The 576,716-nt window shown below is 38.5% G+C and overlaps 4 long non-coding RNA genes and 1 pseudogene across 6 annotated transcripts; 1 reads left to right on the top strand and 4 right to left on the bottom strand.

Annotated features, from left to right (window-relative positions):
- The first annotated feature begins 41,281 nt into the window (after positions 1 to 41,281).
- Positions 41,282 to 187,850, top strand: LOC125965693 (uncharacterized). Its single transcript, XR_007479925.1, has 3 exons — positions 41,282 to 41,462; positions 176,216 to 176,280; positions 181,432 to 187,850. It is a non-coding gene; the product is annotated as an uncharacterized LOC125965693 (long non-coding RNA).
- Positions 144,609 to 170,319, bottom strand: LOC125965683 (uncharacterized). Of its 2 annotated transcripts, none has more exons than XR_007479911.1 (3): positions 170,201 to 170,319; positions 157,298 to 157,406; positions 144,609 to 144,754 (listed from the first exon to the last, which is right to left on the bottom strand). It is a non-coding gene; the product is annotated as an uncharacterized LOC125965683 (long non-coding RNA). The 2 variants fall into 2 exon arrangements; XR_007479910.1 differs by lacking the exon at positions 144,609 to 144,754 and adding an exon at positions 152,732 to 155,100 and having other exon boundaries at positions 157,308 to 157,406.
- Positions 187,851 to 247,720: 59,870 nt separating the features above from the next.
- Positions 247,721 to 255,429, bottom strand: LOC117202705 (uncharacterized). Its single transcript, XR_004485194.2, has 5 exons — positions 255,235 to 255,429; positions 254,568 to 254,699; positions 252,983 to 253,176; positions 250,001 to 250,125; positions 247,721 to 247,870 (listed from the first exon to the last, which is right to left on the bottom strand). It is a non-coding gene; the product is annotated as an uncharacterized LOC117202705 (long non-coding RNA).
- A 16,679-nt stretch (positions 255,430 to 272,108) lies between these two features.
- LOC125965684 (uncharacterized) lies at positions 272,109 to 566,716 on the bottom strand. 2 transcript variants are annotated; one of them, XR_007479912.1, is made up of 4 exons: positions 566,508 to 566,716; positions 527,829 to 527,894; positions 526,263 to 526,371; positions 272,109 to 272,232 (listed from the first exon to the last, which is right to left on the bottom strand). It is a non-coding gene; the product is annotated as an uncharacterized LOC125965684 (long non-coding RNA). The 2 variants fall into 2 exon arrangements; XR_007479913.1 differs by lacking the exon at positions 272,109 to 272,232 and adding an exon at positions 401,258 to 401,327.
- LOC101283751 (translationally-controlled tumor protein-like) lies at positions 434,370 to 435,057 on the bottom strand (annotated as a pseudogene).
- Positions 566,717 to 576,716: the final 10,000 nt, after the last annotated feature.

Below are 576,716 nucleotides of genomic sequence, written 5' to 3'. Positions count from 1 at the left end.
TGGTGGACGTATTTTGGGGCAGGACTCATGTCTTTTAAGGGTCAGCCAGCTATGAATAAAATCTGGCTGTGGAAACAATAAGTTGCGGAAGTGTGTCCTTCAGGCTGTAGGAATTAAGGACTTTTTCAAGACACTTAACAGAATGAATTCTCCAGATCTTGACACCTGGTGCTAAAAACATGCATCTCTGCAGCTGAATTCCTGGTTTCCCATGGGTAAGGCTGACAAACTAACCTCACCAGCATTGGCCCTTCTTTCTTTCATACCCTGAACTACCTGTAAGTTGCCCCGAGCTTAAAGACAGAAGTAAGGCCACTGCTGGTAGTAGATTGAATCGACTTCTTATAGAAATGGTATGCTAGCTGGACAACACCTTGTGCACTGGCAGACCCTGAAGAGTCCAGTGATGACTCAGTGACTTGCTTAGTTTTTTGGAATTGACCACTTATTCACTTCCTGAACCTAGATTTAGTCAGCCATAAATTAACTGATCCTGACTCAGGCTTTGCCCCCAGGTATAATTCAAAGGCCAGCAATCAAAAATTCAATCAACAATTATTCATTGAATATTTGCTATATTCTAGACACTGAGGTGTATAAAACAGATAAAAATCCCTACATTCATAGAGTTTAGGACTTTGTGTGTGTGTGTGTGCGCGCGCGTGCACGCACACACGCTCGTGCCAACATGCACATACAGAGAAGAGAAACTTAATTAAAGGATGTAAGAGGGGTTAAAGACTGTGGTAGTTTTGTACTGTGTCCAATTGGCTAAGCGGGAACCATATTTCTCCTCATTCCTTTCCTTATATGGCTCCCAGTTAGAGTTAGCCGAAAATGGAATTTGCACTAGGTTGGGAAGCTGGAAGTGAAGAAGTAGCCATACTATCTGAAGATCATCATGATTAGATGCCAGGAGAGACAGACACAGAGGAGCCAGCGGATTCCTGCTTGCTCTCCTCTCCCCGTGCTCTTCTTGCTGACTGTCTGCTCTGCTGACCTACTTCAACCCCAGGCTGACCAGCAGAGCCTTCCATTGGCTCCTCCTCCGGTTCTCCTGCGCTGCCCTGCTCCAGCTGGACGTGCTTCACGTCCCACATTCTCTTGCAGGCGCCTACTTGTCCATCTGAAACACGGCTTCAGAAGGGCTGGGTCAGGACTTGGATCTCCCCATTCCCTTTGCAGACCCCTGCTTCCCCAGCTTCTCTCCTAATTGGGTCAGGCCTGATTTCTATAACACACCCGTGTTCCATACTACTGTGAGTGCTTCTGCTTCCTTAACTGAATCTCTGTAGAAAAAAATAAAGCAGGCAGAGGGAGTGCTGGTGGGGAGTGAGCTGCAATTTTAAGTAATATAATCGGGGAAATCCTCACCAAGAAAGAGACATTGGAGCATAGACCTGAGGAAGTAAAGAAAATAATTGCAAATTTTCCTAAAGCACATGAAGACCATTCAAAGGATAATCAGAATAATAAAAGATTTGGCCCAGAAACACCTACAACTAAGTATCTTATAATGCTGCATAAATACAGCAAACACAGAAATACTCTCTGATTTTCTTTAGAGCCTCCTTTTGAAGTTGTATTTTCTTAAACCTTATGGGGTTTTGCAGAGCCAAAAATCAAGGCTGGAATTGTTCTTTGAGCTTTTAGAAGGAAAAGAGCTCTGTAGATGTGAAGCCATAAGAATAAAGTACCCTTGTTAAGTCGCATTGCTCCGCCAGCTACTGGAGCTCAGCCATTATTTTTCCAAAACACTCCTCAAGCTTTGTCTTGTGTTTACAAGAGCAACAATGACAAGTATAAAGAGTGTAAGGAAATCAGGGGAGGTGGCCCCAGAGAAAGAGAAAGTGATATAGGAAAGTTTCTCCATTGGGATTCACTGAGATGAGCTTGGCTTCAGAGTGTTCAAGCAGGATCTGCACTCAGCTGGTGTGCTAGAGAGAGGTGAAACTGCCTAACCAAGCACTGTGCAGAAAGAAGACCTGCTTCTGTGTTTTCCTGTCAGGAGCACCAAGGGGGTGGTTTCCTGGCAACCTGCCACCTGCTTGCCCTCTGCGGAAGCTCGTCGGCCCCTAGGGGGAGCCCATCGTCTGTCAGCCTCCAAGGAGCACCAGTGTTTGAACTACATCCTCTTGGGATGGCAGGCTGGCTGTCTCGCAGAGCACAATTAGAGCATCTGCCAGGAAAAGATTGTTTTGAGGCAGGTATGCATTTAATAAATTGGTGTTGTGGCCCTCCTGTGCTGAGGCCTAGCTGATTGCCCATGGACAATTGTGGACTTTCTTTTGACTCTAAAATTTAACTAGAAGGTGGATGTCTGTAAACAATTCTCTTTAGATCATGGGAAATCAAACTCTTACCTATCTAATAATCATAACAGATCTGCAAAAATTCTGTTTTGCAATGAAAATGTTTGTTTCATTCTTAGTTGGAATTTTAAAAAAGCAGTTCTTAGTAGAAATGGATGTGTAATAATTTTGTACATTTTGACACCATAAGATATGTGACATTTTGCATACATATTTCCCTGCCTGTCCTCTTGTGGAAGCAACAGCACAAACCAGCGTAGTCAGATGGGAACCAAGAGTTTCCATTTGGAGAGGTAGAAGCTGACTATGACCTTCTGCGCACATGGAAGGCAAATTGATGAAGGAAAACGTGTCCCCTTGTGAGTGGTACGTCCTAGCCCTACATTTCCCTGGTTATACTACTACACTTTTTGACCCATTATCATCAGTTTAGAAGCAAGCTCTCTCCACACGCCTGCTGATGCAGCTTAAATCAAGTCAGAAGGGAAGGCCTGAGGGTTGGAATCAGAAAGCACCTAACCTTCCCACACGTGAACTCCTTCAGTGATTCGCCATCTATCTACAATGGTCCCCATTGACTAAAACGTTTGGAAAGGAAGAAACCAACCAGTGTACCTGGTACCAAGCCAGATTCATGGCAAAGTTCAGTGATGGGAAGAATCTTTTTACTTTGGTCTCCTCCTCCCTTTTTCGTTTAATTTTTCACACATTCATTTATTCTTCTTAAGTTCCAGAGAAGCTTCTGGTATAGGCCAAGAGAGTGTCAACCGTTTCCTAGATATCACTTATTAAATTAAGGTAAACAAACTTGGGAACAAAAGCCAAGAATCTAGTATTTGTCTTTTCAAATATTCAGTTTCACAAAGGCCAGTGGGAAGAACTAGGTGTGAACATCACATAAATGTTTCTTATCTGACAACACTGCTCAGATATGTTGATTTTCCCCAATATCTAGTGCCAGTTTGTTCTAGGAAAATATCCGATGTTATCCTTTGGTTTCAGAAGTCTCACTGTGCATACCAATGTTCTAGTTCACCTCTTAACAAAGTGAAGGTCTAACCTTCCCACCTATGATGAATACACATAACCTAATCTGTAATTAGATACATTTCAAATAACTGTGAGTCATTCCCTCTTAAAAAAAAAATCTTAAGTGCTAGCTTTCCATTCCTTTGGTAATTACTTACATATGGGAAATGAAACAGTTCATTTGCCTCCATCGTGTTACCATCAGGATCCCATAGGACCAGCTCTTTACCAAACAACCAAGGACTATGTAAGCAAAGTGAGGGCAAATTTTGTAGGACAGCAGGAGAGAAGGACATGAAGGTGATGTTTTTCCTATACTTTATTAAAAAAAATAATAAAGATCTTATCTGAAGTGGAAAGCTGACATAAATTTGGAGTTTGCAAGTCTTGGCTTATGACTGAATAGTTTGAACTCCATCTGACATATTAGGAAGTCTTTCCTTACTTATTCATCTCATTGAGAATCAGCTTTAAGGAAGCAAAAAATATCACATCTTCCTGATAAAGTAACTGCTCTAGCTAGTCAGATTTTATTTTTGAGTTAGTTTATGTCAAAAGTATACTTAGAGTAAAAATGCCTTGCCAGCATTTACTTTTAAAAATAAAATTGTTCTCATCATTTAGAAATGTGACAGCATTGTAAAATATAAATTCTGAATGGAAAGCAAATTAGCTTTACACTTTCCCTGCATTTCCTTAGCTCTTATTTTAATGCCTGCAATGTTTACAAGCCTTGAATATGAGCCTTGTAAAAACTTTTTTTCATTCTCATAATTATTCATGAAATTCAATTAACTTGTCATCAGATGAACAATTATGTTATCCTGGTCTGTTTGCCCCCAACAGCTAGACTTCCTTTGAGTTATCTGAGTCAGTTTTACCTGATTTTCTTCTAAATTCTAGTTTTTTCATGAAAAAATTATGAAGATATCTAAGCATATTAAACAAATTATAAAATCAGCAAAACTATTTGTAGCAATACTTAAAGAATACAAACATGCAGATATACTTAGCTCCCTAACCTAACCCTTGCTTCCCATGAAAATTTTGCAGAAATCATGCTTAATCTTTCTATCTCTGATTAAAAAAAAAAAAAAATTTCCTGGGCTTGTGTATAGCTCCAAAAGCAATTTCAGGCATTTTTAAGATAATGTGTCTCTTCAGTCTTTTAGCCCTTTAGCAGGAAAGACATGCGTATCTTCTGCTCACCTGTTAAAGGAGTAAAAGACCTTCTTGCCCTCTGTATTACCCAGATCTTCCCCTTGGTCTCCTGTACAAAAAACATTAGAAGGAATAAATAAAACTGTAGAAAACAATAAAGGGTGAGGGTAGGAGAAAGCCTCCAAACAAAAGGGGAAAAAAAAGAAATTATGCAGTAGTATAATGCTACTAGTGTACGTGAAAAAACCCTGTGATGGCCTTTTCCCAATCACCAGGGAGTAATTTTCCCATTTCAAGTGAGAGACCTTCTTTGCCCTTTGAAACCAGAGTTGATGTTCACTAATTATAAAATGGTCCCTTAGCAACCATTTCAAACAGGATCTGTTACCTCTGCTCTCTAGGTTTAAAGGTACATATCCTTTTTCAAGACGACAGTGTAGAGGCAAGCAGAGTGCAGCAGCAACTAAAGATGGGATCAAATGATACTTCCGCAACAACCAGTGATTGAAAGGATGTCTTGGAAATTGGGACATTGCTATTTGATGTTGAAATAAGCTTTTTTATATCATTTAATTTGTCGTCATTATTATACCAGATGGGAATACCTTTGAATCACCAAAGAATTACCATCTACCACACTGTATATATTTACTTACTTCTTAATTGTCATCTCTCACTCACCCTAATTATAGAGCATGTAAGTGATATAAGGAAATTCTGTCTTTTGTTCATTGCATCCTCAGAGTCTGGTCTCTGGCATAGAGTAAGCACTCAATAAACATTTGTGGACTGAAGAAATTCATACATGGATAAGGATTCTTTTCCAATTTTGATAAGGGGACAATGGACACAGATGAATAATATTTACCAATTTCTTAAGTTACTGTTTAAGGGGACTTTTAATGAATGACTTATAAGTGCGTTCCAGGGCTTTATAAGTTATAATGGAAATTTGTATCTTATTTTCATTGCAGTGTATTAAAATGGGATTTTCTTGTAGTGGTCTTGTCACTTTACCCATATCTCCTTGCCCTTACCTGTAAATAGTTTTTTTAAAATGTTACCTTAACTTACTTTTGAGGTCCTGGTTAGAAGCTGGTCAATTCCTCTTCTTCACCAGCTAATTAAGTCCACAATCCCACCCATCATCTCTCTTATTGGGCTCTCATACTCTGGTCCACTATCCACCTGCCTTAATCACCTCAGAGCCAGGTACCAGATAACTAGAGACAGCCCCCATGACCCCAGAGCCCCCTGAAATTATTCAGATGAGCCAATCTTAAACTTAATTACCCTGTGTCTCTCAGTCCTTCCCTTGGAAACCACAGTAATGGTGCTTGTTCCCAACAGTCACTTTCTCCTGCCCTGTGACCGACCGGGTGCATGGCTTGCTGTGTTCTCTCCAGGGGAATGTGAGCATAACTAAAGTGTTAAGACACTTTCTGCTTTTCCTCTCTCAATATGTGTCTCACCTCACCGTACTCCACTCAGTAATATAGTTAAGACGTTGCAAGAGTGGCCAGACCTCAGCAGATAGTACCTGCAGTTCTTTGTGTGGGCTCTTCTACTGCTGGAGCCAACTTTGCTATTCAGATGGGAGCTGGAAGTGCTGGGGAACCAATACCCCTGAGAGCAGCCCTCAGCCGGTGGCTGACTGGGCTGAGTGTATAAACACCCCAGCTCCCTTCTCCCCAGGTCCATAAACTCTGAGGCATATATCTTATGCTGGCTCTCAGGCTTTCCCCAGGAATAGTAAGCTCCAGTTGCTCTCACGGATAGCTAGATATCCTGTTTTTTTTAGCTGACTTCTCCCTCTCACTTTTCCTTTCTCCTATCAATATTTTCTTTTGCCTCCCAAATAAACTACTTGCATCTTGTTTTAGTTTTCTGCAGCTGCCACACAAATTACCCCAGCAGAAATTTATTCACCCACGGTTCTGGAGGCCAAAAATCTGAAATCAAGGTGTCGATAGGGCCACACTGCCCCTGAAGCCTTTAGGGGAACCTTCAGTTCAAGGGAGCCTTGCTTACCTCTTCGGTTTCTGCTGTCTTCAGGCATTGCTCAGCTTGTGGCAGGATAATTCCAGTCTCCTATATGCCTTTTCCTCCTCTGCAGTTAAATGTCCTACCTCCCGCTTTTAAGGACACTTGTCGTTGGATTTTGGGCTCACCCTATTCCAGGGTAATCTCATTTCATGATCCTTAATTTCATTACATTTTTAAAGGCCCTTTTTCCAACTAACGTCACATTCACAAATTCTGGGTGGACGTATCTTTTGAGGGGCCACCATTAAACTCACGATAGACCTCAATTCTTGTCTTAGGGTCTGCTTCTGGGGCAACCCAAATTAAGACTTGTCTGTCATGTAAAATGGATTGATATTGTTTCAGAGTAGCTAGGAGTCCAAAATTTAGATGCTGGGGTCCAGACCCATCCTTCCCCCTCCCCCGCTGATGTTCTCAGACGGCTGCTCTCCATACATGGAAATATTTTCTACTTCTCAGTCCAGACTTGGCTTCTATCCAACTGAAATGAGTAATGAAGCAAAATTTTATTCTTATCTAAATTTTTACAGCCCTTGGAACATTCCTACAGTGATGGGAGAAGTGAACCTCAAAAGTCTCCAAAGAACTTCTTTCCTTCAGTTCTCTTTTGTTTTTCCTTCCCTTCTTCCATGTACTGCCTGTTTCTTCTGCTATAACTGACCACCATTATCTTTATCAAAACAACTCATACCTCCACATTGAGCTCACTGATCTAATTTCACAAAACATGTATTAAAGCTTTATTTATATTTGTAGGGTATTGGGGGGGGCGGAATGGGGAGAAGCTGGTCTAGAGATTTCTAGGGTTTTGAGATACAGATACCCTTAAATGTCATTTCTTTCAATTCCCTCTTTTTTTAGATTAAATTTTTTATAAGACAACAGCACAAAGGAGAACCAGGACCCATTAATTGGAAATTCTGCACAGTGCTATGGATGCCTTAGGCAATTTTAAGCTTTGATTTGCTACATACATTTAAGTGAATATAAATTTAGAAAATACATGTGATTTCCCCAATGAGGCCTAATTATGGTACTGAAAATAAGCCCCTCTTTCTTCACCAAAACTGAAAGCTTTGATTTCAGGGGATGACCTTCCCTAACCTACATGGTCGAATTAGGAGTTTGGTCTGTCTTTTATGCATGGGGTCTTTTGTGTTGTTTTCTGAATAGTGGATACTTTTCTCTCTGCTGATAACCAAGGTGGTCCTACATGATAATCTACCTGAGGCAGTCAATGACTTTCTGTCCACTTCTCTCCAGAAGCTCTGAAGATTAAAGGGCTGGCTAACGAGACATTCCCTAGACCTGAGAGAGAAAAGCTCTTACCAATCAAAGCCTTTTTAAATAGGATTTTCTTCATAAATGCTCTATTCACCCATAAGTTTGTTTTTTCTTTTTCCTCCGGTGTTCCCGTATCCACAGGCAGTTTCCTGTCAGATCTCTCAGTCTGGTAACCTTAATGCTCTCCCTCAGAAGCCCTGCCTCCCCTGTTGCAGAAGAAGTCTAACCTCTAGGTTTCCTGTGGCTCTTGCAGAGTCTAGCAACCCTCAAGCTTGGACTGGATGTATATCAATGTTTCCTTCTATTTGGTCATTTCAGGCCCCCAAAGGCCTCGTGAGTGCAGGTCAAGGTAAAGCCCATCAATTTCAGTCCAGTCTTTAGTCTCTTTCCAAGTGGGAGACTCTGATTTTATAACTTAATCATTTATAAAATATAAACAGCTCACAAAGATAATCATATTTTTTTTTCAGGGACAGAATAATCTAATCACATGTTGATGGATGATGTTTTTACAGTTGGTAGCTTCCCTACCCTGAATTATGGTGCTGAAAATCATTTGGCTTTTTCTTGTCCTTCTTGAGGTATGGCTGCCGTCTGTGGTGGTACCTTTTTTTTTTTTAATTGACGTATAGTTGATTTACAGTGTTGTGTTAACTACTGCTATACAGCAAAGTGATTCAGTTATACATATATATATATATATATATATACACACATTCTTTTTTAAAATATTCTTTTCCATTATGGTTTATCACAGGATACTGGACATAGTTCTCTGTGCTATACAGTAGGACCTTGTTTTTTATCCATTCTCTATATAAAAGCTTCCGTCTGCTCACCATGGCCTCCCACTCCATTCCTCCCCAACCCCCTCCCCCTTGGCAACCACCAGTCTGTTCTCTATGTCCGTGATTCTGTTTCTGTTTCACAGAAAAGTTCATTTGTGTCATATTTTAGATTCCACATATAGGTGATATCTTATGGTACTTCTCCTTCTCTTTCTGACTTCACTTAGTATGATAGTCTCTGGTTGCATCCATGTTGCTGCAAATGGCATTATTTTGTTCTTTTTTTATGGCTGAGTAGGATTCCACTGTATAAATATACCACATCTTTTTCCATTCACCTGTCGATGGACATTTAGGTTGTTTCCATGTCCTGGTTGTTGTGAATAGTGCTGCTATGAACATAGGGGTGCATGTATCTTTTTGAATTATAGTTTTGTCTGATTATATGTCCAGGAGTGGGATTGCTGGATCATAAGGTAATTCTATTTTTAGTTTTCTGAGGAACCTCCAAACTTTTCCACAGTGGCTGCACCAACTTACATTCCCCATGGTATACCAGTTTTGATTGTTACCTTGATTTGAGGTTTTATTTTAATCATAGTTTAGATCCTCCTTTGAGGCAGACAGCTAGCCTTATAGATATGCCTGTTTCACTATGCAGAAAAGTTACCATCATTCTCGCATTTTTTTTTTTTTTTTTTTTTTTTTTTGCCGTATGCGGGCCTCTCACTGTTGTGGCCTCTCCCTTTGCGGAGCACAGGCTCCGGACGCGCAGGCTCAGCGGCCATGGCTCATGGGCCCAGCCGCTCCGCGGCATGTGGGATCTTCCCGGACCGGGGCACGAACCCGTGTCCCCTGCATTGGCAGGCGGAGTCTCAACCACTTCGCCACCAGGGAAGCCCTCTCGCATTTTTATGATGAATTATCATTGCATCTTTCATCAGTGAAGCACATACACACCTTCTACCCCCAAATATCATTCCTAACCTGAGACCTCTGGGAGGTGTTCTGTAGGCCTGAACCACATTGTCTTACAATTAGAGTTGAGGGAAGATGGCGATTAACTCACGGGTGCTAGTCAGACGCCTATTTCATGCCCATCTCTCTTCTCCCAAAGGTCTTGGTAAGGTGTCCTGGATTATGTTTGCACTGTTGTTGTCTGCCTTGCCTTAGCTTCTCCTGGTTGGGCTCAGATATGGGCTGCAGTTTCCCTCCAGCTCCACTCTGGATAGTTAATTCTATCTGCCCACTATGTCGTGGGCTGGGGCTGATCTTGCATGCACATTATATACAATTCAGCTTTGGCTTGGGGCATCTTTCTACCTACTTGCTATTTTGGGCTTCCCAGCAATTTCCCAAGTTCCTCAACCAAATGGGAACACCTGCAGGGAAAAAGAAGTGAAAGCATCACACTCTAATATAAACCAGAAGATTCAGTTCCGCTGAGGTGCAGGGTGCCCCGGAGAGAGGGTGTGGAGACGGGGCTGGAGAAGTAACAGGTGCCAGATCAAGTACTTAGGGTGCCAGGAAAGGAATTTGGACTTAATCCTCAGGGCACTGTTGGGTCAATAAAGTGCTTTAAGTAGGATGGAGCATGACATTCTTACCCAATATACTGAAGCATGTCTGAATCAGAATCTCCGACCTGCTCCTTTTAGGTAGGTAGTTAGGTTACTTCTCCTTATGAACAAAGTAAATGAAGGTCTTACACAAATATCTCTAATCAGTGTTAGACAAATACCAATCAGATTCTTTGTGCTCCAGCTCAGAAAGATGATATTAAGATGATTGAAAGTCCAACCTGTGCACCATGCTAACACTAGTCCTGACCTGCCCAATCATGTCATGGCAATCTTCTCTGCTTTTCCCAGCTGTCAGCTCAGTATTGCCAAGCATCTGAAGAAGGAATATTGGAACTCAGATTATGCTGTGGCATAGATTTATTTTTGAAACCTTAGATTGGAACTACATCGTGTGTTTTATCTATAGCAAAAACTGCAGATAGTAATTAATATTAACTGAATTTTAAAGTTGTGTTTGAAGAAAAGACATGGACAGAAATTTTACCTGTAATGTATGTGAAAACATATCTCATAATTTAAAAGCTATTTTGGCATGCTGCACTAGACAGAGTAGGATGATACACCTGAGAGATTACCATAGTAATAATTTCTATTCAAGAACAGAAGGAAAGTGTCCCTCAAGTATATATATATATATATATATATATATATATATATAAATCATATCACAATAAATATCTATGCATATATACTATGTATGTATACTATGTATGTAATAATATATGTAAAACATATACATATTACATATATTATTACTATACATATATAATGCATACCTATTGTATATTAAACACATTTTTATAAGCACATAGGTGTATATATATATATACACACACACGCACACACACACACATGCATACACATGTATACATACATCTTTTTTGACCCTCAGTCTCCTCATCTATAAAATAAGGCTTATAATGCTCAATTCAAAGATTGGTTCTGAAGATTAAATAAGTTGTATAAACAGTGTGCTTAACATCAGGCCTAGCATATAGGAGGGATACAAATGCAGTGAATCTCTTTCAGAACACTTAAGCGTCAAAGCCAAATACATAGAGATTTACACGTGTAAAAAATTATGAATGTGAATTCCTTTAAGTTGTTAGTAGAGAAAAATCAAGAATCATATTTATTTTTCTAAGTGAAAGAGTCCAAATTTATTATCCCTAAACAAAGGCATCAAAAATAATTGAGTTAATTTCTAGTTTTCCTCTACTTTTACCATATCATGTATTTTATACCATCTATAAGTATATACATAATATATACATACATACCATCTATTTCACTTTTAGTCTCAAATTTTAATTCCAGATATTTCTAGGTCCAGATCTAAATACCTTTCAAAGAGATTATTGCACTTCATGAAATTAGACTATTTTCGTGTTTGCTTTCATTATATTTTTGCAACCTAAGTTGGTATACAAACATTTAAAATTCAGGGTCATAAATGATTTGTAATTATTACATGGATTAAAGAAAACCTCAGATATTTTGACACACCTTCACTCAAGAGTTAGAGGCCTATCTATATTCTCTCTCCTTGAACCTGAATAGTTTTCCTGACTGCCTGGCAAAATGATAGCAGAAGTAACATACCCATTTCCAGGCTAGGCCTTAAGAAACCAGCAGTGTCCACTTCCTCTAGAACAACATCTCCAGGAACCATGAACCACCCCAGTGGTCTAACTACTCTGACACCATCATGTTGGAAAGGTCACTTGTAGGTGCTCCAGGTGACAGTCAGCAGTTGAGCCCAGCCTTGCAGGAATCCCTGCCAACACACCAAACATCTGAGTGCAGTGAACGTCAGTACTCTACCCAGCCCATCCACCAGCTGAATACCATCAGTGGATGTTGATTAATGCCATATGTAGCAGAAGAGTTGCCCAGCTGAGCCCTGCCAGCATTCCTGACCCCCCAAACTGTGAGATCTAATAAAATGGGCATCATTTTAAGCCACTAAATTTTGGGGTAATTTGTTACATAACAATAGATAACCAGAACAATGGATTTACAGACAGGGAAGTAGAGTCTGTCTTTCCTTAGCAAGTATTGTTAGTATGAATTCAGGGAATATGGCGTAAGCTTTAGTAAATTGTAATGGATGAATAATAGGCTTTAGAATAAAACTGTAACATTTTTAGCAGCAAGATAAATTTATAAGTCTATGTTGATCATCTGATACAAACCTGGGAATATTTTATGTTCCACATTGATTTAAAATATGATTCTTCTGAAAAGTATTCATTTTCCAGGAGATTATTATGGATATCTGATTCACACCTCTGAAATCCACTTATGAGGCTACAGACGTGTTAAGTTAACATCAATTTTATTTAAGTTGTAAGATATTTTTGAAATAACTATCATTATAATAGGATCTATCTAATACTGTTTTCTGGTAATACTGTGATTCAGATGCAAGTGATTTATTAAGTTTTGTGGAACACCAGACACTATTTGTGATGCTTCTAAAATAATTCTTATACTTAAAAGATAGATATTAAAGGACAACAAGAGAATATGAGAATTACTTAGGTCCACTGTGTGTTTAGATATTCAGATATGTGAGGGTCATTTAAAAAAAGCAGTTAAGATAAATAGCAAATGAGCTCCTTGCTTGAAACCTCCTCCTAATGCTCCCAGCTTCTGTTAATTACCCTTCTCTCTCTTCACCCAACACATTTCCTCAGGGTGGAGAGGGATACATTTATTTTCAGGGCTTTAGCCACAAAAGATAAATTTGAAACATAAAACACACATTTGAAGAGACCCAAATTTACATTTGTAGTCTTGACCTTTTTACTAAGTTTCACCCCTATATTTTCAATTGCATAAATATATGTCCATCTAGATAACGCTCTAATACTACCAACCAAATGTGTCCAAAATAAAAAAAAAAGATTCATGTTGTTCAACTGCATAATCATTAAATCTATCAAGCTAGAAACTTTAGAGTGACTTTTATCTTCCTTCTTCCTCATCCTATAGATAATTGAACTTCAAGTCCTGTGATTTCTATCTCTGAAACATTGACTCTATTCTGACTCACGTTTCTATTTCCACACAATTCAGACTCTCATCTATTTCCTGCATTTGCACAACAATCTATCTTTTTTAAGGCAAATCACCTTGATGTTTGTTGTTGAAAACATTGTCCTAGAGGAAACAAACATCAGCAAAGAGAAAAAAACTTTCAACATAATGCTAGAAGTTATGTCCCATCTGAGAAAATAGCATGCTTCCTCCATTCTGATTAAATTCCTTTGAAAATATTTGAAGTAAAATTTGTATTAAATTATATCATAAATACAGAAGTGTACACAAGTTATATGTGTACAGTTAAGTAAATTTTCAAGAAGTAAACATACTTGTGTAACCACCACATATGAAAAAAGAATATTCTAGAACTCCTGAAGACTCTTTCATGTTCCCTCCCCAAAGGTAACCATTTGCAGGACTTCTGTACTATCAGTTTTGCCTGTTTTGAACTTTATATGAACTTTATATAAAGGGAATAATGGTATGGTTCTTTTGTGTCTGTCTTCTTTCGCTCAGCTATAAAGTTGATGTTTATTCACATCGTTATGTGTAATAGTAATTTGCTTATTCTCATTGTAGTATGACATTCCATTGTATGGATATACCACAGTTTATCAAATCTGCTATTGATTGACATTTGAATTTTTCAGTTTTGGGCTATTTTAAGAATGCTCTTAACATTTTTAATACATAGTTTGGTACAGATATGGATGCAGTTGTGTTGAGTATATTCCTAAGGAGTTGTTGGGTGGTAGGAACATGTGTCTTTATAAATATTACCACTTTTCCCAAATGGTTAATACCAATTTTTTTTTTTTTTTTTTTTTTGCGGTACACGGGCCTCTCACTGTTGTGGCCTCTCCTGTTGCGGAGCACAGGCTCCGGACGCGCAGGCTCAGCGGCCATGGCTCACGGGCCCAGCCACTCCGCGGCATGTGGGATCTTCCCGGACCGGGGCACAAACCCGTGTCCCCTGCATCGGCAGGCGGACTCTCAACCACTCCGCCACCAGGGAAGCCCGGTTATACCAGTTTTTATTTCCAGCAGCCATATATGAGACTGTCCCTTAATCCAAATCATGGTAGCACTTGGTATTGTTAGTACCTTCAGTCTCAGCTAATTAATGAGCATATAGTTGTGTTCGTTATGTTTTTAACTTTCAGTTCATGATGAGTAATGAGATTGGCCACATTTTCCCATGCTTAATGTTAATTTGGATATCTTTTCTGTGAAGTACCTGTTGAAACATTCTCAACATTTAAAAAAAACTTGGTGGCTGGCTCAGTTTTTTGTAGGAGTTCTCTCTGTATTTGGTACTTCATTCCTTTGTCAGTTATATGTGGGGCAAATATTTTCTACTCTGTGGTCTTCTCAGAATGGGGTCTTTTGATAAACTTAGGCTTTTAATTCTAATGTCCCGTTTATCAAGGTTTTTCATTTTGGTTAGTGTTTTTAAAAACTGTCTGTGTAGAAGATGTTATTTTTGAGAATGTTTATTATTTTAACTTTAACTTTTTGATCTATGGACCATCTGGAATTAACTTCTGTACAAGGAGTGGGGTGTAGGTAAAAATTGTTTTTTCCATGTAGATAGCTAATGGGCCCAGTACTATTTATTCAAAGTACCATTTTTTCCTCACTGTGGTATAGTGATATCTCTTTATAAATCAAGTGGCGTTGTGTGTGTGCATCAGTTTCTAGAATCTCTGTGCTTTTCTGTTGGTCTATTTAGCTATTCTTCTGACAGCACCACTCTGCCTGGATTTTAGAATAGGCCTATCAAGTTTCACAAAACTTCAGAGATTTTGATTCCTTTGAATTATAGTTCAATTTAGGAAGAATGGTTATTTTTGAAATACTGTCTTTGAGAGTCTTCCAATCTGTGAATATGGTGCACTTCATTTGTTTTGGTATTCTTTAGTTTCTCTCAATAATGTTTTGTTGCATACATGATCAAAATCAAAGTTCTTGTTTTGTCGTATAAAACTCTTTGTAATAGGATCTCAAGGCTCTCTCCTGCCCACCTTATTTTCTGCCACTTCTCACCATCCACGTGTTTTTCCAACTTCCTCGAACTTCCTAAAATGTCTAGACTATAAAAGGCTAATTCTTAGCTCCTTGCTTTTGCATATGATTTTTTCCGTATTTCTCAAAAACTTCCTTCTCTTCTATGCCTGGCAGTTTTCTTGCAATAGTTTAAAACAAAGCTCAGCTTCCATCATCTCTGTTAAATTTCCCCTTCCAAAGTAAATTGCATTGCCCTAAATCCATTAGTAACACTTTTTTCTTATCACTCTGTGCCACCAGTACCTAGTACAATTCTCAGCTGAGCAAGAGTTCAGCTATTATTTGCTGACTGGATGTGTCCCCATTTAATCCTAGTCAATTCATGTACCTAGACACACTAAAACAGAGAGAACTCCATATGCCTTCAGGTTTCATAGAGTCTCAAGGCTACCTGGTACCCAAAATAAGCTAAGAGAATAGATAACAAGTATACCTTAAAACCCACCTTTCAAGAAAAATATAAAAAAACTCTTCTTGCTATGTTTCTAAGCCTCTTATAGTTTAGATTAGCAACATTCAGTGTGTACGCCACAGACCAACTACATCAGAATCGTGTGCAGTGATATATCAGGCCCCACCCCCACCCCAGGCCTGAACCCAGACCTTCTGAGTTGGAATAAAAAAGGGGGCTGAGAGTCTGCATTTCTGACAAGTGTCTGAAATGATACTCATGGGCATTAACTTTTGAGACTCATGGACCTAAAAAATGGCCTTTTGGTCATTCTTTCAAATGGCAGCCCTAGATCTTCAAGCAGAGTTATTCTCTGGGAATTATGGCCTTAGGATCTCTCTCTGACTTCCATTCCCTCTGAGAGGATGTACAGTAATCTGAAACTAAGCTTCTAGAATTAGAGCAGTCTGAAGGATTTAGCAGCAGGCGGTTTCAGTTGGAAACAGAGCATACATACGGATCTGTCACAGATCAGGATAAGGGGAGGCATGAAGGAAACTATGTCTCTACTATTATTGTGGAAATCCTCCCCACTGGATGCCAGCCCAGGTGAAAGGTGGTTGATTCTTCAGTTCTTACTCATCCTGCTTTAATGACTATGTTTCCACCTGTGTTGCCAATGGACATGGTCCAGAAATTGGCATTGACAGTTGACCCTGCAAGAGAAATCAAAGAGCAATCTCTGAGGGTCATGGCTGGCCATTTGTGGTGGTTCATATAAAAGGCAGAGGAAGCAGTGTGTGAATTTCTTCCATCTAGGGCATGGTGGCCATCTGCATTGTGTGGACATTCTATACTGAGGTATGGACACTTTTGTTGTGTATTTTTTCTCAAACCTAGAATGAGAAAACTCATTTTTTGTCCTCTTTCCACCTCAACAATGTGAGCCACTCTGTTGTGCCCCAGAGCTCTGTAATTAGAAAGGCCTCTTGTTGTTTGGCATGTCCGATGACTTAATGGCAGAGAAGGTCAGTCTGTGACACTAAAATGCTGATCTGCAGGGAAATGGTGAGAACTCGGCTGACTTACATGTAAACAAAGTCAGAACAAAGTAAAGCCCCTCCGTAACCCTGAGTAGAATAGAAACCAGAAGAATATTTCAGCCTCACTTTATTTTGATGCGGGGGCTATTTTATTTCTTCATTATAAATATCTCTCCACACTCTTTTTAGCTTCCTGAAGTTTGGATGCTCATAGATGGATGTATGACAGCAAGGGGGCGGGGGAAACTGCTGAATTTGGAACCACAGCGTTGTTGGAATTATTGGGAGAATGTAGTCCCTGGGACATATGCTGAGACAGTAAGGGCTGATCCATTTCCAGATGGAGCTCTCACATCAAAACCACAGAAGGACTGTGATTTTGATTTCACAACTAACAAAGCCTCATTTCACATCCAGCTGCCCAAGGAACCTGTTCCAAAACAGATTTACAAGAGGGCCAACAAAGACCGCGAAATAAAATGTTTCTAGGCAAAGACCATGTAAGAAAATACATAAAAATTCCTCATACTAAAGACTACTCTCATTGTTAATAAGTCAAATGACTCAATAACACTAGAGTGATGCTTCCGTTGCTTGTTGAAGATATATACTGAGAAACACAAAGATGGTTCTACTTTAGAGACAGGTAATATTGAGGTGCCAAGAAAAGATGTAGCTTCCCTGAAAGTTCTCTGAAATTCTGGGCATGATGGAGCTTCAGAAAAATAGTGATAACATAAGTAATATTGACCCCATACTTCCCTATAATATTAAAAGTATTCCCCTGGGGTTGGAAGACACTAAAAAGTGGTGAGTATGAAGGTTATAAAGTTTACCCAAAGCCAACTGCATGGTTCAAAAATCCCTAAACTGTAAGGTATCAGTAAGGTCGAGAGACCCCGATGCTCATGAAATCATGAATTGTCCAAGGCCAATTCCGGGACAAAATTCGGTCACATGGAATGATATTAATATTTGCTCACAGTAGACTCTTGGTTCTCAAAATATTGTGAAAGCAAATATGTCAGTGGCACTAGAGGCAATTCTCTGATCACTGACAATATTCATCTTAGTAAAGGTATGATGGAACTTGAAATTAATTTGTTAATTCCAGATCTGAAACAAAGGTGAGTTGAATGTGAGTCCCAGCTGCTGTGAGCTGGGATATAAAGCTGCATGATGGGTCATTTGATGCCTAATGTACATCATAATCATGACTCACTAGCACAGTGAAGGCACTGGTTCTCAACCCTGCTGGCACATGCTGGGGAACTTTAAAAAGTACCGAATCCTCCCTCATCCCCGGTTCTTATTTAATAGGTCTGGAGTGTGCCTTGGACATCAGCATTAAAGCTCCCCCAGGTGATTCCAATGAACTGCTGAGGCTATAAACCACTAACCCATTGGTGTAGGTCATTATTTCTCATCTTTGGCTACTCATTAAAATTACTTGAGAAACTTTTTAAAAAAGCACAGTGTACCCTGGGCCCCATCCCAGACCAATTAAATTAGAAGAGGGGCACTTCTGAATATAGATATTTCTTAAAGGTTGCCTAAGTCATCCTATTGTGCAACCAGGATTGAGAATTACGGGTAGAGGGTTAAAGCAGGTTAAATGCACCTTAGTAGTTTTCTAATTTAAAAACCATATAGTTAATTCTGACCTGTAAAAACAGTCTTTCTTCCTTTTCAGAAATCTAATATATATCATATATATGTATATATAAAGATAAACATATCTTAACTATGGATTAGAACATAGAGGATATAAAAGAAAAATGCACGGTCTTGCCTTCAGAAGTGATAAAGAGGTTGCATTAAACTTGAATGTTTCCATCAGAATTCCAACACCAGAAAAATACTGGCAGAAAAGACAATGGAGGTTTTTTTTTCTAATTTGTAAAACTGGGAAAGATGATTTTCATCTCAGGTTCTGTGAGTAGAAAATCCCTTCTCCAGGAGACACTGTCATTCAGCTCTTCAAATCCTATTGTACTAGAGAAATGCTGATGTGCTAGATAGTTTTTTCCTTTCCAAAGGAGTTGGTTATGAAACATCTAAAATGAAGCATGAAACAAAAGAGAGAGTTAATTTATAATTGCTCTGTTGAAGCATTTTGTGCAAATCTTGGCAGATTGGTGACTCCATTTGCAAATCTCAAAATTTGAAAGTCAGCAATTCTTATGTGCATGGAGTCATTATGCTCAAGGATTGTGTCACTGTATTTGCAAATTCCAAGTAGGTTTTGAATAAATGAAAGAATGAATAAAAGATCTTTTATTTATAGTGTATGGACCAAACACATCATTAGGTGCTTTTGCAATCTTTTCTCCATATGATATAATACTGATAACATTTCTGTGATTCAGAAATTTATTACACATGCTTTAAAAATGAGAAAACAGAAGCTCATAGAAGTTGCGGAACTTCCTCAAAATTATACAACTGTAAGGTATCACAGATTGGTTTGATCTCAAGTCATTCACTCCTTGAAGGGCCAGTTTTCATCAATATCTCTAAAAAAAAAAAGCTTTCCGTCAGCCAGAAATAAAGTCCTTATTGACACTCTCTCTCTACATATGCAACAGTTGGGAATGGTTTTCTATACCTTTATTCAGTTGGTTGTTACTGCACAATATGTTGTTCATTAACACGAGCTCATGGGCCTGTGGCCTTCTGCTGGTGCTGATCCTTTCACTATTCCAGGTTCTGTTGGATCTTCCTAAAATGTGTCACTTAAAATCTTCGCCTTAGTAGGCACAGGATGGGAAATAAGACAGATTTCAACTTTGGTGATTTAGTGCCTTCCAGGACCCATTATCATTGGGAAAATCAGGTGCCATTGTTAAACACTATATTACAGAAAAAGGTCAACTTTTAAAAATCATTTACTAGTTCCTCCCAAGAGCAGTGCTCAGAAATAAGCTAACAAGGCATCAAATAAGTGAATAGTATTGCATTGAGGGTCAAAGCCAAGTGTTTAGTTCTATATCCTCAGTACATAGCAACATGCCTTCCATGCAGCAGGCAGTTGGCAAATGTTTGTGGCAATGATAGTGATGGAGATTTGAAGGCTTATAATATTACCTGCCTATACAACCTCTGTTTCTTTTATTCTGTTTTTTATTTTAATCTCTAGATATATGCATGTGCACAGAGATGTGACATTATGGAGGAGAAGAAAAAATTCTGTTGATAACTGTTAGCTTGGAAAGAAAACCTCACTGTTCATGAGGGGGCTTATATTCAATGACTTTAAAAGGGATCTTTGAGTAAAGGATAAATGTGATCACCTGAGAATAGCCGTGCATTTCTGGAAAATGTCTCTTCTGATCTCTGTGCATTCCCACCATATTAGTTTCCTGTTGCTTCTATACCAAATTACCACAAGCAGTGGTGTCAACAAGACACATTTATTATCCTACAGTCTGTGGGTCAGAAGTCCAACATAGGTCTTACTGGACTAAATTCAAGGTGTTGGCAAAACTGTATTTTTTTCTGGAGGCTCCAGAGCAAAATCTGTTTCCTTGCATTTTCCAGCTTCTATAGAATATCTGCATTCTTTGGCTAGTGGCCCCTTCCTGTATCCTCACAGACAGCAACATCACATCTCCCTGACCCTTCTTCCACCATTGTCACATTTCTCTCTGACCACAGCCAAGAGAGGTGGAGGTGGATATTAGGTTGGACATACCTAGATAATTCACGATAATTTCTCCCTCTCAGGGTCCTTAATTAATCACAACCTCAAAGTCCCTTTTGCCATGTGGGTAACATATCCACAGTTCCAAAATGTGGTCATGTATGTGTGTGGGGGGGGAGGGGAGCATTATTCTGCCTACCACACCCACTCCTTCTTCTGTGCTCTCTAGTCTTCTCTCTCTTTAAAAATCTTTTAAAATTTGCTGTGATGCTATGAGGAAAACTAGACATTTGCAGCAGCCAACAGTGTCATTATTGGTAAAATGAATTCTGAGACTCCTAAGTATCTCTTAGTTATCTAGATTTGGGGACTATGGGAAGTTTGAAGAGTGAGTCCCAAAGATAGATAAATAAATAAATAATAAATAAATAGCGAAAATGAAAGGAAAAATATGATAAATGTTATAAGGGTGATGGTGCAAAGTGCAATGAAAGTATTTCACCAAGGCACTGAGGATAGCTTTCATTTAGTACATTATTATTCATTTAGTATTTCTTTTAGTATTCATTTCAGTAGTATTTGCTTGATCATAGGTTATGGCATATTTTCAAGATTTGGCAAAAATAACAATAAAGGAGATGGAAATAGTCATAGGCAGAGGCTAGAGGAGACAGATATAGATGGCTGATTAATGAGATTTCCTAGTGTTCTCATTGCCCATATGCTAGAGTGACTCATCATGATTAGTGAAGCTCAGGAGAGAAAACTTCAGATCACAGTAATCTTTCTGAGCTTAGTGGATTTCCTAAAATAAGATCATTTTGCATAGGTAAAGTATATGTAGTAGGTGGATTGTAAAAATGGCTCTAAATTTCCACTGCTTTTTGTATCCAGACCCTTTGCAATATGACTTGCATTTCCTCCCATCAAGAGGTAGGGTCTGTTTCTCTAACCCTTGAATATGGGCTGACCCTATCTATGACTTGTGTTGGCCAAAAGAGTGCAGCAGAAGTTTGTGCCAGTCCAAGAAGCCTTAAATAATTCCATTTGCTCTCTTGGAAAACTGCCACCACCATGAGACCAAATGTAGACCACATGGAATAAAGCTGAACCAATTTAGTTGTCCCAACTGAGGCCCAAGATAGGTGAAAGAATTCAACTAAGAGCGGCAAAGAAGACTGTCAGACCTGCAGCTGAACACAGTTCAGTAAGTGAGCCCCAGCAAGCCCACGCAGATCAACAGAACTGACTGATCAGTCCGTAGACTCATGAGAAAAAAAAAAAGGTTGTTACTTAAAGGCACAAAACTTTTGGGGTGGTTTGTTACATAGTAGTAAGTAACTAATGCAACATATATAATAGTCAGTGTTTTTCCCTGAACAAAGGGTATGAATTTTAGAGAATAACCTCTGCTTCCCTAAGTGCAAATAGGTGTGAGACTGAAAAACCATACAGTCGACTGACTTATTTTCCATTCAACAAAGATGGAGTAAACTTTGGGGTAAGAAGTGTTTTCTGCCATGCAAAGGTAAACTTTTCCCTCTTAAAACCAAAGAAATTTTAGAGAGATCACTACCCACTAAGTCTCTTTGGAAAGAGATGTCAGACTTTCTGCCTCCAGCCATTATGGATTAACAGATTTATCCTCACATCATAAAAGTCTAGAAAAGGGGAACAAAACTAGAAAAATGAACAAGATATATGAAGCAACTGTTTCAGACATTAGACAAAAAATGAAGCAGGATGGTGATCCTGAGAGAAGAAAACAAGCAAGGTGAGCACTATGATCATCCCAGAAAACATAGCAGAAAGCTTGAAGTCACTTTCCAGACCATAATACAGGAAGGTCTACTCTAGATCTAGAGTAAAGATAACTCTAAACCTATCATAACGGCATTTAAAAACAAGTTTTGAAAGTATCAAGCTGAACTGCAGGTTACTTCTTGCCATAACTAAGTCCAAATTCTTTAAGAAAAAACAGCAAAATTAGCATTAAACAATGGGAAATTCACCATGTTCAGCATCTAATAAACACTATTACAAATGTGAGGAAGTAGGAAAATGAGACTAGTGACAGAGAAAAACCAATAAATAGAAATACATATCACAGAGATTATGGAATTAGTAGATGAAGGATTTTAAATAGCCTTTAATGATATGCTTATGCTCTTTCAATTTAAAGAAAAAACATGAGCAAAACTAGTGATAGAAAAGCACAAACTCTGGTCATGAAAAAATACAATATATACATTTAAAAATATCATTCAATTGTATTAAAAGTAGATTAGACACTGAAGAAGAAAAAATTAGTGAACTTGAAAATCTAGCATCAGACACTATCCAAACTGACATGAAGGAAAAAAACCACTAAAATAATAAAAAACGAAAGAACTTCAAGTGATCTATAATTGGGCCTAATTGGAAACCACAAAGGAGAGAAGAAGGAAAAATGAGTATACTGTTCTAAGTTTCTTGCATTATTCCTGAGGTGGTACATTATTTGAAAGTTAGCCATCTTTGAGAAAGAGAAATATTGTATGATATCGCTTATATGCAGAATCTAAAAAGAAATGATACAAATTAACATAATTACAAAACAGAAACAGACTCACAGACTTAGAGAATGAACTTCTGGTTACCGGGGTGGAAGGGTGGAGGGAAGGGATAGTTAAGGAGTTTGGGGTTGACATGTACACACTGCTGTATTTAAAAAGGATAACCAACAAGGACCTACTGTATAGCACAGGGAACTCTGCTTAATGTTATGTGGCAGCCTGGATGGGAGGGGAGTATGGGAGAGAATGAATACGTGTATATGTATGGCTGAGTTGCTTTGCTGTGCATCTGAAACTATCACAACGTTGTTAATCGGCTATACTCCAATATAAAATAAAAAGTTAAAAAAAAAGAAAGAAAGTAGGCTGTCATAAGTTAAAGATGCAAATGACAAAAAAAATTGAAAAAATAAAATGCTATTAGTGTAGATTAAGTGGAATGGAAAAAACATTCAAGTAATCCAAAGGAAATCAGGAAAAGGAGTAAAAAGAAACAAAGAACAAATGAAACAAAAAGGAAAAAATAGGATGGTTGATATAATCCCAATATTGTAGATAATTGCACTGAATGTAAACAGTCTAAACATTCTAATTAAAAAGCATGGACTGTCAGGCTGGATTAAAAAGCAAGATATGGTTATATGCTGTCTATAAGAAAAAACACTTCAAATATAAAGATATAGATAGATTAAAAGTAAAAGATAGAAAACAATATAATATGCAAATACTAATCAAGAGAAAACTGGAATGGCTATACCAACAGTGACCAAAGTACACATCAGGAAAAGAAATATTAGCAGGAATAAAAGGGAGCATTTCATCTAGGAATCAGTTCATCAAAATAATATAAAAACTTTAAATGTTCATGCATTTAAGAGCTTAAAAAAATACCTGAAGAAAAATCTGACCAAACTGAAATTAGCAATAGACAAACTATTATAGCTGGATATTTCAACACTCCTTTCTCAGTAGTTAATTTTTTAAAAGTAGTCATAAAATCAATAGAATATGGAAGACTTGTAAAACAATCATTAAGTTAACTGAATCAGCATTGCTGATGGGAATGTAAAACTTTCCAACCATTTTGTTAAACAATTTGGAAGTTTCTTACCAAGTTAAACCTATACTGAATATTTAACCCTCAGTTCCACTGGTAGGTATTTACCCAAGAGAAATGGAGAGAAACATGTCCTTCCGAAGATGAGTACCTGAATGTTCTTAGAAGCTTTTTCACTATAACCCCAAACTGGAAGCAAGTCAATCACTAGGTGAATGGATGAACAATTTGGGGTGAATTTCTACAATAGAAAACTACTCAGAGATAAAAAGCAAGATCCATGCAACAGGATGGTTTAATTTCAAAAACTTCATGCTACACAAAAGAAGCTGGATCCGAAGGAGCGCACCTGGTATGCTTCCAGTTATGTGAAATTCCAGAAAATGCAAATGACAGAATGCAGATACGTTTTTTCCTTGATATTAAAGAAAGATGAGGCGCCTTAGTGCAAAGGGATATAAGGAAACCTTTTGGTTTTATGGAAATGTTCTATACCTTGATTGTGGAGGTCTTTACACAGATGTATACAATTGTCAAATCTCATTGAACTATATACTTTAAATAGGTGTGGCTTACTGCATGGGGATCATACTTTAATATAACTGATATTAAAAAATGATGTCAGTTTCTCATCCCATTCCCATTTAGATGAATATAACAGATACTCAGTGTATTAATTAGGAAATAATCTTTAAGGAAGAGCATTCTGTGGAATTCATGTCTGGCTAGGTGAATTGATGTCCTGAAATTTTTAATTAAAATTGGCACTGCCCTCCTCTTTTCTGAAGTGGGGATGTGAACACAAATGAGTTTCAAATAGAAAGGAAATCCACAGTCATTATAGATCCCTTTCTTGATTAAGAAGATAATGCAACAAGGGACACAAATGAAGCACCCAAATGCAAACTGACTTCTGTTATTCCTGAATGTTTGATGAATGAAGCATTATGGTTAGCTGGCTATCCTTAGCTAAACGGATAGCTAAGCTCTAACCCAGTGCTTTGCAACTCTTCTTGTCCATATTGAACAGGAAGAACAAAGAGAGAAAACTATGGGTAATTAATCTAAATGATGCTTTTAACTGGGTTCCAAAGTAGCAGAGAAGAATATTTTAGCAAAGGGGAGATAATAAATCTAGTTTCAGACATAATGAGTTTGAGATGCCTGTAAAATCTTTAGTTGGAGATACCCAATTAGCAGATGGTAATACAAGCTCGGAGCTTTAATGAAAGTCGTAGGTACTGCTGGGGATATAGATGTGTACAGAGAGATTGGGAGAAGAGCAGGAGAGAGAAGGGCAGGTAAGAGCGGGGAGAGGAGAGAAGAAGAGATGAAGAAAGGAATGGCTAATGTCTATTGTGGACTTGTCTTTCAAGAAGTTACATAGTTAAAGGGAAGAGAAAGAAAGACTTGAGAGCTAGCTAGGAATGAAATATACCAGAATATATTTCTCTGTTTCTCTACATCAATTGGATGGCCAACAATTAAATCCTCTTCTGACACTACCTGGAGTTAACATCAGCCTCCACAAGTTTAAAGGATCAGTCCCACAAGACTGCCCTAGCTAAATGCACTTCTGTTCAACTTGGCTACAAATTCAAGTGTTCCCCATGGTACCCCCTACCCCTTCAGATTTGATAATTCACTAGAATACCTCATAGAATGCAGGAAAACATTTAAGTTTACCAGGTTATTACAAAGGATTCAACTCAGGAACAGCCAAATGGAAGAGATGCCTAGGGCACGGTATGGTGCGGTTGGGGGTAGAGCTTCCATGCCCCCTCTGGGCACACCACCCTCCCACTTCTACATGTTCACCAATCCAGAAGCTCTTTGAGTTCCATTGTTCAGGAGATTTTATAACCCAATCTCTAGCCCCACTCCCCTTCACTCCCCTCCCCAGAGTTTAAGGTGGGGTGGGGCTGAGAGTTCCCACCCTCTAATCACATGTTTGGTTTTTCTGGTGATCACCCCATCCTGAGACTATCTAGGAAACCCACCCTGAACCACCACACTAGCAAAGACTCAGGTGTGTTCTAGAGGACCTCATTATGAATAACAAAAGACACTCCTATTACTCAGGGAATTCCAAGTGTTTGGGGTGCTCTATGCTAGGAACATGGGTCAAAGTCCAAATATATACTTTTATTGTACCACAGTATCTATTAGCTGAAGAATAGGAACCAGCAAAGAGAAAGAGGTATATGATAGAATAGGAGAAATTAGAATTGTGTGGTCTCCATGGAGATAGAAATGTGATAAAGAGCATGACCCAAGTGGCAATGTTGATTTTGAAAAGAGGAAAGAGAGATACAGATTTGAAGAACACAGAAGACATCTGGTTGGATTCAGATTATCCACCTATCTATCTATCTATCTATCTATCTATCTATACATGCACACATACACACACATCACTTACACTTGAAGTTTGATGACAAAGATATTGAAGGAGGGGCTTGAGAGAACAGGAAGACTGAAGTCAGGTCAGAGGCTTGCTGTGCAGCTTTAGCTGTCCTATGACACTGAAAGCCGTAAATTTGTAGGGTCCTCATTTTATAACATTATAGAAGTTCCCCCAGCAACATTGATGACCCAGAAGCAAGAAGAGGGACGTTGAATGTTCGACTACTGGTTTATTGGGAATTTTATTTTGGATTCACTGTCATACCAATGTAAGAAGAAATTTTCATATGACGTTTTATGTTTGAAACTTGTCAGGTATTTATTGATTAGGATTCTGAAGATTGCAAAGCAAGGTTATAAATTCAGAAGACTTGGTAAGCACCTTTAGATTTAAAAGGAGGAGTATTAACTGATGGGGGCCTCTTTGGAGCTAGAGGAGGACAAAAGGCTATTGAGTTGGAAGAATACTTTTCAAGATAGATGCTCTGGCCAGAGGAAATTTAGCTGGAGAAGGGCTTTAAATATGTTTAAGGATGCAGGGCTTTGAAGAGCAGGTTCAGAATGAAGTTTATGTGAAAGAAGGGAATTGTGGGTGATAATGGACTGTCAAAATCTTATAAAAGTTTCCTTTTTAGATTTCTATCCCCATTTCACATTTTCAAGGCTACCTCCTCTTTTCCTTCTCACTCAGCACACTGGGACAGTGAAAGAGGCAGAGATGGGAGTGTGGGGAGGGGTTGTCATAATTTCTTTTTTGACCCTAGAGCTCAAAATAAACAACTGGGACAGGATGGAAGAGAGGAAATGGGCTGGAGTGGGAGTGTAAAGGACCCGGTGAAGTGAGATGCTGGGGGTGAGTTCTCAGTCCTAAAAGAGATGAGTCAAAATGGTGATGGTGGCGATTTGTGGTCCAGGCATTCCGAAGTCAGAAATTGCCTTAGGCTGGTTGTGTATGTGTGTATCCCAGACTGACTATTCATTCTTTTTATTTACTCCCGTCGTAAAAATTTATTTAGAGCATTAAAATTTTAGTGTCACTGTTTTCAGGACTTAGGTCGGTTAAGTGGTGTAGGGGTTCTGGTCACCACTAAGCTACATTTTTTCACTGATGTACTCTATGGTCACTTCCAGTTTTCCATATTTTGACCTGTCATTTGATAGGAAAAAAATGCTTGTGTGTGTGTGTGTGTGTGTGTGTGTGTGTGACTGCTGAATGAAGCTAATCTTGCAAGGCTGTGATCTGAATTCAGTTTGGTTGTCATTTGAATCGTGTTTTGTATGAGATGTACTTCTGAAGCGAACAGGGCCCTCGGGGTCATATTTTCTTAAAACATTCACTCCCATTACATGCTTTTGTGTCTGAAAATAAAAATACAAGTTATGTGTATGGGAATGAAAATAGTTATAGTGAAATGCATCTTATTCCTGAAGGACTTTTCACAGATATGAACTACTTATTTTGTACAATTCAAGTTGACTTTTTTTGACTCCATGAAACAGTAATAGAGTTTTATGCCTTTCTATAGCCATAATATAATGATGGCCTGAAATAGAACAAAAATTCCCATAAGGTGTTAAATGAATCAAAGCCACTTTCTGAATTGAGGTTCTTATTGTAATCTTTAAAATGTAAATATGAATGTGTAAATAAACAAGAGGCAGGCTCTTTGGAGTATCCTCATTTATCCTGCTGCTATCACAGTTATAATCCCTAGCAGCTGATTAATGTGGAGGAAGACATATGTAAATTGAAAAAGTTGTCTTTTACCATACTGTATTAATGTCTCTCTACCTAGTAATTTGGTGAAATAATTTAGTGAAGTGCATCCACAGTAAATAGGTTTCTGTTCCAACCTAATGCTCTTTTCCATCTTAACTGAGCATAAAATTATATCTTCAAAGATCTGCGAGAAAGGAAGGCTTGATGCCTCTTGAACAGTTCAGTGTGACATATGGTTTTAAATGCAACAATTTTATCTGTAGCACACAGTATCTGTAAATTTGAGCTAATGTTCCTGTGAAAACAAGAAGGGATTTATGCCCAAAAACTAAAGGCAAAGAAGAAAAAATCTTTTTAGCTACCATATGTGGAACACTGAAAACTGTATATAAATAGAAAACAATATTGACATTTATGTATCTATAATTTTTTAGAAACATGTTTTTACATCTAGCTGTTTTATTCAAGCATTAATGGTAACAGGGATCTTAAATACAAATTCTTACAGGAGTCAGGCAGGTCATATATACTAGTAAAGCAGGCCTAGTGAGGATTAAGTGAATCTGAGAGGGCTGCCCTGTCTAAAGCACAAAATCCAGTAGGCAGTTGCCTTGGACTACTGCTGGCTAAGGCTAGCTAGATCTCCCAAATTTTCTAGAAATGTCCCATAATTAAATTTTCTGTGAAATCTCACAATCATGTTGACAACAGGGTTTTTGTAAAAAAAAGACAAAACACGATTTGTTTTAAAATAGTTCTATAGGTCAGATTTGGTATGTGGAGCTGCTGATTTGTTACCCTGATATCTGATGCATGTAGTTAAAAGAATAAAAGTGTAGATGGTGGGAGAGCATAAAGTAAAGGAGGAAGGGGAAAGAAACGGGGGGAAAGTGGAGAGAGGAAAATAAAATTTCCAAAATATACTTAAAGATTTAATCTTACTCTCAATAAACAAGATTACCTAAATTACTAATTCAATACAAATGAAAATAAGGCTTATTAAAAGACATATACATCTGATTAGACTTTAGATCCTTTTCTTTCTGATGAAATGTATACCTGGTAAAGACTGACAGCCTTGGGAAGACTGGAATTGATTTTGTGTATTGTGTGTGATAGGGATCAAGATTTATTTCTTTCAATATGGATGTAATATTGACTTAGAACCGTGTGTTGAAAAGATCATCCTTTCCACAATGCTCAATCAACCATGTCACCTTTATTGTAAATCAAATAGATATATAGATTTTTCTGTCTATCATCTATCTATTTCTAGACTCCATATTATATTTCATTGTTTGTTGGAGTATTGTGACAGTACCACAGTGTCATAATTACTGTAGTTTTATAATAAATCAAACTTGGTACTGTAAGTCTTTTTACTTTGGTAGGGTTTTTTTCCTAAAATGTCTTGGCTATAATTGGCCTTGTATATTAACATATAAATTTTAAATTGTCTTGTTAATTTCCAAGGTTCGGCTTCCTTAAGCCTGTTTCACTGTGGCCCTCTGCAGGCATTAGACTCCCCTGGAGTGCTCTAAAATGCAGACTCCCAGGCCATGATGCAGGGCTGCTGAATCAGAATCACCTCAGCTAGGGTCCTAGAATCTTCATTTTATATAAATACCATTAGATGATTATGCACAGTGAAGTTTAAAAACCAGGACTGCACATTTGGATTTGATTCTAGCTGTTTCCTGTTGGCTTACTCATCCTGATTCAGGGATACCTCTTTTATACAAGGCTGATACCATTTCTTATCTGGCAGAGCAGTTACTAATATCAGGTACTGTGAAGCAGGGAAGTGGTAGAAGAATTATTTTGTAAATAAAGATACAAGACACACTTGTATTCTCCACAGTAGTCTTCTCTATCTGCACCCCCCACCCTTTTATTCTATACAGCTTCAACTTCAGTCCTTCTGGGTTTTGTTGAAATACTCGACATTTATTCTTGGACACTTAAAGTTTCTTCTCTTTACACCATTAAGCATTTTATTGATTAATTTTCGCCTTTGTACTTTCTCCAAATCTATTTTTTCTGTAACTTTCTCATCTTCAGGGTATTTCAGGTCTAAATGTTGACCAAATAATTCACTACACTATAATTTATAAAATATTCCCTCTTGGGTCAGGGAAGTAAGAGGTTTTATTGCAGCTCAGTTCCAAAAGTGGTAGACAGAGCCTGGATATTTAAACAGGGCCTGAAGCAAGGTTTTGCCAACCTTTCGGAGGCTGCATAACAAATATTCTTTATTTGCTTCTTCAGGTGTTGGAGTTAGCTATAGCTTCCCGAAGGTCATCTCTTAGCCTTCACTCCCTGCTACCCACACCAACATTTATGAGTCCCTTGTGAAAATGAAAATCAGCCTAGGAGGCATCATACTAAGCTATAATCAGCTAATACCTTACTTTTCAATTAACACTCTAGCAGGGATTATTTGAAAGTCAGCTGAGAACAGGAACAAGGGGGCAGGTTGGCACTTGTAAAACCTGGTTAGAATAAAATGAGAGAAGCATAAAGAAGAAAGGAAGAAAATCTTTATAATTTTGCTTAAAGCTAGTGAGTGGCCGTGGCACTTCAGATTATTTGGGCTATACCTTAATTTGCCAACCGAGGGTTTAAGGTACCCTGTGTTGAAAATTTGATTTTTAAAAGGAATCGGGGTTTTCCCTAAGACACCCTTGTCCTAGGGGACAAGGAAAGCTACAGATCATTTACTTTCTCACCTCTTGTTACATAATGTTATTATGCCCCTACCAGTGTATGATCACATTAATACAGAAAGAGGAAAAATATAATTTTCATGTTATCTTTTATTTGCCCTGTGCTTATTGCCAATAAATCTCAGAGTAAGGGGTGCTTGGGCCAACAATATTTGTGTGGGGATTGGTATTATAGTGGACTGTCAGGAAGGAAAACATTGGGCAAATTACACTCCATTTTAAGCCTGACTCTTAATACAAAAATATTGAATTTTTTTGTATTTGCATCTCCTCTCCAAAAAAAACAGTGAGTTTGTTGCCCTAATTTATTTTTTTAAAAAATTAATTAATTTATTTTTGGCTGTGTTGGGTCTTCGTTGCTGCCCGCGGGCTTTCTCTAGTTGTGGCGAACAGGGGCTACTCTGTTGCGGTACGTGGGCTTCTCATTGCAGTGACTTCTCTTGTCGTGGAGCACAGGCTCTAGGCACACGAGCTTCAGTAGCTGTGGTGTGCAGGCTCAGTAGTTGTGGTGCACGGGCTTAGTTGCTCTGCAGCATGTGAGATCTTCCCAGACCAGGGCTCAAACCTGTGTTCCCTGCATTGGCAGGTGGATTCTTAACCACTTATTGCCCTAATTTCAAAATTACTCATGTGGTCATATTGTATAACCCATCCTTACAACTTCTGCCCTGAATAATTTTTTCAGTTTATTTACATTTTAATATAATATTTGGTGCAAAATGATATATGACATATATGTATGTATATAAATATCTATATGCAAGTTATAAAGTATGATAATGTAATAAACAACTGTGAACCCATTATACAATCCAAGTGTTCAACAGTGTTCCTCTGTTTATCTTCGCCCACCCTCCACAGTTTTCCTTTTGTCTTACACAAGAGGTAACTAGTACCTTGAATTTTTTTTTTTTTTACATCTTTATTGGAGTATAATTGCTTTACAATTGTGTGTTAGTTTCTGCTTCATAACAAAGTGAATCAGTTATACATATACATATGTTCCCATATCTCTTCCCTCTTGCGTCTCCCTCCCTCCCACCCTCCCTATCCCACCCCTCCAGGGGGTCACAAAGCACCGAGCTGATCTCCCTGTGCTATGCGGCTGCTTCCCACTGGCTATCTATTTTACGTTTGGTAGTGTATATATGTCCATGACCCTCTCTCGCTTTGTCACAGCTCACCCTTCCCCCCCCCATATCCTCAAGTCCATTCTCTAGTAGGTCTGTGTCTTTATTCCTGTCTTACCCCTAGTACCTTGAATTTTATATTATCATTGCCTAGCCTATATTTGTAGTTTAAGCATATGTTTATAGGTATCCCTAAATAACAGATTTTTTACTTTTTCTTGTTTTTGAATATTACATTAAATATATCACATCGGATATCTTCTTAAGAGATTTACTCTTTTTCCCTTTGCATCACATCACTAAAATCCACTCACGTCATTGTCTATAGCTGTAGTTCAGTCGTATATATTTCACTGAATAACTATTTCATAGTTGATTTATTTATTCTCTTGTCAAAAGGGAAGTATTACTTCTAGTTTGTGGTAGTTGTTTTGAATATATTCTGTATTTCCTGGTGCACATATGTGCAGGAGTTTCTCTTGTCTATATACCTAGGACAGGGTTCCTTGATGGTGGACCTGTTGTCATTTGGGGCCAGATAATTCTTTATTGTACAGAGCTGTCCTTTGCATTGTAGGATGTTTAGCAGCATCCCTGGCTTCTACCCACTAGATGCCAGTAGTGCCTTTCAGTTGAGACAACTGAAAATGTCTCCATACATTGCCAAATATTCTCCAAGGATCAAAATCACTGACCTAGAAATACAACTGTTGGGTGGAGATCAGGTGTGTGAATATTCATCATTACAAATTGCCAAATTGTTTTCCAAAGTAATTGTAACAATCTAGTGTCCCCTAACTTTCTTGTTGATTCACTTCCTCTCCAACACTTGGTGTTGTCAGATCTTCTGATTTGAGACAACTAAATAGGTGTAAAATTGTGCCTCATTATGGTTGTAATTTCTATTTCCTTGATTGTTAACTAGATTGAGAACCATTTTACTTATATATTGTCCACACTTGTTTCTTTTTCTTAGTGGTCTTTGCCTAGCTTTCTGTTGGGTTTTCTATCTTATTGATTTGTAGATATTATTTATGTGTTCTGAATACTAATACTTTGTTTTTTAAGTGAGTTGTAAATATCTCTCCTAGTTTGCTATTTATTTTTTTCCATTCTCTTTATGATGCCTTTTGATGAACAGAATTTCTTAATTTTAATATAATTGAACTTATTTTTTCATTCATGGTTAGCCTTTTTTGCTCCAAGATTACAAGTAAATTTGTCCTTGTTTTCATCAAAGATTGGCACGTAAATAGAATAGCTTCTGCCTGAATACCTTTCTCTTGGATCATGCATTCTGGGGGAAACCAGTTACCATGTCTTGAGGACACTTAGCTGGCCCAAGGGGAGGCTCACATGGAGGAGAACTGAGGCCTCCAACAAGCAACACCAACACCAACATGCCGGCCAAGTCAGTGAGTCCCTTTGGAAGTGGATCCTCGGCCCCAGTCAAGCCTTCAGATGACCACAACATTTTTTTTTAATTAATTAATTAATTAATTAATTATTTTTTTTTTTTTTTGCGATACGCGGGCCTCTCACTGTTGTGGCCTCTCCCGTTGTGGAGCACAGGCTCCAGACGCGCAGGCTCAGCGGCCATGGCTCACGGGCCCAGCCGCTCCACAGCATGTAGGATCTTCCCGGACCGGGGCACGAACCTGTGTCCCCTGCATCGGCAGGCGGACTCTCAACCACTGCGCCACCAGGGAAGCCCTGACCACAACTTTCTGAGAGACCCTGAGCCAGGACCCAAATTCCAGATCCTCAAGTTCCTGAACCTCAGAAACTGAGCGATATAATAAATATTTATTGTCATTTAAAGCTAAGTTTTAAGATAATTTGTTACACAGTAACAGGTAACTAATACAGCTTGCCTTTTTGTTTGCTAATGATCTCTGATTATGAACACATTACTTGATTTCTTTGGTGAGATTTTATAGGTTCAAAATTGAGAAGACTTTCTTTCAGAGTGGGTGTGCTTTCTGCCTGTGGCTTTGGTTGCTCATAGCTGGAAACTTCTGTTTACCTTGAAAGCCTTCAGCCAGTTCACAAATCTTAGACTTAACTTTCCTACTCTGCTTTTGCCCAAGACTCAGTCCCCAGCAGCAGTGCTATGATCCTGATCCATCCTCAGGTCATGCCTGTTCCTTGTGACCCCTGATTACTGTCCCCAGTTATCCACTCTAATTTACATGGCAGGGGTTAAGGAAGGAATCTGAAAATCTCCACCAACTCAGATGCAAACAGCAGTGTTTTGAAGACTGTGTCCTGGGTAAACTATAGTAGAAGGAGGCCTTCAGAGCACCTGGTCAGCCATAGTGCTAGAAGCAAATAGCCAAAAAGATTTTGCAAAGGCTTTCTCACCTAGAATAAATATATAAATATAAATATATATATTTAAAAAATAAATATTTATTTAAAAATAAATAAATAAATATATAAATATAAATAGGATTGGAGCAGACTGCTTCTTTCCACTACAGAGGTGTTCAGTATCATTTCATCAAGGGCTATGTGGCTCCATAGGATTAAGTTGAAAGACTCCTTTTAAGCAACCGTTGACCTGTTGATAGGAATAAACTGGTTGAGTTTGGATATGCCATCAAACATGGGGGTCCTTAAGTTAGACATAGTTCTTCAGCCTTCCCAAATGACATATGATAAATTATTTAACTTTCTAAGTGCCAGAAATTCAGGGCCCTTAAGCAATGTTAGTTTTACCAAGACAAGATTTCTAGAAACTACTCTCCTGGGAATCTGATGATGGGTGGGGATTACCTCTGGCAATAACTCTCTCGCCTCTCTGGGCCTCAGTTTCTAAGTCTATAAAATGTGGAGATGCTTTAAGATGACTGTTAAGATCTTTTCCAGCTCCCATATTTTTGAAAATATCTATGGATAATGTATTTTGGCAGAAGAAAATGGTATATAAAATAGACTCCTCTTGGCCACCAAACTGCTGAGAAGACCAAGAAATAATGAGATTTATTTTCTAATTCCCAGTTACCGAGTTCACATTTCACATTGAATTACTCTCAGCCCTTGAAGACTCTTTCGCTACCAGTAAAAAGGCCTCAGATATGGTAGTAGTTTTGAAATATGTACTTAGTTATTAGTAAGCACATTAGCAGGAAGAAGTTTAAACCTGTCAGAGACAACAGGAATGAGACATTTTGAGATGAGACAGGGAGAAGAAAGGTGGCATTAAGAGAAGTGAGAGGACAGCAAGTTACACTTTGCTAAATCACAGTCTCGTTCAGGGGCCAACTCTGGCTTCAGAAAGGGCTTTTTGCCAATTAAAATATTGGCTCTGTATGTATGTGTGTGTATATATACGTGTGTGTGTGTGTGTTTCGTGTATGTACGTATGTATTTATAAGTAGTAAGGATTAATAGACAGTTTTGAGGTGGCATTGTCAGAGGCATTCTTCACTAAAATGATGATTTTCTTTCATCCTTTCTAGGCAGAGTGTTTGCTGCAAAATGAAGATGATGAAGCAACTGGAATTGGTATCTCCAAGAGAGGCTTTGTCTTTACTTGCTTGGGTACGTCATTCTGTAGCTGGCAGCCCCCGACCATCCTCCCAGCTGTTGCCCCTGCACTGTGAGCCTTTTGCTTTGAGTGCATTCCTCCAGGTACCTCGCAGGCCTGCTGAAGGGGTCGGTGGCAAACTGGAAGATAACCACGCAGCACTCATGCGCGTGGTCCCCTTTGGCATGTCAGTCATATGCTGAATGCAGTCACGATGACTGGTTCAATTAAATACGCCTTCATTTACCTAATACAACCCACAAAGGCCCTTAATTTTGCCACTTCCCACATCAAAACCAGGAAGCTGAAGAAGGAAGATTGTAAGGAAGGTTTCACATTAAGGATTCTGGTGACAACAACCTGGTGATTTTTCAGTTAATCAGGATTTTTTTTTCCTTGGGAGGAAATAGAAAATAGGTGGGTAATTATTTAGTTGAGCTTAAAATGTTTCTTCTGCATGAGTTCCAGAGAAAATGAAGATGCTCTTGTTATTAGCAAGGTAATGAAAGGAGGGCCTGAGGTTTCAGGTAGGTGGGGGAACTTGAGAGGGGGTGGAGGCCAGGGGGAGTTTTTCAATTGCGGTGTTAAGGGAAGGGGAAAATGAAGGAAAGAGAAGGTGAATAAGTGGTTTTTTAAAACAAGATTTACAGCGCTGTGTGGCAAGCAGGCTAAAATTTACTGAAGAAAATCAAGTTTAAAGTTGCCATTAGAAGTAGTGAATTGTAAATGTATCATAATTATGGCAAATTTGATTTGTTCTTCATGTGAAATATCACATAGCCTAACACCATAAAAATAGTCTTTGATCCAATGAAAGATATTCAAGGAACAGAGGAAAAGAAATCCAGTATACCATTAGACTTACATACATCTCATTAGGTATTTCCTTGATGACCAAAAACTGGATTCAGGTTTCTCCTTCTAGGCAAACCCTGGATTCACTGGGGAAGATGCTAGGATTCAGGTATTTGAGGATAGAGAATTTAAAGTTACATATTTGTTGAGATAAATTATCTATCTCTAACATAAAAAGGAGACATTTGTCATATTATGATGACATATATTTCCCCTGAGTCTCTTTTTTAATATTAATGTTAGTGCACAGAATTATGAAATGTTAACACTGAAACAAAGCAGCCCATCTGGTCTCACAGGTTGTTTGACTTGCTCTATTTCTGTGTACCTGTCTGTACTTAAACTCTTCTGAGTTCTCAGTTCATTTGTAAATTGATGAAGATTAGATTGGATGAAGTCTTAGGTTCTTCCTCAATCTACAATTCTGACTCTTATCTAACATATTTAATTGAGTTTAAGATACACATTTTTTTCACATTTTAATATCTCTAATATTGAAGTGTATCTTACAGTAGAAATTTCCTAAACACTGTATCATAATCAGCAGGTTTTTCTTTTCTTTTTTGAAGGTATGTAAAATAATGGTGCTTATAACAATTAACGTCATGTTAGATTTGATGGAACGTGATGTATAATTGAGGTATAAACCCCGAACATTCCAAAGTCAGCTAATGTCATCATCCATCAGCCAGCCATTCCAAAATCCACTTAGTTCACATTATTGGGCATCTTTGAGAGGTGTATGGAATTTTGATTCCAGAAGAGAATTTAGCTGATGGGTGTTTCACAAAGAAAATCTTCTTTTCTTTTCTTTGGATATTTATTCTAGAATAATCCATTTCTCTTTATATGAAACTATCCTGTTCCTTGGTTTTGTTCGAAAGTCAAGCCCATTTAATTCTTGGCTATGCTGGTATAGGAATGTAAAATAGGTAATGAGACAGTTCTTTTCTATGGCTAAATTTACTTATTTTAACAGTTAATTAATTCAAAAATGATTTGTTGAATTTCCATGTATCATGCTATCTACTAATGATAAAAATAGTAAACAGGATTCAACCTCCAACCCTTCTGCCCTCCCCGGGGGTCATTCGGGGGTGGGACTGAAAGTTCCAACTCTTCTCATTAGCATAACAAAAGACACATTCCCAACCCCCATCACTTAGGAAAGTCCAAGGTTTTTAGGAGCTATGTGCCAGGGATAATGGACAAAGACCAAATATTTATTTCTTATTATAAATCACAATATCACAATAATAAAAGTGCATTAGTAATCAAAATAGTTGAAAACATGTATAACTAGTTATTGAGCAGGGGTACACAGAGAAAATAACTTTTCTCTAATTTCTGTCTTTTAACATGGCTAGTCATATCTCTAATTTATTCCTATTATTTTTTGAGGTGATTCTTAGTTTCCTAGTCATTTTAGATTTTAAGAATATTTAGGTACATATTGCTCACTTTCAGAAAGTAAAAAATTCTCAGCAAGTTTAAATAAAAATTCCAGTCCCTTATCTGATTTGATTTGAGAGTCTTTCTTTTCATGGTTTAGGCTAGACACATGGCTCTGGCCTGCAGTAGGGAACAAGCCATGAACTCAACTTTGGATTTCTTCCTTCCTCTTTCAAGCCTTTATTTAGCTACTGTTTTTTGTAGTTCTATCTTGGCTAATAGGAAATGGCCAGTGTGTTCTCCATTATAGCAAGCTTCTAAATACTGCTTTCTCATGTATAACATTTTTTTGAGTTCTTCAGCCAATATCTCCAAACACTGTTCACTGAGATTGTTCCAGATCATTGCTTCATGACATGGGTGATGTACTTTCCAGCTGACCAAGAGTGACATCCTTTTAGCCTTTGTCCTGAGGGATCCATCCTGTTCGGATCCCCACTTCCCCAGAAGCATTTTTTAAAGTTTGAGTCCATCAAGACAGCTCAAGATCACTTAGTCTAAAAAGAAATTCATTCCTTGTTTTCGTGCCAGACTATGGGTACTCTACTCCCCAAGCCACTCTCTCTTCCTTGTCTTGCCATAAAAGGCAACTGCAGCCAGCCATTTATCTTCTGATTTTTCCAGATGGGCAGCAGGTTCCAATACTTATTTTTATGGACACTGTCAAACTTCAGGAACACACATAAATTCCTCCTAAATGGCAAGTGCTCCCAAGGCCTCATTCATCAAAATTTGATGCACTGAGTAAGGCTAAAAATCTGCATCTTGAAAGTATCCGATTTGAGGGTGTGATCTGGTTTCTTTTGCAGACATTCAAAGCCTCAGGGAGCCCCTCTTACTTGGTTAGTGGGGAAGACCTTCCTTCCCTTCTTCATATGCATTTTTCCTGGTAACAGCACTTGTTATTAGGTGGATAATTCTCCTTCCACAACTTATCTCCCTCTCCAGGCACTCCTATCTTTTGCTTATATAGAGTGGATGGGGAAGGTGTGAAGGAAAAAAGTTCCCATCTGATCACTTCTTAGGAAACCTTTGAGGTTAACTTTTTGGCTGCTTTTTAAAACATAGAGAGACTTACTGACAGAGATATTCAGTGTGTTTAATGGCCATCATGGCAGACCATTGGAATGGATTCAGACCATGATGTTAAAACATCATCCTGGAAAGGCCTTGATGATCCAGGATCCACTATCTATTTGCTGGATCATTAGAAAATCAGGGAGGTTCCAGGGAAGAGGCCAAGGTAGTGGAGTGGTAGAGCTAAGGGAAGTGTCTGTTTACCAACTGCCCAGAAGTATGTCTATATTTTAGCTACTAGGTGAATATCAGCCCTTCCTATGACATATTATCCTTGGGATTGAAGCTTGAGCTATAGTCTCCAAATAATAAGAAAAGTCTTATTTCACATCTCATTACATTTGAGTTATGATGGAGCCAACATCCAAAAAAATTTTTTGATAAATGTAACTGAGTTAAGGAATGAGCCTTGGAAAGCAGAACCCATAGAGAAGCAGAAGGCGTAAAAGGAGAGGAAATCAAAACATCGTGATAACCAGAAAATAAGAGTTTTATCTTAAAAGCAGACCATTTGTAGTGGAGAAGATGAGACTGAACATGAAGGGAACAACCTTGTGTTGATCGATGACCTTCATAAGAAAATTCCTAGGAGGGTGGTGAAGATGAAAGCGAGAGAAAGGGCATGAGAGAGCAGAGGAGGGGGAACGAGGGGATAAAAGTGGCAGATAGAGACAATTCAAGTGTGGGGTTATAAGGATGGAAAGAAGCTGGATGGTAGTTAGAAGAACATACAGAGCAGGAATGTTTGCTTGGAAATATGCTGTTGTTGTTGTTAATAACTTCAACATGTTTGAAGGCAGGAGAGTAGGAGCTGATAGACAGTAAATAGGTGTGATTGTGAAGAAAATGTGGAGCACAGCTCCTCTGCATCTGGAAGGACTTTATCAAGAGCTCACACAGATGGAGGGATTGGCTTTCTGAAAGAGGAAGTTTTTCTGCCCTATAAGACTGGATGATGGGTGTGAATAAAGAATGAGTGTGAGCAAAAGGAGTATTGTAAGCCAGTAGACTGCTATCTTCTGAGTCAAGTAGAAGGCAAGAAGGTCACTGAGAGTGACAGAGTGAAAAGAAAGCGAGAGAAGGTCTAGAATATTCAGCAAAGGGTAGAGGAGAATTTGTAGAACTGAATCATCAGGCTGTGAAGTAGGTTCCAGCTTCAGTTGGACACTGGATTGTTGGTGGGGCTCGTGGCTCTGAACAGACCTATATGTTCTGAGGTTCAGGAAAAGGAATGTAGAGAGATGGTGCATTTGATCCAGGGAAAGGAACTGCCATGTCTGGGTGCTTAGGCATGGCTAGAGTGAGCAAGGAGAGCACAACAGAACGGAGTGTCTATAGCTCAGGCATGGGCGTGAATCCACAGAATGGACAGGCAGAAGCATGAGGTTCCGAGTAAACGGTAGGCTCTGCTTAAGTAGGAAGCAGATCATCTAACTGTTAAATGAGAAGAGGGCTTGACATACTGGTTCTTCTTTTGAAAGGGAAATGGGTTCCACAGGTGTTGAGGACCTGGAACGCCTCTCTGAAATGTAACTGGTATGGGAAGTTGGGAGGGAATAAAGTCTTCACTGGTTTGGCTTTTGATCTGAAATAATTTCAGCAGTGCTATATGCTAGGGAAATAAGGAGGAGCAGCCCTGGAATGGACAAGAACAAAGCCACATGGACAGATGCAAATATGTGTGTGTTCACTTGCTTTTGAAAGCAAACATTTTGTTTTCAGCAAACAGCTTGCATCTTGTGCTTCCTTGATTTTTTTTTTTTTTTAAAGGAAATTACACACACAAAACAGCCTGTCACTGGTGGCTTCCCAGAGAAGGAAGAGAGGCCCTTGAGTGTTTTCCAGTAACCAGCTCCCTAAGCTGGTTCTCACACAAGAAAGAAACTCAGAGTAACAAAAAGTGCCTGTGAAAGGTTCTTTTAGACTAAAATTTGGTGGAGATTAAAAGAGGGCAAAAGTTCAAATGAGAAGGAGCCACTGCCAAGTAAGCAGGAATCTCAGCCAAGGGGAAGGAAAAGGAGACGCTGGTTTAAAATGCAAGTAACCATGGCAAGCCAAGAGTTCAATGCTAGAATCTAGTTAAGAAGTAATATCACACAGAGCCGTGATTGTTTATTCAAAGCAGGCCATGAGAGAACAGTTGTCTCCAATGGGTACTCTCACAGCTTGGATTCAAAATTATAAGTGCATTTTTAAAAGTGTCCAGCGCTTCTCTCTGACCCATTTGGTATTAAGCAAAAAGAAAAGAAAGCACAAAGTTTATTCTCAGTGTCTCTTGTGGGTTTAAGACAGCTTTACATATGGAAAAGCATTTTGGTGTCAGCTGTTGAACTGGTTTCCTGCTATTCTGCTTTCAGTTGCCATTGGAAACTCTGCCTGACCATGTGGTAACATCACCCATTTCCCAAGGTTCAGAAACCAATGCGCCTCTGAAGGGAAGCAGAACGTTTCTTTACACGTACGTGTTGTGCTTTGCTCCTGTTTAAGAGTGAGAAGGGCTTGCAAACAGCTAAAGGACTGTGAGAATAAAGATGAGGTGTTGAAATACAAGATAAAGGTAAGCCTGATGTAATGAAACCTGATAAAGGTAAGCCTGATGTAATGAAAGAGGCTCTGCAATGACCAGAGACTCACCTTCACATTCATGCCCATCCTTCCCATCTAGATGGTCCATTTGCTGTCATTAACACTGTGTTGAGTCAAGCAGAGGCTTCCATCCTTCCTGTGTCAATGAGATGGCTATCAATACAGCAAGGGTTTTCAGAAGCGGGAAGGTACCTGAGCTTCTGAAATTTATGCAAAACTTCGATGTCATTCTGCATGTGTGATTTTCTGGGGGAATCTGTCAATCATTTTCCTGAGATTATCAAAATGGTCCGTGAACCAAAAAGTATTAAGAATCAATGAACTCAAGTATCACTAAATAAAGTATGTTGGCTGCACTCAAACATATGGAAAGAAAGTAATTAATAGTTTCAATTGTTACAATATAGTAATATGGGCAGTGCACTGGGAAAGCTTTCTCCCTGGTTAATGGATACAAAATGACCAAGGAGAGGAAATTTTCAAGAGGAGATTGACTCACTGCAGGAAGCTGAGAGAACTGGTGTTCCAGTCCTATCCAGGCAGGAGGATCATCTCCCAGCTCTCAGAGAATGTGTCATATCTATATTCTGCTCTTTTGTTAAGTCTTGAGCCATTAGGGAATCTGAGAGCTGCAGGAGAACCTATATTGTCAGGAAAGGAAGACGTGTATTTCAGAGCTCAAATGGAAGGGCAGCCTAATCATGTGGTCTCATCAAGGGAAGTAGTCCAGCAACATGTTCTAGCACTTAAATCATATAATCTGGACTCAGACTGCTTAGGTTTGAAGTCTGGTCCATTAAATATAGTAGATATTATCATTATGTCCTAGTTACATATGATCTCTGTGCCTGAATTTCCTCATCCTTAAAGTGGAGTTATAATAGTATAGTTGATCCTCATTGTCTTAGTCTACTCAGCTGTTATTATAAAATACCATAGACTGATTATCTTAAACAAAAGAGATTTACTTTTTTTTTTTTTTTTACAATTCTGGAACCTGTAAGTCCAAGATCAAGGTTCAGGCTGTTTTAGTTTCTGGTGAGAGCTTTCCTCCTGGCTTGCAGACAGCTGCCCTCTCACCATGTCCTCATGTGGCTTCTTCTCAATAGTTATAAGCTGGAGTGGGGAGCTCTGCCATGTTTCTTCTAAGGGCACTAATCTTATCAGATCAGGGCCCCACCCTTATGACCTCATTTAACCTTAATTTACTTTCTTGGATGCCCCACCTCCAAGTCCAGCCACACTGGGGGGTAGAGGTTCAGTATACAAATTCGGGGGGAACACAGGCATTCATCCTGTGCACTCATTATTCACCGATTCCATGTTTGTGAATTTACCTACTCTCGCTACAATTTATTTATGACCCCAAGATCAATACTCATGGCATTTTTGTGGTCATTTGCAAGCATGCAAAGAAAGGTGAAAATTTTGAGTTGCCCAGCATGCACACTCCCAGCTGAGGTTGGACAAGGTGATGCTCTGACTTGTTTCAGCTCTCATACCATAAACAATTGTCCTTTTTATGGTCTATTTAGTGCCACATGTTTAACATATTTGTGCTTTTATTGGTGATTTCACTGTTTAAAATGACCCTAAACATAGTATTAAATGCTATCTGGTGCTTCTAAGTGCAAGAGGGTTGTGATGTGCCTTATGGAGAAAATATATGCATTAGAGAAGCTTTGTTCAGGCATGAGTTGGTCTGAGTGCTATTGGCCATGAGTTCAATGTAAATTAATCAATATCATATATTAAATAAAGTGTCTTTCAACAGAAACACACATAAAACAAGATTATGTATTGACCAGTCAGAGAAAATATTTCAACCAGATGCTTTCAGGAACCTAACCCTTTATTTCTCCTAGAAACATCAGATCAGTATTGTAGAACATAATGACCATGAATAATGAGAATTGGCTGTATATGACTATGAGGATTAAATAAGTTATATATAAAGTCCTTATGAGACTGCTTAGTTCAGGCTGCTGTAACAAATAGACTGAGTGGCTTAAACAACAAACATTTCTCTCATTTCTGGAGTCTGGGAAGTCCAAAATCTCAGTGCTGGCTGTCTCTGTTCCTGCTCAGGACCCTCTTCTTACTTTGCAGATGAATGCCTTCTTGCTGTATACTCACATGTTGGTGAGAGAGAGATCATCTCTCTCATGTTTCTTCTTATAAAGGCACTGATCCCTGTCACAAGGACTATACCCTCATGACTTAATCATCTCACAAATTTCCCACCTTGAAATACCATCACTTTGGGAACTGGGGCTCAACATATGAATTCGGGGGATACAAACATTTAGTCCACAACAACTGTCTAACTCATACTGAGTAATCAGTATATGCCCTTTATTATTATTTTCTCAGAACTAGAATAGAAATATTACTCCACAGTTGGAACAACAATTAAGTGTTAATACTTGTTCAGAGTGTTATATCATCAGGATTGATAATACGGCAGAAAGAGAATTTATTAACTGCTGGATTGTCTACCCCACCGTTTCAGCAGAAATATCCAAAGATGCTAAAATTTTAGCTGTAGATATGGCTCAGGTTATATTACTCATTCTTTCATTTACATCATCTGTCAGACATTTACTCTGCATATTTGTGTAGTGAGGTAAGTGCTGTAAGCGTACCAAAATGAATAAAACTTGTGTATAACTAAGTAAGTAAATAAAGATGTGGTATGAGCAGTGGCTTAATAGGAATGCAAAGAAAACATTAAGGGAATGCAGAGATGGGATCAATTCCCTGTTAGTTCTCTCAGCATTTTTCTGAGAATTTCCTGGTCTTAACCTAACTCCCAGGGTGATATTTGTGATGCATTAGAAGGGGGGAATTTTCAGCTTCAATAAGGCCCATGGGGTGAGGCTGGGGGGACGAGGACCAAGTTGGCCATCACGGTCTGTTAGGACTCCATCTTCTGCACTGATTAGACTATCACACTGTCATCAACATACGTGGTGGATTAGAGCCCAGATTCTGGAGGAAGACAGCCTGGGTTCAAGTCCTATTTTTCCCACTAGCAGCTCTGTGACCTTGGGCAAGTTACTTAATTTCTCTGGGTTCCAGTTTCCTTAATATATAAAATGAGGATAATGATAGTGCATTCTAGCATTGCTGTGAGGATTAAATAAGTAAATATTTGACAAGTACCAGAACAGTGTCTGGCATATAATATACTTTATTTCTATATTTAATAAATAACCAGATCATCATCTCTGAATGTCCTGTACCAGAAATATCCTAGTGGATAAATAAGATGATTAACAATCAGTTGTTGAATGAATGAGTGAAAAGTAAATGACCTTCGGGAAATGCCAGTAGGAAAGAAAATACAAGGAAATGATTTTAAAAAGAGCTAATTTGGTAGTTAAGATATTTTCCATTGCTGCTTCCCTATACGAAAGCTTCTAATGTGCCAATTCCATTAAAATAAAGTCCAAATCTTATGGCACGGTATATAAATTTTTAAAAGATAGGGTTTGCAGTAGTAGTATGTAAACCCCTATATCTCAGTGGTTTAGGAAAACAAAAGTGTCTTTCACTAGCAAAGTCTGATGAAAGAGTTCTCATCCAATTATTGAGAAATGCAGGCTTTGTTTATCTTGTGATGCTACTGTCTCATAGCACCATGATGATGAAGGAGAAGAATGGAAAAGGAACATTAACTCTTAAGTGCCATGGTCCAGATGCATGTCATTTCTGCTCACAGCCCAGCCCTCAGAACTAGTTGTATGTCCCAAATGCTGCCAATGTGGAGAGGCTGGGAAATGTAGGGGCACATGGATATCCAGTGAGCAGTGTCTATGCCACAAATGGCATACAAGGCCCTCAGTAGTCTGATCCCAACTATTCCCACCATGTCTTTCGAACGAAATGAGGTCTTGAGGTCTCATAACAGTATCGAATAATCACAGGATGTATACAATAGACTTTCATCACAAGGAAGTTTGGCTGTGGCCTGAAGAGAGTGTTCTCTAGACTCCTATTTGGTTTTGCGGGGAAGACAAATATAGAATGGGGCTCCTGCTCTCAAGTTGCTTACAATGTAGTTAAGGAAATATGAAAAGAGAGTTAAGAGGATAAGGCAGTGTAGGATCAATTGCAACTGAGTGCAAGAGATGCGGTAGCTTGGTTTTGTGGAAGGACCTTGAGGTTTGGAATCAGACAGTCCTAGGCTCCAGAGTTTACTAATTGTATTATCTTAAGAAAGTCACTTAACTTCTAAAGATATATATCCACATACATACTGTAAGTGTACACACACACACGCACACACGCACACACGTCCTTAGTAACTCAATAAATAGTAGCTATTATTGTTTGTTTTTCTTTTTGTGTAACAAAACATCTTTGATGAGAAATAGATTTTTTTCCCAGGGTATGCGATAACATAGGTTATTATTATACTTATTCTTTTTTAAACACCTGTTGAAAAGCAGCCCCAAAACAAAGGTAATCGAGTCTGAAAGAATTCTTCCACATCTGGTCAGGTTCTAAGCCTAAGCTTAGAAGACCTATCCTGCTACATTTCTGGGGAATGTAAGCCTACAAAAGCTACACTCAGCAAGATTATAGCAGCAGTCGGCTGGGGTGCCCTGCAGTGGTAAGCAGCCCTAGAGTTCGTGCCTCACCCCTGCTGTCCACTGGTACCCACACCGCCTGCAGGACCCTCGTGGAGCCATGCAGTGGACTGGGGACATGGGAGGGCATGTAAAATAGGAAAGTAGCCCGTGCACTTTCCATTGCAGCCAGTGCCTCCTCACTTCCCAGCCTACTAATCCTGGGTTATGGGGGACTTCTTTTTCCCAAATCAATTGGCTGAAGCTTTCTGAGTCACAGATTACTGAATTATTTCAAAACTTATGAAATGCAGGGGGGCGGTTATTATCTGCTTGGCTCTCCGGGTCATTCTGATTTCCAAAGTCAATTCTGAGTAGCGGATGTCCCATCTCTCTTCCAGAGCCCTGTCCATCATAGACCCTGGGAACTTACAGAGGGTGTTGACAGATATCCCCTATATATCCTGACCCATGAGGAAGGGGCTCTGGCTGAATGGAGCTCACGCTCTCTGGCATCACACTACTGATTGCCACAGACATCAGTGGATCCCTTTTTATTTTGCAAATATCACTACTGTTATGAATAAGAATATCATCTTACCATCTCCCTCAAAGCACAGAAGCAAATAGAAAGGAAAAATCCCATAATTTTAACTGCATAAAGCCGTCTGGGGCTCTGTTCATCAGAGAATTCAATTCTGCTGAATAATTCTCCATAGGCACGAATAATAAAAGAGGGGATTATTACCCATCTGTTTGCCCTCTCGGCTTTTGTCCAGCCCTTATTGTCTCCTCAGGCTGGATCCATCTGATTGCTTTAGTGACGCAGGAAGGCATCACCAAATATGAGCACATTCCCAGGCTCTGGGAGCCTCTCACCGCACTGAGGTGGAGTGACACAGAGTATTTTGCCTTCGAGCATTTCAGCAAACTGGGGCTGCAATAAGATATTTAAGGTCAAGGCCATGACATCTGTGGCTGGGAAAGGGCCAGCAGAGATCATTTTTATCTTCTGTTGCACACATGCAGTCTATTCATCACCAGGCATCAAGATCTTGACAGAGCAGCCAGGGAAAGCACGGGGAGAAGGGCTCTCATCTCAGCTGTCAGGGTTGCTGTTTATATTATTTTGCCTTGTTTTTCCCTACAACCTAACATAAAGCTTTCTCAGGCTTGGGCAAGACTTTGCAGGGCCTTTTTTTTTTCTTTCAGGAAGACAGATTTGAACAGGAGTTGGGCAAAGAAGGAGAAGGACTTTGAAGCATTAATTATTCTTGACCTCCAAGTTGTATAATCCAAAGGCAGTACTTTTAGGGAAATAGGCATGGTTGCCAAATTTTATAAACCTAATAAGAAAATAAAATAATTTTTTATATCAAACCACTTCCACTTGAACCCCATGTGAAAAACCTATCCAGCACTCTCAGTCTTTTCAATTTGTGCAGAATTATAGATGATGAAATAGTTTCAATTAGAATAAAAACATCTTCGTTGGTGAAAATCACCGTTTACTGTTTTGTGACTTTTAATGAATCCTGTTATAGAGTGGAAATAGTAGCTATACTTGAATGCTTTCAACTCACACTCTTAGACCCAACCATACAAATGATGGTAAGAGAACCACTATGGCGTCAGAGGGCCTTAGTTCAATTCTAGGCTTTGAAACTAACCACCATGTCTTCTTTACATCTTAGGGCTTCATTTTCCTCACCTGTAAAATGATACAGCTGGGTAAGATTGTTTCCAAAGTCCCTTTTTGCTCTCAAAGTCTCTTTTTCTTGAGGGTATTTGCTTCAAGTGGCATTTGCACTAAGTATTAACAGTTTCTCTGTATTGGTTTTATGGCTACTCTATGGAATAGAAACATGCTTATCTTTGTCTTCAGGAGTGTAATAGAGGCTAAAATGGAGAAGGTGACATGACCTTCACCTTTTAAAGCCGTATTATCCTGACCAACTTCTGGGTTGTGCTCCTAATCTACTTCTGATTATGTCTCTTCTTTCACTAAAGACATGGAAATAAGAAATTCAGAAAGAAGATGCCTATTATGATTTCACACACCCTCACTTTTATTTAAAAATGTATTGCTATCATGCACTTACTTTGTAATTTACCGTTAATCTCTGTGACACTACCGTGATCAGGATTTCAGAACATTTTTGAAAGATGCATTGTCTCCTACTGCTTTTGTACAGTGTGCTGCACTTTGCTGCTATCCACTTTCAAGGTTGCTGAAGCACACTCATAATGGGTTATCATGATCCCAGATAAAAGCAACCCAGCAACACCAGCTTACACATCCAGGCTTTCCTTACAGGGATCTTATTTTACTTTTCATACTCAAAGAACTGGCTGCACCCTGCACTTTTTCAGGGTCCAAGGGAAAAATATAATGAACTATTAAGATCTAGTGTCAGAATTCAGCTCCTCTGAAGTCCTGGGTAGTAATACTACTTTTGCATTTACATTTCTAAGGACAAAGGGGAAGGAGTTGGTAATTGACATTTATTAAGTCCTATCTCTCATATATTCCAGATGCCATGTTAGGTGTGTTGAAAACCTTTTCTCATCTAATCCCTCCCAGCTACCTGTGAGGTAGGAAGTATTCTGGCTGTACTACAGTTGAGACCCTAAGGCTTGGAGATACTTTGGAAATTACTGAATATTAAGTAAGGATATATAGAAGCAAGACTGGAACCCAGATCTGTTTATCAAATCTATATGGTGGGTTTGTGATTTTTCCATCCTTTTAAAAACATTTTTAAACTGTTTGCTTTGTATACATAATACATTTCATAATCAATTCTTTCAGGATCTAATAGATTGTTTTCATTTTCTACCATGCAATCATCAGCAAATAAACAAAAAAACACATCTTTTGGAGTTTGATGTTCCCCTGTCTGCCACTTGACAAGGAGGGCCAAGATTCTGCAAATATTTTTATAGATCTGACATGGGGTCTTTGCAAGCCAACCATAATGGGGCCTAAAATTCATGAGTCTGAAAGTCCTTCCCTGCTACAAAAGCATCTATTTGCCCTGCCTTTTCATCAAGCAAGGGGATGTAGTTCTTATATACAAGAGGTACTGGTGGCAAATAACCAGGAGAGTCTTGTGAACATGTCTAGTCAGTTGAAGAACTCAATTTTTAAAATCTTCATAAAGAAGGTGAGATTTCAGGATTTTATTCTGTCATGGATAGAGTTACATGCGTGTGTGTATATATGTATATAAATGGAAAATACAGATTGTGAAAAACACCAATTTACTTAGAAACTATGGAAATTTCTTGCAAACTCTAGAGAGAGGAAAGTCAACACCAAAGGCAGTCTGCAAGCTTCACGCAGGTTGAAAATACTGAAGGTCACATGTGGTCACATGTATGTCATTTTACCAGATGTGCACATTAGTGCAAATGTACATCCTAAGCAATCCCTATGGCAGGGTGCCCTGGGGGAGAGAAACTTAGTCTGTATCTAAGGAAACATCCTTAGCTCGTGACAGCAAATGCTGATATTTAATGTTCCTTTTACTTTTATTCAATTACAAGAGACTTTAGTCCTAAAATAGAGAGTCCTGAAAAACACCCCCCTTCTAAAAATTAATAGTTTTAAAATTCTTAACAAGATCTCATATTTCTAGGAAACAAGCAATTCTTTGCAGGTTTTTCATCATGTTATGTTCTAGTGCTGGAGCACTTGTCAGGATCCTGTAGCTTCTTATTGTTGCTAGTCACACTTCAGATATAAGTGACCCTCTAAAACCTGAAGTTATTTAAAGGTTCAGTATCTGGAAACCATTCTTGTGAATTTAATATATTTAATTTTTCTTCCTAGCACACTCTAGTTGTGTACCTGGGGTTTTTTTAGAATGGAATTATTGGCATTCACATTCAAGTGATTATACAAAGGAAATGTTCACTTCTTGCTCTTTTTCTTGGAAAAGATGATAATGAATTGACCAAAAAAAAAAAAGATATAAAGGAAAAATGCCAGATCTGTTTAAATCCAAATTCCTTTTGATACTGGCATATGCTATTCTTTGTGCTGAAAACAAGAAATCTCAATCTTTAAAATTTTGAAGGTAGTTTTATTAACAGACAGATTATCTCACAGCAGAGGTCCTAGCTCACATATAAGAATATAAAGCCTGCTCAAGAATTCAATACATAACATCTCATCCTTAGTTTCTTTGAACATGCAGTTCAGAGAGAAAGGTGCTCTATCAGTAGTTCTAAGCCCTTGCTTCACATGAGAATCCCCTAGGGAGGGTTTGAAACCTACCATTGCCCAGGCCCTCCCTGCCCCCAAGGTTTTGGTTCAGTTTTACTGGGGTGAGGCCCAGGCTTTTTATTTCTAAAAGCTGCCCAGGTGAGTCTCGTATGCAGCTAGGCTTGAGAACCACTGCAGCTTCACACAGCTCTCATCAGTGGAGCAGAAGACACACACAGGAGCCAGAAATGTCTAATCATCTGGAGGAAGGGGGTAAAAAGGAAAGAAAATGTTAGTTGGGTTTGAGCTAACTGACAATTATTAGAAATAATTATGATTTATTCTTCCTACTCCATGGCAGGGATGTGGCATATTGGGAAGATCCTGACATTGACATTGAGCAAGTGACCGGGATTCCAATGTCAGGGTCATCCCCATATTTCAGATTCAAAGCCTCAAAGACAAACTTAGTAGATTGTTGCTTTAATGATGCTATTTCCCATATCAGTACATGGAACGGTGAGAGTGAGGTCAATTTCAAGCTGGTTAGAGCCGGGATTCAGAAGTAAAATATAAAAATAAAAATTTAAAAAATTCTTAACCCCCTCCTTCCCCTTTATGGCTTACCATCACCACCACTCCCCACTCCCCACCACTGGCCCACAATTGCTGGGTGCCTCCACTTGTGGTTCATCTTCATCTTTTCTTTTTCCTTTTTTTTTTTCATCTGTAGCCATCCTTTCCTTGTCCTCCTTTAACCTTCTCATCCTGGTTAGGAAAATGGCTGCATTTCTTATCCCATCGTGGATCAGTGTGCTGCTCTCCTTCCTGAGGGTTCTTTTAACCCCAGTTTTAGCTGCCTTAGACTAGTTCCTACTTTTTCTGCTATCCTTTCCTACTTCTAGCTCACAGGGCTAGGTCTCCAGTGTTTCCTCCTATTCAAGGCCTCTGGCCCAGTTGTTAAATTTTCTCATATAATTCTGAGTGAATAACCTGAGGAAACCCAGTATTCTTATCTAGGAGTTTGGGTACCTGGAGAATTAGGGACTCCAAAACAAAACATGTTTGTAAGACCAAATCCTGACCCTGTTTCATGCAAAATATTAGTAAAGTGGGAATAATATCTGTGTAAAAGCTGTTATAGAGATTACGATGAAATAATACATTCCAAGTAGCCGGCATACATTAACACATTTCAACTGTTGACATCTGTCTCCTCTGTATTCTTTAAGGTCAGGGGACTGTGATATGGATCTCATCCAGATTATTATATTTAGTGTGTCAGGTTTGAAACATATGGGATATATTCCTATAATCTCAAAGAAAGAAGAATGTGAATTTTTTCTTGTTTAAATTATTCAGGATTTTTTTACAAAAATTTTACCTGTATTAGTATAATTATTATTGAAAAAATACTGGGGTTCATGAATTTGGGAATAGACATTTTTATAGGTGGACTGTAGGGCTTCATTTATTTTAATGGAATATAGATTACATTGAGGATGTTAATATTTGTTTCATGAAAGTTCCAGGTTACTTCCTGCTTTTAAATAGATTTATTTTTTAGAGCAATTTTAGGTTCACAGCCAAATCAAGCAGAGAGTACAGAGAGTTGGCATTTACACGCTGTCCCTACACTGCATCACCTCCCCACTGTCACTATCCCACATCACAGTGGTATGTCACTGTGATGAACCTCCACTGACACATTATCATCACCCAGAGTTCATCCTTTACATTAGGGGTCACTTGTCACATTCTGTGGGTTTTGACAAATGTATAATGACATATCCACCGTTATAGTATCATTCAGAGTAGGTTCACTGCCCTAAAAATCCTCTGTGCTCCACATATTCACTCCTCCCTCCCCAAACTCCTAGCAACCATTGAGCTTGTGACTGTCTCTGTAGCTTTGCCTTTTCCAGAATGTCATATATTTGGAATCATACAGTTTGTAGCTTTCTCAGATTGGCTTCTTTCGTTACTAAGATGCATTTAAGTTTCCTTCTTGTCTTTTCATGGCTTGATAGCTCATTTCTTTCTAATGCTGAATAATATTCTATTGTCTGGATGTACCACAGTTTATTAATTCACCTACTGAAGAACATCTGGGTTGCTTGCAAGTTCTGGCAATTGTGAAAAGAACTGACATAAATACCGCTGTGCATATTTTTGGACATAAGTTTTCAACTCATTTGGGTAAACAGCAATGAGCACGATTGCTGGATCATAAAACCTTTATTTTTGTTGTTTGAGAATTTATTGTCACTGTCATTTACAACACGGGAGATTAAATTCACTTTACAATCACAACAGAAGTTTCAATCAGATACATTCAACCCTCAAGTGGGATGCTGCAGTCGACAGTTGGCTAATTAGATCAATACAAATGTCACAATTTCAGAGACTTTTGCTGTATTGAATGGTATGTTTCATGCTATGGAGGGATCCCAGTGAAGAAATTCATTGTTCCAGTTCTCATGTATCATGGTTTTCAAAATGTTATGCCCCAACCCATATCCAATACTATGCCCACTCAATCCCCACTTTAAATGTGAATGATTTGAGCATATCTGCTAAACTAATAGGGCAAGTCCAAAGAAAGGTATTTAGAGTGAGAGACGAGGATAAGAGATCTTGTTTTGGGGAAGAAGGATCCTACGTTAATGAGCTTATTATAATATTTCATTATAAGAGAGGAGAAGTGATTCTGAATACAGCTTGATTGCTGCCTCCCAGATGTGTTTTGCAACCTAGCTCTCTGGATGCATATCAAGGGCAGTGGAGAGCAGAGACTGTATATTAAAGCTGAAATGATTTTGTTTTATTTTTCCTAAGATAATTGCAGAACAATGAAGCATAAACAGTCTTATTTCAGGAACTCTAGACCAGAGTGTAACCAAAGAGGAAAGAACATGCTTCCCTGCTGAGCCACAGATAACCCCATAGACTTATCAAAACAAGCCACCAGTGGGCGGTAGAGCCTGAGAGTGTGTGGGATCTGTGAGTGCCAGTGTTAACCACCTATTGGATGGAAGGATGTAGTGGTTACCAGGTAGAGTGGCAGTGGAGTAGGGCACAGCAAAATTGTTTGAGAGCACATGTGTACTAACATTCGAGAATCCTCAGCTAGTGAGGCTTAGAGGGAAGACAACATTCTAGGCGGCATGTGGAGCAACAAGAGGGAAGGAGCCTGGGTCCCTGGGTCCCTCATGAAGCCACCCCACAATACTGGCCCCAGCCATCTCTATGCCATTCAGTGAGAAAGAAATAAAGTTCTCTCTCTCTGGCCAGTGTTATTTTGTATCTCTGCTAATTGCAATAGATCTTGCATCCTAGTAATACCCCTCTTTCTTAGGCCACCTCCCCAGAGTACTCTCATGCAACCTCCTGACCTCCCCTGCACATCCTCCTCTGCAAAGCCTATACCCCAGTTATTTCCTAAACCCCCCTTTCCTGTGAAAACGTACATGTAATTTGACAAACTCACTCAGATCTCTGTTTAGGACATTCCTTAAGAAATGTTATAAGTGGTTAATATTATTTACATTTTAACAAAGGGTTTTATTGTATTAGAAAAAGGGTGATGAATGGTAGAGAGGCCAGGCATGGTAACTGAAGTATGGAGGCGATCCTTTCGTGCATTAAGACCTATAGCCATCCTTTAAATAACATTTTGACTCCCTCCTCTCCGCCCTCCAACACACATACCATTTCACTGACATATATGGCTGCCCTTGGGGGAACAAATCCACAGCAGTCTCCCACAAGTACCCTTTATAGCAATCTCAGTATATTTCCTAGAGTATGACTAACCTGAATTGTGTCCACTCTGAAAACTAAATATTTCCCAAGATGTAAGGCTAAAAAACTAAAAATAACAAAGGAAAAGGCATTCACAAGGTCAATACTCAGGCATGTTCAGGTAAATACAGTTACAAATAAGAAGCCATTTAATTTAAACCCAAGTCAAGGTAGAAAGTACACGCCTGCTGGCTGCATCTTCTTGCTGTTCCGACATGTACTTTGTGAGCCACTGCTCTGTATGACATACGATTCCTTGAACAGTGTCTATCACACACATCATGGATAACAAATATTATTGAATGAGTGATGGATAACTCTGCTATGTGAGCACTATAGTTACTAGGTAAATCTCCTCTTGTTAAGCTTCTTATGCATTTCTAGTCCCGAAGAAACCCTGTGTATAAGACTGGCATGGAAAACATGCCACATGGAAAAAAAAATTAAAAAGGAAAGTTAAGGGAAAAAGGTGGGGGAGAGACCCAGAAAATTATAAGGAAGACGAAATTGATAACTCGCTTTTCTCATTTAGCACTATATTCCTAGAATAACAACTTCTTTACTCAGCAGCAGCGTTTATTTGAAAGCACTAAACCCAGTATGAGGATTCAGAAGGTGGGACAGGGCAACAGTGGGGCCTTGAAAGTATTTATTTCCTCCACAAACCGGAAAACACAGACACAATTGCTGGAAATTTCTAGCAGCAACTTAGGATATAGTAGAAAGGATTTCTGAAGGATCACAGGTAACCGTGACAGGCTTCAGGTAGGTGGGATGTAATTTTACATGCTTGCAGTGGGTGCAAACAGGAAGAAGGCGCCAGCTTCAACTTGTAAGGCTCACCAAGCATGCTTGGTTCAAAGGAATGGGTTAATTTTCTCTTGACTGAATTCTGCTTGCCTGATGCATTGTTTATGATTTACTTTCATTTGCTCAACTTCTTCCGGTCGTATCCTCTGGAATTCTCTCAGATGGATCAGTAGACGGTTCTGACCAGTGAGCAGCCATTCATTATAGTATCTCAAGGAAAACCATACCTGTACCTACTCTGTACACACTCACCCTGGCAAAGAGGGTGTCCCTCCTCTCGTGAGAATGTTCTCACGGGGTTCCATCCTCACTGCTTCATGCAACAGCCTGTTCTCAACTTGAGTCGTGGCAGCAGATCAGTGAATGTTTAACAACTGGCTCTAAGGTGGAGGGGGACCCTGATTTGTAGCGTTTGTCAATTTTTGTGGTGTAAATACACGTACCATGACCTCTTTCATGTACCAGTAAGAGGCACAGAGCCCAGAGTAGGAAAGAAAAGTGTACAGTCGATTCTCAGGAGTCAGAGCCAGCGGCCCCCGCACACCACTGCAGGTGATGGTTCATCACCTCCCAGGTCCCTCTTGACACCCACTTTCAAACACCAAGATTTCTTTTAAGACTATAGACCTAGTAGGGTCTCCTGGCTGGTCTTCCTCACTATAGAATTCTCACAGTGGTTAATACATATTTGCTAAGCCTTCCAACAACGTTCTCTCTGATCCTGCTATGGAAAGTCACCATTGTAGGCACACAGCCCCTTCCTCTGCTTTCCCTTCTTACTCTTTCCTTCCTCTTTAGCTCTTTTCCACCTCTCCCCACTCTACTGCTGCCTTCCCTCCTACTAGTCCCACAGACATTTCCCAGGAACTCCTGTCTTAGTGTGAACTGTCCTTTATTTTTTCTTCACCATTTCTCCACAATCACCTAGATCTGAAAGTAATCTGTCCCTCCTGATCCCAGCCCTTGTCCAGGGAAATAAGTGGCATTCTTGGTACTCAGCTTACAAGGTGAAAAGAAGGATTCAATAAGGGAACTCCTTTGTCCCTACTGCCTTTTCTTGGCTACAGTTATTTAATATTTCTAAAATCTAACTTATTTTTTGCAATATCTCTTATTTTTTGATGTCATTTTTTTTTATCCCTGATGCTTTCATATACTGATTTTCAGGAAAGGCACCGAACTTTCCTGATGAATTAAGCACCAAGTTCACAAGAATTTTTTCCTCTTCCCTTGTCATTATCCTAATGAGTTTCACCAACCACTTACTTTTTTTAAAAAAAAAACATCTTTATTGGATTATAATTGCTTTACAATGTTCTATTAGTTTCTGCTTTATAACAAAGTGAATCATTTATACATATAAATATGCCCCCATATCTCTTCCCTCTTGCGTCTCCCACCCTCCCACCTTCCCTATCCCACCCCTCTACGTGGTCACAAAGCACCGAGCTGATCTCCCTGTGCTATGTGGCTGCTTCACACTAGCTATCTATTTTACGCTTGGTAGTGTATATATGTCCATGCCACTCTCTCACTTTGTCACAGCTTACCCTTCCCCCTCCCCATATCCTCAAGTCCATTCTCTAGTAGGTCTGTGTCTTTATTCCCATCTTGCCCCTAGGTTCTTCATGACATTTCTTTTTTTTTTTTTTTTAGATTCCATATATATGTGTTAGCGTACAGTATTTGTTTTTGTATTTCTGACTTACTTCACTCTGTATGACAGACTCTAGGTCCATCCACCTCACTACAAATAACTCAATTTCGTTTCTTTTTATAGCTGAGTAATATGCCATTGTATATATGTGCCATATCTTCTTTATCCATTCATCTGTTGATGGACACTTAGGTTGCTTCCATGTCCTGGCTATTGTAAATAGAGCTGCAATGAACATTTTGGTACATGACACTTTTTCAATTATGGTTTTCTCAGGGTATATGCCCAGTAGTGGGATTGCTAGATCGTATGGTAGCTCTATTTTTAGTTTTTTAAATACTGTTCTCCAGTGGCTATATCAATTTACATTCCCACCAACAGTGCAAGAGTGTTCCCTTTCCTCCACACCCTCTCTAGCATTTGTTGTTTGTAGATTTTTTGATGATGGCCATTCTGACCAGTGTGAGATGATATCTCATTGTAGTTTTGATTTGCATTTCTCTAATGATTAATGATGTTGAGCATTCTTTCATGGGTTTATTGGCAATCTGTATATCTTCTTTGGAGAAAGGTATATTTAGGTCTTGTGCTCATTCTTGGATTGGGTTGTTTGTTTTTTTGATATTGAGCTGCATGAACTGCTTGTCAGTTGCTTCATTTGCAAATATTTTCTCCCATTCTGAGGGTTGTCTTTTCATCTTGTTTATGGTTTCCTTTGCTGTGCAAGAGCTTTTAAGTTTCATTAGGTACCATTTATTTATTTTTGTTTTTATTTCCATTTCTCTAGGAGGTGGGTCAAAAAGGATCTTGCTGTGATTTATGTCATAGAGTGTTCTCCCTGTGTTTTCCTCTAAGAGTTTGATAGTATCTGGCCTTACATTTAGATCTTTAATCTATTTTGAGTTTATTTTTGTGTATGGTGTTAGGGAGTGTTCTAATTTCATTTTTCACATGTAGCTGTCCAGTTTTCCCAGCACCCCTTATTGAAGAGGCTGTCTTTTCTCCATTGTGTATTCCTGCTTCCCTTTGTCAAAGATAACGTGACCGTATGTGCGTGGCTTTATCTCTGGGCTTTCTATCCTGTTCCATTGATCTATCTTTCTGTTTTTGTGCCAGTACCATACTGTCTTGATTACTGCAGCTTTGTAGTATAGTCTGAAGTCAGGGAGCCTGATTCCTCCAGCTCAGTTTTTCTTTCTCAAGATTGCTTTGGCTATTCGGGGTCTTTTGTGTTTCCTTGCAAATTGTGAGATTTTTTGTTCTAGTTCTGTGAAAAATGCCAGTGGTAGTTTGATAAGGATGGCATTGAATTTGTAGATTGCTTTGGATAGTATACTCATTTTCACAATGTTGATTCTTCCAATCGAAGAACATGGTATATCTCTCCATCTATTTATATCATCTATAATTTCTTTCATCAGTGTCTTACAATTTTCTGCATACAGATCTTTTGTGTCTGTAGGTAGGTTTATTCCTAGATATTTTATTCTTTCTGTTGCAACGGTAAATGGGACTGTTTTCTTAATTTCACTGTCAGATTTTTCATCATTAGTGTGTACGAATGCAAGAGATTTCTGGGCATTAATTTTGTATCCTGCTACTTTACCAAATTCATTGATGAGCTCTAGTACTTTTCTGGTAGCATCTTTAGGATTCTCTACGTATAGTATCATGTCATCTGCAAACACTGACACCTTTACTTCTTTTCCAATTTGGATTCCTTTTCTTTCTTTTCTTTTTTCTTTTTTTTTTTTGCAGTACATGGGCCTCTCACTGTTGTGGCCCCTCCCATTGCGGAGCACAGGCTCCGGACGTGCAGGCTCGGTGGCCATGGCTCACGGGCCCAGCCACTCCGCGGCATGTGGGATCTTTTGGACCGGGGCACGAACCTGTGTCCCCTGCATCGGCAGGTGGACTCTCAACCACTGCACCACCAGAGAAGCCCCCTTTTATTTCTTTTTCTTGTCTGTTTGCTGTGGCTAAAACTTCCAAAAGTATGTTGAATAATAGTGTTGAGAGTGGGCAACCTTGTCTTCTTCCTGATCTTAGTGGAGAAGGTTTCAGTTTTTCACCATTGAGGATGATGTTGGCTGTGGGTTTGTCATATATGGCTTTTCTTATGTTGAGGAATGTTCCCTCTATGCGTACTTTCTGGAGAGTTTTTATCATAAATAGGTGTTGAATTTTGTCGAAAGCTTTCTCTGCATCTATTTAGAAGATCATATGGTTTTTCTCCTTCAGTTTGTTAATATGGTGTATCATATTGACTGATTTGCATATACTGAAGAATCCTTGCATTCCTGGGATAAACCCCACTTGATCATGGTGTATGATCCTTTTAATGTACTGTTGGATTCTGTTTGCTAGTATTTTGTTGAGGATTTTTGCATCTGTGTTCATCATGATATTGGCCTGTAGTTTTCCTTCTTTGTGACATCTTTGTCTGGTTTTGGTATCAGGGTGATGGTGGCCTCATAGAATGAGTTTGGGAGTGTTCCTCCCTCTGCTATATTTTGGAAGAGTTTGAGAAGGATAGGTGTTAGCTTTTCTCTAAATGTTTGATAGAATTCGCCTGTGAAACCTTCTAGTTCTGGACTTTTGTTTGTTGGAAGATTTTTAATCACAGTTTCAATTTCAGTACTTGTGATTGGTCTGTTTATATTTTCTCTTTCTTCCTGGTTCAGTCTCGGAAGGTTGTGCATGTCTAAGAATTTGTCCATTTCTTCCAGGTTGTCCATTTTATTGGCATAGAGTTGGTTGTAGTAATCTCTCATGATCCTTTGTATTTCTGCAGTGTCAGTTGTTACTTCTCCTTTTTCATTTCTAATTCTATTGATTTGAGTCTTCTCCCTTTTTTTCTTGATGAGTCTGGCTAATGGTTTATCAATTTTGCTTATCTTCTCAAAGAACCAGCTTTTACTTTTATTGATCTTTGCTACTGTTTCCTTCATTTCTTTTTTATTTATTTCTGATCTCATATTTATTATTTCTTTCCTTCTGCTAACTTTGGGGGTTTATTGTTCTTTTTTCTCTAATTGCTTTAGGTGTAAGATTAGGTTTTTTATCTGAGATGTTTCTTGTTTCTTAAGGTAGGATTGTATTGCTATATACTTCCCTCTTAGAACTGCTTTTGCTGCATCCCATAGGTTTTGGATCATCGTATTTTCATTGTCATTTGTCTCTAGGTAATTTTTGATTACCTCAGTGATCTCTTGGTTATTAAGTAGTGTATTGTTTAGCCTCCATGTATTTGTATTTTTTACAGATTTTTTCCTGTAATTGATATCTAGTCTCATAGCGTTGTGGTCGGAAACGATACTTGATATGATTTCAATTTTCTTAAATTTACTAAGGCTTGATTTGTGACCCAAGATATGATCTCTCCTGGAGAATGTTCCCTGAGCACTTGAGAAGAAAATGTATTCTGTTGGTTTTGGATGGAATGTCCTATAAATATCAATTAAGTCCATCCTTTTTAATGTGTCATTTAAAGCTTGTGTTTCCTTATTTATTTTCATTTTGGATGATCTGTTCATTGGTGAAAGTGGGGTGTTAAAGTCCCCTACTATGAATGTGTTACTGTCGATTTCCCCTTTTATGGCTGTTAGTATTTGCCTTATGTATTGAGGTGCTCCTATGTTGGGTGCATAAATATTTACAATTGTTTTATCTTCTTCTTGCATTGATCCCTTGATCATTATGTAGTGTCCTTCTTTGTCTGTTGTGATAGTCTGTGTTTTAAAGTCTATTTTTTCCGATATGTGAATTGCTACTCCAGTTTTGTTTTGATTTCCATTTGCATGGAATATCTTTATCCCTCCCCTCACTTTCAGTCTGTGTGTGTCCCTACATCTGATGTGGGTCTCTTTTTTTTTTTTTTTTTTTTTTTTGCGTTACGCGGGCCTCTCACTGTTGTGGCCTCTCCCGTTGCGGAGCACAGGCTCCGGACGCGCAGGCTCAGCGGCCATGGCTCACGGGCCCAGCCGCTCCGCGGCATGTGGGATCTTCCCGGACCGGGGCACGAACCTGTGTCCCCTGCATCGGCAGGCGGACTCTCAACCACTGCGCCACCAGGGAAGCCCTGATGTGGGTCTCTTATACACAGCATATTGTTTTTGTATCAATTCAGCCAGTCTGTGTCTTTTGGTTGGAGCATTTAATCCATTTACATTTAAGGTAATTATCAATATGTATGTTCCTATTACCAATTTCTTAATTGTTTTGGGTTTGTTATTGTAGGTCTTTTCTTTCTCTTGTGTTTCCTGCCTAGAGAAGTTCCTTTAGCATTTGTTGTAAAGCTGGTTTGGTGGTGCTGAATTCTCTTAGCTTTCGCTTGTCTGTAAAGCTTTTAATGTCTCCATCAAATCTGAATGAGATCCTTGCTGGGTAGAGTAATCTTGGTTGTAGTTTTTTCTCCTTCATCACTTTAAATATGTTTGCCACTCCCTTCTGGCTTGCAGAGTTTCTGCTGAAAGATCAGCTGTTAACCTTATGGGGATTCCCTTGTGTGTTATTTGTTGTTTTTCCTTTGCTACTTTTAATATTTTTTCTTTGTTTTTAATTTTTGATAGTTCAATTAATATGTGTCTTGGCGTATTTCTCCTTGTATTTATCCTGTATGGGACTCTCTGTGCTTCCTGGACTTGATTAACTATTTCCTTTCCCATATTAGGGAAGTTTTCAACTATAATCTCTTCAAATATTTTCTCAGTCCCTTTTTCTCTTCTTCTGGTCCCCTATAATTCGAATGTTGGCACGTTTAATGTTGCCCCACAGGTCTCTGAGACTGTCCTCAAGTCTTTTTATTCTTTTTTCTTTATTCTGCTCTGCAGTAGTTATTTCCACTACTTTATCTTCTGTGTCACTTATCTGTTCTTCTTCCTCAGTTATTCTGCTATTGATCCCTTCTAGAGTATTTTTAATTTCATTTATTGTGTTGTTCATCACTGTTTGTTTGCTCTTTAGTTCTTTTAGGTCCTTGTTAAATGTTTCTTGTATTTTCTCCATTCTACTTCCAATATTTTGAGTCATCTTTACTATCATTATTCTGAATTCTTTTTCAGGTAGACTGTCTGTTTCCTCTTCATTTGTTAGATCTGGTGGGTTTTTGCCTTGCTCCTTCATCTGCTGTGTGTTTTTCTGTCTTCTCATTTTGTGTAACTTACTGTGTTTGGGGTCTCCTTTTCGCAGGCTGCAGGTTCGTAGTTCCCGTTGTTTTTGGTGTCTGTCCCCAGTGGCTAAGGTTGGTTCCGTGGGTTGTGTAGGCTTCCTGGTGGAGGGGACTAGTGCCTGTGTTGTGGTGGATGAGACTCTATCTTGGCTTTCTGGTGGGCAGGTCCATGTCTCGTCTTGTTTTTCGGGGGTGTCTGTGGACTTATTATGATTTTAGGCAGCCTCTCTGCTAATGGATGGGGTTGTGTTCCTGTCTTGCTAGTTGTTTGGCATAGGGTGTCCAGCACTGTAGCTTGCTGGTTGTTGAGTGCAGCTGGGTGCTGGTGTTGAGATGGAGATCTCTGGGAGATTTTTGCCATTTGATATTACATGGAGATGGGAGGTGTCTTGTGGACCAGTGTCCTGAGCTTGACTCTCCTACCTTAGAGGCACAGCACTGATGCCTGGCTGTAGCACCAGGAGCCTGTCATCCACATGGCTCAGAATAAAAGGGGGGGAAAAATTAAGAAAGAAAGGAGAAGATAAAATAAAAAGTAAAGTAAAATAAAATTATTTAAATAAAAAATAATTATTAAAAAATATTTTAACGTAATAAAAAAATTTAAAAAAAGAAAGAAGAGAGCAACGAAACCAAAAAACAAATCCACCAATGATAACAAGTGCTAAAAACTATATTAGAAAAAAAAATACAGAGACAGAACACTAGAACAAATGGTAAAAGCAAAGCTGTACAGACAAAATCTCACACAGAAGCATACACATACACACTCACAGAAAGAGAAAAAGGGGAAATATATATATATATATCATTGCTCCCAAAGTCCACCTCCTCAATTTGGCATGATTTGTTGTCTCTTCAGGTATTCCACAGATGCAGGGTACATCACGTTTATTGTGGAGATTTAATCCACTGCTTCTGAGGCTGCTGGGAGAGATTTCCCTTTCTCTTCTTTGTTCTCACAGCTCCCAGGGTTCCAGCTTTGGATTTGGCCCCGCCTCTGCGTGTAGGTCGCCTGAGGGTGTCTGTTCCTGCCCAGACAGGATGGGGTTAAAGGAGCCGCTGATTCGGGGGCTCTGGCTCACTCAGGCCGGGGGGAGGGAGGGGTAGGGATGTGGGGCGAGCCTGCGGCAGCGGAGGCCAATGTGATGTTGCACCAGCCTGAGGCGCGTCGTGTGTTCTCCCAGGGAAGTTGTCCCTGGATCACAGGACCCTGGCAGTGGCGGGCTGCACAGGCTCCCCGGAAGGGAGGTGTGGAGAGTGACCTGTGCTTGCACACAGGCTTCTTGGTGGCAGCAGCAGCAGCCTTAGCGTCTCATGCCTGTCTCTGGGGTTCCCGCTGATAGCCACGGATCACGTCTGTCTCTGGAGCTCCTTTAAGCAGCACTCTTAATCGCCTCTCCTCCCGCACCCCGAAACAAAGAGGCAAGAAAAGAGGGAAGAAAAAGTCTCTTGCCTCTTCGGCAGCCCCAGACTTTTCCCGGAGTCCCTCCCGGCTAGCTGTGGCGCACTAGCCCCTTCAGTCTGTGTTCACACCACCAACCCCAGTCCTCTCCCTGGGATCTGGCCTCTGTAGCCCGAGCCTCAGTTCCCAGCCCTGGCCTGTCCTGACCGGTGAGCATACGAGCCTCTCGGGCCGGTGAGTGCCGGTTGGCACCAGTCCTCCGTGTGAGAACCTCTCCGCTTTGCCCTCCGCAACCCTGTGGCTGTGCTCTCTTCCGCAGCTCCGAAGCTTCCCCCCTCCGCCACCCACCCGCCTGCGAAGGGGCTTCCTAGTGTGTGGAAACCTTTCCTCCTTCACAGCTCCCTCCCACTGGTGCAGGTCCCGTCCCTATTCTTTTGTCTCTGTTTTTTCTTTTTTCTTTTGCCCTACCCAGGTACGTGGGGGGTTTCTTGCCTTTCGGGAGGTCTGAGGTCTTCTGCCAGTGTTCAGTAGGTGTTCTGTAGGAGTTGTTCCACGTGTAGATGTATTTCTGATGTATTTGTGGGAGGAAGGTGATCTCTGCATCTTACTCTTCCTCCATCTTGAAGCTCCCCTCACCACTTACTGTTATAAGCACACTTCGGGCTTCTCACCCTCATATATTATTTATTCTAGTCAAAATGAATTATTTGTTTTTATCATATACATGCTTTATTCTCTGCCAACTAAGTAGTTATGGTGGTTGTTCTTCATTTGGCCCCTACCCCAATCCACCATCCACCTCAGAGCTGTGATCCAGGGAGCTGTCCCTCCTCACTGTGTAACCTAGCTCCCTTGCTCCCTTGCTTCTTGTTGGAATCTACAGATGGGAGTCACAGCAGGGGACTGAGGAGTGGGAGGAAAGAGATGGAGGTGAGGGGGAGGGGCAGCTTAGGGTATGAGATTAAGAGATACAGACTACCATGTATAGAATAGATCAGCAACAAAGATATATTGCCTAGCACAGAGAATTAGAGCCATTATCTTGTAATAACTTTTAATGGAGTATGATCTGTGCAAATACTGAATCACAATGCTGTTTGCCTGAAACTAATATAATACTATAAAGCAACTATACTTCAATTTAAAAAAAGGGACTGGGGTGTTTTCCCCACCTGCTCCCGTCCTGCTTCAGCATCATGGCTCTTGTAGTGGCTGTATCCCTCCAAGACTACAGCTCTGCCAGGGGGTCCTCTCTCCATGGCTCCAATCTTCAATGATTCTTAGAACACTCTTTCCTAGGTGTGACCTCTCACTGTTGTGTGTCCTTGGGCCCCTCAGCATCCCTCGTTCATCCCTTAATCCTGCTAGCACCTCTATAAACAGTCCCTATAAATAGTGACTCAAGTATTCCCAGATCTCCATCAGATTGTGCTTTAGGCTTCCTACAAGCATCCCCACTACTATAGGACCACAACTAGTATCAATTTCCATCTGGGGTTTTCCCTACCGAATTCTCTCCATATGAATATTTTATCTATCTTTAAGTATTGGAAGAAATGCCAATTACTATGTAAAGTAATATTCCCATGTATCTCCCAGTAAAAAGTATTCAATAATATATCTGCTCTCAGAATTCTCAAGGCATTTAGCCACAGCTCTTAATAGATGTACATAATTAACCAAAATAAAAAACAACACATGTCATATTTCTGTCAAATTTGAGGGTGGAATTTAATTTTCCTTCCTAAAGTATCAGTTCAGTGTCTTTCAATAAGTACCCCTCGAACATTGGTTGATCAATGAACAAATTATTCATGTTACTATCTTTCCTTTCTCTACCCCTTATATTTTGCCTAGAGCATCTTAACTACTATTAAGCATTCCTTTAAAGGTTGACTTTATACTGCATTTTCTATTTATTTCCTCTGTATCTCACAAACTACATTCCACTTTTATAGTTCAGTGATCACTTTTATAAGGTTGATTATTAAATTTCTTACATTTTTCTTTCGTGGCATTAGACTTGTATTTCTAACTGCCAAATTACCGTCACTGTATGTAGGCATCACTACCTTAACATCCCAACATTCCATGCTGAGGTAATGATCCTGTTCTTAAAAGCAGCTCCTTAGCCTGGTTTCTCCACTTCTGAAGGTCATCTGTATCCTCCTGTTACACAAAATCAGAAACTTGGAATCATCTTAGAGTACAATTTCTCCGACTTGATTCTTCCTCTGAAAGTTCCCTTGAATTACAAAAATATTTTCTATAAGTACTCCAATCACCGTCATTCACTCCCTCCATTTATTTTTGCAAAAATTATTACTATATTCTAAAGAGTCTTCATACTTCCCATGTTTTCCTTATCACAATATCCGGACCTCTGCTATGTGAGAGCTAGAATAAATATCAGAACCCAAGTTCACCGCCTTTATTTTACAAAGAGAGCAGTGGGGTCAGGAGGGGTCAAATGACTATCTCACGCATCTGGGTACTGTGGAAAAGCTGCGAGGGGAGACTGTCTCATGATAGCTACTGTGGCATTTTTTGCAATATCTCAGGATTCAACTTCTGTCCTCCCACCAGGTTAATGTTCATCCTTGCTGACCTATTTGTATCATGCTCTTGTTATTACTACTTGCTTATTGTAACTATTCATGGCTTTCAGTAGTAAGACTTATCTAATTTTATCCATTAGATAAGTCACTCTGGCATTCAGTTGCCTACACTGCAGCTCCACACTCCACTTTTTGTCTTTTTTTCCCACTGCCCCCAATGCACCTGTGTGTGTAAAATTAATGCTTATCGTATAGTTCTTTTCCTACTAAAGTCTCTGCTTTTCTACCTCCATATCTAAAATTTATGACTTTATCCTCTTCCCTAATTATCTCTGAAATACATTATCAGTGCTGTGTTCTCCATTATGCCTTTTGATATTCCCTTAACTGGGAATACTAACTCACCTAAACATTGAGTCTACGATTTGTTATTGAAAGTACTTAATGCTCCTTTGTAGAATAATCATAAGCATATTTGTGTCTCTTTCCATTTCCCTGTCTCTATTTACTTGCCTTTATGTCTTTCACACCACTAGATCCAAAACTTCATACAAAAGGAACACTCAGTGTTGATAAATTTTAATATTTTTGATAGCCCAAGCCATTGAATTTAAGTGTTTCACATACCTTCTTATTTATTTCAACACATTAGTATTTAATCTACATTTTTAAGATGCATATCTCACAAAAACAGTTGAATATAACTTTGAGTCTGAGGGGTGGTGGCACCATGAAATTGTGGTACAGAATCTCCCACCTTCAATAAACAAAAGCAAAAACAAACAGCCCTACAACAAAATTTCCATCAGTAGAAAGAAATATGGAAAATTATAAACTTCAAAAAGTGATGACCAGTGAAAGGAAAGAAGATTCTGGTATAATGACCAAGTTGACAGGATTCCCAACCCTGCTCCTACCTCAGGAAATAGGACTAAGGATATAGGAAGTTACAAAAATCCTGAGGATATTTCTGAATACTCTGACTTGAAAAGAAGTGGGCTAAAGGGATGAGTAGATGTGCCTGAGAAAATCAAGATAAACACTGAGTAAATGCTCTACAAACTACATCTGGACCTTGACAGAAACAGGAAGGCCCCAATTCTCTTGCTCCAGCATATAGTGCTAAGTTGGGGGAGTGAGCCAAAGCCCCAAAGAGTTGAATTCATGCCAAGCTGGGTGGAATGAGTCTAATAAAGGACATCTGGTGGGATCTCAGCAATAAGAGTGAACTTGGGAGCTCAGCAAAGATTGCAGTCAGCCTCAGCTGTGCTTTCCCCTTCTCTACATCCTGCTCTGTATGCCCTCTAGTTCATAAGGGAAGACGAGATCCCAGGTAAAGTGGGAATGATGTCCAGGTAAAACCACAAACACTATTTCAGAGAAAAATTAAGATCTGAACAAAGGTAGAAAAGGAAAGAAAATGGTTTGAGAGCTATGAAATTATTTTAAAACCCACAAAAATCAAAATTTGTAAGTGTAGAAAGGCATTTATTTTGAAAGGTAACATAGATATGACTTCAATATGAAAAAATATGCAATCCAAGGAACCAAGGCAGAGTCTCTGCTGGTGCTTTGTATCCATTGAGTAATCCAATAAGGATATGGATTCAGTAACACAAGGAAAACACAATAATACAGAAAAAGATGAGAATAAGAAGAAAGGGGATGTTGTAAAGAAAAAAAAGTAAGATAAAAAAGAAATAATAAACTAGAAGCAGCAAGAAACAGAAAATTATCATGGAGATAAGCCTTTATTTATTCATAGTAGAAGTAAAGAGATAATAAGTTTAAAATAATTAGAAAGGCAGTAGATATGGAAACTATATCCACCATAGAGGTGATTGATATTGCTGAAGTGAAGACTCCAACCAATAGCACAGATAATAACCAGAGATATAATACAGGAAAATTTACCTGAAGTAAAATCATGACTGAATCTTCCAGTTGGTAGGATGCCTCATTACCAAGAAGAGTTGATATAAAGCTAGTAATATAAAAAACATTTAGTTAAGTTATTGAATAACAGAGGACACTTTAAGTTTCCAGAAAGAAAAAGCAAGTAACATATATGTGGGAAAATCTGACTGGTCTCACAATAAATACTCAGTTTCTAACAAAATCGCCATTATATCAAATCAGTTTTCTCTTCAGATGAAAACAACATAAAACAACATAAAAGTATTTCCACACATGAAATAACATGTTCATTGAAACTCAGCAGCAATGAAATTTTTTTTGAGAAACCTACTTCAAGATTAAATGCAACCAATTAAGAGGTGAATCAAAATAATACAGAAATTAAGAAAACCATGATAATAGGACAGGAGGTCAAATAATTCATTTACTATAACTCTAAGATAAAACCACTGGGTAATTATTATTACCACAGTTATATAATAAACTCTAAATATTATAAAAGCAATAAACTCAGAGGAAAGGAGGCATAGAGGTTACTAATTTTAAAATATGTAAATTAAATCCATATTGACTGTAATTTATTGATGGATTTAATAATGTTTTTCTTAGAGGAATCTTTTAGTATCTATTATCTCATATGATGAAAAAATTCTGAATTTCTACAATTATTTAATTTACCCCAGTTGCTTTTTCTGTCACTAAGGAGAATATATTCATCTGTTATATAAAACTAAACAAAATGAATGAAGTGAGAAGGTATGAAAGATAAACACTACCGTGCTCCATCTTCAATGCTCAGTCCAATCCTCCAGTATATGAAGTCTTCCTAGACCAATACGTCTTTTACTGGTTTGTTGTATCTACTCTCTTACAATCCACACATTACATGCTACATAATTTAGTGCCTATTCATATGTTTAAATGAACCAATTGCATGCAAAAACACTCGCTAAACTGTAAAATACAATACAAATATCACGGCAACATTTTGAGCAGTCTTTTGGCACTGCCAGAGTGAAATTAAGGACAGCAATTCCAAAAACTGGAGGTAAGAGTCAGAAGCTGAAGAAAGCAGGGACTGGAGGCCAAATCTAAACCCTTACAGTAATAGTGATGGCAGAGGTCAAATGGAGATGATATATTCTGGGTTAACATAAAGACCTCACATCTAGTAATTTCTGGGCAAATCAGTTTCAAGCAAGCAGTGTTTGATAAGCAAGTGAGCAATTGTAGTAGGTCCAGAATTCACACAGGAAACCTCCTGCTACTCTTTGAAGAAAAAAAAGCAAAGCAAAAAATAAGACCTAAGACCAAAAACAAGACCGAAAAGACCTAGGTGGATAGGTACAACTCATAATAGTTTTGAAAGCAAAGTTCGTATATAAAATATTGTTTTTATCTCTGCATTCATGTTGTTTCGTATGTGTTAGCCTGAATTCCCCAATTATTTTCAAGATTGCAGTCTACTGAGACTGCTGGATTTAGGAAGAATACTCAGTTTATCCTAAACAGCCAGAGTCTGACTGAACTTTTTAAAAAACCCCTTTTCCTACTAACCTTTACCAATATGATTATGATTAGTATTAATGCTTTACTAATAGCAGATAGCATGTATTAAGGGTGTATGCACTAAGCACTTGATTAAACATTTTAATGTATATTATCTCATTTAATAATCACAATAATCCTATGCAGTACATACTGTAGTCACATTTACTGCACAAATAAGAAAGCTGAGGTTGAGGGGATTTAAACAACTTGGCCATGACCATACAGACCATTAGTGGTGATGATGTGATTCTATTTCAAGCCTCCCTAACTCCCAAATTCATGTTCTTTACCAATATACCATTCTGGCTACACAATATTTAGTATTTGAATGTTATTAAGGATCCTGGATTCCCAGGTTATCCTGCCATGGTAATCTGCTTCTTTAGGTGTGCAGGGAAACATGTCCAGAGGACAAAGCCAGTTAAGGCTTTAGTCTCCAACCTCAGTAAAATACCTAGTGAACTCATAATGGTTCTGCAGATGACTCTTCTTGTAGAGGCTAAGGGTCAAAATAGCCTCCTTCTTCCCTTCTTCCTGAGTCCATCCACTTACTGTACCAAAGCTGAAGACGTGAGAGTCTAGAGGAAATGACCAATTAAGAGCAAGACTGTCAGAAACTCATGTTTTCTCTTCTTGTTCTCCCTCATTTCCCCCTTTTTGCTCTGCTTGTTTGGTGACTGTATTTAATCTGTCTCATTATTAAAGATATCTTCTAGCACATTAAAAAAAGAGCAAAACAGTTTGACTTTAAGATGTCAGTTGTTGATTTTGGCAGAATAACCAGGAAACTTGTTAAGCACAAAAATGCCAACATCAACCTATCGAAGGGTATTCTGCCAACTGTCTATTTCAGGAATCATTAGAAGCCATTTGGTTAGATGATAAGGAAGGAAAACTTCCAGGACTAAGAGAAATGGGAGCAATTTTATCCAACAGGTGAAGGTTCCCGACAGTTACTTATGAACTCATGAACCTCAATGGTCCTGGAAGGCAGGAATAGATTATTTTAATTTTTCTGGAGTTGATGACATTAGGAACATATTGAACATGTGACTAATAATATTTTATAATAGGAAAATGAAAGGGTTCTGTTCATGTATAGCTTGAGAGGGAGATCCAGAATGGCATGACATTCATCTGTGTAGAAAATTCATGTGAGAGATAAAAACTGACTTCTTTGCCTTTATGATTAATAAGAAAAAGATTTTCAAAACACTACTTTTTTTTCCCCAAAAGTGACATAACAAAGAAAGAAATAAGAGAGATGAACAAGGCAAAAGAGAAAAGTTAGGCAACTCCTGAGAAATCAGTTTATTGGACTAAAAATCAGAAATGATGCTAAATAAAGAAAAAAGAAATGAAGTCTCATAAATCAGAAAGGAAATATCACTGTTAGCGAGAAGCATACGAATGAAACCTCTAGTGCACAGAACAATGAATCCCTCACTGTCCATATTTCAAGCAAAACACAAGAGAGTGAGGGGGGGAAATGATAGCAACACTTGCAGCTGAAATAACTCATGAAGGGATAAATTCTTCTCTTTCTCCATGTTGCATTTTCTCATGATATTCCTCTTGGAAGTCAGCAGCTCTTTTAAAAGAAGATACTTGCAAACACTGACCTAGCCTTGCACTGAGATGTGTTTGTCTATCTCCACAGTTCTTCTTGGATATTATTGAACATGCCCATAGATTTCCGTCTTCACTTTTTTATCCACAACTGAAGTGCACCCACCTCTAAGCTTCCAGAAGCCCATTCTTGCATCCATTAGGACAGATCTTCAAAAACATTTCTCAGTGAGTGGGTGACTGACTTATGGGAAGATGATGTAATGTATTTATCTCCTATGCCACTTCTCTGATGATTTTCAAAGATATATTGACATATTAGTAGTAGTCTGTTTAGCATCAGTAGAAGCAAGAGCAGCAAACACTCTGTGTACTCCCCCACGACACCTCATTCTTATGACATGTTTCTGCTATTTGAGTTATGATCCCATTCGTAAGTTAGCCTCAAATAGGAGATTATGGGTTTCTTTTTTTTCTCCTTTTTTCCAGTGGGCTTAAAGCCAGCAGGGAATCTTGATTAAAATTCACCATAAGGCCCATTTGTTTGCCATTTCCCTTCCCCCCAACTTCCACATCCCTCCTACTCTGCTGTGAACTCTTTGCAGTTGCAAAGGAATGACCCCTCACTGCCACGTTGAGGTGCTCAGTCCAGGGAAACATTCCAAGCAGCTGCTGTCTGTCCAATAAAGATGACAGATATTTACCATCTCTGGATACCCCTCCAGGTAGTTTTATACTCATGATTTGTTTTATTCTGTGTTTTAGGAAACAAGGTTTCTTTCCTCACGAACAGGTGCAAATACTGCTGACATTTATAACACTTCTCAAAGACAAGGATAAAGAGAAGGTCTAGGCTTACACAATGTTAGTTCTTACGAGACCAATATCAGAGGATATTTTTTGAGGTGGTTGCTCTTGGTGGTTGCCGCATTTTTCTCTCTGTCCCAGTGAGACATAACTATGCCAGAGTCATACTTCATGTTCATCTATAGGAACATCTGGCCCATGTCTAACATTTAATTTCCGCACCATTAGAGTCAAACAATACATGTACATCAGTAGATAATGTAATGCATTATCACGCAAGGCAGAGAGTAGCAATTTATTAGCCTAATTTAAAATAGCCTTCAGCAAAAAATTGTGCATCTTAATTCAGAGTTCTGAATGAAATGACATGTTTTCCAGTAAAATTCAAAGGTATATACCCAGACATGCTTGGAAAAACTTTCCTGCATATATTATCTTCAGCATTATTCAAGGATCAAACATCAATTCTGTTTTTCATGTTCTAAACCAATTTCATCCATAATAACAAGAGATAACGGCCTTAGGAGAAGAGGAAAAAAGGAATTCTCTGGAACATAAGTAGACCCCAGATCTTTATTTCTTAGAAGACACACCTTGAATGTGTAGGTTACTCAGAATTTCTTTGCATATACTTAAAATCACAGAAAATTGCTTGCTTTGAATGTTGCTTGCATGAATTTTGCTTCTGTTTAAGACATTTTCATTATTATTTTAGGTTTATAGACAATGGATGTGTAGAGTCTTAGTTTGTCTTTGTGGAAAAATATTGTAACTTTTATAAGGATTTAGATGATGTAATCTTAGAAAGTAGCTTAAACTACGCAGCCTGAAGAAATTGTTATTATTAAAACAGACATATTCAAATATCTTCTCAGGTCTTATTAATGAAAATCATTGTTTAGTTTCTTAACACGAATATCTGATCTAGAAAGATGTGTAGTACCTGTTAACACCAATGGAAAACATTTCCATTCCTCTAAAGGTTATAAGTGGAAATAATAGTATATACTTATAGCTTGTATATGGCAATGTAAACACTGAATTCTGTGACGCATCCAAAGCATGGTCATAAGGCACATTGCAGGTGACAATTCAGTCTCCAAAGAGATGGGCAAAATCTGTCATCTTGGGGTCCTCAGGCAGTACTTACTCTGGTACTGAATCTTTCACAAACGATGTGCAAGGCCCATGGCCAGTCCCTGTGACAAATGCATATACCCCAAATTTCCATGAGTTCAGAGATTAATGAGGGAAGTAACAAATGCACATACGTAATCAGAGTACATAACATAGCATGCTAAATGCCATAAAATTGGAAAAAGTGCTTTGGGAGATGAAGAAGAGAAGAATTGTTTCCGGCTCTGGGCAACAGAAAGCCTTCAAAAAGAGTTAGTTTTGTGAATAGAGAACAGGTTGGCATTTACTAAATATGTTAAATGCCAAGACCCTGGCCCTTCAAGAAAGTTACTTAGACAATAAGTCAGTCATGCTTTACCAGAATTAATATGCACCACCCCGCACCCAAGTTCCCATACCTTACGATCAAGTTTTCTCCTGATAATGCAGCCCCTTAGCTTGGATTCAGCAGTTAGATTAAAAGTATTTGCTCTTCCTCAGCTGTTGAGATCTTCTATTTGAAACCTATAATATGACAAATATTTTATTCCCTTTATTCCACTCTGGCATTGTGATATGTGACCAATTTGGCTTGGTACTGCTACCACCTAGCCTATGACTAGTTTGGGGAAAATGCAGGAACCATCCAGGACAGCGATGTTTTGCCCTAATCCCTGACTGCCTGAACTAATTCCAGGGAACCTGGACATATTACTGTGTGAACTTCGAAAACCTGGTGTTACCCTTTATAGTCTTTGAATCAGTTTGTGGCTTCATTACTTTACCCCGGAAGGCTTGAATTTATCACAGATCTAGAACATTTGTCAACAACCTCGAATACCTAATCCCATGTGCCTTACCCTAAACCTGACCCCTGACACAGGGGCAGATACGCAAATTGGGTTCCCCAATCTTCTGTCGGGAAGGGGGGAACTTCCTGCCCCCCCTTCCCTTCTTTGGTTCTTTGTGGCTCGTGAAATAAAATGACATGAGACATATTAGCAGAAGAAAATCAAATTTAACTTCGTATGTACAGGCATCCTATATACATGAGAAGATCAGAGGCAGAAAGGTAAAAGGAGGTGTATATGCCATCCTGAGCTAAGGAATGGGCTAAGGGCCTGGGAAATCCAAGGACAGGAGGGTCATTCACAGGATGATAAGAAGAGCAGATGTTTAATAGTTAGATGTTTGTCCTGCCAGATAGATGGGTCCGCTTAGATAAAATTTATCTCTGATCATAATTCTTTTCTGGGAAGTTTCCAATATAAACTTCTCTAAGTAGCTAAGGGAGGGTCAGTAGTTTCTCTTGAGCTTAAAGGGACTCCACTACCTTTAGCTCAAAATAATCCACATGTCAAAGTAGACATCTTGGGGGGGCCTGTTCTGAACCCCTACACTTACAAAGATTTCTAAAGTTGGAAATGTATAATAACCTTGGGTTTCAGCTTTCTGTTATGCACTAGAATAAAGGTAATAGAGTAAAACAAATTTAAAATAAGTGTAAAATTTTAAAAGTTAAAATCCATCTCCCCAATCTCAATTCCCCAACCCCAGACATGTTCCGTAGAGATAATTACATTTATTTTTATTTATTTATTTATTTACATTTCATTTGTGAGTTTAATCTATTTTAACTTGAAAATTTGAAGTAATATTGAAAAGACATAATAACACAGACTTGTACTGCTTTAGCTATTCACTAGCTATTCAGAAGTGCTTATTGTTCTAGCTAATGACAGATCCTAGGAAGGGTTTTTTTTTTAACATCTTTATTGGAGTATAATTGTTTGACATTGTTGTGTTAGTTTCTGCTGTATAACAAAGTGAATCAGCTATACATACACATATATCCCCATGTCCCCTCCCTCTTGCATCTCCCTCCCACCCTCCCTCTCCCACCCTTCTATGTGGTCACAAAGCACCGAGCTGATATCCCTGTGCTATGTGGCTGCTTCCCATCTAGGTATCTATTTTACAGTTGGTAGTGTACATATGTCAATGCTACTCTCTCACTTTGCCCCAGCTTACCCTTCCCCCGACCCCCTGCCGTGTCCTCAAGTCCATTTTCTACGTCTGTGTCTTTATTCCTGTCCTGCCCCTAGGTTCTTCAGAATCTTTTTTGTTTTTTTTAGATTCTATATGTATGTGTTAGCATACGGTATTTGTTTTTCCCTTTCTGACTTACTTCACTCTGTATGACAGACTCTAGGTCCATCCACCTCACTACAAATAACTCAATATCATTGCTTTTTATGGCTGAGTAATATTCCATTGTATATATGTGCCACATCTTCTTTATCCATTCATCTGTCGATGGACAATTAGGTTGCTTCCATGCCCTGGCTATTGTAAATAGGGCTGCAGTGAACATTGTGGTACATGACTCTTTTGGGATTATGGTTTTCTCATGGTATATGCCCAGTATTGGGATTGCTGGGTAATACAGTAGTTCTATTTTTACTTTTTTTAAGGACCCTCCGTACTCTTCTTGATAGTGCCTGTATCAGTTTACATTCCCACCAACAGAGGGTGTGGTTCCCTTTTCTCCACACCCTCTCCAGCATGTATTCTTTGTAGATTTTTTGATGATGGCCATTCTGACTGGTGTGAGGTGATACCTCATTGTAGTTTTGATTTGTATTTCTCTAATGATTAGTGTTGTTGAGCATCCCTTCATGTGCTTGTGGGCAGTCTGTATATATCTTCTTTGGAGAAATGTCTATTTAGGTCTCTGCCAATTCTTGGATTGGTTTGTTTATTTTTTGGATATTGAGCTCATGAGCTGCTTGTAAATTTTGGAGATTAATCCTTTGTCAGTTGCTTCGTTTACAAATACTTTCTCCCATTCTGAGGGTTGTTTTTTCATCTTGTTTATGGTTTCCTTTGCTGTGCAAAAGCCTTTAAGTTTCATTAGGTCCCATTTGTTTATTTTTGTTTTTATTTCCATTTCTCTCAGAGGTGTGTCAAAAAAGATCTTGCTGTGATTTATGTCATAGAGTGTTCTGCCTAAGATTTCCTCTAAGAGTTTTATGGTGTCTGGTCTTACATTTAGGTCATTAATCCATTTGAGTTTATTTTCGTTGATGGTATTAGGGAGTGTTCTAATTTCATTCTTTTACATGTAGCTGTCCAGTTTTCCCAGCACAACTTATTGAAGAGGCTGTCTTTTCTCCATTGTATATTCTTGCCTCCTTTATCGAAAATAAGGTGACCATATGGGCATGGGTTTATCTCTGGGCTTTCATCCTGTTCCATTGATCTATATTTCTGTTTTTGTGCCAGTACCATACTCTCTTCATTACTGTAGCTTTGTAGTATAGTCTGAAGTCAGGGATCCTGATATTTCCATCTCCGTTTCTCTTTCTCAGGATTGTTTTGGATATTCAGGGTCTTTTCTGTTTCCATAAAAATTGTGAAATTTTTTGTTCTAGTTATGTGAAAAATGCCATTGGTAGTTTGATAGGGATTGCATTGCATCTGTGGATTGCTTTGGGTAGTATAGTCATCTTCACAATGTTGATTCTTCTAATCCAAGAGCATGGTATATCCCTCCATCTGTTTGTATCATCTTTAATTACTTTCATCAGTGTCATAGTTTTCTGCATACAGGTGTTTTGTCTCCTTAGGTAGGTTTATTCCTAGGTATTTTATTCTTTTTGTTGCAATGGTAAATGGGACTATTTCCTTAATTTCTCTTTCGGATTTTTCATCATTAGTGTATGGGAAGGCAAGAGATTTCTGTGCATTAATTTTGTAGCCTGCTACTCTGCCAGATTCATTGATTAGCTATAATAGTTTGCTGGTAACATATTTAGGATTCTCTACGTATAGTATCATGTCATCTGCAAACAATGACAGTTTTACTTCTTCTCTTCTGCTTTCGATTTCTTTTATTTCTTTTACTTGTCTCATTGCTGTGGCTAAAACTTCCAAAACTATGTTGAATAAGAGTGGTGAGAGTGGGCAACCTTGTCTAGTTTCTGATCTTAGTGGAAATGGTGTCAGTTTTTCACCATTGAGAATGATGTTGGCTGTGGGTTTGTCATATATGGCCTTTAATATGTTGGGATAAGTTCCCTCTATGCCTACTTTCTGGAGAGTTTTTATCATAAATGTGTGTTGAATTTTGTTGAAAGCTATTTCTGTATCTATTGAGATGATCATATGGCTTTTATCCTTCAGTTTGTTAATATGGTGTATCATATTGATTGATTTGCATATATTGAAGAATCCTTGCATTCCTGGGATAAACCCCACTTGATCATGGTGTATGATCCTTTTAATGTGCTGCTGGATTCTGTTTGGTACTATTTTGTGGAGGATTTTTGCATCTATGTTCATCAGTGATATTGGCCTGTAGTTTTCTTTTACTGTGAAATCTTTGTCTGGTTTTGGTATCTGGGTGATGGTGGCCTCGTAGAATGAGTTTGGGAGTATTCCTCCCTCTGCTATATTTGGGAAGAGTTTGAGAAGGATAGCTGTTAGCTCTTCTCTAAATGTTTGATAGAATTTGCCTGTGAAGCCCTCTGGTCCTGGGCTTTTGTTTGTTGGAAGATTTTAAATCACAGTTTCAATTTCAGTGCTTGTGATTGGTCTGTTTATATTTTCTATTTCTTCCTGATTCAGTCTCGGAAGGTTGTGCTTTTGTAAGAATTTGTTCATTTCTTCCAGGTAATCCATTTTACTGGCATATGGTTGCTTGTAGTAATCTCTCATGATCCTTGGTATTTCTTCAGTGTCAGTTGTTACTTCTTTTTCATTTCTAATTCTGTTGATTTGAGTCTTTTCTCTTTTTCTCGTGATTAGTCTGGCTAATGGTTTATCAATTTTGTTTATCTTCTCAAAGAACCAGCTTTTAGTTTTATTGATCTTTGCTATCGTTTCCTTCATTTCTTTTTCATTTATTTCTGATCTGATCTTTATGGTTTCTGTCCGTTTGCTAACTTTGGGGTTTTTTTGTTCTTCTTTCTCTAATTGCTTTAGGTGTAAGGTTAGGTTGTTTATTTGAGGGTCTTCTTGTTTCTTGAGGTAGGATTTTATTGCTATAAACTTCCCTCTTAGAACTGCTTTTGCTGCATCCCATAGGTTTTGGATCATCGTATTTTCATTGGCATTTTTCTCTAGGCAATTTTTGATTTCCTCTTTGATTTCTTCAGTGACCTCTTGGTTATTTAGTAATGTATTGTTTAGCCTCCATGTGTTTGTGTTTTTTTTTTTTCCCTGTAGTTAATTTCTAATCTCATAGCATCTTGGTTGGAAAAGTTGCTTGATATGATTTCAATTTTCTTAACTTTATCAAGGCTTGATTTGTTACCCAAGATACAATCTATCCTGAAGAATGTTCCATGAGCACTTGAGAAGAAAGTGTATTCTGTTGTTTTTGGTGTTTTGTTTTTGTTTTAATTTTTCTTGCAGTTTTTTATTGAAGTATAGACGATTTCCAATGTTGTGTCAGTTTCAAGTGTGCAGTACACTAAGTTATATATACACATATATATATATAATTTTTCAGATAGTTTTCCCTTGTAGGTTATTACAAAATATGGAGTATAGTTCCCTGTGCTATACAGTAAGTCCTTGTCGGTTACCTATTTTATATATATAGTAGTGTGTATATGTTAATCCCAAACTCCTAACTTATCCCTCCCCCCACTCTCACATTTCCCCTTTGGTAACCATAAGTTTGTTTTCTAAGTCTGTGGGTCTATTTCTCTTTTGTAAACAAATTCATTTGTATCATTTTTCAGATTCCTCATATAAGCTATATCATATGATATTTCTCTTTTTCTTTCTGACTTACTTCACTTAGTATGATAATATCTAGGTCCATCTATGTTGCTGCGAATGGCATTATTTTGTTCTCTTTTATGGGTGAGTAGTATTCCATTGTGTCTATATACCACATATTCTTTATCCATTCATCTATCAATGGACATTAAGGTTGTTTCCATGTTTTGCTATTGTAAATAGTGCTGCTATGAGCATAGGGGTGCATGTCTCTTTTTTTTTTTTTTTTTTTTTTGCATGTATCTTTTTGAATTAGGGTTTTCTCCAGATATATGCCCAGGAATGGGATTGCGTCTCCCTCCCTCTCACCTTCCCTATTCCACCCCTCTAGGTGGTCACAGAGCCCAGAGGTGATCACCCTGTGCTATGCAGCTGCTTCCCACTAGCTATCGGTTTTATATTTGGTAGTGTATGTCTGTCCATGCCACTCTCTCACTTTGTCCCAGTTTACCCTTCTGCTGCCCCGTGTCCTCAAGTCCATTCTCTAGTAAGTCCATGTCTTTATTCCTGTGCTGCCCCTAGTTTCTTCAAGACAACTTTTTAACTTATTTATTTATTTTTAGATTCCATATGTATGTGTTAGCATATGGTACTTGTTTTTCTCTTTCTGACTTACTTCACTCTGTATGACAGACTCTAGGTCCATCTACCTCACTACAACTAACTCAATTTCGTTGCTTTTTATGGCTGAGTAATATTCCATTATATATATGTGCCACATCTTCTTTATCCATTCATCTGTCAGTGGACACTTAGGTTGCTTCCACGTCCTGCCTATTGTAAATAGAGCTGCAATGAACATTGTGGTACATGACTCTTTTTGAATTATGGTTTTATCAGGCTATATGCCCAGTAGTGGGATTGCTGGGTCGTGTGGTAGTTCTATTTGTAGTTTTTTAAGGAACCTCCATACTGTTCTCCATACTGGCTGTATCCATTTACATTCCCACTAACAGTAACACAATCATAGTAGGGGACTTTAACGCCCTACTTTCACCAATGGGCAAATCATCCAAAATGAAAATAAATAAGGAAACACAAGCTTTAAATGACACATTACACAAGATGGACTTAATTGATATTTATAGGACATTACAATCCAAAACGAACAAAGTACATTTTCTTCTCAAGTGCTCAGGGAACATTCTCCAAGATAGATAATATCTTGTGTCACAAATCAAGCCTTGGTAAATTTAAGAAAATTGAAATCGTATCAAGTATCTTTTCCAACCACAATGCTATGAGACCAGATATCACTTACAGGAAAAAATCTGTAAAAAATACAAAAACATGGAGGCTAAACAATACACTACTTAATAACCAGGAGATCACTGAAGAAATCAAAGAGAAAATCGAAAAATACCTAGAGACAGATGACAATGAAAATATGATGATCCAAAACCTATGGGATGCAGCAAAAGCAGTTCAAAGAGGGAAGTTTATAGCAATGCAATCCTACCTTAAGAAACAAGAAACATCTCAGATAAAAAACCTAATCTTACATCTAAAGCAATTAGAGAAAAAAGAAAACCCCCCAAATTTAGAAGGAAAGAAATAATAAATATGAGATCAGAAATAAATAAAAAAGAAATAAAGGAAACAATAGCAAAGATCAATAAAAGTAAAAGCTGGTTCTTTGAGAAGGCAAACAAAATTGATAAACCATTAGCCAGACTCATCAAGAAAAAACGGGAGAAGACTAAAATCAATAGAATTAGAAATAAAAAAGGAGAAGTAACAGTTGACACGTCAGAAATACAAAGGATCATGAGAGAATACTGCAAGCTACTGTATTCCAATAAAATGGACAACCTAGAATAAATGGACTAATTCTTAGAAAAGCACAACCTTTTGAGACTGAATCAGGAAGAAATAGAAAATATAAACAGACCAATCACAAGCACTGAAATTGAAACTGTGATTAAAAATCTTCCAGCAAACAGCACCCCAGGACCATATACGACAAACCCACAGCCAACATTGTCCTCAATGGTGAAAAACTGAAACCATTTCCACGAAGATCGGGAACAAGACAAGGTTGCCCACTCTCACCACTATTATTCAACATAGCTTTGGAAGTTTTAGCCACAGCAACCGGGCAAGAAAAAGAAATAAAAGAAATCCAAATCAGAAAAGAAGTAAATCTGTCACTGTTTGCAGATGACATAATACTCTACATAGAGAATCCTAAAGATGCTACCAGAAAACTACTAGAGCTCATCAATTAATTTGGTAAAGTATCAGGATACAAAATTAATGGACAGAAATCTTGCATTCCTATACAGTAATGATGAAAAATCTGAAAGAGAAATTACGGTAAAACTCCGATTTACCACTGCAACAAAAAGAATAAAATACCTAGGTATAAACCTACCTAAGAAGACAAAAGACCTGTATGCAGAAAACTATAAGACACTGATGAAGGAAATTAAATATGATACAAACAGATGGAGGGGATATACCATGTTCTTGGATTAGATCAATCAACATTTTGAAGATGACCGTACTACCCAAAGCAATCTACAGATGCAATGCAGTCCCTATCAAACTACCAATGGCAGGCTTCCCTGGTGGCGCAGTGGTTGAGAGTCCACCTGCCGATGCAGGGGACACGGGTTCGTGCCCCAGTCCGGGAAGATCCCACATGCCGCGGAGCGGCTGGGCCTGTGAGCCATGGCCGCTGAGCCTGCGCGTCTGGAGCCTGTGCTCCACAACGGGAGAAGCCACAACGGTGAGAGGCCCACATACCACAAAAAACAAAAAAATAAAAAAACAAAAAAAAAAACTACCAATGGCATTTTTCACAGAACTAGAACAAAAAATTTCACAATTTGTATGGAAACACAAAAGACCCCGAATAGCTAAAGCAATCTTGAGAAAGAAAAACAGAGCTGGAGGAATCAGACTCCCTGACTTCAGACTATACTACAAAGCTACAGTAATCAAGACAGTATGGTACAGGCACAAAAACAGAAATATAGATCAATGGAACAGGATAGATAGCCCAGAGATAAACCCACGTACATATGGTCACCTTACTTTTGATAAAGGAGGCAAGAATATACAATGGAGAAAGGACAGCCTCTTCGATAAGTTGTGCTGGGAAAACTGGACAGCTACATGTAAAAGAATGAAATTAGAACACTCCCTAACACCATACACAAAAATATTCTGTTTTTTTTGAATGGAATGTTGTATAAATATCAATCAAGTCCATCTTGTTTAATGTGTCATTTAAAGCTTATGTTTCCTTATTTATTTTCATTTTGATTGATCTGTCCATTGGTGAAAGTGGGGTGTTAAAGTCCCCTACTATTATTGTGTTACTGTTGATTTCCCCTTTTATGGATCTTAGCATTTGCCTTATGTATTGAGGTGCTCTGATGCTGGGTCCATAAATGTTTACAATTGTTTTATCTTCTTCTTTGATTGATCCCTTGATCATTATGTAGTGTCCTTCTTTGTCTCTTGTAATAGTCTTTACTTTAAAGTCTATTTTTTCTGATATGAGAATTGCTACTCCATCTTTCTTTTGATTTCCATTTGCATGAAATATCTTTTTCCATCCTCTCACTTTTTGTCTGTATATGTCCCTAGGTCTGAAGTGGTTCTCTTTTTTTTTTTTGCGGTACGTGAGCCTCTCACTGTTGTGGCCTCTCCCGTTGCGGAGCACAGGCTCCAGATACGCAGGCTCAGCGGCCATGGCGCAGGGGCCCAGCTGCTCCGTGGCATGTGGGATCCTCCCGGACCGGGCCACGAACCCGCGTTCCCACACTCTCAACCACTGTGCCACCAGGGAAGCCCTGAAGTGGTTCTCTTATAGACAGTATATATACAGGTCTTGTTTTTGTGTCCATTCACCCAGTCTATGTCTTTTGTTTGGAGCAGTTAATCCATTTACATTTAAGGTAATTATCGATATGTATGTTCTTATTAACAATTTCTTAATTGTTTTGGGTTTGGTATTGTAGGTCTTTTCCTTCTCTTGTGTTTCCTGCCTAGAGAAATTCCTGTAGCATTTGTTGTAAAGCTGGTTTGGTGGTGCTGAATTACCTTAGGTTTTGCTTGTGTTTAAAGAGTTTAATTTCTCCGTCGAATCTGAATGAGATCCTTGCTGGGTAGAGTAATGTTGTTTGTAGGTTTTCCCCTTTCATCATTTTAAATATGTCCTGCCACTCCCTTCTGGCTTGCAGAGTTTCTGCTGAAAGATCAGCTGTTAACCTTATGGGGATTCCCTAGTATGTTATTTGTTGCTTTTCTCTTGCTGATTTTTGTATTTTTTCTTTATATTTAATTTTTGATAATTTGATTAATTTGTTTCTTGGTGTGTTTCTCCTTGGATTTATCCCGTGTGGGATTCTCTGTGCTTTCTGGACTTGATTGACTATTTCCTTTCCCATATTAGGGAAGTTTTCAACTAGAATCTCTTCAAATATTTTCTCAGACCCTTTCTTTTTCTCTTTTTCTTCTGGGACCACTATAATTTGAATGTTGGTACATTTAATGTTATCCCAGAGGTCTCTGAGATTGTCCTCAATTCTTTTCATTCTTTTTTCTCTTTTCTGCTCTGTGGTAGTTATTTCCACTATTTTATCTTCCACGTCATTTATCCGTTCTTCTGCCTCAGTTATTCTGCTATTAATTCCTTCTAGAGAATATTTAATTTCATTTATTGTGTTGTTCATCATTGTTTGCTATTTTGTTCTTCTAGGTCCTTGTTAAATGTTTTTTTATTTTCTCCATTCTATTTCCAAGATTTTGGATCATCTTTACTATCATTGCTCTGAATTCTTTTTCAGGTAGACTGCCTGTTTCCTCTTCATTCAATCTGGTGGGTTTTTACAACTTGCTCCTTCATCTGCTGTGTAGTTCTCTGTCTTCTCATTTTGCTTAACTTACTGTGTTTAGCGTCTCCTTTTCACAGGCTGCAGGTTCGTAGTTCCCATTGTTTTTGGTGTCTGCCCCCTGTGGCTAAGGTTGGTTCGGTGGGTTGTGTAGGCTTCCTGGTTTGGGGGGGAGTGGTGCCTGTGTTCTGATGGATGAGGCTGGATCTTGTCTTTCTGGTGGGCAGGAGCGCATCTGGTGGTGTGTTTTGGGGTGTCTGTGAACTTAATATGATTTAGGCAGCCTCTCTGATAATGGGTGGGTTTGTGTTCCTGTCTTGCTAGTTGTTTGGCATGGGGTGTCCAGCACTGGAGCTTGCTGGTCGTTGAGTAGAGCTGGGTCTTGGCGTTGAGATGGAGATCTCTGGGAGAGCTCTCGCCGATTGATATATGTGGGGCCGGGACGTCTCTAGTGGACCAATGTCCTGAACTCAGCTCTCCCACCTCCGAGGCTCAGGCCTGACACCTGGCTGGAGCACCACGACCCTGTCAGCCACACGGTAGAGAAAGGATAAAGTTCTGAAAAAACTCAGCCTTTTCTTCTTTTCAGGAGACCTTGTTCTTCTGTAACTGTGCTTGGGACAGATGACTGGATGTTCTCGACTGCAGGTCCTTTATCCTTTGGGGTTTCAAGTGGGGCTGGAGGTGTAGGCAGGTCTAGCAGAAGGCCCGGGGTCATGCTATCCCACCTCTGCTGGGCCTGGAAAGTTTCATACCAACTCTTCCAAGCTGCAAAGCCCCATGAGAGGGAAGAAAGTACTTCTAGTGTCACCAACCGTGTCTGTTTGTCTGAGGCACAGCACTTCTGGTCGCTGAGATGAAGTTTGCAGCAAAGAGAGTTTGCATTGGGAGTGTGGGGAAGGGTGATTGGGAAAAGCAGATAATTACATTTAAGTGTTTCTAATTTTAGTTCTTATAGTGATTATAATTATAAGTACTAGGCTTTCAATAGCTTATAAAGACTCCTTTCTAGAAATAAGAGGAAGTTAGTTCACTTACTAGAGTCTTCTCCTATCTGCATTCCAATTTATATTATATTATTATTTTAAGTTCTTCAAGTTATTACCTTCATGATTTTAAATGATACTGGTTCTTCAATTTCAAAATTATCTCCACCATGTAAGATTGCTTCTTTTGCTTGATAAATATTTATTGAGTGCCCACATTGACCAAATACTGTGTTAGATTCTGGCAACAAAATGTCTAAAACAGACATAAACCCTGTCATTATGGAAATTACCACCTAACGAAAGGGCAGAAATCAATCATTGATATTGTCAACAAATAAATTGCAGTGATAAGTAGTACCCAGAAGTTAATGAAGTTACGAGAATTTACATTAAGGAGGTTTCAGATGGCTTCTCAGAAAAGATTACCCTTGATAAGAGATCCGAAGGATGAGTAGGATTTAACTATGTGCAAAAGGGTAATAGGAGCATTCCAGGCAGAGGAGCAGCTCATGTAAATGCCCTGTGGCAGAAAGGTCATGGAGAGTTTGATATGCAAGAAGTCAGTGGGACTCAGTGGAGAAAGTCAGGAAGAGCAGAGAGTTAAGACAAAAAAGATAAATATAGACTGGCCATGCAGAGCCTGAAGGCTTTATTAAGGAGTTTTGCCCTTTTCCTAAGAGCAAGGGAAAGGCACTTAATGGTTTTTAAGTAGAGGCAAATCGTTATCAGAATAGAGTTTCAAAAAGTTTACCCTGATTATAGTTTCATGGATATAAATAAATGAGCTGGGGTATTTTTTTTCCATCTAGCTTTTACTTCCGTCAGTCTTAACCTTGCTTTGAAGTTGCCAAGATTTTTGTTATTTGATTTACTTTATTACTGTGAGCCTTCCATGTTTTCCCTATAGGTTCAATATAAATGTTAAAAACAATAAAACTATCTAGTACCCTTTTACCCAACAATCCCACTCCTAGGTATTTGCCTGAACACAAATGAGTACATACAACCACCAAAAACTGTGGAAGGATGTTCCCAGCAGCTTTATTCATAATAGCCAAAAACCAAAACAAACTCAAACGTCCGAAAGGAGAATGGCTAAATTGTGGTATATAAATGAAGTAATATATTAAATATTACACAGCAATGAAAACAGAATGAACTACTGGCAAACATGATTATAAGAATGACTCGGGCTTCCCTGGTGGCGCAGTGGTTGAGAGTCCGCCTGCCAATGCAGGGGACGCGGGTTCGTGCCCCGGTCCGGGAGGATCCCGCATGCTGCAGAGTGACTGCGCCCGTGGGCCATGGCCTCTGGACCTGTGCGTCTGGAGCCTGTGCTCTGCAGTGGGAGAGGCCACAAGAGTGAGAGGCCCGCATACCGCAAAAAAAAAAAAAAAAAAAAAAAGAATGACCCTCCCAGCAAAAGAAGCCAAGCACAAAATAATACACACCATAGGACTGTATATAGATGAAGTTCAAGAACTGACAGAACTAATCAATGGTGATAGAAGTGGAAATGGTATTTACCATTTTTGGGGTGGGAGGGGTATGACTGGAAAGGGGCTTAATGTTAACCTTCTGGGGGCACTGGAAATGTTCTATATTTTAATCTTGGTAGTCATTACTTAGATGTATACACCTTTAAAAATTCATTAAATCTTATAAAGATTAGCCAACTTGATGCTCATTAGTCTATATATATTCTACCTCAACAAAAACGTAAAAAGAAAAACAATAATTGGCATTTATGATGCTGATATTGCAAATACTCCAGATTCAAGCGACCCATTTGGCACATATTCATGTGTATGCCTCTAAGGAGACTTTTCCAAGGGTGAAGGTCAGATTGATTCTTTCTTACCTTATATTCTATGATTTTCTCCAAATCATGCCATACAGACAGTGTACTTTCAGAGTCCTTGCATGTCAGAAAATGTCTCTATTTCACTCTCTCGTTTTCTTAATTGTTTTTAAATCATTTCCCCTTAGAACACTGAAGGAATTCTTCCATTGTTTTCTAGAATATGGTATTTTTAATAAATATTCAAGTTATTCTGATTTTTATAGCTTTTAAAATTTCTTTTGAAAGCTTTATGGTGCTTTCTTTTACACTTGAAGTTCAGAAATTTTGAAATAATGTGTGTAGATACTGTGTTAGATTTTTATTACTGCTTAACAGATTACCACAAATATAGCAGTTTAAAATAACACCTGTTTATTATAGCATAATTTCTGTACGTGAGAACTCCAGGAAAGGCTTAGTTAAGTCCTCTGCTCAGCGTCTCACAGGCTAAAATCAAGGTGTTTATTTGGCTGCATTCTCATCTGGAGGCTCGACTAGGGAAGAATTTATTTCCATGGTCCCTCAGGTTGTTGGCAAAATTTATTTCCCTGATGCTGTAGAATTCATGGAAAGTTCCTTCTTCAAACATAGCAACAGAAAGAGTTTCTTCTTCTGGTCTCTAAGCGCAGGGAAGTCCTAAATCCACTTTTAAAGAGCTCACTTGATTAGGTCAGGCCTACCTAGGAGACTATTCTAGATATGGATAACTCAACTCAAAGTCAGACTGTTTAGGGACCTTAATTATTATCTGCAAAGTCCCTTCACCTTTATCATACAATGTAACGTAGCATGGGAGTAAGAGCCATCATAGTTTTAGGTTTTAGGTTCCTCCCCATACTCAAGGGAAGATTATAGGGGGCATGTACAGAAAGGGGTGGGAATCTTGGAGGCCATTTTAAAATACTGCCTACCACAGATTTTTTTTTAATTATTTTTTATTATTTTTGATACTTATTTTTATATCCCCCAAATTTGGAATAACCTGAGCTCAATAACTATTTGCTGAATAAGTAAACAAACAATGAATTAATACACAATTACTTTGTATCCCTTTTCAGATCTAAAGATGTAGTTCTTTCTTCTGCTCAGAGAAATTTTCCTGTTACATCTTCAACAATTTGTTTTACTTTGTTTTTGAACACTTTATAAAACATATTTTAAATAAATATTACCCATGTTTCAGTATTTTCTCTCATGTTTTTCATCTCTTTGTGGTTTTGCTTTATGTTTTTTAGATATAAGTGCAGAGAGGGATAAACATTTCAGAATATTTCAGATCAGCAACTTAAATAACTTGTGTCCAAATTATTATTGTTATCCTCTTCAGTGTTTTATTTTAGCAGCCATATGTTTCATTTCCAAGAACAGTTTCTAGTGCTTTGATTCTGTTCAATTCTGGATAAGATAGTTTCTCAAATCTCTCTGAGAGTACTGAAATAGTATTTTTTAAGTTCTGTTTCCCTCCTGAATTACCTTTTTCTTTCCAGAATCAATTATTCTTTTCTATAGGCCCTATTCTGTTGATTTTATAAGCCTCATTGTTGTTTGACTCAAATGTCTGGTGACCCATGGTTACCCATTCATATTTATTAGTGAACCACAAAGTAGTTTTGATATAGTGGATGGTCCATGACTTTCATTCTATGTAAGACATTCATAGTCCCAGCATTCACAAACAGCTCCCATCTCTTATTATTCACTGAAAGTCAAAAGCACACAATTTAGAACTTAGCATCAATTGAACATATATTAGCAGGTTACCTGAATGGTTTTCCTCTCTCGCTATGCTGTCTGCTTTCCCATTAGTCTTTCTTGAAAGGGTGGGCTGACTGCAGGCTTTGTGTGCATGGGTGAGGTATGCATTGCAGCATGACTGACTTTAGTTGTACATCAAAAAAATACACACATTGGAGGAGCCAGCCAATATGAATTACTCTGAGGACACATTATCACTTTCCCCTCTTGGTCAGATTTGTCTTTTAAAAGACCTCGTTTGTTGGAAGGTTTAATCTTGGCTTTAATTCTTTTTCATGTACCAGCACCTACACCATGGTCCCTAATTCTCCCCTGACAGACTGTTCAATTTCCTAAGTAGCAGCTCTCTGGATGTATCACAGGATGGACATGATTGTGAGTCATGCTGTATGGGTTTAAGTGGAGCTATGAGTACCAAGACATTACTTGCCCAGTTGTTTAGTAGAGAATATGTTAACTAATTCCTTGGTAACTAGCCCACAGCCCACTTCTGCTCTCACTGCTTGATGACTTTGAGCATACAGCATCTCCTTTCTCTGCCAGAACGAAGGCCTTCCATTGCCATTGCAGACTTCTGTGCCTCATCTGGCTCTGTTCTTTGCATTAGTAGTAAGCAAAATTACATTTGCAAAATCCTTTTTGCCACGTAACTTAATCAGAGATGTCCTATCATATTCAAGGGCACCTCTCACAATTCAGGGAAGGGAGATATACATAGACATGGGTAGAGAACTTTACCTTTAGGCAAAAAAGATGTAATTGAGGTCTGTTTTTCCTAGGTTAAATGAATGTAATATAGACACTTAGGGAAATAAATTCTTTATTTTTTCTATTATTAACCTAAGGGTCAATCTGAAGACCCTGATTCTCCCACTAGGAAAAGGGAAATGAGTCAAATTGTATTTATAAAGTGTCTACTATAAGCTAGGCTTCATGCTGTACATATTATATACAAGTTCAATTGTATCATCCTGATATAATTATTATTACATAACTTATAATTTTATAATAGAATTATATCTCTAGTATTTTAGTTTCACGGGATGCAGGGAGTCCATTGGGGGGAATGTCTAAAAAGGTTCCATAAGAGAGCAATTTAAAAAAATTAAAAGTTGGGAAATAATGGTTTAGGGAAATAGATTGACTGCTCGTTCTTCAGATTATCTTCTTAGATATTATTGCTGGTATTAGTGGATTTGATAGCTGTAGAGCATTAGATTGTCTACTCTGACCAAGAGTACAATTGGCCTGTTACCAATGGAAAACAAATACTTACTATGCCCAAACAGGTATCTGTGGAGGGAAACATTTGACATTTCATGTGAAAACTGAGTTGTGACCCAAATGCCACTTCTGCTAGAAGGTGACAAAGTTTGTAGACCATGCTAAGATTCTGCTTATGATCGACTCAAAATTACTTTATATCATATAAATACATAGGTGGTCAAGGGTCCAAAATTCTGTTTCAAACAGCATGGCAGAATAATGTTAGTCTAAAAGTTATCTGCCTCATAAGGAGCAGTGGGGGGATCCTCATCCGTTTATAGAACTAATACATACATTTGGGCAGTACTATCCTTTCCCTCTTTTGTATATGCTTTAAAAGAGTTTTACTTGTTTTTAGAACATCTACTGAGGTAATAGCTTCAGATTTAGAATAATTAAATTATAGTCCACTTTTCTAGCAAGAATCAGGTTACAGTTTGGGTGGTCTATTAATGTCACTCCTAAGAGGATGCAGGGATGAATTAATGCAACTTCTTCCTATCTGGTCTGAAATTTTACTCTACTTGCAAACTGATAAATAAGCCTGTTACTCTTTCATAAATGCTGCGAGAAGACACAAGACTCCTGAGTCAGAGAGAAAGGGCTTCATTACTTACAAGAAAGCAAGAAGCATAAGCACCAGCAAGTTTGCATCCTTTTCCCCTTGGGCCTCATGGCCCACAGGGGTGATGCAGAGAGCCCAGATTGGGAACCTGCTCTTTTATAGCAAGCAGTAAGCAAGACTGCTCTTTGCCTCATTTCCTCCACCAAGGTTGTTCACTGCAAACACAACACTAAAAAATGGTGAGATAAAGAGTGATTAGGGCCTTGAATTCTTTGCATGCTCGGAAAGACAGTAGAAGCAAAAGAGACCTATAGGGGAGTATCCCCGATATCTCTCATTTGGACTTCCGCATACCTTCAGCTCAATGAGATGTGTTTCTTCCATAGCTACTATGGATACATTTCATTATTATACCTAATTCCGTGTTCTATTCCCTTTATTTCCTCTGGGCTTTCTCTAAGTTGGGCAGAGGAACACCCTGCAAAGAATCATTGCCTAAATAGAGATTACATTATTCACTTAGTGAAAAGATGTTAGCAATGTTAAGAAAGAAACCAACTATATTTGTGTTGTATCAAAATTTTGGAGCACTGAGAGATTAGATAGAACATGTTTTCAGATTAACATCAGGTAATACTGTAAAGAAGATCTCTAATTGCATGGGAAGTTGGACAAGGTAAATTTTAAATTCTCAACTTTGTGTTTCTTTGATATTGTGCAGGGTCAATCCCCAGTATAATCTTGCAGACAGTTATCTCTCGTCCTTTTCCACTCAGTCTTTTGGAAAATCATAATGTTACTTGGAAGAGAGTATTTGTTGACACCAGATTAAATTATTGGAATTATCGTTTAATCTCATCATGCTACACTTTCTCCCACAAATGGAACAAGTTATGAGCCCTGTTTTTCTATAGAGCACTAGACACTTTTATGTTCAATTTTGTCTTTAAAGAGATTTACTAACAGCATAAGCATAAATAACTAGCAAAATAACCAGAAAGAATGTCTCTCTAAGAAGCAAAGGAGCGTGGGGAAAGAATTACAATAGGTTTTATGTAACCCCATGCAACATCTGTGGACTAAGGCATAGATATTTTGTGAGGTGTGTGTTTGAGTGAGAAAGGAAAATAGGGCTCTTTGGATCCACTGGAGAATTTGTGTTTAAAGTAAAATACGTGAGCTTGTTGCTCAAGACTTACATTGACCCAATACTCTTTATGGCTTTTGCATTTCTGGGATGATTTTTTTGCACTGTGCCACGTGTGTATAAGTTCTGGTGAAGTCAGGTGATCAAATGCTGTGGTTTTATTCAGGTTGATTTTTGTAGACATGGCCTCATATAGAAGTGTGCATTTGTTCTTGCAATTCAAATTTTGTCTTTTTTCCATGATTTTATAACTACACTGAGCTCCTGTTTAGAAATTCTCTGTGGTCAACAACCCAAGGGTTAAGTTCCAAGGCACATCAGACTCATAAAACAGATATAGCCAAACACTTGAATCTTGTAGATTGAAAAAATAAAGACAAAGAGAAGGTGGTTAAGTTAAACCCACCTTGAGGCACCAGAAAGTAATGGGTTGGTGGATTTTATAAGACTACTTACAATGCTCTTCAATTAGAAAAAGAGAGAAAGCAGTTACCGTAGCGACACCACGTCTAATGGTGCTTATGCTACCTCTGAGATACAAAGTGTCTTCTTCCAGGGACACACTGACCAATACAGCCTGTTATAAGAAGTTTTATGCCTAAGATTAGGCTTGCAGGAGTAAAAAAGTTTTTCAGTGATATGAGGAACATACACACACATGCATACACACATCCACATCCACAAACATATGTAATCTTAATTTTCAGTATTCATTTATTATAGCACAGATTTAACTCATTTTCTTTCTTCTCCAATATTTTTAAAGACCAAATTGTTCTGCTGAAATTCAGGGAAAATAAAATCCATTTACGAATAGCAAATAGGGCAGACAGCAGAAGCGGGAAGAACTACAGTCTTGCAGCCTGTGTAACAAAAACCACATTCACAGAAAGATAGACAACATGAAAAGGCAGAGGGCTATCTACCAGATGAACGAACAAGATAAAATCCCAGAAAAGCAACTAAATGAAGTGGAGATAGGCAACCTTCCAGAAAAAGAATTCAGAATAATGATAGTGAAGATGATCCAGGACCTCGGAAAAAGAATGGAGGCAAAGATTGAGAAGATGTAAGAAATGTTTCACAAAGACCTAGAAAAACTAAAGAAGAAACAAACAGAGATGAACAATACAATAACTGAAATGAAAACTACACTAGAAGGAATCAATAGCAGAATAACTGAGGCAGAAGATCGGATAAGTGACCTGGTAGACAGAATGGTGGAATTCACTGCTGTGGAACAGAATAAAGAAAAAAGAATGAAAAGAAATGAAGACAGCCCAAGAGACCTCTGGGACAACATTAAATGCAACAACATTTGCATTATAAGGGTCCCAGAAGCAGAAGAGAGAGAGAAAGGACCTGAGAAAATATTTGAAGAGATTATAGTTGAAATATTCCCTAACATGGGAAAGGAAATACCCACCCAAGTCCAGGAAGCACAGTGAGTCCCATACAGGATAAACCCAAGGAGAAACACGCTGAGACACATAGTAATAAAATTGGTAAAAATTAAAGACAAAGAAAAAGTATTGAAAGCAGCAAGGGAAAAATGACAAATAACATATAAGGGAACTCCTATAAGGTTAACAGCTGATTTCTCAGCAGAAACTCTACAAGCCAGAAGGGAGTGGCATGATATACTTAAAGTGATGAAAGGGAAGAACCTACAACCAAGATTATTTTACCCAGCAAGGATCCCATTCAGATTCGTTGGAGAAATGAAAAGCTTTACAGGCAAGCAAAAGCTAAGAGAATTCAGCACCACCAAACCAGCTCTACAACAAATGCTAAAGGAACTTCTCTAAGTGGGAAACAGAAGAGAAGAAAAGGGCCTACAAAAACAAACCCAAAACAATTAAGAACATGGTCATAGGAACATACATATCGATAAGTGCCTTAAATGTGAATGGATTAAATGCTCCAACCAAAAGACACAGGCTTGCTGAATGGATACAAAAACAAGACCCATCTATATGCTGTCTACAAGAGACCCACTTCAGACCTAGGGACACATACAGACTGAAAGTGAGGGGTTGGAAAAAGATATTCCATGCAAATGGAAATCAAAAGAAAGCTGGAGAAGCAATACTCATATCAGATAAAATAGGCTTTAAAATAAAGAATGTTACAAGAGACAAGGAAGGACATTATGTAATGATCAAGGGATAAATCCAAGAAGAAGATATAACAATTATATATGCACCCAACATAGGAGCACCTCAATACATAAGGCAACTGCTAACAGCTATAAATGTGGAAATCGACAGTAACACAATAGTAGTGGAGGACTTTAACAACTCAATTACACCAATGGACAGATCATCCAAAATGAAAATAAATAAGGGAACAGAAGCTTTAAATGACACAATAGTCCAGATAGATTTAATTGATATGTATTGGACATTCCATTCAAAACAGCAGATTACACTTTCTTCTCAAGTGCTCATGGAACATTTTCCAGGATAGATCATATCTTGGGTCACAAATCAAGCCTCAGTAAATTTAAGAAAATTGACGTCATATCAAGCATCTTTTCTGACCACAACACTATGCAAATAGAAATGAATTACAGGGAAAAAAATGTAAAAAACACAAACACATGGAGGCTAAAGAATACATTACTAAATAACCAAGAGATCACTGAAGAAATCAAAGAGGAAATCAAAAAATACCTAGAGACAAATTACAATGAAAACACGATCCAAAACCTATGGGGTGCAGCAAAAGCAGTTCTAAGAGGGAACTTTATAGCTATACAAGCCTACCTCAAGAAACAAGAAAAATCTCAAATAAACAATCTAACCTTACACCTAAAGGAACTAGAGAAAGAAGAAGAAACAAAACCCAAAGGTAGCAGAAAGAAAGAAATCATAATGATCAGAGCAGAAATAAATGAAATAGAAACAAAGAAAACAATAGCAAAGATCAATAAAACTATAATCTCGTTCTTTGCGAAGGTAAACAAAATTGATAAAACATTAGCCAGATTCATCAAGAAAAAGAGGGAGAGGACTCAAATCAATAAAACTGAAATGAAAAAGGAGAAGTAACAACAGACACCACAGAAATACAAAGCATCCTAAGAGAATATTACAAGCAACTCTATGCCGATAAAATTGACAACCTAGAAGAAATGGACAAATTCTTAGAAAGGTATAACCTTCGAAGACTGAATCAGGAAGAAATAGAAAATATGAACAGACCAATCACAAGTAATGAAACTGAAACTGATTAAAAATCTTCCAACAAACAAAAGTCCAGAACCAGATGGCATCACAGGTGAATTCTGTCAAACATTTAGAGAAGAGCTAACACCCATCCTTCTGAAACTCTTCCAAAAAATTGCAAAGGAAGGAACACTCCCAGACTCATTCTATGAGGCCATCATCACCCTGATACCAAAACCAGACAAAGATACTACAAAATAAGAAAATTACAGAGCAATATCACTGATGAATATAGATGCAAAAATCCTCAACAAAATACTAGCAAAGAGAATCCAACAAGACATTAAAAGGATCATACACCATGATCAAGTGGGATTTATCCCAGGGATGCAAGGATTCTTCAATATATGCAAATCAAACAATGTGATACACCATATTAACAAACTGAAGAATAAAAATCATATGATCATCTCAACAGATGCAGAAAAAGCTTTTGACAAAATTCAACACCCGTGTATGATAAAAACTCTCCAGAAAGTGGGCTCAGAAGGAACCTACCTCAACATAATAAAGGCCATATACGACAAACCCACAGCAAACATTATTCTCAATGGTGAAAAACTGAAAGCATTTCCTCTAAGATTAGGAACAAGACAAGGATGTCCACTCTCGCTACTACTATTCAACATAGTTTTGGAAGGCCTAGCCACAGCAATTGGAGAAGAAAAAGAAATAAAAGGAATACAAATTGGTAAAGAAGAAGTAAAACTGTCACTGTTTGCAGATGACATGATACTATACATAGAGAATCCTAAAGATGCCACCAGAAAACTACTAGAGCTAATCAATGAATTTGGTAAAGGTGCAGGATACAAAATTATGCACAGAAATCTCTTGCATTCCTATACACTAATGATGAAAAATCTGAAAGAGAAATTAAGGAAACACTCCCATTTACCACTGCAACAAAAAGAATAAAATACCTAGGAATGTACCTACCTAGGGAGACAAAAGACCTGTATGCAGAAAACTATAAGACACTGATGAAAGAAATTAAAGATGATACCAACAGATGGAGAGATAAACCATGTTCTTGGATTGGAAGAATCAATATTTTGAAAATGACTATACTATCCCAAGCAATCTACAGATTCAGTGGAATCCCTATCAAATTACCAATGGCATGTTTTACGGAACTAGAATAAAAAATCTTAAAATTTGTATGGAGACACAAAAGACCCCCAGTAGCCAAAGCAGCCTTGAGGGAAAAAAATGGAGCTGGAGGAATCAGACTCCCTGACTTCAGACTATACTACAAAGCTACAGTAATCAAGACAATATGGTACTGGCACAAAAACAGAAACATAGATCAATGGAACAAGATAGAAAGCCCAGAGATAAACCCACGCACCTGTGGTCAACTAATATGACAAAGGAGGCAAGGATATACAATGGAGAAAAGACAGTCTCTTCAGTAAGTGGTGCTGGGAAAACTGGACAGCTACATGTAAAAGAATGAAATTAGAACACTCCCTAACACCGTACACAAAAATAAACTCAATGGATTAGAAACCTAAATGTAATACTGGACACTATAAAACTCTTAGAGGAAAACATAGGAAGAACACTCTTTTACATAAATCACAGCAAGATCTTTTTTGATCCACCTCCTAGAGTAATGGAAATAAAAACAAACAAATGGGACCTAATGAAACGTCAAAGCTTTAGCACAGCAAAGGAAACCATAAACAAGATCAAAAGACAACCCTCAGATTGGGAGAAAATATTTGCAAACAAATCAATGGACAAAGGATTAATCTCCAAAATATATAAACAGCTCATGCAGTTCAATATCACAAAAACAAACAACCCAATCCAAAAATGGGCAGAAGACCTAAATAGACATTTCTCCAAAGAAGACATGCACATGGCCAAGAAGCACATGAAAAACTGCTCAACATCAGTAATTATTAGAGAAATGCAGATCAAAACTACAATGAGGTATCACCTCACACCAGTTAGAATGGGCATCATCAGAAAATCTACAAACAAGCAACGCTGGAGAGGGTGTGGAGAAAAGGGAGCCTTCTTGCACTGTTGGTGGGAATGTAAATTGATACAGCCACTGTGGAGAACAGTATGGAGGTTCCTTAAAAAACTAAAAATAGGGGCTTCCCTGGTGGCACAGTGGTTGAGAGTCCGCCTGCTGATGCAGGGGACACGGGTTCGTGCCCCGGTCCGGGAAGATCCCACATGCCGCGGAGCGGCTGGGCCTGTGAGCCATGGCCGCTGAGCCGGCACGTCCGGAGCCTGTGCTCCACAATGGGAGAGGCCACAACAGTGAGAGGCCCACATACCACAAAAAAAACAAAAAAAAAAACCCTAAAAATAGAATTACCATATGACCCAGCAATCCCACTACTGGGCATATACCCAGAGAAAAACATAATTCAAAAAGACACATGCACCCCAATGTTTATTGCAGCACTATTTACAATAGCAGATCATGGAAGCAACCTAAATGCCCATTGACAGATGAATGGATAAAGAAGATGTGGTACATATATACAATGGAATATTACAAATGAAAAGGCAACCTACTGAATAGGGGAAAATAATTGCAAATCATATATCTGATAAGGAGTTAATATCCAAAGATATATAAAGAACTCATTCAATTTAATACCAAAAAAAAAAAAACCCCAAAAACCTCCAAACAATCTAAGTAAAAAAATGGACAGAGAAACTGAATGGACATTTTTCTAAACAAGCCATACAGATGACCAACAGATACATGTAAAGATGCTCAACGTCACTAATATTCAGGGAAATGCCAATCAAAACCACAAATATATAGGTGTGAGATATAACCTCACACCTATTAGAATAGCTGTTATCAAAAAGATAGGAGATAACAAGTGTTGGCAAAGATGTGGAGTAAAGGTTGGTGGGAATATAAGTTGGTGCAGACACTATGGAACACAGTATGGAGATTCCTCAAAAAATTAAAAATAGAACTACCATATAATCCAGCAATTCCACTTCTGGTTATTTATCCAAAGAAAACAAAAACACTGACTCGAAGAGATATATACGTCCCCATGTTCATTGCAGCATTATTTATAATAGTCAAGATATGGAAACAACCTAAGTGTCCACTGAAAGGTGAATGGATAAAGAAAATATGATACACATACACAAACAATTGACTATTACTCAGCTATAAAAAAGAATGAAATCTTGCCGTTTGCAATTACGTGAGTGGATCTTGAGGGCATTGTGCTAAGTGAAATAAGTCAGACAGAGAGAGACAAATGCCATATGACCTCCTTATATGTGGAATAAAAAAAATTGCCTGTAGGTACAGAAACCAGATTGGTGGTTGCCAGAAGCAGGGAGTGAAGGGGATGAAAACATACAGACTTCCTGTTATAAAATACGTAAGTCATGGGGCTATAATGTACAGCATGGCAACGATAGCTAATAGTGTATTGCATATTGGAAGTTCCTGAAAGAGTAAATCTCAAAAGTTCTCATCACAAGAGAAACAAATTCTGTACCTATGTATGGTGATTTATGTTAACTAGACTTATTGTGGTGATCATTTCATAATATATACCAATATCAAATCATTAGACATGTTGTACATCTGAAACTAATACAATGTTGTATGTCAATTATACCTCAATTAAAAAAAAGAATAACAAGTATAAATTGAGTTCTGCTGATATATGGACATGGAGGTATTTTTAATTCTTCCCTGAGAGTCATCAAATTTATATAATTTTTATTGAAAGAACACTTTGTGTGTGAGTATTAATACAGAAATTAGGATATTATCTGTTTTGAGTGAATTAGATTTTAATTCCTGTCCAGGAAAAGACATTAAATTCTTGTTCATGTAAAAAAAATATAAATAAAACTCTTATTTATATAAAATAATTATTTAAGGAAGTAAAAAATAGTTGGGCTAAATAGTACAGAATACAGCCCTCTATTAATCTCATAAACTAGTTAAATATATATCAAAGACAAACATGAATAAAAAACAAACATGATTATAGAAGAGAATGCCTTCTCTACATCTTCTTTCAGATGAATTTTAAGAAACTGAACAGGATTTAACCCTAAAGATTTTTGGAATGACCACCAAACCTGTACCAATAAATATCTTCTTTTTTAATGATATATTTACATTGTCTATAGCACAGAGATCCATTTAAGGACTATCTTTCTGATCAGATTATTTCATTCAAATCCAATGTCAGAAGCAGAATGTACTTAACACAAGGCTGGAGTTGTATATCGTATACCTTCCTTGTTTCTTAAAAGAATTCTATTTACCTGTTTGCTCTTTACATCATCCCTGATGTAAAACAGCTTCTGAAAACAGGGCTTAATGTGGTTGCTGCATGGATATTCAGATGTTCATAGTGAAACTTGTTTTCTGACCCAAAGATATAATGAATACTCAGAACTCAGTATGTACTGTCATAAATGTAAAAATTACTTTTGAACTCAAAGTTTGTTGGAAGTAAAATTTTTGTTACTTGGACCACGGACCACATTTTCATACAAAAACAATGTAATAAATATAGTTTAGGCTCCCTTGAAGGCTCATAAAACCTATTGGATCTAGGATATAACAGAGCTGCTTTAGACTTGCAGTAAAATATAATTGGCTATACTATATATAAAATCAGAACAGAAAGCTGAAGAATAAGTCATTTTATTACAAATGCTAATACCTGAGAAATTACATTTTATTTCAGCAAAATATAGATTAATTAGAACTTCTTGGAACTTTGGAGGAAACTTTAGAGCCCTTCCACAAATTTATTTACTCAGTAATTATTCAGGGATCCCCTACTCTGAGCCAGCTATTATTCTAAGGACAGAAGGAGCAAACATGATAGATAAGGTTCCTAAAACTTTATTACAGTGGCAAAAATAAACAATATACAATAAATAACAACAGAAACAAAAAAAAAGAATTTTACATTGTTACATAAATAGCAAAGTCAGTAAGCTATGTGGCATGATGGAGTATAACTAGGGTCACGTAAGACAGAGCAGAAAAATGATTGCTGAACTGATGCTTGAAAGATGAAATGGAAGAGATAAGCAATAAGAATTATAAAGAGAAGGGATAATAAGGTAAAGGACCAGAAGTGAAAGGCCAGTGTGGCTGTGGCTGAGTGAGAGGGGAATGGTTTGGGATAACAGGCAGATCAAGCAGGTGTGCATAGGCCGTGGTGAGTATTTTGTGTTGAGAGCAATGAGAAGCTACTAAAGCTAAGGTATAAAGCCCTTAATCAAGGCAGTAATGCCATCAGACTACAAGACCACTTCTTACAGCAGACCACTTACTGGTCAGGCCCCTTACTCATGAAAAAATGTGGTGCTTGGATTACTTTTTTATGTATTTTTCTCAAGCTATAGTCCCTATTCTCAGCTCTCATTTATAATCTTTACATTTAAAAAATGTTAATGTTGGAGCCATATAGAGAAGAAAACAAAAAACCCAAAAAACTGAGGTTAAGAGGCTCTTAACCTCAATCTAAGAAAGATAATGGTGTATTGGGGTGCAGGGTGGCAGTGGGAATGGAAGGAAATAAATAAGAGGATTCAACATACATTTCCTGGGTAGCTGGAAGGGTAGAACCTAACAGTGACTCCCAGATTTATTTCTCTAGCAACTAAGTGGATGCTAGTGCCATTTATAGTGGCTGAGGATTCAGGAGGAGGACTAGTTTAAGGAGATGGGGTAGGGAGGACAAAAATCCTGTTTGGGGGATATTATTAATAATTATGAGATGGCTATTAGACTTTATAGAGCAAATGTCAGGTAGGCAGTTGGATAAATTAGTCTGCAGCTCAGTATAAAATTTTCATATTTTGGTTCAGCTAGGATTGAGATCTTGCTGAGTGTGAATGGCTACTGATAGCAATATATAGTAATTTTAGGGTAAAAGGGTGCTACTAGTGTACTAAGGGACAGATGACAAAAACTAGGACTATATGTTCAACTGTTGATGGAGAGAGAAAAATTGTTGAACATATTTGAAGTGAAATGCTTCTAGTGATGAATAGGAAACCTAAAGAGAAGTGAAGCAAAGGATCATGACAGAAAGTTTAAAAGTGGTAAAAATATTGGATTTGATATCTGGGTCGGTTGCTTAGGGACTGAGGGCATATGGAAAAGAATAATCGTAGAGTAGGAATGATGGCTTTCTTTTTTAAGTTTATCCAACATTTATGGCTATTCCTTTTTAAAATTTTTTTGGTATATATATCATCAATATCAATCCTATGCTGACTTCCATAATTAGATCCTGTTTTATTTACTAAAAGAATGAAGAACATAAGGAAAATGAGGGAAGTGGTGGAAAGATATAGAGAAGAGAAAATAAAAATAGATAAAATACAGATATTTTAAAAATGGGTTTCTGCCCCAAAACAAAAAAGTTCGTGTCAGGGAATAAAACTCCTAGAGAACAACAGATAAAAATAGGATAAGAGAATATATATTTAACAAGACAGCTATTTGAAAACAGTAGAGATCAACTAATGCTAACAGATTTTATGGGCTAAGATCTTAGAGAAAAGAAGATGTCACTCAGTTGAATCCTATACTCAACAAAGATTTTCCAGTTCACGTATGTGGAGAAACCTAGCCTAAATAGAAATCCTCGTGTCTACGGTAGGCTCACTAGACTGGAGAGACAAAAATAGGTCCCCATGTTCAGGAAATCAAAGATTCCTGGGGGAAGAAGAAGCACAGAGGAATTAGCTCTATGTTCTGGGTTCAGTTTTCTCTCAAGAAATTTGCCAGTTCCTAAGCTCTCTAGACCTGGGGCAAGAGGTCAAGGAATTGAGCAAAACCAGCTGATAAGAAGCATATTGAAGATTTACCTGACTTACAGTTCTGAAGAACAAAACTTGGAATTGAGATCTGTTCATGACCGTTTCAGTGAAACCTCAGGCTTTCTGCTGAGACCTCTGGAGGGCTGCACTATAGGAGTAGGAGTAAATTAGGAAGAGCAAAACATCAGAAAGCTGAAACATGGCCTTGAATAATCTCAATGCCTGATTGTATTCAAATGGTTTTCTCATACCTACTTGCTGCCAGAAGGTGACTAACTTCTCTCTGGAGGAAGATAACTTCAACAAGACACCTATAATTTTTCATATACAATGTCTGGCAGACAATCTGAAATTACCAGGCTTGCCAGTAAATGAGACCAAATGACAGAAAGCCAACAGAAAATTTGCACAATAAAACAGATCTATGATGATGCAGATACTGCAGTTTTTATTCAAACCAGACTTTCAAATAACTATGATTAATATATTCAATGATAGCAGTTTTGGAAGTACAGTAACTATCACAAGAGAATTGGAATATATAATAAAGATTCAAATGGAAAGTCCAGAACTAAAAACATACAATAACCTAAAATTGATAATTCAAAATATGTGTTTAACAGAAGAGAGAAAGAGAGAGCATTAGTGAATTGGAAGATAGAACAATAGGAAATATCCAGATTGCAGTATTGAGAGAAAAAAACTTAAAACACAGAAAATGTCATGAGACATATGGAAGTTGGTAAATAGGACTAACATAATGTGTATTTGGAATCCCATATGGAAGTGAGAGAGAGAGAGAGAAATGTGGAAAATATTATTAGAAAAGTTATTTCAAAGAATATTTCTAAGCCTATGAAATACATCATCACAGGTCAAAGAAACATGGGACCCAAAGAGGATATATGCAAAGAAAACCACATGTAGGCACGTTAGAGTCAAACTGTTGAAAACCAAAGGCAAAAGGAAAATCTTAAAAGAGAGAAAAATGATACAACACCCTCAAAGTACTAACATTAACACCCTTTTCAACAGAAATAAGAGAGGTCAGAAAAAAAGATTGTATTCATTTACCTGGGTTACGGTTACAAAGTACCACAAACTGGCTGACTTAAACAGAAATTTGTCGTCTCACAGTTCTGAGGGCTAGAAGTCTGGAATTAAGGTGTTACCAGGATCATGTTCCCTCTGAAAGTTGCCAATGTGTCCTTTCTTGACTCTTCCTAGCTTATGGTGGCTGGCTGGCAATCTTTGGCATTCCAGGGATTAAACAGATGGATCACTACAGTCTTCCATCTTCATATAGCATTCTCCCTGTGTTTCTTCACATCATCTTCCCCACATGTGGGTCTGTCTCTATGTCCAAATTTCCCTTTTTTATAAGAACACCAGTCATGTTGCAGTAGAGCTCATCCTAACGATCTTATTTTAATTTGACTAGCTCTATAAAAACCCTATTTCCAAAATAAGGTCACATTCTGAGGTACTGTGAGTTAGGTCTTTACATATATTTTGGGGGGACACAACCCATAACAGCAATAAAATGCCCTATTTGATCATCCTAATCCTTGCGTAAATGTGGGGTATGTTTGAGTCACCTGAGGGAGAAGTAGTGCTATAGAGTAATTTTAGATCAGACACTTTTCTAGGATGCATTCCAGAGTAAATTGTTGAAAGCAAACTTGATGGGATCAAGGACTGGAACAAAAACAAGAAACACATAAACAACAGAACAGAAAAAAGAACAACACATAAACAATAACAACAAACTCGTATGTGAACTCTCTTCCTCTATAAGGGATAATTATACATGTGATGAATCATGACTCAGAAAGTACTGGGAGGTGAAAATTTCCAAATAATACTAATCGGCTATTTAAAAAGTAGAAAATGCATCTTATGCCGATGTTTAAAAATAGTCCCAGGTGACTTGTAGATGCTGGTTCCTGCTCTTCAAGAATCCTTCTATCTGATCTTCTTCATTCTTTGTACTTAGATACTTTAAAGAGTCTTTCTCTATGTAAATACCTCATGTCCAAAACCAAGAAATACATTATTTACAAGATCATTTGTGGGGACCTTGTAAATATCCCTGTGCCTTTCCAGTTATTCTAGAAAATAAAGCACAACATTTCTTACTTTTCCTATTTCAGTAACTTTTCATAGCCAGAAATGCACTATTCATTTTAAATAAAATATGAGTAACTTTCTTAATTCTATATTTTACTTAAACAAAACAATTTGGATGCTTTTCCATGGGTGAAACTATGCATATGTCTGAAGTGTCAAATTTTATCTGAGAATATTAACAAAAATGAAAATTTCTTATGTTGCATATTTAAAAATTTGATGACAATCTAAAATTATTATTTGCATTAATGTATTCCAAAATATGAATTATTAAATGAATCACATTTATATAACAAAAGGCAATCTGAAGTACATGCTTTAGCCTTAAGCATTTTGAGTCATTTTCTTCATCCTATTTTGAACACTACTAAATATGTGAAAGATTGTTTTTCTGCTTAGAACAATATATACATTATACTTATATTTTAAAAAACATTTTCATTCTTTCCTATGTGATCAACATTAGAAAATATAATTCAGAAAATCCAGGATTTTCAGTATGTGTGAAATCTTCTTACTGTAGTATCTCCTTATTTTTGAACGCTATTTGAAAAAAGTACTTTTCACGAGTCAGTGTCCCATTCCTGGTGGTCACAGGAGAGGGTCTGGCCCAAGAACAGACTAAATCCCTCTGGGCAGTGTTGGCTTGTTTGCCAGGTATCTTCCAGGAAAAGTGTCTGGAATCTTTCCAGAAGCATCCAGTAGCCGTCCCCCCAACCCCTACCGAGTCATCCAACTAGATAGAAAGACCACTTCTTCCTCTCTCACAAAACAGATAATTAATTAAAAATGCCTCTGATATCAGATTTCCTTAAGGTAAGGAAAAAAGAGAAAACAGAATGCCATTTTGTCTCCTATTCCCTAGGTGAGCACTGTGGGAAAAGTCAAAGCTAGGAGAGAGAAAAGAAACTAGAATTGAGTACTAGAATTGAGTACCTTTGTACTACATTCAGAAGGAACTATTCTATAAATGAGCCTATATTGAAGGAGAAGAACAAAGTTGCAGGACTGACACTACTCAACTTCAAGATTTACTAGAAAGTCTTGGTATTGGTGAAAGAATAGACAAATAGATCAATGGAGCAGACTAGAGAGACCAAATAGCCCCACATAAATATAGTCAACCGATCTTTTACAAAGGAGCAAAGGCAACACAATGGAAAAAAGATGTTCTTTTCAAAGATGGTGCTAAAACAACTGGACATACGAGTGTAAAATAAGGAATCTAGACACAGATCTTAACACTGTTTGCAAAATTTAACATAAAGTGAGTCATAGACCTAAATGTAAAATAGGTAAATGCAAAATCAAAAATCTCCTAGAAGGTAACATAGGAGAAAATCTAGATGACCTTGAGTTTGGTAATGACATTTTAGATACAACCTCAAAGGCGTGATCCATGAAAGAAATAATTGATAAGTCGGATTTTAAAAATAAAAAATTCTGATCTGGGAAAGACTGTCAAGAGAATGAGAAGACAAGCTAGACACTGGGAGAAAATATTTGCAAAAGACATATCTGATAAAGGACTGTTATCCAAAATATAAACAGATCTCTTAAAGCTCTACTAGGAAAAAACAAACAACCAAATTAAAAAATGGGCAAAAGATCTGAACAGACACCCCACCAAAAAAGATGTACAGATGGCAAATAAGCATAGGAAAAGATGCTCCATATCATATGTCATTAGTGAACTGCACAGTAAAACACATTATGACTACAGACCTATTCCAACAGTGAAAATCCAAAACACTGGTAACAGCAGATGCTGCCAAGGAAACTCTCATTCATTGTTGGTGGGAATACAAAACGGTACAGCCAGTTTTGAAGACAATTTGGCAGTTTTTTCTAATAAAACTAAACATACTCTTACCATATGATCCAGCAAGTGTGCTCCTTGGTATTTACCCAAATGAGTTGAAAAATTATGTCCACACAAAACCCTGCACACAGATGTTTATAGCAGCTTTATTCATTGTTGCCCAAACCTGAAAGCAACCAAGATGTCCTTCAGCAGATGAATGGATAAATAACTGTGGTACATCCAAAAAAATGGAATATTATTCAGTGCTAAGAAGACATGAGCTCTCAAGCCTTGAAAAAACATGCAGACAATTTAAGTGTATATTTTGAAGTGAAAGAAGCCAATCTGAAAAGGCTACAGACTGTATGATTCCAACTATATGACATTGTGGAAAAGGCAAAACTATGGAGACAGTAGAAACATCCGTGGTTGCCAAGTATTAGAGGAGAAGTAGAGATGAAGAGGCGGAGCACAGAGAGTGTTCGGAGCAGTGACGCTACTCCGTGTGGTATTATAATGGTAGATACATGTCCTTATGTATCTGTCAGAACCCATAGAATGTACAGCAGGATGAGTGAACGCTGATGTAAACTAGGGGCTTCGAGTGATAACGACGTGTCAGTGTAGGTTCATGGATTTTAACAAATCCATTACTGCGGTGCCCTATCGTGGTAGTGAGGGAGGCGGTGGGGAGGCGGGGCAGGAAGCACATGGGGACACTGTGTACTTTGTACACAGTTTTGCTGTGAACCTAAAACTGTTCTGAAAAATCAAGTCTGTTAGACAAAACCAGCCTTTAGTTTTGTCATCTACATTTAACTTCACCCAGCAATCAAAAGGGTCAAGCTGGTTTCTGAAGCCCAGGTACCCGAGAAGGGAAGCAACAGGTGCTGTTGCTGGTCACGAGCTTTCAGATAGTGTGTCCTCCAAAGTCAGCTTTGCCCTCTGTCCATCAGCAAGCAATGCCGCTGTCTGTACTGGGCTTGGCAAAACTGTGTCTGAAACTGCACTGACTCCTCTCACAGCCCTGCCATGTCAATTCTCTGTTTGTATTTGTGGGTTTCATTTTTGCTTGTTCTTAAGCCTTTTCTAGGTAACTTGTGGTTTATTCTGGTCTGTAGCTTTTATTCCTTTTATAAGGTGGACCAAAGGCAGAAATCAATAGGAAGAAATAAACAAAAGCATGGAGGGATCTCTTTGGAATTATTTTTTTCATACATGAATTTCAAAACCATGGCATTGTGCCGTACTCCAGATGATGACGTTGTTTCCCATGTGGTGTGGGTTAGCAATGCTGATGCCGTTATACGTGTGCACTGGAATTGACAATGAAATAAATGGTTGGCAGATGGTAGAAGCCAGGTTTCTCACTGTAGGAGTGGGAGTTAATAGGTAAACAAGGGAAAGAGGCTAGAATGATCCATGAAGAAATGGGTTAGAGTTGGCGACATCATTACGGACTCATGTAAAGCTTAATATTGATATAGATGGCTACATGAAGAAATGTTTATAGATATGTCTATATCCAAGGGCTAGTGTACAAACATATTCCTGGCATGAGGGGGCCTAAAAGCAACCAGTAGCAACAAGCACACTTAGCACCCAGATCTTGGTTTTTAATACTGTTCTCCAGTAAAAGGAACCACGGCTCCTTGAAGAAATGGTTATTTCTAGGCCTGGGGACACAGGATGAGATGATGAGCCTGGAGCATCTTATAGTGCCAGAAAGTAAAGTAGTGCTAAAAGCAAAACAAAGAAACAAAAAGTACCTCACAACAATGAGGGTGTGTCGAAGGGACAGAGGAGGCAACGGAAAGAGCTCTCAGTGACCAAAGCTGGAACACTTGGAGCGACACAATAAATAAGTAGCATTGGCTCATAACCCAAAGACAATATTCATGAAGCCAGGCTGATATCAATAAATGGTTCAATAAATAAATAGATGGAGAAGAGATAAATTACCCATGCAGAAGAATTCCACTTATGTAAATACTCTACCCTAAATGAAGGAGTGCATAACTCACCAGTCCTTACGTTTAGCGGGGAAAGTGTAGTGACTTTCTTCCAAAGAGCAGAGAATAGAAAGAAGGAAGAAGGAGTGACTTTACCCAAGCCAGGCGGTCAAGATCAACGTCAGCAGTGATAAGTCATGTTGATGGTACATGCATTTGGTCTGATGTGTTGCAAATGGCTCTTTACCTCTGTGGTCTTCCATCCAAAACCCCATAACCCCAGTCTAAGTGTAGTGAAAGCGCCAGCAAGTCCCAGTTGAGGGACAGCTTTCAACAGACCTGAGCAGTCTCCTCAAAAATTGTCAAGGGCGTCAAAAACAAAGTAAGTGTGAGAAACTGCCACAGTCGAGAGGAACCTAAGGAGACAACTAAATTTAACGTGGTGTCCTGGTTGGGATCTTAGAACAGAAAAAGGGGTCTTAGAACAGAATACCGTATGGACTTTAGTTAATAAAAATGTACCTCTGTTGGTTCATTAATATAACAAAGGTACCATACTAGTGTTAGATGTCAATAAAAGAAGAAACTGAAGGTGGGTATACAGGAACTCTCTGTACTATCTTCACAGTTTTTCTGTACACATAAAACTGTTCTAAAATAAAAGTTTATTTTTAAAAAAATGGGATCTTGTTGTGCTAGGAAAAAATGGTATATGAAGGAAGTGTGTATTAATGTATCTCTGTAATATACTTACATAAAGGTCAGCATGCTTTGGGACTTGAAAGTGGCTCTTGCAATAGAGTGGTTTTAAATAAAACCACAAAGCATGCCCACAAGAAAATGGTCAAGAATGGCTATTTGGCAAATAAACGTTTGTATTTGAGACTGTCTGTGACATATCACCACAGAAATTCTTAGAAATGGTTCAAATTCTCAGGAAGCCTGAGCATAAACAAATGATAAATCATTCACATGCTAACCTTGGCTTCCCCATGGTGAAGAAATTGCCTTGAAAAAAGAACTACATTTAAAATCCATCTACGTAGGATGAATGAAAATCTGTTTGCCCATATTACTGAGCAGTTTTTCACCAAACACTGCTGATGAGAGTGATATTTCAGAGGATGGGACAGGCAAGAGAATAGTTGAGATTCCCGGGAAATATTCAGCAGTAGATGGTGAAACTAATCCAGACTTAGGTGATCAGGCAGATGAGGAACAGAGTTTTACAGCAAGGAGCATGTCTGAAGTGTGTTAGCATAGAACGTCTGAGATGAGAAAGATTAATATCTGGGGGTCCACCAGGGGAGGGCAAGTCGTTGGAGTTCCAGAAATAATCGAATTTAAGAACACAGGGTCATGACTTATAGACCTGGACCCATTTTCTGTTTCTGTCCCTCTCCAGCTATGTGACTTCAGATGAGTTACAGCAGCTTTCCTAAGCCTTAATCTCATTGCCTGACAAATGGGAATAATAAGGGTACTTACCTCATAAGGTTGTTGTGAGTATTGAATAACATATGGTTTTAAATGTTTCGCATGGTTCTTGGCTCATATTTAATAAAGGACAGCTGCAATTATTATACATATGTTATTACTCATGTCATTTTAGGGGTGCCTGCAGAGGCCCATAGTATGTGAGCGAAGCACCTAAGACAATGTCTGGCACAGACTAGGGACAAGGTGTATGTTCTTGGGTGCCTCTTCCTCAAATGTGATGGCTTGCCCATGTGATACGGCCCATTGGGCTTTTAGTCAGTTTATTTTCTTTGATGTCTGCTCCTGGTTATCTGCGTGGTATTTGCATATCCATTAGAGAATTTTTCATTTACTTTCAGTTCATTTCTTTTCTTTTTTTCTCTCCATTAATATGTAAGTTCAGCACTAATAATCACAGTTAACCACAGACTTTTAAACCCACAACCATAGCAGTCCAAGTCTGCACTTAAGGCCACAATCTATTCTTTTTCTATAGAATCAGCTCTGCTAAAAAAACATTTAAAAAGCAATATACACATAGATACCACATGTGCTTGTAAGTTTTCTGGACAATGGGTATTTAATTTTTTATTAGGAAAAGAAGTCATAGTAACCAGCAAAAATTCTTTGTTTTTAATTCTACTTCTAGGTGTGATGTGTCTTAGATAATAAAATGAGAATCTGATGATTCACTGCAGTGCTGTCACTCACTGGGATGGAGGATTACAGAGATGCATTTTAAACTTCTAGAGCTAAAGTCCAGAGATTTGGGTCTGGTCCTAAATTAATAGCTATGAACTGAGACCATGTCTTATGAGAGGTAGCTGAGGTAGTTTCCTGAGGGATGTAATGGTAAAGAGCAAGTGTACAGGGCAGAGGGAGTGAAATAGGAAAGAAGAAAAAGTCAATATAAGGAAGTGTTATCAAGTTGGCTACCAGAAAGGGTGACTAGAATTTCATCCCATTAGCATCACAAGAGCATTATGAAATGGGTCTTAAACTGCCCATCCAAGTACAGAAGAGTGAAGCCTTCAACCACTGGCACCTGATACCCATACTTGTTAACTCCTCTGCCCTTCTGGCTTGCACTGTATAAGTGTGAAGTGGGTTCCCATGAGGTATTTCCTTCTCTGATATCAGAGAAGTCCCAGGACAGGAAGAGATACAGTCCAGGCCTAAGGCAGGGCTTTGCCTGTTGTACCTGCATAAGTGTGGACAAAGCCAGCATGGAAGTGGTCACTGAAGCAATGGATGCCCTGGAGTGATGGATAAGAGGTGCCAAGTCCACTCTATAAAGGTCACTCCATCATTCAACTTTTCCAGGCCTCAGTGTTCTGACCAATTAAACGCAACTTTACTTAACCCAGCAGCTACACATGGAAATCCATTGTTCAGCAAGCACTGTTTTAGATGGTTGAACAAGATCTAGGTTTTCAAGCACAGATTCCACTTTTGCGCTCTTAGGCAGCCCTCTTTTTTAAAAGATAGGTGAAAGTGAAGCTGCATAGATTGAAGAAAGACATGAAGCCCCAGCTCAGTCTCCCTTATCAGCCCCAAACCTAACATGTGAGGGACGCTGGAACTCAGAGGATCCCAATTTATATATACCGAACCAAGTGCCCACTCTGTTTACTCCATGGTCTACGTGTTATGTGACTCTGTGTGACCAGGATAATTAGCTCCCAAAGGGCGTGGAGGGCAAGTAGTTCTGGGACAGTCGCCAGTTACCATGGAGGCTGACACATCCTTCTCATCATCTAACACAGGAAGCACTGAGAGGCAGCCATGATTCAAGGTACGATCTACCAAATTCAGGTATGTTTCCTGAATGGTATGGTCCTTCAACCAGAATATCAAAGAGGAAAAACAGAAGTTCACCTCTTTAAGAGCGTGCTAAGCGAGCCACAGAGAGGGAGAATATATTTGCAATACATGTATTTGACTAAGGACTTAATATCAAAATATGTAAAGAATTCCAACAAATCAAACTGAAAAAGTAAACAATCTCATGGGGAAAAGTCTTGAATGCCACAAAAAAGATATGCAAATGACCAGTTATGAAAGATGTTCAACATCATTGCTCATCAGAGGAAAGCAAATTCAAACCCCAATGTGATTCTACTTCATACCACCAGAATGATACAAACAAAAAAGATTGACAATACCAACTTTTTTTTTTTTTTCCCCCCCGGTATGCGGGCCTCTCACTGTTGTGGCCTCTCCCGTTGCAGAGCACAGGCTCCGACGCACAGGCTCAGTGGCCATGGCTCACGGGCCCAGCCGCACCGCGGCCTGTGGGATCTTCCCGGACCAGGGCACGAACCCGTGTCCCCTGCATCGGCAGGCGGACTCTCAACCACTGTGCCACCAGGGAAGCCCAACAATACCAACTTTTGTTTATTTATTATTTATTTATTTATTTTACATCTTTATTGGAGTATAATTGCTTTACAATGGTGTGTTAGTTTCTGCTTTATAACAAAGTGAATCAGTTATACATATACATATGTTCCCATATCTCTTCCCTCTTGCATCTCCCTCCCTCCCACCCTCCCTCTCCCACCCCTCCAGGGGGTCACAAAGCACCGAGCTGATCTCCCTGTGCTATGCGGCTGCTTCCCACTAGCTATCTACCTTACTACGTTTGTTAGTGTGTATATGTCCATGACTCTCTCTCGCCCTGTCACAGCTCACCCTTCCCCCTCCCCGTAACCTCAAGTCCGTTCTCTAGTAGGTCTGTGTCTTTATTCCTGTCTTACCCCTAGGTTCTTCATGACATTTTTTTTTCTTAAATTCCATATATATGTGTTAGCATACGGTATTTATCTTTCTCTTTCTGACTTACTTCACTTTGTATGACAGACTCTAGGTCTATCCACCTCATTATAAATAGCTCAATTTCGTTTCTTTTTATGGCTGAGTAATATTCCATTGTATATATGTGCCACATCTTTATCCATTCATCCGATGATGGACACTTAGGTTGTTTCCATCTCCGAGCTATTGTAAATAGAGCTGCAATGAACATTTTGGTACATGACTCTTTTTGAATTATGGTTTTCTCAGGGTATATGCCTGGTAGTGGGATTGCTGGGTCATATGGTAGTTCTATTTGTAGTTTTTTAAGGAACCTCCATACTGTTCTCCATAGAGGCTGTACCAATTCACATTCCCACCAACAGTGCAAGAGGGTTCCCTTTTCTCCACACCCTCTCCAGCATTTATTGTTTGTAGATTTTTTGATGATGGCCATTCTGACTGGTGTGAGATGATATCTCATTGTAGTTTTGATTTGCATTTCTCTAATGATTAATGATGTTGAGCATTCTTTCATGTGTTCCAACAATACCAACTTTTGATGAGGCTGAGGAATAACTGGCATTCCCATACACTGCAGTTGAGAGTATAAATTGATACCACCATTTTGTAAGAATACTTACAAGCATCCTCTAAAGCTTAATGTGCACGTGTCTTGTGACCCAAACAATTCTATTCCTAGATATTATACCATATTAAATGTGTTTGCCAAAAGAACATGAATGTTCATAGCAACACTACGCACTATAGTACCAACATGGAAACAGCCAAAATGTCCATCCATTGTAAAATGAATACACCAACTACGGAATATTAATGCAGTAGATTCTAATCATCAGTGAGAGTGAAAAAGAACTATAGCTACACACAACGACGTGGGTGATTCTCACAAATAAAATGTCGGACAGACATGAAAGAGTATATATTTTATTATTCCACCTACATAAAATTTTAAAACAGGAAAAAGTAATCTATAATCTATATTAGAAGTCAAGATAATGGTTACACTTGGGGAGGTAGTGCCTGGAAGGGGCCATGAGGGGACTTCTGCAGAAGTGCCAATTTTCTGTTTCTTCATTTGGGAAGTGGTTGCATGTATGCCCTCACTTTATGAAAATTCATCAAATGGTCCACCTGTGATTTTTGAACTTTTATTTGTCTTTTACACCTTAATAGAATTTATGCACAAACACATATGCACACACAGAAACCAGTTCCTCAAGTAGAAGATCTTTATTGAGGAGTTAAGTGCAAATCTTAAAGTTGCTGACGGAGGGGGGGGACCTCACTATTTCTCAAATTAAAAATCTGCCTCTGGACAAAAATTTACAAAAGAGTTCTGAGAAATACAGATTTGATGGTTTGAGATACTATAGTGTCATAATTTGTTGATACAGTTAATTCATTCAGTCATAGCAAGCAATAAATACTGATCTATTCAGCTTTTCCTTTCTGTAAGGCATGATACTAGATACTTAGTTAAAAATGAAACAAGGAAAAGCCCTGTCTTCCCAGAGCTTGCAGAGCTGTTGGGGAGGTAAGAAATGCATGCTATGAAGTAGATTTCAGGTGCTCTCAAAACAGAAAGTAACTGTGTGAGATGACGTTACTTAGCTTGACTGTAGTAATCATTTCACCATGTATATGTGCATCCTATCATGATGTTGTATGCCTTAAATGTATACAATTTTATTTTAAAAATAAAATTAAAGAAGAATATCAGGGCTTCCCTGGTGGCGCAGTGGTTGAGAGTCCGCCTGCCGGTGCAGGGGACACGGGTTCGTGCCCGGGTCTGGGAAGATCCCACATGTTGCAGAGTGGCTGGGCCCCTGAGCCATGGCCGCTGAGCCTGCGCGTCCGGAGCCTGTGCTCCGCAGTGGGAGAGGCCACAACAGTGAGAGGCCCGCGTACCGCGAAAAAAAAAAAAAAAGAATATCATATTTAGTATCATAAAAGAGGTACAAAGAAAATATTTCAGGAGTTTAGAAGTAGAAGAGGTCATTCATATCTAAGAGACTCAAGGAAGGTTTCAGGGTGGAGGGAGCATTTTGAGTTACACTTCTGCCAAAGTAGGTTAAATTTAACTTTGTGGAGACTGGTGAGTAGGACCAGCTAAGGACCACATCAAGACAGGAAAATGGCTGAACTGGGGACAGTGAGTCACTTGGTCCAGAGTCACGGAGTTTTGGAGTGAGTAGATCTGTTTATTTGTTTAATGTGAGTAGTTTCATTTATTTGTTAGTTAATTCAACAAATGTATATTAAACTCCTCCCATGGTCCAGGATTGGGAATATAACTGTAAATAGGTTTTCTATTCTTTCTGCCCTTGTGGACTTCATAAAGCCTAAGGGAAGATAAACAGGTAAATGAATCTTTAAAATACAGTATGATGCAGGGCACATTCGGGGGAACAGGTGCTGTGAAAGCTCAGAGCAGAGCTACACAACCCGCTTGTGGGCTTAGGGAAGAACTCTCAGAAGAAATGTCATGCCAAGTAAGATCCGAATAATGATGTAGGGTCACAGCAATATTGGAATCTTGGGTGCCAGGCTGAGAAATATGAACAGTGTAGAATAAGTTAGGTTGTTTGCATTGAAATTTGAACAAAGAAATGATATGATCCAAACAGTTCTTTATGACGTCTGATCTTGCTGCTACATAGGATGAATATGAGTAAGGGAGAAACTGAGTTGGGGAGATCAGTTAGCACACTTTTGGTAAGAAGTAGTAAGTGTTTGAACAATTTTGTCCAGCAAAATTTAGAGAAATGGATAGATCTTAGATGTACTGCAGTTATAGACCCGGGAGAATTTGTCAACCAATTTTATTTTAGATGGGAAAAAGAAAAGAATGAAAAGATTGTGAGCCTAAGTAACGTGCAATTTGCAAAGAGGAAATTTAAGGCAGGAGGATGCTTGGAATAGAGGGAGGTTGAGATGTGTGTCTGTGCTCTGGAGAGAGAGCTGGGGAGACCAGCTTGGATGCATTGCATTTGAGATGCCAGAAGGATATCTTGACAGGAAGTTTCAGATAGACAGAGTTTTAAAGTTTGGGACAGAGAGAATGCCAGAGCTGGAAGTAAAGATCTGGAAGTCTTATACCACGTGGAAATATTGATCACACACATGAAACCAGATGAGATTGACAAATGACACAACATATAGAGAAAAACAAGAAAAAGCAAGCCAGTAGTGAGACCTGGGGGCAGGGACAACATTTAGAGGGGTAGGAGAGCAGGTGGAAAAGACAGGAGCAGAGAGGAGCAGGTAAAGAGAGGGAAGAAGAAGGTGCCAGAAAGTCATTAGAGCAAAGTTTCAGGAAAAATGGGCAATGGGTCCACTGTGTCAGATGTGATCAGAGGTTCCAGTATTGGAGCTGTGCTTGAGAGTTGTGCTACTGTTATGTGTGTACCACCTTGGGACAGGCAATGTGTGGGGAGAGAATAGCTAGAATTGATACTGCTTTCTTTGATATTTCCCCCCAACGTCAGCTTCCTGTGTACTGGGATAACTAACATTTTAAGTCAGGTGCCGTAAGCACATTTTTGTTAGAGCCAAGACTTTGAAAACCAAACCAAACCATTTGAAAATGGTCATTTGGGTGCAAAGATTCTGTGGTTCTGCCTTAGTGTCTCTATATAAAACAACTTATTTTAATGGCAACCTGAGCTAGAAAATGTATATTAAAGTATTAGATAAATACTTTAAAAGCAAAATGTTCTTGATTTAAAAAAAAAAATGCTTGGGACAGCACAAAATGAAACTAAGAAAAAGGTGTTGAAAACTAGGCAGAGGCATACAGATGCCCACTTTTTAAGCAGGTGTTCATCTCAAGCAGATGAGAGGAAGCTGCCTGTCTGGGGGTAGTGGCCTCTCTTTTGAAAATTTTCCTACTAAAATCTGCGTTGAGTTGATAGGTAGTCATATCCAACCGGATCCAGATTTGTCATTTCATCTCTCAGGCAAGTGTCCATCTCATATCAACTTCCTTCTTCAGTAGTATGGTCATATACCCCTTTTGCCCTGTTGTCCTGGTGTAATTACCAATAGCACCTCCTTTCACTTTCAGATATGTCCCAGAGAGGATGTTAAATTATATGTTCATTCTGCTCCTAGGTCCCTCATACACTCAGTGGAAAAATAATAGTGAAGTTTGAGGGTTCTGACATTCAAATGGACTGGAATTTGAATCCACATTCTGTCATTTTCAAGCTTGGTTTTGGCAAGATTTGCTCTTTAACCTCTCTGGACTTCAGTTACCTCAAATGATAAATGAGAATAATTATAGAACTTACTGTATAGGGTTATTGTAATGAGTTAATGTCCATAAAGGGTTGAAACACTTTGCCTGGAACATATAGAAACACTTGATAAATGTTACCAGTTATTATTATCATGATTATTATTGTCATCCCCCATCCAGAGCACTTCCACAGACTGGGGTTTATTTGAAGCTATGTTTTTTTTCAGCTTACAAGGGAAGTGCCCCTCTCTCTATGCCAAAAACTCCGCTGCAGATGACATTTCCCCTGGTGTTAGGTGCAGTTAGGAAACCCCTTAATCATTTTTCACCTGTATGGGTTTATCCCAACATTATGCTTGCTATTGGCTCCATGGTAATCAGTCATAGCTCCTGGACCCACTCTGAAGTGAGGATAGAAATAGAAGCAACAATTGTAAACATGCTCAATAAGCTACATAACCTGCATTCTGAGTTCACATCATATACATTTATCAGGCATTTCCTTATCTTCACATGTATTGTTACATGTATAACGATATGAATCTTGGAAGAATAAAGTCTTTTTCTTACAGTTCTGTGAAATATCTTCTCGGACCTGAAATCCAAGTCCTCTAATTCTTTGTTTGCTGCCACTGTAAGGGATCAAGTTAGCTGCAAATATCTAAAAACTGAACCAAATTACTCTGTGGATTTTTTCTCTATCTCAGAAGTCTGAAAACATGCAAGCTATTCATTGCCATATACAGATTCCACTATCAGTTTAGGCCACAGGTCTGTGTCTCAAAAATTGTATGACACACATAATGTAATAGGACTAGCATCACTCTTGCCTTTTTAAGCCTTTTTCTGCAGAAGGTCTTATTAGCAGATCCTCTTTAGTGCATGAGAGAATTAGATCATTAGAGTCACACTTACTGAAAGTGTATGTTGCTTCAGCATCACCAGTTGCCAGTGTCATGTCTGATTTTAAGAACTGTAGGATTGCTGATACCGTTATACGTCATGGAGTGCAAGGTATTTTTAAGATTTCTACATGTATGCTTCGAATTTCTCTTACATCTCGTCTGCATGGATGTTGTTAATGTTTGTGGACATTTGTGATCACCTATGCGAAAGGGAGTGAGTAAACCCAGGGGTGTTTCCTTTCTGTTAGGATTACCCCGTTTCTGTTTGGTTTCAGTTAGGGGCAGATGGGGGGCAATGTGTGAGTCCCTGGGGTGCTGGCCATACTCTTCAGAGGCCGGCAGTCCTCCGGCAAATACCAATTTCCATTGTGCTTCCAGATAGTCTCTGCTGCTGCACTCTGTTCCCCCCACCCCCTTCCACGCTTAAAGCGTCATCTGGACAAGAAGTGGATCACAGCAAGAAGCAAAAATCCCTCTTAAATTTCAGGTTCTATATGTATTTGCCCAACAATATATTATTCTCTGTTCAGGAGACTATAGCAACTCACTGTTCTGACTGATAATCTCATCTCTGGTTGCCTGAGTCTTGCCCACCACAGACAAAGAGTGCATCATTTTCCCAAAATACTCATAAGCAGGGGAGTGATTAAGAATCCATTCTTTCACCAGGAGGGACCTAAGGGTGAATGTTATGTTTGCCACTGATGAATTGGAAAACTTCAGGTATGTCCCTGAATTTCCTCATCTTCAAACCTGTGGTCATAATAGTAGCCACTACCAACAGCTGCAACAAAGGTTACACGAGATAAGACAAGCACTTCATCCAGGGTCTGGCACGCAAGTGTTCAGTTACTGCTGGCTGGTACAATATATTAACCTATCATTTAAGTGGAAAGTTTTCGTTCTCATAACAATAGGTTGTAGCCTAGACTGAGACCTGCCATTAGGGTGAACCGTTCTTCCCCATCACAGCAGGCCAGACTTGGTCGAGAATATAATTCAGACCCTCTTCAGCTCTCTGTCTTCAGAAATACCATCGCTCTGAAGATAGCGAGTAGAGAAGAGCTGATGACAAGTTACTGAGCTGGAAATAAAGGGGTAAAAAGAATGCATTTATGAACACATGAGTTTTCAAAAACCTCTCAGCATGTCTATGGGACTTTATTTGGTATCAGTGCCATCTGTTTGCCGGATGTCTCTGACAGAAATGTGTCCATGAATTTGGACTCTTCTTTTTTTCCCCCCTCAGCTGTGCACTGTAGCCAGATGTTCTTGTGTTTCAGAAGCAGCCACGTCCGTCAAGCTCTTTGCGAGACCGGATCGTTCATGCTTGTGTAACTTCATTTCTCCAGCAGTGACACTAGTGGGCTTGTTTATCTACTTTTTCCCCCTGATTTTTTTCTCACGTTGCTTCAAATTAAATTAAAAGCCAACACAGTCACTGATTAACCAAGGGTGGCACATTTGTAAACTTGGATTTGCCAGGTTGCCAGTTGAGAAAAATCCCTCTACACTCTTTGCCAACACTGTGTCTACCAGGCACCATTGGTGTCTTGGCAGTGCTGCTTGGGTTTTGTCAGAACATAATGTAGCTGTGTAAAAGATGTCCTTCAGAGATGTTAGCTGACTTGCGTTGTTCCCAGACTTAAATATGCTGTGAACTAATTAACACCAGTGTGAGAGTAAATACTCAAATATCGTTACCTTGCAAATAACAGCACACAAATTTCTGTGCATGGGTTTCTGTCTCCTGAAAAGAGAATGATGATGGTTGTTATCACAGGAAGAGAAAATATTGGGACAGTAAAGCATTGGCGTCTGCTAACAGGCAATCTCTCATTCCAGTTCCTAACAAGCTTGCAAAGTTCAGGGTAGAGACATATTATCAGAAATGCATGTTAAAAATACTGCAGGGCTTCCCTGGTGGCGCGGTGGTTGAGAGTCCGCCTGCAGATGCAGGGGACATGGGTTCGTGCCCCAGTCTGGGAAGATCCCACATGCCCCGGAGTGGCTGGGTCCGTGAGCCATGGCCGCTGAGCCTGTGCATCCGAAGCCTGTGCTCCGCAATGGGAGAGGCCACAACAGTGAGAGGCCCGCGTACCGCAAAAAACAAAAAAAACCTGCTACAGCTAATCAATGAATTTGGTAAAGTTGAAGGATACAAAATTAATGCACAGAAATCTCTTACATTCCTATACACTAATGATGAAAAATCTGAAAGAGAAATTAAGGAAACACTCCAATTTACCATTGCAACAAAAAGAATAAAATACTTAGGAATAAACCTACCTAGAGAGACAAAAGACCTGTATGCAGAAAATTATAAGACACTGATGAAAGAAATTAAAGATGATACCAACAAATGGAGAGATATACCATGTTCTTGGATTGGAAGAATCAATATTGTGAAAATGACTATACTACCCAAAGCAATCTACAGATTCAGTGGCATCCCTATCAAATTACCAATGGCATTTTTTACACAACTAGAACAAAGAATCTTAAAATTTGTATGGAGACATGAAAGACTCCGAATAGTCAAAGCAGTCTTGAGGGAGAAAAAAACGGAGCTGGAGGAATCAGACTCCCTGACTTCAGACTACACTACAAAGCTACAGTAATGAAGACAGTATGGTAGTGGGACAAAAGCAGAAATATAGATCAATGGAACAGGATAGAAAGCCCAGAAATCAACCCACGTATCTGTGGTCAACTAATCTATGACAAAGGAGGCAAAGATATACAATGGAGAAAAGACAGTCTCTTCAATAAGTGGTGCTGGAAAACTGGACAGCTACATGTAAAAGAATGAAATTAGAACACTCCTTAACACCATACACAAAAATAAACTCAAAATGGTTTAAAGACCTAAATGTAAGACCAGACACTGTAAAACTCTTAGAGGAAAACAGGAAGAACACTCTTTGACATAAGTCACAGCAAGATCCTTTTTTGACCCACCTCCTAGAGTAATGGAAATAAAAACAAAAATAAACTAATGGGACCTAATGAAACTTCAAAGCTTTTGCACAGCAAAAGAAACCACAAACAGGATGAAAAGACAACCCTCAGAAAGGGAGAAAATATTTGCAAATGAAGCAACTGACAAAGGATTAATCTCCAAAATATGTAAACAGCTCATGCAGCTCAATATCACAAAAACAAACAACCCAATCCAAAAATGGGCAGAAGACCTAAATAGACATTTCTCCAAAGAAAACATACAGATGGCCAAGAGGCACATGAAAAGCTGCTCAACATCACTAATTATTAGAGAAATGCAAATCAAAACTACAATGAGGTATCACCTCACACCAGTTAGAATGGGCATCATCAGAAAATCTACAAACAATAAATGCTGGAGAGGGTGTGGAGAAAAGGGGACCCTCTTGCACTGTTGGTGGGAATGTAAATTGATACAGCCACTGTGGAGAACAGGATGGAGGTTCCTTAAAAAACTAAAAATAGAATTTCCATATGATCCAGCAATCCCACTACTGAGCATATACCCAGAGAAAACCATAATTCAGAAAGACACATGCACTCCAATGTTCACTGCAGCACTATTTACAGTAGCCAGATCATGGAAGCAACCTTAATGCCCATTGACAGATGAATGGATAAAAAAGATGTGGTACATATATTCAATGGAATGTTACTCAGCCATGAAAAAGAATGAAATTGGGTCATTTGTAGAGATGTGGATGGACCTAGAGACTGTCCTACAGAGTGAAGTAAGTCAGAAAGAGAAAAACAAATATCGTATATTAATGCATATATGTGGAATCTAGAAAAATGGTACAGATGAACCGGATAGCAAGGCAGAAATAGAGACAGATGTAGAGAACAAACGTATGGACGCCAAGGGGGGAAAGTGGGGATGGTGGTGGTGGTAGTGGTGGTGGGATGAATTGGGAGATTGGGATTGACATGCGTACCCTAATATATGTAAAATAGATAACTAATAGATCCTGCTGTATAAAAAAATTAAATTAAACTAAAACGAAGCCTTTTTAAAAACAAGCTGTAAATGAGAGTATTATGTGTATATGATTTAGCTTCCATGTGTTAAGCCAGGTACAGCATTAGGAACCTGGGACCAGAGGCTCTTCATTTCCCACTCAATGGAATAACTTATCTTGTCTAACCACTCCGTGAAATCTAGAGTCAGCAACGCTTGATTTACAAAAACATGAAAATGAAAGCTATATCTAAGTTTTCTGGTTTATCAATAGAACTGATTATTTGCAAATATAGATTCATAAAGTCATACACTTGATTAAAATTTTACATGCCAGATACAAGATGTAACAGTGCATTACTTTCTAAATTCTTTATTCATCGAATGGAACACAATGAATGCCCATTCATCTTGGTGAAAGTACTCACGCAAAGGTACTCATGCACACATGCATATCACAAAGTATCAGCACTGGAAAAAGCTGCCATCTAAAAACTTTCCAGTATTGCCAAGTTGGTTACAGGGGGCATGAATCAATAGCAGCATATCTCAGTGTTTCATTGAGAAAGTTGCAGAATATGGTTTAAGCCTTGTTATAACCATTCCCTTTGCAGCAAGGGTGTGTTTCATATTAATGCTTAACACACTTGTGCCTCTTTCCATACCATAATTATCACTGTGCCATGTGATCGAACACTGTCATGGTGAGGGTAAGGGGAGGGGCATTTATTAGTGTTAGAACATACAGTGATATACATTAGAGCAAGTCAGCATGCTGCATTTGTTTGAAAAGACTGTGGATAGAAAAAAATGCTATGATTCCAAACAGAAAACTAATTCAGGGAAAGTGGACATCTCTCCAGAAAGCATATAGATCAGAAGAATCAGCTGTTGTCTCTTAAGAGATGGTGAAAATTGCTTTGTCAGTAAGTAAGGCTAAGTTAGTGGTATGAGTTTTCTAGTGAGGCTATTCATTGTATTAAAAAGTGCAATTTTAGCCACAAAAATTTTTAGAATATAAAGTTATATTTTTTATGAACAGCCCTTCTGTGGAATGTCCTTTTACTAAATAGATTTATTTTCTTACTTTCAGACAACTCCAGTTTATTGCTTGCTAAATTAGAGAAGTATAATTCCAGAGTCACCTACAATGAGGAATTTGATCACAGTAAATTTAACATGGCCTCATTAGTATCTACCCACATCTCTAGGAAACTGAAGTTCTCTAAAGGCACACATTGAACTATAGTAGAGCAAACATCCTTAAGTTAAATGACCAGTGAATCCATTTATTCGCTTCTTATCACCTATTCAGAGAATCCTGGTTACAACAAGACGTCATCATTCTGTTTCCTTAGGATTAGCTTAAGTATGGTTTTTCGCCCTCTCATCTGTCACTCCCACCAGTTTTATATTTCCTTACCTAGAAATTTCAAGTTAACACTAAAAATGCCCCCAAATGATTTTATTTCTGTTCTTCCTTTGGGGATATTGCTTCAAGGTGGCCCTGTCTTTATATTTTGATGACTAAGTATAAAGTGAGGGCAACAAAACAAGAGAAACCGGAGAGGAATACAGTCGCAATCAGATTAACTATTGTAGGTGATGCATCTGAATGAACCAAACTTCACGTAGTGTTTAAACTGACTGAGGAGAGTGTCATTTGGAAATTAAGAATGAGAACTTTTAATCAGCAATGATCATACATTAAAACTTTTACATAAAAACATTCACTTTTGCTGGCCTGCAGGATGATACCAGAGTCTTTTCTCTCTCCCTCATCAATCCTCCCATGAGACTCTGTTTTGTTTAATTTACGTGGCTGGCTTGCAAATCTGAACTAACTGAGAAAAGGGCTGTTTCTAAGGTAGTAAATCAAAATAACATCACAGTCACTTCAAACAATGTTTTTGAACTTCAACTTCAGAACAAGTAGTTCAGACTACAAATACTTTTAGCTTCACACCGGCTTTCCTTCTGAACTACGTGTTCGGTGACCTTCTGCCAAGCAACTACAAGGGCAATTTCATTTCCATAGGTTACATCGACCTTGCAGAAGTGAAGAATCAAAAAAAAAAAAAGAATGAAAAGAAAGAATAAAACAAGCCTTTTTGGTTTGGGCCTCGAAACTAAATAAGCACCAGATAAAAATCACAGTACAAGTGAGTGTCATTGAAATAAAGTGACTTGTTTTTATCACAAGTCTAGTTTCAGTGAAGTCCACTCTCATTCTTATGTTTATTCATTCTACAGGTTGTAGATAATGCATGACCGTATTAAAATTCTCTTCTTGATCTGAATCTCTGTATCTCTGGTAGACAAGCTGGGTCCTAACAGCTTGATTGTATGTGTGTTGATTTTTAAAAGACAACAACATGAAACCTTTAAAGCTGGAATTTCCTGATTATTTCAGGCCAAGTTCTATATACTACACAAATCTTGCACAGCAGTTTTAGAGAGCAACAGTAATTGAATTAAATGATTTAGAGTGAATAGTAGAAGTAAGGGAATTAGGGGATCTGGGCTGTTTTTCGGTAAACTATTACTGAAGTGTAATACACATACAGAAAAGTACAAAAATGTTAACTACTCAGTGTGATGAATTTATACAAAGTCAACACACTCTCCTAACTTCACTATCAACCAGATGAAGAAATAGAACATTAACCATCACCCAAGAAGCCTCCCCGCATTCCCTGCCCATACATGCAACTTCCCCGAAGTAATCACTTCTCATGACTTCTATCACCATAGTTTTGTTTAGCCAGTGTTTGAAATTGATAGAAACAGAATTATTCAATGTGTAATTTTTTGTGTCTGGCTTCTTTCACTATATAGTATGTTCACAGAGATTCACTCTGGTTGTTGCCTGTGATAGTAGGTTGCTATTCTCTTTGCTGTACAGTATCCTGTTGTAAATATCTACAATATGTCAAATGTCCATTAATATGTGGACTCTTACAAGTAGTGCTATGATCATCTTTGTATTGGCACAGATACAAGGGCATTTCTGTTGAGCATATACTCTGGGGTCATAAAGTGTGCATATTGTACACATTAGTAGATGCTGCCAAAGTATTTCTCAGAGCAGCTTTACTAGTTCACACACCCATCAGAAGTGCATGAGGCTTCCAGTTGCCCCATGTACTCACAATCTCTTGGTATTGCTGGTCTTTGCTATTTTAAGCCAGTTGATGGGTGTGTAGGAGGTTCACATTTTCGTTTTAATTAGAATTTCCCTGACAACTAATGAAGGTGGACAATTTTCACATGCCTATAGGTCATTTGGAACTGCTTGTTAAAATCTTAAATCTCAGTTTTCTACTGTCATGTCTTTTTGTTATTGATATGTAGCTCTTTATGTGTTTCCAGTATGTTTTTGTTATATATATGCATTGCCAATGTCTCTGTAGCCTGCCTTGTCACTTAATGGTGTCTTTTAATAAGCATACATTTTAATTTAAATTTTGTCCATTTTACCAAAATTTATCTTATGGTTAGTAATTTTGGGGGTCCTATTTAAGAAATCATTTTCTACCCAAATGTTTCATGAAAATGTTCTGTTACATTCTAGGGGCCCTAAGGTTTTTGCTTTTTTCATTTAGATCTATAAGCCACCTTGAAATATGAATTATATTGATTTTTCCTCTATAAATATATGTCTCACTCAACATCATTCATTAACAATCTGTTCCGTCACTGCATTGCAGTGACATCTTTGCTATACTTCAGTATACCAGTCTATTTTTGGATTCTCGATGCTATTCTGTTGGCCTGTTTGTCTGTCATTAGGCCAGTACCACACTATCTTAATTATAAAGTTTTACAATAAGTTTTGGTATCTGGTATTGTAAGTTCTCCAACTTTTTTTTTCTCAAGATAGCCTTTCATTTACATATACGTTTTTGAATAAGCTTGTCTCCCCCCTCCCCCCACAGCAACAATGCAACAAAGCAACAAAATCCTGAGATTTTGATAGGAATTGTGGTAACTATATGAATTAGTTTGGGGAAAATTGAAAACTTGAAAATATTGAGTCTTCAATCTGTAAACATGGAATATGCTTGTATTTATTTAGATGTTCTTTAATTTCTCTCATTAGTGTTTCTAATTTTCACTGCAGAAGTCTTGCACATCTTTCCTAGGCATTTGACAGTTTTTAATTTTTGAGCTATTGTAAACAGTATATATTATTTTTAAATTTAAATTTTGTAATCATTTGTTTCATTTGATCCATTTTTCCCATAGCTCATCACTGAAAAGTTTAGTCTACTATAAAACATCTTAACTGAAAGTGAGACTTAGATTAGAAGTGGCTATATTAACAGGATTAGTTTTGTACATATGAAAAGAGAAAGTTGCTCTGCAGAAACACATTATATTGCCCTATAGTGATCCTAAAGATAATTATGGGAGAGAAAGTGAGGGATTTTTGCTCAGGTCTGGGAATCTCTTTTACCATTAGACTGTGTGGGCATTCACAGCAAAACTCAAAGTAAAGGGTTAAGTGGACTAAATCAGTGGCTACAAATGAGGGTGCAGTAAATGGGTATGTAACTACCCCACCATGCAGAACTCCTTCAGTGTAAATAAGCCAACTGCTAGTTATTTATCTGCTGCTCTGTCATTATCCTGTGTGCATCCACCTCTAATAGGGACTGTCAGAATCATATATGGTTTGTGTTGTGAGGTGCTGGATCTCTCCTAAGTAGCTCCTGTCAGTTGTGAAACTAACTGCTTAGGGGACAAGAACAAGGAAAAAATAGTACCTTGATTGAAGGGATTAGAATGGGGTGACGGAATGTGGGGAGTGGAGAGAAATGGAGGGGAGACAACATAGAAGCATAAGGAATTGAAAAGTGTGCACTATGTGGTTGATTCCATCTGTTTTGTAGCTTGAGTGGTAAGTCACACATTTAAATAATAGAAAGCTTATTATTATTTTCTTCCCAGCTAATACACATGGAATTTGTGTAACAAAGCCTGCAAAATAAACTCCAGCCCAGGGCACAATCTTCTTGAAGCCCACAAAAAGTAAATTTGATATGTAAATAAAATTTCCACACACTTTATGTATACTTCCAACAATAAAAGCAAATATATGAGTTGTGCAGAACAAGTGTAACTCTCATCTGATGGGGAAACTGACACTCAAGGAAATTAATGACCAATGCCTTGATAAAAAGCTGGATTCCAGGACTTTGGGATTCTGCTTTAAAATTCTTTTATTAAAACCATACTGATATTTTTATTTTATTCCTTCTAGGAATGCCTCTTGGCATTTCAAAACATAAAAGTAGTGATCTTAGAATATTTCTGAAGTGCATCAAATACCTACTCTTCTTCTTACATTGTAAGCATTTGTCTACTTTTGAATATTTCATCAACATTTTCACAGGAACTCCCTCTGGGTAGTATCTTTTCTAAGCCTAGTATTTTGACTTTTGCTGTCTCTCGGAGGGCAGAAAAATGAACAGCAACCCAACTACATGGAAGACAGAATGGGGCCCTTCTTTGATGATGGAGCATAATTAGTGACATAAGCAAATGGCTAATTAGATCCAAAGCAACTTCTAAAATGTTAGAAAGAAACGATTGAAACATAATCAGAGTGCAAACAATCATAATTGACAAACATGCACTAGACTCTTGAAGCACTGAAAATATAGCTGAAAAACTGAGGGCTATTTCAGGCAAACCCTAAATCAGATTAATAATATTTATTGTTCCAGCAGCCATGAGAAAGCTAAGACAAGAAGCAATATAAACAAATAGGGGTGAAACTACTGAGCTGTGAGTCTAGCGATGTGATTTCTCAGTCCCCACTCTACTAATGACTGTGTGACCTCAAATCAAGACCAGCCACATACTCATCTCTAAAATGAGAGTGTTTGGTTTGATGTCAGCTAGTATCCTGGCCAGCTCAAAGGTTCCTATGATCTCGTGACCCAGTGGGGAGAAGAGAGACAGAGGCATAACGATATTTGATGATGACTCTAAAAGAGCTTCTGACTGTTTGCCTCATTTGGATGTATTTTCCCATTTGCAAAGCCTGGCAATGAGGTTTAAAGGCCACATGCTGAAAGGATTTGGGGGAAAATACTTGGAATATTTATATAAACTCTTTGAGATATTATGTGGAATATAAAAATGTCTGTGACACAGTCCATGTCACAGAGGAGTGTTCACTCTCCATGGGAAAGACGTTCTGTACAAATACACAATAATGTTGTAAAAATCCAAATAAGCCTGAATGAAGTGCTAACATTACAGAAGTATAAATATCGGCTGCTATAGGGATTCAGAGATACATGATCTACAACTGGAGGAGCCCTGAAGTTGATCTTGAAGGAGAGGCTTGGCGAACAGACATCAGGATGGACAGATGTATAGAATATAGTACAGACTTTTGATGGGAACAATATTATCATCAAGGGAGTGAATCCATAGAAATGAAGGTGACATCTCCCAGGACTAGTGAGAAGAAAGGCCTCTTGGATTAGAGAGACTGTTAACAGCACTAGTGGGAGGTAGGTTGGAAGAATCAGGGAGCATCCATACATTATACACGTTCAGGCTGAAGAAGATGGACTTTTCTTGATAGTTAGTGGGGAACGAGCAATGGGAAAGGATTATAGAAGACAACTTAATATTTAGAAAGATCAAACAAGGGCCAATTGGAAGAACTGATTAAATGAGACAAAGACAGGTGGCAAGAGTCAAGGTAGACATGTATTGCAATTGTCGTGTATAGGTGAAGACCTCAAGCATTAGAAATGGAAAAAATCCAATATTGAAGGAGCTTCCTCACTAACTCTCTCTTCTTCTTTCCTCTTTCCCTTCCTGGTCTGAATAAGCCTCTGGGTAATGAGGTAATATAGATAAAAATATGTTTTCACTCACCAAGCCAAATAAATTACCCCAGCACCTAGTGGTGGTCTTCGGTTGGATGAGATAGAAATGTAGAATTGATTTTGTAGCTTGTCTCATGGGGGCCTCTGGGAAAATAATTCGTTGGGGTGACCTTTTGTTTTCACATGATTATGGAGATATGACCCAAATCCCCACCCTGAGTTCAAAAAGAAAACAAATTCTCTTCATTACTTTGTTGGCTCTTCTCACTTCTTGATCTCAGCCAACTTTTTCCAGGGTCTCCTTCTATCTGCTCTCCTCCCACGATAATAGTCTTGTATGTTTTGTTCCCTTGGAGCCAAAGACACACTCTTTATGTGGTGAAAAAGAGTAGATTCACCAAAGTCACTCTGGACTAGCTGTCCATAGCCCAGTGATAATAGTTCCACTATCTAAAAGAAAAATGTGAATTTTAACACAAACACTCCCATGATGATTCAGCCTTAACTCTTGCCAGAGGGAGGGCTGCGCCATTTTTTTCCCTCTCCCCAGCACGCAGGCTGCTGTGAAGAAGCATCTGCTGTCTAATTCTTTTCTATATTAGGATAAAATGTTTTTCGGCTTGCTGATTTCAAGCCCTGAGGAAAAGGGGGGAAAAAAGAGTTTCTCATAAAGTGTTCATTGCACAACCAATCGGTCTGTGTCCTGGGAACCCCAGGCATGTATTCAGGGACTAAGCCCCAAGAGCAACACCTCAGAGATGATGGGGTCAGGAGCTGGACAGGACGTGCTCACTCCGGGGGTACAGATGGTATCTGTTCAGCTAGAATTCTTCCGCTGTGATTGCTTTAACACCCAGATCATTTTAACCAGCTTCTTATCACAGTTGGGAGGGCCAGCATACTTTTCTTAAAGATTAACCAGACACAGTTTTTAATTTTCACAGTTCAAATAAGGGATTGGGAGAGCCAGCTGAAAAGAGTGGGGTCTAGGAATAAAAATACTCATTCAAAGATGGACATGTCCTTGAGAATACATCTAAAAAGCAAGCTGAGGGAGAAAGTATTGGGGCAGTATTTCCCTATCGGTTCCTTCTGTACCCCGCCCTCATCCCCAAACCCAGGGCTGCTTTTGATGAGAATAAGGGCACGACACCCACAATAAGATTCCTGGCCCAGAGCAGAGGCTGGAGACCGAAGGAGGTGAGAATGCTCAGGACGCATCGACATGCTGAAGGCTATTGGCCTTTCTGTCTCATGAGAAGACTCCATAGGAAAACTTGGGGAAAAACGGATTGTATTTTGCTCTTTCCCTCTCATCCTTCAGCTTTCTGTGTGCCAGTGACCTGGCTCACAGCAAGTGCTGGCGAGCGGCAGTGCACCCCTGGGTGTCATTGAGAAGTGAACCGGGAGCTATCCCACTGCCCAAAATATCTCCTGGGAAACAATCCCATCTGCAGGGCTGTGAGCCAAGTTCTTGGTTTTGAGTTTGTAATATAGTAATAGTAATAATAACAATTCTCATTGTTGTGGTTGCTATGATTTTGTCAAACGGGTCCATTTGATATATTTCCTATCACACTGTGAATGCCCTCATGGACATGGGAATATAGCTGCTGAACGTGCTTTAAACTAGCAAATCTCATACATCTCACTGCTTGCAATTATTACTTAAGGACCAGAGAGAATGCAGCCTACTTTTTTGTTCAATAAGATAGATTTTTTTAAAAAAAATTTAAAAAATAAGATAGACTTTAAAGCCAAAGTGAGGCATATCACAATCAAGAGGACTTTTTTTTTTTTTTTTTTAAGTCAAGGTAATGGAGGAAGAAGATGTTTATTAAGTGATAAAGTCTGGACTTCTTTACAAAGCCCAGACTCTATGCTTCCAGTCAGAACATACCAGTTCTCAGAGGTTTTACAATGCAGCTCTCAAAAGACTTCCCTTTTGGTTGTGGGCAATGCACAGATTTCAGCTTCTTGCTCCCTGGTTAGGGTTGATGGGCCAGGGAACAATTTTTATTAGGTTTCAACGCATCTGTGGTACTTAAATACGAGACTGAAATAGGCACTTGTTCCGTGCTGTAGGGTGATAAGTTGCATTAATTTTTATTTTAGTCTGTCTCCAAACATGGCTTTTATAGACTAATAAAAAAGCAATTTTTATAAGTTCACAAAAAACAATGAACACAGTCGAGCATAAATATCTTACGACCATGGCCAGAGGAAAATTATGAACTAAAAAATCTGCTGAAAGTGACACAAAAGGACAATACCTAGATGCTTCCTTCTCAAGGTAAATTAAACTCTCACCTAAATGGAAGATTCTGTAATGTGAATTTCCACTAGTGATTCCTCCCTGCTCTCATCCCACGACAGCTGGAACTCTGTCGCCCTACCCTTCACTAATTTATGCCATCATACTCTTTAAGATCAGCCTCAAAAATTCAGCTCTTTAGGAGTAATATCACCCATTAATACAAGTCCTCACGTTTCCGTATAAGCATAAGTATATTCAGAATATACAGGAAAACACTAAAACCTTAATAGGAAATCTTTCAGGACTCCATTGTCATATCTCTGGAGAGATATTTTATAAATGTGTGGGCAGAATCTCTCAGACAATAAAACATGTAAAGTAGACTCGAATAACCCTCTTATCAAAGCTATCCCTGATGGCTTTTATATAGTGGTAGCTACTACATTGTTATATAATTATAATGCTATGTGAAAGATATGGTCTCAATTAACATTTAACATTATGTACTGAATTTCCCCAAAAGTTAAAAAAAAATCAGTGACTCATCCAAATCTTTTGTTTACTTAGTGCCAAACATGTGAACATTTGGAAACTTCCAGATGACTGACAATGATGTTGACTTTTGATTCTGCCAATCTGGGCTCATGAGGTTACCCTTTAAGTTTGAAGCATAAATCCTTGCTTTCACTACTTCCGTAAATTTTATGTTTCAGCCACACGATTAGGCTGATTTTCCATTGCTTCAATACTCCATGCAAAAGGAAAAGAAGCGTGTCAGCAAACAGAGTATTCAAGAATATCAATTTTAATATACAACTTTCACCTTAGACAAAGCATGTTGACTTTCTTAGGCCTTAAGTTGGTTCAAGTTTCCTAACCTCATTGTCAAGGTGTTTTGTTTGTTTTTTAGAAAAATAGAAGTAGTACCTAGAATTCAGTTAGAGATCTTACCTTTGGTAGGATCACAATATACCGTTGTATTTGACATTTTCTCAACTCTGTACCCCTTAGTGGAAGCATGAGGGGGTGGGGGTATTGGAAGCTATTCCACAATTTCTATACAGGAGAGACTTGAGTTCAAGAGTACTTGCCTGAAAGCTGGCTTTTCTAGCAAGTACATCATTTCACGTCAGTTGCATGTTTATTTTGAGAAGCTTTGGAAGACTTTCTGGAGATTATGAGGAGAATTGTCTCTATTACTTAAGGTGATACTAGCAGCTAAAATTCCCAAATCTCAATGGCTTAATACAATAAAAGTTTACTTTTTACTCATATAACAGCCGAATGCGTATTTCTGACGAGTGGCTGTTCCTCAAGTACTAATTCCTGGCTCAGGCTCCTTCTGTCCTAGAGCTTCAGCATCTTTAACAAACGTCTTCTAAGGACACCAAGCTTTCAGCATCAGGCTGTGAAAGGGGAAGAGGAAGGAGGGGTTTCCTTTTGAATAGATCAGGCCTAAAAGTGGTGTGTCCCCTTGTCTAGGACTCATTAACATGGCTGGGAAGTGTAGTCTAGCTGTGTGTCCAAGAATAATTTTTTTTTTTGCGGTACACGGGCCTCTCACTGTCGTGGCCTCTCCCGTTGCGGAACACAGGCTCTGGACGCGCAGGCTCAACGGCCATGGCTCACGGGCCCAGCCGCTCCACAGCATGTGGGATCTTCCCGGACCAGGGCACGAACCCGCATCCCCTGCATTGGCAGGTGGACTCCCAACCACTGCGCCACCAGGGAAGCCCCAAGAATAATTTCAGATGGGTTTGGTGATCAGCCAGCAATCTCAGCTACAAACTTCAGCTCCAGCCTCCAGGTCTTGATCATTCCACTGAAAGGAATGTGAGGCATAAACATTAGCATCAAGCTTCTGTCTCCCAAGTACCCACCTTAGACGTATCTGTGAAGGCCATGAAATTCCCCAAAAGCCCAGCAGCCTTGAAGAGGCCTTTCCCCTGAGTGTCTCCTGTCCACCATGCTCTACTGCACTTCCTGATTCATAAGTCCATGCCTCTGTAGGGATCACCGGCCACCAGGGATGACATTTAAAAGATTGGACTCATTGTACACAGGGAGTTATATTTCAGATCCCCAAAATTGAGTCTTCTCATTTCCTTTTTCTCCTGACTTGGCATTGATTTTCTTCATGCTTGAATGAGCTTTATAATTCTGCCAAGGTGGAAGTTCATATTTGCAACTTTTTTCTTTTTCATTTCAACACAAAACGAAAGCTAAAACAGTCTGATTAATTTTCAAGAGCTCGAAAAGGTTAGTTTTTTCCACCCCCATATAATACAAAAATGGATGTGCTAATTTAGCTGAAATGTTATGAAATATGTACTACTGGGTTGAAACCAAGTATGGAAATTCCATGAACGTTTCCCACTGTGCTGTCTCTTCAGAGACACCTGTTCGCATCCTACCAAACAGATTTCTACTCCAATAATTAAAATGTAAATACATCCAACATCAGTAAAAGAAATTCAGCTACCGATGTTGGGATATCTTAGCTCTCTGAGCAAGTTTGATTCTTTCCAACAACATCATGCATGACTCTAGTAATGGAGCAATATACTGTACATTTATACATGAAAATTAGCAATAACTGTCAGGTTCTATTATTGTTATCGTCAACTAAAAATTTTAACCTACAGTTACAATTTCACCAGAGTTCAAATGTTCTCCCATGAAAACTTTTCAGCAGCCCACTAGCCTTATGAACATTTTGACTCTTAATGAAATGATTAGTGAAAGGACAGTTGCATGTCAGATGTTGTATAACTCCTTGGAAGCCAGTTTCCCACAGCATTTCAAGTTCTTAGAATTCCATTGATGATGTTCTCACACTATGTATGCTCAAAAATTCACTGGCAACACACATCTGTGTTTACCCTTTTAATAATGACAATGTCCACAATAATTTTCATATTCCTAAAGGATTGAGTAATACCTTCAGAACCTTAGAAGGCAAACATGACTTATGTTGGACCTGGAATCATCCTACCATCCATAATAAGAGTCTAAAATTGGAAATCACTTACAAACCGGAAGCAGAAGATTGTCTAAACTGCATATTTCTGGCAAATTAATATAATGGAAGAATCTGCAAAGTTGTGAAAGGAAAGACGTAGCCCTGGGTATATGGGGCTTTGGCATTCTTTTTCTGTGTTTATCCAATTTCAATTCAATCAATTCTATTTGAATTAGGGGTTTTTTTCAATATACAGTATATACTGTGTGCATCTTGACACTTTTTTTTTTTAACAACAATAAATACAGATGGGAGGAATCACAGGATGGGAGAGGACCGTCAGTCTTTGCATGTTGTATAGAGACGAAAAAAATGTTTGACTCTTGATTATCCTTTCTAAAAGGGTCTTAGGAAAGAAATATAGGTACCATAAAGTAAATTTCCTACAACTCTGCAGTATAATCAGAATCGAAGAACCAAAAAGCATTTGAAACCACACATGTTCAATACAACTACCACCACTCTGCTTCCCACTCTCTTGGCCAATATTGTTAATTGATCTCATTAGCCCACTGGGCCCAGATATGAGTACAGAATTGCTCTCAACATAAAGCTTTAGGTATCTATTCCCAACTGACAGTTGACCTAATTTGTAACTCAATATAAAAATCTATTTGTCATTCCTGACATAGGAGATCCCTGGATAAGAATCTGAGGGAAAGAAAAGTTACAGTCATGATCTTGGAAACTTCTCTGTAGATTCAAGTGGTCATCTCTACAATAGAAGCTGCCCTTTACATTCTGAGGTTATTTTCTTCTGATTTGACTTTGCCTCAAGAAGCTTTGATGCCTTCCTGGCAGGCACATCTGTGATAATCACATGAAAAATAAAGAGCATGACAGAGAAATAAGTTTAACTCTCATTGTCTGTAGCATACACTTTTCCCTATGTTGAAGTCTCACCAGTTATCAAACTGGGATATACAGGCTGTCAAATGCAGTAACCTCATCAAAACAGACTGGGCCACCAACCGTTACAGTGGCGCCCAAGATAGGGTTTCCAGGAGCAAGCGTTCAGGGCTGCTTTCTCTCTTCTGGGTCTTTGAAAAGTGAAAATCTCTGCTGGCCCATAGCTTTTTGGTCAACTGCTTACTGACTGTAAATTAATTCTGAGTCAGACAAAACCAGCACATATACAAAACCATGCGGGCAGCAGCCTTTGTGCTGACATCAAATCTGTCTTATCTTTCTTACTCTTATTTGCCCTGATACCCTCACTAAGTCATTTTTAATTTTTAAAAATCATATAAATATTGTTCTTAGACATCTTAAATCCTTTTTGGCACAAGGAAAGATGTAAATACATAAAAATGAATTAACATATAAATAAATCAAAATTACCACCACTAGCCTTCTTACATTTCACAGTCCACAGATCTACCACAGAAGGTTACTATCTTCTGAAAATCGTTTAATTATTTTGCTATTGTGTCTGTTAGCCAAAGAGGTCTGTTTTCCAATGTATTCAAGAGAAATGTGTTAAAGGCATGCTAATATACCTAAGAATAACACCACTGATATTATCAGTCTTACAGTTACATTTATAGAGGTGCAATGTCCTTCTTTGTACCTTTAAGATATTGTTGGGTCTTTTTTTCCACATGGAGAAGTTAAAGTTATTAAAGGTATTCTATGATGTAACCAATGTCTCAGAAAACACTAGAGGGGCAAGAAGCTATAAGGAATTGGCTCATGTCTTCAGGGGTTAATATTCCCTTGAGAGAAGACATTATTCCCTCCCTTTCTTTATATTTGTGAAATCTTGCTTTTGACTTGACCAGGCCGAAGAAAATAATGTCTCTCAGGTAACTGATAGACTGTGAAATTAAGTTCAAGAAATCAGATCTCTTGAAGGAGCAATCCTTATCCCTGAAACCACCCTGCCATCACAGACTCAAAGAAATCTGATTTTGAACTCATCCATCAGTTTTGTTTCCTCTCTATTTGTTTTTGCAGTTGGTGCAAGAAACTGGTGGTTTTGAGATCAGCAGGAAAACGTTCAAGTGAAAACAAAGCTTTCTTGCAGGCATTTTTGCTGGCAATAGTGTCCTTTTCTCCTTTGGGTCCTCAATGCATTTCTCAGTTTTACAGGTATTTTCCTTTTGAAGTCTTCTCACCAAAGCTGTCAGTAGGATTCGTGACATGTGCAACTTGTTGCAGACAAAAGCACTTTCTTTATTCCACACCTGCCAAATATATTGCTTTTTTTACCTGGGTATTTGTAACCACTGGTGGTTCCAACTTTAATGTTGAAATGAACAGGGTTCCATGTTGAAGGAAGCTGCCTATTGTCTGGTTGACAGAGGTGGCCTCTTATCATCTTACATAATAAAATTAAACTTGCTATTTATTGTGCACACTGTGTGTCAGGTGCTTGGTCACTGTGTGTCACATTTTTAGTTTGGAGTCAGACAAAAATAAGATGGAGTTATTATTATCATCATTATTAAATAGCTTCAAAAACAATGTCAGAGTAATTAAAAAGTAATTAAATAGGTGATCAAAAACCATACAGAAAATTAGAATTTAAACTCAAGAAAATCTGAATTCAAAATCAGTATTCTATACCATTCCCCTCTTACCATAATGTTCTCTGAATATGTTTCACTCAGGCTTCAACTTTTCAAAATACGAAGTGTACACTAATTACATGTTGCAGATCTCTTGATCAGAATCACCTTATAGTCTTTACATTCCTCCCCCTTTCAAGGAGAATTGAAAACGTGAAAACACATGGAACTTTACACAGTGTTATACTTGATTTTATCAGTTTTGCAGGGAGCCGCATTTGGGATCTTTAATCATTTGAAGTGTTCAAATTCAGTGCTACCATTCAGGAACCAGTGAAAATAAATCAGCAAGTCTTATAGCAGGACTTGCATACGTTATTTTCAAAGCACTGCCTAATATGATTGGCATATTAATCAGATTAGGAACTTCATTTGGACTTAAGTGATTCTAAGTATTTTCTTTTTAATATTTTGTGGAATTTTTAGAGATATTTGAGGGAGTTTTGCCTTCCATGCTTGATTTTAATTTAAATAATTTTGTCATGTCTACCTCCATTTTCTTTTATATTCCATTTTCTTCTTCCTTGTTCTTTTTTTTTTCTTTTTTGCATCTGTGAACTATAGTTTGATCCAATAAGAGTGATATGGAGCTTATTAAATAAGAAAGTGTCTGTCAACTGGAATCAACACTTGCCCAATGTAGTTTTCTTTTTACTTGTCTTTGAACATCCTGGACCTTGGGTACTCTCACAGGACTATAAAGAGATCTGTATTCTATTTTAGGAATATTTTATTTCTGCTGACTTCTCTTACTCTTTTCCATGCATATACAGCAAACAAGTCAAATTTTCTGATTTCTGAGCATTGTCACCTTTCAGTCCATGTTGCAATTGTTCATTCATTTAACTGAGAGCTATTTTTGAGTGCCTTTTGTGTGTGTGCCAAGTACGTACAATAATAGGCAACGGGACTGTGGCAGTGAAATAGATAAAGTCATTCGGGTCCTCTAGAAATCACAGGGCAGGGAGGAAGACAGAGAGAACCTGAAATTACCAATATGGCAAGGGTTACAGAAGGGGAAAGATGCCATTTGTTGAACCAGTGACAAAGGTCTTAATTTAGTTTGGAGGATTGGAAGATCAGCAACATCTTCCCTGAGGAAGTGACATTTGTGCTGAGAAATAAAGGGATTGGCCAGATGGGAAATGGAGAAGGAGGGATAGTCAGGCTTTCTAGGCACCATGAGCCACTTTTTGGAGGGAATGTAAAGTGATGTACGAGGCAGCTTCTTTTCTTGCCTAGAGTTCATTGCCAGTATTCTGGACGTACTTTAAAGTCCTTTTTGCCAATTGTCTAAATTCAGACTTTAAGGAAAAGCACTTTTGCTGCTGTATTTCCCACTTCCTATATTTTGGTTATTTTTTAACTCTTGAATAAGATAAGAATGGGGATGAAAAACCAGAAAAGGTTTCTGCAGTATTAGCAAGAAGGTATTTCAAGGGAACTTTATGGGACGAGGAATCATTTATTATTCTTTACTACAAGCATTGTGATAAGTTCTCCTTTTAATTTAATACTTAATTTAACTCTCTGAAATCAATATTGTTCCTGTCTTTACAGTGGTGGAAACTCATGCTTGGGGAGGGTAAGTTATTCATACTGTATGAAGTAGGGCCAGAATCTGAAACTAGGTATTGCTGACTCAAAAGCCCATGTTTAATGTCTCTACAAAGTAGCAAAGACACAGAAGTGGCTTAGGAAGAGGATGTTTGCTAACAGTGGTAGTCCAGTTTCACTGAAGATAAGGAAAGCACACAGAAGGTAAAGTTGGAAGGTGAAACATGACAACAGAAGTGTGCAAACAGATGTAATGGAAATTGTTGGCCACCCACTCAAAACCCAGTTCCTTTCCAAATAGGTGTCTTCCTAACATCATCACCCCATGTAGGGAAATCTGACCATTTTCAGCAAAAGGGGTTTTGTATTTCTAAGGATAATTTCAGTTCCCTTGTCAATAATTGGTTCAGGAACATAGACCACAGCCAATCAGCACTCATCATTCCCCAGCCCACTGGGATGTTTTTAGCAACGGCATATGACCCACCTCAATAGGCATATGATCCAATGAGATGGCAGGAGGGAATTTAAAAGGTCATTTGAGAAAAAGATTATTGATTAAAAAAAAAAAACTACTGCAATATATGTGAGGTGCAGAACTCCCATAATGATTTTACCACCAGCTTGGAGAACACCGCTGAGGTGAAGAGTTATAACTTTCAGAGGGAAACATAAAGTCAATGTCACAAGGTGGTTCAGACCTCCATTTATTGAATCATCTCATACCTTCTAATCCTGGCTCTGCCTTATACTAGCTGGTAACCATGAACAAGTTATTTAACTTTAAGCTGCTGTGGTCTGATCTGTTAAATGGGGATATTAATAATACCACCTCACAGGGTTTTGGGGAGGAATAAATGGATATACATCTCCTAGCATATGACACACAATAAATGGTAGTTTTATTATTACAACTTAAACCACAGTGAAACCTTTATATTTCTGATAAAGGAGGAAAATTAGTGGCTATATTTGAGTTTAAGGATTTTAACAAACATTATCAAATATTTTTCTTATTTAATAAGACCCAGAGTCAGTAAATTTACCATTTCTCCAGATTTTGGGTAAGGAAGAGAATCAGCTGTGAAACTGATCATGGTATGTAAAATTGCTAACCTGCATCAACTGGAAATTGATATACAGCTCAAGTTTTATACTTCACAGCACCTCTGAACCAAAAGGAAAAGAGGGCTTTCCATGAAATCAGATTAAATAAGAACTTGGGCCTTAGCCCCTTTCTGATTCTGAAGGTCTGCTATCAGTATCATAAATCACCCAGGTCTGAAGCAATCAGAGTAACTAAGGCTAATATATGGAACAGTGTGCTTCTCGACTGTCAACTGGATCCAAGAACAAGGTACTCAATTCCACGTGCAGAAATTGAAAAAGCAGGAGGAATGCATTTCACGGACTTCTACCAGCAAAGGAAGTTTGCATATTTATTCTCTGATTTAGCAGTTGAGGTTTTTCTGTCACAGAAAGACAGTCATTAGAGAAGGGGCAAACTACAAATGTGTAATACTTCGGTTTTTTTGTTGTTGTTCTTGTTTGTTTGTTTTTCATCTTTATTGGACTATAATTGCTTTATAATACTTTTGAATCTGGTATGAATTTACTGATGGTTCTTCATCTTGGCCCTGAAGAATGGTTTTATAACAATGAATCTATGTATTTTCAAGTTTTTAATGAGGATAATATAATAATAAGAACATTTAAAATTTTGTTTTTAATTTTCTTACCATAACTTTTCATTTACTTTTTATATTTCTAGTAGTGGCAGGAGTAAGAATAAAGGAAGCAATCATGATTATTACTATTAATTTTTATTAGTGTTAATAATAGTTACTATAAAACCAGCGATTAAACCTGTTTTTCATTTAGGCTGGGATGCATAGGAGAGGTCAGTGCCCATTGTAGCCACAGGCCAACTCAAGTCATTGATAGATAAGAAGTGAGGGTGGCAGATGTGGGGAGTACAAAATGTAGAAGAGAGAAGTCAGAAATAGAAAAAGCAAGGAAAGAAAGGTCAAGGTCAAGTGGCCAGCCAGAAGCATAATTAACTATTTTTAGGCATGAGTCAGGGATATAACAGCCTGCGAAGGCTCCATCTCTGCGCAGAATGAGGGCTGCCCATTCCATGGTAATCAGAGCTACCTGTACTGATAAGTTCAGTATACTTTGCAGAGAGTGATTTTTTTATCTTGCCAAATGCAATTCTAAATATGTAATTATAGGTCCCCTACCGCCACCCCCAACCAGGGCCTAGCATTCAAGGGATTTCCTGAACTCCCTGCTGTTAGCATCAAGCCATAGGGACCTCTGGGTTACCCTCAGCCTATTCTTGTTTTCCTAGCGATGAAATAGGGCAGAACCAAGAAGCTTGTCAAACTTGGACCCAGTTTTATTGTAAAAAGGAGCTGTAGTCTGTGTGAGATAACCACTAAGCCCCTCAACAGCTCCTGCCTAACTCCTCAGATTGTCTTTAAAGCAGTGACCTTCAAGGTGGGATCCTGCGCCACAGGAATCAGATTCAACTGGCTTGATATGAAAAGTGAGGATTCCTGGATTCTAATACGCCAGGGGTGGCATGCACTTGCCTGCACTGTCGACAAACACTTCAATTAATATGTGAAATAAAGCTTTCTTTAAGTCCTAGTTCTTCCACCCAACTACCCTTCCCAAATTTGCTCTTAGGTGGCTGTCAATCAGTCTTTGCAGAGGTGTTAAAAATAATCACATTGTTCACAGATACGGCTTAAAAGAGTAACTCCCCCCAAAAGTATTTGCATTTTTGAAGTGGTTTCCAAGAAGGTACAATTTCTTGATAAGAAGGAAAATATAGTATTAGAAGAAGTTAGTTTGTCAATGTGTGATATGCAAATGTTCAAATAATAAGATAATAATTATAACCAAGAATTATGGAACATTGATTTATTATGTGTCACATCCATTATAAGCATTATTGCTAATTCTTATTACAAATCATAGGAGAAGAAATATCCCGTTTTCACTGAAGAAAAACCTGGGGTCCAAGTGGTAAAATGCTTTGTTCCAAGACCATACATTTGGCATATGCCTAATCAGAATTTTAATTTTATGTTGTTTTGGCCTTATAGTTCAGTCTCTTTCCATTTAGACCATACTACTTTCTGAAAAAATATCCTTTCAATGACAAAGTACACATTAGACATCATCCTTAGAGAATTCCTGTGACATCCATTTGGCTAAAGTTGCTGAGAACCATAATTATTTTTATGAACGATTAAAGCATTTTACATGTTTCTAGACATTTCTTTAATAAGGTTTAGCACTGCCGGGTTGAAAATGTGTCATTTTCATTACTGCACTGAGACTCTTTTTGCACCCAACTCTTTATTTCTGCTACCTTGGTTTCATTTCTATCACCTTTCAAAGAGCTGCCTGTCTGAAATTATTTATTTTTTTAGGTTATTTGCATTATTATGAATTAACTCCAAAGAAAGGTTATAGCTTTTCAGAGATCTGTAGGAAGTGTGGGGATTTATTTGTGTAATTTTAACTTAAAATTTATTAGAGAATGAGTTCCCAGGGTTTATCAACTTGTTCTGTCGGTTTGACATTTAGTTGAAAGTATTTGCCACTCTGATTCTCAAGGAACACAATCTCTTTCCTGTGTTCATCTCTAAGACATTTTTGGAGAAGACCTTCTACGTGCTAAATCTAAATGCACTTACCCAACTACTTTAGTGATAGTTTGTTTTATTTTGTTTTTCTTCAGAAAGGACAGAAATCTAAACATTGAGTGGATTAGATGTGATTTGAAACCTTAGGTAGCAATTTGGTTAAACTGAACATTACTTTTACTCAGACATGACTGGAAGGATTTGGAATCCTTTTGAACTGGCAAGTGTTCTTTAAACAGCTCTATGGAGAGAGGACATCACTTTGCATTGAGTAAGTTAAATCAGTGCAGTATATAAATCATGATGCTCTCTTCCTTGGTACATTCATCACTTTTGCTGCTTTCCTCAGATGCATTCCTCTTCACTCTCCTGTCCTCTGTAGCATCAGGGGAAGAGCAGGTGTTAAGCATTTTCCAGTCAGTCTGGCGTCCACCCTTTGGCTGTGTTTGATCAATGGCAGGCAGAGAAAGGGCCTTGTGGGAGGTGAAGAGGGAAAATAAGCCAATTATTTTTATCCCTTCTTTGCTTTGGGCAGGTTCTTGGGTGTTGGCTTCATACATTCCACATCATTAGCTCCTACCAGACATATCTGCTATGATTCCAGTTTCCATCAAGTGATGCTGGTCCATGGGCTCAGGGAACACCATCTCCTCACTTTGTCTCTCCAGCCTAGGAGTGGGAGTGACTTCCTGCTGTGAGAATCTCTTGGGTTACCTGACTATCTCTTCTTCAGTATACTTGTATAACCATCACTTGTATAACCAAGTCCCTGAGTGTAGATATCTGAACTTGGTTTTGTTTTTCTGGTTAAACCTTGACCTCTACACCTCTGTGCACATAACATTTATCATTAGCACTAATAACACGTTTAGGGTTATTTTAGTGCCTTCTAATAACAACCTAGAGGAGTATTGGGAAAATTGCAACAAACCTAACTATTGTCATGATGTTGAGCTATAATTAATTATGGAGTATTTGCTATCATGTATTTTTTTTCTTAAAGGAACACTTATTTAGTTATTTATTTATTTTGGCTGTGTTGGGTCTTTGTTGTTGCACGTGGGCTTTCTCTAGTTTCGGCGAGCAGGGGCTACTCTTCGTTGCAGTGTACGGGCTTCTCATTGCGGTGGCTTCTCTTGTTGCGGAGCACAGGCTCTAGGTGCTTGGGCTTTAGTAGTTGTGGCTTGCAGGCTCTAGAGTGCAGGCTCAGTAGTTGTGGCGCACGGGCTTAGTTGCTCCGCAGCATGTGGGATCTTCCCGGACCAGGGATCAAACCCGTGTCCCCTGCCTTGGCAGGCTGATTCTTAACCACTGTACCACCAGGGAAGTCCTATCATGCATTTTTGAGTGAGTAGAAGAAAATATATCTTGCTGAAATGAGTTTTTGGAAGAAAATAACACACCGGTTTGGGGTTTTTTTTTTTTTTTTTTTGCCTGTTTGTTTTTTATAGTGTTCAAGGTTAGTAAATCATCCAGTAAAAAAAATCCATCCCAGGTACATTCCAAATTGTAATTTCCCATGAAAATCTCTTAAATTTCTAAGCCAGCACAAATATAGACACCTATCAAATGTTTTCATAGCATCAGCTATATAGATTTGAACTAGTACATAAAAACCTCTTCATCTACACTGAAAAAAATTAATAGTACATTTTGTGTATTTGTACTAAGTGCAAAAGGGAGTCAAAATTACTTTTACCACATAACAATTTGAACGTAAGAAAACTAACCAGAGACTTCCATAGTTTGGCTGGATACTCCCCTCTCATTCAGCCAGGGGTACTACTGGGGGGGAATAATTCCTAGCTCTGGTCCCTAACTGTTACACAGACAAAACTGGTTTTCTTTAAACCCTGTTCTTTTTATTCCTGTTTGCACAAGTAAGCCATATTTATAGCTCTCATTGCAGATAGATGAGATCATGTGTCTGAGTTCTGGCCAATGGAATGTGGGAGAAAGTGATGGATATCCCTTTCAGTCCTGATTCTTAGAAACTTCCTAATATATTCTCCACTTGTGCTTGATTTTATTTCACTTTGCCAAAAGCAATTGATGTAATTTAAGACTATGAAATTCTTAAAGGTGGCAAGCTATAAGCTGGGTTCCTGAATGACCATGTGGAGCAGAGTGGCCCATGTTTCCCAAGGGCTGATATGCATTGGGCTGTGGTGTGTGGGAAGATTTGCTTTTACTGTGTTAAGTCGCTGAAATTTCAAGGTTAGAGTAGCAAATGTTTACCTTGATTAGTACACAGATTAATTAAGCACTGACAGAACAAAATTTCAGAAATACACTATTAATCTGACACCTAAATTCTTCCATTTGGATTCTTTTTACTACTGCATTCATCCTTTCCTCTCCTTTTCCTCCTTCTAATTTCCATATGTTCATTTTAATATGGAAAAGTGGGCTCTGTTGAAATATAAATGAACGAAGGCATGCTGCCAAAGGCTTGTCTTGTGGTGTGCCTTGAGGATTTAACTTGTATTTTATTTTTCATAGCTATAGCAAGCAACCTTTTTGTTGGTCTTTTGAGGGGTGAAGCATTGGGAGCAAATAACAGGGACTTGCTCCACCTCCTTGCCAAGCTGGACGTAAGACTTGGTTTGTGTTTATAGAAATTGGGCCTTTCTAAATGTGCTATCAATCTCTTCTAGGAGAGTTAATCTGCTCTTTTGCAAGAGGAAAGTCATGAAGGAGCTCTTTTTGTGAGGATCTTAAAATAATCAAGGGTTGACGGGACACTGAGGACAGAATAGGAAAAAGAAATAGGTTCAGGATGTTTAATGATATTCTAAGGCCAGGGGCATGCTGAAGCCAATGGACCAAATGAAGTATGCAGGAACGTCCCCTTATAAGTGCTTAGGACCAATGGCTGGGCTAGAGGACCTCTCTCATACTTATACCTATGATTCCTTAATAGTTAATGAACCACCATGTAGGGGCTTATCTCTGATGTCCAAAGTCCACTACATACCAAATGGAGCAGTGGAGGAGCAAAAACCCCAGGATTTTGAGAGTTGGAGTGATCTATGCTAGTTATTCATGAAACTGGATCCTCTACTGCTTGACAGTTTTGTGGAACTGTATCCTAGGCATGGATGTGTGATATCTTTACTGATGTCCACTCTTCAATAGTCTTAGCTTATATGTCTTTGCATAGCTTATCCCAAATAAAGTAGGGAGCTCAGGGCTCTAATGATGCAGTTTCCCATTTGTATCAAATATTCTGTACAATGAGCATAAGTTCACCTTCTCTTGTGTGAGGTTCCTTCTACTACTAGCTTATGCTGACTTTAGAATCTCATCCTGGCACAGCAGAAAAGACATCATCTTTGAAGTAAAAAAAAAAAAAAAAAAATCTCTGTTTGGCTATTGGGAAATCAACTTAGCCTCTTCTGACTTATTTCCTGTCTGGGCTACCTGTATTATGGAAGTGTGAGCAGGATGAAATGAGATAACACATACAGATGTGCCTAGCATGTTGCCTGGCACATGGCAGGCGCTCTGTAAATCTGTAGGTTCTGTGCAATGATATCTTCTAAAAATAAATGGACCTTGGTGTTTCTGTATCCAGGGAGACTCAGGGAGAACATCTGTTGTTCCAGATACAGGTGTAGCCCTGATATTTTTCTCATATCTATTCAAGCATTTAACTTTCTCCTCCTCACAGCTCCTGAAAGCTCCAGTGGTCAGCGTGGAACGTAGACTATAGGAATAAAGGCTGTCACGTCCTCTGGTATTATGAGTGTTCCGCACTTCACACCTTGTCCTGAAACTAGCCCCCAAATAACAAGGATTTAATTTTCCGAACTCTGATCCAAGAATAGCCACTATCTCTTGAATCTTTACAATAGCCTCAAGGAAAAGATGTATGATCTTGTTTTGTGTTGGTGTCAGACTATCAGTAGTGATGCTATGACTAGAAATGCCTGGGAACACTCACCTGGGCCCATACTACTTGTGGTGAGTCCCCACAGGGAGTTCCCTGCTTGGACTGGAGCCAGTGTTGTGGCTGGACTGGGCCTTGTGGTTCTTATTATGATTGCAAGATGCACCTCAGAAACCACCACCTGGGAACTCTGAAAAACAAGATTGGTTCCTCGCAGTTCTTGGATGGTACATAGCACACCTGGGGCCACACAGAGAGGTCCTGGGTAGAGAGAGAGAGTGTGAACCTGGGTTCTCCCTTTATTGGGATCTAGGGTGGGGTGCCTAAGGTTTCATAGGTTTACTCTTTACTGGAGAATTTAAAGCATAAGAGTGGGAATTAGGGCATGGGAAGGGAAAAGCAGGGTCACTCAAGAGGTCAGTTATCTAGGTTGCCAGGCGCTTTCTAAAAGGGGAACTTCATGGGTAGAGTGACCTGGCTATTTATCTAGTTGTGTAGCTGGCAATATGTTTATTCTATATGGATGTCTTTGAAATGGGTGCACTGGTAATCAGAAGCTTAATGTTAGGCACTCACATTGCAATCAGAAAAGCTTACTGTCAAGCACTTACACCTGTGGATCTTCATTTGATGGATGAAGAATCTGAGAGAAAGTAACTTGACCAACACCTTGTAGCAAGTCAGAGCTTTATCTGGAGTTTACAATCAGGACTTCTTTCATCATATGATGTATATTTGATGGGAATATACATCATTTTCCAAAATACTCTTCCTCTGTTCCAGAAAAGGCTAGAAGAAAGGGGTAAACTTTCTTCCTTTCTCTTTCCTTCCCCCCTCCTTCCTCCCTCCCTCCTTCCTCCCTCCCTCCCTCCCTTCCTTCCTTCTTCTTTTCAGTCTTTATATCACTGGCAACAAACAAACTAAAAAACCCAGAACATTATCTTTGTGTCTCTGGACTATTTGCAACTCTCTGATACACCCTGACGACAATGCTCATTTTCCTTATCCTGGTCCAAAAACTCATCCTCAGAGCTGTTCACTACCACTGGGCATCTGCCTCTACAGAGAATGACCTCTCATCACAGTTACCCTTATCCCAAAGCACTACAGTAATTTCCACTTAGAACAGTGAATTATGACTTTGGTATTGTGACTCAAAGGCCAATACAGTTTTTGAACACAAGGCTGTTGCATGTAAGCTATTGGGTGAAAAGATACAAAGATGTAGAAATCAAAATTTTAGTTCATGAGGACAGCATGTATATAATAATACAAGGTAGTGTATAAGTAGTTGTCAGAGGAGAGGAATGAACAGGAAGGGAGAGATCAAGGTGTGATGAGGTGATGGAGAAGTCTTCCTGGAGGAAGGGAACTTTGAAAGGTGATTAGGATTTGAAAGCATAAGAAGGGTTAAGGAAGACTGATCTACATCTGGGAGAAGAGCATATCCAAAAGCACAGAGGAAAAATCCCTGCAAGGAATGCTATAGAAATTAAGAAAATAAACCTCACCAGAGTGAGAATCAATTTGGGCAGAAAGGAGAAATAAGTTCTTAAGTTAGGTCAGAAATTTGTACAATATGGAATGTTAAAAAACGGTGTAGGACAATTGGACTTCATCCAGATGGCAGTGAAGAAACTCTGGGGATTTGAAATAAGGGGCCATGATGAAACGGTTGTTTAAGAAAGACTAAAAGGTCAAAGGAGATGGATATTTGAGGCAGAAAAATTTATCAGGAATTATTTCAGTTTTCCAGGAGGAGATATTGAGTATCTGAAAAAGCAAAAGGAATGGAAGAGGTTAAAGAAACACCACAACAAAAAAACCCCAGCACAGTTGGACCTAAAACAGTAGGAAGAAACATCACTTGGAGTTAATGGCTGAAGAATTATGGCTGTGGATCTCAAATCCGAGCATGAATCAGAATCTTCTGCTGGGCTTGTTAAAACCCAGATTTCTGGTCCCAATGCAGAGTTCAGGGGCCAAGAAGTCCTCTCAGTTCCATAGAAGGCAGGATTATGTGTCTAACAATGTCAAGCACCACACTGCATTTCCTGTGATTAGAGTAGATGTATAGTAAAGTCAGGGGATATTGTATTCACACTTATTAAATCTCACATGTCATTTGAACATATAATACTGTAAACATATTTCTTTTCCCAAACACCAACTGCTGCACCCACAGTCTCTTTCTGAGGTCAGAGCAGCGATTTAACCATCCCATTGCCCAGCAGTGATGTACTATGTACTTTCCAAAATTAACCAAAATGAGAACTCCTGGGGTACATAACTCAGCTGTCTCCTTCCAACATGTGCATGGTTTCCTTAATCTCCTATAATGCTCTTTGGACCCGTAGTCATGCAAATAGCACCAGCGAACAGCTGCATTCTGCAAGCCAGATGGTCACATGTGGGAACAGAGATGGGATGGAGACAACAGAAGTGATAGCCTATAAAGTAGGTTAGCACTACTGAAATTCTACTTTTGTCTATTAATACCAAGTAAAAGGTTAATTATTTCCATCCGTGTTCACTTAATGGAGAGAATTAATCTTGAAGGCATAGTAAGAAATTTTCAGCAAAATTTCACCACTGCTTATTCCAAAATAGTACAGAAGGGTGACTGAGTGTGTGCTAGAAAGCTTAATGGAAACAATGAAGAGGCTTACGTAAAACTCTGTTTGCTCAACATGAAAGACTAAGTTTGTAGGTGTTTGGGAGGAGAGTAAAGAAAGAATATGCTCCGTCTTCTTTCTCAGTATTGAACCCTGATGTAACCAAAGAGAGTCGTTTGGTTCATTGTTCTCTGAAATCCAAAATATTTGAAATTAAGATATAAACTCCTTTCCTCTGTGCACAGCATGAATCATGTTTAACATGGGTTATTTAAAGATCTTGTGTACACTCATATTATGTATGTATACTCAAGATATCCGATATTTAAAATAATCCATGCTCCTTTAATAAAATGTAACATTATATATTATTCTTTTTCCCATAATATTCAAAGTTCTTTTTAAGCACTATTATTAGTCTTGGAATGTCATATGTTTAATTATTTCTCTATGGAAAGTCATATATATTGATACTAAATTTTGGTGCCACTAATAATGACGTGATAAACTTATTTCCTATTTTTGGATTCTTACTAAGTTCTTGTGCTCTGATGAGGACATAAATTTAGCTAGCAACTAATCAGAGCTAGGAATTTGATTGATTTTATAGAGGACAGACAAGCCAAGGATTCATTCATTCAAGTATTTTTTTAATAACTGCTCTTTTTAGGCATGGTTCTAATGGGGATACATCAGTGGACAAAACTTCTGACTATCCCTGGCTTCATGTAACTTGGGTCCCAGCATCCTCATTTATTAAGATAGAGAAAAGAAGAATAGAAACAATGTTTTGTAAGGTTTTTTTTTTTTGAGGGGAAAGTGGGAAGAAGTTGAGTATAATTCTGCTATGAACATGTTGGGTTTGAGGTACCAGTGAGGTATCTGAGTAGAGATTTATTGAAGGAGCACAAGAAAAAGTCTGGGCTGGAGACATTGATTTGGGCCTCATCAGCATACAGGTGGGAGTTAACACCATGGAGTGGATATAATTACCCAGAGCAAAAGGCTGACTGAGAATTACTGATAGTGTAAGACTTACACCTAAGGAACTCCAGCATTTTAGAAAGAGGATATGGAAAGAGAAAAGTAGGAAAGAAACCTCTTAAAATTGTAGAGCCATGGAGCCAAGGGGAGTATATTGCCAGAAAAAGGAAATAGACAATGATAATCCTTCTGAGAAATCAAAGACTGAAAAATGCACATTGCTTTTGAAAACATGAAGTTCATTACTAACACATATTAGAAATACAACCCCACTCTGAGGCTCCACACTTCTTTGATCTTATTTCCATTGTCCCCACTTCATCTTAGCTACTCCCTTCTGTGGCCACACCTCATAATTTGTTATGACTTGTTACTGTGTTACTCCTGAAATGATAAACTCAGTCAATACACTGTGACTGTAAACATCATTTCTCCCATCTCATGCAATCAAATGTTTCCACTGCACTAAACTATTTGATATTAAGCCCTTCTATAAATTGACTCCTTTTCTTTCTATCCATTACTCCTTTCCATTCCACAGTTGAACACTCTCCCAAGAACCTTGAACTACTTAGACCTAGGAAAAGAGGAACATTTTGGAGACACTGGTCATGTGACAATGTACCTCTACGTGAACCAATGGAAATGTTAGACTCAAAATGAAAGCACGGTGCCACCTCTTCTTACAAGCTTTTTTTTAACAAGTGAGGGATGAGTTCTAGCAATCTCCTTAACTGCAAAACACATCAGGAGGCACATTTGTGGTTCCATAGTAGAAGGTATAACACTTCCAAATTAATTTAACTAAATTTTTAAATTAATTTAAAAACCTTCAAGCCCTTTGTGATATCCATGAAAAAAAAACCCACCCACTTGCCTAAAATTGCCTCTTATCCAATAAATCCATTTAGACAGCTCCTAGAGAGAGGTGAGATCTGAACCCATGGAAGCCAGAGTGGTTGGGATAGATGGCTGTTGTTTTAGTTTGAGTTCCACCCAAATCTTGAGATAGGGATTCAAGTCTAATTGGCTTTTTTTTTTTTTAAAAGAAGATGTTGGGGGTAGAGTTTAATTAATTAATTAATTAATTTTTGCTGTGTTGGGTCTTCGTTTCTGTGCAAGGGCTTTCTCTAGTTGTAGCAAGCGGGGGCCACTCTTCATCGCAGTGCACAGGCCTCCCACTATCGCAGCCTCTCTTGTTGCGGAGCACAGGCTCCAGACGCGCAGGCTCAGTAGTTGTGGCTCACGGGCCCAGCTGCTCTGCGGCATGTGGGATCTCCCAGACCAGGGCTCGAACCCATGTCCCCTGCATTAGCAGGCAGATTCTCATCAACTGTGCCACCAGGGAAGCCCCTAAGTGGCTTTTTGGGTGTGATACCAGGAAATAACAATTGGGGGGAAAAGGGGTGAGACAGAGAAAGGAAAGCAGCCAGTAAAGGATATGTTATTTTATCAGTGAACCCATTGAATAACTGGAACTTAATCCTACTGGGAAACTCAGGGATTCAGCATAGACCCTAGACATCAGCGTAGACTCTGATGACTCAGAGTTATCCCCACTTTCCCCTTGCCCCCAGAAGAAGCTGGAGTATTTACATTGATACGTGCTAATAATAATCCTCAGCTAGCATTGCCCCCAGGTGGTAATGAGCAGGAATGGGAAGGGAGAGGGGAGCCAGACAAAGCCTCAGGAAGGACATTAGACATCATGCGTTACAGTGAGAAGTCAGCCTCTGCTCCAGCCCATCCAGAGGTCTAACATTTTAATCTCCAAGGTATAGGATTCTGTACAATTGTATAGGCTTCTATTTTGGGAAAGTATTCTGTTTAAAAATTATTTGGATTTGAAGAGTTCAGGATTAATGACGTTGAAATTGTTCCCATTTATGTTAATCAGTAGACCCCTTTTCTGCTGAATTTCATTCAAATAAACCAGTACAGGGACTGCTGGTTTTATCTGCCAGTATGACGCAGTAGAAAGAGATGGCTGCACACAAGCAGATGGTTGAATAAGATCTAATATTAGAGTTTGATCTTGTTCCCATAATTTTGTTGTCCTTGCCTGCTACCTTAATCAACATAGGCTAGCTTTATTCCAGCATAAAAATTAACTCCCAAATCCCAATGACTTAACACACCAAAGGGTTATTTTTCAATCACAACATGTCCATCATGGCACCACAAGTTTCTCTGCTCAGCATATTCAAGGACTCAGACTGACAAGGGGTCCATAACCTTATAGCTGCACCCTGTGCAAGAGGCAGCTTCTTTTGTCACAGTAGCAAGGGAAGAAACTATGAAGAATCACACATGAGTTTCCTTTGTCTCAACTCAGAGGTGATGAATCATTTCTGCCCATGTTAGCCAGATCATTCACATTGCAATACTTAACTCAAGGGGCTGAGGTATGTAAGGGAGCAAAGAATACGTGATGATCATTATTGTTTTTTCCATGCCTACTAAAGACACCTTACAGATCATCTGGGCCAGGGGTTTTCCAACTGTGCATTTCAGGACCTCTACTGCTCCCAGCATCCATAAGGAACTCTTGAAGGTGAAACAGTTATTCTCCCCACGCTCCCATGTTAGCCAGAAAAGCTTTTCTTCAATATTTTCTCCATCTTGATGCTTCTTGTAAGATTTTATTTGAAGAAAGGATTCTGCAACTTTAAAAATAGTTGGAATATGACAAATGTGATCCAACTTTTTCATTTTAAAGGTAAGAAAAATCAAGCCCCAATGATAGTTTCCAAAGAGATGCAGCTGGTTAGTGGAAGGTCTTGAACCCTTCTAAGACACCATACAGTTTGACATCATGCCCTGATAGACTCCTCATTGTTGGGAAAACCTTTTCCCTAAGATGTTTGTCAGGAATATCTGGAAAAACTTAAGCCAGAAGTAATTTGAGAAAAGGATAAATGAAAGAATAAAAAAAAATCAGTAGAGGCAGATAGAAAAAAGTAAAGTGAGAGAGCTAGAGAGAGAGGTGCAGGAGGTGTGAAGAGTCTGTGAGCCCAAATGAGAGAGCCACTCAGTCTAGACTCCAGATGGAGTGCATGGCTTCAGTGAGTTCAGTACTGGTCTCTGCAAATACTTGAGCCAGATGTCATGGCTGAGCTACAAACCCTTGGAGGCGTGACGGAATTGGCTGTTGTTCTGTCCAGTGTTTTCTTCTTAGTGTGTGACTGATCACTCTGCTGGCTGCTCTACGGTTATGACACCAGATAAGGGGACACCTTCTTTTAATACTGAAGTCAGATTTTTGGCAAACCGCAAAGAAGTAAAATCCTTTTGAGGATCCAAAGGTAGGTTGGTAGACCTCAGACTAGTAGGTGGGACCACCTTCCCAAATGGAGATCAATCTGACCCCAAGAGAGGGAAAACTGTGGAGAGACACAGAATAAATAAAACAAAAAGAGGCTACTGCTTGTTAGCAGCAGGATCTTGGTTAAATTGCCTTATCTTTCTGGGACTACGTTTTCTCTGGAGGATTTTATTAGATGGTCTCTAAGTTCCATTTGAACATTGACACCCCATAATCCTATGAAATGGCATAATGAAGGAAGGATAAATAAGAAAGCCGTGTCCCTACCAAGCTGATAGGATAAAACAGCAAAATGCAAACGTTCTGCTTTGTTAAATAAACAAGGTAAATGCTTGTATTTGCTCCCTGCAGTTGAGCAACTTGCAGAATCTGGCAGTGAGCTTTACACATGGGAACTAAGGTGGAACAGCTCTGAGGACAAGGAATCATTCTAGAAAAAGGAAAATTTGAAAGGGCCAGCCCAAGGCAATAATTCAGAAGTCAACAGACTTTGTGTTTCTTATTCTCCTAACACTCTTCCATTCTTTAAACCAATACTTAGTATCTGCTACATGCTATGGCCTAGGAATTTGATGGCAAGGAAAGTAGTCTTTACCTTCATATACAAATAATGGTGGATGCAGACAATTTAACAAAGTTTAATGCAATAAGGATAATCATAGCGGAAGAGATATTGGTGATGGGGATGGGAGAGACATTCAGACCAGACTTGAAAAACCAGAAATCATGGAGGAAGTGCATTTTAAGCTGAGTCCTGACAGAAAGATAAGAAAGGGATAGTCAGACAAAGAAATGGAGAAGGAAATTTCTAGAAACCACTTGAGGCATGTTCAGGAAACTGAAAATAATGCATTATGACTCTGTCACTTATTGCCTAGTTGAGCATGAGCATGTTACTTAAGCTCTCTGAGCTTCAATGTTCTCATCTGAAAAATGGAACAGTAACAGGATGCAAAGATGGTTGTTCTTAACATTAAATGAGATAGTTTAATATATCTGTCACCTACTATATAGCCTGACATATAGGAGGTGATAAGGAGGTACTCAATAAATGATAGCAAATTATAATATTACAGTGCAGGACTTGGAAAGGACAACACAGGAGTCAGACTTGCCCAAGTTTCTGGCTTTGGAAATTCAATCTGGACATACTGTTGGAGGCATATATACAATCAGCAGGTGGAGTGTCTGGTTGGTAGTTTAATATACATATATCTGGAGTAAAGGAGTGAGATCTGGGGAAGATATACTTTCAGATTCACACAAATATGATACTAAAATAATGCCCTGTCTTCTCTTTTCATCGTCCCATGTTGTCCTTCTGAAAAACTCCTTTTCTTCAGTCCATATTTCTATCACCCATAGCTGTCAAATCCTAGATTATTAGCTGATAAGGAATTGTATTTTAATAGTGAGGGACTGGAAATGTTAAGAAAACTGAAATTCTTTCAAGACTCTAAGAAACAAAGCACCAGTGGACAAGTTTGTGAAATCTGACCATCAGCTAAGGTTGAACTATTGGGCCAAGTTGAACAGGCTACACAGATAGCCATAGGCTTTTTTTTCCCCTATGCATATAGTATTTTCTGAAAAGAAAATAGCGGTGGGTTAAATAAGAGGCATCAGACATATCTGCTGAACTGAATACTTAAGATTTTCTTGACATTCCCTTCTATCCCATAAATCAAATTAGCTACAAAACATCATCAATGTAGCAAATCTGCCTGCCCCTTCTTTCTGTTTTGCATTTCAAATTAATATCAGATGAAACAATGCCTTTCAGAGCATTTTCCAGATCAAAAGCAGACACATAATCACATGACAAAATTGGCATTTAAAGAGGAAAAAAACCCAACATTATTTAACATAAAACTTATTGAAAAATTCAAAGGCTGCCAACTGGACAGGAAATTAAGGTAGGGTCTCTGAAAAGACTCTGCTCCTCAATAGTAGGGAACAGCAGGAGGCTTGGCTGTGGTTCTCTACATGTTTTCAATGTGAAGTCCTTGTTTAGTGAGGCTATAAACTGTCCTAGATATTATCTCCTTCCCTCCCACTGAATATAAAACTCTATCAAGCCTCTGCTCTAGAATTAAATTCTCATCCTAGTAGGGCTTTTTCTGTTGCCTTCTATCACTTCAGAACTTTTGGAACACCAATTTCTGGTTTGCAATCTACCTTCATTTAGCCCCTGAGTTCTCTGTCCTCGGTGCTCTGAAAGCAGTGGCTGGAGAAAGCTCAGGCTTAGAGAAAAAATTTTTTTCTCAAATGGGGCTCGGGGTGAGAGATGCAAGGCTCTCTGAGGAGTATTTAATTAATAAGTGTTTATTCATCATAAATCTGATATGTAACCAGCACTCTAAGTGAACTCCCCCACTGCTCACAAAGTAACACTTACATTGAAGCTGCAGCTGCTATTTATGCTTTAAAAAGCACAAGATTTTCTGTTAGAAAAGTGGAACATGTATCCTGGTTCTATCTTTAATACCTGTTTGAAACTGGGCAAGTCATTATCAATAGCTTGAAATTCAGTTCTACCCTCGAAAAAAATGGAGCGCCAGATTTTCTCTCTGTATCATTTTATTCATACCTTTATTTCATAAATTTTCACCTTTAATTGTAATCATTATTTGCATGTAACTTAGATCATGGACTACATCTTAGTCACTTCTGTATTCCCAGGATTTAGAACACTGCACATTGTAGATGTTCCGTGAGGTTTTGTAAAAGGAATTAAAAATATCCCTGCCTCACAGAGTTGTCAAATACATTAAAAGCAAGCTCAGTTGCTGGAATGTGCACCTGCTTTCTCCTTCAAACACTTAGAAATACAGGATATAACAAAATGATGCTTTTAGTATAACAAAGCTCAAAATAGAGGAACGGAAAATCCTCAAGCTGTTAAATAGGGAAATCAAAGCCAGAGTTTGAACTTGGCTAATGCTAAGGACACCTAAGGGACATTAAATGAGAACATACATCAAACAGCTAACTAAAAAGGGTTATAATGCCCAGGCTGGAGAAAATAAATGTGGCCTTGAACCCATGAAAGGTGAAGACCTATAACTGAAACCTCTCTGTAAAGATGGGTCCCTGGAAGAGTTGCTCCTTCTATTTGGAAACTAGACTAGAAAAAGTACACCTTGAGATTGTGGTGGAAAAAAGGGTCTGAATTTCTGCTACCAATTCAAGAATCACAAGTGATAAATTAATGCATAAAAATTGATCTTAAATTGAAGATATCCCAGACACCATAAGAGAAAAAAATATAACTCTCCTATGAGGACACAACCCAGGGTGAATGAGGCTACCACAGAAGAACAAGCTCCATGGAAGATAAGTTTAAAAAATCAGTCACCCAAGGAAATGGTCAGCCATGAAAAAGAGTCAGCAAAAACAAAAAGGAAAATTAGAACTTCTGATAATAGGATATCTAAAATAGATGACACAGTAAGTACACTGAACATGATAAAGGGACAAAAGAGAACATAAAAACCATAATAAAAATATGATTCCATTGGGAAAGCAGATTTGTAAAATATCCAAGTAGAAATATTAGTCATTGAAATAAAACTCAACACGCAGGTTAAACAGCTGGGAAAAACACAATTGCAGAGAGAGTTAGAGGGATGGATGATAGATATGAGGAAATTACACAGAATACTACAGCAAATAATAAGAATGATAGCAAAGAGTGGTCAACATTTATAGATGACAAAATGAGAATGATCAAAATACAAATGGTAGGCTTTCCAGAAAAATAAGTTGGATAGAATAAGACATGAAGCACTATTCAAAATAATGATGGCTGAGATTTTTCTGGCATTGAAGAAAGTAATGAGTTCTCAGATTGAAGAAGCACACTGAGAAAGGTTAAAAAACAATTCTGCATCTAAACATATGTGATGACACTCAAGGAACTGAAATCTTACAAAATCTTAAAAGCAACCAGAGAGATGAAGCAGATTACTTACAACAAAAAAAAATTAGTAACAAAGAAGTCAAAAGACAAAGAAATGAGACTTCCCAAAGGACTGAGAGAAAATAACTATGAACTTAAAATTTCCAAACTATTCCAAAACATAAAAGTGAGATAATGATAATTTTAGAAAAAAAATACTGGGAGAATTTACCATTCACAAACCCTTGCTGTAAAAACTGCAGAAGAATGAACATCAGTAGGAGAGGAATTCAACCTGAAGGAAGAAACAAAAGTTCAAGAATCAAGTGATTATGAAGCAAAAGTGAGCAAAGAAACTGATGGGTAAAACTAAGGAAGTATCAGTTCCAAACAGTCAATAATAAAAATAAATAAATTGGTGGTGTTTGTGAACAAAGTAGAAATAAACACAAATTAGTAATAACAAAATGGAAATTTTAAAGTATTTTTAGGTCCTTATTTTTGTGAGAGTATAGTAGAGAAATTGCCTAACTTTAGGCATTGTTGAATTAAGAATGCCATAAGAAAATAGAAATCAAGTCAATAAATGTATACATTTCAATCTGGATATAAAGAGAAAAAAGGAAGGGAGGGAGGGAGGAAGAGAGAGGAAAGAGTTAAGTTTGGTCAATCCAATATAAGATAGGAAAGGAGAAGAGTAAAGCAAAGAAAAGCATAGTTGCAGAAACAAACAAAAAAAGATTCCAAATGTATAAGTAATCTCAATAAAAGTGGAGAGATTTAAATTGCCTCTTATTTTTTCTCAGTGACCAAAATATAGAATGAAATCTAGCTGTATGTTATTTATGAGATATCCAAATTGTAAGTACACAAAAGGCTTGAAAATTAGAGGATGAAAAATATATCTGACAGAATAATGTCAAAAATAAAGCTTGTTTAGCTATGGTAATAGCAGATAAAATAGAATTCCAGGGAAAAGTTATTAAAGACAAAAAAGGATCATTAAGGGCAAAGAGGATTATTATAATAATAGAAGGAAATAGTAAGATTTACATAGCTATGCTAAACTATTTTGGCAGTTACTTTAATTTTAGTTACATAATTGTATGTTATATAAACATATAGATTGACAGAATTGCAATAAGAAACTGAAAAAAGCAAAGTTAAAAATGTTGACCAAACTCACAAAAACCAAATCACCAAGCAAATAAAACTTTAAAAGTCTTAGATAGGGCTTCCCTGGTGGCGCAGTGGTTGGGCGTCCGCTTGCTGATGCAGGGGACACGGGTTCGTGCCCCGGTCCGGGTAGATCCCATATGCCGCGGAGCGGCTGGGCCCGTGAGCCATGGCCGCTGAGCCTGCGCGTCCGGAGCCTGTGCCCCACAACGGGAGAGGCCACAACAGTGAGAGGCCCGCGTACCGCAAAAAAAAAAGTCTTAGATAAAGCATATAAAAGAAAAAAGTCAGAATATATAAAATTTGAACAACAAAATTAACTATGTGTAATAGACGTATATTGAACTCTATAATCAACGATTAGAGACTATACGATCTTACCAACCACACAATGAACATTTTTAAATTGATCATTTTTAAATTGACCATCTATTGGGTCACAAAAGACTCAAGAACTAACAACAACAAAAATTTTATAAGGAAGACTATGCTTTCCAATTTTAAAGCAAGAAAACTGTTAGTCAATTATGAAAGATAATCATAAAGTTACAAATTTGAAAACTCAGAAATTCATACTTAAATAATCCTTGGGTCAAAGAAATGGTAATTGAACATGCAAAGTATTTAGAACTAAACAATGAAATATCACATAGCCAAACTTTGTAATGCAGCTAAAATATTATTGGCATGTAAATTTATGGCTGACCTGTATAAATTTATGTAAATGGGTTCCAATGCCCTCTGGCTTCATAATGGAGCTACAGCAGGGGACCAGACTGAGTTAGGAAATTGATGTTAAGAGATTATTCTTCTGGCATTCAGTCCAAGAGGTAGGCTGGCTATATCCCACAAGTTTACTACGCCTCTCAAAGGAGGAGACTCTACTTAACTCTCTCTTCTTCTGGGTCCCAGTAAGTGTTCCCTCCCCTTATTTCTATGGAACTGGAGGTTAACTACGCAGCTGCTATTAGTCCTGGGTTACTTTGCTGTCTCTTGTGGTTTCCCTTATACCCATATCTTTGTAAACAGTCCTGTTGTAAATAAACCCTCCTCAAATTATACTGTTTTGAGAGTGCCATCTGTTTCCTGTTGAACCATGACTGAATCAGTGATACAGATTTAATTTAGAAGACCTGTGTACTCTTGGAGATAGGGAGAGAGGAAGGTAAGGGCAGAAATGGTGTTGCTTTCCTGATATAACTACAATCTGGACATCGGTGCCAACTGGATCTGGCACATGCTCCATTGCTGCCCTTTCTTTCACAGGGCATATTTATGGATTCTTCAGAAACTCCCCAACCCTGGATATCTCTCACCTGTAGTTACCTTGGCACGATCATGGCACCTCTCCTGCTGGCCCCATTTGGTCAGCTTTGACTCCCCCGTTAGATGCTGTGCTTCTGACAGATGGACAGCACCTCTGTTCTTCAGGTGAATTGTGAGAAAGGGGAGAGGAAACATAGTCGGATGTGTGAAGAGGTAGTATTTCAACTGAGTGTGTAAGATTTTATTTCTACATTAAAAAAGAAAGGTCTTTGTCAAAGTCACAAAACATTAGCATTAATACTTACCTGTATTAATATTAACCTGTGTTGAATTTGGGTGGTGAGTACAGTGATGTTATATTATTTTCTGTATGTTTGAAAATATTTAATACTTAGGAAAATAATTTTTCAAGAGTAAAGTGACAAGGTATGTAAGAATCTCTCACACAGGATCTGACACACAGGCATTTAGCACATTTCTGGGACATCCTATTCCCACGCAATCCCACAGCTCCACTTCTATGGCCATGCTGATTTCAGATTGCAGTACATTCTGCCCATTGCATCCCAAAGTTCCCATGCCAATTTGCCAAACGAGATCTTTCCAAGTTTTTTGTGATAGGGTTAGGTTGGGGAGGAAGGACAGGAAGGTGAAAAAGGATTACACGATTTCTTTGAACCACAGATTCTTTTCCCCCAATTATTTATTTATTAACATCTTTATTGGAGTAGCTTTACAATGTTGTGTTCGTTTCTGCTGTATAACAAACGGAATCAGCTATACGTATACACATATCCCCATACTTCCTCCCTCTTGCGTCTCCCTCCCACCCTCCTTATCCCACCCCTCTAGGTGGTCATAAAGCACCAAGCTGATCTCCCTGTGCTATGTGGCTGCTTCCCACTAGTTATCTATTTTACATTTGATAGTGTATATATGTCCATGCCACTCTCTCACTTTGTCCCAGCATACCCTTCCCTGTCCCCGTGTCCTCAAGTCCATTCTCTATGTCTGTGTCTTTATTCCTGTCCTACCCCTAGGTTCTTCAGAACCTTTTTTTTTTTTTAGATTCCATATATATGTGTTAGCATACAGTATTTGTTTTTCTCTTTCTGACTTACTTCACTCTGTATGACAGTCTCTAGGTCCATCCACCTCACTACAAATTTCGTTTCTTTTTATGGCTGAGTAATATTCCATTCTATATGTGTGTCACATCTTCTTTATCCATTCATCTGTCTATGGACACTTAGGTTGCTTCCATGTCCTGGCTATTGTAAATAGAGCTGCAATGAACATTGTGGTACATGACTCTTTTTGAATTATGGTTTTCTCAGGGTATATGCCTAGTAGTGGGATTGCTGGGTCATATGATAGTTCTATTTTTAGTTTTTCAAGGAACCTCCATCCTATTCTCCATAGTGGCTTTATCAATTTACATTCCCAACAACAGTGCAAGAGGGTTCCCTTTTCTCCACATGCTCTCCAGCATTTATTGTTTGTAGATTTTTTGATGATGGCTATTCTGACTGGTGTGAGGTGATATCTCACTGCAGTTTTGATTTCCATTTCTCTAATGATTAGTGATGTTGAGCATCCTTTCATGTGTTTGATGGCAATCTGTATACCTTCTTTGGAGAAATTTCTGTTTAGGTCTGCTGCCCATTTTTGGATTGGGTAGTTTGTTTTTTTGGTGTTGAGCTGCATAAGCTCTTTCTAAATTTTGGAGACTAATCCTTTGTCAGTTGCTTCATTTGCAAATACTTTCTCCCATTCTGAGGGTTGGCTGTTCATCTTGTTTAGGCTTCCTTTGCTGTGCAAAAGCTTTTAAGTTTCTTTAGGTTCCATTTGTTTATTTTCGTTTTTATATCCATTTCTCTAGTTCAGTCAAAAAGGATCTTGCTGTGATTTATGTCATAGAGTGTTCTGGCTATGTTTTGCTCTAAGAGTTTTATACTGTCTGGCCTTACATTTAGGTCTTTAATCCATTTTGACTTTATTTTTGTGTATGGTGTTAGGGAGTGTTCTAATTTCATTCTTTCACATGTAGCTGTCTAGTTTTCCCAGTATCACTTATTGAAGAGGCTGTCTTTTCTCCATTGTAAATTTTTGCCTCCTTTATCAAAGATAAGGTGACCATATGTGTGTGGGTTTATCTCTGGGCTTTCTATCCTGTTCCGTTGATCTATATTTCTGTTATTGTGCCAGTACTGTACCTTTGTAGTATAGTCTGAAGTCAGGGAGCCTGATTCCTCCAGTTCCATTTTTCTTTCTCAAGATTGCTTTGGCTGTTCGGGGTCCTTTGTGTTTCCAGAGAAATTGTGAAATTTTTTGTCCTAGTTCTGTAAAAAATGCCATTAGTAGTTTGATAGGGATTGCACTGAATCTGTAGATTGCTTTGGGTAGTATAGTCATTTTCACAGTGTTGATTCTTCCAATCCAAGAACATGGTATATCTCTCCATCTGTTTGTTTCATCTTTAATTTCCTTCATCAGTGTCTTATAGTTTTCTGCATACAGGTCTTTTGTCTCCTTAGGTAGGTTTATTCCTAGGTATTTTCTTTTTGTTGCACTGGTAAATGGGAGTGTTTCCTTAATTTCTCTTCCGAATTTTTCATCATTAGTGTATGGGAATGCAAAAGATTTCTGTGCATTAATTTTGTATCCTGCTACTTTACCAAATTCATTGATTAGCTCTAGTAGTTTTCTGGTAGCATCTTTAGGACTCTCTATGTATAGTTTCATGTCATCTGCAAACAGTGACAGATTTACTTCTTTTCTGATTTGGATTTCTTTTATTTCTTTTTCTTCTCTAATTGCTGTGGCTAAAACTTCTAAAACAATGTTGAATAACAGTGGTGAGAGTGGGCAACCTCGTCTTGTTCCTGGTCTTAGAGGAAATGGTTTCAGTTTTTTGCCATTGAGAACTTTGTTGGCTGTGGGTTTGTCATATATGGCCTTTATTATGTTGAGGTAAGTTCCCTACTTTCTGAAGGGTTTTTATCATAAATCGTAGTTGAATTTTGTCAAAAGCTTTTTCTGCATCTATTGAGATGATCATATGGTTTTTCTCCTTCAATTTATTAATATGGTTTATCACATTGATTGATTTGCATATTTTGAAGAATCCTTGCATTCCTGGGATAAACCCCATTTTATCATGGTGTATGATCCTTTTAATGTGCTGTAGGATTCTGTTTGCTAGTATTTTGTTGAGGAGTTTTGCATCTATGTTCATCAGTGATATTGGCCTGTAGTTTTCTCTTTCTGTGAAATCTTTGTCTGGTTTTGGTATCAAGGAGATAGTGGTCTCATAGAATGAGTTTGGGAGTGTTCCTCCCTCTGCTATATTTGGGAAAAGTTGAGAAGGATAGGTGTTAGCTCTTCTCTAAATGTTTGATAGACTTCGCCTGTGAAGCCATCTGGTCCTGGGCTTTTGTTTGTTGGAAGATTTTTCATCACAGTTTCAATCTGAGTGCTTGTGATTGGTCTGTTTATATTTTCTATTTCTTCCTGGTTCAGTCTCGGAAGGTTGTGATTTTGTAAGAATTTGTCCATTTCTTCCAGGTTGTCCATTTTACTGGCATATGGTTGCTTGTAGTAATCTCTCATGATCCTTGGTATTTCTTCAGTGTCAGTTGTTACTTCTTTTTCATTTCTAATTCTGTTGATTTGAGTCTTCTCCCTTTTTTTTTCATGAGTCTGGCTAATAGTTTATCAATTTTATCTTCTCAAAGAACCAGCTTTTAGTTTTATTGATCTTTGCTATTATTTCCTTCATTTCTTTTTTATTTATTTCTGATCTGATCTTTATGATTTCTTTCCTTCTGCTAACTTTGGGGTTTCCTTGTTCTTTCTCTAATTGCTTTAGGTGTAAGGTTAGGTTGTTTATTTGAAATGTTTCTTGTTTCTTAAGGTAGGATTGTACTGCTATAAACTTCCCTCTTAAAACTGCTTTTGCTGCATCCCATAGGTTTTGGGTTGTCGTGTTTCCATTGTCATTTGTTTCTAGGTATTTTTTGATTTCCTCTTTGATTTCTTCAGTGATCTCTTGGTTATTAAGTAGTGTATTGTTTGGCCTCCATGTGTTTGTATTTTTTACAGACGTTTTCCTGTAATTGTTATCTAGTCTCTTAGTGTTGTTGTTGGAAAACATACTTGATATGATTTCAATTTTCTTAAATTTACCAAGGCTTGATTTGTAACCCAAGATACGATATATCCTGGAGAATGTTCCATGAGCACTTGAGAAGAAAGTGTATTCTGTTGGTTTTGGATGGAATGTCCTATAAATATCAATTAAGTCCACCTTATTTAATGTACCATTTAAAGCTCGTGTTTCCTTGTTTATTTTCATTTTGGATGATCTGTCCATTGGTGAAAGTAGGGTTTTAAAAGTCCCCTACTATGATTGTGTTACTGTCGATTTCCCCTTTTATGGCTGTTATAATTTGCGTTATATATTGAGATGCTCCTATGTGGGGTGCATAAATATTTACAATTGTTATATCTTCTTGGATTGTTCCCTTGGTCATTATGTAGTGTCCTTCTTTGTCTCCTGCGATAGTCCTTATTTTAAAGTCTGTTTTGTCTGATATAAGAATTGCTACTCCAGTTTTCTTTTGATTTCCATTTGCATGGAATACCTTTTTCCATCCCCTCACTTGCCATCTGTGTCCCTAGGTCTGAAGTGGTTCTCTTGTAGACAGCATATATACGGCTCTTGTTTTTGTATCCATTCAGCCAGTCTGTGTCTTTGGGTTGGAGCATTAATCCATTTACATTTAAGGTAATTATCGATATGTATGTTACTACTATTTTCTTAATTGTTTTGGGTTTGTTATTGTAGGTCTTTTCCTTCTCTTGTGTTTCCTGCCTAGAGAAGTTTCTTTAGCATTTGTTGTAAAGCTGGTTTGGTGGTGCTGAATTCTCTTAGCTTTTGCTTGTCTGTAAAGCAAAAATTAATTTTGCTTAATTTCTGTTGAATCGGAATGAGATCCTTGCTGGGTAGAGTTATCTTTGTTGTAGTTTTTTCTCTTTCATTCCTTTAAATATGTCCTAACACTCTCTTCTGGCTTGCAGAGTTTCTGTTGAGAAATCAGTTGTTAACCTTATGGGGATTCCCTTATATGTTATTTGTTGCTTTTCCCTTGTTGCTTTTAATATTTTTTCTTTGTTTTTAATTTGTGATTGATTAATATGTGTCTTGGCATTTCCTCCTTGGAGTTATGCTGTATGGGATTCTCTGTGCTTCCTGGACTTGATTCACTATTTCCTTTCCCATATTAGGGAAATTTTCAACTATCATCTCTTCAAATATTTTCTCAGTCCCCTTCTTTTTCCCTTCTTCATCTGGGACCCCTATAATTCAAATGTTGGTGCATTTAATGTTGTCCCAGAGGTCTCTGATACTGTCCTCAATTCTTTTCATTCTTTTTTCTTTATTCTGCTCTGTGGTAGTTATTTCTGCTGTTTTATCTTCCAGGTCACTTATCCATTCTTCTGCCTCATTACTCTGCTATTGATTCCTTCTAGAGAATTTTTAATTTGATTCATTGGGTTGTTCATCATTGTTTGTTTGCTCTTTAGTTCTTCTATGTCCTTGTTAAATGTTTCTTTTATTTTCTCCATTCTATTTCCAAGATTTGGGATCCTCTTTACTATCATTACTGTAATTCTTTTTCAGGTAGACTGCCCATTTCCTCTTCAGTTGTTTGATCTGGTTGGGTTTTTTCTTTCCTCCTTCATCTGCTGTGTATTTCTCTGTCTTCTCATTTTGCTTAACTTGCTGTGTTTGGGGTCTCCTTTTTGCAGGCTGCAGATTTGTAGTTCCCAGTTTTTTTTGGTGTCTGCCCCCAGTGGGTAAGGTTGGTTCAGTGGGTTGTGTGGGCTTCCTGGTTGAGGGGACTGGTGCCTGTGTTCTGGTGGATGAGGCTGGGTCTTGTCTTTCTGGTGGGCAGAATCATGCCTGGTGGTGTGTTTTGGGGTGTCTGTGAACTTATTATTATTTTAGGCAGCCTCTCTGCTAATGGGTGGGGTTGTTTTCCTGTCTTGCTAGTTGTTTGGCATGGGGTGTCCAGCAGTGTAGCTTGCTTGTCCTTGAGTGGAGCTGGGTCTTAGCATTGAGATGGAGATCTCTGGGAGAGCTTTCACTGTTTGGTAATACATTGTGCCGGGAGGTCTCTGGTGGACCAGTGTCGTGAATTTGGCTCTCCCACTTAAGAGGCTCAGGCCTGACACCCAGCCAGTTCACTAAGACCCTGTCAGCCACAAGGCTCAGAGGAAAAGGGAGAAGAAAAAAATATATATAAAATACATAAAGTTATTAAAATAAAAATATTATTAAATATAAAAGTTTAAAAAAATAAAGAAGAGAGCAACCAAACCAATAAACAAATCCATTAATGTAACAAGCCCTAAAAACTATAAAAACAACAAAACAAAAAAACGGACAGACAGAACCCTAGGATAAATGATAAAAGCAAAGCTATACAGACAAAATCACACAAAGAAGAATGCACATACACACTCAGAAAAAGAGAAACAGGAGAAATATATATATATATATATATATATATATATAAAGGAAGAAAGCAACCAAATCAATAAACAAATCTACCAATGATAATAAGTTCCAAACACTAAAGTAAGATAAACATAAAACCAGAAACAAATTAAATGCAGAGAGCAAACCCCAAGTCTACAGTTGCTCCCAAATTCCACCACCTCAATTTGGGATGATTCGTTGTCTATTCAGGTATTCCACACATGCAGGGTACATCAAGTTGATTGTGGAGATTTAATCCGCTGCTCCTAAGGCTGCTGGGAGAGATTTCCCTTTCTCTTCTTTGTTCGCACAGCTCCTGGGGTTCAGCTTTGGATTTGGCCCCGCCTCTGCGTGTAGGTCGCCTGAGGGCATCTGTTCTTCGCTCAGACAGCACTGGGTTAAAGTAGCAGCTTATTAGGGGGTCTCTTACTCAGGCCGGGGGTGGGGGCAGGGAGGGAGGGATACGGAATGCAGGGCGAGTCTGTGGCAGCAGAGGCCAGCATCACGTTGCAACAGCCTGAGGCGCACTGTGTGTTCTCTTGGGGAAGTTGTCCCTGGATCATTTTACGCTGGCAGTGGCGGGCGGCACAGGCTCCCAGGTGGGCAGTGTGGATAGTTACCTGTAATTGCACACAGGATTCTTGGTGGCGGCAGCAGCAGCCTTAGCATCCCATGCCCGTCTCTGGGGTCCACGCTGATAGCCACGGCTCGCGCCCATCTCTGGAGCTCGTTTAGGTGGCGCTCTGAATCCCCTCTCCTCACGCACCCCAAAACAATGGTCTCTTGCCTCTTAGGCAGGTCCAGGCTTTTTCCCAGACTCCCTCACGGCTAGCTGTGGCGCACTAGCCCCCTTCAGGCTGTGTTCACGCAGCCAACCCCAGTCTTCTCCCGGGGATCTGACCTCCAAAACCCGAGCCTCAGCTCCCAGCCCCTGGCGGGGAGAGCAGACAAGCCTCTTGGGCTGGTGAGTGCTGGTCAGCACCCATCCTCTGTGCAGGAATCTCTCCACTTTGCCCTCAGCAGCCCTGCTGCTGCGCTCTCCTCTGTGGCTCCAAAGCTTCCCCCCACCCACCCCCAGTCTCCACCAGTGAAGAGGCTTCCTAGTTTGTAGAAACTTTTCCTCCTTCACAGCTCCCTCCCAGAGGTGCAGGTCCCATTCTTTTGTCTGTGTTTTTCCTTCTTTCTTTTGCGCTACCCAGGTACATGGGGATTTTCTTGCCTTTTGGGAAGTCTGAGGTATTCTGCCAGCATTCAGTAGGTGTTCTGTAGGAGTTGTTCCACGTGTAGATGTATTTCTGATATATTTGTGGGGAGGAAGGTGATCTCCACGTGTTACTCCTAGGCCATCTTGAAGGTCCTCCTGAACCACAGATTTAAACACTCTCCAATCCCATAAGCATGTTTCCAGCTGCAGCTGCTTCTCTCTTCTGATTTTTTTCCTTAATTGGATCATCTTCACCAGAGCAGCCATTGCTTCTCTTTGGGGAACTCAGCTGCTCTTTATTTCCTTATCTCTACAAAACCACCCCACTTCTCTGTAATTTGGGAGACCTAGGAGCAGTGGGAGGTACAAGGTTTGCCTTGAGGACCCAGTAACAGAACATAGAGGATTTACTGGGCATGTTCAAAGGTTGAATACAAGGCCCCTATCAGTATTTAAACAAGAAAGCCTGGTAACACTTTTTAAAAATATAATTAGCTCCAAATTTCTTCTGCATTAAAGAGATGGTCATGAACTTGAATCACACCTTTAAACATGGCATCCACACCTGGCCTGTGCCATTGGCAGACTCCACGATTTTCCTTTATCAACCAGGATCTATTTGTTTGTATGTATTTGTATACAGTTGTATGGTATACAGCAGAACAGAATGTTCAAGCTGTTTTAATTTAGTGATAAAGAAATTGAAGTTTCATCATTTGTTAGTGGCAGACTTAGGTTTCTCTCTGACTGCAAGTGCAGTGCTTTTGCCATTGTTGGATAGGTAGATAACTGTAAAAGCATGTAAGGATTTTCTCAGTTCATAAGTATAATACTCTTTTTTTTTTTTTTTTTTTTGCGGTACGCGGGCCTCTCACTGTTGTGGCCTCTCCCGTTGCGGAGCACAGGCTCCGGACGCGCAGGCTCAGCAGCCATGGCTCACAGGCCTAGCCGCTCTGTGGCATGTGGGATCTTCCCGGACCAGGGCACAAACCTGTGTCCCCTGCTTCGGCAGGCGGACTCCCAACCACTGTGCCACCAGGGAAGCCCCTATAATACCCTTTTAAATTAAGTCTGGGAAATGAGAAATTACTCACCCAAGTTATACATTTACTAATGTATCAAAAATTGCTGAGGACCTATTATATACCAGGCATTCGTGTCCATATGGGTCATACAGCTCTGTAAATGAGCCATGGTACATCTTTCCAAGATACATGGGCTTAAACAGCAGAAGTGGTTATTTTAGGTACTGCCTATAAATTTAACTTAATACATTTACTTTTTATGAGCACATCATAATGTTCTCCCACCCTCTTGGAGGACAACGTTTGTTGAAAATCTTGGTACTCTGATGCTATCCAGGACACTTTTCAGTTGATATTCTGATAGTAAATTCTTGAAGAGTTGGCCTTGGTTTCTAAAGTCCTTCTGCTAAAGTGGTCAAATACTTTCCTGCATCCAGGTTTGGCATTTTTGAAAACCATCCCTGTGTGTCACCCTTTCTAGTCACCCTTAGTTACCCTTAGTTAGAGCATCAAAAGTAAGATGGTGCCTGATAGCAGTGTGCTGACCATTACGTAGAGAAGTAATGTTTTCAATCAGTCACCATTCCTTCCTAATGATGTACTGAAGTAGGGATGAAACAACAAAACAAAAAATAAACAAAAAAAATTATTGTATATCCCTAGCAGAGGCACCTGGCTAATCTGAGGCTAATCATGAACAAATTTATGTGTAAAGACAAGAGCAGAAAGGAGAATCAGAAACTAAAGCAGGAAGATGCCGAATAAGGAACACAAGCCTTTCCTCTACCTCTGGGAGAAACACTCGTCTACCACTTGCCCTCAAAACTCTCCCATATTAAGTGGCTTCTCTTTGCGTAACACGTTTACTTTCCAAGGCACTTGCCAGCATATTGTTGCCATCTGGTCCTCCAGAAGTCACATAGCATTGGCCAAGAAACTGAGGCTTGCCAAAGACATGTAAGTCTCAGTGATAAGTCCCAGAAGCTTTTAGAACAAGGCAGGTAGAAGGTGAGAAAGTTTGGAAGGAAAGTGAAAGGAAAGACGAGAGTCGTCCTACTCTTGGTACAGTGCTGTTTGCATGGAGCCATAATATTCCAGTTTTGGCCTAGGCTGTGGCATGAGGCAGATGCAGTTGATTCTGGAAAGTAATTCTGAAGACTGAATGAGAAGTATTGGATTACTAATGATTACCTAAGGTAGTCATGAGAAGTAATAAAATTTGGCCCTGATAATGACTCAGAAAATATTCAAGTGCATTGCTTCCATTGATTAATCAACTGGGAGCTGCTTTTTGAAATGGCTCTAATGAGATGAACTTCTCAGGCATTGGAACTTCCCAATAGACTGGCCAAAGCATAAAGTTTTCAATTTTTTTACTTTACTAAGCATTCAATCTCTGTGTCCTAAAAAAAAATACTCCCCAAGAGCCCATCTTGCTCAGATTTCTGGCCGTTAGATCCACAGACTTTGATTATTTGTCCAGAAAGTCTCTGGGGCTTTCCTGGACTTCAAACCCTTAAAGTCAAGCCATATTCTAGGACATTCTGACTCTTCCCTATTACTAGTTTCGTATCTCCCATATCTCCCCTAGCCCTCATACCCTGATGCCAACTGTGGCGATTAATACCCTGTGAGTCATGGTAAATGGCCCAGTCAACGCTTTCTGCCTGGACTGTAGACTCTAAACGACCCCTCTTCCTTGGGAACTTTTGGTGAGGACTCCCAGAGAAAAGAGGAAGGGGATTAAAAGGTATCACTGTTCAACCAGGACCTGGATTAGATACTTTTTACATTTGATCCTATCAACAGTTGCTGAGTTGCCTGTTTATAGTATTTTGCATATGAGGAGTCTAAGCTTCAGATTGGTTAGTAACTTGTCCTGTCACACAGCTAATCATCCTAGGTGGGCTGGCCTCACAAAGGTCAAACCATTGCAGTTTGATCATATAAACATAATTTAATCACAAACAACTATTTCATACCCACAGGTGCTTTAAGTTTTGGCAGAAGTATAACGGCAGAAAGGTAGGATTCTTTCACGTCTTCGGGTTAGAATGAACACATAATGACGTTTATATGAACAAATTGATCTCAGAAGCCTCACCTTTCATTTCAATGCTAACTTCAACCTTCTTTTCCTAAGAGTTCCTGGATTCAGTGCCCTCTGACCCACCTTACTTAGTACTTAGATTAATATGATCAGAACTCTGAGGTTTTACTTTAGTTACAATAAATTTCCCCCTGCCTTGACACATTTTTATATTTCTCCTAAATAGAATTTTACTAAGGATTTTGAGATAACAATGTAACCTATACATTTTCAGATCCTCTCAAGGCTTTTAAATATTTTTAAATGATGAATATATTGGCTTACGCCCCTATCCCATGTAAAATGGGAAACCCAGCATCTTATCCACTATTGTTAAGGATTCTTTAGGGAACAATATTTCTCCTAATTACTTGGCTTTATATCCTGCTTCTGTTCTCAGTCTCCACACTCAATATCTTGAATGTACTCTTTCTTTCAACATTCTATCTTATCACTGGAAAAGCCAGGATGGCTTCAATTCCCAGAGTACCACTGGCCTAAAGGTAAGTGTACAGCAGATATCACTGAAGGCCTGGGGCTACACCGTGCTGTTATAGTGCAGAACAATTATGAAAGCTACTTGTCCTTTTTTAACTTTGCCAATCCCACCCTCTTGCCTCTAGAAAATGTCCCCTATTGTCCTCATCTTCTTGGATTCAGTGTCCACCATGGTGTTGGGCTCCCCCTTCCCTCCTATGAGTTTCTGCTCTCCTATTTTTCTGATGGTGATTTTCCCACGACCAAAATGTCCCCGTTTACATTAATGTAGAGAGCCCTTGTGCTCTGTCCTTAAAGAATCCAGAAACACATTTCAAGTATCATATGGTTTGTCAGATGACATAAATAACTAAGACATGACTATTTAAATAGGTAGATATCACAGCGTAAAATAAACTCTGTTACCAGAAAGAGTTAAGAAGTTATATATCATGAATAATCAAATATCTGATAAAGGCAATTCCCAAATGTAACATATATGGATGAACATCTTTTTAAAATATTAGAGTATGACTAAAATACAGTTTCTACTAAAATTACACTGAATAGAATCTGTTTATTCTTGAAAAGCTAGGGAATATTTTGGCATTGTGTACTACACTTTTGTTTTATATATGTTGGGCTTTGTACTAGAAGAGTACAAAGAAGTGTTAACTAATAACTATGTTAAGATGTTAAAGCTCTGATAACAGAAAATGTACAAAGCAGCTGATAAATTTGTGGCTTAAGATGTGTATGCAAATGTCCACCGATGACAATCAGCCTATAACTGAATAGTTGCAACGCTAGATAGCTGGATAGACAGTCGAAGATCCACACAATGTTGCCTGCACATTGGTAGCTAAGTCCATGAAGCATTTGCCATGGGCTTTAGTACAAGGACTGACCTTAGAATGCCAGGGAATGTGGACATTAGCTGGGGAGGAGCCGTTAACCCTGCATAATGAATTCTCAGGCAAAATATGTGGCAAAGACTATCCCCACACTGTACAATAAGGTCACCACAGGCTTTATAGCACGCTTGACTTTTTGAAGTTTCTTTTGAAAAATAAAGCCCTGATACCACATTTAAAATTGAACAGGGCCAAGCTTTGCATGGACTTTTTTTCCCTTCCCAAATGAAGCCCCTTCCCACAGTTGTTACTATTTCTCCTTCCACATTTATTTTTGTTATATTGTATTGTTTCAAATCATTTCAAAATGTTTTTAATGTGATATATCTTATTAAAAAATAGTTCTGAATTCACAAGCAATCCCTACGGCATGTCCTTGGCATTGGCTGTAAAATTCCAAAGTACCTAATTTATGTGGTTGATTGATTTTTCAATGTTTTAAAGGGTACCAAGCCCAACAGCATATAATTTTTCTCTTACCAAATGGAATATGAATGAATAAAAGATAATTGCATTTTTTGTATTCAGCCTGCTGTCTTTGTGAACTTTTCTTTCCTACAGTTCTGAAGTGAATGAGAAAGCATGTTTTTCTTTTTATAGCCATAACAGCTCACCCTGTTACTCCTCAAGAAGGTTCATGTGTGTCCAGCCCTGAACTCTGCTGTTGTGTTACCTCAACCAGGATGCTGCAAATTACCTGTGATACAGTGAACACAGCCCAGACTAGGGAGGGACGGGGGCTTATATGGACCTTTCCTGTTTGGTCCAGGAGAAAAGCCTTCCTCTAAATCCTTTTCTGGTTGGAAGATACATCTCCATTCTCTTTAAGTTTGCAGACCTAAAGCACAATGCAAAGAGATTAAATTTCATTTTCCCAAGGAAGCAGGTGGATACAGCCTGTAACTTAGATAATGGCTTGTATAGCATGGCCTTGAAGAAGCAACTCTTTTCTTATCTCCTCTTCTTTCACTTCCATCAGTCTTCAGTGTGGTTAACAGTATGGGACTGGCCAAACGAATTGCATTCCCTTATCTTGCTGACCACAGCAATCGCTCTTTGTAATCCCAGAAGAAGAGTGTCAGGTGGTTATGAAGGGGCTAGAAGGCTGAAGGACAGGAGAGAGCGCTGCTAAAACTCCCTTCACCAGCACTAATATCCCGCACTCTAGTGCCTACCATGCACAAAGCTGTCCTTTCCACAGCTCTGGAAATCCATTACGTAAGAAGAAAGTAGGACAAAGACTGAATTTTAAGAGCACTTTCTAGAGATGATACTAAACGCTTCATTTATCTTTGAAACCTAGAAAGAACTTCAACGAATTATTTGCAATTTTTCATTGTGTTAGTCTGTTTTGGAGGGGAATGGTGATGGTCAGGGCAAAATAATTCTCTTTGTAAATCTATTTCAGGTTTCATACCTGATTATAAACACCTTCTTAAATTTGGCTTGTTACATATATAAAATCAAAACAAAATGTGAAGTTTTCATTCCAAGAATAATAAATTGGTTGGTTTTCATTTCTGTAAACTTAAAAGAAAAGCACACTAGGGTGAAGTTAAGGGAAATGATCCTCTTATTTGTTTTTGCCATAGGTCTTTGTAAGCTTCCAGAAGGAAAATCAATCATGAAGTATAGACTGAGTGCCTACAATGTGAACTGTTACACCAGCAGTCTCCAACGTAACCTTCAGGGCTCCCAAATTTTCTACAGGATTAACCTTCAAGGCTCAGCACCTCCCACAAGGTCTTCATGCAGATCAACCCGTGACCTCTAGCTTTGTGACAGGACTATATTTATGTGGCCTTTTCAAACTTTATTGCATTACAACTATGGGAAAATACAGCTGCATGAAAAGGTTTGGCTATGTTAGATTTGACCCAATGCTGGAAGCCAGAAGCACTTTGTCAGTGGTCATGTCAAAACAACAGCAGTAGAATATATCTGAGAAAGCATCTGGCTAATGTGTTTATGTAGTGAACTGAGCATAAGGTGAGGACAACTTCCTAGAGTAAAGAACTACTCAGAGTGTATTCATTATCTCCAGTAAGTATCAGCACAACAAAGCATATTCCTCAGAGTGCCATTCTAAATTTCACCAGAAATCATTTTTTATGATTTCCCCCACCATACACACTTCATGTACTAGAGTGAATGAATAGATTTGTTAGGGAGAATTTTTCATGTTGGGTTCAAAGACTTGTTGAAGAAAGATACTTTATAATTAGAGTTCATGGTTTGCACCTGAAATAACTGCATGGCTCATTCTATTTTGTCTTTGTATTTCAAAGAGTCAGGCGCCCACAGATGGGAGAACAGGATCCAGGGCAATGATGGTGTTCTGAGTGTAGTAATGCAGAAATCCCTTATATTGACCCACTATGAAAGGATGATCCAATGTCATAAAATGTCAGGGAATAAAAACCATGGAAAGAAATTCAGGAACTTGGCAAAAGTACAATGCAAATGAGCATGGCTCCAATAATTACTACCCTCGCCCACAAATGTTGCACTGATGAGTCAACCAACTTCAGCATTCTCTCCAACACCCACAAGTATGAGAGATCCATTCTGAGAAGATACCCTTATCTGGGATTTCCTTCCTCCTCCTAGGAAGTAGTGGCAGTAGCTGCTAGGGAGAAATGAATGAAATGGGAAAGGTCCAAAGGGACTGACTGAGAAGGATGTCAAAACCTTATATCACTTGGGGGAGATATCTAGACCCTAAGACTATCCCTCTGTGGGAATGCGGCACGCCTCCTTATTAGATGGGGTGAACCCTGGCATTGTACATTTAATGGAACCTAGTAAGTGCCAGAGACCGGGTATTCTAAGATAGATTGCAAATTACCTCAGAGAATTAACATTATGCAATCATATATATATATCTTTTGTTCTATTAAAAAAGCTTCCCAAGAACACAAGTTTAATATATCGAGAATGAAGAGAGATCATAGGCTTAAGCAAACAAATTAAGGATGAAAATAACATCATTAGACAACTAACAAATAAATTAGAAACAGCAAGAACCACAACACACATAATTGATAATTACAATGAGGAAAAGTTTAAGGTAAGCAAAGGGAAGGCTCATGAAAAAATACAGAGATTAAAGCAACAGACAAAAGCTAATAGAAATGGAAAACAGATAAGAATGATCCTACGTATGCCTACTGGGCATCCATAAATTTAAAAACTCAGCAAATTGTAAAGAAAAAGCATTCAAAGTCATGAAGAGAATTTCCCTTGAATTGATCATGCTTTTGGCTTATATGTAAAAGTTCATCACTGAATCCAAAGTCACTAGATTTTCTCCTGTGTTATATTCTAGAAGTGTTATAGTTCTTCATTTTATATATAGGCCTATAGCCCATTTTGAGTTATTTTTGTTAAAAGTGTAGGATCTGTGTTTAGATTATTTTGTTGTTGCATATGGCTGTCCAATAGTTCTAGCACCATTTGTTGAAAAGACTATTCTTTCTCCATTGAATTGTCTATTTTCCGTTATCAAAGATCATTTAACTATATTTGTGTGGTTCTATTTTTGGTTCTCTATTCTGTTCCATTGATCTATGTATCTATTGCTAACACCACACTCTTGATCACTGTAGCTTTATAGTAAGGAAGTCAGATAATGTCAGCTCTCCAACTTTGTTCTTCTTCTTCAGTATTATGTTGGCTATTAATTCTTTTTTTGTCTTTCCAGAATAGTTTTGTTGATATCCACAAAATACTTTCTGGGATTTTGATTGGGATTTTATTGAATCTATAGGTTACACTGAGAGGACTTGATATCTTAACAATATTTAGTCTGCCTATCCCTGAACTTGGAATAACACTCCATTCATTTACATCATCTTAGATTTCTTTCATCAGAATTCTATAGTTTTCCTCATATAGATCCCATAAAGTGCCACTTCAGGACATCATATCAAGGATATGTAATAATGATGACTCTTCTTTCATTTGTGATATCAGTAATTTGTGTTTTTTCTTCTTATCCTCATTGCTGTAAAGGTAAGATTATTTTCTCCCCTCTGGCTTCTTTCAAATTTTTCTCTTTGTGTTTGATTTTCTGCAGTTAAATGATATACCTAGGAGTATATTTTTTAGTACTCACCATGCTTGGTGTTTTCTGAGCTTCCTGGATCTGTCTGTTGTTAATTTTGGAAAATTTTTGGCCATTATTAATTCAAATATTTCCTCTGTTACATTCTGTCTTCTACTCTGTTATCCCAATTACCTGTATGATATACTATTTGTAATCATCTCATAGACTTAGGTATTCTAGTCTTTTTTTTTTTTTTCATCTTTTTTTCCTTTGCATTTCAGTTTGGGAAGTTTCTACTGATATATCTTCAAGCTTATCAATTCTTTCATTGGCCATACCCAGTCTCTTGATGAGCCCATCAAAAGAATTCTTCATTCCTGTTACTCTGTTTTTGATTCCTAGCATTTCCTTTTGATTATTATTTAGAATTTTATCTCTGCTTACAGTATCTGCACTTTCATATTATCTACCTTTTCATTAGAACTCAACATATTACTAATAATTAAGTTCTCTATCTGATAATTCCATATTTGTGTCACATCTGGGTTTGGATTTGAGGCTTGCTTTGTTTCTCCAGACTGTGGTTTTTCTTTGCCTTTTAGCATGTTTTGTAATTTTTTTGTTGAAGTCCTAACATAACGTATTAAGTAATAAGAATGGTAAATGTAAAGGTAAGTTGGCCTTTGATGTGAAGTTTTATGTTAATCTGCCTAGGAGTTGGGCTATGTGTGATGTTTGCTGCAGCTGTAGTTGCCAGAGGCTTCAGTTTCCTCTAGTATTTTTGTTGTTGTTCTCTCTGACGTCTTTGGTTTTCCCTAAGAATTCCTTCTTAAATAGGGCTTCTATCTTGCAACTCTATCGGTTGTAAATTACTGCTATTTTACTGGAGCCCTACTGACGTGGTGGTAAGGTGTCAGGGAGGGAAAATATCCAATAATCTTATGTTTATATCTCAGTCTTTTTCTGGGCCTGTGTCCCTGAATCATGACCTTGAGAAGTTTCTTGGCCCTTTTTTCTTCCCTATGTAATATAGGAAGCCTAGACAGGGCTGGAGTTAGCTAATTGACCTTTTATCAGGTAGATGAGGCTCTGGTTTCCCTTGGAGAGTAGGTGTTTCTTATGAAAAAACACTCTAGGTATGTGTCTAAATGTTTCCTTTTCACCATCCCTGCCCAAGACACAAGGGGATTTTTCTTGGATCTTCAACTCTTGAGACCTTGGTGGGATTCCTGGAGGTGAAACTGTGGTGGCCTAAGACTGGGTCCCTAGGAGTTTCTCATTCTCAAGCTAATCCACACTCAGCCTCCAGCAATTCATTTAAACTACCATTTAAGTGCTTCTACCAGTTTATGGCTCTAGCATCTTCTGCCACAGGTAAACTTACCTTAGCTGTGATACTCTTTATTGAGTAGTCTCTGTAGATTTCAAGGTGGCAGTTTACCCTGTGACCTCAATTCTGTGATGAGTCTAAGTCAATGATTTTCTGATTAGTCAGTTATTTTCTTGTTCTAAGAATGGGAGTAATGACTTCCAAGCTTTTTACATGATAAGGCTGAAAACAGATGTCTCTAAACCTAGATTTTTTTAGAAACCAATGCCAATGCTCTTAACTACCATTCTATACTGCTTTCTATCCCCTCTAATGGTCTTTCCATTCTATTGATTAAATTTTTACATCTTCAAAACATACCAATACCTAATATCCCATTCTTATGTCTTCTCTATTCATGTTTTTTCTAATGTATCCAAAATTTTATTTTTCAGGAAGGCTTTTTTTGTGTGTGTGTGTGGTACACGGGTCTCTCACTGTTGTGGCCTCTCCTGTTGCGGACACAGGCTCCAGATGCGCATGCTCAGTGGCCATGGCTCACGGGCCCAGCCGCTCCGCAGCATGTGGGATCTTCCCGGACCGGGGCACGAACCCGTGTCCCCTGCATCGGCAGGCGGACTCTCAACCACTGCGCCACCAGGGAAGCCCTCCAGGAAGGCTTTTAATTATTTTGTCAAAACCCCAGAATTAAATATATTTAAGTGGTACTTGGAACAATATTTAGACCTGTAAATTTAATATATAAGAATTGATATCTTTGTAACAGTCACTCTTACAAGAACATGTGACTCATTATTGATTAACCTTTCCTGATATCTTTCATAAATTTTATAGTTTTTTCTTTGTATGGTTCTTATGGGCTATCATGTTGAATTTATTAATTGTATTACAATCCAAATGCTCAATTTCCTTGTTTAGTTTTCAGATACTTAGGTTGACAATGTTTGAGTGTGTTAAGTTACCCCGTTAAAGTTTTTACATCTTGCAATTTGGATTTTAAATATGTTATGGTGTTTTAAACTACCTTGTAGGTTTTTTTAATAAAACCAACTAGCTCTCTTTAATTTAATCCATGATTCACCTTAACATTTTTTTATGAATTTCTGTTATTTCATAGACACTTTTTCCTCTATTATACAAGAACATGAACAGATAAAAGAACATGTTACAGAATAATTTTCCACTCATTTTGTGAATTACACTTTTTTTGTGAATTTTCAGAATAATACCTCCTTTCTCTAATGATGAATTTTCCTCTTGTTCTTTAAATTTTTTTAATTCATATATTTGTTCACTTAACAAACATGTGATGACATTTTTAAATTATGTTTCAGCCTCTGAAATATGTGCTCCAGTCATGAAGCAGAGAATATTACAGTGAAGACAGGGAATTAAATGAGTGAGTACAATATGATAAATACTGTGATTGAGGTACGCCACAAAGTTGCTGTTAAATCTTGATTATGTGATCTTTCTAAATGTCCACTTCCTTGTGTTGTTAAAATGGGAATAAGAACAACACCTGTCTCTTAGAATTATTGTTAAAAGCAAATGAGGTCAAACATTTGAGATGTCCATCAGGTTGCCTGGCCCAGAGCAGTTGTTTAAATATTGTTAGCTGTTATTTTTGTCATGAGCAGCTCATCGTGAGCCCCTTATCTAAAATTCTACCATCAGTCATTTTCTGCCATGATGCCCTTCTCTTATTTATTTGTTTATTTATTGATTTATTGATCTTTCTTCCCATAAGAATGAAAGTTCAAGCAGGCAGAGGCTCTGTTTTTATTGCAAATGCTTGCTTTTGCCCAGGGTCTGGAAAAACAGTGTTTAATCAATAATGGATAAATAATTAAAATATTTATTTCTCTAATAACTTTACTTTCTCAATTATATGGAAACTACAGAACTGTATTTTTAAAATCTCATCTTTGAACATTTGAGAAAAAAATGCTTTGAGCATTTCAGTGAATTTTCTTCCTGGGTTTTCCTATGCATACACCAATTAGGTCATATTGTTCTTACAGTGCTGTATCCTGCTTTTTCCTCACTTAACTTTCCAACCCATGTGTTTTCCTTATATTTCAAAACTCCTTTTCTCACGGATTCAAAATATTCTAGTATATGCTCACCTACTGAAAGCTTAATTATTGTGTATGAAGTATTATACAATTTTTCCAGCAACCTACAAGTATAAGAATAGCATTTTAGTTATTTATTCAAAAATAATAATTAAATCTCTATTATATGCTAGAGATGTGTAGAAGAACAAGAAAACATTGTCTTTGCCCTCATGGAGCTAACATTCTATGGAGAAGACACAGTTTATAACAATCCCTCAATTTCTTCTACCATAATAATGATAAGTTTTACAAAGGACATATATAAAGTTTTAAGAATCTATAAAATCTAGGGGTGGGGAAGGTGCTATCAGAAAAAAATGAAGGGAAATGACATTCAAAGTGAGAGCTGATTGTTGATTAGAAATTGGGCCAGTGAAAAGAGGAAGGGTAATAAAGGGAGTGGAAGGAAGAGAATATTTGGACCTGAAGGAAAAACAGGAGTGAAGGCCTTGATGTGGAAATGAGCACTGGATGAAGAAAAGCAAACAGTAGAATATGGAGAGCATAGGAGAGTGAGGGTGTTACCTGTGTACCTGGGTCAATTTGATGTATTCTACATACCTACATAACACCCAGAATAGTACCAAGTAGAGGTACTGAGAAATAAGTAACAAAGTATAAACTATAGATCCACAAAACATGGAGCTCACATTCTGAGTTGTTTTTTCTAGTAGTGATCATGTGCACAGACCTATCACCCAGCCCTTTGGTGACCAGAACATGTACGTACAAGCCTGGTCCCCATGATCAAGAGAGCTGCTCATGGTCATAGAACCAATCCCTAGTGTGTTAATCTGTGGGCTTAGCCTTAGGGATCCCAAGCTCTCATCAGCTAAATGAACCTATCTCAGTGAGATAGATGATAGATAGATAGGCAAATAGATAGATAGATAGATTGATAGATAGGATAGAATTGCTCTTTGTTGAGAGTAATTCTTACTCAAAATGGTGTCATCTCTTTGGCTATTTCTTTTTTGTAGGTTTCAAAGAAAACTGATGAATAGCCTCAAAATGTTTCTTAAAGCTTTGAGAAAGATGGAGTGTGAATTTTGTCCTTCATAACACTGCAGTTGTGCTAGTAAATAAAAATTGAATTTTATGGTGCAACTCTAATGAACATTTATCACTTGGAAATTAAGATCAATAGGAAAAATACTGAGAGGAAGGAGTCATGTAACATTTGTATTTGATACTTAAACATTGACAAATTCCTCCAGAAAAAATTGACCTAGAAAGAAACATTAATTAAATTCATCTTTCCATCCATTCCTTGTGGGAATTATCCAGATCAAAGCCACATGGAAAAATAGCAAATTCCAATTATTTTATGAATTACATCCTTTATTAAACAATATAAATCTGTACTAAGTTATAACACCAAGTAGTATATTCCTTTAAATATATGAGTTATCAAGAAGGACTTTCTAAAGAAACTGTTAATATATCCATCAAGCATTTATTAGAAATCTTATATATGGAAATCATTACCTAGGCACTGATAGAAATACAAATATGAATAAGTCACAGTCTTTGCTTTCCAGGAATGTACACCATCTGCTATAGAATTGGTGGTTGTAGAAAAATGGTGACTTTTTGTTTAATAGAATCCAACTTGAACATAATACAAAATAAAAATAATCCATTTTGAGTGTTTATGTGTGGTACTACAACAAGTTCTACTCAGTGTTATCCTGTCATATGATTTAGATAAGGGGCAAACCTATATACCCAAGAATATATGGTTTTTCATGGCTCCATGATACCCTTTCTATCTGACATGAAATCCCTCCAATAGAGTTCCTTAAAAAAAGAAACAGTAAGGACAGGGAATAGAGTTAAGAAACCCAAGTTATAAGTTACTTTTATAAAAAGCATTTGGTTGAAAAGATGACATTTAAGCTGCCTTTCACTCCAAGGTTACTGATGTCACTACAGTTAACAATGCTTAATTTATCCAATTAGTTAGTTCTGCAAGCCCGTCTAGATTATCATTTTTGCCTCAAGACAAGAAGTAGAACTTTAAAGGTGCTATGATGAATGCCTACTAAAGGGTATACCCAGGCTCTGAAAACACTTTTTAAAATTTTCTTACATTCTGACTGGGATACATGAAATGAAACTTTTAACTGACTTTCTTACTCAATTTTTATACCTATACTTATAAAGACAGCATGTAATACCTACACTATGAGATGTTATTATCCCTATTACAAAACTGGTAAAATTGAAATCCAGATATATATGTATTTCTAGTGATAGATGTGCATATACACATTTCTAATGATACATAGCTATATACTATGCATCTCTGTCATTGGGGTACAAATCTTTTACCATGTTATGAAATTTGTTATAAATTCCCAGACATATTTTTGATCAGTTTATATCATGACAGATGGTCTATCCACTGATACATTTAATAATCTGAGGCTTGTATTGGTACAGTAGATTATTTAATTTTATGTTCATTAGTGGTAACTTTCATCACTGGGGTCTCCCCATGGACTTGGAACAGATTGAAACTGAAAAAAAGTAGCACCTCATACCCCAGAAGTCCATATATTAGATAGCCAGGACTCCAGAGATGTGGCTAGGGCAGCAGCATTCTACTTAATGGCTCTCAAAGAAGTTGTCATCATGGACTGTACATTTATTTTGATGTACTCAACTCAAACAGCAGGGAGGCAGCTTAAGAATATCTGCCTTTTGGCAAATTGTATAAAAACCTTTTACCAGAAGGTCTGGAGACAGCAAGAGCAGTAGCAAGCAAGATGGTTACACTTCTGAACTTAATTTGAATTACTACTATTATAGTAAAATAAAATTTACCAAATGAACATTTAATGGTATTGGGGCAAGGGAAAGAAGCAAAGCTTTCATCAGTAAAATCTGGGACAGCTGCAGCCCTCACAAGATTCTCTCCTGTGAATTGTAAGGCTTTTATAACATGTGACCTTGTACTATTTAGAAAAAAAGAGAGTATTCCTCTAAGAGCCAAGATATAAAACATAAAACACAATTGATGTTTCATAGAGTTTGGAGACGGTATAATGAACCTCTGAAGTCAGAAAATGATACCAATTTTGACCTTTACTTTAAGCCCTGGAATAGAATCTGGCGATGGATGAGATGGAAGTTTTCCAAAAAATTAACCTCAGCCTTCCCTTCAATGTAAATATTAGGCATTCGTTCTGGGAATCTGTCTTTGGGTTGCAACTCTTCTCTCCTTATTTACTGTGTGCTAGATGTCTCTGAGGTGGGTCATGATGACACAGTAGAAGAGAAACATAAAAGCACCTATTTAATCAGCATCTACTATTTATTTGCCTTGCACCATGCAAGCAGCATCTGCTTACTGTCACAACACCCCTATGAGCTTGGCATTCCGCTGATTGGGGTGAGGAAACTGAGATAGAGAAGATGTAAGTAATTTGTGGAGCTGGGACATGATCTCTAGTTAGCTGATCCTCAGGCTCATGTTTAATCACTGCACTGTACTAATTCGGAGACAATCTGTCACCTTCAGACTTACTTTTAGTTGTCCTTTGAATAAAAACTAAAATGTCAGAAAACTAGTTTGGTGGCTGCTCTCCATGTTAACTTAAAAAACAGCAGGCTGTACACAGTCCTTCTGTAGGGCATAGTGGAGGGTAAAGAAGAAATATACGGTAGAACTCATAGGATAAGACATTATTGACAATTACAAGAGCTGAATAACAAAAAGAATAACTAACACTTGTGGAGACTTTTCTAAGTGGTGCACACTCTCCTGGGCATGTTAGATGTATTTTTAACTCTTATAAGCACTCAGGAGGTAGGTAATATTATGATCTCTCTTTTTCTGATGAGGCGATCTTAATCTTATAGCACAATAAGAAAGTTTCTAAAGGTAGAATCTAAACTCCTGCCCAACAGACTCTCCCAGAGTCTGGGATCTCCACACTCTATTGCCTTAGAATAATGATTTGACTCGACTTTCTATCCAAAGGAATTGATTCTAGCTTTCCTTAAAAGTAAAGAATACTACCAATATGTAGCTGCTTTGAACCTGTTTGAGGGAAAGCAAATAGCTCAGAAAGGAGACCACTCTTTCATTTCCTTAAAACATCAGAGCAGAGTGTGCCATTACCAGCAGTATGGGGAAAAAAATGTTTAGGAGGACATTTACCACTTCCTGACCACGATATGCCCTGAGGGATTCAATGTACATTCCTCTGCATATGAAATTTTATATAACAGGTTTCCTCATTAATTCTACCACTTTTCCTAATTCCTAGTTTTGGAGACAGATAAGGCTGCATTGTTTTCATTTTAATGGTTTTGATATGGCAATACATTTACATTATTCAAAAATAAAAAATTACAAAATACAGAAATATGTACAGTGAAATGTTTTCCTCCTACCTTTGAGCCCCATTTCTCTCCTGCAGTCCTCAACCTGCATTGCCTGACCCCAGGAAAGCACTGTCTACTATGTATTCTTCCACAGCTTCTTAATACATATGTAAGCAAATATGAATATGTATTATTTCTCTGTTTTTAGACAAAAGTTAGCATTCTGTATACATTGTTCTGCACACTCCTTTTTTTCCGATTAATAATTTACTCGGAGATTTTTCTATATCAGTATATGGTTTCGCTCTCTGTCTGTTAGTGTCACTGCCTAGTGTCCCATTGTTTGAGTGATTATAATTTATCTAATCCCCAGTAAATTCTTGATGGACATTTGGATTGCTTCCAATGTTTTACTGTTACAAATACTGATACACTGAATAACCTTGAATATATTTCATTGAACACATCTGCAGGTATATCTATAGGATTAATTCCCAAACTGAAAATGTGTCAAAAGTTACACATATTTATAATTTTTAATAGATATAACCAAATTGCTATCTGTAGCAGTTGTACTATTTCAGGGCTTCCCAAGCTTTTTCCCATCGTAACAGTCAAAGTGTATAAACTGGAAAAGATTTGAAGCCTTATAAAAGATTGCCTGTGGCCAAAGGGCATAAGCCTACTAGTTCTAACTGACCAGGATCTATCCGGCCGCCATAGGCCCGAGATCAGTATCTCCCAGAACCTGGGCTGGAAAGTTCTGTGGCTACATGTTTGTCAGCAGTGCATGATGCCTTCTTCCACTTAGCTTCACCATATGAAGAGTTATAAACTTTGGAATTTGAGTTAACCCAATAGGTTAAAATAATGGTATATCTGTTTTCCATATGTTTCAGTGTTTTTATAAGCTTTTTGACTGTGAACTGTGCAATCTATTTTTTTCTATTCAACTGTTTGTCTTTTATTATTGATTTTAAGAAGCTATCTGTATATTAAGAAATCTCTGTGCCTATGATATGAATTACAACTACTTTCCCCCAATTTATATTTGTCTCGACTTTATTCATGGTATTTTGTTTTGTTACTTTTGCTTGCAGAAGTTTCTTTTCTGTTTTCTTATGTTGTCTTTTCTTATGTTTGTTTGGATTTTGAGTTGTTGGTTAAAAAAGACTTTCCCCACTTCAGCTTTACAAATGAATTTTTCCACTTTTTCCTACTGTTTTTAAGACTTGACTTCTTCAAAAAAAAATTCGATTTGGAATTGTTCCTGATTTTTGGTGTGAAATACAGATTCAACATTTCGTTTTACCCCAGATGGGTTATACTACAACACTATTGAAAAATCCATCTTTGCCTTCACATTTGCTTTAATTTTTCTTCACGTGGGTTTGTACACTTTTAAAAAGTATTTTTATTTATTTTATTTTATTTTTTTGGCTGCATCGTGTCTTAGTTGCTGCATGTGGGATCTTCACCGAGGCATGAAGGATCTTCCATTGGGGTAAGTGTGCTTCTCTCTAGTTGTGGAGCACAGGCTCCAGGGTGCATGGGCTCTGTAGTTGTGGCATGCGGGCTCCACAGCGCATGGGCTGTGTAGTTTTGCGGCACGTGGGCTCTCTCGTTGAGGCACAAGAGCTCAGTAGTTGTGGTACACGGGCTTAGTTGCCCGACCAGGGATCAAACCCGTGTCCCCTGCATTGGAAGGCGGATTATTTACCACTGGACCACCAGGGAAGTCCCAGGTTTGTACACTTTTTTAAAGTTTATTTCTAGAGATATTGTTTTGCTTGTTTTTGCTGTTTTAAACATTTTTCCCATTATGTGTTCTAACTGCTTGCTTTTTATACATAATAAATTTATTGCTTTCTATTTATTAATGTTTATATCCTATTACTTCCCTGAATTCTTTTACTCTTTGTAGTGTTTTAGTTGATTCTCTTGGATTTTCAAACGTACCATCATGTCATTTCCACATAGTTACAGTTTATAATGTTTATTCTTCTTGTTTTCCTCTGTCTTGTCTAACTGTATTAACTAGTAATGCCAGTACTTTGTGGGAAAATAGAGGTGATGGTCTGCATTCTTGTCTTGATCTTGATTTTAATAGGAATACCTCTAGTCTATCTCCACTGAGCCTGATGCTGACTTCTGGATTGAGATAAATATATGTTCACTGTGTGAAAAAGGTGTCCATCTATCCTTATTTAACTGACTGTTTGAAGAATGGCTCTTGTATTTTGCCAAATGACTTATCATATATGAAAATGATCATAATTTTTCTCTAACATTATAAACTCTATACATTTCCTAATAATGAACCATCCTTGTACTTCTGGAATAAATTCCTCTGTCATAATTATTCTTTTTATATGCTTTTGGATTGCATTTGCTAACATTTTCTTTGGAATGGTTTTATAACTGAGATTTTTTTTATAACTGAGATTAATCTATAATTTTATTTGTGTATAAAACATTTTTGTCAAGTTTTATTATCAATTTTATACCATTTTTTCCCAAAAATAATGTTAAGGAATTCTTTTGTCTACTATTATCTAGAAAAGTTGAAATAGCCTTGGTTTTATTTGCTTTTAAATTCCCCTGTGAACGTGTCTAAACCTGTAGTTTTGCTGGGAATAACCTTTTGATCATTTTATCTTTTGCTTCTATTGAAATAGTTCTGTTTAGATTCTTATTTCTTGATGTCATTTAGTGTAAATCATTATTTTCCTTAAAAAATCTATTTCATCCAAGTTTTTCAATTTAGTCTCTTAAGATTCTTTAATTTCCTTAGTTCCTGTGTGGCTAATTCTCCCTTTACTGTTTAGTTTTGTTTCTTTGTGTGTTTTTATTTGCAGTTTTCTCTTTCCTGATTAAGTTAGCTAATGATTTTCTGTTTTTCTAAACAACCAGATTTTGTCTTTGTAGATTAGATCTACCATTTTTCTAATTCACTAGCATTAGAAAACATAGGCCATAGGGTCTCTGTCATAATTAATCAACTCTGTCATTTTAACACAAAAGCAGCCCTAGGCAATATGTAGATGAATAAGTATGTCTGTGGTCCAATAAAACTTTTTTATGGATACTGAATTTTGAATTTCATACAATTTTCACATGTGAACTATTATTGTTCCTTTTTTTCCAACCATCACATAAGCTGTAAGTACCATTCTTATTTTGTATGCTGTACAAAAATAGGCATTGGCCCATAAGCTGTGATTTGCTGGTCTCTACCTAATATATCTTTAGATACATATTTCTTTACATAGTATCTGTTAGTTCCCTAATATGAATAATAATGACAATTTTCCTGTGTTTTCTTCCTATACCCGTCCTTTCTCCATCTTATTTTCTTTATCAAGATTTTCTTCCTCATTTTACTTTGTATATTAAATAAGCCTATATTTCCGTTATGTGAGTTATGAGCATTGATAATCTTTGACCCTGCGCTATCACAGAGGAGTTAACCCAAAAATGTACCCACCTTCTTTCACCTCTCCAGTTTTTTTGATATGTAATATCTACATTGTCAGATGATGCAATAATAATAATAATTATTATTTTTTGCCACATTCTACCAACATTTGTTCTATCCTCAATTTGGGGAGGGGGCAGTAAATGAACTCAATGCTGACCACCAGTTTTATGGTCGTATATTTCCCACTCACCTCTGAGTTGGCTAAAGATTATCCTCTAGTATTTTCCTTAAAAGGAGCTTAGATTTTATATGTTTAAAACTTAAATCTTGAAGATAATTTTACCTGGTTATAAGATATGGGTCTCTTCCTTTCTTTTACTGAATACCTTTTATACGTTGCTGTACTGACTTCTGACCTTGTTTGTGGCTGTAGTGAAACATGCAGACAGCCTGGTTGTTTTATTTTATCCTTATATATAGTGTAATCTTTTTTCTTGATCACTAAAAATGATCCTTTGGTTTAAATCTTGAAGTTTCAATAACATTATTAGCATTATTAACATTATTAGCATAGTTGTGGTGTTGCTCGATCTGTTTCTTTGATCTGTTAGTATTCCCTAGTATGTTGTCCTCCCAATGTAAAAATTCAAGACATATTAATTTTGGAGATGTTTTCTTGAATTATTTCTTTAAATTATTTTCCATTTTGTTGCTTTTTTTTTTTCAGAGATTCCAATTATATGTACCTTGGATTTTTTATTTTTGCTTGTTTTCTGTATCTCATTTTATCTCTACCCTTTTTCAGTCATTTTGTTATTTCTAATTCATTTTGTTTACTCTTCTCATTTCTATCATCTATTTCCTTTACTATATTTGCCATAGTGTATATCCTGGATAGAACTCCTTGCATTTTCCTCTTTAATCTATGTGCTGATTTTGGTTTTTCTTCACTTTTTCCTGAGTTCTACCAGTTCAACTTTCATCTCCTCCTGTTGTAATTCCCTCTCTTCTCTGAATTCTAGCTAGTGCTCTAAATTTATAAAGGGTACTGCTTAATTTTTTTACTTATTGGTAAATTTTGAGGTCAAATATTTAGTCCCTGTGTCACCATTTTTCTTGTGAGTATTCATTTTGGAGTGAGTTTTGATGCTGTTTTTCACATTAGTTTTCATGTAAGAATTTTGTATGGTTGCTGTGCTGGTTCTTTTCATATTATTTGTCATTGAATGAGTTGGATTTTCTTGGATTAGTATCTCTACAGAGTTGGTGGGAAAGAGAGGAAGCTGCTGCCGGAGTAACCATTGAATTTTTACTACAAAAAGGATCTTAATTTGCTGCCACAAAGATAGAGAGTTCTCTATACAAGTTTGGCTCAACTGTGTGTGAATGTGTTGTACCCCTAATCCCTCTGATTCTCTGAGTCAAACTGTGAAGGGTGGGGTTCTGTCAAAAGCTTGTTGACTGCAGTTCCAGCAGAATTTTTTTTCCAAAAAAGATTATAAATTTTAAATTCAAGGTGAACCCCTTGCCTTCAAGAACTATAATTTTGCTATTATCCTCCGAGCTCTACTTCTGTTGGGCCCCTTCTCACTTTTGATGTTTCATATTTTCACTGCCTCCCAAGAGAATCCTAACAATTTTTTACAATTCCAAAATCCCTTGCTTTTTTTGGATTATACCTGTCTTCCAGGTTTGATAAAAAATTAGAGCTCTAGAGGATTTTTGCTATCGTTCTTCTGTTGCTATTGTATGATGTCCAGGAGCAAAGAGGTACTATGATGACTTTCTCAGCCATGTTTATACAGGGATTCTATAACGTTGTGCTTTGAAAGAGTTAAGCAAGAAAGGGAACCTATGTCTAGCTTCCAACAGATGGAGTATAAACTCTAAAAAGCGAATACAAAACTGTGATGAGACCATGAAAATTTGAAATCTCCAAGAATAATCCTAGAGTAAAAATAAAGAATCAGCATAAATTATAGAAGCTGTAAGAACCACAGGAATTCAGATAAAGATAAAATTGTGTCGACAGGAGCAATGATTGAAGGGGTTATATGGGAACAGATTAGAAGGATTCATTGGAGGCTTGAGCAAAGTTCACTTGTGTTCTTCCCTATAACTCTGGTCTAAGAACTTTGGAAAATTCGTTCTCACTTACCATTCTATGTTACTGGTTGCTTTCCATCTATCTCATGATATCTCAAACGGTGAAGAAAATGGAAAGAGATAGAACTAGTTTAGGGGGAGGAAGAAGGTTTCAGAATAAAAAAATACATTTTTTCTCTCTAAGTCCCCAGAGTCTATGCCAGTTCCCCAGAACCAAGCCAGGCTCTCAGAGGCATTCTGGACCATGGGTTCTTGGCACAGACAAAATTTCCAAAAGACAGCAGTGCCTTTGAGCCATATCCTGGAGCCTGAAACCAAGCCCAAACAGCTTGGACAGTGAGAGAAGTGAAGCCGCTTCAGAACATTTTGTGTCACATATTTGTTTCTGGCATCTTTGCTTTATAATCTTTTTAAAAATTATATTTTCCTCCTGGATATTTTAGTCTGTTTTTATTAGTCATTTCAAGGAGGATCACATAAAGGCTTAGGGAAGGCTGGACCCTCATTCCTCTCCATGGCCTCTGGTGCAGCACTCTGCCTTTGCTCTCTCCACCACTGTTTACTTATAAGCTTGATTTTGGCAGCCAGTAAGTTTATTTTACATTTTACTGAAGTGTGAGGGGAAATACTGATAGAAAAACTAAACAAAATCCCTCATGAAATGGTATCAGCAAATGAGCAAAGTACCTGAAAAAGTCAAACATCCGGGTGCCCAGAACTCAAAGGCTGATTTTTCTTCCCTATAAGGCACCCTCAGAACCTCTTTCTGCACTGGCTGGTGATAAGATCATCTGAAAATTAATCACTAGTGGAGAGAGAGCTGTATTCATTGTCAACCTACCCTGCAAGTATGAGTCCCTGCCTCCCCAAGTTTCTTGTCTGTATCACCATAAGCTTTTCAGAACAGGGTGCACAAACTTCTTTGTTGTTGCCTTAAAGGAATGGGAATGCTAGATCTTCTATCTAATTAAAGTATAATTTTTCCTACTACTGCCTCAGCTACTGGTGATTATTGAAAAATAACAAAATAATTTCTCCCTTATATATAATCATGTATCTCACCATAAACATATATTTTTTTAAAAGGAAAATTACAGTGGCCACATGTATAACTAAAAGTTTTAGAAGTTCGGAAAACATAATTGTACATGGTTTTTCACAGCAATTCTGTACGAGTAGACATTAAGTGGATATGGGGGGTAATATATCTATGTATCTATATCTCCAAACAAACATGTCTCTCATTAAATGTGTGAATGGTTGAATGACATACATCACCATAATCATTTTGGAGTAATATGGCAATTTAAAACAGGAGAAGAGTATAACTTATAAGAGCAAACACATTAGCCTAAAAGGGTTATTCCCAAAGGATGTAAGAAAAGATATTATTTGTTACATGTGTTAAATGGAGAAGGAAGAGCAGGAACTTGGAGAGATTTGTGAAAATAAAAATACAAGCCGAGAGGCACTACATTTAAGGAAACCTAGTTACCCTTGGTAAGATATTTGTACAAAGTAGACACCAGCTCTATTTCCAACTTCCTACATCCCTGAGTAAAACTTGCAATCTTCATGCAAATGCTAATGTGTCATTTTTACAATAAGAATACCATCGATTGTTGATAAAATATGTAATTCGAGAGCTGGGTCTTCCACATTCAGGGGTAGCCCAGATGTTGGCTGAAATGTAGATAGTACTGCTGAAGTTAATTTCCCTGAAACATGCAGCAGTATTGGTTGGAATAGCTAGATAATGGTGAGGTAAAAAACTCACCTAAAATATTAGTGGCTTATAACAACAAAAGATTCTTCCTTGTTTACATTACATGTTTATTACAAATTGACTGTGGGATCCATTTCACACGTCTTCACTCTAGGTGCCAGGCTGGAAGCCCTGTCACTACCTAGAGTATAACAGTTTCCTCTGATGGTAAGGAGACGAGAGTATGCAGAATTTCAAACTCTTAACACTTCTACTCAATTTCCAATGGCCAAAGCAAGGAAAGTAACATACCCAACTTCATGGGGGTGGGAAAATGCAAACTCACAGTGTGACTGAAATGGAAAGAACTGAGTTATCACTGAACAGTCCTAATGACTACCAGAAATGAACACATTTGCTAATATTTCATTGTATTTCTGTTCTATGTTACTGATAGAGAAATGAAAAGGACTTCTCCATAGCTTTTTAAGATTTAATTTGACCTCTCAATAAAAAAAAATTTAAAACCTCATAGGATATATTTTACATGTAGTGGTAATAATAGTATTTTCCTAAAAGAAGATAGGAAAAATATTCCAAAAGGGTTTGGAGTAGTGAGAGAACTTTGCCAAGACCCTTCTTCCCTATCTTCTGTATAGAACAAAAGGCTTGATTCTCAAGGGAGAAGGACAACAAACACTATTGTCTGTTGCAAATAGAGGAAAGGAATGGAAGAGTAACCTCTGCCACTAGAGAAAGAGCAGGAATACATACTGGGCTCAGGACTACAAGATGGGAGAGAAAGGAGCATACGCTTAAGTATAAGTCTAGGCCTAATGTCGACAGAAGCTTAGTCAGGCAATAGAGAAGACCCCAAACCTCTAGGCCAGGCTAATCAGCTCTGGGTAAGAAGTAACCTGTAAGAGACAGACCCTCTTTGAGGCACTGCACAAAAGAAAGATTAAAAGCTGAGGGTTGAGAAGACATTAGGAAAAAGCAAAAACCTTCTGACAGAACGGTCCCTACTCACTAAAAATATATGTAGTGCACAGAGCATAACCATAGCAACAACAAATCTCAAATCCAGCTCAGTTTCTAATTAGATTAACTGTAACTCCCACAGTAAAGTCCCAGCAGAAAAAATGGTGTACCCATTTCTAGGCATAAACACCATATACCTTAGTCTTTATTGTAGTACACAAGATATCTTATCTTTATAAAAATTACAAAGCATTAAAAAAGAAAGGAAAAAATTCCCAAGAAACAAAGCAGTTCTTAAAAGCAAACTCAGATATGGCACAAACGTTGGAACTATCTGGCAAGGAATTTCAAATAACTATGATTAATATGCAAAAGCACTAATTGAAAAGATAGATAACATGCAATATCAGGTTATTTCAGGAGAGAAAAGCAAACTATAAGAAATTATCAAATATAAGTGTTAGAAATGAAGAACAAAGTAATGGAGATAAAAAGTACCTTTGACAGACTTATTAGTAGACTTGGCAGGACCAAGCTGTCATGGTTTGCTAGGGCTGCCCTACCAGAGTATCATGGATCGGGTGACTTAGACAACATAATTTTTCTCATAAATTGGCAGTCTAGAAGACTGAGATCAAGAAGTTGGCAGGGTTGGTTTCTTCTGAGGCCTCTCTCCTTGGCTTGTGGATGGTCATCTTCTCCCTGTGTCTTCCTATGAACTTCCCTCTGTGTCTATATGTCCTAATCTCCTCTTCTTGAAAGGACACCAGCAATATTAGATTAGGACCCAGCTAATGACTTCATTTTAACTTAATATTTCTTTAAAGAGGTCACCAAAAGAGACCCTATATCCAAAACAGTCATATTCTGAAATGCTGGGATTAGGACTTCAAAATATAACTTTCCTTTTGAGAGAGAATAACATAACTTAGCCTATAACACAAGGAAAGTTTCAGTGAACTTGATAAGTCTATAGATATTATACAAACTGAAACTGAAATAAAAACTGAGGGGAAGGAAAACCCAACAGAAGAGATCACCAAGAGCTGTGAAACAATATCAAATGGTCTAACATACATGTTATTAAGATCCCAGAAGGTGAAGAGACAGAGTAGAGAAAAAATTTAAAGACATAAAAGTGAAGAATCTTTAAAAATTTATGACAGACATCAAACCTCAGATACGAGAAGCTCAGGGACCACCAAGCAGGAAAAGTACCAAACACATACCAACACATATTCACACACACACACTATATCATACCTAAGTATATCATATTCAAACTGTTAAAAACAAAAGGTAAAGAAAATCTTGAAGGAAATCAGAGGAAGAGACACTTTACCTACACAAGATTGAGGATAACAGTTAGGGCAGACTTCTTACGAGAAGCAATGCAAACTAGAAGACAATGGTGTAACATCTTTAAACTTTTGAAAGAAAAATAATTGTCAGTCCAGAATTTTCTACTCAGCAAAAATGTATTTAAAAAATTTTTTTAGATTAAAAAAAGTAAATCCTGGGAATCTGACAGAAGACCTAATCAACAGGAAATATTGGGTGAAGTTCTTTGGGCAGAAGGAACACAACAATATAAAGAAATTTAGCTCTACACAAAAAAAGAAGAGCATTAGAAATGGAAGTAAAATGAAATTGCTTTATTTTTAATTATAACACAACTGATTATATAAATCAAAGATAGTAGGAATATATACTGTATTTATAGCATATAGAAAAGTGCAACATGTGATAACAGCACTATGAATGAAAAGGGGGAATTGGAAATATAGTGTTATAAGCTTCTTACATTACATAAAGAGACATAACCCTGTTTAAGTGTAAACCAGTTAGAAGTTTAAGAGAAAAAATGAGGAAAACCTCTTGGGGTCAGAGAAAGCCTCAATGACTGGCTTCAAAGACTAGTCCTACAAAGGGTATAATTTAAACTGGATCAGACTGTGGAGGAATTTGTGCCCCAGGTCATTGTTGTAAACAGTAGTGCACTAAGTGGAGGCTAACAGCCTGGGTGTGGTATCAGTCTAGGCAGACCAGCTAGAAGCTTAACAGGGAGAACAGAGAAAGAGAGTTAAAGTGAGACTAGCTAAAACCACTGTTGTCTTTGGGCATTGGGGGCAGGGTGGTCAGGGTGACTGTGTGCATGCCCAAAGCTGTGTTCTCTGAGGTGCAACGTCAGAGAATGCACATGGTCGGAGAAGTATACTTCACTTAAATATCTAGTCAAGTCACTAAATAAACAAGCAGGCAATAACAAAAAATACAAAACCCAGGAAGGGGTAAATGAAATCTGTATCTGGAGGTGCAACGATATATTATTTACATGCCCCAAAATCAATAAAATGTACAAGACATGCAAACCTATAGGAAACTGTGATTGATAGGCAGCAGGAGAAAAACAGGTAAAAGAAACTCCTCTGAGAAGGCCCATGTGTTATATATAACACACAAATTCTTCAAAATAGCTAAGATGAATATGTTCAAAATCAAATGGAAACCAACTTAAAGAAATAAAAGTGTGGTAGAGAGAGGGGCAAGATGGCGGAAGAGTAAGACACAGAGATCACCTTCCTCCCCACAGATACATCAGAAATACATCTACACGTGCAACAACTCCTACAGAACACATACTGAACGCTGGCATAAGACCTCAGACCTCTCAAAAGGCAAGAAACTCCACCAGTCCCTGGGTAGGGCAAAAGAAAAAAGAATAAACAGAGACAAAAGAATACGGACGCGACCTGCACCAGTGGGAGGGAGCTATGAAGGAGGAAAGGTTTCCACACACTAGGAAGCCCCTTCGCGGGCAGAGACTGTGGGTGGCGGGGGGGGGGAAGTTTCGGAGCCGCGGAGGAGAGCGCAGCCACAGGGGTGCGGAGGGCAAAGCGGTGTGATTCCCGCACAGAGGATTGCTGCCGACCAGCACTCACCAGCCCGAGAGGCTGGTCTGCTCACCCACTGAGGCAGTCGGGGGCTGGGACCTGAGGCTCGGGCTTCGGTCGGAGCACAGGGAGAGGACTGGGGTTGGTGGCTTGAACACAGCCTGCAGGGGGTTAGTGTGCCACGGGTAGCCGTGAGGGAGTCCAGGGAAAAGTCTGGACCTGCCGAAGAGGCAACAGACTTTTTCTTCCCTCTTTGTTTCCTGGTGCGTGAGGAGAGGGGAATGAGAGTGCTGCTTAAAGGAGCTCCAGAGACGGGCGCAAGCCGCAGCTAAGCGCGGACCCCAGAGACGGGCATGAGACGCTGAGGCTGCTGCTGCCGCCACCAAGAAGCCTGTGTGCGAGCACAGGTCACTATACACACCTCCCTTCCGGGGAGCCTGTGCAGCCTGCCACTGCCAGGTCCCGGGATCCAAGGACAACTTCCCCGGGAGGACGCACGGCGCACCTCAGACTGGTGCAACGTCCCACTGGCCTCTGCCGCCACAGGCTCGCCCCGCATCCGTACCCCTCCCTCCCCCCGGCCTGAATGAGCCAGAGCCCCCAAAGCAGCTGCTCCTTTAACCCCGTCCTGTCTAAGCGAAGAACAGACGCCCTCTGGCGACCTACATGCAGAGGTGAGGCCAAATCCAAAGCTGAGCCCCTGGGAGCTGTGAGAACAAAGAAGAGAAAGGGAAACCTCTCCCAGCAGCCTCAGGAGCAGCGGATTAAATCTCCACAATCAACTTCATGTACCCTGCATCTGTGGAATACCTGAAGAGACCACGAATCATCCCAAATTGAGGAGGTGGACTTTGAGAGCAAGATTTATTATTTTTTCCCCTTTTTCTCTTTTTGTGTGTATGTATATGCTTCTGTGTGAGATTCTGTCTCTATAGCTTTGCTTTCACCATTTGTCCTAGGGTTCTATCCGTCCATTTTATTGTTGTTGTTTTTTAATTTTTTCTTAATAATTATTTTTTATTTTAATACCTTTATTTTATTTTATCTTACTTTATTTTATTTTATTTTACCCTTTCTTCCTTTCTTTCTTTCTCTCTCTCCCTCCCTCCCTCTCTCCCTCTCTCCCTCTCTCCCTCCCTCTCTCTCTCTCTCTCTCTCTCTTTCTCTCTTTCTTTCTACTTTTTCTCCCTTTTATTCTGAGCCGTGTGGATGCAAGGCTCTTGGTTCTGTAACCAGGAGCCAGTGCTGTGCCTCTGTGGTGGAAGAGCCAACTTCAGGACACTGGTCCACAAGAGACCTCCCAGCTCCACATAATATCAAATGGCGAAAATCTCCCAGAGATGTCCATCTCAACACCAGCACCCAGCTTCACTCAACGAACAGCAAGCTACAGTGCTGGATACCCTATGCCAAACAACTAGCAAGACAGGAACACAAACCCATCCATTAGCAGAGAGGCTGCCTAAAATCATAATAAGTCCACAGACACCCCAAAACACACCACCAGATGTGGACCTGCCCACCAGAAAGACAAAATCCAGCCTCATCCACCAGAACACAGGCACTAGTCCCCTCCACCAGGAAGCCTACACAACCCACTGAACCAACCTTAGCCACTGGGGACAGACACCAAAAACAACAGGAACTACGAACCTGCAGCCTGCAAAAAGGAGACCCCAAACACAGTAAGATAAGCAAAATGAGAAGACAGAAAAACCACAGATGAAGGAGCAAGATAAAAACCCACCAGACCTAACAAATGAAGAGGAAATAGGCAGTCTACCTGAAAAAAGAATTCAGAATAATGACAGTAAAGATGATCCAAAATCTTGGAAATAGAATAGACAAAATGCAAAAAACATTTAACAAGGACCTAGAAGAACTAAAGATGAAACAAACAACGATGAACAACACAAAAAATGAAATGAAAAATACTCTAGATGGGATCAATAGCAGAATAACTGAGGCAGAAGAATGGATAAGTGACCTGGAAGATAAAATAGTGGAAATAACTACTGCAGAGCAGAATAAAGAAAAAGGAATGAAAAGAACCGAGGAGACTCAGAGACATCTGGGACAACATTAAAGGTACCAACATTCGAATTATAGGGGTTCCAGAAGAAGAAGAGAAAAAGAAAGAGACTGAGAAAATATTTGAAGAGATTATAGTTGAAAACTTCCCTAATATGGGAAAGGAAATAGTTAATCAAGTCCAGGAAGCACAGAGAGTCCCATACAGGATAAATCCAAGGAGAAATACGCCAAGACATATATTAATCAAACTGTCCAAAATTAAATACAAAGAAAGCATATTAAAAGCAGCAAGGGAAAAATAACAAATAACACACAAGGGAATCCCCATAAGGTTAACAGCTGATCTTTCAGCAGAAACTCTGCAAGCCAGAAGGGACTGGCAGGACATATTTAAAGTGATGAAAGGGAAGAACCTACAACCAAGATTACTCTACCCAGCAAGGATCTCATTCAGATTCGATGGAGAAATCAAAAGCTTGACAGACAAGCAAAAGCTGAGAGCATTCAGCACCACCAAACCAGCTTTACAACAAATGCTAAAGGAAATTCTCTAGGCGAGAATCGTAAGAGAAGGAAAAGACCTACAATAACGAACCGAAAACTATTTAGAAAATGGGAATAGGAATATACATATCGATAATTACCTTAAATGTAAATGAACTAAATGCTCCCACCAAAAGACACAGATTGGCTGAATGGATACAAAAACAAGACCCATATATATGCTGTATACAAGAGACCCACTTCAGACCTAGAGACACATACAGACTGAAACTAAGGGGATGGAAAAAGATATTCCATGCAAATGGAAACCAAAAGAAAGCCGGAGTAGCAATTCTCATATCAGACAAAACAGACTTTAAAATAAAGACTATTAGAAGAGACAAAGAAGGACACTACATAATGATCAAGGGATCGATCCAAGAAGATATAACAATTGTAAATATTTATGCACCCAACATAGGAGCACCTCAATACATCAGGCAAATACTAAGCCATAAAAGGGGAAATCGACAGTAACACATTCATAGTAGGGGACTTTAACACCCCACTTTCACCAATGGACAGATCATCCAAAATGAAAATAAATAAGGAAACACAAGCTTTAAATGATACATTAAACAAGATGGACTTAATTGATATTTATAGGACACTCCATCCAAAAACAACAGAATTCACATTTTTCTCAAGTGGTCATGGAACATTCTCCAGGATAGATCATATCTTGGATCACAAATCAAGGCTTGGTAAATTTAAGAAAAGTGAAATTGTATCAAGTATCTTTTCTGACCACAATGCTATGAGACTAGATATCAATTACAGGAAAAGATCTGTAAAAAAAAAAAAAAAAACACATGTAGGCTAAACAATACACTACTTAATAACGAAGTGATCACTGAAGAATTCAAAGAGGAAATTAAAAAAATACCTAGGAACAAATGACAGTGGAGACACGACGACCCAAAACCTAAGGGATGCAGCAAAAGCAGTTCTAAGAGGGAAGTTTATAGCAATAAAATCCTACCTTAAGAAACAGGAAACATCTCGAATGAACAACCTAACCTTGCACCTCAAGCAATTAGAGAAAGAAGAACAAAGAAACCCCAAAGTTAGCAGAATGAAACATATTATAAAGATCAGATCAGAAATAAATGAAAAAGAAATGAAGGAAATGATAGCAAAGATCAATAAAACTAAAAGCTGGTTCTTTGAGAAGATAAACAGAATTGATAAACCATTAGCCAGACTCATCAAGAAATAAAGGGAGAAGACTCAAATCAATAGAATTAGAAATGAAAAAGAAGTAACAACTGACACTGCAGAAATACAAGAGATCATAAGAGATTACTACAAGCAACTCTATGCCAATAAAATGGACAACCTGGAGGAATGGACAAATTCATAGAAATGCACACCCTGCCAAGACTGAATCAGGAAGAAATAGAAAATATGAACAGACCAATCACAAGCACTGAAATCGAAACTGTGATTAAAAATCTTCCAACAAACAAAAGCCCAGGACCACATGGCTTCACAGGCGAATTCTATCAAACATTTAGAGAAGAGCTAACACCTATCCTTCTCAAACTCTTCCAAAATATAGCAGAGGGAGGAACTGTCCCAAACTCATTCTACGAGGCCCCCATCACCCTGATACCAAAGCCAGACGAGGATGTCACAAAAAAAGAAAACTACAGGCCAATATCACTGATGAACATAGATGCAAAAATCCTCAACAAAATACTAGCAAACAGAATCCAACAGCACATTAAAAGGATCATACACCATGATCAAGTGGGGTTTATTTGAGGAATGCAAGGATTCTTCAATATATGCAAATCAATCAACGTGATACACCATATTAACAAATTGAAGGAGAAACACCATATGATCATCTCAATATTCAAAACCCATTTATGATTAAAAAAAAACCTCCAGAAAGTAGGCATAGAGGGAACTTTCCTCAACATAATAAAGGCCATATATGACAAACCCACAGCCAACATTGTCCTCAATGGTGAAAAACTGAAAGCATTTCCAGTAAGATCAGGAACAAGACAAGGTTGCCCACTCTCGCCACTCTTATTCAACATAGTTTTGGAAGTTTTAGCCACAGCAATCAGAGAGGAAAAGGAAATAAAAGGAATCCAAATCGGAAAAGAAGAAGTAAAGCTGCCACTGTTTGCAGATGACATGATACTATACATAGAGAATCCTAAAGATGCTACCAGAAAACTACTAGAGCTAATCAATGAAACTGGTAAAGTTGCAGGATACAAAATTAATGCACAGAAATCTCTGGCATTCCTATACACTAATGATGAAAAATCTGAAAGTGAAATCAAGAAAATACTCCCATTTACCACTGCAACAAAAAGAATAAAATATCTAGGAATAAACCTACCTAAAGAGACAAAAGACCTGTATGCAGAAAATTATAAGACACTGATGAAAGAAATTAAAGGTGATACAAATAGATAGAGAGATATACCATGTTCTTGGATTGGAAGAATCAACATTGTGAAAATGACTATACTTCCCAAAGCAATCTACAGATTCAATGCAATCCCTATCAAACTACCGCTGGGATTTTTCACAGAACTAGAACAGAAAATTTCACAATTTGTATGGAAACACAAAAGACCCCGAATAGCCAAAGCAATCTTGAGAAAGAAAAACGGAGCTGGAGGAATCAGGCTCCCTGACTTCAGGCTATACTACAAAGCTACAGTAATCAAGACAGTATGGTACTGGCACAAAAACAGAAAGATAGATCAATGGAACAGGTAGAAAGCCCAGAGATAAACCCACACACATATAGTCACCTTATCTTTGATAAAGGAGGCAGGAATGTACAGTGGAGAAAAGACAGCCTCTTCAATAAGTGGTGATGGGAAAACTGGACAGGTACATGTAAAAGTCTGAGATTTGAACTCTCCCTAATACCATACACAAAAATAAGCTCAAAATGGATTAAAGACCTAAATGTAAGGCCCGAAACTATCAAACTCTTAGAGGAAAACATAGGCAGAACACTTTATGACATAAATCACAGCAAGATCCTTTTTGACCCACCTCCTAGAGAAATGGAAATAAAAACAAATATAAACAAATGGGACCTAATGAAACTACAAAGCTTTTGCAAGACAACCCTCAGAATGGGAGAAAATATTTGCAAATGAAGCCACTGACAAAGGGTTAATCTCCAAAATTTATAAGCAGCTCATGCAGCTCAATAACAACAAAAAAACCCAATCCAAAAACGGGCAGAAGACCTAAATAGACATTTCTCCAAAGAAGATATACAGATTGCCAACAAACACATGAAAGAATGCTCAACATCATTAATCATTAGAGAAATGCAATTCAAAACTACAATGAGATATCATCTCACACCGGTCAGAATGGCCATCATCAAAAAATCTAGAAACAGTAAGTGCTGAAGAGGGTGTGGAGAAAAGTGAACACTCTTGCACTCCTGGTGGGAAAGTGAATTGGTACAGCCATTATGGAGAACAGTATGGAGGTTCCTTAAAAAAATACAAATAGAACTACCATATGACCCAGCAATCCCACTACTGGGCATATACCCTGAGAAAACCATAATTCAAAAAGAGTCATGTACTAAAATGTTCATTGCAGCTCTATTTACAATAGCCAAGACATGGAAGCAACCTAAGTGTCCATCGACAGATGAATGGGTAAAGAAGATGTGGCACATATATACAATGGAATATTACTCAGCCATAAAAAGAAAGGAAATTGAGTTATTTGTAGTGAGGTGGATGGACCTAGAGTCTGTCGTACAGAGTGAAGTAAGTCAGAAAGAGAAAGACAAATACTGTATGCTAACACATATATATGGAGTATAAGAAAAAAAAGTGTCATGAAGAACCTAGGTGTAAGATGGGAATAAAGACACAGACCTACTAGAGAATGGACTTGAGGATATGGGGAGGGGGAAGGGTAAGCTGTGACAAAGTGAGAGAGTGGCATGGACATATATACACTACCAAACGTAAAATAGATAGGTAGTGGGAATCAGCCGCATAGCATAGGGAGATCAGCTCAGTGCTTTGTGACCACCTGGATGGGTGGGATAGGGAGGGTGAGAGGGAGGAAGACGCAAGAGGGAGGAACTGGGAACATATGTATATGTATAACTGATTCACTTTGTTGTACAGCAGAAAGTAACACACTATTGTAAAGCAATTATACTTCAATAAAGATGTAAAAAAAAAAAAAAAACCTCTATACCATTTACATTTGCACCCCCCAAAATGAAATACTTGGTATAAACCTATCAAAATATGTACAATATCTATATGAGGAAAACTATAAAACTATGATAAATGAAATCCAAATTAAAAAGCAGAAATGACATGGGCTTTCCTCATGGCGCAGTGGTTGAGAGTCCGCCTGCCAATTCAGGGGAAACGGGTTCGTGCTCCGGTCTGGGAATATTCCACATTCCACGGAACGGCTAGGCCTGTGAGCGGTGCCCACTGAGCCTGCGCGTCCAGAGCCTGTGCTCCGCAATGGGAGAGGCCACAACAGTGAGAGGCCCGCGTACCACAAAAAAAAAATGTAAAAAAAAAAAAGGACAAGTGACAGTCGAAAAATAGATAATTTGGACTTCATCAAAATTAGAAACTTTTATGCAGCAAATGATACTATCAGTTAAGTGAAAACAATCCACAGAACTGGAGAGAATATTTACAAATTGTGTATCTGGCAAGGGACTTTTAACTCAATAGTGGGACAAACAATTCAATTAAGAATGGAAAAGGCTAAAGGCAAACAGTGTGGTATAGTTGGTAGATCTGTCACATGTTTAGCAAATATAGTTGTATGTTGTGTGCAAAGAGTAGTCTACTCTATGGTGCTGGACTAGACCAGAAATATCAGGATAAATTTATGATTAGATAGATGATAGATATAGGTAGATAAATAGATAGATGATAGGTAGATAGATAGGTATGAATACAGATGCATCGATACACCTGAATGGATGGATACATACATACATGGATAAATTTCCTACTGCTGTCTAGTGAGAAGGCATAGAAACAGTGACACTTCAGTAACAATGAACACTCCTAGTGCCCAGCTCTTGACTTCTAAATACCATTATCCAATAAAAGGAACCAGGGCTCCTTCGATAAGTGGTTGATCCCAGGGATGGAACAAGCAAATACAAGTTGAGCCTTGAGCATTACATTAAGAAAATGCTTTAAAAAAAGAAAAAATGAAAAGATGGCAGCATGTTTAAAGGATAAAAAGTAAATCTGAAAACACTCCCAATGGCCAAAACTGGAACAATTTGAACAATAATATTAGTGTTAGATTATAAGCCAAAGGATAAAATAAATATTCATAGGCACTTATTTTATGAACTTATTTTTAAGTTCCTTAAAAATCTGAAAACTAGTTTCTAAAGTATTATCAGGTCCTGGAACCTTTAGTAGGTCTTGGTTTTTGGTTTATTTTGGTTTTTCAATAGTTTAGGTAAAAGGATGAATTTGTGATTTTTTTCTAGAAAGTCATGAATTGCATCAAAACATAAATTTAAAAGTTTAAAGGTATAAAAATATTATTTTTGTATTTTTCTCTCTGTAGTTATATACTTTTTCTTTCCTAATTTTGAACATTTACATTTTCTCTAGACTTCCCAAAGTGTTTTCCATTTTATTAAATTTTTCAAAGAACCACTGCTTGGATATATATGCTAAACATTAATTGTCAACTTTCATTTCTAAAACTTTTCTTATTTTCATTAGACTTGCTTTGTTGTACATATTTAATTTATATCATCAAATATTTTAGTTATATATTTTTATTCTTTCTAGTATAATGTTGGCATTGAAGGATCTAAATTGGTGTTTGACTCTATCTTTAGCTACATATAATAATATTTTTAAATCACAGTAGGATTATTTCCTAAATATTCTAAAATTGAATATCAGTATTTCATTTTTTATTAATTATAAAATTTCAAGTACTACAGAAATAGATAACTGAATAAATAAATTTTCTCTTCTAAATTACCTCAAACCAACTTTTCAAGGTACCAACTGCTAACAGTCTCTTTATTCTTTCAAATATTCTTTTATTCATATAAATATACGTTACATTAAAAAGGCTGTAAATGTCCACTCTTGTGCGCATGTCATTGCCTGCATGTATAAATATTTCTCTACAGTAGATTCTAGGGAGTGCGTTTCCTAGGTCAAAGGGCATGTACATGTTTAATTTTGATAGGCACTCTCACACTGCACTCCACAAAAGGTTGTATCAGTTTGTACAACAATAGTATATATTCATGCCCATTTTCCTACACTGGCCAATCTTAATATATAACCAGCATTTTAATTTGTAATTTGATCTCAGTGGTATTTAGCAGATACTTTTTAATTTCTAAGAAGCTGGATTTTTTCTATTGTTGCTGGTGATTCCTTAACCTTTTATTATTGTTGTTCCAAAAATGTTTGGCAACAATTCAATATGAGAATGTGATCAGTTAAAATTTTATCTTTTAAAATTTACTGAAGTTTCCTCTGGAGCTTTATAGGTACAATATGCAATGAATACCTTTAAAAATGAAGCATCTTCTCTCTGTAGAATACAAATTAACATGTGTTCTATAGTAATATATTATTATTATATTTGGGGGGGTTCTCTATACCTATACTTTGCATCTTTAAAATTTTTACTACTATGTTAATTTCTTATAGTGCTCACAATAGTCTTTATTTAGTTAAAATTTCTGTGTATTTCTGACATTAAATTATAGATTCCTACTTTGGCCAAGAAACAAGTCAACATACTTATAGTTTACATATAAATGATACAGTATATATATATATATATTTCTTGTGAACAAGTGGTATTTGTTAGGAGAAGAGGTCATTTGCACAATATTTCTTTCTGTCTCTTCATACAGATTATTACATCTTCTTTCCTCTAATAGACTTCCATTGTTAACACAATTTGACTATAAGAGTGCACTGGAGAGAACTAAAATTCACTCTACCTGCGAATTAAATTAGCACATGTATGATTCTTTAAACGCCTACTAGAAATATCTCTCTAAATAATTCACTGTTTCATATTACTCTTATTCAAAAAAAGTCATGCTGTTCCATAATGATTATACTCATAGCCTAATTTCCACAGTAATTATCCAAGCTTGTTTCCTCTGTGACATCTATATTGTCCTGTAGTCATACTAAAATAATCATCATCCAATATAGTATGATATAGTAGGTATTCATAAGCAAATAACAAGTCCAGGCTTCTGGCTTCCTCCCTTCAACTCAAATTTGGAGATGCCACTGCAACTAACAAAAAGTTTGACTAAACACCTAGAGGAGAAAAAAAGTGAATGAGTCCCAATGTGTGGGAAACAGCTTCCAGTGGGAGAGCTCCAGGGTGCACATATATGGCCTGGCCTAGGGAGAGCTTTCTAGGCGTTCCCCTTTCTCTTGTTGCTTGCACATTTGCTTCACTGGGCAGCCAATAGTAATAAATGTCAGCATGGTCCAGACTATTTTCTCCCCACTCCCTGATGCAGGCAGTATTCTCAGAGGGTAGCTACTCTTGGGTTAAAACATAGCTTGGTCAGAGGCACTGGGTGATTATTTCTACAGTCAAGAGATGCCTGGGGAGGTAAAGAGACATGGAGTAACAGTAAAATATCTCTGTCTCTTAATTTCTGTAGTCATATTTATTATAGGAAAAAACACAAAGATGTGAACAAATAAAATCACCCATAAATCTGGTCATTGTTTTATATTTCATTCTTTCTTTCCTTATTCATTTATATAACTGAAATTATATTTACAAAATTTTATGTCATGTTTCTATTATTTAATATTATAATATTGGGATTTATATATTATTTAAATCTTTACATACTTCATTTAATATTCCATTTTATGGCTATACCATCACTTGCTTATTCTTTCTCTTATTATTTCTCTTATATTTGGTCATTATATCAATAATTGCTTCCATATTTATTCTGTTATAAACATTACAATGTGTATTTCTGCATACGTATGTTTTAAGAAGTTTTGCTTAATATAATTTCTATGTCAAATGATACAAATAATATTTATATACATACGTAACATTTATTGAGGCATCACTATGTACCAGTGTTCTACATGCTTCACATATATTGACTCATTTAATCCTCAAGTCTGTCTGTTGAAATATGTACTCTTATCATCCCTACACTATAGAGGCAGAATCTGAGGCACAGTGAAGAGGTTAAATAATGTCCTGATGGCTAGATGGGAGGTGGCAGAGTTGGAGTTCAAATACAGGCTCCAAAGATGTAGAAGCACCTGTGAACAGGTATACCAGCACTGAGTGTCAGTATAGTCTTTTCAGGATAATGCATGGGGCATGCTATCACATCAATTCTCCATTAAAATGGTAGTGTGGCACCTTCATAGCAGAGAAAGAATTGGTATCTACTTTAGGTAAAAGAGCATACATGCAGCATTTTTGTTTAGAAGCAACTGATTCAATCTATGAGATATCTAAACTATTCAGGCAGTCTGCAATTCATATGCCTACATTCCCTGCGTGATGAATAGAAAAGAATTTATAAGGATCACAAAAGACACCCTAGGTCTCACTGCAGACATTATTTCTGGGCAAATATAAAATGTTTTTTTTAATGTATTACTTTGTGTTTTTAGTTTTCTTTGTTAATTTGTTATTTTTAATAACCTAAAATTATGTCATTTAAGTAAGAAGCCACTCTCAGAAGAAATTATATATTAACTGCCATAGAAAGTATTTTTTCTCTTTGACATAAATCACAGCAAGATCTTTTTTGATCCATCTCCTAGAGTAATGGAAATAAAAACAAAAATAAACAAATGGGACCTAATGAAACTACAAAGCTTTTGCAAAGCAAAGGAAACTACAAACAAGACGAAAAGACAACCCTCAGAATGGGAGAAAATATTTGCAAATAAATCAACAAAGGATTAATCTCCAAAATATATAAACAGCCCATGCAGCTCAATATTTAAAAAACAAACAACCCAATCAAAAAATGGGCAGAAGACCTAAGTAGACATTTCTCCAAAGAAGAGATAGAGATGGCCAAGAAGCACATGGAAAGCTACTTAACATCACTAATTATTAGAGAAATGCAAATCAAAACTACAGTGAGGTATCACCTCACACCAGTTAGAATGGGCATCATCAGAAAATTTACAAACAACAAATGCTGGAGAGGGTGTGGAGAAAAGGGAACCCTCTTGCACTGTTGGTGGGAATGTAAATTGATACAGCCACTATGGAGAACAGTATGCAGGTTCCTTAAAAAACTAAAAATAGAATTACCATATGACCCAGCAATCCCACTACTGGGCATATACCCAGAGAAAACCATAGCTCAAAAAGACACATGCACCCCAATGTTCATTGCAGCACTATTTACAATAGCCAGGTCATGGAAGCAACCTAAATACCCACTGACAGATGAATGGCTAAAGAAGACGTGGTACACATATACAATGGAATATTACTCAGCCATAAAAAGGAATGAAATTGGGTCATTTGTAGAGACGTGGATGGATCTAGAGACTGTCATACGGAGTGAAGTCAGAAAGAGAAAAACAAATATCATATATTAACGCATATATGTGGAACCTAGAAAAATGGTACAGATGAACCAGTTTGCAGGGCAGAAATAGAGACACAGATGTAGAGAACAAATGTATGGACACCAAGGGGGGAAAGTGGCAGTGTGGGGAGTGGTGTGATGAATTGGGAGGTTGGGGGTGACATATATACACTAATATGTATAAAATGGATAACTAATAAGAACCTGCTGTATAAAAAATAAAATAAAATTCAAAAATTCCGAACAAAAAAAAGAAATGAGGCCCTAGGAAATGGTTGGACAAGTGCACAATAATAGCACCACAAACATAGTCATCCCAGCTCAGCATTGTTTATCACAGGGAAGAATGGGAATCTGCCTAAATTCTAAGCATCTAGAAAAATGATAATGTAGATTTGTATTTATGATCATAAACATAACATATAAATTGACAAAAACAGGTTTCCAAAGTTTTGGTATGATCGTAGTTTTGTGAATATATATTTATTCATATGTATAGGCATATGAGAAAATCTAGAAGGATGAAAATCAAAATGAGGGTATATCATGGAATGATATTAGATGTAAATTTTTCTAACCATTTGCATTTGCTCATTTTTCCATGAGAATATGTATTGGTTATACAATAAATAAATGAATATAAATGCCATTTAAAAAAAAAAATTTTTGTAATAAATTTTAAAAAAGCAAGTATTTTTTTTCTTCCTCTTTAATTTCTTTTGGTGTGAATGACATGGTCAGGAGGTAAGGCATGGTAAGCACTTAAATTCACGTGGACCTAGTAGTACCAAATGTAGTTGCAGGTTGGCTTAAGCAAAATTCCATGGTATCATTTTTATACTTAGGTTTAGTATTTAATTAGTTAAGCTTTCATACACATTGCCTATTTTTCTACTGAACCCTGCCAAAAACATTCTGACAGATGGTAAAATAATAAAATTGCTGGCTCTAAAATCCAAAATCTTGGAGATAATTAGAAGACTTGATACAGGTAACATTTATTAGTCATGAAGAGCTTGACAGCAAGGAGAATTTTTCAACCCACACAATTTTGAAAGGGGAAAAATTCTCTTTTTGAACACTGATAAAATTATGTTTCTATGACAAGAAGGGAGAAATACACTTTATAGAATTTTGCTGGACAAAATTTAAGCACAACCTAAACACAGAGAAGGAAAGAACGCTTTTATAAAGGTGATCCCATTTACAGAACAACAGGGGCAAATATAAACCATCTTTTGAAATTTTGCTCTTTTCTAGTTAAACAAATTGCAAATTCATTAGGTAGAAGTGAGCACCAAGAATAATCTTGGTAATCATTAGAACAGCTGTAAATTAAATAAAATGTTCTTAATTATCAGTGTTCCTTCTTTCTTAGCATAAGCATCATTCTTGGGCTGGGAAGGAACCCTCTGCAGGGGCATTTGCTGGTTGTAGAAGCTTAAGGTTTAAGATTTTACCATTTAGCTATTTCATACCCACTGTTACACACATAAGCTACAGTGGTTACCCCATCCATGTTTCACCAAAGTCAAGTAAAACTTATAGGTATAGGAAATTCAAGAAATCCTGCTATTAACACTATAGAATGGGGACAAATAGCATTGCTATCCTGCTTTGGGGTTCAGAACTCAGTGTAGTTCAGGCTGTTGTGGCTTGATCATAGACATATGCCATCTTCCTACAGTCAAAGTGTTTCCAAACTGAAAGGAACTTTCGAGATCTCCAGTTGCATTTCTCATCTTTTAGAGGGAAAAAAAATGATGCTTTGTGAAATTAAGTGACTTGCACAGGCTATACTCTGGAAAGCTTCAGTCTTGGTCATGGATGTCCTAACTCCCTGTATCCTGCTCTTTCCAGTGCATTATGGCTGCAAGTTTGCATGATAAAGTATCTGCCAGATTCACCAAACCTAGTGACCACAATCACATTCTGTGAATACAGAGGAGTGAAAAACAAGACCAAATAAAATTGCAATGTGTAAATTTTTTAAAGTTAGATTTAAGAGTGGATAATATATTGAAAGCCTTGAAAAGGAAGGAATCAAGGAAGGAAGGAAGAGAAGCATTTTTTTTCCATTTTTCTAGTTGAAATATAATGACCTTTAAAAGAGAATTATAGAAAAGAATGGCTGATTCTATATGTTATCAAAAATTAGGATTAATTCTTCTAGCTTACGAAAATGGAATGATAAATTGGCAAGGAATGAAATACAGCTATGCAGATCAGGAAAGATATTTTTCACAAAAAATTTATCAACTAGATATCTCTGGAGAGGGGGCAGTTAAGCTCTAAAACCAAGTATTATAACTGATAACAGATACATTTTAAAATAACAATAGTAGATAGCTTTAAATAAACACAGTCTACAAGGTGGTAAGAAACAATTCCTTAAAAGTAGAACTCACGATAGAATATGATAATAATAGTAATTGACATTTATTGAGTATTTTGTATGTGCAGACACTGTTCTAAGTACTTTATACACATGAACTCACTGATTTCCTACAGCATGTCTGTAAAGTGGTTATGTTTACTGCCCTCATTTTATAGATGTGAGACCAAGGCATTTCTAGATTAAATTACTTATCTAAGGTTACAACACTACTAACAATATAATTAGAAAATGAACCCAGGAAATCTGATTTCAGAATCCATGGTCTTAACTTCTATGCTATGTGACCTTATCCTAGTACAAAGATAATAAAATAAATAGAAAATGTATCTTTAGAAAGTTGGAAAAATCTCTCATATAGCATGAGACCATTACAAAGGTGCAGCTGTACTATAATAGTGGAAGGGTGTTGTTCAAAGGAAATTGATCTTAGAGTAAGCTGTAACAGCTTTACATTTAAAGAAGGTATGTCATGAGGTAACTAAAAGAAGGAAGAAAGGAAGGAGGGAAGAAAGGAGGATGGAAATGAATCAGATATGTGTATGGCAATGCAATAACATAAAGACAAAAACATACCAGAGAGCACCTTTGATGGCAAAGAAAAGATATAAAACCTATAGAACCTATTGTGGACTTTCAGATTATAGTTCCAATGATAGCCATTGTTAACATTTTAGGACTCTGTGTGTGTGTGTATGAATACATATATAACAGAAATGTTTGTGTCCCCCCAAAATTCTTATGTTGAAGCCTTTGTCACCAATGTGATGGTGTCTGGACATGGGGCCTTTAAGAGGTAATTAGGGTTAGATGAGGTCAGGAGAGTGGGGCCCTCAGGATGCAATTAGTGCCCTTATAAGTAAAGACACCAGAGATCGAGCAAGTCTCTCTCTTTCTCTCTCTTCTCCCTCTCTCCCTCTCTCTCAATCTTCAGCCTTCTACCTTTCTCATTCTCTCAATCTCCAGCCTTCTACAAGCCAGGAAGAGAATCCTCATTTCTCACCACTTTGTCCTTCAGCCATACCTCAATTCTCAATTCTATATTTATGTTCAATATATTGTGCTTTATCCTCTAGGTCTTTACCCCTGTATCAGATTCACTTCAGCAGGAACACATTTCCCTTTTCTCTTTCATCTGGCTTAATTCTTCTGATCCTTCAACTCTCAGCTTAGATGTCATTTCCTCAAATCTCTACAGCCATTGTTATTATCATTAGCATCTTTAATATCACTATTATTAGCCCTACCAAAGACCTTGAGAGAGGTTCCCCAGTTTATTATAGGATATTTTGCTTAGTCCACACTTTTTGGAAGGAGGGAGACAGAGCCCCTTTTTAAGTAGCTAAATTCCACCTCTTGTTTAAGTGCTCTCTTTAGAGAACCCCTATCTGGAAGGCATGGGGTTGGTTCCTTCTTTGCCTGGTTATTGCCATTGCTTCTCCATTTGTTTTGTTTTCTTTTATAGGGACAATTATTATATATAGATTGAATCTTCATTCTTTGCTCAATGCTCATAAGATAGTGGTTAAGGATTCTTCAATGATCCACTATGCTATCTGCCTGGGAAAATGCAATCCATTGCATTTTTATCAGATCTTAGTTATCGAGTAGCAAACAAACCACTGCTCTGGGTTGAAAGACTTCCAGGTGTAAAGTAAAAAGCTAGTGAAAAAGATATACCTCTCATGAAAAGTTTACACTTGTAACGTTGAAAGCAGGAAATTTCGATGGCCACGTTTTCTGAAATGGGCCAGGGAAAGAGAGAATATCAGTCTGCAGAGTTAGAGATAAGTCTTCATGGAGAGGGGAGCAAAGGTGGGATCAGGAGTGAGTTCCAAAGGGGTCTGCCTCTCCAGTTCTAATCTTCAGGCCCCACTGCACTGTTGCCCTTGAGTCTCATGAGACTCTCCACTATTATTTCAATATGAAGACAACCTACAGTTGATTTTTGTCACTTGTGTCCAGGAAAGTGTGATTTTATTTCAGTATTTATTTAAATATGACCTAGGTTTTTGTTTTGTTTTGTTTTTTGCTATTATGCTAACAGTTTTCTTTGCATTTATATTTGAAATATATTGTAACTTTAAAATTCTTCTGTATGAAAAAAGAGAAATTTAACATAATTTTACTTTGATTCACCTCTACTTCCCCTTTCTGATCATGATGAATAAAATCTGTTGGTAACAGCCAAGAATGCTGACATTATTGAATTAATTTGGCTTTTAAAAATTAAATATTCTCTTTCAAAAATCACTTTTTTCTTTTGAATTTACATTTGTTACCACGTTCATTGGTAATTAGATACATTTCTGTGTTTACTGCTTTTTCTCCTTTCTTGCATTTTAACATAGTCCATCAAATTAATAGCTAGAATATACTCTGAGTAAATTTTTCAAGAATTGTACATGGTGGTATGTAATTTGAATCTTTAAATAACTTGAAATGACATATTAATGATACCAGAGAATTTTAAAGTTACTGTGTATTTCCAACATGCTCTAGACGCTTTCCAACTGTCAGGGTCTGCATCTCTGTGCCCAAGGGATTTTTCCCAATCCATAGAAGGCTATTCTTCCCTTGCCTAGAAGTGCCAGGGAATTAACAGCCCCAGAGAGAAGCTCTGACAGATTGACATGAGATAGGATATGATATATATTTGTATACATTTTGAAATGATCACAATAAGTTTAGTTAACATCCATCACCATACACAATTACAGAACTTTGTTTTCTTGTGATAACTTTTAAGATCCACTCTCTTAACAACTTTCAACTTTCAAATATGCAGTACAGTATTATTAACTATAGTCGCCATGTTGTGTATTACAACCTCATGACTTATTTTGTACCTGAAAGTATGTACCTCCTTTTGACTCCCTTCACATATTTCACCCACCCCCACCCCCATCTCTGGCAACCAACAATTTGGTCTATGTATCTATAAGTTTGTTATTTGTTTTTAGATTCCACACATACATGACAAAATATTGCTTTTGTCTTTCTCTAACTAATTTCACTTAGCATAATGTCCTTAAGGTCCATCATAAATGGCAAGACTTCCTTTTTTTTATAGCCGAATAATATCCCATTATATATACTCCGTATTTTCTTTATCCATTCATCTGTTGATGGACACTTAGGTTGTTTCCATATCTTGACTATTGTAAATAGTACAGTAATGAACATGAGGTGCATCTATCTTTTTGAGTCAGTGTTTTCATTTTCTTTGGATAAATATTCAGAAGTGGAATTTCTGGATCATATGGTAGTTCTACTTTTAATTTTTTGAGGAACTCACATACTGTTCTCCACAGTACCTGCACCAATTTACATTCCTATCAACAGTGCACCATGAGGGTTCCCTTTTCTCCACATCCTCACCAATACTTGTTATTTCTTATCTTTTTGAAAATAGCCATCCTAACAGATGTGAGGTGATATCTCATCATGGTTTTGATTTGCATTTCCCTGATGAGTAGTATATAGAGTATCCTTCCACGTACCTGTCACCCATCTGTATGTCTTCTTTGGAAAATGTCTATCCAGATCCTCTGCCCATTTTTAAATCAGATTATTTGTTTTTTGCTATTGAGTTGTATGAGTTATTTATATATTTTGGATAGTAACTCCTTATAAGATATATGATTTGCAAATATTTGTTCCCATTCAGTGGGGTTGCCTTTTCATTTTGTTGATGGGTTCCTTTCCATGCAGAAGCTTTCAGTTTGACATAGTCCCACTTGTTTACTTTTGTTTTTGTTGCCTTTGCTTTTGTTATCAAATCTAAAAAATCATTGCCAAGACTAATGTCAAGGAGCTTACTGCCTATATTTTATTCTAGGAGTTTTATGGTTTCAGCTCTTACGTTCAAGTCTTTAATCCATTCTGAGTTCATTTTTGTGTATGGTGTAAGACAAGAGGTTCAGCTTCATTCTTTTGCATGTGGCTGTCCAGTTTTCCCAATACAATTTATTGAGGAAATTGTCCTTTCCTCATTGTAATTCTTGGCTCCTTTGTCATAAATTAATTGACCGTACATATGTGGGTTTCTTTCTGGGCTCTCTATTCTGGTCCATTGATCTACGTGTTGTTTTTATGCCAATTCCATACTGTTTTACTATAGCTCTGTAATACGGGAGTGATGCCTCCAGCTTTGTTCTTCTTTCTCAAGGTTGCTTTGGCTATTCAGGGTTCCAGAAGTCTATCCAAGAACCAATTTTGTATTATTGGTTGTTGTTATTTTCAGCTACTTTCACTCCTTTTCATGCACTTTTAGGGTTATATCAATGAGAAGTTGAAAAGAATTATATCCCCCAAGTTGAAAAGCAAAACTAAAAGGCTACATATGAAACTATGAGTTTGCATGTCTGTGTCTGGAAGACAGTGGGGGGTGAATAATTTGAGAGGACTTAAATAGAGTTCAGTTTAGTCACGCTGCTTTTTCCTCATATAAGATTTGAAGATCATGGGTAGAGGGTGATAACCTGGTGCCCCAGCCCAAGGGAAGAAGACAATAAAGTAAAGAAGAAGGAATCTAAGAGCAGCTAAACATGCCTAAAACAGGAATTTTTCTAGCTTGTTCCTTCTCCCCTCCTAACTATTGAAAACAGCTGGCTGTTTCTTTAATCCTTTGTTATCTTGGATTCGACAAAGCAAATTCTATTTAAAGGAGTCTTTTACATTTCCAAAGGAGAAAATAATGGGGTAAGGGTGGCATGTTACATGAGGAAACTTTAAGAATCTTCACAAAACAGGTACATGGGAAGAGAAAAGTGTGAGAGGGGAAAAGCAAATGAGCCAAGGGGGTCCTTATTTTCTACACAGACAACTTGACCTGAGTTCTAATCTGGAAGCACTGCCACATAACTTGGCAAGTCACTTCATTTGTTTGGGTTGAAGGTGATCATGATCTTCTGGAATTCCTCCTGGAGTATTTTAATGTTCACATCTTCCACTCGGAATTTCCTCCTGTGACCTGGCCAAATTACCAGATAACACGGGAGAGTTCTTCACACTGCATTTGGTTCTGCAGGACCACCATCATGGGCATAGATTTAGATTTGTGGTCTTAGTATTTCATCTAATCCAGATGCTTCATTTTGTCTGCTTTCTCAGCATAAATGAGGTGGAGACTTGGACTGAGATGAACTGGCTTCATCCCAATCTGGACACGACAAATACACCCTGGCAAGAGCAAATATCTAGAATAGACAGTCTGACTGCCCCTTCTATTGAAAGCACATGTCTTGATTTAGCTGGTAAACATTTAGGCCTTAAGGTTTTGAATTTATATTAAGAGCACTGGAAGAGACATCAAGAACACATCTCTTGTGCTCCTTTGACTCTTTTTTTTAAATTAATTAATTAATTTTGGCTGCATTGGGTCTTCATTGCTGCACGCGGGCTTTCTCTTGTTGTGGCGAGCAGGGGCTACTCTTCGTTGCAGTGCGCAGGCTTCACATTGCAGTGGCTTCTCTTGTTGCGAAGCAGGGCTCTAGGCACGCAGGCTTCAGTAGCTGTAGCACGTGGGCTCAGTAGTTGTGGCTCGCGGGCTCTAGAGCGCAGGCTCAGTAGTTGTGGCACATGGGCTTAGTTGCTCCGCAGCATGTGGGATCTTCCAAGACCAGGGCTCGAACCCATGTCCCCTGCATTGGCAGGGGGATTCCTAACCACTGCGCCACCAGGGAAGTCCCCTTTGACTCTTATAGCAAAAGTCCACTATCCCAGATAAATAGGTATATAGCCATCCTTTGGTTAGCCATATAATTACAAGCATCCCTTGGCATAAACGACCCACATCAGCAAAAAAAGCAATGAATTAAATATATTGGGCCTTAAGATACATTATATTATTTTGTCCCCATCAATTTCTCTCTCTGCTTAGGTGAGGAGAAAAACTGCAGATTTCATTGATCGAAAGATGCTAGTTTTTTCCACATTTTAATAGGTCTCAAACTAGGATGCATTTTACAATTGATGCTGTGTCATAATCTTTACTGAAAGTTCTGTTTGGGGAGATTTTATTAAAATATTAAGAATAATTGCATCTTAAAATGGATGGTGTCTTAGATTACATGAAATGCAGAAGTTGGAATTCCTTGGAAAGTTTTGTTTTGGTAGTTCTAGGAATGGGGAGGTAATAGGAAGTAAACTTAGGAAGTGAACTCAGGAGTATCACTTCTGAGTAAAGTATTATCAATCAACTTTAATGATATACGTTTGGTTCTCTTGACTCTTGTCAGTTCTTCTGAGTGCAGAGATTAAATGTACACTTTACTTATTCAATACAATACCTAATCTATTGTGAATATTTGTTAACTACATCATCATAACACAAGTAGTCATTCATTATGAGGGGACAAACTCACTGAAAAGAAAAAGAGGAATCCAGCATTCAAATTCCAACTTACCACTTTTTACTGACCAATTCCATATAATAGCATTATTTTACATTATCTTCTACAAGAATTTCCCTGTATAAACCTAGAATTATGAAAATGCCATTAAGTTCCTCCAAAATCAAGAATTTCTTATACCAGTGATTCTCAAATGTGGCTGCACATTAAAACCACCTAGGAAGCTTTTAGAAAATACTGATATCCAAACCCCATCTCACACTAATTTAAAGCAGGACATCTGGAGTAGGGCATCGGCACTTTTTAAAAAGCTTCCCCAACAATAGAGAAAATCAACAGAACCAAGAAGTGGTTTTTCAGAAAAATCAACAAAATTGACAAACCTTTAGCTATCTTGACTAAAAAAAAAAGATGAGTCAAAATCAGAAGTAAAAAAGGGTTCATTGCTACCTATTTTACAGAAGCAAGAAGGATTGTAAGAGAGTACTATGAACAATTATATGTAAACAAATTGGATAAGCTAGATGAAATGAACCAATTCCTAGAAACACACAACCTTCCATGATTGAATTATGGAAAAAGTGGGAAATCTGAATAGGATTGAAAGCAGGGACTCAGATATTTGTACACTCATGTTCACGGCAGCATTATTAACAATAGCTGAAAGATGGAAGCAAGACAAATGTCCATCAGATGATGAGTGGATAAACAAAATATGATATATACATACAATGGAATATTATTCAGCCTTTAAAAAAAAGGAAATTAAGGAAATTCTGCCACATGCTACAACATGGATGAACCTTGAAGACATTATGCTACGTAAGTAAGCCAGTCACAAAAGGATAAATATTGTGTAATTCCACTTATATGAGGTGATTAAAATAGTCAAATTTACAGAGACAGAAAGTAGAATGGTGGTTGCCAGGGGTCGGGGTGAAGAAGAAAGGCCAGTTTGACAAGATTAAAAGGCTCTGAAGATGGTTGGTGGTGATGGTAGCACAACAGTGTGAATACACTTAATACCATTGAATTGTACACCAAAAAAAGTGTTTAAAATGGTAAGTTTTATGTTATATATATTTTCCACTATTAAGAAAAAAGTGTAGAGCCTTCCCAGCTGTTTCAGTAGAGCTAAATCTGAGATCCATGGATTTAGACCAAAGGATAGTCTCAAGTATTCTGATCACACTCGGCAGTTGAGTCCTCTAGATAGAAACACAAACATTTTTTTTCTTTCTGTGTCCTCAGCTCCAGAGCTTGCCATATAATATCAATAATCCTATTTGCTTTTTATCGATCCCAATTATGAGTCAGAAATTATGCCAGGCCAGTCGTTTTCAAACTTTAGAGTGCATCAGAATCCCCTGATGGCTTGATAAAACTCAGATTGCTGGACTCCACCTGCAGAGTTAGGCATGAGGTATTACATTTCTAATAAGTTTCCTAATGAGGCTCGGCTGGGGACCACAGGCCTAGCACCACTGTGCAAAGCACTTTGCACATTATCACAGGATATACAACAACCTTTGGGGCAGGTATCATAGTTAGGCTCAGAGACATGAAATGACTTGTCCAAAATCACGCACCACGAGATGTTAGAGATGGGATTACATTCCAGGTCTTTCTGACTCCACAACCATGCCATTTCACTATGCTCTGGAAGATGGCCATTAAATGTATGAATTTTCTTAACAGATTCTTAGTAGATGTCAATGGAAAACTAAAATTTGACTAAAATTTTTTAAAAATGGTTTAAAAACACAATCAGTGGAGGGGATGGTTCTTTACAGTTTCTCAGTTATGGTCCAAGGCAGTGTTCTGAAATGCCACACTTACTCATATGCAATCAGATGCCATTTGAATCTAGGCTCTAAAGTAGTGACATTTCACTTGTTATCAGTTTAGCTAACAACACCTTCCCCGTCAAAATCTTTCTAAGCATGCCCTTTCTTGGTATAAGACATGTCCTCTCTCTTTCATGCATTTTTTTCAATTTATTAATTTAATTTAGCACCATCCCCAAATAAACCATTTTCCTTGCCCATAGACTGACTTTTGTCTCAATCCTTTCTTTAATCCCTCATTGCTACTTATAAGTAGATCTGAACAACTTTTTTTTTTTTGCCCAAAGAGTTCAAACTTAATGTTATAAAAATACTCTTCCAAGAAGATCTTTCCCCTTCATAATATCCACAAGAAAGAGAAAAGAAGAAAGAGAGAGAAAAGAAAAACAATATATGAATAGAAAATAAGAAACGGCAAATAAGTTGGAATTCTCAGTTCTAGTTAAGGCTCCTCGTTCAAATGTTTTTAATTAATAATAGTGACTGTTGCCATTGACTGGTTGTATATTAAGTGTCAAACACTGTACTAAGAAGCTGAGGAATATCATCTGTTTTAGTCCTGATTTAAAAAAATATCTGAGGTGACTATTTTTATCACCGTTTTCTAGATGGGAAAATATGCATAGATAAAATTAGATAACTTACCAAATGTTTATTGCTGGTGTGTCTGGCTCCAAAAGTTCATGTTTTCACCTTCTGCAGTCTTCTTTGCAAAAAAAAAAAGAGAGAGAGAGAGAGAGATACAAGTTTACTCGGGTGGTCTTGCTACTCAGGGAGAACCTTCGTGGGATCTTTCCTACTTTTTGAAGCTAATTTCAAAATAGAAACCCTGGTATCGATGGTTTGATCTTCTCCGGTCACTAAGGCCATCTTTGTTTATAAAGTACATATACGGAGGGTGTGTCATATATGGCTTGGGAAAGGTCTTCAGAGTTAGACCGTCTCAGTTTGAATTCTAATTCTACCATAATGTCTGTATAACAGAACAAGATGCTTAATCTCTCTGTGCTTCAGTTTCCTTAGTGGTGCAATGCAGTGATAACTGTGCTTAACTCATAGAAATGCTGTGATGATTAAGTGATAGAAACCATGTATAGCTCTTTGAACAGTGCTTGGAACATTAAACACTCTACAAGTAGCTATTATTATCATTATCAATTTTTAAATATTGGCCCTGTTTTATGATTATAATCTTTTTTATAGCAAGATTTGGAGTGTTTTTATCAGTTTCTAGGTTGTGTTTTTCCATCTGCTATCTTGTTGTAAAATGATACCATTAACGTTGTTTGTTAGGTGGCAAAACATAAGATGAGCTCTTTTTCCCATTTATTTTTCTGTAAGGAGTTACATCCGAATTCTCCTGGAGGCTATAGTTGTGAAAGAACAACTCAGGTTATCCGCACCACCAAAACTGATCCTGCAATTTCATGCAAAGTGATTTCACATAAGAAAAAAATGTCTTCCTAAAATATGTGCATAAGCTATTGTAATATTTGTGGTTGCAAAATGAAAGCTATTCCTTCCTTTTGCTACACCCTTCAATATTTGCTCAGGTGCAATTTGATTTCCACATGAATTGATTTGGAAAACTTACTGGGGAGTTACAGAGCAGTTGTCATTCCAGCCTCTAGTAACTTCTCAAACAAAATCATATTCCCGAAAAATGGTTACATAAAGTACCTCTAATAAATCTCTCCATGTGTTTATACCTTAGTATAAACCCCATTGGCAATCTGCCTTTAAGCATGAGCACATTTTTAATCAAGCGGTAAAGCATTCAGAGTATAAAGGTCACCAAAGCTGAAGCTGCAGTGAACTGTTTTGTTCCCCTGGTGAAGGAGCTTGGCTGGAGAGGTTGCTGCAGTTGCCCCAAAGTTCTGCTCCCTGTAAGCCTGACTGCACTTCCCAAGTGACAGCAAAGAACACACTTAAAGGAGATACTGTTGATTTATTTGTACCAGGGCCCTTAATTCCAGATGGATAGGTTTTTTTCTTAATGAAGGAAATGTTCAGAAAGTCTATGTGCCAAAGATATCTTTCTTCAAGGGCCACCTGAGTAATAAAATAATAATAGGATAATGCTAAGTTAACACCAGAAGTAGATTTTATATTTACAAAAGTAAAAAAAAAAAAAAAAAGGAAATAGAAGTAGATAAATTTCACAGTGGAGCTTGGAACTCATGCCATTCAGCTTGGGGCCACTGTCATCAGATTCCTATTGGATGCATGATCATCAATAACTCCTCCACAAAGGCAATGGCAACTGAACTTGAATGAGTCCACTGGCAATGTTATGTCTATTTGTTTGCTGATTTATTCTTAAGTCAACCACATGCATTCTCTCAAACTGTAGTTGGCAATGTTTTATGGACTTTTTACAAGCCTGCATGTAATAACTTAACACAAATAGGAATAAAGAGTAAAGTAACCTAAATGTGCCCTTTCACTGGCTTTAACTGGGATGTGACTAATAGGTGAAGCAAAATCATTTTTAAAAATAAACACATGGACTTGAGGATATGGGGAGGGGGAAGGGTGAGCTGTGACAAAGCGAGAGAGAGGCATGGACATATATACACTACCAAACGTAAGGTAGATAGCTAGTGGGAAGCAGCCACATAGCACAGGGAGATCAGCTCAGTGCTTTGTGACCCCCTGGAGGGGTGGGATAGGGAGGGTGGGAGGGAGGGAGACTCAAGAGGGAAGAGATATGGGAACATATGTGTATGTATAACTGATTCACTTTGTTATAAAGCAGAAACTAACACACCATTGTAAAGCAATTATACCCCAATAAAGATGTTAAAAAAATAAACACATTTTCAAGTACATATTATTTTATTTCCAAAATATGAGATAATTATATTTTCGTCTCTATCTGTGTGTATATATGTGCATGTATTTACATATATTTCTATATTTATCTCCACACCACGACCCCAAAATAAATATTTAGACAGAATTTCCTGTTAGCAGGTCAATGAGACATGTAAAGCAGTCTACAAACTCAAAAGACAGTGTAGGACTCTGCAAATTTGGGTAGTATTCCAAGTATAATAATGAGTCATCAGCGATCTAGAATTGATGGTGATGTTACTTTGAGGTGATGTGTAAATGATGAGCTTAGAGAGACAAATTAAGAAACGAAAAAAAAGAGCTAGGGGAGGCTGGCTGTTACACATTGTTTAACCATCACATTTCTATTATGATTGAGTATCTTGGTCCAAATGCTTGGTATTATGCTGACTTTTATAGGAAAAATATAGATGAAACTAGTTTTTGATCCAATATCTTAAACTCATATCTAAGTCAAAAAAATGTAAAGTAGGGGCTTCCCTGGTGGCACAGTGGTTGAGAGTCCGCCTGCCGATGCAGGGGACACAGGTTCGTGCCCCAGTCCGGGAAGATCCCACGTGCCGCGGAGCGGCTGGGCCCGTGAGCCATGGCCGCTGAGCCTGCGCGTCCGGAGCCTGTGCTCCGCAATGGGAGAGGCCACAACAGTGAGAGGCCCGCATACCGCAAAAAAAAAAAAAAAAAAAAAAAGTAAAGTAGATCCCACTAATAACTGCTGTTTGTGTCTTAACTTGGCCATTGGGACATGCTTCCCAAAGGAGCGTGGTTTCCCCATTCCCATCTTTCCCGAATGCTCTGTCCAAGGTTATTCAACTGTCTTGTCCTGCAGGACTCCTAGAACCAGTGTTCTACATCATTGCCTCGCCCAAGTTTTTCTCCCTTTCTCAGAGCTTAATACATCTCATTGTCTTCCACTTTCTGTTTCTATTTCATTTTTGCGGAGCACAGGCTCCAGACGCACAGGCTCAGCGGCCATGGCTCACGGGCCCAGCCGCTCCGCGGCATGTGGGATCCTCCTGGACCGGGGCACGAACCCGTGTCCCCTGCATCGGCAGGCGGACTCTCAACCACTGCACCACCAGGGAAGCCCCCTCCACATATTTTTTAGGTTGTCCAGATTCATGAGTATCTCTTTCATGTTCTTTCTCTCTCTGTGGATTTATGCTTTGTTCATAGCACAGACAAAAAAATCATTCCATGAGTACCCACCCCCACCTCTCTCCCAACCTTACAAAAAGCACACAGCTACATCTTGTGCAATAATACTTTTTAAAATGGGGCCCAAGATTATTATTAATTTTGAATGTCAATAGTGAAGTTTTTTTCTCCAGTAACAATTTTTAAGTAAAGCCACTAAATTGAAGCACTTTTGTTTTTACAGCCTGAAGGAGTCTTAGTGACTATTTAGTTCCACACCTTCACTTAATAAAAGCAACACCTGAAGCCCAGAGAGGCAAAGTGTCTTATCTCTGCGGGGCAGCGGCAAACTCCCAGGCAGGCTGTTCCCACTGCCCCATCGAGCCCCTCTGAACCTGGCGGCCAACTGATGAAAACTCCGTGCTGAATCACTCGAGAGGAATACTAAAGTTCCCTGTTCTTATCTGTGTTCGAACACTGTATGGTTACAACTATGAGGAAGTCACTCAAACTTTCCATGTCTCGTTCTTCGCATTTGAAAAAAAAAAAAACATAATCCTTCATTTCTTGTCAGTCCATTTAGAGACAGAAATACACACACACACACACACACACACACACAAAGAGGGCCTTTTAAAACAAGTAGAACTTCTGAAGGCATCATTTAGAAATTGAGTTCTCCTCAACCACCAATAGCATGATCAAGAGAGAAAATAAATTGCCTTCAGTCTTTAAACCATCAAGAAGACTCTATCTCTTATCCATCAAGAGCATCATTTAATTACCTACAGTGATACCAACTCAATGGACCACCTATCCCAATTAAGCAGCAGTGCATGCTAATTATCATTAGACTTAATTGGTTTCCCAATTCAGCAACTTCCCCGATCAAGTCTGCCCCAGTTAAGTGGCATTTATTGAACCACCTGCATCTTGCTTAAAAGAAACAAAAGAAAATTTCTCATCTCAAGTTCAGCGAATATAACCTAGTCTCACCAAGTCACGCTAGCCAGTTTCTAATTAATTTCGCAAAGCATATGCTGAGGTTGCGTCCAGTATGCGTATCTTCTCCAATTAGACTGAATATTTTATTAAAATCAAGTAACATTAAGCAAAACATTTCAAACAACAATCAGTAAATGTGTGAAAATTAACAAATATTTACTAGCATTTCCCCTTTTCTTCTTGTACACATTTTTGGACCAAGATGCTATGATTATTTCATCTTTTCAGATTTTCTACCCTTGAAATGTACTTTTTTTGGTAATAACACATATTCTGAAGAGTAGGTAAGCATAAAGAAAGGTGAAATTATGCTTGTGGGCTCAACCTTCCCAGATAAATTTATGTGCATGATGGTTCCTTTGCTTAAATTACATCAGTGAACTAGATGAATGTAAAATCTGGCACTTGAGAACTGCTTAGGACAAGGAGAGATGCTGGCTGAATGGGATGCATAATCTGCACAGGTCTGGAAGGTCAGGGCTGAGCATAGATTGGAAAGAGAAGCCTCTCCTTCTGGAAAGCTGAGCATTTGGGGTGGCGAATAACATAAGCACACACGTGTTGGTGTGCAAAGTAATTGTTCCAAGTCCGCTCAGAGACAGCTCGAATGCGCTCTCGGGATTCAAGAAGACAGATGAGCATTTCTGAACCCTTCCTCCAGGAGAGCTAGAATTCTCACCTTAGACTCTTCCTGCCCATGTGAGAGCACAGCCCCAAAGAGAAAACATAACTCCAAGACTCCCGCTTTCCTCAGTTCCCCCAAGAAAAAGATGGACAAGAGGGAAGGTGGGAAGAGCTAGCAGAACCAGGTTGTGTCCAGGGACCACATTTCTTCTGAGGGCAGTAAAACTATTCAGGATTTCTCTGAGAAAGAGCCCAGAGGTCAGAGTGGTCTTGCTGAAGGTGGAGGTGGGGGTGACAGTAGAGCCTGCCCCTGGTAGCACATGTATGGCACTGGCAGTGGAATCACCCAGCAGATGGAGGGGGCACGCTGTGCCCTGGGCATGGTTTTTGGTCAGCACACTGGGTAGGCAAGGATTTGAGATCAACAGTGAAATAATAAAAAGGACCAGTGACACACTGAGTGGGAGAGAAGGGTGACGGATGACAGTACAAGGGCAAGGGCATGTGGAGAGAGCTACTTGGGATGGAGAACTTTCACACTTTCCCTGACAAGTGTAGTCCCATCTCAGATGGCCTGGGAAAGGTCCACCAAGGAATTCAAGGCTAATCAGCAAGAATAACTCATCTTTTGAAGTTGCGGATTGTCTAGAAGATGCATCCTCAGGATCAAGGAAAGGGTGGACATTCCTCAGAAACTTCCCTTTTTTTGGCATTCTAATGATGTTGCAGCAGAGGAGTTTCTTATGCCACCAATAGAGAATAACAACCACAGTAATAATAATAGAGAATAATATTGTCATATTTGATCTCCGTTTTCTTTGGACTGGCTTAAAAACTTCAAACTTGGGCTCAGGGTTCCAAAAAGAGAATATATATAACAAAATGCTTTACCTTTTCTCAAGAAACTAGCACACGTTTAGATTATATGAGTTGATGGGGCCTATTACTATAGTAGAGCCCTTTATTGGCAACACCAAAACACAGAGAGTAGCCTACATCTCCAGGATTCTACTTAACTAACTGAAATCAGGATTCCTAGTAGTATATGAAATCACCTCAGATACAATTCTATATGTCTGCTCATAATTGAATTAAACTATTCTGGCCTGAAGCAAAATTGTAAGGTAGAGTTATTGAAGGTAGAGCTAGAAAGAATCTTAGAGATCAGTTATTCCCAAGCACTGTTTTTGCATTTAAGGAAACAAAGCTTTAACCATTAAAGGATTTGGCCAAAGAAGAACCAAATTTCCAGATTATTATCTAGTGCAGTTTCTGTTATGCAGGATGGAAACCTCTTATGAACTTTCACTATGATTCTGGTTTCTCCTTTCTTACCAAAATTGGAAAGATCTGGAATCAGTTATTTGTTGCTGTGCTTTCTGAAAGCCTTGCCTCCGGATCTGACTGAGTCAGATAGTAATAGGTCCTGAGACTCTGACATGTTCTAGTTGCCACTGGTTACTTCTCTGAGGAGATGAGGGGGGTGAGAGAGGGGGTCATTTCTGAACCCCATCAGGTAGGTGGAGAACAGAGGAACCATGGGCTACTCCACTTCTTGGGGAATCATTCCAGTACTTGTCAGCAAATATATGATTAAGGGTCAACCGTTTGTAAGAAGAGTGAAAAAAAAAGCCTCTGAACATTGATGCTTGTTCTTAAACTAGTTAATTCACAACGGAAAAGATTATAAGCTATAAAGATCTGTCAAAAAGTAGTACTAATTACAGTTATTTATGTGGACTACTAAACTATTGGCCTGAAATGTCATGGAACAACACATATCATTAAATATGTGTCAGATTAACTTTGTTGTAAATTGTATTTCATTCATTTTCTGTCATCAGCAATTATTGAACACCTGCTATACACAAGATTTCTATTTTTTTCTTTCTTTTCCCACTGATCTCCAACTTTCCCCTTTTAGTGTTTCCCTGTCTTTCTCCTTGTCCCTTGCCATCACGAGATGGCTCTAACAGACTTTATTGGTTGCCTACTGGAACTATGCCCCACTCCCCACTTTTGATAAAGAAACAAAATTTTGTTCTGATACCCGCATTTTTTCCATGCAGTGTGTCCTTGAGGAAAGGACAGCTCTAGCTCCAATAAATTTTGATTTGTCTAAATCAATTGTGGTAATTTAATTTCCTTTATCAATGATCTATTTAGAAAGGGCCATATGACCCAGCTCTGGCTAATGAAATATGAGGGAGAGTTTTAGAGAAATGCTTCTTAAAAAGTGTCCAGAAAACATATGAGCTTTTCGTACCATATTTTGACTTTTGACATTGAAATATAAGAATGGGATGCCTAAAGCTATAGCAGCCATCTCAAGACCATGAGGAGACTCCACATATCCACTGAGAATAACACGTAAGAGAGATGGAAAGAATTTCTGTTCTCTGTAATATTTCTGAGCTACTGAATATCTGATGATACAGCCACCCTACTTGTGATCACATGTTGTATGAGATAATACAATTTTCTTATTATTTAAGCCACTTCGGGTTAGATTTCCTGTTAAATGTTGCTAAGTGCATTTTCTGACACTGTAGTGAATTGGTTAAGTGAAAAGATTTTGGAGTCGGGCAAACATAGGTTTGAGGGCTTGCTCTACCACTTACTATCTTTGCAATTCTCTGTTTTTTATCCATAAAAAATAAAATGAATAATATGGTGTTGTATGCATAGTATTTGCTCAAAGAAAGTTTGTTAGTAGTTAAATAGTGGTTCTGGGTGGTATCAAAAATTAACAAAGTAAAAAAGGATATTTAGAAGAAACATCAGAAACAGTATCAAGAGGTATAAAGCAGGCAACTCTAATCTAGAGTACTTTTTAAAATTCCAAATTCACTTTCTCACAGCATTGAGTCTGAACTGATAAGCTTCCCAAAACTACACCAGAGTTCTGAATGTGTCTAGGTCTGACACACAGAAAAATAGTAATTGAAGGAAATTTTTATTGACCGTCTTTCAACATGTTGCTATGTCCTTCAGGTTATGCAAAAAATAAATAAGACACCTAAACAAAAGTGAACTTTGAGAAAATAAAGCTTATAGAACTTTAATTAAAAACATATATCAATCATGTTTAAGTGGCACAAATTTATTTCAAAATTCAAAAAGATCTTACTGTCAAATCACTAACTTCCTTGCCATCTAAGGTATTTGTTAGTATATAAAAGTGTGTGTGTGTGTCTGTGTGTGTGTCTGTGTGTGATGCAGCATACTTATCTCCTCCCTTCATATTAAAAATAGAATAAGTCAGATTATACATGGGACAAAATAAAAACTGGACAAAATAAAAAGAGACACACATTAAAATATTTACTGTAGCTAATCTAAACCTTAGACTACCCTACTAGTCTTTAAATTATTATATTCTCAAAGTATCTTAATTTCTCAGAATATTATATTCAAATGTTATCTTTTTGAAACGGATGTTCAGACTCAAGAAATAGTACTTTGAGGTGATTTTATTTGAATTCCATTCCACACAAATTCCTAACATACTGATTTACAAAGAAGACCTGATAAAGCTTTTCAGAATATTGCTCAAGAGAAGCGGAAATGGAGAAACAGTTAGGCTACACTCAACAGTACCATCTTTGCTGCTGTTCATTGTCTGTTTGCAAGTTTTCTGCCAGTAAGGTATGACTTCACATATTAATGCCTAAGGGAAAAGGTTTATGTTTTGTCAGGTTTAGGAATGCACAAAAGTGACACTGATACCCTTTCTCCTTATTTCTCCTTCTTCAAATCCTTCCCTTAAAAATGCCTTCTGTAGTAGACTTATGTTAAAAAATGCAATGTGACTGAAAGTGATTTGAAGTCAAATAGCCCAGAAATGGTGGAGGAAGAAGGCAACCTGTAAGAGCAAATTAGGGTGGGTAAATATCTTAGAGGAATAACTGCTAATTAGGGCAGAGTACTTATCCAAAAACAGAGTGGAAAGAAATGCTATAAGAACGGGGATTCATTCAGCAAATATTGAATGATTACTATGTGCCAGGCAGTATGATGGGTGTTGGGGACATGTCTGTTCTCTCAAAACTCTCAGTAAAGTTTACCGTTTGACAACTCACACCACTCATGTATGTGGCTGATGTTCATTTCCAAGGTAAAATATTAAAAATGAAAACAACGATTATATTTCAGAGTTGTTTAAAATATTTATATTGGTTATATCCCAAGGAGAATTTTATATTTTGATGCATTTTGTCTTATTTTTAATGAAGAAGGTATTGTTAAAGGAGAATCCCTACCAACAGTTGCTAAAAAAGAAACTGGTTCTGGGATATTCCAGAGATCTCTGGCAGAGGGGCATTCTGGGCTACAAAGTGGCAGTTGGATTTTCTTTCCCACACCTGGAGGGGCTCAGCACACAGCAGCTCACAGGTGTCACCCAAGTCTGGCTGAGGCTGGCTCCAGTGAGTCTAGCCAGGATCTGGCTTAACTATTCTGCTGCCTGCCTCCTGTGAGCTTGGGCTGGAGTGCATGTATGTGGGTGGCTGAGAGTATATAACACTCCCTCTTATAACTCTCCATCCCTTCAGCATCTAAATAGTAGTCGAGCACTTAAAATAACATTAAGACACGTTCCACCTTGCCCTGCCAGTCAAAGGGAAAAGGAAAAAAAATTGAAACCCTGCATTTCAGAACCTGCAAGAAGGGCTTGCTGATTTGTTAGGTTTAGTGGCTCAGAGGATTAAAAAGGCAGATATATTAGGAAGAAAAAGAAAGAGGCAGCATAGCCATTGGAGCAAATCTAATGGGCTGCTGGGGCCCAGAAGGGTCTACTACCTGAGCAAATCTTATTATTCTTGTCTCACAATTAAAAACATTTTTTTAAACTAATAATAATTTCCTAGACATTTTTCTTTTTTTGCTATGCTAGTCACATTTCTCAAATCCTTTATCAGCACTGCTCTGCATATGAATGGGCTGTAATTGAACTGTCACATTCATGAAGGTCAGTAACCTTTCATTAGGAAGAATGTGTTTTCTTGATAAATTATAAAGTCCCTGAGGATTTGAAAGCATAGTAAAAGAAAAAAAATCTCTCTACTATACCTTGAAAAACAAAATACAGATTTTTCTTTGTTATTTTGTGTGGGGTGTAGGAGAGAGCGATTGCTTGTATTTCTGTTTAATTTGCTTTATGTGGTTTTTTTTTTTGCAAGGGGTGGGGAATCCTCTCTACACCCCACCAACTCTAACTTTTTTGGTTTTTGTCAGCAGCCCTATGCAAAATTGTCTAATGTAACCTTTCCCTGAGTCCTTCATAAAAGCAAAATGGAAAACTTGAACTCCTTCTCTAAAGAAATTATAGCCATTCTGTCTGCTATTTAAAAAAAAAAAAAGTAATTATGGACGTTTTCTTTCTCATAGTACACTTCAGCATTTGCTATGGGAAAGACCAAAGTCATTAGGTGCAAATGAAGACCCACCTGAGTTATGCATATTCTGCTAATCCTACCCAATGATTTAAGCAGTAATTAACACAGACAAGCACTCAGCCATCCCACCTTTGTGTTTAAGATGGCTGACCCCAGAGTGTTTCAAGTCCTGCCAGGGATGTCTGCTTCTGCTTCCATGTAATTTGACTTGAGACCCCTCTGGGGATTTTCAACCAAAGCTTCAGACTTAACCAATACTCACTCCCTGCTGCCCTTTAATTCAACTTATCTTTGGTCAAAAACTACAAGTTATGTATGCCTTTTAATATGTGCCGGTATTTTAAATGGAAAGTATGGGAGATATCTGTCCATTTTGAACATAGTTTCTTTATTTGGCTTTTTCAATTTTAAGTTAAATTCAAAAGATTCTTCTAGCATTCTTGGTATTGAAAAGCACTTAAAACATTTAACATGAAATTTGAAAGACATTGGTGCAAAAACTAAGGGCACACGAGGGACTCAATGCATTATTTTTTCTGCCATATTGATAGTCTGCATGCTTATCTGATACACTTAGGACTTCAAGTCCTCACTACCCAAACATGTGGACAAGCATCAATGCAAAACATAGTCTGCAGGAGAAATTTTTTAATTTTCTATAAAAGAAACAAAGAAAAACAGAAGTCAATTTAGCACAGGATGATTCCACTTTCAAAGAATGTTATTATCATTTGTAGTTCTGTTGGTAGCATGGTGGGTATATCAAAAGAACATCCTATTAAAGCAACTAGTATTTCCCTATAGTATTCATCAGGTTCCAACTCAGAAAACAAACCTATGTCAGATAATTCAGAAGGGGGAATGTAATAGTAGAAAATGTTTTCAATGTTTTTACAAGAGCTGAAGGACAACCAGGGGAGGAAGGTGAGTAGAAACCACAGTGAGCTACTACCACCCATAGGGCTAGAGGGACAACGAGAGGGGACGACGTTACCGGGACCTTAGTGCTGATTGCAGCTGCCCACACATGTGCATTGGGATGTTGCAGCTGAGAGCCATGGGTGCTCTTATAAAATATGATTTCAAAGAAATCAAACTAATTATTCAACCAAGTATGTCAGATTTTGCACCCAAACAGTTCAGCCGGTGGCAGCTGAAATTGTAGCATGTCTGCCTGGTAGGAGGTGGGAACATGAAGGGAGGAACTGACTGGTGGGAACTGAAGCCACTGATAAGACACAAAAGAGACCCTTCCTGGCAGAGAGAAACAGGGAAATAATCTGATGTCTCCTTCCCTCTGATCCTCCAATCTCCCACTAGGGCCTCCTGTTGTTAGGACTTAGCTGGAAGCAAGTTGGCCAGGAAGTCAGGAAAAGTTGATGAAGGATTCAGCCCCAGTGATACAGGGAAAAGGCATGGGATACATTTGAGAGCAAAGAGGCAAATGACCTGCAGTAAGTTCCTATAAGAACATGCAATCTGGGGCAAACACTAGTGTTAAGTTCTACAAATAGGATACATAGGCAGGAGAATAACAGCATTAAATTATGACGTTAACATAGACAGTGTTATTTGGTTCACTGTAGTGGTCAACCAAAACAGTTCCTTAGAGATTTCTCAAGAAGTGAAAAAAAAAAAAAAGAAAATTTTCATAAAGGAGACCCATTTTGCCAGTTAATGGCTAAAACTAACCATTTCCAATGCTCTGGTGTGAAGCTCACTGTAACAGTATCAGCACGGCCTTCCCGATTTCCTGGGGTGGCCTTGTTTCAGATTTCTGTGGGCTTTGTTGGTGCTCAGTGCAGTCGCCAGGCCATGTGCTTTGGGATGCTGAGAGCCATGCCTGCAGTTCTAAAACATGATTTCAAACTAGAACTATTTTTTTCAAACAATTTACATCCAAGTAGTTTTTCTTTCTAAGTTCCTTTGACAAATTTAAACATTAAAAAAATCAAACAAAAAATCTTCCCAATAGTGCACATGAAGGATAGAATATTTGTTGACGTACATAAGAGTCTATTCGGGATTCTTATATTCCTTCTTTTTTAAAGAAATTCTTAATTATGGAATTCTGTGTTGTTTTGCTTTGTTTTATTTTTTTGGGCCGGGAACTTCCTACCCATTATTCTGGGTTACTTCTCCTTGCACAGACAAGGAAGAGTTTATATGACAGACTAAAGGTACAGGAGCATGTGGCAAAAGAGTCTTTGATGTAAGCTCAGAATTTCTAAGCCTTTAGAGAAGGTAATTACTCAGACTTCACACCTACTTGATTTCTTGGGTTGATGCCGCCCTTGCTCTGACAGTGGTTTCAAGCTAGAATCCTAGAAGCTCCTAGAAAGTACAAAGTAGTGTTTGAAGGGTAAAGATAAATGAGAGGCAGGGGTGAGCAAGGGGGAGGAGTGACTGTGCCTTCCACTCCCACCTCAATCGTGGCGTCGTTAATTAGGGTGTGGATATCGTGCTTGACTTCCTAAACCATTCATCCCATTTTCTACTGGTCTCTCATTCTGCACTATGAGAAACTGATTCTAGTTCCCGATTAGTCCTCCAGCCAATCACATAATCTCAAAGTCCCTTTTACTAACTGGTTCAGGGGCTCAGGCAGAAGCCAATCAGTGGATGCCATTCCCTGCAGGTATGTGAACGTGGGTGGCTCACTGAGACGAAAGGGAAAGAAACTAATTCCATGTTAAGAGAGAAATTCTCTCTCCCACCAGCTGTGAACAAGGAAAATACTGTAGCCTGGTGCATAGTAGCCATCTGATGACTACTGGGGGATCATTTCTGGGATTAAATAACACTGGCATTGTTAGGGTAGACAGAAGGCAAGAACTGGGTTTTTTATGAAATTATTAAACAACTGACTCAACTAACCCTAAAGCTCACTCTGACATCTGGGTATCTTTTTACATAAGGTAATAATGTCCCTCTCATTTAAGTCTGTTTGTTGAGTTGGATCTTCAGTTACCTACAGCAGACACCATCACGACTGATATGTTCCACCTTGAAAAACACTGCCTTAGAGAATCTTCTACAAAACTTCATTTTTCAGATAGACATTCTGACTAAATGTTTTTACTTTTCTAATTCTAAATAAGAATTCTAACTTTTATGGATTTTAATATACTGAGTTTTCATGTTTAGAAGTCCTTCTCTTGTTTCAAAGGGGCCATCTTACTCCAAAGTGTATGGCTGTACAAGTGATCTCTAAAACAAAACTGTGTAGCCGAGAAAGGGTTTTGTTATTGTTTTCCATTTTTACATCTTCTATTTCCTTTTCCCCTCTGTAACACCCCCACTCCTTCCCTTCAGTCCATCATCGCCCTCACTTTGTCCCTGGGCCACCGACGATCCTGGCCAGGTCCTACCTAGGTCTGTGCTCTTTAGATATGTATCTTGCTAATCCTGTACCTTAATCTTCACTATCCATTTAGTCACCCTGTGTTGCACCTGTCAAGTTGGTTGACTGGAATCATTGATGAAATAGTTCATGCTAAGTTCTTCATGGCCAATAATGGCAATAGAAATTTTAATCTGGGACCAAGGTGCCTTGCCTACAACAGAAGATCTGGCTCAGTAAAAGGGTTAGTGAAATAAATATGTGATTCCATCCCTAGTATATTTATGGTGGAAGAGGGAGGTTTTAAAATGTTACATCATAACCCTTACAGATGAATCTATAATAGAATCACAGACCCAGTGACCAGACACTGGACATTTTTGAGCCCCCTTTCTCAGGGCTATTTGAATCATAGCATTTACTTAACCATGTACTTCACCTAGCACTAAACCAACCAACCTAGGTGGCAAAGTGTTCATATTTTTTTAAAAAAGGCCTGAGCGCTGGGGACAGGTGTTGGGGAAGCCAACTGTAACGTAGCATGAACACCATCCAACATTCAAAGTGCTGCACACGCATCTCTGCTGGGGCCTGGCAGCCGGCCCTTCCCACCCTCTTTCTACTCTGGGCTGCCTCATGTTTACACAGTGAAAATGAAACTGATGCCAGTGTTAATACAGCATAATTTATAAGCTGAGAAGAGAACTCAGCATGCATTCCCTTTTCAAGTGAAACAGACTGTTATTTTCAGAACCAACTGAAGGGTGGAGACATTTCTTGGAAACCAAGGCAACTGCTGAATTCCCAGATCCTTTCTGCCTCATAGGATTCACCTCTCATGAGGCAGGTAGGATCACCTCACAGAAATGCTCAGTCTGACAAACCTCCTCCTTGAATTACAGGAGGCAGATCTATCTGATAAGGCCAATCTGTCTAGGCTTCAAAAAGTCACTTAGACCTGCAGGACAGCACAGGGGCTTAGGGGACTTGAGATCCGCGACCTTGCTTATGAGAGAAGGACCATAGCACAGAATCTATGTCTTACCATTAGGTGTGACTTCAGGAATACCACAAAGCCGGACTGTATCTCAGAAGCTGGACACAGGGCATAGGACACTAACCCCCATATCTATGCCTTTCGATTCTATAAAAGTTGCCTGAATCCCTATCATAACCATTGTCCTTTGTTTCTAATATAGAAACTGAGATTGTTTAACTGAAAACACATACACATTTCCAAATTCTGGGAGCAATCTCAAGGAGGGAAGGAGGGAGGTTGTTAACCAGCATCAAATCTATCTTGCTGGTACCATCCTAGATTTGGTACTTAGACCTCTTCAAAACTGGGTCTCTATCTTTTCTCTAGGTCGCACAGTGATTTTACCCTTTTATCCAGTCTCCTAATTCCTGAGTTTATTAAACCTCTTTTAGGCATCTGCCATCTCAGATTTTTCCTATGGGCCTTCCGTGGCTCTCCTTTTGCCTGATTACTGGCTTCTCCAGATCCTAGACTTGAACTGGACTTTGTACAAAGATATCTTCCTTTCCTCCATACCTTGAAATTGTAGGCTTACTTTTAAGCTCATATTCCTATTTGCCTGCCACTGGAATCATGTGCTGCCATGTTTAGATGCTCAGCTTTTGCCTAGCCCCACGCTATCTGTCTGAATGACAACTAAACACCAGTTTTAATAGAGTATTGAGCCCTAGATCCCCCTTGGGACATGATGGCCAGGGTCAGAATGGGTCAATTATGCTGATTATCCTACTAATCCCCACCATTGGTATTCAATGTAGTGTGAGGATAGGCACTCAGGAATAAAGCAGGAAGGTCCCTAATGCCTGGGAGGAGTATGATAATGACCAACATCACATCCCACTTTGACGGCTTCAATCTTCACAGCTTGAACACACATATATCACCCTATATGACGAACTTGGCCTTGGACACAGATCCAAACTTACATAATTGTTTTTCTACATTTCCATTGCTAAACCACACGTACTTCTTTAGAGTACAACATTATATCTCCTATAGACCTATTAAAGTTTTGAAAGTCTGGAGTTAGAAACTGCCAATCCGTTGTTAGTCCATCAGTACCTTATTGGAAATGCTTCATTCAATAATTATTTACTGCTATTATTTCCCAGTGTAAAACCAGGATGAGAAAGAATGATACATTTTTACTGTGGAAGAGAAATAAGTAATAAAGAAACAGATTTCTCAATTAGAGTTTTCTGTTGGTGGAGAGGGTAAGACAAGAAGCTTATATGGAATGAAGGGCTAGGTGTGTGCCTCTGAGATTCACTCAGCTGTAGCATTGCCAGGAAACAAAATAATCCCAAACAGATAAAGGTAAACATAGAGAGTGAAGTCCCAACACTTTGGGGCAAGTGACCATCTCCATATTCCCTATATTTGCCAAATACCCAGCTCATCCCAACCTCCTTTCTACAAGGAAATCTGTTACCCCAAACCAACATAAGCATGAAGACGTTTGTGTCATGAGTCTTGAAATTAATCCCAGAATCCTATAAAATGTTGTAGTTAGTTAAAGAGAACTATATGAAAACTATCTTGATTTCCCAGGAGACACCAAGTGGAATTAAGGTAATCCCTCTTTTCCATGAGATTTCCAAGAAGAGGCATAGAAAGATTGACAATGTAAGTTAAAACCACTCTAGGTAATCCATGGCTTAGTTAAGCAAACCTTGTTAAAATAAATAAAATTTTAAAACAAAAACAAAAACACAGAAAGACATGCAGGTACATAATCCTTGTAAATAGCTCTGTTCATATTCTCTTTCGATCTTAACGTCTTACTTCTCCAGCAGTTTTCCTCTGAATCCACCCTTCATTAAGCAAGGGCATCCTGATAGTTCAGGAACTATCCTCCTTGCTTGTCTCCCAGCCACATGGGTTTCCCTGGCTCACTGTTTTGGTGTTACTTCATGATCTCAATGTCCCAAAGGCTCACAATTTTTTGTTTATAAGCCATATGGTGGCAAGAGTCCACAGGCTCTTGTCTAAAATGCTGGACACCACAGGCAGGGGTCCTTTAAGGTAATACTTTAGGTACATGGTGGGTGAGTTTAAAAATAAAAGGAGTTTTTGCTTTTTTGTTAAATGGTCCAGTTGACAGACCTCAGCAAGACCTCCCTCATCAGCTAAATGAAAAAAATTTGAACAAAACATTTTTCTCTTGGTACCCAACACAAACATAAACTTCAAAATGTCAGACTTCATCTAACAAGTATTCTAGGCCAACACTCTTCTATCATTACTTAAACCATGGGTTCCAAGATCAGAATAACCTTGTCCACTACCTTATAACAGGCAGGTCTGTGTTCTGGCTGCTATGTACACTTGCCCTTCAAAAAAGCCAAACTTAAAGTTTTTATCCTCTTTTTGGATGGTTTTTAGAAATGTCTATTTGGCCTTTTTAAAGACCTAAGTGAGCATTTAAGTAGAATGATATTTCTGACTCTTCAAAATTATAAATAATATTATATACAAAACCAATACATCTTTACATGACAACAGAATTCTGCTGCACCCAGATACCTTACTAGCCTTAACCATTCAAAACAAATAACTAGGAACCATCTTGCATTCTCACTGGTTTGAGTTTGGGCACACTAATAGAGTGATAATACTTGTTAAGTGCTCTCATGTAGATTATGTGGTCCTAGGCAACAGTCAACAAATCAGAGACAGTTTTCTCTGTCTGGATGTCTTATGCCCTAGATGCCCCCATGTTCACTTCCTTCACATACAAATGAGAAATGTCCTGACTTTTGGGAGTTTTACAAGATTTAACTAGTGAACGTTCAAAAATAAATTTAGACTTACATTAGAAAGAGCCAACTGTAAGTCCTTGCCAGGATGAAAGGCAAACCTGCCCTTCTTTCAGGAACAGTTCCAAAGGCAGAAGTGAAAAGTTTCTCTAATGTGTGACTCATTTATTGGAATTAGTTAATGGCTCATCATTCTTGCTCTTTGCAAATATCTCAGAAGATATTTGGATGCCAAACAGAAGGTTCTAGATATTATCGACTCCCGAATTATCTCTGCTAACAACAATGTAAACATTTATGAGTCCATGATGACACTAGATTCAGAAACAATCATCAGCCTCTTTCTCACCATCTCAGAGATTAAATTACATATTTACAAGACCTTCACCCCAAAACAGCTGGGTGGCATCAAAGACAAAAAGGGTCAGGAGTCTAAAGGAGACTAAAGAGAAATGACAAGGAAATGTCATGCTTAGTCCCTTACTAGATTTTCTAACATAAATAAATAGATATATAGATATAGATATATATGGCGGCATATGTTGAGATGATTGGGGAAAATTGAATATGGATTGTTTATTAGCTAATCATGTATAAATGTTTAATTCCTGAGTATGATCATTGCATTTGGTTATGAAGGAGAACGTTCTTGTTTTTAGATAGATGCTGAAGTAGTAACAGATAAAGTGTCATCATGTAGGCAACTAATTTCAAATGACTCAAGAAAAAAAGTACAGATATATGATAGATAGATAGACAGACAGATATAAAGAAAAGGTGGCAAAATGTTAACAATTGGTGATTTCCAAGACAAGTGTGAAGGTAATGACAAATGGTTGCTCTTAACACTTTTCTTGGAAATTTCTCTGTAGGTTTGAACTTTTTAAAATAAAAAGAGTTAGGGGGAAATTGAAAAACAACCCAGGATGGGAGAGGCAGTGTGTGAAGTAGAGATGAAAAAATATTTGTCATTTGTCAATGATTGACTATGGCGATTTATGGGAAGTTCATCGAACTAGTCTTTCTTCCACTTCCATATATTTTAGAGGTTTCTATAATAATTTTTTTTTTAAATAGAGCAGGAATATTCCCTCTTCACCCCATCGCTTAGTTTTCCCCCATGCTCTGTTTGGATCAGAGCCCCTCTCCACTTTAAATAGCCGGAAAAACAACCACAATTATAGCCTCGTTTTTGTGACAGGGCAGTGGACTCTAAATTGAGGTGATACTTGTGTTGACAGCAACTAAATAATGTCTACAAAAAAGGGCACTGGCTTAACATGATGCTAGGACAGGAGAGATGTGAGAACAGCATAATTTAAAAGAAAGCCTTGGTGGAAATAACCCAATGTCCATGGATGGATGGATGAGTGGATAAACAAAATATGGTACATCCATACAATGGAATATTGTTCAGCCTTAAAAAGGAAAGAAATCCTGACACATGCCACAACAAGGATCAACCTTGAAAACGTGCTGAGTGAAATAAGCCAGTCACAAAAGGACAAATACCATATGGTTCTACTTATATGAGGTACTTAGAATAATCAAATTCACGAGACAGAAAGTAGAAGGGTGGTTGCCAGGGTCTGGGAGTAAGAGGAATGGGGAATTATTGTTTAATGAGATAGAATTTCAGTTTGGGAAGACAAAAAGAGGTCTGGAGATGGACGATGGTGATGGCTACACAGCGATGTGAATGCATTTAAGGCCACTTAGAAATGGTTAAAATGGTAAACATTTTATGTTACATACAGTTTACCACAATAGGAAAGAAGGAAGGAAGGGAGGGAGAGAGGGAGGGAGGGAGGGAGGGAGGAAGGAAGGAAGGGAGAAAGGAAGACAGGCACCAGGTCTCTGTCATTCTGATCTTTGAATGTTGAAGCATCCTTCAATACTTGCAGTGTCCATGGGTAACAATGTTGTGTTTCCCATGACTGTGTAAATTTCAGCTACTGGTAGGAATTCTCACATTAACACAGACCCAAACCTGGGTGCCATGAGGATGAGTTTCCTGACAACAGAAGCCTTTCTGAACGTCTGCCCTGAGGGCAGACCCTGCTGTGTAGCCCCACAAAAACCTAGTTCACCAGTAGCTGACTTGGGGTGAGGGGAGAGGGGAAGATTTCCTGGTAGTGCTTCTTGTAATGCCTTGTTAGTGCTTGTAATCAACATGGCTAGGATGAAAGAATTCTGGCTTCAGAACAGAAACATCGTGCTTTAAATTAAATCAGACCCCGCTGTGAGCCACTTACTCCCTTTCCTCCCCACAGCCAGGGGAACAATTCAGAGGTTTCTCTGCAGGGTCAGCAGCATGAGTAACCTTCAGTCTTTCCACTTAAAATCGATTCAAGACGATCACACTGGCTTAAATAAAAGTCTCCATCCACTCGTCTTCCCACTCCCTCCATCTCTCTTACCTTCTCCGTTTCTGTCTTGGTCTCTTTCTCACACACACAGACACACATACCCTCACGTTTACTTCTCTTCTGTGTATGTGCCCAAGAGCTGCTAAACCCACCTCCACAGGCATCGCCTCGCCCTTCCACCTGGCTCAGAACTGACAGAGAGATTTTTCACCTCGTCGCTCTGCTTGCTGCTCTCTGATGAACAGTGAACCAGATGGCCATTCCCCAGTCTCCCAGCATGAGTTTGACTGACAGGGGCCTTTGATAAACCTCTGAAGAATGAAGTCATCTCCAGGTCAGCGCTGCAGCCTGGCCTTTAACACCCCACACAGACCACCATTATCTGCTGAATAGGAGACAAAGGAAATTAGCCCTGCTTCCCTATCATCCCCATTATTTCCAGGCTGATTTAAACAAGGAAGCAATGAGATGCCCTCCACTCCTCCAAAAGGTACAAATGTCAGCTGTTAAAAAATGCAAACAAAAGGCTTTCCTATGTTAATGGCTGGGTTTCTTTGTTAAAGCTGACGAGTGGAAAGTGTATTTAATTCACCGCCTTTGAGAAAAGACTTAACAAGCTTCTAAACAACTTCCTCAACTACCCCTACCTCAGTCTAGCCCATAGGTATTCTTAAGCCTTCAGGTTTCAGCTGGAAAGGAAAGATGGAAGTGAGGCTTCATTTCCAAACACTTTAACAGCAGATAATGAAAGAACCTGGAGAGGTAAGTGAAAGGAGTTTCCTATCATTGTAATCCTACAATTGAAAAAATAGGAAAAGGATCATTCCCCCTTTTCCCAAAACATTTTTCCCCAGCAACTAAATGTTTAAGTGTCTGCAGAGCTAACAATGAGGTGTGGGTACCATGTGCCCCTCTCTATTTGACACTCAGGGAGATTGTTTCTCATTGCCCCCTGCCACATTGCAAAGGGCAGGTGTGTGTGTGTACTCTAGTTGTTTCTTGCTATGGGTGAGTACCCCAGCTTTAGCTGGAAAATGGAAAATGATGACAGAAGGGCTCATTATTGGGAGGAAATCTGTCTCACAATTCCATAGCTGTTTGCGAATATTAAGGATCATAGCACATTTTCTTTAGGTGACAGCCTGTACTTCTAAGCAGGCAATGCTTGCTGTTGTTATCATCCAGGCTATACTACTTTAAAACTGTTGGTTCTGCAAAAACAGCCAGAAGATTGTAATAAAAGAGCAGGTATCAGAGAAATCATGACAATCCAGATAAATTAATGACTCAATCAACAGACACTTGTTAGACATCAGAGCCAGACAGTGCATTAGGTCCCTCATGTGATACTAATTTGGAGGCATAGTCCCCACAAGGAGTTTACGATCTAGATAAGGAAACACAAGTGAGACGAGACCTCATTCCTAAAGGCCAGGTAGGACCTACGTAAGTGAAAATATGCAAGAAGCCCCTCCCAGAAAGGAACAGAAGCCTAGAAAAGAAAGAACAAAATGTTGAGGGGTTTCTTTGGAATAGGGAGCACTTCTATGAATGAGGTTGAAAGTAAGAATCAAATTGTTGATGGGCTACATTGTCTGGATGAAGAATTGACACTTCCTTCCTGTTAGCTAGGGCTGCCATAACAAAACACGGCAGAATGGGTGACTTAAACAACAGAAATTTATTTCTCACAGTTCTGGAGGCTGGAAGCCTACGATCAAGGTGTTTGTAGGTTTGGTTTCTCCTGAGGACTCTCTCCTTGGCCTGCAGATGGCTGCCTTTTCACTGTGACCTCACATGGCCTTTCCTCTGTGTGTGCATCCCTGGTGTCTCTTTCTCTTCTTGTAAGGACCGCAGTCATATTAGATCAGGACCCTACCCTTATGACCTCATTTAGTCTTAATGACCGTCTTAAAGGTCCCATCTCTAAGTACCGTCACATCAGGGGGTAGGGCTTCAACATATGAATTAGGGGCAGGGGTTACATAATTCAGTCCATAACACTTTCTTTGCAACAAGAAAACAAGGAAGTGATGAAACAGGGGGATCCACAAGATGAAAAGTTGCTTTAGAACTGCAACTGAATTAGTGAAGAGAGAGAAAAACTAAGAGACAATTTAGGAGGCTATTTCAATAGGCAACAGGTAAAATGTACAGGGCCTGAATTTGATGTTGGCAGTAAAAAGAACTGGAAGCAAAATAAAAGCATTAAGGAAAAATTAATAGGATTTGATGACTGATTAGATATGGAGAGCGAGAGAGAAAAGAGATGACTTCAGGTTATTAATTCTGAGAGATTGGGGAAATGGTGACCTATGAAATGAGTATGTAGAAGACACTTGTACCACCAAATAGACTGGAAAGACCCTAAGTTCTGCAGTCACACATACTACTTTAAACATGTAAACTTTGTCACATTTTAAATGTATAACTTTAGCAATTCATTTATCCTTCCTGGGCCTCAATTTCCTCTTGTATGAAGTTGGGGTGATAACACCAACTTCACTGGGTGGTTTATATTTTATGGATGAAAGGATATCACCTAATTCAACTACGACATAGAATTCAAAATTACTCTGGTAGATTACAGAAGCTTAAATCTGGAACATAGGTATCTTTTGATTTTCATCTTAGTTGGAAATCTTCTCCCTGACATAAAGAAGCAAATTGAATACAATGTAGTTGGAAGGGCAGGTCAGCCCCTTGATAACATTCAGGCTGTGACCCAGTTCTTTGCAGAATTATAAACAACTGTCACTGTCTTATAAGTCAATTCTTTACAAAACAGAAATGTGGCTCTAAGAGCAATTCAGCGCCCACCTAGCTTTACCAATCCCCAAACCTCACCTATTCATCTCAAAATGCTTGCAGATACTGTAAAAGCCCAGGATATTGGAAAGAGAACTGCCCTGCACTTAAGAGAAAAACGGAAAATTTTAAATAATAATTACACTACATTTCAGATATTAATGTACCTGACACATGGCTAAAATTTTAAAACAAAAACTATAAGGTCTCTGTTTGCAACTGTCTATATATTTTTATATAGATATAATATATAGATATAATTTGTGATATTTTTCTACCTCTAAATGGTATTACCAAATTAATTTATTAAATCCCTTAAAGGAGTTCAAGTTGGCTTAGATGTAAATGAGCACTCAGGTAAATTAAGGATTCCTAAAACTCTCAGAAATATAGAATCTAACCCAAATGTGTGTGTGTTTGTTTGTTTTTGCGGTACGCGGGCCTCTCACTGTTGTGGCCTCTCCCGTTGCGGAGCACAGGCTCCGGACGCGCAGGCTCATTGGCCATGGCTCACGGGCCCAGCCGCTCCATAGCATGTGGGATCTTCCCGGCCGGCATGTCCCCTGCATCGGCAGGTGGACTCTCAACCACTGCGCCACCAGGGAAGCCCCCAAATGTGTTTTGAAGTTCACATGAACTAGGATACTCTTTGATAAATAAAGCTAGTTTTAAAATTGTTGGTAAAATTAAAATAGGTATTTCTTCAGCATCATCAGCATTATATATAAGGCATAGATACAATTTTTATCTACCTAGGTTTGCCTCTCAAATAAGCTTATGTTATTTCTACTAGATATTTAAAATTAGAAAACTATAAATCCAACCTAAGAACCAAATGTACAATAAAAATGAACTGCTTGATGCACGTCAAGCACAGCAGTTTAAAAAAAAAAAAAAAAGGAAGGGAAGAACCATATGCTTAACTTTCTAGAGTCTTTCTTCAGTGATATTTTGATACTTGCCTGCTTTGTCAACAAGAAAAATAACTTAAAATGATGGCTAGCTTTGTTTTGTGTCTCATGAAATTTTCATCAGCAATTCTAGTATAGTTAAGAACATTAAGAACATGTGCATTAAATAGACGTCTGTGGGAGAAAAGTTTATAAGTGAACTTTTCAACAATAATTATGTTTTATAGTACATTTACTTAAAAATAATTTCAAAAATCTTTCTGATAACTTAAAACCTTAAAGCTATACAAAGTAAAATGATGAATATTCATTAAATGTATAGATTATTTCCAAATGAGATAAAACATGAAGAGCTGAACAAAAGTTTATCTACTTTTGGCATCTTGTTTTTATGTGGTATAGAGAACGTAAATATATTGGGTCAGTAATGAACATGAGAAATTGTACTATGAAAATACATATGCCTCTAGAAATTATGAAAGGATGTATTTCCAATTTACTACAGAATTACAGTATGTGGAAGACAGTTCCCAATTGCTTACTTCTTAGTTTTCACTGAGAAGAAAGATTATTGATGGTTAAAAAACTCTAATCCATACATATAAATAAAACTATGACAAATAATAAGGATAAAAAAATGGCCCGTGTAGGAAAGGAAGATGTATTTTTGCTAAGGAAAGTTATTAAAGACATATTTAAAGGAAAGAGAATAATTTTGTCCTAAAGTAGAAAGATTGATTGTTGCAGAATGAGGAGAAAACGTATATGACAAAAACTGGATAGATTAAAAACATATAGACAGTTGTGGAAAAGAAATTTTATTTGTGAGTAAGCTGCTAAGATTAAACAGATTTATTTATAGGTTTTTTAAAAATGAACCTAAATATCAAAAATACATTGGTACAAAACTAGAATTTGGCTTTCTCTTCGGCTAAAACAACCAACTTTTTTTAGGTTATTGGTCTGCTCTTGATAAGAAACTATTTTAAAAAGTAGGGGGCAGGGGGGTCTTTACCTTTTAAGTAATTTGTGTGGGAAACCAATATTTCTTGTCTTAAAATAATTTGCTGCTCTTCATATTGTCTTTATCAGGCCTTTGATTACTTGAGAAAACCAAATCTTCTCAACATTAAAGAGCTAAGGGATTTTTGTTTTTAAAAATCATGTAACCTCCTATATTTATCTTTTAAAGTCTTTTATTGTCACTTTGGTTAAATAGGTAATTAAGTATTGTTTTATAATAATCTGTGATTCTATTTAGTCAAATGTCCATACTTTTTCTTTTCTTTTTAACATCTTTATTGTGTATAATTGCTTTACACTGGTGTGTTAGTTTCTGCTTTATAACAAAGTGAATCAGTTATACATATACATATGTCCCCATACCTCTTCCCTCTTGCGTATCCCTCCCTCTCACCCTCCCTATCCCACCCCTCTAGGTGGTCACAAAGTACCGAGCTGATCTCCCTGTGCTATGTGGCTGCTTCCCACTAGCTATCTATTTTGCGTTTGGTAGCGTATATATGTCCATGCCACTCTCTCACTTTGTCCCAGATTAGCCTTCGCCCTCCCTGTATCCTCAAGTCCATTCTCTAGTAGGTCTGTGTCTTTATTCCTGTCTTGCCCCTAGGTTCTTCATGACCATTTTTTTTTTTTTTTAGATTCCATTTATATGTGTTAGCATAAGGTATTTGTTTTTCTCTTTCTGACTTGATGAGTCTGGCTAATGGTTTATCAATTTTATCTTCTCAAAGTACCAGCTTTTAGTTTTATTGATCTTTGCTATCGTTCCCTTCATTTCTTTTTTATTTATTTCTGATCTGATCTTTATGATTTCTTTCCTTCTGCTAACTTTGGGGTTTTCTTGTTCTTCTTTCTCTAACTGCTTTAGGTGCAAGGTTAGGTTGTTTATTTGAGATGTTTCCTGTTTCTTAAGGTAGGATTGTTTTGCTATAAACTTCCCTCTTAGAATTGCTTTTGCTGCATCCCATAGGTTTTGGGTCATCGTGTTTTCATTGTCATTTGTTTCTAGGTATTTTTTGATTTCCTCCTTAATTTCTTCAGTGATTTCTTGGTTATTAAGTAGTGTATTGTTTAGCCTCCATGTATTTGTATTTTTTACAGATTTTTTCCTGTAATTGATATCTAGTCTCATAGCGTTGTGGTCAGAAAAGATACTTGATGTGATTTCAATTTTCTTAAATTTACCAAGGCTTGATTTGTGACCCAAGATATGATCTCTCCTGGAGAATGTTCCATGAGCACTTGAGAAGAAAGTGTATTCTGTTGTTTTGGGATGGAATGTCCTATAAATATCAATTAAGTCCATCTTGTTTAATGTATCATTTAAAGCTTGTGTTTCCTTGTTTATTTTCATTTTGGATGATCTGTCCATTGATGAAAGTGGGGTGTTATAAAGTCCCCTACTATGATTGTGTTACTTTCGATTTCCCATTTTATTGCTGTTAGTATTTGCCTTATGTCCAGCACTGTAGCTTGCTGGTCGTTGAGTGAAGCTGGGTGCTGGCGTTGAGATGGAGATCTCTGGGAGATTTCTGCTGTTTGATATTACGTGGAGCTGGGAGGTCTCTTGTGGACCAGTGTCCTGAACTTGGCTCTCCCACCTCAGTGGCACAGCCCTGACGCCGGGCTAGAGCAGCAAGAGCCTGTCATCCACATGGCTCAGAATAAAAGGGATTAAAAAAAGAAAGAAAAAAAGAAAGAAGATAAAATAATGAAAATAAAAAATAATTATTAAAAAAAATTTTTAATAAAAGAAAACAACCAAACCAAAAAACAAATCCACCAATGATATCAACTGCTAAAAACTATACTAAAGAAAAAAATAAATAAAAACCAGAGAGACAGAACCCTATGACAAATGGTAAAAGCAAAACTATACAGACAAAATCACACACAGAAGCATATGCATACACACTCACAAAAAGAGGAAAGGGAAAAATATATATTTATCGTTGTTCCCAAAGTCCACCTCCTCAATTTGGGATGATTCGTTGTCTATTCAGGTATTCCACAGATGCAGGTACATCAAGTTGATTGTGGAGCTTTAATCCGCTGCTCCTGAGGCTGCTGGGAGAGATTTCCCTTTCTCTTCTTTGTTCGCACAGCTCCCGGGGTTCTGCTTTGGATCTGGCCCCGCCTCTGCGTGTAGGTCGCCTGAGGGCGTCTGTTCTTCGCTCAGACAGGACGGGGTTAAAGGAGCCGCTGACTCGGGGGTTCTGGCTCACTCAGGCCGGGAGGAGGGAGGGGTATGGAGTGCGGGGCGAGCCTGCGGCGGCAGAGGCCGCTGGGACGTTGCACCAGCCTGAGGCGCTATGTTTTCTCCCGGGAAAGCTGTCCCTGGATCCCGGGACCCTGGCAGTGGCGGGCTGCACAGGCTCCCGGGAGGGGAGGTGTGGACAGTGACCTGTGCTCGCACACAGGCTTCTTGGTGGCGGCAGCAGCGGCCTTAGCGTCTCATGCCCGTCTCTGTGGTCCGTGCTTTTAGCCGTGGCTCGTGCCCGTCTCTGGAGCTCCTTTAAGCAGCGCTCTTAATCCCCTCTCCTCGCGCACCAGGAAACAAAGTGGGAAGAAAAAGTCCCTTTCCTCTTCGGCAGCTCCAGACTTTTCCCGGACTCCCTCCCGGCTAGCCGCGGTGCACTAACCCCTTCAGGCTGTGTTCACTCCGATTCCGGATCAGACCGAATCCTGAGCCTCAGCTCCCAGCCCCCGCCCGCCCCGGCGGGTGAGCAGACAAGCCCCTCGGCTGGGAGTGCTGGTCGGTACCGATCCTCTGTGCGGGAATCTCTCCGCTTTGTCCTCCGCACCCCTGTTGCTGCGCTCTCCTCCGCTGCTCCAAAGCTTCCCCCCTCCGCCACCCGCAGTCTCCGCCCGCGAAGGGGCTTCCTAGTGTGTGGAAAGCTTTCCTTCACAGCTCCCTCCCACTGGTGCAGGTCCCGTCCCTGTGCTTTTGTCTCTGTTTTTCTTGTGCCCTACCCAGGTACTGGGGAGTTTCTTACCTTTTGGGAGGTCTGAAGTCTTCTGCCAGCGTTCAGTAGGTGGTCTGTAGGAGTTGTTCCACGTGTAGATGTATTTCTGATGTATCTGTGGGGAGGAAAGTGACCTCCGCGTCTTACTATTCCGCCATCTTGAAGCCCCTCTTCCTGACAGGAAGCTCCTCTTCCTGCCTTTTATCTCTCCCGTTGCGGAGCACAGGCTCCGGATGCGCAGGCGCAGTGGCCATGGCTCACGGGCCCACCCGCTCCGCGGCACGAACCCGCGTCCCCTGAATCGGTAGGCGGACTCTCAACCACTGCGCCACCAGGGAAGCCCATTTCCATACTTTTTGGCATTTTTGACAACTTCCCCAAATTAAATTCTAAATGAAGTCTTTCTGACCGCGCCTGACTTTGAGATTTCCCAGAGGGCCCCTGGAAAATCTCAAAGAATTTGTCTCTTACCTTGTGAAAAAGAGGTGTAAAACTTATTAGGTTTGGAGGCCTCCCTGGTGGCGCAGTGGTTGAGAGTCCGCCTGCCGATGCAGGGGACACGGGTTCGTGCCCCGGTCCGGGAAGATCCCACATGCCGCAGAGCGGCTGGGCCCGTGAGCCATGGCTGCTGAGCCTGCGCTTCCGGAGCCTGTGCTCCGCAACGGGAGAGGCCACAGCTGGGAGAGGCCCGCGTACCGAAAAAAAAAAAAAAAGCTAATTAGGTTTATTAGGGATGTTAAATTACATGGGAAGCATTGTCAAATAAGAAGTGATGGTAAACTTTCTTAGATCATATGTGTATGACTATTCTGGAAATTGTATAAAGTTCGTAGAAATTTGTCAATACCCTCATCATCTGGTTACCATGTTAGAATGTTGTAGTCACAGAAATACCTGAATTTCCTTATCAAATGAACTTTCATCAGATCTTTAACCATGGCCATCTTTAACCATTCACAGTTACTGGTTTACTCTGATTCTTCCAGGAAAGCATTTACAATCAGCTACAGGTGAGAATGCTCCACGATGGCGTCACCTGAATAACATTGAGACCCTTCCACTGGACTGAACAAGAGATTCCAGAATTAATGAAAAAACGGATGGATTCATAAAACTGCTAATTCAAGATCAAGCAGAATAAGGATTAATTACATGGAACTGAATGAATTAATGAAGATGACTATAATTTTTAAATGACTTTGTATGAAACATGACTGGTTCTTTAATGGATTGTTTTCCACATTTAAGGAAATCTTTTTTCTCTTAAGCTACGTGCAACTTAGAGCAATTTGATAAAGTATGCCTTTGTGAACAAAAATGAAACAATTGCTTTTTCTCCCTATCTGATCCCTCCAGAATTCAAAAACTCTTACCGTATATTCTTATTTTTATGGCAGTATAGTTATTTGCATACGCTCAATAAGAATCTATTGTCCTGGTAACAGAATACAAAGGAAACACTGGTTATTTTACCAAGGCTTTGACTGGAATGTCATATTTGGGAATTTGGATATTTAGGAACTCGGGTTGACTTTTTTGAGCCAATAAAGCCCCTTGAAGAAATTTCTCATACTTTTCCAGGTACCAATCCCTGGTAAGGGATTCCAGCCTTACCAGGTAAGTAAGGAAGGTCACTTCCTGGTAGGGCTCACAATGTAAGGATATTTTGGGGACCTTGAGAAGAGAGGAATTTACCCAAATCCATAGGTAATACAGGCAAAGTCTGATGGTGAGTTCTTAGCTTAGCTTCCCAGTCTCTATAGGCTTTCAAAAGTCCATACTGAGATTCTTTATGAAAAGTTCCAGCAAAGCAGATTTCACTATTCTTGCTGCACTTATGTAAATAATCAGGCCAAGTTTCATAACGCTTGGCTTATACTGCAAAGAAATCAGTGTTACTTCAATTATCTTTGATAGAAATGGAGGTGACTAGACAAAAAAAATTATATTTTGATGGAAAACTATAGCACACTCTTGTGGGTATTAAATTCTAGTCCTATTCATGGTCTTTCAGGTCTTGTTACCTACTTGTACACTAGCATGGATCCTGAATTCTAGTTTCCTCCAATATCTAGCTACCTCTCTCCAAAACTATTATTTCCAATTTTTCTCTCACCCTTCTGAGTTGAAATCACTAAAAATTAAAACTGCCCTTTTTCCTGCAGCCCTGCAAGCTGAAGTTGGACAACTTGATATAAACTTCAGAGAAATCACCACAACAGCTCATGTTTGGACAATTTTTACAGCTGTTGTTGTGTGGGCCACTCAGAAAGTTTACCGGAATAATCAACAACATTGCCAGAGACATTCAAACTCCAAACCAGGAAAATCTGTAAGATTGCCACTGCTTGCCCTCACTCCTGAAGACATACTTTGAGCCTAACATCTAGAAATGCCCTCAGGACTCAAAAGCTGAATTTATAGTAGTTTGTTCTAGCCATTAACCTTTGTTTTTCTTTTGTTTCCATGGAAATGCCCAGCCCTAAGAGATTAGTTCAACTGATTATGAGACAATTTACTAACTCCGTTTCTGGACTGTGAAACTTCTTAGGGAAGTTTCAGATGGAGGAATGATCGTGCTCAGGACACACTACCTCGAAACATGGAACCTTGGCATACTGAATATTTTAAGCTAAAGGACTTCTGAGAAAATGGCAGAAGCAGGAAGGTCACTCTGCCCTTCTCCTCTGAAACAGATCATAAAACCCTCATGTGAGGGCTTCCCTGGTGGCGCAGTGGTTGCGAGTCCGCCTGCCGATGCAGGGGACACGGGTTCGCGCCCTGCTCCGGGAGGATCCCACATGCCGCGGAGCGGCTGGGCCCGTGGGCCATGGCCGCTGAGCCTGCATGTCCGGAGCCTGTGCTCCGCAGCGGGAGAGGCCACAACAGTGAGAGGCCCGCGTACCGCAAAAAAAAAAAAAAAAAACCCTCATGTGAGAGGTGCCTTCTCTATACCTGGAGGAAAGAAAGATCCTTATCTCTGAAGTCAAAGGGACACCAAGTAGAAGCCAAACAAAAAAATCTTGCTAAGTTTCCCCCGGTTTACTGCACTTATACCCTTTGTCCTATCATATTCCTCATGCATGTCCACTCTTCATCAAACCTAGCATAAAATATAAGGTCTGTTTTTTCAGGTCTTCATTTCCTTATGAAGACTCCCATGTCACATAAAACACATAAAAAGAGAGAGAATCATACACACACACAGAGAGAGAAAATGCAGTACTCAACATGAGTTGACTGGTCAGCAGATTCCTTGGTTTGGAGAATATGCTCCCACCGAATATATATCAGCATATATTACTATAGCATCTCCCTGCTTTGTCATCATTGAGAGGAGACCGAACAAAATTTGGAGCAAGATCTTGTCAAACCCTCACTTAACATTTTGATTTCATGACTACAGCTCTCATTGTTGCCAGTTCAGAAAGCTTTCCTTTCGTCTTGTACTCAATGTGACTTTTAAATAATTTTAGCTATGTTCAGCATCACAGAAGCTGGTTTTATGGAATCCCAAAACTGCAGAATACAAAGGGGCCCTAGAGAATATGGTTTAAATTTATTATGTTGCTTTATTGGGTCAATTCTCATAGTTTTGCTGTAATCCTCAGGTCCCTTGAGATTCAGTGCAGTTTTTAAGAGTGGTGATTCTTTCATTTCTTATACTTGGAACTGGATTCTTTGAAATTAATTATGCAAAAAAAACATAAGGAAAATTTATAGAAGTAAAGCATCTTGGTACTGTATGAAAACTTAAAGATCTTCTAGTCAAATTCTAACCACCCCCCCCCCTCAAAAAAAGAGGCACCAACCTCTTATTATTAGGGCTTCCCTGGTGGTGCAGTGGTTGAGAGTCCGCCTGCCTATGCAGGGGACACGGGTTCGTGCCCCGGTCCGGGAAGATCCCACATGCCGCGGAGGGGCTGGACCCATGAGCCATGGCCGCTGAGCCTGCGCGTCTGGAACCTGTGCTCCGCAACGGGAGAGGCCACAACAGTGAGGCCCGCGTACCGCAAAAAAAAAAAAAAAAATTCTTAACCCGACACGTGAACGCTTTCGACACAGCGTGTCACCCACCTGCTAATTAAACACTTCCAACGATCAGAAAGTCACTTTCAGGAGGCTGCCCCTATCATCAAACTGAGCTGGAGTCGGTCTCCTTGTGCCTTTCACTGGCTGATAGAAGTTTACAGCAGTTGTTATTTTAATCTGACCTGAATCCTCCCTCCCACACACACACCCCGCCGCACCTCACCCCTCACCTTGTCCATGACCCAAGCACACTGGGGTAGAGTCTTTTCCAAGTATTTTTCTGGTTGAGTTGACAGTGAAGAAGCTCCTTTTCTCTCTGGTTTTCTAAGCTTGATGGATGAGAGTTCAGATCACCCGGCAGCAGTAGGAGAATATGAAGTCTGTTCCAAAAGCAGGGATCAGAGTAAGAGCGGCGAGAAGGAGAGACAGAGAAAGAGAACACCTTGGTTCCAGTGCCCTCTCTGGCTAGCCCTGCTTCTGCCTTTCCCACAATTTAGTTACGTGAGCCCTTAAACCCTCCTGTTTGCTTAAGATACTGATATTTCAAGTTACCTTGCTGTCACACACAAACATGAGACTTGGTTGAGTAACAAGTCTAATTCATCCTCTCTCAGATAGCTCTTAAAAGCCATCATTAGAGAGATCATATTTTAATTGTCCAAACTGGGGCAATTTTGAGAGTGAAATACAACACAACTTGCAATTATGCGGGAACAACAGCCATAAACTTGGACCGTTCCAGTGAACTTATCGTTAGCCATCCTACCCCTATTCTTTCCAGTCCACGCATCCCTGATTCCTTCACGCTTTGTTACAAATCCCCTTGCCACCCTGATAGGTATTCTGTGAATATTTGGCAATTTGTCAGTGTCTCTCTTAGAATGTGGAAGCCAGAATTGAATCCAGTGCTCAAGCTGTGGTTGACAAGGGCAGCACATTACTTGGTTTGGAGAATACACTCCCATTGATCCCACTGATGCAAACTCAAATTGAATCTCACTCTAGCTCTGGGTCTCTCTCTTGAATAGCACTTTACATTGTGCCTGGCAGGTGGTTGGCGCTTAAGGACCAATGAATACATGGCTCATTTTGAGCTGGAAGTCAGCTATAATCCATTTTGCTTTTGAGGATTCAAATATGGGACCTCTTGTTTCTCTGTGTTAAAGTTCATCTTGTTACTTTCAATCTACTATATCAGTTTATATCTCACAGTATCATCATTTCTCCCAACTTCTGTTCTTCTATGAATTTAATAAGCATATCATCTATGTATCATTATTATTGATATTGATATTAGCTAACAGTGCTTCTTTTATGCCAGTCATTGTTTTAAGCATTTTAAACTCACTTCATATTCACAATAAAATTATGAAATGGATATTATGATTATTCTCATTTTACAGATGAAGAAATTGAGGTCCAAAAAGATTAAGTAAACTCCTAAGGTCACAGAGCTAGTAAGTGACAGAGACAGTATTCAAAACTAGACATCTGGCTCCATAATCTGTGCTCTTCCACGCCTTTCTATTCTCATCAAATTCATTGATTGCTAAGACATGGAACAGAACAGGGCCAAGGAGAGAGACCATGGGTCTCTCTCTCTCATCCCACCAGAGCCTGGGTACACAGCAAGCACTCACTGTGTATTTCTTGTTCCATCAATTACTACTCTACCTAACTATATGATGATAAACATATAAAAAGAAAACGTCATACGTTTTGCTGAAGCCCAGATACACTCTTCTAGCTTAAGTGTTTTAAGTACTTGCAAAGCATCACTTTATTAATCCGATCTAGAATTCTTTCTTGGACCAATGTCAAACTCATAGTTTTTGTCCTGTAGAATCAACCTCCCTTCCTTCCTTCCTCCTTCCATCTCTCCCTCCTTCCCCTCTTCTTTCCTCCTTCCCTCCTTCCCACCCTTCCTTCCTTCCTTCCCTACTACATCCCTCCTTCCCTTCCTCCCCTCTTTCCTTTTTTTTTTACTCTCTCTCTTTTTCTCTCATCCTCTTTTTCTCTCCCTCCTTTCTCTTCCTTACTTTCTCTCTTAAAGAGAATTGTATTTGCCTGACTCTAGTCTACTCTCCCCTGCTCCATGATTTCTTAAAGATCATAACATTTCCCTAGAAGTTCTCTCCTAGCCCAAGACTCTAATTTCCTTGGACAGAAATTTGAATTTATTTACAGATGCTAGATAATCTATAGCTTCCTCACCTGAGAAATTACAGTGCCCATCAAAAACTGCAAACCAACCAATGACCTGGACTAATTTAAAAGTCCTTCTTCTTTTGGTGAACATAATTTCACTTGGACAAATTTGTATCTCAACCTGGCCATTGTAAGAACAAGTCAAAACACAACGCAATGATACTGACCAATATGACGGGCACACAGAAAATGTACAGTGGTTACAAGGTTAATGGTTTCAAAGATAACAAGACAATTATTTGAATAACTCCAAATTTAAATATAAAAAGTGAGAAATAAGTGTAAAACACTCTGAGATATACCTGATGCTATGGCCATCCTAGATCCAAGTCCTTTTGGAGGAAGAGTATAGCAAAGTCATTTATGGAGGAGTAGCCACGGAAATTAGTTTACACAGACACAGGGCCTCAAATTGATTTGGACAATCCTGAAAGAGTTAAAAAGAACCAATATATAAATAAAAATGAAAAACATCACTCTTGACCAGCCTGTCTATTGGATGCCCAACACCCCGCCATGGGGAAGGACAGAGCAAAGTGACAAATATCGCCAGCTCGGAGAGGAGTTTTTTCACCTCTCCTCAAGGCTGAATAGAAGGAATTTAATTTGCCTGCTTGGCTCTTATGCAATGCCAGGTAACTGTAGAATAAAGAGGGCTTTGAGGGAGAAAGCCAGACTTCCCAAACACACTGCTGCAATCATATCCTCCTCTTGTCAGATGCCTGCAGACACAGCGACCAACGTGTCCCAGACTGCTTACTGCTATCACTCAGATGCATAAGGCTCTGTCTCCCATAGAGAAGGATGGGAGATATAAAGGCTCCAACCTCTCTCCTTGTGAAAACTCCACAGTGAAATTCCATCAGACAGAAGCCAGTTCTCTGCTGAGTGAATTGAGCCTTTTATCAGTCAGATTTGTATACATTATAGAAAGAGCCAAAGAAGGGAGTCACTGTACACCTCGAATATTTTTAGTTCCCCAGGATTAGTTGCTATTGGACTTAATGTGAGGGGAAGAAAAGAAAAAAACCAACTTCAGTCTTCTGTGTATATTGGTGGCTTTTTGAGGTCTCTAAGTTTTGCTGGACTTGCCTGCTTCCTTTTCAGATATACTCTGGTAGCACAAAGAGCATGCTATCTGTTTCATGTTCCAAATTTGACCCCGATTTCATTTTCATTTATTTTTCAAATAATTTACTGATGAGAGCGTGTGAGTGTGTGTGAATACATGCATGTGCACAAACTTACATTGACCTGATTTCAGTTTTGAGACTCATTCTGTTTACCAAAACAGCACAATAAAGGCATTTCAGTTGGCAGAATCAGCTGGGAAACTTTTGCAAGTCCCTCACTTTCTTCATTGACTTTAGTTATTGCTGAAGCAATTCCCTTGGGAAAAGAAACATGAAAACAAGCCAATGCATAAAATATGTGGATGCAGAGATAGAGCTAGTATTGATGTCACTAGATTTATAATAATAATTTAAAAAACCCGACTTTTTATACTTGGTGTCTTGCAGAGTTTGGGGAATAGAAATAATCCTTCTACCGTGGTATTCACTCCTATAATTATTTTAAATGTCAGTCTTACTACTTCCCCTACAACCTCCTTTCAATCATTCAACAAGTATTTATTGAGCACCTATTATGTGGCGGGCATGTACTGGGTGCTGAGGATATGACAGTGTATAAGACAGGCACGGTTCCCACCCTCCTAGCCTAGAGGATTTTCAATTAAAGAGATGATACAAGAGTCGTTACCATAAAATCCCTCGATCTAAGTTGTAGACACTAAAACTAGGGCACAATGCCATGTCTCTGGGGAAAGGAGAGGTGGTAAGGGGATAAATATCCTCCAAATAGAGTAATCTGTTCAGGAAGACATTTCTAGAAGCACTGTCTATATTACTCTCAGAGCCTGTGCGTAGAAGAGGAAGTCTTTCTTCCACCCTCCTTTCGTTCTTCCCTAAGAGGAGGTGATATTAACAGATGAATCTGATTCCAAACTTGAGGTTGGTTTACATGTACCCCTAATCCACTTTGTATACTCTCTTCCAGTTTTTATTTTGATGCTGCTGTACCAATAAACTTCATCACAGTCTACTTCTTTGAGGTACATTTTCAGGGTACTAAAGTGAACATCCAATCTCTTTAGACCTAAATGGCTTTATGGGCATACAATCTGTTCACTCACACAGGGCCCCAAGCTCAAAAAGGTCCTGGGCTTTGTTTAACTTTCTACTGTTGCTGTCTTGAAATTCTTGATACTTTTTGGACAAGGGACCCTACGTTGTCATTTTGCACTGAACTTGCAAATTATGTAGCCAGTTCTGTTTTTAGAATTAGTAGGCAACTGGTGGAAAGATTTGGACATGGTGTGGGTGGGTGGGTGGAGAGACTGCTGGGGTGCCAATTCTAAGCTCTTACCCCCCCCACCACTTAAGTTTACTAGAGACCCAAATTTTGGAGATGATGGCACTGGATAGTCAGTCATAGATGCTCAAGAAATAATTCATTAAGCAATTACTTTTCTAGTATTTATTTATTCAACAAAAATTTACTGAGCAAAAGTCTTGAAGATGGACCAAATAAAGCTTAAAGGTTTATCTCATTAATTGCATTTGAGCTCTTTGGCAGTATTACTCTAAAGGAGCAATGGAGAATACCTTACACATGATTATTAAATTATGTCTAACAATTTTATGTAGAAGGCAATGTTAAATATTAAACTTGGAATCAGAAAACCTGGTTTCCTATGCAGGATTTTTGTCTTATATGATCTTGTCTGGCTACTTAAGCATTTGAGGTCTCTGTTATCTTTCTATTAAAAAAAGATAATAATACTACGCTGTTGCTTGTTGAAAGGATTAAACAATATAGGTTAAAGTGCCTCTCAGAGTCTGTCTCTCAGAGTCTCTGTCTCTCAGACAGTCTCTGTCTCTCAGAGCCATATAGTAGGCACTCAATAAGTCATTGTGTTGGTTTGAGGTACTTATAGGCCTTTCCTTAGAGATAGAAATAGAACTGCACTGTCTAAATCCACTGAGGAAAAAAGTGAGGTATTATTAACATATTAGAGGTTAAAAGATTATAATTTCTTGAATAAAAAGATTATAATTGTACTTAAAATATTTTATCTCTCCTTTATTCTTCTTCTCAACACTAACCAACATTACTACCATTGGATTCTTCTCTTTATTACTACAACAGGATTCTTCCATTTAAATAGCACTTAAATTCTCTATACATCCAAAGATAGAAATTCTGACACAAATTTCACTCACATTCCAGGAATTTTGTTTCTGTGGTGTGTGTATGTGCACAGCCATGCACAATTAATGAGAGTTTTCAAAGTAGAATCAAGTGAACTCGGCACCACCAGTTCCCCCAAATTACTACCATCGCTCTTTCTAGAACTCAACCAGTTAAGAATTTGGGGTTTCATCTCACGCTCTTCTCAGTCCAGTGCAAATCATTCCTACATCAGAAAACAAATAATCATTATTTGCTTTAACCAGTGTCCTATTAGCCAACCCAGAACATAGATTTTTTTACTTTTTTAATTTAAAAAGCAAAATTCAATCCATTAAATTGGATTTGGTATAATTCTAAGAGGGAACGCTATCATTATATTCAATTCCCTAGTTGCTTTCCTTCTGACTTTGAAATGTATACATGAGGGTATCACTGTTTTGATGAGTAACAGAAAATAAGATCTCTGTCAGATATTACAGATGACTCCTGGTTCATGGAAAGCATTAATGATATAGTCTCAAGAGAAAGGGCAGTTTAGGCAACTCCAAAGTAATAGTCATGGTTATCCAAGAGCTTCTATTCAGTGTTGCTGAGAGCACATTTGATCATAACTATAGACCATAGTGACTGCTCATGAAGTAAATTTCATAAATTGTAGAAGTTCTTTAAATATTTATTATAAAATATTTGGAAGGATTTTACGGAAGGGGAAGCTGAGGTTTAGAGAATTTGAGCAACTTGCCCAGAGTTACATTTGGACCTAGAAGAACCAAGCCTAAAACCCAAGTGTGTCAGACAACAAAAGTGGTGCTCTTAACTCAGAGTATTATCACCATGCCTCCCATTTTGCCATTTACCATCCGGCTCTATATCCCTGTTGACTTTCCTTCCCTAGAACTGAGAACGTAGGTAAGTGAGCTCACCTGCAAGGTTTACCACAGGCAGAAGAGCACCTGGACTGAAACTAGTTACCTAAATATTATATTCTCAACCTTGATGTTCAGATGAGATGTTTTCTAGACATCCCGACCCCTAGACCTAGCCCCATGCAGTAGTATATCACTAAAAACAGATTACTGCACATGCATACACATGCAAGCACAATCTCCTAATTTTCTTCTTAGAAATGAGAATAAGCTTTAGTTTAGACAATAAATACTTCCAAGGTACAGAAACTTTTAAACATGTAGCATCATCTTGCTATTTAAACAAATCAGTAATTTAGGAGTAAAAGTCAATAATCATCATGGAACTATCTTTGAAAATCAATTTATATTTTTCACATTCTATACTTCTAAATAAACCATTTGCAGTCAGGTTTGGCAAACATTCTTATACTCAATTTCATTCGAAGCACGTGTTCCACGTGTGAAGGATTCTTAGTTTACATGTTGATGTCAGCCAAGTTAAAACCTCCTTTGCCATCTGAATTATGTGAGAGCTTTCAAATCTAATGTGGAGTTTGCACCTTGCAGAAGGGAAAGACATTTTAATAAGCCTTATTGTATCCGCTGAAGGAAAATGAAATGAAATTTGCAGAGATATTTACTTTTTAACAAGGCTGGTGAGAAAGCTATATAGAAAGATAGATAGAACACCAAAAAGAGAACTCACTTGGATTTTGCCTTTTTTTCTCATATCTTGTTTTTCTCTCACCTCCTTTTCTCTGTCAACTTCTGCCCAGGCTGAAAGATATAAAGTCCTTTTGTATTTTTTCATGCCCATTCCCACAGCTTTTGCTTCTTTCTAGGAAGTAAAAAGAGGTCAAGACAGAAGACAGCAGAACACACTGGTTACTATGCCACACACACCAGAAAATCCCCAAGAAAACATTCAAGGCTCTATCCAAATTCCCACTGAAAGAGAGAAGAGGGTCAGGCCTGTGGTTATTTAAACTGGGCATCTCTGAATCAAAATAACTTCCTAACCCTTTTACTACCTTATGCTAGCTCACCCCTTTCAAAAATCTATAAAATTAGTTTCCTGGATTCAATAGGTCACTTCGTTTAAGCTTCTGTTCAAATGTCACACCTCAGGGTGGCCTTTGCAAAACACACTATCCTTGATCCCATACCCTTGATCCCATTTTCTTCATAACAATGATCACTACCTGACATTTTACAATATGTTTCCTGATCATTTATTTGTTGTTTACTTCTCCTTCTGGAATGTAGGCATTGTGAGGGTAGATTTCTCTAACTGACCACCATACGTCCAACGCCTGGAACAGTACCCACGCGTGATAGGAACTCACTAAATATTTGTTGAATTAATGAAGTACCTGTGAAAACAAGCTGGACCGTATGGAGCTGGCAGAAGTATACTGACACGTTAGTTTCTGATGTCATTTCTTCTCACATAATTCCGCCTGAAGGAAACCTTTTCAGGAAGGCAATCTCGAGTCCAAGTTTCTTCCACGTCTTTCTTCTGTTCTCTGTGTAGTCAGCCCAAAGGATATTTGAGTTCAATTTGCAGAGAAATGCTATAGATAGAAATGATAATGTCCCCTCAACTTAAAAGAGCTGAGCATGTTTTGAAAGCGTTTTATGAACTGGAAACCTTTCTATGAGGTATTTCACTACAGCCCCATGAAACCTGACAGCCTGCTGGAATTTCATCCTGTTAAATCTGGCAGTGTTTCCTTCCTCATGTAATGAGTTCACGTTTTCATTTAAGTTCATACCCAGATACAAATCAGTGTCACTGCCACAGGCAACGATTCACAGAATTCCCAAGTACTTGGGGCTGAGGGACTCAGGGTTTAGAAGCACAAATGCCAAATTCTCCTCTTCACATGGGGGCTCTGTGGCATTGACTGTCTTCTGCCCGCCTCGGTGCCAGGTCCCGGGGAGGCCATTGGCTAAGTGGGCTTCTGGCTTCTATCTCAATGCAAGCTAGTCCTCTCAAGCCTCTCTGGATTTCCTGTGGTGATCCCTCTTTGCATCCCTCTGAGAAAGAAACAATAATCACGATTTTTTTTTTCCCCAGGAGGAGAGTTCAAGAGCACAAGTGGTTTTAGTTAGGGATTCAATAAACACTTTGGCAGGAATGAGGAAAGCAGTGTACAAAAGACCTAGTTTTTCTTCCAGTTCTAGTTTAAGGTGGATATTTTCACGTGAGGCAAATTGGGCATCGTCGATACGATGAGGGACAACCTCTGTCCTTGGCTGATACACTAGGTAACTAAAATCTAATCCCTAGTCAAAGGCTATTTCTTCAAGTGCCATTAGCGATAAATGATGGTTATTGCAACAAAGATGGTAACAATGACAGGGAAAGCACCCAGTGTATGAAAGTTCTGTCCTGCCAGTGGGGAACGTGTCCCGATTTGCACTGACTTCATGACTTGCTGCAGGCAAACACCTGGAGACTCTTTCCTAGAGGTACTGCTGAGCACAGGACAGTGCCATCAGGGTGTCTTCACCACTTAGAGGGGTGGGATAGGGAGGGTGGGAGGGACATGCAAGAGGCAGGGGATAGGAGGATATATGTATATGTAGAGCTGTTTCACTCTGTTATAAAGCAGAAACTAGCACACTACTGTAAAGCAATTATACTCCAATAAAGATATACTCCAAAAAAAAAAAAAAGCAATACAGCCAGCTCTCCCCTTTCCCAAGCCGAGTACTCAGACTGCTAGGAGCTGATTTGGAGGAGACGAGGTTGAAAAATAAAAGGATAGTTAGAAGAAAGTTTAAAAAAGAATCCATTTGTCTTCTTTGTGTTCAAGAGAGAAAGCTAATTTATACACTCACATTCATATTTTACTAGCTTTTTTGTCCGGCACTAAATTTGTAACTGAACTTTCCTTATCACAGGATTGAAGCTGTACTATTAAGAACCCCAAATTTCAATACTGATAATCCCATCACTGTTCTTGATTCGAGGAGAGGCAGACACAGAGCCCACCCTGAGCCAAGGGTTGACATCCCTCTCTGAGCTCTGTCCTTGGGACCCCTCCAGTAGATAGATGGCTGCACTGTGGCTTGGGCCATATTTTCTTTGTCTGCACCATTTATTTAGATGCCTAGTGATGACTGACAAAACTTGCTCTATAAAACAACAGTTATTTTTCTACTCTCCCTTTAGGGAATTCTTATAAATTCGAATTTGGCTTCACTACCTAGAGATCAATATGCCACAATTCTTGTCTAAAACTGCATGCTTTCCAGATTGTCCCATAACAAGCTAAAATATATACACATATATTCCTTTTAATCTGACAGCTTTGTATCAATGTGATTCATTTATTAATCAATTAATGCGTTCATTCAACAATTATTTTATTGAACACCTACTAATTCCAGGCATTGCACTAGAAGCTGGACACCGCGACAAAGCATAAATAATACAAGTTCTTTGGTATGTATTAAAAATCTGGGGCTAATATGGGAAATAATCAGTCGTTAAAGTAAACTGGACATAATGCAGGAGAAAATATACGAAAAAGCCACTGCAGACCCTGAGGCATGTGGTTTAAGGCATATTCTCTATGTTACAGATTCTATTTTGCTTATTCAAATAATTCTTGGAATTTTGAAGGGTTACATTTAAGTTGTCCTATCTCAACCCAACATTCAGGTAGTGGGCCCCTTTTTTAAAACTGTGTTTTATCAGGAGTTTTGATCTGGTGTGACATCAGTGTGCCTGTCACAAGAAACTCTTTTAAGTCCAAGGAGATAAACTATTGTCTCCATTAACAAGGTCACACCTACAGAGACACTGGGTTTTCCCTTAGGGCATTGGAAGGTGTTAAGTTCACAACCCACAACCTGGGGGCTTCAGTTGAACAAACTGAATAGTGGATTCAGACAGCTGCAGAAATGGCAAAGAACCCATCACCCTGTGGAGAGCCACGACAGAAACCACGGAATTTTCTCCTGCAACCTTCCAGACTGTTCAGATAGGCACTCAGTGATTTCAAGAAAGAATATGAGAGGGAAGAGGGAAGACTGGGATAGAGCTTAGCATGAGCTGTGAGGGGAACCACACCAAGGGAGGGAACGGCTGATGCCCAGTTGTCAGTAGAAAAGGAGGGTGACGCTCTTACAGAGCTAGAAGAGGTCAATAAATCACTACCCTTATCTTGTGAACAGAGCCTGTGACTTCAAAAATTAGCTCATTTATTCTGCACAATTAAATTTATTGAAGTGTGACAGAAAAGTTTAGCAGCCAGTGGAGCATAAAGCCGCCAACAGCCGAGGCGAGCATCTGAGTGAATGACACAATTAGTTGATTTTCATTTTATTTATCAATATAATTATTGAATTGTATTTATCCTTTTTCACAGATTTCTACAATTATTACCACTTGGGCCTCTAGGGAAAGAATTAGTCCAAATTTTCAGTTGAAGTTAATGTGATTATGGAGCTGCTAATAAAAGGAAAGTTCTCTAAAGTGCTACACAATCTTGTATTCAATGTCACTCCCATCATCGAGCTTAGAAATTCAGTCCCCTTTCATAAGAATGTGGTAAATTGAATTTAAATTTGTGAATGTGACAGATTCCCTAGGTGGGGACTGAACTGGGGATGGCCAGTGCCCGCCCTCAGGAGAGGGGCTTTAAAGCAGCTAGAGATTTGTCTTGTATTGAAAATTGGAGATTACAACACATTTTTTTTTTTTTTGGTTTTGAAAATGATGAAAAAAGGAATCCTGGAATTATTTTCAGCCTTAATGAGGTTTGGGAAAGAAAGAAGACTAGATGGGAATGCTTGCTTTTTTATCTTCCCCTTTTCACTACCTGGCATTCCGCCGTATCCCTGAGAAAGCCTGTCACAAAGATAGAACAAATAAAAGTAAGACAGTATTCATATTCCAGAGGGAGATGGAGAGCGGCCTGCCGCACAGTTTCTGGGAGACTAGTTTATCCCCCTGAAGCAGCAGCATCTGAATACACCAGCTGTCTGGGTCTGAACAGTCTTCTCCCCATGAATCAAAAGACTTATAGGTGCCGATGTACACACTTCCTGCAAGGTCTGAAAAATGACCCATTTCCCACAGGGAACTCAATCTCATTCATCACCCACAGGCCTCTCAGTTAAATATTTTTTATCTTCGGCATCTGAGAGATGCTTAGTTTCTCTGTTAAGGTGGAGGGGAGGTAACTCAGGTTCAACTTTTAATACACCCAACCAGGTACACAGTTCCAAAGAAATCTATTAAAGCAGTTATCTTTAGGCTTAGAGTCTGTAAGGATGTGGGACCTCGTTACAATGAAGATTCCCAAATTCCTCCAAGAGAGGAATTTGTTACTCATTTTTAAATGAATAAGAGACTCCTTTGGCCATGGCCTCGGAATCAACTTCAAGAAGTCTTGAAAGTGTAAAGTAAATCATGTACTTGAATAGTGACGGCTCCTCCAAAGAGCAGCAGTCCTGTTCTCCATGAAACCTGGGGAACTGCTGACTCGCAGGTGAAGACGAGAACACCAAATTTTGACCCCGATATGGGCACCTAACATGCAAGCTAAAGCAAGATTATCACTGCCACATTTTCATGAGTTACCATTTATCCAGTTATTATTAATATTTGATAATACTCAGAGTTAAGAGCTAACATTTACTGTGTCCATTATGACTTAAAATAATTCTGTATTCCTCTTTTGCTTCCACTCTCGTATTTAATCTAACAGCAAGACCGGTCTACCCTGCATCCAAAATATATCTCAAAACCATCTACTTCTTTCCATATCCATTAGTTTAAGTCCTTAATTCCTCACCTGGGAGGTCAGAGTAGCTGCAGCAGAGTGGGCGGGAGGCAGCTGGAGGTTCACATCTGTGCGATAGCCAAGGACCAGGTCAAGTAGGGCCTTGTAAGCCTTCAACTTTGGATTTTATTCTAAGTATGATGGAAAGTCACTCAAGTGTTGAGATGTCATGATCATCAAGATCTGACTCACCCTTTTAAAAGATTCATTCTGACAGCTCAATGGAATATAAGCTGTAAGAATGTATATAAAAATAAGTCCATTGTGAGATTAAATTCTGAAGTCACAGGACAGGATTTTAGAAAGGTACCCTAGCCCATTGTTAATTGCAAAATAAACATATATCCAAAGGGAGTGAGGAAGAGGTCTTCTTCTTTTGCAGTTCTTTTGCAATTCATGGGCTACTTCTGACATGATTCTACCTAATCTTTATGCTATAATAATGCAATTTTTGATACATGCTTTGAATTATATTTCCAATGATCACAAAGGTTTAGTTATCTTTTCTCTCCCTGTATTTTTTGAGAGAGTCTAGCAATGAGCTGCATAGTTGGATAAGATGGAATAACCACATAATTTGTGGGAGGATATTAAGTTAACCCCACAGAGTTTGTGGTAGACATCTATCATTCATAAACTTCTATCATCCTAGGCTACCAAGGCAGAAGTTTTTATTAGTGTCAGGCCACTCACTTTCCAACCCATCCATTTTTTTAAAAACTGAGGGAGCTGGGAGAGGAAAGAGGAGCATAGACTATTCACAGGTCATTGGAGGAAGGCTCGACTCTCTTCTGTGATGACTGGACCTCGTCATAAGAGTACAGGGGCTAAAATTACACACAGATGGAATAAATGGGCCTCTCTTAAATAAAAATAGAGAAGATCAAATATTTCACCTCAAGTTAAAAGAGCAGAAGAAGATAATGGAGTTTACAGTTCTATTTTGTAGTGACCCAGTTGTACCGATGACCCGGGGCTACGTGTCAATTTACAAGTGTGCACACATTTCAAACACAGCCTTCCAGCTGTACATGGACAAGTTAAATAAACCCTAACAGTCCTATTTTGAATGTAGCATTTCCCTGAAATTTTTGCTTCTGTGGCAGATACTTTAGACCTTGAGATTGTTCTTGGTTAGCTTCCAATTCAAACTCTTAATAATACACAACACCAAATGTATATGTTGAAATATCCAAGAAATTGCCATTTTCTTTTGAGTTGGATTTCCTGGAAATCTCTCATGGATTTTAATGCATGTGCTATAAATGCACCAGCTTTTGCATATTGTTAGGACAATTGCTTAAGCCCTGGGCTGCTATCTTTCTCCAAAGGGTAGGTTATGGCCATATATATTAAGACACAACTCCTTTTAACCTTCTTAGATTCCATCAGTACTGGATTTTAATAAAACACCACACCATGGGGTGCAGTATCAGCTTCTAGAGAAGTAGTGGAAGGCCCAGATGACACAGCCTAGAAGACAGAGTTAGCTCCTCATGGGGTAGAACCTGGCCAGTTGGAAATGGAAGATAGGAGAGAGCCGGACAAATAAGTTTCCCCTTCTTTTTGTGAGTTATTCTGGGGTGAAGTTTCTTTGCATAAACCTTCTAGAATATCCCCATGTACAAAATTAATGATTCTACTAAGTAATCTGCTATGGCTTGTTATAAAGTGATAATACATTGCTTCCATTTCACCTTGCTTTCCTTATCTTTTGCTCTCACCTTCACTGCCCTGGACATGTACCTCCAAGGAAAGTGTTAGCATCAGTTCCTTGTCTCAGGATCTTTTAGAGAACTCAAGCTAAGACACAAAGTTTTCTATAGATGTGGAGGGGGAAGGGAGCCCAACCAGCTTGCCGCAGCCATTAGGACCCTTAGCTCTGAGTGAGCATCAAAGTGACTCGTTTATTAATAATGCAGTCCCTCTCACCACCTCCTCTGCTCAAGCCAACCTGAGACCTACTCGGTTTCTAAAGGTGGGGCACTCACAGACTGAAAAATCTCCTCCAATAATTCTGATGTGATCAAAGGTTGCCTTCAGTCTAGAGAACCAATACTACTCAGACCTCTGAAAAATTAAGGAAAATAGGAATGGGGACTAAGGAGTCCAGGAGACTGTTACATTCTTTCCCCACTAGAACCAGTCAGCTAGACAGGCTTTAGAAGTTTAGACTGAAACGCAAATATACCTAAGAGAACAACATATACCCTTCACAGAGTAATATACCATGTCAAAAATGTAATAAAACTAAAAAGTTAATTAATCTCATTTGCCTTTCTGACTAGAGAAACCCAGAGAAGTGGCTTCCTAAATATGACTTACATGCTTAGTAACAGACTTGAAACTAGAGCCTGCCTCATTATTTTTCAGGCTAAGTTCCCACTCTACTCCCCACTAGGATGACAAGCCTGGGATAAGAGATGGGTTGCCATAAAAGCTTGAGTTGAAGAAGGAGTAAGGTCAGAATGGAGAAAACTGGCAGCAAAATGGAGGATGAGACCCTTCCAAAGCTACACTTTTCTTATGTCATCTTTGGGTCTGGAGTTGGCTTGAATGTCACATCTCCTTAGTAGAGCCAGGTGACCGCCACACTCCTGGGCTTAATTTGACCTCTGACGCACAAGTTGTAGACCTCTCATAAGGAGAGAAAGACTGAATAACAGCAAACATTTATTTTTATCTCACTATCTACGGGACCAAGAAGAAGAAATTTGGGTAACTTTTATGTGTCTAGGTTTCTTCTTTTGTGAGCTGTAGAGCAAAAACTGGAACTTTGATATAATAGATTTCACTAAGAACAAAATCTGGCATTAGATAGATTCATTCACCTTGGGGATTAAGATGAAATATTTTTCACAGAGTTCATCGTATTAGCAAGACTCCATTAGAATATATAGCTATCTATTTGAGGGTATTAAAAAAGTAAGGGTTAAGGGCTTCCCTGGTGGCGCAGTGGTTGAGAGTCCGCCTGCCGATGCAGGGGACACGAGTTCGTGCCCCGGTCCGGGAAGATCCCACATGCTGCGGAGCGGCTAGGCCCGTGAGCCATGGCCGCTGAGCCTGCGCGTCCGGAGCCTATGCTCTGCAACGGGAGAGGCCACAACAGTGAGAGGCCCGTGCACCGCAAAACAAAACAAAACAAAAAAGTAAGGGTTAATGAGAATCCAAGAAATAGCTTGAGCATCAGGAAACAAAATGGAATTACGATACATAATGCGATTGCATGCCTACTATGCCATATCTACCGTTCTACGCATTTCATATGCTTTCGATCATTTAATCACTGATACAATCCTATGATGAAGGTATTATTATCCTAATTTTGTAGATGAAGAATAAAGGTAGGTTGGGTGGTTAAGAAGTTAAGGAGTTGGATTTGGAATTCAGCTCCAACTCCAAAGTCCATTTTCTTCCTTTTATACTGTAAGGACTATGGGGTTATTTTAAATGTGAGATACATTTTTTAAATTTTTTTATTTTTTGGCCACACTGCACAGCATGCTGGATCTTAGTTCCCCAACCAGGGATTGAACCCGTGCCCCCTGCAGTGGAAGCGCAGAGTCCTAACCAGTGGGCTGCCAGGGAAGTCCAAATGTGAGATAAATTTTGACAACTTAAGGTACATATAAAATGGTATAATTAAGTAAATTCCTTAATTTAGAGATCTGGAAAAAGAGGTTTGTTTTTTGTTTTTCTTTGGTTTTGTTTGGTTTTGATTTTTGCAGACTATCACATAGATGGTAGATTTGCTCCTCATGTAGGAAAAAAAATAACTGGGGATGCATTCGGTCTTCTTAAAGTCATTTTCAGTTGCTTTTCCTGGCCAACTATAATACACGACCATAAATGGCTGTTATCCTTGTCCCACTAAAACTAGCTTTGTTTGAGTCTTGTCATGAAAAAGCCATTAGACATGAATTAGGCAAAGTAAGTAGAACACAGATCACTTAAAAATGAAGAGACTTTTTCCTCCACCAAGAAGCTGTGCAACAGATGTGATGTGGTCACCAGTTCCAAAGCACATCGATCACAGAGCAGTTATTAGAGAGTAGTCTGAAGCACATGTTCCATTATTAATCGGTGTTTAGGGGAAGAGCTTTCTCTATGCTCAGTCCCACTCTCTTCTCTATGGCATCAATTACAATGAACTATCACCTCCCCTTAGTAGTTCTCCCCACTGATGTTACAATATCCTGGCTTTCTTATCAGTGGACTGTCTTCCAATATCTTTTACCCAAACAAAATACACCAAAAGATACAAAAATAAATTGTTTTGTGTGTTTTAGTCAAACTTTACTGCTAATAATATAACAACTAAAACTTACTGAGCACTTAAGTGTGAACAGGCACATTACATACATTTCCTTCTTCAAACTGCTCAGTAATCTATGCATTTGCCATACATGACTTTTCTTTCTCTTCCCCTCCCCTCCATTCATTTCTCCTTCCCTCTCTTCCTCCTTCTTCCCTTTCTCTTAAAAATGTTGAAACTGAGCCCCACCAAGTTAATTTTTCTGTATTTGATGACACATGCACATGTAGGAATCATGCCTGCCTGATTTCTACCCCAGCTCCTTGTCACTATAAGAGAACATCCAAAGGGGGCTGGGTAGAATACATACGGCTGTGGTTCAAAGAAAACGGATTCATTTGGCTACTTGGAGGGTGATGGTGGTGGTAATTCTGTATTCTATGTTCCAGAAATAATTGACCTGACTTTAGTTTTCTTGAGGATTTGGGTAAGACAGTCAGGTTCTCTCTTTTTCTCACAAAATAAAACTAAAACATAAAGCAACAGAAAATTAAAACTTTTAAAAATTTGCAACCAAATGGATTAAGTGACCTAAAAGGGCTTGGCTGGATCTTTTTTCTCCAGATCATTTCAGATGGATTTTTTTTTTAAAAGAAAAAAGCACCTTTTGATAAATATTAATTATTAGTGAATAATGTTAGATTCCATTTTGTCTTATTATATTGAGTCTACCTGAAAGAAGTTTCCATGATCCTGAGCAATTACATCTTCCCTCTGTACTCTGGATCCTTTGGTGTATACAGTCTTTTGTAGCATTTGTCAAGTTGCACCCATTAAGGAAAAGTTAAAAGATTTTTTCAGAATTTTGGAAGCACTTTAGTGTCTGGGGTGTCATTACCCTCTCTCTGTTTGGCTTGCATCCCCTGTCTGGCACCTTGAGATAAACATATATGATAGAAGTAAGTCCTTCTATTTCCATGGGGTAAAACTCTGTCACTATAAGAATCTGTTACCAGTTAGAGCTCTGCATTCTCCTTGAAGACAGTTTAGGGACTTCTGATATTCACTCAGAGCTCCAGGAAGGAAGCTCAAAACAAGAGACCTCATGAAGGACTGGGAATGAAAACTAATATATATGAGAGTATTAGTCTAATTTCAGCCCAGGAAGAAGGGAGGGAGGGAGGGAGGGAGGGAGGGAGGGAGGGAGGGAGGGAGGGAGGGAGGAAGGGGGGAAGGAGGAAGGAAGAATCAAAAAGAAAAAATGTTTTTGATAGGTTTTCTGTAGCTAGATCTACACAAACAAAGCAAGGTAAAGCGTTGAAATTAACTAGGTGAGTAAATAAGAAGATAAGACTGTAACAGATGCAGAGAGCTCTGCAATATCCGCTATCACGTTAGTATGGCTCAGAATATATATGACTGCTTTGGTCTAAAAAGCAGTGGGAGAAGGAGTGGTTAGAGTTGGGGAGTGTGGCTGGGAGGAGTTAAGGTGCAAATATCAATGGGGAGGGGAGGTTGAGAAAGAGAAAGTATGGAGAAAAAAAAATCAAACAAACAGGGGCTGAGTAGGGAGAAAGCCCACAAGGAGAGTAAAAACTACTCAAACTAAGAAATCCTTTCTTATAAGCTTAGCAATACTTTGAATCTCCTAAGTAGCTGTAGTGACAACTTCTTCATTATTGTTCGTATAAGACTTCATGGATCATAAACTCTCTAAGACCATCATCTAGGTCTCATCTATCTCTTCAAGTTCTTCTCCAAAAATTATAACTAAGTTATTTATATAATGATGATCAATGTGTTGCTATGATCTAAGGATATGACTTGGTATCCCAAAGTATTAAACTTAACACAAATTTCTCTGTGGCATTAATAAGGAAAATATCACATCAAGTCTATATATATATTTTTTAATTTATTTATTTATTTAGTTATTTTTGTGGTACGTGGGCCTCTCACTGCCGTGGCCTCTCCTGCCGCGGAGCACAGGCTCTGGATGCACAGCCTCAGCAGCCATGGCCCACGGGCCCAGCCGCTCCACGGCACGCGGGATCCTCCCAGACCGGGGCACGAACCCACGTCCCCTGCATCGGCAGGCAGACTCTCAACCACTGCGCCACCAGGGAAGCCCTAATTAATTAATTTTATTTTTTTATTTTTGGCTGCATTGGGTCTTCGTTGCTGTGTGTGAACTTTACACCTTTACATTTTCTCAGACAATCTGTAACTATCAATAACATTCTCAAACACTTATTTAGAATTAGGTAGGAAAGTTTTGTTGTCTGTTGTCTCAGAATAACAAATCTATAACTTTAAATATGAAACCCCAAATCATCCAAATGCATACATTATTGAAAATCTGGTCATGCTAAAGTTATGTTTTTGCATGTTCTGTGTGCCTATTATATGAAACAGAGTAAAACAGGCACCAAATCTAAAAGAATACTTAATGAAAAGAAAATAAATTTAAAATTTGACAGGTACTTTATTATCAGTGTATAGTACATGACAAAATTAAAATTCTTACCAAGGCCTAGTCACTGTGAAAATCTAAATTTATTGTAATTGTTTAAGCAACTGCTTTTAACCCAAATGGACAGGGCCTTAGTTTCATTTTCATGCTTACTATAAATGTGTCCATCTCTTTGTAACCAGTGATAAATGCTACTGACTTGATTGTGTGACATATCATTTGAAATAAGAATAATGTCCTATACTTGCATATACTTTCCTCTTTACAAAACACTTTTAAACATTTTTCTAATTCTTATACCTATGAGTTAAATTGCTTTGCCCATATTACAGAAAATAAAACTAACGGTTAGAGTTACAAAGTGATTTGCCAAGGTTCACAAAGGTAGTTAAGTAGTAGATCAAGATTACAACCCTCTTTACCTGAGTCTCAGCCCAAGCAGCATCCTATCCTCTACAGAAGAGCTAGCTCCTTCCAGGTACTAGAAATGTACATAGATACTGATTCTTACCTTCGAGAATCTGTGAACCCAGCTGGCTCAGAGAACTGTTTAATCTAGACCAAGTCACCTGATCTCTTTCTCTTTCTGTTATCTCTTCTGTACCTGCCTTCATTTAAAGGTAAACAATAGTATCCAGGAAATGGTTCACAACCCTTCAAGCAAATTGGCCTGTGAAAAGAATTAGTTCATATGTACTACATTAGAAGCATAGCAATTGGATTTATGCCTTATACTTTTCAGCCAACAATGGATTAAAAATGGCTGTTCCCTTTCCAAAGCTTCCAACCTTAAAACAAGGGATATTCTTCTGCTTCAAAGTTACCTTTCGGAGATTTTTCTCTGAACAGATAAATAAATATAAAGTTGAATTTGAGCTTTTGCATGATTCTTTGAACTGTTTTCCTTGAAAGGTCAATTTTTTTTTTACATGTAACATAACCAAATGAGGAAAAATATCAAGATTTAAAATTGGCACAAGGTTACTAGACCTCCAGAAACGTTTTTACTTAACAAATTTCTCAGTTAAAACATTATTTCCTGAAGATTACAAAATGCTTCTTTGCCTTAGAAAAGCTTAATATAAATCTGTACTTTTACCTCTTTCCAGACAATGCAAAGTCCTAAAAACATTTTAATTCCATTTAGCCCCCTCCCATCTTGTATGCTATTATTATTATGTATTTTAATTCTACATATTGTAAAATTCCATAAGACATTGTTATTATCTCATATAATCAATACCAATTTAGATTTAGCTGCATATTTACCCTTTTTGTTGCTCTCCATACCTATTTATTTATTTATATTTATTGGTATATATTTATTTTAATTTTCTAATTTTATTGTGATAAGACATTTAACATGAAATCTATTCTCTAAACAAATTTTAACTGTTGACTATGGATAACTGTTGACTATCTGTACGGCAGATCTCCAAAGCTTATTCGTCTTACTTAAATGAAACTTTATGCCTATTGATTAATAACTCTCCATTTCCACCCCTCCCCTCACCCCCAGACCCTAGTAACCACCATTCCAGTGTTTGATTTTATGAATCTATGTTAGAAATATGTGTATGGCTTTAGGAGAAAAAAAAAAAACCTCTAAAATCAAGGCATTCTTCTCTGGTTTTCATTCTTCTCCCTGGTTTTGACTCTAATTCCTCACTACCTTGTTAGTTTTCTAACGCATCAGTAAAATATATTCTATACTTTGTCCAGGTTTTCTAGTTGGTCTGAGAAAATGAGTTAGTCATAATTTCCTAATCCATCATAAATGAAGAGGGATTCTGTATTGTTTTAAGAGAAAAATAAACCAATAGTAATGATGTGTCTATGGTGCATGGGAACTTTACATTTGTAGCTAAAAAGGAATTGAGAAATAATCACTTAATTTAACTCTCTTGTTTTACAGGTGACCAAAATAAGATAGCTGGTTAGTCAATCAAAGATAGTTGAAGTATCTCATTCCCAGTCCAGTAATTTTCCCCCTTTATAATGAAAAATAATAGATAACTAGAAACAAAAATGATTGACACTCTATTCACCCCTTTCCTCAGTATCAGGGAAATGGATATGCTATTGTATAATTATATTGTATGTAATAGAATAAGATATAAGGGAAGAGATAGTGACCTCAATGCAGTATTAAGGCTCCAGCCATTTACTTAAATCAGATAGAGAGCCAACTATCTATGTTTTTTCTTAAAGATCTCTAGGAAAGGAGATTCACCTAGGTATCTAGACTCATTATTTGAGAAGAAACAGGAAACATTATCTTAAATTCAATATAACCACTACTGTTGTAGCCATTTCTAATTTTTCTGCTCTCTTTGGAAAAGGAAACGCGTGTTTTTTTTCTTCCACTGAATGATATCTCAAACACATGAAAACTATTTTTAGGCCAGCTCACTGGAAACTTTGCTTTAGAACAATGGATTTTAAATCCTTTCTACACTTTGTTCTTTATCCTGTATTTCTGTGTCAAGACTTGACAAAGTATGCTCTTTTTCATTGTCATCACTGTTTGCCGAAATGTCTTTTTAGAGCCTCTACGTATGACCACACATGCTGCCAATTGAACAACTCCAGGGGGTCCCATTTACATAACCTATGTTGTTTTACAGACAAATCTGTGGCTTATGACCCTTCGAGTTACACATAGTTGTGGTTCTGTGGCCGTTCAAGTGAGTTTCTTTTTGTTTTCTAAAATAAATTGCTTAAGTAGTCCCATTAATATGAGTCCAGACATCCTTCTTCCAACCCACTCTCCATAAGACTGCCAGAATGAGTTTCCTGAAATGTGTATGTACAACCAGAAAGACTAGAGTGGGCCCCAAGCTCTCTACATGTCCTTCCCAGAATGTGTAAATGCACGGGTAAGGGACGTGAGGAAGCTCAGCAACAAGTAACAGCAAGAGAAGAATAGTAAACTTCCTTACAGTTAAGTGTAACCCAACCCACATACCTTTACCTTGGTTAAAGGTGGAAGCTTTACCGACTAAAAGCATTTAAGCACAACCTCTGACCAATTATTAATGGACACTATTATACAGACCCTAGAAAGCTACACTTAACTATAAAAACAATGATTAAAAAAAAAAACTGAGCGGAGACATCAGTGGCTGTACTCTGTGATGCGACAGATTCCACAAATTATTCCAAGCAAGTCATAAAACAAGGAAACAAATAAGCAAGCAAAAAAAAAAAAGCCAAAGATGGATTGTGTATCTCTCTGTTTCTATATAAAAGAACACCAAGTTTCTACTACTTCCACCCCATTCGATGACTGTTATTCTCTATTTGGAATTAGCGAGTAGCAGGTACAAGTTTTGGGATTAGGGGCACGGGAGGGACTTTTGGAGTACGCTAAAGCTAATAACAAAACTAAAGGGAAAACTACATTAACAATTTACATATATATGTAATATACATTTTAAATATATATATTTCAGGAAAAGGCCTCTTTGTTATTGTAATTTCAGAACAGCAGCAAAGACTCTAGAGCCCAGGATTTCAAGCACTTCCCTGCTGGGTTAGTGACTTAATTTATTTCTTTAATTTGTTATAACCCACAAAAAAACGATATTCTTTGGAGACCACAGTAGCCTGAGTTCTGCATGTATTATTTGCTGTAAGAGATTAATGAGATAGCAGAGGCAATTTCTAATGGGGTCCCTTGGTTTTCATCTCCCGCCTACCCACCCCCGCCTTCAAACTCAGTTGCCAGTTCAGCATTATGAATCTACTAAGTGTTTTTGGCATGTCTGGTGGGGAAAGGGAGAGATGGTATAAACTGCTGGCTAAAAATATAAAAAACCCTTTCCTCCCTACCCTCCCTCTGCATCTGTTAGCTGCAATGCAATAACTGACTCTCTCATCTTACATAAGACATGTATGTTCACATTTAGCTCGAAATCTTCAGTCTTCCAAGACTTGTAATCTGGGGTTTTGGACATTTCTAGGGTCTGATTCGAGTCCCATCTTTCTGTAGAATACCTAACCCACCAGATTATGAAAGTCACCATTATTGCCCTTTCTTGATAATGTTACCTTTCGTATATTACAGTATTTCTGGTATTAAGACATACTTTTTAATCATAATACCTGAAAGAAAAGTAAAAGGTAATTCAAAGCGTGGACATAAGAGTTTTGTGTTTTATTTACGAGTGTTTGAGGGGAAAGTTAAAGATACGTCTGCTGCTGATGAGCTACAGGACTCCCTATTTCCACTACAGAGAATAGCCCTGTGGATTCCCCACTGGCTAATAGCGCTACTAACTCTGTAGAATAAGTGACAGTCAGGTGATAAGAGCCAAGAGAATTTTTTGACAAAAGCAGTATTTCTCATAACAGCTGCGGAAAGGCTGCTACAAAAGAAAATTTAGGGATTCAAAACTTTCTCTGACTCTCATTGCAAATTTAAATGGTTACTGTGGCATAATGTAAATTGGGCCCTAGAAACGTTCCTTGGTTGGAAAAATGTTTACTACATGATATTCAGTGAAAAAGAGAAAAATACGAAACTGAATGGTATGAACTCAAATTTGGAAAAGAGCAGAAACAAAGACAAAGTAAAACAATGTGTGTGTATGTGTGTGTGTTTGAAAAGAGAATAAAGGTAATTAGACCAAAATATTAATAATGAGTATTAAGATTATCTATGGTTAGTTTTAATACTAATGTTTTAAAAAACATCTTTTTTGTATTTACCAGAAAATACAAAATACATATTTAAACACATTTTAAGTAGGGAAAAAAGAAAACTTCTAAGGAATTGAAGCCTTAACTGGGTTAACATATTAACACTGCACCTTCTACATTTGCAACATCTTTCTATGAATCATTTTCTTGTCCACCAAAGTTTTCATCTAGCTTTTCAGAGGCTGAAAAATGAAGGCACTAATGATTCAAATGATCCGTCAAATATCACATAAGTGTATCAGAGTTAAGATTAATGAAAACTTTTGAATGCTTATTAAGGACAAAGTATCAGAGCTGGAAACCAGAGTTTCTGGGAGAGTAAAGGACTGACTATGCCATTAGGAAAACAGAGGTTAGAAAGGAGTGTTTCATGGTAAAAACAAAATTTAAAAGAGACCATAATCTGGGAGAAAATAAGCAGGGTAAATTAAATATCCACAGCTCTCACATTAGAGGTTGGGTCTCTGAGGATTGATCGACTCTCTGTTCCTCTTGGAACATGATCCACAATATATATTTTTTAACCAAGAGAAAACCTAAAACATGTACTCCGTGAGTAATAATTATTACTAATATTATTGTTTGCATACCATGTACCAAATATTCAGAAAACCTGTGATATGGTATTTTATAATATTATATTTATTTCTCCCCAAATACCCTATTTTTGTCATAAAATGAAATTATGGTTTAGAGATTAGCCTACCTATTCGATGTCACATAACTAAAAAGTATGTAATTCACACTTGAACCCAAGTCTGCCTGACCTTAGGGCCTATGCTTTTTCCAACATTCTATACCATCTTACATAGTATAATGGGAACACAGTATACTGTTGAAAAAGCTGGTTGCACTAAGGTAAAGCTAGACTTCCTTTTAGGGAGAGAAATTTACCCTTGGTTAGGAAGCCACTTTAATGGGTATGTTTGGTGAGGAAGGTTAAATTAGTTAGGATATGACAATAGTAATTCAGTGATTTAAGGATATAGAAATTTATTTCTCGCTCACATGATCTAGGATGTATCCGTTCAGAGCATGGCTCTCTTCCACTTGATTATTCATGAACGCAGGCTAAGGTCATCTCTTCCATCCGCAAAATGTGGCTTCTGATATAGTTCTTGTTGTAGCCATTCCTACCCTTGGGAAGAAGGAAAAGGCACAGAGGAGGACACACATATGAGTATCTCTAGGTCACGCTTGGAAGAGGCACCTGTCAATTCCACCCACCTTCCACTGGGGAGAACTCAGTTATGTGCCCATACCTCTAGAAAGAGGACTTGAGTTGAAGAAACACAGTGCAGAGCACAGATTCAGAAGGCATTAGAAACAAAAAACTGGAGCTAGAGCCAAAAGGGAAGGCCTTCATCAGTCTTGGAGATATTCTGGTATGCGTGGTGCCCAGAGTTTGGGATTGGGGGCATCCAGCCATTTTATTGAAATATTCACTGAAGGTAATCTCAGAAAGCATGAAACTTTGAGAATACTTCAGGTACAAATGGGATAGCTGTGGTAGAGAAGAAAGATCACTGGACTTAGAAGTAGAAATTGAGGAATCTTAATCCAGACCTCGCTACTAACCAGTTCTTTGATTTGGGGTAAATCTCTCCATCACTTCAACCCTCAACTTTCTTTTTTTTAATTGAAGTATAGTTGACTTACAATATTATATTAGTTTCAGGTGTACACTGCACTCAAAGTTATTAAAAAATGTTGACTGTATTCCCTGCGCTGTATATAACATCTTTGTAACTTGTTTCCAACCCTCAACTATCTATGCAGTTAAATAGGGAAATAATATTGTCCCACAGTGTTGTTGATCAATGAAATAAGATAATGTATGTGAAAAGCATTTGAACCTGTAAAGTACTATACAAATATAAGGTAAAACTATATCACTGGCCTGGAAAATGTACAGAATATGAACATTTCACATTTTCTGGGCTATGTGGTCACTTTGGTTAGTGATGGGATACAAGAGCAAGGGCTGAAAAACACCATGAGGTTTAACCCTGTGACAAAAGAACTATTTGGAGTTAGGAGAAGATTCTGGTGCAAAAAAAAATCAGATGTCAGAATTAGTCTTAAGTTTCAAAGGAATTTTGCCAACATTGTATGAAGCTCTTCTATAATATTTGGTACTTTGGGCCAATGAAAAGACCAAGATAATTAGAAGTGCAATGCACATAAGAAATTGAGCACATTTCAAATTTAAAATCCAGTCAGCTACAAATTTTGCACGTGTATGTATGTGTGTGTCTGCGCAAGTGGCGTGTGTGCATTTAAATGATGCTTTCTAATAGCTGTGATTGCTGTTTTTCCTTTAGAAACGGATTTTATTTGCCTTATGTTCTGTAGAGTTAATTAAATACCAGAGAAATATGTTTACTGTCTCAACTTCCACATACTTGTGAGGATTTTGTCGTTGACTTTGGTCCAAACAGAACACCTTTAGAAACGTAGCAACACTTAGCTGCTCCTGGGAAAACCTAATGAGTCATTAACGTATCAATACTGCTATTTTCTGCCTTAATATCCCATCTTCCTCCTTCACCCAGTCTCATTAAATACATATTTTATATATTTATAAAATTATATATATTCCTTAACACTAGGAAATTAATTCCTAGGTAATTTTAAAATATATCTCCCCTTGTAGGGTGCACAGAAAATCCCTCTACATTTCTTTGCAACTTCCTGTGAATCTGTAATTGCTTTAAAAAATAATTATTTTCCCTAAATATTTGCAATACATAAAAGAGCACAGGAAGTTTGTTTGGAGCTCTGGTTAAAATATTTCTATTGCCTTCCAAATGCAGCAGTAGAAATACTACCCACCAGATCGGGGTGCAAGAGGATTTTCCATTTATATGCCATCCAATTATAATAATGCAAAAAGGATTTCTTAAAAGTGAGGTTTCTTAGTAGAAGGCATCCCTTGATTTAGAAGAAGCCACCATGGGGAAAAAAATTACAGGAGTTAGAGCTGAGTCCTTATTTTTGACAAAACCTCTTAAGAGAAAAACGAATATTCTGCAGAATCATAAAAGTCTTTGGATGGGACTTCTCAAAGTATCAAGAGTCAACCAGAACACTGTTATTTGGCATTTTAACACTTCAAAAATATTTACTGAACACTTTTTATGTGAGAGCTACTGTGCTAGGCTTGTAGAAAAAGTCAAAGATGAAGATGTCATCAATACCCACCCAGTCATTGAACTCACACCCCCATCCCTTCATCATTCTCTGCATCTGAATCCATCCTAAGGGCTATAGATTCTACCTTCTCAGTAACTCCACACCATTCTCTCATTTTCCTCTCTAATCCCAACAATACTTTTTAGTCATAAGACCAGCTTGTTCCTGGACTGCAAAAACTGTACTTCAGACTTGTCTCTCTCCAATTCTTTTCTAACCGCACCATCAACGCAATTCTTTTTTCAAATTAAAAAAAGTTATCATGTTGCTCTTCAAATCCTTTACGGCTCACCATTACCTATGTTCACAATTTTTAATTCCTATCTTGTACAGGTGGGATACTGTTTGAAAACAAAATATTACCTCAAAGTAGTAAGTATTTGAAACTGATTAAGTATTAAGTATTGAAACAGGAATTTATTTTATGAATTCCAACTAGTTGGTTATTAGGTCAATCAATGAGAACATTGAGATTATTAAGATTACTACCAAAATTTAAAATCAGGTTTGTGAATAAAGTTTTAGTTGTGAATAAAATTTTACTCTTACATCAAGTTCGATGTCCAGTTTTATTTCTGTGTTTGGTTTAGAATTTTAAGAAATTCTGTTTTAAATCCTAATTCACACTGATAAGTACTTGAAATTAGGAACTGGTTTTTAATAGCTACTCTTGCAGTCTCATGATATCTTTCAATTAAATGGAAATGACAGGAGAAGCTTTATTTGAAAGCTGTGCAAAAGGATGTGAACGTGGCAGCACAGGTTCATTGTGTTGGCCATCTCTGGTGTGTTCAAATGTAGGGTTTTTTTTTTTTACATATTTTTACATATCTTTTTTCTAATTAAGGCCCTTTATTCTTTTTTACTGATTTATTTATTTATTCATTTATTTATTTTTGGCTGCACTGGGTCTTTGTTGCTGCACGCGGGCTTTCTCCAGTTGCAGCAATTGCAGGCTACTCTTCGCTGTGGTGTGAGGGCTTCTCGTTGCGGTGGCTTCTCTTGTGTGTGTGTATATATATATATATATATATATAATATATCACTTCAACCCTCAACTTTCTTTTTAATTGAAGCATAGTTGACTTACAATATTATATTAGTTTCAGGTGTACACTGCACCTGAGCATGGGCTCTAGGCACGCAGGCTCAGTAGGTGTGGCACGCGGGCTCAGTAGTTGTGGCTCACAGGCTCTAGAGCGCAGGCTCAGTTGTTGTGGCTCACGGGCTTAGTTGCTCCACGGCATGTGGGGTCTTCCCGGACCAGGGCTTGGACTTGTGTCCCCTGCATTGGCAGTTGGATTCTTAACCACTGCATCACCAGGGAAGTCCTGGGGTTTTCTTCTTTGATTAGTTATTAAAATAGTTTTACATATCACAATATAAAACTCAAATCAACAACCACGAAGCAGAATCAAGTCCAAACTTCTTGCACCTTAGCATGGTCTATGAAATCCTCCATAATCTTGTCCTTTGTTTTTTTCTCCAATTGTTTATCTCCTCCTCTTTATCCCCAGGCTTAGCCCAACCGTTTCCGATTTTTGAAAGTATCGTGATTGTTCAGCCCTTGGTTTTCTATCTCTTGCTTTTTCCTCTGCCTGTGATGCTCTTGGAGTTTTCTTCTCCATGAAATCTCCACTTCTCTCCAGGGAACTTGGCCACTCCCTCTATGCCCCATCTACTCTAGGAAAGGAAATCTGTATTTTACCTTTTGAGACATTTATTTGGTTTTGGTTTTTTCCCTTCATCCCTCCAGACTTGAGGGAAAGACCCTATGTTACTCGTATTTGGGGTAGATGTGCACTTGGTCACATTAGCTTAGCTGAAACTGTGGTTCCAAGATCCCCTCTACTGGCCAGCAGAGAAGATAGTGTGAGAGTTTGTGGCAGAAGTAAATCAGCAACCATCCATCTCTGAAGGTTGGTGTCGGGCACCAATGGCTGCTGCAGCTCACAGGCATCCTCACTGATGCTGTGGTGGGAGAGCAGCTGAGCTCACAGCTCCTCCAATTCCTGCCAGATTTCCCCCCGTCACTTCTCATCCAGGTCCAGGCACTTTTGCAGCTCCATGGCAAAGGACAGCCCTTCTTCTGCAGGTTATGCATGTCATTGATTTCATGTGTTTCAGGTTGTTGTTTACAAGTTCCAGTTTGTCTTCACTCTCCTCTGCTTCATATGCATGTTTTCTTCCCAACTGCTGGCCTTGATGACCTGCCATGATTTCAGGCTCATCACCAGATTCAGAAGTAATAGCCTTTCAAAGGCTTCTTCACCAGCACCTACAGTTGGTTAAGGCATAGTCCCTAGAATAAATTCCTTACTCTGTATCACTTGAAGTGTCTTTACTTTATGGGGCAAGACTTATCTTACAAAGTATTATACCCTAGAGCTTATTTCAATTCTTGGTCCTCAGCAGGTACGCATTCAATAAATACTGTTGCCCTCATTAACAATCAGCACTGGTCTATCTGGGGGCAAGAGTAGGGACAGGTGTGAACTGGAGGAGAATTAACAAGGACTTTAAGGTTTAGTGTTACAGCCGTCAAAATTAGAGGTCACTTTAGATAAGATTATGTTCAACGTGACTTGAGGGAAGATAAATGTGTATAAGACAGTGTCTGCACATTTTTCTGGGGAGACCGTGGGTCCACAGCTTTTAACATATCCCAGAAGAACTGGTGTTGTAGGATACTCCATTTTATAAACGTGAAGCTGGGGAATCCCACAAACGGTAATAACAGAATTCAGACAAGAACCAGGGTTTCTGATCTTAAGTCTTGTTTTCTCTCTATTCCAGCATGAAAAATTAGAGAAAACAAAGTTGTTAATGATAGAAGTGCTGTAGCAGAAGAGAGAGAATGAAAGAGACCAGGAATACTTCTGAGGTCTCTGCTGCATCAGCCTCACTAGTCCTTGTGGGTGCCCACTGACAACTGCACTCATCTGTCTGTCTAGCTTCTGCAAGCACGTGGGCACAAAGAAGAGTGTAAAGCACAGATGGATCTCAAGGAGCAATTCTGAATATGCTCAGAGGTTCCAAATGTTCACTGCCACCTTAGAAATGCCCTTCAGATGGCACAGTTCTCCAACACATTCTGCCAACTGAGACTTCCCACAATAATAAATGTTGTGCTATTTCTCTGGTAACTTGACCCTACTCTTCTGCCTGTCGTATAGCCCTCTTCACTGCCCCCATGCCATATATGGAGTATTAGTACCCGTGTATATAAGATGGAAAAAACATAAATGTTTTTGACTTTCTCCTTTTAGAAAGGGAAATTTAAATTAAGAAGGTTTATTGAGTTCTCACAGGACCAATACCCATGGGAAAGGGGAGGAAGTGGGATTGAGTACAGGGAAATATTGAACGTCAACGATGTTGCTGCAAGAAAGGTCTCAGCTGATTGCCGAGGGAGCTCTGAAGCTGGAATGACCCTTCAGCATTGTCCTGAATTGAGGTAAGAAGTCAGACCTTTGTACCACCTATATCGACTAGTCATTGGATGCAGGCCTAGTCTTGAGAAAGGCAACTCCCATCAGCCAACGATTAATTCCGGGCAGGGATTCCTCTACAATCTATCAGCCACCAGCACTCCTGGCAGGTGGAAGAATGAGCGCCTGGGTCCCGAAGAGGGCTGGACAGTTCACCACAGTGCATCAACAACCCACTGCTTGTGCCACTCAGATCAACTTGCTTTGTATATTAAGTTTATCCCATCTGGGAGCAGCCCCTTCAGAATTTCTGATGGTCTTGTGTTGTGGGGAAACTTACAGGAGGAAGGTCAGTGAGGTGAACCAGAGCCCCCACTGCTGCAGTGGGTCCTCAACCTCTGTATCACTCCCAGTGCTCCTCTACTTCCCACCCAAGTGTCCCACCCTCCACTAACATCACTGCCAAGGTAGCTCTGTGATTCCTCTTCTTTAAGCATTGGTCATTGCAACATCCAAGCTCTACCAGCCATCCCAGCGGCATTTCTTGGGGCTTTACAAGGCTGTTAAATCCTGTGTCACAGAAGAGTGCTCCCGTATCAGTACACTCTCCCTTAACTAATTTTACGTCCTAACCCTGTGGTCTAGAACCCTCAGGATTCAGTTCCACGATACTCACCTCGCTCTTGCCAGTGTATGTTAATTAGGTTCTATGACCCTTTCAGAGTATAGTTCTGTCCTTCCCTACCAAGCCCAGCACTTCCCAGCATGTTATATAAAGATTTGGCCCTAATTTCTGGTCTAGTGGCCAGGAAAACAGAGGAGGGGTAGATTCTAACATGATTGAATGCTGTCCTGCAAGACAGAAGTGTCCTCATTGTCTTCAAGAAAGAAGGGAGTGTTGGTGCTTGGGAGGAGTAGGCCACTTGTGCAGGTCCCAAGTTCTGTAAGTATCTGGGATTTTCATATTTTTGGGTGCATTGATTTAGATACTTCAGGGTTAACTCTTTCTCAACAAGGGCTCTGACCTTGGGAAAGCAGATTTCCCAGAGTTGAGAATGTAACCTTTCTGGAGCTTTGTTATCCTTATAATTAAGTCTTGGGGCTGATCTTTGGCCTGCTCTGCCCTCTGGCTCTAGGAGATAAGAGTCCCTTTATGCGTTGCCAGAGACCCTTTGACTTTCACACTTCGCCTTCAGTTGGTGATTAATCACTCTCACCTTTCACTGTCTCTCCAGTGCAAAAATTTCACTCAGCAACAGCCTTCGGATTCCTTTGTCTTTGTAATACTACTGCTCCATCCTCTCACATGCCTGAGATATTGCACCTGCCATTTCACCCCTTCCATCAATATCCCATCCCAGTTTACCATCAGTGGAATGTTAACAATTGCACAGCTGCTGCATGCCAGGGAGTGTGAGTGCTTCACCTACCACCCATGATAGGGTCCCCATCCCCAGCCAGCCCATACATAATCCAGCTTCAAAATCCCATTTTAGAATCCCACAGAACACTCCTGACACCAACTGTCTCAGATCAGGTTCCCTGAAAGATGACCATGAGATGGAGAGTTTCACTGCAGGAAGATAATCAAGGAAATGTGGTGACCATGGTGATGTCACTCAGATCTACCCACAGAACAACCAGCTACAAGGAAAGAAGTTGGATGAGAACCTCTAGATGACATGACTTTTTTTTTTTCTTTTGTGCAGCGTTCACACTGTAACCATGGTCTCTCCGGGGTCCTCCAGGCCAGTTACTTACCATAGCAGGGGTACTAGAGCTAGAATATTTCTGCCCAACTCAGGACTCCTCTAATGGGCAGTCATTGCTCTGGGACCCCTCATCAGCCTCGCTAAGACATTTTGAGAATTATACTACAGTTTGAGGCTTTTCCTACTCAATCCTACTTCCTTTCTTCTCTCCTTCCATAGGTGTCAGGCCTACAGCCCACACTGAAGGCCCTCCTGCTTCCTCCTGCTTCTTCTGCTCTTTCTCTTTCACAAGCATGTCTAATTCTAGTTTGGCATCTTCTTCTTGGAGGACATTAACTGACACTTGAGTGCTCTTGGAACAGCTCCTATCAGTGACTCAAGGAAGGAAAAGTTGGACCGCAAAGCAGTTCCAATAAAGGGATCCTCTGATTTCATGGGGAGTTCTGGGCCTGGGGTGTCCCATATTGAGACAAGAGGGCTAAACCTCATACCCTGCATCCATGAGTCATTGGATAAAGGCTGCCACAAGAAATGGACATAACCTTGGGGGAATCAGCTCCTGTTGGCTGAAAGTCCCAGGGAAAGACTCAGCTGTGAGCCATTAGCAGCAGACACTCCTGGCAGGCTGAGGGAAGCAGTGCCTTGGTCCCCAAGGGGATAATCTGGGTAGCACATAGCTTCTACTTCAAAGACGAAACTGAAAACTGTTGTTCTGATTAAAGGACAATGGTAATCCTTTCTGCCCTCTTTGTAAAGGGAGGATATCACATTTTATAAAACTCTGTGGATGAGCAGAGCATATTTCTGGGATTAGTTTTGGGGTCAGGAAGAGAATCCCATAAGCAGAGTAGTGTTGAGCAAGAGATACACCACATGCTGATGAAGTGAATTTTGTATGGATTGTATTTCTTCCTGATGTTCTGTGCTTCTGCGGCACGTTGGGAAATGCTTCTTCCTCTTTTCCTTGTAAAGAGGACAGGAAAGATACCATCAGTTATTCAGCCATGCTAAAGTTATCCACAAGGACAGGCTGAAGGGAGTCTCTACTCTTTTTAGTGCCTATAAAGTATTTTCTCCCAACAAATAGAAACAGCAATATCTACAACAACAGCTAACCGAGTGTCTACTAAGAAACAGGATCCCACATGGTGCTTGTCACACCAAGTCATCTAGTCCCCAGAAAACCCTACAAAGTAGACATCACTATCTCCATTTAATGGCTGAGCCAACCGCTGGTTGGAAGGTTGATATTTTCCCCCAGCGTCACACAGCCAAGGATCAGTAAACCTGGGGTAAAACCCTGGTTCTCCCTGGTTCTAAGAGCAATTTTCTTTGCACTTTCCCATGCTTTCAAATCCACTTGGAAATCAGAATTCCAACTGTAAGTGCTTTTATTCTCCGTCACAACTCTCAATGTAAAGGAAAGGCAAAAGTCAAAGCCTCAGAGCCTCTGGACTGTCACGATCAAATCCATTGATAACTACGATCGAGAGATAATTGCACAGGTGTTTGGTAGCAGCACTAGCAGATTTCATCTAAAGATTAGGAAGTTATTCTGTGAATTGTGTGCTTTTGTCTCACAGTATCTCCATTCTCCCGCTGATTATTTTCCCCTCGTTTGGCCGTCCTCAGCGTAGGGGCTGCTGTGTGCATGTACACACACACACGCACATGCACACAAAGATTCTCCTGCTCTTCAATGACCAGGATGCAGCAGGCTGCTAGGCTCTTTCATTCCTTTTCCATATTCAACCTTTTGATGTGTTGCCTGTACCGTTCTTCCCTGTGAGCTAACAAGGCTGTCTGTGACGAGAGTTTCACGGGCAGCCAATTATAGCAATGATGTGAATGTGATCAGAATAGTGCAGCCTGCTGGGAGACTGTCATTTACAGAATTAAAGGCAACGCAATCATTACTAAAGGGTTTAGTTTGGACAGGAGCTATAACCTTCCAGCCATACATCTAGTCATCTGAATTTGATGGGTTGTTTTTGTGTGTTTCAGGTTGTTTAATTTTTTTTTCTGTTTTGTAAGCAACATATTTGTAAGCTCCTATTTTAAAATACCTAAGAGTAATGGTAATCTCTTTGCAATAAAATATGGATGAAGGTAGCCTGCTGCATAAAATGCAATGCTGTGAAAAGAATCCAACAACCATTTGAATATATATATGTAAATGAATGAGAGTTGTGAATAGAATTTCAACATGCAAATGAAGAAAATGGAAGAAAATTGTGCCATTCTCTGTGTATAAAAGCCAGGGGTGATGCCATATTACAGTTGTAAATTTAGGGGCTCCCAAATAAGAATACGTAACATTTAAGTTTACAATAACCCAGCTAAGTCTCTATGATAGTATGTACTGTCCTCAAATGTATATAATCAGAGCACCCATGTTATTCTATAGATTGATGGCAAAATGGCGGAAGAGTGAAAAAGAGTCTCTTTTATGGCTCAATTTATCCACAGTGAGAAATCAATCCTTATTTTTCTTAATTTACTTTAGTCTTGACAGGAAAGCAGACCTGATTTCTCTTAAGGAATAAGAAAAGCATAGAAAGAGAAATAGCAGAGGAGGGGCAAGAGAAAGGGTGACTGTCTACCTGCCACCCACCAACCCAACAAGTGATGGGCTCATCCAACCGCACCCCCCATTCACCTCAGCCATCGTCCCTAAGTGACCTAAGTGATGCTGGATTGTGCCTGCAACGATTTCCATCAATTATTAAGGAAGACACATACAGGCTTGACACATTCAAGTGTGTTTTCTGACCATGTTGAAACACGAACAGAAGAGTTGTGTGTTTAACCAACATAAGCAGATGTCAAGGAGTGCAAAAATATGCCTCTTTTCAAGTCAGTATGTCTGCGTATTTGTGCCGGCATATGCCCAGAACGTGTGTATTTTGAGTGGTAAACGTGACAAGGAACGAGGAAAGGAACAACAGCGCTCTTTCAAAAAATAAAAAAAAAAGCCTGTTGTAATGTCAGTAAGTTGAGAGCATTTTAATATCACAAGATTTTTACATCTATTCAGGAGGGTGGGAGATGGGCAGGTTGATGTGGGTACCGAAGGGAGAACCCTGAGAGAACGTGGGGATGTGGGCAGAGTTGGTGGCCTGAGTCACAGGTTCACTCTTTTGCTGGAAGGTGACATCAACTTTCCCTGATATAAACATGAGCTGATCTCAAGAAATATCCCTCCAGGGTAGAAAAGAAAGGTAGAAATGGGCTAAACTTGGAAAGAGACTTCGAAATAGGAGAAGATAGAATTCAGTTAGGAATCTACTAACGTAAAGCAGATAGTTCTGGATATTACCTTGGAAAGGAGGATGAGGTGAAATTCCTTATAAAAAGGATAAGAAACAGACTTAACAATGGACCAGGGGAATATTCTTCAGGCGACCTGAGCAAGGGAGGGCACCAGAAACTAATATTTAAATAGTTGCTTTGTGCCAGGTGCTGTACTAGGCACTTCCTACATGTATTATTTAAACTGCATAACAACCTTCTTGAGGAAGGGACAATAGTTCCCATTTTGCCAATGGAAAATCTATGGTGACACAGCTCAAATGCTTTTCCGAGGCTCACATCACTCAACTAATATTCAAGTCAAGCTCTGCCTGACTTCTGGGAGCTAGGACCTAAGAGAGCTTCAGGTACAGTCAACACACCTGCACGAGGTTGGGGGCGGACAACCTGGAAGTTGTCTTTGGGGGGTGATAATAGAATGTCCTAATAAGAAACAGAGATTAGGATGCAGATTCTTGAAGGCACTGAGAATTCTCCAGACTTTACAGTAGTGCCAACCTAAATCTAATGCAGACAGTCTGAGAAACTTGGACTTTATCAAAAGAAGATTAGATGGGGTAGACCCCAAATGGCTCTGAGAAGACTTCTGCAGGTCTTTGGTGAGCCACTGGGAACTCCCTTGAAGTGAGGAACTGCTGTGAGTAGAGTCAGCTGACCACCTCCAGTGCCACACCCTCAGGATCCGCAGAGGCACTCGCGTAGAGGTCCCATTCTTCCCAAATATTTGAGCTGATGTCTGAGCACGTTGAGAGTGCTCAAGTCAGGCCACTTCTGCCACTGCAGAAATGTTCTATTAGGCAGTCATGGCTCTCGGGCTCCCATCAGCTTGGCCGTGACTTTCTCAGAGCTGCAGTCCGAGGTTCTTTCTACTCAGTGTTCCATCGTCCTCTTGTTCTTTTAAGAGGTGTCAGCCCTCTGCCTCGTGGTCTAAGGCTCTTCTTGCCCACCTCTGTTCACTCTGCCATTACTTTTCACAGATAGTCCTCCTTAAAAATCTCTTGTTCTTTTAATTCAGTCTTGGCAACTGCTTCCCAGGGAGCTCAAAATGACTCAGTCAGCACTGGTTATGGTTTGAGAAAGCCAATGATAAAATGGGATGGGTGTTTTATGCTAAAATCAGAGTCCTGCCTGGGAAAGTCCTGCCCCTGCACCATGGAATAGGGTTACCTGACTGGATGCCTTGATGACTGTGTCTGCAGACTTACCTGTCGTCTCAGGATCCACAAGCATGCCCCATCCCTCCCTGTTAAGAGTTAGCACTTTCCATGTGGAAGAAGACACTGCAGAGGTCTCTCCCCTAGAAGCAACAGGTGTCCCCTCAGGACATGTCACATCCTCTTCTGGCTGCCAAACTGATCATGACAGTTAAATCCCAGCATAACCCTTCTGGGGGATCACTTAGACTGATAAGTGAGCAAGGAGACTGCACCTCAAAGAAGCTGAAAGAATTATCAGAAGCCATTGTTGGATTTTACAGGTACCTGTTCAAAGGAACCAGGATGTGAAAAGCAAGAATTTATTGATTTGGGAGCACTTTCTTGGGACACAGGATACAATACTTTGGAAAGAATCCCCAGGATTGATGGCTCTTAGAAGCCCAAAGAAAGCAGTATTTGTCCCTGTTGAGCAAAGATGAAATGTCTGAGTTGCCATAACAAAAGGCACATGAAGGAACAAGAAACCTGAGAGCGTGGGCACACTGGGGTGGATAGATCATGTAAGGTCAGGAAACCCACCAGAGCTGTAGCTCCCCAGGAGGACCCAGTGCACACACCATCCACTAAGACCACTGGGAATGTGGCACTAAGAAGGTCAGTGGTAACACTTCTCCGCACCTCAGGGCTGACGGTAGATGTGTTCACAGATCTTGGCAACAGGAGAGACAGAGGCTTGTAAGAGCTGTGGAGGAGCTGCTATCCAAATGTGTATGAAGAGGTGGATCTGAGTGGTGCCCTGGATGGGCTGGTCTAGCCCTGGACGTGAGCTGCTCCCATCACCCACGAAGAGAAGACTGTTGTGAGTAGTGCGGCTGGTGGACGGTCTGCAACTGCTACACCTGCATGACCTACCTTAGTGTTCACTTCAAGGTCAAGCTTTTCTGCTCAATGACCAAGCATGATGGGGTGGAGGAGGGAGGCATACCATCAGCAGCCATGTGCCCAGTGTGGGACTCTAAGGCGATCTTTGTTGCAGGCACACCCACTGGTCTGCTAGAGATGTTTTTGGAGCTGACTGCTATCTGAGGCTTTTTCTACTCAACCCTCCTTTGTTTCCCCTCTTCTTTCACAGATGTCACACCTGCATCATGATCTGAAAGGCCAGCCTTATTCCTGTTCCTCTTGCCCTTTATACTTTACAGTCATTTCCCTCAATAAATCTCTTAAATTTCTAATTCTGTCTTAGTGTCTTTTTCCCATAGAACCCAAAGTGAATAGATAAAGGAGATGTGGTACATATTACAGTGGAATATTACTCAGCCATAAAAGGAATGGAACAGTGCCATTTGCAGAGATGTGGATAGACCCAGAGACTGTCATACAGAGTGAAGTCAGAAAGAGAAAAATAAATATCATATATTAATGCATATATGTGGAACCTAGAAAAATGGTACAGATGAACTGGTTTGCAGGGCAGAAATAGAGACACAGATGTAGAGAACAAATGTATGGACACCAAGGGGGGAAAGTGGCTGGGGGGCGGGTGGTGATGGGATGAATTGGGAGATTGGGATTGACATGTATACACTAATATGTATAAAATAGATAACTAATAAGAACCTGCTGTATAAAAAAAATAAAATAAAATTCAAAAATTTTAAAAATAAAATAATCTAATTTTTATCATTGCTATATTTTTGATTAACTAAAATTTCTGTTAGGTTTTTCACATACTGAAAATGTGACAAATTATGTCTGTCTGTGCTTTATTATCTTTATCATCTCGCTGCATCTGATCTCAATATCCAGGCTTTTCCCACAACACTAAGAGATGGTCTTGCCTCATTATAACCAGTTAAGTTACTTAACTTCCCTGAGTCTTCATTTGCTTGTCCATGAATCAATACTTGGAATGCATCTCATAGTGCTGTTTATGAAGACACAGAGAAAATGTATGTGCAAGTCTTTTGTAGTTTCTTGCATACAGTAGATGCTCAATATGTTATAATTATTATTAGTAGTAGTAGTTGTAGTAGTAGTAGACACCCTGGCATCAGGTACTGAAACGTGACATACCCTAAAATCCTTATAGGAGACTTGGAAAATACACAAAACTTAAGTCACTTAAGGAACAAGATGACTAATCTTGGTCATTTATTTGAGCCCACCTGAGGTAAACTGAGCACAGTCCAGACAAGAAGAACCACCAAACCCACTCATAGACCTGTGAGAAATAGTTAATGATTGTTTTTAAGCCATTAAGTATGGGGGAATTTGTGAGGTATCAATTGCTAATGGATACACAGAATAATGTCATAAAATTTTGATAGACTACATTTTATATTGACGTTTTGTTACGGATTTTTAAAAAAATAATCTTTTCATTTTGCAAATTTTTTCATCTCTACTATTTACTTTTTCCAATCCCATCAAAATTAACAGCCTGATATATATCCTTTTCACAACTTTCTCCATGCTTTTAGAATCCCATGTGCACTGATTTATTGGGTTTTTTCTAAAGGTTTTGTTTAAGGAATCATAGTGTATATAGTTTTCTTTGTCTTGCTCTCCTAACAGTGCAGTCTGGCAACAATTCCAGTCAATAAATATAGATATAGCCTATTCTTTTTAAAAGCTCCATATGAACATGCCACAGTTTATTCAACCATTTCCCTAATCATGATTATTCAGGTTTACACCAATTTCTTGTCACTATAAACAAGGCTATAATAACCATCCTTTTATCTATCTAAACATCTTAGCTTTAAACTAATTCTCTCTAAATTATTTCTAAACTTCTAATATCCATATATACAGGTGCTTTTATTTCTAGGACATGACGAAGACCCAGAAGAGATAGCTAGGTCAATAGGTATGTGTATTTTTTTAAACAGATGTTTCTATAATAGTTTTCCATAAGCGTGAAGAAATTGACATTACCACCAGCAACGTGGGCTATGCCCTTCTCTCCAAAATTCACCCCTGCCACCATCTCCTCCAACTCTAGGTCTTATCATTGCATCTGAATTTTGCATAACCATACACATGGGGCCCGGATTCTCGCTCCAGGAACACCAGCATGAGACAAAAGTTCTCTGCTTCCCAAGCTCTTCTTTCTTGCTCCTGACATTAGGGAAGGGCTCTCTGACCACATCAATGGTCCATTCAGCCTAGCCTGCTGTGCTCCAATCTGGCTGTTGCCTCCCACGTGTGAGATCCACACATTCCACCTTCTCTGTCCTCTGGCAGGCTTGAGCAGTCCTCTCCCCAAAGAGGAGAATTGCCCTTCACCTCCACTTTCCTGGGACTTCTTGAGTTCCCAATATCTTAACAGATATTTATGGAATTCTTTGTTTCTCCTTTTAATTCTCTCTGCTTTTATTATCCAGAGCCTTCTCTACCTAAAGCTCTTTGGGAAAAAATCTGCAGGGCAGGACTTGAAGACGATCTGAACACATACAAAAGCCCTATGTACTTAAAATACTCCTTTATTTCACTTGCTGCACATTGACTATGTTCTGGGGAAAAGCTTCCTAGATCATTCTTTTCCTTTAGGGTCCATGGTCTTAGCCCATAACTGAGATGTTTGGATTTGTAGTGTCCACAGTCTGGGATCCCCTTTAGAGCCAGAAAAGGTCATCCTTATGTATGGGTGCCAAGGAGGAGTGGCTTTTCTTCATTATCTGTTCTTCTCTAACAGGAATTTTCAATATTGACTAAAGAATGGTCCTCACACTAACATTATCTGATCCTATCCTACAAATGAGCATATGGTCAATTGTAAGAGAAATCTAGAAAAGCCTAAAAGAAAAAAAAAAAGATAAACTTGGAAAAACGTGAATAGTTTTTGCTTCTTCTTTCAAATATGATTTCTTTTTTTCTGGAAGACAGGGTAGAAAGGATGAAGAAGGTGGAATTTCAAAGCAGCATCTGCAGTGATACGCATATGAGTACAGGCTGTGGTCACGTTCTCTAGCCTCTATGACATTGGCAGTGGCAAGAGAAAATGTGTGTAACTGAGGCTAGAATAAGCCTTCTTCCTTTCAATCTGTCTTTGACCCTGAATTATTTACTATTCTTAGAAGAACAATACAGATCAATGTGATTGACATCACAAGAACCAAAGATTTTACTTTCATGGAAACCTTTCAAAAAGTCACAGTGGATGAGCTAACCCAGCTGGGGACACAGGTACAATTTTCCTCTCTCTGTATCATCTTTTCTGACTAGGCAGGCAGCTGAATGGCTCCATAAGTGAGAGACCATTGTGATAGGAAACAAGGTGATGATTTGTCTCAAACAGGATGAATTGACACACGATCACCTTGTAGAGATTTAAGTGCCAAAAACACAGTTGGAATTTTGATGAGTAATAATTATTAAATCTGAATAATTGAGTATATCTATTCTTAGGGATTATTTGACCCAATAATTATTACCCAGGAAAATTAAGTGTGTGTTTGAAATCCACATTTTATCACCAATGATGAGCCTGTCAATTCCATCCCATTAGCCAGTTTTTCTCACAGGCTAATGTTAATATTTAAAAAGTCACTGGAAATCACAGTTTATAACCATATATACTTACAGGGTCTGTGGATTATAAACTATCAAAATAATTTACTACTTACGTACAGAACATCTAACAACCTAATTCATTTGAAAACAAATATAATCTAACCAGATAGCATTTCACACTTCTCATTCCAACATCTTCACTACAAGAAAGGAAAAAGACAAGGAAACAAGTCAACATTTCCCCTAAATTCTCACAACCATTTTATTCTTAGCCCTTGGTTATGAGTAAGATGAAGATTTGAGAAATAAAGACCCTTGCCCAGTTCACTGAGCTGATCAACGATACAGGCAGGATTGAACCCAGATCTGAGTCAGAGTCACTAGCCCAGGCTCTTCCTGTGTTTTCCAACATAAGGGATCTGCTTCACTAGGAGAGTTGACCAGAGTGCCAGGGACAAGGGCACCCATGACATAATTCAATAAAAGAAAAGAAAAACAAACCAAACCAAAATTAAGCCATTAAACTAATATTTCATTTCAAGCTATATGTAGAGTAGAATCCAGCAGTCACATGGATTTTTCAAAATAAACTGATATTTCAGTGATATTTCTTGCTTGTGACAGCTACTTTATGTTGTGTTTCCCCATTCACTGGAGTTAAAAAAATTTTCTGTTATTGCTACAAGGAACTTTCAAAGGAAAATTGAGAAGAGCACCAAGCTGGGGCAGAAACAGACAAGTCACTGGGCAGAGGCAGAAGCTTAGGAATAACCAAAAGCTGGCATGATGCTGGAAACAGCTGCAGCACCTTTCATTTTATTCAGTTCATCGTATTTCAGCCATCAAACCAGGTGGGCTAGAGGAACTGAAACAGAGTCCCCCCAAACCTGAATTCCCCTGCCAAGGTTACGTTTAATCTCTCTATCGAAAACTTTATTCCTTTCTTGTCCTGCCCCTCTTCCCCTCAGAATTAAGGAGTATCAAAGAAAAGGGGGGACTGAAACCAAGCAGGACCCCACCAGGCCTTCCCAGGTACAAATACCCCTCCATGTTCTCTGTTTCATTTTTGTAGGAAAAAGGCTTAGTCTCCTAGGCCGTCGCCAGTTCCAAAGAGCAGACTCAAGCTCTAACTATTAGAACAATAGACTCTAGTTCCTCCTGAAGCGATATACATAACAATCTGACACGTATCTTTGAGCTGTTCTGCAGAAACTAAGACCCCCACTCAGGGGAGGATGGTAACTACATCCTGACCACAAGCATGTAGACCCCAGACTGGCTGGAACCAGAAGGCTGATGACTGAGATTCCCAAAACATCACCCTGTTACCTCACAACCAACTGATCAGAAGAAGGTCTATGAGCTGAACACGCATCTTACAGCCCCCCTCTCCTAAGACTGTCTTTAAAAACCCGTGCTTGAAAGCCACCGGGGAGTTCAGGTCTTTGGTGCGTGAGATGCCCAGTCTCCTTGCTTGGTGCCCTGCAAATAACCCCTGACTTTGCTGCAAATACCTGCACTGCAGGAACATGAGCCCTTGCTCAGCAACAGAACAAATAAAGTGTAAAGTTATCTTCAGGATTTTGCCAAATGTTTCTCTCAAGAAAAGATGATTCAGACCTGTTATATCATTGTGTTACTCACAAGGTCAAGATACAAAGGCAGCCCTTGGTGACATGTCAGACCAAGTACTAAGACTAGGGGTACTGGACTGACGGCATGGACAACTTTCAGGTAAGCACCCTAAGTGGGTTCTGCTTGGCACCATGAATTTTATTAGAAATTAGCCCATGGGCTTCCCTGGTGGCGCAGTGGTTAAGAATCCACCTGCCAATGCAGGGACACGGGTTCAAGCCCTGGTCCGGGAAGACCCTATATTCCATGGAGCAACTGGGCCCGTGTGCCACAACTGCTAAGCCTGCGCTCTAGAGCCCGCGAGCCACAACTACTGAGCCTGTGCATCGCAACTACTGAAGCCCGCGCACCTGGACCCTGTGCTCCGCAGCGAGAGAAGCCACTGCAATGAGGAGCCCATGCACTGCAGTGAAGAGTAGCCGCTGCTCGCCACAACTAGAGAAAGCCCGCACACAGCAACAAAGACCCAACACAGCCAAAAATAAAATAAATTAATTAAAAAAAACATTAAAAACAAAGAAGAAATCAGTCCATGGTAAAGAACATGTAGATTTAAACTCCAAAACACTCAGAGACAATATTTATGTATAAGCAGTAAAAATAGATCACAGAGATTTTATTTAGGATGACCAGATAGAAATACAAGGCAAAAAAGGAAAAGTTCCAAATTCTAATTTTTTTGTCTTCAATACAGGTCTATTAGCATTTGTTTTTCAAATCACCAGTCATATCGTTCATCTAGTGGCACTGTCAACTATTATTTTAAAATAAAATAGAATAGAAAATAGTAGAGTATATTGCCCATAGTCAAAATAAGTATTGTTGTGGTAAAGTTTTACTTGTCATACATGTAAATGTGGAAGTAAATTTTTTAGTACTGGGTCAAACTCTCTAAGATTTCTTAGTGTGTGTTACAATAAAATTTGAAGGTTATGGACCTAGATGACATCTAAGGTGACTTTCAGCTCTGAAAACCACGATTCTGCTTTTGTCCAAATTGGTGGCATCCAGTTCAACTTTTTGCAAACCCTGAGTTTCCTGGAGGGTGGTTACAAGTGGCCTCAGAGGGACTGATATATCAGAGCTCTAATCCAACAAATCCAGGGCAGCTCCACTTTCTTCTCAGGCATATCTCATATTATTAAGCAAGATATGCATTGAAGAACAACACAGCTCCTAGAACAAAAAATATAACTCAAGACGTGTGTTCTGGGCATATGCCCCAAAATCTGGAGTCAGTGATCTCCCACGCAAACAGGGGAAGATGCTGAAATGTACTGAACTCCCACGATCGGCCAAATACATTATATATCCTATGTATTACAAGTTATACATATTATTTTATTTTCACAACCCTCTTAATTGATTATTATGTCTCTCCTCCCTCTTTTCATAGTTGTATAAAATAATCCTTAGAAAAGTAAATGAATAAGTTGCTTAAGATTATGGACTTGGATCGGGTGGATTTGAACCAGGTCCGTCTAATTGTAAAGCTTATGTACTTTCCACTGCACTGCTGTCTCCACAAACTAACATATTCCCCTCATCACCAATGCTGAGAGAAACAAATGATGCCAAATGCTTTTAGAAAATGCAATTTGAATTTTCTTTAAGATGACTAAGGGTTTTGGAAGCTGGGTTGAACCAAATACTACAGTTGGAAAATTTTTAAATGAGAAGTGGAAGAGAAAAGGCAAGAATGTAGAGAGAATTATAGACAGATAAGGTCCCTGATACCAGACACATCCTTTTAAAACTACACTCTGAAAAACAAAGTTTAAAAAAAAAGGCGGGGGGGTGTGTGTGTGAAATGCTGAATTCAGCTTCACAAAGTAATGAACAGCTGGAGTGTTTCTGCATGATTTCCCCTAATGTAACAAGTTTGGAATTTTTAAGTTTTGGGGAGGAGAGATGAGATGAAGTTCATGTTAGTTCTTGGTTATCTTTGTAGTAGTTACCTTTTGACACCTAGAAATCTTCACCTTGAAAGTCTAGATAATTGCGAGTCATCCCCAGGGCTTAGAGCATTAATAGTCCCACCTAAGGACCCGTTACCCATGGAAAGTGGAGGCATGTCTTGGCTCCCCGGGCACAGCCCACACCTCTTCACCAAGCATTTCAATAAGGACAAGTTCACGGGAGACCTTCCTCAAACACTGAGCTTCTGGTTCATTCAAATTTCTATTAGGCGCTGCTGGAAGACACTGTGGAGACAGGACAGAGGTGCCAGCAAACCATGAACATCTGAAGAGTTTAGCTGAGTGCATCAGGATCTGCTCCAGACGTATGATGACCTCTTCTCATTTGCAGTGACAGAAACTTCTATTTCAAGACTGGCAGGGGCCCCACCAATCTACCAGGTCACATTTCTAGGCAAAAGATGAACGGTACTGTTACAGTCTTGCCATGTTTTAAAGAACATTGCTCAGGCAGTAAATTGGCTTGAGTAAAATATGAAGCTCCTGACTCTGATTCCAGTGCCCCCATGAGATAGTTTCAGCACCCATGGGGGGTGGTAAAGAGGGTGCGATTCTCCCCAATCGAGTGACTAAATAGCAGCTGTTCCCATAGGCAAGCAATACAAATGACTCTGCTTCTGAGATAGGCTTACAACAAATCCAAACTAATCTTTGTGAGACTGTGCTCTAAATGAGTAGTGTTAACAAGCATTTACTAAGACAGTTGCATTATTTTCTCTCCTCGGGATTTCAGAGCCCAGCAAACCCCTCTCACCCGCCCGTCTCCTTATTTTGTCATTCCATTGCAGCATCTTTTTTTCACTTCTACAAAGAAAAAAATGCCAAGAATCTGCACAAAGATGTGGCTGTTAGAAAAAAGAAAGAAACTGTTCATTCTTATTCAGGGCATGGACTGTAGATTCTACCTAATTATTTAGTACAAATCAGTAGATGACTTTGATACACAGGAGTTATGTAGGCACACCAAATCCCTGAGTCCATCATCTCTTTAACATTCAGGAGGTGAGAGAATGAGCTAGAAAGTCCAACTCAAGGTCTCATGCTGCCTGTAAGATTTCTCTTCTTTCTGCCAGTGGCCTTTTAATTCAAATAGAGCTGCTTTCCTGAAGGGTTCCTGCCATTACCCAATTCAGTATTCAGGATTGCTTCCCCCAGCTTCCAGCTTCTACCTGATCCAAATCAGGCCCAACTTGGTCACTCTTGTAAGCTGATAAAGAATTAGGTATAGGCTGTGACAAATGACTGATAAAAGAAACAAAGAGGTACCAGTTATCTGCTCAAATAATATTGGAGAAGTATTGAGACACTGTGGCTATTATTTTTATCTTGCTTCCATAATATATATATATAGGTGACAACTTCCTGGTTGGGAAAGGAGGAAAACAGTACTTGCAGGAGCAGAAGACCATCAGAATGAAGTTTTGACCATCTTGATGAGGGAGAAAGGTTAGTTAAGAGCCTAGAACTGCAGAGGTTGGATGAATTACTGTGTGGGAAATGTACCCGCTCTCTTTTCCTTACATATTCCTTAGACGTCTGCCAATACTCCTTACTCTCATTCTGTTGCTCTTATGTTCTTTTCCTCTTCTCCCCACAAGCAAACAAATAAATTTTAAAAAGACAACTCAGGGTTGTTGTTTAAACAACTCAGGTTGTTGTTGTTTAAAATAAATTTTAAAAAGACAAGTCAGGGTCCCAACAAGAAATATATCAGAAAGTAGTACAATCTGAAAAGAGCAGGAAGTTGAGGTAAGGTGCCTGAGCTGGCATCCTGGCTGGGCCATTGTGACAGAGCTGCTATGTGAGCTCCTAAGTAATTAGAGATAATAGTTTTTTGTTCAGTACGCCCTTCCTCCCCGCCAGTTTGGCACTATACCTACATATCTGGTTGCCTCTGTCAAGAGAAATAGGGACAATAAAATGGTTTGCAGTGATCAAACAACAAAACATGGTATGATTTTTATCTCTTAGTTTCAAGGCAAGTATCAGTACAACGTAAACCTGGGCTGCTTCACTCATTGATTTCTCCTATTGAATGAATCTCTTTCATTCATTCCTTGGGGTTTGCTTCATCTCTTTTGACTTAATTTTGTGCCTACGCAGCGCTTCTCTGCATTTCACAAATTCTTTAGGCATGTCTCCCTATCTGCAGTTTTTGAATCAAGAGCAACCTGATGGGGACTTCCCTGGTGGTGCAGTGGTTAAGAATCCGCCTGCCAATGCAGGAGACATGGGTTCGAGCCCTGGCCCAGGAAGATCCCACATGCTGCAGAGCAGCTAAGCCCGTGCGCCACAACTACTGAGCCTGCGCTCTACAGCCCGCCAGCCACAACTACTGAAGCCCACGCACCTAGAGCCCGTGCTCTGCAACAAGAGAAGCCACCGCAGTGAGAAGCCCGCGCACCGCAGCGAAGAGTAGCCCCCGCTCGCCGCAACTAGAGAAAGCCCACGTGCAGCAACGAAGACCCAACACAGCCAAAAATAAAATAAATTAACTAATTAAAAAAAAACAAAAAAAATGAGCAACCTGATGGCTCTATTCACAAATGCTCTGACTTTTCTGAAAGGTTCAAGTACAGGGTTTCAACCAATTCCCTTTTACATTGAAATTGCTCCGGAGAGATCACGCTCCTGGGAGCTAAGACTCAGAGCAAGAGACAGACACAAGACTATGTTTGTATGACATAGAACCAGTCACCTTTTAATTAACTGTTCATCAAGAAAAATATTCTAGCCAGTGAAGATGTCTGTCAGAAAAGTTGTTTGGCAAATTATATGAAAAAAACCCCATCATGTATGTTAATTTTTTATTATTTGTCCTAGTAGATGTAGACTTAGAAATATAGACATTAGTTAGAGATATGTAGAAGAAATAACAGATAAAAGAAATTCACTGATTATTTCTCGGGATCTAGAAAAAATGTGTTTTCAGTGAACACTCTATGGAACACTCTTTTACTCTATGTAGTGAGTAAAAAATTATGTATTTGATATACATATTTCTTAATGAGATTTCAACAAAAGGAACAAGACATAAGAAAACTGACAGCTTTTTCTTTTAAAGTGAAAATTAGGTTTTCATTTATTTTTATTATTTGTCTATGATCTCCCTGTTTCTTCCTTTGCCTTTTGCCTCTAAAGGGCAAAGTAGCAAAATTCCAGAGTCCAGCTGTACTCTTTAAACTCATTCACTGAGCCCTTCCTGACACAGACTCCAATGTACAGGTAAACACCAGCTTTGTTTTTTCCAAGTTCTGTCCTTAATCTACCTTCATTTAAAATGTTCAAGGACTGATGATCCATATAGTGAAGTGTGCAGGGTTTGTAAATGTCCTCCCCCTTCCCTTTATTCCTTTTACCCATTTTCTTTTCTCATTAGCACTGCACTCGGACCACAAATGAAGGAAGAGACAGTAAAATCCGTTCAGTGTTTTGGTAGAAAGATCAGCTGTATTAGAAATTAAAAGGCGTGTCTCAAATAAGGTATGGGATTCTCTGTGGTTTTGCATATTCGTGATTAAGAGTTAGCTGTATTCCACCATAACCACCAGCCGAATGAAAGCATAAGAACTAAGTCTCTGAGCTGCAACATCTAATTTAATTCTGGGGATACTCCAAAAAGGGCCACTGTGTAAAGCAATAAACCAGGGTCTTCTGTTTTCTCCTTTCTCCCCACCCACCTCTAATGAAGGGGTAGCCCCTCCACGTAAATTTTAAAAGCAAATTTGAATGTTCTTCCTCTGCTAATAAGCACCCAGATGATCAAATACAGACATTACTCACACAATATCAGCACTGCTGAAACTACAAACATCATTTTCTATTGCAAGCTGAGCAAGAAACAGCTATTTTTACGAATCTGCCGAGTGGTTTGTTTGTGTACATAGGGAGAGAGTGAAAATCACACCAGACTGAAAATCGTATTACACACATGAGGAAGATGACTTAACAGTCTGTGCACAAGTGTTAGATATGGAATGAAGTTCATCTGAGCCCTTAACAGCAGCAATAGACTCTAGGACTTTTCAATGGAAAGGTATTGTTAAGGAACAAATATTTTGTTGTTGATGTCATGATGATGATTTTTTTGTCTTGGTTTTCTGTATTATTTTAGATCAATTGGTATTGGGGCTTTGTCAAGAAACGTATTTGAATAACTAATAACTGGTGACTACTCTTCTAGGAGTTAATCCCCCTCTTATAGAAGCAAAAGCAGAATTTTATATATAACCACGTCCTTGGTATGGTCCACATTCATTATGGTATTTGAAAAGGTTAGAGAAACCCACAGGGTGTTGTTTTTAGAATTAAATGAAATAATGTCAAATAAATTAGAAATGATGGGCACATATTAGATGTTCTATAAATGTTAGCTATAAAGGATAATATATTTCCAAAGTCTGATGTTTCTTCTTCCTAAATGGAATGTTCCCACTTTTGCTTCTCCATCATTCCTCATTCAGTGACATTGGGATGAGTAATTAATTGGTCCAGCCCCTTTCAATTTTTGTCCATCAGTCTGTCTCTCTCTGTGTCACTTTCCATATACAAAATGCAAAATATAAAGTTCAAAATGAAAAAAAGAAGTTTACTAGTTAGAGAAGAACAATTTCTCAAGATTCTTGTCAGAGAAAAATACACTTACCTTTTTAGTTTTTTTGTTTGACTTATTAAATCTTTAATCATGTTTGGTGAAAAGGGGGGGGAGGGGCAAAAATAGAAAATTAAACCCTAGGCGTTTTGCATGGGCAAACCTCTCTCTGAGTTAAAATAACCAATAACTTAGTCATTAAGATAAAATGAACTTAACTTCAGACACTGTAATCTCCACTATCTCAGTGTCCTCCATTTGCTTATGGCAATAAAACTGTGTTAAATATGTATTATTGGGGAAAACTCATATTTATCTTATATAGTGTGATTTTCGACTCAGGGGTGCCTAGATATCAATGATAAATGAAAAATATCTCGTATCTTTCTAATATACCCACATCTTTGCTAACACAAATGATCTGACAGAAAGCGATCATTTTAATATTTCAGGAGATTAGGTTTAGCTTTGCACGTGCATATATATGTATACATACACACACATGCACACACACATATATAAATATATGCATATATCCACATATACCTACACAAACACATATGTGCAAAGGAAGAAAGTTATACCAAAAATATAGTGTCCTTTTAAAAAAATTAATATTTATCACAGATCTCACAGTTGATGTTTTTGGCAGTCCTATCTAAGCATGCAGATACCATCCAAACAAGTTATAGAACATTTCCATCACTAGAAAAGTACCCTTGAGTGCCTTTCCAAATTCCCGTTCTCCAGAGACAACTTACTTTCTAAGTTCTATCACTGCAGATTAGTTTTGCCTGTCCTTGAAATTCAAATGAATGGAAAAATACAGTATGTTTTCGGCTTCTTTTACTCAACATAATGATCATTTTATGTTGTTGAGTTTATCATAATTTGTTCCTTTTTATTGGCATACTATATGAATAATCCACAAATTATTTACCCATGTTTCTGTTGATAAATATGTATTTTTTTATTTTCTGGCTATTCACAATGAAGCTCATATCAACACCTTATAAAAGATGTTGTATGGACATATGTTTTTAGTTTTCTTGTATAAATATCTAGGATTGAAATTACAGGATTAAGGGTAAATATATGTCTAACTTTGTAAGAAGTTGCCAAACTGTTTCCAGTATGATTGGATCACTCCTATCAGCAGAGTATTAGAGTTCCAAATGTTCCACATTCTTGCAAATATTTGGAATTGCTAGTCTTTTTATTTGGTCAACATAATTGATGTAAAATAGTATCTCATTATGGATTTAATTTGTTTTTCCCTTACAACTAATGATGTTGAGTATATATTAATGTTTATTGACCTTTTTTGAGAAGTATATTTTTAAGCCTTTTAATGATTTTATATTGGGTTTTTTTTTGCCTTTTATTGTTGTTTTGTAGAAGTTCTTTATATATTTTAGATAAAATTCTTTTGTGAAATATATACATTACAAGTATGTTTTTCTAGTCTTAGGCTTGCATTTCCATGTTTAATTGAGTGTACAGTAAGAAGAATATTTTAATTTGGATGAATTCCAATTTATCAATTTGTATTTTCTTTGTATTTTTTCTAAGAAATCTTTGCCTATCTTAAAATCACAAAAATACTCTCCTATGTTTTCTGTGAAAAAGCTAAATGATCAAAAATTAGTTATCTGTATGTGGGTGACCCTATTCCTGGACTCTCTACTGTGTTACATTGATCCATTTTTCTATCTGAATACAAATACCACACTGCCTTGATTACTGCAGCTTAATGTAAGTTTTGAAATTATATAATGTTAATCCTCCAACTTTGTTCTTTTTCAAAAGTGTTTTGGCTACTCAAGTTACTTTGAATTTCATATGAAATTTAGAATCAACTTATCAATGTTAATCTCTAACAAAAAAACCCATAACTTCTGGAATACTGATAGGGTTGCACTTATACTATAGATGAACTTAGGGAGAACTGACAGTTTAAAAATATTGAGATTTTTGACCTGTGTACAAGGTATATCGTTCCATCTATTTAGACCCTCTTTAATTTTTCTCAGGAATGTTATGTAGTTTTTAGTGTACAAACCTTGAAAATCTTAGGTCAAATCTATCCTTTCACATTTTTGATGCTATTGTAAATGGTATTGTTTTTCTCATTTTCTATTTCCAGTTGCTTATTGATAGTATATAAAAGTATAATTGATTTTTATACATCAATCTTGTATCATGCAAGGTTGCGAAACTCCCTTGTTCTAATGGCTTTATATAAATTCCACTGGATTTTCTACATAGACAATTATGTCATCTGTGAGCAAAGACAGTTTTACTTCTTTCTTTGTCTTTTATTTCCTTTTCTTGCCTAAATGCACTGGCTAGACCCTTATGGACAATGTTGAGTGAAAATGATGAGAGCAAGCATTTTTATTTGTTGTCTGTTCTTCATTTTAGGAAGGAAGCATTCAGTGTTTCACTATTAAGTATCATGTTAGTTGTATGCTTTTCCTAGATGCTCTTTATTGGGTTGAGGATGTTCCATTCTATTCCTAGTTGGCTGAGGTTTTATAGAAATAGAGAAATGAGTGTTGGATTTTGTCAAACGCTTTTTCTGTGCTTACTGAAATGACCATATGAATTTGTTAATATGTTCAAGTACATTTAGTAATTGATTTTCAAGTATGAAAGCAACCTTGCATTCCTGGGATAAACTCCACTTGGTCCTGATGTGTTATTATCTTTTTAACATATTGTTGAATTCATTTGGTAAAAATTTGTTTAGAAATGTCACATCTATGTTCATGAGAAATATTGGTCTGTAGTTTTCTTTTCTTGTGTTTGTCTGCCTTTGGTAACAGAGTACGTCTGGCTCACAGAATGAGTTGGGAAGTATTCCCTCCTTTTCAATTGTCTGAAAAAGTTTGTGTAGTATTGCTATTAATTCCTTTCTTCTTTCTTTAGGTTTAATTTGTTGCTCTTTTCTTAGTTTCTTAAGGTAAAGGCTAAAGTCATTGATTTGTGAATTTTCTTCATTTAATAACAGGCATTTAATGTTGTAAACATTCCTCTTAATGAATGCTGCATTAGCTAGATCTCACAAATTTTAATATGTTAAATAATTTACTTTTAATAATTGCAATATTTTATCATACTTATGCAGTCTTGATTTAATGATGTCAGTTTTCTGTGCTCTTAGTGGTTTTTGAATAAATTTCTATGTAGATTATAATTGATTTGCTTCTAATTTTTTGTAGAGATTTGTTATCGCTTTTATAATTTTTAGCAGTTCTAAGACCATTTAAAAATCATTCTATTTCCAAATAAAGTAAAAGAATGAAACCTATTACTTAACCATTTTAAAATCATTCTATCTCTAAATATTAAAGGCAAGAATGAAACCTTTAACACGCTTTTAGTTCCCATGCTTCCATTTAATAGTGCTTGGATGCATTATCTACAACTTTAAATACTATTTTTATGTATAGCATGAATACCTACTCTTTCAACAGTTGTTTTTTGACATTTAGATTTGTAATATTTATAAAACATTTACAAAAATTATTTTCACTTACCTTCACACTTAGCTGGCTTAATTAATCAATTCTTTACTATGATGATTTGCTCATTTTATGTTTTCTCTTTTGAATCATTTCTCAGGTAACTAGAGTAAGTCTTTAATTTTATTTCTAAAAAGTTCACTAAGGTAGTACATTTTAAGGCCTGTTTCTATAGCAAAAAATTTTTAAAAATCAATATATTTCTATTGCCTTCACAAGAGAAAAACTTTGCTTTTAAATTATTTAACCAAAACTTTTCCCCTCAAAACTCTGTAGATTGTCTAGAGAAATCCTTCACTGCTTTCCAATTACTCTTACACTAAAAGTTTTAGAAGAGATATCTAAAGTCAACCATGTTTAAAGAATTTTTTTAGATAACCAATTTATCTTTCTATCAGAATACATGTAAAATTTTTGCTCTTAATTTTCACATTTCAAAATTTTGCCAAGATGGGTTTTAGCTTGGCTCCTTTTAATTTTGCTTGGAATGTAAGGAACCACTTTGATTTGAAGACACTGGTCATTTTTTCCCAGAGTATCTTTTTGGATAAATAATTGATTATTGCATCTATTCCTTTTTTCTTCTCTTTTTTCAGGAATACCAATATTCTATGGGTATGACATAAGTTCTTTTTCCTCAATGTCTATCATCTTTCTAACCGTCTGTCCTATTATCTGTATTCTTAGAGGGTTTCTCTGGTTTGTTTGAAGATCAAAACATTCAATCCCCTGACTATTCATTTGGTTCCTTGCTCTCTTTGATGAAGATTTTTATTTCTGCTCTTGTGCTGACTGTGTCCTTGCAATTCTTTTTTCAAATCTCACAGCTTTTTCTCCATCACAATACATTTTGCTCAGTTCTTTGGTCTTTTTCTCACATGTTTCCTTCTGCATTCCACTGAGGCCATCCAGGGTTTTCTAAAACCATATTCTGGCTTCTCTAGAAAATAACATTAAAAGATGTGCTGGTGTTTTGAATGTTTGTAACGATGCTTGCTTTTTCTTTATTTGCCGTGCGTTTTTTGCATACCAGCCATCCTGTAATGAGATTTCTAGCCAGAAATAATATTTTTTAATAAAAATGGTTTGTAGACTTCTCTTGGTCCCACTCAGTGTCTTCTTGAGTATTGGTAAAATCCTTTTCGGAATTTGAGTCTGGAAAATATTCATAGTCACTCTTCCTAGTAAAAGTTCCAGAACCTAGTCTGCATTGAACTCATGTTATTCTGCTAAATTACTTGGAGTTAATTCTATCTGTGCTATTTCTTTCACACCCTGAACCTACTGAATACATGCAAAAAAAACCCCAAAAGTGCCAAATTTCCACTCTCAATGCTCTTTTTGTCTATATGCTAATCAGTGTGGTATACTTCTTGGAATCATACCTCTCGGGACACAATATACTATGATATACTGTTTCCCATCCACCCCGATTGCTGCCTCCTTACATGTTGTTCTCTGGGAATTGTTTCAAAGTGTACACACAAGACAAGATGCCAGTGGGCAAGGGGACACGTAGAAGTACTCTGCCTCAGATGCAGTGCTCACAAAGCAAACTACTTGCTTTCATTTGGTACAAACCCAGAGCCTCTGAATCAATGTCCTACTTTTACAGGCTGGCAGTCTTGGTTTCTAAAGAAGAGTTCACGGCATTCCCTGTTAAACTCCACAGTTATTTTAGTAAGTGGAATTTGCTCTCAGATTTGGCAAAAGTGGCCTTACAGTTTTTGTTTTATTTTTGTTTTTAGGTTTTTGTTTGGTTTTTTCCTATATCTTTCGGGAATTTTAGGGAAAATTCAGAAATGCTGTGTCACTGTTGGTGGGAATGTAAATTGATACAGTCACTATGGAGAACAGGATGGAAGTTCCTTAAAAAACTAAAAATAGAACTACCATACGATCCAGCAATCCCACTACTGGGCATATACCTTGAGAAAACCATGATTCAAAAAGCGTCATGTACCACAATGTTCATTGCAGCTCTATTTACAATAGCCAGGACATGGAAGCAACCTAAGTTTCCATCAAATGAATGGATAAAGAAGATGTGGCACATATAAACAATGGAATATTACTCAGCCATAAAAAGAAATGAAATTGAGTTATTTGTAGTGAGGTGGATGGACCTAGAGACTGTCATACAGAATGAAGTAAGTCAGAAAAAGAAAAACAAATACTGTACGTTTACACATATATATGGAATCTAAAAAAAAAAAAAGGTTCTGAAGAACGTAGGGGCAGGACAGGAATAAAGACGCAGATGTAGAGAATGGACTTAAGGACATGGGGAGGGGGAAGGGTAAGCTGGGACGAAGTGAGAGAGTGGCATGGACTTATATACACTACCAAATGTAAAATAGATAGCTAGTGGGAAGCAGCCACATAGCACAGGGATATCAGCTCGGGGCTTTGTGTCCACCTAGAGGGGTGGGATAGGGAGGGTGGGAGGGAGACGCAAGAGGGAGGAGATATGGGGATATATATATATATGTATAACTGATTCACTTTGTTATATAGCAGAAACTAACACACCATTGTAAAGCAATTATACTCCAATAAAGATGTTAAAAAAAAAAAAAGAAATGCTGTGTGAAGGACAGGTTATCAGAAAGCATTTTAAACTGGAAGACCTTTAAAGTTCTTTGTGGCCATTTAAAGCCATCATTCATTCATTTCACATTAATCTGTCAGCAGCCACCTACATAACATGACTCTGTGACCCTGCCTTATTCCCATCTTCAGTGCTAAGTCTAATTAATCACTGTTTCTGAATAAGCTAGTTTCTGAAACTTTACTCAACTTACCACTGCAGAAGTCTTATAGGAAGAATACGACCTCTAAAACCATTTCACTAAAGTCAGAGAAAGAGAAAATTCATTCTGCAATTTTTGAGTGGGCTAAAATTGTAAATTTTCTCTTTATTATCTTTTCACTGTTTTTAGCATTGCCAGTAGAGACCTCTTGCCACCTTAATGAGGGATGAAAGGAACTAGCATGGAAGACTCAAAATGACATTGACTTAGGATTCTTGAAATTTAGGTTCTAATCCTGATTCTGTAACTAACAAGCTTTGTGACCTCGGTCAAGTCACTTAATCCCACTGGATCTTCGTTTCTTCATCTGTACAATCAATGTCTTTTTCAACTCTTTCATTCTGCAATGAGAGAAAAACTGTACACAAACTTCCATGAAGTGAAAGCCATTGACAAGATACCTCAGAGTACCCAATTATCTCACATGGCTCCACATTTCATAGTTTATATAACTTCCACCTTCGAGATCAACCTTTTCCTTCATCTGGTAGAATTCCTCTGAAGTCAGAGGCTACACGTTGAATCAGACTAATCTCCCTTTTTCATGATGACACTATAGTGCACTTCTGGTTACCAGATTCTTTTCTTGACGTTTTCAGCCAATCACTGCCTGAATCATTTTTCTGTTCCCACAACCAGAGTCAGCTTCACGGACACTCAACCTGTGTGGTTGCCTGGTGTCCCACATTTGGCACACCAGTGCTCTGAGGCTGGAGTCCTTGTGGTCAGTCCTGCTACCTGCTGGTTGATGTCCCTTAAAACTGGACCTCTGACTCTTCTCAGGTCATTCCAATGTGACCTTCACCTTCCCAGTCACCTTCAGCTTCTGGGATGGTTATGTACCATTTTCCTACGTACAGAGTCTGCTTAGTCATCAGCTCCTGGACTTTGTAGTAATCAGCCCTCAATGAATTGGGCTCCAGTGTTTTATGTGGTCAGGGACACACAGTAGAAAAGACCCATTTGTTCTTTGAAACTGATTTTTGCTCATTTTATATTTTTTGAAGACAGAATAACTCAGAGAAAATTCAGATGTTACTGGTTTCAAGTACAACCCCGAATCCACCTTTTCAATAGACAGGCTATAACATCTCATCGAGTTAGCCCTGAAACAAAGGTCAAGCACATTAACATGTAATTCCTTTAGGTACTGATGAGCAAATGGACCCCCGAGGAGGATACGGGACCTGCCTATTATCACACAGCTAGGTAGTAACGGAACTGGAACTAGGATCTTCTGACTCCTAATATTTCTTCCACTACAGGTGATGTTTCTGATTGGGATTATAATATAGAAAGTGTTCAATCTCAGGTATCTAGGAGGGGTGGGGCAGAAAGGTATCAGTGTCATTTCAGAGCCCGTGCTTCTCAGACAACCACAACCATCACTACCAGACCTGGTGTTATTTCCTTTACCAACCCCTCAGCGCCCACAGCCAAATAATAGTCCAGGTCCCGGCCAGCATCTGCATCACCAGGTGCTATTAGAAAAGAAGACCCTTAGGCCCCACCTCCAACAGGCAGAATCAGAATCTGCATTTTAACAGGACCCCAAGGTGATTTGAAAAAACTTTAAAGTTTGAGAAGCATCCACCTCAATTAAAAATGCTATTTAAATGGAGGGAGAAAGAGAGAAAGAGAGAGACAGAGAGACAGAGACAGAGGAAGGAAGGAAGGAAGGAAGGAAGGGAGGGAGGAAGGGAAAGAAAAGAAAAGAAAGAAAGAAAGAAAGAAAAAGAAAGAAAGAAAGAAAGAAAGAAAGAAAGAAAGAAAGAAAGAAAGAAAGAAAGAAAGAAAAAGAAAGAAAGAAAGAAAGAAAGAAAGAAGAAAGAAAGGAAGGAAGGAAGAAAGAAAGAAAAGAGAAGGAAAGAAAAGTGCCACTAAAATGTTCTCATTCCGTTCACGTTTAGTATGAAGCCAGGGACTTTGCTCCATTGTTTCCTTTCCTCTTTTTCTTTTTCCTCTTTTTTTCCCCAAGGCTCTCTGTTGCTGTTGCTGTTATTATACTGAAGAGCTACATGAGACACAAAGTTTGGCAGCCTTCCCAAAATCCTCAGCATGTGGGAATAGCAAGTAACAAAGTGTTAGCCCCTGCCAACTGGTGGTTCCGTGTAAATGTCTCTGTTAACAACCAACACTGCTGCTAGCAGCCATCGGAGCAAAGCGGCAAATCTGTTCCTCTCTACGATGTGGAAAACACCACCGGAAGAGTCACCTAATTACTTGATTAAGATGTATCAATCCTGGAAATTGTTGATCTAGAACACTGAGTGTCTGACATTTAGCTCATTCTTGATTAAACAGAATAGTTTCATCTTGACTCGTATGTATCGTCTCTCAGTACTATCTGTCATGCGGAGAATGATTACAGTGGGAACCTTTTTATGGGGGAGAGGAAAAACAGTTTGGGGCCAAATCCTGTCTGCTGTCTCAAGTCAACCCTTCAATAAGTCCTTGTGGCAAAAATGAGAAAAGATGGATGGTCCTGGAAAGATCAGGATTCCAGAAATCACTGATAATTCTAATTCTATCTGGTCCAAATTCTATTTTGAAAAACACTGAGAATTTGCACCCATACCTAAGATACAAAGACCCCACCTCACCTCTAGCCTGTTTAAATGCATTGTTAAGGACAACTCTACCTGTACAGCCTCACACCCAAACTCCTCTCAAGTTCTCTCCTCCCACCCCCCCCAAGATGCAGTTTATCTGGTTCAATCATTACCTACTTGGGGCAGGAGTAGATGGAATTTAGTGACAAGATGCTTCTTTCGGTCATGCTGTCACATCATCACTTTAAGAGCAGCAGGTGGTCCACCTTAGGGGATCACCAGCACCAAGAGCTGAACAATAACGAAAATAATTCTTCCAAAAGATTGAATTTTCTTTGAAAGCTAAGGTGAGAGGAAAGAAGAACAAGATAACACCCCCAAGAAGTCATATCATGGCTAGTTATTTTAAAGAAATACTTTCTACTTTTAGCTGAAATAAATGGGTCCCACTTCCCTCCGAGAAACACCTTCCTTGATTTAAAAAGGATGGAAATTTGCTTTTATTATCAGCTTCCTGTTGACATTCAAGTAGAGTCATTTGCCGTAATTTCATGGTATCTTTTTCATATTACTACCTGGCCGTCGTCACATGTATAGAAACACAGGAATGACTACCTAGAATGATGGCAGTCTTTTTTCTGCTTCACAAACATGAAGAAATGAAACAGGTGGCAAGACAATATTATTTGTGGCTACATGTACTTCCAGAAAAGTAACCCTGCCACCCAATGCTAACGCACTGCAACCGAGCCATTCATACGACCTCAGGTGTTAAAGAGAACGGAGTTGGCCTATTTGATGTTATCAGAGTCTAAGAACTAGGATCCAGCATGAGGAAGAGGCTTCAGTGGCTCACTTTTAGCACCATAAGTACACAAATTTGTCTCTGCCGCCTCACAGATGGATGTGCAAGCTGGAATAATTCCCATTTTGCCAAAACAATAGGTAGAATTTCCGGAGTCAGACTCCCCTGTCCCACATGGAGATGATATGACAACAAGGTTTACTGTATCTTGACCAACACTGAGCAAAATCTAAGACACTCTCCACTTTAAATATTGTATCCTATTATCATCGTCTGTGCTCTTAACTATTGCAATATCACCTCCCTGTCTCCATAAATATGGAAAAGGTCTTAAGTGTCTAAAATACATTTCCTAGTCTGCCTCTCACAGTGAAAGATGACTCAACGTCCTCTTACAATGTGTTCTTATTTTGGCTTCAGAAAGGTCGTCATGGTATATAGGTCACTGGAAAAATACCTGCTTGTCCTTTGCGGCAGTTCCACCGTATTTAAACAACAACAACAAACACAATCCATCCATTCCTAGGGATGATAGCTGATAACTACTGGTAAGAGGAAACATATAAAGTACATTCATCTGAATGGACATTGGATGGGAAATTACTGATGATTCTGAAAAAGGGAATTAGCTTCCAGATTTCCAAAGCTATTCCTGGCTATCTCTTCAGATCAAAAGCTCTATCCAGTCCAGGTAGGTCCTCATGGCTAGATCTGTGTCTCTGTCTATGAAGTAAGAACTAACCACCTACTGGGGGCAAATTGTCTGGGAAATTCCTAGAGAGTATTTTTTCCCCCAAGTTGTGTGTATTCCTTTCCTAGTAGAGGATTATTTACAGTAAAAGAAGATGCACAAAATAGAATCCAGGGGAGGAAAAATATCTCTGAGCTTTAGTGTGATTTATAGCCAAGGAGATCATTCTTACACAGAAGCAAGGACAATGGAAGCTTTAAGTAAACCTCACACACCTGACTGCTCTCTATCGTTCTGACCTTTTTGTTTCCTTTCTTCTCCAGGGCTCTTCTCTTAATTCTCTTAATTCTCTTAATTCTCTTACATTTTTAACTCTCATATGTTAGACTCCTTTTCTCTACCCAGATACAATACCATTCTCTAGCATTTCATCTTTTAATCTCTTCTCTTCTATTTGCTCTCCTTGGACAATTTAATTTACTCTCGTTCAAATATACAGCATCAATTCCATTCTAGATCAGACCTCTCATTCATCTACACATGTACGAAAACCAAACGCAAAATCTCATTGTCCTTAAGCTTTCATCTCTCTGTCCCTATGTTTCTAAGCACAATCAACAGCATCTATATCTGAACTAGAAACTTGGGATCATTCTGCCTTCTCCACTAGACTCTAAGAGGCGTAGCTGACAGGACTTTGTTAGTAACCCTTGTACACCCAGTGCATAGCAAAGTACCCAGCACATTGCAGGTGCTTAATAAATATCTAATCAATAGATTAATAAATTCTTGATTCATTCTTTTCCCCTGCTCTTATTATCCATTTGGTTACCAAATTGTGTAGTTCTATGCCAGAAGCATTGCTGGAGCTCATCCTCTTTTCTACATTTCTAGTGTCTCTGCCTTGGACCTTTCTTTTCTCGGTTTCTTGCGTCCTCTCATGGTAGACCATCCTCCACATTGCCATAAGGGTTATCTTTCCAAAACAAATTCTGACCATGTCACTCACCCATGGGAAAGCTCCTGTTGGCCTTCCACACTCTTCAGCCCAAGAGCTTCTGACCATCTGCAATTTCTTCATGATAAACCTTATGCTCTAGCCAATTGGACTTGCTTCCATTCTTAACCACAATGCTCATTTCCCCCTTTCCCATAGATTCACTCAGGCCTTCTGGTTTGCTTGGAATACTCTTCCACTCCTCTTGTCTCATGGCAGGGCAACTCAATACCATCTCTTCTGTGACGTTTTCTATGATCCCCATGGATGGCTCTGTGTGTGCACATTGCAATTTGTCCAGCATTCTCTCAAATAATTTTTATATTTTATAATGTCCATTTTGCCTGCTGCATTGTGAGTTCCTTAAAGGAATAATCCTGCTAAATTCATTTTTCCTGTCCCCACTTTCAAACAGGAGTGTAGCATATAGTGGTCATTCAGCACATGTTTCAAAGTGGGCCCTTGTCTGGAACATTGAGAACAGACACTCTAAGTCTGAATTGACTAAGGAGTGGAAGGATGTTTTCACCAGGGTCTGGAAGACTTTAATATACTATAAAAAACTAGTGATCAAAGCATTGTTACTATTAAAACCCAGGTCCACAATGGAACAGGGCAAAAGGCTGAGAGAAGAGACAGAGAGAGAGAAGTTAAGAGTTTGTTTTTATATCTGTGAGAATTACTTGGACAACTTTACTTTTCTGACCTTGACCCATAAGCTTCCAAGAAGTCCACCTACACATGCTTCCCTGATGAGGTCAGCATGAGGCACACTCAGAGTGCTTGCCACAGTTGTTTATCTAAGCAGGAACAAGTAACAACTGGTACAGTTTCAACACTACAGTTAAATGAAAAATGATTTGGCACAGACTTCAAACTATGTTACCATAATTGAGCACTTGGGTAGGGGTAGGGACAAACTTTATTCTACTTTTCTTCCTGGAAATTATTTACTTTTTCTCTGTTGACGGTGTATCACAATCCTCTGAATAGGTAGTAATAGATAGGTGTATATATTCAGAATGTGTCATTATGTACATCTATCTATATTTCCTTCATTCCATCAGCAAAATAATTAAAAAGTTTCATTTCCAGGGGACTTCTCTGGCGGTCCAGTGGTTAAGACTCCGCGCTTCCACTGCAGGGGGGCAGGGGTTCGAGCCCTGGTCGGGGAACTAAGATCCTGCATGCCATGCGGCACAGCCAAAAATAAAATAAAATTAAAAAAAAAAGTTTCATTTCCAATTGAATGAAAGTCAAATTGTTCTCAAAAATTGAAAATAGTGTAGTCTGCTTGAAATAATCCTATGTCTTCTGAAGATCTTTGAATTGAGCCTTTGTATACAGACAACAAAGGGTCATAGTTGTGTTTTTACAATTTTAACTCACTTCTGTTATCCTTCACATTGAGCCCCTCATGGTATACTATATCTAACATAACGAATACCTTGCTTGTATACATACATCAACTTGTATGCTTCCTTCAGAAGGACCTAATAAAGAACTCTATTATTTGATCTGAAAATGACCTGTGAAAAGAGCATTGCATTCAGTAGATACATAGTACATTTCTTCTATTTGAATGAATGAATGACATAAAGAGACCTAGCATCTTTCATTGGGGATCTGGGGCTCAATAGTCACATGGGAGCCTTGAGGCACTGCTAAGCCACAGTACTTCTGCCATATTAGGATTGGGGAGGAGTCTCTTCTATCAAGACCAGTCCTCTCAGCATTCATAGATATGGATCTCTGCCAGAGGTAATCTCTCCCCACTAATGGCCCTGATAGGACTTAAATTTGAGTCCTTCAGTTTGAGACAGATATCATCCTCTCACAACTGGAGAAAGATGTAAAACCCAACTGAGAAAAGAGCACATTGATTTAACATTATGATAAGTAGGAATTAGTAAACAGGGATCAGAGCTTTCCATAAAGACCTTTTTTTTTTGGATGAGTAATATCAGGGAAAATGAGAGTAAGAAGGAATAAAGAGAAAAACAAATACCATATGCTAACACATATGTATGGAATCTAAAAAAAAAAGAAAAAAATGGTTCTGAAGAACCTAGGGGCAGGACAGGAATAAAGACACAGACGTAGAGAATGGACTTAAGGACATGGGGAAGGGGAAGGGGAAGCTGGGACGGAGTGAGAGAGTGGCATGGTCTTATATATACTACCAAATGTAAAATAGATAGCTAGTGGGAAGCAGCCGCATAGCACAGGGAGATCAGCTCAGTGCTTTGTGACCACCTAGAGGGGTGGGATAGGGAGGGTGGGAGAGAGACACAAGAGGGAGGGGATATAGGGATATATGTATACGTATAGCTGATTCACTTTGTTATAGAGCAGAAACTAACACACTGTAAAGCAATTATACGCCAATAAAGATGTTAAAAAAAAAAAAAAAAAGAAGGAATAAACCTAGAAAGGATAGAGAAATTCCAACCTGAAGAGGGACAGTGCAATGAAAGAAGACTTAAACAAATGAAAATAAACTTTCATCTATTTAAACCCTTTTCTCGTGTCTGATATAAATGATAAACATAATAATAGTGATAGCAATAATAATTGAGTGTTATTATATGTCATACACTGTGCTAACCATTTTTCATAGGGTTATCTGATTTACTCCTCTTAAAAGCATCCTGGGAGGCAGGTAATACTATAGTCATTTCACAAATAAATAAAGGTTATAGATGTTAATTAACTTGCTCAAGGTCATGTAGTTAAGAAGTGGCGCAACTGGGACTGAAACTCAGGTCTGTCAGCTTCCAAATCCCATGCTCTTCACACAATGCTATGTTTATGTAGTGTTCTCCACATAGAAAGTTCTTCAATATAGCCTCTCCTACTCCAATTACCACTATAAAGCATAATAAAATTTAATGACGATTGTGGCAAGGCTGGACACAAGCCAGAAACGAGTTTGGTCTTAAAGATTTTATAGAAAATAACACTTTGCTTATCTGATACCTAAGAGCACACTACCAGCTTGTGGTCATAATGAGGCACTTTATATGGATTCAGTGGACAGGGCAAATTGGAAATTTGGTTTGTGACTGGCTGCAGCTCCATTGGCCAGTTGACTTCAGCAAAGGAAATCAGTGACCCTAACTGTGAATTGGATGTGGCTTAGAGGTGCTTACCAAGCACCTTCCCTCAGCTAGCGAATTTTTCTAATTAGATTTGCATTTAATATTATCAACTACAACCAATTTGCCTGTAATAAGGATATAACAGGTAGGAGACTACCTCTTCAAACATCCCATGGAATAGAGCTGCCCATCAAATAATCTAGAAATCCTAAAGTTGCTTCTTTTATTCTTCCAAGATCATTGATTATTAATTGCACATTCATGAGTTTTGAAGAAAGAAACGCTATTAATTTGGCTTTGTGGGGGAACTTATAAAATTGTGGAAGAGTCAGAGAGACTGATGAGAGGAAAAGATTAATATCCATGTAGTGCCAAGAGGGTGACTAATGGGATTACTTTCTTATGAATCTGTAGCTCTCAAACTGTTGATTCTAATTTTAACAAAACAAAGCAGATTTGAAGCCCATGCATTGACTTTCTGCCCAAGAATATTTGAATATTGTTTTTACTGGAATTAGAAACTTTGTTCCAGTAATGAGGAGAGCTTTCCCTACACAGAATTAGATAATTATCATAGTTGTGAGCAAATTGGCCTCTAGCCACAATGAATAATACATATGGGCACAGAGACTAAAATGTTACTACACAGTACTTTTTATTGAGTATTGAAATACTAATCAACCAGAAGTATAAAAGCATAAGGAATTCATTTGTTATTGCAATTTCTCCATATTTATAATATTATAGTAATGAGTGTGTTTTGTGGTACTTATTTTGCTTCCTTTATTTGGATTCAGTGTGTCTGCATTGCTTTCATTTTTATTTTTTTGTCTTTTGTTTCTGTCTTCCTGACCTAAACACAAATATATATCTATTTATACCTATCTAATAATGAGAATACATTATTCAATTAATTTATCCCCAGTAACCCTCATTAGGGTTTCCTTTTAAATATAGCAGGAATTACATCTCCACTTCACTAAAATAAGCATTTCATTTTGAATCGAAGATATATCTAACAATGTCTTTCAGCTCCTCCTAAGGGAACCCACCTGTCAATCTTCAATACAGTTAGAAGGATTCCAAGAGAAAAATGGAGAAGTATGAAAACAGAGTTACCCTTATACGACTGACAGGATAGACAAAGACTCATTTGAATGTATAATAAAATAGGCATTTAAAAAAAAAACCCTGATATCATTAGCTGTGTAACAACCATTCTAACACTTAAAGGTATTATTAACTCTCACATTTCTGTGAGTTGACTGGGCACAACTGAATGGTTCTTGCGTGGGGTCTCTTAGGCTGTTGCTCTCAGACTCATTTGGGCTGAATGACCAAGATGGCTCACTCCCATGGCTGGGAATTGATGCTGGCTGTTGGCTGGGAGCATATGTAGGGCTTTTCCATGTATCTTAGTCTTCTCACATCATGGCAGCTGGGTTTTAAAAGCAAGTGTTCCAAAAGACCCAAAGTAAAAATATATTAGTTATCTATTGCTGCATAACAAATTACCACAAACTTGGTATATAAAAAGCACCCATTTATCATCTCACAGTTTCTGTAGGTCAGAAGTCTGGACACATCTTACGTAGCTGGGTCCTCTGCTCAGGCTCTCAGAAGGTTGCAATCAAGGTGTCAGCCAGGACTACAGTCTCATCTGAGGCCCAGGGTCCTTTTCTAAGCTTGATGGTTGTTGGTAAAATTCATTTCCTGTAGAACTAATGGCAACTTACTTCTTCAAGTCCAACAGGGAGTGTATTTGAGTTCAGGGAAGGTCTCAACTAATATTTTTTTCAAAGAACAGCTTTATTGAAATATAATTCACATCCCATGCATTTCACTCATTTAAGGTGTATAATTCAATGGTTTTTAATATATTCACAGAGCTGTTCAACTATCACTACAATCTAATTTTAGAACATCTTTGTCATCCCCAAAGAAACTGCTCCCAATAGCAGTGACTCTCCATTCCAGCCTTATCTCCAGCCCTACACATCTGCTAATCTGTTTTGGTCTATAGATCTTCCTGTTCTGGCCATATTAATGGAATCATCCATTATGTGGTTTTTATGACTGGTTTCTTTAACTTAGCAAAATGTTTTCAAGGTTTGTCCATGTTGTATCCTGTATTAGTACTTCATTCCTTTTTAATGCTGAATAATATTCTTTTTTATGGATATACCCCATTTTATTCATCTGTTCATCAATTGATGTACATTTGGTTTGCTTTAGTTTTTGGCCGTACCATGCAGCTTGTGGGATCTTTGTTCCCCAACCAGGGATTGAACCTGGGCCACAGCAGTGAAAGCGCTGGATCCTAACCACTAGACCACCAGGGAACTCCTGGATTGCTTCTACTTTTGAGCTATGGTAAATAATTCTTCTGTGAACACTCATGTAGAAGATTTTCTGTGCATATACGTTTCCCTTTCTCAGGGTTTTATAACTAGGGGCGGAATTGCTGGGTTCTATGGGAACTCTAAGTTGAACAGTGTCAGGAACTGGTAAACATTTTCCAAAGTCTCTGTATCATTTTACATTCCCACTAGCAATGTACGAGCATTCCTATTTCTCCTCATCCTCGTCAACACTTGTTGTTGTCTGTCTTTTTTATTATACCCATCCCAGTGGGTGGGGTGGGTAGAATCTCACTGTAGTTTTGTGTCTCATTTCCCTAATGACTATCGATGCTGAGCATCTTTTCATGTATATCTTCATTGGGAAAAATGTCTATTCAAACTCTTTGCCCTTTTTTTTAGTTGGGTGATTTATATTTTTATTATTGATTTGTAAATGTTTTTTTATATATATTATGAACACAAGTCCTCTATCAGATATACAATCTGTGAATATGTTTCCCGTTCTGTGAGTTGATTTTTCACTTTCTTGATTATGACCTTTGAATCACAAGGTTTTGATTTAGATGAAGTACTGTTTGTCTGTTATGTCTTTTGCCACTTGTACTTTCAAAGTTGTACCTAAGAAATTAATGCCTAATCCAAATTCATGAAGATTTACTCCTACGTTTTCTATGGGTTTTATACTTTTAACACTTACAATGATGTCTGTTATCCATTTTGAGTTAATTTTTGCGTATGGTGTGAAGAGGAATCCACCTTCACTCATTTGTATGGATATATAGTTGTTTCAGCACCATTTATTGGAAAGGCGGAGCCTCTTTTAAAAAGCCTACCTGATTAAGGCTGACCTAACCAGGATAACTTCCCTTTAACTCAACGCCAACTCATTAGGAACTTTAATTACATCTGCAAGTCAGTTTACCTTTTCCACATATGGTGAGATCTTGCATAGTCACAGATCCCACCCACAATCAAGAGGAGGGTGTAGCATAGGGCATGTACTCTAAGGGGTGAGAATTTTGGAGGACGTCTAAGAATTCCATCTGCCACAGGAAACTAGCATTGTCTTAAGGCTTGGACTTGGAAACTGACAGAGCATCATTTCCATTATATTCTATTGGTCAAGCAGTCACAGAGCCCACCCAAAGGCAAAGGAGAAATCATATACTCCACCTCTTAATGAGAGGAGAGTCTAAAAACCTGTGCCTGTCTTTAATTTACTACCACCTGCTGCCATAATAAGCAGCACTAGACAAGGTTATTTATTAAAAGATTTTACTTTTAGTTTTCCTTCTTCCGTCTCAAGATTCTAAAGAACTCTGAAAAGCAAGAAGATAGCATCTGATAAAGAAAAATTTGGAACAGAATACAATAACTACCTAAGTTCACTTACCTAGGAGGAAATAAAAACCCAGTTCTAATGGGAATTGAGCATGATTCTCTATCAGTGTGTACTTAGTCTGTGCCTAGATGAATCACCTTGGCTGTCCCATGTAGTACATGTTCTCCTTTGTGAGAAGCAGGTGGCCCATGACTGACCTTGGAAAGATGATTCAAATCAGTTTTCTCAGAATTAAGAATTCCAAAAAGACTTGATTAGAGCTGAAGGAGGTCTCATTCTGATTCTTGAGGAAACATTTATTAATCCACGTTTATTTCTGTGGCTCCAAGATCTCAGCTAGTGCTACCAACAACACTGTCCCTGCCAACGTTACAGTTTCTTCCCTCTCTCAGGTTATCTCTAATGATGTAATCTTTGCCAATTTTTGTTAAAGTATCCAGGAAAAATGAGACCTATAACAATATGTGAATTTCACAGTTATAAGCAGTCTTAATGGCCAAGGTATTGGACAAAGTTTGTCCTCGTGTAAGAGGATAATCAAAGTTTTCCTTTGCTTCAAGTAAAATCTCTGTATTACTCCATTTCTGTAGCATGTGACTAGGCCTATCTTGGATATATAAGAAATATACTATGGAAATATATGAAAAGCAACTTCCTCTCTCTCTCTCTCTCTCTCTCTCTCTCTCTGATTCAAAAGAAAAACTAAAGTGGAAATCTGGACATCTGAGGCAGGTTGGTAGAATGAGGAATAATGAGGATATTAAAGTAGTTGTAGATTTTGCTTTTTTGTTTGGCAAGAACATACCATTGCAATTTTAACCTAGGCGGGAATGACGGTAAACTACCATCACAAGGTAAAAAGAAGTAAACCTAAGACTCAGAAAAGACCTAGCTGAATTCCAGAGCAGTTTCGGAAATTTATCCTGAATAGTAACCTGAGAAAGTTACTCCACATTTCTGAGCTTACATCCTTGTTTTTTAAAAATAATCATATCAGTCCTACCTACCTCACAGAGCTATATTGTAAGAATCCAGCAAAATATGCCTGTATATCATTAAGATGCTTTTGAGCAGCTTTGAGAAACCCAAACTTAAACTGGCTTGAAGAGTCAGATAACTTCTTGTCATGTGACTTCCAGAGGTAAGGCTAACTTCTGGGTTGACTGCTTCAGTAACCCCCTGACAGGAACACGTGTTCTTTTCAATGATCTTTTATGTTGTCAACAGATTTCGCTTAATCCATGGGCTTATTCTTCTACTTATTGTTATAAGAAAATCCTTACCTCTTTTGTTTATATCCAGAGAGAAAATAAAAGTCTTTCACTCTAAGCTGATACTCATTTGTGGACCAATAACAATGATCAGCAAACAGTGCTATGACTGACTTATACCTGAATTCCTGAAAGGTTCTGGCTTTGATCCATTAGGACCCATTCCTAAAGCTAAAAAAGGAGATTCTCATGAGTTGCAAGGGCTTTGTGTGGGACTTGAAGACACATGAACAGAACTGGGGGTTTTTTGAAGAGGAAACACAAGGAGGGAATGGAGGATGAGTAGACAATCAACAGTGTTCAATATAAACTGAGAAATCACTTTTTAAAAGCATGCTTTTACAAATATACACGTTAGTCATCAAATCACAAGATTAGAGAACAAAAGAGGAAAGGAAGAAAAAAATACATACAAAAACAAATCCGAAACAATTAACAAAATGGCAATAAGAACATACATAACGATAATTACGTTAAACATAAATGGATTAAATGCTCCAACCAAAAGACAGACTGGCTGAATGGATACAAAAATAAGACCTGTACATATGCTGTCTACAAGAGACCCACTTCAGATCTAGGGACACATACAGACTGAAAGTGAGGGGATGGAAAAAGGTATTCCATGCAAATGGAAATCAAAAGAAAGCTGGAGTAGCAATACTCATATCACACAAAACAGACTTTAAAATGAAGACTATTAGAAGAGATGAAGAAGGACACTACATAATGATCAAGCGATCAGTACAAATATACAAGAAAATGTTTCAAAATTCTGTTTTCTTCAAACACATCTTCATCTTCCCCTAGTACTACACTGAAGTTCTCCTGAACACCTTGATGATGGTTGCACAACAATCTGAATGTAGACAATACAACTAAACTGTACACTTAAAAATGGTTAGGATGATAAATTTTGTTATGTATACTTTACCACAGTTTTTTAAAAAACATGTACAGAAATGCTTAGTTTTAATATTTTAATCCTCAATTTTCTAAAATGTATTACATCTGTAACAAGAAAAACACTAATTTAATACAAATATCTAGCTCATGTGTTATCTGGTGTCTCTTAAGATCTTCAGAAGGGTGCTTGAATTCCTATTCCACATCTGGTGGAATTCGAAAGTTCTTGCTGAGATTTCTACCAATTTTTAGGAGTGGAGTTTGTTTCTAGTTTTCAGTTCCATATTGTGTTGAATTATTCCATGTTAAGAATTTTTTTACACACTCTCAAGAAAGCTATGTCCCTCGACATTGTATCTACCTAGACTCTGCTCAATTTCACAAAAGCAAAATAAAGCATTAAAATGCCTCATAGACATGTGTATTTAGAGAGTTAACTGAAGTTGTGGCGAGATAGAAAGTGGGGCTTGTTTATGTTCACCACTCAAACAACTTCAAGTTGAATATTAGGCACCCAGCTCTTCATTCACTCATTTCAGTCTCTCCATCCTGGTTGCTTCACACCTGTAACAACCCCACCTCACACCACATCCAGCTCATACTAAGCTTCTCGATTTTTCCACACACTCCCTCCCACATTGTCTCTCCCTCAAGATTCCAAATTATTCTTTATCCTATAAGCAGTTTAGACCTCTTCTAGCCCCCACCCCTAAATCTAGCTATAAAACCCCCATGGCATCAGCAGAACTAAAGGACCCTTCATACACATCTTCCCCTTTTTAACAGGCAGCTGCGATCATGATAGGCATTTCTCCCTCCTTTCCAAACAAAAGCATCTGTCCTTTCTATACCATCCCATCTTTTTTCTCACCTAATTCACTATGGTTGGATTCACCTCCTTGAAAACAGTGGGCCATTCTTCTCTGTGGCTCCCTGCAGAGAATAACATTCATCTGACACTAGTCAGCTTAAGGTCTGCTTGTAGAACTCTGGAAACCCCCAATTTTGAGGGCAACTTGTGGCATCCATTTACTAGGTCCTGCTCATATGTGCTGGGACTAATTGTTGGCATAAACCCACTGCAATGGAGTCTACTGGGAATTGCAAGATATTCTCCTTCCTCTTGCATCCCAGAAAGGAATTCTATGGTGCTTGCTCAAGCCTTGAAAATGGAGAGGAAATAAGAGAAGAAAGATCTCACATTTAGCTAAACAAATTACTATATAAAGCAAGATTCATTCATCTCAAGAGTGTAGGTTCTGTGAGGACTTAGTAGTTAGTATTTATTGTGTATTTTAAAAGGAAAAATAACTCCACGTGTAGGAAATAATGCTTTAAAAATGAAGGCACAAAACATTTTGAGTTTCTGTACAATACTGGGCTGGCTTGGCTTTTACTAATCAGTTACTCTGAAGAAACTTCAAAAATGTTTTAAGTGATATTTTTTAAGTTGGTGTAAATAGATGATTGCTGATCTCTTAATACAATATTTTAAGTTCCTTAGCCATCTAGCAACAATAAGAACAACAAAAAACACCCACTGTGTTACTCTGATAATGTAAGAGAATTACTTGTAAAAGAGTTTGAATCGCTGAGAGGGGGAAGATGACGGAAGAGTAAGAGGCAGAGATCACCCTCCTCCCCACAGATACACCAGAAATACATCTACATGTGGAACAACTCCTACAGAACACCTACTGAACGCTGGCAGAAGACCTCAGACCTCCCAAAAGGCAAGAAGCTCCCCACATACCTGGGTAGGGCAAAAGAAAAAAAGAATAAACAGAGACAAAAGAATTAGGGACGAGACCTGCACCAGTGGGAAGGAGCCGTGAAGGAGGAAAGGTCTCCACACACTAGAAAGCCCCTTCGCGGGCGGAGACTGCGGGTGGCGGAAGGGGGAAGCTTCGGAGCCGCGGAGAAGAGCACAGCAACGTGTGTGCGGAGGGCAAAGCGGGGAGATTCCTGCACAGGGGATCAGGACCGACCGGCACTCACCTGACCGAGAGGCTTGTCTGCTCCAACGCCGGGGCGGGCGGGGCTGGGACCTGAGGCTCGGGATTCGGTCGGAGCGCAGGGAGAGGACTGGGGTTGGCGGCGTGAACACAGCCTGCAGGGGGTTAGTGCACCTGGGCTAGTGCACTCCCGGGAGGGAATCCGGGAAAAGGTCTGGACCTGCCGAAGAGGCAAGAGACTTTTTCTTCCCTCTTTGTTTCCTGGTGCGCGAGGAGAGGGGATTAAGAGCGCCGCCTAAAGGAACTCCAGAGATGAGCGCGAGCCGCGGCTAAAAGCGCGGACCCCAGAGACTGGCATGAGACGCTAAGGCCGCTGCTACCGCCACCAAGAAGCCTGTGTGCAAGCACAGGTCACTATCCACACCCCCCTTCCGGGTAGCCTGTGCAACCCGCCACTGCCAGGGTCCCGCGATCCAGGGACAACTTCCCTGGGAGAACGCACGGCGCGCCTCACGCTGGTGCAACGTCCCGCCGGCCTCTGCCGCCGCAGGCCCGCCCCGCACTCCGTGCCCCTCCCCACGGCCTGAGTGAGCCAGAGCCCTCGAAGCAGCTGCTCCTTTAACCCCGTCCTGTCTGAGCGAAGAACAGACGCCCTCAGGAGACCTACACGCAGAGGCGGGGCCAAATCCAAAGCTGAAACCTGGGAGCTGTGCAAACAAAGAAGAGAAAGGGAAATCTCTCCCAGCAGCCTCAGGAGCAGAGGATTAAAGCTCCACAATCAACTTGATGTACCTGCATCTGTGGAATACCTGAATAGACAACGAATCATCCCAAATTAAGGAGGTGGACTTTGGTGGATTTTTTTCCCCTTTTGCTCTTTTTGTGAGTGTGTATGTGTATACTTCTGTCTGAGATTTTGTCTGTATAGCTTTGCTTTCACCATTTGTCCTAGGGTTCTATCCGTCAATTTTTGTTTTTTTTTTCACTTTTTGAAAAAAATTTTTTTCTTAATAATTATTTTTTATTTTAATAACTTTATTTTATTTTTTCTTACTTTATTTTATTTTATCCTCTTCCTTCCTTTCTTTCTTTCTTCCTTTCTTTCTACTTTTTCTCCCTTTTATTCTGAGCCATGTGGATGAAAGGCTGTCGGTGCTGCAGCCAGGACTCAGTGCTGTGCCTCTGAGGTGGGAGAGCCAACTTCAGGACACTGGTCCACAGGAGACCTCTCAGCTCCACATAATATCAAACAGCGAAAATCGCCCAGAGATCTCCATCTCAACACCAACACCCAGCTTCACTCAACGACCAGCAAGCTACAGTGCTGGACACCCTATGCCAAACAACTAGCAAGACAGGAACACAACCCAACCCATTAGCAGAGAGGCTGCCTAAAGTCATAATAAGTCCACAGACACCCCAAAACACACCACCAGATGTGGACCGGCCCACCAGAAAGACAAGATCCATCCTCATCCACCAGAACACACGTACTAGTCCCCTCCACCAGGAAGTCTACACAACACACTGAACCAACTTTAGCCACTGGGGACAGACACCAAAAACATGAGGAACTACGAACCTGCAGCCTGCAAAAACAAGACCCCAAACACAATAACATAAGCAAAATGAGAAGACAGAAAAACACATAGCAGATGAAGGAGCAAGATAAAAACCCATCAGACCTAAGAAATGAAAAGGAAAGAGGCAGTCTACCTAAAAAAGAATTCAGAATAATGATAGTAAAGATGGTCCAAAATCTTGGAAATAGAATAGAGAAAATGCAAGAAACATTTAACAAGGACTTAGAAGAACTAAAGATGAAACAAGCAATGATGAACAACAAAATAAATGAAATTAAAAATACTCTAGAAGGAATCAATAGCAGAATAACTGAGGCAGAAGAACGGATAAGTGACCTGGAATATAAAATAGTGGAAATAACTACTGCAAAGCAGAATAAAGAAAAAAGAATGAAAAGAACTGAGGACAGTCTCAGAGACCTCTGGGACAACATTAAACGCACACCAACATTTGAATTATAGGGTTTCCAGAAGAAGAAGAGATAAAGAAAGGGACTGAGAAAATATTTGAAGAGATTACAGTTGAAAACTTCCCTAATATGGGAAAGGAAATAGTTAATCAAGTCCAGGAAGCACAGAGGGTCCCATACAGGATAAATCCAAGGAGAAACACGCCAAGACACATACTAATCAAACTGTCAAAAATTAAATACAAAGAAAACAAAAGCAGCAAGGGAAAAACAACAAATAACACACAAGGGAATCCCCATAAGGTTAACAGCTGATCTTTCAGGAGAAACTCTGCAAGCCAGAAGGGACTGGCAGGACATATTTAAAGTGAAGAAGGAGAAAAACCTGCAACCAAGATTACTCTACCCAGCAAGGGTCTCATTCAGATTTGATAGAGAAATTAAAACCTTTACAGACAAGCAAAAGCTGAGAGAGTTCAGCACCACCAAACCAGCTTTACAACAAATACTAAAGGAACTTCTCTAGGCAAGAAACACAAGAGAAGGAAAAGACCTACAATAATGAACCCAAAACAATTAAGAAAATGGGAACAGGAACATACATATCGATAATTACCTTAAATGTAAATGAACTAAATGCTCCCACCAAAAGACACAGATTGGCTGAATGGATACAAAAACAAGACCCATATATATGCTGTCTACAAGAGACCCACATCAGACCTAGAGACACATACAGACTGAAAGTGAGGGGATAGAAAAAGATATTCCATGCAAATGGAAACCAAAAGAAAGCTGGAGTAGCAATTCTCATATCAGACAAAATAGACTTTAAAATAAAGACTATTAGAAGAGACAAAGAAGGACACTACATAATGATCAAGGGATCGATTCAAGAAGAAGATATAAAAATTGTAAATATTTATGCACCCAACATAGAAGCAGCTCAATAAATAAGACAAATACTAACAGCCATAAAAGGGGATATCGACAGTAACACATTCATAGTAGGGGACTTTAACATCACAGTGTCACCAATGGACAGATCATCCAAAATGGAAATAAATAAGGAGGCACAAACTTTAAATGATACATTAAACAAGATGGACTTAATTGATATTTATAGGACATTCCATCCAAAAACAACAGAATACTCATTTTTCTCAAGTGTTCATGGAACATTCTCCAGGATAGATCATATCTGGGGTCACAAATCAAGCCTTGGTAAATTTAAGAAAATTGAAATCGTATCAAGTATCTTTTCCGACCACAACGCTATGAGACTAGATATCAATTACAGGAATAGATCTGTAAAAAATACAAACACATTGAGGCTGAACAATACACTACTTAATAACGAAGTGATCACTGAAGAAATCAAAGAGGAAATCAAAAAATACCTAGAAAAAAATAACAATGGAGATAAGAGGACCCAAATACTATGGGATGCAGCAAAAGCAGTTCTAAGAGGGAAGTTTATAGCAATACAACCCTACCTTAAGAAACAGGAAACATCTTGAATAAACAACCTAACCTTGCACGTAAAGCAATTAGAGAAAGAAGAACAAAAATACCCCAAAGTTAGCAGAAGGAAAGAAATCATAAAGATCAGATCAGAAATAAATGAAAAATAAATGAAGGAAACGATAGCAAAGATCAATAAAACTAAAAGCTGGTTCTTTGAGAAGATAAACAAAATTGATAAACCATTAGCCAGACTCATCAAGAAAAAAAGGGAGAAGACTCAAATCAATAGAATTAGAAATGAAAAAGGAGAAGTAACAACTGACACTGCAGAAATACAAGGGATTATGAGAGATTACTACAAGCAACTCTATGCCAATAAAATGGACAACCTGGAAGAAATGGACAAATTCTTAGAAATGCACAACGTGCCAAGACTGAATCAGGAAGAAATAGAAAACATGAACAGACCAATCACAAGCACTGAATTGAAACTGTGATTAAAAATCTTCCAACAAACAAAAGCCCAGGACCACATGGCTTCACAGGTGAATTCTATCAAACATTTAGAGAAGAGCTAACAGCTATCCTTCTCAAACTCTTCCAAAATACAGCAGAGGGAGGAACACTCCAAAACTTATTCTAAGAGGCCACCATCACCCTGATACCAAAACCAGACAAGGATGTCACAAAGAAAGAAAACTACAGGCCAATATCACTGATGAACACAGATGCAAAAATCTTCAACAAAATTCTAGCAAACGGAATCTAACAGCATATTAAAAGGATCATACACCATGATCAAGTGGGGTTTATTCCAGGAATGCAAGGATTCTTCAATATACGCAAATCAATCAATGTGATACACCATATTAACAAATTGAAGGAGAAAAACCATATGGTCATCTCAATAGATGCAGAGAAAGCTTTTGACAATATTCAACACCCATTTATGATAAAAGCCCTGCAGAAAGTAGGCATAGAGGGAACTTTCCTCAACATAACAAAGGCCATATATGACAAACTCACAGCCAACATCATCCTCAATGGTGAAAAACTGAAAGCATTTCCACTAAGATCAGGAAAAAGACAAGGTTTCCCACTCTCACCACTCTTATTCCACAAAGTTTTGGAAGTTTTAGCTACAGCAATCAGAGAAGAAAAGGAAATAAAAGGAATCCAAATCGGAAAAGAAGAAGTAAAGCTGTCACTGTTTGCAGATGACAGGATACTATACATAGAGAATCCTAAAGATGCTACCAGAAAACTACTAGAGCTAATCAATGAATTTGGTAAAGTAGCAGAATACAAAATTAATGCACAGAAATCTCTGGCATTCCTATACACTAATGATGAAAAATCTGAAAGTGAAATTAAGAAAACACTCCCATTTACCACTGCAACAAAAAGAATAAAATATTAGGAATAAACCTACCTAAGGAGACAAAAACCTGAATGCAGAGAAGTATAAGACACTGATGAAAGAAATTAAAGATGATACAGATAGATGGAGAGATATACCATGTTCTTGGATTGGAAGAATCAACATTGTGAAAATGACTCTACTACCCAAAGCAATCTACAGATTTAATGCAATTCCTATCAAACTACCAATGGCATTTTTCACAGAACTAGAACAAAAGATTTCACAATTTGTATGGAAACACAAAAGACCCCGAATAGCCAAAGCAATCTTGAGAACAAAAAACGGAGCTGGAGGAATCAGGCTCCCTGACTCCAGACTATACTACAAATCTACAGTAATCAAGACAGTATGGTACTGGCACAGAAACAGAAATATAGATCAATGGCCAGGATAGAAAGCCCAGAGATAAACCCACGCACATATGGTCACCTTATCTTTGATAAAGGAGGTAGGAATGTACAGTGGAGAAAGGACAGCCTCTTCAATAATTGGTGCTGGAAAAACTGGACAGGTACATGTAAAAGTCTGAGATTAGAACTCTCCCTAACACCATACACAAGAATAAGCTCAAAATGGATTAAAGACCTAAATGTAAGGCCAGAAACTATCAAACTCTTAGAGGAAAACATAGCTAGAACACTCTATGACATAAATCACAGCCAGATCCTTTTTGACCCACCTCCTAGAGTAATGGAAATAAAAACAAAAATAAACAAATGGGACCTAATGAAACTTCAAAGCTTTTGCACAGCAAAGGAAACCATAAACAAGACTAAAAGACAACCCTCAGAATGGGAGAAAATATTTGCAAATGAAGCAAGTGAGAAAGGATTAATCTCCAAAATTTACAAGCAGCTCATGCAGCTCAATAAGAGAAAAACAAACAACCCAATCCAAAAATGGGCAGAAGACCTAAATAGACATTTCTCCAAAGAAGATATACAGACTGCCAACAAACACATGAAAGAATGCTCAACATCATTAATCATTAGAGAAATGCAAATCAAAACTACAGTGAGATATCATCTCACACCAGTCAGAATGGTCATCATCAAAATATCTAGAAACAATAAATGCTGGACAGGGTGTGGAGAAAAGGGAACACTCTTGCACTGCTGGTGGGAATATGAATCGGTACAGCCACTATGGAGAACAGGATGGAGGTTCCTTAAAAAACTAAAAATAGAACTACCATATGACCCAGCAATCCCACTACTGGGCATATACCCTGAGAAAACCATAATTCAAAAAGAGTCATGTACCAAAATGTTCATTGCAGCTCTATTTACAAGAGCCAGGAGATGGAAACAACCTATTTGTCCATCATCGGATGAATGGATAAAGAAGATGTGGCACATATATACAATGGAATATTACTCAGCCATAAAAAGAAACGAAATTGAGTCATTTGTAGTGAGGTGGATGGACCTAGAGTCTGTCATACAGAGTGAAGTAAGTCAGAAAGAGAAAGACAAATACCATATGCTAACACATATATATGGAATCTAAGAAAAAAAAATGTTATGAAGAACCCAGGGGTAAGACAGGAATAAAGACACAGACCTACTAGAGAATGGACTTGAGGATATGGGGAGGGGGAAGGGTAAGCTGTGACAAAGCGAGAGAGTGGCATGGACATATATACACTACCAAACGTAAAATAGCTAGCTAGTGGGAAGCAGCCACATAGCACGGGGAGATCAGCTTGGTGCTTTGTGACCACCTAGAGGGGTGGGATAGGGAGGATGGGAGGGAGGAAGATGTGAGGGGGAAAGGATATGGGAACATATGTGTGTGTGTGACTGATTCACTTTGTTATGAAGCAGAAACTAGCACACCATTGTAAAGCAATTATACTCCAATAAAGATGTAAAAAACAAAAAGAGTTTGAATCAATCATTTATTATTTTCTGAAATCTTTTCTGTTTATTCCTCTGTCCATAAGTTGAGTGATTAATCTGTTTCCTTTTGCTCACTGGCATAACAATCCAAAGCTATACACATAATGTTGTAGAGTACGCAAGACAGGGCAAGAGGAATGTAAAGGTAAATGGTAGAAATCACCAGAATGGTGAATGGAAGAGATTCTAAGATTCATCAGCATAAGAAATCAGAAAAAGAACACACCATCCAAAAATAGCCAAATGGATCATTCTGAATGAGATGTTGATATGAAGCTGTTAAGCTTTCAAACCAGAAAAGAGACAAGAATTTAAGAACGGAGGAGAAATTATCTAAGTGTATGTAACTTTTGTGTTTTGGCAGCCAGAAGAATAGCAATATTTTTCCTAATGTTGTCAGCAGTTAGCAGTATAAAGTCTCTCTACCTGGGATTTCCCTGGTGGTCTAGTTGTTAAGAATCCACCTGCCAATGCAGGGGACACAGGTTCAATCTCTGGTTCGGGAAGATCCCATATGCTGCAGGGCAACTAAGCCCATGCGCCACAACTACTGAGCCCTTGTGCCACAACTACTGAAACCCCCACGCTCTAGACCCTGTGCTTCGCAACAAGAGAAGCCACCTCAATGAGAAACCTGTGCACCGCAACAAAGAGTAACCCCTGCTTGCTGCAACTAGAGAAAGCCCATGTGCAGCAATGAAGACACAGTGCAACCAAAATAAAAAAAGACTCTCTACTTGCATTCAGCAAAATGGACTCTACTTTATGGAAGTGCTCAAAACAATATCATCAGCTCTGAAAATGACTGAGCTAGGTGCCAGGAAACTAGATTCTAAGATGAAGGTTGTCATGAACTTATCAAGAGACTTCAGGTCAGAGTCACTCACAGCCATCCATTCTTTCTTGTGTTCATTCAACAAGTATTTCTTGAAATGTTTATTAGTATGTGCTAACAAAAATGATAAGTTATAGATTGTAAGAATTAATTAGAAATAGCCAGTAGCCTCAAATATTTCCCAGTCTAGAAGGAAAGACAAATAACAGAAGTGTTTGTTGAACATCTTTCGTTTCAGGGTAGCGCTACCTACCAGTATTGCTGAAGCAAGGAGGGAATCTTGCCTCACATTCCTCACTGTCCAAGGAAGTATCACTGGAACTATTCCACTCAAGCATTTCAGTCACGATGCAAATACACCACTGAAGGTGAAGTTTGGGGTAAGACACCAAAGACTACCCAGCCTGCTGGAGTAGAAGGAGAGTCTCCAGATTCATTCTCAGGCTGCCATGTCTGGTAGCTACCACAGCTACAACATGAAACCATGAACTTTTCAAGAGCCTACAAAACAGTTTGCACCCTGAAAAAGACAAAAAGCAAAAGACTATGTGGTGTACAATTTTTTTTAAAATTATAAAATCAAAAACTAAGTTCTAAAGCCAGAAAGTTATTTCAACTTATCAGTTGCAACATAATATATAAATAAAGTTTGAAGTGAGCTGTGTATTTTAACATATTTGAAATAATGTGGGCTGGGGTAAGAGTACCCAGGACTCACAAAGGTCTTTTGGATAGTCGCTGTAGAACTGGGCATGGATTCAAATCCTGGCTCCGTCACTGGCTGGTTGGGGACTTGAAAAACTGCCTTCAATGTCTTAAGCTTTAGTTTACTTTCTATAACAGGGGATAATGATATCAAACTTAAAGCATTATAATGAGTAACAAATGATTTACTACGTAGAAATTGCCTAGCATAATGCTGACACATATTGGTTTTTCAGTAACCATTGTTTCTGTTTTCTTCTATTTCGGGGAGGCGCTGCTGTTTATACAGTTCTGAACATGTATTTGTGGGTAAGGATGTTTGGAATCAGTCACCAAATAATACTTTAACACACGGTTGATCCATTCATACTAACGTTTGCTTCACTCTGTATATGTGATGGTTGCTATCCTCTCAAACATTGGGCCCTAAGGAGCTTGTTAGGAAAATAACGATCTATCTATAGATGTCTTGACTTCCCACGGTGGTGCTAACGTAGTAATAAAAAAAAAGAGCTTTTGCCCGGCTGGGTGCTGTTTACTCAAAGGATACTCTGTCGTCTCTTCAGAGAATTTCTCAACGAGCTTCTCCCATTCTTTCCTTTTCTTTCTTTTGCTGAAACTCCGTGGGAAAATAATAGAATTTGCTTTTGAAAAAGTCATCCATCTTCACGAGAGATACGCTTGACTGTATGATTTCTTTTGAAAATGATGAAGCCTTGAGTCATTTTCAGGGTTCACTTTTATTTTTATATTTGGTAGCTACAGTCCTGAAAAAAATCCCGTCTCTGGAGAGATACGTGATGAGGGATTGAGTGAAATTTTCATAATTCAGCCTGCATTTTTCTTTCTTCCCCAAAGTTCCATAATTAGAGAATAAGATATTGAAGATTCATGCAATTTCATAATCTGTTTATTAAAATGACTGGTGATATATATGTGATCATGGAGGTCACAGGGCAGCCAATGAATACAGGTGTATATTGGGGGAAGGGAGGACAGATAACTAAACTCCAAATTGAAGACCTTTACTTGAATAACACCTTTATTTGAACAACAAGGTGAGCTTGTTGGAGTTGTGTCCCTAAGTTTCCATAAGTGGAAAAACTCATACCACCTCTCTCCACACACCCAACTACATTGGAATATAGCATGAGGAAGAAAAACCCTTGTTTGGTTAAGTCACCAAGATTTCAGAGTTTGTTATCCTGGTATAATTTAGCCCATCCTCGTTGATACTGTAATCCTGAGGCACTTGTGGCTTTTTGTTTTTGTGCGTTTTCTGCAATAAGAAGAAAACCAGAATTGGCAATCTACCTGCTTCACAAGTTGTCATGAGGAATTAGTCCTGGGATAATTATTTTGTAAATCCCTTATATGTAGATTGGAAAATGCACTGCAGGACTATATATGTGAACATTAGAGTTTCTATAGATAGAATCACTCAGAAAAATGTTAGATATTTTTAATGTAAGAGTAGAGATGGTCTGTTATTGTCTCAGTATTGCGCTAGCTCTTACTAATCAGAATAATAAACTCCAACAAGCTCACCTGATTTCTCTTTTTAGCATCATATGAATGTCCTTTTACTTGCCAATGAAATAAATGTTTGTTGTCTTAAAATCCCCTCCCTGCATACAAGAAAAAAAAAAAAAAAGCTTTTAGTTTCAGAATTCCTTCTGGAAACTTATAAATATATTCCAGATTTCTCAGATAATAATTATGGCTCATCTCAAAATAGGCAAAAATAAATGACTAAATAAAATTAATTTCAAATCTACACAATGACTATCTTAGTGTCCTAAACCAATATCTGATGTTGAAACAAAAACCCTTTATGTGGAAATATAGCCCACTAAATACATTGTAGTTTTAGTCATAAATAATAAAATGATTGTTGGTTTAAAACCCCTCTTTGGAACTTGACGTTATTTCTCCAATGATTTATATGCATCTTTGCAATTTTCACACTGAATATCTAGTTCTTTTATGTAGTTCCTTTAAATATATAATGCATATATCCAAATTATAACCTGGCTGTATCCTAAAAGTTTGTCTAGGTAGGCAGCTTGACACCCAGAATATATTTTTGTCATAGAAACAATGCTGTAAGTTTTTGAGAGGTTCCCAGGGTAACATACAAATAAATACCTATTTGCCTTGTGGACGGAGCTCACAGCACTTGCAAAACTAGAAGGCTGTTTGGGACCCTGAGACTTGAGATGCGGGAGTGATGAAAACCCCAATAAAGGGCTTTAAATTAAAGAGAAAGAAGGGAAATCTAAATGGTGTGAAGAAAATGGACACGAGCTGGAGACAGAAAGGTGAAGAAAACACGGGGAATGGTGAGGAAGGGAAAGAGAATAAGACAGCAAAAAGGAGAGTCTGGATGCTGTTTCCAATTTCACTTTCACTTTAACCCTCTAGAGGTTAGTGAAGAATGAAATAAAGGTCAGGATGAGAAGCTGGAGGTGAAGGAGAGCTTTCTCTTTTCCCCTGCCATCCTCCCCTCCCAGAATCAGCCCGTTCAACCCCCCTCCGCCGCCCGTCCGCCCCCAATTCTCTCAATCTGGCCACAATATGGTGAAACAAAAAACTGTACACAAATTAAAAAAGACTTCAAAAATAAAGGCTGCCCAGTGAATTTTTATGTAGATAATTATAATATTGGCCACTGTCTTTCAGAACAATTCCATGCTGTGGTTACACAGCTATAATGAAGAGATCACACTGTGAAGTGAAAAGTCTCCTTATCCTCTGGGATTAGATTCAGATTTGCCTTCTTCCAGAAGGGTTTCCGAACGCGAGGAGAAGAGAAACAGCATAAAGAAGCAACAGAAAGAATTGTCTTGATCTCTGTTTTGCGAGCCTGGAGAAAAGGTGCCTTTGCAGGAAACTGGGTTTGCAAACAAGGAACATCTTTTGTGTTGCTTTTTGGCAAAGTAATTGATTCTAGTCAGAGATTGGCTGGGTGCCACCATGCAAGTAGTCTGTCTTTCTTATTCTGAAGAATACAGTAGGAAGAGCTGCAACTGAGGCTTTTTTATTCTTTTCTTATTATAGCCGACGTTACATACTTTCTTCCTGCTACCCCCTCTACTGTAACCAATGGTATGCAATTCATAGGTCACATTTTATAATATTTTTAAAAATTATAGAGAACAAAATAAAGCTTTTAAGACATTAAAAAAAAATAAGCTGGAAGAAGACAATTTCTTATAACCAGTATCCTCTCCCTTCCCCCACTCCGATTGGGATTTATGTTTACCTTTTCCATCCTAAGAAAGAAACCAAACCAAAACATTGTACTATGAGCAGAAAGGTAACAGGAATTTATTCAAACTTTATAAAGCTGATGCAGATAATACAAAGATGGATTTCACTGTGAGAACTGTACCAGGGGAGTATTCAGGGATGCAACCATTACATTTCTATTAGATTTGCTTTAATAAAAGTAAAAATTACTTAATATTAAGTTTTAATTAAATTTTGTTCTATTAAGAAAGAGATGGACATCTACCACTGATATTTTGTTTAGTAGCTTCTTCTGTTTAAGGGAACTTGGACATTTTATTATGACCATGAAAGGTATTATACAAATGATTTAATATTAAACAGTATCTAATAATAAGCTTTGGTGTAATTGACACTTTAAAAGCAACAGGAGTTGAGACCTTGCAGATGACCACAGAGAGGCTGAAGCCCAGAAGCGTGGCTTCCCTCCTCTCACAAAAGGGGCCACCACAAAGTTGGGGAGCGGCTGGGTAAATCCACTTCCCAGACACTCCTGCTTTCTTTCTTGAGCTGGGATCTGGGACCAGCTTTAAGCAATGTCCATTTTGAGGACCCACTTGGCTTGGGCTTGGAAGACGAATCCCATGTCTAGAAAGGAGGGAGCAGAAGTAAGCCACCTCCCCTAGATCTGGGAGGATGCAGTTTGTCTGATTTCACACAGCGAAGGAAACATAAATGCTTCTCCTTTGTGACAGTAAAATGGGTTCTGCGAAATAAACATCCCAGCTTATTTTTCAAAATGCAATCCAGCAACAGATGCTACAAATCCAAACAAGAGGCCAAGCAGAAAAGGCTCTGATCATTGTTACACTGATTAATTGTTGTCAAAGCCAAGGGTGAAAGAAGAGCCCTTCATTTTAGCAAATATCCTGATGGCAACAGAGGAATCTGTTAAAGGATTATTATTTGTATTTTATTAAAATTTCCTGGGACTTCCTTGGTGGCACAGTGGTTAAGAATCCACCTGCCAATGCAGGGGACACAGGTTAGAGGAAGATCCCACATGATGCGGAGCAACTAAGCCCATGCACCACAACTACTGAGTCTGCGCTCTGGAGCCCACAAGCCGCAACTACTGAGCCCGCAAACCACAACTACTGAGCCCACAAGCCACAACTACTGAGCTCACGCGCCTAAGCCTGTGCTCCACACCAAGAGAAGCCACCACAATGAGAAGACCGCGCTCTGCAACGAAGAGTAGCCCCCACTCGGCAAAACTAGAGAAAGCCCGCACGCAGCAACGAAGACCCAATTCAGCCAAAAAAATTTTTAATTAATTAATTAATATTTTAAATTTCATAAAATGTTTTGAAAATCTGGTATTATTCGAAATAGTTTTTAACCACAGGGTTATCAGATCATTGTTACACCTTAAAGAATTAAAGAATTGAAAACAAAGTGATCCCACTACATTCTACTGAAAATTTTAATTTAACTATCCAGGAATACACATTTGTAAAACATTCTTGACAGAAATAAGAAAGCAGTTTAGGGCAAAGAGATGAAATCACTCTGTGACTCAAATTTTACTCCTCAATAGGAAAACAGGAAGCTGAAGGAATTAATATTTTTTTTAATTTAAATAACACAGAGTCGTAACAACTTAATTAGGACTACTCAGAAGTAACTGATAGCTAAGCTTATTGACTTACTCTTCCTTTTATATGTGTGTATATATGGTAATGCATTTAACCTCTTTTTTAAAGGTTGATTTGTTTTCATTGTAAAAGAATACATGCTCATTAGAAAAAGGAAGTAAAGTAGAATAAGAAAAAGATGACCCATAGGTTTGGCACTTGAAGACGCTAAACATTTTAGCCAATTTCCTTTTATTTTTATTTCTTTACGTACATATATTTGTTCATATTTATGATATATTCATCTACAGGCACACACAATTTTGTTTCTCTGCTTTTTGATCCTTTCATACCTTTTCTCTTTAAACATTAAAGTGCATTTAATAAGACATTTTCTTTTTTTGATGATAATGGTAACCTTCATTATTTCCTAAAAACTATGGAAAGGTATATTAAAAAGATTAAAATCACCATCAATTCTATGATAGTGGACATAACCACATTCTGGTGTTTGTTCTTTTCACCCATAGTCCATGTACATCCATTCATTCATTTATTCAGATACACTTTTGGAGGAGCTATTATATTCCAGGCTCTGTTCTTTGTGCTAGGAACACAGCAGTGTATGAAACAAAAATCCCTACCTACATGGAGCTTATACTCTAGGCAAAGGAAACGGAAAATAAATAAATAAAATGCGCATTTGTCAGATGGTGAGAGGGTAAACTAGGAAAAAGACATGGGATGAATAGGATGATTTGCAATTTTAAATAGGGTGGTCAGGAAAGGACTCGCCAAGACTAGGACATTTGAGCCAAGACAGGAAAGCAGTGAAGGAGGAGAAAGATTGAATATCTGACAGAAGAGCAAGCGCAAAGGTCCTGAGGTAGGAGATTGGCCAGTGAATTCTAGGAATAGCAAGCAGCTGGAGCCCACAGAACTGACAGTATAATGGTGAGATCCAAAGGTAAGGGGAGAGAGATTCCCTTTCTTTATCTGAGTGATATGGGAAGCCATTGGAGAATGCTGAGCAAAGACTTGACCTGACCTAGTGTATGTTTTAAACAGTTCATTCTACAATGGGCACAGAGATCAGTAAGAAGTTGTTGCAATAAACTGTGTGAGAGATGTTGGTGGCTTGGACTAGAGTTAGTGCTGAAGGTGATATAAAGTGTTTACATGACTTTTGAAGGTTCGGACAACAGGATCTGCCGATGGGGGATCTGAGAGAAATAGAAAGTTAAAGGTGGATCCTTCCGTCTTAATCCTTTAATCCTTTAGTCCTTAACTTTAGTCTGAGCATCTGGTAGAATGTTGTTGCATTTACTGAGATGAGGACTAAGGGAGGGACAGGTTTGTGGGACAAACAAGGAATTTGGTCTCAGACACGTTAAATTAAAAGGGATATGTGAGTCTACAACTGAGGGAAGTGGTCCAGTCTGGAGATAAAATTTTGGTAAATGTCAGAATATTTATAGTATTTAAAGACGTGATAGGATGACATCTCAGAAGGGCTTGGTGGAGGAGTTTCTCTTGGGCAGAGAAAAAGAGAAACGAACAAGAGAGGTTAACAACATAAGATCAGAGGAGTGATGAGAAGGATTTTATTCAATCATGGGTTGGCCTAAAGGAGTGAAAAACCTTGTGACTTTGGATTTTTTCAGAAAATAACCCTAACCTGTCTAGATAATATAGCAGTGGTCTCCAATATAGTACACAGACCTCTGGAAGTGCCTCAAATAATCCACTGAGGAATGGGAAGAAAGCATTAGACATCACTCTTACAAGAAGTTAAAATTTAATATATTGTTATATTATGGGCTTTATAGGAATACACATGTATATGTACGGATGTCTATATTTTAGAGATGAGAGATCAAAAATGCTCAGAAAAGACTGTACTCTAGTGCTAGAATCAGCAGAAAGATGCAAAGGGCTTTTGGCCCTTTTTGTTATGGATCATACAGGAACATAGCGCCATCCCCCGTGCTTGGATGTGTGGTTAAAAAGGCCACTGAGGGTTCAACTGCGTGGCCCTGGCAAGGGTAGGCTCTGTCCTGTCAGCATCGATGTTGTTACCTCGCAGGGTCCTCTCCCCCCTCGGAGGCCCCGAAGATTCGGATGCAGACTCGGATTCCACGCCAGTTCACACACTTCTTGACAGGATCCCGCAGTGCCGTGTTGGGCCTCAGCCGCCTCGGAGAGGAATATCGGTGGCAGAGTGAAATCGGAGGGCTTGAGAATATCGCCCTGCTTCCCTTTGTTGTGTTTTTCTGCAATTATTTCATCTGAGAGAGAGCCTCTAGGGTTCCTGCATTTGTCCTCTGAGGAGGGGGCCCAGCCCAGCAAAGTCTGGAGGCTGCTTAAAAACCCCGCATGCGGCACTGTGATCATTTCTCGCCGTTTATTCCTGCGGAAGCTGTGTACCTTTGATTAAACCTGGCACAGCACTTTAGAAGCCACTGATAGACATCAAAGAAGTTAGCTCTCTGATAGCAAAATAGACTGAAGGTTTGGACCTAGACCAGCACTGTGTGAACACTGCGAACAGTCCACAGCGGGAGGCAATGGCTTTTGGACAAGAATCAGAAAAGAACCAAATGGATTTCCTCTATTTCTCCCTTCATTAGCTGCACGGCAAATGCCTTCATCCCATCAGAAGAGAAATCTTTGTTGGATTTTTATCCAAAATCCTGCGTGGGGGGGGGTGGGGGAGTAAAATTTGAGGTGAAAAATTTAAACAACCTCCTCAATTATTAAAGTTTGTTAAAAAGGTAGATATAATTTATGTCTGAGGAGTAGAAAAATTACCTTGATGGTTCCCTTTATTTTATATGCAATTGTAGGTGGAGCACAAATGTGTTTGAAGAATGTGGATTTACTTTGTCTTCACTTAATGATCTGGGAACAATTAAAAGGAGCACATAGATGCATCATAAGTAGACCAAGTGTAAAAAATTATACATGTAGATGTGCTTTTGAGAACTTTTTCCCAAAGGTATTTTGTGAGAATGAAGGAGCTGCATTTTTATATACTCTACCTTCAGGGATGAGTACCTGGTTTATTGGAGACATCTAATAAGTATATGTATAAATGCTTTTAAATGCCTATTTCTAAATCATAACTAATATATATCAATTTATTAAATAGATCATATATCATCTACTTAAAAATAAACTCAATCAAATTGGTAGAAGGACAATTACAGCTATCGGAACAAAATAACTAATAATCAGTAATTCTTTTTTTAACAACTAATAACTAATAATTCTGTTTGGTTTTTTTTTTTAAAAATGAGATTTCCAAATGCTGAGAGATTAACGACCTCATTTGTTCTTCACAATAGCTCTATGATGTGGACACTGTTATTGATCCCTGTCTACAGATGAAGCCACTGAGACTCTGAGAGTAGATTAATGCGCCTGGGATCAATCAACGGTTTGAATCAGGGAACAGCACGTTTCTTCTGTAAAGGGCCAAACAGTAAATATTTTAGGCTCTGTGGGCCGTCTGGCTGCTGTTGCAACTGCTCAACTCTGCCACGGCAGCAGGGAAGCAGCCATAGAGCATGCGTGAATGAATAAGTGTGACTGTATTTCAGGGCATTTTACTTATGGACACTGAAATTTGAACTGTATATAATTTTCATGTCATGAAATGTTGTTCTTCTTTTGATTTTCTTTCCCAAATGTTTAAAAATGTAAAAATTTTAAACCACAAGCAATTAGAACCAAAAAAGGTGGTGGGCTGGATTTGGTCCTCCAGCAGTAGTTTGCTGATCCCTGGTAGAAAGTGAGGGTGTCAGGGTGTCAACCCAGATCTTCTACCACGGCCCATGTTCTTTCCACTACACCATGTGGGTTTGTTTCATCATTGAGGAGAGACCCTACTCAGAGACTTGAAATCTGGAGAGTTTTACTGCTGTTCGTACTTTTGAAATTAAGTACAAGACTCAAACATATTAAGCTTCTGCATCCAAAGAGAGAGAGAGAGTAATCACCGGCAGCAGAGCAATTAGCAAAGAGCGAGCCAATAGCAAGCCCAGCGAACACTTCATTGTCAGCTAGAGGGTTTGGCTAAAAGTAAATTTAATACTCATTAAAAAATGAATGCTGCTTTAATGCCACTTCAGAGGCTGGTAAATTGTAGCTAACTCTAAGCAATTCAGGAAGCAGTCCCATTGCTTCAAGGCTGACAAACAAATCCTTCACAAGACAGGAAGATTCAGAGAAGCCCCATCTTGGAAAGGTTAGGCGTCCCCGAAACAGTCCAGACTTCGAATTCTGCTCCCTACGAAGTGCAGTGGGCATGGTCCCAAGCAGAAGAGAGAGTAGGCATTGATCCTGCCGGTATGCTGGCATGCAAACTTCATAAAGTACAACCCTACCGAGAAAAAGTTTTGAGAATTGCACCTGCCTAGGAAAATAGTGATTAAAAGCACACTCTTATCAAGGTTCATTTCATCATTTTTACATGTGTTCTCCTCCTCCCATACCATGATTTACAGCAACCCCTCTGAAGCATGAGGCTGAAATCTGCCTCCTTAAACCTCTTCTTCCCTGAGTGCTTTTGCTGGGATAGAGTTGTTCCTGAGAGCTGGGCAATTGCTGCTGTGCTATGGAATAAAACTGTCAGTGTGATTTAAAAATACATATTGCAGAAAATAAGAAAATGCATTTGAAAAATCTTGTCATTTTGTCTTCTATGGAAACAAAGGCAGTGACATAGAGAGTTCAAAATAATGAAAAGTCTTTGTTAACTGTGAGGCATTCACAACCTCAAAATCACATCAGTGCCAGCAGAGCTAGCAGGTATTCAGGTGTCTCAGATCTAAAATAACAGGAGCTAATTGCCCCTGTGATAGACGACTTCAGAGAAATGTACCTGAATAAGTAAATTAGTGAAGGAAGAACGGAAATGAGTGACTAACTACACATATGTACGTACATAGACTTTTTGGATATTTTTGGATTTTGGATGGAGTCGATTGATCATCTTTTACGCTGCCCATTTTCCTTTTGCTCTGGTTGAGTTTATGACATCACAGAATTAACCAAGAAACTCAGAAATTAACCTACAATGCTTGGCTTGGCTTTAAATTCCTGTTAGTTTTATATTCACCTACAGTCTATACTTGGAGAACTTCCTCAGCTCTGGAGGTTTGTATATGCACACATATGGGCTTGTGGGACATTCTTTCATCAGAATGGCATTAATATATCTTGTGTCTCATAATGAATATTCTACTCTGTACTACGCTTTGAAGGAGAAATTTATATTCATGTGCTTGCGAGTGGGTAAGAGAGGAGAGGAAAAAGAAAGTATGCAGAAGGCAGATGATTTTACCCCTACCATCTAGATAGACGGAGAGAAGATAGCTAGGTATTTAAGTACATCCTTTAAGCATAGACACAGATATTTGGAATTTTATAAGTGAGTTTTTCCCAGCCTCTTTTTTCCCATGAAGCACATAGAAAATGATAGTATTTTTAAAATATACTGTGGCAAATGGGAAGGAATTTGAGAATATCTATTTGGGGTTTGGTTAAACATATTCTTTTATTTTAGTTATAAAACTGAGGTAAGAGAAAAAATGGAAAGTATTAGGAAAGATTAATTATTTTTTATAAAACCTAATAATATATCATAATATTTAAAGAGAAATTTGAGCTTGCTTCTGTGAATATATCCTTTTTATATCAGGTTTTAAGCTTGAAGTGGCTTTACATAAATTCTAGCTAAGGCTTTGCAATGATGGTTTCTCCAAATTCTTGCTATTTATGATCTATGAAATACTTCCATATGACTAAATAATGTATTTTTTAAAAATGTCTTTAAAACCTTTCAGCCATTTACAACAGTTGATTTTCTTAAAGGATCTAATCGTTCTTTTTCTTAAATTATCAACTATACTGAAATTTCTTGAGGCTGGATTTCAAACCCAAGTGGGTTTTTTAAATATCAGTTATGTCAGAAATAATGAAGCTCCGATTTGCACAACACGCATGCATTTGTGAGGGCAGTCACCCGCAGCCAGCTTGTGCGCCAACAGAAGGCGCGTCCGGCAAATGGACGTAAGTATACAATATATGTACATACACATAAGGATTCAGGGTCTTTTCAGAAATGTACCCACCAGTAGCTCCCCCTCCTCTCATCCCCCGATTCCCTATTTCCCACCTACAGGACTCATTTGGGGATGAGTGCCACATACTTTGGCACTTGATACACTGGTTCTAAAAGACCATGGTTCCTTGGTGACTAATGGGCAACCGCAGATTCTGCAGCTGGTACAAATGCACATGTCTAGTGCTTCAGCATCTCCTTGGCTATGCTCAGCTGTTGCACTGGGCAAGGGTGCCATCTTGCTCATGGTCTTCTTTATTAGGGCCTCTGCAAGTGGACCTTGAAACAGCTCCACTGGAGGGTCCACAGAGGTGAGAAAGTGGTTGCCTGTGCTTTCCCACACCCAGCCAGGGCTCCATCTATGTCCCTCAACTTTCCAATCTCCCAACCAAAAGAGCCAATGGTCCGTCTTAGAGTACCCCTTCCCAACCTCAGATAAACCAGAACTCTGAGAATCTAGAGGCCACCTGAAAGTTTCTGTAAAAGAGATATTCTACCAAACTCTCTGAGTAACCGACATTAATAGCGGAGGTGTTTTCTGTGCAGCCCTGGGACCAGCACCTCTTTCGGTGCAGGAGGAAGTCAACTCCTTACCAGCCATTACAACTCAAGTTTTCCCCAGGAGACCACACTCTCAACCAAGGAAGCTATGGTTGCCTATTTCTGGGCTATTTTCCCTGCTTCCCCTGAACATGGGGCAATTGTGAAAACAGAAAAACAGAGCCTGATCAACATCAGATACACAATTGAAAGGTTCCAAAATTAGTTTTTGTTTTACATGTTGCTAATGGTTAAAAAAAGGCTTTTCTGTATATCAAAGAATATTTTTTGATTTGCTGATATTATAAAAATTGCAATCTTGGTGAATTCACTCAATTACAAATAACTCAAAAAATATATCTCTTAAATAATTACATCTCTTGCCGAAATTTTACCTTACCCAGAGGTTGTTCATAGAAATTTTACTTTGATCTTGGTCAACGTGTTAAGTGTAGCATTAACATTAAAAAGGTATGTTTTGCATGAGGTAAAAATTAGATCACTAGTAATTCCAGTTTCAGAATTGTTTTTAGTATTTTTGTAATAATCATAAATACATGTGAAGTACTTGTTAAAAATAGTCTCCATTCTGGGGCTTCCCTGGTGGCACAGTGGTTGAGAATCTTCCTGCTAATGCAGGGGACACGGGTTCGAGCCCTGGAAGATCCCACTTGCCGCAGAGCAACTGGGCCCGTGAGCCACAACTACTGAGCCTGCGCGTCTGGAGCCTGTGCTCCGCAACAAGAGAGGCCGCCATAGTGAGAGGCCCGCGCAGCGCGATGAAGAGTGGCCCCCGCTTGCCACAATTAGAGAAAGCCCTCCCACAGAAACGAAGACCCAATACAGTCTAAATAAATAAATAAATAAATAAATTTTTTTAAAAAGTCTCCATTCTTTATGTGCTCAAAAAATCTAAATATTCTTTTTTTATTGAAGTATAGTTGATTTACAATGTTTCAGGTCTACAGCAAAGTGATTACATTATATATATATATATACACACACACACACACACACACACAGAATGTATATATATTCTTTTCCAGATTTTTTCCATTATAGGTTATTACAAGATGTTGAATAAGTTCCCTGTCCTCTACAGTAGGTCCTTGATGTTTATTTTATATACAGTAGTGTGTATCCATCTCAAAAATCTAAATACTCTGATGGAAGGAAATTTAGGGTCAGTTTGACAGTATGAGATTTTAAGTCTGGTTCTATGAGACCAGGACAATTTGAGGGCATCAAATCAGGTGTTACAAAGCTGCTATCAGTGGACAGCTACTTGTCACGTCTGGGTAGTCATCCCAGGTACCACCAAAAATAGCTGAAGGAGCCAAGACTGCAAGGCTACACTCTAGTTATCTGGATTCCTACATGGAGCCACAGTCCAGTAATTTAAGCAGCAGTATTTAATAAAAGAGAAAGCAAATTAAAAATGAGTTGTATTGATAAATGTGATTAACCCAATTTAAATTGCAAGGCTTTAATATTTTAATAGGTTTAGTCTTTTGTTCTTTGTCACATGCATAATTACTTTTCCTCATTCTCTTGATTTAATAACAGAAAAATCTGAATAATCTTTGTAGAAAAATGTTCTGTGGGAAAAACTGATCTGAGTGAGTACAAATGTTATCAGAGTCCTGTAGTGACATTGTATATCACCGAGGGGGGGAAAAAAAAACCTTTATAATCACATTGATCGTGGTTAGAAATATATAAATATGCTGTTTTCTCCAAGTATAATTACGATGGAGCAAGACGTTTTATTGAAATGATTCACTGCTGTCAAAGTTTCTCAATAAAAGCAAATCAAAATCGCCAGAAGAGTCACTTCAAAATACATATTTTAGTGCAGATAAATTAGGCAAATAAATAAATAACAAACTCACCCTTCCTCAGTCCACTCTAGTTTGGTGACCTCTTAAAGAGACCAGTAAAGAAATACTACTTATCCAGGGGTATTTTGAAGTTGTGTGTGTGTGAACACATACATGTATACATAAACATACAAAATCAGCTTCTCACCCTAGACCTCAGAGCCAGAACTGCCTGATTTGACTTTGGAAGCACTCGATTTCTGCAGACATCACCACTCCCTGCCTTTATTCTGGAAGGCACGGTTACGATGGGAATTTGCCAAGCATCCGTGCTTCAGTTTCCCACTTGAGGTATTATCGCTCTGACCACGCTTTCCTCCCTGCCATGGAGCTTATCAGGGCCCTGATTGGCAAGGCCAGGGCCAGCATTTGCCCACAATAATTTAAGGGATTCTGTGACCTCCTTCAAAAACCTTGAAACATTCATGGAGTGGATGACAGGGAGGGGCCAAGATTTCTAGGAGCTGCTTTTCCTAGAAGCATAGGTGTCTAAACATTAGAAATAGCCACTCGGTCTTAATCATGCCTCCTATTTGTGGACAAATTCTGCAGATTTTTGTCAAGAAGAATACAGTCTGTGAATACTTAATTATTATGTAATTATTCTTTTCTGTTCTTCCCGCCCCCCCCCCTTTCTTTTAATCTAACACTTTCCTCTAGGGAAATCAATTATACTAAACAAGCATTTACTAATGTGGTCTTCAAGCACTTTGAGATCACCCAGAGAGCTTTTCAAAATATAGGGGCCTGGGTCCCACTCCCAGAGGTTTTACTGTGATCGTCTGGGGTGCACCTGGGCACCAGGATTTTTTTTTTTTTTTTTTTTTTTTTTTTTTGGTACGCAGGCCTCTCACTGTTGTGGCCTCTCCGGTTGCGGAGCACAGGCTCCGGACGCGCAGGCTCAGCGGCCATGGCTCACGGGCCCAGCCGCTCCGTGGCATGTGGGGATCTTCCCGGACCGGGGCACGAACTCGCGTCCCCTGCATCAGCAGGCGGACTCAACCACTGTACCACCAGCGAAGCCCTGGGCACCAGTATTTTTACAAACTCCCCCAAGTGATTCTTAATATGCAGCCAAGATTGAGAATCACTGCTCTTCGGAGGAGAAAACCCTAGGCTGGGAGGGAGAGGACTTAAAAAATTGGAGGAAATCAATATGATCCAATGCTCCCAAAGAGAAAGACACCATTGCTGTAGGGGTAAATGATAGGCCAGCCACCTAATCCAGAATTTGCAGCTTTGTTCACTATTTTACAGTCTCTGTGTTATTAATTTTCTGTTTCATAAAACTGACAAACATAATTGTTAATTACATACCATACACTCCACCCTCCCAGTAATGGTTTCTCTCCACACCCTCACCTGATATAAAGCTATAGCACAATGCCCCACTATATTAAATTTCAATTTAATTATCTTTATTATAGCATCACCTCCTTGGAGGAAATGATTAACTCTGAGACGGACTTGAAGAGAAGAGAAAGATATTGCGGTGAGCTTTGCCCTAAAGCCCTGTGCTGCTATATAGGCTTCATTCGCAGGCACAAGAGCAACAATAAAATGGCTGAAAAATTAGCTTCTCTTCCATTTCCTCGGATCCCTGTGATGTGATCCCTCAAAGGTCCCTAGTGGCACACACAAAAGTGAATGGTATAAGAAAGGGGACTTTAATGCATAACTTCCTTTGTGTGTGTGTGTGTGTCTGTGTGTGTGTGTGCCTATAGGTGCACTTCAGTTAAAAGCAAAGAATGATTCTCAAATAATTAGCACAGGACAGAATAGTTAGGAGCCCATGGACAGTACATGTTCACTACTTAATAACTGACCTTCTGGAAGTTAAACTTTATTTAGTACCATGTAACTTTTTAAAAATCTCAGGGTGTTTTACTTTTAAACATTACTTGAGGTGACTCTTTCAAAGAATCTCTTTAACCTTGGTTTGCAAATTAAAAGAGCTAGAACCTCGTGAGTTTATCAGAAGTAATTGTTTCCCTAAATTAACACTAAGGGGCTTGTATCCCATGCAACTACGATATTAGGTGACTGAGAAGAAACCAACTGGAAAATGGGACCACAGGGCTTTGAGACTCCATGGTATTGCAGCAAAACAGTGAAAGGACTTTCATTATCACTAATTAAGCATTTATACAGCAAGTATTTACAGAAAGTACTTTGAGATCACCTGCTGTCAGGAGTGGACGAGCACCGTTCCACATACATGCATCCTCGCTCCCATTTTTGTGCTCTTTAAACATGTTTAGGAAATTCAGGTACAGGCTAATTGTCTTGTCCAAATCTCAAACAATGGGGTCTAACCTATGTGCAGATAATACCACAGAAACTTGAACTCTTCAGTAAATTGGGGTATTAGCATGTACTAGGGCTCCAGGTTGAACTCACTATAGGATATTGACACATTTGGTGTGATGGGGGATGCAGGAAGGAGAGGTAGAGAGCTAGGAAGCTTCTTTGGTAAGAACAAATGTTGAGGGAGAACATGCTGAGACATGGAAGGGAATAGCATAGCCATTCCCAGGAGAGAGAGCGTTTTGAGTACACCCTCCACCCCAGGAAGGAGTTGCAATAAAGAATAAAACTTGAAATATATATGTTACTAAAATTGCTGCAGTGGATTGGGGTGAGAGATCTACTGGGGGTTCTAACAAAGTGAAAGATGTGTTTCCAGAATTTGCAGATATTGGTCACTAGAGGAGGAAGGAAGAGGCTTCATAACATTGTGGCGGGCCTGCTTTTCACACGTGTTAATGTAGTTGATGGAATAAGACAGTGGGAAGTGCTGAGTATCAGGCAGTCACTCCGGGTGCTGTACAAATGGAGAAGAAAGGTGAAGGCCTAAAAGTGCTTATTTTTACCATTAAACTGGTGTGATCTGAGTAAAGATAAATAAGTAGTATCCAAATAAAATTGTTTTTGCATTATACATTGGCAGACTATATAGTCAAAATGCACTCTCTTTATATTCTTTGTCCTCCACGAACTCTGTACAGTGTGTTACCTTTGGAAGTTTCATAATATTTGCTTATTAACTGAGACCTTCATGAAAAATCAAGGTCCCAGGATTTCTCATTTGGGTGTTTCCCTTCTGTATTCAAAGATTCTATATGGTTTTACAAGATGCATCGGTCAAGGCTCAGACAGGAACACAGAAACAACTTTAAGCATTTAAATGTAAATGGAGGAAACAATACAGGAAATCGGTTACTAAACATTGGAAGGGCTAAAGGAATTTTTTAAAAAAAAAAGGAGGGTGTAATTGGTAATTGCAAGACGATAATTCCACCCCATTAGCAGGAAAAATAAAAGGGAAAATACTATCTATGAGCCCATGACCTCTGTTATTAAACCTGTTGCATAATCTCTTGCTGCGGGTGGAGCTACCACCACTGGCACGACTTTGCAAGACCATAGGCGTACTCTAATTCTTTTGCTCCTGCTGCCAGAAGTGCTGCCTGAAACCAAAAAGAAAGAAAATGTTCTATCTCTTATTCCTACCTTATTATCTCTTAATCTCCTGGAGGGTTTCCTGCTAGAAGAATATAAGGAAGCTCCTTGGCAAGGGTGACTGTTAAATTAAGTTTGCAGACTTCCAACCTGTTTAAAAGAGAAGAACACAGATGCATGGAAATGGACCTGAGAGCCAACAGACAAGTCATTAGTACCGGCTAATCTAACTCAAATGCAAGAAGGAAGCTGACAAGACTGTGGTAACCTGATAGATTAAATTCCACCACCAAAGGGAATTTTTGATAGAAATTATACAGTGATTGTCTGCCACAGAGTATAACAGGAAAACCATCAATTTCTTCCTTTTGTTTTGTGATGGATAGATTTAGCTTAAAAACACTTACTTCTATTTACTAAAATATAGGCTGGAAACCATTTATAAAAACAATAATATGCACCCTATATTACAATACGTAATGTATAACCAATATAAACAACGGACATTTATTAGACCCTTAATTGGCACACGGTTACCTGTAAACACTTAGAAAGACAATGCAACAAAGGAAATTTAATGCCTGACACAGGGCCAAATACAGCATCTGAGGATGAGATTTGATGGAAATAGCTTATGAAAATTCACTCCCATTAGAGAATGGCTTTTTTATGTCGGCTCAATAACTTCCAGGAAATAAATGAAGCCATTTAAAAAATCAAAGTGATAGAATCATGTAAGTGGAGCCTTATAAAAATTGATAATGGCACAGCATACCAGCTCCAAAGTATGACAACATTTACCACATCAGGAGAAAGTAATGAATTGTAATAAGTCTGGAAACAAGCTAAGAAGTAATTAATATCTCTGAATCAGTTTCGTGAAGCTATTATCTTAATTTTGTGGTATTTTGAATAGAATGAAAAATATTGAGTAACAAAAGCAAGACATTAACTAAACGATGGTGATTTCTGAGGCTTTTGTTGATACACTTACTATGTCTTTCCTTGTCATTGGAGACTGAAGTGTTACATTTCATCTATATAAGGAAAGTAAATGTTTAAAGCAAGTCAGCAAATAGAACTTGAATGACAAATACCAGATTTCCTCAAAGGTTGTACCTACAGACAACATGTGTCCTACCAAGGAAGCGTCAAGTGCAAATTACTGTAATGTTGTTATTTCACAGTGATAGCCTTTGCCATTCACTAGCAGACACTTCAAAACAAACGCCGCATCACTGGTCTTGAAGTTCTCGTCCTCCTTTATTTCTAACAACTGTCTCCTGTTCTTAGACCAAGGATCCCAGCTATTCCCTGTGAAGAAGCTAATGTCAATCTCCCAAGCCCCAGAGATGGTTTGGTAGAGAAGTCAATCACTGAGCAGGCAAGACAGGTAGCTCCCAGATGCACTCCTCTCCCCAAGGCCGGGGAACAGCCACCAGGAGTGCCGCCCTAACGTCAATCTCGTGAAATTTAAGAACTTTGGCCAATCACTGTCATTTAGATGCCTATAAAAAAAAAGCAGCAGAAACTGAAGAGAAGGAGGAACTGCAATGGGAATAGGATATTGGATATGTGTGCCGAGCGTAGGCACAAGTAATATGTTTGTAATTCTAGGACAGCCTCTGGCCAAAGAATGTCTTAAAGCTTGGTGCCTGCCCATCTTCCATTTCCCTTCAGGTGGCCCATCTCAGCAGCGATCCTGATTTCCCCTTAAGAGAATATATGTGCCTATTCTTCACAATATTTGTTTAGTTTATGAAAGACACGGGTGCAAGTTATATATTTCATGAATGAGAGGTACGTTTGTATTAATGGGGTAGTCTTACACTAATAATCTCTCTGAAATCAGGATGTGTCTTACTGTCAAAATGAATTCATAATTTAAAGTGGTAATGTTTCTTTTTGTCTTGTTGGTACATAAAGAAATGGTACAGTTTATAATCTTCGGTGTTAGAGATTACGTAAAATATAGCACTTAGTGAATGAAGAATATTGGATGCATTTCAGATTCCTAGTCTGTAAAATGTGAAGGCCACCACTTAACTAGAATGATCTCTTAATGTTTCTTCCCCCTTGCTGACTGGATTCTCAGCAAGGATGATTTGGTAAAGGAAATAAGTTGTTATTGACGAATGGTCTTGGAAGGAAACTGAGCTGTTGCCCAAAGTTAATAAGTAGGGAACAGTTTAGTTGAGGACGAGACCACACCCCCTAAAAGGGAGAAGACCAAGAAGCCCAGAATAGGACTGCACATACAGTATTTAACGTTTTCCTATTTCTTAAACACTCTCTTGCCTGCTCTACTGGAGCACAGAGTAGCAACCACAAACCCTCTCCGTAGCTAATATTTTAAAGGGTCAGGAAGCTGTCTTCACAATTTATAAGTTAGAAAATTTCTGATGGGAAGAAAAGAAAATGAATTATTCCACACCAAAGGGGGGGAAAAAAAAAAAAGGCTGACAGTTTCTAATATGGAAGTGGCCCCAGAGAAACCTCCTAAGCCACTTATCTGCTGAAGGTATAATTATTTTTGATTCTATAAACTGTATTGAAATTTGAATGTATTATATGGATGGTGACGACATGCCCTGTCCCCTTAGCCTTTTGAAGGTGAGTACATACATGCAGAAGGCCCCCTGGATGCATTACAGGGACACATCAGGCGTCCTGCCACCAGAAGATTTCCACTTTGATCTCCCAACAAGCAGCTTATGACAGTGTCCCCACAGAGCGGAAGTCACCGCACAGGAGGGTCTTTTAACTAACGTGCACAGAAGGAAAAATTTATGAGGTTCTTATGAAGTGGTTTGTTTTAGCTCTGAATAGAGGAAAAGACGGAGAGAGAAATAGGGGCAGAGTTTTGTGACATAAAGGTCCACTCGAGCCTGGTGTGATTTTTATCATCTTAAAACACGTCTGAGAAGACTAACCTCAAAGCGTAAGACTGTTCTCAATACGGCACGTAAGCAATGGAAGGCAGAAAGTAGCTGGTCTGTAGACAACCCACAAAGCAAATTACCGGTTGATATTTCCTGCACTAAAATTCTTTGAGTTACAGTGGGAACCGCTTCTCAGTATACAAAGAGCATAAGTCCTCTCTTTGGTTCCAACGGGGCTTTGTCATGACTTGTAATAAGCTGAACATTGTAATGCATGTTCTAAAAAAAAAAAGTTGTCTATTACTGTGTGTGCAAAAAAACACAATGCCCATGCACCAGGATGTTAACAAAACAGCACCTGCACAAACTAAGATTGCAACTCTATTCTCAGCTTATCTTTGCTTTTCACTCACAGGGATCATTTCTGTTTCAATGGGAAAGGAAAGCCGCACATGCAAGCATAATTCATACGTTAAACTGGAGCGACCACTTTTGTATGAATCAGCGCTCTGTAAACAAAACAAAAATCTGAAAAATGTTTAAATCCAAATATTCTTTGTCAGATAAATATAACAAGCTTCCATGATGACAATGGTAACCGCGGTAGACTACAGGTAACGCGGGCTTTTAAAATTGGGATTGGAATTTAGGGAGCTACTTCGTAATTTTGGACTATTTAAAGAATTTTAAATTAACTATACTCTTAAAAAAGGAATAATTCAAACTTTATGTAAAGCCGTTCTTTAAAATAACTTGATTCACAGAATTATAGAATTAAGGTACAGATAGGTGAAAGGACATAAATAGCAATAATGATTATATGTATGCATCCTTTTAAAAATGCCAAGAATTAACAAAGCTCTCAAAATCAAATCCATCATCCATCTGTGGCGGGCAAGTGACAGATTCGCTGACTAATTGAAAACAGACAACCCGGGTGAATAGTAAAAACTACCACAACCAACAGGTATTGAATATTTATCATTATATTCCCTAAAGTGTCATGCCTTACACTAAATACTTAATTTTCTTATTTAGTCCTTCCAGCAGCCCTATTAGGTAGGTACTCGTTATGCTTTGAATCTAGCAGGTGAGCAACCTGAGGTTTGGGATTCATGAACCTTGCTCGTGTCAAACTGCCAGCCAATGGCAGAGCTCGGCAGCTGGGCTCTAGATTTGAGCCTCAGCCCCTCACTCCTCCCTCTGGGTCTAGTTATCACAGATTTCTGTTACTGTTGCTATCAAAGGGTCAGATGGCATCAAGATTGCTGTGACCTGGGAAAATGCACATTTTCAAATTGCAGAAGGGAGAGAGCTGACTACAAGAAGAAAAGCTGGAGGTGAAGAGTGAGCTTCCATAATATGAATCATTACCACCTTACAAAAGCCAGACTTAATACAACCACAGCACCTTAAACTGGGAGGTGATTTGAGAGAGTATTGTATTCCATCCAACACAGGGATTCTATCCACTGCATTCTTAGCAGATGGTCATCTAGTCTCTGCTTGAACACTTCCAGTGATGGGGTGCTCACCACCTATCAGGCAGTCTATTCCAATTTTGAATGATTTTTAGAAGGGGCATCCTTATATGGAGCCAAAAATCAGAGGTGCTAGCACTTCAAGGAATTCCTTTCACAACAAATCATACTCAAGTCTGTATCATGTGACGGTTAAAAGGGATACTGTTTCATTGTAAAATATGGAATGTGAAGTGGAGCTCAAAGGGCAGCGTAATTTCATAAATGGTGTGTCAAGGTTTGAATCCATTTCTTTCGATTGAGTCAAGGCCAGTAAAATCCAGTGGCAAGCCCAGATTACAGTGCATAACACTATATAGAATTTACCAATAAGCCGAGGGCATTACATGTCACGAAACCATTGTGCTTTGTTGTACCAGCTTTGTACCGGGATTGTGTTGGTAAATATACACCTAATACCTGGTTGAACCAAGATTCAGAACTGAGCAAAGCAGCAGGTATACACGGTGGGTCTGCGAATAGGTAATTCCCACTAAAAATCCACTGAGAGAGGATTGTAGGAGGACTTGAGTATTCATGCTGATGGAGGGGATGATGGAGGACACAAGGACAGGCTGAAGGGTGGCCGTGGCTCTCCCACGACCAGGCTTCCTAGAGGGCAGGGCTTCTGATGGAAAGAACCAGGCACGGTGACCCGCTTCCCATGCCCACCTTGCACATCCAGCCAAACAGACTTAACTTCAGGGAAAATATTTGTTCTCAGAGCAAGCAGAATAAGAATACACTTTAATCTGTTCTATAGATACACAGCACTGCCTCTTAGCCAAATACCTTACTCCTGAGCTGTTCACTGCCCTCTGTAAACCAAATGTCAGACAGGACAGGAAAGTGTAACTCCTTCATTTCTAGAGGGAAGCATAAGATTGGCTATCACCTAATATTTTATATCCATTTTTGTCTAAAATGAAAACTTAGCAGCGACCCAGTCTAGATTTATTCTAAGTATTGAATAGGTGCTACATCAGAAGAATTGAGGAGTTTGGCACTACTGCCTTCCCCTGCCCCAATCTCCAAGAAAAGCTCCAACTGACCTCCAGAATTAGCCAAATTCTGTGGTCTCCGTCTGAAATGAAAAACGTATTGCCGGTTGTACAGAATTTTCAGTTGTGCGATCTGTGTGTGAACGCGTTGACTGATTTTTAGGAGCAGGCATGGTAGTCTTTTTTAACCTTTTTTTTTAAGCTTTATTAACTTCAGATGCAAAAGTCCTACAAACTTACAAAGAACACTCTTTGTAATATTTATGGTTACCTTTCTTTTCACTTATGCAGTTTTGCAAATTTTTATAATTTTTTTCATTTTAATCTTTTTCCAGTTCCTCGTACTGAAGATGGTACACACCGGTTAAAAACATAACACGAAAAGATTATTCAAGATTCACGAAATTGCATACATATAAAGGAACAGAAGTAATTAATATTTCAAAAGATTATCATAAGGTAGCACATTTCTACTTCTGAAGTAATTAAGTATAAATGAACTGAGGTTTTTGAGACACACTGTAGGATGGCTACTGAGTTATGCTACATCTTGTGAGAAGACAGCAAGTAAAATGCCATCTTTGTATGTGTGCTTCTTTGCTCACTGCCTGACAATGAGCAGATATAATATAGAAAGAGGATTCTTGCCTTTAAGATGTCACTTTCCCTTTGTGAATGTGTACATGCCTACCTCGGAGATATTGTAATTTTTTGGTTTCTCAGTGCGTATAACGGTTATGTTTACACTATACTATAGTCTATTATGTGTGCCGTAGCCTTATGTTTTTAAAAAAATACATACTTTAATTAAAAAATACTTTATTTCTAAAAAATTCTAACCACCATCTGAGCCTTCAGCGAGTTGTAATCTTTTTGCTAGTGGAAGGTTTCAAATATTGCAAGAATTATCAAAATGTGACACAGACACACAAAGTGAGCAAATGCTATTGGAAAAATGGCGCCTATAGTGCTCGATGCAACCTTCAATTTGTAAAAAATGCAGTATGTGTATAGCACCATGAAGCAAAGCACAATAAAACGAGGTACGCCTGAAAATGAATGGGGGGGCGTTTAGAAAGAGCATCTTCTCCGAGGAAGACTCCCGACCTCTGCCCCCATGGCACGTGACTGAAATTTGGAGAACATTTCACCCATCATGCAACTATAGAATCTAATCATCGTGAAAATGAGGAGGTTAAGAAGAGATTTTCTTTCTTTTTTTTTTTTTTTGCGGTACGCGGGCCTCTCACTGTTGTGGCCTCTCCCACTGTGGAGCACAGTCTCTGGACGCACAGGCTCAGCGGCCATGGCTCACGGGCCCAGCCGCTCCGCGGCATGTGGGATCCTCCCGGACCGGGGCACGAACCCGTGTTCCCTGCATCGGCAGGCGGACTCTCAACCACTGCGCCACCAGGGAAGCCCAAGAAGAGATTTTCTTGACTGAACTTTCAAAATTGAAGCTGGCAATGAGCCTGTTTTGAGAAATTGTGCATATGTGCAGACTTGATTTGCTCTTTCCACTCCCTAGACTGGAAAAATACAGGAAAGTTGAACACTGTGCTCCAATTTTCATTCCTGTTCTTTAGATCATTCCGCTTGCCCCTCCGCTTCCCAATTTCCCTACAGGACATTGAATGTCACCACCACAGAAAAATCTAACTAGATTGTGAGGAAACCAAATTAGGCTTTATCACTCAACCAAAATGGGATAATGATCTTCTAGCCTAATCACAATGACTTATTTTGTGAACAAGGAAAACAGAGAGAACAGAGTTTTATCACACTGTGTTGAACTTATCTTGGCTAAAACTCCTCCCAGTAGATACTTTGTCTAACACACTGTTTAGATGGCATACGTTTAATTTCATTTCTCCCCCATACACTGAAAGCTACTTGAAGGTAGAGACCATATCTATTCATTGTTCTGTCAATGGCACAGAGCTGGCACATGGATGTAACCCACAGATGCTTAACTAAACGGAACTATGGAGATAGTATAAATTCTTACACAACAGCAGGATATTAAAGCATGCTCATCTTTGGCTTCCTGTCGATACTGGGTTGGATTAACAAACAAGGGTTCCTTTATAATAAAAGGATGATACTGTGTTCTAATGCTTGACAGACATGAGAACAAAGTCTAGGAAAGGAATGAGATTACCCCGTTCAAATTTTTAAAGGGAAAGATGGCAGACAAAGGACAAAGTGTGTTGAAACAAGTCTGGAAAATAGTCCAGAACAATGGGCAACTCAGAAGAGAACATGAAGAGATTACAGTGGGACTGGGACTTGGAACCACTTATCAATGTTGCTTTAAGTATATTAATTTTTGTGCAAAGAGCGTCTGATATCCTCATCCACCATCTCCATAAAAGACTGCAGTATCAGACACGGCTACCCCATGTAGATTTTGTTTCCCAGTCAGCTTTCTCACAAATGTCTCTGTATTTTCTGACAAAAGAATGTAACGTGTTCATTTGAACAAGAAGGGCTGATTGTCTCTATCTGTCTCTGGCTTGTTTGCTTCCTTTGCGGGGTGGGGGGGCTTCATGAAAAAGCAACATTTGGGCAGGAGGGAAAGGGCCTTGGAGTTGTCAAGAACCTCTAGTTAAAAAGCTTCAAACTGTGTTCTGCTGGTGTGTAACTGCTGGGGAAGAAAATGCTTGAAAACAAGACATACATTTTTAGTAAACAGAGACCTAAAAAATTATTTTTATTTTATCTGAGTCTGACATCGTTCTGTGCTTCTAAATCCCTTTTGGAAACACTAAAACTTTCAGTTCCCATGTTGTCTTCAAAGTGCTTCGAGGAATGTGACTATGGTGTAATTATCTTTTGAAAGAATGGAAAGTAAATGTTATTTTTTTAAAAAGAATAACCGCTCCTCAATCTTAAATATGCAAGAAACGCCTCATTTGTCACTTCTTTACCTGACACACTGAAACAGCACCAAGAATTTTCTAGGCTTCTTGCAGACATTCTCTGCCCCTCACACTATATTCAGAAGTTTCAGAAGTGTTCCTTACTTGAAGTTTAAATCGCTCTGAGTTAACTAGGTAAATTGGAGACTTCTTTGTTTGCAATTCTCTCTCAGTCTTCTGCCCCTAAATCATGGAACTGAATGTATTTAGAGACGCCCATCATTTTACAGATGCTAAAGCTGAGATATAGAATGCCTGATATTTAAATGTCTAAGACCATCCAACTGGTTCCAAAGACCCCAAACACTGATTCTTCAGATTATCCACTCTTTCTTCTGGGCTATAATAAAATATACACTATAAAAAGGGGCTGCTGTTTCGGAGGCACTTTGCTAGATGCCTTAAATGTATTAGGTTCGTTTTCCTTGTAGGAAGATAATCCTACAAGGGTATTACTGTTCTCTCCATTTAAATGAGAAAGCCGAGACCCAGAAAGGTTACATAACTCAGCTGACGTTTAAAAGCTGGCAAAACCTGGCCAAGAACATTGCTCAGACTGACTCCAAAGCCATAAAGGCTAAGCTAACTTATCCCTAAACCTCAAAGTCAAGTTAAAATCTGAATATGGAAATGGATATGGAGGAAGGGGTTTTCCTGAGTACTGTGACAAGAAAAAATTGTGAAAATCAAGCTGTTTCTTGACGTAATGGGAGGAAATCTAACCTAGACGTGGAAGACCCAGTCCCCGCTCCATCAGTCACTAAGTGATGGAACACTGGCAAAACCCAGCCCCACGGAGCCTCTATGTCCTGCTCGCTGAGACCTGGACTAACGTCCTCTCCACCTCCTTCACGAGGCTGCGGAAAGGATCAAGTGAGAATAATAAATAGGAAAAAACATCTGAATATTTATCAGAGAATTATCATCTTAAATTCTAAGCCCTGTGGAAAGTGTTTCAAATCTCTACATTTGTCTTCATTATGTGGAGAAAAAATAAGTAGATAGATGACGAATCAAAAATTAAAAATGAACACTTCTCCACCACATCGTTCAGGGGGAAAAAATCACTGAAAAGATCTGCACCTGCCATTCAAGAAACTGCAGCTGTTTACATCGTTCTAAGAAACACGGAAAGCGAGTGACGGTGTAGTGGGTTGCATGTTACCTCCCCACATCCCACCAATCTTGTCCACTTGGAACCTCAGAATGGGAACTTACTGAGCTATAGGACTTTGGCGTAATTAAAGATTTTGAGATGTAGTCATTGTGGATTTAGGGTGAGCCCTAACACCAATGACTGATGTCCCTACAAGAAGAGGAGAGGACACTGCACACACAGGGAAGAAGGTCACATGACAGTGAAGACAGAGATTGGAGTGATGCTGCTATAAGCCAGGGAATGCCAGGCGCCACCAGAAGCTGGAAGAGGCAAGGAAAGATTCTTTCCTAGAGGCTTCAGAGGAGCCTGAACCTGTTGACACATTTATTTGGGGCCTTTAACCTCCAGAACTGTGAGAGAATAAATTTCTGTTGTTGTAAGCCACCTAGTTGTGGTTACTTGTTAGGGCGGCCCTAGGAAGCCCACAGAGAGGGCAATGTGCCTCCCTCAATTGTGCTCTATGCCATCAGCAAGACCCCCTCTCCTCCATCCCCACCCCCAGATGCTTCCTTGCGTGGGTGAGTTTCAGCAGGTGGCATACGTCAGGCTGTACCAGTTGTTTGTCGCCAACCTCCACTGCCATTGATCAGGGCTCGGCTGCCAAACAGGATACATACCTTCAGTATTATCCCTGCTCACAGGTATTATAGGGCAACGATATTCAGTTGCAAATATAAGATTCAGTCAAGCTGCTTATCTATTATTATGTTTAATATAATTTTGTGTTTAGAGCTTTTCATGAATAGACTGATGCTGGATGGAACCAGCATCCCATCTGGGTCGAGAATAAAAATGTGAGTGATAAGAATTACACATTAAAGATTTGGATACAGCTTACGGTCTCAGCAGAAAAGGTCCCGGTTGGTGATAATTACTTTTACTTCTCACCTTTGCTACAAAAAGAATGTGAAAGACAGGAAATAGGAAAGGGCTGTTTTGGTTTATAAAAGGATGTGAGTTTTTTTTTTTTTTTTTACCTCTGTTTATATAATAAAGGGATTGAGATCAGGGCCATGGTTCAAAGAGTCTGCAGAGGACATTATGCATGGGAGGCCCTCAATTAATATTTGATGGAAGAACAATAATAAATGATTTTTTACACGCCTCTTATTAAAATTATTATGTGTTATACTGGAGTATGTTAAATTATAAAACATTTATTAGTATATAGGGGAGTTGGAGGTGGAAATTTCTTAGGGAGGGTCAGCTCCAGGGATCTTCTGCCCCTTTCTTCCTAATTCCTCCCATGTCACCAGTATTAACAACACCTAACAAGAGGCATAAAAGGTCTAAAGAACCATGTGGGGCTGTTGAGAAGACCAATAGCGCTCAGCTGTAATAAAATCCTAATGTTCAACGCTCTTCACCTCGCTGATCTTGCAAATATAACCTAAGGCCCCACCCCACATATGTCATACCCAGCTATAATGCAGGCAGAAGAAATGGAAACAGGTGTTCCCCATAAAGGCCTGGCCCCTTCAGGCACCACCTGTGTCCACATAAATCCAAGGCAAACAGTATCCAGCTAAGTTGTGAGCAAGGTTATAGGATTCATCACATTCCCCTGCCAAGGCAGGAGGACACGGACAGGTAATTCGGCCCTTGGATGCCTCAAAGACACACTGCCAAACACAGAGAAGGGGACAAAATTCTCTTCTCTCCTGACATTCTTCAGGAAAGAAGTGGGACTCTTGGCCAACACAAAATGAAACCTTGGAAGATGCACTGAAAATATCAAAAGGTTCTCAGAGTTCAAGTGACTCTACTTCACCACTCATCTCATTCACAAGAATACGCCAAATTATACACATCAGGAACTGAGGACACTACCAGCTCCAGAAACGGGCAAAGCAGGCTGCTGGTTGGGAGTCAGAGTTCATCAGAGTTCATGATCATATCTCACTTTCTTTGGCAAAAGACCTGCTGGAGAGGTGACAGGTCAAGTGTAACTTGTATTTCTAGCTCCAGGGACCCAGCATGGAGACGTGGCAAAGTCTGCTCTTTTTCTGATCTTAACTTGCAGCCTGAAGCAGCCACAGACATGAATATCTAAGAGCAGGGGAGACATCTAGGGAAGACTGGCCAATGGGGCCACGGGGTGAACTGTGCCTGATCTGCCCCAACAAACTTCTCAGCATCATCTGGAACCACTTCCTCTCCCAGAGCAGACACACACTATTAAAATGCAATATTCCTCCCAGTATTCTGGAAAATCACGTTTACGTGCCCAACTTCCTGAGAGATTTTGCCTTCGCAGGACAAAAGCGAGACCTACTGTATTCCAGCTTGCCTGCTGAGTGGGTTGCTGCAAAGCTGAGAGCCTAGAAGAGGGATTATTACTTTAATGTGGAGAGAGTGCAGGACAAATCTAGACACACCAGAAGAGGCAGTTAGAAATGGCACACACAGAGCCAGAGCCTTGCTGAGAACGCTCAGTCTTGGCTTTGCTGGGTTCTGGCTACTACAGGTTACAGTGATAATTTCCCAGGGGCAATGTTTCTTATGAAATCTGTTAGTTCCTGGGTATTTTTGCATGATGGATTTTATTGATGTAATGCTGGACCCAACACCTGGGCCTCATCAACTGCATTGCTAGTAATAATTGTGAATGCTTTGTGGTCTTTGGGCACATAAAGGAGCACTTCTGGGCAGGCTTTCCCTGTACCATCACATCCTCAGTGCAAGATCATCAGTATGTGGGGAATTCCTGGAGCCTCTCCCCCAGGTGCTTCATAACTTAATAAGACTTGTTGTTGTGAAATAAGAAAAGAATGCCCAAACTAGAGATACCATTTTAAAACTTGATTAAAGCTCAAATCTGTATTTATACATAAAATATTTCACGCACTCTGTTCATTAAATTTGGTTTAATGAATATTTCATTTGGGAATATTTCATTCTTTTAGGCAAAGATCAATATTTTGGGTTTACAAAATCCCCTTGAAACATGAATAGTGACAGTTTGATTCTTTTTTTAAATGAATTTATTTATTTATGGCTGTGTTGGGTCTTCGTTGCTACGCGCGGGCTTTCTCTCTAGTTGTGGTGAACGGGGGCTACTCTTCGTTGTGGTGCGCAGGCCTCTCATTGCGGTGGCTTCTCTTGTTGCAGAGCACGGGCTCTAGGCGCACGGGCTTCAGTAGTTGCAGCACGTGGGCTCAGTAGTTGTGGCTCACGGGGCTCTAGAGTGCAGGTTCAGTAGTTGTGGCGCATGGGCTTAGTTGCTCCACGGCATGTGGGATCTTCCCGGACCAGGGCTCGGACCCGTGTCTCCTGCATTTGCCAGCGGATTCTTAACGACTGTGCAACCACGGAAGTCTCCACACAGTTTGATTCTTACAGAATGAACAGCACAGTTAAAATATCTATTGTCATTTTCCCTGGATTTTCAGACATTTCTTTCCCATAACCAGGATGTCATCACATAAAACGAGCAGGTCAATGGTTTTCAAAGGTTCTCTCTTCAAGACTATAAATGATTTCCAGTAGCACTTTCAAAGCAAAAAGGATACTTGGATGATGATTTCCACAGCACATAAAATTTACTTTGTAAAATGTGTTCAGATTAAGAAACTAAAAGGAAAACGTGCTGGCCGAAAGCATCACTGAATACTGCAGAAATTCCATGTGCAAGAAATTCAAGGCACTTCATATAATCACGTGGCAAGTGCGGTTTGTCTGCCCCACTCCCACCGACGAAATGGCTAAAGTTCCTGTTTTGCAAATCTGATTTCTTGCCCAGAATGCTGCTAATAATTGGTTCCTAGGCTGGCATGCCCATTGAGATGTATGAAGTGGCTCTTGTTGATATTTTGATGTCAAAAAGGGTCTGTCAGATTTTTCTTTCCTGTAACCACTCACTTTGTCTTTGCCTCTTGTCACTTCCCCCCCACCCCCTGCTCATTTTACCCACATTAAAGCTGTAAGTAAATAAATGACAGGCTGTGGCCTATCAGCAGGTGACAGATCATCCTTCACTGGCTGTGAAGAACGGAGACGTTGTCATCTGTCTGGTCCCCCTCACATTCCCTGTCAGCCTCACCGCATCCGGGTGGCATGTCACAGTCATCGGAGCAAGATGAATGCAGCAGTGTAAACATCAGCTTGAGAGCGGAGTCAATCAAAACTGTGACTCTGCACAGAAGCCCTTCTGCTGCCGGAAAAGAAAAACTTGCTGAGAGAAAGAAATGCCTTTTAGTGGCCTGCTTCTGCTGCTGGTAGTTATTACTTAATTGAATTTAACAGGATTTGTTTTGTTTTGTTTTGTTTTCAAATTGAGGGGGGAAAGTCATATTTTTCCCCCATTGGGAGTGGGAGGCACAATACAAAATCTCTCCGTTCTAGAGCTGATCAATAGTTATTGGATTTACCTAGTCATCCAATGAGACCTCTTCAGGACCGTCATGTTAAGGTCTCACAGAGCTTCACACCCTTACCCGTGATACAAGTGACAACAGAGGAGAGGATGAAACATCTCACTGGTGAAGCTGAAGTGGCATTTGGAAGAATTTTTTGGAGGGCTGTTCCAAAACAAATAATGAGCCATGTATTAAAATAAACAAAGTCATAAAAATGTCAGGAGGAATGCCAGAATAATAATGACTTCCCACTGTGAGAAGAAATTCAAAGAAGGATAATGAAACTCCTTCCCAAATGAGAACAGCTGGCTCCGACCATCCTTGTGGATTTTCCATCTCCCTCCTGTTACTGTTTAAGAAGCTTTTCGGTGCTGCCACTTTAGAAGACCTTGTTCATGGCACATGAGGGAAAAAAAATTAACGTTCCATTAAAAAAATCATTGTCAGCTACCATGTGGCTCTCTCGTAGCAGCTGGGGGTGAATGCGGGACAATTAATACCACAGCCAGCTTCTGCCACGATTTCCTGGACGTCAAACACTCCAACCCTCATGTTGAGAGCAGCCATTGACAGAACTTCCACCATTTGAGGCCATTTAGTCAAGCACTGATGATTTCTGAAAACTAGGTAGTTTTGTTGTTTATCAAAAGCACTTATGTAGCTCTTCAGCAGTATAAAGCACTAAGCAATATTGCCAACAACTCTGCAATTTTCCCAAACCCTTAGTGATTCTGAAGAAAGGAAACTTGCAGATTCTATCCATAGCATCAAATTAAAAGCCACTGAACACTGACTATTGATATCTCTACATTCTTTGATCTACTATTAAAGGCTCCGCAAATTCTGGTCCTATCCTAACTTTTCAGCTACATTTCTTTAACTTTTATTACTTTCCTGTTATGGTCTGAATGTTCGTGTTCCCTAAAAATTCATATGTTGAAACCCTAACCCCCAATGTGATGGTATTTGGAGGTGGGTCCTTTAGGAGGTGATTAGTTCATGAGGGCTCTGCCCTCATGAATGGGATTAGTGCTCTTATTAAAGAGATCCCATAGAACCCCCTAGCTCCTTCCACCATGTGAGGAGACAGCAAAAAGGCCCCAACTATGACCCAGGAAGAGGGCTTTCACCAGACACTGAATCTTCCAGCTCCTGATCTTAGACTTTCCAGGCTCTAGTACCATGAGAAATAAATTTCTGTTGTTTATAAGCCACCTAGTTTGTGCTATTTTTGTTACAGCAGCCCAGCAGGGCTTATACATTCCCCTATACCCTATTCTCCAAGCAAACCATATTACCCATATCAGCCCATCCCCAGTGGCCTGTACTCTCCTATGTCTAAGCTATTGTTTACATTATATCCACCCCTGGAATATATCTTGCGCTTCTATGTATCCATTAAAAATATACAGATGGGGCTTCCCTGGTGGTGCAGTGGTTGAGAGTCCACCTGCCGATGCAGGGGACACAGGTTCGTGCCCCGGTCCGGGAAGATCCCACATGCCGCAGAGTGGCTGAGCCCGTGAGCCATGGCCGCTGAGCCTGCGCATCCGGAGCCTGTGCTCCGCAACGGGACACGCCACAACAGTGAGAGGCCCGCGTACCGCAAAATAAATAAATAAATAAATAAACGTATCTAATTATTTATATATTCATGTATAATTGTATCCCTGTTTTATATATCCATATTCATATTTATATCAAGAGAGAATCTGGAAATACACACCTATGTATACATGTGGATTATTTATGGATCAGGGAATCATTTTGTGTGTATCTGTGTGTGTGTATGTGTTAAGATTATCTGTACTTTATAATCTTTCGAAAGTAAACATGGATTGCCTTGGTATTGTTGACTGAAAAAAATGCACAACCTAAAAGTTGAGAATTACGTTCTTTTCGGTGGCCTTTCTGAGGACTTCAAGCCCGTGAGGCAGCATCTCAGACAGCTCTGAGGGACAGCTCCACAGAGGTAAGAGAAGAGCCAGGATATATAGGAGTTTTGCAACCAAAACCAGGTAGTCAGAACATCAAAAGATTACTGTTAATTAGAGAACCAGACATCTCCAGTTAATGAATTTAGCACTTTCCTATGTATGGGAAGATGCAAGAGTCTGGACACACTGAAATCATTCCTTTGATATGCACCTTAGCTCTCTAGGGCCAGTATCCTGTGCTTTACCATCCTGAACGCCCTCAGGGTGCACCGTTGGGGGCCGCGGTAGTGGCTGATGCCTTGGTGGCTGCAGCGTCCTTTGTTTGCTGATATGGCAGGCAACATTTTTCATCCACGTATCAGAAATAATTTCAGTGTGAACCGTCTTCAAACTCCAGCTCGAATGCTCTTTTTCCACACAAAGTTTTTCTTGAAATTTCATCAGCAAGTTCTTTGGCTCAGTTGTATCTGTATCTATTTCATGTTGCTTAAATTTCATTGGGTTAAAAACATTTGTATATTATTAGAATATAAACTACACGAGAATAGCGGTCCTTCTAATTTATCCTTGAATGCAAGCTTGTAGCAAGTGTTTAACAAATATCTTTGTATGAATCAATGTTATTGGCCTGATCAGTAATTAAAAATTCGAAAGCACACCAGAATCACTTGGAATGTACTTTTTAAAAAAATGTATTTTATTTTTATTTTTGGCTTCGTTGGGTCTTCATTGCTGCGTGCAGGCTTTCTCTAGCTGCGGTGAGCGGGGGCTACTCTTCGTTGCGGTGCGGGGGCTTCTTGATGCAGTGGCTTCTCTTGTTGCGAAGCATGGGTTCTAGGTGCGCCGGCTTCAGTAGTTGTGGCGCACGGGCTCAGCTGCTCCACGGCATGTGGGATCTTCCCGGACCAGGGCTCGAACCTGTGTCCCCTGCATTGGCAGGCGGATTCTTAACCAACGCGCCACCAGGGAAGTCCCGGAATGTACTTTTTAAAGGCACAGATTCCTGGGTCCATCCATTCTGTGAGCAATGCAGCCAGCCTCGCTTTTAGGTCAGAAGTGGAGAACTGCAGTCCTAAGGCTACTCCTAGACGATTCCTAGTTTAATCTAAGCAGTTCTCCTTCAGCCAGGTGTGCTCATTCTATCCACATATTTGGGTTTGGGGCTGTTAATGCCCTAAATTAATCCCTGCCCTTGCAAAAAGTGTAGAAACAATCGTTAACTGATCAGACTTCACAATCAAGGTGCCAGAAACATTGTAAATGTTTAATACATGTTTGCTGGAGAATGGTCATATTCTCCCGTCATGTCCCTAACCTTCAGAGCCTGTAGATCCCCTGACGTCTGACTCCTGCAGGAAGTTCTCTAACTGCCCTGACTTGCCCTTTTTCTGTTTCTCCAGTACTCATCTAATTGTCTTGAGAGCTGATTCCCCTCTTAGCCCGATCATAAAATTTTTGCAAAGACAGATGTTTCAGCTGGCCTGGCACAGGAAAAGTAGACAAATGTGCACAACGGGGAAGCTTCAAGATCAGGATGAGAGGTTTTTGGGTGGGGAATGGGATCCACAGTTGTGAGTACTTGGTAATGGGTTTAACCTGTGATCTCAGAGGTGCGTCCAGGCAGACAGGAGCAGGTAATGAGAATCATTATCAGGCAGTAGGGAGATGGGAGGGAAAGAAATCCAAACAAGGATATTCCTAAAGCATTAATTCAGGAAGAAAGCTGCACAGTAGGCAGGTGGGAATTCCATTAAGAAGATTAAAGCAGGGAGACAGTTCAAAGAGTTCTGCCAGATACCTTCTGTACCCAATACAAGGCAGCTAAGTGTTGGTCACTGTCACCTGTTGTCACTGCTGCGTATCAGCTTTGTTCTTTACTCACTGTTTCTCCTAACCTCTCAGTTGCCAGGTCCTAAATCCCAGCCACACATCAGTCTCCATAATTACGAGTCAGGGTCCACTCTGGGAGTGACTGTGTGTCTGACCAAAGAGATGAATATTGAGGAAGAGGGTAGGGACAGAAAGAGAAACAAATGTAGAATGGAACATGACTTGGCCATTTAGACTACTGCATGGCTGGAAACCACCCTTTATCTGTGTCATCATTATATTTAAACAATATAGCATATAGAATATCGTAGACTGCAATGTTATCAGACTGCAAATCCTTCTTCACAGAGGTCAAATTTACCTTTTCTGCCTTCTCAGGAATTATAGGTTTTAAAAGCCCATTAGCACATATTGAGAGCTACTGTTTCAATCTTTCTATTTGAAACCAATATCTATGGTTAAAATTAAAAAGTTACAGTCTTTATTCAGTGGCAATGAACAGGATAATTTGGTAATTAGAATGTGTGTGAATGTGTGCTAATATCACTAGCACATTTTTTACTTTCTAAAAATCCCGTTTTTAATTGAAATGAAACAACTATCACACACTTTGGAAATCACTTTATAATACTTTTAAAGACATTTGTTCATAGAAAAAAACTGAGACTTATTATCATATGATTTAAATATTTAAAATTAATTCTAGTAATTTTCAGAGAAATGAAGTAATTTGACATTTGGAGAGCCTCTCTCTCCATAAGCAGGTTATCTAAGGAATAATGTGTATAGAATACCATTTCTGATACTTTTTACATTTTTTTGTAATTAATAGAAAGATGTGAGTTTTTCTTTCTTTTTTTTTTTTTTTTTTTTTTTTTGCGGTACGCGGGCCTCTCACTGTTGTGGCCTCTCCCGTTGCGGAGCACAGGCTCCGGATGCGCAGGCTCAGCGGCCATGGCTCACGGGCCCAGCTGCTCCGCGGCATGTGGGATCTTCCCGGACCGGGGCACGAACCCGCGTCCCCTGCATCGGCAGGTGGACTCTCAACCACTGCACCACCAGGGAAGCCCCAAGATGTGAGTTTTTCCCTTAAAAATCCACATATTTATCTAAAGTTATCCTCTGATACTTTCACTCTAGACCTTTCTTTTCTTCTTACCAAGCATCTGACCTGTGGTGCTCTCTCCCCCAACCCAAGTCTCAGTTTGACTTACAGTTACCCTGTGGGGATTTACCTGTGATTTCAGTTTTCATAGTAAACATACTGATACCTTGTTTTCTTTATATGGATTGTAATTTATAAAAGCCTTGAATTTTCTCAAATTTGCCCACCAGCTTCCCCTTTTCCCTCACACCAAGACAGAAAATACAATGAATCCGTGGAAACAACGTCCATGATGATTATAAATTTATAATTCCTCTCCTTCTTAGGTGAAAGAGGAGCTCACAGAAAAAATGTCCCTTTAGCCTGTGCTGCTTGCGTGGTTTTTTGTTGTTGTTGTTGTTTGTTTGCGGTACGCGGGCCTCTCACTGTTGTGGCCTCTCCCATTGCGGAGCACAGGCCCTGGACGCGCAGGCTCAGCGGCCATGGCTCACGGGCCCAGCCGCTCCGCGGCATGTGGGATCCTCGCGGACCGGGGCACGAACCTGCGTCCCCTGCATCGGCAGGCGGACTCTCAACCACTGCGCCACCAGGGAAGCCCCTGCTTGCGTGGTTTGAGCCAACAGCTGAGCAGCTATGGTACACAACTGAGGTCATATGGGAGAAGAGTGTGTGTGTGTGTGATGGAGAAACATAGAGAGACACACGTGACATAGGGAGGGAGAGAAAGACAAGGAGAGAGAAACAGAGAGAGAGAGAAAAACAGAGAATGACAAAAATGGAGAAAGAGGATGTAGCTATATATGAACATTAAATCCAGAGGTCACCCTGAGAAATATGCGATTAATAGCAGTCCATTCTGAGGCCTGGAGTCCAAAAAAGGAAGCCCATGAGACTGATGGTCAGTGAAATGATGTTTGTACAACTATAGAGAGACTGGCTGTAACCTTTCAACAAATGTTTTCCTTTCTCCTGCCTACCCCTCCCTGGCCTCCATCCATCCACACACACACATACACACACACACACACACACACACACACACACACACAGACTTAACACTCCAGAATAACAGAGTGCACCCCTGCATTCAGCCTTTTAGCAAGATCTGTTGCAGAATTCCTCTAAGTAGCAAATACCATTGACACTTAAAACATTTCACTTAAAAACCAATTTTATCAAAACAATCCCAGCTTCACAAATCCAGGCAGTTTTCCAGCTTTTTGGAGCACCTTCGCTTTCAAACCATACTTTTTTCTAATTTTATACAAAACTATGAAAAAATGAACTCCAGTGGGAATTATACCTATTCTTGTAAAGATTTGCAAAAGTCTGCTCCAGGTAAGTACTTTGGCTCTAATCTGCCATACTGTCTTCTACTTCCATCCTATGTAAAGATGCAAAAGGTTACTCTGAGAATTAACATACTTAAGAGGAAAGAGGAATTTTAAGGAATTCTCCTCAGGAGTAGCAGACACATCTCTTCCGATAAACCCCTTAATGAATTTTCCACATTGTGCTAAAATTAACTAACATAAACTTTCAAAATGAAGCCTGTGCAGCGTGGATGCTGCTTCTCCATGTTGGCATGCAAAATGGAGCCTGCATCTGCCTCCATTCAAAAATTCCATCAACGGGCATGTGAATTTGGCTTGTTCCATAAGCAATTCAGAAGGTGGAACAGCAAAAAGATGAGGGTTCATTAAGTGATTAGAGTCACTGGAATCAAGAATTTTTTTATCGTGGAAGATTTTATGGAGAAAGTGAGATTTTAGGGACATTTGGATATATAGTCTTTAACTTTGCAGGGAAGGGAGAGGGTGCTGTTAAATTAAGGGGGATTCTCAAATATCAGTGTGGTCAGCCAAGATTCTTTTTTACGTGAAGATTTCCAAAACCTCCTGGGTTTCCTATGAAACCCTCCAAAGGGACGAAGGTGGCTTTGGGGCAAATCATTTGATCCAAGATGACCAGAATGAACTAGAATAAAAAAGGGAGATGAAGGCTTCCCCAGCCTCTGTTTGGATGCAGAACTTGTATCACGTTACCAAGGAATCATGCATGGCCCGGAAGGACAGTGCTTTTGAACTTGACAAAACGTATTTTCATGCAGTGTGTCTTCTCCCTCTGGCAACCTATCTGTACTTCCAAACACTTATCATCACCAACAGGAGAGAAGCCTCCTCCATCAGGGCAGCAAAGGATAGAAACAGGACGTTGAGAGGGGAGACGTCGTCAGTGACTCCTGCACAGAACATACAGGGCTGGATATGGAACCGAGTATCTCAATGTTTACCGACCCACAAGTACATTTATACCCAAATCTCAGTGCCTCTGAGCTTTCCTTTCCTTAAGGAAGTCTATTACTTTAACAGATATTCCTAATATGTTTCTAGGAACATCCCCCCACAGGGCTCCATGGATGCATCAGATCCATCTTTTGTGTACAGGTCTGATTGGCCAAGTCAGGGCTCTACTGCCTCAAGATGCAAGAGTTTTCCAAGGAGGCTGAGCTGTGCTGGGATTTCTCCCTCACTGCCTGAGGTGTTGTCATCACCTTCGAGTAGATGAGGAGAAGCTAGACCCTTATCGTCACTCCAGCTGATGAACCTGACTTCAAATGCCCCAAGCCCACGATGAGTCAGAACATCGCTACAGCTTGGTGCTAGTGAGCCAAATGATAGAAATCTGTATCTTTGCTTTTGTAAAATAAAGAGTGCATTTCCTCTGTTACAATCAGTAGGAGACCCAGAAAAACTGCTCAAGCCCTTAAACATTACAGAAATCTTAGTTACACAATAATTTTGTCCCTGGGGTGCAAAATGCTCTTAGAAAGGCAGAGCCAGAAAAATTTTATTTTTTAATCACCATACCTAGTACCACCACACCACTACCCTCCAGCAGAGGGTAGGCGGGGGGGGGGGCGGGGAATATATATATATATATATATATGGCAATAAACTCAGTAGACTGGAGTTCAGAAATAGTGCTCAACATTTACACTGATAAATTTTTTTTAAATAGGATATCAACCACACAGATAAATTATCTGGAAAGAGTCTAGGCAGAGAAACGAGGCAAAAGAGACCATGTGACTTGGACTTTGTTCTGAGTCCAGCCCTGCAGTTCCCAAATTACGTGCTGAGGTACCCTTCGTGCTGCAGAACATGCACGTAGACCGTTCAGCATATCTTCCATTTTAGAGGGAAGCATACCGTCATTGACCAAATACCACCTGAGCTATGACTTTTAAGCTGCTTGGACCTGAATGAACTTAATTTAAAAATTGGTTTGTACATAAGCTAAATTAAATGGAACTGCTCTTTCTTTTGACCTAAGAACACTTTGAAAATTTACTGAGACACTAAGGGTGCTGTGAATAGTGTAAGTTTGGGAACCTCTGGTCTAGCCAGTTGATGATGGCTGGCATTCCTGTGCAAGAAAGCCAAATACAGCAAAGTCCTAGTCTTTGCCATGGTTTGGAAATAAGGTAATGCTTTTGCAAAACCTGATGCTGCTTAATATGAGAAATTTTGATTTGCCTGCATACTTACATTGAAAAATATTTATTTTCTAGTTTCACATAGACGGGAAATACACTCAACCAGTGCATCTTCCTTTTTTCTTACTCAGTGTGTTAGAACTCAGAAAATTTCAGAGTTCGCATATTGCCTAAATATCTTCTTTTACCCATCTCTCCAAAACTGGTGGTTTTATAAGATGGTGGTATGAAAAAGACATGTACACTCATGGGAAATCATGTTGCTTTATATGACAGGCCATGACAGGAAGAGATGTCCTGGAGCATATAATACAGACTACTCAGGGTCACCTACGTGAAAATTTGACTTTAAATATTTACTGCACTAAAGTCTTCGATACTTTGAGAGCCATCTGTCAATGATGAACTGTATAAAGATTGAAAGCTGTAGGGTTTTAGTCAAGGCATTCCTTAAAGACTGTTGAACATATTCTAAAATCTTACTATTATTTCTTTCTAAGATACATCTTTATAAGACATTCTTTTTTATTCTAGGGGGTGATAAGACAGAGTAGAGATATTATTTTCCTATAGAATGTCTCTGTTCTCTCTGTTAAATACCATGGGAGTTTGTAATGGGTCAACTTGGATAAGCTGGAACTTCATTTCCTAGACGGCTCTTCCCTGCATGGCTCTGAGTTAAAGCTGGCCCAAGGAGGAACTCACATGAGATTTGGAAGCAGAAGTGAAAGAGCAGCCACTACTCCCTGAATGAAGGTCATCATGATTAGAAGTGGTGATAGAAGATGCAGAGATGCTGGCAGGTGCCAGCACATCCTCACTCTCCTCCACTCTGCGTCTCGTGAGTCTGTTTGAGCTGACTCTATTCACCAATGGAAGCCCGGGGTCCACCACCTGATACCTGGCAGCAAACTCACAGAGGCAGCTACTACACAGAGGCACAGCTCCCCAAAGCCCTCCATGACCTTTCCCTTCCCCATCCACCTGGGTGACCAGCCGCGCTTGGCTTCTGACTCACGGCTTCTCCAATTCCCGCCTGGACCTCCACATCCCCCCACATCATGGAAGCTCCAATTCCTGTAATAAATCCCTTATCCCCTAACTCACAGTGGTTGGGCTTCCCTGACTGATGCAAGTATATACTATAGACATACCAAGTGACAAAGAAAACATGAGAAATGATTCTCCAGTAAGTATAATTTTTTTCTGGTAAATGATTTCCTTATGGAGACGTTGGACTGGAATACAAAGTATCTGTCATTCATCAGTTCTGTTTTTAGAACATCCTAGACTGTTGCTCTTGAAATCCTTAATACTTAAAGAAGGCTTGGGAATGAACCATACATGGACGGCTAGATTGTCTAAAAGGCATTAAAGTTACTCAAGTTTCTCATGGACCATTCCCTCTGAGGAAGAAGAAAATGTTTCCACAGTCAGGGAAACAGGTTGATTTGGTGTAACTTTCTCTTTCAGTCAGCCAGTTTCTCTCCAGATTTAATAAACAGCTTTCAAAAGGGGTATAAAAGTATCTGCTCAAAAGCCTGCAGTCTGTTATTTGTGGAAGTGTCTGTGGATTCGCAGACCTGTTTCCAAAGGAGTGGATTATCATCTTGTGATCACTCACAGCACAGCACTGAGTAATACAGTTCTGTGGGCAAACAAAACAGCCATTCTCTTTTGGTGACAAAGGATGAAGCTAGTTATTAGCAATTCGATACAAAAGAAGTAAAAAGGACTGAAAATGAGGAGTCAAGCCAAGTTTGGCATCTGTTATTCACACAATACCTTCTAGTAATGACAACTACCCAAATCGCAGAAAAATCCCATTCAGAGGATCCATTCTCTTGCTTCGCTGTCAAAAGTGTAGATGATAGATAACTTCCAATGACTGTCAAAATTAAAATCAAATCAATTTTAATGAAAGAAAATAGACTATTTCTGTTTGTTGGTTCCAGAGAAAATGTGTGATGATGAATTTCTGAAGTCTTTAATTTATCATTCCACCCTGAAAAGAATCTATTTTTTCAAACAATACTTCTCTATATGGTTGACATCCTTTTTTTTTTATAAAAAGTGTATTGGCTTAAATGTTGAGCACTATATATGAACTCCAGTCTACTGAGTTTTTCCCAGAGATATTTTTTTCTATATTACCTCATAGTTGCAGGCTTCATCAAAGGTCATCAAATCCACTGATTTTTGTCAAATATCCCCATGTTATTTCATCTGATAAATTATAATTTGTGATTGGCCTTTGGAAATTTCAAAGGATAGCACACAATAGATTTTTTTTTTCAAAATAAAGAACAACTGCAAATAAAAAGTAAACTCAAAACTCAAACAAATAAAAATCAAAAGGAAAATATTAGCAAATTCACAATTCAGAAGGCTTAATCACATGTAATAATTTTTCTGAGTTTCTTTTTATTTATTTTTCAAATGCACGTGAAACCCAATTCTCATTTCCATAAATGCTAACACAATGGGAACAAAAGAGCACAGTGTGACAATTTCCAACTGAAGTTAATATTTGAAACGTGAATTTACCGCATAACACAGGGATCACACACTGTTCACAAACCTGGAAAACCAAAGCCAACCACGACTGTTAGCTAGACGTTATTTTAGTATTCTTTTAAAACAGTACTTATGCTTAATTATATAACACTACTATGGTCCTTAAGAACTCTAAGGGCATGAAAATATAATGCATTTTTCTGTTCTTTAAAATACGTTGAAAACGCAACAATAGGATCAGTTGGAATTGGATGGCTGAAACATCTCTTTGTGAGATGTGTCTTACATGCTAATCTGAAGCCTAAGAAGCATTTTATTTATTAGGTATCAATATATTACTTAGGGTAGTTCAACTCCGAGGCCAATAATCTAATGCCTTCATACTTGCACAATATATAAGTAACCAGCATGGTTTTTACCACATGATAGTTAGTCAATGTACATATGGGCTAAAAGAATGAATCAGAGAGATGAAGCAACCGAAATAAACTAATTTGACTAACACCCCGCATTGCACTGAACCATCTCAACGTCAGGTTTTTTCAAGGGTTTGTACCATGTTTATGGATAACTACATTCTATGCCTAAATTTCCTCTTTCCCTGAAGCTTCCGATAACAGACTGTGAGCACATGGCTTACATTAAAGATGTAAAAATGCTTGACTAAAAGTTTGTCTGAATCAGCTATTTTAGAAACAATTTATGAGTAAATATCTACTCTAATGTACATGGAATAAAATTTTTTTTTACTTGTTAGGAGTCTACCAAGAGCGTCAATGTTAGTGATGTAAAGACCTGAGCTTCAGAAAGCTCCTATAAATCTGTAAGAATGACACCAGCACTTCAGTAGGAAAAAGGGCAAAGGGTATTCATTAATGGATCAGTTGCTCAGCGGTAAAAAATACAATAGAGTTTCCCTATTATTTTTCTGTGTAGAAGGTACATATAAAATTAAACATAGTCATTTTTCCCAGTAATCAAAATAATAACCAAAATCATGATATAATTATTGAATAAGAAAATAGGAAAGTTCTTCATTTTTTCCTTTCTCCTCCCTTCCTTTAATTTTTTTTTCATTCTTTTTTATTGGTAGAGGGAAATTAATATGATTTAAATTTTCTGAACAATCACTTAGCAGCATAAACCCAAAGCTTTTAAATGTCCATATTTGATGTGAAACTGGACATTCTAATACACCATTAGTGGGGAGTATAACTTGTAAAACTTTCCAAGGGACAATTTGAAAATAAATTTTAGCATTTATAATGTTTATGCCTCTTGCCTGAGCATTTCCACTTATAGAAGTTTACCTAAAAAAATAATCTCACAAATGTGTCTATACACATATGGAGAAAACATCATAACAATCTCAACTTCTATTAGTAAAGGAAGTATTAAACTATAGTTCATCTATAGAATGGAATAGTAGGCAGGCATTACAAAAATGAGATAACTGAGTACCTTGGTGGGAAAGTTGTCCAATACATGATGGCAAGTAGAAAAATAAAAAGTAAATTACATAACAGTATGCTAAGTATTGTCTATTTAAAAATTTTAATATTATTGATAATATATAGTAGCATATCTTTTCTGTAACATTAACGTTTAAAATTTTAGCAAACTTATATTTTATTTATGATCTGGAGAAAAATATATGTGTGTAAATGTGTAGACTTTGGCTCAGAAATTCCATTTCTAGAAATTTTTCCCAATACTGGATAAAATGCTACTAATTCAAAGAATGATTTAAATAGGGAATGGGTTGAATATTGTATGCATATACACAACTAAATTTATTCAGTAAACTGAAAAGATATTTAAAGGTATATATTTTAATTAAAAATGTTTATATTTTCAAGTTTAGATGGATTATAAACATCATGTATGGTACAACCTCACTTTGTCAAACAACTTTTAAAAATGTTCCTTATGGGGCTTCCCTGGTGGCGCAGTGGTTGGAAGTCCGCCTGCCAATGCAGGGGACATGGGTTCGTGCCCCAGTCTGGGAGGATCCCACATGCCGCGGAGCGGCTGGGCCCATGAGCCATGGCCACTGAGCCTGCGCATCCAGAGCCTGTGCTCCGCAATGGGAGAGGCCACAACAGTGAGAGGCCCGCGTACAGCAAAAAAAAAAGAAATGTTCCTTATGTTTGTAAGCAAAATATACGAATGAACACAAATGTATACACATATGCAAAGAAAAATGTCTGGCAGTATGTTAACAGTGGTTAGTTTTGTATTGTTTATGAGTGTTCATTTCTCTTTTTGTTTAATCATAATTCTAATTTTTTCCTCAGAAGGCATATAAAGCTTGAAAAGATAAAAGATATCTTTTAAAAAACCATATATATAAAAACTGACAATCACAGTAGCAAAATATATATGTCCAATAAACAAAAAGGTTTAGACTTATTAGGATAATCAAGGAAATATAAATTTAAGACAATAATGAACGCAAATTTTCACTGGCAAAGATTTTTAAGAGAACATTCACCGGAGGCAAGAGGTGAGAGATTACTCCTTCATTGTTCATGAAGGTATGTTTGTGTGACCTTTCTGGAAAACAATTCAGCTACAGTTAAGAACCTTAAAAATGCTCATAAGTTGGACCAGTAACTTAGCTTCTAAGAATATACCTTAAGAACGTAATCAGAATTGTGGGTAAAGATGTGTGTCATTTGGCCATTTACATGAAAAGGCAGGAAAAAAAGCCAAGTACTCAGTCATGGGGAAAATAATTAAACCATATTAATAATCATGTCTGAAGTATTGTGAAGCCATTGAATATTACAATTTCAAATAAATTAGAGAGGAATCATGCTACAGTGTGAAGTGGAAAGAAAAGAAATCAGGATGCCACATGATATAAATAGCATAATTCCAAAGAGGAAAAGACTACGAGAAAATACATAAACATAATATTTTCTCACTCTTTGAGGGAGAATTGCAAGTAATTTGCATGCTCATCTTTATACGTCTTTCTGTTTTTAAAAATTATATCTTCAAAAATTACTGGAACATCCATTGAATGAGAGGCACGAACAAATACACCAACTGGCATGTGAGTCAGGATCCAAGAAACAGACAGGTGGGGGAATTCCACGACTACACTGGCCCCCCGTGCAGAGCACCCCACATATTTAGAGGAGTTGTGAAGGGCAGGATCACCCAACCAAGTAGGACGAACCTGAAGTTGACTGTTTACAGCCTGCTCAGTGGTTCTCAAAGTGTGGTCCCTGGACCAGGAATATCAGCATCATGGAAGGACTTAGAAATACAAATGTTCAGGTCCCACCCCTGACTTAACTGAATCAGGTGTTCTGAGGGTGAGGGCCGGCAACCTGTGCTTTAACAAGCTTCGTGGAGACTCTGAGGCATACTGAAGTTTGGGAACCACAGGTCTTTCAGATGCAAGAAATCTCCAGCCTTCAGATGCCAATCACTGGAAATTATGCATATCCTAACGGGTTTGGCTGCACGCATTGAAGCCAGAGGACCCGAAAGGAAGTCTGGGATCATCGACTATGGCTGCTCTTTGCCAAAAATACCATAGCCTCCAATGGTTTTGAAACCACAGGCAGAGAGCTGCTGATTGTGTTTACAGAGCTCCGGTTCTGAAACGGAATTTGGAAGTGGTCGGATCTCCACATTTTTGAAGATGAGAAGAAGACACTCAGCAAAATGAAGTGATTTGATGGGGCCCCACTGTTAGTCAGAATCCGACTGACATCAGCCACCAGTCCACCAGGTTTACAACACGCGCTATTGTCTACCAAGCAAAAAGTCATAATGAGAGTCTCAAATTTATTCTGGAAAAAAGTCAATATTCTTTTATATCTCCAACGAACAAATAGGAACATTTATTCCATTTAATAATATCCCCAGTGTATCCTCCAGGCCTGCCATCAAACATCTGTGTATTTTGAATAGCCTTGGGAAATTATCGACTAGAAACAGAGCTAAACAGATTTTGTGAGTTGGGAGGAAACTGGGAGGCCAAATAATTCATCGTTTAGGAGGCTAAAATACATAGATATTATTAAATGATTTTAATATTTTAAAATTGTAAGCCCTCGAGGCTCCTGTTAACCTTCATGTGGTCAGCGGTACAGGCAGCATCTGTGTCACCTGGGAGCTTTTTGAAAACATAATCTCAGGCCCCACCCAAACCTACTGCATCAGAATCTGCATTTTAACAAGATCTCTATATGATTCTTATGCACATTGACGTTTAAGAAATATTGCTCTAGGAGTTTCCCATTTGTCTTTAATGATGGGAAATTATTGTTTCTTTGGGGAAAATATAGTGCTTTCAATAGAACTGGCAAAGTTTTTACAAGGGCGTTAATATCCAAGAAGAAAAAGTATCAGGGAGTCTGATGTGCATGTATTATATGCAGATTTGGGAGATACTACAGAAGGAGAGTAGAACTTATTCATTGGGATATATAACAGGGTTTTCTGGTCTGCAAGCAACGGAGTAACAAATCAATCTGTCCTACACAATAATAAAATTTCTTGCCTCATAGAGGTAGAAGAAGTCCAGGGTAGGATAGGATCCAGACATTATGCAATCAACAACTCAACCGTGTCTTCAAGAATTGAAGTTCTTTTAGTCTCTCCACTTCCCAGACCTCAGGATCAGGGTCATCCTAAGACGGGTGTCCCTCATATTTTCAAGATGACTATAAACAGGGCTAAATGAATTTTTGTTTATATTCAGCGGGAGAGAGAAAGAAAATGTCTCCCCCAAGTATGGTTTATAATAAGAAAGAACATACATAGGCACACCTCAAGAGATATTACAAGTTCAGTTCCAGACCACCACAATAAAGCAAATATTGCAATAAAGCAAGTCACATGATTTTTTGGTTCCCAGTGCATGTAAAAGTTATATTTTCATTATACTATAGTCTACTAAGTGTGCAATAGCATTGTCTGAAAAAACAATGTACATACTTTAACTAAAAAATACTTTATTGATAAAAAATGCTAACCATAATCTGAGCCTTCAGCGAGTTATAGTCGTAACATCAAAGATCACTGATCACAGATACCGTGACAAAAAGCATAATAATGAAAAAGGTTGAAATATTGTGAGAATTACCAAAATGTGACACAGAGACATGAAATGAGCAAACGCTGTTGGAAAAATGGTGCCGAATAGACTCACTTGACGCAGAGTTGCTACAAATGTTCAATCTGTAGAAACACAATATCTGTGAACGCACTAAAGCAAAGTGCAATAAAACGAGGTATGCCTGTAATTTATTTTACAAACCACAATGCTTTTAAGAATGAAAGGGGGCGGTATTTATAGTCACATCAAGAAAAAAGGCAAACACCTGGGCTGCTTCAGACAAGCCAAGACATATGGTCACATGTCACCCTATGCATTAGATCTTTAAGTCTTTTCATTATCTGTAAGTCTTTTCATTCGATCAAATTAGGTCACATGCCTATCTTTTGGGCATGTAAATAGCAACTAGGGGAATATCATAATATAATTGAATTAGACTAAATTTGAATCCCATTCTATAGCTGGAAGCAGAGTGGATACATAACTTTTAAAAATGGGAGAGAACTCCTATTAGGAAAGAAAAAAAGGAGGAAATTAGGTACTGGGCATACAACTGACAATGTCAATTATAGGAGGCCACTATGACTACCAGTGCAGGTGGAACCTTGCTGTTCAGTATCCACAGGACCATAAGCCAGGTGCCCTCAGGCATGTGATGATGCTCTGTGTTCATCACTAACACCCTGGTTGCCTCTGATGCATCATTAGGTATAATTTTTGGTGTTGAAATGGCCTTTTGTTTTGGAAAAGACTGTAATAGTAGACGGTGGATGCATTACCTTTCTTACTTGCAAATGTGAAAGCTAGCCCCCCTATGTCAGCTGTTCACATTTTTGTTTATAGTTTCATTGACTTGACATTTCAGTCTGGGTACAATGTTATAGGGCTTGATGATAACTTGATCTTGTCTCAAATAAAGTATTTACTATTAACATTATTATTGTGAAACTTTTTCCAACTACTGATAGCACTATTAAAGAGGTTTCAAAAGTGAAAAATAAATCATGTCAACTTCCTGCCACTATCATAATAAATAATTTCACCTTGGGGATATTCCCTTCCAGGCTTTGCTCACACGCATACATATTTTAACACAGACGTAATCATGGCATAACTGTAATTTTGAATTCTGTTTTATCACTTTAGCACCATATTGTATACTTTGCAATTTGCATGCCATTCCTACAAGAAGTGCTCAGGTGAAAGATGTTAAAGAAATGAAACCCTTGAAAGGAACCGACAGCTACATGAAAATTTTCTGTTCAAACCTGTATATTCCAAATCATTATGGAATTGGAGAAACGGTTCCTTTTGCTTTAACTCTAGTTTTTATTGACAATCCAAAATCAGTAATCATAGACTAAAGCCCCTAAAAAATATGGCGCTGATTATCTAAGAGAAGATGCGAGAAGCAAGAGGCAACTGGGCCTTTTGGCTAAAGACAAAATTCTCCTCATTTTTTGCTCTTTTTAGGGATTTTGTGATTACAACTCCCTCTGCTATTTGGTGATGTTTCACGGATCTGTAGAAACATTTGACATCTTACGATAAGTTCAGGCATGTGTTCATACGTACCATTTTTAAACAGAAAAAAGTTGTCAAGTGACAATGTCCAGTCACTCCAATAGATGGTCTTGGGGGAGAGATAAGCAGTAAATAAGAGACTTGATGTTCCTCTTTTTTTGCTCACAAGAGGACAGAGCACATCTCCACCAGGATATACGTGGAGGAAAGAGCCTAATGTACCTGGTGAGGATTCTGCTGCCAGGTTCCTGAGTCTACTCTTCACATCTCTATTCCCCCATTAGACTGTGAGCTCCTAAATCAGATGTGAAGGTTTTATTCTTTCCTACACTCCAAACTCCAGGTATAGTTCCAGGCACAATAAATATTGACTGAATGTCTAAACTAATCATGAAATAAATTCCGTGGTACTTTTTAAAGACAACAGTGTTCATGGCATTGTTTCTTTTTAAAGCTGTGCTCTCTATCTACTCAACCTCTCCAAGATGCTTCCTTTATATTTAGGGCATATTTATAAATTTCCTCTCTGATTCAGTGGGGCAATTTGTTAAAGCAGAAGAACACATTGCGACCCCTAGGGCATCATTTTATAAACTGCCCCTCTGCTTCTGCTATGGAAGCTTCAATGCACCTACTTACAGGCATCATAAAGCACCAAGTGTGTGACTGCATCAGGGAACTGTACCATTGTTTCAAACTAACTAGTCTGGATTAAGTGTTGTATGATAGGGATGGAGGAAACATTTTCTGGGAAGCAGACACTTTCCTATACTGATGATGAGAATGTCTATAGGTACAACCTTTCTGAGGAAGCCGGCAATTTGCACAAAAAGATTTTGGCATAAAATTCCACTTCCAGGAATTTATTCTCAAGGATAATTGTGGAGGGACATAAGATCTTTTAAATAATATTTTTGGTACTGTAATGTGCATGTCTTCACTTATGAAATATGGAGACCATTTTTTTTAATATATGCCAGATACTGAGCTTCCCATAATCACAGAACTTTGATGGGATGAAGCCTGTGCCTTTTCTATCCTAAAGGGGATGCAACTGTATATTGGCCCACACCTGTAAGTATGGTTTACGAAGCCTAAAATGTTTACTATCTGGTCTCTTTCAGAAAAAGTTCGTCAGTCCCTGCCTAAAGGAGCACATCTTGTATATAAAACAGCAGATTATTTTCTTATAGAGAGTAAGCACCTTAAGGGTTTTGCTTCTTTTGTCCCCAGAGTGAAGCCCTATAGGAGGAAATGCATAAAGCACAGTAGAAAAGAAGGAAGAAAATCCTACAGTCCTGTTCTGAACTCTGATCATCCCACAGGGTGCAGACAGTTGTTGACTCAAGAGCTGTAGCTCTCCTGGTCAATAAGCCTGTTTCACTCTGCTCTACCATCTTTGGAAAACCATCAGGCAATTACAGATGAGTCAAGCCATGCCACTTATATCAGATATGGAACTGCAGTCAAGAAAATCCTTGATTACTTCCCAGTTTCATGAAAAAAGCCCTTCAAAGAAATCAAGGTGGTTAAAACATTGCCATACAAAAAATTCACTTGAGACCTAAAGGGATTTCAACAACTTCAGAATGGTTTGTGGGTCACATTGTCTACTTTTCTATATTAGATACTTCCCTGTCATTATTCCCACTTTTTGCATTCTCTCCATTATCTCTTCTTCTCAATGTGCTATTTTTCCCCTAATTATCCTCACCACTGCCTCTCCCCAAAGTCAATTCCTACACTTCAGTTTTCCCACATGTTACATTAATTTTATCTTCCCCACTCACCTCCCCATCTCCAGACACAGTTATAAAAATTAGTGAATTAGAAAATGGAACAGCCAGGCTCTATTCCGGGCTTTGCCACTATCTAGCTTGGTATCTTAGGGGTGTCTTTTTATTCTACAAGTGTTAATATTAACCTGTAACTGAGTAGATTGACCCAGGACCTCTAAGACAGAAATTTGTGGGTAAGATAAAATTAAAGCTTATTTGTTTCTCAGCAATAAAAGTAACAATTACTCCAATAAAGATGTTAAAATAAATAAATAAATAATTTTTTAAAAAGTAACAGTAACAGGTGTTTTAGAAGCTATAAGTGCAACATTTCACAGCAATACACCAGATGTATATGGCCAGATTATCTGCAGAGCTGCCAAGAAGATGCACAAAGACATCTCCGTCAAGGACTACAAACCATGCACTCATCTCTTCTAGCCCTACTGCCAGACATGCTTGTAGGACCAAGAAAATTGGGTCTGATTTAACATAGCCGTCATCCTTATTTTCTAAGAAAATATATTCTGTAGACTGGAAATAAATAATTTTATATTATTATTATTGAATATACTATACAATTATACAATATACCACACCAATTCTATACTGTTTTGTTATCAGTTCGCCCCGTATCTGGCAACTGAGTCGTCCCCATCCACTTCCACTCTAGACCCAGCTTCCTGAAGTCCAGCCGCGGCACAAATCAAGGCTCGCCCATTAGTTGGAGAGAAGTTCAGATAAATTCCGCAATAGCCCATGAAAAACATTTGTCAGATTTAATTGTATCAAAAGTAATAGAATGCTTGTGTGATACTAAAATTCTGTAGTGAAACAACCCTATGCTCACTGACTTTCAAGGATCCCTCGTTCCATTCATTCATGACTGAGAGAATAGAAAAATTTTATTTCGTGTCTCCATAGGTAACTGGAGAAGTTGAAGGTAATACAGGACTGGACTACAGTGCTGGCAATGGAAACGTAAAGGAAAACATAGAAACGAGAAAAGCTGGGGATGAAAATGTGATAAGGAACTACCTGTCATCTAAATCTCAAGGGCAAGGGAGATAAATATTTTGGTGATGATGCAATATTTCCAGCTTGAATGACTGAATTCCACTGGCAAATAGACAAGTGAAGAGGAGATAAAGCATAGAAAGAATTAATAGAGCCTATTATTTTAAAAGTAAAATAAATAACCAAATATATACTAAATTGTTTTTTAACCTATAAAGAATCTGAAAAATAATAGATATATAGGTATGCATAACTGAATCACTTTGCTGTACCCCTGAAACTGACACAACATTGTAAATCAACTACACTTCTATTTAAAATAAATAAACAATTAATTTAAAAATTAATGTGGGTCTTAAAAAAAAATTAATGTGGGAGTAGTCAGAGATGAATGGACAGATTTTACAATTTTCCTAATTTATTGAAAATTTCCCCCTCTAACTCCTACCATGAAACTTCCCTGACACTCCCAGACTGCAGCTCATATTTTAACCTATAATCCTTGGGCGTGGTTACCAGGAGAGAAAAAAAAACACAAGAAATGAAACGGAAAAGAAATGTTCAATGACTTAAAATAACCAAGCAAGTTCCATGTCATGGAAGCCAAAATATGAAAAAAAAACATCACGGAGAGAGTGGAAAATAGTTCGATATGCTAAAGATTTTAAGAAGCAGAACTGAGAAAAGGTGATTGTTTTGTAATTAGGAGAACATTGGATAGTCAATAATTAAGTACAGCAGGAGAAGGGAAAATGTGCTATTATTATAACACAAGAACTGACTGCATCTGCTTTTTCATTCCATGGTGATGGGACAATTCAGATTTGGGAGAAGGTTCTATGTTTATAGGAAAGAAGAAAGAAAGAACCCTAGGGCCAAGGTAGGGGTTCTAAGAAGAGAGGAAGACAACATTCTATTCTCAGAAATGACTGAGGAATTTGTGAGGCTGTAATATTGTAACAGGGAAGCGCCAAATCTCACTACATGTTGGATCTGTTTATTTTACTTTAACCTTTGCTTTCTGCTGCTTTTGTTCACTAAAAGGATACTGTCTATACATAATGGCCTGCCTCAGGGAACCCTGCCCAAAGTGCCTTTGCTCAGTGAAGCATCCTGCCCCTATCCACCTGGGGATGGCTGTAAGAAAGAAGAAACTATCACATCCCCTCCCTGAGGCTGGCCATTCAAGGGGATATTTGCAAAACTTATGGCCTTTTTACTTTACTTCCTCATCTCCTCCCCATCTCCGTTCTAGAAAAGAAACTGGCATCCAAACCCCGATAAGATGGTTTTTTGGAGACACTGGTCTGCCATCTTCTCGGTCTGCCGGCTTTCCAAATAAAGTCATGTTCCTTACCTCAACACCTCATCTCCGGATTTACTGTCCTGCCATGCGGCAAGCAGAGCAAGCTTGGACTCAGTAACAAATTTCAGTATTAAATTTAAGTTGATATCTACATGGTACTATATTTATAATCGCCCACCATTATTTCAAACCTTTGGAAATAGTCTGCTGTACACAAGACCATTACTGTAGTTATTCATGAGGGAATGAAGAAATCAGGATGGTGTCCACCATGGAGGAGAGTGGGCCAGGAAGAGAAAAAGAAAACCTAGGAAGAGCAAGTGATGTTTAAAAAGTGAATTACTTTGTGGGCCAATCAAGAGATTTCTATCCCCCTGAAATCCACAGAAATTGTAAGGATATTTTCATCCTGACATGAGACGGAGTCTCAAGTTGCCATATTTAAATATTAAAACGAAGGGTGGGGATATCCCTGGTGAACATGATTGAATTTAAGCCATAGGAAAAGAAGGTGATACTAACAGTGTGAGTCATCAGGTACTTGGCATTGTGATGCCTCAATCCTAGAATCTGACTATATGCTTTCCTGGACTTTGAAGCTAGTCTCTGTTTAGTTCATAGACAACCCATCCAAATATAGTCAACTCTTCAGTAATGACATTCAGAGGATGGGCTTTGAGGCTCATCCAAGAAGGAGAGGGTCACATTGTCTTCATAGTTTCATTTCTCACCTGTTTATCTGCTCTGAATAAAGTCTGTAGGGTTAGAAGAGAAACCACTTACTCTCTCCCAAAGAAGTTTTTTCAGCTACAGCAATACGTCTGAGCTCTTATCTTGAATTTTAATGATTATTAACTTCTCTATGATCTTCTATGTTGGTCTGAATCCTCTCCACGGAGAAAAGTAAGTTAAAATTTTTTAAGCAATGACAAAACTACTGCTTACAATACGTGTGAGCAAAGTATAACCCGCGGTCCAAATCTGCCCTCTTGCCTCTTTTTATAAGGTTTTATTAGACCGCAGAAATGCTTATTGTTTACATACCGATTGTGGCTGTTTCCACACTACAACAGCGGTACTGAGCAGTTGTAACAGAGATCATATGGCCTTTGAAGCCAAAAATAGTTACTCTCTAGCCCTTTATAGAAAAAGTTTGCAGACTCCTGACTCTGCAGCATTACATCTTCCAGTACAGGTCTCCTTAAATTGGTATAGTTCTTTTCCATCAATCGTGCTTAACTGGTTTCCTGCTAAAAGGACATCAGTAACACGGGGGCTAGCTGAAGCATAGAGTAAAAATAAATATTTGGGGACTTCCCTGGTGGCACAGGGGTTAAGAATCCGCCTGCCAATGCAGGGGACACGAGTTCGAGCCCTGGTCCGGGAAGATCCCACATGCCGCAGAGCAACTAAGCCCGTGTGCCACAACTACTGAGCCTGTGCTCTAGAGCCCATGAGCCTGAGCCTGCATGCCACAACTACTGAGCCCACATGCCACAACTACTAAAGCCCGGGTGCCTAGAGCCCGTGCTCCGCAACAAGAGAAGCCACCGCAGTAAGAAGCCCACGCACCACAACAAAGAGTAGCCCCAGCTCACTGCAACTAGAGAAAGACAGCGTGCAGCAACGAAGACCCAACGCAACCAAAAATAAATAAATTTATAAAAAAAAGAAAACTAACTAACTAACTAAATAAATATTTGAAGGATCCTCAAAGCTGCATGTACCACAGTCAGCTTGGCGATTCTTTTACGTCCTTTGACCATTTTGAACAGAGCACAGGGCTTCCAGAAATCTATAGATCTTCAGTGGAGTGTGTTCCAAACATTACACAAGCTCTTCAAAGGGTTTCAACTATTCCTTAGCCAGCTTGAAGCAACACATCGTTATGAGGAAGAATTTTGACTCATGAAGTAGTGCAGCAGAGCAAAAGGTATTAGTCACATCCGCACCGCAAGAGGTATTTATAACATCACCCCTATTGGCCCCCAAATGTCAAAACCTTTCAAACCACTTTAGCCTAGAGAGCATTTCAAATGCACTTTTGACTAAAGACCAACATTCAAAAGAACTTTAAAAAAACACATAAATTAGAGGACAATTCCAACCCTCTGGATTAGTATAAATATGGCATCTTTATATCTCTAATTATGCTTGATAGTCTCAGACTTTCTCATTCATTTAATATTTCCTAGGAGCAGCTCCCTTGATCACAATCTGAAATCTTCCCACAAAGTAAAAAAGAGTAATGTTCTTAAAAATAACATTCCTCTTTAAGAACAGAAACAAGGTTGGAGTATTTTGAGTATGAGATAAATAAAATTTGGAAAATGTTCTCATATTCCAATTGACAGAATTCTCTAAGGTTTTTAGTCCTGTTCATCTGAAATTTTAATACCAAGACTTCACTCAAGACAGGCACTTCTGTGTCTGACTTTTTCTTAAGTTCTCATGTCTGTTTTTGACTTGTTTCTAAAGGCTATTTCAGACCAATATTAATGTGTGACAGCCCAGAGGTTGTAATTTTTGTACTCATATGTTGTATCAAATATTTTGTGAGGTTTAAACATCCAGAATTGCTTAAAAGTCTAAGAAACTCATTTTAAAATAATTTACAAGCACTAAGTTTAGAGAACCTTTAATTAGATGTGTCTAGCCTATCTAAATGTAGCAAACTATAAAAGCGCAGTTCCCACTGGTTCCAAAGATGAGCTAGTCCAGAGTTGGCTGTCTTTCCAAGGTGATATGCCAAATCCTAATGTTTTCACTCCCTGCCTTAGGGGAGTTTGTTATTAGAGTTTGAGGAGGATTTTTGTGTTTAAGAACCTCCTTTCGACTGGTGCAAAGCACTAATTTTGGATGTGGCAGAAATGGTTTAGTGTTGATCTACGAAGTTCTTCTGCATATATTATCTCATTCATTATAGAGAAGAGGGTATTGTTATGACCCCTGTTTTCACAGATGTGGAATGTGAGTTCCAAGAGGCTAAGTTACGGGTCCTGCAGCTGGAAGGATACAAAGTTAGAGTTCGAACCTATGTCTTCGAACTCCAAGATCAGATCTTACAAACAGAAAAAAAAAGTCGTTAAGAGTTTAGACAGATATCAGAAGTCAAAGCCAAAGAAGCAAGCTGTGCTCACCTTGACTAAATTTGGGGTGTAACTGCTGCAAAGGCAGGTTTCACTGTAGATTTAAAACTAGGAAGAAAGACACACATCATTACAATATAAATACTAGGAAAGAGGACTTCCCTGGTGGCGCAGTGGATAAGACTCCTCACTCCCAATGCAGGGGGCCCAGGTTCAATCCCTGGTCAGGGAACTAGATCCCACATGCATGCCGCAACTATGAGTTCACGTGTCACAACTAATGAGCCCTGGAGCCTCAACTAAGAAGCCCGCCTGTCGCAACTAAGACTCGGTGCAACCAAATAAATAAATATTTTTAAATAAATACTAGGAGATACAGTAAAACAGAAGACTCAATATATAGTGGGGAAATCAGGGAACCCTCAGAAGTTAGAAGTAAAAACAAAGTTGATGACCGAAAGTCCTAGAAGAGATGCAGCAATCAGAAAGTTACAGGAATTGGGAGAGCAAGGGAAAGCAACAGAAAATCTTAGATTCCTAAGCTTTCGTGGACTATTTTATTGCAGGTACATTGCTTGGTACTGAGAATACATTAACAAAACACTGTCCTGGCTCTTCACAATTTCATAGTATCGTAGGAAAGATAGAAATATAGACAAGTAATTACCATATGATGTTATAAATCTTAGAGGAGAAGCCATATACAAAGTACTGTGGAAGCACAGGGAAGAAATTATATAATGACACAACGATAAGAGATAATCTTAATAACTGCCTCATGTTAGAGGCTTTCGTCTCATCCTCACCTGTGTAGAATGAGGAGGCAGTGGCTTCACTGAGGTTTGTGGAGCAAAATGGTTGAGAACTCTCAGCTGGTCTGAGGATGAAGCAGGCCAACAGGAATCTAGTTGCACCAACATTTAACAGCAACAAGTTAATAACCAGCTGAGACAGAATAAGTGAGGAAAACACAGAAGTTAAAAGACCCAGGGGTCAGAAAATTATGCTCCCAGGAACATCCCTCCTGGAGATGGTCTGAAAGATGATGCAAGAAAGGCCCGAAGACAAGCTCTCCCACTTTACAATTTTGCCTCAGATCAATTCTGGTGTTAATGAATTGGGAGGGCTATATAATATGTTGACTAAGCCTGGAGTAGAGAAGAAAATGAAGATCTACTGATAATTATCCAGGGAAACTGGGATAAATGGTCATCTTAGATCAGATCTGACTCTGCCGGGCCGTGGGAATGTGGGCAAGCTATCTTTCTGAGCTTTCATTTAAGTGGGAGTGATAATATCTAACTTTAGAGTTGTAAGCTCTTGGAAGGAGGGGAGGGAGGGAGGGAGGAAGGAAAAAAGGGAGGAAACCATGTAAAGTTCCTGGTTTATTATAGGCAACTCCACAAAGCTAGGATCTGTCCCAATTCCAACTCTGGCCTTACATCAGTACACATTAACTGAAAGTAGAGACGACGAGAGTAATCATGACTTTTAGAAGCTTGAGAAATGAGTTGAGGAACACGCTAGTGTGAGAACATCCTTCATACACTTCTGCCTGCCGGGGGTGCTGAAACATACCTAGGCTTCTGCGGCAGCCAACACAACACTGTAGGGCTCTGTATTAAAAACAGAGGTCATCCTAATGGAGTTATCTCAGACACAAAGCCAGACCAAGCAGACATGTCACGAAACAGCTTTATGTTCAGGTGAAACACCAAGCAATCTGTAAGTTCTTAGGTCTGAGCATCACAAGTGATCCCTTTTTCCGTGTAATCTTTCCTGTCGTCTGTGCTTAGTATTTATAATGGCTGTCTGGACACAGAGAGCACCTGTTCCAAAGGAGCAGATCTAATGTTTGCTTCTCTCTTGTTTTATCAGAGCTGCCAAGTAAAAGCTGCAAAATTATACCAAGAAGCAGGCAGACAGTTCAGCAAAAATAGGGAAGAACATTATCTTCACTATTGTAGGTGATGATCAGGTACTTGGGAGGCATTCTAGGGACAAGTGGAAAATGTGTGCCCACCTCCTTTTTGATCTGTAGGGTTTGCACAGCTCAGTTTACAATAATGGCTCTAGGGCAGAAGGCACAGGTGGGGGAGAAGACAACAGTTAGTAATTGTCTCAGTCTGGGGTGGTCCTAAAAGCCCACACATGCAGCCCAAATTGATGACGATTTTCATGCAGTCTTCTCTCATTTTATGTATATATTGTTATTATAGGTTCTGCTACTGGGTATCTCTTGAACTTGACCTTGACCTTGAATTTCTTGACCTCACAGTGTCTTTATGTGCTCCTGCCTAACAGCAACCGTATTTTTCCTGCTCTCTAGAACCAGTGTTATAAACAGAACATGCTTAAAAGAAAAAAAAAACCTTACAAGAATAAAAAATGGTAATAAAGGAGACCAGAAACAGGTTTCAAGTCTTATTTCTCCCATTAAATAGCTACATGGCCTTGGACAAGCCACACTGTATTTCTCATCTGTGAAATGAAGAGATTGGGCCAAATGGGTCCTAAAATCCCTTCTAGTTCTAATGTTCTAGGATTCCATCATTCTGAAGCCAAGCCCCTCAGACAATCAGAGTGCGGGGTAGAGGTATGCATTGCTTATACCCTGCAGAAATTTTTAAGAAGAAAAGAAAAATAAATATAGTAATTTATTCCTAAAATTACTAGTGGGCCTTTGGGAAACCAGAACTGGGAAGATTTCCTCCCTTTTGTAACAAAAATTTTTCCCTTTTTTTGAGGTTCAGAAAGATGTCATGTTCCTTTCTTGGATAAGCACTTAATTTCCAGAATTAGAATTGAGCTCAATAAAATGAAACATTCATCACAAGTGATAAAACTCCAATGTATTTGTCACAGCTTTAATAATATATGGCTATATTTAAAGCACCTCTATTAACCTGGCAGTGACTTGGTGCCACTCTGCACAACCACAGAAAGTTTCCAAAGCAATAAGAAAACACTTTTGCTTTATACTCCAGAGGCAAATTTAATCCAAAAAATAATAATAATAAAAAGGAGGGGGAAAAAAAAAAAAAAAAAAAAGGAGGGGATCAAAGGTAACTATACATCACTAGGTAAATTAAAAAAAAAAAACCTCAAGAGAAAAAAATGTAAAAAACTTTATGCCGTACACATTTTGAAGAATTTCCATTTTGATACAGTAAATATGATTTCAAATTTTGTAAAGGTATACTTCTTAGTTTCAATTATCCAGAGTTGGAAGAAGCCTCCAGAATCTTTCACTTGATTTCTTACTTCTGAGAACCACCCCAGAGTTTGCTGAACAGAAATGACCTTAGTGCTGGTGATTAGAAATTGGGGTTCTTGTCTGGGTAGCAGCCAACTGACTTGACGGAAAATCAGACTTATTTTCTGATCTGTAAAGCAACAAGTTCGAATGCCCCAAACCCTGTATTCTTTAAGTCATTCCAAATGGGTAGATATCCTTCCTTTGCTGAAACAACTGTAGCCTCGAAAGGGCTGGGAACGAGAGCAAGAGGCATCTAAAAAAGCATATTCTATAAAACATGGCATCCGTAACGGACTGACTCAGGGAGAAAGGACTTTCTTAAACCTGATTCTAATCCATCCCTTTAGTTAAAGTCCATTTCTGTCCTCAAAGAAGACATATTTGCTAGTTCTCCTTATCTTATGCCAGGGTTTTCCATATACACAAAGACAGTTATTCATCTTAGCTGCCCTTCATCTGCTTCTACTGTCAAGTAGAAAGAATAGAGAAAAAAACGTCACACTTCCCTGAATAGGGATGGAAGGCAGGGGAATTATAGTTTCTAGAACCACTTTTTTTTTTGGGCCATGCCACACGGCTTGTGTGATTTTAGTTCCCTGACCAGGGATTGAACCCGGTCCCTCAGCAGTGAAAGCGCCAAGTCCTAAGCACTGGACCACCAGTGAATTCCCTAGAAATACTTTCTGTATTTCCAACAGAACATTCTTAGAAATTCTAAACTGAGTCTAGATAAGAAAGCAAATGAATATCCTAATAAACCAGAAACAGGTAACCGAACGGATGAGATCATTTTCAGATGTAAAAATCTGGTTTTGGTTCATCTGTTTCCCAGGGTTTTCTGGACAGTTCATGCTGGATCCTTTGTGCAGTGCTCCCCTACAGTTTCTGGGATCATCTGTCTATAGATCCCTTTCCTTTCCTACTATTGCTATTTGGCCAGCAGTTAAAAGGCAAGCAAGCACTTTTCCTCTGGAAGAAATAAATAAAATTTAGAAAAAGAAGAAGCTAACAGCTAACATGATCCTGCTCTGTTATATCCAAAACTTCCACTGTGGCTCTGCCCTAAGACACTGAGTAGATGACATCAGTTCCACAAAAGGAGGAGTGAATTGGTGACATAACTAGGTAGAAAACAACTCCAACATTCCTGTCTCACCCAATCCACACACAAATCCATCTGACGCAGAGATGACACAGGACAAATATTTTTAAAAATGAAAGAAGTTTTCCCAAACTTTGCTGCCAAGAAGGGATCCACACCCTTTAGTTAAAATCAAGCAAGTGATCAAACAAAACTCGCTCTCCCTACAAAGCGGCGAAGTGAAGAAATCTAATGGTTACATCAAGCAGGAAGGTGATGTTTTCCTAAACACAAAGTTGTGGATATTTCTGGATGCTGGAAACATGTGATTACCTGGAAACACAATAACGCCATATGTGGGTCCTAGGATCACTGAACGAGAAGGCTGTGTAAAGCCTACAACTGTGAGATTTTAAGTTATTTGAACAGAATCTACATAATTATGTCATCATAAGCCTGCATGAACAGACATTACAGCCAACATCTTTACATCATGCACACATGTCTAACATCTCACTAACGCTTGTGAGCAGGAGAATAAAGCCTTTGTGTAACAACAAAAGGATCATACTGTTTCATTCATACAACACCCACATTGGAGTAACCAAACCGTCCAACACCGAAGCTTGTAATAAGATACTGCCCACAAATTAAAAGGGATTCTGCAATTCCATCACTAGACAAGAATGTGATTTCAGCATCACAAGGGTAAATAAAATAGTAATCCTACTTTATAAATTATGCATCTTTCATCTCAAAGGACAATAAATAAAGCATCTTTCATCCCTATGAATCCCAAAGCAGTTAACAATTTATAAACCAGCACATGGGAATCACTTGATTCATCTCTGAAAGACATCCTGCCCTGGGATGCTGTGGTATTTTTTTTAATAGCACACACACAACTGTATTGAAAGATGAGAAGCAAGGAAATACTATGCCAGTGGCCTAGATTTGAGTTGAGGAGATAGGAATCTGATTGAAATCCATTTAGAACAGAAGTTCTTCTCTCCCATTTAACTCAAGGAGATGTTAGTTTTGAGACTTCCCAGACATACAGGTATAACTCTCCAAAGTCCTTGCTGACGTGCCCATTTCTTCTCACCAGGGTTATTACAATAGGCTTGTTTGAAGCAAATATTCGGCACATCCTTCACTTGTTGACAAAGCTTGTCACTTGCCTTGCCTAGCATGATGTGCCCAAACTTCTTAGAATAGCATGAAGGATCCTCCAACATCTAGTCATCCCACCTCACTTGGAGAGAAACACTCACATCAAAATAATTTGATTAAGGTGACTAACACTTGATGTGAGTGTTAGTACAAGGAGGAAGTAGATAATGTCTGTCCTTACATCACCATTACTTCAATGACCATACTAAACCATGCGGAAGTTAGATTGACTTATCCAAATTCAAATAGCCATATACAGACAAAGTTGGCATGATCCTGGAGGAGTTATTCCCAACTGGTGGGTGAGGATCCAGGTTAAAGAGACAGTGACCATCTTTCATCATTCAAACTAGGACACACATGAGAATAAAAGAGGCATACACTAATATTTTCACCAAGACAACAAGAACAAGCTGGAACTGTCCAAGGCAAACCAGACTATGGCTCCCCAAGTTAAGGAAACCATATTAGTATTTCCAGAAGGTTGGTGCAGGGAGTCATGAGCAGTTTGATGAAGCATAATTCATACACTTAGTGCCTTTGTAATGGAGAATCTACAGCTGGTCAATATGTATTTGGCTGGCCTGGCTTTTCTACAAGATAGAATGAGAAAGCATTATAGGAGATTTGAATTCTGGAAAGCTGAGTAACACCGCTCTAGAGTCAACATGGCAAAATTCCTTCTGAGAGCCCACCACATTCTGTGAGCTGCATTTGAAGCCATGTGTTCTCAGTTCAGTGGGCTAAGGGGTATTCCTGAAGAGAGCTGACATATTCAGAAAGAGAAACTCTTCTCCCAAGCCCTCGTCTTCTGTACCAAAGGCTTTACAAAGGTTGTGTTTTCCTTACTGACACATTTGAGATATAACATTACGAGTGATTATTATTACCAAGGGTCACATTTTCACCTGCCAAATACAGCATCTCTTTAATGAACTAGTCATCTCTACTCCATATTTTAGACCCTGAAATTCATTATGATCAAATAGGACAAATATCATCTACCCAGCTATTAACATCACTATACAAATATTTATGGTTTTCTTAAAAAGGTATCTTTTCAATACACATTTGATGCTGAGATCCTATAATACCAGAATCCAGGGCAGCAGGCTGGATTGGTTTCTTAGAAGTGCTTTGTATCATTTTTTCCCCAGTTTTGAGCGCCGTCTGTGTGCTAGTTTGTTTGATTTGGCTTTTTTTTTTTAACATAAACTCAACTTGAGCTGCACTATAAGGTACCTGAACGTATACACCTACATAAAGTAAGCTTCCTCCAAGTTTCCGAGTCTTAGACTTTGCAAATATTGACAATGTCAGCCCTATAAGGGCCTTTACACATGTAAGCATTCAATCAATACATGGACTGATACTTAGGATGTGATCTAGAGGCAGTTAAAAAGAGCCGTGTTTGAGAACAGTTGATGGGGAAAGACTTGATTTCTGAACACACTGCAGAGCTCAGAATAGGGTAGGTGTTCAATAAATATTTGTCGAGTTAGTGCTGAAAGAATGCCTCTAAATCTTTCTCTTCTCACAATGACTCAAACATATAAAGTAGAATGATAGCCCTTGGGCTAGGAAGGTTGGCCTTTGAGATCTCCCCATTTGCCTGCCTGATTCCAGGTGGTGACAAAGCACCTTGGATGCCTCTGCTGCAACCTCAAGCTCTCAGTTTTCCTGCAGCCTTGTTAGATAACTCATCTTTTCTTCACTCTAAACAGATTCAGGTACAGATGCCTATCCCACAGTGAAAAAGTAAGATTCTATTCTTGGGAAAGACACAGCTGTAAAGAACAGCCATGGCCCAGGAGAGACCAGGTGATTCCCAATACTTACCCTTCTCTGAACCTAACTAACCCACGAGAGCAGATTTTAAATGAAAAGAGATTCTGCTCTTAAACACTGGGCCTGTCTCCGTAAATGAATTCCAGGCTGGGACCACCACCTCTTCTGCATTACAAAGTCATGCTGCCCCTATCCATTCACTTCAAGTGTTTCTTGCTCAGGTGGAATGAAACGCAGATCCCTAAGAGTACACAAATGACCAGGAGCTACGATTACCCACTGGAAGACAAAGCGACATTAGCTGAGGACAAAGCAGGTCCTTATGCATCTGGCATTATCTGGGGACAAGCTGTTCCACGTTTATGAATTTGCCCGATAAATGGTTTAGGAAATGGAAGACTCTACATGCAGATCACATGCAAGGGACCACATGGCTCATGATCTGAATTAAAGTGTGCAGGAAGAAAGTAGGGGTCATGGAAGGCAAAGAAAACTAAATCCGCAAGACTTCCTAAAGAGCCTGTGGGGGAACTCTGGGTTTCCTACAACATGCAGAGATTTGAGCAAATACTGTGTGACTCTCAAATGAAGAGGGGACTTCCGGATGACACTGGAGATGAAGACAGTTGCAAATGTGGGACAAGAATCCAGGTGTTTTCAACCAGTCAGTGGCTCTTTCCAAAAATCATTTTACTCTTCACCTATAGAAAAATGTGCTCCTTGAATTTGTCCAAGATTGAGAGGAATTTTAAAATGTAACTGTATAAAGGGCAGGAGTTGTGTTTTATACATACATGCTTTACATAATGCACAGCACGGCTTTCCCTCCTTCTGCATGATCATGGCTGATCAGAGCCCTTTCACAGCACAGGCAGCTGGGGAAGAAGGACCATTCAGGGCCAAACCCAGCTTGTTCCCACTTGCCACACAGGTGAGGGGAAGTCACACTGCCAGCTGCCCTGACAGTGACTCCGTTTGCCCTGCTCCCCACCTCTGCCCCAGGCCATGCCCACACCTCTCCAAGCCCAGCTGTAGGCCTTCTTAAAGGACCCTGAGGCCCCAGCGTTACCTGGCAACCACGCACCTGTGAGTTAGGTCAGCCAGGCGTGCTAACCTGTGTGTTGGGGCTTGCTGGCTCCCGATGTATTCTTATCCTCCCTTATTATAGCTCACTCCCCCAGCTCAGACAGGAGAACAGAGCTGATTGTTTTCCTTCTCGGTTTCCTAGAGACAACAGATCCTCTGATTAGCTCTCTGTTGAATGTGCAAAAAGGTATACACCACAGCAGTAACCTTGAAAATGTAGCTTTTAAGCAAGTGTCCAGTTTTATTTTGGGAACTATATCTCTGCTAGGAAACTAGCTCCTTAACCTGGAAAATTTAAGAAAAGAACTCTGAATAATAAATTATAATAAAAATTTTAAGAGAAAAAATTATTTAACAAGTGGGATTTTTTTTGTTTTGTTTTGTTTTGCTTTAATCTCTGTTTCTCTCAGCCTCTTCCCACCAGAAGGGGTTGGTGGTGTCAAAAGTCCAAGGGAGACTTAAGGAGAGGCTCCGGGACTAGCCTTTCTGACCATTTCAATGAACTGCATTGGGGTTTGAGCAGCAGTAACCCTCCTACGTACCCAGAGCTCCTGTTCCTGGCATGGAAACCTGACATCGACCTCACTTCCTGTCTGCTGACCACCCTCCTCTAGGACACCATTTTCTGGAAGCAGATGAGCACCTGTAAGGACAGAGAACTAGGCTGTTATAGTGCCTCCTCCTTCCACTGCCCCAAGGGGAGTAAATCTGGGTAGGGAAGGACCTAGCCAGATGTGGATGTCTGCGTGCTGCTGGGGCAACCTCAATAAATATTTTGTAAAGTTTCTCCAGTCCCCCTTAGTGCATTAAGAAAAGGCACTGTTCTTACTTTTCTACGTACCATACCCCTAGCTTTGTAGTTTTAGGCGTGGATTAGGATTTAGTAAAATTTGACTTCCTTTGTGATCTAGTTTTCTTTTCCCTGACTTTTTCCCCCACTTGTTTCTCTCCTGTCTCATTCTCTTCGCATGTGACTTCTCATCTTATCCCATTTCTCATTGTTCTGCTCTTTCCTCCATCCCATCCATCCTTATCCCATTCTACAGCCATTGACTACTTGGCCTGAAAATGGCCAAGTTAAGGTGTTTAAGCTTCCATGAAAGGTGTTTTCTGAATCATCCTTTTTGATCAAAAAGTTGCAATGTAAAGGAAGCCAAAATGTGAAGTAAGCCAGCAATCCAGTGGCTTCCAAAGACTTCTTTTTAGGATCAGGCAAGCCTCATTGTGAAGATGCAAATCCTGGTTGCTATTGCTCTAACCAGTTTTCATTTCTTCTATTAGTGGGGCCATTTCTGAATCACTCTTAAATCTTTTGTTGTTCAACTTTGCCCCCAAGAGTGTTTGTTTCCCAGCTACTTTACAGATACCACCTCCAGGTTTAATCCTCATAGGCTTTGAGCTGCTAGAACAGAAGGTGTGTTACTCCTCAGGGCTCCTTTACAAATAACTGAGCGCAAAGATGTAGAGGTCAGGTGACTCTGAGTTTCCTTCCTTTTCTTCCTTCCTGCTTTCTCACAAAGACTCAGACATTTTCTTCTAGTCAAGAAAACTGTTATGTTGCTATTGATGATTTTTCAAATGTGTTACTTTTTTAAAAAAAATTTAAGTGTAGGAATGGAATACCAAACAAGCTGTTTTTTTAAGAAAACTAAATCTCTCCCTTTAGGGGTCTTTTATAATTTACTTTGTTTTCCAACAATGGTATTTTACAAACCTCTTTCTCTCTTGCAATCTCACTTGGAAAAAAATCTCCTGTTCTTTTTTGTTTTTTCCCTTGCTGACAGGGTTATGTTTTGAGTTTTCTTGTTTTAATGAGAAACATTTACATGTTTTATGTGCTGTATACATATATATATATATATATATGAAATCATTAGCAGTGTCCAAAGTTAATAGCCTAAGAATGTATAGCATAATATACTGCAGTGTCACTGATAGAGTGAAAAAGATTTAACATAGGATTCAGGGGGAGAAAGTATAAATGGAATGAAACTATTACTACTCCAATTAGTTCTGAAAGAGCTCAATGTGAAACCAACCAGCAAATGATCATCCCACAACTATAAATATAAAGCACTAAAAAAGACAAAAGCTCTCTGGCACTGTGAAAAATCCAGAAAGACAAAGCACCCCCAAAAGCATTTGCTGGAAAAAGTATTTAGTGTGGTAATAAAAAAGAGTATTTGTTTTCTTTATATTAAGTGACTTTTTTATGGAATCTGTACAATTAAACACTATATAAGAACATAAGACTTGCGGGATATGTTTGGGACCTAGTTGAGAATAGAATCGGGAAGATGCAGAATCTGAAGAGGTTATGTCCCTTTACACTGTAGAGTCAAGGTTATCTGTAATGTCTTGTTAAATGAAAAGTGCTCCATACTGAAAAAAATTCATTCTTTGAACATACACATATACATATATACACATCAACATACAATATAAAACAGGGCTCTCTTTTACGGCTTTTATTTTGCACACAAATGTTTGAGTATATGCAGAGTAGCATTTTGAGGTAGAGATCTGCACTCCAAGAGATAATTCTATCAGGCCAATCTTCATATCAAATATATTTAAGGAATATATTATTATATCATTTTATTTTGTTGCTATTCATTAGGCTACATAAGAAAGAATGTCTTTTTTAAAAACAGAGTTACCTGTTGTCAGCTAAAAGAAAATCACAGTAGTCCCAAGCACTAAGCATTCAGAACCAAAAAGTAGAGAATTAAAGAATAAACTTAACAAACTACGCATAATAAATATCATCTTGATTCACCCAGTCAAAAACTTCCAAGTCTCAGTCAGACATTAGGGATCATGGTATTAATAATGAAGCTAATAGTGAAGTAATAATAAAAGTAATTTTGCCTTGTGTATGTTTTAACTTCCATGAGTCCAAGTGACTGAAGTGTATGGACCAGCTGCTTCACTCCTCACATTCACTCTGTGGGAGACAGAGGTTACCAGAGTATCCTGATTGGCAGGATGCTGGAAATGAAGACAAAGCAACAGAGGCTGGCATAACCTTAGCCTCCACCCCAGTATCCTTAGCAAAAGAATTGCTAATGCAGGGTCAAGTGGAATCATGTCCCATTCCAATGTCTGGACTGCCCTGGGGCAATCTGAAAGGGAAGGATCACCACTATTAGTCTGGACCATTTGCAGTTACCAATAATTGCCTGAAAAAACCCCACAAGAATAGCAATTTCATATGGATTTAAACTAATAGTTTATAGACAGTACAGAACTTGATCCATTGAGAATAGTTTGACTGCTGCAAAAGAGAGGTTCTCAGCTGGTCCAAACCTACTTGTTTTCACAAGTCTCTTCCCTCTGAGAGTGAGAACTATTGAGGAACTATATGCCTTCTTATCACAAAGATTCAATCAAGGGATGTCACTTCAGAATTTGTCAATAACTTACATATTACACATAGTAGCCTCTGTAACCCCCATAACAAGCCTTTGAGAAAGGTATCGCTGTCCTCTCTTTATAGACAGGAAACTGAGGCAAAGAGAGTTCAGCAACTTGCCAGAGGTTACAGAGGCACTAAGTGGTAAAGCCAGGACTCACGTTCAAGTCTTCTGTTTCCAAATCTAGTCTTCTCACGCTATTCCAGTGCCTATCTCAGGAACCAAAAATGTCCTTTACACAACTGTAGTGTGGAAAATACTATGATCTACAATGATTCTCCAAGGAGGGAGGTAGATCAGGGAAGATTTAAAGCTGATTCCAAGGTTTCAAAGCTACACAGCCAGGAGGATTGTTCCTATATTAACAAAAATAGAAAACTCTTGGGGAGAAGCAGGGTTTGGAGGGAAAGATGATAGGTGTATTTGTAAGCTCAGTGTTCAAATTTTTGTACATTATGTACACAGTTGGAGGTGGTCAACAGAGAGTTCAGAAAAGAGGGTGAGAATTAGGCTGAGGTTCCCACAAGAAGTTGGATGAGATCCACCAAGGGAACAATTACAAATGGATAAGGGCGGTGAGTAGAATCTCAGGGAAACACGGCAGGTGGGGGAAGAACACATCTCTTCAGAAAGATGGGGAAAGTAAAGTCTCATGTCAAAGAACGGAAAAATTAGCCTTAACATGGAGAAAGATCTCTACTTCCTCAAAGATAAAAATGAAACAGAATGTAGTAAAAGCATAAAGAAATTGTGAAGTGCAAGGAGGAAGAATTAAGACAGTACATGTCTGAATAATCCCAATGTTCCCATTAAAGATAAATGAAAGAGCTGGGTAATGTTCTTAAAAGTAAAATTTTGGGGCTTCCCTGGTGGCGCAGTGGTTGAGAGTCCGCCTGCCGATGCAGGGGACACGGGTTCATGCCCCGGTCCGGGAAGACCCCACATGCCGCGTAGTGGCTGGGCCTGTGAGCCACGGCCGCTGAACCTGCGCGTCCGGAGCCTGTGCTCTGCAACGGGAGAGGCCACAACAGTAAGAGGCCCGCGTACCGCAAAAAGAAAAAAAAAAGTAAAATTTTGGGACAGCTACTGTGGGGAAGTTAGAAGAGAGGAACTAGAGCTGAATAAAAGTGAAGCTGATCTACAGGGAGGACCCAAGTGCTGTCAGACGAATTGAACATGTAGTGGGAAAATCATCATTGCTACCAGAATTTCTCTGGAGAGCAGAGAAATAGAAGAATTTAACCAGGAACTAACAAGAAACATATGCTGTAAGGTCAGAAGAATGAGAGGGATTTTAACATGATGTGAGAAGTTAGCTAAAATGGCTAAACATAGAGTCTAGGCTATATATGAAAGAGGGAATGGAACTAAAGAAGGAAAGATCACAATAAACATGGACAGCAGGTTGGCTGAGGGCGAAGAAGCAGAAGGATGCAGAGAAATACAATCTGTGTGCTGATCTGGTAGGCTGAACACAGAATCTCAAAACCACCGGGTTTTTAACACTTCTACTTTCATTTTCAACCATTTACTTTACCTGCCCATCCCTTGAGAACATTTGAGTTTGTAATCAATTTGTCAAAATTTTCTATCTCCATTCTTTATATCCATTTGCTCCTGAATGCCCTTTGTATTCATTTCCTGCAGCAGCTATAACAAATCGACACGAAGAGTGTGGCTCAAAGGACAGAAATTGATTCTTTCAAAGCTCTGGAGAAGTCCATCAGCAAGGCCACATTCCTTCTGGAGGTTCTAGCGGAGAATCTGTTCCTTACCTTTTTGAGCCTCTGAGGGCTGCCATGTGGACATATCTTTGGAGCCACCATTCAAGTCTACTACATATTTCAACCTACCTTCTACTCACATCCACTCCAAAGCGTGTGTGCACACACGCACACACACACACACACACACACACACACACACACACCCCTCCTCCACTTAACCAACTGTCACTAATAGCACTGATGGATGACCTCCTATTTTTTAGGTCTCGAGGTCAGTTTTCATGAGATTTTCTACAATACGAGGCATTCTTAACAGCTGTGGACTTCTCCACCCTCCCTGCTGAACTTCTAGGATTCCATTTTCCTGATTCCTACTCTTCTCACCATTGCTTTAAAGGTTCATCTGCCGGTACCACTCCTCCTCCATTCACCTCTTAAAGTTTGGTATACTCCAGAGAACTTCCTCTTCTCTCCTTCCCTTTTTTTTTTTTTTTCTCCTATTTCTTGGCTGCGCTCGTCGGCATGAAGGATCTTATTTCCCTGACGAGGGATCAAACCCGCACCCTCTGCAGTGGAAGCATGGAGTCTTAACCACTGGAACGCCAGGGGAGTGCCCTCCTTACCTTTTACTCTCTCTGGGTGAGGCTATCCACTCACAGAACTTCACCTAAGTTTATGTGTTTGTTTCTGAGTCGGGTCCTTGGACCTTTTAATCAATAGAAATTGATGAAAGACCAGACAAGGAATTCAGGCAAGGCTTTATCAGGACTCATGCTGCAGCATGAGGGAGCGAAAACAAGTAACAGGTTCCCTTGCTCACTCACTGAGGGGGAGCTAGCTGGTTCCTTAAATCGGGTGAGAGTAGGGACAGATTGGTGGGTCGGGTGGGAGGGGCGGCTTAGTTGGTCTGCCCACCCCCTTGGTGGTGCTGTGCGCAGCAGTCATGCACAGTACCCTGCTTTTGCTCTCAGCACCTCAGAAATGACAGTTGGTTTGTGGCCTTTTTGTATCTTACTGTGCATAATTGCCCCAACTGCGCAGGCATGCAGTTATTTTTAGTCCCTTATAGTTTCTTTGTATTCTGTTGCTCTAGGAGAGGTCTGTCCAGGTGCAGGTGCGAGCACTCCAGTAAAGGGTCCCACGCCCCAGATCCCAGGATATCTCTTGTTGAGTATATGCCCATCTGTAACTCCATCCTGACTTCTGGCCGGATTTCCACACCAGCATTGTCCAGTGAAATTTTCAGCTACCATGGACATATTCTATACCTACACTGCCCCACACAGTAGCCACTGGCCAGATGAGGCTACTGAGTACTTAAAATGTGGTTGGCTACTAAGGAACTAAATTTTAAATTCTTTTCCTTCTAATAAATTTCAATTTACAGAATGACTTTTTTTTTTTTTTGCAGTACGCAAGCCTCTCACTGCTGCGGCCCCTCCCATTGCGGAGCACAGGCTCCGGACACGCAGGCTCAGTGGCCATGGCTCACGGGCCCAGCCGCTCCGCGGCATGTGGGATCTTCCCGGCCCAGGGCACGAACCCGCGTCCCCTGCTTCGGCAGGCAGACTCTCAACCACTGCACCACGGGGGAAGCCCCAATAAATTTCAATTTAAATAGCCACATGTGGTACTAGCTACCTCATTGGATGGTACAAATCTAAAATCCCCTCTCCGCTGTGTGACAATCCTAGTGAACTTGTTCATTCACACAATATGTTTTTCTACTGGGTGACTATCTTTCAGGACTCAGCTGTTACCTCCTCTGTAAAGTTTTTCAACAACTCCAGGTTAAATTATTTGATTCCACTTTTGTCTTTCCATAACTCATTTTCAGTTATATTATTGTATATAATATTATAGTCATATATTATAATAAAAATATAACATATGCTATATATTATATTTTATATAAATATATAATTTTATAGTTTTATATGCTTGTGTCACAGACTCCTTGAAAATAAAGACTATATCTTATTTCATTCTGTAGTCTTTATAAGCCAACACAGGACCTGGTACCTGCCCATTGAATCAATGAAAAAAATGAGTGACTGTATGTTGCTTGGAGGTCACCTTGTATTATGAGAGACAGAGCTTAACAAGGTGCAGGCTTGAAAAAAACAAGCTTCTGCTTCCTTTCACAATCCCCTCATGAGAATGGCCAAATCCAATAATTCAGGAAGGTTTTACATCCATACAGTGGATGATAGATAATCTTGTTTTTTGTTTGTCTGGTTTGGTTTTGGTTTTGGTTTTTAATGAGTTGCAGGTTTAGCCATAAACACTGGAAGCTAACACGGTTGACTGGGTACCTGAACCATTTGGCTGTCACCCTCTGTGCTTAAAGTACAACTCATTCTAAGAATCACTCTTCTCTGAAATCTGAAATACGGTGATTTGGAGAATTCCAAATAGTGGTGCATAATTTTTCAAAACTGTAGTTAAAAGGAAAAAAGAGTTGATATTTTTGCTAAAGGAGAGAAAAAGCAAAACACATCCCTGATTTTGGCTATCGGATGTACATGGGTGCACGCAACTGTTAATGGAGTAAAGGACGGCGTTAGTAAAGGGTTAGGCAGGCATACAGGTTGCGGGGAAGGAGACTCATGGAGGTTTTTTCTGGTCTCGTGCGTTCAGCCCAGCCTTCATTGCCTGTGGCTGCTCTTTTTATGAGAACTGGCGCACATTTAACTGCTATAGCTGTTGGCTTCTAGGCTTACTTTTACCCACAGAGGAGGCATTCATTCACATTTTAGCTATCATTTCCATTAAACCATGAAAGTATTAATGGTACCTAATCTAACTGGATAAGGCACAACCAAATAAATATATCCCCTAAATACCCTAATTATAAGGTATCTAGAAACATAGTGGTGGCACTTATTGAAAATAAGCACATTAACTGGAAACTTAAAATTTTCCTTCCTAAGTATATGGAAAAACCAAATAATCTTTGTAAAGAAGGCAGGGAGTAGCAATTCCATTAAGATATTTCATGGGGAAAAAAAAGAAAGCACTAGTCCCATTTTGTCTATTTCAAGCTCCATTTTGCTCATACTGTAACTTATAGAATCATTCAGAGAGACAGAGTGGGAGGAAGAATATGAGGTACATTTCGTTGGAACCTTAGATACATTTTTCTTTCCTGTTTTATCTGAGCATGCAGGCGACATCTTCTTAATGAGGGTCTTCAAACTTCTCTGCCTTTTAGAAGTGTCTCTGGTGTGCCCGGGGACAACAGTCTCTGATTTTAGCTTTTAAATATGCTCATGATATAGAGTAATTTTTTTTCTTAGCGCTATGCATTGTTTTACCTGCCTCAGTGGGAATTATGGATTTGATTAATGGGCTGAAAGATTTGGTCCTTTTTAGGCTCCTTATCTCTATTCCTTCCTGATGTATGGTGCTTCCAACAGTCTCTGAATACTTGGGAAACATATCTGCAAGAGGAGTTTAAAATAAAAGTAAAAATAAGAGCAGGATGGTTTATCTATGATCCTGGCATTTGCGATGACCATTTACATTAAATATATTCATACATACATGTATCAATATATGTTTAGTTATATTTATTTATTCACTCAGTGGACTATTCTGCATCAGGCATTATGCTTGGCACTGGGAAGAACCTGTAGTGATTTTAGGTTCTACTAAATTAAAATGAGATGGTGGCCAACCATGGAGCTCTACTTTGAACGTGTCCATGGCTATGACAATGCAAATGGATATGCAAAGAGAAAGTAACTATAGCAAGGTTTGTTTATTCTGTTTTAATTTTGGTCACTATGCTAATCAAATAGCTAATCAGGAAACACCTCTGTTCAGTGAGTTAATAAAAATGTATGACACATGCTCCTGATGAAACAAGCTACCCATCCTGGAATCCACAGGTGCTGCAAAAATAACTGCAAATAACCAGGCAACTAATCCCTCATCACTGGGAGTGGAAGCTTTGAGTCAAATGTGCATACTTATCACCCCAGGTAGCTCTTAAACGTGAACTAATGCTTATAGGTTTACTAAAGGTCTTGCAGAAGAAGGATTATCTAAGAACACAAAGTATTTGGGTGTGGGGAGTTAAAATACAAGATTTCAGTGAGACTTCTCCTTGATTTTTCTAACCAATAGAAATGTGCTGTTTGGGCACATGCACACCTTCACAGGCATGTACAAAACCAAACAAGTGTGTAATCCTTGGGGTGATCAGATAAAATAACAGTCTAGCACTAGAATGGCACTAACAGCCCCTCTTTGGAAAATAGTGTATTTTTTCTCCATTTGGGGAACATATGAGTAAGTTCACTAAAATAAGCTGGAAAATATTCCTGACTCGTTCAAACGCAATCTGTGAGCTCCAAAAATAAGTAAAGATTGCTCCTAAGAAGTCTAGAACATGATATGATGCAAAGCAGTGGTAACAGATTAAGTGCTCTCATGCTCCCAAACATCTGAATCAGCCAGTTCTGCCTGGTTAACATGAAAATAAGATGTGTGCAGAGATCTTAAATTATAACTTTTCTCACAGGTCCTCAGATCTGGAATTTTAAAAATGCATTTGATGAAACATAAGTGGTGGTGATAAAAGTGTGTGTGTATCCACTCTAAAATTAACATAAGCGCAAATTATTTCATACTTACTCATGGGCATAGGGAGCAGAGAACAGCACTGCTATTATAGAAAAAGTTCAATATTCTGCTTAATTATAAGATAAATACATTTCGCTTAATCATACACACACAAGCTCAAATTCCCCCCCACCCCGTGCCAAAACATCTCATATGATCTTTAGTAAAGAAGAATTCAAACACAAATGAGAGTGGGTATGAAGTTGATTACAAAGCAAAACCGTGAGATGATGCAGCCAGCCAGGGAAGATGTAAATGTATTTCACAGGAAGTATGATGTCATTCATGTTTCTGCCCAAAGGAGGAGACATTTTTAGATCAACTCTAACCAGGAAGTTACTCTTTGTGCCAAAAGAACATGCTTTATACGTGGCTGGGTGGAACATACAGTGTTCAGACTCCAGAGAACTAGAGCAGAGGGGCCTTATCGTTCTGAGAGATGAGCACAATTTCTGTGATGATAAGTACTTCCTGGTAAAGGATTTTATCAGATGGCTCTGAAAGAGGAAAAGGACACCCAAAGCATATTATTAACAATGGACTTTGAGTGGATACGAAAGCTGAGTCTTGCAATTTTGTGGAAATAGTAACCAAAGTCTGATAGAAGAGCATAACCATCCCAGTACATAATGTGTAGAGCATTACTGTTATTACAGGAGGGGATGCAATAAGGAATAGACGGAAAGAGGACTCATGGCCCCAGTTCTTCACCCGTCCCTTTACCATCACTCTTTACCATGTGAACGGCATTTCCTCCCCACCACCAAAAAAAAAAAAAAAAAAAAAAAAAGAGGCAGAATTCCTCACTTTGGGTTTGATCCTGGGGTATACTTTCACCAATGGAATGTAAATGGGAGTGATATGACCAAAGGCTTCTAAAGAGGTTTGAGTGATTGGGCGTTCTTCTGCCATTGCTGAAGAACTCAGCAAAAGAAGAACTTGCCCAGGCTGGAGGATGAGAGATAATGTGGGCCTATATCCTCTAACAGCAGCCGCAATCAGCCAAACTCCTGCCTACTCTTAGACCGGGGAGAATGAACTCTTATTTTGTGTGTCACCAAGAATTCTGAGGTTATTTGTTCCTAGGTAATACCTAACTGATAGAAAGAGAGTAATTCTCTTCAAGTGTATGAAGACATTTTCTTTCTTTACCTGGAAAGAGAAACTACTAGAAGAGATTCAGGTTAAAAATAGTATTGTTAGCACCTTTTTTAAAAAAAAGAGTTTCATGAATGGGAAAGATAAATGCTGAAGCCTCGATTAGCCTCTAGAAGAAACAAAGCAAGTGATCTTTGCTCCTTCATACTTATTTCATCCCAGGCATAAAATCACACATAAGCCAATAGAAAATAGAAATTTCACCTGATTAAAAACAGGCTTGGGCTTCCCTGGTGGAGCAGTGGTGGAGAGTCTGCCTGCCGATGCAGGGGACGCAGGTTCGTACCCCGGTCCGGGAGGATCCCACATGCCACGGAGCGGCTGGGCCCGTGAGCCATGGCCACTGAGCCTGCGCGTCCGGAGCCTGTGCTCCGCAACGGGAGAGGCCACAACACTGAGAGGCCCGCGTACCGCAAAAAAACAAACAAACAAAAAAAAAACAAAAAAAACAGGCTCTATGGCAGTTTCTTGAAATAGATAAGAAATCTTTCTTTTATGCTGACCTACTCTACATGATATAGAGGGTCAATCTATTACTTTTGTTAAGACATATGGTTTGTCTTGGTCCTCATTAACTTGAATCTAGTTTATCAGAACAAATGCTCTCTTGAGAATTTAAATAACAGAGAAACATCTCAAAACTAAAAACAAGAGAAAAATCGTTTAGTTAAACTAAACTTTGAGTTAAATTAGAAGTTTTTATTTTATTAAAGTACAAGTTGATGACAACCAAGAAATTTCAAGAGAAACTTTATTTTCTTTTTTTAATTTTTAATGGAGTATAGTTGATTTACAATGTTGCATTAGTTTCAGGTGCACAGCAAAGTGAATCCGTTATACATATACATATATCCACTCTTTTTTAGGTAGGTCATTACAGAGTATTGAGTAGAGTTCCCTGTGCTAGACAGTAGGTTCTTATTAGTTATTTATTCTATATATAGTAGTGTGTATATGTCAATACCAATCTTCCAATCTATCCTCCCCCCACCCCTTATTTAAGTTTTTTTTTTTTTTGGCCGGGCTGCGTGGCATGCAGGATCTTAGTTCCCGGACCAGGGATCAAACCTGCACCCCCTGCAGTGGAAGCGCAGAGTCTTAACCACAGGACCACCAGGGAAGTCCCAAGGGAAACTTTAGATGAATTTGCTTATGTGCAAATATCGAGTATAGTTGTTAAAAGTTCTTACTCTAGGGTCACACACATATAGTTACAGATCTCAGCTCTGACACTTAATACCTATGTGACCTTTGGTAGGAAGTTAGTTTCTGAGCCTGGTTGCCTATGGAGTAAGAAACTTACGCACAGAGTAAGTGTGCCCCTGCCACCATCATCATCAAAAGCATCATCAATATCAAAATCATCATGAAAATCATCATCATCATCATTATCATAAAGAGTTTGGGGGAAGAAGGAATATGATCCAAGCTGTGCCTTGAGATGAATTTGGCAGGAATGCACAGAATGAATTGGAGAGGTCAAGCAAACTGGAAACACTAATGGTTTTATTTAGAATGTCTCTAACCTTTCCATCACCCTCTTGCAATATCCCATACACCTGCACACACCAGAGTTAGAGCAGAAAACCTAATACTAAAAGACAAATAAGGTAAGGCTGGCATTGCTGCCTGAAGCGAGTTATAGGCAAGGATCCAGACAGAAGTATTTCCTATCCCCACTTTGCTCAGGAGCTCAGGACTAAATAATGGACGGACAGACTCCAGGCTTATGCCTAGAGATCTCGCCCTCAGCACTCTCATGCATGCTCCTCCACGGTCTCTGCTGCCTACACTGCTGGCCATCTGTTACAATGGCATCGTGCCAGCCTACAGGATAGCTTGCTGGCTTTGCAGAAGCCCGGAGGCCAAGAAATGGTTTCGACAAGAAGCCCTTATGAAACTCACAAGCGTGCCTGGAGAGAATTCCTGATTGCCTCTCCTCCCCACACAGCACTGCTGATGGTGATTTTTGCTTCGCGACATTTTATCTCACCTGTTGATTAAACTAGTTGGGTCTCCCATCTAGTCTCTCCATCTAAAAACATGAACCATGTGTAGGTACCTGTGGCTGCCAAACAGACAGGTGGTGTTATTGCCTGCTTCCTGGCAGGGCTAATGGGAAGCAGCAGGGTTTCCATCAATACTCTCCTAGTGCCTCCTCTAATTCCCCAGGATTCTCTTCTATCCCCCAAGATACCTCCCTCTTTTTCCCAGTCCTTACACTATCTGTGAGATTTAGCAAATATTGCTTTGTTTTGCTTGTGTTCCACCTGTGTTCACATCAATTTAAATGGAAAGTATTAAAATATGTACATTTAAGTTATTCTCATAAGACACAAAGAAAGATATTTAAATACATCTGGTGTTTTAAACTAATGCTTATGTGTGACTATAACGTTTTATCATTACATTAAAGAACATATATCCTTTGGAAACCAGAAGAGTAAGTGTCACAATTTTAAGTTAATAAAATAAAAACCTTCAACCTAATGACCAAGAGCATTTTCAGTTTACATTCTGTTAGGTATTAGCGGGTTTTTTTAAAAAATAGAGAATGCATTCAAATATCTAGAGCGTGTGGTAATAAGTACAACAAAAACACGTTAGTCCTTAACAGTAGGTATTTGCGCCTGTTAGGGAGAAAGTGCAGAGGTAAGAGTTTAAATGTCACCTGATGATGATGAAAAGGATGCTGATTTCCTAGGCTTGATTTCCCTCATTCATTCATTCAATAACTCTGGGTCAGGCATTGGGCTTAAGGTTAATACGCAGAAAGCAGGTCATCCAGAATACCTCAGGTCAAGAATTTCACCATCTAGTGTCATATGTGTATATGTGACCAGACAAACATAAAATAAAACAGAAATTCAGTGATGGGGACACACACAGGTATTACGAGAGTACTTACTCCAGCCTGGAAAGAAGTGGGGAAAGCTTCCTGGAAGAGCCCCAAAGCACGTTTCATTAAAAGTTTGAGTTCATAAAGCATAAGAAGAATTAGATCATCACTTGTCGTTATTTAACAGGTTGGATGATTCTACACATCTATTCATTACTCAAATCTGGCAAAAATTTCTGGGTTAGATTAAAAAGAATCTATGAAATGGGACTAATTCTTGTTCTCAGTCACCAGAGGGTGGATATAAGAATCCACAGAGATAAAGTATACAGCACTGTATAAATGAAAATTATTATCATTTATCTCTGGTATTCTTTTTCATCTACGGAAGGATCAAAAAAAAAACCAAGAAAAATAAGAAAAAACTACAAGAAATATAATTAGTCTTTGCTCATTCATTTCAGAGATGAAGTTTTCTAGATGATCATGGAATCTTAGCACCAACAAAGGCTCTATGGGGGTCTGTTTGTCCACCTCTCTGGCTTCTGAGGGAGGACAGAAGCCCCAAATGGTGAGCAACCTTGCCCATTCCTTCCAGCACTACTAAGACTGTCTTCCTTTCTAGAAACGTCCTCCTCGTTAGGATGCCTCCTTGGTTACATTATGGGTGGGATATAGGATATGGGGAAAGCTGCAGATGCTGACAACTGCACTGAGTCCTCAAGAAACGAGCAAACAAAACAGACTAAATTTCTAATTCTTCTTTATAGATCATTACCATTGATATGTTTTCTTCCAAATAACTCAAGGTGCCTCGTGACACTCAGTTTATAGTAAAAGAAGGAGCTGTTTTGAAAATGTGCCTCGTCCCTGTCTGAGCAAAAGCAACTCGAAGGCTTAGAGTGAGTGACAGAAAAGAAATGGACAAAATGGGAAAAAGTGGCAATATTGGATAATACATTACCACTGGCCAGAAGAACAGAACCTGAATTCCAGACCCAACCTTGTCCCTGCTTTACTCTGAGAATATCCACCAGGCATATGGTGGCAAATGAAGACCTTCATTTCTTCATCTAGTACATAAGGGAGTCGACCAAGCAATTCCCTGGCTTCCTTCCAGCTCTCAGCCAATCGAAATCTTGAACCAAGAAACTCCCCCCATAAGCTCCATCCACAGTACTAATGGTTTCTTCCACTATGCTCCTGGCACCGTGGAGACTTACTAATGTATATGAGAAGCCCATAACAGACTATAAATTTCTACGGGTCAAATGACAACTTTGTAGTTTTCCTTATTTATAACCTTTTAGGTAACTCCTCATAGATAAAGGATCTTATTTAAACGTGGTCAAGAGGTAAAATGATTAACTTTCCTAATATTTCCGGTGTTTGATTCTTTCTGTTACTGCCCAGTATTATTTGTATTGATATTTCAGAAGCAAAATAATGAAACATGATTTTTTTCTTTCATTTTTTTTTTAGAGTGTCCAAGAAGAGTTAAATTCTAGGATTTTATTTGAGTCAACATTATAAGATTAGCTATCTCCCAGAAGGTGGGAGGGCAGTAGAGGAGGTGATATTTCAACATCTAAATATTTGAAATGAAAAACGTGTGTATATATTCACGTATATGTATATATCATCCCCGAGTATGTATGTATATTCTCCCCTGATATACAATCTCAGTAAAATATCAGAGAGAAAAAATGTCAGACATACATAGCATAGCAATCAAGGGCTAATGAAGATCCAGGTATTAAATCAATTAAGAAGTATCAAAAGCTACCTAATCATCAAGGAACAAAATTGGCACCACAATATGTAGTGAGTATGGGAAAGCCTAATTTACTAAACATACCCTGCAGTCACATAATTGCATGTAATTTTACCAGCATAATTAACTAATTTAATTACCACTTCTCAAGTGCATCAATTATTGACATTACAGAGTTTTCAGACAGCAGAATTACTGTGTGGTACATCCAGAGAATGCAAAATGCTTTGTATGCCGATTTTCCCAGTCACAGTCAACTACTGAAGAAGAATGTGGAGTTGGACGGACAAAATTTCTGTTGGGCAAGGCTCCGTTGGGCAGGTTGAAAGAGGGAGCTCCCCCAAATGTGTCTGGCACGAGGCAGAGAAGGGGAGGAAGCCCCAAGGCTACGCTCCTCAAGGCAGTTCTTTGCCAGGGTGCAGAAAAAATGTACAGAACCCAGGCAGGGAAAGAAATAGAAGGCTATAATTTTTTTAAAAAGATGATGCAACAGCAATTCAAAATGCCTAAGAAGACTACTGGCAAGAAGGAAGGGAAATAAAAGAAACAGAAGTTGAACATTTCATTGAAGAATCAAAGCCAGCCTTTGAGAATAAGGTTTTCCTTTCATATATAGTGATAAAAGAGGCTACTATTGATTACATTTATATGATATCCCAGGACATCTGGGAAGCCCCCTACATCTGTTATCTCATTTCTCCAAATGGTCCTGTGAGACAGATATTACAGATAACATATATGTGTTTGTTACCCTACTTGTCAAATCAGTAAGATGTTGTATTTCACTCTCAGATGGGTCATAGCTTTACAGCTGTTTAGAAGAAACAGGCGTCATCAGTTGAGCCTGTTCTCATGTCATGAACTTTGTGAACAGAGATGGCTGGAACTCCAGGAGCTCTGGAAGAATTGTGTGTTTCTTTTACATTGCTCTTCTGCAGCTGACCTTTGCACAGCTGCTTCATACTATCCAGAGGTGGCTGAACTGTGAAATAGTGCTCACATTAGCGGAGTATTTTAATGAGACCATTTAATGTGGAGTAAGGGATGTGAGACTAGCATGCCTTTCTTACCTTTTGAGTCCTTGGATAGCTACATTGTCTTTGGATTAAAAAGGAGGTAACTCCTTTATTGGCTCTGGAAATAAGAAAGGAAGCCTTTACTACTTCTATCTTTAGGAGTTGATTTATTGCTTCCCTTGTAAGTGACTTAGTCAAGCAATTCAAAAATTAACTCAAAGAAAAGGAAAATATGTTTTCACTCACATGGTTGAAAATCAGATTACAGTCTAAAGATCTGAAACTTCTATTGGGGAAAAACTTTCAGAGCCTGGGAATAACTGGTTGCAAATTTACTGGGCCAGCTTTTACAGAGAGTCAGTTTCTGAGAATCATGTTTATTTACTTTATGTAATAAACTTTTTGGAACTGAGAGCTGGAGACCTAGAATTATTACCTCATCCTTGGTGTGTATCACTAAGCAGGGCAAAGTTGTCACGAGCATGAAGTTTCCTTTGGAGCTTTCACCAGCCCCTGTATACAGTGTTTTTAATAATATATAATGCTTTTTCCTCCCGCCACCATCTTTCAAAGTCACACAGCTCCTTTCTGTCTTCTTCCACCCTCTATCTTAAAGTGTCTTAAATTTAAGTCAATGTATTACTTCTATACATTGCATTACCTCTAATAGGGGTATTTAATGTAAGCTTCCTCTATGATTTTCTATGCAAAGTTTTAGATCTTTTAAAACTATTAAAACTTTGTAATATGAATTCTAATGTTAATAATCAAGTGAGAAATGGTACTGGGGGCTTAGGGAGACGGGTGGGTAAAGAGTCTGTCCTGTGCTCCTAAAACCACAAAAGATTAGTAGCACTTCTTCCTCCATGAAAGGTTGTTTCCGGGATCCAGACACACTCCTGTGACTCAAGCCCACTGAATTTTTCAGTTCTAATCTAATTCTCTCTGAAATGTATTAATACAACCCATAGAAGAGTCAATAAAATATGTTCTGCATGAGAAAAGCCTTTCCATTTCAGGAATGCCTGTTATGAGAAGTTTATTAACTTAAGTCTATGTGTCTGTCTAGAGGAAGTCTGTACTAATTAGGCTTTAAATTAACCCCAGTCCTCAATTCACCCAAGCTAAAGATATTGACTCTTCACTTCCTGTTACCATTACCCACATGTATTGTGCTTTTGGTAACATGGAGCCATGTGGGCAAGGGCTCAGGAAGACCAGTTAAAAAGGAAGAAAGAGGTCACTCTAGTTAGCTGGTGCTAAAATAATGCAGTTAGACCAAAAACACCCCTTACCATCATTAAGAAAAATATATAGAAATAAAGACCACATGGAAAGATGCAAGAGCTCCCGTAGAGAGAGCAAATACGTGTAAGGCATAGTCCTTCCAATGGCACTCATAATCTCGCCAGGCATTCAGAGCAGTCCATAAATAAGAATAGTACAAGAATGAATCAATATGCTAGAAGAGCCAGAAGGAGAGAACTGTTAAGAAGCGTATTCAAGGAAGTCTTCATGGGAGACATAAAATTTAAATAAATCTCAAAGGAAAGTTAGGATTTAACACAGAGGGTTAAGAGAAGAGTGTAGAACGAGCATAGGAAACACCACGATCAAAAGCACAGAGGTGGGAAGTTTGTGAGGAGACAGGCGGTATCCAGGTGGCCAGAAGCACAGTGGCCACGTACAATATCAGGAAGTAGCAGTGGGAGGAGGGGAAAGAAGGTATGTGAGTGAGGTCCCAAAGCTCTAGTAAAGTCCCAGCCTTACTACTGAGTAGTCGCAAGACCCAGAAAAGCTACTTCACCTTTCCAGATGTAAAATGAACAGGTTTAGTTGAACAATCTCTGTGCTCCTTCCCAAGTCTATACAAATCCTATGAGTTGACATTGAAGTTTGCCATTTTACATGCTTATAAATATTTCTTTGTTTTTCATCTTTGGCACACCTTCCTGGTCTTCTCCATAGCTACTACAATCTCTCATTGTAGTTTAGCTCCCATGCAGGATCAATTCATTTTATAGCAATGAAACTTATAATACCGCTTTCAACCACATTTTGGGGATGGGATTAGAGGACTCCCTACAGAGGATCCCCAAATAACAGTCAGCTGAGTCAAGGAAGCCTGCAGATTGTTTCGGCCATCTAGGTCCTTTCTTTTCTGCCAATGCTTTTCAAGCAAGTGATCTGCCCACCTGGTCACCATATCTTCACAATCATAGTGTCATTCCTTATACTCGGAATTGGCTTCTGCCACCACGCAATTCAAAAGAACCTTATTTTACAAGATTATTGGCAACCTTCTATGTGAATTCTCTGCAGCACTGTTGATGTATGGCTATGGGAAGGGACCTTCGTAGCTAAGAGTCAGATATATGCTTCTGTTGGTCAGGACAGATTGCTGAGAATGGTGAATTCCCAGAACTGATTAATATTACTGATCAAGCTCAGCACCCTCCAGGACCACAGAGAGATTTTTTTTTTCTCCTGACACCAAATATGTGGTGTCTTTGCAAAACACCCATCAATTCTCCGATTCTCTGACACCAACTGGGTGTACAACATTCAACTCAATTTTGGCACTAAATACCTGGAGTTATTATCAGACCCCAAAGGTTAAGGGCTCAGTCCTACAAGACTACTCTCACTTCCGACACCAGCCGCAAGGGGTTACCCAGGCTACCCACACTTCTTGACTGGCTACAAATTCAAGGATTCCCACCATCACCCTCTCAGGTTCGATAATTCACTTGAATTACTCATAGAATTCAGGAAAGTGCTTTATAATGAATACTGGTTCGTTATAAAGGATGCAACTCAGGAACGGTCAAAACGAAGAAATGCACCTGGCAAGGTATGAGGCGGGGATGGACAGTGCGTGGCTTTCATGCCCTCTCCAGACACTCCATCCTCCTAGCAATCTGATGAGTTCACCAGCCCAAGAGCTCTCCAAACTCTTGTTTAGAAGTTTTCGTGGAGCTTTCATTATGTAGGCTTAATTGATTAAATTGTTGGCCTTTGATGACTGACTTCAATCTTCAGCTCCCTCTCCTTCCAGAGATGGGGGTTAGGAGAAAGCACTGAAATATCCAACCTTCTAATCATGCCTTGGTTCTGGTGACCAGTCCCCATGCAGAAGGTATCTAGGAGTCCCTGCCAGCAGTCATCTCATTAGCATAGGAAAAGCACTGTTGTCACTCAGGAGATTTGCAGTGTTTTAGGAGCTCTGTGCCAGGAACCAGGACAAAGATCAAATATTTATTTTTTATTATACCACAGCCACCTTATCTAATATTATCAGGGCATGTCATGATTCTACCTCCTGGCCCTTAAATAAGCATTTCTCTCTTTTGGCCCAGAAAGAAAATCCAGGATGACCTGGGAGAAATATTTCTTATGGTGATTCCTCTGTCCAGGACCGTATTCATTAGCTACTTGAAGTGTACAGAGACATAACATAGGCTAAAGGTGGCACCTCTGGAATATTGAGGATCGATCAGAAAGAGGATAATTATTCATCAAGAATTCACGGTTGTTTGGACAACATTCAGTCCTCAGCCCTCTCTGCTCATTTCACTCTCTGTATTTCCTTCAGATATCATCTCACAGCAAGGTTTCCACTGTGGAAATGGTGATCTGTATGAAAAACAACTCTCCAAGCCACATCTCTAACCCTCTGTCCTGAACCCAGGCCTTCAACATCAACTGACAACTGTGTGTTACCTACTGAATATTACAATATCATTTCCTTCTCAACACCCCAAACTACGCCTATCATCTCCCCCTGAAATAAAATTCCTCCCAATTGCTCTGTACTTCTTTTTCGTGGTAGGACTACTATGCACTCTCGAATTCTCAAGGTCAAAATCTGAACACAAACTTTAACCTTTCCTTTTCCCCAAATCTCACATCCAAGCAATTATCACTCTTGTCAATTATTTTTCAGTAGGCATTCTTATAGAAAAAGACAAATACTGTACGATCTCACTTATATGTGGAATCTAAAAACAAAGCAAAATGAAACAGCTAGCTCATAGATACAGAGAACACATTGGTGGTTGCCAGAGGTGGGAGTTGGGCATGGGGTGGAGAAAGATGGTCAAAAGTTACTAAATTCCAGCTATAAAATAAATAAGTCATGGAAATGTAACATATATTATGGCAAGTATAGTTAATAATGCTGTAATGCATGTTTGAAAGTTGTTAACAGAGTAGATCTTATAAGTTCTTATCATAAGAAAAAATAATTTGTAACTAGGTATGGTAATGGAGGTTAACTAGACTTATTGTGATGATCATTTCATAATATATATAAATATCGAATCATGTTTTACACTTGAAACTGATATAATGTTATGTCAAGTATACCTCAATTTAAAAATAAATAAAACTGAAAGGCAAGAAAACAAAAAAAACAAGAAGCATATATCATAATAAATATATTAATAAACTATAATTACTTTCTTAATAAACAGCATTATAGTACATGCCAAAAAAAAGAAAAAAACAACACCATTCTTATATTTGTTCCTTTTTTCCCACTTCTGTGGCAACCTCTAGCCCTGAAGGTCAATTCAATGTTGGAATAAACTGAGTTGTCACCTTGTGATGGGATAGTGGCTGATCTGTTGCCAACAATTTCTCTGTCTTGAGCTCACTATGCCTACCATCACAGGATTAATTTCATTAATATAGTGCTCTCTTTACTAAGATTCCTCCCTTCAGAATGTAATGGTACCCATTCCCAAATTTCTTAACCTACTCTTCAAGAGTTTGCATAGCCTTACCCTTAACGAACTCTTTAGATACTTTTTCTACTTCTCTTATACATGAAACCCTCGCTCCAATTAGATTGCTCTACTCTGATATACTTGAAATCAGAAGTTCAAGTCCAGCCTCAGCCACCTTATTGCTGCGAGACTTTGAAAACTCATTTCCCTCTCTGAAAGTATGTTCATCAAAAAATGGGGGTAATAGGGCTTCCCTGGTGGCGCGGTGGTTGAGAGTCCGCCTGCCGATGCAGGGGACAGGGGTTCGTGCCCCGGTCTGGGAGGATCCCGCATGCCGCGGAGCGGCTGGGCCCGTGGACCATGGCCGCTGAGCCTGCGCGTCCGGAGCCTGTGCTCCGCAACGGGAGAGGCCGCGACAGTGAGAGGCCCGCGTACCACCAAAAAAAAAAAAAAAAAAAAAAAAATGGGGGTAATAAATACCATCATCTTAAGGTTGTATTGATTATGTAATTAAACATCAAATACAAGAAGAGTTTCATCTGCTCCCCGCAACGAAAAATCTCTCATGCCGCAACAAAGATCCCGCGTGCCGCAGCTAAGACCTGACACAGCCAAATAAATAAATAAGTAAATAAACAAATTTTGTTTAAAAGTTTAAAAAAATAAAGTAAGCTCTAAAAAAAGAGTTTCATAAACCCTTCCATACCATACAAATTAATTATCTTTATTAGTTATTATTGAATCAGGAAATAGGAACTGTGCCTCACTCATTGCTTTGTATCTAGCACTTGGCACAGCGCCTAATGCATAGGCCCTCAATAAATATTAGCTGAGTAAATGGATAAATAAATAATATTATAATTGTCTTTGCTATATCCTGAAGACTCATGAAGAACTTTAACACCATAACTTCCTTCCTCAGAATCTTATGTATTTATGGTCTGTAAAATGTTAGCTGTACTCTTATATGAGTTTGATTTGTCTTCCCAGCTAGATCATAGTTGAATTGAAGGTTGGGATTTCATTATATCTCTTTGTATTCCTGCAGAGTACCTATCATCTTAACAATAACTTTAAATCTCTTAGCAATACACAAACATTGTCAGTTTCCCTAATGCAATTCTTTAAATTATCACGGAGGAGTGTGTGTGTATGTGTGTAGTTGTATGTACCAAATCTAAGTATGCCAGAGAGCTCAAGTCACTTCTGAATTAATTGGACTCTGAAACCAAACATCTCACCCTTATTAGCAAGTATTTCCACATGCAGTGTCTCTCTCTGCTACTAATTTGAGGAAAATGCCTTCCACTAACAAACCTTCATTCTCCCCATCAAAATGATGTCTAGGATGACATCCTTAGACAAATATGCTCCGCATTAGAATTTTCTACTTGCTATGTTTCCTTTAGTTTATTTTTATTCCTAAACATCTGAAATATTTAGTTGTACAGAAACATGAGCAGCTCTTATGCATAGATCACAGATTTATTTATTTATTTGTTTGTTTAAAACTAAAACCATTTGGAAGAGATAAGTGACAGAACATCCAAATAGCCATTCTTTGCAGTTTTAGGGTAATGAGAAGAAGAAAAAAGCTCTCTGGGCTTAGAGAATAAGGTTAACAACAATCAATCTTCCATCTCACAAATTGAAAATTTCATCCATACAACTGACTTCCTCACTTTAGCTTTTTACCATCACGATGACAGATCTTGCAGCAGAATCAGAACAATTTACAACATCTTGTGTCATTGTAGCAGCTTTTCATTCTGTTGGGGTTGAGACTGGAAGAAGCCTGAGAGTTAACTTTAATAAGACTAATCAGCCCGTCTTGACAATAGAGGGGAAGGAACAGGGACAGGTAGATGACTGTATGTTTTGACATCAAGGCCGTTAACATGCAAATCATATGCAAAATCACATGCTAACAAGTTTGAGCCTTTGTTTGTGGTTGGACACTTTTTTCCCCCCAAATGGACAACAGCCCTGATTCAATTTTATACAGGAAGGCACTTCGCAAGTCACTTGCTGTGCAGGAGAAAAATATAAAATGCTCTTTGAGCACTTGTTCTGACCTCTTTGGAAGAGCAGGATTCCTTTAAATCTGACTTTATTGCCTGCTCACAGTAAGGAAGCACCGAAGCATGGCAAGGAACAGAAGCCCATGTAATGCCTGTGCTCACTGCACACAGTAAATAACACACATTGAGAACACAGGGCAGCCAACGCAGACAGCGTCCTTCACATCACCCAGAGGCCACTGCAGAGCCCCCAGGGACAAGAAGCATTAATTATGGACTAATGATGCCATTTGCATGCACATTTTTAAAAATAGTAGTGAACATAACCCTAATAATTGAGGATGAGTGAGATGAGGCTGCATTAAAATGCTCTACTGAGTCTCTTATCTCATTTTAAAGAAAGACCTCTATCACCTTGGTGCTCATCAGTACACATTAACGTTGGATAACCATGAGACATGGAATGTTATGCTGGTTCTGTACAGATACAATTGCTTCATCAACCAGTTTTTGAAGTGTTTCCTCTATGTATAATCTCTTATGATCATCAACTCAAGATTCTGGTGATGGGTAACAATAAAATATAATAACTTTTGATGTGAGTGAGAAGACAAAATAAAATATAAGAAATTTTGATGCAGGTGGAAAGATAAGGGTTACATAAATCATAAATCGGGCATCATTTTATATGTATATTAGGATGATGTTCTGGAACAATCAAGTACCATTTGGCGTGATCCAGACAATTATCAAATTGGAGGACAAGAGGGGAAAAATCAGTTCAGGAAAGTGGCTCAAAGCCATGGAGGGTCTTGGTATTGTTATAGGCTCAAGAGTAAACTTTGTGCCCTCAGAGGAGGGCACCAGCCAAAGCAGGAGCTGAAGCTTTGCAGCTTAGGAAGGCCAGAGACCACGGAAGCCTGAGCTGAACTTGGTTTCCATAGGATTTCTCTGTCCACTGACGAAAGAGTTGCTGGTCAGCTAGGTATTTTGTGCCGAGCTCTTTGTGTTCTGAATTGAGAAGAGCCAGGCAGATGGGCAGCTTGAGATCCCTTTAAAGTTTCTCCTTTTCAGAAATTTATTTTATAAAACACATTATATGCACCCTTTTAATTTCATTTGATTCACACTCATATGTTGTACAGAACCATTTGAAACAAACAAAAGTGTTGATTCTAAGCCCATTTGGGCAGCATCTCTCACTCTGACTTTCTACTTCCCACAATTTCTTTATAATAATACTATTTTTTTGAAATATTTCTCTCACAAAATAAAATTAAACCTCACTTAGCCAAAAGAAAAAGTGATACCCCCTCGTTTTCCTCATAACAGATATCAATATTTTAATGTCCTCCCAATATTAATAAAACTAGAAACTGAATGATGGCATCTTAAATATTTACAACCTCCAATTTCAATAAGGCATCTTAATAAAAGTTACGGCATCAGGAATGAAGATCTGTGACGTGCTAGAGTTTTTAGAGGAGGTGCTAGGCTGATGTTTCAGGATCACCTGGACTGTCCATGATGTGGTTAGAAGGGGGCTCAGGAAATCAAAATAAAAGGCCCTTATAAATAAGCTATAAGAAAGTAAGTTAATGGAGGGACTTCCCTGGTGGTCCAGTGGTTAAGACTCCGTGCTCTCAATGCAGGAGGCCCGGGTTCAATCCCTAGTCAGGGAATTAGATCCTGTACGCCATAACTAAAAGATCCCGCATGTCACAGCGAAGATCCCACGTACTACAACTAAGACCCAGCGCAGCCAAATAAACTTAAAAAATTTTAAAAAGAAAGAAAGAAAGAAAGTTAATGGAATATTTACAACTGAAAAAAGCCATCGTGATCATCTATCCCTCTATCATTATTCTGAAGACGAAAAACCTGGGATCCAGAGGTTACTACTTGCCAAGAATTACAAATCATATTAGTGACAGACCTAGAACCAGAATAGAGGTCACCTGACATGCATTCCAGAGTTTGGGTTTGTTTCTCTTCCTCCATGTGAGATGGGGTATAATAAATGTTGTCACAGGACAATGGAGTTGGGAAAGGTTGTGTCCCTTCAGTGTTTCACAGCACATGATGTGGGCAATTCTTACAAATTTTGCTGGGTATGTTTCTCTGCCTGTAGGAAATAGGTGTTAGGACCTCAAGAGGAGGCACTTTGGTGCTTATTATTATTAGTTATATCAATAGTCACATTTTATATTGCTGTAGATTTATGCCTTTTCCAAAGTACTTTCATGAGCTTCATTCATTCACTCTACTATTTCATAAATACTGTGCACTTTGCTAAGCCTACATTATTTTATTAATTTTCATATCAAGCCCATATTGCAGGTATTATTAGTCCATTTTATAGGCAAGAAACAGGCCAACAGAGGTAACATAACCTGCCCCAGGTTACTATTACTGGTCAACCACAGAACCAGGTATCAAACCCCAATCTCTCTGACCCCAAAGCCCAAGTTCTCAACCACATTACTAGGTAACCTCCACGATGACATGCATGTGCATGTGCGTCCACCTGGATTAGGTTATCTAATTATCACAAAAGTACCAGAAGGTCTATACTATGTAACCGTATTACAGATCACTTATTCATTCATCCAATAAATATATATGAGTGCCTACTGTTGCCTACAGCAATCTTCTACTCAAGGAGGTAGAAGGATGAACAAGATGCATAACATTCCTGTCCTCATTGAGCTTACTTTCTGGGGAAAACAGGCTATAAGCAAGCAAGTGTAGAAACATATAACACAATTTCAGGTAAATGCCAAGAAGAAACTAAATAGAACAAGAGAACAGAATGGCACTGGGAGGGGAGAGGGGCACATTTTAAATATGGAGGTCAAGGAAGGCTATTCTCAGCAGGTGATCTCAAAGCAGAAACTTCTATCAGGAGAAAGAGTGAGCTATATCAAGCTCTGATGAAATGAATCCTTAGAAGATGATGGTGAAACCCAGCCACAGAAAAATAAAGTCACCTAGGCTAAGGTCGTATAGCTGGGAGTCAAGTCCAGGCCTCTCAGTCCTGCCCTCTTTCTACTGCAACCTTAACGTTTCTGCAGGTCAACCTTAAACCAACCAGTCATGGCATTTCCATTTCCTCTTATTCTCTACAAGTGCTTTTAAAAACAACTTTCATACAGAGACAAATAAAGGGAATATATGTTTTCCCTTTTGCCAGCTAGTTAACCAGAAAGAATTTGCTAAAAACCTCCTACAGAGCGGTTCTCAGAGGATATCAGATATAAGAATTCTCCATTTTTATTATGAACAGGGGGGAAAAAGACATTCTCATCTTTGACATGCCTTCTTGAATACTATCTCTTCCCACTGTTACGTTTATGAGCGGTTTTTATGATACACTCAAGTGTATATTTTATTTGTTTTTGGAATGGAACTGAATTGTTTTGCTCCCTACAAGCCAAAATTGGAAGAAAATCCGATCTGAGGCATATTATGGGGACCTGCCCTTACTTTCCTGAGATTATCTGAGAACTCTGGGCTGACACAGTCTGAGAACCCTGGACGGGGGGAGCTCTGGCTTGCCAGTTTCAGTAGCCTCCCCAAGAGATGCTCGTTGCCCACGATCACCTGGCACACAAATAGTTGGTTGGATGGCTCAGGTGGCAGTGTCCATACTTTTCAAGCCAAAGTCAGCAGCCAGGATCTTCACTGCCACTCTCAAGGCCACACATTCGGTGATCAGTATTCAGGTGTCCCCAGGGCCTCTCCTCAGAGGTTCTGCCACCTAATGGGCATTCCTTAGAAATGGGTGTCATTTGCCAACTACCTTCATCTCTTTGGGACAATCCAGCAAAATACACGTGGATGGGCTCTAAACACAAAGGTGATCTCCTCCCTCCTGTACTCCTTCTCACACTTTAGAGTTCATAAAACTCCCTGGAGCATTTAATAACCTAAATGGGAAAAGAATCTGAAAAAGAACAGATACATGTATATGTATAACTGAATCACTTTGCTGAACACCTGAAATATAAAATAAAAATTTTAAATAAATAAATAAAACAGAACACATATAAGATCCAACAAAACACAGGGGACTTCCCTGGTGGTGCAGTGGTTGAGAGTCCGCCTGCCGATGCAGGGGACACGGGTTCGTGCCCCGGTCCGGGAGGATCCCATATGCCGCGGAGCGGCTGGGCCCATGTGCCATGGCCGCTGAGCCTGCGCGTCTGGAGCCTGTGCTCCGCAACGGGAGAGGCCACAGCAGTGAGAGGCCCGCATAACGCAGAGAAAAAAAAAAAAAAAAACACAGATTGCTGGTCTCCACCTGAGAGATTCTGCTTCAGTTGACCCAAGGTTGGGCCCAAGAATGTCCATTTCTAACAAGCTCCCGGGTGATGCTGCTGGTCCTTGGACCACTCTGAGTAGCACTGCTTATGTTACTTTTGCTTAAAGGGGAGAAAAATGTACCTTCTCATCCCTTTTGTGGAAGACTGTAGGGCCATAAAAAGGACAGGACCCCAATTAATTTTTCAGTAACTCACACTGTTACACTAATGGAAACAGAAGAGGGAGAAAATAATAAAGGAAATTTTATTTCCTGAAACACTGATGTGGAATGCTTTTCTGAAGGGGTCTTCGCTGGTTGACCTCCTTACCACTGCTGCCACCCCACACCAGACAGATCTTGGCTGGCTTATAAACCTGCTCTCAGGTAGAACAGCTGCAAGAGGAACAGTTGGGAAATTTTTCATAGGCAAGTCTAGGCATTTCCTTTTCGGTACCAATTAACCAGCCAGAACTAGAACGCTCAGCTGCCCCGGCGCACAATGCAATCCACACAAAAACTCATTGTGTGGCAGACAGTGTCTCTCATAGCATCAAGAATTTCATATTGAAAGTGTAGAGGGAAATGAGCAGAAGAAAAAAAACACATATATGTGTAACACATTTCAAAAACCGAGAGCTTTTTCTCTCGCCACCATGCATTTTTCACACTTTTTTCCTACATGACACTGTAATCCTGTGTATGTTTGCCCTCTGCCTTCCACTATAACACCCTGCTGAGGCTATATTCTTTTCTTCTTGGCTTTCTGCTGGCTTTTGGCAAAGAAGTAGCCTGGAATCCTAGGCGAAAACACATTTATATCTAATACCTCTTTTCATAACTTGCACCTTTACTAACTCTCATTTTAAAAACTGGTCCATGGACAAATATTATATGATATCGCTTATATGTGGAATCTAAAAAACATGGTACAAATGAACTTATGTACAAAAGAGAAATAGACCCACAGACATAGAAAACAAACTTATGGTTACCAAAGGGGAAAAGGGTGGGGGACGGATAAATTAGGAGTTTGGGATTAACATGTACACACTATTATATATAAAATAAACAACAAGGACCTACTGTATAGCACAAGGAACTATACTTAATATTTTGTAATAAGCTATAAGGGAAAAGAATTTGAAAAAGAATATATATACATATGTCTGAATCACTTTGTTGTACACCTGAAACTAACACAACATTGTAAATCAACTATACTTCAATTAAAAATAAAACTGGTCCATGGATTCTGCAAGAAATACTATAGAAGCACATTGTGGTGCAAGGAATCAAAGAACTTGGGCAGAGAGCACATCACATTATTTGGAAAGTCTTGCTTCCCCACAGCATATCTATGCTTTCATAACAAAGCTAGGCAAACTGGAATGAAGGTATGTTCTGGAAGTACTTAAAAGAAGCAACTTCTAAATCAACTCAGTCCCAAGTAGCTGTTTTCTCTAATGTAAAATAATCTCAAGCTACTCTGGGGAACCTGTTCTGTACTTAGAAGCTATGTAAAGAAAGAGCCTGGAAAAAGTTACCACGATGCCAAGGCTAGGATAGACACCCAGGTAATGAAGGGATGCCTCGAAATTGCCATAGAGCCTTTAATGGGCTAGAGGGAAGATGGAGAAAAATCCAGCAACAACAGCACTATTCACCTAGAGCACCCCTACGTTACTATGGCAGTGTGATCTCCAATTCAGTCTCATCGTGGACACACCAGGGAAGAAAAAGAAGGAAATGCTTGCACTTTATCCTATCCTGAGGCTATGCTCAATTTAGATATCCTGGCAAGCAAATTCTGCACTTTCCCTTCTTTGGCAGCCTGTATTATAAGAACACCAGCTATCACAATGCATCATTCATTCATTCATTCATTCTTTGACCTTTCTCTCCCCATATGTCATGGTGACAGCAAAATTCTTGAGAAGTAGAGTAAGTCAGTTTTGCTCAACAACGTGGATGAGACAGAGTTATTATCTATTTAAGAAAAAATAGAATATTTCTGATATTAATGGTCAATAAAATAACCTTCACAAATGTTAAAGCAAACATGGAAAAATAAAACAAAGGAACAAGTAGGACCATTTCCCCTCACCTATCAATGTAATTTTTCCCTCCCAAGGACAGTCATGACTTCGTATCCTTTCTATATGTGAGAAAATGGAGCTGGGCATTCTAGCCACTGACTTGCTAATTAACATTCTATCCAAGAATGCTCAGCTAGAGATATCAGAAATCAAGTTACCCACAGGACTGTCATCTTGCTTGTAACCCAAAGCACTGATGCTTTGGCTTACAACTCTGAAGGTTTCATTACTGTCTGCTGTGTCTTCATTCTCCTTTGGAATGTCTCCAATTTCCCCAGGAACACAGGTGGTCTTTTGAATAAACAGAACTAACATAAGCTCTATGATGATATGCATTTCTCTCGTTCACAGCTGTTGCTTGCACAGTTGGAATACTGTGCAACTATGAGGTGGCTACTTAGTGAAATGGAGGTTGCTATTCAGAGTATAAATTCACAGAAAGGCATCTTCAGGTAAAGAAGGAACAGAAAATAACAAGTGGTGCTCTCTACAGGGATCTGTATATTTTTCGTTATCTACGTGAGGGAAGTGAAAACGTGTTTAGGATCCATTGAAGAATTTGATGGTATTCATCCTACTTCAGAGATATCCCATTGCTGAGCGGATAGCATTCTATCATGAAATAGTTGGTGTAGAGGCCCTGAATAGACAAGCTTCATACTTCTGGCATTTAATAAAACTCAAATGGTAGCTGTAATGAAATTATTTTACCACTTCTCATTCATCGAAGACTAAAAGTGAGGAATACATGGGATAATATAACGTCCATTTTACAATGGCGCCAGTATCAATGTTCAAGGGTTTAACTAACACAAGCAGAGTCAAAACTCAAGCAAAGACAATGATGTTTATACTGCAGAGTTGTGACACCTCACTTCGGGCACAGCAATCTTGAAATGTTCTCTCTATAATTCCTCTCCGAATGTAAAATTAATCATGAAGACTTTCAATAGCTTTACTTACTGAACTGCACCTTATTATTTACAACAACCCAAGGAAAGGCTTTAGCAACTGAGACAATGTTACTGCATGACAAAAGGTGGAAGACACGTCTAATAAAACAAAACAAAACCAATGAAAAAAGACCAACTATTGACAGCACAGAGGTAAACTTTTTAACAGGGGTTCTAAATTGACATATGAAATCTAAATTGGACTTTTTGTTTTGTTTTGTTTTTGTTTTCTGCGGTACACGGGCCTCTCACCGCCGTGGCCTCTCCCGTTGTGGAGCACAGGCTCCGGACGCGCAGGCCCAGCGGCCACGGCTCACGGGCCCAGCCGCTCCGCGGCATGCGGGATCCTCCCAGACCGGGGCATGAACCCACATCCCCTGCATTAGCAGGCGGACTCTCAACCGCTGTGCCACCAGGAAAGCCCTAAATTGGACTTTTTATTTAAGAGGGTGGATTAAGCACAGAATGAAATCTTCTTTTTCATAAAACTCATAGAAATGATAGAAAAGAGCTAAAGAAAAATGATTAAACACATATTTATGCTTGGAAACCAAAGAAGAGTATCTCCGTAGATTAGAAAGACGTATCTCAAAATGGGAAACAAACAGGAAGCTACAGTGGTAAAAAGAGGCCAATGCTTTCAAAAGACTATATTGCTATAAATGCATATATCTAGATATATATGTGTACGTGTGTGTGTGTTTGTGTGTATGTGCTCATTTGCAGGACAGATTTTGTCAAACATACTATCTAGTTGTTTATACTCCAAGGGTCATGTAAAATTTGAACTTTAAGTTCTCAAGATTTGGGTTAATGCTGCTACAAGGTGGTCTCCTAAGGCAGTCATTTAGAATCCATGATGGGCAAGAAGAAGTCATTCCTAGAAAATGAAAACACAGCAGCAAGACACCAAGCATCTGGAAATCTAACGTGTGAAGGACGGAAAACAGGATACACTTATGGAAGAGTTTAAACTTTGAAGGATAGAAATAATAAAGAAATCTGAAAATATTTTAATATGTATATTTAGTACCCAGGAAGATAGTAGTTATTTGTTTTTTACAGAATATGGAAAATATGCCATTGACTAATGCCTGACACATATGAAGCACTCTATGAATGCTAGCCATTATTTTCTGTCACTACAGTCCTGGCTTCATGAAGGCAGAGAACTTGTTTTATTTGCCACTATATTCTCCAGCACCTAGAAGAATTTCTTATACATATACAGCAAAAACTGAACAATTAATTTTTAAGTAAAAGAATAAATTAGGTAACTGCACTTGTGAAAAATGAACAGTAGATTACTAAACAAGAGTAGTGGTCATGAAACAAGAACAGGTTCTTATTTAGAAAAACCAATTAGATATCTTAGATGTGAGAGAAATCATGATTGAAATAAAAAATTAAAGGTTCATAATCAATGTATCACAAACGGTCATTGCTCCGGGGGATTCACCTTCTCACTATACCTAGGCCCTGGAAAAAACTTACACTTGGAGGTATCATTGGTCTTACACAAGGTAGGAGCATTTTCCAAGAGAGCCCACAGAGAAATAAACATGAGCGTAGCCTGGCATACAGGGGCTGGGGTTTCTGAGGCTAACATCTGAGGAGTGAGGGTAGGAACACATAGAAATTTAGGCCAGGGTAGCCAGGAGCAGAGGCCACAGAGTTGAAGAAATGCGCTAGAGCAGAAGAGACTTGGCACTGGTAAACCAGAGAGGAACTAATATGATGGAACCCTGTGGTATGTAAGTCTGAGGTAAGGCAATCAGAGGTAAAGTGTGCTAAAGTCCCTGTATTGTTTAGGATGTAGATGAAGGTATTGTTTAGCTTTTGATTTTGTTATGTTTAATATACATGGAAAGGCCCAGTGCTACCCAATAAGAGTGATTAAAGGTAGAATGTATAATTTTGAATGAGAGAAAAAAATGAGGATGAAAAAAAGATCAAATATATTCCATCCAAAGATGGTAAGAGAAAAGAGAAATGGGGCAAGTAGAAACTCATAGAAATAGTTCATAATAACAACAGTCAAGATAACCAAATGTACTAAACTCAAAGGTTTAAGGAAAAAGAAGTCACATTGGATTTAATAAATATGTTAGTCCTGAAGGACTCACCCCAATTAAGATCAAGTAATCAACTCACAAAGAAAATTACCAAAATCACTGCTATTAGCATCTGTAAGCATAAACAAGAAATAACAGATTTAGACTCACAAAAACTGCAGATGTTTAACTGGTTGGATGTATTTCATGGCTTCATGAAATGATTTAAAAAGTAAATATTTTATATAAAGCTGAGTACTCAGCAAGAAATTATTGGCAATAGAAAAAATACTAGAAAAAAAGGCTCCTAGAAATGAAAAAATGTATTTGTAGAAATCAAAAATTCTGTGGATGACTTAAAGATCAGTTTTATGCAATAAAGAGAGAACTGGTTAACTGAGAGGTATATCCGAAGATTTCATCTGGAATACAGCAAAAAGGAATAAGGAGAAGAGAAAATACAAAAAAGAAGTTAAGAGACATTAGAACATAAAATGATAAAGACCAATATAAGTCTACTTGCAGCCCCACAGACAGCGTGAAGGGAATGGAGGAAAGGCAATATTTTATCTCTCAGAAAAGATAAAAATCATAGATCCATAGATGTAGTGAGGACAACTTGTCCCAAATGGGATATATCAAAAGAAATTCCCTAAGGCATATCTTAGTAAAACTGGAAGATTTCGGGATAAAGAAAATATCTTGAACACCCAGAGAGAAAAGACAAGATCATAGCTTGTTTAGGATAAAGATTAAGATATTTAGATTTTGTTATGTTAAATATGCATGATAAAATTTCAGTGTTAATCAAAAAGAGATTAAAAGTAGAGTGTATAAATTTGAAGAAGAGAAGAAAATTGAGGAAGAAAGAAAGACCAAATATGTTAAATCCAAAAATGGTAAGATGAAAGAAAAATGATACAAGTAGAAAGTAACTGAAAAAGTCCAAATATTTTAAGAATCAGAATAACCAAATGGGCTATATTCAGAATTTAAAAAAATATATCAGTCATATTGGATTTAATAAATGTCAGTTTTTCCATAGCTAAAGACAATCATCCTCCCCAAATCCCAACCCCCCGGCCAAAATATAATGAAACAACCACAGTTACGGAAACTAGTTATAGGAAAATTTTACACAAAACTGTGTTCTTGCTATTTATATCAGTCTGCCAAGGCTGCCATAATAAAATACTGCTGACTGGATGGTTTAAACAACAGAAATTATTTCTCACAATTTTAGAGGCTGGAAGTCCCAGAACAAGGTTTGGTGGGGTTCATTTTTGGGCGAGAGCTCTCTTCCTGGTTTGCAGACAGCTGCTTTGTCCTCACATGTGCTTTCCTCTGAGCTCACATGGAGAGGGAGGGGGAGAGGGAGGGAGGGAGAAAGAGAGAGAGAGAGAGAGAGAGAGAGAGAGAGAGAGCACTCTGGCATCGCTTCTTCTAAGGATACTAATCCCATTAGTATCCAGTATTACCTTATTTAACCTTAAGTACTTCCCTACTTCAATTACAGCCACCCTGGGGGTTAGGGCTTCATATATGAATTTGGAAGGACATCTATATTCAGTCCATAATATTGTACCCCAGTCCCCCAAAATTCATGCCCTTCTCACATGCAAAATACATTCATTCCATCCTAACAGCCCCAAACATTTTCATTCATTTTAGCATCAATTCTGAAGTCTAAAGTTCAAAGTATCATCTAAATATTACATAAATCAGATATGGGTGAGACTCAAGGTATGATTCATCCCAAGATAAAATTCCTCTCCAGCTGTGAACCTGTGAAGCCAGACAAGTTATATGTTTCCAAAGTACAATGGTGGAACATTCTTATTCCAAAGGGGAGAAATTGGGAAGAAGAAACAAAACCCAGCAAGGCAGATTTTCATCAGATCTTAAGGCTGGGGTAAGATTCACTGGAGTAACAATATCACCCCCACCCCAAGGCTCTGTGAGGGCAGCCCCTCCCCTGAGGTACAGGGCAGTGGCATCCCAGCCCCTGAAAATGAAGAACCCACCTTTGGAACAGAGGAGGAACTAGCCCTGCCCCCTGGGTCTGTGGTGGCAGTGTCAGCTCTGTTGATCTCTGAATCAACAGATTCAGAGGTTTGGGGTCATTCTTCCTTTTTCTTGAAGGATGAAGCACGTTTGCAGTAGGATAGCTTTACTGTATGCTCCTACACAATATAAGAATTCTGACAGCCATCTTTTATTATGTCCTGTTTTTTTCTGTCCCTTTTAGTAACAAGTTGGCAGCGTTTCTGCTGATATAATCTCATCTCTATTCCTGGCTTCTTCTGAGATGGCTGCTTAAATTCATGGTTCACACCCATCTTAATCCCCTTATCAAATGATTGTTCAGCCATACCCTTAGTCTTCAGAACAAGCTTTCTCATGTTTTGCAATATGGATAAGCTAAGAATCTTCCAGATCTTCAAATTATGGTTCCTTTTTGCCTATCAATTTATCTCAGTCCTCTCACTTTTTACTATAAGCAGTCAGAGGGATCCAGTCCCCACCTTCAACATTTTGCTTAGAAATCTCTGCTAATATCTAATTTCATCACTCATAAATTCTACTTTCCATGGAACACTAGAACACAGTTCAGCTGAATTCTTTGTCACTGGATTGCCTTTCAGGCAGGGGGGAGAAAAAGCTGATGTCCTAGTTGGAATGTGATCAGGCAGAAAAGAATTTTCTGTTATTCAGGGGAGGGTCAGCTTTGTTATATTCAGACCTTCAACTGATTGCATAAGGCCCACCCACATTAGAGAAAACAATCTGCTTTACTCAGTCTATGCATTTACATGTTAATCTCATGCAAAAATATGTCCACAGGAATTCTCAGAAGAGTGTTTACCAAATATCTGGGTACCCTGTGGTCCAGTCAATTTGACATATTAAATTAACCATCACACAATTACTTGAAGGCAGAGAATGCTGAAACTGCAAAATAACTGAGGGTATAAAAAGAAAACTCACCAAATCCCAGTGTTCAATCTCTCATACTACCTCTCCACTAACCTTCTCCACTGCCTCCAGCTTCAAGGCTTTGAGATGAACAAAGGCAGACCAAGGGAAAACAAACAAATACAACCTCATACAGATACTTTCCATAGAAGAAATAGAGAAAATTAGAAGTAACTACTGTACTGAGAAGCACCAGACCTAGACACAGTGGTACTCCAAAAAATCTTCAAACGCCAGATAATCCCAACGCTGTAGGAATTATTCAAGAGTACCGCAAAGGAAGGAAAAATTTCAAGTTCTTTTTTTAAGTAAATATGATACAAACTGATAGACCAGATAAAGACTGTGCAAAGAAGAAAACCAAAGACCAATATCACTAATGAATATCAGTACAAATATACTAAAATAAAATATTATCGTGTAGACTCCAACATCACTTTAAGCAAATAATATGCATGCTAAGTTTTTGTTTTTGGAATATAAGTTGATTCAATATTTTAAAATAGGTTAATATCATTTATCTTATCAATAAATATAAGGAGGAAAATATGCTTATCTCCATAGATGCTGACAAAACATTTGACCAAATTTAGCAACCATTAACCATTCATTATTAAAATACTCAAGAAAATAGGAACTGAGAGGTACTTTCATAATGTAATAACATCTCTATCAATTTATAGATAGAGATAAAGATAGAAATACAGATAGACATAGAAATACTTAAGTCTGGAAGCCAGAATCTTATTTAATAGGAAAACAACTAGATTAGGAGCAAGGCAACAATTCTATCTCCAGTACTCGTCAACATTGTACTAGACTAGTATTAACCAACATGATTAGCCAAGAGAAAGCAATTAGTGGCATAAGATTAGGAAGAAGAACTATCTCTATTTGCAGATATTATACCTGTAAACTCTCAGAGAATCAATGATAAAACTAACATAAACTGTAAAAGAATTCAATAAAATGTAAGAATATCAAATCAGTAGCCTTCATGTACACAAACAATAAATAGTTAGAGGACATATAGTAGAGAGAATTGCAACAGAGGAGATTAAGTATTTAGGATTAAATTTAACAAGAAATGTGCAAAATCTATATGATGACAAATTTAAATCATTCCTGAAAGAAACAAAAGTTGGTTTAAAAAAATGAACAGACACTCCCTTTTCTTGGATATGATGACTCAACATTGTGAAGATATCAGTTCTCCCTAAATTAATTTATAAATTCAACACAGTCTCGATAAAGATAACAAAGACAGATTATAAGGAGTTAGACAAGTTGATACTAAAGCTCACATGGAAGAGAAATGCAAGAATAGCCAGGGAAACAATGCAAAAGAAAAACTATGAGAAAGGATTAGCGCTACCAGATAATAAAACATACTATAAAGACTCTATAACTAAAACAGTATGGGGTTGGCACATAAATAGGCAAATAAATCAGTGGAATATAATATAGGAAGTCCAGAAATAAACCCAAATATATATGGAAATTTAGTATATGATAAAGATGGCATCTCAAATCATTGAGGGTAATGATGGACATTTTTAGAAATGGTTCTTTGATTAGTGGAAAAATGGATATATCTCTGTGTATGATAAAACTTTTTAAAAAGCAACTGAAAAATAAACACAAAATTGAGGACAGTTGGGTTGAAGAAACAGACACAGATAAGAGAGGGGCATATAGACATATGAAGTTATTGGATATGTTGCAGTTATTGACTTTGGTGGCATATTCATGGATGTCTACTGTATTTAAAACTAAATAAATGATAAATAAATTAAATTAAAAATGATACTGGCTAGAGCAATAATGTTAATGTGCCATGAACCAAGGATTCAAACTAACCCAATTTTGTGTACCCAAATCCTTAAAATAAAACCTCAGTACATGGTCTTAATAGCTGAAGTGTAAATCAGTCACTAGAATAACTGAACTGAAGAATTATTTCAAATGTAGCACAAAAAGATGAAAAGCCATAAGAAAATTTAAAACATTTGGAATAGATACCCCAAATTTGATATCCCTCTAAAAATATTTCTAGAAGCAAATAACGGAAAGAATGAAAGAGGGGCAATAGTAGAAAAGACAATGGCCAATTATTTCCCAGACCTGGGAAAAAAATACACAAGTCTTTAGGTTGACACTACTCACTAAGTGACAAGAAGGAGAATAAGTATAAAACCTCACTGCAAATACCATAAGCACAAACATAATGATAAAGAGAAAAATTGGGACCTCTCTCAAAGAGGAAAGAAAGATCAACGTCAAAAATAATACTTCAGAATGACATCAGATTCCTTATCAGTACCACTGAATGTAAGAAAGCAGTGGAAAAACATTTTTAAATCCTGAGAGAAAATAACTTTGAACCTGGAATTCAATACACAATAAAATTTCAAAAGTAAAAGTACACTATTCAAGAGTAAACATTTACGAAAGATATTTTCATATGTTTAAGCACTCAAATTTTACTACCTATAGACTCTCCCACACAGAAGTAAACTTTATAAGTTTATAAAGAATATAAGGATACATTCTAACAAGAAAAAAAGTAAAACACAAAGAAGAATTTAGATAAAAATGCAATAAGAAGCAGCTTATAAGCAGTAAAATCTATAAGTAATAGCTGAATAAATAGTATAATAAACTTTGATAATTGAAATTAAAATTCCAAAAGATAGCATGGGTTAGTTGGGTTGGGGCAGGAGGGTTACTGAGTAGAACCCCAAAATAAAAAATATTCTAACATATCTATCTTCTTTGAGGGAATGAGAAATTAACTGAATAACATGAGACTTTATTAGGAAGCTCTAATAAGCTTATTTATGTGTGATAAAAATGTGAAGATAATAACAGAAGGGTAGAAATTAAAAGTATAGCTTTAAACCAATAGAGGAAAAAACAGAGCAAAGAATTCTTGAGCAATTCAACAGAAGGCAAGAGGAGAAAAATAAATGAAACAATGAGAAAGCAAGGTAAACAGAAAACACATGGAAAAAGAAACTAGACATAAGCCTAAAGATCTTAATAACCATAGTAAATATGAATAACTTATCAAAAGACAGAAAATCTCAGAATGAATAAAACAACATGTAAATATAGGCTGTTTACCAAATACATACAGCTGAAACAAGAGGAATTAGAGAGGTTGAAAATAAGGAAATGAAAAAAGTACAAACCAGTCAAATACTAGCAAAAGAGAAATAAGATATAAGAAGATATAATGATATTAAATCTGTCAAAATAGAATCCAGGAAACACAGAAAGACATTTCATATATCAATAAATGGAAAAAATCTATTAATGAGCTGTAAAGTATTGAACTTGAATGAACCTGAATAAAGCTTAAAATATGTACAAAGCAAAATCTGATAGAAACATAAAGAGAAACAGACAAACCTACAATCATAGTACATGTCTCTCATATACTGACAGATCAAGTACACAAAAAAAAGCAAGGATGTGGAAGATTTCAACAATATACTGAACAAGTCTGATGTAACAGATTTATATAGAACTTTGCATCCAAAACCAGGGAATGTACATTCTTTTCAAACACACAAAGACCATTTGCAAAGACTGTTCTAGACATAAAGGAAGTCTCAGCAAATTCTACACTGTGAGTACCAAAATGGCCACATTCACATATAGTGAAACAAGAAGTCACCGTTTCTTCCCAACTTGGTATATCTGGTGGGGTTTTTTGTTTGTTTGTTTCTTCCCACATGTAAATAATTAATGAGTTAAGCAGGAAAACAAAATGGAAATTGCAAAATATTTAATAATAAGAAAAAAAATCCTATATTTCAGGGCCAGTGAGATAAGGGCAATGTGGTTCTCAGAGGAGAATTTATAAACTTTAAATTATTTCTTAAAAACAAGAGAGATTAAGTAAATTTTTCTACAGAATATGCTAGAAAAGGAATAACAAAATAATCCCAAATGGGAAGATATAAAGGTAAGACCCCCAAATGATAATAAGCACACAAAAAAATTAGAATTGATTAAACAAAACAAACCTTTGCCTCATTTAAAACACTAATACTTTTATGAGTATATTAAAGAAAAAAATGAAATAACAAATAAGTTCAAAATAAAACATAAGCAATAAATGTAACTACAAATAAAGATATTTTTAATTTTTAAATTATAACAGAAATTCCAAAATTGCCAATAAACTTGAAAATCTGGATGAAATGGACAATTTTCTAGAAAAACATAAAGTACTGAAGAGAAGTAGAAAACCTGTGAACAGAACTATTAGCACAGAATAAAATGAAAAAAAAAAAACTGGCCATTGTTCTAATATCCCAATGTTACTGGTATCATATCAAATAAGATTTTATCTACTTAAATACACTTAACCTGGCACTGTTCTAATTTCTAGTGGTAAGATTTTGTGGACACTAAAATGAACTATGAATCAGAACTTAAACAGCCCCTGTATCCCACACCTATAGAAAACACCTGGTTGTTCTTGCAAATATGACAGACTTTACTAATTTTGCTCTGGTTTTTTTTAAAAATTAAAAACCATAACAATGGAGGTAATAAAAGAATTGTCTGAAGGCACCCAATGGCATTCATAATCACATTAAATTTATAATTTCCTTTGTCTTGAAATTGTTCATATTTCACAGAGACTATGCTTTTCAAGTTTCCAGATATAATAACAAATGCCTAAGGTGTGCTTGATGAGGAAACTGTAAGAGAATAAACTTGCAGAAACATATGGAAAAGTTCTTCTTTTTGGTATTCCAGGTATCTAGATGAAATACAGAGAGAGAGGTAAAAATAGGTAATTGTTTCTTAAACTACAATTAATAGTAAGTCATTGGGGCTTCCCTGGTGGCGCAGTGGTTGAGAGTCCGCCTGCCGATGCAGGGGACACGGGTTTGTGCCCCGGTACGGGAAGATCCCACATGCCGCGGAGCGGCTGGGCCTGTGAGCCATGGCCGCTGAGCCTGCGCGTCTGGAGCCTGTGTTCCGCAACGGGCGAGGCCACAAAAGTGAGAGGCCCGCGTACAGCAAAAAAAAAAAAAAAGTCATTAATACTGATAATCACTGTGGTAAGCAGGATAATGCCCCCTCCAATGTAACCACACCCTAATCCCTGGATTGCTGTATACATTACCCAATATGAAAAAAAAAAAGACTTGCAGATGTAATTAAGGTTAAGAACCGTACCAGATGGAGAGATTATCCTCAATTATCTAGGTGGGTCCCACCTAATCACATGAGCCCTAAAAGCCAAGAATGTTCCCTGGGTAGAGCCAGAGACCCTGTAGAAAGGAAGGTCAGAGATTCCATGTATGAGAAGGATTTGACACCCCACTGCTGGTTCTGAGATGTAGGGCAGCCACATGCAAGGGTGGCAAAGAGGTTTCTAGGAACTAAGCCCCTGGCTGACAGAGCGATGGAGCCCTCAAATGCGAAGGCAGTCCTACGACCACAAGGAACTGAATTCTGCCGACGACCTGAGTGAGCTCGGACACAGAGTCTTCCCCGGAGCCTCAAGAAAGGAACGCAGCTCTGCCATCCCTTGATTTCAGTCATGTAAAATCTCAAGTAGAGAAACTAGATGAGCAAAACTATTTAAACTTCTGGCCCACAGAAACCATGAGAAAACAAACAGAAAATGGGTGTTGTGTAAATCACTGAATTTGTGGCCATTTTTATAGCAATAGAAAACGAATACAATCACAAACCGAAATAACAAATATAAAGATGCTTACTTTGTATCTTTAGACCTTATTCTGCACACACAAGAGTAACTCTTTTCCCCATGATGTGGAGTAGACATTCCCCAATACTGAACTCACCAAATATGAAGACACTTTCCATAAGGTCAGCCATATCTTTACTTCTATACGTGTCAGCAAGTTATGATGAAATGAAACCACTGCTTTGTTCTACTGGCATTTCCCCATATGGTAATGGATCTATGCTTTCTGTTAGGTGCCAGATAGCACAGGGACACCAACAACTTACAGTCTCATTTCAAACATGGAGGAAAGCAAAAGTTAAGGAATCCTTGACTTTAAATTAGAGACAAGAAGCTCCATGACCATATTAAGGTCCATAATGTTTTATTTGAACTGACCACACACCTGTGTTAGGATTTTTGTCCCATTGTGAATCTGTACCCTAAATTACATTGCTGCTACACAATATTGAAATCACCCTCATTATCTAGGACACATTTATCAGGCAGTAAAAACAATTTAAAATACTAAGGCTCTGAGCCATCTGTCATTAGAAGTGCCCAATTATATTATGCAAGTTCCTTGGGAAGTTTCCATAGTGTAGGATCTCCCTAACCCATATCAACAAACTGATTTTAAAAAAGCACCTATTTTACCATTTGACATTTCATATTGTTTTGTATCTGATATCAGGTGGACAATTTGGCAGGTAGAGGAACTTCCTAAGAAATTCAAGCTACTCATCTATAGTCAACATGAATTATTTTCCTTAAATATAACTTTTGTGAAAGACACATATTATTTTAGATTTCTGTCACCACACTGTCTTGGTGACATCATATGCAAAGCATATAGGAATATTTTTTAACTGGATGCCAAATGTCTGGGATTTTAGGTCTGGCTGTAAAGATGATATAAACAAATGAGTTCCTGATGTTTCTTATTAGAGGATGCCAAGAATCAATACATTGCTCAATAATCTAGAACAAGAGTCAATCATTCTGAATTGACTTGCAAGCCTCGACAGTCTCAATCGATAGGGAGCTGTAGGTTTATGAGAATATCCAGCACCTACTCTGAGAACTTTTTATAATCCCTTTGCTGTTAGATAGAAAACTGAATTCCTGCCTTGGTACTGGAGGGTTCCAAGACTGTCCAGAACACAAGATGTGCAGTCTAAGACTCATGCTAACTATTTTTTAATTGAAAGTTAACCTCTCAGGAAAATTAACTGCAGAGCCATTCTTCTTGATGTAAAAAACTACATTCTATTTCATCATCTGGCATTAACTTGTTTTCAGCAGCACCTATTGAAAACTAAGAACCCAATGCAAAGGCAACACATAGACCTAGTTCATTTTAAATTAAAATGTAGAATCACTTGGGATACCTCTACTCACAAGCACAGCACAGAGACAACCTAATAACAAAGTACAAATTAACTGGTTACAACTTGATGTTACTTTTGAAGAAAGAATTGTATATATGTGAAACAAATACTGCTGGTCAAAGTTTGTGCATTTATTCATTTATTTATTTATTATTTATTGAATTCCTGCAGTGAGCTGATTAGCCAAGGGCAATCTTGCAGCAAGAAAATGATGAGTTGTTAAATAACTCTTCTTTCCTTTTCTGCTCAGCTCTGCTCATTAGCAGATTTGGGATGTACCTCCTGTGGGTGATAGAACCTAATAAACCTTATTCATTCTAAAATTTAAAAAAAAAAAGTTGAATGCTTTTACCACGTACAAGATGACATAAGATCAAAACAACAGAAGACAGAGTTTCTGATAACAAATAGTAGGATTTCACAGTTCCATAGAGACTCTGCCTATACTTTTTATTTTTGAGTTTAAATGCATTTTATTTTTAGACAATCTACATAACATGTTTTTGGGTTTTTTTCCTCAAAAACAATGCCTCTGCTCCAAATAAATCAACATCAAAACGAAGGGGTCAGGATGACATCAATCCCATGTGTCTAAGTCCTGGTGTTGTGTAGCTGAAAAGCAGCAGCCAGCCAGTCATGACGAGCAAGTGATCCAAACAGCCAAATTTGTTAACCTTTCTCCATTTCTAGACGATCCTTAAAGAAAGTCATATATGGCGTCACACTATCCTCACGGCAGTCCAGCAGAGCAGCCATGCCATCCGGATTCGTGTTTTCACCAATAAAGAACTGATCGTTTTTGAAATTAGCAAGGATGTGCTTGATTTGTTCTGCAGCCCCTGTCATAAAAGGTTTTCCTCTTTCTGGTCTCTGTTCTTCAAGCTTCCCTTTGATTGACTTCATGTAATCTTTGATGTACTTCTTGTTGGCTTCTTTTGTGAAGCTGGTTTCCTGCAAGTGATGGTTCATGACAATATCCACACCACTGATTACTGTGCTTTCGGTACCTTAGCCCTTGGGGCCTTCAGCGGAGGCATTTCCACCGATGAGCGAGTCATCAATGTTACCCTCTGTTCTACGGACCATCTTCCCCTCCACCTCCAGACACAGCCCGTCGTCGATCTTGTAGATGTTGGAGAACATCTCATCATGGCTGATGAGGTCCCGGTAGATGATCATGATGGCGAGCGGAGGGTGTCACTAGCTTAGTAGGAGCCTGGAGCTCAGAGCTAGGGAGGTGCAGCCGGAGCGGCGCTCTGGGGGAGGAGGGACCGGGCAGAAAAAAAGCTGCATATAATTTTATAATGAAAAGAATACTTACAGAAATATCACATCTCTATTTTTTTTTTAGGAGTTCACATAAATAACTTATTAGGGACCAGCCCACATTTTTTATATTTCATAATTTTAAAAAATTACATCACCCATTTCTACACACTTCCAAAGCATGCAACAATTCGAGGTTTTATAATTATTTTTTATAGCATCCATTTAAAAAAATAAAGGCTTATCACAGAGAAGCAAACATGCACTTTAATCACAGAGAAGCAAATATGCACTTTAATCAGAACATTCTCATCCTATAGGATAGATACCTTCCATGAAAGTATTCTATAGAATTTCCCTGTCCAATACTGTAGCCACTAAAGATATGTGGCTATTTAAATTTAAACTCTTTGGGGGCCTCCCTGGTGGTGCAGTGGTTAAGAATCCGCCTGCCAATGCAGGGGACATGGGTTCGAGCCCTGGTCCGGGAAGATCCCACATGCCGCAGAGCAACTAAGCCCGTGCGCCACAACTACTGAGCCTGCTCTCTAAAGCCCGCGAGCCTGTGCTCCACAACAAGAGAAGCCACTGCAATGAGAAGCCCATACGTTGCAACGAAGAATAGCCCCCGCTCGCCACAACTAGAGAAAGCCCGCGTGCAGCAACGAAGACCCAAAGCAGCCCAAAATAAAATGAATAAAATAAAATACTATAAATTAAATAAATAAATTTAAATTCTTTTTTTACTTGAAGTCTAATTGATTTATAATGTTTCAGATATCCAGCAAAGTGATTCAGTTATGTATATATGTATATTCTTTTTCAGATTATTCTCCATTACAGGTTATTATAAGATATTGAATATAGTTCTCTGTGCTATACGGTAGGTCCTTCTTGTTTATTTTATATATAGCACTGTGTATCAGTTAATCCCAAATTCCTAATTTATCCCCTGCCTTTCCACTTTGGTAACCCTAAGTTTGTCCTCTATGTCTGTAAGTCTATTTCTGTTTTTTAAATAAGTTCATTTGTATCATATTTTAGATTCCACATATAAGTCATATCGTATGGTATTTGTCTTTCTCCTTCTGACTTACTTCACTTAGTATGATCATCTCTAGGTCCATCCATAAAAATTCAGCTCCTCAGTTACACAAGCCTCATTTCAAGGGCTCAAGAGACACAGTGGCTAGTGGCTACCATATCACAGCACAGAATATTTTATTCATCACAGAGAATTCTGTTGGACTGCACAGTTGTCACCATAATTATCTTTATCCACAAAGAATGATACTGTCTTGACCCAATGTCTTAGCCTTTTCGCACAATTGTAGACTGTAAAGATGTCTGAGAACATGTATATCAACACATTATTACCTGAGGGAACTAATGCTTGGAAAGTTTTAGGTAACAGAAAGATAACTCAAGGTTTTTCTCTACATTCTGAAGTCCATCTTGCATTGAAATCTTTAGTCTTCCAGTCCCTGCCTGGAGTGTGGTGGCTGATTGAAATCTAGGGCTCAGGTGATCAGATTTTATCTACTATGACAGTGCTGATTGAATCATAATAGCTGCTTGATTCAGGCTTGTGAGCTCAGAGAGAAAAGTGGTTTGATGTATTAATGATGACTTGTAGGCCGAGAGCTGATTTTGTACTTGCAAGACATTTTGTGTTAACTAAAAATATTAGCTAGCAACTAATAAGCACACACATGGTGGTAAGGTGCACAAGCAGAAGTAAAGCAATTTTGAAGTAGGGAACAGTATATCTCACATCCCCCAGACTGCCTGAAAATCATTCTTCAGTTTGGGCTCTGTAACTTTAGAAGGATATAGATAGAACTCTGCTGATAAAAGGAAGAACTTTAAATTACACTCACACATTTTCCAAGCCCTAGTCCACCTTCTCTCCACCTTTTATAAGAGATATGAGTCCTGGACTAAGAAAAACCTCTTCGGAATGAATCTAAGAAAGAAACTATAAAATAACCTTCCAAGAGAGTCTCTTATGGAGAAAAATAAAATGTCACCTCTCCTGCTGTCGCTTAAAAATGTTTTCCTGAGACTCAGAAGACACATGGAAGGACTTCTTCAAGCCACATGTGTCTGCAGTAATCTCTGGAGAGATTTAAGAAATAAAATTTCTCATTCTTAGAATCTTGCCTGTCCATCGCATAAATTCCTATTGCACTCTGCCTCTAGAAAAATACTGTATTATTTTGCTCACCTGAAATCCAGTCCGAGATCGGACTTCCAATTTCTGTTTGGAAGGTTGAATTTTATAAAGGAGATTTCCAAGCTTATCCATCTAAAATCTCCTCGTTGAAAGCTCTAGTTCAGCCACTGTGAAGTTTCACAGAGGTTGAGTCCAGTTTGAGAGTTGTCTGGGAGCCTTACTTCAGCTTCACTTTTCTATAGAATTTTGGCTATACTCCCATGGAAAAAAAGAAAATGTGAATCTAATTTTTCCTTTGTTAGCAATGCTCATAGAATATATTGGTTAAAGCAGAAGTCCTTTTAATGAATTGTGAATTTTTCAATGGTCATCTGTGTGAAGTTTCCCCCTGTTCCCCACTCCCACCCCAGGATAACTGTGACTATGTAGTGTGAAAATGGAACTTGTTTTTAAAGAATATATTTTGAAGAAGAAATTCTCCAAAAGCCTCAATACAAGGTGGATGATTTGCTTCCTTTGTTATGATCAGACAGACCACATTTACACAAGAGTAAGAATTTAAACAGAAAAAATAATCTATAAGGAAAAGGATTCAATTTGATTCTTTTTGAAATGTTTACATTATTAAGTGTTTGGGGGGGTTTTTTTTGCTCTAATTTGTGCTTGGTACCACAATTCACATTGGAATCACCCTGGAAATCTTGTTTCAATTAATTTCTTAAGACAATTCACCCATTTAATGACAAGAATATCTTTGATGACTTAAGTCAAAGTATCAGGTATTAATCCATGTCAATATGGCTGCTGGACAAGGGGTTTCCCTGTACATTTTAAACATATACACTAGTTATGAAACCAGAGCAAGAGTGACACAGGCCTTCTACTAGTCAGACATTTCAGCATGCACAAAATAAATATCTGATGATTTAACTAACGAGAAGCTACTGTATAACACAGGGAACTATACTCAATGCTCTGTGGTGACCTGAATGGGAAGGAAATTCAAAAAAGGAGGGGATATATGTATACGTATAACTGATTCAATTTGCTGCAGAGCAGAAACTAACACAATATTGTAAAGCAACTATACTCCAATAAAAATGAATTTTTTAAAAAAAGAATTAGGTAGAACATTTGTCTACATTTATCTACTAATATGTGTCTATTCCCTTCTTTATGCAGTATGTATATAATTCTAGACATTTTAATTCCTCCCATCTTCCTAAAAGAATTAGATAAATGAGCTCCTAACATAGTAGAAGATTTAGAAGATTATTTGGCAGGTTCCAAAGGCTTTTTGAGCCTTTAAAAAGATAACGAATTAAACAAAATAATAGTAAAGCCATGATAAATAAGCCAGTGTTTGTTTGTGAATTGGTGAAGCACACAGCAACCTAAGATTTATTGTTTGAGAAAAACCAAGACAGGCCCTCTTCCCATGCTTCCTTCTATAAATAGAAAGGTATAAATGCATAAATATATTCATATATCTCAAATATACACATTGCTTTTTTTAGGCTCCGGACGCGCAGGCTCAGTGGCCATGGCTCACGGGCCCAGCCGCTCTGCGGCATGTGGGATCTTCCCGGACCAGGGCGCGAACCCGTGTCTCCTGCATCAGCAGGCGGACTCGCAACCACTGCGCCACCAGGGAAGCCCCCTCAAATATACACATTGCAAGAAAAATGGGAAACAAATGAAACAAACCGTCAAGAGTAGTTATTTCTGAATGGTGTAACTATAGACAATTGTTATTTTCTTCTCTTATTTTTTTTTACTCACTCCTTAAATTTCCTGTTATATTTAATCAGAAAAAAAAAGTATTTTGATATCACTATTTTTTTTCTATTGATAACCCCCTGCATGTGGTCTTTTTAAAATTTTTAGCAAGAAAAAATGTTAAATAATTTTAGCATACAAGAACATCTATGACCTAAGTGCCTGCCTAAGAGCAAGAAATATGAAAAGTTTGATCCAAACATAGAAATTCACATGCCACAGATGGGGCACCTAGAACAACAACAAAAACAAAATGTATTCCGGTTCAAAAGTGATGGTTGGTGAGCACAGTTTACATTTCATAGTTTACAGCAAAAGATTGTGTTTTGTTAACTTTGCAAGACCTATTCATTACATGATGCAATGAACAAAGAGGTAAAAACTATAAATTATCCACCGAGAATTTGTGGGATATTTATAAGGAACTGAAGCAGAATTTGGTTCTTTATTTTAATATAGTCAGACAACACGGTGAAAATTTGTTGAAGAAATTTACTAGATGTCTTCTTCAATTGAAGACACTTTTTAGACTCAGGATCCTCAGTAGCCTAATTTCTTAGATTCCTATTGGCCTTACGTATATGTATAACTGAATCACTTTGCTGTATACCTGAAACAAACACAACACTGTAAATCAACTATACTCCAATATAAAATAAAACAAATTTAAAAAAGAAATTATACTTATTAATGCAATAAGGCACGAACCAAATGAAACTGAAACTGTTGAAAACATAGAAACACATGATTGGGTTTCACGAAAATATGAACGTGTGCAGAGTCAATGTGGACACCTGGATTGAGCTTCCATTTCCTCCCCTTAGTGCTACACTTAAGATAAATAGGATCACAGTCTTAGAAAAACTGCAGAGCCAGACTGTGGAAATTAATTTGCAATTTCAGAAGAGGGCTACAGGTAAAAGGAAGAAAGTTAACGGCTTCTCCCATTTTCCATAAGTTATGCGTCTTGACTGGAGAAGCAGAAGGTCAGAGAAACAGAAAGGATGGTGAAGGTGACTCTGATGAGCAGTTCCAGGAAACTGAATGAAGTCCTATTGTCTGGAGAATGTCATGGATCCCAAATCAACAGGTTGCAGGCACATTCTCAGAAAACGCGTATCTTGTTTTGGGTCAACGTGAATGACAAAGAAGAGTCAACTTTCTGTCATGATATGGGTCACAGAAGGTTTTGGAAACTTTTATTTTTATCATTGAATATCTTATCCGAAGGATCAGAAGGATCCGAAGGATCAGAATGAGGAAGTACCCATGCTCCTGGATTAAGCGGAGGAAATTTTGAACATCTATTGACTTCAAGTAAGTATATGTTCAGATGTTTTCTGGTTTTTATCCTGTTTTGGGGTGGGTAAATCTCCAGAACAGGTGGTATTTTTTTTCCAAAGCAACCATTTATGAAAACCCCGTATAAGTTAGTGCTTTAATGTACTTTGATCACATTAACCCTCCTAAGGTAGCTATTACCAGCCTCATTTTTTCAGTGAAATGTCTGAAATCCAAGAGAGTGACGTGATATGCCTAAGGTCTCACAGATTGCAGGTAGAAAAACTGAAATGGAAATCTATGTTTTCTAACTGTAAATTTCTTACTTTTCATATGTATCATGCTTCCTTCTCAAGTTTTACCTTTCTCTTTTTTTTTTTTAAACTCATGACAGCTTCTTATTATACCAGAATATCATCAGGATCTCCATCTATCTACCTATCCATCATGTTAATGATGGGCCCATTGTTCTGAGTTTATGAAGAGCTCTTTATGAAGAATGGATACAAAATGTTGTTAAATGCTTTTTTTCTTCCCATGGGTGGGAATGCTAAAGGATTTTTCTCCTCCAGTTTAAAATAAGAGAATTATGTTAAAATATTTCCTAATATTGATCCATTCTTAAATTGCTGGCATGAACACCATGTGGCCAAGGTGTTTTCTCTCTTAGTGTGTTGCTGCATTCAATTTGTTCTATTTTATTTATGACGTTTGCATTTATTCATAAGTGAAACTGGCCCACAGTTTTATTATATTATGTTGGTATGTGAAGTCTTTTGTGTCCAATGTCCACTTTAAAAAATGTCTTTGTCTGGACTCATGGATTCCTTTATATTTGGGGAGAGAATTCAGCTAAGGGGGAAAAAAAAGAAAGAGTAGAGGTCACCATATCTGAAGAGTATGACTCTTGTCTTTAGCTTCCATGGCTGTCTTTAATGAGCAAACTTCCAGATGGATCTGGATCACAGAGCTCCTGCCTTAACCTCTCAGCCTAGACCAATAAGTTAATTTACGTTGAAGGGGACAAGAACCGCCAAGAAAGAACAGTATCCTTCTAATTGTGGAGACAGGTAAAAGTATCTCAGAGCTAGAAATTCCAGACCATTTGGCCAAACTGCTAAACACCACCTGCCTCTGTAAAAACATATTGTTTTTCAAAAACAAAGTGTTCCAGATAGAGGGCATCTCACTACCAAGGACTCTGGTCCTGCCATCTTTTCACTCTGTCATTCTCCGTGTGTTGGCAAGATGCTACAGCGATCCCGGGTGTCACGGGCTGACATGACTGTATCATGAGAGGAAGGGAGGTATTTCCTCCCGCATGCCTATTTTACTAGGTAAAATGTTTCCCAGGAACTCCTAGTGGACATCTCCTCCAGTCTTTTTCACTGGAATTAGATCTCATACCCACGTCATAGGTGCAAAGGAGATGAGAAGTATAAGGTGTATTCTGCATCTACTGTGGGAGTGTGTTCTCCCGCAAGCAAGAAAAGAGAGAGAAGAGGCTGTTCTGGAAGCAAGCAACAATTTGGTCACAAAAGAAAAGGGGAGGGACTTCCCTGCACGCAGTGGCTAAGAATCCACCTGCCAATGCAGGGGACACAGGTTCGATCCCTGGCCCAGGAAGATCCTGCATGCGGCGGGGCAACTAAGCCCAAGCACCACAACTACTGAGCCTGCGCTCTAGAGCCCGCGAGCCACAACTACTGAGCCCACGTGCCTAGAGCCTGGGCTCCGCAACAAGAGGCCTGTGCACTGCAACAAAGAGTAGCCCCCCGCTTGCCACAATTAGAGAAAGGCTGTGCGTGGCAACGCATACCCAACGCAGCCAAAAATTTAAAAAAAAAAAAAGGGGGGAGGATGGGCACCCACATAAGATCCTCTGGAGAGGAAGGAAAGAGCAATGAAGGAGGGAGTATTTGGGTGCAAAAGACAAAACATTGCTCACTTCCCAATGTTGACTAAGAATTGTACAGGAAGGTGCGGTTATCTTTTAGTATCTTGCATGTAGTGGTCTTTGAATCAACTTTTAATTTTCCCATGAGGTTGAATGGATTGAAAATGTAAAGTCAACAAGGGTTAGATGTATTCATTCACATGGTATTGAATCACCCACTCAAGATAGGAATATCTGGGGGCACATCTGATTTTTCTGATATTGAAATCAAAGAATACAGTAGTTGGCTTTTACAACCATCGACAAAGACTGAGTCTAAGCTTGGACCCTGCAGTGGTTCAATCACTGTTACACCTGCATGGGTATGTTTGTCATATGAGACTCCAGACTGCTATAGAGAACTATAATATTCCCACACTCCTCTTCATTTTATTAATCGATTGATACTATCTTTCATTATGGGGATGAAAATGACTGAAAGGGAACAGAGATTATTTATTGTGGAAGGGAAAAAAAAACACAAACGCTTTCAATATGTCAATAAAGAGTACCCAATTCCTTTTCGTTCTTTGTGTTAAGTGTGTGTTACTTAGTCTTACCTCATCTGTGTTTAATAGGCTTCCTTCATACTCTCTCCATGAAGCCAGAGATGTACATATTAAACACAGGAGTTTTTGACAGCTTCTCCTTCCCTAGGGCAAGACTGCTCAACTAGTAGTAACTAAGATATCTTTTGACAAGTGCAGCTAAGAGCTGGTAAAGCTTAGTCAATCTATATCAGCCTTGTTGGCACTTTCTTTCCATTTCAGACCTGTATTGCCTTGAATGATGGGTACTGGAGAATGACTACAGAAGCTATACAATCCAAGAAGGGTAGTAGATGAAATCAGGCAGGGAGGGTTAGTGGGGATGAATGCAAAACCAGACTCATATTGATCAGAGCAAGGAAAATACTTTTTCCAACTACAATTGCAGCTGAAACCCATAAATTAGATGATTGAAGTAATAAGACACGTGAAATGGCTTTTAAGTCCACTACGCACTCTGTGTAATAAATTTCAAATGACATGGAGGCTTTTAGTGGAGAGAATGATTTATTGCCATCTGCAAGAAGGAAGCTTTCAGGGATTATCTCTAAAGTGGCAAAACACTATTCCAAATTTCACAAAATTAGCGAAGCTTAGTGAAGCTTGGTGACTGAACTGACAAGCAAGCTCAAAAAAAAAAAAATTAATGGAACAGAAGTACTGCAAAGGTGCACTTTCACATCCCAATAGTTAGACATGTATTATCTCTTCAAAAATATTCAAATGAACATTTGATGAAAATCTCTTTTAATTTGTTAGGAAAAAATTCCTGAGAATATTTGATTTTTAAAATTATTTTTAATATGTGGGTATATTCCAAAATGATACATAGAAAAGTCTAAATATATTCCAGCTCATGTTCAGCATGGAATGGACTAAACCCTAAATGGGTTGGACTTCTCTTGCCTCAGGCAACATTTTCCATGATTCCTTTACTTGGGAAAACCCAAGACAGTTCACCCATGAACTCCTGAACAAAAGATGGACAGAACAGTCATGGCGCTCACCTTACATCCTGGTCTTTTAAGGAAAATTGTGATTAAGCAACTCAGGTAAAATCTGAGGGGCCTTACAAAAATATATTACTTGCCAAACATAAAGAAAATAACAGAGAAGTCTGAGGACTGGGACAGGCAGAGATAGGAAGATGCTGTGAAGTCTGAGACCTGGAAAGATTTTCTGGATCTGGGATCTATCTCATGCTTTCCTCCTGTGCAACAAGTCTTTTAATTCTAGCCAATTGCAAAGAATGGGAAAGCTAGGAATCTAGAAGTATGTCTTTTCTGCAAATAACAGGTATTCACTGTCAGAATTTTCAGATTCCAATTGTGCAATGATCCCAGGAGATTTCTTTTCTTTTCTTTTCTTTCTTTCTTTTTTTTATCCTGACCTAGCAGCACATGGCTGTCAAGAGGGAGCAACAGTAGACTTACCCACATTTTGTCCCCTCCAGCTCCATTCCATCCCTTCTTTAACCACTAGTCCTCTCACTTCTGTAGGACATTCATTTGATCCTGACTGAGATATAACTGGCATCCATTAATTAACCATTTATTGCACCTCCTTGTTTTCCTTCTGTGTCACCTATTTTACCACCACAAAGACTCAGATTTCATTATTTCATCTGCCAAGACTACCGCCTAAGGAGATGTTTTGGATATTAATACAGTCTCCTTTTTCCCCCTCTAAATTTAATGGAACTGTATTCCAACTTTTAATGATTTCTCAATTACAGTAAGATTTTTAAAAGTAGCAAAAAAAAAGTATCTCTTTCAATTCACATAATTAAAGTGAGTATCTTCCTTAGACAATTTGCAAGTTGCCAATCTGAGAACTGTACATGGTTTAATTTTTAATAAGTAGTAGGACTAATGACTAAAGTGGAAGAGAACTGTACAGTTTAATATTGCATTTTTCTTCAAGTCCTCTTCATATAAACAAATTCCTCCTGCAAATGCTAATTAGTGATAAAAAGCCACAAAACACATTATATTTGAGGTAGCCAGTGTCTTTGCATACGGCAAGGCATACTCTCCCACTAATCAGTTACTAAAATGCTCTGTCTTACAGAATTAAGACATGAATATCAAATAAATCAGTTTTTTCCAACATTTTCATTGGCACTAAATCTGAAGATGAAGAGAAGTAGTTCTCATCAAAAGAAATGAAATATTCCTCAAGCAAGTAGACCCATAATTTTACAAATGTGAAGAAGTCAGGGAAGGCGTCCCAAAACCCTGTGATCTGCATTCAGAGGTGAATTAGTGACAAAATGTTTTCTCATTTTCTGAGTTAACTGAATGACCTGCATCCAGAAATACTGGTACCTCACCATAAACACTATTCAAAAATAATATAATTCATTGTGAAGTGGTTCTTTCTTGGAACCCATCTATTCTAATTATCTATTGCTATGTAACAAACCACTCTCCACACTAGTGACATAAAAATAGCAACCATTTTATCATGGTCATGGATGTTGGGGGTCAGGACTTTGAACAGAGTACAGTGAGGCTGGCTTGTCTCTGCTCCAGGGCATCTGGGACCTCAGCTCAGAAGACTCAAGTGGGTTGAGGGTGACTCAATTAGTCAGGGGATGGAATTATCTGGAAGGTCCTTCACTCACGTGTCTGGTGCTTGAGTTAGGACAACCCAAAGGCTGGGCTCACGAAGTCTGTCGATCAGCATGCCTGCATGCAGTGTTTCCATGTAGCTTGGGCTTATCACAGCATGGCAGCTGGGCTCCAGAGAAAGCCCCCTGAGACGGAACAGCTGATAATTGAGTATTCTAGGAGATCAACGCTAACACTGCTTGGCCCTTTCTGGCCCAGCCTCAGAAGTCATGCAGCATCACTTCTACCAAGTTCTATTGGTTACAGGTGAGTCCTGGAGGCCAGCCCAGCTTCGAAAGGAGTGCCATGAGACTCTTCCCCTTGATGGGAGAGACCCGAGGTCACATTACTGAAGGACATGTGGGATAGAAGATATTGCTGCAGCTCTTTTTGGAAAATAAAATTTGTCACCCCAAGGAAGGAGGACGGAATATGAAATGCCTTTAGCATCTTTTAAATGCTATTCTCTCTGCTAGGCAATATACATGTAATGACATTGAGTTACCAACTACTTCATGTATCAATCCTAGCACTTGCCACATTATATTGAAAATATCTGTTTTTAATCTATCTTGCTTACTAGTTGGCAAATTTCTCCATACCAAGAACTCCCTTTGAATCTATTCCAAGTATCTTGAGTATCTGGCATGTAATAGATGCACAAGTATTTGTGAAATAAAAAGTTATCTCTGTAATTCATTCATTCTATCTCACGTATTCATTACTAATTATGTAGTAATTATTCATTTATACATGTTTTCTCTGCTAAATTCTCTGCCTCTTGCTCAGACTTTGTCTTATCTCCAAAACCTAACCATCTGCCTGGCACAGGGTAGGTTCTCAAGAAGCTTTTATGAAACTGAACTGGTCTTTTTTGGAAGATGGCTCCACCACGTGGAAACCAATAACAAACCTGGTGGGAGGCTAAACTTTCACTTTATTCATGATCCTATAACAACAGAGACCAAAAGAATGTATTTCTTTTATCTTACTGCTTCAAAACAAACCACTTCAAAAGTTACTGACTTAAAACAATGACTGTTTTCTTTTATTTTATTATCATCTGAGATTCTGTATGTTAACTAGGCAGTTCTAATATTGGTTGAGCCTGTAGTTATCTGAGGGCTCAGTTGATCTAGAACCACCAAGACGGAGTTGCCCATGGCTCAGATGGGCAACAGACAGGAATGTTGCCCATGGCTCAGATGGGCAACAGACAGGAATGCCCAATGGCTTGGGCATCTCACAGCATGGGGGTTGGGTTCTGAGAGGGAGTATCCAACAGCAAGAATTCCAAGAAAGAAGAAATGAAAGCTGCCAGTTCTTGTAAAAGCTAGACTCATAATTGCCCAAGTATGACTTGGGCCATATTCTATTGGTTAAACTATCATAGCACACATTCAAGGGTAGAGAAGATAAAGTTCAGCCTCAAAAGGGACCGGTCAAGAATTACAGGCACCTTTAACCACCACAGAATGGGAAGGGTGAAAATGGAAAAAGCAAATGAAGACTACTCTGGTACAACTTCTGTGTGTGAATAATCAGGTTAATCAGACATGACACAGTTGGTTAAATAAAGCCCAAGGCAAGTGTTCTGACGCTTTGTGCAGAGTCAGAAACAGAAAACTTAATTTTTCCCCAACTGTCCAATAGGGCTGGGATGCTCTACAAAAAGGATTTATGTTATTTCTTTATGAAGCATTTGAGATAACCTAAGTGAAGAGCACAAGTTGGTTGGACATATACCAGCTAACACCCTGAACATATGCTCATTTATTTTAACCAACGCAGGCTGGAAAAAAAAAAAAAGTGCATAGGAAAATAGTCATGATGTTAGTTTTTTTAAAAAGAGAGTTACAAACCTTGTATTTATAATATCACCCCAATTATGTTTTTGTTTATACTCAAACAAATTGAGGTGTTGGCATTTAATACAATAGCACATAAAAACTCAAATTTATTATCTTTTGCTGCTTTTAGAAGAAGCTCCCTGTACATCCTTGGGGGATGGGTTTCCAGAAATTAGATGTCAGACTGGAACCTTCTTAGCTCCTGGAATGTTAAATAGTCTAAGATGGGTGTCAGGGCTTGGGATCTGTCCATCTTAAAGATGGAGCTGTTCAGACGAACCTTAAAATACTGCAATAGAAATGAATGGGAAAGAAAGGCTGGGTATTTCTGAGGTTTAGAGGAGAGCATGGTCTGATCTGGGGATGGACAAGCAACAGTTGGAAGAGTGGAGGGGTCCTCAAGATCATGAGAAAAGGACGAGAAGGTGGCAAATACCTTCAGTGAGTGACTCTAGATGGCAACTTTAAGTGTGTTTGAAGAGCAAGCAGGAATGGTGGGACCTCCAAATGGTGTGTGACAATGGCCCTAAAAGCAGAATATTAAGCTCTGTGGCTCTGGAAGCACAGGAGGTCCCCACGAGGAACAGGGCAGGGGCACTGGGAGGCAGTCTCTAAATAAACTAAAGAACAGAAGGTCTTCCTAATTTCCTGGATCGCAGAAATGCTGTCATTCTGTTCAAGCCTAAGAAAGGGGGGAGCAGGCGCTGAAAATAACAAAGATTGGACGTCAACCGTAATAGACAAGAACAGAGTCAGATGAAATTTGATTGTACCCAGTATTAAGAAATGTGAGATACTTTTATCTTAAGAGTAGTTTAGACCTTTCTCTCTCTCATACACACACACACAGACACACTCGACACACATACACACACACACAAAGGCATGCACACACATACATATACACAAAGGATAAAAGAAAACATACTTATAACTATTAACAATGTTATTTATATGCTAGTAAATTATGGCTGACATTGTTTAATTTTTCAGGGGGTTTTTTGTGGTTTTTTTTTTTTTTTTGCAGTGAATATACATTAACTTCAAAACTGCAAAAACATAAGGAAAAAATAGAACCTAATTAGATGACAAGCAAAAACCCAAAGTATATCTTATTCCCCAGCAGTACCTCTTGATCTGTAATCAGGCACATGGCTCCAAGCAAAATTCAATGAGTTTACACGGTCAAAAATAGAGCAAGAAGACCATAGCCAAAATAGTTCTCCTAAGCAGAGAAGAACTAGTTGCCCAGTGTTTACAAATCCTGGCATAAACAGTGTAACAGCTCTTATTTTAGCATGCTTGCTATCTGTTTTCACTACTTTCAAAAGATGGAAGATTACTCTGAAGCAGACTCTAGAAATGTCTTTACTCGTATTTCAGTGAAATTAAGCTTTCTATGAAATAGAAAACAAATAAAACATTTGGAAAAAGTATCCATTTACATCTCTAGAAGAGGTGAGTTCTACAGTGAGGTGAAAGGGAGAAGGCAGCAGAAGGGAGTGAGAATAGGTCAAGATATTGTTTTCAAAAAAATAACAAAAGGAAGAAAGAGAAAGAGGAGGAAAATAATAACTTATTGAGTAACAACTATAGTTTGGTGCTTTATATGCACTAAATTGGCTGGAATCTTTTTTTTTTTTTTTTTTTTTTTTTTGCGGTACACGGGCCTCTCACTGTTGTGGCCTCTCCCATTGCGGAGCACAGGCTCCGGACGCGCAGGCTCAGCGGCCATGGCTCACGGGCCCAGCCGCTCCGCAGCATGTGGGATCCTCCCGGACCGGGGCACGAACCCGTGTCCCCTGCTTCAGCAGGCGGACTCTCAACCACTGCGCCACCAGGGAAGCCCGGCTGGAATCTTTTTAGGTGCTGTTGAAGCGGCGTGAGCATCTTTTATGACAGTGATATTTCCAGCCCATATTATGGACCAAAAAAACATAAATTTCTTTCTCTTAGACTCCATCAGCAAAAAAGATGAAACAGTGTAGAGGAAATATGTACTCTCTTTCATCAAGCAGTTGAAGGTTGAGGGCAAGGATGGCAAAGGGATTGGGACCAAGGCAGAAAAATATGACTGAGTGACTTCTGAGTTTATCAACTGGATTTTTAAAGTATTGTATCAGAGCAGCTTAACCATGGAAAAAACCACTGAATTAGTCAGGTTTCTCCAGAGAAACAAAATCGATAGGATGTCTCGAGAGATAGATGTATTTTAAGGAACTGGTTCACATGATCAGATGAGCTGACAAGTTCAAAGTCTGCAGAGCAGGTTGGCAGGTTGGAGACTCACGGAAGAGTTGATGTTGCAGCAAGAGTCCAAAGTCAGTCTCAAGGCTGAAGTCCTTCTTCCTCAGGAGACCTCAGTCTTTTCTTTTAAGGCCTTCAGCTGATTGCACGAGGCCCACCCACATTATGGAGGGTCATCTGCTTTACTCCATGTCTACTAATTTAAAGGTTAATCACATCTAAAAACTACCTTCACAGCAAGATCCAGACGGATGTTTGGCTATCACAGCCTAGTCAAGTTGACACATAAAATTAACCATCACAAAAACTAAACACTCAAATGCAGAGAGAGCCCAAGAGAAAATAAAAGATGACTCAATTAGATAATGAAGTGGTCTGTAATGAATATAATTTTGTCTAAGCATACTAAGTTCTAAGTTGGAACACCAGTTTGAATGTAGCTATTCCATAGTGGGTGGAAGCTGAGCTTCCTGTTAAAAAGAAAGGATTCAGATTCCATCTGTTTTCTGATCAGGTGAACGTTTTAAAGTATCTTTTCTCTGAGTCAGCTTTCACTATGACATTCTGCTTTTCGGAAAAGACCATTAATTCCTGTGGTTACATTGTTGTTACTGTGATAAATTTAAATTATACCTGGGTCTCAACCGAGACCCTCATCACTTGGGCACCACACTTAACCTTATTTTCTTCCATTCTCCAACTGCAACTTTGGTTGCAAATCAACAAGTCACTTTGTTGTTGCACAGACTCTCTCTACTATTCACACTTTGCAGTCATATTTATTTTCTTCTCATCTACAGACTTCCCTTTTTTTTCCCTGCCTATCCAGCAAGTGTACCAATCCTTCACAGATCGAAGTAAGCTCTACCTAGTCTGTCATTCAAGTTCATCTATGAATTCTCTGACTATTCTTGCCAATAGTAAGTGCTCAGTAAGTCTCTCTTTACTAAATATTTTATAATATAATAATGTAACATAATATTAATAATACTATTGCAATGAATTCAATTTCATTATTTTTTTCTATGTTTACTGATACAAAAAGAGGAACAATAAATATGTCATCCAAGGAACTGCATTCCTGCCCAGTGAGAACACAAATGATTTATAGTTATAGAATCACAAAATTTTATTTTCAATAAACAAAACATCTACTGAACCCATATGATATGTACAAAGAACTGGGCTATGCTCTTGAGATAAAATGAGAAATGTGATCATAATCTAGTAGGGAAAAAACAAAACAAAAATCAAATGTATTTTCAATATAACATGATTCCTGTTTAATAGACAGATGAGCAAAATGCTTAGAAACCATCTCATGCAGCTTCCTTATTTCAAAGCTGAAGACACCAAGGCTCAGGAAGAAGAAACAGCTTGTCCACAGTCACATGTATATTCAGGACTGGACTCCAAGCCATTCATTAGTTGATTCAACTAATTACAGTCTATGGAGAGAAAGATGTCTACAGAGAAAAGCGTCACCCAAATAGCACAGCAAATCAGCACAGCTCCAGATTTCACCTGAAAAACATCTCATCAAACTCTCAGGCCAGGGACTTTGTTGTTGTTGTTGTTATTGTAGAGAAATGGCCCAGCCAGGAACAGTAGAGCATTAATCTCACCATGAAGGCCCTGACGTTGCTGAGATCTTTACCACCAGTGAGTAGCAAGTATTTTTGTAGTAGAGGTCCATGTCCAGAGAATTGATTCTCCAGTGCATATGCATATACCCTATTAGCCCCACTTGACAAGTGGGAGCTATGCTCATGCCTGCAGTGGAGGCTACAACTGCCCGGTCGAACAGTCTCTCTTCATGCATAAACATGTCTCCTGCTATCACTAACGGGAAAGGGTTCCACAGTGCTGAGGAAAATAGAGCCCACAGTCTTGTGGTAAATCAGTCAAATGTGACGTGCTCCGTGTGAAGGGCAGCACCGCCGCTGATGAAACGAGCAAGCCGGTGTACAGTACAATAATGTGCCAAAGCGCTTCGGTGCAGACAGCTGGTTTGAAGCTCCGGGAGACAAAGCAGGACTTAAAACATGAGTCATGAGAGGGAACCCAGGTACAAATGTCCATGCAGAAGACATCGTGGACTGGTCTCATTAACGTGCCCTTCACTTCCCTTCCCTCCTTGCCTTCTCTTGGTCACTCTCCTAGAAGCAAACTTGTGAGTCTGGACAAGGTGTTCTATCATCCTGAGTTGACAACACAGCTTATCTGTGGTCTGGTGGGATGAGACACAGGCCTACGACCAATCTCTGGCTGTGCTTTAACATCGGGACCACAGGACATGCTGTGCCTGACAAATCCGCACAGGACAAGGCTCTCCCCGGATGTTCCCCTGCCCACCTTTCTGCCTCCTTCCTACACCACACTGCGATATAGTGGCATCATAAGAAATACACTTTTGATGTCTGTCCCTGGTTCTTGGCACAGAGATCCTAAAACCCTTGGAATTTCTTGAGTGATGGGGTGAGAGAAGCACCTTCTGTTATTCATAATAAGCCCCTTTTAACCATACCTGGGTTTAAGCTAATGAGGTGATTCTTGGAGGATAGGGGGCTGGTTACCAGGGGAACCAACCATGTGATTAGAGGGTGAGAGCTCTCAGCCCCACCCGCCAACGTCTGGGGATTTAATGACCAATGGCCAATGATTTAGTCAATTATGCCTACATAACAGAACCTCCGTAAAAACCCCTCAGTGACAGGGTTGTGAGAGCTTCTAGGTTGGTGAACATACCAAGGTCCTGGGAGGGTGGCATGCCTGGATGGGGCATGGAAGTTCCATGCCCCTTCTCTATACTTTGCCCTGTGTCTCTCTTCCATTGGGTTGTTCCTGAGTTGTATCCTTTATAATAAACCAGTAATAGTAAGTAAAGTGTTTCCCTGAGTTCTGTGAGCCATTCTAGCAAATTATGGAAGCCGAGGAAGGCACCATGGGAGCCCTCAGTTCATAGCTGGTCAGGCAAAAGTACAGGAGACTGGGACTTCCCTGGCAGTACAGTGGTTAAGACTCCGTGCTTCCACTACAGGGGGCGTGGGATCGATTCCTGATTGGGGAACTAGGAACCCACGTAACGCACGGTGCCGCCAAAAAAATAAACAAAGAAAAAAACAGTGCAGGAGGCCTGGCTTGTTACTGACATCTGAAAGGGGGGGTAGTCTTGTGGGGCTGAGCCCTTAACCTGCAGGGTCTGTGCCAGCTCCGGGTCGATAACGTCAGGACTGAATGAAATTGTAGAACACCTAGTTGGTATCTGTAGAGAACTGAAGAACTGCTTGGTGTAAAAAATACATACACTCAGTAGTAGAAAAACAGTTTTTCCTTTACATGTGTCTAGGGCCCTCTCACCTCCCTACAAGCCACACCTAATGTGCACCAGGATCCTCTCTGAACTCCCAGTCCTTTGACATCTGCCCCAGGGCCTAGACTTAGGCCTTGCCTAACCTTTAATCTACTTTCTCTTTGCCCTACCTTTGTCCTCCTGCCAAGCCTAACTAACAAGATTAGGAAAGGAAATAACCCTGTCTCAGAAAAGATAAATGTACTGCAGCAACGACCACCTGTATAAAAGTATCTTCAGGTAAAAGAACAGGAAATACATTCAAAAGATGCGAAGATGAGGGAAAGGGCAAGTGGAGGGTAAAAGATTGAGTTCTGTGCAGGGGACATTTCAGTTCTGCTTCAGATAATACCACATTAACGCTACCAGCTTGAGGTCTGCAGACCCTGCACACTTCTGGGAAAGATTTCTTGCAACCAATTCAGAAAAATAGGTTACAAAGGCAATTTGAAAACGACAGTCCTTGAAGACTTTTTAGATTATTTATTTTGTTTGTTTATTCATTCACTCATTCATTAACAAAAGCTATATTTAGAATTCACTATATAGATATTGTGCTAGTCTCTAGGGGCCTAATGTCCGTAGCAGACACCTTTTCCATCCTCCAAGGAGTTTAGGGTCTATAATAGGGCTCAGTACACTTTTTCTGTAAAAGACCAGATAGTAAATATTTTAAGTTTTGCAGGCCATCCTGTTTCTGTTGGAACTTCTCAACTGTCGTTGTAGTGCCAAGGCAGCCATAAATAAATATGTAAATGAGTGTGACTATGCTCCCATAAAGCTTTTTTTATGGACACTGAAATTTGAATTTTGTATAATTTTCACATATCATACAAGATCATTCTTCTTCTGACTTTTCTCAGCCACTGAAAAATGTAGGAACCTTTCTTAGCTCACAGGTCATACACAAACAGGAGGTGGGCCAGATTTGGCCTGTGGGCTCTAGTTTGTCAACCCCTCCCTGGTCTACAGGGAGAGACCCAGGCATCAGAAGATCCCCCTTTTCCCATCAGGACTGACAAGAAGAAAAGAAGCCCATGTAAATTATCAGGTTCAGAGGCAAGCTCTGGGGTTGACTGTGTTATCTATCAACAGAAAGCTACACAGTTGATGGAGGACCCAAAAGTATTTTTCACCAGAAATGGACCCTGCTCTTGGTGGCACTGTTCATCTGTAAAACGGGATTAAAACTTCCTCCCTCTTGGTGTCGGTGCAAGGATGAGAAATAATGCTCCTAAAACACTTACTATGCTGCCAGCCAATAGAATTCCTCTATACTGACTGCTGTAAACAAACCAGCTTTGCTGCTCAGGATACACAGGACATTTGATAGATTGTTCTTCCTTTTTAATCCATATAAAGGTATTTCTTAGTGCCATTATAGTAAAGATTTTTGTGTGGTTGACTGGTGGGTCAATATTTTAAAGTTAGAATTTCATTATTACTATTATTATCACTTTAACATTTACTACCCTTGTTTAATTTTGGCTGTATTATATACTCATTCATCTTCTTTTAAAATTACTTTTAAAAGAAACAGAAAAGTCATACAAATGAGAATTAGTCCTGCCAATAGCTTATGCCTCGAAGAAGAGAAACATAAATAAAGGTCCTGCTTCTCTCCATTCCTTGGAGTGTCACAACCCTAAAAAGACCTCATGTTCTGGTTTGGGGTAGTATATCTTTGGCCTAAGAACAACCCTTTTGCAATACACTGAATGTTTGTGTCTCCCCAAAATTCCTATGTTGAAACCTAATCTCCAATGCGATGGTATTTGAAGGTTGGGGCTCTGGAAGGTGATGAGGTCATGAACTTGGAGCCCTCGTGAGTGAGACTAGTGCCTTTGTAAAAGAGAACTCTCTCCACCCTTATTCCACCATGTGAGGACACAGCAAGAAGATGGCCATCTTGTGAAACAGGAAGCAGACACTAACCAGACATCAAAACTGCCAGCACGTTGATCTTGGACTTCCCAGCCTCTGGAACTGGGAAAAATACATTTCTGTTGTTTATAAGCTGCCCAGAGTGTGGCAGTTTATTACAGCAGCCCAAACAGATTAAGATACCTTTTAAACGATGACTATTCCACCCATAAAAGCACAGATTCTGAACTGTTCAGCAATTTCCTCCTTTCCCTCCACCTTCCTCACTGCCAGCCCCCAAAAGGACAATAAATCAGTCCTAATTACAGCAGAAGACTATTCCTGAACCTATGAATTCTCCTTACTGAGGACATGAACTTGTCCTTCACGAGGGCAAGTGCCCACCTAAACCCACCCTGCCCAGCATCCACAACTGTTTAAACCTCAGCTAGCACCTAAAGAATTCTGAAATTAAGTAAAATAAAGTCTGTAGCCTTATTGCTCTTCTTTCATATTTTCAGTAACTTGATAAAACCCTCATATGAATTGGATGAAAGTAGACGGATCCCTAGAATTATAAAATTAGCAGAGTCCTTCATCTGCCAATGCAGTGGACTTATTAACACCAGCGTAGGGTAATATTAACAAAATAGCTGCACCTGGTGGGTAATGGTTGTCCGAAATAATACTTCGGTATTAGCTATGTTAAAATAAAATTAGTGTATTTCACAAACATTTTCCACTTGAACAGGATTTTTTTAAATAGGTCACCTTATCCAATTACTGGGGAGGATATTTTTTCACTTAATAATTATAAATAACAGGTACTGAACTCCTAATTCATACTTGGCATTATGCTAAGTGCATTACTGTATATAATTCTCACACAGCATCCTGAACTAAGCAGTACTGTTGTTTTTACTTTCTAGATAAGGGAAATTAGGATTGAGAGAGTAGCTTGCCCACAATCCCACAGCTGATCAGTGATGAACCTGGGATTTGAATTTTGGTCTGTGTGACTTAACCATGGGGCTAACGGCTAAACAACATTGTTTCTTATGAGCTGATTCACATGAGCCCAAAAGGGCATGCAGAGTTTTTCTAAAGTTAGATGCTCTATGGGGTTCTTTGATGGTTTAGATGTTCAGTCAGTGACAACAGTGCTTGCACTTATTTTTCAGGTTAAAAACTTTTATCCTATACATCCAGAATGCTAGGATCTTCTCTGAGTACTTGTTCCAGCATAAGAAGAAACTGAATTCTATATTTTAAAAATAATAATGACCTTATTTATAACGTTTCTCACAGTCTACTCCCATAGGTAAGAATTAGGCTCTTGTCCATTTCACATCTGTGTGTCTGGTAGCTAAAGCATATGGACTGCTTTTTAGTAAACAACGCAAAGCCTCTCCCCTTAGTCTGGTCTGCTTTAGTCACGACTTCACCTTTGATATTGAAGTTGATTATAATTCTAATATTTGAACTAAAGGAGCAAAAGGAAAACTTTGTCTCTCAATTAAGTTTGGTCATCAGAAAGAAAGTACATCAATCTATTAACCTAGATTTTTAAAAACTGCCTTTTCTGAGTTACAATTTCATGTTATAACTTCAGCATTTATAGGCTATATATACAGGCATACCTCATTTTACCACACTTCACTTTATTGTGCTTCGCAGATATAGCGCTTTTTACAGATTGAAGGTTTGCAGCAACCCTGCATTGAGCAAGTTTACTGGTGCCACTTTTCCAATAATACTGTTTTTTAATTAAGGTGTGTACATTATTTTTTAGACATAATGCTGTTGCACTCTTAACAGACTACAGTATAGTGTAAACATAAGTTTTATATGCACTGGAAAACAAAAAAAATTGTGTGACTAGCTTTATTGCAATACACACTTTATTGTGGTGATTTGGAACTGAACCTGCAATATCTCTGAGGTATGCCTGTACTAGCTTCCACTTTTGGAAGGACTCTGCATCTGTTACAAAATAACTGAATGCATTGTTTATCATGTTACCCAATATCCCTTACATAGAGATCCAAATGATAGATTTCTTCCAAAATTGTAATTGTCTTTCCAAAATAACTTGTAGCCTCCCTAATTACCATTCAATAAATACCATCTAACCCACTGGGTTTTCTCCATTGTTTTTGTGCCAAGCCTATATTGTGTTTTGTCCTTTGTGAAGCACACAGCCAAACTCAGTCTCAACTATGGTAACCAATTAATCATAAGTTCCTGTTAAATGTCTCCTGTTTCTCTACATGATCTTGGGTATATCTGCTTTTTTTCCTTTTTAATGTTTATCTTTACTGTCCAATAGTATTTAGATTCCAGTATCATAAAATATTGCTTATACTACTGGATAAGGGCAATAGACAACTAGATGATAAGACCCCTGTAGGACACAGGGTCCTGTTCAAAACATCCATAAGACATTTGGTCCATGCCAAAATGTCCTTGATATTTGGTCCTGTCCAATACCATCTGGCATGGACCACACACGCTCATGGACTTTCTGGAAAGGACCATATTTCAAGGACATTTTGGTGTGGACCAAATGTCTTCTGGACACTTTGGGCAAGACCAAATTTCAAGGATCCTTTGGCATGGACAAAATGTCTTATGGACCAAAAGTCTTATGGACATTTTGAGCAGGACAAAATGTCTGCTAACCAGATAGACGGATGGATAGTTGTACATGTTTTCATAATATAGGTAAATAATATACAGTCCTGGTAGTAGGGTGAAAATGAGATCGAAAAAGAGGACTTGATTCATTAGTAAACACTTATCTTCACAGAAGAACAAAAAGACTCTCCTTCATTGTTAGATGCTGCCTGTTTAAACACTGGCCAGTCATTTGCCAAAAACAAGATGGAAGTATTAGGATGAGTATGTCCAAACTATCACTTCATTGGAAAAGCAGTTCAAAATACATATCACACTGATTAGTCCCCAAAGGAAAACACATTGTAAGGCAGTAAATGGAGAACGAGCAACATTTCTGTTTAGCTGAGAACACTACGGGTGTCCAATAAATAGGAGGTGATGACATTATTAATGTCTATGTGTTGCTCTTTGAATATGAGACTAAATTGTTTCCACATATACAGAGCCTTGTATAAATTATTTAGTCAATTTTCAGACTATACTTGCCAGTCCTTTACCTTTATAGTATCTTGAAATAAAGGCCATATCTTAAAATAAAGAAAAAAGTTCTAGGTCAATATGATACATTTGTCACTGATATAGAAATGAGTTTTAAAATTTGCCCTACCTACAAAGTCAGGTCACTTCTACCAAATGAATGGTGTTGACTATTTAAAATAGTAAAATTTCAACAGGTAGATATCTTCCAGTTGTAGATAATTATGGAAAGCATTAAAGCAGATTTTCTGCTCATTATACTACCTAAAATAAAAAATACAGCATTTGGGGTAACATTAAAATAGCATAGTCAACTCTAAAAATACAAACAAATAAAGAGATACATTGAGGAGCAAGGTCTAAAAGCTAGAATACATTTAAGTATGATGCGGCACTGCCTCCACCCAAGTACTTCTTTTCATTTATTCAATTAAATTTAACAAGCTTCTGTACATAAAGAATTCTTCTGGACATGAAGAACACGGAAGTAAATTAAACAGACTTTGCCTTCAAGGATTTTGTGAGTTACTGAGCTTTTGTAACCATCCTGGGTACAAATATTCTCTAATTTTAGAGTTAGAAGCCTCTGAATCTATACCTGGCTCCATCCATGCACAGTTTGGATGTTATACGCACAGTTTGAGGTGTTTTATCCATCCTACTTTTTTAGTGTTTTACAAGAGTCTATTCCTGTTCAAGGTACGAAGCTTTATGATTATTTCTCCATTTCTATACCTTGTCTCTTCATGGCCAGTTGACAAAAGCCTCCCAGGAAACCTTCCTGACCATAATCTGCACTTCTGAAGTCAGGTAGAAGCATCTCTAGCTACCCAGGAGTGACTCTTCTATACAAGACCCCCTTTGAAGGTCAGTAAAATCACACTGCAGTAAACAATGCCAACATGTTCAACATACTAATAATTGAATGCTTTCGACATTTCAAAGGTTTCTTTTTTCTTTATTAGTCATTTTAAGAATTGTTTTAAAACAAATATATAGGGTAATTATCCCATATGCCGCAATGGACAACTTCTGACTTCTTTTGTCATTTCAGGCAACTAAATACACACCTAAGATGCCATTCCTGCATCACAGGTGTGCAAGTTACCATGACAAACAGAAAATTTGTGGATTTCAGAGTATGAGTAGGATAAGTTTCTACTTTTTTTTCCTGTTGACCAGATTAAGTCCTATTTAAATCATTGTCAGCCACATGTCAAATTATCTCAGAAAGGGTAAAACATAGGGAAAAAATAAGGAAAAAGAAAGACGAGAACTCTCAAAACCCTGTGTCAGCTAAGAGTGTAGTTTATTTTTTTAAATTTTTTAAATTTTTTTTGCGATACGCGGGCCTCTCACTGTTGCGGCCTCTCCCGTTGCGGAGCACAGGCTGCGGACGCGCAGGCTCAGCGGCCATGGCTCACGGGACCAGCCGCTCCGCGGCATGTGGGATCTTCCGGGACCGGGGCACAAACCCATGTCCCCTGCATCGGCAGGCGGACTCTCAACCACTGCGCCACCAGGGAAGCCCCCTAAGAGTGTAGTTTAAAATGTGATGGATCCGTTCTATTTGTTAGAACGAACTATTATTCGTTCTGAATTATTATTCGCTCTGAATTATTCAGCAGCAGGCTTGGACACTGGGGAAAATGCACAAATATTGAGTTTTTAAGCTTGGTCTACTTAATGTCACAGGTTCTGTATAATGTGACAGCACTGCAAAATGTACATTGGAAAAATACATGTTCTGTTCAACTTTATTCTCATAAAACCCAATTTCAAATCTTAAAGTGAAGGCAAATTTAGTGCCATTGTCCCTCTAGGCTGCTATCTGAACCTCTGTTACCTTGAGCATGTAATATAAGATTAATTAGTCTGCAGATCATAAAGGTATTCTGAAATCTATTTCAAAAGGGTTACTGCAAGATTTTCAGCTCCAGCAATATGGCCAAATAAGTCTGGAGGTTCTCCCAACACAGACCCTTAGACACAGTGTGTACAAGATAACCAAAAGCCTTCTGAATGCTTAGCTGAGCTTTTAGGAATTAGAAGTAACCTCTAGAAGCCAGGGAAAAAAAGAACTGAAAATCAAAGTGGTAGGAAATGGGAAAACCCTGTGGAGGGGATTCTATCTTCATCACCTAGGGGATGGATGTTAGTATCCATGTGATGACTGAAGTTAAGGCCATCCCCTATGTAAAAAGGGGAGTTAGTAAAGAAGTTAGCTCATATAATGAGGATTTTTGGAGAGGATACAAGCGAGAGAGGACAAGGAGAAAATATCTGCCCATAGGCACAGAGAGAGAACAAAAAAGCAGAAAAGTTATCTGTCTTTGTCTAGATTCTGCTGGAAAAGCAAAACAAACAAAAAGTCCTCCTGAAAATGCAAATCCAGATATACTTTCTTCATTGTCAGATATTACCACATGGTCTAAGAAACTCCAAGCTGAGAATTAATACAAATCTTGGTCATGAACAACTGATAGTCCTTGGGCACCTAGACACTCCCAAAACTCAGACTCAAAAGATTATCATGGGAAAAATGAGCCCCAGCTAAAAGATGTGATCACAATGAAAATTTCCAAACGTTAAAAAAAAAAAAAAAAAATCAATCCAACATATGTAAGACTAAAAAGGGTTATAAGTACCAAAACTTCATATGATAAACCAACAATCAGAAAGTGAATTAAAAATATGTAAAAAAATTAAAAGGCATAACATCCAATTGCCCAAGTTACATAGGCTAGAAATAAGACACTGAAAAGAAGCCAATTAGAAGTCACACAAATGAAAAGTATAATCATTGAAATTAAAGTATAATCATTGATAAGTAAAAGAACAGATTAGAAATAGCTGAGAGAATGTGAAACTGAAATATGGATCTAAGGAAATTGCACGGAATAAAGGACTGAAAAATCACAAAATCAGAAAATATTAAAAAGTGATGAAGAGACATAATAGGTAAAATGAGGAATTCCAACACACAGCTAATGTAGTTCCCCCCAAAGAAGAATAGAGAAAAGCAATATGCAAGGAGATAACTGTTGGAAATTTTTTTAGAAATGATGAAAAACATAAGTCTTCAGGTTGAAGATGTGTATACAATAACTGTAGAGCAGCATAAATAAAAATAAATCCACACCCAGACACATTATTGTGAAAGCAAAGAATACCAAAGGAAAAAAAGAAAGAAAGAAAGAAAAACAAATTTAAAAGCCAACAGAAGGAAGAGTAAATTATCTCTAATGGGATAAAAATTAGACAGACAATAGAGGTCACATAACAATGGAACAGTATATTGAAAATATTTACAGAAACTCATTGTCAAAGAGGATCAATCGGGATGTGTGAAGGAGTTAATTAACATCCAGGACAGTGCTCAAAAGCATGCAGTCATCGTATAAATCTCCCAGCCTCCCCCACACCAAGGAAAAGATTTCTCCAAGCATCTTCAGGACTCAGCCCCAGTTCTCTACTGTGGTTATTTTGACTATTTGCAAACTTCACTGATTTTTCTCCCATCTCACTTCTCCGATTTTCTCATGTAAGTTTTCTGGCCTCACTTCCCCAAATAAATTGCTGCACCCAAATCTGAGTCACAGGGTCTGCATTGCAGGAAGTAAGCTGGAAATTAAAAAGACAATGCTGTAAACAACAAACACAGGTAATGAGACATAAACTAAAAAGAAAAGAAATGTAGAAGGGTCTATCAGACAAATACTAAACAAAAGACCCATAAATAGAAGGATGGATGGACGGACAGATGGAAGGAAGGATAGACAGAAGGAAGGATAGATGGATGATAGATAGATGGATAGATGGATGGATAGAAAGATAGATAAAGACCACTACAGAAGGATAGGAACAATTCTGAACTGTGTGCTCTCAAAAATATAATCTCAAATATATTATTAAAGAATTCCTAAAATTACAAAGAATCAACAAAATAATAATTATAATAGGAGATTGTAAAAGGATGCCTTTTAGAAATTAATAGACCACACTGGCTAAAAATTAATAAAGATGAAATAAATTTAGAGCTTAACCATATAAAGACAGATAGAACATACTAGGCCACAAATCAAGTTTCAACAAATACCAAAGTATATATATTATATCACCTAAGTTCTCTGTGATGCAGTGAAATTGAAATAATAATACAAATATTACTAAGTCTTCTTATATGTTTGGAAATTTGAAAAAGTATCCCTAAATTATTCATGAGTCATAGAAGACATGACAATGGAATTAGAACAAATGTAAAACTGAATGACAATGAGATATATGTAAAGCAGTACTTTGAAGAAAATTATAATCTTCTTAAATTGATTATACTAACATGAAAGGAAACATTTAAATTAATGAAATAATCATCCAACTGGAGAAAATGAACAATGGAATACACTTGGAAAAGATAGAAGAAAGAAAAATATAAAATAAGGCCAAAATATTATAAAGAAAAATGAAACATATTAGAATTAGAGCTAATTCTAATAAGGTAGCTGCTAGCTTTGTGTGTCTCTTGAACACTTGAAATGTGACTAGTGTGACTGTGTTATTGAATTTTTTATTTAATTTTAATTAATTTAAATGTAAATTTTTTTTTTTTTTTTGCAGTACGCGGGCCTCTCACTGTTGTGGCCTCTCCCGTTGCAGAGCACAGGCTCCAGACACGCAGGCTCAGCGGCTATGTCTCACGGGCCCAGCTGCTCCACAGTTTGTGGGATCTTCCCGGACCGGGGCACGAACCCGTGTCCCTGCATCGGCAGGCAGACTCTCAACCGCTGCGCCACGAGGGAAGCCCTAAATGTAAATTTTAAAACTGAAGCAGTATGAAATATTTTTATTAAATATTACTGTTTTGATGGGACTTCATTGTTTTATCAGAACTGCATTTTACTTTAACCATTGAAAGATAATCATCCAATTTGAGATCTCCTTTCAGTATAAAATACATACCAGATTTTGGTGACTTAACATAAAAAGAAGAAAATATCTCATTAATAAATTACATATTGATCACATGTTAAAAATGATAACATTTTTGATAAATTGTATTAAGTAGAATATCTTATTAAAATTAATTTCACTTGAAGTTCTTTCTGCATTTGAATGTGGCTGCCAAAAAGTTTTAAGTTACTTATGTGGTTCACATTACATTTTTACTAAACAATGCTGACTTACAGAGTGTAGCATTATTACTGAGTACAAGGTTAAAATACAAAATGTAATAGCATTTCTATGCAACCAGAAACAAATATAAATAAAATTGCATTATGATTCAATTTGTAATTGCCACAAAATTATTAAAAAACTAGGAGAAAATGTAAAGACATAGAAGTATACCTAGATAAAAGGAAAAATATTCCATATAATTAAAAGCTGCAACATCTTAAAAATTCTCTCCAAATAAATACATAAATTCAAAGCAATTCAATAATATTTTTAAATACTAGACCTGAACATTTGGAAGTAGAAATTTTAAAATAGTATCATTCATATGTAGATATAAATCTAATAAAATAAGTGCAGGGTCTGTAGGCTAAAACTATGAAACACTGACGAAAGAAAGCAAGGAACCCTATATAAAATGGAGAGGTATGTCGTGCTCATGTATTGGAAGACTCGATGTTATTTATATGAAAATTTTCCTCTAGTTGATCTACAAATTCGACATGATCCACCTCAAAATCCTAGTAGAAATTCTGTGGATATCGACAAGTGAATCTAAAATATATATGGAAATACAAAGGAATTAGAATAGTTGAAACAATTTTGAAAAAGAAAAAGGTGGAGGGTTCACCCTTTGTGATTTCATGAACCACAGTTGTCAGTCTAGTATCAAAATAGAACCACACAAATGTGGCCAATCGATCTTTGTTAGACAAAGGACTTTGGACGTGTCAATGTAGACCCATTCCTGGTTTAAAAAAAAACCAACCACCATTCTGGTGAGTGATGTTGATAATGAGGGGAACTATGCACGTGTGGGAGTGGGGGGGTATATGGGAAATCTCCTTGTTGCAAACATAAAACTACTCTACAAAAATGAAGTCTTTTTCCAAAGTGTGTGGGAAAGGTTCACACCAGTTTCTCAAGAGTGGAGGAAGAGAGAATAAATGAGAGTGAGGGTTTGGGTATATCAGTAGTTCTTGTATCAGAAGAGGGAGAGAGAGAGAGAGAGAGAAGATCTAAACTAAATGTGGCAGATATTAACTATTTAAACTTCAAGATGCATATATTTTCCGTTTGAATTTTTTCCTAATTTTTAAACAATTTCTTTACAGAAATAGGGTGTCTCATAATGTGTTAAAAAATATCAAAATTATAAGAACACCTGTCTTCCCAAATAGCTCCATTAAAGGGCAGCACTCACTTACTTACATGCTTCTGAAAAATAAACTTTATTGCTATTTTATATATATAGCCCTTGTTTAAAGATTGGAGAAAAACACTGAACTTTAAGCATATAGTGAAGAATTTCTCATGAAGGGAAGGGGTTATGGATTGAGGCTAAAGCTGTATCAATAAGGTCTGTCTCTTCAATGTTCTTACATATATTGAATTGGTAGGTATTGTACTTCTTTTCCCAGTAAATATCAGATTAATGTTCTAAGAACGTTTTTTTCATTTTGCCCTAAGGGGCAGAGCCTGAGGTTAAGAAATGAGACTAGAACTGGAAACTTAAAAAGAAGTCAAGGTTCTAATTGCCTGCCCTAGCATAGTTGCTCCCACCACTGCCCACTATTTGTAACAAGTTGTCAATGCTGCACGCAGGAAATGATATTCAGAAAGATCCTCATGCTTTCTGCACTACCAGCAGGATACCATGAATTATTGAATCCTAGAATTCCTTAAGCTTCTTTTTACAAAAAAAAAACCTTTTTCATCTACTTTGACAGTTATATCACTCTTTTTTTCTTCCAGTGTCTTCCTGAAGCTCTTGATAGGAAAGCTTAGGCTTCCTAGACAACTGTTACTCAAAATGAAAAGCTGCGTGGATCCTGTCAGCCTCCATCTTACACTATTTAATTTTCAGACTAGAGTTCACAAAATGGCCATTTCTATAATGCATTCCATGTTGCCAGATAGAGAAGACTGCTGGCACAGTAAATATCCATCTAAGCCTTCTTTCTCATCAACAAAACATGTCATTTGTAGTACCCACCCATCAACAGAACTTCCTCACGCCTGCCTCATAATTATATTTTATAATCCTCCTTTACACACGAGAGCTCAATTCACTTCCTCCTACAATGCATTAGCATCCTCTTCAAATCCATTAGTGGTATCACAAACTCCACAGCATCATTCCCTCTTCAAAATATTTTATTATTAAGTTACTGTACTGCAAGCTGGGAGTCTATGAATATTTAAGCGAGGCATTGTATGTTTATTACACTCTGCCAAGACAAAAAAAAAAAAAAAACAACAACTATTTGCCCTAATATTTTGGCAGTGGTTTAAAAGCTGCTATGTTTTTTTAAGTGAGATGTTTGCTCAAGTTGAAAATGATTGCTATAAGTAAAGAATCTATTTGTTTGAAATTCTTGATGATTTAAACCTTACCTGTTTTTCAAACTGCAAATAAAATGTCAATGCTAGTTAGCAGCAGGAGTGGGAACACACAGACTGACTCTAGTGCTTTCAGAAACCTGGAGCATTCCTTAGCACAACTAACTCATTCCAGTTTTGCTGGCTCTATATTCATGTTTTAGCATTTGAAACTGATTAGCCGCACATCTAACTGATGGTTATGGAGACTACTCCATTATTGTTTATAATTTTCTAAGTTATACTGCTCTCTTGAGTTAGCTGGGTGTATTATAGACATCGATAATCCATTATTTTCACCGAAAATAAAATTAATTACATGATTTCATACATTGGATGATATATGACATAGCTGAGATGTAATGGCCAAAAAATGTCTGAAATGTGCATCTACAGAAGAATTGTTAAACAAATATGGTATATCCATGCTGAATATTTTTCTGCAATAAAAAGGAACAGAATACTGATATATTGTATGACACGGATGAAACTTGAAAGCATTGTGCTAAGTGAGAGAAGCCAGTCATAAAAGGCAACATATGAGGTGATTCCATTCATATGAAATGTCCAGAGCAGACAAAACTATAGAGGCAGAAAGTAAATTAATGATTATTTAGGATTGGTGGGGTGGGGATGGGGGGCTAGGGAACAAAGGGGCAATAACTAAAGAGTACAGGGTTTCTCTTTGTGGTAATGAAAAATATTCTCAAATTGACTGTGAGAATGGTTGCACATATCTGTGACTATACTAAAAGAAACTGAATTGCAGTTTAAATGAGCAAATGGTATCCTGTGTTAATTGTATCTCAATAAAACTGTTTTTAAAAACGAGTTAGTATTACCAGCCTCATTTCTCTTAACAAAAAAGACATTAGGGGCTTCCCTGGTGGCGCAGTGGTTGAGACTCCGCCTGCCGATGCAGGAAACACGGGTTCGTGCCCTGGTCCGGGAGGATCCCACATGCGGCAGAGTGGCTGGGTCCGTGAGCCATGGCCACTGAGCCTGCGTGTCCGGAGCCTGTGCTCCGCAACGGGAGAGGCCACAGAAGTGAGAGGCCCACGTACCGCAAAAAAAAAAAAAAGACATTAGACAAGCCTCTTAGATACCCTCATCCACCAGAGAGCAGACAGAAGAAGCAAGAACAACTACAATCCTGCAGCCTGTGGAAGGAAAACCACTTGCACAGAAAGATAGACAAGATGAAAAGGCAGAGGACTTTGTATGAGATGAAGGAACAAGATAAAACCCCAGAAAAACAACTAAATGAAGTGGAGATAGGCAATCTTCCAGAAAAAGAATTCAGAATAATGATAGTGAAGATGATCCAGGACCTCGGAAAAAGAATGGAGGCAAAGATCGAGAGAATGCAAGAAATGTTTAACAAAGACCTAGAAGAATTAAAGAACAAACAAACAGAGATGAACAATACAATATCTGAAATGAAAACTACACTAGAAGGAATCAATAGCAGAATAACTGAGGCAGAAGAATGGATAAGTGACCTGGAATGAGAATGGTGGAATTCACTGCCATGGAACAGAATAAAGAAAAACAAATGAAAAGAAATGAAGACAGCCTAACAGACCTCTGGGACAACATTAAACACAACAACATTTGCATTATAGGGGTCGCAGAAGGAGAAGAGAAAGAGAAAGGAACCGAGAAAATATTTGAAGAGATTATAGTCGAAAAGTTCCCTCACATGGGAAAGGAAATAGCCACCCAAGTTCAGGAAGCACAGAGAGTCCCAGGCAGGATAAACCCAGGGAGAAACACACCGAGACATATAGTAATCAAACTGACAAAAATTAAAGACAAAGAAAAATTATTGAAAGCTGCAAGGGAAAAACGACAAATAACATTCAAGGGAACTCCCATAAGGTTAACAGCTGATTTCTCTGCAGAAACTCTACAAGCCAGAAGGGACTGGCATGATATATTTAAAGTGATGAAAGGAAAGAACCTAAAACCAAGATTACTATACCCGGCAAATGATCTCATTCAGATTCGATGGAGAAATCAAAAGCTTTACAGACAAGCAAAAGCTAAGAGAATTCAGCACCACCAAACCAGCTCTACAACAAATGCTGAAGGAACTGCTCTAAGTGGGAAACACAAGAGAAGAAAAGGACCCACAAAAACAAACCCATAACAATTAACGAAGTGGTAATAGGAACATACATATAGACAATTACCTTAAACATGAATGGATTAAATGCTCCAACCAAAAGACACAGGATTGCTGAATGGATACAAAAACAAGACCCATATATATGCTGTCTACAAGAGACCCACTTCAGACCTAGGGACACATACAGACTGAAAGTGAGGGGATGGAAAAAGATATTCCATGCAAATGGAAATCAAAACAAAGCTGGAGTAGCAATACTCATATCAGATAAAATAGACTTTAAAATAAAGAATGTTACAAGACAAGGAAGGACACTACATAATGATCAAGGGATCAATCCAAGAAGAAGATATAACAATTATAAATATATATGAACCCAACATAGGAGCACCTCAATACATAAGGCAACGGCTAACAGCTATAAAATAGGAAATTGACAGTAATACAGTAATAACGGGGGACTTTGAAACCTCACTTACACCAATGGACAGATCATCCAGACAGAAAATTAATAAGGAAACACAAGCTTTAAATGACACAATAGACCAGATAGATTTAACTGACATATATAGGACATTCCATCCGAAAACAGCAGATTACACTTTCTTCTCAAGTGCACAGGGGACGTTCTCCTGGATAGATCACATCTTGGGTCACAAATCAAGCCTCAGTAAATCTAAGAAAATTGAAATCATTTCAAGCATCTTTTCTGACAGCAATGCTATGAGATTAGAAATGAATTACAGGGAAAAAACCGTAAAAAGCACAAACACATGGAGGCTAAACAATACATTAGTAAATAACCAAGAGATCACTGAAGAAATCAAAGAGGAAATCAAAAAATACCTAGAGACAAATGACAATGAAAACACAATGATCCAAAACCTATGGGATGCAGCAAAAGTGGTTCTAAGAGGGAAGTTTATAGCAATACAAGCCTACCTCAAGAAACAAGAAAAATCTCAAATAAACAATCTAACCTCACACCTAAAGGAACTAGAGAAAGAAGAACAAACAAAACCCAAAGTTAGTAGAAGGAAAGAAATCATAAAGATTAGAGCAGAAATAAATGAAATAGAAACAAAGACAACAATAGTGAAGATCAATAAAACTAAACGCTGGTTCTTTCAGAAGATAAACAAAATTGATAAACCATTAGCCAGACTCATCAAGCAAAAAAGGGAGACAACTCAAACCAACAGAATTAGAAATGAAAAAGGACAAGTAACAAGTGACATTTCAGAAATACAAAGGATCATGAGAGATTATTACAAGCAACTATATGCCAATTATATGGACAAGCTGAAAGAAATGGACAAACTCTTAGAAAAGCACAACCTTCCAAGACTGAACCAGGAAGAAACAGAAAATATAAACAGACCAATCACAAGCACTTAAATTGAAACTGTGATTAAAAATCTTCCAACAAACAAAAGTCCAGGACCAGAAGGCTCCACAGGTGAATTCCACCAAACATTTAGAGAAGAGCTAACACCCATCCTTCTCAAACGCTTCCAAAAAACTGCAGAGGAAGGAACACTACTAAACTCATTCTCTGAGGCCACCATCACCCTGATACCAAAACCAGACAAATATATTACCAAAAAAGAAAACTACAGACCAATATCACTGATGAATATAGATGCAAAAATCCTCAACAAAATACTAGCAAACAGAATCCAACAACAAATTAAAAGGATCACACACCATGATCAAATGGGATTAATCCCAGGGATGCAAGGATTCTTCAATATATGCAAATCAATCAATGTGATACACCATATTAACAAATTGAAGAATAAAAACCAGATGATCATCTCAATAGATGCAGAAAAAGCTTTTGACAAAATTCAACACCAATTTATGATAAAAACTCTCCAGAAAGTGGGCATAGAGGGAACCTACCTCAACATAATAAAGGTGATATACGACAAACCCACAGCAAACATCATTTTCAATGGTGAAAAACTGATAGCATTTCCTCTAAGATCAGGAACAAGACACGGATGTGCACTCTTGCCACTATTATTCAAGATAGTTTTGGAAGTCCTAGCCATGGCAATCAGAGAAGAAAAAGAAATAAAAGTAATACAAATTGGACAAGAAGAAGTAAAACTGTCACTGTTGGCAGATGACATGATACTATACATAGAGAATCCTAAAGATGCCACCAGAAAACTACTAGAGCTAATCAATGAATTTGGTAAAATTGCAGGATACAAAATTAATGCACAGAAATCTCTTGCATTCCTATACACTAACAATGAAATATCAGAAAGAGAAATTAAGGAAATAATCCCATTCACCACTGCAACAAAAAGAATAAAATACCTAGGAATAAACCTACCTAGGGAGACAAAAGACCTGTACTCTGAAAACTATAAGACACTGATGAAAGAAATCAAAGATGACACAAACAAATGGAGAGATATACCATGTTCTTGGATTGGAAGAATCAATACTGTGAAAATGACTATACTACCCAAAGCAATCTACAGATTCAATGCAATGCCTATCAAATTACCAGTGGCATTTTTTACAGAACTAGAACAAAAAATCTTAAAATTTCTATGGAGACACAAAAGACCCCGAATAGCCAAAGCAGTCTTGAGGGAAAAAAAACAGAGCTGGAGGAATCAGGCTCCCTGACTTCAGACTATACTACAAAGCTACAGGAATCAAGACAATATGGTATGGGCACCAAAACAGAAATATAGATCAATGGAACAGGATAGAAAGCCCAAAGATGAACCCATGCACTTATGGTCACCTTATTTTTGATAAAGGAGGCAAGGATATACAATGGAGAAAAGACAGCCTCTTCAATAAGTGGTGCTGGGAAAACTGGACAGCTACATGTAAGAGAATGAAATTAGAACACTCCTTAACACCAGACACAACAATAAACTCAAAATGGATTAGAGGCCTAAATGTAAGACCAGACACTATAAAACTCTTAGAGGAAAACATAGGAAGAACACTCTATGACATAAATCACAGCAAGATCTTTTTTGATCCACCTCCTAGAGTAATGGAAATAAAAACAAAAGTAAACAAATGGGACCTAATGAAACTTAAAAGCTTTTGCAAAGCAAAGGAAACTACAAACAAGACGAAAAGACAACCCTCAGAATGGGAGAAAATATTTGCAAACGAATCAACTGACAAAGGATTAATCTCCAAAATATATAAACAGCACAGCAACTCAGTATTAGAAAAACAAACAATCCAATCCAAAAATGGGCAGGAGACCTATATAGACATTTCTCCAAAGAAGACATACAGATGGCCAAGAAGCACATGAAAAGCTGCTCAACGTCACTAATTATTTGAGAAATGCAAATCAAAACTACAATGAGGTATCACCTCACACCAGTTAGAATGGGTATCATCAGAAAATCTACAAACAACAAATGCTAGAGAGGGTGTGGAGAAAAGGGAACCCTCTTGCACTGTTGGTGGGAATGTAAATTGATACAGCCTATATGGAGAACAGTATGGAGGTTCCTTTAAAAACTAAAAATAGAATTACCATATTACCCAGCAATCCCACTACTGGGCATATACCCTGAGAAAACCATAACTCAAAAAGACACATGCACCACAATGTTCATTGCAGCACTATTTACAATAGCCAGGACACGGAAGAAACCTAAATGCCCATTGACAGATGAATAGATAAAGAAGATATACAATGGAATATTACTCAGCCATAAAAAGGAAAGAAATTGGGTCATTTGTAGAGATGTGGATGGATCTAGAGTCTGTCATACCGAGTGAAGTAAGTCAGAAAGAGAAAAACAAATATCGTATACTAACGCATACATGTGGAACCTAGAAATATCGTACAGATGAACCGGTTTGCAGGGCAGAAATAGAGACACAGATGTGTCTAGAGCAAACGTATGGACACCAAGAGGGGAAAGTGGTGGGGGGGGGTGCTGGTGGGATGAATTGGGAGATTGGGATTGACATGTATACACTAATATGTATAAAATAGATAACTAATAAGAACCTGCTGTATAAAAAATAAATAAAATAAAATTTTAAAATTCCAAAAAAAATAAAACAGAGAGGGAACAACAACAAAAAAGATGATATAATTTCTTACATCCTCTTGGACACTCACTATCAGCCCCTCAAGCTGATAAATGGAGGTGAGATGGGAGGGGAGTCAGTGTGGCTGACTGGCAAGGAAGGATTGACCCATAGCAGAATCACTTTGGAGTTTCTGAAACTACATAGAACTCTTCTTTCAACATATGTGCCGTCTCTATTCCTATGTCAGAAGCCACTGCTCTATGGGGAAGTGTAGAATGGTGATGTGATTCCGAGTCACCTACCTAAAAACTGGTTGAAAACAACTGCTCTAAGTAATGGCGTCAACAGGGTGCTCATAAGGACCCACAAGTGTGTTGGTCAACATTGAGGATTTACTTACGGAAATATGGCGACCATGTTTATCATTTAACAAAGATAATCAGGCTTCTTTGTCTTTAGCAATGTTTTACTTTATTCCATACAAGGAAATGTTTACAATAAAGAGAGGGAAAGAATTGTTTTAAGCCAAATAATCGGATACGGTTGGCAGTATTTGTTTTGTGTCAAGCCACATCTGTTGTAAAAGTTTCCAGAGGAAACTGAAATCACTGTATAAAATACATAAATACAAACTTTCTGAAAAACTGTGCATTGTATTTCCTTCCCTCTTTGGATTACTTCTAACAGTTTTACTTCCCTTTGACCATGGAAACTTGATCTGTGTGTCCAGATTACAGCACAGAACAGAAGCAATTTGGGACAAAATCGTTATTCTTTTTCATCTGTTGTCCTCCCTAATTTTCCTTTTATGTTTGCCACTGTCTTTCTTGAAACGATCCTCCCTTTATCTCTTTGATGCTGTACCTGGGTACTGCCGTCTCTTTTTTAAATGATACGTAACCCTTCTTAATATGTGTCGGTCACTGTTGTAAGAGCCTTATATATTTATCCCATGTAATCTTCCCAATCCTATGTACTCTACTTGATGTAGTGCTTTTAATTCCACTTTTAAAGACAAGGAAATTCAAAGACAGAAGTGTAAGTAATCCTTCACTTACACTTTTTCTGCCCCGTCTTGATATCTGTAGTATCTGACTCCTTCAAAGAGCGCAGGAAAGGGTAAGTTTTGACTCCGCTGACACCATTGTGACTTGGCATCCCACTCTCTGAGTCAGGCAGGTGGTGAGAAGTCTCTCTTTTGTGGGTCTTTTCACGGGTTCTTAGGAGAACCCATGAAAGTTCTCCCATCACTGGGGAACTTTCACCTCTAGTTCCTTGAAGCTGGGATGTATCGTCTCATTGATTACCATTGTCTCTGCCTCTGAAATGAAGGAATTCAATAGATCCTGTTTGTCTGTCTGTCTCTTCAGAGATAATCTGTTCTTCGACAGAATCTCAGAAGATGCCAAGCTGATATTCTGTCTTGCATTTGGCCCAAATTTAGTCCACAGGAAACACTCACATACATTTATCTCAGCAACACCAGATAATGCAGGCTACATAATACTGAAATCACTTCCCGCTCAACTCGTCCAACAGGAGTTGGTCAGTGTCTTTCACCCCTGTGATGCTTCTTAAGTAGGAGTTAGACCATCCAATGGGTCTCCCCATTGGGGAGATCATAGATCAACTCTCAGAATTGTCTCATTGAAAGTCTTCTTATTAAACTGAATAACTGAACTCCATAGTCTTACATTGAATTGAGGTATGGAAGGAGAACTCACAGAACACAATAAGGTCTCTCCAAAAATTCTCTCTCTCTCCTCATTCTCTCCTTTCTATACCCTTTTATATCCCTTATTTAGGAGAGGGAGTTAAAAGTTCTCTGAATGATTTTTGCCACCTACTTTTAAAATCTTAGTTTAGGGCTTCCCTGGTGGCGCAGTGGTTTAGAGTCCGCCTGCCGATGCAGGGGACATGGGTTCGTGCCCCGGTCCGGGAAGATTCCACATGCCGCGGAGCCGCTGGGCCTGTGAGCCATGGCCGCTGAGCCTGCGCGTCCGGAGTCTGTGCTCCGCAACGGGAGAGGCCACAACAGTGAGAGGCCCGCGTACCGCAAAAAAAAAAAAAAAAAAAAAAAATCTTGGTTTAATAGCACCTCATTCTGGAATTTGATATCTGAAACATTGTGTGTGTGTGTGTGTATTTATATGTAAAGATATATTCATTTGTTCTGATTCCTCTACAGAACTATTACTTCACCAATGGCATCAACCAGGTCTGTTATAGTCACCACAGCACACACAGCATTTATTCCAGTATGTGGCACTTAAAAGGCAGCCATACAATATTTGTACAATGAATGAATGCATGAACACATCTCTTTTATTTATTCATAAAAATATATTAAGATAATTCAGGAAGATCCCCTATTCAGTTCTAATCATGAAGCCATACAGGTCCTCAAAGCAATTACCGTTTGTTCCACAAGAAACTTTTTTCATTTTTGAACCTTTCCTGTAAATGCATCAGTTAAGTAATAAACATTATTTTCAGAGTTCTGCCAAAATGTCAATCATGCCATGACAGAAACAGCTATTTCTTTAAATAAAGCAATTTACAATACAATTGTATACTAAGTGCCAATGAATTCTCAGTTAGCTCTACAGAAATATCAGACCACTCTGCTAATGAAATGAAGGAAAACATAATTGACAGTTATCTTATGAGATTTCATTGTAATGCACATGATGTTATAATAAATCTGGTTACTGGAAATTCTGTGGTGTACTGTTTAATGTATATTAATTGATTGCCTTGGAGTCAGCTTATGTTGAAATTCCTGAATGGGTACTATGCATCTGAAGTATATTATAACAGGTTTTTACCAAATCTATTGCATATGATCAGTGGAGAAGGAGCTTTACAAAAACCTCTGTTACCATCTATTACCAATTTGTAACAGATGTTTTGGTAATAAAAATTCCAATTTGAAACAAAAAGATTCTCCATACTAGCCTTTCCGTGGTGCCTATTCTGGATTAGTAATTCCAGATCAAGTAAAGAAAAAGTAACTCGACAAAACAGAACCACCTCAAAATCAAAAAACAAAATGATTTTTCCATGTGAAATTAAATTTGATAATTATGTCATGAGTGAGAATTTATTTAACTTTTTAATGTGAGGGTTTTTTTTGTTTGATTTTAAGATGAGGAAAGTAAAAGCACTATTTTTCCTGTTGTTGATGTTTTATCATCAACACCCTAACAAGAGTCATTAACATGAAAGTCCAGTTGTGGTCTACAGAATGCTTCAGATAGCATCTTCAAAATGTGTGACCATCCAGTGAGGAAACTATGCTTCATTTATAATCTAAAGTGCTCAGAATATCTATAAAGTGAATATTTCATTCAAATTACAAATTCATTTTGAGGACTTTGTAGGAAAATATCCAGATTTTTTAATGAACCGTTTTTAAATTGAATTATTTGTTTTTTCTTATTGATTTGTAAGGGTTCTTTATTCTGGATACAAGTCCCTTATCAGATGCACGATTAGCAAATATTTTCTCCCATTTTGCAGGTTATCATTTTGCTTTCTGAATAGTGTATTTTGCAAAATAAAACTTTAAAATTTTGATAAAGTCCAATTCATCTTTTTGTTTCTTTTATTGATTGTGCTTTTTGTGGTGTCATATCTAAGAAATAAGCACCTAATCCAAGGTCAAGTTTATAGCAAAAAGTTGTTGAGTTTTAGCTCTTAGGGTTTGAAATTTGAGTTAAATTTTATATATGATGTGAGGTAGGGTCCAACTTTATTCTTCTGCATGTGGATATATAGTTATCTCACCATGTACCCAGCACCACTTGTTGAAAAGATTATTTTTTTGCCCATTGAATGGTCTTGGCACCTTGTAGAAAATCAATTGACCCTAAATATATTGTTTATTTCTGGACTTTAAAATTATATTCTATTGATATATATGTCTATCTTTATGCCAATACCACACTGTCTTGGTTGCTGTAACTTTCTATTAAGTTTTGAAATCGGGAAGTGTGAGTCCTCCAACTTTGTTCTTCTGATTTTTCAAGACTGTTCTGTTGTTCTGGGCCTTTTGACTTTGCACTTGCATATACATTTTAGGATCAGTTAATTAATTTCTAAAAAAAATGCAGCTGGAATTTTGATAGGGATTGCACTGCATTTGCAGATCCATTTAGGGAGTACTGTCATCTTAACAATATTAAATTTTTCTGTCCATGAACACAGGATGTCTTTCCATTTATTAAGATCCTTTCTTTCCAATATTATGTAGAGTTTGGTATACAAGCGTCTTAGTTCACTCAGGCTGCTATAAAAAAACCCCCACAGATTGGAAAGCTTATAAACAATAAAAATTTATTACTCACAGTTCTGGATGCTGAAATTCCAGGGTCACAATGCCAGCATGACTGCATTCTGAAGGCCCTCTTCCTGGTTCATAGCTGGTGCTTCCTCGCTAAGGGCTCACAGAAGGGGCTAAAGAGCTCTCTATAGCCTCTTTCATAAGGCACTAATCCCATTCAAGAGAGTTCCACCCTCATGACAACTCCCAAAGGCCCCACCTTCTAATACCATCCTGTTGGGCATTAGGATTTCAATATTTGAATTTTGGGAGGACACAAACATTCAGATCACAGGAACAAGTTTTACAAGTCTTTCATAAAATTTATTCCTAAGTATTTTATTCTGTTTTGATGCTAAATGGAATTTATATTTATATGTATATATAATAGAGACTCTAAAGACTCACCAGAAAACTGTTAGAACTAATAAAGTCAGTACCTTCACAGGATCCAAAATCAATATACAAAGATCACTTGTGCTTCTATACACTAACAATGAATTATCAAGAGGAGAAATTAAGAAAAAAATACTGTATAGAATAGCATCAAATAATACATGTGAATAAGTTTAACCAAGGCCATAAAAGATCTATACACTGGAAACTATGATACACTGATGAAGGGAATTTAAAAAGACACAAAGAGATGGAACCTATTCCATGCTCATCAATTGGAAGACACAAATAAAAGGAAAGATATTCCATGCTTACGGATTGGAAGACATAAATAAATTGAAAGATATTTCATCCTTGCATTTAATAATATTAAAATGTCCATACTACCTATAGCAATCTACAGATTCAACACAATCCCTATCCAAATTCCAATGGCATTTTTCACAGAAATAGAAAAAGCAATCCTAAAATTTGTATGAAATCACAAAAGACCCCGAACAGCCACAGCAATCTTGAGCAAAAATAACAAAGCTGGATTTCAAAGTGTAATATACTTCCTGATTTCAAAGTGTATTATAAAGCAACAGTAATTAAAACACTATGGGATTGGCATAAAAATCGACACATACATCAATGGAACAGAATAGAGAGCCCAGAAATAAACCTGTGCATATATAGTCAATTTTTGATAAAAAGTGCCAAGATTACAATGGAGAAAGGTTAGTCTCTTCAATAAACAGCATTGACAAAATTGATTTGCCATACGCAAAACAATGAAAGTAGACCTGTATCTAACACCATACATAAAAATCAACTCAAAATGGATTAAACACTTGAATAAAAGACCTGAAACCATAAAATTCCTTAAGAAAACATAGGGGGTTAGCTCCTTAACCTTGATCTCAGCAATGATTTTTTGGATTTGACACCAAATGCAAAGGCAACAAAAGCAAAAATAAACAAGTGGGACTACATCAAACTAAAAAACTTCTGCTCAGCAAAGGAAACCATTAATAAAATGAAAAAGCAACCTATGGAATGGGAGAAAATATTTGCACACTATATATGTGATAGGAGGCTAACATATAAAATATGCAAGGAACTCAAACAACTCAATAGCAAGAAAAACAAATAACCCAATTAAAAAATGAGAAAAGGACCTGAATAGACTTTTTTCCAAAGAAGAGATACAAATGGTCAACAGGTACATGAAAAGGGGCTCAATATCACTTATCATCAGAGAAATTCAAATCAAAAGCCCAATGGATATCACCTCACATCTGTTAGGATGGCTGTTGTAAAACAAACAAACAAACAAGAGATAACAAATGCTGGTGAGGATGTGGATAAAGGGAACCCTTGTACACTTTTGGTATGGAATGTAAACCGGTACAACCACTATGGAAAACACTATGCAGGTGTTTTCCTCAAAAATTTTTAAATAGAACTAACATATAATCCAGGACCCCCACTTCTAGATGTTTGGGTTTCTAAAGGAAATACAACCATTATCTTGAAGCAATATCTGTACTCTCAGTTTCACTGCAGCATTATTCACAATAGTCAAGGTATAGAAACAACTTAAGTGTCCATCAACAGATGAATGTTTTTAAATGTCTCTATGTAAACTGTTTTATTCATATTTTATTTTTAAACATGTTGCTTCATGTGAACTGACTGGAGAATTGGTAATTCAGACAAAAGCACAATCAGGAAGCAAGGAGTTTTGTTCTGTTTTTGTTTTTAAATTTTTGAATTTTACTTAGTTTTTTATACAGCAGGTTCTTATTAGTCATCAATTTTATACACATCAGTGTATACATGTCAATCCCAATCGCCCATTTCATCACACCACCACCCCCACACACACACACCCCCGCCGCTTTCCCCCCTTGGTGTCCAGACGTTTGTTCTCTACATCTGTGTCTCAATTTCTACCCTGCAAACTGGTTCATCTATACCATTTTTCTAGGTTCCACATATATGCGTTAATATACAATATTTGTTTTTCTCTTTCTGACTTACTTCACTCTGTAGGACAGTCTCTAGACCCATCCACATCTCCACAAACGACCCAATTTCGTTCCTTTTTATGGCTGAGTAATATTCCATTGTATATATGTACCACATCTTTTTTATCTATTCATCTGTTGATGGGCATTTAGGTTGCAGGAAGCAAGGAGTTTTTATGTCACACACTCTGTGGACAGATACATGCTACATCTTAAAAGCTTCACTTATTTTAGCTAATATTATGTAAGTTTAATTAAATTCTGTTTGTTAGTGTTTTTTAAAAAAGTATTTCACAGGCCAAGTAAGATCAGTGTTAGAATTAGAACACAGATATTCTGCTTCCTAGTCTGGGACCCTTCCCACTTTACCACATGGTTTTCAATGCAGTATAATGCTAACAATACACAAATTGGAGCATTTCATAAGTTAGAAAGATTGTGTCAGATGACCAGGGTTCAAAGATAGAGACTATCCTTTGGATGGGTCCCTTATCCTCCCTGAAGCTCAGTTTCCTCATCTTAAAGTATTCCACACCTCATATTCTCATTATTTTTGTAGAATCAACTGAGTTAACACATATAGGGCTTAGCCCAATTCTTGGGAATACTATTACTAGTTATATGATAACCCCTTAACCTGACTAATAGAGCAACAGGGGCAGAAATAATTATTGGTACAATGATGTGCTCTAAAACAACAAAACTTGTTCTATTTTCTGAAATTTTCATTCTAAATGAATTTAAATATATCTATTTTTCATATCTCAAGGAATTTTATAATATGCTGTTAATATTTTGCATTTTGAACAAATTCAAACTAGAATACTTAAGAATTTAACTCAAATGAACATTAGTGTTGCCACTTTCATTGGGATGGTATAAAAAGTTATGATGTTGCTAAAGACTCAGATAGCTTCCTGTCAGTGCTAATAATGCTTGAATTTCATCAGCTATTGGAACAATTTAAAAATCCTTTCAGCATTTCCTCACAAACCACACCTCCTCCCAAATAATTCCTCTTGATCATTCCAAGGCATGTCTTTAGTCTGCTGACTTCATTAACTCATCAGATTGAAAAGGACAAACAAGGAGAGAGTGTTGACCCCTCTCCCAATCACATACCAAGTGTTCTATAAGAATGCAGAGCTTCTGTGTTCTCCAAAAAGAAGTAAGAAAGTTTACTTAGGAGAAATAATTCCCAAGCCTCTGGGTATGAGACACCCCAGTGGGTCTGCAATTATTACAGAGAAAATTAAGCTTTATTTCATTTAATTTTTTCTAAATCCCTCACTAAAAGTTTTAAGGTAGATAGAGTATATGCTATATAACAGGGTTGTGTTGGGGAGATGGTCAATAAGGAGCATATTATACAAATATTGATGAAGTCATCACTTCAAAATAATATTAAAAATCAAGCCTTGAAACAATGCAGTTCCGAATTTTAGTAATTAACTGTGATGAAAGTATAAAAATCAGACATCTCTGTAGTAAATTTTATATCTCCTTTAAAAATTCCCTATCATCCACTGTGACAGATCAGAAGAGATTTGGAATAGTGTATACAGCACATTAAATATAACAGTTGTCTGACTTCAAATAAAAATACTTTTAGATTCAAAATAATTCAACAATAACCCTTCAAATGTGATTGATCATTAAATCCATCGAAGTCACAGTTCAAGACTGAAATTTTTATCACTCTGTAGTAAAACTAGTCTAAAGAAACTAAAGTTAAAAGGACAATTAAAGTAGTTCAATTCTCTCTGGGGGAATGTATAAATGTAGGTCAATACATTCCAGTGGTCAAAAGGAGGTTAATGCCAGCTCTAGACTTATTCAATAAGGTGCATGCGAGGTTATAATGATTTCGATAGCATGGCAATAATTCCTGGACATCTCCCAACCTTACCATTTTCCCAAACCTTGAGAAAGTTTTCTGATTCTTCCCATATATGCCACTTTTACAAAGGAGCAGAGCCTTTGAAAGAAAAACATTTTTGGCTCTGTTAATGCTAGTGTATTCTTCCAGCCCATTATTCGGTGTTCAGGACTGGACAGGCAATTACATGCAAATTTGTTGGGAGCTAGGAGGTTCATTTACTACATTCAGCCCCATAGAGGAAGATCAATAGAAGTGCAAAACCTAATCCTAGATGAAAGCACCATGATCAGGTAATGGTTATAGAGTTAAGGCCCTCAGAAGAATGTTGGGAATCAAAAGGGCATGCTAGAGAAAAGCATTATGCATAGTGCTTTTTTGAACCATATGGGAAAGACAACAGACACAGTGAACCAAAGAGTTGGAACACAAGAAGGTAGACATGCAGTTCAACACAAATTGTTAGGGTTTTTCAAAAGATATGAATGAGGATTGGACCAATTAAAAATGGCTGCCTCGAAAACCTTTTGTTGGCTTTTTAAAGAATAATGGTGTGCAAACCATTGCTCAAACTTAAACCATGCAAGTCATGCTTGCATTTAACTCTTAAGAAAAAGACAAACTCTTCACTGCTAGTTTTCCTGTCTTTTAATTTTTGTGGGGTTTTTTTCCTGAGGTTTTACCCTACCCAAGGCCACATACCCTGTTGACATTTAGTAAAAGTTACTGAATATTTCTTAATAAAAATTTAGAAGAATGTACATGCTAACAGTTATTGTTGATTTCATGGAAGAAAGATAATGAGAATGAACAGGGTGGGAACTAGTACATGTTGTAGAGGCTGGTAGTTATTCTGATTGGCTGTTAAGTAATTTGAATATCACCACAAGTCATGAATGGGTATGCAGCCTACATTATAAAGGGAAAAGAAAAGTTCTTAAAACATAATTAGTCCTTATCAATGCAGACTATCAATGTCTTCAGAACGTACTGAGAGGATTCTTGACCTGGTGTGCAGTGGATTTTCAGAGGATCCTTGGATGGTTTACCAAGTTCCCATGCATCTGCTAAAACTGCATGTAAATTTTTATATGCATGTACCCTGTTGCCATTTACTGGAAAAAGAAGGCTTTAAGAAGATTATTAAAGAGTTTCTGAAACAGGAAAAAAAAACTAAAACTTTTAATAAATAAGAAAATTGGCCAGCAGTTTTTCTCTGTGTTAGTTTAGATCTTCTAAGAAGTTGATGCAAAGCAGGATTAAGCATGCAAGGATTTTATTAGGGGGAATGCCTGTGAGAGAAAATGGGGTAAGATTCAGAGAAGATGGGGAGAGCCATCAGACCAGGATACAAGTTTGACCCCCAAAGAAGGACAGAGAGAAAAGCATCCTAGACTGTCCTGTGGCCAAGGAAGGTTGGGCAAGCCTGGAGGGGTGTTCTTGAACCAAAGTTGGTCATCAGTAGAGTTCCACATCACACAGGAATGAGACTGCCTTGTCTCTGTGCCACACTCAGTCTAGCAGAAGCCAGTGGGAAGGGTGGTCTCAGCACAAACATAGCAATGGATTTCACAGCCCAGCAGCTAGGGCATTTGTCAGTTTTGTCTGTTCTAATTGAAGGTCTTCAAGGCACATGCTCATGGCTGCCATTCTTTGAGTCATGTTATCGGTCAAATCTGCTTTTCAACCTGCTGATAATCTTGTTCAGGAAATCAGACTGAATTCTAAGCAGTCTGGAGCTAGTCACTTAATTATAATGTTTCATTGTTCCGTTTGAAACTTATTTAGAGCTCTAATCCTTTAATGCATCCCAAACATAGTCATGTTTATGTTTTCATAGTTTAGATTGTTTTTATTCAAAACTAAAAATTAAAATCTTTCTTTTTCTACCTAATTGTCTTAGAATTGGTCATTCACAAACTGATAGATAATTCACTATGGGTAAGATAAAGATGCAGTGTAGAATGTGATTAAATATAAGCCAATAGCAGCCACAAGCTAGAAACATATACATTATTCCTCAACAGAATTACCTTGGGGAGTCACAATGCCATTTCAGAAAACTTGTCATATTACTTTGATACCAATACATATGACACATCAAAATAAAACTTTTCTAGCTATAAGGCTTTGGTAATGCTTTGTCCTAATTCTGATTCTGAAGATTATAGTAACATGCTTAATGCTTATGTTACTGCTACTCAATGGAACCTATCAAAGATAGTTATTTCCATGAGAAAATAAAGTCCTTGCTTAATTCTCCACATTGAAACTTAAAGGGCAGGTATGGGGAGAAGAGAAACATAAATATAATTTAAAATATATAATAAACTAAAAAATATATTTACAGTATACATTGCAAATCCTTAACTTATGAAAACCTTTCATAAATCAACAATAAAACAAATATACCTATTGAAAATTGGTAAAAAATCATGAATAGAAATGTACAGAAGAAATACACATAGTTTATAGATGAAAATATCAATGTCATTTATAATGAATGATATACAAATTAATAAGCTGCCATTTTCACTCACATAATTGATAATGCATGAAAATAATAAAATTCACCATTCACAAGGGTATTGGGAAGTGGGTCTCTCATGGAAATAGTTTGCAATTTCTCTCAAAGCCAATATAACACAATATACTAAAGCTTTTTAAAAACATATTTGCTTTTGACCCCGATTCCACTCTTAGAAATGTAGCCTAAGGAAATATTATAGATATGTACATAACACATAACAATATTCAGTAAGTGTATTCACAATTATAGAAATAAAGGCTTACTTAAAGATAAAATCTTTATCTTTATATGGGTGATCAAATGGGATATTATATAGCCATTAAAAATCAATTTTAGAGGGCTTCCCTGGTGGCACAGTGGTTGAGAGTCTGCCTGCCGATGCAGGGAACACAGGTTCGTGCCCCGGTCCAGGAAGATTTCACATGCCGCAGAGCGGCTACTCCCGTGAGCCATGGCCGCTGAGCCTGGGCATCCAGAACCTGTGCTCCGCAATGGGAGAGGCCACAACAGTGAGAGGCCCGCGTACCGAAAAAAAAAAAAAAAATTCTGCCATAAAATCAACAGCTCCATACCTATTACTGGAAAAAGCAGATTGCCAGACCATAGACAATTTTTTAATAATTTTTTTTAATAAATGTATTTTATTTTTGGCTGTGTTTGGTTTTCATTGCTGCACCCGGGCTTTCTCTGGTTGCAGCGAGCCAGGGCTACTCTTCGTTGTGGTGCGTAGGCTTCTCATTGCGGTGGCTTCTCTTGTTACAGAGCACAGGCTCTAGGCACGCAGGCTTCAGTAGTTGTGGCACACAGGCTCAGTAGTTGTGGCTTGCGGGCTCTAGAGCGCAGGCTCATTAGTTGTGGCGTATGGGCTTAGTTGCTCCGCAGCACGTGGGATCTTCCCGGACCAGGGTTCAAACCCATGTCCCCTGCACTGGCAGGCAGATTCTTAACCACTGCTCCACCAGGGAAGCACCCTGGACCATAGACATTTTGACAATGCACCCGCACGTATTTCCCTTAAGTTTAAACATGTGGCAGAAATATTACTGAAATGTTTCAGTCTCAGACAAATGCCAGCCTCACTGTATGAAACAGACTACGGAGGATGACCTGCAATAAACTGAGAAAAGAGGGACCAGCAAGACTTGGCAAAGTGCAGAGACAGAGGGACAGCCTTGCCGTCGACAGATCCTAATCACACTCTGGTTCTGCCACATACTAAGTTTGGGCCACGACAAGTTTCTTTTCCTCTCTGGGCTTGAGTGGACTCACTGGTAAGATAAAGATACTACTCACCTCAGAGCACTCTTGAGAAGATTAGGGATGATGTTTATAAAATTCCTCATTCTCCTCATATCTGGAATAGGCTGGGGATTCCTACAGTGCTGGTGGTTTTTGTCATCACCAATGGCTCTCCGCATTTATAAGCAGCAGTCAGTCCCACTGAACTCCCAATAGAGCCACAATACTTTAAGAATGACTCAACCCTATCCAGCCAGCCTTAAATTAGGATACACAACACAAACAGTTGTATGACTATTCCATGCCAGGAAGACTAACCTCAAGAGAAAAGCCTCAAACTCTGTTTGCAGCCCTATCAAATCGACTTGGTTTACTCTATCAACCTTTATTTGGAGTTTGATTGGGAATGACACATACCCTGCAAATCTCATCAACACCTGTTGTTCTTCTCATTGTTTTTAGAAGAAAAATCTTCCAATGGCCCACAATGGCCTATATGACCATAATAATAGTAACCACTGTAATTTATGAAGCAACTAATATGTGCCAGGCCCTTAGATGCTCTAAAAGCATAATTTTATCTCAAAGCCCTGCAGAGTATATACTATTCTCATTAAATACATGGGGAAAGAGTGTCTGAGGAATCAAAAATCTTGCCTTGCCTGTGGTTACTTTAGCACTCATTGGTTCCTTAGCAGGGAGTACAAGTCTCTTCACAAATTTGTAAATAGGCCATGTTTTTCTCATGTGTAAAATAAAAAAGTAGCAATATGTGGGGAGGGTGAGGACAGTGGTGAAAGATGACCACTTTTTTTTTTTTTTTTTTTTGCAGTACGCGGGCCTCTCACTGTTGTGGCTTCTCCCGCTGCGGAGCACAGGCTCCGGATGTGCAGGCTCAGCAGCCATGGCTCACGGGCCCAGCCGCTCTGCGGCATGTGGGATCTTCCCACACCGGGGTACGAACCTGTGCCCCCTGCATCGGCAGGCGGACTCTCAACCACTGTGCCACCAGGGAAGCCCCTGAAAGATGACCACTTTAAGCTGCATTATTTATGGAAAACTTGATGAAGGTAAAGTGGATCCTTCTATAGAGTATATGTAGAGAAGCAAAAAAAGTAAAATATGCATCTTTTGCATCAGAAAAAAAAAAAAGGTATTTCTAAGCAGTACCAGTGGCCCACTTAAAGGGAGTCAAAGTGAATTTGTAGTGGGCCAGCTCCATCCAACTGGAAAGTACTCAATAAATGGTGTTTGTAATTATAGATCATAATTCTAGAAGGGCTCAAAATTAGGATCCCGACTGTAATACCAAATGTATAAGGAAAGAGAAAAGAGAAAAATGTACCTAAAATGCTGATCTTCTTACCAACTCATAATGAGACTAACAAGAATGCAAAAAACAATAATTTGAAGAATATGTTGATAGACTCACGTAAGTGAATATATCTATAATAGATTCAAATGAAAAAATTTTAACTCCATACTATGTTTCATCAATACAAATATGCATTTTTAATGTTTGGATATAGAGGTTCATCTTAGAGTCAACCGCACCTTAAAATCACTGTCAACCAGGGTGGACTGTTGAGTTAATTGTCTTTGCCTATTGGTGTGCAAAGTTGACTTTTTTCCTGGTGGCTTATCTGGGGAACTGCAACTTCTTAGTCTGTAGTCAAGAGAACATTTGAGGGCCATTAGAGAAAGGATACAAGCTACTTTTGTTGCCACTAGTCCTCTTGATGTACAGAGTAAAACATTTTGTGGAAAAACATAGATATAAATGACTCCAAGTGAAAAAATAATTCAGAAGAGTCAAAATCTGAATTTGAAGCTATTTTGGGAATACTGTAATCAATATATGTCACTTCTATTTTCCTTCTTATGAATGTATGATTAACACATCTATCTATATCTGAAAAATTCTAAAGAATTCTTTCAACAAGATTTAAATAAAAATTCTTAATAAGAACACATAGTGTCAGGCTCAGTTAAACAGCATATTTTTTTTCTGTCTTTGTACCTAATGTAATGGTACATCTTACAATGAATGATGTTTCGGAATTGATGAAATAAAGTACTCAGTGAAGAATACCTGTAAATGCTTTCAAAACTCCTTAATCCATACCAAAAGAGAAGAAAAACAACAGTGTTAAGAACAGTGGCCCATTAGATGGTAAACAGAATAATGCAGAAATTGTATCATATAATTATCTATCATTACAGTAGCAGTGGACTGTTCCTTTAGCCCCAAGGTGAGCAAAACGATAATGAATTTACACCAAAGTATCTAAGGTAAGTAAGCAATTCTCTTGTAGCAAATGACCTGCTGCTATGAAGTAAATTAACTCTTCCTGACACCATTTAATAAATCACTTCTTACAGATTGTATCTTGATGTTCTGGGAAGTTAATCTGCCACACAGGAGAATTTTTCTCCTACAGGGGATTTTATTCCTCTTATTTCACATCGGTCATGTGGAGGTTGAGGAAGTCATCTAGATTACTGTGACACTTTAGAGTTTTGCCATTTAAATGAAATGCATGATGAAGTTCACAACAAAAATGAATTCAGTTCTGTGAGGGAGCTTGGTAGATTTTCTTTCAGGAAACAATTTCAGGGTTTGGGTTTGCTTTTAAGGGAAAAAAAAATTGGTAGGTTTAGGACTTGAAGCTCTTTATTTTCTTACCCTAGTTTTCTATTGGTTCTCTGTTTTAATGTTACCTCTCCTCTTTCTGTTGCTAAGCAGATGGGACACATTGCTACGTGACATTTTACCCAACCACTTTTATGCAGCTTCAATGGTAATGACCAGAGGTCATGAAAACATAATCACGCACATTGAAAACTGGAGCACTCACCTTTTTGTTCCTGGAAAACTACAGCGAATGTATCCCCCAAAATGTTTTTTAGAATATAATAATAACATATTTATTAAATAAGTCTTTCTGTATATCACCCCGTTGGAGATTCACAAAAACCAGGGCAATGTAAAGGGACAGCATCAGCATCGTCACCACCACCCCCAGCAGCAGCAGCAGCAGCAGTAGCATCATATTTCAGGTGAGAAAAGTGAGATTAGGAAAGGTCAGGCCAGATGGTAAGTACATGGCAATGATGGGAAATGAGTTCTATTCATTTGACTTCCCACTCAGAATATACCAAAGTGCCCTCTGAAGCATAGGAAAGCTGGAAGTTTTACACTTGTAATGAAAGCTAATTTAAAGGTATATTTTTACTTCCCATAGCTCCATAGTCTAACTTTGCAGCTTTCTTACTCAATAAAAAATAATAAGAGTAACAATAATAATAATAATGTTGATAGCTATCAATTATCTAATACTGAGTTCTACTAGGCACCCAAATACATGCTGCCCCTATTCCAGCCTACAGAATACTAAACATTATGAAGAATCAAAGGCTCAAAAAGTAAATGACATGCTAAAGGGCATCATTTAGTACGTAGCAGAGCAGAATTAAAACTCATATGTGTCCCACTTCCAAACCTGCACCTCTAACCATTACACTGCATTATCCCAGCTGCTAGCTCTTTCAGATTCTTCAGAAGAAGACTTCTTTTTCATTTGTATTACAGGTTGCTTTTTCATAATTCCAGTTTTAATTAATGTTTTTCATTCTCAAGGTACACACTGAACACAGTGAACCTTAGTTCAAAATGCATTAAGAGGTTTGCATTCAGAAGGCATGGTAAATTAGCTGGGTGATTGAGAACTGAAAAGCAACTATCATACAATGACAATAAAGTGGGTAATTAATTGCTCTGTGATACACAAAACAGAGAAAAGCCAGTGACCATGTGCATAGTGCACTAGAATGAGCACTGCAACAGGGCTCAGAAACTCGGATTTGAGTCCATTTTTTTAAATTGCTTTTTTTTTTTTTTTTTTGCGGTACGCGGGCCTCTCACTGTTGTGGCCTCTCCCGTTGCGGAGCAACAGGCTCCGGACGCGCAGGCTCAGCGGCCATGGCTCACGGGCGCAGCCGCTCCGCGGCATGTGGGATCTTCCCGGACCGGGGCACGAACCCGCGTCCCCTGCATCGGCAGGCAGACTCCCAACCACTGCGCCGCCAGGGAAGCCCTAAATTGCTTTTTAAAATATTGAATAGATGCAAAGAACATTTGTAAATATTTGTAGTACAATGAATCACAGTAAAATTCAGACCTATATATTCACCATCCAGATAAAGAAACAGGGCATTACCTTTATCTATGGGGTCCCTGCTTCTCTCCACAAGTAACCGCTCTCCTGACGTTCATGTTTATTGTTCCCTCTGTTTCTCTGTAGTTTTACCAGGCAATTCACATAAAAAACAATGGATTGCTTCATCGTGCGTATTTTGGAACACGTATTTTCTGGATTCTCATCTGCAGTCTCATGTGACTCGCTTTTTTCACTCAGCGTTACATTTCTGAGATACATTCAAGTTGTTGCTTGTAGTTTAAGTTCATTCTTTTTCATTGTTCTATGTATGTGGACATATTTGTTCTCTGTATGATTATATTACAATGTATTTATCTATGCTAACTTTTAAAAATTGAAGTATAGCTAATTTCCAATGTTGTGTTAGTTTCTGGCGTAGAGCAAAGTGATTCAATTTTATAGATAAATATGTGTGTGTATATATATTCTTTTTCAGATTCTTTTCCATTACAGTTTATTACAAGATATTGAATACAGTTCCCTGTGCTATACAGTAGGATTTTGTTGTTTACCTATTTTATATATAGTAGGTTGTATCTGCTAATCCCAAACTCCTAATTTATCCCTCCCCAACCCTGTTTCCCCTTTGGTAACCATAAGTTTGTTTTCTACATCTGTGTCTGTGTCTGTTTTGTAAATAAGTTCATTTGTATCATATTTTAGATTCCACATATAAGTGATATCATATGACATTTGTCTTCCTCCGTCTGACTTACTTTCCTTAGTATGATAATCTCCATCCATGTTTCTTTCATTATATTTTTTATGGTTGCGTAGTATTCCTGTGTGTGTGTGTGTGTGTGTGTGTGTGTGTATGTGTGTATCTCCCACATCTTCTTTATCCATTCATCTGTCGATGGACATTTAGATTGCTTCCATGTCTTGGCTATTGTAAATAGCGCTGCTATGAACATAGGGGTGCATGTATCTTTTCGAATTAGCGTTTTCTCCAGATATATGCTCAGGAATGAGATTGCTGGATCATATGATAACTCTATTTTTAGTTTTTCAAGGAGTTTTTTTTTTTTACTGTTCTCCATATCTATGTTAATTTTAATGGGCATTTGCATTGCTTCTAGCTCTTTTTGCTAGTATAAATATTACCACTTTAAAGATTTTTCTATCTTTCTTCTGGTGCAAGAATTTCTCTAGGATATATCTACATACAAGTAGATGTGCCAGCTTATGGGAAATGCATATCGTCAGCTTTGCTAGATAATGCCCAATGATGCTCCAAAGTGCCTGGACAAGTGTGTACTCATCCTGCAGTATGTAAAAGTTATGGTGGCTTCATAGACTTACTAACAACTGTTTTTGTTAACCTCCTAACTTTTACCTGTCTGCTGAGTGCCAAATTGTATTTCATTATGGTTTTAATTTGCACTTCCTTAAAACTAAAGAAATTGAGTATCTTTTCATTTGCATATAGACCATTCAAGTTTCTTCTTCCTTGAAGTACCTGTTCAAGTCTTTTTTTTTTAAATAAATTTATTTATTTATGCAAGTCTTTTGTCCATTTCTGTACTAGGTTGCTTTTTTCATTCATATTTGTAGGTATTCTTTATGTATTCTGAATAACAATCTATTTTTAGCTCTATGTGCTACAAATATCTTCTCAGAGGCTTGCATTTTCACATTCTCTGAAAAAAGAAGAAAAGTTCCAAATTTTTCTGAAATCGAATCTAATTTCTAATTTGTACTTTTGCTTCTTTTTAAAGAAATTTGTCCAACACTGAGATCATAAAAATCATCTCTGAAATTGTCTTCTAAAAGTTTCACAGTTTTGCCTTGCACACTGCTCTTCAGTTAGCTTGGAATAGGTATCTGTGTATCTGGGCTCTACTTGGCTTTTGATTTTTTCATATAAATTTTAGGATCAGTTTGTAAAGCGTCAGAAGGAAATCATATTATGATTTTTATTGGAATTGCTTTTCATCTATACAGAACTTTTGGTAGAATTTATATCTTTATGATATTAAATCTTGTAGTTCATAAATATCATATAGTCCTTCATTTGCTTATGGCTTTTTCAATGTGTTCCCACAAAGCTTTAATATTTTCTCTGTAAAAGTCATGTATATCTTTTGTAAATTTTTTTCCCTAAATGCTTTATATTTTTGAGGCTATTATAAATTGTATTCTCTTTTTAAAATTTTTCCAATTCCTTTTTCATTATTAATATATATATATTGATTTTTGTACATTGATTTCATATCTAGCCACCTTAATTCAAACAATTTGCATAAATATATATATAATTTACTATATAGACAGTTATATGCAAATAATAACTACCTCTTCCTTTACAATCCATATATTTAAACTATTTATTTATTTATTTTTCTTAATGTACTGGTTAGAAGGTATACTACAATGTAAAAAAAAAATAGTAACAGCATGCAAATTTGTCATTTTCCAAATATTAAAGGGGATAATTGCAATATTTTTCCATTAAATATGAATTGTTCCACTTAAATGATATGTGTTTCTTGAAGATAAAGTTTATCTACTTTCAGTTTAAGGGTTTTTTTTTAATAAATTTATGTATTTATTTATTTTGGCTGCATTGGGTCTTCTTTGCTGTGCACAGGCTTTCTCTAGTTGCAGCGAGCGGGAGCTACTCTTCATTGTGGTGCACGGGCTTCTAACTGCAATGGCTTCTACTGTGGCAGAACATGGGCTCTAGGCATGTAGGCTTCAGTAGCTGCAGCACGTGGGCTCAGTAGTTGTGGCTCACGGGCTCTAGAGCACAGGCGCAGTAGTTGCGGCGCACGGGCTTCATTGCTCCGCAGCATGTGGGATCTTCCCGAACCAGGGCTCGAACCCATGTTCCCTGCATTGGCAGACGGATTCTTAACCACTGTGCCATGAGGGAAGCCCCAGTTTCAGTTTTTATAATGGGTAAATTTGAATTTTATTAAAAGCTTTTTTCTCCAGCTATTGAGATAATATATTCTTTTATTTAGTAATATAATAAAGGTAAATGTTTTTCATGTAAAACCAGCCTTGCATTCGTTGTAGCCTGTTTAGTTATGTACTGTATTCTTTATAAATTGTGCAATTCATTTTAATAATATTTTGTTTAGAAGATATTCATCCTTATGAGCAGGATAAGAGTTTTTCTATTCCCTAGATTAATTTGTATGAAATTGGACTAATTTATTCCTTGGATGTAACATAAACTTCACTGACTACAACATCTGGATTAATGTTTTATTTTTTGGTGTTTCATTTTTGTGTGTGTGTGTGTGTGTGCGTGTGTGTGTGTAGAAAAGAGATTTTTAACTGCTGAATCAATTTCTTTAATGATTATACAATTATTATGATTATTCTTATTGTGTTAATTATGGCAAATTATATTTTGAGAATTTTTCCAATTCTAATAACACTGCAACACTGACATGTCATTCATTTTTTTTTAATGTATGCAGACGTTACTGCAATGGCCTCTTTTCTTCCTATATTATTACTTTGGGTTCTCCTTTTTCCTTGACCAATTTGACCAGTGGGTTCTTTCAAAAAAGAAACTTTTGGCTTTGTGGATTCTATTATGCTTTTGTTTTCCTCTTTATTATAATTGTCATTTGACCCACATTTTTAGGATATATTCTGTAGTTGCTTCCTTGTTTCTCACAGTGTAATAAGTTAAAATCTCAGCTCATTAATGTTATTTTCTTTTCCAATGTAAGCATTTAAAACTAAACTTTTCTCTAAGTATCAATTTTGCTATATCCCATAAATTATGATACAGAGTATTTTTGCCTTTGTTCTGTTTTCAATATTCTCTAATTTTGTTATAATTTCTTATTTGGCCCATGCTTTATTTATAAATAATGTTTCTTGTTCTTCAAATGTCTCTTGCTTTGTCGGTTGTACTTTGTTCTTAATTTATAACTGTTGTTTTTTTTTAACATCTTTATTGGAGTATAATTGCTTTATAATGGTGTTAGTTTCTGCTGTATAACAAAGTGAATCAGCTATACATATACATATATCCCCAAATCTCCTCCCTCTTGTGTCTCCCTCCCACCCTCCCTGTCCCACCCCTCTAGGTGGGCACAAAGCACCGAGTTCATCTTTCTGTGCTATGTGGCTGCTTCCCACTAGCTATCTATTTTACATTTGGTAGTGTATATATGTCCATGCCACTCTCTCACTTCATCCCAGCTCACCCTTCCCCCTCCCTGTGTCCTCAAGTCCATTCTCTACATCTGCATCTTTGTCCTGTCCTGCCCCTAGGTTCTTCAGAAACATTTTTTGGTTTTTTTAGATTCCATAAATATATGTTAGCATACAGTATTTGTTTTTCTCTTTCTGACTTACTTCACTGTGTATGACAGTCTCTAGGTCCATCCACCTCACTACAAATAACTCAATTCGTTTCTTTTTATGGCTGAATAATATTCCATTGTATATATGTGCCACATCTTCTTTATCCATTCATTTGTCAATGGACACTTAGGTTGCTTCCATGTCCTGGCTATTGTAAATAGAGCTGCAATGGACATTGTGGTACATGACTCTTTTTGAATTATGGTTTTCTCAGGGTATATGCCCAGTAGTGGGATTGCTGGGTCATATGGTAGCTCTATTTGTAGTCTTTTAAGGAACCTCCATACTGTTCTCCATAGTGGCTGTATCAATTTACATTCCCACCAACAGTGCAAAAGAGTTCCATTTTCTCCACACCCTCCCCAGCATTTATTGTTTGTAGATATTTTGATGATGGCCATTCTGACCGGTGTGAGGTGATACCTCATCGTAGATTTCATTTGAGCTTCTCTAGTGATTAGTGATGTTGAGCATCCTTTCATGTGACTGTTGGCAATCTGCATATCTTCTTTGGAGAAATGTCTATTTAGGTCTTCTGCCGAGTTTTGGATTGGGTTGTTTGTTTTTTGATATTGAGCTGCATAAGCTGCTTCTAAATTTTGGAGATTAATCCTTTGTCAGCTGCTTCATTTGCAAAAATTTTCTCCCATTCTGAGGGTTGTCTTTTCATCCTGTTAATGGTACAAAAGTTTTTATGTTTCATTAGGTCCCATTTGTTTATTTTTATTTTTACTTCCATTTCTCTAGGAAGTGGGTAAAAAAGGATCTTATTGTCATTTATGTGATAGAGTGTTCTGCCTATGTTTTCCTCTAAGAGTTTTATAGTGTCTGGCCTTATATTTAGGTCTTCAATCCATTTTGACTTTATTTTTGTGTACGGTGTTAGGGAGTGTTCTAATTTCATTCTTTTACATGTAGCTGTCCAGTTTTTCCAGCACCACTTATTGAAGAGGCTGTCTTTTCTCTATTGTATATTCTTGCCACCTTTTTCAAAGATCAGGTGACCATATGTGCTTGGGTTTATCTCTGGGCTTTCTATCCCGTTCCATTGATCTATATTTCTATTTTTGTGCCAGTACCATACTGTCTTGATTACTGTAGCTTTGTAATATAGTCTGAAGTCAGGGAGCCTGATTCTTACAGCTCTGATTTTATTCTCAAGATTGCTTTGGCTATTTAGGGTCTTTTGTGTTTCCATACAAATTGTGAAATTTTTTGTTCTACCTCTGTGAAAAATGCCATTGGTAGTTTCATAGGGATTGCATTCAATCTGTAGATTGCTTTCGGTAGTAGAGTCATTTTCACAATGTTGATTCTTCCAATCCAAGAACATGGTATATCCTCCATCACTTTGTATCATCTTTACTTTCTTTCATCTGTATCTTATAGTTTTCTGCATACAGATCTTTGGTCTCCTTAGGTAGGTTTATTCCTAGGTATTTTATTCTTTTTGTTGCAGTGGTAAATGGGAGTGTTTCGTTAATTCCTCTTTCAGATGTTTCACCATTAGTGTATAGGAATGCCAGAGATTTCTGTGCATTAATTTTGTAGCCTGCTACTTTCCCAATTCATTGATTAGCTCTAGTAGTTTTCTGGTAGCATCTTTAGGATTCTCTACGTATAATATGATGTCATCTGCAAACAGTGACAGTTTTACTTCCTCTTTTCCAATTTGTATTCCTTTTATTTCTTTTTCTTCTCTTATTGCCATGGCTAGGACTTCCAAAACTATGTTGAATAATAGTGTGAGAATGGGCAACCTCGTCTTTTTCCTGTCTTAGTGGAAATGGTTTCAGTTTTTCACCATTGAGAATGATGTTGGCTGTAGGTTTGTCATATATGGCCTTTATTATGTTGAGGCAAGTTCCCTCTATGCCTACTTTCTGGAGAGTTTTTATCATAAATGGGTGTTGAATTTTGTCAAAGGCTTTTTCTGCATCTATTGAGACGATCATATGGTTTTTCTCCTTCAATTTGTAAATATGGTTTATCACATTGATTGATTTGCATATATTGAAGAATCCTTGCATTCCTGGGACAAACCCCACTTGATCATGGTGTATGATCCTTTTAATGTGCTGTTGGATTCTGCTTGCTAGTATTCTGTTGAGGATTTTTGCATCTACATTCATCAGTGATATTAGCCTGTAGTTTTCTTTCTTTGTGACATCTTTGTCTGGCTTTGTCTGGTATCAGGGTGATGGTGGCCTTGTAAAATGAGTTTGGGAGTATGTCTCCCTCTGCTATATTTTGGAGGAGTTTGAGAAGGATAGGTGTTAGCTCTTCTCTCAATGTTTGATAGAATTCACCTGTGAAGCCATGTGGTCCTGGGCTTTTGTTTGTTGGAAGATTTTTAATCACAGTTTCAATTTCAGTGCTTTTGATTGGTCTGTTTATATTTTGTTTCTTCCTGATTCAGTCTCGGAAGGTTGTGCTTTTCTAAGAGTTTGTCCATTTCTTTCAGGTTTTCCATTTAATTGGCATATAGTTGCTTGTAGTAATCTCTCATGATCCTTTGTATTTCTGAAGTGTCACTTGTTACTTCCCTTTTTTCATTTCTAATTCTATTGATCTCAGTCTTCTCCCTTTTTTTCTTGATAAGTCTGGCTAATGGTTTATCAATTTTGTTTATCTTCTCAAAGAAACAGCTTTTAGTTATACTGATCTTTGCTATTGTTTCCTTCATTTCTTTTTCATTTATTTCTGATCTGCTCTTCATGACTTCTTTCCTTCTGCTAACTGTGGGGTTTTTTGTTCTTCTTTCTCTAATTGCTTTAGGTATAAGGTTAGGTTGTTTTAGATGTTTCTTGTTTCCTGAGGTAGGATTGTATTGCTATTAACCTCCCTCTTAGAACTGCTTTTGCTGCATCGCATAGGGTTTGGTTCTTTGTGTTTTCACTGTCATTTGTTTCTAGGTAGTTTTTGATTTCCTCTTTGATTTCTTCAGTGATCTCTCGGTTATTTAATAGTGTATTGTTTATCCTCCATGTGTTTGTATTGTACAGATTTTTTCCTGTAATTGATATGTAGTCTCCTGGCGTTGTGGTCGATAATGATACTTGATATGATTTCAATTTTCTTAAATTTACCAAGGCTTGATTTGAGACCCAAGATATGATCTATCCAGGAGAATGTTCCATGAGCACTTGAGAAGAAAGTGTATTCTGTTGTTTTTGGATGGATTGTCCTATAAATATCAATGAAATCCATCTTGTTTAATGTGTCATTTAAAGCTTGTGTTTCCTCATTTATTTTCATTTTGGATGATCTATGCATTGGTTAAAGTTGGGTGTAAAATTCCTCTACTATTATTGTCTTACTGCTGATATCCCCTTTTCTGGCTGTTAGCATTTGCCTTATGTATTGAGGGTCTCCTATGTTGGATGCATAAATATTTACCATTGTTATAGCTTCTTCTTTGATTGATCCTTTGATCATTTAGTGTCCTTCTTTGTCTCTTGTAATAGTCTTTATTTTAAAGTCTATTTTGTCTGATATGAGAATTACTACTCCAGCTTTCTTTTGATTTCCATTTGCATGGAATATCATTTTCCATCCCCTCACGTTCAGTCTGTATGTGTCCCTAGGTCTGAAGTGGGTCTCTTGTAGACAGCATATATATGGGTCTTATTCTGTATCCATTCAGCCCGTCTATGTCTTTTGGTTGGAGCATTTAATGCATTTACATTTAAGGTAGTTATTGATATGTAAGTTCCTAATACCATTTTCAGACATTTGGTGTATGTGCTTGGCTGAGGAGCCAATGGAGCGAAGCTACCATCTGTGGGATTTTGACTGAACACCTCTAAGTCAGAATCCCTCCCAGGTGGAACGATACGGCAGCGCCACGGGAGCCTCAGTTGGCCAGTTACCATTTTCATAACTGTTCTGGGTTTGTTATTATAGGTCTTTTCCTTCTCTTGTGTTTCCTGCCTAGAGAAGTTCCTTTAGCATTAACTAATGCTAAAGCTGGTTTGGTGTAGCTGAACTCTGTTAGCTTTGCTTGTCTGTAAAGGTTTTAATTTCTCCATCAAATCTGAATGAGATCCTTACTGGGTAGCATAATCTTTTTTGTAGGTTTTTCCCTTTCATCACTTTAAATATGTCCTGCCACTCCCTTCTGGCTTGCAGAATTTCTGCTAAAAGATAAGCTGTTAACCTTATGGGGTTTCCCTTGCATGTATTTGTTGCTTTTCCCTTGCTACTTTTAATATTTTTTATTTGTATTTAATTTTTGATAGTTTGATTAATATGTGTCTTGGCGTGTTTCTCCTTGGATTTATCCTGTATGGGACTCTCTGTGCTTCCTGGACTTGATTATTTCCTTTCCCATATTAGGGAAGTTTTCAACTATAATCTCTTCAAATATTTTCTCAGTCCCTTTCTTTTTCTCTTCTTCTTCTGGAACCCTATAATTCGAATGTTGGTTTATTTAATGTCCCAGAGGTCTCTGAGACTGTCCTCAGTTCTTTTCATTCTTTTTTCTTTATTCTGCTCTGCAGCAGTTATTTGCACTATTTTATCTTCCAGGTCACTTATCCATTCTTCTGCCTCAGTTATTCTGCTATTGATTCCTTCTAGAGAATTTTTAATTTCATTTACTGTGATGTTCATCATTGTTTGCTTGCTCTTTAGCTCTCCTAGGTCCTTGTTAAACATTTCTTGTATTTTCTCCATTCTATTTGCAAGATTTTGGATTATCTTCACTATCAATACTCTGAATTCTTATTCAGGAAGACTGCCTATTTCCTCTTCATTTGTTAGGTCTGGTGGGTTTTTATCTTGCTCCTTCATCTGCTGTGTATTTCTCTGTCTTCTCATTTTGCTTAACTTACTGTGCTTGGGCTCTCCTTTTCCCAGGCTGCAAGTTCATAGTTCCCTTTGCTTTTGGTGACTGCCCCCAGTGAGTACGGTTTGTTCAGTGGGTTGTGTAGGCTTCCTGGTGGAGGGGACTGGTGTCTGTGTCTGGTGGATGAGGCTGGATGTTGTCTTTCTGGTGGGCAGGACCACATCTGGTGGTGTGTTTTGGGGTGTCTGTGAACTCATTATTATTTTAGGCAGCCTCTCTGCTAATGGGTGGGTTTGTGTTCCTGTCTTGCTAGTTGTTTGGCATAGGGTGTCCAGCACTGTAGCTTGCTGGTTGAGTGGAGCTAGGTAGCACTGAGATGGGGATCTCTGGGAGAACTTTCACCATTTGATATTATGTGGGGCCGGTAGGTCTCTGGTGGTCCAATGTCCTGAACTAGGCTCTCCCACCTCAGAGGCTCAGGCCTGACACCCGGTCAGAGCACCAAGACCCTGTCAGCCACAGGGCTCAGAAGTAAAGGGAAAAACAGAAAAAGAAAGAAGGAAGAAAGGAAGAAAGAAAGAAGGGAAGAAGGAAAGAAAAATAAAATAAAGTTATTAAAATAAAATTTTTTTAAATATTATTAAAAATAAAAAAGTAATATAAAAAAAGAAAGAAGAGAGAAACCAAACCAAAAAAAAAATCCACTATGATAACAAGGGCTAAAAACTATACAAAGGAAAAAAAAGCACAGAAGGACAGACAGAACCCTAGGACAAATGGTAAAAACAAAGCTATACAGACAAAATCACACAAAGAAGCATACACATACACACTCACAAAAAGAGAAAAGGGATAAATATATATATATTAATAAAGGGGGGGGGCTTCCCTGGTGACGCAGTGGTTGATAATCTGCCTGCCAATGCAGGGGACACGGGTTCAAGCCCTGGTCTGGGAAGATCCCACATGCCGCGGAGCAACTAGGCCCGTGAGCCACAATTACTGAGCCTGCGCGTCTGGAGCCTTTGCTCCGCAACAAGAGAGGCCACGATAGTGAGAGGCCCACGCACCGCGATGAAGAGTGGCCCCCGCTCGCCGCAACTGGAGAAAGCCCTCACACAGAACAAAGACCCAACGCAGCCAAAAATAAATAAATTAATTAAAAAAAAAAAAATGAAGAGAGCAACCAAATCAATAAACAAATCTACCAATAATAATAAGCTATAAATACTAAACTAAGATAAACATAAAACCAGAAACAAATTAGATGCCAAAAGCAAACCCCAAGTCTACAGTTGCTCCCAAAGTCCACTGCCTCAATTTTGGGATGATTGTTGTCTATTCAGGTATTCCACAGATGCAGGGTACATCAAGTTGATTGTGGAGAGTTAATCCGCTGCTGCTCCTGAGGCTGCTGGGAGAAATTTCCCTTTCTCTTCTTTGTTTGCACAGCTCCTGGGGTTGAGCTTTGGATTTGGCCCCGCCTCTGTGCATAGGTCGCCTGAGGGTGTATGTTCCCCACCCATACAGGATGGGGTTAAAGGAGCAGCTGATTAGGGGGCTCTGCCTCAGTCTGCCTGGGGGAAGGGGGAGTACGGAATATGGGGCAAGCCTGCGGCGGCAGAGGCCAGCATGATGTTGCAAGAGCCTGAGGGGCACCATGTGCTCTCCCAGAGAAGTTGTCCCTGGATCACGGGACCCTGGCTGTGGCAGGTTGTACACACCCCCAGGAGCGGAGGTGTGGACAGTGACCTGTACTTGCACACAGGATTCTTGGTGGCTGCCGCAGCAGCCTTAGCATCCCATGCCCGTCTCTGGGGTCTGCGCTGATAGCCACGGCTCGCGCCCGTCTCTGAAGCTCGTTTAGGCGGTGCTCTGAATCCCCTCTCCTCATGCATCCTGAAACAATGGTCTCTTGCCTCTTAGGCAGGCCCAGAGTTTTTCCTGGACTGCCTCCCGTCTAGCTGTGGTGCACTAGCCCCCTTCAGGCTGTGTTCACAAAGCCAACCTCAGTCCTCTCCCTTGGGTCTGACCTCCGAAGCCCGAGCCTCAGCTCCCAGCCCCTGCCCGCCCCGGCAGGTGAGCAGACAAGCCTCTCAGGCTGGTGAGTGCTGGTTGGCACCGATCCTCTTGCGGGAATCTCTCCACTTGGCGCTCCGCACCCCTGTTGCTGTGCACTCCTCCGTGGCTCTGAAGCTTCCCCCCCGACCCACACCCCATCTCCAGCAGTGAAGGGGCTTCCTAGTGTGTGGAAACCTTTCCTCCTTCACAGCTCCCTCCCAGAGGTGCAGGTCCTGTCCCTATTCTTTTGTCTCTGTTTTTTCTTTTGTCCTACCCAGGTACATGGGGAGTTTCTTGCCTTTTGGGAAGTCTCAGGTTTTCTGCCAGTGTTCAGTAGGTGTTCTGTAGTTGTTGCTCTACATCTAGATGTATTTCTGATGTATTTGTGGGGAGGAAGGTGATCTTCAGGTCTTACTCTTCCACCATATTGAAGGTCCCTCTCTAACTCAGTTGTTTTGTGCTCAAAAAAAATGATCTGAGTGAGCTCAATCCTTCGAAGTTTGTTGAGCCTTATTTTATGGCCAAATATATTGTCTATTTTTTCTTCAATGAATACTTGAGATAAATATGGTGTTCACAATTAACACTTATTAATTCTGCTCTCTAGATCTTCTCTAGCTTTACTGACTTCTTTATCTGCTTGATCTAACAATTACTATGTGATATGATGTTAAATATCCCACCATAGTGATAGATTTGGCAAACTAGAAATTTTATTATTACACAGTCAACCTTTATCTCTAGTTAACTATTTGACTCTCTCAACTTTTTTTAATATAACTCTCTCAACTGTTTTTTCACTATTACTTATCTGATTACTTCTTTACATACAATCTTTTTCTGTCCACTTTAAAATCTTCTGTTTGTCTTTGGTGCCTTGAATTTGTCTTCTAATGTCTGCAGAGTTGGTTTCTTTTAAGTATCCTGTGGCATTTGTTATGGTACCTGGCTCTGAAGACTGGTGACCTTAAACAGTTCTGGAAAATTCTCAGGCATTATTTTTTTTTAATGATTTCCTCTCCTCCATTTTCTCTCTTCCTTCCTTGAGAAATCCAATTTATTTTAACCTCTTTCTTTTTTCCATCTGCTTTTCCTTTTTCTGGATTATTAATACTCCTCAAATATATCATATCATTTTACATCCTAATGTGTATAGACATGATCTTGTTTCTACCTTTGTTGACAAATGTTTAATTTCAAATTTTGATTAATTTTTCACTTCTAAAAATTATACTTGAATTTTTAAAAAGGATTTACTCATTTTCAATCTCCTTTTTACCTCTTTAAACATATTGATAGTATATATTTTATATTTCCTGATAATTCATATATTTGAAGCCTTTGGGAGTCTACTGACCTTTGTTTCTGCTGTCATTCATAGTGCCGTATTTCCCTGTATGTTTTGTTATGGATATGAGCTTCTCTTCCTTGGATGTTCATATATGGGAATTTTTTGAGACCTGGGTTGAACATGGGATTTGCCTTTGCTTCTCCCAGATGCTTGGTCACATTGTTAACTAAGGTTCACTTTAAGTTAAATTATTAACTTGAGTTTACTGAGACCACCAAGGTGTATAATTCAGATATGAACTCTCAGGGTGGACTTCCTCCCTTTTCCCCAGCCAACACTGAGTTTTGAGATGAGAAATTTTTATTGCTATCAATGCTACCCTCTCCCACACATATAATTCAGGACAGGAACCAAGTTTAATTCTAGTCACCTAAACAGTGAGGGTGTAGTCATTTGGGATCCTAGTTTTATTCAATGTATCTTCTATTACGTTCCCTTCCTCTGCCCTCTTCTGTGGGAATGGAAAACCCAAAGTTCAAGGGCATCTGGATTCAGCAAATACCTTCATTGTGAAAACAGTCTCAGTTCCAGTTTATTTCTCCAGATTCCTGCTTTCACCTAGTTTTTAGCCTCTGAGTAGGTTGTCAGAGTTAGCTACAGAATGCCCTATTAAATTTGAATTTTAGATAAACAGTGAATAATTTTTTAGTATAAGTATATCCCATGCAATATTTGGGACTCATACTGAAAAAGTGTTCATTGTTCTCTGAAATTCAAATGTAACTTTATTTCCTGTATTTTTTCTTGCAGCACTCCACCAATGGGATTATTATTTTCTTGACAGTTCATTGATGCATCGAAAGAGGCTTTTAGAAAACTATACTAAGCAGCATTTTCAGTTGTTTGCTGCAGGAAGGTCAATCAGGGTATCCAGTCTGCCGTATTGCTGGAAGCAGGATTAGTTCTTGTCCTTCTCCTCCCACTCACCAACCTTTATGAAACTGGGAAAGTCATTGGCCTCTGTGAACCTTAATCACCCACAATATTTTTTCTGCATATCCTGGAATTTGTAAAGGACCTTAGAGATCATCTCCTATAATCCTCTTATTTTAAGATAAAGAAAACCTAGACTCAGATAAAGAAAACAATAAGGCCAATATTAAGCCTGATACAATGGCAGTGTGGAAACTAGAAATCCTGTCTCCTCACTCCTTCAACTTTCTTTCCACTCTACCATGTTGACTATGAGGCTCAAGTAAGCTAAGTGATATCAAGGCACCAGGGAGAACATAAAGTATTAAAAGCACATGATGTATTAGAATAAAAGTAAAGAATTGTAAAATGATTTTGATTACAGAGTCTAACAAAAAAAATAATTGAGCAAATTGAAATATGAGATTTACTATGGAATAACATTTATGGAAGGAACCCCTTAGGAATACAATAACATATTTACACATTCTTTCCTTCCAGGAATCTTAAACATAACAATGAGAATTTTCTATGAATATTTAAAGATAATAAATGAATGATATTAAAATAAAATATCTGACTGGAAATATACTGTATTAAACAAGCATTTTTGACCTAGAATATAATATATTCTCCATAGCGAATAAAAAAAAAAGAACTTAATTAACAAAAGCCCTCTCTTCTTTTCTCCTTCCTCTTTTCTTACAAAGAAATGCTTTCAGAATGCTTAAGACTCTCACCATGCCACATTCTTTGCTACAATCAGTGCATGATTGCCACTCAAATTGCTATACTGGTCCTTTTTCCTCTAGCTCTGCATAAAAAGAAGATGCAGATGAATGGATTTTCTGTGGGTTAATTTATTAGGAGTGCAAAGCAATTATCAGCAAGGTAAATCATGGAACATGAAGTACACTGTTACATGCTGGTTGCTGTATAATGTAGGTCCCTTGGCCACAAATGCAATTAGAGTGTTATATTTTATTCCTTTTAATTTTATCTCCTAGTCTCTCCTTGGCTTGATGCAGACAAGTTTGACTGTCCATCAGTATGTGATCAATAAGTAGAAATGTAGAGCTACAACAAACAATTTTGTATTTTTGATGCTATGGGATACATGTTCATGATATGATAGCATAAATCTTCGAAATGAGGGTTGGGGAATTTAACTGAAGGACTCAGTTTCCAGGGCATCAGGTGGTCAGTTTCTTGTGTGGCTATAATCGGATGAAATTATTTTACTGTCATGTGACCAGAGACTGATGTGAGATAAATTAAGCAACACTTGCAAATGCCTGTCATATTAATAGTGTCCAAATCTTCCATTTTTAATTTTAAAGGGCAGGTCCTAAGACATTCATGTTTACTAGGCTTTTAAGACTCATAAAAGAAATCCTTGACAAGAAAAGCAAGACTTCTCCCTACACAGACCAGTACAAATGTGAATAATATGTGTTTCAACAAAGAGAGTGGGACTAATATCCCTGCTCTGCCACTTACCAGCTAAATTTGGTCAAGCTTCCTAACCCCTCTTTGCCTCAGTTCTTTTATTTACAAATTAGGAATAATGACAACTTCCTGGTGGGATTATTAATAACGTATGAAAGATATCTAGCTTGTAGCAAAGGCTCTATAAAAAAGAAGCTGCCGTGATGGTGTTGCTTATTCTTTATTTACGAAGAACTGCAAGCCAGTAGCAATATTAAAAATTGCACATCCAAAGCAATACATCAGGAAATACCTAGTTATAAGCCATAAAACTTGAAGAAAGTCATAAAATGGTACAGAAAAGTGAGTGATCAGGATGGGCAGGGTTAGAAAGAAAAGATGATGGAGTGAAGTGAGTCTGTATTCTGAAACAACAGACACAGATTTGAGGAAAGATGGTGGCAATTGTGAAACTCCAGGGGAATGTGGGGATTTGGTGGGTGTTAGCTTGGACAATGTAGAAAAATGCAGTAGGATGAAAGGGGCTATTCACAGCAGTTGAAGAAGAAGCTTCAACTATCAACGGGTTTGAAACACTCCAATTTGTCCTAGTGGACCATTAGAAGCTCCTGAGTGAGGTGGCAATTTGAATAGTATTCTCATACATGCTTTAAAGTTTGTTTTAGCTTACTAGGTCCTATTATGGGGAAAGGCTAAAAAAAAAAGACCAACCAAAAGACAGTTGTCCTAATATAGATAAGAGGTGATGAAGGTGGTAGGGATAGCAGGTGACTGTATCCATGATGTGAGCTCTGGAGTGAAGGAAAAATCAACACCTGCTAAGACTTTCTTCCCTGCACTAACTGGAGCCTAAACATCCAAGCCAATGCCCTTCTTGTAGTTAAAGGCTCTGCCCTCAATGAGAATGTAAATTCTCTGCAGAGAGAGAGTAAAAATTAACCTTCTCACATTTTAGCACCTCAGTGTGAAACCATTTGCTTTTCGTTTTTCCTAGAGCAGATGGCCATAGGGGATTGTCGGGAGGTGGTAAGAGCTCTGAACCCCAAGTGGGCGGCAACCATGACTAAAGCAGAGAAGGACTTAAAAGGGGAGCCTAGGGTGCTGAACCTTGGTCTTGTATACAATTTTGCCTGGGGCTGCCCTTGGGGATGCAATGATCATGGCACCTACACTGTTCTGAATAACTGCATGTGATAGTGGGAGATGATCTTAGTTACCTTGCGAATTAAAAACCAATGTTTTAATGTAATATGCTGTAAATAAACAGTGATGTTAAAAGAGTGTTTCTCCAAACTCACCCCCTTGCTTTTGGGGGAGTCCTTGTGCATGTCCCTGCTCCTTTGTGTGAACAAATGTTAGCTTCCATCCAGTTTTGCCTTATACTTCTATTACCCAGATGTCTTTGTAGCTTCATCTCCCTTCCTTCACTTGATATAAGCCATCATTATCGCCTCAGTTTATCTATGAAACATGTCTTACGTTTAACTTACATGTACAAATTGAAATGACTTATCAATATGACTATGGATTGATACAGTCTAAAATAAGTACATGCGATGATACTGCCTCTGTGTTGTAAGCACCCTCTTTGCATCTGCAGCCATCCCCTCTAATGCTAAATTGTGTTCTGAGTAATTTCATGTTTTTGTTCTTTAAAATGTGATGTATTTATGCTCTGAGTTCCCACCTCCAGTGAAAGCTCTCTAGGCTTTATTCCCCTCTGCATTCCTCATAGCGCCCACAGTAGTCTCTTCACTTTGGAAAAGACTTGAGTTTTCTGGGCTTAACCACAAATTCCTCGGTCATGGATGGTATTGCTTACTCTATTTTGGAAATGATCACTTTACACTGTATGACACTTCAAGTAATCATGTTTATAATCAATTAATGGAGGAGGAGGAATGAGGGACACTCAAAGCCACTTTTGAGTTCATACTGAAACATGATGAAATCAGATTCCACAACTTCGAAGTTGGTATAAACTTGAAAAAGATTTATGTGTGTAGCTCTTGAGTCCCTATTCACCAACTTGTGGTACAAAATAAGGTCCCATATTCCAAATGAATTGGTTTGAGCACCCAGGTCCTCCCCACCCTGCTTGTAGCTGCATTCCATTCTGCTCCTAAGATGCAGTCCTCTAAGTAATTTCTGGGGACCTCGAGGAACTCAGTCACCATTCCTGACTCTGTCCTCTCCACTGCTTGCCTTTTGCCTGTGGTCATATGGCTTCCAGCACATCCTACTGCTATGACTGCATGAACCACAGAGTCACGACATCAATAGGTCCTCTTAATACCACCTCTGAGGTCTGGGCTGCAACTACGCTCCTTATTTCTTCTCCCAGCTCTCCTTACTTCACCACTCTGTGCATTTTCACACATCTGCCATGGCATTTAAACATGTATCACTTCACATATTCTGTTCCCTTTGCCTAGAATGTCCCTTCTCCTCTGCACCCCTGTTGTTCACATGGACAGCCATTTAAATCTCAGCTAAACTGTAATCTTCTCCATCACATTATCCCTGACTCCCAGAATCAGCCATACACCCTCCTTTCTCCAATCCCTACAGTGCATCTCCAGTATAACATGGACCACACTGGATTATAACTGTGCCATTTTTTTTTCCTTAACTAAATAGATCATGAGATCCTTGAGGGCACTGAGCGAAGTGCAGCTTTGTAGGACTCTATGATCAGCTAGGCAGACCCATTTAGACATTTTACCAGCTCACTAATAACCCTTTTGTTCATTAGCTTTTTGTTGTTGTTGTTAAGGATTTTCATGGTCCTTAATAGAGCGAGCTTTATACCATGATTTACAATTTGACCTTGATTCAGTCCAAACCACATTCTGAGAAAATCTGCTTGAAGTGAAGTATTACGTGGTTATTAAATTCATGTATTTGGGAATAGCAGAGAGGATAGGGCTGTGGATATTTAAGGTCAGTTGCGTGGAGGATAAGAGAGGTGGGTAAAATTAACTCACCTATTTAAATGTTTCAGAAAATTGGGAAAACTAAGTTATCAAAAAAAAAAAAAGAGCAAAAACACTGCACATCGCTACTCAGCATAATTTTGCTTAGAAAATAGCATTATTCCTGCTTGATCTGATTCCGTGTGGTTAAGCTTGGGAGAAATGTTATTTGTTGTATACACAGCTAAGCTGATGAAATTATCCTCAAATATTCTAGTGTGGTACGTACAGCCAACAACACGGCTGCTTGTTGCATCAATTTGGAAAAGAGAGAAAAAAATTAGCCATGTAATAGTTAATTCAATTTATAAAATTAAATGTGCATTGAAAATATGCCTGGTAAATATTATGCCATCTGCACATGCTCAAACAGCGAGCCTGGTTAATATTTTATAGTTTATCTGATAAAGTTAACAAAAGAATTTAGTCAGAGTGGAGACACACACTGAATATTTCATCACCTTCTTAATTGCAGAATACAGACAAGACATTTTTTTTTACCTTTGGGAAAAATAAATTTTAAAAGTTATTACAGATGGAATCAGTTTGGCAATTAGGTTGAAATCCAACTGAAACCAAGCAGAAATTAACGGCTGCAAACATCACAATACCAAAGTATTTTCAGCCAACTCCATCAATTTACATGATGAAGCAGAAATGTTGATAGCAATGCTGTGTTAGGCGGCTAGCAGAGGTTATACTAACACAGAGGAAAAACTGGCTTTGTGCCTTTTTTTCCCAATAGTTAATTCACAGCCATCAAGAGCTGTCATTCTTATGCACAGCAGACAATATGATATACCTAAGGCTTTTCATTCTGACTTCTGATTTAAAGGTCTTCAGCTTGTGCTGTGGACCTTAACCTTGAAGCCAAGTGCAAATTAGCTTTAAATCAATGAAGCTGATTAAAGCTCCATTGTGGTAGAGCCCTTAATAGAAGAAGGGAGGGGAAAGAACCACTTGAAAACAGTAAAAGATTGGCCTCTCTTAACTTGGAACATATGTAATGCTTTTCAGCTCTCCTCTACCCTGACAGAACCATGAATGGTTTTAAGGCTATTTACCTACTAAGAGAATGGAACCAAATTTTCCAATTCAGTGAAAGAGGCCAAGTGAGAATCAAAGGTATTTTTCACAAGCTCTAGAATATAAAAGGTTATTTTAAAAAGACGTAAAGAGGAGAACATCAAAACAGTACAGACCAGTACAGACCAAGAGAATCAAGTTTCTCTTGTGCAAAAACAATCCTTATATTTTAAAGGTACTTTGGGCTTCTGCGTTTGTTTGTTTTGTTTTGTATTTTAAGATATACCATTTCTCAGAAACAAAAGGTAGTCGCCAAATTCAGACCATCTAAAGAAAATTTTTTTCCTCCCTCACAAATGAACAGATCTCCCCAAAATATGCCTAAGAAGTTCTTTGCTTTGGAAGTGGCCAGAATAAACTCCAGCCAACAGGCAGGACCATTTGTTTATCTACACCCCACCACCAGCACCACCCATCCATCACCACAGAAACTTTGCCCAAGGGATTTACCAATTCTCCCCAATTTCCTCATGGCTATCAGAATCTAGAAAAATTCATTCTTTACCAAAGAATAAATTCTTTTCATAACATCTTCAGAAATACTAAAATCATAGACTAGAAAGAATATTTTAAATAAAGAAAGGCTCATTGTTTTACCTAATTTAGTTGTTTAATGCTGCAATTCAATTTACCCTTCATGGGAATACCATACCACTATAATAGTGACTTTATCCAATGTGTGGGATGAATACTTATCTTTATATTTCAGTTTTCATGAGCTTGAAATTAAGGAAAAGAAATTTTTGCCAAGAACCTCAGGGGAAATTAAAGCAAATACAAAAAGGCAGATCACGCCTACTTCCTGCATTAGTGGATGTAAAGTGCTTTCAACAGGGCTTGGCCTTTAGCATGTGCTCAACAAACATGGGCTATTGGCTATTATTCTACTGAATTGGATGCACAAACTTAACCATGAGGGAGCCCTCAATTTTTCCTCTTACCACCCCCTTGAATGTACCAACCCCAAAGCCCTGCCTTGAAACTCTCAAGATTTCGTCTCCTATTCTAAGTTCTATGGAAACTTAATGGAGGAAAAACAAGGGAACTGGGCTAGAAGAAAGTCACTTCCATCTAACTAAGTGGCTAAAAACATGCTAATAGTCACCAAAGGTAGAGAAATATTAATTTTAAAAAAATGTACACTACAAACAGCAGAATACAACCTTCCCCACTTTTAAAAGTTAAAGAGCTGTTCTTTATATGAATCTCTAGGTACATATTTTATCTTGCTTAAACTTCCAAGGCAGGACAGAATAAGGAACAACAGAGATCTGAAAGGGCCAGTGAAAATAGAAAAAGAACAGAATGGAGATAAGGGAGGCAGTGGAATGCTAGGAGAAGAGAGAGAAAGAAAGAGAAAAAGACAAATGACTGAGGGAAAAAAAAAATGGTGGGGGACAAGAAGACAGTCGAGAATGAGCTGCGATCAAGTATAATGTTCCCTCAAGATGCGGGTGGAGTAGCAACTGATGGAGGATAGACAGCTCTGCTCTGCACAAAGTCAAGGTTATATGTTTCTTTCCATCCACTGAGCTGTGGCTACACAACTTCAGGGGGAGAGAAAAGACAAGGAGAGAAGGCAGAGGCATCAGCACAACCAGACAGCCAGAATGTAGAGAGTGATAATCATCAGGGTTTCTTAAGCCACAACTGCCCTCTGTCATCAACAAGACGTTGTGAGAGCAATCAAATTATCTGTGAGACGCTGACATCTCTGGAAAGAGGTACCATTAAATGCAATCGGTTATTATCGATGGTGATGACGACGACAAGGAAGATGACCGCTTCCATTCGGGATCTCTAGCTAGAACAGTCTGCCTCACTGAAGCCCAAGCTGTTTCCAAACCTCATTAATGCTTACCTGTAATTAATCATCATTTAAAATAACCCCTGGAAAGCATTTTAGAGGTTCCCGATAAAATGAAAAGCAAAATTAAACAAGAGTCACTTTCATCTGACCGTGGGAAAATCACAGACACCTTGTATACCTTCATTTTGTTTGCTAAAAAACCATTTATTTGAATGCATTACATCTATGACTAGGACTAACCTTACAAATAGATAAAGATAGTGTGCCAGAGTGGCATGATTCAAGAAACTTTCCTTGCCCCAAAGTATCTCCCTTGCCCGGATATAAAAATACTCAACAATGTGTCATTACATTTCTGTTCCTCTGGATTTCTCAGCAAGTAGATCTCCATTTCTATAATGCAAATGCTTCTGGATTTTATCAAGAAATTCAGCTGTCAAAAAATAATAAAATAAAATAAAAATCTAGTTACTAACTCAACAAAATTTTATTGAGCACTGAATGTGCTAGGCAATTTTCTAAGTGTGGGAACAGGACTGTGAATCAACTTGACAAAAATTCCTACCTTTAATGGATTTTAGATACTTAAGGGACAGAAAATAAATAAACAAAATAATTACTGTAATGTCATTTAAAAAAAAAAGTTATTCAGCTATCTCTGTATCCTAAAAATAGCTGTGGTTTTTTTATCTGATGTTTTTGACCAGTTTGAGGAGGGATTCCTGGCTACATGCAATAATTAGTCATCTGAAAAAGTGGGGTGGCACCAGAGTAAAAGGCATTTTAACAATTAAAACACAAGTAAAAGGGAGTAGCAAGCCCCCCAAATGAAAGTCATTCATGTCAAGATTTTGCTTAAAACTGGCTAACCCAGGGTTGTTCTAAAGATCTAGTACTGGAATAGGCAAAACCGCAGATTCAAAAAGAACTCAAAGTAAAGCATTTTCTGCAGCTCCAAAGAAAAACAGCATCCAATGAGCCCCACTAGGCAAAGCTCAACTTTCTCTTGCTACTATTCAAAACAGGGAGATGAAAGATTTGTCTTCTCCCATTTATTTCTGGCTCTCAGTTTTGCGGCCACAGAACTGGAAGAAGGAAGCAGCTCTGGAATTGCCAGCAGGGAGCCCAGGGCCTACGGCAGAGGGACCAAGACACAGGCCCTCCATCCAGTTATCGGCACCATTGTTGCTAAAATTCCTCCTTCGTGGCCATATTGCTCCTCTAGAGTCAGAGCCCTCCTGCCTGACAGAGGGCACACATAGGATGAGCATCCTTCCAAGGACCAACCGTACTTCCTTCCAAATAAAGGTGTCAGCAACTTTTCAGAATTTTTTTAAACTCATGGAAAGCAAAGAAAAACTTGTTTGAGCCTTGAACTCCTACAGGAGAACTAGCTAGCCTTCCACTGACTTGGACAGAGTTCAACACTTGGTTAAAAGACAATTATTTATTAGTCAGCTGCACAGGCTGAGATGGGTCATCAGTTCACCTAAGCTTCTCACCTCAGCAAGACCATCCAAACATCAGCCCCGGGCACAGAGCATCCTCCACGCCTCAGGCACCCTGCCAGTGACAAATAAGACAAATAGGAAGTATGTTCTGACCACTTTTCTGTAGCATCTTGAAAATCCCTGTGTGTCACCACCAAGTGGTTTCTGAGTGTGTGTGTGTGTGTGTGTGTGTGTGTAGATGTGTGTTTGTGTATGTTTTGATATCTAATTACATGTAGATACATACAGGGATAGAAACAGGGATATCCCCAACAGGACCACTTACTGCATTACAAGGACTCATCTACATCCTGCCAGCACTGTGACGTTGTTGTGCGCTCCTATGTGACATGCCCTGTTGCCCACACCAGTGGATATGCACTGTCCAGGGAAATCAGACTGAATCATGGCATGGAAAGCATCATTTCAAGTATCTTGAAGCTCATAATCAACAAAGCTTATGTTAGCAGGGTTGGAAGATGCTCTTCTGAGTCTATTTCTCATCTCCTTACACTATCTACATCCCTATAACTCTCCCCTCTCCCTACCCCATATGTAACTCTGTATTTCCCAATGTCTATTGTTAAGTTAATCTAGGATTTATGTTTCTGGACAGGTTTCAAATGTGGTTCAGTTGATGTTGAAATGCCCATGAATCCTCCCAGATCTTGCCTCCCTCTCCTGTGGTCCACATTTTCTCCTCCATGTTTCTGCTGAGAAAGCTTCAAGCATGTCAGTCAGCATTCAGCTTCTGACTTTGAAAAATCCTGATGAAGCCACAATGAACTCCAATCTGATGCTTGTAGCAGGTCACCTGTTTCCTCGCCACAGTAAAACATGTTCACAGGTGACAAAGGCCACCATCCAAGGAGGCAACTGTTTGAGAGCAGCAACGGGACCACAGAAAGTTGGTGACTTGTGGTCATATTCTAGCAGATGGCAAAGGTGTGGATTACTCTTGGAAGCCACTGTCAGGTTGGATGGCATTTTACTCCCTAGTGACACTGAAGAAGTGAGTTCTTCTATCTATTCTCTGAATAAGAGCACTACGAATCCCCTGTGAGATGGTTTTTCAACAGTACAAACGCACCATCAATCTGCTCATAAGACTATTTAAAGTTAATATGTGCTCTAGTCTATACAATTCTTCAGGAACAAGGGGCCATTTTTAAATGCAGGGTGACTGACAAAATCTCTTCCCAAGTAGCTCATGAAAAGAAAGGGAACCAACTAAGATGACAGTGCAGTGCTTTTATAAGTCAGCAATAGGAAAACAAAACAAGTTGATTTTCAAAGATAAAGCTTCTCTTATAACAAGTTCAGTATATAGCTATTGGAATAACAGACTTTGTGGTATGCTCTTAAAATAACGTGAATAATACAGATGAAACATTGAAGCAGGAAGCCTTCCTTCACAGATGCTGCTTAAGAACCTTGAAGCCCAGAATTAAAATGTAAACATATTAGTACCCTTTTTCCTTCCCTTCTGCCCCATCCCAGTCTTCAAAAAAAACGATGTTCCTATGAGACAGGAAAAGATACTGTATAACATCAAAATGTCTCAACTTACTATAATTATTATTTATTAGCTAATTAGGTTTGGTAAAAGGTTTCTTATGTATATTTGATTTTTGTGTTGGTGTTTATGACTATTGGGTAGGAATTTTCCAACACTTTCTAGATATCTTTCAAACATTTTAAATGAATTCAAATCAGCTACAAATGTTAAAGGTTGTTTATGTGATCAAACACACAATGGAAAATAAAATGACTTACCTCCTAGCCTACATAAAATATAGAGGAATGTCAAAATATAAAGAGGAGTATAATTGCTTGCTCCTGATTTGGGAGACTGTTAATTGCTCTCTCCTCACTCCATCCCAGTCCCGACTCAAAATAGCATTTAAAATAAAGTAAACCACACTGATAGTACAGCAGAGTATGGATAATTTTTTTTTCTCAAAGATTCTTCAAAGTGTAGGTCAGGCTGATCACCTGTTTCATTTTCTTAATCATTTAAAGAAATTTTAAGAATATGACCAAAATCTAAATCAACTCTGCTGCAATTCGATAGTTATAACAAGAAAAATCATCATATTTGTGTACAGGGCAACACACAGGAAACATTTATTATAAAAAAAAAAAGACTTGAGAAAGATTTATATTTAGGAACTATATAACTAATAAATTTTAAAGCTGAGGAAAATAAAATATGGGTTTTTATCCCCCTGGAATTGTGAACAACCTCTTTACAAAGTATCCCAAAAGCTTCCTTTATTTTAAAATGGACATTCTTGGGACTCAAACACAAGTCAATCAATGAAGAATCATATGTTGACAGTACGAGAAAGGGGAAGAAATTACCTTTCGTTGGTAGAAAGTTCCATTCCCATGAAAGAAAAATAAAAGTGCTTGGAGGAGGGGAAGAGGGAAAAAAAGCTCCGGTGAGTTTAATAAGTGCCATTATTGCTGAGAAATTTTAAAGGGTGATAATATGAATCACGAGAGAAGCGCAATAGGGCAGCTATTCAAAATTTGTTTTTCACATATTTAGCGCAAAAACAGCAGTTCTCACAAGAAAGGTCAATCAACCCACACGTTCATCTCCAGTCAAGCAGCACTTTGAGATCCAAATGTGATTGCAAATCTCTTGCAGGCCAAGATGAAGGGGTTTTTCATTTCAATCTATCTATTACTACCAGCATTTTATATTCATCATGGTCAGGGGTTGAAGTGCATACTAGGTATTTAGCTGGTGCAGAATTCCAGCACTTCCCTCATCACACTAGAGTAGAATTAACATGTGAACATGCACATGCACGCACGTGCACGCACACACACACGCACACACACAACTATGCTACAGCAACATGAAGCATCTGACTTACTCTTGCCCAAGTAATCAGATTCAGACTTAGGGCTTCCTTTCAAACCTGACTTCACCCCCCTGAAACTCTTGCAGGGGTCCTCTCAGCATGCCATAGGTTGCTGCATGTGCCGTAATAACAAGGCACAGCAGGATGAGTAAAGAGCAAAATGCAATCAATCAGCAGAGGCCATCCTTACTTTTGTAAATTTAAGTCAGTCCCTGAAACTTCCTTTACACGCACACCTGTGGTTGTGCCTTAATTTCCTTTTTAAAAACAGTTCGAGTACTTTCTTTTAAATTATCATATATAATACAAACAGAAAAATGCATAAAACAAATGTACACTTTAGTGAACCCTTGAACAGCAACATAACCCACACTTGTGGCAAGAAATAACAGAGTCCCAGACTTGCCCCTTCTTGAATATAAATACCTCCCTCCCTGCAACTATAACCAACATCCCTGAAATGCATTCTATCTACTTCCTTGACTTTATTTAAGGTTTTATTATATAATTATGCATACCTAAAGTATGGTTGAATTATGCCTGTTTTTTATTGATGACACTCAATTCATAAAGAATATATTCCATCAGGCCTGGCTTTTTTTTGCTCAGTATTTCATCTTTAAGATTGATCTACATTCTTCCACGTATGTGTAGTTTATTCACTTTTTATTGTTGCATACTATTCCAAGGCATGAATATGTCACAATTGACTTATTCATTTGAATTTTGATGGGCGTTTGGAATATATGTATCTGGCCCACTGCAATGCAACTTTGAAAAGTCTTAGCCATATTCTGGTATACATAAGCTGAAACTTATAGGGGATGTATACATAAGAGTGGAGTTACTGGACCATACCACACATGTATGTTTAGTTTTACTAGAGATGGGCAAAAATTTTCCAAAGTTTCCATCCCACCAGCAATGCCTAAGAGTTCTTGCTCCTTCACATTCCCAACAACACTTAGGTTTTTTGTTTTTTTGCAGGTCTGGTTGGCACCCCTTTCCTTTATAAATAGAATAGTTGGAGAGAGAAGCCCTCATTGGACTTTCTGAATCTCTTATAATCCATAATTGTTGACCCATTCTTTTTGTTGTTTTTGTTGTTGTTGTTTTAATTTTGGGCCACACCGCATGGCATGTGGGCTCTCAGTTCCCTGACCAGGGATTGAACCTGCGCCCCCTGCAATGGAAGCATGGAGTCCTAACCACTGGACCGCCAGGGAAGTCCCCACTGACCCATTCTAAAGGTCATCAAAACTTCCTCTGTCTTATTGTTATGCACTATTAGAGAGCCTCTTAATTTAGAACTTATTGAGGTAATAACCTAGATTAGTTCTAAAGGAGCTATTACACTTTTTAAAAGGTGGACAAAAGTCCTGAGAAAAGAGACTAAATTTACCAAAGACCCAGTAGACAGGAGACCTATAACTAAGATGGAGAAGAACAAGCAGTTCTGTGTTATCTGTAAATCAAATAAATAAACATCAGATTCGGTAGGAAAAAAACAGATCTCACTAATGTGACTGAGAAAGTTAATCACAAAGAAAAATAATTCTGAGGAAAGCAGTGTGGGAACATGGGAATTAAATAAAGAAAAAGCCTCTTGGGGCTTCCCTGGTGGCGCAGTGATTGAGAGTCCGCCTGCTGATGCAGGGGACGTGGGTTTGTGCCCCGGTCCGGGAGGATCCCACATGACGCGGAGCGGCTGGGCCCGTGAGCCATGGCCGCTGAGCCTGCGCGTCCGGAGCCTGTGCTCCGCAACGGGAGAGGCCACAACAGTGAGAGGCCCGCGAACCGCAAAAAAAAAAAAAAAGAAAAAGCCTCCTCTTCCTTCATTTCTGTCTTCTACACACACAGATACACACACGTACACACAAATTATTTCACTCACCACCTCCAGCACTAATTAGTGAGTGACTTTCTTTTCCTGGAAATGCTGACAAGTTCCAGCTGAATACATTTTTTAAAAAAAGAAAACTGAAAATTATTTGAATATGTGTTAATATTTTTTCTCTCGTGACCGAGTCCCATATACACAGAGCTAAACCCCAAATGGGCAATTTCTCCCAAGGTTCCAGGAACCTTGGGTTCTGTATGAAGATCCCAAATATGCTTCCTAAGCAATTCTTTTGTTTTCTGTTTAGAAAACTGACAAGAACAATACATTTTTACATAAAGACATAGAAACTGGATATAGTCAGTGGACACCTCTTCATCCTTGATGGAGCATCTGCTCTGCAGGCTTTTAAAATCAGGCTATGACTTTCCTTACCTAGATCTATTTAGACATCAGAATTAATCAAAAATTCAATTTATTCCTTATTTTGGAGATGATTTACGATGGTGTATTTCATCTCTCTGGCAAGATCCTACAATCTGTAGGTTAGATCAATAGTTAACTGGGAGATGTAATATGAATTGACTGCTCTTCTGACATGAACTCATTTGCAAATACAAGTAAGAGATTTTAGGTGGTCTTATTACGAAATGGACCAGTGGTTCACAATTATCATATTTATCTGGAGGAGCTTTTTAAAATACACATATCCTGAAAATTCTGATTCAACAGCACTGGAGTATCATATCTACTTTTTTAAATTACCCTAGTGACTATGAAACCTAGACAATGTTAAAAACCAATGAAATAAGGAGGAAGAAGAAAGATGGAAAAATCAAATGCCAAAGGACCAATCTCTTAAGTCTGAGACTTTTTAAACATTATTAACATTGGAGTCAGTATTTCAAATGTATGGTATGATGTGCTCATAACACTCCTCCCACTTTCTCCTTTACCCTCCCAGCCACTATAACAAAGAAATATGACCATGCGTTTGTCAGTCTGAACCCTATTTCTGTTGACAAGGGCTATATTTCAGTTGAGCTCACTTTCCCCCTTTCCACCACACATAGGACTTTATTTCTCAGGGTTTATTAAATGCATTCCACTATATTCTGGTTTATGGTAACTTTGTTCTGCGTAGTCCCATTATATCCAAACATTTGTGCTTTTTCAAATATGAAAGAACTGAGGAACCAAACTGATCAAATGTTACTTTTTTAAAAGCTGCAATAGTTTCTGATGCACCTCTTTCTTTGAGGAAAGATGTTATTGTGTACTCTATTAAAAATGGGACAGTTCACACCGAAAACAAGCAAACATTGAGTAAAAGCCTGTATATTTTAGCAGGCTTGAAGATTATCGAAATTTTACTGGGATAACATATACCATGACTAGGTAAAGTAAAATCAGAATACAAGTTAAACTTTATTCAGACATACACTGACCAGTTCCAACCCAGACTGAAAGCAAGGGGTCTCTGTTCAGTCCTGCCTATACTAACCCCAGCCTATCCACTCTAAGGGAGACATTTCCAAAGCTAAACACATAATAACAAGAAAAAAAAATAAGCCACTAAGTTGTAAAATAATTCACTATAATTTTGCATCTTACCTTTTCAAATAGTAAATATAAATATTTTGTCTTCTAGACCAAATGGCATGGTTTCTATTAAACTAGCACAAGCTAAAAATGAGGTCATTCTAAAAGACTATAAAGAACAAAGCATCAAATGATTGCATATAACCAAACTAGAATTTTATGACCAATTCTATAAAAATAATAATTAATCTTCTGAATTCTAAGTGGCAGACACTATGCAGAATAGAAGATGACAAGAAACTCATTGATAACAGATTAAGAGGCAATTTGCTTTTCTTGAATAATATCAAAATGTCATTTCCTTCTCACTAAAAACAACAAAACTATTAGCTAGAGCATTATTTGAATGGCCTATTAAAGCCAAGGAACGAATAAAAAACATGAGGTTATTATCTTCAATGATTAAAAACTGTCACCCATTATAAATATATCCAGTAATCTGAAATTGCTTAAAAGGAAATCAGATATAGACACAATTTCCCTAGGATAAAAGCTCATTTCTTTTCCTTTACTGCCAAGTACTTTCTCTTTTATAAGTAATCTCCCTGTCTTTTTTTCCTCCAATAGAGAAATAAACACAAACATTTGGAGAGATTTACAAACCAGTGCAATGATATCCAGTCTTCAGAGTAAATAGTATGTTTTAAAGAAACAAGACATTTGTCATTCTCATCCTTTCCCCTTGTTATACACATGAAATATACAAAAGCTAAGCCATTATAAGTGAAATATGATCAAAAAACACTCAAGATAAGAATTTGATTCTCAGAATTAGAATATAGACTTGTTTTTCCCTAACCAGGTAAGAGTGCTAAGTGCATTGTTCTCCATGTGGTCAGCAAATTGGGAAAATTTTAATTTTTTTCACCTGCATTTGAGTCTCATGGGCCTTCTCTATAATCCTTGAAAATATATTTATCATAGCTACTTATACTCCTAAATGGAAACAACAGTAATAAGTTCAGAAAACAGTCTTCAAATTATTATAAAATGTATTTGTCATCATAAACATGATTGTATAAACTAGTAGCTAAGAGCTAGTGAATTTCTCTGAACCATGTAACATAAATTCAAGTCTTAATATTGGCTTTTCACTTTGTGACTACTTCTTTAAAAAAAAACTTTGTGCGAGAGTATGGCAGAACTAAATACCACGAAAACTATTTCAGGTACAAAAGTAAAAATATATATATATATATACATATATATATATATATTTTTTGGTTGCACCACGTAGCTTGTGGGATCTTAGTTCCCTGACCAGGGATTGAACCTGTGCCCTCGGCAGTGAAAGCTCAGGGTCCTAACCACTGGACTGCCAGGGAATACCCCTAAAATAAATATTTTAAATATTTAAATATACAGCCAAGCTTCCCCCACTCCCCCCCCAAAAAAAAGATTGGATGGCTATCCCCAAAGGCTGAAAACATCTAGAAATCTTGAATCCAGAGTTAATCATGCATTAAAATGAGCAGTGGTCTTAGGACAATCTGCCAACCCATGTCATTTAGCTCCATTCTTTCATGGAGAGCAGGAGACAAAGTCTACAGTTGGTTCCAGAACAGAAGCAAGATTAGATCCTCCTGGGACGAGATAGCAAAGAGTAAATTAGGAGGAAAAAAAATCCACAGAGGAAGATGGTGTTGAAATTTGCCTATCAGTTTCTCAACTTGAGATAGAGGGGGGTAAGTTCATTAAGCTTTCATAACCATAAAACAGTGTTCATGTAGCATTTGGGTTAGAATTCATACTATTTATATGATTCTTAAAACTCCAAGCTAAGAATTGTTTTCAAATGGTGCTTAATAGGTAGTGACTTCAGGAACCTGGCATAAACAAAGGTAAATCCACATTTAGAGGAACCATTTTCAACCCAGGTCAATTAGAACATCCACAATCAAAAGTTAAATTCCCAGAGGGGATATATGTATATGTATAGCTGATTCACTTTGCTATACAGCAGAAATTAACACAACATTGTAAAGCAACTATATTCCAATAAAAAAATTTTTAAAAAGTTAAATTCCCACAGTTAAAAAGGAAATACAGGATGGAATGAATTGGGAGATTGGGATTGACATATATACGTTATGTATAAAATAAGCAACTAATGAGAACCTACTGTATAGCACAGGGAGCTCTACTCAGTGCTCTGTGGTGACCTAAATGGGAAGGAAATCAAAAAAAGAGGGGATATATGTATACGTATAGCTGATTCACTTTGCTGAACAGCAGAAACTAACACAACATTGTAAAGCAACTATACTCCAATAAAAATGAATTAAAAAAAATAAATACAAGTTATATCAGCCATGAACTTGAACTTGGAGAACAAACAACCAATCAGACCCACAAAACTACAGACATCAGAATGATCAGATACAGAACAGAATGTAAATTAACTATATTTAACATGCGTAAATAATAAGAGGGTATTGGGATTATTTCAAAAGAAGGAGAAACTATCAAAATGAGGTATATTTGAAGATAACCACATAGATCTTATAGAAATACAATATATAAGTGAAATTAAAAATTTAATTAACTAGTTAAACAGCTGGAAAGACAAAGCTGAAGACAAAACCAATGCAGCAGAAGACAAATCTGGAGAAATTATACAGAATGAGACCCTGAACTATAAAAAGGGAAAGAGTATGAAAGAGAAGGTAAAAGGAATGGGTGACAAAAAGTTATAATCTAATACCCCGTAATCGACATACTAGAAAGAAATAAAAGGAAGAATGTGGGAGAGACAATATTCAAAGAAATACTAGCTAAGGTTTGTTTCAGAATTAAGAAAAAAATGCAAATTCTCAGAATCCCAGTATATCTAAAGCAGAATAAATAAATGGAAATAAATGGAAATGTAAAAATCTGTAGAGCATCAAAGACAAAAGAAGATCTTGAAAGAAGGCAGAAGTTAAAGGCAAATTAACAAAAATTAAAATTAGACAACTGAGTTTTCAAGAGTAATAACAAAAGTCAGAAAAGAGCAAAATAATATCAAAATGTGCTAAGGAAAAAAATAATTGTCAAGACAGAATTCTACACTCAGTAAAATTATTATTTAAGAACATGGGCAAAAATAAAGGCAACAGACAAGGTCTGAGTATATACTATTAATAGAGGCTCACTAAAGATGTAAGTACAGGATTTAATTTAAGAAAAATTAAAATGAGCAAAAAAGAAGGTCTGAGAGACAAGAAAGGATGGTGAGAAATTTAAGAAGGGAAAAGACAGTAGTAAACATAGATTAAACTGGAAAAAAAGATATTGAATATGTAAAACTATAATATCTATTTTGTGTGGTTTATTTTTTTTAAAGCCACTGGAAAATAATAGCAAATAAGACACTAGGAAAGTAACAGGAGTTCAAATATTCTAAAATCACTACATTGTTGAGTGAGAGATTAGAATTTTTAAATTAAAATACAGAATAAGCACTGAAACCAAAAGAAATACCATAGTAAAAATAGAATAAATAGCGGATACGCAATAGCATATTTGAAATAAATCCAAATGTATCATTAATCACAACAAATTCCATGTTAAAAGTCAAGGTGTTTCAGACCAGAATTTTTAAAATCTAGATATACGTAGTTTACATTAGACAACATAAAATAACAAACTGATTGGGCTGTACTAATGTTAGAAACTATATACTTTAAGACAAAAAATATTCTAGAGTTAAAGGAAGCACAATAGTATAAAAGATTCACCAGAAGATATAATAATTTAAATTTAAATGTACCCAAAATACAGTTTCAAAATATATAAAAAGAAAACTGAGAGAACTATCATAGTAAATTTACAAATCTATCATCATAATAAGCATTCTTAAAACCTTTCTTATCAATAAACAAGTGAAAAAATGAATAAGAATATCGAACATAGCCTCAATATTCTGAATTACATAGGATATTCTTAATAATTGGAAAATACACATTTTCTTAAACATATGTGTATCGTTTGCAAAAATATAAAATATTCTTTCGTGAAAATATAATAATCATTACAAAAGTCAATAGAAACAGAAAACTTGTTTAAATGCTCATATATATTGAAAATTAAAATATGCTTCTAAGTAACTCAGGAATGCTAGTAAAATGATATTTAGAGAAAAAAGATTAATGCATCTAACATGTATATTAAAAGCAAGGAAAGCAGATAATTTTAGAAATTTTAAAACATAAAATTGACTCCAATAAAGTATATGGAATAAAGTAATAAAAATATAGCAGATAATGAAATTTAAAAAATACAATAGAGGATCACAGAAACCACCTGACCTTTTAGAAAAGAGCAATTAAATTGACAAACCTCTGGCAAGCTTGATTAATAAAAGAGCATACTAATAAGTAATATGGAAATGAAAAGGGTGCATAGCTATAGATGCTGCAAACATTTTAAAAAATAGTAAAAGAATATTATCAACTTTATGCTACCAAAAAAGTTGAAATTGATTCTTAGGAAAAAAATACATACCTTGCCAAATGGACTTAAGAAAAATAGATCACTTGAATAGTTTTAAAACCATTAAAGAAATTTAATCAGTAGTTTTAAATATTCCCACAAATGAAATACCAGGCCCCAGCAACTTCTATTCACTATTCAAGGACAGATAATTCCAATCTTTCATACAATATTTCAGAAAATACAAAAAGAAACACTATTCAACTCATTTTATGAGGCTAGTATAATTTTGATACAAAATCAGGAAAGGAAAATATGAGAAAGGCAAATTACAGGCCAGTTTCACTCATTAATACAGATGTAGAGTATTCCTTAACAGAATATTAACAAAACAAAACCAGCAATTTAAAAAAATAACAGTTTTACACCAAAAGCAAAAAAAAGTGAAAATAGACAAATTTGATAACATTAAAATTTAAAGCTTCTTCATCAAAGAACACTATTAACAGAGTGAAAAGGCAGCCTACTGAATGGGAAAAAATATTTGCAAATCACATATCTGATAAGAGGTTAGTATCCAGAGTACATAAAGAACTCCTACAACTCAACAGCAACACAACAAATAGCCTGATTAAAAAATGGGCAAAGAACTCGAATAGACATTTCTTCAAAGAGGACATGGAAATGGCCAACAAGCATATAAAAAGATGCTCAACATCACTAATCATTAGAGAAATGAAAATCAAAACCACAATAAGATATCACCTCATACCCCTTACTGCTACTATCAATAACACAGAAAATAACAAATGTTGGGAAGGATGTGAAGAAATGTATAAAATGGTGCAGCTGCTATGGAAAACAGTATGGCGGTTCCTCAAAAAATTAAAAATAGAATTATCATATAATAGAGCAATTCCACTTCTGGGTATATACCCAAAAGTTTTGAAAGCAGGATCTCAGGAGATATTTGCACAGCCATGTTCACAGCAGCAGTATTCACAATAGCCAAGAGATAGTAGCAATCCAAATGTTCAGACAGATGAATGGACAGGCAAAATGTGGTCTATACATAGAATGAAATATTATTCCATTTAAAAAGGAAAGAAATTTTGACACATGCTACAACCTGGATGAAGCTTGGGGACATTATGCTAAGTGAAATAAACCAGTTACAAAAGACAAATACTGTATAATTCCACTAATATGAGGTATCTAGAATTGTCAAATTCATAGAAACTAAAAGTTGGACGGTGGTTGCCAGGGTCTTGGAGAATGGGGTTATGGGGAGTGTTTAAAGGGTACAGAGCTTCAGTTTTGCAAGAGGAAAACATACTGGAGATCTCTTTCACAGCAATGTGAATATGCTTAACATTACTGAACTGTACATTTAATAATGATTAAGATAATAAATTTTATGTGTTTCCTTAATACAATAATTTTTTTAATATTAATTTTAATTTACCCCAGGAATGTAAAGTTGGTTCAACTTTAGGAAATCTATTAATATAATTTACCACATTAGCAAATAAAAGGTAATAATGTGAATGTCTCAAAAGATGAAAAAAACTGATAAAAATCAATATTCATTCTTAACTGAAAAAAAGACCTAACAAACCTTGTTCTCAAATTAAAAATTATCTTCTGGGACTTCCCTGGTGGTCCAGTGGTTAAGAATCTGCCTACCAATGCAGGGGACGTGGGTTCAACCCCTGGTCAGGGAACTAAGATCCCACATGCCTTGGGGCAACTAAGCCCTCGCACCGCAACTACTGAGCATGCAAGCCACAACTAGAGAGCCCGTGTGCTCTGGAGCCCACATGCCACAGCTAGAGAGAAGCCCACACGCTGCAATGAAAGATGAAAGATCCTGTCGCAACTAAGACCCGATGCAGCCAAAATAAATAAATAAATAAATAAAAATATTTTAAAGGTTATCTTCTACACACACACACACACACACAGAGCTTACAACTAACATATTTAATGGTGAAACATTAAAAAGATTTCTTCTGAAATCCAAGGTAAGGCATATTTGCCTGCACTTCTATATAATACTAGACTGCAGGTCTCACTAGTACAATAAAAACAGTGGAATAGGGTTAGGGCAAACCCAGAAAGGGAAGGAGGAGAGAAAAAAAAGAAGGAAGGGAGGAATACAGGAAGAGATGCATGGAGGGGGAGAAGGAGAAAAACAGAAGAGAAGAAAAAGGAAGGAAAAGTTAAAGGCATAAGGAAAGGAAAACGTATAACTATTGCTTTTCTCATATGATATGATGGTATATAAAACAACCCAAGTGAATGTACAGATAAATTATCAAATTTAGTAAGACAGGTCAGCAAAGTTGCTAGATGTAGTTGTTACATAAAAGTCAATCTCATTTAGGTACAATAATGACAAATAGAACGTTTAATTAATTTCAAACATACCATTTGTAATAGCACCAAATATTAACTATTTAAAACAAAAGTCATGAAGACCTGTTAGAGAAAATTATCAACTTTTGTTTGAAGACATTAAGGAATATGTAAATAAATGGAGAGATTTATCATATTCATGGCTTAGAAAATTCGATATTATAATACTGGGACAATGTCAATTCTTCCCAGACTGAGAAAGGGTCTTTCTATAAAACTTCAGAAAATAATTCAGAAATAAAAATTCAGAAAAGACTTTATGTGAAAATTAACATGCTAATTCTAATGTGCGTATGAAAGAGCAAGAGACCAAGAACAGTCAAGACACTCCTGAAGAAGAATCAAGTCAAAGTTCGTCCTCTGCCGGGTATGAAGACTAGAAAGCCATTTTTAATTGAGCTGGTATAGAATTAGGGCATAGAGAATCAAGTAAACTAACAGAACACAAACGAGAACCACAAAACAGACCCAGGTAAAAATGAACATTGAATATACGATACAGGTAGCATCACGTACCAATAGGAAAGCAGGGACTACTGAATAAACACACAAGAATAACAAGCTACCCCTTTAGGAAAAAAACGGACTTGGATCTCTTCCTCACATCTTCTAAAAAAAACAATTTCAGATTGGTTGAGGGCTTAGCACTTTTAGAAAAAGAATGTGATATAACATCTTTTTGATAAAAAGATGCATTCTTAAACAGGACACAAAGAGCGAAAACATAAAGAAAATGATAAGTCATTTAAAGCTAAGAACTTTTCTGTTTATCAAAAAATATCTAATAGAGGATGAAAATGGCAGCCACAAAGTAAGAATGATTATTTGCAATAGCATATAATCATCACAAGATTAGTATGAGAATGTTCCTACTAATTTTTTTAAAAAAAGAAGGGTAGTGAGACTTCCCTGGTGGCGCAGTGGTTAAGACTCCACGCTCCCGATGCAGGGGGCCCAGGTTCCATCCCTGGTCTGGGAACTAGATCCCACATGCATGCTGCAACTAAGAGTTCACATGCCACAACTAAGGAACCAGTGAGCCGCAACTAAGGAGCCCACCTGACACAACTAAGGAGCCCATCTGCTGCAACTAAGGAGCCACGTGCTGCAACTAAGGAGCTCGCCTGCTGCAGCTTGCCTGCTGCAGCTAATACCCAAGGCAACCAAATAAATAAAGTAAAAAAAAAATAATAAAAATTAAAAAATAAAAAGGGTAGTAAATTACATTAAAAAAAGACAAAACATGAATGAACAATATATGAAAAATGATCAACCACATTAAAATAATCAAAGAGAGGAAATTAAAAACGACAATGAGGTAAAGTTCTGACAATGTAGTGTGTTAGGAAGTATACATGGCAACAGGAACTCATACACTGTGGTAGGAGTATGCAGGTTTTGGAAAGCAATTTTGGCATTAGCTTGCAAAGCTGAAGAGCTACATACCCTCTAATGAACAATTCTACTGTGCAAACACATGAAATTGGCTTAGGGGTTACTACTTTGTTCATAAAAATTATAGACAGAATAGAAATTAATAACGCATCACAAAATGAATATGCCTTAGAGATAATATGGCACCTTTGTACCAGGAAACAAGCACAATAATGAACATAGCAGCATTATTTATAATAGCAAAGATAAATGGAAGCAACGCCAATGTCTGCAGCAGGAGAACTGGTAAATAAAATGAATATACAATGAAATAATTGTATTCAAGCCTTACCGTTCTCATCTAATGGAGTACCCCTGTTCCAGAGACTTCTGCTCTGGTTAATTCTCCCTTTCCCTCTGGAGAATAAAATCTGTTATTTCTGGCTATCTGCCCTCTACACCGTATTTATATATAATTGACCTATCGGATTCAAACCATGGTTTTATTTCAGAACTAGTAAGTACCCGTGAGCCTTATTTACTCTATCGTTTTCCACTTTCATTCCCCCACCCCACAATACAGAGACACAAACACACACAGATTTCGTGTCCCACTCTTCACTCGACCTCCAAAATAGTCAAGTCTCTTACAATACCTGAGGAAATGTCCACTGCCTCAATAGCTGTGATGATGGCTTAATGCCCTTAAAACCCTGACTCTATATTAAGGACCAAGAAAAGAATTTTTTAATACCTGAACAAGGACAGAGGATGATTAAGATACAAATTTTATACGCTAGCTTATTTTATTTCTAATTATATTCTTAGTAAATGACGTTAATATTCAACAGGAATGACTTTGTCACTCAGTGCTTTTGCCCAGTAAAAACCAGAGCCCCTAAGCATTTTATTGGCACTAAAGCAGTCAGCTGTGACATACGATAACGGCAAGGGTAAAGAAATTCTGCTCCGTTTCTAAATTAAATGTCTCTTCGATGACTTGAATGTAGGAGACTGAACATATGTAGAGGAGATCACAATAATTTTAAAAGGTGTTGACAGTATTATCATAATAGTCACCTGTTTAAACCAATGCTGACCCTCATGCATGTGTATGTATTATACAGTTTAAGTAACCCAAAGCAGATGCTATACGTGTAAATCCACAAACAACTATAACGATCATTCATATCTCATGCTCGTAGATGAGAGAAGGGTAAATGACTTACTCAGCAAATTCTATTTCAACAGCATCGCCCTCCATCCTCAACACCGAACATCACAAAACTAGTTACTGGTGAGGCTCACTTTTTAGTGTTCTCCAGCACGTTATGGTGCCTATTAAACAAAAAATCAGTTTTAGGTGTTTGTTTATCTTACAGAATGATTTACATATGATTTATTGAGCTATATATTAATGCACATAAAGATATGACTTGAGAAAAATTTCTCCTGTAGTTTAAATTTACTACTGGTCTCTAACTAGCATGACATGTGTCCATGGTCAAGTGACTTTATCTAGAAGATACATTTTCATCTATATATTCTAGTAGCATGTAAACAGACCCTAACTTCATGTCAAGCCACTTAATGAGACATCATCATCGTCATTAAAATCATTTGTTTTTATGTATCTGCATCCGTGTGGCTCCATACTAAGCACTATGAAAAGTGAGAATTAAAATGTCTCTCCTTCACAGGATATGCAATTTAAAATAAAACAGGAAAACGCATATTGATGACACTAAGATCAAACACAGACACTAAACATAAGCATATAAGTATGTCTGATTACATCAAATGGTTAGATGAATGAGAAGGGGTTTTAAGATTTCATTTTAAAACAGTTAAGATTTCATGAAAATCTCAACTTCTCTGTCTTGAAGGCTTATTTCAGCACTTGGGTTTGAAGAGGGGTCTTAGTAAGATAAGGACCCTGTAGTCTAGGGTTTCAGAGAAAGAAAACACTCCAGAAAAGGCCATATCATAGGGTAATTCATAAGAGGGGCAAGATTAGTAAGATGACCAAGGGGCAAGTTCCATGTACCCGAATATCAGAAAAAATATATATTTAATTAATATACCACCACCTGCTGAGAACCCATTCATCTGGCTAGCAGGGCCAAATAGTGTTTTTCTAACACTATTCAGAAAGACTTCACTTCACTTTGAGCTCCTAAATAGGCCAAGCCAATAATCTTTAAAAACCCAGATCAGGGCTTCCCTGGTGGCGCAGTGGTTGAGAGTCCGCCTGCCGATGCAGGGGACACGGGTTCGTGCCCCGGTCCGGGAAGATCCCACATGCCGTGGAGCGGCTGGGCCCGTGAGCCATGGCCACTGAGCCTGCGCATCCGGAGCCTGTGCTCCGCAGCGGGAGAGGCCACAACAGTGAGAGGCCCGCGTCAGTGAGAGGCCCGCATACGGCAAAAAAAAAAAAAAACCCAGATCAGAGAAATGTTTAAATTTAAGAATAGTTCCTCAATCTTAATTCCTAGTAGCAATCAGTAGCTATTCTTTTCCTCTATGCTATTCTTACAAAGAGGAAACTGCTTTATCCTATTAGGTTCTCTCAAAATAATACAGTTCTGATTCTTTTCTGCTAGTGGTTCTCCAAGTGTGGTCCTGGGAAGAGGGCATCAGTATCACCTGGCAACTTGTGCGAAACGGAAATTCTCAGGCTCCACCCCAGACCTACTCCATCAGACAACTGGGGGGGGTGAGGACCAGCCATCCGGTTGAACAAGACCCTCAGGTGATTCTGCTAGGCACTCAGGTTGAACACTACTGCTTTGTACCTGTCCAATAATAGCACCATCCATGCTTGCCCCGGTCCCACCGTCAGGACAGGTATTTCAGTTCACCTGTAGAAATAATTCAAGAAAAAAATGGTTTTGTCACTTAATCTTCACACTGAAAATGGCATATTTATGTTGGTCAATAAATACTCCCCAAATGGAATAATACTCTTAAACACTCCATACTCATCAACTTTCAGTGTTACAGGGATTGTAGATTGTAGTGTTTACAAAACATTTTCTAATATATTATCAATGAAGCCAATAGATTTAACAAGCTCCCAGGGGTCTTCATTCTCTCCTGGGCCTCACACAGAGAAGACCCTAATAGGCGGAGATCTCACAGCACCGCATATAAGAGCTCTCCTTTGTGTGCCAGGAGGGAGGGCTGGAAAAAGTCTCCTGGAAGGTCTAAGAGTAAAGACAAAAAAAAAAAAGCCTGAGATTTCCTTCTTGCTGATTCAGCAGGCCCTGAGGGTCATCCTTCCCCACTCCCAGCAGAGCTGAGACACTTCCAATGGGCCAGGCCCAGTTCTCAGTGTCAAGATCTGGAAATCAATGGTTTTACAGTGAGGGAATGGCATTCCCTAACTCTTAGTCTGAGGTTGTAGCTAAAACCAGACAACCCTTTTTGGAACACCAAACCATTTAAGCCAAATCGAAAAAAGTTCAGCTTCTTTGACAAGCACACTGAAAGACACTTTTACGCGTGTTAGGCTAAAATCCCACCAGGTCCCTGGAAAATCCTCTACCTGTGTTAGCCCCATGCTCAGTTCCCACAGTCCCCAGGAATGAAGACCTTCCTGCCCGTCACCAACACCAATTACCTCCCACCAAACTTCACGATGAAAAAGGGGGACAAAAATAATCACTATTTCAGCAGCGGTCATTTTAAAAAACATGATAATAACGTCGAACTCCCTCCAAAATTAGCCTCCACCGTCCTGTAAATTGGTTTTCTTTGTGATCTAAAATTGACTCGCAGGGCACCAGTTAGAAAATAGTCGCTGAAAAGCCGGGGCCTCCGAGCTTTCGGATCCTGCCGGTCTTTCATCGTGTAAACAAACGCATCAGATTTAAAGCTTTCCCATAATTGTTATGCTAACCTTGGAGCGAAACCTCTCCATTTGCATTTGAAGGAGCTAAATATTAGGCAGGAAAGAAAGTGCTCTCTTTGAAAGCCTGAGAAAATGTCCCCGCTCGGGGCTGCCGGGCCATCTGGGCCGCGGGCTGGGGCGCAGCTCCCGCCCCCCGCGCCCTGGTAGCCGCGCGCCGGGAAGAAGGGGCGCCCCGAGGGCCGTCATCTGGCTGCAGAAGAATGCGGACGGGCCCCCGGAGCCTTAGGGCGCGGGCCGGGCTCGCTCGGGGCGGGGGCGGCCCGGGGATGTGGGAGCCAGGCGTGCCTTGGGGATAGATCACGCGGCCTGGGATCCTTGCCCTTTTCCCAGGGCGCATCCCCCGGGCCCACCGCTTCCTGGATGCCGGGGGAGAGGGGCGTCTCCGCAGCAGGGTGAGGGGCTCGGAGGCGCGAGGCGGGGTGTGGAGAGCGTAGGCCTATGCTGGGAAGGAGAAATGCACATTCAGTAAGCGCTCTGACCCACTTTGAACTTGATCTCCTGGAGTCTCCAGATCCAGCCCGTTTAGTCGAGGCCAGTAAGCCCCCCTATGCACACCAAGCTTGGAGTAATTAAAAATAAAAACGCTGCACCGTTGGGGGTTTCTTATAGAAAGGAGGGAAGGCTCGAACTTCCCATCAGCCTATTCTGGGGCAATCAAGAAAAGCCTTGCAGCCCTCTACCTTTTCCTGTAAACGGAACCAAAGCGTATCTAGGATGAGTTACGGAAAAATCATTCCTGGGGGAAAAACATCGAGGGCTTCATACACCAGGAGGACAGAGCTGGAGGGGATAAGATGCTCCTAGATTCGAAGCATATAATTATTTTCTTGCACCACTTCTCATTTTAATCTCATTTCGAATATAATTCAAAGGTGCTTTGATTTTTAAATGACTTCACTGTTGTCAGAATTAGCATTTTTCACTAGTCCTAGGAGACATTCCAGAGGAGAACGGTATTTTTATTTTCCTTTTTTCCCCCCCTACGGTTTGACAAAGGCTTCTCATGCATCGCTGGACTGTGTTACAAAGTTAAGGGATTTTTCCCTCTCTCAAAGGAAGATCGTTGAGGCTGCAAGTAACCCTGGTAGCTGCTAGGAGATGGAATTCTTTAGGCTAGAACAGCATGTTGCACAAAATAACTGGCAAAAGAGGAATGCAGGCCAGCACTTGAGTTCTTTACAGGGGCAAAAGGATGCAACAGTGACCCAAGGTCTACATGGGAAGAGAAGATGAAGTATATTGTTTTTCCTAATCATAAACTAAGTATCAGTGTTTGACAAGCTTCTAAAATGCATCAACTGCCATGTATTCTATTTATTTCATTATTTATTAAATGGCTACAAGTTTGGTTTGGGGGTTTTTTGTTTGTTTTTTAAGATTTAGGACCTTGGCCTCAGACAGACCCCAGTTCCAGATCTGGCTTCTCATACTTACTACCTTGGTAGCCCCAATCAAGTTACTTTGCCTTTGTAAATCCCAGTGTTCTTATCCATAAAATGGGTGTATTGAAATAAACACAGTGCCTAACACATAGTAAGCACTCTATAAATCATAGCTGTTGCTGAGTACGTTATTATCATCATTGTAATCACTGTCTCTTCCCTGAAGATTCTAAATCTTTTAAAATCTGTATTAAATGAAGCAATTGAATGGGGTCATTCAAAAATATTTATTTGTTGCCAGGTTCTGCTCTAGTGCTAGAGATAAATAGATAAATGTTCCTTGTTCTTATGGACTATAGGTTCTAGTTAGGGAGATAAACCACAGATCAGAAAAGTATTAAATATGATCATTGTGTAAACGAGCAGGAACTTATGAGAGGCCTCCCAGGACAGACCCCTTCCCCATATCCTCTGCTGTAGCTCCTTTCTGAAGTACCCAGATAATAGTATCTCATGCATATTTACTGAGTTTTTCAGATGCTAAAAACCACCACCAAATGTAAGAAATTAACTATTTGATGATCATGAGCACGTAGTCCTGGACCTACACCCTGTTACCTCATAATCAACCAATCAGAGAATTGTGCATGAGCTGATCACATACCCTGTGACCCTCCTCGCTCACCCGGCCTTTAAAAATGCTTTGCTGAAACCCTTTTGGGAGTTAGGCATTTGCAGGGGGCATGAGGCCCCTTTCTCCTTGCATGGCCCTGCAATAAACATTTCCCGGCTCCAAACTCCAACGTTTCTGTATTGTTTGGCCTCACAATACGTCGGGCACGTGAACTTGCATTTGGTAACAATTTCAGAGAACAATAGATTCCATAAAGAAAATAAACCAGGGAATTGGGAAGGGGAGTGACTGAGAAAGGTGCTGGGGGAGAAGAGAAGGGCTGGTTAAGATGAGAAGGACGGGGCACCTCGAAGAGGAAGTGACAACCATAGGTGTCCACCAGGCAAAAGCAGACTGGAGAAACATTCAGGGCCAGATCTTGTACGGTCAGGAGCTCCAAATTCTTCAGAGCAATGAGAGATGATGAGAAAGTTTCAGGCGAGGGAATAACATGATCTGATTTACTATTTAGAAAGGTCACTCTGGCTCCTATGTGGCGAGTAGACAATGGGAAGTGGTGGAAGAGGATAGGGTAAAAGTGGTCCTCAGCCCTCCTTGCCCTTGGGAAACTTTTATAAAGCCAAGCTCTATTTGTGGGCGTGGAGTAGCGCCTAGGCATTGCTTTTCCTGGCTTTTTGTTGTTGTTGTTCTAAACTCCCAGGTGATTCTACTGTATTGTAAGAGTGGAAAAAAACACTAATTTGTAAGCCATCTCAGTCGTCCCGTGAAAGAGGATGTGATTGACGTGGAGATGCTAAGCGGTGGTCATAGGCTATGTCTCAGAGGTAGAAGCAAATCAACCTGCTAATGGATTAGAAGTGACGGGACGGGTGGGGAGAGAAAGATAGGAATGAGGAATGACCTCATAGTTGGCTCAGTAGTATAGATGGTGATCCCATTTACCGGGATGGCAAAAATGAAGTCAAAGTAGACAGAGGAATGAAGACTGGAATCAAAAATACTGACCATGTTGTGTATATGATGATAATTTGACATATATTAGTATAACAATAATATAATTATTCAGTTGAAACATCTAGCAGGAAGTTGATTTGAGAGATAGGAGGACAAAACTCTAAATGTCATCTGTATCAATGTTGCCCAGTAGAACTTTCAGCGAGAATGGAAATGTCCTATATCTGTACTGTCTACTGCAGTATCACTCACCACATGTGGATATTAGCACTTGAAATACAGCTAGGCTGGTATAACTGAGGAGCTGATTATTTTTTTTAATTAATTTAAATTTAAATAGCAATATGTGGCCAGTAGCTATCCTACTGGACAAAGCAGACATGCGTTGATGATTCCCATGTTTATATATCTGGCCTGAACTTGATACCTTCTCACTACTTCCCCTGGTAACAAACAGATCAAAGCCACTGTCCTCTCCAGCTTAGATTATTGCAAGAGCCTCCTATCTGGTCACAATGTTTCTCCCCTGACCTTTTATTGTATATTCTCAAAACAGCAGCCAAAATCATCTTCACAGCTTGAGTTATATCATGTATTTCTTTGCTTGAAGCCTTCTAATGTTTCCTCATCTCAATATGATAAAAGCCAAAGATTTTTCAATAGCATACAAAAAAAAAAAAAAGCAGCCCTAAATCATCTGACCCCTTCTTTGCCTCTCTAACGTCACTTTCCACTTTTCTGCCACTCCTCTGTCCCTGCCATAGCACTTATCACCTTCTCTTGCGCGATATACTTAACTCAGTTATATTGTTTAGTGTCTACTCTCTTTTAGTAGAAAATAGGCTCTGTTGGGGTGGGGATTTAGGACTATTTTGTTCACTATTGTGTCCTCTACTACCTAGAACACAGTAGCCTGGCACATGTTAAGCACCCAAGAAATACTTATTGAAAGACTGATAATATATGCTCACCTAGGTCACCCAGAAAGACTGTACATGGAGAATAAAAAGGGCTTCAGGACTGAGCCCCAGGCCACTCCTGCATTTAGAGTTGCACCATCCAATGTGTTGGCCACTAGTAGCCATATGTGGCTTTTCAGCTTTCAAAATATGCTACTCCAAACTGAGATGCACTATAAGTGTAAAATACCAGATTGTGAAGATTAAGGATATATATAAAGAATGTAAAGTAGCTCATTAATTATTTATAGTGATTACTTACTGAAATAATATTTTGGAGATTTTGAGTTAATTAAAATGTATTATTAAAATTGATTTCACCTCTTCCTTTTTACTTTTTTTAATGTGGAAATTAAATACTAGGAAATTTAAAATCACATATGTGGCTCAGGTTATATTTCTATTAGACAAGTTGGTTTAGAGATTGAGAAGAAGAAAAGCCAGCAGGGGTTACTGTGCAGTGAGTAGGAGAAAATATCAGGAAAGTGTGGTACATGGAAGATTAGAGAAACAATTTTTTAAAGTGGGAAGGAACAGTTAACTAGGTCATATGAGCAAAATAAAGACAGCGAATTAAGCAAAAGATTTGGCAAGATGGAGATCACTGTCAACTATGACAAGGGTGGTTTCAGAGATAGGTGTGTGCAGAAGCCCAACTGGAGAGGGATTAAGTCAGAATAGAAAGTGAGGAAGGAGAGACAACCAATACAGACAACCCTCTCAAGAAGTTTTCTATGAGAAATGGGATGACTGCTGGACATAGAACAAAATTATTTTAAGATGGGAGATGTTTTGATCACTGAAGGAAATGATCCAAGAGAGATAGCCCCAAATTGGAAAATTTAGGCCAAATACAAAGAATATGGACACAAAGCATTTTAAATCTGAAAGGGCCCTTGAAGTTTATCTTAGACAAACTCTTTGCATTACAGATAAGAACTCTGAGATCCAAACAAGTGAAGGATTTGTCAATGTCAACAGCAAAGCTGAAACCAGAACCAGAAACATGGTCAATGAGCTTAGATATAAGCTCATTTCTTCAGAGACAAACACTGGTTTTCCAAAAAAAAAAACAACCCCATTGAGTGAGAATTATCTTATGTACCACTAGTATAGAATGACAGAGTGTCTCCTTTGGAATAGCTTCAATAATTCTAAGTGAATTGGATAAAACTTATGAAAAGATTTATCATCAGGGATGAAAACCTTTCTGTGCTTTATACCTAGAAAGTTCATACCTGTAACCAAGTATAACTTCTCTACCATAGAATAAAAATCAACTCTGTACTGTTTCCCTGTACAAAATTTAAATTAACTGGGGTGCTCAGAGAATGGTGAAAATGAGAGGTTCTGATAAATTTTATTTTCTGCTTAACCTGAGGTCAACCAAACAAATACATTGTATTCTAACTCCACTGAAAATCTTTAAATGCTTAGCCCTTCTTTCCTTACTGTGTAGGAAAATGACCATAATTTGATCTCTCTTTAATGATCCAGTATTTTTCTGTGCCTCAGGGTATCATGTTCAATAACACTTTACAATATCTTCCTAGGACTTTAGGTACAGAGAGTGAATTACGGAAGGAAATTTTGCAGTTTCTTTCTGTGAACTTCATAGGAACATGTTTATCATTTGCCTCTTTTTTGCTAAAGGTTGGGTAAAATAAAACTTCAAGTGATGAGGTTATCTGTTAATTCAAGTTTTATCACCCTGTTTTCATTTCTTGTACACTAAGATAATACAATACTGTTAACTCATAAAAAATACAGTATGTGTTAAGGGGCTTTGGTTTGAAGGTTTTGTTATTGTTGTTATAACATTGTTGATGGGTTTGTGATGACCTTGACAAACCCCTCACTTAGAGATTGTTATGAACAATGATACTCATTCATAAGAAGATTAATCTGGGGTGAGTCAGTCTGGGGCCACAAAGAGGCAAAATTTCACATACAAGTGGGTTGAGATGGGTAACACAGTCTCACAGATGTGTGATGGGGTTTGCATGTGATATGTGATATGTGAACCGCATCACATGCCTCCTTTCCGTTCTACATTCACTTCAGTACCTATCCTTCTCCAAGTCCAAGGCTAATTCTTAAATTCTACCTTCTCTGCACGTTTTTCTCTTCCTCGGCACACAGCCTTGCTCGGCTCTCACCAGTTACAAAAGTTCCTTATCCCTTACTCTACCTCTTACCATTCTTTTGCCTACCAAGCTTCAAAATAAGTAGTCTGCCTCCGCAGACTCTTATTCCTCCCAACTGTGCATCTTCAGGACTTTCCATCATTATTTTTCTTAGCTGCCCAGGGGTCTCTAACACAGTTTGACCCTTCCACCTAGAAACTTGCTTTGTCAAACCACGACTTTACCTTTTCCTATTTTCTCTCCTCCTCCCCTCTAAATACTTCTTCTTGGGTTCCCTCACTAGTTCTTTTCCTTATGCCCTCTGAATGTGTGTTCCCAGACTTTCATCCTCAGCTTTCTCATTTTTCCTTCCATTTCTTCCTTCTGCTATTTCATCTGTTTCCCAAACTCTAACTGCCGCTAATATACTGGTAACTCAGAAGTTTGATATCTTTCTTGAGCCTGCTGGGCAACTCCACCTGGATATTCTGGAAGTGATCTCAAAATTAATACATCCCAAAACAAACTCATTAGCAAGATTTTTCTTTATCAGTTAATGGGGCCAAGCAGTTACCTAGTCACACAAGTCAATTCGCTTGACTCCCACTTTTTCCCTCAATCATTCAATTGATTTTGGCTTAAATACATATAGCAAATCTGTGCATCCCTCAAATCTGGTGAGCAACCTTAGTGTAGCTTCATGGCCTTCCCCTCTTTTAAGTTGTTTATCGCTCCTATCATCCTGCACTATGTTCTTTCCAAAACATAAATCTGAACTATTATTGCTGCTCCTTTGGGGATAACCTCCTCCACCCCCATCATGGAATAAAGTCCAGAATACTCTTCAGAGCACGTCATGTCCTTCACATCTGACCTTAACCTGTCACCCCCAATGCCTTTTCAACCATTTCTAGCAACCACCACCTCTTCCCTTCTGTTCCACACACTCCTGACTGTCTCATCCATCTGGAACTCCTACTCAGCCTCCAAGAGGCCTTGTCAGTATCTCCTAAAATCACTTGTTACACGGAATGATAATTAATTATTTACATACCTCCCACTACACTGTGTTATGATTAGTAAATAATATGTTCTGCTTAACAGTAGGGATCATGGTGTTTTCACCACTGTATCTACACCATCTAGCAGAGTACTTAGCCTTAGTAGGGGCTCAACCTATGGATTGGAATTGAATGGTTTAGAGGTAAACTCAGTCTAAATGAGATAACCAGTCTGTCCTAATGAGCTCATCTTCATTGTCTATCCCTGTTGACAGGTATCATCCTAAACCTAAGAGACAGGTGATTTCTGATTTCAGACACAGGGTGTGTCACCCTGATTTGTGAGGAAGGGAATGCTCCGCCGCCCCCCACCCCTTTTCTTCATTCTTCCTGGGAGAACAAATTGCATTATGCAGTTGTGGCGCCAACTTGCTTTTTAAGGGCACACTTTGCTGTTCTGTTTGAATATCCCTTGTCTCTCCTGTTGTTCTTTCTCTGAGCCTGTCTGCCCTTTTCCAAAAGTGAAAACATCACCAAGCATTTCTGTAATAATATGGTGTATATTATCACATTAGCTACAGTTCTAATAAAAGTAGCTACATTATCAGATTATGCTTTGCCTCAGAGCCACAGAAATAATGGTGCTTTATCAGGAAATTTTTTATAGCCAAATGGAAATTCACTAATGCAATAGGAAGTTATCAAACATAATATAATTCAAGAGACCCAAACTGTTAGTGTCTCAATAGGTGAAGGGGGAAAACATCTATTTTATTGTAATGAAACTCTTAACAGAGACATATTTATTATCTTTGTAAAAATGCTCAACATGTTCTTTTTCTCTCTGTATAATCATTTCTCGTTTCTTTTTTTAAAACTTGGATTCTTTTTGTGAAAAGTCTGTTTGAATGTCAGAAGAAAATAAAAGTGAAGGACGTCCCTTGTGGTCCAGTGTTTAAGAATCCGCCTTCCAATGGGGACGTGGGTTCGATCCCTGGTCGGGGAACTAAGATCCCACATGCCACAGGACAACTAAGCCTGTGGGCCGCAACTACTGAGCCCGTGCACTCTGGAGCCTGCATGCCACAACTAGAGAGAAGCCCACTTGACACAAAGAAAGATCCCACATGCCACAACAAAGACCTAATGCAGCCAAACAAATAAATAAATAAAATACATATAATGGTGTCCCTCAAAAAAAGAAGAAGGGCTTCCCTGGTGGTGCAGTGGTTGAGAGTTCGCCTGCCGATGCAGGGGACACAGGTTCGTGCCCCGGTCTGGGAAGATCCCACATGCCGTGGAGCAGCTAGGCCCGTGAGCCATGGCCGCTGAGCCTGCGCATCCGGAGCCTGTGCTCTGCAACGGGAGAGGCCACAACAGTGAGAGGCCCGCGTAACACAAAAAAAAAAGAAGAAGAAGAAGAAAATAAAAGTGATCGGTGATCAGGCAGTTATTAAGTAGAAAAAATCATCCAAAAAATTTAAAATATGGATTTATGCTATCAAACTGCTAAGAGAGTTTCAGAAAGGCTTCCATAAACATAAAACACACAACAAAACACCAGTGTGCCTATGTATTGTGGAGAATGATAAGCTGTCTGCTCACATGCACAAACTAATGAGCAGGAAAATGTCAATACATAGCATGTCAAATAGTCAGTGCTCAAATTCCATCCAAACTTTTACCTCGATTTCCATCTAAAAACAGTGAACAAACATGCAAAATCTAGGTAGCTGCAATTTTTGCCTTTACTAAACAATGGTTTCATGACAGTCAGAATATCAAATTCAGAGAAAAAAATTAAATGGCTTTCCTGCTTCATAATACATCAAATTCTTGCTAGAATTCAAAGGAAGGATGAAGAGGTTTTTTTTTTTTCTTTCTCCGAAAAAAATTTCCCTTAGTCCAGGACTGGGGGGAAAGTGATTACCTAAAAGGGCATGACAGAAATGCAGTTCAAAGACATATTCCCATGCTGTCATTATGTATGTGTGTGTACACGCATGTTAATATATAGTATGTGTGCATTAGCATATAGATGGAGATATAAAAATTAGATAGATAATAGATAATGGGTGATCTATCATTCTGGAAACTTTGAAAGGGAGATGTTTGTTTAAATGATCTTTTCAATGGTGTACTCTACTGAGGTGTAGCTATTTCTCCTTTTGACCTGAAATTCTAACCGTTTGGGAAAACACAATGATTAGATAACAATTGTGAGCCATAAAAATGCACTTAAAATAGACTGGAAATACTCATTTTGACCACTTGGACATATTGGCTATTTTACATTTTGATCAACGTTTCCCATCCAGTTTTGTTTCCAACCAAGGTATTCCTACTTTTCAGGTTCAGGATCTGATTTGTGCATGGGGGCTATAGCTGTGTACACATCAGCACCTCAGCTCCCCCTCCATGGATGACACCTTCTCCTCTCTAACACCTAAATGTAGCACAGAAGGAGGATATGATCTGGGAACAATACAACCAGATACAATTACTGATAATTTTTTTTAAATCATACTTTCTAAATATAGTGCAAACCCATTTTTGGTATGTTTTCCTACACGGCAGGATAGAGATTGGTGGGGGTGTTTGGAGGATACAGGAAAAATGGGAGCCAATTTGGAATGGGGACAGGCAGTGTTAATTCAAAATTACATATTTAGGAAAAAAATCATCTTGGTCTGCAGTTTGAGGACAAAACTAAAGGAGTAAACAAACCTGCAGAGAGCGTCTTTGTAGAGACAGAATCAAGATAAAAAAAACAGTTTTCTGTCTTCCCTTCATCCTAGCAGGTGGCAAGTAATCAAGTTTTCATAAAGTGTGCAAGGCCTCCAACAGTGTTCTGAGTGCTCAAGTTCTTTTCCTTTGCCGCTAGTTACTGTTGCTTCAGTCACTTAAAGGTATTTCTGTCCAGAGGTATACTCCCTGCCCTCCTTTACCTACACATTTGATGGTCTGTTTCTCAAAATACTGTGGCCCAATGGGGAAAAGAGGAGTAATGTGACAGCTCATGCAAGTGACATTATGGTCTTATTCAAATGACACCATGCTTGAATATCCTAATTTGATGAAGGGTAGCGATTTGTAATGAATCACTCCCCCTTTAATAATACTGGTTTTTTGTATCTCAACCCTGAAGTTTTGAAATTCCTGTCAAACTTACAAGCTCTTACACAGCAAAGGAAACCATAAAGAACAACAACAAAAACAAACAAAAAATGAAAAGACAACCTACAGAATAGGAGAAAATATTTGCAAATGATGCAACAGACAAGGGCTTAATCTCCAAAATATACAAACATCTCATACAACTCAACAACAAGAAAACAAAAAACCCAATCAAAAAATGGACACTTCTCCAAAGAAGACATACAGATGGCCAGTAGGCACATGAAAAGATGCTCAACATCACTAATTATTAGAGAAATGCAAATCAAAACTACAATGAGGTACCACCTCACACCATTCAGAATGGCCATCATTAAGAAGTCTACAAATAACAAATGCTGGAGAAGGTAAGGAGAAAAGGGAACCCTCCTACCCTGTTCATGGGAATGTAAGTTGGTGCAACCATTATGGAACACAGTGTGGAGTTTCCTCAGAAAACTAAAAATAGAATTACCATATGATCCAGCAATCCCACTCCTGGGCATATACCCAGACAAAAGTATAATTCAAAAAGGTACACGCACCCCTATGTTCATAGCAGCACTATTCACAATAGCCAAGACATGGAAACAACCTAAATGTACATCGACAGATGAATCGATAAAGAAGATGTGGCACATATATACAATGGAATATTACTCAGCCATAAAAAGGAACAAAATTGGGTCATTTGTAGAGACATGGCTGGACCTAGAGACTGTCATACAGAGTGAAGTAAGTCAGAAAGAGAAAAACAAATATCATATATTAACACATATATGTGGAATCTAAAAAAATTTGTATAGACAATCTTATTTACAAAGCAGAAATAGAGACACAGATGTAGAGAACAAATGTATGGATACCAATGGGGAAGGGGGGGATGAATTGGGAGACTGGGATTGACATATATACACTACTGATACTATGTATAAAATACATAACTAATGAGAACCTACTGCATAGCTCAGGGAACTCTACTCAGCGCTCTGTGGTGACCTAAATGAGAAGGAAATCCAAAAACAGGGGGATATATGTATACGTATAGCTGATTCACTTTGCTGTACAGTATAAACTAACACAATATTGTAAAGCAACTATACTCCAATAAAAAAAATTGAAAACCATAAGACTCCTAGAAGAAAGCATAAGGCGTGAGCTCCTTGACATCAGTCTTGACAATGATTTTTTGGATTTGACACCAAAAGCAAAGGCAACAAAAGAAAGGTAGGACTACCCCTAACTAAAAAGCTTCTGCACAACAAAGGAAATAGTCAACAAAATGAAAAGGCAAACTACCAAGTGGAAGAAAATATTTGCAGATCATATATCTGAAAAGAGGATAATATCCAAAATAAAGAACTCATACAAATGGCCAACAGATACATGAAAATGTGCTCAACATTACTGATCATCAGGGAAATGAAAACCAACACACAGTGAGATACCGCCTCAGACCTGTTAGAATGGTTATCATAAAAAAGACAAACGATAACAAGTGCTGGCAAGGATGTGGAGAAAAAGGAACCCTTGTGCACTGCTGGTGGGAATGTAAACTCATACAGCCACTGTGGAAAACAGTATGGAGGTTCCTCAAAACACTAAAAATAGAAATACCATATGATTCAGCAGTCCCTCTTCTGGGAATATACTCAAAGGAAATGAAATCACTATCACAAAGAGATCTGTATCCCCATGTCCTTTGCAACATTAGTTACAACAGTCAAGACATGGAAACAACCTAAGTGTCCATTAGCAGATGAACAGATAAAGAAAATATATACACACATATACACACAATTGAATATTATTCATCCATAAAAAATAAGGAAATCCTGTCATTTTCAACAACATGGATGGACCTTGAGGGCATTATGCTAAGTGAAATAAGTCGTACAGAGAAAGACAGATACTGTATTATCTCAGTTATATGCGGAATCTAAAAAAACCGAGTCATAGAAACAGAAAGAAGATTGGTGGTTGCCAGGGGAATGGGGAATGGGCGAAGGTGGTCAACAGGTACAAACTTCCAGTTATAAGGTAAATAAGTTCCGGGTATGTAATGTACAGCATGGTGACTATGCTGTTTAGTATATCTGAAAGTTGTTAAAAGAGTAGATTTTAAAAGTTCTCATCACAAGAAAAAAAAATTTTAACTATGCGAGGTGATGGATGTTAACTAAACTTATGTGGTAATTATTGCACTATATATATATTAAATCATTATGTTGCATAAACTAATACATGTGTTACATGTCAGTTATATCTCAGTAAAACTGGGAAAAAAGATTATAGGAAGCCAAGTCACAAAGACATAGACCTCCTTCTTCCTATCTTTATTATGCGCAGTATAAATTTCTTCAGCACATAAATCATCCTTTGAGAACCCTTGCCTGGTATCATTAGGCCAGAGATTCAGCATACAGGTCCTGCAATTGTAATGCTTCAGTTTGGTACCCAGCTCATGGATTTTCAAGGAACAAGAGCTAGGGCATTTTATTTAAACTTTATACACTTCAGTTTTTTCATCTGAAAAAGAGATATAGTAATAATAATAGCCATATGGAATTATTATGAATATTAAATGAGTTAATATGTGTGATGTACTTGGTATAGTGCAGGGCAAATATTATATATGGTATATTATCATTATTATAAGAAATTAATGTGTGGCTAGTTAATAATGGCTACTATGTGAGTTAATAATTCATATTAAGAATAAGTATAATATTAAATCTATTTAAAATGTTAGTATTTTGCTAAAATATGTATCAGTCTCTGTGCCATTTTAGCTGCCACAAAGGATATATTTTGCATACTCATTCTAAGGAAACAAAAAAGATCAACAGCTGCCGGATATAAGCTTCAGGATACCAAACAGCTTCACAGACTCACATGTTGCTGTCATGATTTCCCATCACTTCTGCTGTGTCTGCTGCATTGTAAAAATCTTGTCAATGGACCCATGTCCTATGTGGACCCAAGTTTCCCCTGGCACCCCAGGATCTTTAATCACTGTGGTTTGTAATAGGCACAGGCTTCTGGGATAGAGGAAATACTTGCACTTAGCTTGTTAAAAAGTGTATTTTTCTGATCCCAAAGAGAAATAGGCCCAAATATAGCAGGAAGACCATGCATTGCAGCAAGAATATGGATAAGATTCCCCTAGGAAAAGACGAGCTGGCTGAGAATGGGAGGATGGACATAGGTAGGAAGTGTCGTAGAGTCGTAGGCTCTCAGCAGGACCTGTCCTTGGGAGATGAGGCCATAGTAGGGGAGATAAATTGGAGGGGGTCTTATGCAGAACTTGGAGTAGGCAAAAGAATGATGTTATTAGACATTAGATACTTTGGTCGAACAGATTCTATAGTTGAGACAGGCTCTGATGAAAAGGTAGATAGGGGTATTCATTAACTAGTTAAGCTAGTTTTAAAAAGTGACCAAGTAAAGACAGTTAGTACTTGGATCTTGGCTCAAATGTGGAGCACTGAATTGCCTTTAGGATGCTCTGTTCTTCCCTAGATGTGTGTGGAAGCAATTGCCTGTACAACAGTTTTAATCATACACCGTCGATCATTCTGAGAAGATTCCTAACCAGCAATTTAGAATAAGTTTTACTTCTATTTAAAGATGGTAAGAGTGATTATTGAATCACAATACTGGGACATTCTGCTTGACATCAAATGCTCTAATGATAACACACAGATTTTTCCTTCCTTACTTGAAGGAAAAAAAAAAAAAAAGAAAGCCAAGAGGCATTCACGTCATCATTTGAGAGTTCTCCTTTCTTCATTATTCTACTTTAATGATCTATTCAGAAATCAGACTCACGTCTACGGTGTTAGATCACAGCAGGCTTCATTCATTCACACCTTTCCGTGGTCCTTCTACTGTAATTTTTATTAAGGACAACCAGGGATCTCTATGGAAGCGATTCGTAAGATTTTTATGATGCTTTTGTTTGGAGAAGGGAAAATAGAAGTCAAAACTCAGAGAAGACTTTATGAAGTCAGAGGAGTCATGGGGGATAGCTGAGTACACATGCTCTTCATACAACCTCACCATCTTATTTTCCATTCCATACTTCCTACTCACAAAGTGAGCTCTACCACTGACTCCATACTTGTCTCTTCATGCTTCACATGAAAAACTGGGGAAATATGTTCATGACTTTGCAAACGACCTTGGCAGCTTTACTTCCATTGGCTTCTATAAGTTTTAAGAATGAGGCTGTGGGGCTTCCGGGAAGATGGCGGAAGAGTAAGACGCGGAGATCACCTTCCTCCCCACAGATACACCAGAAATACATCTACACGTGGAACAACTCCTACAGAACACCTACTGAACACTGGCAGAAGACCTCAGACCTCCCAAAAGACAAGAAACTCCCCACGTACCTGGGTAGGGCAAAACAAAAAAGAATAAACAGAGACAAAAGAACAGGGACGGGACCTGCACCAGTGCGAGGGAGCTCTGAAGGAGGAAAGGTCTCCACACACTAGGAAGCCCCTTCGCGGGCGGAGACTGCGGGTGGCGGAGGGGGGAAGCTTCGGAGCCGCGGAGGAGAGCACAGCAACAGGGGTGCAGAAGACAAAGCAGAGAGATTCCTGCACAGAGGATCTGCGCCGACCGGCACTCACCTGACCGAGAGGCTTGTCTGCTCACCCACCGGGGCGGGCGGGGCTGCGAGCTGAGGCTCGGGCTTCGGTCGGAGCGCAGGGAGAGGACTGGGGTTGGCGGTGTGACCACAGCCTGAAGCGGCTAGTGCACCACGGCTAGCCGGGAGGGAGTCCGGGGAAAAGTCTGGAGCTGCCGAAGAGGCAAGAGACTTTTTCTTCCCTCTTTGTTTCCCGCTGCGCGAGGAGCGGGGATTCAGAGCGCCGCTTAAAGGAGCTCCAGAGACGGGCGCGAGCCGCGGCTAAAAGCGCGGACCCCAGAGACGGGCATGAGACGCTAAGGCTGTTGCTGCCACCACCAAGAAGCCTGTGTGCGAGCACAGCTCACTCTCCACACTCTCCTCCCGGCGAGCCTGTGCAGCCCGCCACCGCCAGGGTCCCGAGATCCAGAGACAACTTCCTCCGAAGAACGCACGGCGCGCCTCACGCTGGTGCAACGTCACGCCGGCCTCTGCCGCCGCAGGCCCGCCCCACACTCCGTGCCCCTCCCTCTCCCCGGGCCTCAGTGAGCCAGAGTCCCGGAAGCAGCTGCTTCTTTAACCCCGTCCTGTCTGAGCGAAGAACAGACGCCCTCCAGCGACCTACACGCAGAGGCGGGGCCAAATCCAAAGCTGAGCCCCTGGGAGCTGGGAGAACAAAGAAGAGAAAGGGAAATCTCTCCCAGCAGCGGATTAAAGCTCCACAATCAACTCGATGTACCCTGCATCTGTGGAATACCTGAATAGACAAGGAACCATCCCAAATTAAGGAGGTGGACTTTGAGAGCAAGATTTATGATTTTTTCCCCTTTTCCTCTTTTTGTGAGTGTGTATGTGTATGCTTCTCTGTGAGATTTTGTCTGTATAGCTTTGCTTCCACCATTTGTCCTAGGGTTCTATCCGTCCGTTGTTTTTTTTTTTCTCTTAATAATTATTTTTTTTATTTTAATAACTTTATATTTTATCTTAATTTTATTTTACTTTATCTCCTTTATTTTTTTCCTTCCTTCCCGCCTTCCTTCCTTCCCCCCTCCCTCCCTCCTTTCTTTCTTTCTCTCTTTCTTTCTACTTCTACTAATTCTTTCTTTCTACTTTTTCTCCCTTTTATTCTGAGCCGTGTGGATGAAAGGCTCTTGGTGCTGCAGCCAGGAGTCAGTGCTGTGCCTCTGAGGTGGGAGAGCCAACTTCAGGACACTGGTCCACAAGAGACCTCCCAGCTCCACATAATATCAAATGGCGAAAATCTCCCAGAGATCTCCATCTCAACACCAGCACCCAGCTTCACTCAACGAACAGCAAGCTACAGTGCTGGACACACTATGCCAAACAACTAGCAAGACAGGAACACAACCCCACCCATTAGCAGAGAGGCTGCCTAAAATCATAATAAGTCCACAGACACCCCAAAACACACCACCAGACGTGGACCTGCCCACCAGAAAGACAATATCCAGCCTCATTGGCCGGAACACAGGCACTAGTCCCCTCCACCAGGAAGCCTATACAACCCACTGAACCAACCTTAGCCAATGGGGACAGACACCAAAAACAACGGGAACTACGAATGTGCAGCCTGCAAAAAAGGAGACCCCAAACACAGTAAGATAAGCAAAATGAGAAGACAGAAAAACACACAGCAGATGAAGGAGCAAGATAAAAACCCACCAGACCTAATGAATGAAGAGGAAATAGGGAGTCTACCTGAAAAAGATTTCAAAATCATGATAGTAAAGATGATCCAAAATCTTGGAAATAGAATAGACAAAATGCAAGAAACATTTAACAAGGACCTAGAAGAACTAAAGATGAAACAAACAATGATGAACAACACGATAAATGAAATTAAAAATAATCTAGATGGGATCAATAGCAGAATAACTGAGGCGGAAGAACGGATAAGTGACCTGGAAGATAAAATAGTGGAAATAACTACTGCAGAGCAGAATAAAGAAAAAAGAATGAAAAGAGGACAGTCTCAGAGACCTCTGGGACAACATCACACGCACCAACATTCGAATTATAGGGGTTCCAGAAGAAGAAGAGAAAAAGAAAGGGACTGAGAAAATATTTGAAGAGATTATAGTTGAAAACTTCCCTAATATGGGAAAGGAAATAGTTAATCAAGTCCAGGAAGCACAGAGAGTCCCATACAGGATAAATACAAGGAGAAATACGCCAAGACACATATTAATCAAACTGTCAAAAATTAAATACAAAGAAAACATATTAAAAGCAGCAAGGGAAAAACAACAAATAACACACAAGGGAATCCCCATAAGGTTAACAGCTGATGTTTCAGCAGAAACTCTGCAAGCCAGAAGGGACTGGCAGGACATATTTAAAGTGATGAAGGAGAAAAACCTGCAACCAAGATTACTCTACCCAGCAAGGATCTCATTCAGATTTGATGGAGAAATCAAAACCTTTACAGACAAGCAACAGGTAAGAGAATTCAGCACCACCAAACCAGCTTTACAACAAATGCTAAAGGAACTTCTCTAGGCAAGAAACACAAGAGAAGGAAAAGACCTACAATAGCAAACCCAAAACAATTAAGAAAATGGGAATAGGAACATACATATCAATAATTACCTTAAATGTAAATGGATTAAATGCTCCCACCAAAAGACACAGACTGGCTGAATGGATACAAAAACAAGACCCATATATATGCTGTCTGCAAGAGACCCACTTCAGACCTAGGGACACATACAGATTGAAAGTAAGGGGATGGAAAAAGATATTCCATGCAAATGGAAACCAAAAGAAAGCTGGAGTAGCAATTCTCATATCAGACAAAATAGACTTTAAAATAAAGACTATTACAAGAGACAAAGAAGGACACTACATAATGATCAAGGGATTGATCCAAGAAGAAGATATAACAATTGTAAATATTTATGCACCCAACATAGGAGCACCTCAATACATAAGGCAAATACTAACAGCCATAAAAGGGGAAATCGACAGTGACACATTCATAGTAGGGGACTTTAACACCTCACTTTCATCCATGGACAGATCATCCAGAATGGAAATAAATAAGGAAGCACAAGCTTTAAATGATACATTAAACAAGATGGACTTAATTGATATTTATAGGACATTCCATCCAAAAACAACAGAATACACTTTCTTCTCAAGTGTTCATGGAACATTCTCCAGGATAGATCATCTCTTGGGTCACAAATCAAGCCTTGGTAAATTTAAGAAAATTGAAATCGTATCAAGTATCTTTTCCGACCACAACGCTATGAGACTAGATATCAATTACAGGAAAAGATCTGTAAGAAATACAAACACATGGAGGCTAAACAATACACTACTTAATAACCAAGTGATCACTGAAGAAATCAAAGAGGAAATTAAAAAATACCTAGAAACAAATGACCATGGAGACATGACGACCCAAAACCTATGGACTGCAGCAAAAGCAGTTCTAAGAGGGAAGTTTATAGCAATACAATCCTACCTTAAGAAACAGGAAATATCTCGAATAAACAACCTAACCTTGCACCTAAAGCAATTAGAGAAAGAAGAACAAAAAAAAAAACCCAAAGTTAGCAGAAGGAAAGAAATCATAAAAATCAGATCAGAAATAAATGAAAAAGAAATGAAGGAAATGATAGCAAAGATCAATAAAACTAAAAGCTGGTTCTTTGAGAAGATAAACAAAATTGATAAACCATTAGCCAGACTCATCAAGAAAAAAAGGGAGAAGACTCAAATCAATAGAATTAGAAATGAAAAAGGAGAAGTAACAACTGACACTGCAGAAATACAAAAGATCATGACAGATTACTACAAGCAACTCTATGCCAATAAAATGGACAACCTGGAAGAAATGGACAAATTCTTAGAAATGCACAACCTGCCAAGACTGAATCAGGAAGAAATAGAAAATATGAACAGACCAATCACAAGCACTGAAATTGAAACTGTGATTACAAATCTTCCAACAAACAAAAGCCCAGGACCAGATGGCTTCATAGGCAAATTCTATCAAACATTTAGAGAAGAGCTAACAACTATCCTTCTCAAACTCTTCCAAAATATAGCAGAGGGAGGAACACTCCCAAACTCATTCTACGAGGCCACCATCACCCTGATACCAAAACCAGACAAGGATATCACAAAGAAAGAAAACTACAGGCCAATATCACTGATGAACATAGCTGCAAAAATCCTCAACAAAATACTAGCAAACAGAATCCAACAGCACATTAAATGGATCATACACCATGATCAAGTGGGATTTATTCCAGGAATGCAAGGATTCTTCGATATATGCAAATCAATCAACGTGATACACCATATTAACAAATTGAAGGAGAAAAACCATATGATCATCTCAATCGATTCAGAGAAAGCTTTTGACAAAATTCAACACCCATTTATGATAAAAACCCTGCAGAAAGTAGGCATAGAGGGAACTTTCCTCAACATAATAAAGGTCATATATGACAAACCCACAGCCAACATCGTCCTCAATGGTGAAAAACTGAAAGCATTTCCACTAAGATCAGGAACAAGACAAGGTTGCCCACTCTCACCACTCTTATTCAACATAGTTTTGGAAGTTTTAGCCTAGCAATCAGAGAAGAAAAGGAAATAAAAGGAATCCTAATTGGAAAAGAAGAAGTAAAGCTGTCACTGTTTGCAGATGACATGATACTCTACATAGAGAATCCTAAAGATGCTACCAGAAAACTACTAGAGCTAAGCAATGAATTTGGTAAAGTAGCAGGACACAAAATTATTGCACAGAAATCTCTGGCATTCCTATACACTAATGATGAAAAATCTGAAAGTGAAATCAAGAAAACAGTCCCATTTACCATTGCAACAAAAAGAATAAAATATCTAGGAATAAACCTACCTAAGGAGACAAAAGACCTGTATGCAGAAAATTATAAGACACTGATGAAAGAAATTAAAGATGATACAAATAGATGGAGAGATATACCATGTTCTTGGATTGGAAGAATCAACATTGTGAAAATGACTCTACAACCCAAAGCAATCTACAGATTCAATGCAATCCCAATGAAACTACCACTGGCAGTTTTCACAGAACTAGAACAAAAACTTTCACAATTTGTATGGAAACAGAAAAGACCCCAAATAGCCAAAGCAATCTTGAGAATGAAAAACAGAGCTGGAGGAATCAGGCTCCCTGACTTCAGACTATACTACAAATCTACAGTAATTAAGACAGTATGGTACTGGCACAAAAACAGAAAGATCGATCAATGGAACAGGATAGAAAGCCCAGAGATAAACCCACGCACATATGGTCACCTTATCTTTGATAAAGGAGGCAGGAATGTACAGTGGAGAAAGGACAGCCTCTTCAATAAGTGGTGCTGGGAAAACTGGACAGGTACATGTAGAAGTATGAGATTAGATCACTCCCTAACACCATACACAAAAATAAGCTCAAAATGGATTAAAGACCTAAATGTAAGGCCAGAAACTATCAAACTCTTAGAGGAAAACATAGGCAGAATACTCTGTGACATAAATCACAGCCAGATCCTTTTTGACCCACCTCCTAGAGAAATGGAAATAAAAACAGAAATAAACAAATGGGACCTAATGAAACTTCAAAGCTTTTGCACAGCAAAGGAAACCATAAACAAGACCAAAAGACAACCCTCAGAATGGGAGAAAATATTTGCAAATGAAGCAACTGACAAAGAATTAATCTCCAAAATTTATAAGCAGCTCATGCAGCTCAATAACAACAAAAAAACAAACAACCCAATCCAAAAATGGGCAGAAGACCTAAATAGACATTACTCCAAAGAAGATATACAGACTGCCAACAAACACATGAAAGGATGCTCAACATCATTAATCATTAGAGAAATGCAAATCAAAACTACAATGAGATATCATCTCACACCAGTCAGAATGGCCATCATCAAAAAATCTAGAAACAATAAATGCTGGAGAGGGTGTGGAGAAAAGGGAACCCTCTTGCACTGTTGGTGGGAATGTAAATTGATACAGCCACTGTGGAGAACAGTATGGAGGTTCCTTAAAAAACTACAAATAGAACTACCATATGACCCAGCAATCCCATTACTGGGCATATACCCTGAGAAAACCATAATTCAAAAAGAGTCATGTACCAAAATGTTCATTGCAGCTCTATTTACAATAGCCCAGAGATGGAAACAACCTAAGTGTCCATCATCGGATGAATGGATAAAGAAGATGTGGCACATATATACAATGGAATATTACTCAGCCATAAAAAGAAACGAAATTGAGCTGTTTTTAATGAGGTGGATAGACCTAGAATCTGTCATACAGAGTGTAGTAAGTCAGAAAGAGAAAGACAAGTATCGTTTGCTAACACATATATATGGAATTTAAGAAAAAAAATGTCATGAAGAACCTAGGGATAAGACAGGAATAAAGACACAGACCTACTAGAGAATGGACTTGAGGATATGGGGAGGGGCAAGGGTAAGCTGTGACAAAGCGAGAGAGAGGCATGGACATATATACACTACCAAACGTAAGGTAGATAGCTAGTGGGAAGCAGCCGCATAGCACAGGGAGCTCAGCTGGGTGCTTTGTGACCACCTAGAGGGGTGGGATAGGGAGGGTGGGAGGGAGGGAGACGCAAGAGGGAAGAGATATGGGAACATATGTATATGTATAACTGATTCACTTTGTTATAAAGCAGAAACTAACACACCATTGTAAAGCAATTATACTCCAATAAAGATGTAAAAAAAAAAAAGAATGAGGCCTCTTAAACCCTAAAGAAGGATTTCCTGTCCTATGAGACGAGTCGTGAGACTGTCCCAAGACTTAGCAAATGTATGAAGTCTCCAGATCCTTATTCACTCTCTTGAAAGGTGTTAGAAGACTGTGCTTTTAGGAGGGTTTGGAGCATATTTAGTGATGAATGGTGAGTCCAGAGTTGGGCTCATGTTAGCAAACTTGAACTTAGCCTCTCTCAAGTCTTTCTTTCAGACAATGCTGTAATCAGTGTCGTTCAGTGAGTGCACTTTGTTTTCCTCACTCCCGATAGTTTCTCGGCATTTTCAGAGAGTTCTCACTGCTGTTGCTGAGTTTTCCAGTCCCAGGAGATCCAGCAATTTTCCTCCATGTCTTGCTTCACTGGTGCCAGGTGTGCTGAAGTCTTCACTGAAAACTTGATGGTCAAATCTACAGTGTCCATAGGGTCAGTAAGGGTAGAAGCCCTGGTGCAGTCAGACAAATCCCCACAGCAAGGAGGATTTTCATTGCACTGATGGGGATCTGTACAAGTCACTGTCATTCTTTAATTCAACAAATATTTATTAAATAACTACTACGATTGAGGCACTATGGAAGATATAAATATGACACAGTTTGTTTTTAAGAAAAAACCTAATACTTATTAAATAACTACCATGTACCATATTTTACGTATGTTATTCCAACTAATACAAACAGCATTTTGAGCTTGGAAATATTATCCCTGTTTGACAGATGAAGAAACTGAAGCTTGAAGAATTTAAGTAAGGCTCAAGATCCTACAGTTGGTAAGGAGTAGAGACGCAACTGTGTGATTCCATGAGATAAAGTCATCTTAATGTGGATGAAAAGACAGTTGCTTGGATAACTAGAATTCAAGGCAACATGTGATAAGTATAACAAGAAACTAAAATGTTTAATGTCATAAGACTTTGGAGGAAAGAGATAAGAACCTGGCCCCACGAAAAATGAGCCCCTTCTTTCCCACTGGTTGGTAGAAAGAAACAACTTTGAAATATATTGGAATTCAGTGTTGCATTTACTTAGGTTAAAGGTTTGTGCATAAGATTGTTCACATTTCTCTGCTTGGTACTGCCACACATCGGTTTATCAGATCTCAAAATGCCCTGCTCAGGAGACCGGCTGGGGATTAGTGGTGCCAGGCCAACAAGAGCCCTCCTAACCCCAGGATAGTTTTCTGGTATCAGGAGCCAGTCCTGTTTTCTCCTCCTGAAAAACAGATATCTACAAATCTGAAGGAAATTTTTCATTTTTCCATTCCAAATGAAGTAATTATTGGTAAGTAGGTACTAAACAATTGGCTGGCTATGTGAAAAAAAAATATGCAAACTATAAAATGTACTGAAATAAAATCATTTTTCCACATTGGGTAGCAAACTTTAATTACCTGACATATTTTGATATCTAGTTCTCATGTTGGAACCCAAAATAATATAGTAATGAAAACACATTTTATACAGTACATCACGGTACAGTACAATTCCGTCAGTCCCTCTGAGATAAGTGGGAATTATTTTCCCCAATTAGAGAATATAAATATATAAATATATATATATATATATATATATATATATATATATTTCTAAGGTTCAAGAAAAGTAAGTGTCTTTCCAGGACCACAGAGCTAGTGAGTACAAAGCTAGACTTGTAGCCCAGATCACCCAGTTGCAAGTTGCATGCTCTTTCTATGCGTGATGTGGTTTCACAGTGTGTATGAGGATTGACTCTTTACTTTTCATCATCAAAGGTGGCACTCTAAGATGGCGATTTCCTTTGCCAACCTTGCCCTCAGCAAAATTCACATTAATTCACATAAATCTCAGCATTTCTTCTTTTAACATGAAAGTCTTGCATTTCACGTGACTCTATATCTATATTACTGAATTTCCATTATTATGACTTTTTGTTATTTTCTAGAATCCGTTATTCTGCATTTGTTATTTTCAGATTTTAAGTCTTTTTCTTCTGTCTACGCTAGATAACCATGCATAGGAAATGACACAAGTGAATAGAAGAATTGGATCCACATCTAGACATAGTAATGGGTTACTATTTCAGTAATAACCTTAAAAAGCCGATCAAAAAAAATCACTCAAGGAAAGCTTAGTTTGTTTCGGTAAAACCCAAATTTAGTGACAAGTTTTCCACACAAATATCTGAAATATTGGCATCCCCACAGTTCCAAGGAGAAGCACATAGGCAGGTAAAGACGATATATATATATATACTTGCATCTGCAAATAAGAACAAGTGAATACAGAAAATCTCATAGTATTAAAAGATTTCCTGTAGACGCCCAGTTTTTAAGCAAAAATTTAAGGTGTACAATATGATGATTTGATATACATGAACTTTTTACTGTAATCAGGCTAATTAACATATCTTCTCACGTCAGTTACCATTTTTATGTGTGATGAGAGTACATGAAATCTACTCTCTTAGCAATTTCCAATATTGACTACAGTAATATTAACTATAGTCATCATCTTGTACATCAGATCTCTAGACTTATTCATGCTATATAGCTCCAACTTTGTGCCCTTTGGCCAACATTCCCTCATTTCCCCCACCTTCCCGTCCTTGGTCACCACTGTTCTACTCTCTGCTTCTACGTACTCAACTTCAGATTCCACACATAAGTAAAATCATGCAATTTTTTTTTCTGTGTCTGGCTTATTTCATTTAGTATAATTCCTCCAGGTTTATCCATGTTGTTGCAAATGGCAGGATCTCCTTCTTTTTAAGGGTGAATTATATTCCATTGTATATGCACACACCGAAAGTTCTTTATCCATCCATCTGTTGATAAGCACTTAGTTTGTTTCTATATCTTGGCTATTGTGAGTAATGCTTCAATGAACATGGGGGGTGTAGACATCTCTTCAAAGTACTGATTTCATTTCCTTTGGGTATATTCCCATAAGGAACTGCTGGATCATATGTTATTCTATTTTTAGTTTTTTGAAGAACCTCCATACTGTTTTCCATAATGGTTATATGACTTTATAGTCCCACCAATAGTTTACAAGTGTTCCCTTTTCTCCACATCCTTGCCAACTTCCTTCCTTCCCCCCTCCTTCCCTCCCTCCTTCTCTTTTTTTTTTCCCCTTTCTTTCTCTCTTTCTTTCTTTCTGATAGTAGCCATCCTAACATGTGTGAGATAATATCTCACTGTTATTTTGATTTGCATTTCCCTAATGATTAGTGATGTTAAGTACCTTTTCATATACCTGTTGGCCATTTGTATGTCTTCTTGGGAAAAATATCTATTGACGTCCTTTGACCATTTTTTTAACTGGGTTGTCTGGTTTTTAGTTATTGAATTGTAAGTGTTCCTTATATATTTTGGATATTAACTACCATCACATAGATAACTTGCAAGTATCTTCCTCCAGTTCGTAAGTTGCCTTTTCATTTTGTTGACTGTTTCCTTTGCCATACAGAAGCTTTTTAGCTTGTTGTAGTCCTACTGCTTAGTTTTGCTTTTATTATTATTTTTTCTTTGCCTGAGCTTCTGTTGTGACATTCAAAAAATTGTTGCCAAGACCAATGTCAAGAAGTTTTCTCCCTATGTTTTCTTCTACAAGTTTTACAGTTTCAGGTCTTAAGTTAGTCTTTAATCTGTTTTGTGTTGATTTTGTGTATGGTATAAAATAAGGGTTCAATTTCATCCTTTTGCATGTGGATATCCAGTTTTCCCAACACTATTTATTGAAGAGACTATCTTCTCCCCATTGCATATTTTTGATGAAAAAACTCTGACCAAATATGCTTGGGTTTATTTCTGGGCTCTCTATTCTGTTGCATTGGTCTATGTGTCTGTTTTTATGCTGGTACCATACTGTTTGATTACTACAGCATTGTAATATAATTTGAAATCTGGAAGTGTAATGCAGCCAGTTTTGTTCTTGCTGAAGATTGTTTTCGTGATCTTTAGTACTTCCATACAAATTTTATAATTTTTTTTCTATTTCTGTGAAAAATGCCATTGGAATTTTGAGAGGGATTGTGTTGCATCTGTATATAGTTTGGGGCAGTATGGATATTTTAACATCATTAATTCTTCCAGTCTATGAACACAGTATATCTTTCCATTTACTCGTGTTTTCTTTAATTTCTTTCATCAGTGTTTTTCAGTTTTCAGTGCACAGATCTTTTGCCTCCTTGGTTAAATTTATTCCAAACTATTTTACTCTTTTTGATGCTACCATAAGTGGATTGTTTCCTGGATTTCCTTCTCAGTTGGAGTGTTGTTGGTGTAAAGAAATGCAACTGATTTTTGTATGTTGATTCCATATCCTGCAAAATTACTCAGTTTTTAAATTAGTTCTAGCAGGTCTTTTACATGTGTGGAGTCTTTAGGTTTTTAGGTATATCATATCACATCATCTGCAAACACAGATACTTTGGCTTCTTCCTTCCCTATTTGGATGCCTTTTATTTCTTTTTCTTGTCTGACTACTCTTGCTAGTACTTCCAGTACTATGTTGAATTGAAGTGGTAAAGTTGGGAATCCTTACTTTGTACTGGATCTTAGAGGAAAAGCTTTCAGGTTTTTCCTCATAGATTATGATGTTAGTTGTGGGCTTGTCATACCTGGTCTTTTTTGTTTTGAGGAAATTCTCTTTTATGCCTATATGTGGAGAGTTTTTGCCATGAATGGATGTTTAGCTTTGGCACATGCTTTCTCTGCATCTATTGAGGTGATCAAATGTTCTTTATCTTTTATTCTGATATGACTAGTTTTAAAATTTCTTATTTTTTTATTCACAGAACTCAGTATCACAAAACTATTGATCTGCATTTATGACTATTATACCATGAAAAATAATTGTGAAAATTTAATCCACCCCTACCCTGCCACACTTTGGGAACACATTTATGTTCTCAAGACACTGGGCTTCAGTATCTTCACTTCTCCTGCTGATATGTATTGGGTTTAGCAATGTGTTACCAGGCCATGAACTTATCAGTTGGAGATAGTCTAGAAGGGCAGTTAAAATGGCCAAGTTTATGCAAAGTTGCAGAAAAGAGAACCTGCAGTAGGGAGGAAAAAACTCATAGAAATATGAACTTTTCAATCCCTCTTCCTTCAGCTACAGGATTCTGCAGGGGCCACTAGAACTCTGTTCTCATTTATCTAATACTTGGCCTTAGCAGATTCAGAATGGAGAGAGAAGCTTACATTGCAATAATAAGATATATGAACACCATATTGAGCACTTCCTATTTGTCAGGGACTGTGTAATTTTTTACCTACAAATAGTCTTTTATGGAGCAAATAACATAAGATTCAACTTGTGAGGGTATATCTGAGGCACAGCACTACTTCATGGAAATGGGGTACACACAGAACTCCCCCTTCATTACTGCCTCCTGCAAGAATGACCTTTGCTGAGACATTTAGCATCTTGGAAAGACAAAGTACAATAGAAAAATACTGGGTTGTTCAAACCCCTCCAACATTTGAGAGCTTTTAATAATTAATGATCAGATCATTTAAGAGTGTGTCATTTATCACTCTCCTTACCATCTTGTCATAGTTTAAAAAAAAATGGAAAATCTAAAACCAAACATGTAAAAATAATTTTCTTCCTTTAATTCATGAAAAAAACTTTTAAAAACTTTTGTCATTTTAAGAAAACAACTAAAAATAAATAATCAGCAGGAACCAAAATATTGGATGCAACTTTCTAACTTCTCTACCTCAGCTTACCTATCTGTGAAATGGGATTAACAATGGTGCACTACACCTGCAGAGGAGTATAAATTTAATAAGCTTTTCAAACCTCTGCTTTGTAATTCTCAGAGGAAAAGGCACTCTGTAAATATGAAGTAATCTTATTATCATGCCTCATTATCTGAGCTAATATTAACTGTAGAAAAGTTATGTCAAATAACATAAAATGGATATTGGAATAAAACTGCAGTCTGATTTTGCTGTTTCACTGTTTATTCTGGCAAGTGAGGATAAAATAAGCATGAAGGAGAAATAGATGGCAAACCCTCTGATCATATTTTGCCACCAAAATTCCAACCTAGAAATAACAAGTAATGATAAAATAGCACAATTCCTGGTTCTGCCAATGTCTGAAATAAAAATCAACTCAGATTGAGCATGCCAGCTGAAGATAAATATCTTTTTTTAAAAATACCCTACTATGAAAAACCATAATGCCATCCTGATAATTGGCCAGTAGCATCATTTTTCACTACTTAATATTTAGCACATCATTAGCAAGAGTAAAAATGTCAAGAATCTCATACAGATATTGTTTCCATTATTGTGAAATGTTCAAGTGATTCTCATGCAAGGACAGCTTACTCTGTAAGTCAAGTGCATGGTTTTTACAGCGAACTAAAAATGTTCTATGACTGGTTGAAAACATTGGGCAGAACAGGAATGGTGCCCACATCTCACGACCTTCTAGTTAATGTTTTATTCTTTGCACATTTATTTTGAACAAACCTCAAGTCTCTTAGCCCAAGGATAAGTATCTGAGCTTGTGCAAAGTTGATCTGCAAAATCGAATCTGAAGCTCATCCCCAAACACAATGATAAGCTAATCCTTTGTGTTGGTACAGCGCAATGCGATTTTTAACACTTTACAAACTTTCTCTCATATACTTCCTTCAAACCAGGGGAGTATCTTCTTTATCTCTATTTTCTTTTTGCAGTTGTGCTGATGCTTCTGAGTTGAAGGAATAGCAAGTAAAACAATTTGTAAGTGTTCTTCATTGTCATCATAAAGAATTTATTAAAGACTCTTGTGGAAAACTGTGCTATGAAGTACTTTAAGATTATATAAAAACCATAGGTGGCCAATGTGACCAAAGACCAGATTGTCACCAGGAGTTCAAGACAATGCAAGAACAACACTGGATCATCTTGCCTGGAGATCTGGTTTTAAGAATAAGTAACAAATTCTCTAAGCCTAGTTTCCTCATTTATCTACCTCCAGGGACAGATGTGAAGAGCTCAGTGAGATTAATTTATAAATGGTAAAATTTACTCATGTAAGACTTTTATACCTTCTCATCCACCCATATTTACATTGAAAAAGAGAAATAGGTAGAAGTAAAATACACAAGGGAAGTCGAGAAATGTTACAGGGATAGCAATAAATCTCTGCAAGACTTCCTTTGACATAGTTCTTTAACAAGATAGTCTTCTAACAAACATTTCTTTCAGAAAGTTTCTAATCTCTAGCCTAGAGCTCTCATCATGAAGTAATGTCCCAAACATCATACCCAATTTGTTTTGACCACTAAATAGGCCACTACATGGTCCCTACAATAAGCCCCAAATTATATTATAACCCTAATTAATACCTGCAATGATGGGCAGACATTAGTTTGGTATGTGATGACCAAGGACTGCAACCCTTAATTGGCAATTTTGCCATACTCAGCAGTATTTGTTGCCCTCTGTCATCCGAATTACTTTGTTCCAACCCTGTCATCCCATTGGGCTTTAATGCCTACAGTGTCAGAAAAATCCAGCCTAATGCTTTCTTGGTGACTAGCTCCAGTTCAAGGGTCATAATGTCCCCCAGGATGTGGAGGGTCTCAGATCTACCAGGAAGGCATCACCCCACATTTTACAAGAGAAATTATGATTAGAGAATTAAATATGAAGTCCACTTTCTCAGGAATGGGGTTCAGTGGAGGGCACCTAGGTTTCCTAAAGCAAGTTCACAAGCCTTAAAGCTTCGGCCCTATGAACAATCTGTCTTTTGACTTTTTTTTTTCTCTCATAGGTGTTCTGGAAAGCAGAGCATGTGGGAGCATAATAAAAATGAGTCATATGGGGGTGGGGGACCTCCCCACTAGGGGACTGGCATTTAGAGATAAATAGACTGTGAGAAGGTTACTGAAATTGCATTTTCACTGGCCAAGTTCGTTTTTTCAGTGACGTAGCGATGTAAAATAAAACACAATACAATGGCTACGGAGGATTGTTAGTGATAAATAGCACAGGAGACAGACTCACATGTACTATGTTTTTCCCACTGCAGATTAATAAAAGAGGCAATTATCTAATAAAAAAATGACTGTTAATTGCTACCAGTTAAGTACTACTACCGTTAGTACTATTAAGTACTATTAGTATTGGCGAGATTTACTTCACCTTCTGCTGCTTGGAAATTTGACATCATTCCTGGCTTCTACCTCTCCCCCCAGTTACAATCCACTGGAAAAGAGAAAGTGACAAGAGCCATTTAATATGTCACAACACAGAGTGAGGGGAAGAAGTGCTGGAAGTGGGGCTTTTCAAAGAGAGTCGAGGAAATAATCCAGCATGATGATTACAGAATATGCTTTTTTCCTCCTTTCTCCCTCCTTTTCTGTAGGGGTTTATTTTGGTTTTGTTTTTCTCATTTTATTGCTGATGTGTTATTCCTGAAGGGTGTGTTCTTGCAGGTTTATGGCTCAGACTAATGAAATTGCTCTAAACAACATTTTGATCTTGGAAGGTCACCCAGAGTGCTATACCTTTCCTTTAATGATTCAGGTCTGGACCAGGCATTTCCCAGAATTGAGATGGTAATGAAGTCATTAGTTTCTTCCTACTTGAAGCCCTGGCTAGAAAGCAGAATTCTATGGGCAAAGTCTGAGTGGGCTTTTTTCATAAATCTCACACCCAGCTGAGCTGTAACACCTGTTACATTTTCCCAGGAGTTCGAGCCATAAGACCATTTCCAATCTATTTGCTCTTCTTCTTGCACAGGACACTGACAAAGGCAGGGGTCCCTGTTTTCTAAGGCACTGCTAATTGAAAATCTCTGGCTGGTGCAAATGTGAACTCAAACCCACAAGAGTTCCAAATAAGGCCCCCATGATTATTTCCTGCTCTTTTTAAAAATAGCCTTTATAAATGCAGGTTATACAAGATTAATTTGTTTGAGGGAAAAATAGTCGTTGAACCTCTTGCCCCCAATAAACTTTTACTTTCCATGCAGTTTAAAAAAAAAAAGAAAAAGAAAGAAAGAAAAGAAAGGGAAAATAATAAAACCCAGAGATCAGCTAACCCTACAAGCCCTGTGTTTGTGAGAATTAGAGGGTGGGTGTAGGGTAGCATTAAAATGTATTTGCTTTTGTTTTGTGCTTTCAAAATCTTCTCTATTTATTAGATTTGCACACAAGGATTGAGAAGAAAGTTGAGTCCAATGATGGAGCAAATGTAAAGTGATTACAATGGCACGTTTTTTTAAAAAAGAAAACTAGTCTCAAAAACCGAATAATTAAAATGGGAGGAAATTTTCCTGTAGGATCCTTGAAAGGAAAAACAAAACACATTCGTCTGTAGAAAAGATGGGCATTTCTGGCCCTAATAACAGTCTGTGGGAAAAAACCCTGAAAAACAATGTTATCAGATCTCAGACGACATTTGACAGAAAAAAGAATGACTAGAAATAAAGTTGATATAAACCCATTCACAATTATATATTCCTCTGGGAGTCAGAGCACCTTAAGAATCTGAATCTTAAAGATAAAACTTTGGGGACCATAACCCACAAATCAGAGCCGGGAATCAAGCTGTTCCCTGTGGTCCTACCAACCGTGTTCTCTTCACCCAAAACCACTAAAGAAATGGACTGCCTTTGAATTCTGTACTGTGATTCATTGATGTTTTGTGGTTTGGTGGTTTGTTCGTTTGGGGTTTTGTTGTTGTTTTCAAGTGCATTGCTTGTGGTCATTGTTGTGGTTTGAGTTGGGTACCTTTGTATGCCTCACTCTTAAGGCACATCCTCATTAACTATAGTCCTCCTAGCCTAACAATTGAGAATATGGCCTCTCACTCACTTTGAATTATGAAAGAGGAGTATGCATCAGCAGGAAGAGGGCTATCATTTCAATACAAGAGGAAAAACATAGCAAATACATTTCAGCAAATATGTTTTTAGGAAAAATGGTTGAGGAACTGTATTCCTACAGCATGTTGTTTTAGTTCTACTATGAAATCTGCATGCAGTTCTAAATCTGATTTTGAAGAGAGCTGAGACACTCAGAACCTTCAGAGAACACATTCAAACAGTTCCTAAAGCATATATGAATCCATTAAAAATAGATCTGGTTGCCTATTTATTGAAGAGGAAAGAGGTGCACAATATGTCACTAAGTGAAAAGCTTTTAAGTTGATCCATTTGTAAATTGCCATTGTTTTGGTAGGTCAAAAACGGTCAAGTATCTATAATTTCAACTTAAATACTATTCAAGATAATATGATCTCATTTTGTTGTTTAATATACACTCTAAAAAGTTATTGGTAGTTTTTTCTGGTAAGGAGATTGTGGGTAACTTTTAACTCATTTCTTCTATTGGTTTACCTATATTTTTTGCTTTTTCTGGAATAATCTCTGGGTTCTCCCTGGAGCTCCAGGCTGAAGATGAAATACTTCAGAAACATTAGCTATTCTTTTTTGGCTTCTGTTAATCTTCACCCCAATTCTCAGACTACTTGTACTAGTCATGAGTTTTTTGGGTTTTTTTTTCCCAACCCATATCTCACCAATTCTGACTTTATCTATCACCAATTCTGACTTTATCTATATAAGCTATAGAGTCAGACAATTTAGTAACTTAAGAATTAAATTGGATTAGTGAACAAATCTATAATCGACCTTGCTTACCTTTTTTCTCACTTCAACCTGCTATAAAAACAATGTGTCACAATTCTTTTCAGAGTATTTTATGTTCCCGTCCACTGCACTGAAAATTAAAGATATGTTCCTACAAAGGAAGAGTCAAGCAAAACAATGATTCTTAATAAACTGAATCTAAATTTCTAGAAAAAAAATATGATCAAGGTGCCGGCCTCTTCTTTGTTAAGAAAGCAACACAGATTCTGTCAGAAATATCTTCTCTCATTTTCAGAAGTTTGAGTTATTTCTAGATTCTTCTATCTCCTTTCCACCATTTGCTTCTTTTGACTCCCTGCTTGTCAAGGGAGTGATTTTTTGACTCTGCGTGCATGATTGCCAAGTCTTACACTTGTTCCTTCTTCCTGTATTTGGTTATTGATGTCCTACAGGACTTTATTACCCTGTTTCACCAGTAGGTTCTGCCACATCTATTACAATACTTTCTGCATGATAGTAGGGCCTCGTTTGATCAATATTCTATTCTGTATGTATTGGTGATGAATATTGGTATTCGTCATCTTCCTAAGAGCTCAGGGTTTATTTTATTTTTATTAATTTATTAATTTATTTATTTATTTATTTTGTGGTACGCAGGCCTCTCACTGTTGTGGCCTCTCCCGTTGCGGACGCGCCCAGGCTCAGCGGCCATGGCTCACGGGCCCAGCCACTCTGCGGCATGTGGGATCTTCCCGGACCGGGGCACGAACCCGTGTCCCCTGCATCGGCAGGCGGACTCTCAACCACTGCGCCACCAGGGAAGCCCTCAGGGTTTATTTTAAAAGGAACTATTACATTATTTAGGTTGGCAATACTGATCTATATTTTAATTAGGGAAAGTTGAGCAAAAATAATTTAAAACTCTCCCCATCAAGGGAGGTAGCGTGAAGCAGTAGAAAGAAAATTGCCATCAGGTAAGGCTGTAGCCCAGATTCTATGACTACATGTGACTTAGAGCATATGTCACTTAACCTCTAGGGGCCTTAAGTCAGTATCTGTAAGATAAAAGATTTTCAAGAGACAGAACTTAGGTCTTTCTGTTTATACTTTTGTCTGACTCTCAATTCATTAATCCACAGATCCTCTTTGAATTCCTACGTGGCTCTGATGCAACATCAATTTTCTACGATGACCAATAACCAAGAGTAGTTGATCCACCAATCCTGTGGTTCCCGCAGTTCTGGAACTCCGTTGAATCTTCAGTTGTCTAGGCAGAGAGATTTAAAGTTTGTTCTTTACTATTTCTTCATGGCTCTTCTGTTGACCAAGGCTCAGCGAGAACTGTGCTCCTGACAGATAACTTGGTGGGTACAGGTAACCCTGCTGAATAAACTCCTCCTTAGAAACACCTGGTAGATTTGAGTTTCATCGTGTGCACTGATGTCCTGTACCATATTCAGGAATTTCCCAGACTCTCTTTCTTCCCTAAATTCCCACCCAAATTGCACCCCACTGGACTAAGAATGGAAATCAACTTGGAATGTTGTCTAGAATCAAAAAGGAATTTTTTTTTCTCAGTTTCAGGTAATAAAAGTAAAAGGGCAGGGTGATCTTTGAATTTTCCCGGAGAAAAATTAAAATGTTCTTTATTAGTTGCTACAGTGCCCCAGGAAGGGATTCCCCACTCCCCTTTTTTTAAAATAAGAGCTTCCCCTTCCCTATACAGCCCTTTTGATACAAGTGAAAAAATTCCAAATTCCTCATTTGTTTAGCCTGAAAATCCCCTGCACATTCCCACAAACTACTTCCTTTTCTCTCTTTTTAGCAAGACTCCCCTCTCTCTCTTTAATGAAGAGAAGTTCAGAGGGTTTTTCCCATGAATAGATGGCAGGCACCTGGGAGTTATGAATTTTAAAGTGATCATTTTCTTTCAGCCCTGCCGGACAATGGGCATCTCCTTTTGACTCACTTTCACAGCTTTGAGAGGCTCTCAGATCAGCCACATTCCAATCGGACTGGAGTCAGATCAGAGCCGTGCTGGACCGCATCAAGGTCTCGCACAGAAAGACAAGGAGCAGATGGCCGGCACCGAGCTCTCCTCCCCTTTCAGCGCGCAAAGGCAGGCAATGTGGGAAAGCGTCTGCCCGGCATTGCCTATTGATCCCTGAATAGAACCACCGCATGCCACCAGCCTGTAGGTATGAACCTCTGTTAACAGATGGTGAGATCATTATGAGCAATTAATTCCTTTAATGTATCAGTGGGAACATGTTGGAAGGGATGATGCAAGCATTGAGTGAATAGTGAACTTCTCACTCCTGGGGGAGCAAGCAGGAGCTACCTTCGGGGGCGGCTGGGAATATCTTCCCAGCCTGCAGCCTTCTGGCTCCGGACAGGAGCTGCGAACGGGCTGCACAGAACTGAGGTGTGGTTTTCATTAACTAATTGTGACTCCTTCCCTTCCGCGTCGTGATTAATGCCAGATTGGTCTCTAGATCATTTTTATACACAAGAACTATCCAAAAACACAGCGAGAAACAAAAACAATATTTGTCAGTTAAGTCCGACATGCATAGGGAATTATTTCACAGAAATCAGCAGAGTATCAGGTTATGGGTCACTTTCGCTAACCACAACTATAGCTGTGACAGTTCTCAGTTTAAAATAACGGTTTCTTTCAACAAAGTTAAAGCGGTGGTAAAAGTATGCTCATCCCACTGTCTGAGTCGGAAAACTGAATGTTTGGATGCATTATAAATGGGTAGATTTAAAAGAGGGTATTTTAAAAAATACGAATTCACATGTAGGGTGAATTTGAGCAAATGACACATGTAGCAAATTATCCCCCCTAGTATAAGATGGAATATTTTTTTTAAAATTTCAGTAACAATGTGAAAATGACTGTCAGGGGCCAACTGGAAAAAATGGTCACCTTCTTATTTAGATATTTCTCTGATTCATTATCAATGAGATGATGGCATTTTTTGCATGTTTTCCTACCCTTAAAAATAATATTTCGTAGTAGGGGTGTTTTTCTTTTACAGGCAAAAGAATCTTAGGACACAGTACAGATCATAGGGTAGCCCTTAGATTTTAAGAAGATAGAAAATACAGGAACAGGAAATACTGGCAACTATTCACTTAATTCATATTTAAATGACACTTTTTGCTTGTAATTAAGACACTTAAGTAGTGTCTCTGTTCATGAAATTTACATAACTGTACAATAGCTTGCCTAAATGAACAGCAAATGGCAGTTAACCTTGAAGTGTATTATCTTAATGAATAAATCTGGCTTTAATTCAATAAATTAAAAACAGAAATAATATTGCAAAAGACTTTTAAAAACAGACTTGCCATCCCCCATAAATACAGCATGGTACTGTTTATAGTTGGGTTGGAATGCTCGGACATTTTCCAGTATGATTTTAGAGCTCTAAAAGCATTCCAGTACACATTCACTATTTTTCCATCATTGTTTCCAAAGCAAATCAATGTCACTTTCTGGAAATCATCGATAAGAATATCTGAACACTGAATCAAGACACCTAAGCATGCTTATTTGAGATGGGTCTTCATCTGGGCTCCCAATTCCTCTACCTCCATGGGAAATTTGGAAATTTTTTTTCCAATTTTATATCGCAGAGGGTCCTATGACATACAGAAAAGACTAGAGGAAAACATATTTCTTACATAGGAAAGAGACATTCCCACTACTTTTCCATTTAAATCAGATTTCCAAGGTCTGCAAATCCCTTCAGCATAAGAGAACCGACAAAAGATGCTGAATGCTTCCCTCCTAAAGTTTGTTGCATTAATCAGCGCGATCATGTTTCAGTGATTATATAGTTAAGGAGAAGAAATCATGCAATATGTTTTTATTTGCATGAAATAAGTTAATGAGGCACCACCTGTGCCTTGTATCAGTTTACTGGGGGAAAAAGCAGAACACAGGTGTTCTAAGAGCATCTTGGTAGATTTTATACATTAATTTAAAAACACTAAAACCTAAAATCATTTATCAGAATCCAGCGGTGTATATTGCTCAGGAATAACCCATATACACACAGTCATAAATAAAAATCATTGTGAAGAAATTCCTGGTTTCTTGGCAGCAAGGGGGAAAAAAAAGCTGTAATTCATTCTTTCCTCGTTCTCACAGTGTTCTCTATTGTACCATCTGCAATATACAATGTACATGCTCAGCCATAACCCGTAAGGCTGGAAAAGAAGCATTCACACTGTGAATTACCATTTTTCCCAGCATCGAGCTCTAGTCAAAGACAGCACAATAATAAACTAGAAGCTCCTTTGTCTGTTAACATTGTTCTTCATTACTACATGAAAAGCAAATTGTCTCTGTACAGAGGAAGAGTGGCACACACAGCCATGGGAGTAGGGGGAGGGATTTGCCTCTCTCGCTGACTGCCTCACATACACAGAGGCCACTCATCTATCTTTCCCCACCGGCCCACCCAACTGCGCCTTCCCAATCATTTCATCTGCAGGCACATTGGGAAGAGATCCCTTGTTCAGTTGGGTGAGATGCTGGATTAAAGACTCCTGGGATGCTTTTACACTGCATATCCTGGAGCTTAGATCCACAGATTTCTTTCTTTTTTTTTTAAGTCACTTCAGTGTATCCCTTTATAATATTTGGGAGAAGTGATGCTTATCAGAGATGCTCTTTTTTTCCCCCAGGGCTAAATAGAGTCTGCAAGTTATTGTGGGTTATGGGGGCTCTTAAGAGCCAAATGAAAAGGCAGCAAGCAAACAAACAAAACATTAAGAGCAGAAGATGTCAACTGTAGAAACTGTAGAAACTATATACTATATATATAGTATAACAAGTACATGGTAACAGTTACTGTGAAAGTTAAGAAAATACACAGATTAGACCAGAACTACCGGAAAGGGTCCTTATAATTGAAATAAGTTACTTATTAGAAATTAATGATTTTCTGAGGGTTTTTTTCTTTTAGATGTAATGGATTCCAACAAATCTTGCAACACAAGCTTCCATACAAAAACTATACTCAATTAAAAGATCGTAACTATCTTCTCATATGGAGGCCAATGGCCAAACCCAAGTCCATGATTTTTTTGTGTGTGTGTGGTACGCGGGCCTCTCGCTGCTGTGGCCTCTCCTGTTGCGGAGCACAGGCTCCGGACGCGCAGGCTCAGCGGCCATGGCTCACGGGCCCAGCCGCTCCGCGGCATGTAGGATCTTCCTGGACCGGGGCACGAACCCACGTCCCCTGCATCGGCAGGCGGACTCTCAACCACTGCGCCACCAGGGAAGCCCCATAATTTAAATCTCAAAGAAACTTACCTCTTCATGACATCTGATAGGAGCCTCAAGGGATCATTTCCAGAGTGTGTTGCTAGAGAGGTCTGCCAGGAGAGGCTGAGGGGTGCTCTGTTACACAGGACGTGGGGAACCGAAATCATGTCTGCTAACTCAACTCTACTGACCAGAGTCTGGCTGGATGAACTCAATTGCTGAATATCAGTTCCAAAATAGTTCAATTCGTGTATTTACTGTTAAAAAGAAGTTGAGATCTCATCAGACAGGTAAAAATCGTTGGGGGAGGAATGTCCAAATCAACTCTGGACATAAAACAGCTGTTTCTACACTGTTAGGTTTTGCAGTATCATTTTCTGCATGATTGCTAGTTTTTCTTGCTTGCCCATGGGAATAATACCTGGCTCACTAAATTGTCATGAGGCTTTAAGGAGATCACATCATAAAATAACTATAGTAGTTCTCTCTAATATAGTATGTTTTCAGTAAATGCCAGTTGTCTTTTCAGGTATAGATGAACATTTGATTTTAACTTAGGGGGGAAAATACTTAATTGCAAAGTAGTATATTCGCATTTGTTCTGTTCCTAGGAGACAACTTTTGTGTATTTTTAATGTGCAATACTTGAAAGACCACCTTGAGAAATGGTAAAATGTTTGTGGAGGTAACTGTGACAATCTTTCTCTACTCTGAAATTCTGTTATTCTAGAACATTCCCAAATATCTAAAGTTCATGTATTCAACCCAGAAATCGAGTCTATTCCCCTAGAGCCTGCAACTATATTCTGTCTAAAGAGAAACCCGCCTCTGTATTTTTACCATACACCACATGACTTAGGGCTAGTTTTGACTTAGGCTGGCTCATCCTGTGTAAACAAGACACTGACATCACCAGGACACAGAAAGGAATAAACTCAGTCTGTGCCCATGAGAAAGTGGTAAAAATACATGAGTCACATCAGAAACATCTGTCTTCAATCCCAAGTTAAGGACTTCCCAGGCTAAGGGGCAATTTGTGAATCACATGATCTACTCTCCAACTCAAACTGTGTGCTCATTTGTCTTAATCCTACTAAAACGTAAAAGGATAACTGATGGTGTCTCTTTTTTAATAATACTGCTTTTCCTTGAAAGTTTGCATGCTGGTTTCCAAATTGTTACAACAAATATATTTTTTTCTTTTCTAATTTTAAGCTTGAATGCTCCCTTCTTAATTTGGAGTAACAACATTTGTTCCTAAACTCATAAAACACAGCATTGACTAATAGTCCCTATAGTTCTGCTTTTTCTGCAGGGGAGACGAGCTGAACTTCCTGACCGTGGCTCCTCACATTAAGACCCTTCGTTTTCAATCTCTTTTCTCACTCCCTCTCCAGGGGCTCTTTCTCCATCATTTCAAACAACACAGGTCATCTTGGTCTAAAGCATCTGTTCTCAAGTGGGGGTGACTTAACCAGGGGACATTTAGCAATGTCTAGAGATAATTCTGGTTGTTAAAACTGGGTGGAGGGGGTGATACTGTCATCTAGTAGGTAAAGGCCAGGGATGTTATTTAACATCCTACAATGCATAGGGCAGTCCCCTCACCAGCTCCCATAACAAAGAATCGTCTGCCCCAAATGTCCATGGTGCCAAGGTTGAGAAACCCTGGTCTAGAGGGGAAAAAAAACACAAAAAACTAGTTTTATATCATTTTGTATCTAGCTACTCTCCTAACCACTCTCCTTCATCACTAGACTTTTTCAAAATATCTCCCCTCTATCCATTTCCTATTACCCTCTTACTCCTTCGTCATCTGCAGTTTGTCTCCCAAACAAGTCACTGCCACTGTTCTCTTCAGGATTACTAACCTCTTTAATGGTCAAACCCAACAATCCAATGAACACTTCCCTCTCCTTTACTTTGACATCTCAATGCATTTGAATTGTTGACAGTTTTCTCCTTCTTATAACTCTCTCATCCCTTGGTACCGTTCATGCCACCCTCTTCAACTCTTCAGCAGCAGAGCATCTCATCCATCATCACAAACGCTAGCATCTCATGCCTCACTTCATTCTGTTCTACACTGAAATATCCTCCCAAAGAGCGGTTTCCCTGCCTGCCCTACCCAAAGTAGTACCATCTGATCTTTCTATCTCCTTAATTTGCTTTGCTTTATCCATAGCATTTATTGCCACCTGATATTATATTATATATTTATTTTGAATTTGTTTCTTGTCTCTCCTCACCCCACTCCCGCTTCCCTCAGAATATAAGCTTTAGGATGGAGCAGGGACTGTGTTTTTGTTTGTTTGTTTTTTGCGGTACACGGGCCTCTCACTGCCGCGGCCTCTCCCGTTGCTGAGCACAGGCTCCGGACGCACAGGCTCAGCGGCCATGGCTCACAGGCCCAGCCACTCCGCTGCATGTGGGATCTTCCCGGACCAGGGCACGAACCCGCGTCCCCTGCATCGGCAGGCGGACTCCCAACCACTGCGCCACCAGGGAAGCCCAGGACTGTGTTTGTTTTGTTTACTTCTTCGTGATGAGCACCTGCCACTTAGCTACACATGCATATCTGTAGAATGAATGGCTGGATTAAAGAATGGATGAATGAATGGCACCATGAAGTGTTTTTCTACCTGCCAGCCCTGTGCTTAGTACCATGTCCAATACTGGTTGTATCTGTCTTCTTAAAACATTTCTTTCTTTGTCTCCTAAGACATTGCCCTAAGCTGATACATCCCATTTCCATGACCACTTCTCTTTCGATGCCTCCTCTAGATGCTTGGCTGTTACTGAGATTCACTCCTCAGTGGCACGCCATCACTTTGCCTTGCACTCTCCTTGACAGCGTGTTCCAGTGTCCCACTGGAGTGACCCTGCTAGGATGCTGTGTGTCACACTCCACATCTGTAGAACCAGCTGTATCATGGGTTGTCCTGGCAGACCAAACATGTTCTAGATCAATGCTGTTTCTGGTAACTTTTTCAACAAAGTAGAACAATTGCAAAGGCCTTGATACAGGAGGGGAAACTTGAATGTTTGGGGGAGTAAAGAAAGGCCTGTGTGGCTGGAATGAGGGGATAGGGGGGCACAACAGTGATAAAATATGACTGTGAAGACATTTTCATTGGAGGCTCCTTTATGTGCATGTAACTACCCAAGATGCAGAGACAAAGAAATTAAAGATGAGCTGAGGTTCCCTTCATCACTCAAGTTCTGTGATTTAGTCATCGCAAGCTTATGTTTTTGTTCCTATCAAACACTTTCATTTCACCCTGCAAATTCCCCTCTCCCCTGCTTCTTTTTTGAGGTTCCCTATGGTCAATTCCTCTGACCCTGTTTACTTGAAAAAATAAGTTATCACTTATTATTTTTTCAAATAGTGATCTATATTTAAGGTGAATCAGAACAAGAAAATTTACTCCAAAATCTATTCCAAAGTACTGAGAATTCACATGGAGCTTAAATTATACATAGTGGAGAAAGGCACAAGTTTTGGAAACACCCATATAACTAAAAGAGATGTCATTTGCTTTTCCCTCTTTTACCCAAGTACGTTTTCTTCAATTTTTTTTTTTTTTTCCTTTCTCTGATTCATCTTTTTTTCTATCCAGCCTCTTGGCCTTTAAAGAAAATTCCTTGGGACTTCCCTGGTGGTCCAGTGGTAAAGGATCCTCCTTCCAATGCAGGGGACGCGGGTTAGATCCCTGGTTGCAGAACTAAGATCCCATGTGCCGCGGGGCAACTAAGCCTGCGTGCCACAACTACTGAGCCCGCAGGCCTCAACGAGAGGGCCCGCATGCCACAAACTACAGAGCCCATGTGCTCTGGAGCCCTCACGCCACAACTAGAGAGAAGCCTGTGTGCCACAACGAAGAGCTTGCACGCCGCAAAGACTTGCCGCAGCAAAAGATCCCACGTGCTGCAAGGAAGACCCGGCACAGCCAAATGAATAAATATTTTTTTAAAAAAAGAAGGAAAAGGAAAACTCCTTAATGGTGGGCAACCATTGAAAGCAATCACATATAATCTGAGTTATCAAGGGGGATTTGAGAGAAAAGTAATTTCTGACCAGGAATACCAGCCAAGACAAAGATAAAGAAGCAAAGTGGATATACGTGTGTGTACGTGTCCATGTGCGTGCCTATGGCAGTGTTTATGCAAAACCCTGGAATCTGAACTTCATGGGTGCCCTTAAAAGTCATCTACTTTTTAAATTTTCAAATACACACGAATCAAACAAGTATTACATGAATGAAAGATGAGTCCTATTATAAAGGTGAAACAATTACACAGATCATTTTTTAAACCTGGATGGAAATAAGCAGATATTACTAAAAAGAGTGAGTTTAAACACTCTGGAAACTGTAAAACATTAGACACTCATAATATATTGTTGCTATGAATAAATAATTGCTTGTATATTTATTTCTTTGCACATTTAGATACACTGTGTGATTTAAATAGGATTATTGGGGGCTGCTTTAAATAGGAGTGGGAAGCCAATTCTAGAGAGAAACTACAAGGAAAAAAATTCCTGTTCTCTTCCTGAACTTGTCCCAGGAAGTTTATATTTGGAGTTTTTATTTAAATCACTGTTTCCTTTCTATTTATCTTCTATATTCATGTATTTGGACATTAAGATAGAGTTTTAATATTCTGCTTAGAAAGAGTCTTATATCTGTCAAGCTACACAATGAATTTAACTGATTAATGAATTAACCAGCTGACAACCATGGGTGTTTCTATTACCTGGGTGTATTTTAGCATGTTTTCAACTAAGAAGGATAAAAGAGGTATTAGAGACCACTTGGGAATCATTAATAATAGTAGCATACATTTAGATGAAGGAAATTTCATATCAATTTTCAGAGAAAATAGTAGAAATCTTGCGATCTTTTCTGGGGGAAGGGGCGGTAGGTGGAACCCAGAACCTTGGTGGTTTGATTGGACGGTGTACTACACGGTCTAAGTCTGATCCTTACAGAAATTGCTTGGTTTGCAAAATTGTCAAGGAACTAAATGACTTAATCAACCTTTCCCATTTTTATCTGCAGTCAATCTAAGCTTATTATTTATCAAACCACTCAAGTGACGGCCCCTGATTGAACAGAACATTCCACTGGGAACAACGTGAGTAGCCTTCCCTCCTGGGAGGGGGTATTCACAGACATCACAATGTTCTTTTTTCACCTTCAACCTCTATACGTAGACACTTAAAAGCCATTTTGAACATTATCTCATTATCCCTTCACTTTTCAACTAGGAGTTGATTACCCTTAATTTACAAGGGGACACTGTATTGAGAAGGAACCCAGTTTCTCTACTGTTACATACAAAGCACTCTGTGTGGGGCTAAGAACAGAATTCAAACCTTCAGGTCATAATTTAGCCTCTGCTTCAGCATTTACATAGCATAATATTACGACTAGGACCCTCTCCACCTCTGAAAAATAATGGGGTATTATTGACAAACAGAAATCCCTTTGTGCTCATTTAAAATCCTATTTTTTAAATCAAAGGTGGCTGTTTTTGAAAAGAAATAAATTCAGACTTTCAAATATAGCAGTAGCTTTATTTTATTTATGTTTCTAGTTAGAAAACTGCTCTGTTTAGTAAGTATTCACCCAAACGGGTGAATACATTCCTCAAAGAGACAAACTAAGGTAACCCTGATTGTTTTGTTGACTTTGCTAAAGGCAATGGCCCAAAGCATTAGTAATTAAAATCCATTTAAAATTAATTTAACTTCAGGAGCTCCACAAACCCATAAAATCAGATGCATGCAAAAGTAACAGCTACAGATGCATTTTTGAAATCAGTGGTTTTCAAAGTGAAAAGGTAGACAACGGAAGGAAGGAGAGTGCAGGACAAAGAAAAAGGAAAGAGAGACAGAGAGAGGAGAAAGAAAGTGCTTAGTATTAGCCTGAGAAGCTTGCCCTCTGAGCTCAAGCCCACTGTTTCAAAGACAGGATGACTTCACTTAGTAAGGTTTCAAGTTACTGAAGCATCATTCCCCAGAATGGAGCCAAACTAGATTGAGACATTTGAAAACGCTTATCTGAGCAAACATTAAATTTGTATCCATTTCTCAAAACCAATCAGAGATTCCACTGACTACCATCCTAACCTCACAGAAATTAAGCAAATACTTTCTGCATTGAAATGTTATCTAAGCTTTGCATCGATGGAATCTTTGACCACTTGCTCACAACTTCAAGACACGTGCTTTTAGATAATCAGATGTTGGTGTTTGGGGGAGGGATGGTAAATATATCTAAACACTGTTCAAGTCTTATTTAAGAGGGAAAGTGTGGAAACTGCTTTACCAGATGTGGAAAAGAATGTCATCTACAGTAAATTTGCAAGTGTAGGGATTTGAGTGTAAGAGCTAGAGGTGGGGTAGGCATGTGGGAGAGCAAAGGACGAGAAGATGAAAATAAGAGTCTCCTTTTTCTACCTATTTCTTTCCCTTGCAAAGTATACACTTCTGATTAAGTGAATGGCCCAGTACTGAAAATAAAAGTGCCTAAAAAGAGATTTAGACTATTTATAGAACCCCATTCTTGAAAAAGACTTTAGAAATAACCCAATCCTACCTCTAATTACATGTAGTAAATTCAGCTATGCCTCCTTGACAATGTTTGTTACCTTTCACCAGCTCACGTGTAGCTGAGGCAGACAAGTCTATTGTGGGCACAGACCAATTCCTAAAAGGTTTTCTAAATCTGAATTCTGCCCTCTTGAGCAACATAGGATACAATATTGGGATCCACCATCTGTAAGCAATAACATGACAGTGGGGCATGGAGCTCTAGGGTCAGACAGACATAAGTTCATGTCCAGGGTTAACAGGGATAGCTGTGTAGATACAGGTAGGTTACTCAGCCTCTCTAAGCTTCAGTTTCCTTACCTGTAAAGTGGAATAATAAACATTTCCCACCTCACTGGCTTTTTGCAAGGATTACATGGATAACACATTAGAACAATACCTAGCATACAATCAATGCTTAGATAGATTAACTACTATCATGGTGTTAAAGGCTCAGTCAGATGGTCTTGAGTTCAAATCCTAACTCCACAGGTAAGTGGCTGTCCTTAGGCTAATTAACTCCTCTGAACTTCAGCTTTCTCATCTCATTTATTAATGGAGCCTAATGTTGTATTTGCATTTCTCTTTCAGACCCTCAGAAATAAGAGTGTGAAAGAGAAAGTATCCTGGATGCCCAGGAAGCCATTGGTTCTATTCCACTTATTCAGAACAAACCAGTAAAAACAAGGTATAGCAAATAAGAATGCTAATGGTGAAGGTAGGTCACATGAAAATTTTCTTTAGAGAAAGATACAATTACATTTAATTCATTTACCCACTGATAACTGTTCTACAAACACTTGCCAAGTGCCTACAGATTGCATCAGACAGACCCCGCTCTTTGGGGTCTCATGGTTTCATGGCATCTGGGATCCTCCAACCTGCTTATCTGAATCCTATTTCTCTTAGATGGTCTTAAAATGGCCTCTAGGCGATTCATTCTACATAATCATTCATGTTCCCCAGAAAGGTAAAATTATATACTTCTTTAAAGTCCAGATGTCAAATTGAAAGAATGAACTACGTCCATCAAGATGGTAGCACATAACTGATCAATGTACAGATCATTTAGACTTTTTGTTCATTTATAGTGTATAGGCATGACACTAAGTAACCTAAAACATCCCTTCTAGCTGTCTAGTTCTACAACTTATAATTGCATTATTCTATTATTAAGAACTTTCTGTAGCACCAACTATCCAAGGCTATACATGGCACTCGGACAGCATCTCTTGGCTCAGTCATAGAGGGACCCCCTCACGGAGGGTTCATCTCTCAAACAAACACTCATGAGGAAATTCCTAATGTCCCAAAATATATGTGAGCAGCCTTTAAAAAATTCTTGCAACACACACTATTGCTTTTCCCACCTGCTGTCTCTCTTACCCACTCTTATTTCTTCCAAGTTACAGAAACCCATTTCGTTCATATATTAATCACCATGTGCGTCAAAGAAGACCAGGCTCCTACCTGGTCCCAGAGGTTAAATGTTCATTGTTCTTAGCCAATCATCATTATTCTAATCCTTTTGCCAGTTATTGGTTTAGGAATGGGCAAGTGATTGAAATTCTGGACAATCAGTTATGAGACGTATAATGTGAAAGGAAATGTACTAAGTGGCTCCTGGAAACTGTTTCTTTGCTGTTAAAAAGGCACAGGTAAGAGGAAGCTTCCTTTTTCCTACCCCTTCACTCGGTTGCTCAAGGTGATGCCTGGAGCTTCTGCAGCCATCTGTGACCACAGGAAGATAAATCGGAGGATAAAAGTAAACACACTTAGCAGAGCAGAGCAGAAAAATAAAGAACACCCAGGCCCTTCTTGACATTGTTGAGTTGCTGAATTAACCAACCCTGGAACTGCCTACCTCTAGTCGACTTGGTCTCTGAGATTTAAAAAAAAAAAAACAGAGCTCTCGTTTAAGGCTGGGCTTCTCCAACCATAATGTGCCTGCAAATAACCTGTGTGTCCTGTAAAAGTGCAGATTCTGATGCAGGTCTGGGTTGGGGCTGTGGATTCTGCAATTCCATCGAGCCCCCAGGTGATGGTGATGGTGATCCTGGCGGTCCTGAGCCCAAGCTATGAGTAATAAGGGTTGAAGTCACTTGAGATAAATTTTCTGTCATCAGTAGCTGAAATCATCCAAAATGATACAATCTTCAATCTAGCATTCTTTCTCATCACCTCTTGCCTGTGTTGATGAAATCGAATTGAGAACCTGAAAATTTAAACATTAATTTCAGTTGATGTTAACCCGCAGTTCATGCTTTGACTCAGTTCCACACGTTTCAATACCCCACAGTCACCAGCACCTTCTCCTTCTGTTCTGCCTTAAATAAGGCATTCATGGCCCCCGGCACCCAGCGTGTGACAAAGGCGCCTGTGAATGCTGGGTGCATTCGCCCTGCTCCACCAGGGAGTGCTTGCCAGTGCACCTGGCCCAAAGGTGAAGCAGCTGCGTGCACGTCGGTTCCTTCCCTGCCATCTCCAGCTCTAAAGAGAAATGCTTGAGTGCTTTTGCAAATCAAAACCTTTTCATCCTGAATTTGGTGATTCACCCTGAATGGCGTCTTCTTGGAAAGTCTGTAATGCACGATTGTGTAAGATGGGTAAAATTGGCCTGTCTCATTGACAGCACTCTTCTTCTCGTGGCTCAGGCTGGGCTGGGGGAGGTGAAAGAGTCACAATAAAAAGGGTTCTTCACAAAGGGCCTCCCTCCCCTGTTGGTGCAGCCATGCCTGTGTACCTGCGTGGGCTGAGCTGTCTGCATGCAGTTGGTATTACTGCCCCCTTTGTTCATTTCCTAGCCTCTGGATGAGAATTCGGTTTCAGCAGGTATGAAGATGGTGCTTGTTTATAAAAGGGCGAATTTACAAAGCTTCCGTACTAAAAAAAAAAAAAAAAAAAGTGGGGGAGAGGCAGTCATTCAAAGGCCATGCCAAATTTGCTTTTCCCCAAAGCAGGGAGAGACAAAGGAAATCTCAAGCATACCTCCCAGACACAAAGAACATGTGTTTGCCCTCCAAATTCAAGCGGGTGAACTCAGCTCATTATCCCAGAAGCTGGTCACTAATTCTATCCAGTTAAAAAATATATCTATAGTCCCTTTCAAATAGTGAAGAATTATCTTTGTATTTAGGGTCAGCTAACATTTCTTTTAGTGCCAGATAACCCTACACTATGAACTTTCTTATATATTATCTTATTTAATCTTTTCGACAACTCTGTCAGTTAGATATTTGAATTAGTAGAAGTCCAGAATCTGAAATGTACATATTGAGCCCAAGAGACCTTTACAAGAGGAAAAGGTAAAATTGCTTTGGAAAACTATGTTAAATAGCGCTAGAGCAACCTAAGAGCACCAATACTTTTTTTTTTTTTCTCACAGAGCTGAAACAGACCTCCCCTTGGCTTCTGCCTCAGTAGAATAGTCATGGTCTTTGCAGACAGAAGGACTGATGGCCAGAACCTTCCCCTGGTACCTTGAAGCCCTGGATTTCCAACCCACACTATACTTCCTGGGACAAAACTGTCTGGGTCAGAGCTTGTAGGTAGCCACCCAGAAGCCAAGTGCAGCTCATGGTCGTCTTTTTTGTTGCTCTCTCAACTTTGTTCATTTGGATTCATTGCTGGTATTTTTAAATGTTCATGTAAAAATTTGG

Source organism: Orcinus orca, chromosome 10, assembly GCF_937001465.1.
Source record: "Orcinus orca chromosome 10, mOrcOrc1.1, whole genome shotgun sequence".
In the NCBI taxonomy this organism is placed as follows: Eukaryota; Metazoa; Chordata; class Mammalia; order Artiodactyla; family Delphinidae; genus Orcinus; species Orcinus orca.
This window is presented reverse-complemented; position numbering and strand designations above follow the sequence as displayed.